This window comes from Panulirus ornatus, chromosome 63 (assembly GCF_036320965.1).
Source record: "Panulirus ornatus isolate Po-2019 chromosome 63, ASM3632096v1, whole genome shotgun sequence".
In the NCBI taxonomy this organism is placed as follows: domain Eukaryota; kingdom Metazoa; phylum Arthropoda; class Malacostraca; order Decapoda; family Palinuridae; genus Panulirus; species Panulirus ornatus.
In genome coordinates this window covers 2331202-2907917 of record NC_092286.1, presented here as the reverse complement: position 1 = coordinate 2907917, position 576716 = coordinate 2331202, and the positions used below count along the sequence as shown (strand labels likewise).

The 576716-nt window shown below is 42.9% G+C and overlaps 9 protein-coding genes across 19 annotated transcripts; 6 read left to right on the top strand and 3 right to left on the bottom strand.

The window, feature by feature from the left end:
• Positions 1–27378: 27378 nt before the first annotated feature.
• On the top strand, positions 27379–71583 carry LOC139746071 (uncharacterized). 2 transcript variants are annotated; one of them, XM_071656916.1, is made up of 3 exons: positions 27379–27525; positions 61382–61856; positions 70571–71583. In XM_071656916.1, the coding sequence occupies exons 2-3, from the start codon at positions 61581–61583 to the stop codon at positions 71213–71215; spliced, it is 921 nt and encodes a 306-aa protein (XP_071513017.1). In that variant the 5' UTR covers positions 27379–27525; positions 61382–61580; the 3' UTR covers positions 71216–71583. The 2 variants fall into 2 exon arrangements, with proteins under 2 accessions (XP_071513017.1, XP_071513018.1); XM_071656917.1 differs by lacking the exon at positions 27379–27525 and adding an exon at positions 45776–45973.
• Positions 71584–75157: 3574 nt separating this feature from the next.
• Positions 75158–90392, top strand: LOC139745950 (uncharacterized). The gene is given in 8 exon segments (XM_071656669.1): positions 75158–75419; positions 79203–80178; positions 80181–81538; positions 83241–83476; positions 85303–85445; positions 85867–86017; positions 87682–87885; positions 88649–90392. Coding segments are annotated over 7 exon segments (3021 nt in total). The 5' UTR covers positions 75158–75419; positions 79203–79256; the 3' UTR covers positions 88656–90392.
• A 66-nt stretch (positions 90393–90458) lies between these two features.
• Positions 90459–125471, bottom strand: LOC139745951 (uncharacterized). Of its 5 annotated transcripts, none has more exons than XM_071656670.1 (5): positions 125240–125471; positions 97323–98094; positions 94743–94938; positions 93266–93398; positions 90459–92477 (listed from the first exon to the last, which is right to left on the bottom strand). In XM_071656670.1, exons 2-5 carry the CDS (start codon positions 97344–97346, stop codon positions 91046–91048), a joined length of 1785 nt encoding a protein of 594 aa, XP_071512771.1. In that variant the 5' UTR covers positions 97347–98094; positions 125240–125471; the 3' UTR covers positions 90459–91045. The 5 variants fall into 5 exon arrangements, with proteins under 5 accessions (XP_071512771.1, XP_071512775.1, XP_071512772.1 ...); XM_071656674.1 differs by having other exon boundaries at positions 94743–94890; XM_071656671.1 differs by lacking the exon at positions 125240–125471 and adding an exon at positions 114965–115115.
• Positions 125472–141207: 15736 nt separating this feature from the next.
• Positions 141208–153049, top strand: ND-15 (NADH dehydrogenase (ubiquinone) 15 kDa subunit). The gene is made up of 3 exons (XM_071656812.1): positions 141208–141310; positions 143533–143738; positions 152466–153049. The coding sequence occupies exons 2-3, from the start codon at positions 143535–143537 to the stop codon at positions 152571–152573; spliced, it is 312 nt and encodes a 103-aa protein (XP_071512913.1). The 5' UTR covers positions 141208–141310; positions 143533–143534; the 3' UTR covers positions 152574–153049.
• A 23-nt stretch (positions 153050–153072) lies between these two features.
• LOC139746013 (uncharacterized) lies at positions 153073–163742 on the top strand. Of its 2 annotated transcripts, none has more exons than XM_071656810.1 (3): positions 153073–158436; positions 159312–159479; positions 160329–163742. In XM_071656810.1, the coding sequence occupies exons 2-3, from the start codon at positions 159401–159403 to the stop codon at positions 160880–160882; spliced, it is 633 nt and encodes a 210-aa protein (XP_071512911.1). In that variant the 5' UTR covers positions 153073–158436; positions 159312–159400; the 3' UTR covers positions 160883–163742. The 2 variants fall into 2 exon arrangements, with proteins under 2 accessions (XP_071512911.1, XP_071512912.1); XM_071656811.1 differs by having other exon boundaries at positions 159302–159479; positions 160329–161047.
• A 1817-nt stretch (positions 163743–165559) lies between these two features.
• Positions 165560–175952, top strand: LOC139746012 (zinc transporter ZIP1-like). Of its 3 annotated transcripts, XM_071656809.1 has the most exons (4): positions 165577–166040; positions 169709–169780; positions 172950–173193; positions 174504–175952. In XM_071656809.1, exons 3-4 carry the CDS (start codon positions 173065–173067, stop codon positions 175644–175646), a joined length of 1272 nt encoding a protein of 423 aa, XP_071512910.1. In that variant the 5' UTR covers positions 165577–166040; positions 169709–169780; positions 172950–173064; the 3' UTR covers positions 175647–175952. The 3 variants fall into 3 exon arrangements, with proteins under 3 accessions (XP_071512909.1, XP_071512910.1, XP_071512907.1); XM_071656808.1 differs by lacking the exon at positions 169709–169780 and having other exon boundaries at positions 165560–166040; positions 172953–173193; XM_071656806.1 differs by lacking the exon at positions 169709–169780.
• A 2270-nt stretch (positions 175953–178222) lies between these two features.
• LOC139745872 (uncharacterized) lies at positions 178223–249999 on the top strand. 3 transcript variants are annotated; one of them, XR_011712008.1, is made up of 6 exons: positions 178223–178256; positions 183220–183528; positions 215212–215291; positions 232500–232628; positions 244432–248637; positions 248738–249999. XR_011712008.1 is itself a non-coding variant. In XM_071656506.1 (5 exons), exons 2-5 carry the CDS (start codon positions 183389–183391, stop codon positions 244689–244691), a joined length of 609 nt encoding a protein of 202 aa, XP_071512607.1. In that variant the 5' UTR covers positions 178223–178256; positions 183220–183388; the 3' UTR covers positions 244692–249999. The 3 variants fall into 3 exon arrangements, 2 of the variants coding, with proteins under 2 accessions (XP_071512607.1, XP_071512608.1); XM_071656506.1 differs by having other exon boundaries at positions 244432–249999; XM_071656507.1 differs by having other exon boundaries at positions 178230–178304; positions 244432–249999.
• A 5587-nt stretch (positions 250000–255586) lies between these two features.
• Positions 255587–286806, bottom strand: LOC139745845 (uncharacterized). Its single transcript, XM_071656446.1, has 9 exons — positions 286631–286806; positions 283959–284662; positions 279198–279274; positions 278390–278490; positions 274416–274523; positions 262545–262747; positions 260855–260955; positions 260250–260355; positions 255587–257838 (listed from the first exon to the last, which is right to left on the bottom strand). Exons 2-9 carry the CDS (start codon positions 284524–284526, stop codon positions 257327–257329), a joined length of 1776 nt encoding a protein of 591 aa, XP_071512547.1. The 5' UTR covers positions 284527–284662; positions 286631–286806; the 3' UTR covers positions 255587–257326.
• A 25644-nt stretch (positions 286807–312450) lies between these two features.
• On the bottom strand, positions 312451–575158 carry Cyfip (Cytoplasmic FMR1-interacting protein Sra-1). The gene is given in 30 exon segments (XM_071656579.1): positions 312451–313850; positions 325231–325378; positions 330655–330821; positions 335883–335954; positions 336905–336999; positions 342400–342603; positions 360164–360355; positions 366295–366428; positions 379297–379496; positions 379634–379750; positions 379752–379788; positions 382253–382327; positions 391071–391244; positions 396356–396429; positions 455005–455073; positions 497542–497753; positions 503954–504084; positions 505406–505620; positions 507167–507361; positions 509968–510171; positions 517592–517776; positions 526732–526877; positions 529390–529571; positions 537754–537933; positions 541244–541460; positions 558096–558245; positions 562266–562422; positions 567340–567753; positions 570818–571324; positions 575063–575158. Coding segments are annotated over 29 exon segments (4851 nt in total). The 5' UTR covers positions 571131–571324; positions 575063–575158; the 3' UTR covers positions 312451–313658.
• Between the last annotated feature and the right edge of the window lie 1558 nt (positions 575159–576716).

Sequence of the window (576716 nt, the reverse complement as noted above, 5' to 3'; positions counted from 1 at the left end):
ATCACTAACCAAGTCCTACCTAGTATACCCTCATCCCGTTTTCTAGCGGCCACAGAGAACTGAATTTCCAGCTGAGGCTAAAGAAACACAAGGCTCACGAGGAGGACAATTGTCCATTACTGGAAGAGAATCCTCGTGCAGCGTACGTATAGCGACACGTGTACCTGACCACAGTAGATATTTCAGGAGAATTTAGCAACATCCTTCATCTTCAGTGGTTCATACAACAGATATATGGAACCTACCTAGAAACAGTGGGAGACGAATGTGATTATACGAAAAAAGATTATGGATGATGAAAAAGATTAACCAGTGTAGAGAAGACACGAGTAAGATAGTAGGAATATATGTTTATGAGAATGGACTGGATATGTATGTACTTACGGACGTAAGTCTGTTGAGTTGCTGGAACACTACCGCATTTTCTTTATCCTGGTGATTGATAACACCAAATGTGGCGTCCTGCAAGGGTCTACCTGACGACCACTGATATTTTTCGTCAATGTAAATGATTTACCGGAACTCTGACTATACCTGGATGTGTGTATGGATGGCACCTGAAGAGAGAAGAAAGTAAAATTCATCCAGCTCTTCGTTCATCAGAAAACCCGACGGCAGTAAACACCTGCTTATGCAGCGGCCGGCGTCACTGACTTAATCATGTTTACAACTTTTCTCTTGACACATCCAACCACGTCATCATGAGGCTTGGCCAAGGTGCTCACGACCGTCTGTGTATTTCCAATTAGAGTTTGTGTGATAACAGGACAAGTACCTCCGGATTTCGTAAAGAATTAAGTTACTTGAAATATTCGCTCTCTCTCTCTCTCTCTCTCTCTCTCTCTCTCTCTCTCTCTCTCTCTCTCTCTCTCTCTCTCTCTCTCTCTCTCTCTCTCTCTCTCTCTCTCTCCTCTATAGGTTCATAGGAATCATCACTGTATTTAGCTCATGCAGACGAGCACCAGATGTCACTTATCATCCAGTATATCTATAACGTTACGGGCTTGCCCAGAGGGTCTGGCTCTCCATTAATGTGTCAAGCAACACGAGGGCCAGCACGGTCACTCTGACTCTCCTTAATGAGATCAGAAAACATGTTTTGCATAAGGTGTTCAAAGGATGCGCAGCGCATAGGAGGGTAAGTCATCACGCTGGACGCTGACGTAGCACCCCAGGTTAAAAGTGAATATCACTTGTGTTGCACCTGTTTGCAGTGACTTTTCTGGCCGCCACATCCTCGACACTTGCAGAAAAAGAGGAAAAATGCGAAAGCCGTCGTTGGCCAGCGTCATCCATAACCCCGTGCACTGGGAACTAGCGGAGTGGTGTGGGGAGTAGTGTAGCGGAGTGGTGTGGGGAGTAGTGTAGCGGAGTGGTGTGGGGAGTAGTGTAGTGTTGCATGAGTGAAGAGGACGCTGCAGCCAGGGCCAGCCTCACGCCACCACACGTTGAGGCTCAGCATCACCTCCAACACTTGACTTGATCTGCTTCTCGTTACGCTCACTTATCATGGTCATTAGCTGGTGATGGCGTTATCAGATGTAGTCTCTCTCTCTCTCTCTCTCTCTCTCTCTCTCTCTCTCTCTCTCTCTCTCTCTCTCTCTCTCTCTCTCTCTCTCTCTCATCAAAGATCAAGCGAAGTGTGGACCAGACCTTCACAATGAAAATCACCTGACCCTCTAATCGCTCCCTGGTGATAATATATCAAGTAATACGAAAAAAAATTGAGAAAATTCAAGACAACAAAAGTTAGAGAATATGCAGCAAGTTGTGAACATGTACTGTACCTGTATATATGTCGTACGTACTTGTAGTGATATTTTGTTCAAGTATTTGAATGTTTCATCATACAGCCTACATCATCATGTGGACTGTTGCGATTGTTTATGAATCACATGAAGGGTTGCAGGGTGTGCCACACTGATATTACGTACGTTGTCTGCGCCTCCCCAGCTACACAATAACACATTTGCCCTCAACATAACAGGGTCTGACGTGCGTGTGGCAGCTTCCGCGGCGTGTTTACAGAGGACTGCCTTCCTTATGACATGTACACACTGATCATGTGCTGGTTAAAATATCATGAATGTTCAGGTTTCTGTGCCAGTCTCTCCAGTCCAGTCCATCAGTAGATCATAGGCACATGTCTGACTGGGGAACATCACTACAGTATTTCCTTCATTACAAAACACCTGTGCATCTGTTTTAGCGTCTTTGTGGTGACCCGCTGGTGACACTAACATTCTACATATACTGGAGGGAAAATGAAGGAGTGAAGGTGGAAACTAAATACCAATTTGAATACCTCACGTCCATATGAGCAGAGACATATGATATGACTTCCAGCGTCTCGACTGATCCGTTCCTCCCTGACTGATCCGTGTCCCCTCCCCCCCTCACTGACCCCCCCCCGACTGACCCCCCCCCCAACTGACCTGTCCCCCGGCTCAGCCTGTCCTCCCCTGACAACCCCTGTAGCCCCACCCTCAGCACGTGGGTTGTACCCAACATTAACCTTTCTTCCATGTCCTTCCCAGACCACAACTTCCTCCGTGGCAGTCTCTCTCTCTCTCTCTCTCTCTCTCTCTCTCTCTCTCTCTCTCTCTCTCTCTCTCTCTCTCTCTCTCTGTAGCCACACTCCCACCAACACCCTCGCCCCACCATCACCTACTCCCACACAACACTGGGTTGTTAAGTAGTCAAGTCATTAGAATTTATAAAGACTCAAGCCAGATTGTCTCTGGTTTTCTCTTCATTGTTCCTCTGCCTGACGAGCCCACCAGACATGGTACACGACAGGCATCATGACTGACGTACACGATAAGACACGTTCATCAGCTTCCTCTTCCTGGCACACGTCTGGGAAGGTTTTATTAGAGAGGCAGCTGTACGCTCGCCTGCTGCGTAGGAATAGAGAATAGGGAGGGCGGAGGGCGTCTGCAGCCCACGGTCAAGGTTAAGGAGGCCCTGCCTGGCGTGGCTGAGGTGAGGCGTTGATGAATGATCTGGACTCCTGCACTGACAAGCGAAACTGACCTGGATAAAAGTAGGATATGTGAGGACTGGTGAGCCAGGTGTGGAGGCACAGTGTTCAGATATTTTCTATGAAGTTGCCTCCTGAAATACCATGTTACCATCGTCATCCTGTGCAACACAGCCTCAACCTCAACACACAGCATGTTGCACAGCACTGCCGTCATAGTCCACAGCTCACACGGTATTGCAGCTGATCCGGTGCAAGTGAGAGGAGAACGAAACATAAACATATTACTTCGTGGGAGTCGCAGACATTTTCTGGACTGTCTCCTGTGCTTTAGATTCTGTCAGACTTTCTTTATTGCAAGAATGACTGCCGGTCAGGGTTGTGAAGACGTGGATCACAAGGTTATTGATTGTGATGCTTTGCCCGATGAGTTATGATTAGCATTTTAGAAATAGAATTTTAGTTAGCAGGTGATCTGATGGCCTCAAGCTGGTGTATACACAGAATGATGAGGAACATTTAAGAACAAAGAAAAGAATCAACTTTACGGAAACAAGAAATAAATAGAGAAGAAAGACTTGATGTCAGCATCAGTGAGTTCAACGAGACATTCTTAAATGCAGCTCACAACCAACCCAGCTGTTTGTCGCTCCTGCAAGGAGCTGGTCCATGTATGACATCTAGCGGCAGCTGAGGAATACATGGCTAGCATTTTTCCTCCCCTGTCTCCATACATTATATATATATATATATATATATATATATATATATATATATATATATATCCCTGGGGATAGGGGAGAAAGAATACTTCCCACGTATTCCCTGCGTGTCGTAGAAGGCGACTAAAAGGGAAGGGAGCGGGGGGCTGGAAATCCTCCCCTCTCGTTTTTTTTTTTTTTTTTTTTTTTTTTTTCCAAAAGAAGGAACAGAGAAGGGGGCCAGGTGAGGATATTCCCTCAAAGGCCCAGTCCTCTGTTCTTAGCGCTACCTCGCTAATGCGGGAAATGGCGAATAGTATGAAAAAAAAAATATATATATATATATATATATATATATATATATATATATATATATATATATTTATGGATACACACTGGTACTAGAATTCAGACGTGAAATATTTTTACTAAGAATGCTTTGGCTGAAGCCCAGGAATGACGAATTTATTTCAAGCTCAGTTACTGAAAATGTCGAGGAAAAGAGGAAAAGGTTTTGTGATAAAGACCAGGTCATTGTGGCTGCTGTTTGATGTTGGCTGAGAGCAGAGCATGAGGCCAGGCCGGCCATCACATGGGCGGGATCCACCACCCACGGAAGGCTCCACCAGGGCTTCAGTCCCAGGGGAGGAGGCTCCAGTCCCAGGCAGGTTCCTCACTGCTCTGTAAACATTGTTCCTCCGGCAGGTTCCCTACTATCAGCGTAAACACGCCTGCAGCAGGGTCATGTTGGCCACTTTATACAGCGCCTCGGGTCTAGGCGCTTTGGTGTGACTGGTCATATGTAAGTGGACGTTACTCGTCCACTACATCCCCTCACTGGTGTGAATACATCATGGCAACACTATCTACATACATGTGGAGTCATCAGAATAACAATATTATCATACAGGAAAACGTAAAGGCAATCCTGAGATTGTGCCGGGATGTTATCACGATACTGGCTCGTGTGGCTCAGGTGTGACAAGTGTTGGCAGATATATGGACCATCAGGGGTGTGACGAGACCCCAGGGGGTGTAGGTGGGGGGGGGGGGGGGGGGGGGGGGGGGGGGGGGGGGGGGGGGGGGGGGGTGGGGGGGGGGGGGGGGGGGGGGGGGGGGGGGGGGGGGGGGGGGGGGGGGGGGGGGGGGGGGGGGGGGGGGGGGGGGGGGGGGGGGGGGGGGGGGGGTGGGGGGGGGGGGGGGGGGGGGGGGGGGGGGGGGGGGGGGGGGGGGGGGGGGGTGGGGGGGGGGGGGGGGGGGGGGGGGGGGGGGGGGGGGGGGGGGGGGGGGGGGGGGGGGGGGGGGGGGGGGGGGGGGGGGGGGGGGGGGGTGGACCATAGGGGGGTAGTAGGGACTACCCAGGGGTGTGACTGGGACCACCAGGGGTGTGGCGGGTCTACCCTGGATGGCTTGGTACAACAGTGAGGGAGGAAGTGTAGAGTCTAGGTGAAGTGTTGAGGGAGGGAGGTGAGTCCTCACTCACAATCCTACACGTTCCTCACTCACAATCCTACACGTTCCCTCATTCACAATCCTACACGTTCCTCACTCACAATCCTACACGTTCCCTCATTCACAATCCTACACGTTCCTCACTCACAATCCCACACGTTCCCTCACTCACAATCCCACACGTTCCCTCACTCACTATCCTACACGTTCCTCACTCACAATCCTACACGTTCCCTCACTCACTATCCTACACGTTCCTCACTCACAATCCTACACGTTCCCTCATTCACAATCCTACACGTTCCCTCATTCACAATCCTACACGTTCCTCACTCACAATCCTACACGTTCCCTCATTCACAATCCTACACGTTCCCTCATTCACAATCCTACACGTTCCCTCATTCACAATCCTACACGTTCCTCACTCACAATCCTACACGTTCCCTCATTCACAATCCTACACGTTCCCTCATTCACAATCCTACACGTTCCTCACTCACAATCCTACACGTTCCCTCACTCACAATCCTACACGTTCCCTCACTCACAATCCTACACGTTCCCTCATTCACAATCCTACACGTTCCTCACTCACAATCCCACACGTTCCCTCACTCACAATCCTACACGTTCCCTCATTCACAATCCTACACGTTCCCTCATTCACAATCCTACACGTTCCTCACTCACAATCCTACACGTTCCCTCATTCACAATCCTACACGTTCCTCACTCACAATCCTACACGTTCCTCACTCACAATCCTACACGTTCCCTCATTCACAATCCTACACGTTCCCTCATTCACAATCCTACACGTTCCCTCATTCACAATCCTACACGTTCCTCACTCACAATCCTACACGTTCCCTCATTCACAATCCTACACGTTCCCTCATTCACAATCCTACACGTTCCCTCATTCACAATCCTACACGTTCCCTCATTCACAATCCTACACGTTCCCTCATTCACAATCCTACACGTTCCTCACTCACAATCCTACACGTTCCTCACTCACAATCCCACACGTTCCCTCACTCACAATCCTACACGTTCCTCACTCACAATCCTACACGTTCCCTCATTCACAATCCTACACGTTCCCTCATTCACAATCCTACACGTTCCTCACTCACAATCCTACACGTTCCCTCATTCACAATCCTACACGTTCCTCACTCACAATCCTACACGTTCCCTCATTCACAATCCTACACGTTCCTCACTCACAATCCCACACGTTCCCTCACTCACAATCCTACACGTTCCCTCACTCACTATCCTACACGTTCCCTCATTCACAATCCTACACGTTCCCTCATTCACAATCCTACACGTTCCCTCATTCACAATCCTACACGTTCCTCACTCACAATCCTACACGTTCCCTCATTCACAATCCTACACGTTCCCTCATTCACAATCCTACACGTTCCTCACTCACAATCCTACACGTTCCTCATTCACAATCCTACACGTTCCCTCATTCACAATCCTACACGTTCCCTCATTCACAATCCTACACGTTCCCTCATTCACAATCCTACACGTTCCTCACTCACAATCCCACACGTTCCCTCACTCACAATCCCACACGTTCCCTCACTCACAATCCCACACGTTCCTCACTCACAATCCTACACGTTCCTCACTCACAATCCTACACGTTCCCTCACTCACTATCCTACACGTTCCTCACTCACAATCCTACACGTTCCCTCATTCACAATCCTACACGTTCCCTCATTCACAATCCTACACGTTCCCTCATTCACAATCCTACACGTTCCCTCACTCACAATCCTACACGTTCCCTCATTCACAATCCTACACGTTCCCTCATTCACAATCCTACACGTTCCTCACTCACAATCCTACACGTTCCTCACTCACAATCCTACACGTTCCTCACTCACAATCCTACACGTTCCCTCATTCACAATCCTACACGTTCCCTCATTCACAATCCTACACGTTCCCTCATTCACAATCCTACACGTTCCTCACTCACAATCCTACACGTTCCCTCATTCACAATCCTACACGTTCCTCACTCACAATCCTACACGTTCCCTCACTCACTATCCTACACGTTCCCTCACTCACAATCCTACACGTTCCCTCATTCACAATCCTACACGTTCCTCACTCACAATCCTACACGTTCCCTCATTCACAATCCTACACGTTCCTCACTCACAATCCTACACGTTCCCTCATTCACAATCCTACACGTTCCCTCATTCACAATCCTACACGTTCCTCACTCACAATCCTACACGTTCCCTCATTCACAATCCTACACGTTCCCTCATTCACAATCCTACACGTTCCCTCATTCACAATCCTACACGTTCCCTCACTCACTATCCTACACGTTCCCTCATTCACAATCCTACACGTTCCCTCACTCACTATCCTACACGTTCCCTCATTCACAATCCTACACGTTCCTCACTCACAATCCTACACGTTCCTCACTCACAATCCTACACGTTCCCTCATTCACAATCCTACACGTTCCTCACTCACAATCCTACACGTTCCCTCATTCACAATCCTACACGTTCCTCACTCACAATCCTACACGTTCCTCACTCACAATCCCACACGTTCCCTCACTCACAATCCTACACGTTCCTCACTCACAATCCTACACGTTCCCTCATTCACAATCCTACACGTTCCCTCATTCACAATCCTACACGTTCCCTCATTCACAATCCTACACGTTCCCTCATTCACAATCCTACACGTTCCCTCATTCACAATCCTACACGTTCCTCACTCACAATCCTACACGTTCCCTCATTCACAATCCTACACGTTCCCTCATTCACAATCCTACACGTTCCCTCATTCACAATCCTACACGTTCCTCACTCACAATCCCACACGTTCCCTCACTCACAATCCTACACGTTCCTCACTCACAATCCTACACGTTCCTCACTCACAATCCTACACGTTCCCTCACTCACAATCCTACACGTTCCTCACTCACAATCCTACACGTTCCCTCATTCACAATCCTACACGTTCCCTCATTCACAATCCTACACGTTCCTCACTCACAATCCTACACGTTCCTCACTCACAATCCCACACGTTCCCTCACTCACAATCCTACACGTTCCTCACTCACAATCCCACACGTTCCCTCACTCACTATCCTACACGTTCCCTCACTCACTATCCTACACGTTCCCTCATTCACAATCCTACACGTTCCCTCACTCACTATCCTACACGTTCCCTCACTCACTATCCTACACGTTCCCTCATTCACAATCCTACACGTTCCCTCATTCACAATCCTACACGTTCCCTCACTCACTATCCTACACGTTCCTCACTCACAATCCCACACGTTCCCTCACTCACAATCCTACACGTTCCCTCATTCACAATCCTACACGTTCCTCACTCACAATCCCACACGTTCCCTCACTCACAATCCTACACGTTCCTCACTCACAATCCTACACGTTCCCTCATTCACAATCCTACACGTTCCCTCACTCACAATCCCACACGTTCCCTCACTCACTATCCTACACGTTCCCTCACTCACAATCCTACACGTTCCCTCACTCACAATCCCACACGTTCCCTCACTCACAGTCCTACACGTTCCCTCACTCACAATCCTACACGTTCCCTCATTCACAATCCTACACGTTCCCTCACTCACAATCCCACACGTTCCCTCACTCACTATCCTACACGTTCCCTCACTCACAATCCTACACGTTCCTTAACTCACAATCTGAACACTCTCCCTCTCCAACCCCCCCCCCAACCCCCCCCCCCCGGCGCTCCCCTGAACCTTGATCTTGAAGAACCCCCCCCCCCATGCTCCCCCTTGACCCCTACCACCTACCTACTGTACGGTACAGTGTGTTTACGACCCATGAACACGTTGGCTTGACCTTTGACCTAACCATTAATGGTCAGATCGCATGCCATCTGGTGGCTCGTGGGTCGGGTGACAACGAGGCTCGTGATAATTCTTCATTTGTTGAGTTCGTTCATTAGTAACTGAAGTGATTAATTAATTAATTAAGGGAATTAACGACGGGTTTTGCCAAACAAATGTCAGGTGCAACGAGAGGCTGGCGCCACGGGAGGATGTGGTGTTACCAAGATCGAGTCGTGTGAGCTACATGAGGTCGTGTTGCTTTCGAGATGGAGAGACTATTTGTGGACTGAATACCAGCAGGCCACGTGTGAGTGAGTCAGAAAGAGAACAGCTCTCTAGGAGAAGAGTGAAACTTGACAGCCTCTGAAGTCCCGGCTGTGCGTAACCATCGCTGATCTTCACAGTACCGGTAACATGCCCTCCAGGTCGACAGTTACCACTACCTACCACAGCCAGAGATCACGGGGACCTCCACGCCTTCGAAGGCATACAGGATTATGTGATGAGACAGGACTAGCGCGTACCGCTCATCGCAGAGAGAGAGAGAGAGAGAGAGAGAGAGAGAGAGAGAGAGAGAGAGAGAGAGAGAGAGAGAGAAGTCTCTCAGAAGTCTTCCAAATAGAGTGGCATAGGTGTAGTTGGTGGTCTATAGGCAGAACCTGAGTTCCGGGTCAGGGGAGGCGGGGGCGAGTGAGAGAAACTGACGCCACGGGTCATGTGTGAAGGAAAACAAACAAGTGAGGTGGGGTGGGGGAGGCGGAGGGCGGGGCCACGAGAGTTAGCAGTGGCTGGAGGCAGGCAGGTGTGGCGTGGTGGGTCAGGGAAATCAGGTTTGTGTACAAGGGGATAAAGGTTCAGGTAGAGGCAGGGTATACCACGGGGGAAGCGGGGTTATTGTCAGTTATAGGAAGGGGATACCACAGGGAAAGCGAGGGTGGGGGTTCAGGTAAAGGTAGGGGATACCTTAAGGGTAAGGTAAGGTAAATGTTCCGTCCATTGGGTAAGCATCAGGTGAGGGACGACTGGTACAGGTAGAGAGGGTGTGTTCAAGAGGGAGGGGCAGGACGTAAGGGAAGAACCAAACTTATCATTTTATTCAGACTGAAACCTTTTATGTTTTTGTTGGGTTTGTCGTTTGGTGCCGGATGTGTTGTCTTCCCGGCTGTTCTTGTTACCTCTCCACTGGTCCACTGTCGTGGGTCAGCCCTGGAAATCACCAACTGCTTCTGCTAAGTCTCACATATGTCACCTCTATGTCTCTAGTGATCTTTATGCCATTAGTCTGTAAATATCAACTGCGTTTGACATTGTGTACATGAAGCAAGGAGGGCCAGTCACTGGCAACACTCGTCATGTTTCGACCCTCCTCATGTAGCAGGTATGACCAGCTTTTGTCACAACGTTAACGGATACGCACCAGCTGACACTACTGAACAAACTATACGAAAGGCACAACCTGCGGTACTACACTACCTACATGGCTTCAGGGTCGTGTTCAGTGAGTCAGCAACTTCTGAACTGATTGAGTGGCCATCATGGGCAGCAGGAGGAAGGGAGTGAAGGGCCACAGTTCACTAGAAAACATTTTGTGGATCCTTGTGCAACCTTGGTCGGTATGTGGCTCCGTGCCCTTGACCTGAAGAAGTGAGAGGGAGATAGAGGCAGGGAACGTGAAGGAGGAAGGGAGACAGTGAACAAATGAAGGAATGAGGGAGGGTGAAAAAATGAGAGAGTGTGAGATGAATGAGGAAGAAAGTAAAGGAGTAAGGCAGGAAGAGGATGAAGAATGGGGGAGAAATGGGAGCAGATGCTGGAGAATATTGGCAGACAAAGAGATAACTAGATAGATAGAGACAGATAGATACATAGGTTTACTGATATATTCTTCCAAGCAGAGAGAGAGAGAGAGAGAGAGAGAGAGAGAATGGGGGGGGGGGGGGGTGGAAGAATACCCTCACTGTATCAGTTGACTGGCCAGTCCCTCACAGTCAGGCTGGGATGAACTTGATATAAACATGTCAGCTTTACCTTCATTTTGAAGTAGATCTTATTATAGCTCGTAAACATTATAAGCAACGCAACGCTGTGTGATCTATATGTTGCCATGGCCGCCAGTCTGGCTGGCTGACCCGCTCTACGTATATCAAGGAATTATCAACTAGTCTTATAGGGTTTTTTGGCCAAGACTTTCAAGGTTTACAGGAAGTTAGAGTGAACTGCGTCGCGCTGCCCTGCCCTGCTGGATTGTAGGGTGTGTGTGTGTGTGTGTGTGTGTGTGTGTGTGTGTGTGTGTGTGTGCTCGCGCGCGTTGCGGGCGGAAGGTTGTTAGGAGGTCAAGCCTGAGGGTTGTAGGGTAAAGGCAACGAAGGTTACAGCGGGAGGCTGGAAATCCTCCCCTCCCGTTTTTTTTTTTTTTTTTTAATTTTCCAAAAGGAGGAACAGAGAAGGGGGCCAGGTGAGGATGTCCCACAAAGGCCCAGTCCTCTGTTCTTAACGCTACCTCGCTAACGCGGGAAATGGCGAATAGCTTGAAAGAAAGAAATATATATATATATATATATATATATATATATATATATATATATATATATATATATATATATATATATATATATATATATATATATATTGATGAAATGGATACACGAAGTGAAATACGTAAATACATACATACATACAAACACAGGAAGAATGAGTAAAATTGACCATCTTCAAGAACGTATGACAAGATTTTGAGTTGAAGCAGAGAGGGAGAGAGAGAGAGAGAGAGAGAGAGAGAGAGAGAGAGAGAGAGAGAGAGAGAGAGAGAGAGAGAGAGATCCAGAAGGTAAACACCGGGTAGGTGAACAATACAAGGTAGGAATCAGGAATCAGATTCTGTAGTCCACTTCTGTGTTAACCTGAGAAGCTGTCAAGAATTTTAGTGGTCAGCAGCAAATTGGTAGTGTAGAGCGGTTCCTGGGGCGGTGATGAGGCCAGGAGACCGGGGCCGAGGCGGGACGGGAAGTGATATGGCCACGAAAGTAGGGTCTTGGGTATAGATCCCAAGGTCCTACTGCCGGGAGGTCCCACCCACCTCAGGAGTCCTACCTATCTCAGGAGTCCCATGGGTCACACCCAACTCAGAGACAAACTTTATATAGTGTAAGAGTACTTGATGAACGGGGTAAACACTGACCATATTGTGAATGTGAACAATATAAACAAGTTTAACAAATCCTGTCGAGGTAAAGTTCAAGTGATGGTAGCCCACCAGTGTAGACCTCCCTCCCCGTGCTACACACACACACATACACACACACACACACACACACACACACACACACACACACACCACCAAACATCATCAGCCTTTCAGATGACGTGTTTGTGTTGAGCTGGCTAACTGGAACTGTGTCTGACAGCCATAACTGTGCCTCCTGCATCTGGCATCCTCGTTCGTGTCTGATGTGGGCTGACAGTCACACCTGACTGTCGTGTCTGGCAGCTACAACCGCGTCTTTCGTCTCACATTTCATCGCCATATAAAGTCCTGGATTCTTGACCACGTTCCAGCCACAGGCTTGGCTTTAACTCTACCCTGGAATAGCAAGATATAGTACACAATGTCTGAGACGTGGATATTATATCATGTATTACCTCGAGAGATAATACAATACTTTGGTTGTATTCTGAGGACTAGAGTATGCAGCAAGCGCTTAAGCATCTGGTTCCACCAACAGACAATCTGGATTTTGTTTCGTCACAAACGTTACGTTCAAGAGGCGTGATTAGTAGTCATTCCCAGTCAGGCGTCGAGGGTTTCATTACCTGGGCCTCGAGTGTGGCGCAACAAATGGTGTTGGATGCCAGCACCGACGCTCCTCCTGCAGTGGTAGGTATGCAAAGCAGGTCTGTCTCACACTGACCCGCGGGGATGACTTACAATCAACGAGGGAGACATGATGCTTCCTGTTGAGGAACCTACGTGCTGGGGTCAGACCTGACTGCTGCTACGGATCTCCTCCTTTGAGGCGAGTCCATCTGCCAAGGCCTCCATGCTGAGAGGACTTCCTTGCTGGGAGGTTTACGATGGTTAGGGAGGACTGGCATGAAGAGGTGTCTTCCTGCTGGAGGATAACATGTCTGCTACGGAAGGAACTGGCTGCTGGGGAGCAGTTGCAGATTGGGGAAGCATCAGCTGTGGGGATATGTGCCTGCTGAAGGAGGGCTTCTCTATTGGGAAGTGACTTGCCCTCCGAGGAAGCACCTGCCTGCTCGGGAGGACCTTTTCCATTCGGGTTGAATTTAAGTTTCCATCACTTAAGGCGCTGGATGAGAATGCACGGCACTGACGTAGAAGATTGTCTTAGTAAGCTGTCTCAGACCTGAGACTTTCACTAGAGGAAGTGGTTGAGGTCGTCTGCTTCAGGAGTGCCAGGAATCTCACCAGTCATACGCCCTGGACTCAGGAAGATATCATTATAAAACCACGTCTTCAACTTTTGTGTATGATTCCCTCCCTCTCTCTTTTACGGTCAGTACTACGCGCCAGCCCCGCCATTTTTAGCAATATATCGTCGTAGATACTCTCTCTCTCTCTCTCTCTCTCTCTCTCTCTCTCTCTCTCTCTCTCTCTCTCTCTCTCTCTCTCGGATGACTTTAACATCTTAGTTTTATAATGTCATTGTCGCACTTTTCTTTTTCTTGCAAGTTTCGCTTTTTATATCACATTCAGTGTCAGAGGTAAATCCCCGAGCTGGGTACGCCACGAGGGAAAGTAGACGACCTTCCTGTTGTGTGTGTCCGTATCACGGGTACTGCTATTCACTTGTGGGGCCCCGTGTCTCCATCTTTTATTTTCTAAATTCATATATATATATATATATATATATATATATATATATATATATATATATATATATATATATATATATATCACATACCTGTTCATTGACCAGCGGAGAGGGGAGGAGAAACAGCTAGGCTGGGTGTGAGTCGCCGTAATTAACGCAGTCAGTCTTCCCTCTCGTACTCAACCCATGTCTGGGCAGTAGAATCTCGTTACAGTTGATCAAGTATGTAAACATTTGATTCTCTTCACATTCAAGGGCTACAGTACCCTGAGGCTGTCAGACGAACGCTACACCACAGGTATGGTGCAACGTGTGCAGCAACACACGTGCCATGATTGTAATCCTCTGAGTCACACAAGTCCCTCACACACTCTACCCCAGCACAACTCCGGAACACTGCCCAAAAACCTCAAGGATGCCAGATCAATATTTAATGTTAAACCTGGAGTAAGAAAGACTGGCCTTGGTTGCTTCCCTAACTAAAGTATCATTATATTGCATCACCATAAACTTCAGCATTATATTGTTCTTATATACCCATCACTTCCTCAACAGTGGCTACCTTCCAGACTTGTCATGGCTCGTTCTTATCCCAAGGTTATCATCATTATCGTCCACGTTTTGTAGACTTGTTATGTTATGTATGTCAGTCAGAACCCTTGATGAAACGAGGTCGGCTACGATGGCACACTATCAACCAAGTAGAACAGAATATTCAGCTGACCTGGACACAACCAAACACAGGTCTGGCTGTGCCACGTCAACTACTGTGAGGAAAGATAAGACTCTATTCCTTCATCCCAGGAAGATACATCATTACTTGAAATGCCATGTTGGCCTCGCTGAGGGGTGGTTTTTTTTTGGGAGCCAAATGTTTTTTTCAGGTCCAGCTGGAGTGGATTGTGCCGCGTGGTGCAGCAAATAGCAGGACATAGGAGCGCTTGTTGACCCCAGGAAGCCTTGAGCTAGGCAGCCAGGGTAGCTGGTGTACTGAGCACCGTCAGGGAGAGCTGCCCACCCTTGCATAGCGTCCACGAGGGCTATGTGAGGGACGCTGATGTGTAGTCAAGAGCTTTAATAGACCACCTTCTGTACATAGCGTCGTATAAGGGAGATGGTGCTAACATAGCATCGTATGAGGGAGGTAGTGCTAACATAGTGTCACATGAGGGAGCTAGTGCCCACATAGTGTCGTATGAGGGAGCTAGTGCCCACATAATGTCGTATTAGGGAGCTAGTGCCCACATAGTGTCGTATGAGGGAGCTAGTGCCCACATAGTGTCGTATGAGGGAGCTAGTGCCCACATAGTGTCGTATGAGGGAGCTAGTGCCCACATAGTGTCGTATGAGGGAGCTAGTGCCCACATAGTGTCGTATGAGGGAGCTAGTGCCCACATAGTGTCGTATGAGGGAGCTAGTGCCCACATAGTGTCGTATGAGGGAGCTAGTGCCCACATAGTGTCGTATGAGGGAGCTAGTGCCCACATAGTGTCGTATGAGGGAGCTAGTGCCCACATAGTGTCGTATGAGGGAGCTAGTGCCCACATAGTGTCGTATGAGGGAGCTAGTGCCCACATAGTGTCGTATGAGGGAGCTAGTGCCCACATAGTGTCGTATGAGGGAGCTAGTGCCCACATAGTGTCGTATGAGGGAGCTAGTGCCCACATAGTGTCGTATGAGGGAGCTAGTGCCCACCTAGCGTCGTATCGCGTAAGTGCCACTCATGAAGGACACATCCTCAACAAAAACTAATGGGTCGGCACCACAGCCACAGCTAAACATGGCTACCTGCAACGTTAAGATGCAAACTGAATATTGTGTCGCAGTGTAGAGCAAGTGGAGGACATGCATGCTTTGTTATGCCCCACTGTGTAGCATATAAAGTGGATGTCGCATTGTTATGCCCCACTGTAGAGCATATAAAGTGGATGTTGTTTTGTTATGCTCCAATGTAGAGCATACAGAGTGTATGTCGCATTGTTATGGCCTCAGGTGCAATGAGAATGTTGTCTTGCACTTGGCCATGCGTGTGTTTGCAAGGTTAGGTCATCAGGCAAATGGCCGAGTTGCTGGTCTTCATGGGGTCAGACCGCCTCACTTCGTCAGACCAACTTACAACCCACGTGACCTATCACTGTCCTCATCCCTGGCACGAGGGAGGAGGTCCTCCACAACCCCAGCACTCACCTGACGATCCTGCCGACGACCCCAGCACTCACCTGACGATCCTACCGACGACCCCAGCACCTTCCTGACGATCTTGCCGACGACCCCAGCACCTTCCTGACGATCCTGCTGACGACCCCAGCACTCACCTGACGATCCTGCTGACGACCCCAGCACCTTCCTGACGATCTTGCCGACGACCCCAGCACCTTCCTGACGATCTTGCTGACGCTAGCGATCCTGGTGATCATGAGGATCATGCTGAAGGTGAGGATCCTGGCGACGATGAGAATGTGGATGCTGAGGTTCCTGTGGATTCTGAGTATGTTACTGGAGTTGTGAATGCTGAGGAAAGTGAGAAGGCTGAAGACGCCGGTGATGCTGAGGACACTGAGGAAGCTGTGGGCACTGAGGATACTGGGACAGACCCAGCGTGCCGTTGATGACTCTTAAATCCCATCTTCAATCGAGTGATTAATATCTTCCCCGGAGGCTCGAACTTTGACACCGATGGTCGTGACCCTGTGGTGGTGGTCAGCCGTCTTGGTTGGTCAACTGGTAGTCAGCTGCCGACCACGACCACTCACTGTGAACTCTGACTAGAACTGGAAGTGAACAGTTGTTTCCTAAATCTTAAGAAATATTCACATCACAAGCACAACCATTCAGTTGTTCACATCACAAAAGATCAGACATTCTCGCATTTCATGGACAGTAGAAATGTATGAAATATGTAGATAGGTATTGTCTCAGTGTATATCATCTGTGTATCTTGTCTTAACGTAGACTACAACATTATTTTTGCATGCACGTCCAGTGGTGCGATGTAAACAAAACAATAACACCAACTGAATGTAGACTCAGGAAGAACATAGCTTCCCTTACCTACTTACCTTCCCACCGTCTCATTCCCTCCTGCACCATCCTGACTGACTGAGGACCAACTGTGACTCCCGCTGGTAATTTGATACATTACTTAATCCAGAACATTACGCCAGAATGTATCATCTCCATACCGGCTCAGCCCTGCTATGAGCTCTCATTCAGTCCATTTGCACTTGGGTAATAGATACGCTGGTTGCAATAGTAAAATGGAACGAACAGGCACTTGGTCCAAATCATTAATATATGTGTGTGTGTGTGTGTGTGTGTGTGTGTGTGTGTGTGTGTGTGTGTGTGTGTGTGTGTGTGTGTGTGTGTGTGTGTGTGTGTGTGTATGTGTGTGTATGTGTGTGTGTGTATGTGTGTGTGTGTGTGTGTGTGTGTGTGTGTGTGTGTGTGTGTGTGTGTGTGTGTGTGTGTGTGTGTGTGTGTGTGTGTGTGTGTGTGTGTGTGTGTATGTGTGTGTATGTGTGTATGTGTGTGTGTGTGTATGTGTGTGTATGTGTGTATGTGTGTGTGTGTATGTGTGTGTATGTGTGTGTGTGTGTGTGTGTGTGTGTGTGTGTGTGTATGTGTGTGTGTGTGTGTGTGTGTGTGTGTGTGTGTGTGTGTGTGTGTATGTGTGTGTATGTGTGCATGTGTGTGTGTGTATGTGTGTGTGTGTGTGTGTGTGTGTGTGTGTGTGTGTGATTACCATTTGTGCGCTACGGGTGAGAGTTTTTCACTCGTGTTCCACGTCCCAGGACCTTGTGTATGTATATACCACGTCTTAATCTAATATATGATCTCATATTATATCTCTGTATACACAACCCACATCACGTCGCGGATCCACCACTGACCAGCCTAAAATGGAAGCCCCATGTGAAGGATAAGTAGCTGGCTGCACTGTGCGCTGGCTGCACTGGACTGGACTCGACCTGGACGCTTTAGATCGGCAGGTCGCAGTGCCAAGCACTGCATTACGGAGGGACACACACACACACACACACACACACACACACACACACACACACACACACACACACACACACACACCACATTGGTCTTCCTGATCTATGCAGGTGACATACCAGACGGGCCGGACTGCTACCTGAATATGTTTGTCAATGTTGTCAAGGTGAGGAAAACCGTCTCACTTTACAAGGGAACCAAGACAATCTCTGATACCCAGCTGAGGAGATACACTGAGAGAAGGCCTTCATAATGATACCCAGCTGAGGAGATACACTGAGAGAAGGCCTTCATAATGATACCCAGCTGAGGAGATACACTGAGAGAAGGCCTTCATAATGATACCCAGCTGAGGAGATACACTGAGAGAAGGCCTTCATAATGATACCCAGCTGAGGAGATACACTGAGAGAAGGCCTTCATAATGATACCCAGCTGAGGAGATACACTGAGAGAAGGCCTTCATAATGATACCCAGCTGAGGAGATACACTGAGAGAAGGCCTTCATAATGATATCATGTGGTAAGATATAAAGTGCCAGAATGCGTGTGCCACACGGTCTCTGGAGTGGATATTATGTGTCACTTGTCGACAGAACCTCATCCTGGGAGAACTGTTAAGGAGAAACTTTTGTTGATCAAATACCAGAATCACATTCAAGTCGGTAGAAGACAAATATCATCCAGCGAGCTGCACATCGTGCGCTACAGCAAAACAGAAAGTGTTTTTCAGGTTAGGTCGCACCAGTACACAAAAACATGCATGCAGACGGTCGAGGGGAGAACGACAAATATGGCACCTGAGTTAGATTGAGAGGTTTAGAGGCCATTAATTTGTTCACCAAGGAAGAGAGAAGAGCAAGAGATAACGTGATCACAACCTTTAAGTTAGTAAGCCAATTTGATAATGGCAACAATGAACAACACTTCGAACGATACAGAGACAGAACGAACAGCCACGATACCACACAGGACGCTTGTTGGAAAGGATGCAGGAAAGTAACTTTACAGTGTTAAACTGAGTGAAGAAATTGCGATTATGTAAAGGAAACAGAAGTTTCAGAGGTTGTTACACACACACACACACACACACACACACACACACACACACACACACACACAGACGCACACTAAAGAAAAGACTCCATGAGTGTGGAACTCCCTCCCGTACAGTACAAATCAGTAATTACATACATACATACATACATACATACATACATACATACATACATACACACATACATACATACATACATACATACATGCATACATACATACATACACAGTATATCAGTGGCCGCAATAGAGATTTTCTTGGAGGGAGAAACTAACAGGACTCACAAGGTGTGTCCTAGAGGTAGAGTCCGGTAGTCAGAGAACTGGACACAGGTGAGGTTCCAGGATGATGGCCGCTACACAGACAACTAAGACGTCAGGAAACATCATCCACGTAATGGAAAATGCAAACTCGGCTGAGAAGCAGCTTAGCATTTAAACAAGTCTGACCTTAGGTAAGACAGTCTACACGATATGAGGCACTTTACACGCTAGGGCAGGTTATCTAGATGCTAGGGCAGGTTATCTAGATGCTAGGGCAGGTTATCTAGATGCTAGGGCGGGTTATCTAGACACTAGGGGAGGTTATCTAGATGCTAGGGGAGACCATTTGGACATTATGAGAGGATGTCTCAACGCTGGGGGAGACCGTTTGGGCGCCAGAAGGGGCCATCTAGACGGTAAGAGAGGCCATCGAGACCCAAGGGAAGGCCATCTAGAAACTGTGGGAAGTCATGTAGAGGCTGAGATATCGAACATGTGGAGCTGGAAGTCCTTGGACGAGCTCCTGGTGGCGCGTCCAAGTTAGTTTCCCAGATATTTACACCAAGGACGTGTGTGCGTTTGTATGTTTGTATGTTTGCGTATGTTTGAGTCTGTGTATATATGAATCTCTGTTTGTTTGTTTGTGTGTGTCTGTGTGTCTATGCGCGTTTGAATTCTTGCAAGTGTGCGTGCATATTTGCGTTGTTTGTGTATGTATCTCTGTACGTCAGTATTTTTGTGTGCGTGGGTCTGTACGTACGGTCGTCAGTATCAACAATATGATTGCTCGTAGAAGCAGCTGCATGACAGATGATAACACCATCACCATCTGACCCCACCCGTGCCGTGAGGGCGGCTTTACCCTCCACCCACTTTATCCTACTAGGACAAAGTGAACATCTTCCCCTTACCTAACTACATCACACATCTCTTCTCGTTTTCTTTACCTCTTATTTTTCCTCTTTTCTTAAATCTTTTCCCTCCATTTCTCCCTTGATTTCCATTTAAGCCTTTGTCTCCAATAGGTCTTCCATCTACGTCCGAAATATTTTCGTTTAATGATGTATTAAATCATCATCTCGTTATAACGTTTGAACACCACTGCCTCCATCACCATGGCCTCCCGGAGGAGGATCACTCATTGTCAGAATTTCCTCGTAAAAGCATAAGAATATAATGCTTCAGAAAGGATGATAAATCCACAAGTGTTCCGGACAACCAAAAAACATTAAGAAGATTTAAGACTCATCAAGCTAAAGACAAAGCTTCACTGCCTGCTGCTCTTATGACACAACAGTTTTCTTGCAGGGTTCTCCTCTGCCCCACACCCAGGTAGGGAGGAAACCAAACTCCTGTATGGAGCGGAAACTCGGCTCCTGGATGGGGAGGTTCGTGGGTGGGGAGAGACCCAGTTGTTCGGTAGCTCCCCAGTCTGTTCATAGTGCTCACCTGTGGTCAACAAGCCGCACCTTGAAGCTTCTCATGATGTTACCAATAAGAATGGTGGAGGAAACAGGACGATGAGGGATGAGGAGGACACGGAGGAAATAAGGAGGGAGAGAGGAGGAGCAGCTTGGCCAGCGAGCGAACGAGAGACGATACCGAGTACACAGAAAAATATAAGACAGACAAACAGTGTTTACAAGCCTGTGTCACGTTGGACGTGGGTCTCACAGAGACAAGTGGAGGCTCATGAATATATGTTGATCACATATTAATGTATTGGTCTTCCCCTGTACGTGGCCGGAGGAGGGCGGCTGGCTGCCAGGGTAGCGGCTGCTCAACACTCTACCTGATGGGAAAACTCGGATATACTTTTAAACTGAACTAAACAAGCCTCCATAGAAGCAGATGGAGACTATGATGTCAACTGAAAATTGTTCCTTGATATATATCAAAATAAAGTGGCCATTTGTATATCAACCAGAGCGCTAAACGCTCTGGTTGCCATATAAATGTACACTATCTGACGGTACGGTAGCTGCCAGGGTACACTATCTGACGGTACGGTAGCTGCCGGGGTACACTATCTGACGGTACGGTAGCTGCCAGGGTACACTATCTGACGGTACGGTAGCTGCCGGGGTACACTATCTGACGGTACGGTAGCTGCCGGGGTACACTGCTTAGGCACTCACCATACTCCAGTAGTAGTGATGGGTGGCACCGTCTGGCACTCCTGGGGCTGCAGTAGTAGTGATGGGTGGCACCGTCTGGCACTCCTGGGGCTGCAGTAGTAGTGATGGGTGGCACCGTCTGGCACTCCTGGGGCTGCAGTAGTAGTGATGGGTGGCACCGTCTGGCACTCCTGGGGCTGCAGTAGTAGTGATGGGTGGCACCGTCTGGCACTCCTGGGGATCTAGGAAGAGCAAGAGAAGTAGTATGACGTCACAAATACGTCATAACCTTGCCACGCCTTAAGACACCTCAGGAGACCGAGCGACGACGACTAATATTTCACAAGTTTGTTGAGCGGCGACCTCGTGACGAAGGCTCTTGAAGGACTCTGGTCGGAGAAATAGGTTTTTGTTTGTACTCGTGTGTGTGTGTGTGTGTGTGTGTGTGTGTGTGTGTGTGGTGATTACTATTCATATATCACGAGGAGAGAAAACCAGTAAAGCTTTTGCACCCCAGTCAACACCTCGGGGATGGTACGACAGCTCTGGTGTGGGGGGAGCTGTCAGGTGCGGGGAGGAGGCGATGAGGGAAGGCTTGGGTATGTGTGTGTCCAGCCAGCCAGGCTGGCCACTAACTGAGGTGTGGTACTGGGGGAGGAGACAACATGGCCAGGATTGGAAGGAATATAGTAAGGCACCCATGAGGATGATAAAGCGAGATCGACCTTAGTGAGGCAGTGAGAGAGTGAGACAAGAGGGAAACGACGAAATATCAGGCGAAGTCTTTCCTCTATGTTGACATATAGGATGACTGAGGACATGGATGGTGATAAGAAGGTGTAAATAAATGGGAAGGAGGCGGAAGGACGACTAATGTATGAGTCACGAGTCTGTTGTTAAGGTAAATACTCGCTCTAGGTTGATGGAGATGTACAACAAGGATGTGTGTGGCAGAGTGTGCTTGTGGCACCCACTGGGTGGTGGTGGATGGGGAGAGGAGTGATGAAGCTGCCTTTATTCCTATGTATAGTCACGGGTGGTCGTTGTATCGAGGGTCGCGATCAACATACCTGATGCCGATAGTGTCTGACCCAGCGGGTCGTCCCTCACCACCTAGCTGGTCGTCCCTTACCACCCAGCTGGTCGTCACTCACCATCCACCTGGTGGTCCCAGGTCCTCACCACTCTGATCCAGCTGGTGGTTCCAGGTCCTCGCCACTCTGTATCATTTTAATTAAACACAAGTGAAACTCGCCAGCCCAGCCAGCCAGCCAACCTGTCAGCCAGTCAGTGAGTCAGTCAGTCAGCCGGCCAGCCAGCTAGTCAACTAGCCAGCCAGTCAGCTTAGCCAGTGTCAACAATAAAGAATTCGGTGGTTTATCATTTGCCTGACTAAGATTTTCCAGGATTCATAGATTACAAAGCACATCGCTGAGGAGCAGGGGAACACGCTCTTGGGTCGGCTGGTGGACGGGCAGGTCATGGGGGCGTAGCAACGGCTTGCACAACCTCTCCGGCAAGCCCAGGTTGCCACACCAGGATGTTGCTGGTCAAGGAACTGGTCTGGCAAGGAGACAGGCAAGCGAACCTGTGGGCGTGGCGGGGGAAGACCCTCCCCTTGTGTGGCAGAGGAGACCTCGGCAGGAGGGAGCGTGGAGACGGATTATCAGGGATAAGATACATGGGTGCAACCTGACTGTGACGCTAATGGAAGAAAGTGAGGAACATATACGAGTGGGTAAAACTGTAAATAGAGGATTATCTTACACATCAGACAAAGACATGCTGGACGCTCTAACCGTAGCTGTCCTGTGTTGAGCATGTATGTAATCAGTATAGATGATTATTACCAGGAAGCCAAGTGAGTGGTAAGATGGTAACGAAGGAAGTTAGAAACATTGAACGTGAGAAAAGAAGGGAGATAAGAGTGAGGGAATGGTGAGGAACGGGCGTGTGGATCAAATAACAACATGACAGAAATAAATGTATACAGCAGGGTTGACCTTGGAAAATATGGATGAGAGTTTAACATCTTCTGGAAGGGAAACGGGTAGATAGCAAGGTAGGCTTTGGTCGTGAGAAAGATAAAGGAACAAAGCTGTACAAGAACAGAGGTCATGGGAGGGGAAAGTGGGTAACATGGAAATAGGGATGATGCTATCTTAATGAGTGGTGTTGCAATAAGACCAAAGTACATTGTCGAGGATGTTGATGGGGCTTGAGAGGAAAAAGGTGAATAAGAATGTTAATGAAGTAAGGATGTAGTATTTGAGGAAGGCGAAGTTAGAGTACGAGATATGGCTGAAGAACGTTCCGAATCTCAGTCAGGCAAGAAACATTATCATGGAGGTGGTGGCAGAGTGAGCGGAGACCCGTGACTGCTGAAGGTAGAAAACGTTGTTGACGTTCACAGGGAAGTTACGAGCTGGTGTATATCTCAACTTCTTGAAGCAACCAGTGGTTCTGAGCAGGACTCGAACTGACAATACTCTACACAGCATCGTCACTTTATCAAAATAGACTGAATTAAACCAACTTTAATGAAGATCAGTGAAACATAACGACCGAGAGAGAGGATACGTAGTGAACATAGATATTCAGGAACAGACACGTTCAGTGAGGAAAATTTGCTGAAGAAAACATAATGAGCATGAGAAACGGAATCTAGGATTGGCTGATGAAATCGCCGATAAAATTTCGAAATTATAAAGAAAGAAAATGATAGATGCCGAGTGACTGACTGACTAATGATAACAAGGATTGTGGACGAATGAGATGGCAGAAAAAACATTACCCAACTAGGGTACTCCTGGTGGAGGCCACCACGAGGAGGAGGAAGAACTGCAAGCAGGCAACTAACTACATGACGGAGGATCATGGTGGGGATCAGACAGGTAAAGACCAGCGAAGAGAATGATGGAAGGAGGAGAGAACCAGAACGAACTGAGAACGAAGACATGTTAACAAGAGCAAGTAGGAAAAGGCCAACCTAGCTGGCATCATCCCAGAGAGCACAGCAGGTGGTGCTGGGAGTGAGGCTGGGGAGGGAGGTAGCATGGCACAGCAGGTGGTTCTATGAGTGAGGCATGAGGAGGGAGGTAGGGAACAGCAAGTGGTGCTGGGAGTGAGGCAGCGGAGCACGGCAACTGGTACTAGGAGTGAGGCATGAAGAGGTTGGTGTTGGGAGTGAGGCTGGGGAGGGAGGTAGCGTAGCACAGGGAGTCATCATGCCACAATGATCGCTCCGGCGGCCTAGAGCAGCAGTGTAAGCCAGTGTCACCGTGACCTCACGCCCCCTTCCCCCCTCCCTCCCCCACCTCCCCGACGAGGTCATCAAGGCAAGATACTACGTATTTCCTCGTTAGTGGTGTGTCGACCCAGGATTTACCGGGTGCCACACTCTCTTGTGGCCCAACGGATGATAATGCTCAAGGATACATAGTTCTTGGTGATGACGTCTCAGTGAAGCCTACATGTGAACTTTAGACACATCCAGACACACATTTGTATATATATATATATATATATATATATATATATATATATATATATATATATATATATATATATATATATATATATATGCTATCCAGATCTACTATTTTCTCAGTCATTTATCCACTAGTCTTATGAGGATAAAGTCCCTCTTTGCTTCTTAATTTTCGTAGTCAATATCATGTTCAGTCTTTTGATTGTTACAATGTGTACAACATCCTTGGCAAGCACAGTCATGGTCTCTCGCCTCTTCCTGTAACTCATCCATCCTAGTTCTGGCACCAACTTGGTTGTTCTCCTCTGGACCTTCTCTATTAGTTTTTTTGTGCTTCTTGAGGTACGGTGACCAAACCTGAGAAGCATAGTCTAGTTTGGGACTTAGATATGATTTGAACAGCTTGCTGAATATCTCTTTGTGAATTAACATGAATGTAGTTCTGCCAACGACGGTTGGCCTCCTTAAGTGTTCTTTTCCGATGGGACTCTAGTGAGAGGTTGGAGATGGTGTCACCTTCCTGGTCTCTTTCACTCGCACATTCCTGAAGTTTACATCCTTCTAGACGATATATTTTGTCCTTCACTCACCATCATCCATTCCCATCACATATGTTAAGATACATCAGTCATGTATCAGGCCAACTTGCAGTATCTGTGTATGTGTGCGAGAGTTTGTGTGCGTACCCTGTGGAACTCATGTCAATACCCAGCTGGCAGGTGCCATGCGAGAGGCATGTCCTACACCCAGCTGACAGGTCCATCATTCAGCGCCGTGTCAGTATTTGCCAGCAGCATCATGAAAGCCCCCACAACCGACCAGGCTCCTCCACCCCCATATCGGAGTTCCTCCAACGTACTCCAAACCAAGTCAAACTCTGGGTTCGCCGATGGACCCCGTCACCCTCACTAACCTGATTGATTTGAGGCGGTAACCCCAGCAAATTTATTGTGCACCCCATGCTCATCCTGTGAGCGGTAGCGCAAAAGGATTACAGGGGTCACAAAGGGTCTTACTCAGACTTCAGTGGGTTGATATTACACAAGATGTTACAATTCGTATTTCAGTGAATACATTACATAGTTTCGCATGGTAACCTGAGGAAGCGTCCAGCCGGGTCATGAGAGTGTGGGGTGTGGGCATCCATCATAAGAGCTCTTCATCAATCTGTTGTCGATGCGAGTCATGAACTACCCGGCTCTGAGGGTGATGCTGTTCACGAGATAATCGTATACCTGATGCACACCAACATCTGCTCTGCATTGCAGACTCTTGCCGGTAGGTGTTATGTAAAGTGTTGACATTGGCCTTCTGGAGGACGTTCTGTTATCACTTGGTTCATGGAACAAAAGACGGTTAGATTGACAAAGGAAGATGGAAAAAATTTACATCGTCATACGTAAGTCTTGACAAATTAGTAGCAAAGCTTACACACGATGCAATGGAAGGACCGGTCAAGTGTTGAGCAGTAAATTTAATGGCTTGAAAATAGATAGATGGACTGAGAAACTGTTAAGTGGAACTTGGCTGACAGAAGTTGAAGTCTGAGAGGCACAATGACTCATTCACTGGATGGACGTTTGCATCAAACTTTCCGATTCAGTGTATGATGAGGTGCCTCCCAGATTGCACTCTAACATCTACTGAAGACCCGTAGAGAGAGACAGGAGAGGAGAGGAGAGGAGAGGGGAGGAGAAGAGATGAGTGGAGAGGGGAATAGAGGAGAAGAAAGGAAAGGAGGAAGAGCAGAGAAGAGGAAGAGAGAAGAGAAAATAAAAGAAGGAAGGAAAGTAGGCAGAGGAGAGGACAAAGAAGGATATAAATGATTCCAGAAAGAAGATGAAAGAATAGAGAGATCATAAGTTGTAAGAATGAGAGATAGGCTGAAGGGAGAGCTGAGAGCTTGGCTGAGAGAGAGTCTGGGGATAGGCAAGAGGTGGGCCTCCAGGTGAAGACATCACTGGTGGAGCCAGGTTTAGCCTGTAAAATTTAACTGTAACATGAAATTTTTCTGACCTTGACCTGTGAAGCTGTTCCTATTTGTAACTCAGACATCAGATTCGGTATACGCCGTATGAGAGAGAGAGAGAGAGAGAGAGAGAGAGAGAGAGAGAGAGAGAGAGAGAGAGAGAGAGAGAGAGAGAGAGAGAAAGAAAGAGAGAGAGAGAGAGAGAGAGAGAGAGTCGTGGTCGCCTGTGTGTGTATCTCTTAGCAGTGTACAGGACGAAGTCCAATCATACGTGTCCAGACACACGTAAGGTGAGTGTCGATTGGTGATTGGTTACCAGAAGTCCCAACCACTACGACACGAGCCACCCAGCACCTTCAACTAATATGCATCACTAACTTTTCAAAAAGCTCAAAATTTATCAGAAAGTTTAGTTAATTAACACAGGGAGGCATGCTGGTGTGTGCTCAGGTAGCGTGACTGCCGGCCAGGATGGCCAGTACGTGTATGTACCCATCATGGTCGCAGGTCCACTCGTGTAATAACGTTCCCCTTGGATTCCTTCAGCGTAAGGAGGAGGAGTGAGGAGGAGGAGACAAGGGTGAATGGGGAGGAGGGGGAGAATAAAGCGTCGGGTAGCGAGGCCAGCCCACGGCCGCCGCGGCCAGGCTAGGCGGTGGGGTAGCGGCGCGCCTCACTCAGTGTCTGACCGTCTCCACATTCACTCACACTCACGACCTGGAGCGCAGGTGAGCTAACTCCTTCTTGTGTGTCCTGGTGGTGAGGGACGCGTCTTGCTCCCCAGCTATTTGGCCAGCGGCGGGCCGTGCCTGCCTGCTCCTCCGGTGTATCATGATGTCGTGTTGGCCATGTTATCATCATTATGGTCATGATTGTGATGTACGTATTTCCCTGAGTGGCGTAGTACACGTCAGACGCGCACGGAAAACATCGTCAAATGATCAGCTTTTTGGAATGTCTTGATCACAGTGAGCCAAGAAGAATTGCTGGAGAGATGTGTCGATCCTGTGTCAGCATATGGTTGGTGTCTATGGCGGTTTGGTAATGACTTAAGTCGTTGTGAAATATAGCGATTCTTGTAAGATGTGACGTCATCTACGAAAAAGTTTAATGCGAGTGAGTTTGCGCCGACCAGCCTAACCAGTTGGACCCACAGACCCCGACGTCGCTACTGCACAAAACAGTGTATTCCAAACTACATATAAACCATTAGCTACATATAGGTCAGAAGTATATATACGTCTAGATGTATGTTGGTAACGTGCCACCTCAGTGTCGTGTATTCGATGTTTGATCCCGTCCTTACCATCAGTGTTGTCCAGGAGGCACAAGGACGTCGTAGTCATCCTTGATGCTTGACTAACAGTTATGGAGTGGTGGTTGTGCGAGGCTGGCGGTCCTCCCCTTGTTGTATTACCACGTGTTTGGTGACGCTGACCCATGACCCCAACTGCTACCGGTTAAGATAGGCTTGACCTACTATCCTGACCCTCTCTCCTCATCTTAACATGAGTAACGCATCGTGCACTGATGGTCGTTAAACCGTCGTCTGGGTTATCTTGTGTTGATTAACGGTAATGCTGTGGGGAAACGGGAGTTATGTACTTCTGTGTTGGGCACGAACGGTGTCAGTGTCGTGTGGTAACAACAGAAGTGAGTGATGAATAACAACAGTGGATGACTGCAGTGACGTCACTGGTCGTTCACATCAGTGAATAAAGTTGTGGACGATGAAAGTGACAACAGAAGTAGTTGGTGACAGTGATATCACTAAAGACTAATGGCAGTGACAACAACACTGACACATTCCAGTGAAAACAGTGATGGATAATGAGATAGATAACAGAAGTAGTTGTTGGCACCGACAACAACTGGTGTCCATATCAACAGTGTTGGTTGGTGGAAGTGACAACTCTGTGTTGTTTTCAGTTTCCATAATGATGGAAACTGTCGTTGTTGGTAGCAGCGAAAACTGTGGTGGTTGGCAATGGTGAAAAGTGTGGTGGCTGGTAGGTGTGGTGTAAGGAGTGGTCATGACAGAATGGTTGGCGCTATAAAGAGCTGTAGCGTTAGTGACAGTGATGACAGTGACGACAGTGATGACAGTGAGGACAGTGACGACAGTGACAGTTGATGGTTGGTTACACTGATAATTAGAGCCAATGTTACAAATGACACCAGTGGCTGTTGGCAGTTTTGTAAATGAAGTGAGTGTTGGCAGTAAGTAGAGTAGTGGGCAGTAACAGTGACAACAGTGCTGGTTGGCAGCAGTGACAGCGATGGTGGCTGGAAGCAGAGACCACGTGGAGTTGTCATGCGCAGTGAGTAATGTGAGGTGTGGCATGATAACACCATGACATCAGATATACATAAACTTGAAAGTTCGTTTTCAAACAGTTGTAAATGTTGGTATGAACATACAGTGGGAAGTAGTGCTGATGAGCCTTTCATTGTTAAGAATGATAAGACGAAAGATAAGCAACACGTCATCTGAAGTTACCTGTAGAGTAGTGTTGTGAAGCCATATGATCAGAAAAGATAAATCTTAAACAGATGATGAAGTACATTTTCATGTTTTGAGTGTAGTGGTGGGTCATTACGAGGTGGTGATTGATGCAGTGGGTCATTACGAGGTGGTGATTGATGCAGTGGATCATTACGAGGTGGTGATTGATGCAGTGGATCATTACGAGGTGGTGATTGATGCAGTGGATCATTACGAGGTGGTGATTGATGCGGTGGATCATTACGAGGTGGTGATTGATGCAGTGGATCATTACGAGGTGGTGATTGATGCAGTGGATCATTACGAGGTGGTGATTGATGCAGTGGATCATTACGAGGTGGTGTTCGTAGTGGTAGAACATGACTAGTTCATCTGTTGACAGTAATGAAGCTGCAACACAAAAGAACATGAAAGTACACACCCGCATCACTACCAGTAACCTCCCCTCAGCGTGACTGTAATCTGCTTATATCAGCAGCAGGACCCACCACTGAGGAAATGACCCATGGTGGAGTTGAATTACATTTATATTGGATTCCTTCACATGTTGAGCAGAGGAGGAACACAAAGTGTTCATAGACAACTTAAGGTTTATGTCTCTAAAGACAGAGTTGACCGTCAATGAGTCTACCCAGCTGTTGTGTCGACATATATCCACGGAGAACTTGAACAACTCTTTGAAATCAGTTAAATAGAAATAATCAGCAGCTGATGCCAGTGGTATCATCATCACACACCATCATGCTAGACGACGTGGGCCCACCAGACGTGTGGTTCCAGAGCGGGCCCACCAGACGTGTGGTTCTAGAGTGGGCCCACCAGACGTGTGGTTCCAGAGTGGGCCCACCAGACGTGTGGTTCCAGAGTGGGCCCACCAGACGTGTGGTTCCAGAGTGGGCCCACCAGATGTGTGATTCCAGAGTGGGCCGAGAGGTTGTTGCAGTCTGACTCAAGCTGGGTTATAGATACCCAGCAGTGTGTCCCTCTCTTCCTTCTCCCGTCTTAACGCAAACGTACGTGATCATGCGTAGTAGAGATCTATTTCTAAAACGAAGCCAGGGAGGTAGAACGGTTACATAAACAAAGTGCCTGTTGTCTAAGAAAGTATCTCATAAAGAAACATAAAGAAAAGAAATAACTAACAAGATAAAATAAGTTATGCAAACTTGCGTAAAGGAAGAAGCTATAGGACAAAGCAAACGTCACAATGATGCTTATATTCCTGGGAAGTTTGACAGTTATGTAAGAAACAAGAGAGTCATTACCCAGTCAAAAGATCCATTAATTACGGAAAACGGTGATTTGTTCAGGACAGCTAAGCCATGACAAAATCTTAAATGACGTTTTGCATCAGGATTTACGATCGAAGACACAACCCATGATGTCCCAAATCTAGTTTCACTGATGAGCGAGGGGAACGTTCTGCTGCAAAATGACATGAAAGCTGAAGACATGTTACCACCAGTAATCGCTATGATAGTAAGTCAACCGTTCGACCCTGATAAGGTTCGTTTCATCAGGTTTGTGGATAAAGAAATATTCATCAAGTTCTACACGTCCTACACCGGGTCACCGCTCTTACACGTCCTACACCGGGTCACCGCTCTTACACGTCCTTCACCGGGTCACCGCTCTTACACGTCCTTCACCGGGTCACCGCTCTTACACGTCCTACACCGGGTCACCGCTCTTACACGTCCCTCACCGGGTCACCGCTCTTACACGTCCTACACCGGGTCACCGCTCTTACACGTCCCTCACCGGGTCACCGCTCTTACACGTCCTACACCGGGTCACCGCTCTTACACGTCCTACACCGGGTCACCGCTCTTACACGTCCTACACCGGGTCACCTCTCTTACACGTCCTACACCGGGTCACCGCTCTTACACGTCCTACACCGGGTCACCGCTCTTACAAACGTGTAAAGAACTAATAAGAAAGTGCAGAGCAGGGCAACAAGTATGGTACCTGAATGAAGAGAGATGATGTACAGGGAAAGCTTAGATTTCTCAGAATTGTACACCATGGACGAGAGATGAGCAAGGGGTGACCTGATCACAATATTTAAGTTTCTGAAGCAGTGTAGTGACGCTAACGGTAAACAGTTCTCCGTCAAATGTAAGGATGTAAGAACCAAAGGTTATAGTAGGAAGGTAAACAAGAACTTTGTAAGAAGAGATTTACAGAAATATTTTCATAGATTAATAATAAAGAATGAATGGCATATATTGAATGAGGAAATTGTAATGTGCACAGCTTTCACAAGTTTACACAGTTATATAATGGTCGAGAACCTCTCCACGCATAGTACAAACAGGTAATTACATTTGAGTCTTCCCAGACAAGCATGCAAACAAACACACGAAGAAACAATGAAACGGAAATATAGAACAATACTCAAGAGTTTGTGTAACTTCCTGTGTGTGATTGGTGATGGGAAGGGGGATTGGGGAAGGGGGTGATGGGACGGCAGTCATTGGACGATAGTGACGAGACTCCCGTCCATCCCTGACGATGAGGAGCAATACTTATCCCTACGTATGTTTTCATCCCTTCCTTCTGTGTCTTCTCTCACATATTTATCCACTTCCCAAGCTCTCTCTGCCCTTCCCGTTCACTCCCTCCTCGAGCGCCTCCTCCTCCTCCTGTTCATGTATCTTGCCAGGCCCTTAACCCGCGTATATACACAGGAGTAAGTAGCAGACGCCAACAGACTCCTCCTGGACTCACTGTTCCGTGACTGTGACGCAGGATTTCTTGAATATCTGCACCGTGACTGTGTCATGGGAGACCCCGCAGATCTGGCCGAGGAGTGTACCACAGAGATCACTGAGGAGCCAGACTGTGGGTTAAGGAACACATCAAGGAAGTAGCCACACTGGGCCAGGAACGAACGCAAATTCTTTGAGTAATTTCGTCACATCAATTGTAAAAAAAGAAATGAAAATAACCTCATGAATTAGGTGAGTGGGTGGCAGGAGGTAGATAACTGGCACCTACAGAGTCGCTCATCGTGTAAGCCACTTGCTGTCATACACCTCGTATGGGGTCGTTACGTGTCATCTGCACAGCCAGGTGGACGGTAACTGTATCTCGGCTGGTGTAAGATTATTTGCCTTGTGGCCATCATACTCTGAAGCGGCCCATTGTTGTCCCTTCCCCTGCGGCCATTATGTCCTGGGACAGGCCAGAGGTGTCCCTGACAGACACGTCAGTGTAACACTTCTATAATGATAGTTGAACCATTCTTTATCTCCATTGTTTCCCCGCTCCTCTGAATCACTCTCTTACACCACCCGAGGAACACCCCAGTAACACCCTAGCACCACCCCCAATACCACCCCAGCACCACCCTAGAACCACCCCAGCACTATCGTAGAACCACCCCAGCACTACCCTAGCACCACCCCAGGACCACTCCAGTTACCATACTAGCACCACCCAAGCACCATCCTAGGACCATCTCAGTACCACCCTAGCTCCACCCAAGCATCACCCCAGCACCACCGGAAACTCACCCCAGTACCAACCATCCTACCACTACCGTAGCACTACCCACCACCACCTCTGAACTACCTCGGATCCACACCAGTACCACCGCACTACCCACGGACCAACGCACCCCCCTCTCTCCCTCCCCAGCACCAGTTCATGATCACCGAGATAGCCGCGCGAGGTGCGGCACATGCGGAAGACCACAAGGAGGCGCGGCGACCACCTCCCATCCTTGACATTTGGATCGCGGGAGCAACACGCTCAGGAACTCCTCCTTCACGAGCAGCCTTTTGGTCGTAGGGATAGGCGGGGACACCCGTCCGGGACACCGTACCTGCTTGGGACACACTTGTTGGACATCCATCAACAATCCCCTGCTCACAAGAGTACCACACTCCCGGTGTCCCACAATACCCTTTCCCTTGTCCCTCCACACCACCAACCACACTCTATTAGCGGATGTGGTGGTATCCGTTCTCAGTGTGATGGAACATGGCCGGACAGTACTGAGAAAAGATTGACGTAAATACACAGGTATAGAGAGTACACCTACGTAAATACACAGGTATAGAGAGTACACCTACGTAAATACACAGGTATAGAGAGTACACCTACGTAAATACACAGGTATAGAGAGTACACCTACGTAAATACACAGGTATAGAGAGTACACCTACGTAAATACACAGGTATAGAGAGTACACCTACGTAAATACACAGGTATAGAGAGTACACCTACGTAAATACACAGGTATAGAGAGTACACCTACGTAAATACACAGGTATAGAGAGTACACCTACGTAAATACACAGGTATAGAGAGTACACCTACGTAAATACACAGGTATAGAGAGTACACCTACGTAAATACACAGGTATAGAGAGTACACCTACGTAAATACACAGGTATAGAGAGTACACCTACGTAAATACACAGGTATAGAGAGTACACCTACGTAAATACACAGGTATAGAGAGTACACCTACGTAAATACACAGGTATAGAGAGTACACCTACGTAAATACACAGGTATAGAGAGTACACCTACGTAAATACACAGGTATAGAGAGTACACCTACGTAAATACACAGGTATAGAGAGTACACCTACGTAAATACACAGGTATAGAGAGTACACCTACGTAAATACACAGGTATAGAGAGTACACCTACGTAAATACACAGGTATAGAGAGTACACCTACGTAAATACACAGGTATAGAGAGTACACCTACGTAAATACACAGGTATAGAGAGTACACCTACGTAAATACACAGGTATAGAGAGTACACCTACGTAAATACACAGGTATAGAGAGTACACCTACGTAAATACACAGGTATAGAGAGTACACCTACGTAAATACACAGGTATAGAGAGTACACCTACGTAAATACACAGGTATAGAGAGTACACCTACGTAAATACACAGGTATAGAGAGTACACCTACGTAAATACACAGGTATAGAGAGTACACCTACGTAAATACACAGGTATAGAGAGTACACCTACGTAAATACACAGGTATAGAGAGTACACCTACGTAAATACACAGGTATAGAGAGTACACCTACGTAAATACACAGGTATAGAGAGTACACCTACGTAAATACACAGGTATAGAGAGTACACCTACGTAAATACACAGGTATAGAGAGTACACCTACGTAAATACACAGGTATAGAGAGTACACCTACGTAAATACACAGGTATAGAGAGTACACCTACGTAAATACACAGGTATAGAGAGTACACCTACGTAAATACACAGGTATAGAGAGTACACCTACGTAAATACACAGGTATAGAGAGTACACCTACGTAAATACACAGGTATAGAGAGTACACCTACGTAAATACACAGGTATAGAGAGTACACCTACGTAAATACACAGGTATAGAGAGTACACCTACGTAAATACACAGGTATAGAGAGTACACCTACGTAAATACACAGGTATAGAGAGTACACCTACGTAAATACACAGGTATAGAGAGTACACCTACGTAAATACACAGGTATAGAGAGTACACCTACGTAAATACACAGGTATAGAGAGTACACCTACGTAAATACACAGGTATAGAGAGTACACCTACGTAAATACACAGGTATAGAGAGTACACCTACGTAAATACACAGGTATAGAGAGTACACCTACGTAAATACACAGGTATAGAGAGTACACCTACGTAAATACACAGGTATAGAGAGTACACCTACGTAAATACACAGGTATAGAGAGTACACCTACGTAAATACACAGGTATAGAGAGTACACCTACGTAAATACACAGGTATAGAGAGTACACCTACGTAAATACACAGGTATAGAGAGTACACCTACGTAAATACACAGGTATAGAGAGTACACCTACGTAAATACACAGGTATAGAGAGTACACCTACGTAAATACACAGGTATAGAGAGTACACCTACGTAAATACACAGGTATAGAGAGTACACCTACGTAAATACACAGGTATAGAGAGTACACCTACGTAAATACACAGGTATAGAGAGTACACCTACGTAAATACACAGGTATAGAGAGTACACCTACGTAAATACACAGGTATAGAGAGTACACCTACGTAAATACACAGGTATAGAGAGTACACCTACGTAAATACACAGGTATAGAGAGTACACCTACGTAAATACACAGGTATAGAGAGTACACCTACGTAAATACACAGGTATAGAGAGTACACCTACGTAAATACACAGGTATAGAGAGTACACCTACGTAAATACACAGGTATAGAGAGTACACCTACGTAAATACACAGGTATAGAGAGTACACCTACGTAAATACACAGGTATAGAGAGTACACCTACGTAAATACACAGGTATAGAGAGTACACCTACGTAAATACACAGGTATAGAGAGTACACCTACGTAAATACACAGGTATAGAGAGTACACCTACGTAAATACACAGGTATAGAGAGTACACCTACGTAAATACACAGGTATAGAGAGTACACCTACGTAAATACACAGGTATAGAGAGTACACCTACGTAAATACACAGGTATAGAGAGTACACCTACGTAAATACACAGGTATAGAGAGTACACCTACGTAAATACACAGGTATAGAGAGTACACCTACGTAAATACACAGGTATAGAGAGTACACCTACGTAAATACACAGGTATAGAGAGTACACCTACGTAAATACACAGGTATAGAGAGTACACCTACGTAAATACACAGGTATAGAGAGTACACCTACGTAAATACACAGGTATAGAGAGTACACCTACGTAAATACACAGGTATAGAGAGTACACCTACGTAAATACACAGGTATAGAGAGTACACCTACGTAAATACACAGGTATAGAGAGTACACCTACGTAAATACACAGGTATAGAGAGTACACCTACGTAAATACACAGGTATAGAGAGTACACCTACGTAAATACACAGGTATAGAGAGTACACCTACGTAAATACACAGGTATAGAGAGTACACCTACGTAAATACACAGGTATAGAGAGTACACCTACGTAAATACACAGGTATAGAGAGTACACCTACGTAAATACACAGGTATAGAGAGTACACCTACGTAAATACACAGGTATAGAGAGTACACCTACGTAAATACACAGGTATAGAGAGTACACCTACGTAAATACACAGGTATAGAGAGTACACCTACGTAAATACACAGGTATAGAGAGTACACCTACGTAAATACACAGGTATAGAGAGTACACCTACGTAAATACACAGGTATAGAGAGTACACCTACGTAAATACACAGGTATAGAGAGTACACCTACGTAAATACACAGGTATAGAGAGTACACCTACGTAAATACACAGGTATAGAGAGTACACCTACGTAAATACACAGGTATAGAGAGTACACCTACGTAAATACACAGGTATAGAGAGTACACCTACGTAAATACACAGGTATAGAGAGTACACCTACGTAAATACACAGGTATAGAGAGTACACCTACGTAAATACACAGGTATAGAGAGTACACCTACGTAAATACACAGGTATAGAGAGTACACCTACGTAAATACACAGGTATAGAGAGTACACCTACGTAAATACACAGGTATAGAGAGTACACCTACGTAAATACACAGGTATAGAGAGTACACCTACGTAAATACACAGGTATAGAGAGTACACCTACGTAAATACACAGGTATAGAGAGTACACCTACGTAAATACACAGGTATAGAGAGTACACCTACGTAAATACACAGGTATAGAGAGTACACCTACGTAAATACACAGGTATAGAGAGTACACCTACGTAAATACACAGGTATAGAGAGTACACCTACGTAAATACACAGGTATAGAGAGTACACCTACGTAAATACACAGGTATAGAGAGTACACCTACGTAAATACACAGGTATAGAGAGTACACCTACGTAAATACACAGGTATAGAGAGTACACCTACGTAAATACACAGGTATAGAGAGTACACCTAAGTATATACACAGATATAGAAAGTACACCTAAGTACATACACAGGTATAGAGAGTACACCTACGTAAATACACAGGTATAGAGAGTACACCTAAGTATATACACGGGTACACCTGAGGGACAGACTCGCTCCTCTGGCTTCTTCGTTCCCTCACCACCAGATGGTGTGGCTGGCCGGGGCCTCCCCGCACGCCACACTCCCTTGACCGCTCACGGCCAACTAGCACCGTAGGGCCCAGTCTCCTCCCCTCCTGTACATGCTTCCCTCCCTCCCTGCTCTCCTGTGTATGGCTTCCTCCATCCTATATACGGCTCCTGCCCTCCATCCTATGTACGGCTCCTTCTCTCCCTCCATTCTGCTCTGCCCTGAATGACCAAATCACACGTAACATTTTTGTTCTGTTTATCTCTCATGTCTTTCTTTTCGGCCACGGTCACTCAATATTTCATGTCTCCTCGTTTTTGTTTATATTTCTTGCCGTACTCTCTCTCTCTCTCTCTCTCTCTCTCTCTCTCTCTCTCTCTCTCTCTCTCTCTCTCTCTCTCTCTCTCCTTTGCTCCACCCACTTCCTACCGTACCAGTGGTTGTTCACACACCGCCCCAGCCACGTACGATGATAGACCTTCCTTATTTACCCACACAGCGGCGGAGGCGGCCCAGTAAGGCAGCATTTCCTCGCTAGATGTCCGGTGTGTAGCAACATTGCCGGCTGCCAGGTTCTGATCTAACCTTTCTGTTCAGTGGCTATAAAGATGATTATGCCGTGAGGGTTAATAAGTAGAGCCTCGGGGCTAACCTGATGACACTTAAGGAACTTAACTTTTAAAGTTTGATGAAAATCACAAAGTTCGTTACTATTCCTACTTAAGTCAAATTTCATCAAATTTTTATCTTAATGAATCTATTAATGATACAATTGGTACTTAGAAAATTGTAAGTCAGTGGCATATAATTGATAATTTGATGAACCTTAATGTTTCTACGTCATTACCATTGTGAGAGAAACTATGTGGCCATTAAGCTACAGTCACACCACAGCTCTCCACAGTACGTGGCGCCTCCCCAACTTGCTGTGGTATTGCAAAACGAGGCGCGCTTGTGGTGGGGCAGCACGAGGCTATAGGCAAGCTAGGGGAAGAGTAAAGATACACACACACACACACACACACACACACACACAGGTGAACCGTGTTCTTGTGCTGTTCGAGATATGAGAGTGATAGCAGATACACCTTTTGTGGATTATGATAATGACTGTACGTGTTGATTACCACGTAATTCATATCTACTGATGAAGGGAAGTGAAGGTCGCGGCTTACAGTAAGGGACACAAGTAATGAAGATAACCATGTGAGTAGAGAAGAGGTTTGAGTGATTAAGCGATTCAAGCACTTCGTGTTATAGGCTGTGACAGCAGACGAAGAAATCTGAGAAATATTTTAAGAAGAAAGAAAGGGAAACAAAACAAGAATGGACCTCAAATGAGGAGTAGTGAGAGAGATGAAAGATGAGAGGGACGGAGAGAGGCACTGTAAAGGATGATGATGAACGCCGTGAAGATATGGTGAGAACAGATAACATAAGGGAACCGTGTAAGGCGAAATCAGACCCACGGACAGAAGAGACAGAGCTGCGGATGATAACAGAAAACAACCTGAGTGAAACAAAGGAAATGAAATAACACAAAAGTACCAGGAAAAAGAGGAACAAAGAAGACAAGTGAAGAGTCCTGGCAGAGGAAAAACAGAAACACTTAGCATAAGAGAATCATGAAAAGACAGGTGGGAAATGCAAGAGTCTAAGATGTGAGTGAAAAGATAGCGGGAAATGAGAGAGAATGAGAGACACTGGAGATGAAAGAGACCTCAGGTGGGCCAGCTCTGACGATCAGGAAATATCATTTTCACGTAAACTTCAGCTCGACAAACCCAGCTCCTCCGGCTGGGCAAATCTCTTCCCAACTTTCTAGTCCCGACTCAAACTTTCCGAGGAAGTGAATTATGAGGAAGTTGCCAACTTCCTCCAAGATGGGAGAGAAGGGGAGATAAAGATATGGCTAAGGGGAGGGTCACTGAGGACAGATGAAGACCGGTGAGAGACAGGAGGAGAGGAGGAAGGAGAGGGAGTGAATGAGACAGCATCTTTGGAGGGCTGTACAGTACACACACTGCTGAGGTTCACTGTCGTCAGGACGATATTCCGGTTGTCCAGACTGCGAAAAATTCTAATTTGCCAGGTGGCTGGTGACGTCATGTTTGTAGTGCTCAACGTGCACACAAGATGACTACGACAGATGTATCATGCGTTATCATTCGTCCTGCAGGTGTTGACACTCGGCACTAACTCTGATAACGAAACCATCATGTTTTTACAAAGGTGTCTGCAGAGTGAGGCTAAGTTTGCCAGGCAGCTGCTAGAGCCTCAGCAAATTACCTCGTATAATCGTTACTTCGTTACAATGAAATTACTCTCGTGAAGGTTGATGTAGATGCGTCGCTTGCGGGGCTGAACGAGAAGTCCCAGGCAGTAATGACCGCGTCTCTCAGGCTGCTGACTCACTGCATCATTAACAGACGAATTGTCAGCCAGTATCCCCAGCCCTGGTGTTGGCACACGAACGGCCGCCTTGTACCTCTCCATGTCTGTTTGTCTAGATCTCTCTCTCTCTCTCTCTCTCTCTCTCTCTCTCTCTCTCTCTCTCTCTCTCTCTCTCTCTCTCTCTCTCTCTCTCTCTCTCTCTCTCTCTCTTCCACTGGATCACCAGGTACAAAACGTCAGGGAAGGGTAGACATTCCAAGATCACATAATAACTTTGATGTGAACTTTATCGAATGCTTTCTGAAACCTTATATAGATGGCACCACCTGCTTCATCACACAAGATCATTAAGTCATACACGAAATGAAGCAGATTTTCAGCCATGAACAATACCGTCGAGAATCGTCTTGTGAATCGTTAACTAAACTGTGATGTTCTGTATGGATGGTTTCCAGTGTCGTCCCGAGTGATGATGGCTTATCTTAGTTTACCAACTACAGACGTTAAGCTAAGTGGATGATGATATCCAAGCAGTAATTCATCATCTTTGTTTAATATTAGTGTGTGTGTGTGTGTGTGTGTGTGTGTGTGTTTCTCTCCCGTCAGTAGCTACACCTGGCGGGTAAAGTATAAAACAGGCCCGGTCCTCACCACGATAGTCGCCTGGTCACGTTCTTTAGAATAGACCAAGAATGTGTGAGTGTAGCACCAGCAGGAGGCCACCCCCCCCCCCCCCCGTACCACATCAACAACAACACGAAACTCCAAACAATGTAAGGAAGTGACACACGTACGTACGTACGTACGTACATCAAGGGGGAAATGAAGTCGTAAAGAATTTCTCGAAACATCAAGAGAAATGTTCTATAAGACGAAGTAAACAGAACCACATGAAATACGAAGAAAACTGCAGAAAATGCGTCTACATAAGAAAGCGGCAAGAAAAATATGATAAAATTGTTAGTGAGAAATAATGATTTCGAAAATAGTGAAGTGGAAGACCCAAGAGAGCTAGATAACGAAGGTATAGTTAAGAGAGGAATAAGAAGTGAAGGAGAATGTAAGAACTGGAATATAAAACCCATGACGGTTGCTGACTTCCAGATAGGTTGTTTGAATTTTGATCGTTGCACATTTATCTGCCGCTGTATATATGTAGACAAAGCTTGTCAATGACAGTATGGATATAAGGTAAACATATATGTGGAGGGAAGTATGGAGCATACTGTATGTACAAGGTCGGTAATCAAGAAGTGATTTCAAAGCAAAGATACGAGGAAGCTGCAATTAAGGTTCATTTTGTACGTGTCCTGTACGTGCATGACGTACGTGCTGTACCCACACTGGAGCGACAGATAGTGTTAACCGCGATGGAGGCCTGTGAAATGGAAGATGTGTACTAAGAGAGTACGCGTCGTGCAGGACCCCTGCTGTCACGGGTATGAAGGAGAACATGAGTAGTTCAATGTTCACTTGTTCTAATGTCTCGTCGGGAAGGAATATCATGTATTTACCTGTCTTGATGCCTGAAGGATTCTCTTACTATCTTATAGTTTCTTAATGTGGAGACCAGCGCCTCAAACGTCACTACGAAGCGAAGACATTATTTCAGTGTCGTGAATCCAACCAACGTGTTAGGTCAACATTTAGCGTCAAACTTTAAATTGTATGAAACTAATTCGTAAATGGCTCCACCTTAGATCATTATAACACCGGCCTTATTATGGGCCTACCTCGAGCTTCTGTGATCTACCCGCAACAAGGACGAGGGAGGGGGGAGGGGGGAGGGGGTGGGATACAGCACCTGAAAATACACCATAACGGGCAGCTCCTGGGTCGCCGCCACACCGACATCTTAGTTCAAGGCCAAGCGGACGTTCCCGGCCTCACCGTGACGCCACCGACGTCCCGGACCCTTTTAAGTCGTAGATCTAACGTATTAGTAAAGTGATTTTCGTTCCTACGGTATGCTTGCTACCTTCTGATTGCTTAACACTGACTTGTACCTCAGTGGTGTTTTTAGCTGTGACCTTGACGTGAAGGCGTCCGTGCCACGAGTCACGTGGGCACACCCGCGCCTCACCACGCCAGACTACGAGTCAAATCAGGATTCTGACCTGCACAATAAGATGAACACTTAGTTGAAAGCAGCCTCAGAGTGTCACTAGAGGCGAGGCATCTTGAAAAGCTAAGTAAATTAACGTTGATACCTTCACCTGTCGCCATCATCACCAAACACCACGCCTGGTGTTCAGTGTGAGGCAGCGCACCACAGCAACACACACCACATTTGGTTCTGAAACTTTACTACGAACGACACTTGCCATCTTATGAACAGTGGAGTAATGAACTATATGATTATGACATGCCTTTATCACAGAAAATTCCCATCATTATCTTACAATAGTGCACTTAATTAACGGAAACTCGTTCATTGTATATATATATGACGCCTGGGTCGTGCTCAGAATTAATGACCTTCATCAACTGATAAGCATTATATCCAAAAACATATATACATACATACATGCACGTTACATATATACATACATGCACGTTACATATATACATACATGCATACGTACATCCATACATAAGCCACACTTATGCTCTTAGCCTTTACATAGATAGTGTAGGCGCACCAAGGAAGACATGACCATCGCAATAGCTGTGGTACTACCACCAGAAGGTGGAGGTTAGTCTCAAGTGAGTAACGAAACATAAAGCAACAACAACATCACTTACAAATCAGATTTTTTTCGTCACGTTTAGAGCAATGGCTTGTTGAGATATTACCCTAAGTCAGCATGACTTAATTGGTTCATTCCAGTTAGCTCATATACTTGCCTTCCTGTGATCATTCATGTGTTGGCCTTGCTAATTGTCTGTCATGAGCACAAGGTAAAACTAATTCATGATGTCGAAAGTGACATCCACTACAGATTTTTTTCGTCACGTTTAGAGCAATGGCTTGTTGAGATATTACCCTAAGTCAGCATGACTTAATTGGTTCATTCCAGTTAGCTCATATACTTGCCTTCCTGTGATCATTCATGTGTTGGCCTTGCTAATTGTCTGTCATGAGCACAAGGTAAAACTAATTCATGATGTCGAAAGTGACATCCACTACAGAGGTAAGAGGAGCGTTGTGAGCCACCGTTGCCGTCCTCTCTGGTGACGGGCGGACCAACACAGAAAACCTTCAGATTGGAGGGGTGACGCACCTACTCTTGCCCACAGGAGGAAACTTAACCTGGTATTGTTTCATTTAAAGATGCGCCTTATGAATGTCTTTGTTACTATAAGGAAAATAACCTATATGACCTTATCTACCTATCAAGTCCTGCGCTTCAGTACGCCATGAGATTATTAATCGACATACATGAATATATTCAAGAGCGTGTTTAAGGAAAACAAGACCTGCCTGAAGTGGCCATAACGGGTGGCCCCAAGCTTACTGTAACAGCATCTTTGATGTGGCCATAATGCCTGTCCAGACGCCCATGATACCCTGCAAGAGGAGGCCATAACAACCTAACCGAAGTAGACCGATAAGGCCACAACAGCCCGTCCAAAGTGGCCGTAACAACCCGCTTCAGATGACCATGATAGCCTGTCTGAGGTGGTCACAGTTCAACCTTTACATAGCAGTGGCCATCCAAACCCACTCTACCCTACGCCCACCCAAACCCACCCCAGCCAATGCCCACCCCATCTTGACGAAGGGTCGACCGCTGTCCCTGGCCTCATAGTTGGGGGGAGGGGGTGAGGGTCAACACACACCCCAATTGGTCCTGCCTTCTCAGGGTGATGGGGAGTCCTGTCTCCTGATCGATCATCATCTTCATGAAGGCTTCCCTCGCCTCGCCCCCGGAGCAGCGGGATCCTCGTACCACCTTCACTTTACTCTGCCAACGAATCAGTTAACTGCATCATCTCAGAATGTCGTTTAAATGAAGTGCAAACATATGAAGAATTCTGAAGCCCACATATATTTGAGCAACAATGAACTTTTATGTGTCTTTTTCGTTTCACTTTACTCCCTATGGAACCGACTGAAATACATTGGAACACACTGGAACAAACTAGGACTTCAGCTTTTCAACAAATTCCTACCATCAAGCAGATAGAATCCTTTTGTTATGGAAAGAAACATATATGTTTCTGTTATACATAGCAATAAACAGTGGTACAGTAGATACGTGTTACATTAAGGTATTGTCTTGGTTAGAGATGGAGGAGATAATCACCATAATGTCCTTGATAATTGTTAATAATGACCAGTGACGTGTAATCATGATGAAGGCACACTGAGCGAGGAGTTCGTGTTGTCTGCGATGATGCAGTGATGATTGCTCCCTTACCTCAAGGCTGGTCAGCCAACTGATTCTTCATAACCTTACGGTTCATCAAATGATTGTTTCATCAACTGACTGGTTCATCAAATGATTGTTTCATCAACTGACTGGTTCATCAAATGATTGTTTCATCAACTGACTGGTTCATCAAATGATTGTTTCATCAACTGACTGGTTCATCAAATGATTGTTTCATCAACTGACTGGTTCATCAAATGATTGTTTCATCAACTGACTGGTTCATCAAATGATTGTTTCATCAACTGACTGGTTCATCAAATGATTGTTTCATCAACTGACTGGTTCATCAAATGATTGTTTCATCAACTGACTGGTTCATCAAATGATTGTTTCATCAACTGACTGGTTCATCAAATGATTGTTTCATCAACTGACTGGTTCATCAAATGATTGTTTCATCAACTGACTGGTTCATCAAATGACATATATCTCATTGATTCGTCACCTGATTGGTTCATTAACGGAATGGTTCATCTCACTAGTTTGTCACCTGACTGGTTCGTGAATTAACACTCATTATCAGGTGACTGGTTCACAAATATATTGGATTAACATTGAATTATGCAAAAGGTTCATCAACTGTTTGGTTCTATTGAGTGAGTCATCAATAACTCTCTCTCTCTCTCTCTCTCTCTCTCTCTCTCTCTCTCTCTCTCTCTCTCTCTCTCTCTCTCTCTCTCTCTCTCTCTGATTTCCGTGATACATCAATCAGGAAATCATCCAGGTGTTCCAGCCGTCGGCAAACATCATTAAAGAACGAACACAAGACAAAGCCATCGAGTCAGAGAGGGTAAGAGTCAGCCATTTCTTAGAGGAAGAATTTAAGAGCAAATAGTAGTTACAACAACCAGATTCTCGAGGGTTGTAAAAACAAGAGAAGGTCGAGGGCGCTCCCTGGCGGGCTACCCTGGACCTTCCAGCGTCCCGACTCGTAACTCACCAACGCCTCACGACGCAGGTACTGTCAGCGTGCTGATACCACTGTGAGGAGATGACGCTAGAGGATCGATAATTGAGCAAATATTGACGGAGAAAACCCACCATTTAACTGGAGTGTTCTGCTAGAACGCCTTTTTTTCATACGTTGACGAAAGATCCAGTTGCCTTCATGTCATCTGACGGTTCTGAGAAGTGTGATCCAAGATTCAGGAAACAATGGTGGTGTGCCACCTCATCCTCGTGTGCCATCCTCGACCTCCGTAATCATGGGTGAACGCTGGACGTTGGTGTCGTCAGGTAATACAGTAAACATAAAACGCCAATGCTTCATCCTCGTACCCAACCGACGCTGCGCGTCACCTTCCTCCATGACAAAGTTATTCTTTCTTCCTGACGATTTTCTCTTGATTTAGTTCACAAATTGTGTCTCCTACGAATCCAGAGTTTAATGTCCACCCTCAGTGGCAAGTTTGTTCATGGTGGTGGGGCTGGGCACCCGTTAACAGAGGCCATATATGTAGCGGAGCGCAACCCACTTCTCCTGTCGGGACTTCCCCTGCTGCAAATCTCAGACAAATACAAGCAAAAAACTGGTCGTGGCGAGCACCGGTGCGGCCACTCAGTTTCACTCTTGGCACAGGAGCCGAGCTGTTCAAACCCAAGTATCCTCCCCAGCCAGCCAATGTTTTCACTTGAAGACTCAAGCTCTATCCCAGTGGTGTTTTTGGCTGTATCTTTTGGCCAGTATTTGTGAGAGAATTGTAAAACGCTTTCCCGTCCACGAGAAGACCTGTGTTGCCGTGCCCCCAGGCTGTCCACTCGCTAAGGTACCGTGTCTCTGGTGAACGTGTTTCATTTATTTAGTATTATCATCATTTGGTTATTTCGTTTTTCCTCCGCTGATCTTCATACTATGTGTACCGTTACCCCTTGACTCACGGTGTGATACAGATTATAACAACCGATAAGACATCTAGCATTCCACACAAACACGTTATATACAAAAACATCTCCGTACACACAGCCACCCAAGACAATACACAGCGACCCAAGACAATACACAGCGACCCAAGACAACACACAGTGACCCAAGACAACACACAGTGACCCAAGACAACACACAGCGACCCAAGACACTCAACGCATAGCAACCCAAGACACTCAACACAGACACACACCACGAGCACCTGCAGTGTTTCCTGCTCACGTACATTCATTTACACTCGCACATGACACGGCTGAGCACCTACAAACATTCTTGGACTCAGCTGGAGTCCAAATTAACCTCACACAGCACAAACTGGTCTCAGATGTTGTCATAAATTTTCGGGAGAGAATTCGGACTCTAATGTGTGAACACTTTACGATTGTTGACGATATTCATAATGTCACAGGGAGGTGCACCGAACAAAGCCCAGGGTGACTGACTCGTCAGCTTGTTACATCAATTAATGTTCTGGGGGTCAGGCTCCTATGGAAAATATTTTGTCTTTGGTCTTTTGTCTTCCACCATACTTCCCGCTTTGTTCCTCCTTGCCTCTCCATCTCCTCCCTCCCTCCCTCCCCATCATCCCTCCCTCCTCTTCCGTAACCAGGAGGAGGTGAGATATCATTCCCCATCTTCATGTTTCTTGGATACAGAAGTTTCCCTATCTTCAACTCTTGATTCATTTAGAATACTGTTTTTGCTTGGAATAAAGTGACGACCCCTCCCTCATGGTAGCACCACCACCTCCCATAATTCGTTCTCTTTTCACATGGTGACGCTCCCCCTCTAGCATGATAGTCTTTCTTTTGTTTTGTTTCCCTGCCTTCTCTTCGCTGCCACTGTCGTCCGACCTAACCCACGTTCCATCAACCATCCCTCACGGTGGTGCTCCCCTCCACAGACTTCCTCTTCCCTCAGTTTACATTACCCCTTCTTTCATTTACCTCTCCCTACCCAGTTTATTGTCTCTCTCCCACCCGTTGGTCTACACCTTCCCGCTCCAGGTGAAGAGCTCCACCCTGGAAAGTACAAGCCTACCAAACCCTCTTTCATAACCTCAGGTTCCTCAGGTCTTCCCACACAAATTTGTGGTTATGGTGAGCCAGCAGCTGAGCCTCACAAACCCTCCCTCTAGTCATGTGTTAATGTTCGTATGTTTACTTTCTTGCAACAAATAACTTTAAATATTTTTCGAATATTTGCTCCCACATTATCCTCTGTGAATGTTGTCTTCTGTCACAAAGAAACAAGTTGTTGGTCGTCGTATGCTCTAGCTCGCAGTTAATGACATTTTCATCCTTAAATTGAAGTAATGAACATTGCAGCTTGTCAGCCAGTGTCACACATTATGCTGGACAGAGAAGAAACTTCCTGATGTACGTTAACCTTCCACTGCACAAACCTAGTGTTACATAATCTGACGATAATCCAATCTTGATATTAAAACTTTTCTCTACAAGTGATTTTATTTATCTCATGAAAGTTAGATAGAGTTCTTGGATGTGTGATACACAGACTCCTGACGAAACCTCCTACGTGAGAGAGGCTACCACGCGGCAGACTTGATGTTGGTGTCCTGCAGGATACGGCCGGACGTGTATGGATGCAGTACTTCCTGTATATAGTCTCACTGCTACTCTCCTTCCCTCACTCTCACTGGCATTCTCCCTGCCAAGACATGTACATACACACAAACAAACCAAAGATACACACCTGATTGTTTCAAAAGAATGAATCATTAACATTATAATAAACCACTAACAATACAACAAACCATAAACATACGGTAAACTATTAACAATACAATGATGCACTAAGAGTTCAAACATTATCATTTCGTATATCACACGGAGGAATGTTGGTACGTACGGTCGTGGCTGCTAACACTACCATTCACTCATGTATAACGAGGCCAGACCCGTACATAACACTTGTCGAGTTGGGTTGTGTTGCATGTCTGAGTACGACAGTCATGGGCGAGACCATGTGAGGGCAGTCTGCCTTGATGGTGTTGTGCGTGACCCAGCCCTCCTGGTGACGGCTGTTGACCCAGCCCTCCTGGTGACGGGTGTTGACCCAGCCCTCCTGGTGACGGCTGTTGACCCACTCGGGGCTGGTGACGGGTACTCGTGAACGAACCTATGGATCCTACATACAGATGCACACACAAGGATAACACACATGCGCACATCACGCGTGTCCCACACAATCTACAACGTTACAAATGTCACACAAATGCACACATGGTCTTACAATATTCAAACTCACACACAGTTAAACACACTCTCATTCAGCATACGAGTAGGACATACAACAAGGACATGCTTATATAAAACACTGAAGCCAACGAACATAAACATACGCAAGCCTTCACCTCACTGGTCTTCATGTTTTCCATGACGGTCTACTCTCCAGGTAGGAACGTGACCGCAGCCTGGCCCCAAGGTCGCCACAACACACACACACACACACACACACACACACACACACACACACACACACACACACACTCGTTTCAACATCTTCAGTTTATTTTTTCCATCTTCCAAGGACATATCCTTCCAATATTCATATTTCATTCGATCAGATTTTGACATTGCTTCATGATTTGTCAATATTACTTCACTTTAGCTTAATTTCATTTCACGTTAGACATGATACGTCGGAGTCATGTTTCTGAACTTTCCATAGCTGAAGTACGTCATGAATGTGTTAGACACCGGAAGTAAGTATAACATTACATCAGTCCAGCAATAACTGTCAACACAAGGAGAACAAGGAGTCAGTGTGTGAGGCGCTGGTGACCACCGTTGCTGGAGACACGGGCGGAGTGTTTCGAAATGACGTCATGTCTTGGTGTGTGAGGTGATATAAGAGTACGTCAAATGACAGCAGACCAGCACGCGTAAAGCAACATAGTTATTGAATAGCGTTTTAAAGCAAACAAAATATTGAAGATTATTTCCGGTACTCATGTCGCACTGCATTTAGAGCGAAATACTTAGAAACCATGTCTAAGTTTGCAAGGTATCTAATAGTACACAGAGGCCAACAAACAGAAGCTATTACGTCACTTCATTCATATCCAAGGAATATTCAGATGATGGGGAAGGAAAAATTATATGATGGGGAAAGAAAAATGAAGTTTTGTTTCATGGGTGGCGCAGGAGAGGCGTCAATAAAACCCCGCAACCAGGCCAGGTGCAGGTGCCGCTCAGGATCAAGACAGAGGCAGCAAGAAGGACTGATTCCATGGTTTACGTGCTCTGAAATGTAGCTACGTGGCTGTTGTAGGAGGATCTAAAACTTGGGCTCAGTAAATGGAAAGGAGAACCGAAGACTTGGTAGTCTGTATATATATATATATATATATATATATATATATATATATATATATATATATAGAGAGAGAGAGAGAGAGAGAGAGAGAGAGAGAGAGAGAGAGAGACAGACAGACAGACAGAGAGAGGAACAACTCAGTAAAGTAGAATACACCTCCCTCCGCCGCATCAGTTGGCACAAGAATATCTATGAAGGGACGCCATGTCCAGCGGAGAGCTATGATGAACTGGAAACTGTATAAGAAAAGGATGAATAGAAAACATAGCTTGATCTAATGTAGACAGCCGGATACTCTGGGAAGAAGGTTCAAATCTGAAAAAAAAGTTGAAATACATCCATATTAAACTGTACTTCCCGAAGAGACGTATTGACTGATAAATGGTTAATCAAAGTATTTGGTTAGATGTTATTTAAAGGTATTGATAGTTTTCACGTTAACAACATCTGTTGGTTGTTTATTCTAATGATCTATAACATTACTGACGACAACATGTTTGCGTGTGTTATCATTACACCTCCTTCCTGGAACTTCACACTGTTATCTCTGGCCATTGTATCGCTTGATTTAAAGAGAAGAGGATTGTCGTGAGTTATGTTATGAAAATCATTTATCATTTTGAATATTTCTGTTAGATCGCCTCGGAGTCTTCGTTTTTTTTAGATAAAAGAAAAATATGTAAATTTCCAAGTCTCTCTTCCTAATGTTCATTTCTGTGCGTCGGAATTAGTTTTGTTGTCCTATTTTGTATTTGTTGTTGTTTGATATTGTCTTTGATCAAGTTTGGTGACCTAAACTGAAGAGCGTCTTGTGAGTGCGGTCTGGCTACACTGGTGTAATAGTAAGTATTGTTTGTCTCTCGTTTTACAGTCTATTTTGTCCGGGTAATGTTGACTACTGGGAAGGAGTACAACATGGGTGTGGGAGGGTTTATCCAAAACGTGGGCGTGGTTGGTAGGTCTACAAGGTGGGCGTGGCGGAAGGGTCAGCGACATGGGTGTGGCAAGAGAGGTCAGAGACGCAAGATGACCGGCAGAGATAACGCTCAACAGTGTTGCAACAAGTTGTGAACAACATAGTAGTTATACTGTATCATTATAGTCTGGAAGCTTCATCATGGTTAGAAGTCTTGACGATACTGGAAACTTCAGTAAGTAACGATGGAAGTTACTGGAAAGTTGGATGATAACATATCTTGAAGCATCAGCAAGCTTAGAAACCTCACAGTAACTTTTGACATCTCGATAAGCTTGGAAGCTTCTGTAAGCTTGAAAGCTGCAATAAAATCAAGTAATTTCTGATGGTAAATAATTTTCGTTTTTTCCTTCACAGAAATTCCCCGCCATTGCTTTCAGTTATGTTCGAGTTTCTCTTAAAATTTATTATTAGTAGAAATCATCAGTATTCCTCCTGGCCGGCTTAACATCCTCTACGACTCCCTAAGTTTAAGGTGGAATTCCTCCAGGTTATTATCAGCGAGTGAGCTTTACTCTTCAGGTTGCCAAGAGTTGTTTATCGCTGTATAAAGTTACATAACTAAGGTGTTTATGACTGCAGGGCACCACGTGTGTGTGTGTGTGTGTGTGTGTGTGTGTGTGTGTGTGTGTGTCTGTAGGTAGCAAAGGATGGAAGGATAACGTGTTTACTCTGGCCAGCCTCACCTGACCATCATCGTCATGTGGGCGCTCAACCTGAAGCTCCTGCAGTCGTAGATCTCGTGCCTCCCTGCGTCTGTAGCAACACCCGCCTCGCCTGTAGCGGCAGCTGGCCGCACACAACATCTTTTTTTCCCCGCGAGCGTTCATCGGGGCCAGCGCGCGGTGCGGCGGGGAACTCCCGAGTGGTTGAGGAGCGCGGCTTTCCTGTCGTTGAGCCACAAAAACTGGTCCCGAGCCGACCACTCCCTCCGCCAGCACCCACCCCACTACCCCCAGCATCACCACCTCCTCCTCCTCCTCCTTGGTCTGCCCATAACCTTTCTTGTTCAGGTGTTTAGATTTATCTTTTTTATTTATTTTTTTCATTTTTTATCTTTGCGACTACATATCTCACTAACGGTCTCTTATATGTCACTATTCCTCTCAGCTTTACCAACTTCAGATTGTTTACTTTGACTCTGTTATTATTCTTTTATTTATACCATTTATTTGGCGTTATCTTCTTACTGGCTTCCCACCAGCCCGCCCGTTAGTCTCCGCCTCTCCTGCTGCTTCTTGCGTGTTCCTCTGTCCCTTTGCTTCGAATTCCTATTCTTTGCTCAACCTTTCTCCTCCTTCCCCACATCCTGATACTCTTCCTCCTGCCCCTCTTGCCTTCCCCTGCTAGACAACCTGGGACAGCCGGACCCTCCGCCACTTCTTCATTGGCTTCTGTTTTCATCGTTAACGACTGGCCTTCCCATCCTCTCCCCGCCTCTGGCACTCCTTCTCCCTTCCTCCTCTATCTTCTCTCAGTACGTACATATTCCATCTCTTTAAACCGATCCTCTAATCCTCCGCGCTCTCCTCCTTCTCTCTTGCCCTCTCCTACACCCTCGTATATTCTTTATCCTCCATCTTCTCCAGACTCTATACAAACTTACGTCAGTCTGCACCAGCCGCGGGCCTACCAGTCCTTCTGTTTCTTATGTCTTTGTTTCTTCCTCGTCCTCGCCTCGTCCTCTCAAGTAGACTGCGCAAAAAGTGGTCTTGAATACAGTTTGTAACTCAGCTTAAACAACTTACTACCTGTTTAGGTCATAGAGTCTGAATAGCAGTTAGTAACATACAAGATCATGTAAGTAGAATTTGTATTACTTACCCTATCGTCTGAACAGCATTTATACTACTTACATAATGACCCTCTGGAATTGTTGTACAAGTTAGTCAACTGTGCCGCACATCCCGCGCTGCTGGACCAGAGGCCAGCGCCTCCCCAGGCGTCTCACCTGCCCTCGAGGACGGGTCGCACTTAGTTCCAAAAAACATCGAAAATGATGACACGTTTTGTTACTTTACGTCCACTCAAGATCTGGTCACCAGAGATGGATAGTAGAGGTCTGCCATGCTAGGTGTTTACCTAGTAGAACATGACTGTGTCTCAGAAACAGCAGGGGTCATTCGAGGTATTATCAGTACGGATATGATCAACCCTAATAGGGAAATGACTGTTCGATTACTAGGAATCGAATACCCTTCCTGTCACATCCATGAGCAACGTGGTCTAGACGGTTAAATCCCATCAGGTTCCCACCAATGTTTGTTCTCATAATTACTCAGCTCAACATGAATGTCCTCAGGCCTCACTGTCTTGGTTAGGACTTCAGAATATAGACTGGACTCTGTGGCCAAAGGTTCTTCATGGGCTGCCTGTGATTATGTCCCACCAGGTAGAGACCGTCCCACAGTTACCAAGAGGAAAGGCTCTTAAAGACTCGAGTGTCTAGGTCTTGACAGCAGAGGCGGCCTCCTCCTCCTCCTCCTCCTCCTCCCAGTCAAGAATTCTGGGCCCCTCGTTGTGCCCTTGAGCCGAGCAGGACGCCGCCTCCTCCCCAAACACCTCAGTGTACGTACATACATTCCCTCAAGGTCTAGCTAGCCACACTCCCAGCATATCCTGGGACACTGAGTCGCCTAGCGTCTTCCTGGACACTTGCAAGGGCGAGCTGTCTTCCTGGACACCTGGCTAGTGTTAGATGTCTTCCTGGACACATGGCGAGTGAGAGATGTCTCCCTCGACGTCGTGCTTGATTATGACATCATCCTTGACATCATATTCATCATTCAACTATTGCCAGTTACCCCCCCCCCCCCCCTTTTTTCCTTGCCCTCCACTCTCCCTCCCTTAAATTTCCTTTGCCTTGTACTCTCCCTCCCTCCAGTCTCCCTTACCCTTCGCCTAAACATGTCCCCCATCCTGTTCTCCAACTATTGTATTTGTTTACCAGCGTTGTACAGATGTCTCCTTCCTCTCTCTTACTCTCTCTCTCTCTCTCTCTCTCTCTCTCTCTCTCTCTCTCTCTCTCTCTCTCTCTCTCTCTCTCTCTCTCTCTCTCTCCAACCGGAGCTCCCCACTCCCATGTAACCCTCTCTTTGATCTTGACTATATGTCAATAAGTGAGCACAGGCAACAGCTTCGGGCAGAGATACGCGGCCCGTTAGAACTGGGAGCCACCTTTGACATACCTCGTCATCCAACCTCTCTCTCTCTCTCTCTCTCTCTCTCTCTCTCTCTCTCTCTCTCTCTCTCTCTCTCTCTCTCTCTCTCCACGTAACCATCAATCTTTGAAACTACTTCTCGCCCTGAGCCTGACCTCACTAATCCTGGCCATTAATCACCAGCAGAGCCCCTCTCGCCGTACCCTTGCCTCCTATCCACTCATCAAGGCGTCGCTTCCACATCGCCTTGGGATACCTTCCTTCCCCTGGCTGCCTCCTGAACCCCAGGACGGTGCTGGTTCTTTCCTCAACTCCGTCTTCTCAATGCTGTACCCGTAGTAGTTGCAAGACCCTACCACCCTTGTTTCCTGTGCCTGTTATTCCAGTCGTGTGATGGAGGCACAACCCTCTGATTGCTTCCTCTTTTATGGAAACTATCATTTCCTCGACCTTCAGCGTGTGTGTGTGTGCGTGTTACGACCTCAGACAGCCTCCCTGTCACTCTCTCCTCCTCCTCCTCCTCCTCCTCCTGTTCCTAACGTAACACCTGAACATGATAATGTGGGTTGCAGCAGCTTCCTGCTTGCATATTTGATGCTATGGTATCCCGTCTGTCCTCTCATCCTCCCGCGTCCCTTCCAGAATACCAAGAAGCTTTCCCAGGTTTCCACTGGACCAAGAGCTTCTCTTGTTGACGTATTTGTCACCAGTGTTCCAGCGCACCTTTAACTCTGGAAGATGCCTGCACTCTCCCACTATGGCTCTCTTATACACCGCAAAAAAGAAAAAAAAGAAAAGAAATGTGATACGAAAGTGAATCTTACGAGAGTGCTGTCTAGTGTAGGCCGCAGTAGTTCAGTTCATGCAGGTAAACCTACAGACAACTGATAAGCAGAGACACAATAATCCTGTCCTTAAACCTAATGCCATGTGATACGATGGTAAAACTGATCTGGTCTCGGTTGTGTTCTAGATAACCCTAGGCTGTAAAAGTTTCCTACTGTGAGAGTGCAGGGCTGGGCTATGGTTCACCAAGACGCTAACTTCACTTATCATATGATTGTGTTTGTTCTTACGGTAGAGAGAGAGAGAGAGAGAGAGAGAGAGAGAGAGAGAGAGAGAGAGAGAGAGAGAGAGAGAGAGAGGGAGAGAGAGAGAGAGAGAGAGAGAGAGAGAGAGAGTACATGTGTGTGTGTGTATAATGACAGTTATCTTCAGTTCATTATACATGCATCAGTCAGTGATAGTCACTGTAGGAAGTGACCACAATGCCTCGTGTGTTGAAGACTGTGACCTGCGACGGCCGCACCCCACGTCACTGGTCAAGCCCACGCTGGGCATGGTATTCGCACCTCGTGTGACCTCGTGTGAATTCGACCGGTTGGGGTGACCTTATCTGACCTCGACCGTCTGGTATGACCTTGCCGCTCACCCCTCCGACCATCATTTTTTCACCGCAAGTTCTTGCTGGGTCCCCAGTAAAGCAGTTGTGACGTAGTGGTCATGTTTACCTCCCTGGTAGAGTGAGTGAGTGGCACCAGTCCCCAGGTTACTATAATCTGATGAAACAACACCTGCTCCTTGTAATGTACGCTTTGCACTCCTCACGCGTGGCCACACTGACTCTCGCTTGTATACCTACCTCTTTATATACCCACAGCTCACACATACTCATACCCCTTTATACATCCATATCCCACACATACCTGTACCCCTTTATATATCCATACCTAACACATACCCATACCCCTTTATATACCCATATCCCACACTTACCCATAACCCTTTATATACCTATACCCCACACATAACCATTCCCTACATGCATGTACCCAAATTCCCATACAAACCGAAGTGTTTTCAAGATAATCGAACCTTTTGCATGTTTTCCAAGTGACTCTTCCTGACCCGATATTCTAAATCAGTTGTCTTATGAAATGTTTCGTTTCTAAGTTATTTCCGATTATGAAAGGTTTTCTGCTAAGAGTTTGTGTTGCTAGAATCTTTACTGTACAACGATTCCATCATGCAACGGTTCAAAGTGCAGCACGAAGGACGTAAAGATATTTACAACTGTTTTCATGGATCATGCAAGGCTTGTGTGGGTGGGTGGACGGGCGGGCGTCCCGGATGCTGCAGTACCCTAACGTCTCAGTGTTGGCAACAACAGCACACTGGAGCAACACTGCCCCTCCAGGATGCTCCTCCAGTGCACCCGGTGGCTCCTGGCGGCTGGGGTGAGGACCAGTGGCTCCTGGCGGCTGGGGTGAGGACCAGTGGCTCCTGGCGGCTGGGGTGAGGACCAGTGGCTCCTGGCGGCTGGGGTGAGGACCAGTGGCTCCTGGCGGCTGGGGTGAGGACCTGTGGCTCCTGGCGACTGGGGTGAGGATGGGTGACGTACATGCTGGAGTGTGTAGGACATGAGGGATAATATATGGATGTTTTTATGGATGGAGAGGTGACTGGCGATGGTTATAGTGGAGTAATTAGGTAGTAAGAGATGGTTAGGTGGCAAAACGAACGAAGAGTTGGGTGGAGGTGGTTTAGGGGGGTGTGGATGGTTACGTGAATGAACGTGGTTAAGATGGTGTGAGTGGTGAGGTAATTGGTTAGGCAGATGTTGATGGCTGACAGAGGTGGTGTTTGGGAAGTGAGCACAGTGGAAGGTGCAGGATCCTGACAGGTCTAGTTGGAGACTTATTCTATTGTGTAAAAAAGAAATAAGAAAAAGAAGAAAACGTAAGAAGCAAACTACGCACTTAGATGTTTACATGTCAATAGATATTGTTGGAATAACAGCGTAGAGACAGAGATGCCCCTGGAGGATCCTTTTACTCTCTCTCTCTCTCTCTCTCTCTCTCTCTCTCTCTCTCTCTCTCTCTCTCTCTCTCTCTCTGTGTGAAGAACTTACAGCAAAAACCAGCAGTAAGAATGACCTCTCACCCGGATGAGGCCCAGGACGCCGCTTGTCCCTCCCTCTGAGGATGAATGAGAGCATCGGGAACGCCAGGCACGAGAAGCATCGGCCTTGTGTCTCAGTCACGATCCAGCTTACCTGCCTGCATGCCAGCCCGGGAGGGTACAGCTGCTCTTGGCATCACCGTCTCCCTCAACAAACATGGTGCAGCCCGAACCATCACTACTTCACAAACATGATGAACCATCACTGCTTCACAAACATGATGAACCATCACTGCTTCACAAACATGATGAACCATCACTGTTTCACAAACGTGATGAACCATCACTGCTTCGCAAACGTGATGAGCCATCACTGCTTCACAAACATGATGAACCATCACTGCTTCACAAACGTGATGAACCATCACTGCTTCACACACTTGATGAACCATCACTGCTTCACACATGATGAACCATCACTGCTTCACACACATGATGAACCATCACTGCTTCACACACGTGATGCCTGATGGTGACTTGACAGTTTGATGGTTCAGAGAGGTTTACTAATACAGCGGTCAGATCCACGGTCAAGGCAGGTCAGCGTACATAAATACCAAGTGAGCCGTTTATTGATAATAATATGAAACAGAAGTGGAATATGTTGGTTAAGGCATCATCAGATATACAAAACTGAAAAGATCTTGTAATGATAATCAGTAACATCCTACTATACATAAGTCAATCCTTCGCGTAATGAATTACCTATCGTTAGGTTTCATATTTAGCTATACAAACTACATAACGAGACATCATACTCTTTAAATTGCCCTGGTCAGACCTTACCTAGAATACACGATTCAGTTCTGGTCACTAAACTTTATAAAAGACGAAGAATAACTAGAACGAGTACAAAGAAGAGCAGTAAAACTAATTTCGTCGCTCAGAAATTAACTTAATGAAAAAAAGATATAATCTGAAATCATTTATAAACAAGAAATGGAGACTCCGAGGAAATCATATAGAAATCTTCAAACCATTTGATAATCTTGATATCATAACGCGACAATTTGATAATCTCGCTATCATAACTCGACAATTTATTTACGTTCAGAGAGAGACAAAAACCAGATGTAAGGACGTGATGTTGAAGGGAAAGAGATATGATATCTATATGAGCAAATGTTGTTCAAGATACAAATTTTAGAACATTGGAATAAAGTACCACCAGTTACCGTCAGTACAAAGACTATCAGAGTTCTAAATCATGAATACACTAATAATCTCATGTCATTCATCATAAGTGAATAACCTTGTTCAAAACTAACTATGCAATATGTATGTTTGTTTCACCCTCTTGATCGGAGATCCGGCGGCTGAAATTAGACCCGAATGTGTTTGTCGTTTTCCTTCCAGTGTAAGATTCCCAGGCCAGCATGTTGTCTGTACCACATGGTGTCCCTGCTGCAAGAGAAGGAGGTGGATGGGGAAGACTCTTCTACTTCACTATACCGTTCTCATTTCTATATATATCCGTAATGCAAGATACAGTTACTGTCCTCGACCAGATAACCTCGTCATAGACCTCTGGGGCCTGACGTTAGCATGACACACTTGTGGTGCCTGACGTTTGCAGTGACGCACGCCCGTGGATGCTTGACCACTTTTTGTTGCAGAACTGGAGCAATGCATGGCAGAGGAGGCGCATGAGAGAAATTGCGTTGAGTATTGTCAAGCTACAACACAGTCACCTAGCCCTGCACCACGACCCACGTGGCCGACAGTAACGACGCTAAACACTGTGTATACTGATGACCAGCACGGACGGCGGCCACTGACGGGGTGGCGGACTCTTGTTACCACCGCTGCTGCTGCTGAGGAGAGGAACGTCCTTTGAACCCTGACTTTCGCAGTAAAAGTGGTCGTGACGTCAATCATGACCCCACATGATCACGCTCATTTTTCCTTCATCATTTTTCACTACTACTGTTGGTGTTTACGTCGAACCTTTTGGTCTTGGTGTACGTTCAAACGCCATTCCTTTTCCCTCTCGATGGTCTTAATCGTGTCACTCCTGGTATGGCCACGAGTATCAACAAATTAGATATAGAATGTTTATCTGTCAATAACGAAGATCTTTCATGAGTCACGCAGTCATCATCATACACCTTGACCCTCATCTAGACCTTCCGTTGGTCGTGGTCATAGAGCATGACGTCAGTATGACGCCTTCACTCACTCCTACTACAGAAAACACACTTCAAGTAACGAAACGATTCTGTCGATGACCGACAGTTTGGACAGACGTTTCACTCAGGAATCACCTGATCATCAACAGTTACCAGACGCAGCTCCCTCATCACAGGTTGTTATTCTCAGAAGGTATACGTCAGCGACGCCATAACTCGTCCTCTCGCTCCGTCATGCCACACAGCCACGACTGTTCTGTGCCTCACTGTTCCTCAGTGCGAAGATTCTGTGGTTTTCTGTTTCCTGTTATAAGTGCTCAGTAAACCCAAACCTTCTCCATTATGTGTATCATTCTGTCAACACCAACAACATCTAGGAACATTATGACAGGTGTGGCTATGACCGCAACAACTGCTGCTCTTTACTGTATTGACTGTGAGGACAACACCTCCTCACCAGCACGTAGTATATGTTACGTTTACATTTTTTCGTCCACGTGTGTTTGTGTGTAAGTGCTTAGACAGACAGTATGTGCATGTGTCAGTTAAGATGTACATCCCCCTCCTTATTTTCTCAAACGATCTTAGATTCTTTAAATTTTTCCTACTGTTGTGAACTGCCGCACGAGTGGTCACATTTCGGGTTGAGGTTGCACGATTTTGGTGTTGGCGTTACATTAAGAATTATTGTCACCTTCTACAGCTGATGTAACAACCACATCATTAATGACGAATCTCAAATCTCTTTTCTCATTCCTTCCATATCCTTCTGTAAGGAAAGTTACCAAATATATGATACCCACTCTTGAAGGGTTACCGACAGTCACATATCCAGTTTCTCACTAAACGCACGTCTCGTATTGTGTAATAACCTGTCTGTAATTACCTATTTGTACAGTACGGAGAATCGTACAATTGTGGAGCTCCTTCTCTTGTACTTCCTTTACTATCATACAACATTGTAAGATGGTGTATACTGGGAAATTTCAGTTTCATCACTACATTCATCCCGCTCATGTACTGCTCCCATAATATACAACCATTTCTTTACGTGTTTTTCTTACAAGATTTTTACTTAATTTCGTGTTTTGGTTTCTAGTTGTCCTGTCTTTGTATCTTTCAAAGAACTGTCCATTGTTGACATCTCAGTCTCATTACTAAGCTTAACGAGTGTGATCGTCACCCCTGCTCTTCTTCCTTACATGGTGAACAAATTTATGGCCTCTATTTTCTCACTGTTCCTCATCCGTCTTAATTCTGGCACCTTCTTTGTTGGCTTCCCCCTGACAGTATCTAATATCATTTGTGCTTCTTTAAGGGTGATGAACAAACTTGAAAAGCATATCAAGATTTGATCTAATGTAGCACAATGTTGACCAGCTTCCTGAATACTTCCTTATTCGTAGACTGGAATGCGATTCTGATATTTCCTTACAGGCAACTGTCTCCTTTATCTCCCAAGACGGGGCTCTGGCGAAAGGTTGGGTACGATATTGACTTCGAAGTCTCTCTTCACACACAGATTTATGCAGATCATTTACTGCTTTGTTTCATTGTTACACATCCTCTATACTTTGCATTTACTCGGTTCAATTTTCAACATTCGAAATTCTCAAGGTTCCCTTGTAAGTCGATGCAATGATCATCCCTTCTCTCTTCCTGCGTGACTTTCGCATCAACCGTAAGCATACTCAGGTATGGGTCCAGTTCTTCTGGCAAATAATTTATATAGACCAAGAAGAGCAATGGCCCTCGGAGCAAACCTTAGGCACGCCATTAGTAACTCCAACCCCTTTCGAGAAGGCTGCTCAGACATGCGTCCTTTGTTCCCTTCCAAGGAGGTAACTTGCCACCCATAGAAGGCGTCTTCCCACTTATCCCTTCCTGAAGAATCTTCTTCCTCACCAAAAATCTGCGTGGTATAAAGTTAGATTTCTCTTTATGGTCATATTTATCATGTAGTCACGTTTAAGCATAATATGATTATTATGTCAACATCGTATATCATGTCTGACACCTTCACTCTACCAATAATGATAAGATTTGATATTGCTGGTGTGTTGATCTCTCTGTGGTCAGTAACTTGTCGAGAAAGGAAATTTTTCCGTATACACTTTAAGGACTTGTGTCTGTGTAACGCTACATTAGGACCTAAATTCTGCTACGCTATTTCTCTTTATACCAGACACCGCCATTATTGCCATCTCTGAGGGTGTGTCTCACTGCTTCACGTTATGATTCACGTTTCTCTTATTCCTCATCGCCGTTTCCCACCTTAGCGAGGTCTCATCAGTAACCGAACACTTGTTCTTCGAGGAAAAATCTTTGCTTAGTTTCTTCATGTGTTGCTTATTGTGGAAAGTAAGAGCAGAGTTTATTTCATGATGGTGATGATTAACCTTGAAAAAATATTGTCGACGACCATCGTTCGTGCATAACAACCGTTCATTGAAATTTTTGCCTTCAATCATTCCAGTACTGCAACCGAAATTTTCATTGTCTGTCTCACTATATATATATATATATATATATATATATATATATATATATATATATATATATATATATATATATATATGGCGTTAGATGTCATTACGTGAAAGGTAAGTGTGCATGACATCATGCAATGTGAATGTCAACATGTCAGTGTCATACTAACTGCGCATGCGTTCTTCCCGCAGGTGCGAGCGTCTCAACCCACCTGTGGCCAGTCAGTCTCGAAGCTTCACAGCGGAAGGACGTTGTCGTATGCTCTACCGCCTGGTATGAATGGGAAGCTCCCTGTAAACTCTGACGTTCAATAAAACATCACCTAACGCAGGTAGAGTAATCCAGTTGACCAGTGAGGAGTAGATCCCGTGTGAGCAATAGTGTCAAAACATGGCAGGAGAGACAGAGAGAAGAGACCAAGAGACCCCAGCGGAGGCCTCTGACAGCAGTATGCCCCCGGCCTGCAAGTCCCGACTGATGAGCTGGCGCCTGGTGGGGGCGGTGCTGGCCTTCCTGGTGGTGCTTGGCTGGATCTTCATCATCGTGGTGCTCATCCTAGAGGAGAAGTGGCAGCTGGTGCTGGTAGCCTGGCTCCTCCTCTACTCCGCCGCCCACTTTTGTTACTGGTACTGCAAGCGTCACAGTCTCCTCACCCTCCACAGACAGGTAAGCAAGTTCTTGTGGCGCCAGAGGGTCTCCTCCGCCCTAAGTACGAGGATACATGACCACATCTGTTATGGACCGACGACATAGTGACTATGTCTTCTTCACTTACTCACTTCCGATATAATCAATATTCTGTCCATTATTTATGCACGTATCTGACCACAGGCAAGCGGGAGCATCATGGCAAGAAACAAAGGCAACTTTCTGTCCCTTGGTTAACAGTATTCGGTGGCCATCATGTTCATGAGGAAGCAGCTTCCCTTGAAACATATGATTTTGTGTCATGGGTCGTGTTCGTCCGTGGGCTATGAGTGGTGTAAGTCCCGAGACCATGTTCAGTATTGTCTCATGATGTTCAGTATGCCCCATGATGTTCAGTACTGCCCCATGATGTTCACTACTGTCTCATAATGTTCAGTACTGTCCCATGATGTTCAGTACTGTCTCATAATGTTCAGTACTGCCCCATGATGTTCAGTACGGTCTCATAATGTTCAGTACTGTCCCATGATGTTCAGTACTGCCCCATGATGTTTAGTATTGTCTCATAATGTTCAGTACTGCCCCATGATGTTCAGTACGGTCTCATAATGCTCAGTACTGCCCCATGATGTTCAGTACTGCCCCATGATTTTCGGTATTGTCTCATAATGTTCAGTACTGTCCCATGATGTTCAGTACTGTCTCATAATGTTCAGTACTGCCCCATGATGTTTAGTATTGTCTCATAATGTTCAGTACTGCCCCATAATGTTCAGTACTGCCAAATGATCTTTGGTATTGTCTCATAATGTTCAGTACTGCCCCATGATGTTCAGTACTGTCTCATAATACTCAGTACTGCCCCATAATGTTCAGTACTGCCCCATGATGTTCAGTACTGCCCCATGATGTTCAATACTGCCCCATGATCTTCGGTATTGTCTCATAATGTTCAGTACTGCCCCATGATGTTCAGTACTGTCTCATAATGTTCAGTACTGCCCCATGATGTTCAGTACTGCCCCATGATCTTCGGTATTGTCTCATAATGTTCAGTACTGCCCCATGATGTTCAGTACTGTCTCATGATGTTCAGTACTGCCCCATGATGTTCAGTACTGTCTCATAATGTTCAGTACTGCCCCATGATGTTCAGTACTGCCCCATGATCTTCGGTATTGTCTCATAATGTTCAGTACTGCCCCATGATGTTCAGTACTGTCTCATAATGTTCAGTACTGCCCCATGATGTTCAGTACTGTCTCATGATGTTCAGTACTGCCCCATGATGTTCAGTACTGCCCCATGATCTTCGGTATTGTCTCATAATGTTCAGTACTGCCCCATGATGTTCAGTACTGTCTCATAATGTTCAGTACTGCCCCATGATGTTCAGTACTGTCTCATGATGTTCAGTATTGTCCCATAATGCTCAGTACTGCCCCATGATGTTCAGTACTGCCCCATGATCTTCGGTATTGTCTCATAATGTTCAGTACTGCCCCATGATGTTCAGTATTGTCCCATAATGCTCAGTACAGCCCCATGATGTTCAGTACTGTCTCATGATGTTCAGTATTGACTCATTATGTTTAATAATGATTCGTATTGATATCTTCCAATAACCCTAAATTCACTAATGACCGTTATATTTAAGACACCCCTAAAGACTTGCGATATGTCAAATATTCACTAATTATACATGATGGATGTTAATGACTTATGACCAGTAATGGCCCGTGATGTTCAACAAAAGCCTGTGATGTCTAGTAATGACCCTGTTCGTCAGTAATCCCCTCAATGTCTGGTAAAGATCGTAACCCTCATTAATGATCATGATGTTTAGTGAAGTTATTTACCCTCAGTAATGATCATGATGTTTAGTGAAGTTATTTACCCTCAGTAATGATCATGATGTTTAGTGAAGTTATTTACCCTCAGTAATGATCATGATGTTTAGTGAAGTTATTTACCCTCAGTAATGATCATGATGTTTAGTGAAGTTATTTACCCTCAGTAATGATCATGATGTTTAGTGAAGTTATTTACCCTCAGTAATGATCATGATGTTTAGTGAAGTTATTTACCCTCAGTAATGATCATGATGTTTAGTGATGTTATTTACGTATGTTCATTCTTAAGGAAAATGCTCGGCAGAAACTTACCTTGACGTCCTTTAAAGAAGCTACGCTGACGCTCCAATGTGTTCAGCATTACCTTATGATCACAGGTGACGTCCAGGGAAGTTCAGCAGTCAGCAGTCTGAATTTCATCAGTGTTTTACGACATTGACCAGTGTAATGTGATGTTCAGAAACGTGACATGTTCGGTGATCAAGTTCCACCTGATGTTCACAGACGATCAGTACTGATGTAGCAGGTGCGAGATGTTCTCACATGTTACGTACATGGAAGCGAAACCACAAGAGTGAGTACTGTTGTGAGAGTGTGAGGACGTGCGCTGCAGCAGGCACCTACTGAGGCTGTGGGTCAGAGCCAGGGGTCGCCCACCCGACCACCACATGACTAGGATTCGCTAAGCTGCTTTGTGGGGTGAGAGGAAAGGAGGGATCAGAGGGTGTCGTGACAGGGACCAGATGGACGTAGGAGAGGGGTGAGGTAAGGGGAGGCCAGGCAGGATCAAGAAGTCGGGTGGCATCAGGGAGAGGATAAGGGGCGTTAGAGGAAGGCATGTCGGGGACATATGGCGCTCATAGAGAGGAGTGTTAAAGGGGGGAGCATATTATATACAAGTGAGCCATGAAGTGTGATGGAGGCATGGCAGTGTACGTGTGGGTAAGGGAGGCCAGGTCAGTGCTGAAGGGGGCAGGGGAAAACCAGGTGAAGACTTGGGAGGCAGATGACGCAGAGAGCTGACAGGAGAGATGTGTCTCTGCTTAGGTGTAAGAGAGAGAGAGGAAAGGCCAGCTGGAAGTACGGAAGCCCAAACGAGAGCAGAAGAGGCCAGGTGGGAGTAGCCCGCACCCCTTATTCTATAGCTTGCTCAGCTTAGCCAAGTGTAGGTCTTATCCCCTTCGTGTGAAAGTTTCTGATTTCATTTCACTGATCCGATGATGACAAAAGTTTTTAGAGCCAGTTCTTGATGCAATGTTACCACGCTGCCCTGAATGTCAAATGATGCGGAGCAGAGAAGACGTGTTGACACTGATGCCGGACCAAGGCCGTCAGTCACATGTGTTACTGGCACTTCCAACAGGTGACTTGGAGTGCCACACACGTCTCCATGTGATTCATAGAAACAGCTTCAAGGCAGCATCTTCATGCCGAGCCTGTCACTGCGCAGGTTTTCTGGGAATATTTCAACCAGTGTCCAGGCCAGGTGGCGGTGGCAGCAATTTGTGTGGAGTAAAACAGCAAAGGGCGAAAGAAGGTCACTAGATCAAATGTCCTGATCGCCATGCCAGATCTTCCCTACTCCTGAGGCACACACGAGGATGATAATGGTGAAGCAAATGCAGGAATAATCATATACAAATTCAGGAGCATACACACACAAACAAACATACACACAGACATACACATTTGCACAAAAAATACACACACAAACAAACACACATTTACAGACAAATTCAAACATCTATAAGTAAACACACTAACCCAGATATTCATCCTCTCTTCGGGGATGGCCGATAGATGGGTACCTGGCTTAGACTGGGGGAGGGAGGTTTATGTGTGCATACACAGGTAGGAGTCAAGATCTGACACATATAGTAGATACATATATAATGAAGGTTAAGCAACGGGACCACACAAGCGTAAAACTTTCTCCCAGTGGCATACAGTAATCACATGAATACATATATACTGATATTCACATGCAGGTACATACACATAAGAGAGTAAAGATATGGTACATATATGCAAGGTTAAGAGACGAGGCAACACAAGTGCAGCCTCTCTCCCCGTAATACACAAATGTTGGTCACACACACACACTTACACACACACACACACACACACACACACACACACACACACACACACACACACACACACTTACTCATTCGCACAACTCACCAGTAAGAATATGTTTTTTTTTTACAATTTTGGACACACCAGTCAGCCCTTGTGAGTAACTCAGAAACCAAAAGAAAAACTTAGGACTATCATTAGAGATGAAGATGACCCAGCAATGCACTAGATCATATCGTGGCCGCTAGAGGGAGAACATTATCACTCTTTTTCACTTACACTCATGAACACCATACATACATACGAACATCCCTACATACCTAGGAGTACCCTACATGTGTAAGAACAGGAGCACATACCATGAACTTCTGCAAAATGCATGAATAACAGACAGACGGGACCAGGATGGGTCACAGCGGCCTCCTTGAAGGACGCCACAGGATCTGCAGCAGCTGTTGTGCGCGTGATGGTCCAGGTGTATTTCCGCTCTTCCCTCGACCCGTCGTCTTCGTAGAACCAGCACGTAGTGTTCGACCTTGGGTCGCGATGAAGTATTCGAGGGATTAACTGGATTTCATAAGAGTCGATGTTTTATTTAATAGTCATTATTATAGAAATGGTAGCATGGTCGCCGGCAAATGCTGACGTGCATGAAAAAGTTTGAGTATGTCATGAGTGGGACGGTTTCAGGAAGGTGTAAGTCCACGACAGAAGCCATGCTAACGATATGTCTTTGTTGTCCGGAGTGATTCTTCTCGACTTCCATGTAAGTTTCATATTGTTTGAAAGATATTTCAACGTCAGTTTTACAATGACGTAACATCAGACAGAGATTTTGTACCTTCCATGAACAACTGTTGACCAAGAGTCTGCGATCGACTAGAATGAGACTCTGGCTCAGGAATATTCATAACCTAGTCAAACCTAACCTAACCTAGTCTAACCTAACCTAACCTAACCTAACCTAACCTAACCTAACCTAGTCTAACCTAACCTAACCTAACCTACCCTAACCTAACCTAACCTAAACTAACCTAGTCAACCTTGAACGGAAAGAACTCAGTGAGTTACTTAATGGGCTGAGAGAAGAGAGGATTCAGTATAGTGTTGTGGCACGCATGATGTTCCAGTCTTCCGTGGATACAGAGTCAGGAATCATCCTAAAGGAAGACTGAGAAACCAGTGTCAAGGTTCCATGATTCTTCAGGGGACAGAACCTCCGGTTGTCCTCCACGAGCGACAAGAACCAATGGCGGTCACGTCTCCCCGCACATACCCGGCCACTCAACTGCCGCCACAGAACCTCCGGCACAAAAACTCAGCCTCGACAGGTAAGGCCGGCCATTGCTTAGGCTTGTCCGACCAGGCAAGAAAAAGTGGTAGATTCTCTTCTTCTTATTTACAACGTTCTGTGAATTTATGGAGAGGAAAATTAGTTGAAACGATCATCCAGTGACAGCCTAATCACTTCTGAGGGACGGAAGGAATCACGTGAAGAGTAGTAGAAACAAATGAAGATATTTTTATGGCTTGTGGTAAGGTAAGGACGGCTCTCCCATCTGCCGGTCGTGCTATTCTCTCGTAATTAACATTAGTTGTTCATTCGTACACACGTGCATGCTCATCCGTACATACATGCAAGGAATGATAGATATGGATCGACGTGAAGTATAACGAGTAAAATATGTCGGGTTTTGTAGGCCTCGCCTGTTTAAATATAATTGACTGATACTAATAAGGTGGGGTGGAGTTCACACCTGCTGTAGCTTCCTGAAGCAACACTTCCTGTAGCCTCCTGTGGAAATCCTCACCTCTTGATATATTTCTCTTTTCATTTTTCCTCTTTATGATAGTGCTTGGTTTGTCCTTGCATACCGTATTTCGTGTACCCTTGCATCCATTGTGCTTGGAAAGAGTGCGTGGTAAGCTGTCGTATAACACCCCAATGTTCTCTGCATCAACGGTGCCTGAAATAGCACATGGTATGTCCTCACCTAAAATAGTTTCATCTTGTTTGACCACCTCCCAGAATAGCTCAAGAGCTCTCCCATGTCGCTCATACAGACGGAGCCTTTGGCTGGGTTTCTGATGTCATCATGAGAGAACGAGGCCTGACCGAACACTCCTCTGTATGTGATGTGTAGCCGTTACTCTGGGTTAAAAGTGCCACTTCACCGTCATTACTGCTGCACGAACGGTGTTTTATAATCATGTCGTGCAAGGATTCGTTATTCGTGACTAGTTTAATGACGTGAGGGTCATCAGGAAAAGCAGACGGCCACCGCTTCTGTAACTACGTTTGGCAGAGATGTCAGGCCGAAGAACATGGTGATAATGTCACTTGCTGCACGAAGACTCGTGTACATCTGGCCTGCTGCCGGAGTTCTTGCCGGCCGGTCACCGTTGCCTCCACATGGGTACAACAGGACGTCATTCTCACCTGAGAATCTGCAGCTCGTGACCTGCACACCTCCCTCACATGCTTCACCTGAGTAAGGCAAACTGTTCCATCCATACCTCCAGTGTCGTGTCTGCCACTCAGGTTTGCCAGTCTGTTGTCAGAAGTTGTTTCTTGGTTCGTTCACGGCTTCCTGGGACACGACGCCGGAGGAACAGATTCTTATCATACGGCATGATCGAGGGAGAGTTGAGTGCCCTAACTACACACACACACACACACACACACACACACACACACACACAGACACACCTACCTGTAACGAAATTTTACTATGAGGTAGGGCGAGGACATGCCGCTCAACATCCTGAGAGAGAGAGAGAGAGAGAGAGAGAGAGAGAGAGAGAGAGAGAGAGAGAGAGAGAGAGAGAGAGAGAGATTGTTGTGTATCTGCCACTGATGTCAATCATCACGCAAGTTTCGCCTCACCAGCGGTGGGAGCGTCATGTAACCACCCCTTCCTTCCCCGCCCTTTCATTCGCTGTCACCGGCTGAATTCAAGTTATGCAACACAAGGACATGTCCATCGCGCGACGCGTGACTCCTCAGGAGGAGGAGGAGGGGTGATGGCTCGTCCGTACACGGCAGACAGCACGCCCATCCTCCGTACACGGCAGGCAGTACGCCCACCCTCAGTGCACGGCAGGCAGCATGCCCACCCTCAGTGAAATATATAACATGACTATAAATAAATCAAGGTTGAGGACATGATCAAGTCAGCAAAGCTCATGGCCCCATGGGGGACTGGCTCACAAGGAAGGGGTATGAGCTGTATCTTTCTCTTTGTTTGTATGTTGCTTTTCTTTCGGCATGTTTACTGAAGTGGCGTCTGGTTCTGGTGTTGGGCTAAGCATGACCACACGCACCATGTACCAATACCAAACTGCCACGAGCAACGGCTGATCTTCCCCCTGTCACACGACCAGATGTTCATTCATCCAAAGACTCGTGAGTGTGTGCTGTGAGTGCTGCTCCCTCACGCCTCGCTACGCTTACCAACCAGCTCAACAGATCTTCCACAAGGCAGCAATCAATATCGTACCAGAGATCTTGTTTATTTATTCAGCTTACTGCCAGAGATCCTCTCCTGTTGGCATATTGGCTTTTCTACCATCCCGCCCTGTCTCGCAGCCCCATCTTGGCGAACTGGTCCATGACATGGGTCTGGAGTGAGTCACAGTCAATGACGTGGTTCTGGAATGAAGTATAGGTGTAGTAGGTCTGGAGGGAGGCATAGTCGGTACAGTTGATGATGTGGTCCTGGAGTGAGAGACACTGAGGTACATCATGCCTGGAGTAAGTTGCATTCAATCATTTAGGTCTGGCGTGGGGTACAACACTGGCTCTGACGTGAGTCACACTAACAAATCAGCCGAGATTATTGGAGCAAATAGTGAGAGAGTCGGTAGTTCCCGCACTCCGGCCAGCTTGTGCTCCATATCCTTGGCGCAGACTCCCGGCCGCCATATCTCTACTACCAGCCTCAACCACATTAATCGCTATATCTCTAACTTTATCCTTTCCGCTCTAAGCTCTATTGCTCAAGCTCGTGCGCTTAGAACAAAATAAACCACAGTCGCCTCTCTGCTAATGTGTCTTTTCTCCTTTCTGTACCTGGGGATAGTGTGGTGCATACCCACAGTAATGCCAACTTTGTCCATCTACCTTGTTTTGCTCTGGTGTGGCTCTGCTCTCCCTCCACTCTGTGTCCACGTTGAGTTTTCCGTATGTGTTCGGCATAATTGAACAATTTACTTTTCCGTCTTGACATATAACCGACTATTAGTTATGACCTCTTGAAATTACTGGTAATTGTAATAATATGATCATAATTGTATCAGAAACTTTGGTGACATTGGCAATGGTTTAATAAAGTTGCAGGATTACTAGTAATGGTGGTAGGTACCTTCAGTAGCTGTAGTAGGCATCTACAGCAGATGAAGTAGGTACCTACAATGGCTGAAGTATGTAGCTACAGTAGTTACTGGTAGTAGTGGTAGTAGTAGAATTAGTAGTAGTAGGAGGAGGAGGGAGTAGGAGGTGAAGGAGGTACCTACCTTAGATTTGGTAAGTAGTTACAGTAATTGTAGCAGATAGCTACAGTAGATGTAGTGAGTATATGTAGTTGATGTATGTGGCTACAGCAGTCGTAGCAGGTACCTATATTAGATGCAGTAGGTATCTGCTGTAGTTGTAGTTGTAGGTACCTACGGTAGATGTAGTAAGTAGTTATGATACCTGCGGTAGGTAGGTACAGTCGGTGTAGTAGTTAGGTACAACACACGTTGTGTTGATGTATTCCCCACAACCCTCTGTGTTGACATGTGTTGTTGACGTTACAGATCCGCCTTCGGGTTCTGACCAACATGAGACCTAGCGAGTCAGCAGAGAAGCCTGAGGACCACCCGCCCACCTACGACGAAGTCATCAACACCGAGGCTCCTCCCCCGGCCTACTTCACCGTCGTGAGCGAGACCTGGAAACCTGTCGCGCCTTCGTCAGGCTCGTCCTCAGACGCCAGCCCAGGTCATCCTCAGATCTACGTCACCCCGATAAGCGGCCGGGTACAGCAGGGTGATGGGGCAGTGGCCAAGGAGCTCATAGAACTTCCGCCGGAGTATCAGACCCCAAAGCACCTACGGAAGATCTCACCGAGAATCCTGCCAACCGTGCATGAGAGCCGAGTACCCACTGACACAGCGGTGACCGCCACGGCTGCCGCCACTGCCGCCGCCACCGCTGCCGCCGCTGTAGCCACGGTCGCTCAGGTAAACAGTTTGAAAGATTCGACGTTGGAAGACCCCATCAGAGGCCCCATCGTGAGGCACCTCCGATCGACGACGATAGCAACGCTAGATGTGTCGTCGTCTGAGGAGGTCTCTCCCGAGCCCTCCACGTCCTCGTCCTCGGTCACCTCTGACGTCAGAGATCAGAGAGACAGCGATTCGGACATCCAAGCATCATCATCTGTGCACAGTTTTCCATAGCTGCTCTGGGCAGTACATTACACAGGATACGGGTGATAATCAATGTACAAATCTTACGACGTATGTTGAACGCACCTACAAAGTGGTGCCTCTTTGTGAAGCTGGTAGTCATGAGGTCAGCCTCCTTGTTACCAAATAACAGTAGGGATGTTCGTGGTGCATCTCTTGCTGTCTCACTATTGTTGTCCCTGAAGGTCAAAAGTCAAACATATAGGACCGAGTGACGTTTATTTTTGTTGTATATATAATTCTTTATTCATAAGTCCACTATGTTATTTTGCTATGTATAGATTTATATATATGAATATATATGTTTGTGTGTGTGTGTGTGTGCGTGTGTATATATATATACATACATTCTTATACTAGAATAATTGTTTCATTTTCCATCTAATGACCCGCTGCTATATTTCTTGATTAAGATATTTCTTGACTATAATTGTGGTGACCCACTAATCTATCATGCATCCAGTCACCCTCATGTGTGTGTGTATGTGTCTGTGTCTGTGTCTGTGTGTGTGTGTCAGTAACGGACGACCTGTTTTTGGTAAATCGGATCCACGCTCACCTTGACACATTTCCCACTCTCACTATCATGTATTTCTAAAGTTTCATTACATCAATAACACATATGTGAACTTTGGCTCAAAGTTTCAAGTCATTACATCAATAACACATATGTAAACTTTGGGTCAAAGAAAAATATACTTGATGCAGAGTTTACTCAGGTAGACTCATCATTGTAAACTCTCGTGCACCAGTCTACAACCCATACGTACACCGTAGTTGACTCACCAACGCAAACTATTCATATGTACCAGTTTTCACCCCCACACACAGCGAAGTAGACTCACCAGTGTAAACTACCCATATGCACCAGTCTACAGCCCTCATTTACAGCTTAGTAGATACCCCTGTAAACTACTCTCATGCACCAGTCTACAACCCGCACATACAGTGTAGTGTTGTATGCTTACTGGCCATCCTTAACCGACACACCAATACAGAAAACTTTTTTTCTGTAAATGATTCATGAATAAAATTTGTACATTTTATGTTTTCAGTCAATGATCAGCATGATACTCAGACACACTGACTTACATTCTGTGTACACGATAGCAGTCAGTGTGTAGAATAACAATCAGTGTCCCACATAACAGTCAGGGTCCCATATCACAATCAGTGTCCCACATAACAGTCAGGTCCATCTATCGGTAAGAAAGAAAATCGCAGAGCAAAGAAAGGCAGTTATCATCATAATCATCATATACAACAAGATGCCGGAATGACAAAGCGATTGTTGATTCTTGATCGAATATCCGACATTGATATAAAGAACTAATGGTAATGCATCCTTACAGGCTATGGCTCAGAAACATCTAACCTTGTATGTACGCCACGGTCCAGATATAACAGACCTTTTATGGAGGCCATGGCCAAGACATAGCAGACCTTATTACAGGCCATGGCCCAGACATACCTGACCCTATAGGTAAAAGCGTGGCTTGCACATAGCACCGAAGTTTACGAATAAAGTGATTAGGCCAAGTTATCTTAAAGACGAAAAAAATGTTAAGCAAATCCAGTTTTGAACCAACTATCACCTGACATGATCCATGACATCTGGCCAATCACATACCGTAATATATACAACATGAGAACGTTCAGGATGCGCCCAGCAGGTGGTACGAGGCTGCTAGCTTCTCTTGCCTCTGCTGTGACGATCATTAACACAACACTACACTTACTTCATGGCTCTTGTAAACAGCTTACGGTTCTTCACTGTATCGGTAATGTGTCACTAATTCTTGGGGTAAAAGAAATCATATCATCATAGAAATATTGGATCATACAATGAAAATTGAATGCGGGATCTAGAATAGACCAGCATATTAACTTCATTTTCTGTTGTGGTAGGATCATAGAAAACGAAATTTGACATCTCAAGGTAAACTAAAGAGATCTGTTCGATCCCATTTTGCAGATTCCATTAACTTCCACCCACTGGAGAAATTTCCTGTGTATATATATATATATATATATATATATATATATATATATATATATATATCACGCAAACACTAAACGATATATACTTTTAGAATAAAGCAGAGAGTACTTACCACGAAATTTTACCAGTAGGTAGTTCTAACACATAGTGCTTACCGCAGAGAGTTGTGTCATCAAATATTGTGCGCGAGATGAAGTTGATGCGCTTGTGAGCTTAATAAGAGTTGCAGCCTACATGTGATGAAACAGCATATGCTGAGCCAGCATGTGGTGAACCAGCATGTGTTTGCTGGCTATTTTGTGGCATTGTACAAACTTCTCGATAGGACGTTATGACACAACTTCAACAAAGACGAAATTGTTCAAGAGTACAGCGCTCTCTGGCTGCTCTTAGGAACAGAATATCGCTTCCCAGACATAACTGCTCATACTGATGTACGCTTCTGTGTGAATATGTCTTAGTATTTTTCTAAGGTTCCAATTCAGGCAACAAGAGCTTCTTATGGAGGGAGAAGTTGTTCTCATGTAGAAGTATATCCTGCAGGAAGTACTTCAGACGTCATGGCCAAAGGACCGGAGATCTCCGTGGTCACTATGACTGGTGATCTGAGTATGACCTCATGCCTTACCCAAATTCTGCATCATGTACCTTGTCTCATCCGCAGGGAATTAAGGACGACTCTCACGAAATATAACGTACAAATAAAACAAGGAATGAAGATGAAAGGACTATATCCTGGAGTTGGGACGTGCGCATGTGTGGACGACTGTATGGGGAGACATCCATGGACAGGAGCTGCCTTACGTGGGGTAGTCCGTAAGTAGAGACGTGATCGAGGACGTTCGTGTGTGGACACGTCCACGTCTGCAAAGTCCGTGTGTCGGGACGTCTGAGTAAGGGGACGACCGTGACTTGGGTGAGAACTGGGAGTATCCATCTAGTAACAAAGGAAACTTCTGGTACGGTAAAAGACGAATCAAAATGTTCCAGCCAGTAAACTGACGGTACCTACATAGTTACATCATTATCTAAAAGTAACCCCAGGAAACCAGTGGAAATGTGCCAGACGACCCACGTTATCACCACAACAGTTTAGGTCGAGGCGAGTATCCAGGAATTGGTTAAGAGGATGGGAGCGAAATATAAATACGCCTAATTACTAATGAAAAGTTCTGAACAAGGATGGTATATATAAGGACAAATCATATCTTAGAAAATACCACTTTTAAGTTTTTTCAATGTTATGATTAATCGTCGATACTGATTAGATTCTCATAACTGAATACAACTAATGTAACGAAGTAACTTTATAAGTCCAGTGACCATTTTGTATGAATGTAAGCTGATGATATTGGGCGATATGGCTATAATCAATTTTTTACTTGATGGAACAAATTATTGTACATCTGCAGAAAGAAATAATTCCGTTATGGCAATGCTTTGGGAAGATAATGAAACGGTCACGCGAAGCACGAGTACGTTAATCAGCCAGACACTTGAAGCAGAAATACATTCACTTTTCCTTCCAAGGAATCAAAAGGGATCAGAGTAATTGTACAAACATAGTAAAACATCAAAATTAAATATATTATTATTGAGTATATTAGTAAGTATACTATTATTAAGTATATTATTACTAATTAAGTATATCTCAATTGGGTACCTCCCAGTGCCTCCGTCCCCCCCCCCCCCAAGGGGAGGTACAGTACCCAGCAGTTCTTATAAGCCAATATAACGAACCTTATGACATTACATGTTATTCTCCCGTAACGTGACTCTGAAAGAAGAATTATTTCCTGACGGCTGTATCAGTACCTATGTGAACTTTTCCAGAGATATTTATATCTACATGGAATTTAGCTTGTGATGCGTGAAGTTTATTGTTAGAAGAGGCCAGTGGCGAGACTTGGCATCTGCCCCGAGCTGTCGTCATGCAACAGCCCACCAGTGCTGAGTCGGCAGTGTTGTGTGTGGCTTGCAATGTAGGCGTTTTGTGTGTAGAAGGATGGCAAAGTAGGTTGAGCTGTGCTGTTCTTTCTTTACCTAAACAGACTATCAGCTGTCACAACATGGGATAAGCGTCAGCAGGAAATAGGTGGTCGCCAGTCAGGAGCTCCTCCAACATCACAAGTCTGACTCACTCACTGTACAGCGTTGCCGCAAGTAGTCGAAGGCCACCTAACTAATCTGGAGGTACAACTATGACTTTCTCTTATTTATGGCGATAACCCTGGCTAATTTAGTTTGCACCCCATGCTCATCCTGTGAGCGGTTACGCAGAGGTATTACAGGGGTCACAAAGGGTCTTAGTCAGACCCCAGTGGGTTAATAATACATACGATGTTACAGTTCACACCAATGTCTGAACAACACAACCGCACTTCTATGCACATGGTCACTTCTTCCGTCCACTTTTCATAAGTAATTCCGCTATAGGTTCCCTCTTGCTCGTTGATAATTAACGATGTGCACACTCACGGACCACACGTCATTAGTGAATAGACATACCATCCTCATTCCTGCAGCTTATTGATCCCCCCTCCTGCTTGCAAAGACACTTCTGTTTGTATGCTTGTTTGAGCACACTACACCACACCCTTCACATTTTGAAGGCTGGTAAAGGCCGATAGGTTTTGTCTGATTGTAGTATGATGATATCAAGAGTAACTCATGATTGAGAATGTGCAGCGTATATATATATATATATATATATATATATATATATATATAGCATCAGCACAGTGTCATTACAGTCTTAGCTTGGTGTTGGGAGAAACTCGATAGACTTCTTCCATATGCAAAAGACGTTTCAAACTCATTTAACATCCGTCAGTGTACTGCAAGTGTATTCCTACACTTATAACGTGTTTAGTACAATAGATAGTGTTACCGGCTGCATGACTTGAACTCCGGACATCAGAGGTGTCTTCTACAAGTAGCTCAGATCTTACCTGGCCAGCAGAAACTGTGTTCATTATGATAGTTGTCAATCATGGTTTTCGTCTATCATGTGATGTTCTGTTATATCATAGATCTCGTCTGTTCAATCGTTCATCAACATGACCGTAACCTCTGTGTTTGTTGTTCTAATCCCAAATCCTTTAAATCTAGAGTGAACCACTAATTTTTTTGAGTTAAGAACTAGGTCGTTGATAACACTGTAAGTAAATCTAGAATACACTATAATTCTTTTAACACAAGGCAGTTGTTTATACAGACCTCTGATAACTACACGTTAGCAACGGCTCCATAAAGCTATAACAGAGAGGTACATCTGTTGATGTTATCATTGCTGGTTACTCGGGTTGGAAGTCATGCTTTATATGATTAGAACAGTATTACAAAGCGACATGAAATTCAATCCGTAACAGACAATGTCACCTCGAAGGTTTGCGAGACGTTTACTTCTTGATACAGTTACATGTAACACGTGGTAACCACGTAGGGAAGCTGTCAGTGCCACGATGATACAACCTCTAATCCTTGCCCAGAGGAAAGGGAATCGAGTTCTGGCGTCCCTACAACAGCATGATCGCATCAGTTATACTCTTAAACCTGACACTAAACCTGACACTTGGGTTCGTGAATTCGCTTATAGAATATTCAATCTTGTTTTAAACTTTAGGTTATGTTAATGGTTTTAGATCAGGCAGTAGTGTGAAAGCAAGTTAAAAACCATATTTGTATGTATTTAATGATGAAATTATTCCTTATATGTCATAAATAGATAACAGTCAATAATATCTAGTTACAATTCTTGTTTGTTATTCGTGTCTCATTGCTATAAAGTCTGTTGAATATGTTCCATCTATAGACTTATATTGTTACTACGACCTGCCCACACTGCATAGCATGCGATACGATGTGCAGAACATCAGAATGTGTATGTGAGCAGAACATCAGAGTGTGTATGTGTGCAGAACATCAGAATGTGTATGTGTGCGGAAAATCAGAATGTTATGTGTGCGGAACATCAGAATGTTCATGTGTGCGGAACATCGGAATGTTTATGTGTGCTGAACATCAGAATGTTTATGTTTGCGGAACATCGGAATTTTTATGTTTGCAGAACATTAGAATGTTTATGTGTACGAAACATCAGAATGTGTATGTGCGGAACATCAGAATATTTATGTGTACGGAACATCAGAATGTGTATGTCTGCAGAATATCAGAATGTGTATGTGTGTGGAACATCAGAATGTGTATGTGTGCGGGACATCAGAATGTGTATGTGTGCGGAACATCAGAAGGTGTATGTGTGCAGAAAATCAGAATGTTTATGTCTGTGGAACATCAGAATGTGTATGTGTGTGGAACTTCAGAATGTATACGTGTGCGGAATATCAGAATGGGTATGTGTGTGGAACATCAGAATGTGTGTGTGCGGAACGTCAGAATGCGTATTTGTGCGGAACATCAGAATGTGTGTGTGTGTGTGTGTGTGTGCGGAACATCAGAATGTGTGTGTGTGTGTGTGTGTGTGTGTGTGTGTGTGTGCGGAACATCAGAATGTGTGTGTGTGTGTGTGTGTGTGTGTGTGTGTGTGTGCGGAACATCAGAATGTGTGTGTGTGTGTGTGTGTGTGTGTGTGCGGAACATCAGAATGTGTGTGTGTGTGTGTGTGTGTGTATTTGTGCGGAACATCAGAATGTGTGTGTGTGTGTGTGTGTGTGTGTGCGGAACATCAGAATGTGTGTGTGTGTGTGTGTGTGCGGAACATCAGAATGTGTGTGTGTGTGTGTGTGTGTGTGTGTGTGTGTGTGTGTGTGTGTGTGTGTGCGGAACATCAGAATGTGTGTGTGTGTGTGTGTGTGTGTGCGGAACATCAGAATGTGTATGTGTGCGAAATATCAAAATTGTATGTGTGTGAAACATCAGAACGGTGTTTTGCATTGGTGAACAGCTGTCAGTGTAAAAGGCCTTCTTGAAGTACATTAATTTGAAGTTAATTTAATGATCATGTTTACTGCTTTTATATATAACGTGCAGTCGATTAATAATCATTTACGTTGTTTCTAAAGAAAGAAAAGAAACAAAGAATGAAAATTTATTTTCTTATACTTATGTTTTGCTGTTTGTTTCCGTTGTTAGCGCCACCTGGTGGTCGCGTGTAGTGAATGATGAGTAATTTGTGAAGGTTATGGCCCGAACTTACTTCAGAATTTGAGTTAACCAGTTTACTTGGCCAGGGCCAAATGCTTTTCCTGTCCAAAGCTAAGTGCTTTCCCCAGCCAAGTGTTAGCACTCTTGCCTTCGCTTGCCGGTCGTTGTCTACTATGGTCGCTGTATTTTCGTTACTTTATCACATTTCAATCTTCCGTGACGTTACTAGGCCGGTGTGAAGCAGACCTGGCGAGGGTGATCCTTGACCCATCCCTTTTTAAAACTGTGTCCGGCGGCTCCGGCCACCAGGCAAGACTCCCACTGTTACCAGTGAGGCAGTTGAGCGATATAGGTTCATGAAAGCTTAGTATTATGGACACGTCAGAACTTCCCTTTATAGATGGTGTTTCTGCCTCGCTAACGACGGCTGGTGAGACAGAGTAGAGTGGGAGGTGGCGATCATCCCCGTGAGAACCTGACCTGCAGGTTCTGTCTTCCAGTTAACCTCCTCCTTGGTCAAGGTAGCGATAGTGATCACGCTAAACTTTGTGTGTAGTAAAGTTTGCTGTTGTCAGGTTATCAGGGAACGAGAATATCTTTCATTGCTTGTTATAGCTCCGCCATAATTAGAAAAATGTATTTGTGCTGAAAGATATCACCAAGATCAATTCATTTACTTGTTCACTTACTTCATAAAACGTTATTATATATGTCGCTGATAACTTTTGTTCGTTTTATGTATTCAGTAATGTAGGCAGTTCATTTTTCCATGTCTGTTTTCTTTGGTTTACATTTATAACCAAAGTGCTATTTGGTATGACTCTCTCACTACTGGTTCATGTTGCTTGTTGGATGCTAATCTTCCGACAGCTGTAGAGACGGACGGAGCCTGTGTAGCAGACACCTGAGGAGCCAGTGGCCACCATGTCCAGGCAGAGGGAGCTGGGTGGCATCGACCCTGATCGAGCCTTGACACAGATAAAGGCCTTTAAATTACTCAACTGTGAAGGACGAACGACCATGCATTACATTTTCACCATAGCTTGCAACAAGTCGAATACACAGAATTTACAAGATTATTTGATCGATGAAAGAAAAATGAAAAAAGAGGATTACGAAAAATGGTTTTCAATAAAACAGCGGGAAAAAATTCTTAGAGATCCCAGTGGAAGTGATTTTGATATAACACTGTTGCATCGGTGTCTCGGGCTGCCGCTGCCAGGACTTGCCAAGCTCGGCACAGCCGTCTGGACCCAATGTGATGAAAGCAAGTTAGAATACCTCATTACTCAGATTAAAGATTTGCGTAACGATGTTGTTCATGACAAAGAAATTAGAAGTAAAGGTGAGTTGATCACCTTCGCAGACGATGTGAAGAAGCTCCTTGGGAAAACCTATAACCTGGCTGCTAGCCGGTACAACCGTGACGATGCTGAGGCAGACAACTACATCTCAGTAATGAAGAGCGAAATTGACAGTATCGTGCTAGTACCCCACATGAGAGATTTTCAGGAGTGGAAGAAAATGATGGAAGACCTGCAAAGTCAACAAATATGTCATGTTAAAGAAGTAATTTCAAATCTAAAGGAAAAGTATCTAACAACTTCCAAGATCCATCCCGCGTCCTTTCTGTCTCACGTAGAATCCTTACAAATCGAGACTGTATATTGCAAGGAAGGGATAGTAAACGAAATATATAATGATAAATCAAAGAGAATCATAGATCACGATCTCTTGTTGAAGCTTCAAACAAAGGATGGGAAGGAGCCGTCTGTAGTGGTAGTGGAAGGTGAAGCTGGAATGGGAAAGACATCACTTGTGAAGTTCATCCTAGCAGAATGGGCCAGGCTCCTAATCAAAGTAACACAATTCTTGGCTTGAATGATTATGAACTTATTCTCCATTTTGAATTCAGAACTCAGTTTATTTCTACTTTCCTCGACCTTCTCCTTTTCCTGTTCGACAGTTCATCCCTGCGGCTAACGCATAACCAACTGATAACCTCAGTCCTGAGTCTGAGAACCCTAGTGTTGCTGGACGGTGCAGACGAATGGAATAAAAATTCGAAGTGTCTTCTTCAAGAACTCTTACGGGAGAGTATACCAAAAAGCAACGGTAAACTCCGTGTTTTGTGTACCACCAGACCAGAGAGGTTGGATAAACTTCTTGACTACGTTGAGTCCCAGTCTTGGGTGCACATCAAAATCACAGGAATCCCACCTGATAAACAGTTTGTTTTCACCAAGAAATCTATGGAAGGGATGTTTGAGATGAAAGTTAATGAAAGTATTCCTGGAAATCCATCAGATATTACAAACATAGACACCCAAATCCAGAAGCTGGAAACCTTCATGGAAAGCTCTCAGTCCAAGATGGGAGAGCAGTTTAAGCTGCCTCTAAACTTAGCCTTGCTAGCGTACCTCTGGATCCACCACTCAGACCAGATCTGCTTAGCAACTTCAACGACCGAATTATACACAGCATTCCATAACCTTGCTCTCATGCGTTTGCTTCGGCGATTAGTCCATCAGACAGGAAAGGAGAAGAAGGAGTTGGAAAGGTTGTGTAAAGATTTCCTTCTCGTTCTGTACAAAGAGTGCCTCACTGCGCTGTCTCAAGATGCCATGCAAATGCCACAGGAATGTATCAGTAGATTAGAAAAATTTTGTACTGATAACCTCCTGCCATCGTCAGACATGTTGGAAAACTACATGGAGGTTTACAACGAATGGAGCAGTGATGGGTATCTGACTGTTATAGTCCCTCCACACAAGAGCAAGTTGGAATTCTTCTCAGCACATGCCATCATCAATGATGTATGTGCCACTCATGATATTGAAAATATATTAATCAGCATGCAAGAACTTCTTGACCTCCATAAATGTCCACAGGAGATTAGGCAAGCCATACTTAATTTCGCCAAGGGTCAGCTGCAAGTTCTAAACCAGATTACCATATCGACGTTACTGAAGAGTTTCCACACTAGCACCAAGAATCTGGACCTTTCCCGTTACCAAAACATGCTCCTCCTGATGGCCGGGATTATGTTCCACTTGCATAAGGACCACATCCCTCTGCATGGGCCTGAGCTCCTGGATCTCCTACAAGAGAGTGGACTCCAACCCCACCAGTTCCTTACCATTGTAGCAGAGACGAAGAACTGTGACGAAATGGCTAAGCTTGTGGCAAAGAAGCTAAGTAAGAAGGTAAGGAGTGTTTTCTTAGACCCATAAGTTAAGCCCAGTCTACCTTGTGATTGTATATCGAATGATCATGTGTGCTTTGTTGGTTACTTTACTTTTTTTGATAAAAGGTGTTGGACAGACTTGCTGAAAGTCCATCAAATATCACGTTATTTGAATACTTTCCTAAGATGTATGACCCCGGCATGTCCAGATACCACAGCTATTTTAATGTAGTTTCAATTTAGATCACGACAAGTATACTGTAGGATGATTTCACTTCACTATATATTACTTGTGACGTCTATACTCAGATTCCAAGATCTGTAAAACTAGATTTATGTGTATGTCATGGTTTAACATCACAGTATACTGGATGTATATGGTCATCTCAGTTTATTCCAGTATTCCGGTGAAAAGATTAGTAGTTCTCTGTTCCACATAGACCTAGTCAGGCAACATGGGCCTCGTCCAACCACAGGGGCTTGGTCCAACCACAGGGGCCTAGGATGCTAATCACATAACCTTCTGTCTAGATAGCTACTCTGGTCTTCTCATTACACGGTGGGAGTCTCCCTTACTCGCATCATGCTGTCATTATCAGTGTATCTCTCCATAAGTCCGTTATCTCATGGTCAACATATCTCTTGAGAGCCTTTGATCAGTCGTCACCTTGAGTATTAAGGAACACTACCCACTATGCATGCCAGGCTTACGGGTGTCCAACTCTCCCGTCACTGTCAACATGCCACACAACGTTGATACTTGTCACTTCGTTACTTGAAGTCAGTTAAGAGCTTTCTGAACAGACGGCAACATATGCCTTCCTTGCTAAAGCTCATCGAGCGCTAATTTCCATTAATGAATTCTATTTTTTACATCAATAATTTTTTCACATATAAACCGACATGGCAGAAGGAGTGGCCATCTCAGATGAAAGGAAATAAGTCTGGGATAAATCTGTAAAGTGAAAAGGTTATAGGAAGAGGGACAGACAAATGACGGAAGAGAATTATTACACAAGGATGTTGTACGAGGGAATAGGGAGGTATCACAAAGGTTAGTTCTCGTGGGACTGGTTTTCACAGACTATGGGAAGCATCTGACCGAGCGTGCGTGGGGAGGGAGGGGTCCAGATGTTAGAAGCCGGGAAACAGACAGCTCACGAGAGCAGTGGCCTCAGTTTCTGTATAGCAGAGAGAAGGAAGCAACATCATGAAGGATGGAAAGAGGTTATGAAGATGAGTAACTTTTGATCCCACACTGTCTGATTAACTTTGAGAGAGAGATGAAAGAAGAGCCATCCCAGATATGCCAGAACTACTACATACTGGCCGAACCGAACGCCCTGTTGAGGAATATTTTCTCATGAGAAAAATACCCAGCCAAGAACCCCGGGTTTAAGAACCAGGTTTTGTTATGGTTATTGAGCGAGATTTGCAAGATGAATGGAAGATGGTTATGCCCGACATATATATCTACTACACGGTTTCATTTACTGTAATTATAGTTATTTCACTCGATAGATAACAGAGGGAGCAGGGAATCATCCTGATAGGCAAGTAACAGAATGAGCAGGAATATCTTAGTTACTGGTTAAGTTTTAGCAGTTAAGGAGCTAAGTAGGTTATCACAGCAGCTGTTCAAAGTGGTGACAGTTTGTTTAGCTAGGGATAACCATACGAAGGGTTTTCTCGTCCTGCTCACCACCTCTCCATGTCCCCAGCCCCTGAATGTGAGCGATGGGCACGTTGGAGCAGCGCGGGCCGTCCTGCCCCACCTGGCCGCAGACACAGAAGTCAAGATCACATTGAAAGGCGACCTTCGCCACCTGTCTGACCTTGATGATCTCATCAAGGTCGTGGCCCCCCGACCGTGCCGGGTATTTCTGGTTCTCAAACGACTGTTGCGCACCACAGACACCAGCGCCGACCACCTCCTTGAGCTCCTCCAAGACGGCAGGTGAGTAAGAAAGAAGAGCAACTGTAACAATGATGTGGCAAACATTGACCTCCAACCACACTCAGGTCCCTGACCAGCAGTGACCTCCAACCACACTCAGGTCCCTGACCAGCAGTGACCTTCAACCACACTCAGGTCCCTGACCAACAGTGACCTTCAACCACACTCAGGTCCCTGACCAGCAGTGACCTTCAACCACACTCAGGTCCCTGACCAGCAGTGACCAACCACATTCAGGTCCCTGACCAGCAGTGACCTCCAACCACACTCAGGTCCCTGACCAGCAGTGACCAACCACATTCAGGTCCCTGACCAGCAGTGACCTCCAACCACACTCAGGTCCCTGACCAGCAGTGACCTTCAACCAACTTGAAACTGCAGTTATTATTAAACTAATTATTTTTTTAATTTATATCAGTTAAACGTTCACGTAGGTGCAAGGTTTAAGGTAATCTTGGGTGTGGTAACCATTACCCCATAATCATTACCTTATAAAGTAAGCATACACGTTTGTGGTAACCATTACTTCATAAAGCAATAAACTTTTGTGGTAACCTTTACCTTATAAAGTGATCAGTGAACACAACGAACAGACGGCACTGGAGACATGGTAGTAATTACACTGTCGTTTCAGAAGTATCAATTTATACTGAATGATTACATCAGGTTCGATAAGGTTATATTTAATGCAGTATGCAATGGATGACACACAATTTAATGTATTATAACAATTTACAACACTGGTTAACAAACAATTGCCTTTGTGTCCAGAGGAGGCTTAGAAGCACCCAAGGCACAGCTCCTGTTTCCTTACTCATTGTCATTCGAAATAGATACTAATGCAAGAAATAGATACTAATGCAAAAATGTCTCTCAGATAATATTCCTACAGATCTTCCAATACAGTCTGTATTGCCTCATTAATTGTCCGAATCTTCATTATTTTTCTACAAGTTTAGTATCTGCACAAATGTATAATATGTAAACATATACGTACATGTAGACCTGTATATATTTATAGCATGTAAAACATGTCAACCGTCACAAAAGTCATCAAATGATCATTCTGGTATGACATGTATGTCAGTGTCCACTCAGCTGCAGGCTACGCTAAATGGTATCTCTTATTTCACACATTTCCACTGTGTAAACACTGGATAGGTCCGCATCTAGGACTATGTCAAGATCTAAATAGTTAAATGAATGGTAACCTGAGGATTGCCTGTAGTACCATCATTTCCGTTCACTCGATACTATTGATTGATTGTTTACCCCTTCCTCTCAGGGGGGAAGCAAATTGTTTTCTTTATTTCTTCTTCCTCTTTCTTAATTTACCAACAATCAGCGTTCTCTCCCCGTAAAAGTCAGGACAAAGACCTGTGGTGTCACGGTTGTAGTGACGATGAAGGTGTAAATCTAGGAGGTGGTCTTTTACCAGGACTCCTGAGGTTGTAATGAATATATGGGCGCCGTGAAAATCAGTGTAGTGAAGATGACTTTTTTAAAAGAATTCAAATTGATCACGGGAATAGTGAATATGAATGTGGTGGTGTTTCCCTTTGTGGTGAACACTGTGGTAGAAGACATCCTGCATCCCCTCATGATCGTCCCCACATTCCACAACATCTTTAATTTTTCAGTGTTTATCATCCCGTATAGTTTCCTTGTTGTGACCCTCGGCCATCCCTCAGCACCCTGAGACATGCTTCTGTTTGATTTATAGATGCATGTTCCTCTGCTTACAGTACTAGCGACATAAATAATTTGCAGTGTAACAGATTTATCCACCAAGTTACCTCTACTTCATCCTTTTCTTCTACATACAGGTGTTCGCTGATCCACCTGGAGGGCCATTTTACCTCTAGGGTGACGCTTCCCAACAGCCTGATTCGCCTTGACCTGTCTGCTGCCCCGGACTCCGATCCCGCCTTACCGCGCCTCCAGCACCTGACCCGCCTGTGTCATCTGGGTCAGTCACCTTTCCCAGGAGGCCCAGCCCAGAGACTTAGGCAACCTGATTACCTTCCCTGGGAGCCTACTGACCCTTCTCCAGGGGTCCTAGTTACCCCCCCCCCCCCCTCTAGTGGTTCCTAGTTAAAGTTTTCATGCATTATACTTTATGTGTTGATCATTTTAAGTTACTTCCCATTAAACCCCAGCCTTTCCTGTAGAAGATGAAAGTGCTGAATCTTTTCTCTTTTGGTTGCTGTATTTACAATTCAACAAACACACACACACACACCCTACATATAAATTATCACAAATAGGTAAGTACATGCGTAAATGACATAAAAATGTTATCAAATCTTCACTTAACCCATTCCACTTCATCTTGTGAGGAAGGCACTAATTATCATGACCAGTTTATTGAGGCTGCTGCCCGTACACAGATGTCCACGTGTCCAGGGCGGTCAACCCAGAACACCTGCAGCAGCTGCCATCGGTAGGAAGAAGTGGCATCCGCCTCCACCTGTACCATGTGGACGACAGTGGAGTAGAGTGGTCCTCTAGGGTTGTGCGCGTCCTCAAGCCGACTACTGAGTTAGTTATCCCCCTTTTCCTGTTTCATTATAATAATAATAATAATAATAATAATAATAATGAATAATAATAGTAATATAAGTTGTGGTCTTGAATCAGCTTGTCTGAGGCCCGGGAAGCCGTCGTAAGGCAAGATCTCCGTCGTCACTGTGACAGACACTTCCACTACAGATCCATGATGTAGTACCCACTGCCATGATCATGGTGCTGCAGATCTCTGTCATGTCTTAACACATTACAGTGACGCTACTCTGCCTCATCTTCTGTTATGGCTACACTGGAGAAATCAAAGTCGTTGATACAGTTTGTTCTCCTCAGACTCTCCTCCCAGATCTTCCTCATACGGTATTTCTACTTTTCTGAATTCCTTGAATTCATGTGTTTCATCCGTCCAAAGCCATCCATGCCAGAGAAAAGTTCATCTGTCAGTTTCTTTATTACTAGCAAAGCATCCCACGGCTCTGCTGTTCCGCCTACTTCTTTTTCTTCTATATATATAGATATATGAGTAACGTGTTAGTAATCATAAACTATACAAACTCGTATACATATATATAAAAACCAGTCTTCACAGATGTCGATTTTGTTGCATTGACCTATTAATGACGTTGTCTCTCATCATGTAGGCTATACACACTTTCATTTCACCCTTCGTCAACGGTAAACATGAGATTCAATATTTCGCCGGTTACTGTAATACGTTTCCGAACTTGTTAAGATGGATGAACAAAAGAACGAAAGAACTTGATTTGTTATTTATGGCCGTTCCTCTCCTTCATCCTCCCAAATGTAACGAGAAGCAGGCTGGTCCTCCTCGCGTGTTGCCACAGCTTAAGAGGATATGTTTGTTCTCCATGTGAGTGCTCCCTGGTTAGTCACTCTAAAACTGTGCTTGTTATCATCACAGTACCTCAACCCCAGCCTCCCAGTCCTTCATGTACAGTTTTCAGTATCTGTCTTATCACTTCACTAATGAAACCCTGTCCAATATTACTTCAACAGCTGTGGCAAGTCCAGTGCTTTACTTTATCTCGTCAACGATACTTTCAGACCCCCGTACACACCATACAGATTCCATACTGGCTCCTACATAGACATCATAGTGCCTCTTACATAAACACCTTTTTGGCTTTTATATGAAGATGATACTGTATTATACACCATGCCGCTCTTATCATTCATTTCTCATATTTCCCCGTAGAGGAACTCTTCCCCTTTTCAAGTTTTTCTTTCTACACATTAATTGATCTTTTTCAAATACAGGAATTGAAGACATTGTCTCCTCTTATTTCCCTTACAGCAATCATCGATTCTCATGGCTAACCACAGAATCAGTTCGTCCACTAAGTGTCTAGCAATGGGTTATCATGGTAGGCACCTGCCGTTACTTTTTACTGAGAATGTAAAGATTATGGTATCTGTATTTTACATCTTTATATCATGCATCAAATGTCAGTCAGGTTGTACATTACTGTACATTTTCTCTGTATACATGTGACGTCACGGAGTGATATGTAGTTTTTTCTTGTTTTTTGTATTCTCATGAAAAGATGGACATAAGATATCCAGACATATATGTATGTATGTATGTATGTATCAGGATTCATCTCTCGGAGTGCATTATGATCAAGACCCTTCGTTTACATGTGCTTTTCTTCCACCAGATTCCTCAACAGCTTATGTTTCCCGAGCAGTGAACTGAGCCCTGAGGGGTGCAGGGACCTGGTGGAAACCCTTGCTGACTCTACTATCAAAGGAGGCAAAGTCAAAGTAGAGCAGATAGAGGTGTCCTCCCGCAGCATCACTGACGGCGACCTACCCTCGCTGGCACAACACACGAAGAAGAAACTCGAATGTAAATTCTCAAGGTGAGTCTGAGGAGGATATTTGTCTTACTTTCGTTCATTGTCACGCTTTCTTACTCTCACCATCACATACACTCTCACCATCGCATACACTCTCACCATCACATACACTCTCACTATCACCATCAATTAAACCAAAACTTTCTCACAATCACAAGCACGCACATTCTTTCATTATCACCATTTTTCACTTTCCCTCACCGCTACCACATTACCATAAACCGCACCCCCTCACCATCAACCACACTCCCTCACCATCACACAAATTACTCATTACCAGCACTCCTTCATCATCACCAACAATCCTCACCACCACTCACATTCCTTTCTAATTACCTTACCATTACGAACACCAAATTCACCATCATTAGCACTCCTCACTATTACCCACACTTCTTCAACACCATATACAGACCTCACCATCACTAGTGTTATCACACTATTACCCATACTGACTGATCATCACTCACAATCCTGCACCGTCACTAACACTTCCACTCTTTCACTTTACTTCACCATCACCCACACCCTCTCACCTTACCTAAAAATTCTCACTATCACTGTTTCATCATCATTCTTATTACTTCACTATCTCACAGGGATTCATGATCACTTTCTATTTAGAAATTATCCTCACTGCTTCATCATTAACCACACTAACTCTAACATTTTCTTCACTTCTTCACCAGTGTTCTTATTGCTACACCGTCATTCACGTGTTGCTCATCATTACTGTACCGCTTACCTCATTGATGCCATCCTACAGGATATGACGTCCTTGCGGCGGGAGGATCACCTGCAGGTCTCCTGCACCACTGGAGTGGCAGGATCAAAGTGCGTCGGAACGCTGGATACCGACGGTAACATGATGAAGAGTGCTTCTCTGGTACAATGTAACGACATTTAACGAATATATTGACGTATGCTTCCTGCTCTGCTCGGGTCTGCTCTGGTCTGGTCTGGTCTACTCTGGTCTGGTCTAGTCTGGTCTGCTCTGGTCTCGTAACAGAAGGTGGACAACACCTAAAGTTGTTTCCTGAGTGTAGTAATGATATCTGACAAGGATGTTCATCAAGACGGGAAGAGAGTGCAACAACAGTTTATATAGCTTGTCCTGATCACCCAGTCAGATTAAGGTCCGTGGTTGGTGAACCAATGGGAAAAAAATCATCTGGCCTCACCTCATCCTCGGCATACTCAGCATAGCTTTCTCCCGGACCATGAATACCTCATGCATATTGTTTTCTTTATGTATTTCTAACACAACTATTTCATAGAAAACACCAGGTACATCCTCTACTAGTCCTGAAGCCACATTGTTCCAACCCAACTTGATGTTCTCTGCATTGCACCATTCTCTCCATCACCAATCCCCAATAAAGTCTACCATGTGGACTTAACATTCTTATTCTTCAGTAATTCAAACATTCACTTTCGTCCCTCGTGTACAGCAGCACTGCACAGACATTTCGCCACTTCTCATGCTCCTGACCTTGAGCCATACATACGCAGAAAATCCTGACTAACCAATCAACAATAACTGTCTCTGTTTCTTGAAAAATTCAAGATTAGTCTCACCGAATCCTGCCACTTTACCTTGCTTATTATTACGAAAGACTTTCACCACCTCCTCTCGAGAGGTTAGGTCTAGGGCCGTATTGTGAATCAGTCTCTCAAAATGTTTGTCTACTGAAGGTGATGAAGAGCTAGGGGAAAAAGAAGAGGTGGAAATTGGATGATCTGGAAGCTTTTAGATTGGGTGCCATGTTGCCGGACCTCCAGATGCCTTCGTTCTTGTTCTGCAGCCAACAGTGTTGATTAGCTAGGAAGGAGTGATGATTGGCTAGGAAGGAATCATTAAAGATCTCAGTAAGTACTTGGAATGCAGCTGCGCTAAAGTGTTTTTTTGTGGAAGTTTGTTATGTTGTCAAGGTCTGCTGCAGGAGTTGTCATGGGTATTTGTAAGAGATTTCTTTAGGGTTTTAACTTCATTGTTTTTGTCATCCTATTGTCCCTTGGAACAAGTACTTTCAGATTTTAAACATGCCTGAAGAATTGTCCTTTTTCAGCTTAGAATTAGTTTAAGACTATTGTCTCGTCTCTCACACTAAATTGCCTTGTGCAAAAACCTGAGAATCATGCAGTTTGTATCATCTAAACTTGATGAGTGTGGAACGATTTACTCCATTCGTAGTACTTCGTCACACAAATGGGTCTGTTGTCATGGCTATCATATTTCAGACATGTCTTCCATTATGCTCTCATGTCAGCCATCAATGATGCACCGCTCAACATATTCAGATGTAACATCATATTGATGTATCACTCATCATACAACTGTACCACTCATCATACTATCAGTTTATGTTCAGTGCACAAGACGCCACAACCAAAAGTTCCTGGCAGGCGGACGCTACTGGAGATATAACCAGAATTGTAACCTGATGTGATTCTTGTCCACCTAAAAGCCGTACATCTAACATATGAATATAGTCAATATTCTTTTATGACCCCATTTTTTAATTACCTGTTACGTGGTGTAATTGTTACCAAAATCGTGGGACTCAAACACATGATGACTGCAGCCATTATATTACATAGTATGATTAGTCAGCCTTCATGTGGCTATAGAACATTGTGCATGACTACAGGTTTACCTTCACATGATGGTAACTTTAGATGACCAGGTAAGCAAATATGTCATCAGGAAGTGCTCTACAAAGGTTCAACAACATTATAGTTCTTGGGAACTGACTAGCTAAGGTAAGGACTCTTTTGTCCATCTGTAAAGAACTTTGGGATTTGAACAGACGAACTTGGAGCATTTGCTGATGCCCTGAACAGTACGATCATAGTTACGCATGGTAGCAACAGATAACTTCCACTGCTAGATCACCCTCGGTACTTCCTTGGTCTTACACAAGAATGTTCTTACTCCATCTCGTCACTTATGAAAACCCTGACACTCATTTTCGGCAGTCAATATGGCTTTACTCGATGGTTTTCTGTCTGTAAACACGGGTGGTGCTTTCTGAATGCACGCAACAAAACCCACAAAAACACATCTTGCTTTAATCTGCACAACTCGGGATAGGTGTCCACTTCACCTGTCAACAGAATCAAGCAAACTGCATGCTCACGCTACCCATAACATGACTTTGTCTCAGAAAAATGGGTTAAATGTTTGTGGTAGATATGAGTAAACATCTGGGGGGGTGTCGTACCTTTCCTCTCCCACAGGAAGGTAGGTCAGGGCAGGTACTGGGGGGAAAGTCTTGATGAAGGTGGCTGAAGGGGAGGTGTCACCCTCCTGACCTGACTTGAGGTCTCCATGTTCTGTTGAAGCTGTAGCAGATAATGGCCGTCCTACTGGCGTCGGAGAAGCTCTTGATAACGTTGTTGTAGCCACACTTGGGGTATTTGTGGTCGTCAGCTCAGGTCCTCGCACCGAGGCCGTGAGCTGAAGTGTTGCTGCTGAGGTTTGCTGAGGCCTCATTGATGATGTTGATTGCGGTACTCGTGTAATAGTTGGCTGAGGTCTTGCTGACGTTTTTAGCTGTGGACTCGCTAACGTTGTTAGCCGAGGTCTCGCTGATGTTGTTAGCTGTGACGTCATCGTGATCTCCTTGTTTACTCGAGGTAGTGTACGAGTAGTAGTGCCAGAAACAGTACTAATAGGACTAGCAGTAGTACTAGTAGTAGCACTAATAGTAGTACTAGTAAGACTACTAGTAATGCTAGTACTAGTAGTACCAGTAATGCTAGTACTAGTAGTACCAGTAATAGAAATATTAGAATTCTTAAAATTGTCTTGTCTTTCTTGGGCTGAAGTGTTGGGAAAACGCTCAGGTAACACTTGTTCAAAGACATTTAATGTTCTATTAGAAGCTGATTCTTCGGGGGCGATGGTCGATGAAATATCTGTTACATTCCCTGGAGAACTTCTTGATCTACTCCCTTCATCTGGCAGTACTGATGACGGCGGATTGGTTAAGCCCGAGTCTTGCATCTCAGACCACAAGTCCGTCTGCTCGAGCCCCTCAGGTAAATCTTGATCATCGTCATCTACAGTAGTTGGAGGTGATTCTGATGGCAATTCCGTGTTTTGCTGAGTGTTGTTGGAAATCGCAAGGGAAGTATTCGGTATGGAACTACTCAGTAGGTCCGTTACTGATTCCTGAAGGATGTCTTCAAGGGATCCTTGTAGAAGAGCATTTACAATTCCATCCTGCAGAATCTCTCGAGGTGAGCTCTCTGAAATATCTTCTATCGCAGAAGCTTGCAAGAAATCTGACGGAGGAGGTAGGACGGTGTCCAGAGGTGCCCCCACTAAGGTCTCTTCAGTGAGGTTCGGTGGTTCCTGGTCTAAAAGGTTCCTCGGAGGTTGGAGGGGTTTAGGAAGTGGTCCAATGATGAGGATGGGGCCCTGAGGGGGAAAGAAGAGAGGAGTTCCCACAGGTCCAGTTGTAGTCTCTTGTGGTGCCTCAAGCGAGTCCGGTGGGTCCTCCACCTCTGATGGCGGCTGTGGCAGAGGTCCTACCAGCAGGGGTGAGCGCGGGAACCAACTCACCAAGTGGTAGATCTCCATGTTTGCCCTGTTGAGATTGCCTTAAGTTATTAACATTTCAAAATAGGTTCATCTCTACAGATATGTTATTTAAAAAGCTCGTAAAGAATCCATAAACCGAAATATCAAACCTACAGGTGATGTAAACAGAACCCGGTGATATACTGACAGTTACCCCCTTCATTATCTCAATGTCTTCAGCAAAAGTTGGTTTAGATGAATCTTGACACTGTTAGATGTAAACTTCCCTCATCCTCCCTCCCACTGCTTCTACGAACGTCCATCTCTCCTCCATCCTTCTCACTCCCAGTATCCACATCTTTGCCTTTCACCTAGTCATTCATATCCCCCTTGCCTCATACAACCATCCAACCCTCCCCAGCATTTCACCCTGCCATCCACCTCTCCTTATCCTCTCACTCATCTCTAACCTCAGCTCCCCTAAGTTATTCAAAGTTCCACATTCTCTGATTTCCCTACACCCTTTCTTGTTTCTTTACCACCTCAACACAATTGTTCAGAGCCACTCACCCTCACTTTGCATTACCCTGTAGCGTTGCTTTCACCCCACCTCTGGGTACCCTTTATTATTGTCTAACACCGTAGTTCGCCTCTCCTCTTCTGACAGTTGTCAAGTCCTCCTCTAAATGATGTCATCATCACTTGTTTCATCTATATCCTTGGCGTCCACATTTCCCCTAACATCCATGCTTCCCTTGGCACCTAATTTTCCTATAGTATCTCCCTTTGGCATCCGCTTCCCTCTGGGATACACCTGTCCTTCCTATCCACCTTTCCCCAACCATCTCCTCTCACCGGTATCCCTCAGTATCCGCCTGGTACTCCGTTATCCGCAACACGCCGTCCGGATCCACGTATCCGAAGCGGCCGGAGACTCGCCCCTTGGAGTCTCGCGTCTCTATCCTGAAGCTCTGGTGTTGCCCTGCACCTGAAATATGTGGCCAAATGTTAACCTGTATACCCGTACACCGATCACTGTTGTTTTGCCTGTATGCCCATATAATTGAGACTATTTACCTTAATTTCCGAAAACTAAGAACTCCTTAGTAAGCTTCTTGAGAGACTATATTCTTATTAACTCATATAGAATCTTGGAGGTAATCAGCTGTGTAACTCGGAATCATATGGCACAGGGGAGGAATTATGTGCATAGATTGTGACTGACTCGCTGACAATAAACGAAGTGTAGTTGTAAATGGCGAAGCCTCCGACTAGATGGACGTGATTAGTGGCGTGCCGCAGGAATTGTTCCTTGGTCCCATTTACTTTATGATACACATAAACGATCTAGAACTGGGGCCTAAATCTTTCAAATTTTGCCAATGATACAAAATTGGGAAGCAGACTTATAAATACATAAGACTGAAATAATTGAACAAGATGTTGACAAATGAGCAGAATTATCAGAAAATGCGAATGGAATTTGATGTATGTAAATATGGAGTTATGCACATTACAGATAAAAATACTAGATACGACTATAGACTGCTCAGAAGCCTACTGTACAAAGTAAATGAATAAAATGATCTTGGTGTTATTATCAGCAACACTGTACAGTGTATAGCAGCAATGAAGCAAACTGAATACAAGTTTCATAACAAAGGAACATAGACCACGAAACAACAGAAAGAAATAAAAAAAATTCTTTATGTGTTAGTGCAACCATTTCCTGACTATGCAGCTCGGATCTGATCCCCAAACTATAAAGAGGATGAAGAAAAGCAAGAAAGGTTTCAGAAAATAAGTCCATCTTGAAGAAAGTGACCGTATGTACAGCGGCTGAGATGAAATTTCTTTTCTTTGGGGAAGTGAAGACTTCCCGGCCACTTGATACAAGTCTTTAAAATTCTCGATAAATTCAACAAAGTAAATCGTGAAGAGATGGGATAGTATGTAAAGCTATAATACATAAGATTAGCGTGAGAAAAAGGTTTCTGCAAATAGAACCGTCGAACATTGCAACAACTTACCGCCAAACGTTGCTGATGCAGACTATGAATACCATTAAAAGTCGGCTAGAGAAGAATCTCATCAGTTTTCGTATTTACTAAATGACTGACATATGATCTTATATATGTTTTGGTCAATACATTCTGTTTCAGCTTAGTCTCAGCTACAACCTCCACTTAAGCATTGCCAGAGTAGTAGTTTAGTATGGACTAGAGTAGTATAGTTAGCAAGATAGTACCCCTGTGTACTCACAACCACACAAAAGCTCACTAACTCACCAGAAGGTAACAATTCACTAACTCACAAGACCGGACTAACTCACCTGTATCGTAAGAGAAGGAGTAAGTTCCATCAGATCTGAAGACGAAATGGTTATCCTCGGAGGCCTCTGGGAACTGCTGGGGTGCCGCGGACACCGCCGTGCCCACCCACGCCACCACACACGCCCACACCTGCACCCACAGCCACGCCTGCCGAGTGGGAAGACTTAGGCGTCTCCTGTTGTGTGCCGCCGAATGCTGATGACAATGAGTAATGTCCATTATGCTGAAGATTACAGCTGATTATCAGTGAGTGACTATGTAGTTAACTGGTATTCTACAGATGAAAATGTCGTACACGAGGAGTTAAATTGTAGTGAAGGGGTAAAACTATAGTACTCAGGGGTTTAAACTGTACCGAAGGAGTAACACTATGAGCAGATGATCGGACATACGTATACTCGAGCCACTACACTAGGGTCAACACAGAGCATAGAACGCTGACGTTCACGTTTAGAGCATCCGCGTCTTCCAGCTCCGTCTGCGACAGGAAGTAAGCTGAGAATCTTGTGGTGAGGAGGCAACACCGAGGACAGAGGTTCACCCGACCAGCCTGCCAGGGAGGGAGGACAAGACGACCGGGTCTTGCGATATTGCAGTTCATATCTCCAGCAAGAAGACGAGTCATTACGGGTCACTTACGGTAGGTCTGGCTGCCTTGGTGAGGAAATCCGTCAGCCCTCCGTCAAGATCGCTAGTTTACTCATACTATCTCGTCAAGGTGACGAGCATCGTATCCCAGTAGCAATCATGTTCAGAGGGACGGCATGTTCAGGTTCATCCCTATGAACGAACACAGCCGTTCAATAGTCAAGGATGACAGCTCATGTGTTTACCTTGACCACCGCATGCGGTGCACTTACAGCGGCGGGGCACCGAGAGTCGCTGTCATTCGCGCTCGTCTGACAAGTTATTATGGGTTGAACGATGGCAACGGTGGTAATGGTGGTGAGTGGTGGTTGTGGTGATGGAAAGATGATAGTGTTGATGAAATATATTCGGTGTTGTGGAAGTTGTAGGTGGCGTTGTAAGTGGTGATAGGTGCTTGTGGTAGTGGAGGTGGTGGTGGTTGTGTAGGTGGTTGTGGGTGCTTGTGGTAGTGTAGGTGGTTGTGGGTGCTTGTGGTAGTGTAGGTGCTTGTGGTAGTGTAGGTGGTGATGGGTGCTTGTGGTAGTGTAGGTGGTGGTGCGTGCTTGTGGTAGTGTAGGTGGTGGTAGGTGCTTGTGGTAGTGTAGGTGGTGGTAGGTGCTTGTGGTTGTGTAGGTGGTGTTACATCCCACGTAATCTCGGTGTAGACGTTAGGTCATGCAGAAAGACCTTGCGTGCATCGTCTAATAATATCTTGCTCCTCTGATTATGAGAAATTCACAAGATTGACGAGTAGAGCGCCATTAGTGGGAACGTATAAGTACTTAAGTAAGTACTTATATCATCGGGAAATAAGTAATATAAGTAATATCCTTGTAGGTTACCTGAAGTGGGTGGGGTCAAGGGTCAGAGGTGAACTGGAATCTTTTCCTTTTAATACGTTTTATGTTTTATATGTTGGTTAATTCTCTCTCTCTCTCTCTCTCTCTCTCTCTCTCTCTCTCTCTCTCTCTCTCTCTCTCTCTCTCTCTCTCTCTCAGGAGAACATCTTTTTAACCTGAACTAGAGCGGGCAGGCCTGGTGGCAGATCCAGGTGAAACGTATCACTGTGAAATGAGTTTTTTTCTCTCAGAAAACGTGAAATGTGGAACCACATCTACCCCCTCCCAGACAGAAGTAAAACCAGGCCGGAACAACTAGATGCTGGTACAAGTATAGACGGGGTAAGCAGATGATGGTATCACAAGAGACCAATACAACTAGATGAGAAACAATTGACTGCTGGTGCTGGACGTCAGTAGAACTAGCGAATTCTAGTATAATTTGACAGGTAAAGTTTAACACTAATAAATCCGGTTGCAAATAGACACAGTTAGACGAGATTTTAGACAATAGATAATATACAATAGTACAGCTGAACACAGACGAAACTGTAAAACTATCCGTAGTGAGATAGCAGCGGGCGTAGGAGCACCTAGGCACACACAAGCCTGTGAACACGACTGAACGCTGACAATGCTTCATACTACAGAGTGAGACCATTCTCTGTGCAGGACGGTCATGAGGCACTCAACACACTGGTCCTCACTTCCTTCGTCAACCATCACCCAGACTTATCTATCACAAGAAATGTCATGCCTGCCACTATCATCTCCTACTACCACCATAGATTCTTCGTTCCTGAGTTAATTTCGGCACAACACTCATATCGAACCCATTCGAGGTCGGAGAGACAAGTACAAGGACGGCCCATCCCAACTACTGTGACCATCAATAATCAGTCGATTCTCACCCCAGTGTATGTATCAAAACTGTCTCCTTAACCTCTTCTTCCCATTTTCTAGCCCCTCTGTTCATTTTATATGCATTTTCTCTGTGTACTTTCATGTGCAGCTGATTAAATAGAACCAATGAATGTTTTCATTACCTATTTATCATGAAAGACCGTAACTAGTGTCAACACTGGGAACACATCCGGTCAGTGGGCGGCTCACCTTGAGTGCAGATGTCAGTGGCATGACGTCCTCAGCAGACTAGGGTAGTGAGATCCAACTGTCTTTTGTAGTACTGATAAACTGAGTCTTGTAGCATGGTAGTCCAGCGCTGACCTGCTCCAGGGAGAGGCGTCCACTCCGATATACCGACGATCACTCGGGATCTGTCGCTAAATACCGGGCACAGCCAAGTGCAGCCGGAACACATATTGAGCAATAACGTTAGGACAGCCAGGAGGGGAGCGTCCACGGGTCTCCATTGCCCGCTACTGTTCTGTCTTTGTCTCTGCTTCTTCGTCTTTCTCTCACTTCTGTCTAATGTACATTGTCCTTTGGATTCGCTTTCTGCACAAAATGTCTTTCCTTATCTTCCGCATTTTCTTTTCAGAAATACCGTCAGAACTATTACCAGTACTTTTTAAATTCTATTTTTCCATCTAGTTGCCTCATTTTAGTTTAAATCAAATTATTCGACTTTATTCTTGCAGCAGCAAAACTTCAACAAGAAAATCTCTATACACACACAAGTTATCTGGGTCATTGTCTCAGAGGTTCCCCATCAGAGGCAGCCTCTTCACAGGGATCCACGGGTCTCGAGCAGCTGGGGCTTCGTTAAGACACGTTACTGTGTTCATGAGACTGGGCTGAGTAATGTCACCTGCAGGTTATCCACAAGACCAAATTGAGAAAGGTCGCGAGGTATCGACACAGTCAGAGCACCCGAGGGTAGGGGATGCCGTGGCCTCAGGCTGACGTCTACAGCTCTCCCTCTCTGTAACACAAAAGGAAACAAATACATTAACTTCCTAAAATCCTAAAGATCTGCATAATAATGCTAGTGATGATAGTGATGATGCTAATAATGATAGTGATGATAGTGATGACAGTGATGATGCTACTGATATTATTGATTTATTTGTCATTATGATTACTGATATCAGGATTATCATTTTATTATCATTAATGACATCATTACCAACATTCATCAATCAGAAATTATATCAACCACAAGAAGCAAACAAGAACTAGAAAAGATGTAATACAGGAGGAGAGATGGCACTTGGCTCAAGGGGAGCATTTCAATTCCTCCAGCCTCTACCACCAATAGTTCTGCGGCTCTAAGACTGCGTTACTTCCAATAGTAGGGAAACTATTTACCTTTCTCTAGTTTTTGCTCGCTGTTTATTGATGATGTGGGGGGAGGGGGGGGGGGGAAGAATAATACCCATGTGTTCTCTGCATGTCGTAGAAAGCGACTAAGAGGGACGGGAGAGGGAAGCTGGAAATCCTCCCTTCCTGTATCAGTTTCCAAACGAAGTAAAAAAGCAAGAGTCAAAAGAGGAATTTTCCTTCTAATAACTAGTCATCTGTTTCTCTCGCTACCTCGCTAACGCAGGAAACGGCAACTATGTATGGTATATATATATATATATATATATATATATATATATATATATATATATATATATATATATATATATATATATATATATATATATATATCAAGTATATATATATATCAAGTATATATATATATATATATATATATATATGTATATATATATACTTGATCGCCGTTTTCTCGCATTAGCGAGGTAGCTCCAGGAACAGAAAGAAAGCCGCATTCACTCATATCCATTCTCTAGCTATCATGCGCATCGCATCGAAACCACTGCTCCCTATCCACAACCAGGCCCAGGGACCTTTCCATGGTTTATCCTAGACGCTTCATTGACCTTGATTAAGTCCATTGACAGCACTTTGATCCCTGTATATCACATCGTTCCAATTCACTCTATCACTCAATTGGAACCACTCACTCTCCTCTCTTCCTACTTGTATACATGCCTTACATCCTCGATAAAATCTTCTCACTGCTTCTGGCAGCTTTTCTCTCTCACCGTGTATTCTTAAGACCTTAAACAACGCAACTCTGTTAACTCTATCATATGCCTTCTCCAGGTCCATAAATGCTACCTACAAATCCATCTGTTTTTCTAAGTATTTCTCACACATTCTTCAAAGCAAACACCTGATCCACACATCCTCTACCACTTCTGAAACCACACTGCTCCTCCCAAGCCTTATTCTCTGTACGTACCTTCACTCTCTGTCACTACCTTCACATACAATTTACTACATAAACTCAACGTACTCCTACCTCTGTTCCTTAAACACTCAACTCTATCCTCCTTGCCTTATAACAGTGGTGCTATATATGCATTTCACCAATCCTTAGGCACCTCACTATGATCAATACATAAGCTGGAAATTCTAACTAGCCATTCAACAACACAGTCACCCTCTTTCTTAAGACACTCAACAACAATACCATCTACTCAGCCGACTTGCCACATTTCATTCAACGCAAGGCTTTCACCACCTCTTCTTTCTTTACCAAACCACTTTCCAAGACTCTTTCACTTCGCATACCACCCTAACCCAAACACCCTACATCTGCCATCCTAATTTTAAACACATCCAACAGTCCTTCAAAATACTCGCTCCATCTCCTCCTCACTTCATCATGACCTGTTGCCACTTCCCTTTATGCCCTCTTCACCAATGTTCGTAAGTTTCTTTTGTTTTTCGCACATTGTTAACCTCCTTCCAATATATTTTCTTGTTCTCCTTAAAGTTTGCTGATACTCCAACTCTCAGTTCCCTTTTTTTCAACCCCTGCACTTTCCTCTGAACTTCTGCCGCTGTCTCTTTTATATCGCACAATCATTTGTACTCCTTCCCTGTATGTACCGCCTAAACGCCTCAACATTTTTCCTTTCTCAAGCAACTTTACTATTTTATCACACTATTCACTCCCCTTTCTAATCTGCCCGCTTCCCAACTTTTGCATGCCACATGCAATTCTCCCACATGCCAGCACTGCTTCCCTAAATTCCTTCTATTTTTCAACCACTTCTCTTGCTTCATTTAATCTCACTCTTTGCCATTCTACACTTAATTTCTCCTGGTATTTCTTCACACAAGTCCCTTTTCTAAGCTCATTCATTTTCAAGACTTTTCTCATCGATATTGTTCCCTTTTTTCGCAAAACCTCTCCAAATCTTCACCTTTAGCTCTATAAGATAGTGACAACCATATTGGCGGTCTAGACCAATGTAAGTCCACGTTGGCTGAATGTTTGTGTAATGTTGGCCAGCACACAACATGTTGGGTGGTATCAAATAGATTACATTCAAACCAGCCACGTTGGAGAGGCAAGTGGCAGGAGAAGTAACAGCGTTCCTGAGATGTATCATTCCTTGCTGTCATTGTCTGAGCATTTTATGACGGGAGGGATTGTTCTCAGAGCAAGGAGACTGAAGTCCCTATATAGCGTGCACAAGTCTGGAAAATGTTTGTTAACAATATTGACCGCGTGAAGGAACTTTGATAACAGTCACCAGGTTGGTTGTGCCATGAAGCTTGGAGAGTTATCCCTGAAGGCCAGCCCTGACACAAAGTCTCAGCTGCTCTCTAAACCTTCGGTCGAGTCTCAACCACAAAGAATCACTGTGGCTGTAGTGTTTAGATGTGACCGGAGGACCAAGTTAGCACTTCAGGTGGGTGTTGATAAGGTCAGTGTCAGCGAAAAAGCTTATCTGTCGACGGTTGGCAAGGTGGTTCGTCCTTAGCGGCAGTATGAAGTTCGTGACTTCCAAGTCAGTCAACAACACGAAGTGTAAATGTTTGACGACGTTGATGTAGGGCCGACCCAGGGATGCGGGTCGAGTCAGTGAGTGACCCGGCCTGACAACAAAAGTGGTACGTCTAAAGTTGGTGTTTGGAATGTGAAGGTTAAACTGTGAAGAGAAAGAGCATGAATATCTAACGAATCATTCCTATGTGGGGCGACAGGCGTGGCGGGGACAGGATTGGAGACAAACATCACTGCTGTATGATGGAAATCTGTATGAAAACAGCTAGAGGGTTGGTGCTATATACTTGAAAGAGGAGATGGTAGAAGAATGAGTTGATCAGGTTACTAGCGGTTGAAGGGAACGGTAAACGGGAGTAAAGAAAATCCATTTTACTTTACTGTGGTCTACGGAGAACAACGTCCAGCGGGAAAAACACTTAGAGAGGCAAAGGTTTACGCTGAAGCACCTGCTTACCAGCACTACTGTGAACATTATGTGACGGCAGCGCAGTAAGTGCTGAGCAGCGTCACGTACCGCAAGGAACGGAAGAAGGACACAATCTGTGAAGCACCAATACTGTATCACGCTTGGAAAATTATTAACTCATAAAAGTTTTGACGCCTATAACAGATGGAGAGACAAAGCTTGGACAGCTTCAAAACTATACGACAGTGAAGAAGCGCTGGTCGGACACAACAGTCTACAAGAAAGAAAACAAAATCAAGGATGTGTTGATCCATTGTTGGTTATGGTAAGGCTACAATGGAGAATCGTCTCACACACGGGTATGAAACATTCTTGTTTTAAGAACCTGAAGGAGTACAGAACACACTGGAAGGTCGTCTCCTCCCTCCAACAGCAATCTTTACAACCTATGGCCAACAGTGAGCCATGAACATATGATCAACATGTCTGCTGGGTCAACATACATCAGGAAGGACTGCCCGGGTGGTGGCAGATGGTACTGATACTAAGTTCAGGGAAAAGAAAACTAACATTCGGTAAAACAAAACATATATAACAAAAGTCAACACTGTAGCTAGAGGCCGACAGAAAGTCTTCACGTAAACCACAGGGATACAACGTCATCACTATGAATATGACCCAAAACAGGCGTCCTACAGGATGACATATTGACAACAAGTTCTGACAGCGGAGTTATGTGACAGCACAGGGGATTACCACACACACTTACCGAAAAGTCAAGATGGAATTTAGATTTTGTGTATACTTCAAGTAAGAATTTTTCCACCTGAAGCAAGCTGTAGCTGTTGGGGGAGGGGGGATTTTCCATTTGATGCAAGATGCAGCAACTGAGACGGGAATAATACGAAACTCACGATCATTTTCTTTGAAACTGTACTTCAGTGAAAAACACAGTGTGTGTGTAACGGGTAGTCGAGGGACACGATGGTAACGTGGGGTGCAGGTTGGTAACGCGGGGTGCAGGTTGGTAACGCGGGGTGCAGGTTGGTAACGTGGGGTGCAGGTTGGTAACGCGGGGTGCAGGTTGGTAACGCGGGGTGCAGGTTGGTAACGCGGGGTGCAGGTTGGTAACGTGGGGTGCAGGTTGGTAACGTGGGGTGCAGGTTGGTAACGTGGGGTGCAGGTAGATATGATTGTATTCAACGAAGTACAATGATGGAGTTTAGTGACCACCTTGTGGTTCACGTGCTGCCCATGTACATGTCTGGTTGTGTCGGGGGTTCAGATGACACAGAAGTTGAAGATAATGTGGGTAAAAGTCTGGGTAGTGTAGGTGTGCGTGGTCAAGAGCCATAATTACGAGGTTAAGTGGATATCTGAGGTCTACGTGGCCGAGGTGAGGAAGTAGTCTCCGGCAGGCCAGGAGGGTTTACTTCTAAAAAGGCCAGGGGGAGTTAACTGTAGAAAGCGAGGGGAATATAGGGGCACCAGTGGATGGTAGATGTAAGCTGGCTCCCAGATGCATCATATCACCAGAGAAAACAATTTGGTGCATCATGGCCGACCATGAATCCATCAACCGACCCCCGACACTCTCCATTGTTTGTCCTGCTGTGTACACTTCAGTATCTAGATATATAAGTGTACGGAGCAGGTCAGACTCTGGACGGTATCTAGAGTCGGTTCTTCTACCAGTCTGGTCCAAATGATCAAATGCTTCAGTCACTATACACCATTGCTCTCGCTATACTTCGTCACCATCACTTCATACCATTTGCACAACTATATACCATCTCCACTACTACCAATCACTATTGTTGTAGACCATCAACACCTTTGTATGGCAGGACCAACACTACCACCCATTCCCACCACGACACAATACCGTCAGCACTAGACCATTAGAACATATCAGTGCCACCATCACTATACAAAGTGCCACCATCACTATACAAAGTGCCACCACCACTATACAAAGTGCCACCACCACTATACAAAGTGCCACCACCACTATACAAAGTGCCACCACCACTATACAAAGTGCCACCACCACTATACAAAGTGCCACCACCACACAAACTCACCAGTAAATATCATCACCAACACACCAAACCATACCCATCACAACAGGTGTCATTGCCACTACATAGCATCACCATCACTGCACACCATCACTGCACACACACCACCACTACAGTGAGTAAGCAGCAGCAAGGGTGGTGCAGTGCCAGTCAGGACACTGCAGCAACTGCACGAGCCTTAACCTGGCCTGACACGACGGCTTTTCTGGTAGATGACGTCGCTACTTCCATATAGGGTGCAGGGTGAACCGTGGTGGTGATGGTGGGGTAGGTGTTGGTGAAGGGGGAGTGATAGGGTGTGTGCTGCGGACGGGGGTGAAGATACCTTGCGGAGTCTTCGCAGGTCCATCTCCATAGCCAGGGGTAGTGATGGACAGAGGTAGGGTGCGTGATGGTGATAGGGTAGTGATGGAGTGTCGTAGGGTAGATGGTGGTAATGGGGTAGTGATGGAGTGTCGTGGGGTGGGTGGTGACGAGTGGGTAGCAATAAGGTGGTAATGGTTGGTGTGGTGGGAGTAGTAACAAGGGGGTGTGTCTTGAGGTGATGGTTGGTGGTTATGGTGAAGCAGTAATGGGTGGTGATGGTAGTAGTAGTAGTCCTGGTGGTGATAACTGTGGTAATAGCACATGGTAGTTACTACTACAACATGGAAATCATGGCAGAGCTCATACTGATCTCAATATATTTCCTTTATTATCAGTAGTGGGAGAGTGATGGTAATGGTAGTGTTGGTGGGAGAGTGGTGGTAATGGTAGTGTTGGTGGGAGAGTGGTGGTAATGATAGTGTTGGTGGGAGAGTGATGGTAATGGTAGTGTTGGTGGGAGAGTGGTGGTAATGATAGTGTTGGTGGGAGAGTGGTGGTAATGGTAGTGTTGGTGGGAGAGTGGTGGTAATGGTAGTGTTGGTGGGAGAGTGGTGGTAATGGTAGTGTTGGTGGGAGAGTGATGGTAATGGTAGTGTTGGTGGGAGAGTGGTGGTAATGATAGTGTTGGTGGGAGAGTGGTGGTAATGGTAGTGTTGGTGGGAGAGTGGTGGTAATGGTAGTGTTGGTGGGAGAGTGGTGGTAATGGTAGTGTTGGTGGGAGAGTGATGGTAATGGTAGTGTTGGTGGGAGAGTGGTGGTAATGATAGTGTTGGTGGGAGAGTGGTGGTAATGGTAGTGTTGGTGGGAGAGTGGTGGTAATGGTAGTGTTGGTGGGAGAGTGATGGTAATGATAGTGTTGGTGGGAGAGTGGTGGTAATGGTAGTGTTGGTGGGAGAGTGATGGTAATGGTAGTGTTGGTGGGAGAGTGATGGTAATGATAGTGTTGGTGGGAGAGTGGTGGTAATGGTAGTGTTGGTGGGAGAGTGGTGGTAATGGTAGTGTTGGTGGGAGAGTGATGGTAATGATAGTGTTGGTGGGAGAGTGGTGGTAATGGTAGTGTTGGTGGGAGAGTGATGGTAATGGTAGTGTTGGTGGGAGAGTGATGGTAATGATAGTGTTGGTGGGAGAGTGGTGGTAATGGTAGTGTTGGTGGGAGAGTGATGGTAATGGTAGTGTTGGTGGGAGAGTGGTGGTAATGATAGTGTTGGTGGGAGAGTGGTGGTAATGGTAGTGTTGGTGGGAGAGTGGTGGTAATGGTAGTGTTGGTGGGAGAGTGATGGTAATGATAGTGTTGGTGGGAGAGTGGTGGTAATGGTAGTGTTGGTGGGAGAGTGGTGGTAATGGTAGTGTTGGTGGGAGAGTGATGGTAATGGTAGTGTTGGTGGGAGAGTGGTGGTAATGATAGTGTTGGTGGGAGAGTGGTGGTAATGGTAGTGTTGGTGGGAGAGTGGTGGTAATGGTAGTGTTGGTGGGAGAGTGGTGGTAATGGTCGTTAACACCACAGTAGTGGTCCCTGTATCAAGCGAGGCTATGTAACTAACGTGTTTGGTTACCCCATACCAGCGGTAGTGCTGACAAGTGTTGGTTACGTTACTAGTGTGCTGGTTGTGGTGCTGGTTGTGGCTTTGTTGTAATGTTGGTTAAAGTGTTAGTGGTGCTGAATGTGGAGTTGGTTGTTTGTTGAATTTCGTCGATGGTTATAGCACAACATAAGATCAGATCATTTCATTTAAAATGTTTTTACCATCATTCCATCCCACATGAAGGTCACTTCAGATACACCGAACCACGCTGAGCAACGACACCTTCTGCATAACTGTTGCTATAACAAACTTCCCAGCAAGTTTACCACAACACGGAGGAACCAACCTTCTGCTGCGCTATCCTGTCTCCTTTTATGAAGGTCAAGAGTTTCGAATACAAATAACCTCCTCCGGCAGATAACCCCGTCACACCGCCTGGCTTTCCACGCCCTGCCACACACCTCCGTGGACCTACGTACTCCAGGTAGAGGAGAGGTGATCTAACGGCAGCCAGCGAGCCTAGTGCCTTCATCTGGATCTATCTGATGATCGCATGAAAGCCACCCACGTTCAGCCGTGCAAGTTACGTTTTGTTTTCTGAATGTATCTGTCCACACCGGGCCGTTGTGACGTCGCGCGACCTACATAGCCCGATGTGGCACTGTGCCAGCTGGCTGTATGACGCATGGGTGCCGCTGCACATGACTGAATTATGAACATTGTTCTGGCTCTCAGTGCCAAGGTTACACTGGGAGATTTCTGTATGCTTTTCCGCAGAGCAGCGGCTTGTTATAAGGTAACTTCCGTTGTCCCTTGTAAAGTCCACAGAGCCAGACACAGGCAGGAGAGGTGAGATTAATAGGGAAGTGGAGGGGAATTAGCAAGCAGTGAGAGGGAGACAAGCAGGTAGGGGAGGAGAGTGTTACCAGGCAGGAGGAGTATTGGCAGAAAGGGGAAGGGAGATTAGAGGGAGGGGTGAAAGGGGTGAGGATGAGGAAATGCCCTAAATTCTCAACAAGAATGATAATGATGACCTTAGTGACCCTCCCTCCTGCTGGACCTGTTCCTCACCCTGTCTAACACCACCCCCTGCACGCACACACACACACACACACACACACACACACATACCTATACATAACCCGTCACCAGTGGACCATTTTTAAAGAAGTCAAGGATATATTCTGTCCACTCGTAAATATTACAACAGCTTATAAGTATTCAGAGGAAATTTTTAAAAGATATATTCTATCATATTTTACCAAGACTAGAATATATTCATCCAGTTTGGTCACAACACTGAGAGAAACATACCGAACAACCAGAGAATGTCCACATCCAAAATAAGACAGAAAAGATGGTACCAGTAGTGAGAGCTAATCTACACTGAGAAGCTTGAGGCAATGAATTAGTCCACAATGGAAAGAAGAATAAGTGGCGTCTTGATCATGATTTCAAGTTTCTAATAAACCAGTTTATGTTGTCAATGAACAACAGTTGATAGAAAGATGCAACCTGATGACGTACTGTGGGAGGAGAGTGGTACAGAGAGATAGTACTGTGGGAGGAGAGTGGTACAGAGATAGTACTGTGGGAGCAGAGTGGTACAGAGATAGTACTGTGGGAGGAGAGTGGTACAGAGATAGTACTGTGGGAGGAGAGTGGTACAGGGATAGTACTGTGGGAGGAGAGTGGTACAGAGATAGTACTGTGGGAGGAGAGTGGTACAGAGAGATAGTACTCTGGGAGGAGAGTGGTACAGAGAGATAGTACTCTGGGAGGAGAGTGGTACATGCCCAGAATAGTTTGACTAGTGAAGCTGTGACTGTGGACAACATACAAAAGTTGTATGATGGCATAATAAGTTCAAGAGATGAGGCCTCATCACTTCACACCTTCCCCTACTCACATTTTGTACTTTACACGTAAACAGTTACAAAATGTAATGATGCTAATAACACATAGAAACTCATACAAATAGATGTAAACACTCACACTCAGACACCGACAGAAAAACATAAATATATACACTCAGTCACATACAAACTCAGTCACATACACACTCAAGTCACATACACGCTATGTCTCATACATACACAGTCACATACACACTCACTCACATACATACATACACAGAAACAAAGTCAAACACATATAACTAGACAATAAATATACATTAAATCAAACACAAGCATACACAGGCACACAAACACAGACACACAAAAACAGACTTACAAACACAGACACACAGGCGGGTGGCAGGTGAAAGTTGACCATTACAGAATGAAATCAGAAGACTGAGAAGGAAGTGTTGCCACGCCCATGCTCACATCACCCACGCCCGTGCTCACAACACCCACGCCCATGCTCACACCGCCCACGCCCATGCTCACACTGCCCATGACCATGCTCAACCAACCACGCCCATGCTCACACCACCCACGTCACTCGTTCCACAATGCCCACGCCCTTCATAACTCACGCCCCTGACAACACAGGAACATTCCCGGCCACAGCCACTGCCCGCCACGCCACCACAACCCACGCTTCTGACTACCCACGCCCTTCACTACATATGCCCATCCGAGCCACGCCTCTCACCACCCACGCCCCATACAGCCACGCCCCTTACAGCCATGCCCTAATGGGAATCTTCAAAATAGTAAATACTTTTGACAACATAACTTCACATTATATAGAAACATAATGACCAGAAATAACGGTATGAAGATTGATTGAAAGACATATTACAATATCTTGGGTAAGTTTCTTCAGCTGTAACGTGGCAAACTACCACCAGATGTTGTCAAAGAGAAGACTGTCAACACATAAATCACAACCACAGAAATACTTCAGAAACATCAAGAATCGTCGTCAGAGTAACGTGTTCAGGAAGGGAAACATAAGAGAAATATAACTCAGGCCAACGTCTTCCTCCCTAGACTGTTTGACTGACTACAGTACATCAGGATGTGTTATCCATTCACATTTTAAGATGTCCACGTCGCTATACCCTTATACTACACACTGCACATTTCACTATAAGATCTCCACATCTTTACATTCTCTTCATACTGCACACTGTTCCTTCTGAACTATTTTTCCTATCGGCAGATGTGCCACAGTCAGTGGTGGTGGATGAAGGTGAGCTTTCTGCATCAAGTCTTTGTCTATTCACACCCAAACTTTAGGCTACTGTTAACGTCCTCCAGCATATAACCTCGCCAGAGACCGTCATTCTGTGATCTGGCTTTCTCACTGAGCCACGCCCTTTACAGCCAAGACCCCAGAGCCACGACCCGCACTCCATTCGCCCCACAGAGCCAGGCCCAAAACTACCCACGCCCTTCACCACCCACATCTCTCACTACCCATGCCTCTCACATCCAGGTCCCTCACCACCCATGCCTATCACTACCAGGTCCCTCACCACCCATGCCTCTCACTGCCAGTTCCTCTCCACCCACGTCCCTCACTACCTCAAACCATCCCTTATATACCACCTCTTCCTGTCTTCCGTGTTGTTGTTACACTCTCCCTGGTCTATGGCTATCATTTCGTGGGTTGTCTGCGTGTGTCCCTGCCGACAAGTGGCATGCGTCTGGCTGTTGCATCCCATAGTTTCTGTTTGGAGAACTACCATACGAAGAATGGCCTTTATAATACTTCCTCTCCTCGTAAAATGAAACTGTGGAACGTTCTACCTTCTCGATTTTCCCTCTTCTAATAACCCTTCCACCACAAGTGGTCGGGTCTGCACACTTCTGAGGAACTCTGATTAACTTCTTTGTTTTACTCATAAACTATCTACTTTTTTACGCGAGGTGGTCATGACTGGGGCATCTCTTACCCTGCCATATCGGTCATCATAAAGCTACACTCGAGGTAAGTCGATATTAGAGGCGAATCGTCGTATCTTGTGGCAAGCCTGACGTCACCACGGATGGAGTGCTTCGTTGTGGTGCAGGTGTGTCGGGTGAGGGCCGGTGTGGACGCAGGTCACTCCGGGGTCGGTACAGTGAGTGTGTGGGGGGGGGAGGAGACTGGAACCGACATGAAATGGTTGAACTATTTCCTCAGATTTCCAAACAGGTTTAGTAGCCTTGCAAGCGGGGGTACGGGGAGGGGGACAGTGTAGCTGGAGGAAGTATTTCCTTACGAGTCCTAAGGATGTGTGAGTCATGTCAGGTATTTCTCAAGTTAGAAAGAACCTTTCCTGACGAAGGAAAAGCAGTTAGGGATACACAGTCAAGTTGTCAGGGATACACAGTCAAGTAGTCAGGGATACACAGTCAAGTAGTCAGGGATACACAGTCAAGTAGTCAGGGATACACAGTCAAGTAGTTAGGGTTACACAGTCAAGTAGTTAGGGTTACACAGTCAAGTAGTCAGGGATACACAGTCAAGTAGTCAGGGATACACAGTCAAGTAGTCAGGGATACACAGTCAAGTAGTCAGGGATACACAGTCAAGTAGTTAGGGTTACACAGTCAAGTAGTTAGGGATACACAGTCAAGTAGTTAGGGTTACATTTCTTCAAAAATTCCAGCGTTTTCTGATTGCGTAATCAAGATTTTGATTAAAAAAAATCTTCACATGTCAGCACACTTAATGCTGAGAGTTCGTGTGTTTGTTCGTTCCTCCAGACTTGTGATTCATCAAGCAGTGAGGCACCTAATTTTCACCTGTCTTATAAAGTAAAACTCTGACTCCGATATTCTTTTTTTCATGTTGCAAAAAGTCTAATCTTATGTAGTTTATTTACGTAAGATTTATTACTTCTGATGCAAACCTTTAATGATGATAATATTCTCTTCATCATTATTAGTATTCTCATGAAAATTCCAGAACATTTCTAAGTCACTGACTCACTTAACATGGCCCTTACATGCTCCAGACACACTCTACCTGTCCCACCTAACACACTCTTACTGTCCCATCTAACACACTAAACCCGTCCCATCTACCACATTCTTACTGTCCCATCTAACACACTCTTATTGTCCTATCTAACACTCTAACTGCCCCACCCAACACACTCTAACTGTCCATCTAATACACTAACTATCCCACCTAGCGCACTTTACTCACCTCACAGAACACAGGTACACTGGTCTTCCTCATGACAAAAACTAACCCATACATGACTGATGCAGGTCAGCACGAGCCAGCCATGATGGTCACATTTGCCACACGTCATGTTCCTAGCGTGTCCCGGTCACTCGCTCACGGGACCACTGCAGTTGGGGACGGGACCACTAACCTCGGGACGGGACCACTAACCTCGGGACGGGACCACTAACCTCGGGACGGGACCACTAACCTGGGGACGGGACCTGGAAGCAAGAGTGACGCAGGTTCTCACTAAGCGCTTCACTACAATGACGTACCCGCTCAGGTTCACTGCGTCAAATCCATCCATGAACATTCTGGACTGCTGCAGGCGGGCCCGACCTACCTGGCCAGGTAGACGACATGACACATGTTGTTGGTCCGTTCCTTGACCTGACTCTGTACTTACGACCAGTGACACCCTTAAGAACAATGACGTATGTATTTACGAATGATGACTCAACCACTATCACGGTAGATTAATCTCTTGTGGAGGTTAGGTTCGTGAGCATAATTGCCTGGTATAGGCCGACGAATCTCTAGATTATGATTATGTAATTGCTTTCTGTACAGTGGCGGGTTGATATGCGTCAAGGTAACCACCTAACGAGTGCACTTACTCAACCCCTGTGCATGGCAGCCACTGAACCTCTTGTGTACACGACACTAGTGAAAGTCTTCCTTAACGGAAACTGTTTCGTAACGACGTTACGAAATCGTTAGTGTCTGAAACGAAGAAACGTCATCAAGAAACGATAACACGGCGTTACGTCCTGGTAACTCGTTGTCATGTACTTATAACATAACGATGGCTGATGATACGATGTACTCTTTATGTGATGCTTCACTTTAGAAGTGATGCCACTCTGATGTGCCACGGAGGCAATAGTGTCTGCAAGTGATTACTACAAGTTAAGTACTTAATAGCGGAGTCAGGATACTTACTGTAGAAGAGCAGTGAGGTGTGATGATGATGCCAAGTGATGGCAGAACAGAACTGGTGCTATGTGATGATGGCACAGTTACAAGTAATGATGGCACAGTATGAGCACACTGAGTGGCATAATCACAAGTGATGATGGCACAGTATGAGCACACTGAGTGGCATAATCACAAGTGATGATGGCACAGTATGAGCACACTGAGTGGCATAAGCACAAGTGATGATAATACAGTAATGATAATGATGCTACAGTTTTAAGTAATGATGGCCCAGTCTTTACCAATGATGGTACAGATCAAGTATTGATGATTCATAGATCGTTCTAATTCTCGACCACCCGTCAGTCACACGCGCCTCACTCACTACCTCCCACATGTTGTAAACAGTCTGCCTCATTCACAAACAAGTATTCTTAAAGTTCGTACCTTCATTCAGCTTACGTATCATGTTCTGACTCACGTTCATAAACTCCAATATATGTTCACTAGTTTTGAATTCTCATGTTCACAAGTTCTAAGTTGTTATATTCACATGTTGTAGGTCGTCATGTTCACAAGTTCTATATTGCTATATTCACGTGTTGCAAGTCGTCATGTTCACGTGTTCTAAGTCGTCATGTTCACTATGACTAGGTCCTCATATTCATGGGAATGTTTCTTGTTCAAAAGATCAGAAGTTTTGCATTCATTATTGTCAGTGTTCACGTCAACAAGTTCTTATAAGGTAGATTTACGTTTGCAAGCTCATGTTCGTCAAGCTGACAGCCTCACATCTTTCATTTTCACGAGTCATCATGTTCACAGGTTTGTATTCATCTACAAAGATTGTGTCCTTAATGTTGATAAAGTCCATAATCATTATCATCACAACAGATGGTCACACTTTACATTAATCACTTCTAGTTACGTAAACAAAGTTTATCTTGTGAAAACTGTTTTATGTTCTGACGTTTACACAGTTCAGAATCTTTACGTTCTGATGGTCGTACATTTCCTGACTTGCCATTCACCAGGCGATTCACAACTGTTCTTGTTCTTCACGAAGTGAGTCACCAGTGTTCTTGTTGTTCAACTTTCATATCAAACCAGTTTACATCCAGTCGTCCTCCCGATGGAGCGGCGTAACGCCTGGTTCCTGCAGCGCCTGTTACAGAGGAGTCCGTTACGTCCGGTAACGAAGGTCTGCACACCTGAGGTCCATGATGAGCTGTACCAGTCAGGTCTAAGGATGACGCTAGCGTCGCTCACATCATGTATTTCTTGACCGGTGTTCTTTCGTCAGCCTTCAGTAGTAACCCTTGAGACATGGAGTGTGCCACTCAGCTGGAAGGGAGTGAGGCTCTTCAAGTCTTTCGTCAGTTAGCCATCAGCTGGGCAGCAACGGATCGGGACACACCACCAGCAACTAGCGTCGCACTGACCAAACTTAACAGCCAACACTAAAGCACTGAGGAGCAGCAATGTACTAGCGTCCACCAACCCGATGCTACACAACACCAGCGCACCTAACCGTCCTGATCAGGAAGGGCGTCACCGAAGCAGCACCGTGTATGGCAGGTCCTGGTCTAGATTCCTCAGGAGGTGGGGTGGGACCTGTTTGGTCTCTTGCCAACCCCTCCACACCCCCACGCCCAACCTCCGGTTACACCACCTCCACTCTAACCCCCAGCAAACCACCTACGCTCTACTTCCCACTACACCACCTCTACTACTGACGGGCAACACCACTTTATCTTCTAGAGAGGTGTAAACTTGGAAGGGACAGGTACGGTGCGCCACTACGTAATGCTAAACCACCGCTGTACTTACCACCTGCCCACTGCCACTTTACCCACTTAAACTTTGTAGCAATAGTAGTCGGAATGACAATATTAGAATTACTACTAATCTTAATAACAAAAATATAACGGCAAAAAATACCCCTTTAGTGATCATGTTCTCGGGGAAATGTGTGTGTGTGTGTGTGTGTGTGTGTGTGTGTGTGTGTGTCTAGCAAGCAGGTAGTGTAGCCACCAGACCATCATCTCCTACGTAACCGTCTAATCATTGACAGATCTCCTGATTCTTCGCGCATCTTCAGTAGTGAAGATGTGCCATCTGACGGAGTCATAGGTGTTACGACCTCAAAATCGCGTCTCTCTCTCTCTCTCTCTCTCTCTCTCTCTCTCTCTCTCTCTCTCTCTCTCTCTCTCTCTCTCTCTCTCTCTCTCTCTACCACTACTACTACACACTGACGTCACTGAGGCAGGGCAGTGCTACAGTTGTCAGTTTGCACGTGTTTATTACCACAGATGTACGACTCGTGGGCGACAGGTCGCCACATCACCGCACCAACGACCAGTACATCCTCCGTACATAGGGGCTTTTAAGCAAACATTACTGTAGTACAGGTGACAGTCAAACATTACTGTAGTACAGGTGACAGTCAAACATTACTGCAGTACAGGTGACAGTCAAACATTACTGCAGTACAGGTGACAGTCAAACATTACTGTAGTACAGGTGACAGTCAAACATTACTGTAGTACAGGTGACAGTCAAACATTACTGTAGTACAGGTGACAGTCAAACATTACTGCAGTACAGGTGACAGTCAAACATTACTGTAGTACAGGTGACAGTCAAACATTACTGTAGTACAGGTGACAGTCAAACATTTCTGCAGTACAGGTGACAGTCAAACATTACTGTAGTACAGGTGACAGTCAAACAGTCATGAACTGTTTCCCAACAACAGAAAATGTTGTTGATAAAGTGTTACACTGGCTTTTTAAATATTTAGTTTTCTACTGAGCAGACTGTGTTACACAAGTGTTTGATACAAGATCACATATAGAGTCATCCAGCCAACTACACGAACACCCACGTATTCAACACAGTGCAGGTCCTTTATCTATCCTAAGAATGTAAAACAGAAAATTATTCAACCAAGCTGTTGAAGAAGAGAACAGGAAACCAGTTACAGGTGGTATTCTAAAAGAAAGAACAACATAAGGAATGCAAACGATGACCACAGAGCTTAGTTGCTGGTTATACGTTCCCACACTAGTAAGTTCTCTACTGTTGTAACTCAGCGTGTGCAGCCGTGCCGCTCAGCATACACGAAGGCGACAGGCAGCAGAGCCATGCTGCTTCTCACAAAGGGTACATGTTAGTCATCTACAAATATTCACCAAGGAGTCGTCACTTCGCAAACACCGAGCGGGAATCCCGCCATGATGGCGGGAGCATCCCTCATCTGGCAACACTGGCGCCGTACCCGACCGGGAAAGCCCAGGGATCGTAACGGTAAACTTTACAACTAAAGTTTATAACACTTATGTGGCAATGTATGAAATAACTTCTTATAACTAAAATAAATCATGCAATGCACGATCTGTAGCTTTGCTCTTGTCAATTCATCAGCATGAATTGCTTTGTCTTGTTTTCTAGTTATATTCCTATCAAATAGTTGGGCTTTCTTTGAATTTCACCATAGCAAACACATGCCACCTACAGGCAGACTACACTAAATGATATCTAAAATCTTCACCACAAGTCAACTGAAGTACCTTCAGCAACTATTCGTTGAGTCCAGGGCGGAGGAGAGCGTGGCGTGAGAGCAAGAAAGAAGATTGCTGGACGCGTGGTCGTCCAGCCGAGGGGTCCAAGGCATGACCCACCTCGCTGACCGCGCCAAGGTGACTGAGCTCGACCGTTCTTTAATCCCGCATCTTCTCTCGACTCATCAATTTTTTCTATCATTTTTTTCCTTCTCTCACACTGTCTGCCCTTGTTTTTTGTTTGTGTTCATCCCGCACATCCTCCAGCTTTAGTTTCCCATCATACTTTTGACGCAATCATTTTCCTCGTATAACATCACTGTCTACCTTAGCTCTCCCAGGGTCAGGACTATTCTGTGAGCGGCAGCGCCATCCTTTTGCTCCGCCGCTCACACGATGAGCATGGGTGAGGTGCACAATAAGCTGGCCGGGGTTACCGCCAAAATTCACTGCTGGCGTCCGGTCGTCACTGTCACTCAGGCCTTACACTGATGTTTTATTCACTGTAGCCACCCCCCTTCTCTCTCTCTCTCTCTCTCTCTCTCTCTCTCTCTCTCTCTCTCTCTCTCTCTCTCTCTCTCTCTCTCTCTCTGTAGACAAAACGATAGTGAGAAAAAGAGCACAGGATATTTTCCTAACCAAGTGAAATTACAGAGAAGCTGAGATGTTCTACATGGAGGAGCCGAGGTGAACCTAATGGGGTCCACTGGGCAGACATTACTCAAGTTATGGAATGTTTAACATTATAATGTCGCCTACCTATACGCCCTGGACCTACGGGGACAGATATAGGGAAAGATACGGGTAAAGATGTGGGGAAAGATACGGGTAAAGATGTGGGGAAAGATACCGGTAAAGATGTGGGGAAAGAGAAATATGAGAGACTTTGACGCTATTGTTGACGTAAACCTAAAACACAAGAAGCGCGTTGACCAAACGGTGCAGTAAGCCAAATGAGTGACATGATAATGAGTGACATGCTAATAATGAGTGGCATGATAATAATGAGTGACATGCTAATAATGAGTGGCATGATAATAATGAGTGGCATGCTAATAATGAGTGGCATACATGATAATAATGAGTGGCATGATAATAATGAGTAGCATGATAGTGCGAGCTGTCACAGCGAGAGATGGGAAACTAATTATGAGAACGTTTAGTGTTTGCAGAAGAAAAACCACTGAACATTACCGTGTTGAATGGTTCTCAGTTAAACAGATGGAGATGGGCAAGTTGGATTTGATACAGAAACACTTTACTAGCAAAACTGATGGTCTGCACCGCATGAACTACCATGAGACTACCAGGGTTTGAATTGAACAACCTTCAGAAGACGAGAGACATGATTGACGATCTATGGACGGCAGGTGACACAAAACATAAACAATGACGTCATAAAGCTGACAGCAACGCAACAAGAATGGTAGGAAATCATCAGGTTGGTCGGGAGGGATCCCACGAGTAAACTTAAAAGACATCTCACGAAAATACTTAAATGACCCGCAAAGATGGAGAGATTATTTACTGCAACACCTGGAGAAATAAGAACCATGCTTAGAGTGATCATTGGAACATTAAGGAGACGACTAGACGCAGCTGATGTCAGTTCCAGATGATATTACTTAACTACTGAGTAGGCGTCACAGGGGAGAGATAATAGCATGCTTTAACAAGCAAGACAAGCGATGAGCGGTACGCGTTAGTCTTGGCTCTGCTACTTTAGGAAATTCTCGTCATAGTTGTGAGTAGGTAGGTATTTTCTCTCCCTACCCCACCCTCTCTCTCTCTCTCTCTCTCTCTCTCTCTCTCTCTCTCTCTCTCTCTCTCTCTCTCTCTCTAGACTTACACCCTACCATCTTCCTCTTCATATAATCTTAATCCTTTCTTCACGTCTCCATGTTCTGCTTACCTAAGTACGCCCTCTACACACCCAGGTACCTACAAGCTCACCTAAAGACAATCCTACACACCTACCAACCCACACATCCACCTACTTACTCACCTACACGTTCACCTACCGACCGTCCTATACGCTCAATTACCTACACACCCGCCTACTTACCCACTTAACCCTTTACCTCGACACTTATTTACCCACTTACCGAGTATCCTACACAACCACCAACCTAGTAACCTGCGCACCTTCCGCCAGTACTACACACACACTTGTCAGCCCTAAGGTAACCATGACCAAATATTCATCTGTTGTACCACATGCAAACTCTTGGTGTCTCAGAGGCTATTGATAAGTTAGCTGCAGTTGGTATGACAAAACTACTGATGAACTAGAAGCTATTGGTGAGACGAGACCTACTAGCGTTTGAAAAGCTTTTCATGAGTTAGCAGAAGTTAATAGTGTGTTACACTGTTTTGTGTTAGCAACTACCATATAACTACCATACAACTATCATATATGGGACATATTGCAATGTCAGAAGGTTAAAAACAATCAGCTATCCAGTATACGGCCTCGTCAGATCCTAATCAACAATTAATGTAATAGAAGAAAACCTCCCACAGCTAATATTGTAAACCATAAAAATGTCAAGAGTTTCTTACCATCCTACAAAATCCTCCTCAAGTGAACTAGGGTGATCCTTAACAAGCAAAACACAACAGACACTTACGTGTGAGAAACTACACCTAGCACATCCACACCAGCTTCTGCAGCACGAAGCCTTCACTGTATAAGGTAGAGACACATTCATACCAGCATCTTCAGCACGGAGCCTTCAAGCTATAATGTGAAGACGTTTGTTAGGAACTAGTGAGAACCAAGGACCAAGTTCACACGACGCTCTATTGTAGTCTTTGTTAGTCATCACCTCAGAGATTTAATTTTAATTGAATCCCATTATGACGGTGACATTAAGATACTTTTCAGTCGCAGTTTGATTCAGCTGACAATAAAATTTAGTTGAAATTAGAGTTTTTCTTCGTCTGAGGTTTTCATTGTGTGTGGCAAGACTGACATTCTTAACGCTAGAAGCACCGCCCTCCAACGTAGGGGTTCTGGATGTCTTAAGTTCTTTGGCTGACCCAGAGTTGACCTCCCCGCCTCTCTCCACTCTCACCTCTTCCTCCTCAACTTTCTCCATCCTGTTCCCATCAGGTCCATCATCCCCTTTCGCTTAGCAACAAACCTTTTCTTACCTGCTCTGTAAAGACCTGACCTTCAGGAAAACGCGTCCTACCAAGCAAGTTGCTTCAGACATGACAATATACGGTTACTACCACAGCCACTAACAAATGACATCTGCCACTTTCTCCACCACAACCATTAACAACACCACACCTGCTTCACAGTGTACCACTGCCAATGAGTACATCAAACTAGTCATGTAATTACCGATCCGTGCTGTGCGCCGAGTTGTGCACTCGTAACACACCAAGCTCTTGACATCTTTCTTCTACCATGGAACTCTTGGAACTTTCTCAAAAGACATCATACGCTGTTTCATAAGATACCTTCCCTTCCCTCCAATAATCTCATACTACAGAATTCCTACATTATGGTTTCTATATATTTGAACAGCTGTTCTCTGTCCTCATCGCTAGACTAATTCAAAAGCCTGCGGGATGTGAATGTCACCTCTTACTTTTCTATCTTCCATGATGGACATACCAATAGCCTCTACAGCCTCTCACTGTAACTTAGCGCTCTTAATTCTACTGCCATCTTTCTTGCCCTCCTCTACACCTTCTCTATACGTTCTTTGTGCATCTTTGATTGCGGTGACCAAACATGAGAAGCATATTCTATGTTTGGCCTTGTATAGGATGTAGACAGTTTGTTGAACACTTCCTTATCTATGTACTCAATGCGATTTTGATATTCATCAATAAACAGTTTTTCTTCTTTACAATTTTCTGAAGTTGGGGTTCTAGCGAGAGGATAGGCACAATGTCGACCCCCAAGTCCCTCATGAACACAGATTCCTGAAGCATACATACTGGTCCTCGTATCTATGCTTCCGTTCTTTGTGTTCCTTCCTCGTTACCTTTCACATACTAGAGTTGAACTTCATCCACCATTTATTGGACCAGTTCTGGAGTTTGTCTGGGTCCCCTTGTAAACTGATGCAATCCGTATCACCTCTTTACTTACCTCATGATCTTGGCATCATCCACAAACATAGTCAGGTGTAAGTCCCAGGATCGAACCCTGCAGCACGCCAACACTGACCCAAAGCAAAGACCCACTGGTGCCACACACACACACACACACACACACACACACACACACACACTAATATATGTGAGTATACATAAACATACAGGTAGAAAAAAACAACTCATCTCAATGTCTGAATAACGAGGTGCTCATCACTGTGTTAAGGGTAGACCCGGACATCACGAGGCCAACACACAACTAACCAGTAAAAAGCCTTTCACACCAACTCCACCTGAAGCCACGAAGCAAAAAACACGTCGGGTAAGGGGAGGCGGCGGTTCGCCCATAGTGTCTAGCGCCATAATATTTCCCCAACCATTGTCAGGTGTGCCAGACATTGCACCTCTGACCCAGTGCCACTCACAACCTTACATCACTACTCACATCCCTTCCTTCACCACTACTCACAATCCTACACCACTCGGCCGTATCCTCACATAACTGCTCAAAACTCTACACGACTTCACAGCCACCGTAAACCACTACTCACAACATGTATGCCTGCTTACAACCATACTCACAACACGGCATGCCTGCTTACAACCAGCTATACGTATATACACAACCAAATTGAAGTACACCACGTGACGAGGGAGGGAACCACAGGTCAAGTAGGACTGACTGTATCCCAGGTACCACTTGACCTTCATTATCTTATCATCATTATATCATTATTCATCCCCAGGACACCTTACTCTGGTCATCCCCAGGACACCTTACTCTGGTCATCCCCAGGACACCTTACTCTGGTCATCCCCAGGACACCTTACTCTGGTCATCCCCAGGACACCTTACTCTGGTCATCCCCGGGACACCTTACTCTGGTCATCCCCAGGACACCTTACTCTGGTCATCCCCAGGACACCTTACTCTGGTCATCCCCAGGACACCTTACTCTGGTCATCCCCAGGACACCTTACTCTGGTCATCCCCAGGACACCTTACTCTGGTCATCCCCGGGACACCTTACTCTGGTCATCCCCAGGACACCTTACTCTGGTCATCCCCAGGACACCTTACTCTGGTCATCCCCAGGACACCTTACTCTGGTCATCCCCAGGACACCTTACTCTGGTCATCCCCAGGACACCTTACTCTGGTCATCCCCAGGACACCTTACTCTGGTCATCCCCAGGACACCTTACTCTGGTCATCCCCGGGACACCTTACTCTGGTCATCCCCAGGACACCTTACTCTGGTCATCCCCAGGACACCTTACTCTGGTCATCCCCAGGACACCTTACTCTGGTCATCCCCAGGACACCTTACTCTGGTCATCCCCAGGACACCTTACTCTGGAGGAGTTGCTACAGTTTCACTGGTGCACCGCAGTCTCCAGCAGCATGAAATGGACTCTTCTGGTGTGAGCAGTTCCCCCGTGCGACTATAACCCTCATTCATCAACAGATGATGACACAACCTGGACGGGGTGACGCTTCACTCGTAGCATAACCACAAACGGGTCGATCCTTCCCTGGACTGTTACCACATGGAAGGTGGCTACTCCTCCTCTTCTGACTCTGCCTCTACACCTGGCTCTTACTCTCCCTTTCTGCGACATTTACGATCTCCAAACAGTATTCATGTTCCTCCTCTTCTGCTCCGCTTCTCCTCTGCTCTATCAAATCTCTACATGTTTTCCCTTTGTCTCTTCTCCAAGGGCAGTTGTGTTTGTGCTTCCTGTATGTATTATCAAAGCATCCATTGCTTGTCTCATGGATACTGAATCTCAAACTCTGAATCTATCTGGCTCAGGATTTATTTACCCTTTATAACTTCGCTCTCGTTCTTCGTGCATCCTCCCCTCTCCCCCTCCAGCTGTGAACAACTCTTTAGTACTTGGTATCGCGTGAGGAAGCACCATTCTCTACACATCCACGCACGCAAATCCTCTGTGCATTGGACGCCGCAAACATTTGTTGGCTCTACCGGGGATGATCCCGGTGAGATCAAAGCTTTTCCGTTTTCCCGCCTCAGCGATGAGGAACAAATGATTAAACGCCTAACACAAGTTCCTGGTCGTTATAAACACCTACACCACACATCTTTATTTCTGCCCGCTTAGGATCCTCCGACCACAACCTAATCCCTAATATTTCCGAGCGCACAAGACCCTCCCCTAGACCCACCTTGAAACGCCAACCCTAGCAGTTTGGGAGAGTTCAGTGGTCGTCCTTGAACAGCTACTGTACTGACTTTCGGGACCAGTACTACTTCGCTGGTCGGATCACCTCCCTCTGTCCTGACCGGAGGTCATCGCACAACCAGTCATGGTTTTATCGTTCGTGCTCTGATGCCAGACCCATCAGAGACAGGGTGAATGGAGGCAATGAAATTCTTCCCCTCTCCTGATCTCCCCGGCCTTCAGTTCTACTCGGAACCATTCCAGAGCTTTTCTTCGTATGGTCGAGCTCACCTTCATAAGAAAGTGTTCTAAGTTGGATCTTTCGTCTGCAGATGTATCTTCGTGGCCGTTAATTAAAAGCATCTTCAACAATTTCACTGGCAACTTTTACTCCTGGCCTCTGAACTGCTCAACCCATAGCAAACATTCAGATTGATAAAATCTTTCTTTTTCGTGACTTACTATCTTGTAAATCGACTTTGTATGAATCTGTATCAAATCTCCCTCACACGTTTATGACCTCTCCTATATTTTCCCCTCCAAAATATCTAAGTAGTTTCCTAGCCACAGTGGGCAAGGCGTATGGTGTGGACGACAAACTTATTCTTCTCCTAATACCCAAACTTTCCCTTGGATGCATGTCTTACTGCGGCCCATCTCTCACAAATAAGAGCTCTTTAACCTTCCAGCTATCTCCCACACTACTGCTATCGTAATTTCGATACTCTCCTTAACTTGATACTCTTCTTAACTTGACACTCTCCTTGACACTCTCCTTAACTTGATACTCTCCTTAACTCTCACTTTCTTAAAGACTGAAATCCAATAAATTCTTTCACATTACCAACATGGCTCTCACGTTGCAGGATCTACTGATGATCCCTCACGTTGCAGGATCTACTGGTGATCTCTCACGTTGAAGGATCTACTGATGATCCCTCACGTTGCAGGATCTACTGATGATCTCTCACGTTGAAGGATCTACTGATGATCCCTTACGTTGCAGGATCTACTGGTGATCTCTCACGTTGCAGGATCTACTGATGATCCCTCACGTTGCAGGATCTACTGGTGATCTCTCACGTTGAAGGATCTACTGATGATCCCTCACGTTGCAGGATCTACTGATGATCTCTCACGTTGAAGGATCTACTGATGATCCCTTACGTTGCAGGATCTACTGGTGATCTCTCACGTTGCAGGATCTACTGATGATCCCTCACGTTGCAGGATCTACTGATGATCTCTCACGTTGCAGGATCTACTGATGATCCCTCACGTTGCAGGATCTACTGATGATCTCTCACGTTGAAGGATCTACTGATGATCCCTTACGTTGCAGGATCTACTGGTGATCTCTCACGTTGAAGGATCTACTGATGATCCCTCACGTTGCAGGATCTACTGATGATCTCTCACGTTGCAGGATCTACTGATGATCCCTCACGTTGCAGGATCTACTGATGATCTCTCACGTTGCAGGATCTACTGATGATCTCTCACGTTGAAGGATCTACTGATGATCCCTTACGTTGCAGGATCTACTGATGATCCCTCACGTTGCAGGATCTACTGATGATCTCTCGCGTTGCATCTTTCACTCAGCCAAAATGGAATAGAACACCTGGCTTCTCAACTCTCCAGCTATCAATCACCTTCAACACCCCTGTGTCTTCTACCAAGTTACTTCCCTCTGCCTGTTATATAGGTATCTACCCCGGGCACTGCTCTCGTGAACTACCTATATGTCTCTCTAACACTAAGGAACACAGTCTTTTATACACAATTTTATCAGTTCAATGAAAACAGACTTTGAAACAGGTAAATGAATATCATCCAAAACATCAAACAAATATTCTAAAATCTGTAGTACCCGTCTGGCTACTGCTTCCCACAGCTTGTGTGATGATCAGCCGCCACACGAGGACTGAAGATTACGGTACCTTCTTCTCATGTTTACAAACACACGAGGAACTTTAATTTATCTATCATTTTTCCTTGTAATTTTCTTTTCCTTCATCCGACATAGCCATGATCACAGCGTGTGTCAGACTGTGTCATGTCAGTTACCATCAGAACAAGATCCCAACACCTGAGAACGCTGACCCACAACACTATACTGCGGTGAACTACACCAGAACACAACGCACATCTCCTGACACAATGTTGGATTATTACTCACACAACAAAGACCACACTGCTTACACAACCACAGACCACCACAAACAACCACAAGCCACTATTCACACAGTACGATGACATTACTTACAACCCTAGATCACTACCACAAGAACCAAAACACTATGATACTCACAACAATAGATAACTATCTTCACAACCCTAGAATGCAATAGTCTCACAAACAAATCCAGGTCACTTCGTGATAATTGCCACAAAAATAACGTTATTACAACCAGGGGAATCCGAGCCGTATGAACGTGGTGCATATTGTGATGACAGGATACGTCGTTAGTGATAGACAGACAGATACATAGATAATCAGATAGATATACATATAGGTATTGGCTGATTCACTGATAGATTCAGAGATGAGTAGATGTTCCATAGATAGATAGATGGATAGATACAGAATTTGATGACGTGATCTTTATGATGGTAGTCAGCTCTTGATGAGGTAAGAGAGTGTGGGTGGCGGCCACAGGGAGTTGGATGAACTGGTTCACGTCAGGATGTGTGAACACATACAACACAGACACGTCCTCTGTGTATGGTAAAGTGTTGAACAAATTAACAAAGTTAATGATTAGTGTCTGTGTAATTACTATCTCTCCTGTATGAGCAAGGAATCTAACACTCATGTGTGTGTGTGTGTGTGTGTGTGTGTGTGTGTGTGTGTGTTGTGTGTTTAATCCCATCTCTTAGTTTGACACAATACACAGACCGTTCACTGTTGTTCTTGTATTGGTACTTATATTCACCATTTTACCAACGTGCCTGAGACTTTTTCTGAGACCACACCACCTGGCCATACCACTTAACCACATCACCCGGCCATACCAACTAACCGCATCTCCTGGCCATACCACCTGACCACATCACCTGGCCATACCAACTAACCGCATCTCCTGGCCATACCACCTGACCACATCACCCGGCCATACCAACTAACCGCATCTCCTGGCCATACCACCTGACCACATCACCTGGCCATACCAACTAACCACATCACCTGGCCATACCACCTGACCACATCACCTGGCCATACCACCTGACCACATCACCTGGCCATACCAACTAACCGCATCACCTAGCCATACCACCTGACCACATCACCTGGCCATACCAACTAACCGCATCACCTGGCCATACCACCTGACCACATCACCTGGCCATACCAACTGACCACATCACCTAGCCATACCACCTGACCACATCACCTGGCCATACCATCTGACCACATCACCTAGCCATATCACCTAACCGCATCACCTGGCCATACCACCGAACCACATCACCTGACTATACCACCTACCACATCACCTGGCCATACCACCGAACCACATCACCTGGCCATACCACCGAACCACATCACCTGGCTATACCACCTACCACATCACCTGGCCATACCACCGAACCACATCACCTGGCTATACCACCTACCACATCACCTGGCCATATCACCTGACCACATCACCTGGCCATACCACCGAACCACATCATCTGGCTGTACCACCTACCATATCACCTGGCCATATCACCTGACCACATCACCTGGCTATACCACCTACCACATCATCTGGCTATACCACCTACCACATCACCTGGCCATACCACCGAACCACATCACCTGGCTATACCACCTACCACATCATCTGGCTATACTACCTACCACATCACCTGGCCATATCACCTGACCACATCACCTGGCCATACCACCTGACCACAAGACCACACCATCTGACCATAAGAACGACATTAAACCACAGTTGTTGATAGTAAACATGAAGATAAGTAACTTACAAGTAGTAGTGAGAGGAGTCCAGAGTTCTGTGGTTCTTGTTAACTCTTGATGATGTTGTGCGGGGCCTAGTGGATCACGTGAGTGTGTGGCACACTAACTGGCACAGTACGCTAGGTTCACTTAGAGGGTGGGTGGGTTGTGTTAACCAGGGGAGGCGGGGAGCTGCGGCAGCACACACCCGCCCCAGCAGACGATGACACCAACTAATTCAGACCCGGGTCGGACCATCATTCTCCAGCTTGTAACACTCTTCCTCGTTCATTGTGTTCTCTCGAGTATTCCCAGTCGTTACTTTAATACTTTCATTTGTACGCTGTCAGTACAAACTAAGGCGGAATACGACATGCGAAATGTGTGGTCATCGATTATCATCAGATTATGAAGAATTGGCAGTATTGTGTCGTGCGTCTGGCAGGTGTGCGAGTATGGGCAGTGGTCGCTGTACGAGAGTTGCCAAGGTCGTCTGCTTCCTCGGCGACCTCACCTCGTAACCCGGACGCAGTGATGCCAAGATTGACATCGTTCCTACACATCACTGACTTCTTTAAACATGTGCAACATTTTGAAATCCTAAACAAACTGTCACATTAGGTAACGTAACAAGGCCAGTGGCGTCATCCCCTCATCTGAGGACTGAGTACATGAGGAGTGCCACGAGAGGCTGACAAAATCCTGACCAGAAATTTACCAGAAACCTTGGCACCTCCGCCCGGACACAGTGCCTTGTTTTTGTTGCTTTGCTTCTTGAGCCTCTCACGCACATCCTGGTATTCTGAACAGCCCTAAGGTGATGATAACTTGTGGTGGATGTTACAGTAAGGAGGGTACCATTAGCCTTGCCCCCACCCCCGCCACACGCACTCACACCGCTACTGGACACACTCTCACCATCACTGGACACACTCACACCAGACCTGCACAGTCTAACAACACCACTGGACACACTCACACCACCTCGAACATATTTACACCAACGTCGAACACACTTACTCCTCGGCATAAATCATAAATGATTTTAACTCAAGACGAATTGATATCGTTACTTCCCAGAATAATAGACAAGTCTGACCTTCCCACAGCTCCAGCTTCACAGGTCTGACCTTCCCACAGCTCCAGCTTCACAGGTCTGACCTTCCCACAGCTCCAGCTTCACAGGTCTGACCTTCCCACAGCTCCAGCTTCACAGGTCTGACCTTCCCACAGCTCCAGCTTCACAAGTCTGACCCTCCACAGCAGCGGCAGCAGGAGGGTGGGGGTGGGGGGTGGAAGATCAGTACAACACATTACTGGAAGTTGAACCTTGATAACACCAGTGATGGGACCCGGGAAGAGTTCAGTAGTCATCCCTACGAAGCTTCCTTATTGCCTCCTCCTGGGAAGTGAGGGTACCACCTCCCTGGCCGGGATGCCTCACGTTGTGCTGAACGTATAGCAGAAGTTATCTTGTGGGTCTTGCATCCCATCCACTCCTGCTCTGATGTCAGTCTCGCCTGGGACAGTAGGCCTGGCCATGGAACTCCTCGGTTCCCCTGCATCAAACTCCGCTTTGCTATCTGTTAGGTGTCATTGCTGAGCTTTTCCTCATAAGGTCAATCACACCTTCATAGAGGGTTGCTTTGACTTCCTCTAGTGAGAATCTCTCCGGTCCTCACCCAGAAGCATCTCTAGTAACTTGTGAAATTCAACATTTCCTCTTCTCTCCGGGTCCGCTCAATCCGCAAGTCAGTCTCCAAGTGATAAACCGCTCCTTGTGTTACTTTATTTTCTTCTCATCTTAGTCTGGATAATTCTGCTTCAAATCCTGTGCCCTCGTCTTCTCCCGCTGAACCTCCTATAACATCTGCCATTCTTTCCTCACGTAAGGTCTGCTAAGTCCTCTTCCAGTTCCAGGTGGTCAAGGTGTATGGCCCAGATGGCATTCCTCCTCCAGTCCTATATAAGTGTACCTCAAAGCTGGCTCCAGTTGCTGCTCACCTGTTTCACCGCCATCCAAATATTTAGATTTTCCTTTCTCTTGGAAACCTCGGTTGGTGCAGCTCCTTCCAAAGAAAAGAGACTACTTTAATCCCTCCAGTCATCACCCCAGTGCGCTCACTTTTGCTGTCTCCAAAGTCTTAACAATTCTCCCGAACTCTCACTTTCCCCAGTACTTAGAATCCTATTCCTTCCTTCAGATTACCAGTGCAATTTTCGCCGTCAACTAGTTAGAGTTATAACTTCACAGTTCTGTAATATCTGTGTTATCTCTACTCTGTATTTTCAGCTGAATGGCTGCCTAAATTCGATAACCCGTTGTTTATGTATTCGTTTATTTACATACTTTCAACATTCCTTGGCTTATGGTTTCTCTAGCTGGAGGTGGTGGCCATCCTGAGTACCAGGGAAACAAGAGGATCATGAGTCAGGAGTAACGTGAAGGTAGAACGTTATATGCAACTGGTGTACAAGTTCTCAGTCTCATACAAGTATTGTAAAGCGAAACTAAGATCATATCAACCTGCGCTAATCTAAAACCTGCGAAAAAACAAGATACTTGTTTCATCATAACACATTTCTGAAACCATTTAGTGTTAAATGTCAGAAGAATTTCATATCAACGTTATTCTAAGTGACAATCAGCCTTACTTAATATAAACTTTATATCTCAGATAAGACAAAGCTTATCAAATGAGTTGTCAAGAATATGATATATGAAAGTCAATTCTCATGTTCATTTCAATAACCAAACATGGTAAATGTCGTCATCAGTATCATGAAACGAGACTTAGGGATGAGCCTTATGTGGCTGGACCTCACGTGCAGTGAGAGCGTGTATGGCTGGACCTCACGTGCAGTGAGAGCGTGTATGGCCTCACAATCATCTTGAACACCTGAAGAAGCTTCGTCTTCAAGACATTTTGGCTGATATTTAAGACTTGTCCTTGACAGATTTGATTCCCTGGTAATTGATAATTCTAATGCTCAGATAACCAACCAACCACCAGACACACTCACTACCACCAGACACACTTACTACCACCAGACACACTCACTACCACCAGACAAACTCACTACCACCAGACACGCTCACTACCACCAGACACACTCACTACCACCAGACACACTCACCACTACCACAGCCACCCACCGCCTCCAGACACACTCACAGCTCACCTCCACCAGCTGAACCCAAGCCAGTAAAGGATTCAAGGCTTAGGTGGTCAGTTTCTGCAGAGCGATTTATGTCCCCTCCTGAGGATAAGTCCCCAGACGATACTTGTGCTGCTGCTGCTGCCAGTTCCTGGTCCGTGTGTGTGTGTGTGTGTGTGTGTGTAAGGCAACAGACACAGATTCACATAAGCAGAGCCAATGAAATACATACAAAAGTAAAATGTCTGGTGGAAAAAGACACACACACTTTAACAATTAGACAGACCCGGTAGAGAGACAGTAACCATCAGACACATTCTCATATGTTGTAAGAACCTCGCAGGTCAGGAAGGTGCTGGTACCAGTGCTGGATCGCCAACAATGTGCACATGTGGACGGTCTTCACCTCGGGCTGAAGCACCAGTAGATAAGGAAAGCATCATTCAACCAGTATGTTTACTTGACAAAATGAGTGCAAAAAGCAGAATTAATTCGACAATGTCGCTGCCACGCGGCAGATACGGCCATTTCACATATGAACCTTTAAGTGTTATCCTCACCTTCCCTCGTTCGTAGCGCACCTAGTGAGGTGGGAGTGGTCACCAGGATCACCTACCCTTTCCTCCACCACCAGTACAGATTTCAGGCGCCATCACGCACCCAAGCGCTCGGACGTGCTTACCAGTCCCGCTGTGAGAGCAGAACAGGTAAGTAAAAGTAGAAAAGCCCCATTAGCCAATACCATTCATGTCGGGTGTATGCGGCCGGCAGCAGCCCGGGCTGACCTCGGTCACCCAGAGTGGAGGCAACATTGACAACAAGCCACTGCTCTCCCCATGTGTCCTCGCTCCTGCCACATATTCTCTCGGTAACCTTCATTCTCCAGCCTAACTTATTTCCCGCTAAGGGTTAAAGGTGCACATGGCGGGGAGGTCTTAAGTTGACCACCCCCTTCATATCTTACTTCAAGATCTACTAAACGTTAATCTATGTCTCTCTTGACCTTACTTGGTCCTCCAAACCTAATTTTCTTTGTACACTTTCTTGTTCGTTATGTCGCGGGTAGTCCAGGGTAGTCGTGCTGATGTAACCAACTGAGGGAAATGTGCACGTGCCGAGGGTGGGATGTGCTCGGTGAGTGAGGGAGGCGCCATCTTCACTCACTGTGGTGATGAACCTTGGGGGGGGGGGGGGGGTGTCAACCATACTGCTCACCCCCTGTGCAGGATCATGACCATCATGAACGCTCCTGATGTGGACCCACAGTTTTCACCTACATTCCGAGATTGTTTAAAGCTTATATATATATATATATATATATATATATATATATATATATATATATATATATATATATATATATATATATATATATATATATATATATATATATATATATATTGGAAATGATCATAATTTTGCGCGTGATCAGGTATATTCCTATGAGTCCACACGGGGAAAATGAAACATCGTTGTTTCATTTTCCTCGTGGACTCATTGGAGGTCTGTATGTTCTATGAAAGTGCGCGTTCATATGCACTTTGGTCGTACTCATATACCTCCGTGTTGTACAGTTAGGTTGGATAAAATGCTATCTACTGGGAAATGACCGTTGGAGACCCCGTTGCTCATCAACATGAGACGAAGGGTGTTCGGGTACATAGTATTCGAATAGTCATTTCCCTATTAGGGGCGATCATAGCCTCGTGGTAGCGCTACCGCCTGTTGCACAGGAGTCCCGGGCTCGATCCTGGCTATTGGATGTTTGTATGTTCTATGAAGGTGAGCGTTCGTATGCACTTTGTTCGTGTATATATATAGATATGTATATATATATATATATATATATATATTTTTTTTTTTCTTTTTTAAACTATTCGCCATTTCCCGCGTTAGCGAGGTAGCGTTAGGAACAGAGGACTGGGCCTTTGTGGAATATCCTCACCTGGCCCCCTCTGTTCCTTCTTTTGGAAAATTAAAAAAAAAAAACGAGAGGGGAGGATTTCCAGCCCCCCTCTCCCTCCCCTTTCAGTCGCCTTCTACGACACGCAGGGAATACGTGGGAAGTATTCTTAATCCCCTATCCCCAGGGATAATATATATATATATATATATATATATATATATATATATATATATATATATATATATATATATATATATATATATATATATATATATATATATATATAGATATAATGTGTGTGTGTGAGTTTCAAAACAGCTTTGCCCTTCCAAAGAAAGAGCGGTGGCGGTACTTAAGACCAGTGTCAGTGTCAGGGACCACAGCTTGTCTCCGACACCCAAGATCAAAATACCAGTGTCCTGCTCTAGCGCTAGTGTCTGGAAACGTTGTTGATACAGCTGGTGGCCAGGACCACAGATGGTGGCCGTGGGTAACACCGTCCGGGACCAAGGGCAGCACCCTGAAAAAAAAAAAGGACCAGCGGGAGTGTCGGCACTGGGAGGGTAAGATGGGTGGGAGTATGTTCACTGGCGGCTCACAAGTACCGGGTGTTGCTGCTTCCGGCACTCCGCCAGCGAGGCAAACCAGAGTAATTGGTAAGTTTTTCTGTCCGCTTTATAGGTGTGAACATTTCTTAACTGCTTCAGGTGGAGGCCGCAGCTATCATGCTGAGAGCTGAGACGGCTGAAGAGATGGAAAAATATTCATGTTTACGGTGGGCGACGTCTTGTTCCTGGTGGGTAGTTACTCGTCCACTTGTGTACTGGAGGGTAACGTAGGAGTTACCTCGCACGCTCAGCTGTAGTTACCCAGCTCTACCATGAGTTGCTATACAGTTCAAAGATTGAAAGACCTTGGGGAATGTACTGAGAGGAACTACATAGTACATTAAGAAGCATTACAAGGCTCATGAACCGTTCAGACACTGATGATGTAAACAAAGATTGTGTTGCAGGAATCAGTAATGGCTGAATTCTTTTATGTATTCATATTTTCATCATTGAAACTCGTCATGTTCTCACCATCCCAGCCATGGTGGACTCGATGTTTCTTAAGTGAATGGAACAACATGATATACTCCTGTGCTCTTTTCTTCCTTTTTTCTTCTTTCGGAGTTGATGAGGCGACACTGGTGTGTTCTGATTGATATTCTTCATCAGTTACTTTAGTACAGTCAAGACTGCTTACTGGGTTACCTCTTAGTATGACGAACAAGTAAGAAGCACCTCCTAGCCTCCTAAAGGGTCACCCACGTCTCAAGGACCTCCTATACTTGGAAGGCTCACCTACGTTTCAAGGATATCCTGACCTCCTGAAGGGTCACCCACATGCCTCAAGGACCTCCTGCAAGTACAGAGAACTACTGTGTACCTAGAGGGCCGCCTAGTTACCAGAAGAAACATCTGGTCACTAGGTGGACCACCTGAAGGGGCACTCAGCTATCTAGGGTACCATTTGGCCATCTGGAGGATCACCTGGCACCTGTGAGATTACCTGGCCACCTGTGAGATCACCTGACCACCTGGATGATTAGCCAGAGGATCATCCGGCTATCTAAAGGAACATCTGACCACCGAGTGGATCGTCTGAACACCTGCAAGATCACCAAACCACCTAGTGGATCACCTGACCACTAGTGAGATCATCTAACCACCTGGAAGACCACCTGATCACCAAGTGGATCACCTGGCCACCTAATGGATCACTTGGTAACCACTGGGATCACTCAACTATCTTGAAAATCGCCTGGCAATCTGGTAAATCAATTAGCCACCTAAAAGTATCCCCTAGACATCTGCTGGATCATCTGAACACCTGGATGTTCCCCTGGCCATCTGGAGGATCACATAGCCATCTGATGGATCACTTGGCCACCTGGCCACCTAGTGCATCACCTGGTCGTCTGGAAGGATTATCTGGCCAACTAGGGGACCACCTGACATATGGGAAGATCACTTGGCCACCTGAAAAATTACAGATGTAGGATCACCTGACCACCTGAAAGTTTAGGTGGCCAGGCCACACGGCGGATGGTGAGGGGTGAGGGGCAGGCAGGTGACCCTGTGGGAACTGTGGCGGCCATACTGAGCCACACGACCCGGCCCCGGGCAGCCGCTGACCTCGGCTGAGGAGGGGGAGGTGACCTAGTGGGGTAGGTGGCCTATAGGGGGAGGTGGCCCTGAGGAAAGATGTAGTCTGGGAAAGGAAGGGGGCCTAGTGGAGGGAGGGAGGGGGGGGGGGCCTGAGGTGGGGAGGAAGCGCATCGTGGGGAGGTGCGTGATGATCTGGCTGGGGAAGGACCAGGCGGGGAGGTACACCATGTCTGCTCTACCTCCCTTCCCTCACCAAACCCCTTCCCTCACCAAACCCCTTCCCTCACCCAACCCCTTCCCTCACCCAACCCCTTCCCTCACCCAATCCTTCCTCTCATCTCTCTTAGCTCTCTAAGGTGGTGGTGGGGGTGTGGGGACAGAGGAAGCTCGGTGGGGGAGGGTGGCCTGGTCGGAAAAGGGTGCCTGGTGGGGAAAGAAGTTTGGGGGGTGGGTAAGCAACCTCGTAGGGGTAGGAGGGCTGGTAGGGGAGGCGACCTGGTGGGAGAAGGAGGTAGAAAGTGGGGTGAAGTGGCGTGGCACGCGGGACAGTGGGGAGAGGCGGGGGTGTGGTGTGAGTGTGGGAAGGCCTTGCACCTCGGGGAGAGTCAAGCTACAGTCATGCTCCACACAACATCATCAGTTGTCACCAATCTTGGTGAAGAGATGACGCAAGGAGGGAAGGTGGCCCTTCACGAGCAGGGGTGAGGCCAGCTGTGGTGTCACAGGCAGGGGTGAGGCCAGCTGTGGTGTCACAGGCAGGGGTGAGGCCAGCTGTGGTGTCACAAGCAGGGGTGAGGCCAGCTGTGGTGTCAGGGCCTGGGTGTGGCCAGCTGTGGTGTCAGGCAAAAGCGCATGTAGCTATTCGCACGGTACAGGGAGGGGAGGGGAGGAGGGGGGAGGGGGAGGGGGTGTATCTCTTGAACTTGGTGACCGTCAGCCAGTCCTTCAGACGCGTCTGTACAAAGTCAGTACCTACAGCTTCATCACCTGTACCCCCCCCCCCTTAATACAATGATGGGACAACATCATTTCTTTTCATCTTTACAACACGTTTCTTTCTCAGCTTCTCGTGATGCTTCCTGGCTACCGAACCGTTCCATCTTTCGAAGAAGTTTTTACAGTCAACATCATGCTGGTTGAGAATCCTAGGCGTTATGAGCAAATCATCTCTCACTCTTCTTTTTTCGAAAGTTGCCAAATTCATGGCCTGTTACTTGACTGTAACACAACTTTCTTATACTCTAGTACTGTTATTGCCCGTCGGTGGACCTCCAGTGTTACGTCTTTGTACATGGAGAGAGCAGAGTATCTTAGTGTCTGGAAAATTCCTTCTTTCCTCGAGCAATTAGCTATGGAGTTCTCTCACTTCTATTGTCTTTCCTTCTTCACATAGTCTCTCTTTCTTTCAGACTCGGGTAAAGCCTCAGACACCTGCTGAACATCTCACTAACTTCTACTTTCTGTCTCTCAAACAATTTTCTTTCACTCGAGATGGCCTTGATCGGGGCATGTTTATCCATACCACGTCACTCATATTTGTTCCGACCACGTCAGTCACTATAGAAAAAATGACATTTTATGTACACGCAACAATCATCATCTTCATGTACACACACACACACACACACACACACACACACACACACACAACAGTCAGTAAAATCAATTCTTAATCATACAACATGAGCATACTGGTGCGACCCTTAAACACGACGGTACGACACTTGAACACGACGGTACGACACTTGAATATGACAGACTGGCCTTTGACCTAACCCTTCCGGGTCAGGTGAAAAGCTAAGCCATTATGCTCCTGGATCATACTGTTGTGCTCAAGGGTTGCAGAATAAGTGGACAGTAGTCGTACAGTCACGGTCACGGGATCGTACAGTCTCGGTCACGGGGTCGTACAGTCACGGTCACGGGATCGTACAGTCTCGGTCACGGGGTCGTACAGTCTCGGTCACGGGGTCGTACAGTCTCGGTCACGGGGTCGTACAGTCACGGTCACGGGGTCGTACAGTCTCGGTCACGGGATCGTACAGTCACGGTCACGGGGTCGTACAGTCACGGTCACGGGGTTGAGAGACAATACAGTGGTGGTGGCGGTGTTCGTGTGTGGAGGGTGCTGCCGTGCACGGAGGACAGATGTATTTCCTGTTTCACAATAATGTTCTCCTGCAGGTTAGGTGTCTAAATAAATTTCTTTATATTACTACTCTTGAACTCTTTCTCTACTTTGTGTTCTGACTTCCCTGCTCTGTTGCACATAGACTGAAAAGACTTTCAAAGTTGTTTCAAACCCATCACTTGGCCTTTGACCATCACATTTGGTTCCAGTGTTAATTCATATTTTCCTATCTCGACGTTAAGAACTCTCACGATTGTCCTGATGGAGGCAGTCCAAGGTGAAGCAAATCGTTAGTTCTTAGTGTATCTCAAATTACACCTCCAGTAATAAACTTCATCTATAACTTTGAGTTTTCAAAATACACAATGAACATTTGAAGGTGTGTCTGTAGGTCAAGTATCCTGTTATAAGACCTCAGGTCGTGTATTCACGTGGTCGCTACACTTAACATTACAATAGAGAGAAAACCTGACATGATTTGGAGTCATGGTGGTGCTGGTAGCGTACGTGGGTGCAGGGTAGGAGGTGTGGAGCAGGGGGAGCGGAGACCAAATTATGGAGACGTGTGGTCTCGAGCGGTAATCTGTGGCCACAGAGACCCAGGCATCTGGTGTATGGCAGCCAAAAGGTAATGGTTTTTGTTGTACAAAAGCACGACGAGAGCGGGAGGCGCGGGCTGCGGTGAGGCAAGCTGGGTTGGGCAGGAGAACAAGGGCGGCACAAGCTGGTTTTCCCGTACAGCTGACACGACCGTTGAGGCTCGGTATGTGTGTGTGTGTGTGTGTGTGTGTGTGTGTGTGTGTGTGTGTGTGTGTTATAACCAACTGTAATCTCCTGCTTGTGGTTACAGGGATAACTGTCACGCCTGTGACACTCATCTCTAACCTTTCATATGAGATATACTCTTGACTTCCAGTGGTCACTGGCTTCACCTCCTGAGGTGTTTGCTTGTTCCTCTGGTTTACTTTTCTCGATGAGGTAGGACGTCTCTCTCTCTCTCTCTCTCTCTCTCTCTCTCTCTCTCTCTCTCTCTCTCTCTCTCTCTCTCTCTCTCTCTCTCTCTCTCTCTCTCTCTCTCTCTCTCTCTCTCTCGCTCCCCTTGCTTGATACTTGGATTATGCTTGATTAGAGCTACCATCTTCACACAAGAGTGTTTACCTCTAATGAATTTGATTGTTAGGAAGATGTACGTATTAGACACCAGTGAACCACTAACTCAATATGATCCTCGCGAGAGAGTTATGTCGGGGTTTCGATTGCCTCAGTGTAAACAACTGACACGTTACTCGCCACTTCGAGTGTTGGAGTTGTGACCCAGCCGACCACAGCGACTAACAATTTCCTCGAGGGTCAGAGGGGCGATCGCCTGACCGACGTGCGTCACCACAGCCTCCTGTACCAACCAGTGATGTACAGGGACAACAACTGTCCTACACCTCCTACTGTGAAGGTTATAAACAATCCATGAACAAATGCACAGTTAATCCAGTAAATGTCACCTACCATATTGCTGTGAGGCAACCAACGTGAACATATTCCACACTTAATAATGCTCATCATTAAATGCATAATATATGTCAACACATCACTGCACTCCAACAGGTATGTAACTTTACAATACTCAGTGTTCTCCATTATGTATGTATGTCAACACAATACTACTGCAATTCAACCAATATGTAACTTTACATCACGTAATGCTCAACGAATCACTAATGTATAAACCATAACATTAACTCTAGACCTTCGTTTACTGTGTAGACACACTTCAGTCATGTACTCATCCTAAGGGTAGATGTAGCCAGCCTTGCCTTCATCTCGATCTAGTGATTGTTAGCTAGTTACTGTCATGATCCTCAATTACCTTATTCCTCAACTGTGTATTTTTAGCCGAATGGCTGCCTGGTCAGTAAACCTTTTCTCTCTCTATCTATTCGTTTATCATCAATCCTTCCCGATTCTTCTTAGGTTTAGCTTCTTGTTGCTTCCACTGGCTGAACGGTTTTCCCGACTCAAGCACTTCATCAACCTCCGAATTATCAGAACCCAAGATGAACCTGGACGTTGCAGTAATGCCTCCTCTTCTCTATCTCTCTTGTGTCAGTGTTAAAGGCTCTACACATACAACCTCCTACTTGCTGTTTAGTTTTCCTCACTTCTAATACGTTGTTTGTTAGGCATCTATCAACTCTCTTCACCAACGATCCTTCAGTTAGCTTTTGATACTTTTTATCTAGATACACACAGACAAAGTATTTCAATAATAACCTGGTTGAAGGGTACACATCTCCGGGCAGTTTAGAGCGAACAGTGTTACCGGTACAGTAGTATACATCGACATAGGAGGGTGTAGCCAACAGCCGATGACACATATTCTAATTCTGGCCAAACATAAGCTGAACATGTTTTTCTGAACATTTAGTGTTCCTGTACTTGAAGGCTATTTTTCACAATAAACAATATATTATTTACCTCCAACAGTATCCTTCTAATAGAATCCTTTGTTGGCAGAGTGGACATTATCTCAACCCTTGGTTCCTTTCTCAGGAAGGTTCGTGTAACATACTCCCGTTTGGTAAACAAAAAGTCTGTCCTCGTCCGACAGTGTCTCATCTTCATTATTCTAAATTTGTTTGGAGTGACCTTCACCGGCCAGGCTTCAGTGTAGTGCTGGAGTCTGTCCATATCTGTGGCAGTCTTGATATGATCATCGTTCACCTCATAAGTTACAAGTTAAAATGAGCTCCAGTAATGATGCTAAGGATCTGCCCTTGTGACCCTAATGTGACCAATGACCTGCTGATGCAGGAAGGTTATCCAATTCGTTCTTAATGCTTCTATCGAGGCAGACTCAACAGACATGGATAGGCAGTGAACAATCCGGACACAAAGACAGACAGACAAGAAGTCATTTACATAAGAAAGTAAACAGACAGCAATGACAGCCAGGCCAGGAGACGGAGTCAGTCAGACAGCCTGACAGCTGGGCAGTGCAGCAGACAGCCTGACAGCTGGGCAGTGCAGCAGACAGCCTGACAGCTGGGCAGTGCAGCAGACAGTTTAACGTGAACTCGTCATGGCAGGTTCGCCCAAGGTAATCATTAGTCCCGGCCGGTACGTATGTTGCTCCTGGATGCTAATAATTACTAATTGTGTCTTTGGTTCTTACCCACGCCCCTATCCCTATCATAATACTTCATAATTACCCTCTCTGCCCTCCTCCAATCCATACTGACATTTAGAGAAGTACCAGATTTCCTCTCAAACTAAGAGCAATATTTTCACATATTTCCCACATAACTGTGTCCGGGAGCCGGGCATCTGTAGCCGGATGTCTGCCCTCTCTGGCTGAGCACATCCACCCAAAACAAATTAGTTACTTGTCTCCCGGAACTTGCCGTGTCCACCCAGACAGACGGGATCATTTACGGTAAATTGTTTATTAGGAAGTGGCCGCACCTACAGGGGATTGTGGTGGGTCCTGGTACACCTGGGAGGGAAGACCAGTATGTTACAGTGTCTGGGAGGGAAGACCAATATGGTACAGTGTCTGGGAGGGAAGACCAATATGGTACAGTGTCTGGGAGGGAAGACCAATATGGTACAGTGTCTGGGAAGGAAGACCAATATGGTACAGTGTCTGGGAAGGAAGACCAATATGGTGCAGTGTCTGGGAGGGAAGACCAATATGGTACAGTGTCTAGGAGGGAAGACCAATATGGTACAGTGTCTGGAAGGGAAGACCAATATGATAGTGTCTGAGATGCAAGACCGTCATGGTGCAGTGTCTCTAAGAGGCAAGACCACTATACAGTGTCCGGTAGGCAATAAGACTATGGTATAGTGTCTAGGAGGAAAGACTCTGCACCACAACACCTGCAGGAAGTACGAGACGTGGTCCAGCACAAGAGACAAGACAGCCCAGTGGGAGGAGAGTGCTTGGTGCCGGCCGGTAGTGAGCTGCACGATACTGTTGTGGCACACTGGTCTGGTGCAGAGAGACCAGCTCGAGACGTTGCTCTTGTGAGAGACCAGAGTGACACAACGAACTTGGGAAGGGAGAATGACTGGCCCGGAGACCACCACTGAGATGAAAAGACCAACGTGTCACAGTTGTGTGGGTCAAGGTTAGATATATATGAATATATATGACACTCAGGAGGCAAACAACGGAGGACACGGCAGAAGATCAGAGGACAGATGAGCCACACCACCAGCAGAGAGGAGCATGGTATATCAGCCACACCACCAGCAGTAACCCTAGTTCCTCACCAACCCCAGTTCCCTCACCAACCCTCAGTAACCCTCTGTGGAAGGTATTAAGAATATATGGTGTAGGGGGCAAGGTGTTAGAAGCAGTGAAAAGTTATCATCGAGGATGTAAGGCATGTGTACGTGTAGGAAGAGAGGAAAGTGATTGGTTCTCAGTGAATGTTAGTTTGCGGCAGGGGTGTGTGATGTCTCCACGGTTGTTTAATTTGTTTATGGATGGGGTTGTTAGAGACGTGAATGCAAGAGTTTTGGAAAGAGGGGCAAGTATGCAGTCTGTTGTGGATGAGAGAGCTTGGGAAGTGAGTCAGTTGTTGTTCGCTGATGATACAGCGCTGGTGGCTGATTCGTGCGAGAAACTGCAGAAGCTGGTGACTGAATTTGATAAAGTGTGTTAAAGAAGAAAGCTGAGAGTAAATGTGAATAAGAGCAAGGTTATTAGGTACAGTAGGGTTGAGGGACAAGTAAATTGGGAGGTAAGTATGAATGGAGAGAAACTGGAGGAAGTGAAGTTTTTAGATATCTGGGAGTGGATTTGGCAGCGGATAGAACCATGGAAGCGGAAGTGAATCATAGGGTGGGGAGGGGGCGAAAGTTCTGGGAGCGTTGAAGAATGTGTGGAAGTCGAGAACATTATCTCGGAAAGCAAAAATGGGTATGTTTGAAGGAATAGTGGTTCCAAAAATGTTGTATGGTTGCGAGGCGTGGGCTATATATAGAGTTGTGCGGAGGAGGGTGGATGTGCTGGAAATGAGATGTCTGAGGACAATATGTGGTGTGAGGTGGTTTGATCGAGTAAGTAATAATAGGGTAAGAGAGATGTGTGGTAATAAAAAGAGTGTGGTTGAGAGAGCAGAAGAGGGTGTTTTGAAATGGTTTGGTCACATGGAGAGAATGAGTCAGGAAAGATTGACCAAGAGGATATATATGTCGGAGGTGGAGGGAACGAGGAGAAGTGGGAGACCAAATTGGAAGTGGAAAGATGGAGTGAAAAAGATTTTGTGTGATCGGGGCCTGAACATGCAGGAGGGTGAAAGGAGGGCAAGGAATAGAGTGAATTGGATCGATGTGGTATACCGAGGTTGACGTGCTGTCAGTGGATTGAATCAGGGCATGTGAAGCGTCTGGGGTAAACCATGGAAAGCTGTGTAGGTATGTATATTTGCGTGTGTGGACGTATGTATATACATGTGTATGGGGGTGGGTTGGGCCATTTCTTTCGTCTGTTTCCTTGCGCTACCTCGCAAACGCGGGAGACAGCAACAATATATATATATATATATATATATATATATATATATATATATATATATATATATATATATATATATATATATATATATATATATAATTCAGAGTCACCAGGAGTGTCCTGGCCCAATGTATATATTCTTTAAACCTAAAAAAGTTTTTACAAAATCATTTTCACAAAATTGCTTTACTGATTCTTTATGCATACTTAAGTCACTCTGATGAACTTGTTGAGGAAAAAAGTAAGTTGAAATGCAATTATCCCTAAAAGAGTCTACGTATTCAAAGAGCCAAGCAATTGTACTACGTTTTTCAGTATAATTTTCTTTAGCTTATTTCGATAAGTTGGTTAGTTAGTTGTGCTTTGGACTTACCAACTGCCAAGGCAATTATTACATTCACAACCTAATATCATTTTGCAACAAGACTATGTTCAAGGTTTGAATCAAGTTCGAACTGAGGTCAGAATGGAACCTAGCTTGGATCATAATGTTTACAATCCTATCCTTTCCACCAGCTCTTCATATACCCTTATCTTCACTAAGTTAATCTGAAGACCTTCAGCAGACCTCCAGCTTTGTCCACAAACACACCACCATCATCAGAATATGGACTATGGGCGGCATGCCCTCAATGGAATCAGGGGAAATCATAGAAAATTTTGTGACAAAGACTGGTTTGTGAAGTTTGACTTGGCGACTAACACACCTTAAAACTATCTAACTTCTGGTGAGAAATATGGTAATATATAACCACTAGAGAATGTATCTGGGAAAAATGAAGCCTTTCGTCTTGTTCCTAACGCTTCCGTGCTAACGAGGAAAACGGCGAATTCGTACAAAAAGATATATCATTATCATTTGCTACAACCATCCATGTATGCATTCATAATTGACACTTCTTTGTCCTAATTTTCTATATAGAATACCATTGCTGGGTTTTGATGTCACAAGCTAAGCAGTTTACTCCACCGTATGTAAAGATATGGCAAGGAAAACATTTATATACAGGATTACTACTCCTAAGTTTATTTCGATGGATGCTTAATACTCATTAATCAACAATTTTATTACTCATAAAAATACTATTGAGAAATTCAGAATATAAGATTGTAGATTGAGCCATGTTGACACATAATGCCCATGTTGATATTATGCTATCCTTTGGCCGGTGGTAGCACTACCAAGGAGCAGGCATCATTAACATCATCTAAAAAACTTAAAATCTCTCAGTAAGTTTATCGCACACCCAACAGTGTTTTTTCTCATATGAAGTTAATGAGAGTAAGAAATCATACAGTTCCAAATGAGGAATCCTGTATTGATATTTTAGAAGAGAAAGCAGCAAGTAGTCAAGCTGCGTTGTTTGCACATCAGCTGATGGGTTGCATCATAACAAGGATCTCTCATTTTACAGGAAAGATGCCTGTAAATCACTGATAACACATTGTGCATGCCTTTATATCATGTTCATGTACCTCAGATAAGATCTGTTTATATTGCATAAGAAGAAACTTTGCTGCATCAAGGGAAGATTAGAAACTAGAATTGCTGACCACAGCAGATCCACAACACTGGAATAGGTAAACAGCTCCAGATGGCTTTGATTATAGGTATACAGAGCATCTTTATCCCTGTGGCTTGATCTGTCCAGGCTCCTGAGCTAACGTTACTCTGGGAGTTTCTTACATGATTTCTGTTCATGTTAATTTCCACGTGTATGATATATTACTAATTGAGGTATGCTTAGAAACTAGCTTTGGATATTGAATTATTTTGCTTATCAATGGCCATTTTGTTGGGATGTAAAGCTTCAGAGGGTGATTTAGAGCATAATATTTTATTCTGCATGGGATGGCTGCTTTTAGAGAAGTTGGGTTGTGATGCAAATAGTTTAGTGGTACCCATCTACATTTGCGAGATGCTCATTCTTGGGTGTTGTGGTACATTGTAAAGAGAATATGGAAAATTCAGATAAATATCAGTTATTAGGGAAGTTAGATAAGGTTTTTACAGGTTATATTAAAATGTTTCAAGTATTTTACGTGTGATGTCTGATGAACCCCACACTTGCCTTGATCTTTATACTTTATATCTCTCACTGCTGCTTTGATTCATATCATATGTTAGAATATAAAGCTCCAAATCACATTCTTCATGTTTATTCAGCTTTGAAACACTCTACTGCCTTTACAAACAAGTAATTGATATCTAATGCTGATATTGATGTAAAGCTAAACTGATAATTTACCTCATATATAATGGATGCAGTGTAGATTATGACAATCAAACAATTCTATTGTAAAATTTTACGCAAGGGGCACCACAGAATTAACTTGTAACATTTTATTTGAGGGGTGCCACAGAATTGACTTTTGAATTTGGAGAAAATGCAAATGGATGGACTCCGTGCACTTAATTGGAGTGATGTAGACCTCAGTGTGCTTTGGAACGTTTTGTATCCTTAGTTAATGAGTAAGAATCATAGTAGGGAGGGATGTGAAAATCAGGAAGATTTAGGTTAATCAGTGTAAAAGTAGGTGAAATACTTGTTGATGACAACAGAACCTTTGATAATGTCAACATCCTCTAGCAGCTGTGATTTCCATTGTAAATATGGTCCTTTTTGTGTGATGCATTGCTTTGGACTGTGAGGAGTGACCTTTTGTCAGGAGACTGAACAGTTAGTTTCACAGCTGTGTTGATGTCGAGCAGATCCTCCATTGTAGTATTTTTCATATTTATTTTAGATACAGCCATTGGACCAGTTACCAGCATACTTGTTGACATGCCATGAGAAAACAGATATAGATTTATTTCCAAACGTAAAAATGCTGTAGACAATAGGCTGTATGTTGGCCATCTGGAGTTGTAAGTGAAAAGGCCTTTGGTGGTTTTCTTTAGAAGGATGAACTTTCTCTTGTCAGTTGGGTCAGAAGAAAGATCATCTAGGTTAGCATCAAAGCATCACCACAGCCATCAGAATGGTAGAGTTCTTCAGGCATTCATTCAGAAACTTAGCACTGAATGTTCCACAATTCCATACCTTGTCAATTATGTTATTAGAGATTAAGCAGATATACTTTTGTACTGTTGATGAACATTATGAAAATTTAAACAAATTAGATATGGCACTTGTATTTTCTCGTCATATGTTTGATATATATGATTGTAAGAGGCTATGAATCATTGGCGTTCATTGTGAATAGTTTTATGTCTTTTCTTGCCTTAGCTTGATCTTGAGTTTTCATAGAATTTTTTTGCAACAAGTGGTCATCATACATATTGAAACTGTGGATTGACTGTGGGCTGGAGTGAAGGACAGCTTGAGAATGTAATGCTTTTTTGCATGATTTCTTACTAGGTACATTGATTAGCATAGACTTTGTTTGTTGATGCATCATCATTGACAGTCCCAATTGCTTGGTATTTATTAAGATAATCTTTTTTCCAGTCATGACCACCCATTTTGCCCCAGCCTTTCGCACACCACTCACAGATGTGACTGGTGGCATTATGACCCATCAGACTAACAAAGGATGTGCAGACTTTGAGATGCGTGCTATGGAGTGTTTAGAAGCTTATGGTGTTCGGCGTGGCAGGGATCGTTGCAGAGATTATATGGATGACTTAAGGGAGTGTACTTATAAGACCAAGCAGGTAAGCAGCATCGTATGAAATACATATTGTTTGGAATCTCAGATATGTTTATGTGAGATATTTACTGTTGTTTCTGTGGAGAATGGGATATTTTATGTTGTGTGGAGAATGAGATATGCAATGGATGATTGTTCTTCTAGAGATGCGAATATTTTTTCAAAGGTTCCCACAAAAAAATTGCTGTAGAGTCAGTTCAGATTGATTTGAAATACTTTTTTCTATGAATCAGAAGACTTCTAGGGACATAATTTGAGAATTTGTATATAATGAAAGATTTATTTCTTTTAGTGTGACTTTTAGGGACATAGTTTAAGAATTTGTGCATAATGAAAGATTTATTTGTTTTAGTGTTAATATTTTATGGACACTCTTTTATGTATTGCTTTGTTTTCATTGTTTTTCCTGTACTATAAAGCTTTCAGTACATCTTTGAAAATTGTTTCACACTAGAGTGTGCTGCTTCTTAAAGCAGGTTTCTGATTTTAAATTTTTTCCTTTACAGATATTTATTTGTATAATACAGTTATGTAACATGTCTTTGTATATACAGAATTTTAGTCATTCGTGTAAGATTAAGAGCTGAGAAGGAAAAGAATCTTGAAATTTAACATAAAGAGCTTTGCAATATACATCTATTCAGTATAGGATTTTGTTGCTGAACAATGTTTTTGTTAGCATTATGTGAAACTTTACATTATGTCTGATACACTACAGCATTTGTTCAAGACACTTTGATAAAAATTTGGAGTGTTTGTTTAGATGTATATTCAGTTGATAAACACTTTCATTGCTAGAAATCTCATTTGTTGTCTCACTTAAGTAGCATAGCAGACACTAGTGGATGACTGTGTCTGTCATCCATCTATTTCTCATCAGGGGTTTTGATTTAACCAGCAGCACAACCTGGGTCATAACGTAGGCTAAATCAGATACTTATGTGACTAGCAGTTATTTCTCAACATTTAGGAATTTGCTACTGTAAGACATATCACAATAGTTTCGATATTTCTTGATTCATGCCCCTTTATTTAATTTATTGTGCCCCAGTGGGCAACAAGCCAAGTTATGAGACCATGTAGCCAAGCATGAATTACAGAGACACCTCTGTCTCACAGGACATGCTATGATTTATAACATGGAGACATTTAAGGTAGGTCCATGACAGTAGGAATTAGCACCGACCAAAGCATGAGTAGCATATAAGAATTACATCCAAATTAGTATGTACAAGTAGGTGGTGACATAGTAATGTGTGACTTTTCCTGTGGTAGGAGGTCTGTGACATTGGAACAGTTGAGGCAATATTGATAAGGGTTAACACTGGAACAGTTGCAGAGTTTGCTGGAAGAGACTTGCAGATCATGCCCAGCCTTAAAGATTTACCAGATACTTCTGTATCCTTACTTAATTCAGGCATTATGTCTGTGGACCATAAGTCCGCATTGACGATACTTGAATAGATGAGGTAGGAAGTAATCATAGCTTTGGATGGTTATGCTCCCATTATCTCTCTAGTGGGTTTTAGGGAAAAAAGTGGCTGAATGTATCCTTATGTGTTCCATGAAAGTGCCTGTTCATATGCGCTATATTCGTGTGTGTGTATATATATCTATTTCTTTATTGTACTTAATCGCCGTTTCCCACATTAGCAAGGTAGCGCAAGGAAACAGACAAGGAATGGGCCAACCCACCCACATACACATACACGTTCCCTGGTGCTACCTCACTGATGCAGGAAACAGCAATTATGTATATTAGATAGGTATATAATAAATAATATATATATACATTTGCTCCTCGACTTATGACGGGGTTATGTTCCAATAAACCCATCGTAAGTTGACAATATCTGAAGTCAAAGATACATTTAATACTGTACATCTAATCTAATTTTCTTGGTGCCCCAGGTAGAACTTCATGCTGGGCAATTAAGTTTAACTTCATCTAAAGAGTAATTGTCTTCCTCCTCTTCTGACCAGAGGCAGGAGACACAAATTGGCATTTTGTAAACATGATGGGATGCAATCACTCAAAACACACAAAAAAATGCTGGCAACAGAGTACATGTTGAATTAAAGAAAGGCATCTGGGATTAGGGAAGGAGAGGGTGTGATGGGCAGATTGAGCATCACAAGTGATTGCACTATTTAATCTCCTCTAAAGGAAGAGATCAACAGCATCTAGGAGTAGGGAAGTGTACAGCAGGGGTCCACATCAAGTGAGAAGAGAGTGCACTCCACACTGCCATCTATTATAGGGAACTCGGTTTGTAGATGGTGAATGGCAGGGAATGGTGAAGCAATTCAATCAATGATCTCTAGAGCTAATTGTTTCTGAAGTAGGGATGGGTCCGCCTTTGAGGAGTGAGTAAAGGAGGCTGCTGGACAGGCATCCTCCAGGGTGGAGGATCATGATCACCCTCCATTATGGGCACAAAAGTATAAAGGATCTGAATTATAGCGCAAATTATTTTAATGAGGGTGAGTCTACCTGGCTGAAGTAGAGGCCTAGATTCATTTGGGTTAAAGGAGATTATAATGACAAAAATACTGGGGGGCAATGTGGGGTGAGTGAAGACATTTGACACTGAAGTAGGAGACATTATCATATATTCTTGCAACAGAGGAAGGAAGATTAAGTTCAGTTTCCATGTTAACTCTCCTCATGGAGTTGGGGCAGCCCAGGATGAATCTCAAGACTTTGTTTTGAAACTTTTCAAGGGGATCTAGAGGGCTGACATAGGGCAGGGGAAAGGTAGTCATTAACAGATTGGAGAAAAAGAATATAAGTAGTTCTGGCTAAAGGGATAGATATCCCAGCTGCAGTGTTTGTAAGCCACATCAGAGGGATTAGGCACTGTTGCAGTCTGTCTAAAAGATCAGAGATGATAGGTTGAACATGTTGTCGTACAGGTGTTGCTGGTGTAATGTGCACAGGTGCACCCTGTAAAGTTGCTGCGTACACAGTGGGATAATACTCTCTCTCACAGTGAATTCTGGTAGCTTCCTTGGGTTGCAGGTCAAGAAGATCCTACTCTTGTCTGGAGAGAGGATGAGACCACAAGATGAGGATGACACAGAGGATTGTTAGAGGTGTTGAAGATCTTCCAGTGAGTCAAGAGTGAGTGCACATATCACGTGCATAACAGGAAAGTGTGGTACTGGAGACATCAGGGAGGAGAGAGAGTAGGCAGTGCTTGAAAGCATTAGAAAGAAAGGGGCCGAGAGCAACACTCAGTGGAATACCAAGTTCAGAGTACTTGATAGAGCTGCAGGCTCCCTGGAAAAGGACATGAGAGGTCCTGTTCCACAGGTATCTTTGAATCTATTGACACCAAAATCTACTAGTTGATCAAGGATAATATCCCTGTTCACAGCTTCAGAGGTGCTTTTAAGGTTGATGAAGGCAATAGTGATGACAACCTGTTGTTTCTACAAGAGAGGCGAGAGTGTTTTAGTTGTGTGCCTGCTTCCCAGACCATCAGTTCAGGTTTGATTTCATTGATGGACAACCATGGTGTAGCAGTTAGGGCCACCCAGGGTTGAGCATATTCAAATCCTGGTTGCAGATGTCAGTCCACAGTCAACCCAGCTGTTCATCCACCCTTAGGGGTTGATTGATGAAATGGGTACCTGGCTCAAGCTAGTGTGTATACAAATATATATATATATATACATTCCTGGTGGCTGATTCGGGTGAGAAACTGCAGAAGCTGGTGACTGAATTTGGTAAAGTATGTGAAAGAAGAAAGCTGAGAGTAAATGTGAATAAGAGCAAGGTTATTAGGTACAGTAGAGTTGAGGGACAAGTCAGTTGGGAGGTAAGTTTATGGAGAAAAACTGGAGGAAGTGAAGTGTTTTAGATATCTGGGAGTGGATTTGGCAGTGGATGGAACCATGGAAGCAGAAGTGAGTCACAGGGTGGGGGAGGGGGCGAAAGTTCTGGGAGCATTGAAAAATGTGTAGAAGGTTAGAACATTATCTCGTAGAGCAAAAATGGGTGTGTTTGAAGGAATAGTGGTTCCAACAATGTTGTATGGTTGTGAGGCGTGGGCTATAGATAAGGTTGTGTGGAGGAGGGTGGATGTGTTGGAAATGAGATGTTTGAGGACAATATGTGGTGTAAGGTGTTTTATCAAGTAAGTAATGAAAGTGTAAGAGAGATGTGTGGTAATAAAAAGAGTGTGGTTGAGAGAGCAAAAGAGGGTGTATTGAAATTGTTTGGTCACATGGAAAGAATGAGTGAGGAAAGATTGACAAAGAGGATATATGTGTCAGAGGTGGAAGGAATGAGAAGTGGGAGATCAAATTGGAGGTGGAAAGATGGAGTGAAAAAGATTTTGAGCAATCTGGGCCTGAATATGCAGGAGGGTGAAAGGCGCACAAGGAATAGAGTGAATTGGAATGATGTGGTATACCGGGGTCGACATGCTGTCAATGGATTGAACCAGGGTGTGTGAAGCGTCTGGGGTAAACCATGGAAAGTTTTGTGGGGCCTGTGGGAGCTGTGGTTTCGGCAAATTATACATGACAGCTAGAGACAGAGTGTGAATGAATGTGGCCTTTGCTGTCTTTTCCTAGCGCTTCCTCACGCATGTGCAGGGGGAAGGGGTTGTCATTTCATGTATGGTGGGGTGGCGACGGGAAGGAATAAAGGCAGCAAGTATGAATTATGTACATGTGTATATATGTGTATGTTTTTTTTTTTTTTTTTTTTTTTTTTTATACTTTGTCGCTGTCTCCCGCGTTTGCGAGGTAGCGCAAGGAAACAGACGAAAGAAATGGCCCAACCCCCCCCCCCCCATACACATGTACATACACACGTCCACACACGCAAATATACATACCTACACAGCTTTCCATGGTTTACCCCAGACGCTTCACATGCCTTGATTCAATCCACTGACAGCACGTCAACCCCTGTATACCACATGGCTCCAATTCACTCTATTCCTTGCCCTCCTTTCACCCTCCTGCATGTTCAGGCCCCGATCACACAAAATCTTTTTCACTCCATCTTTCCACCTCCAATTTGGTCTCCCTCTTCTCCTCGTTCCCTCCACCTCCGACACATATATCCTCTTGGTCAATCTTTCCTCACTCATTCTCTCCATGTGCCCAAACCATTTCAAAACACCCTCTTCTGCTCTCTCAACCACGCTCTTTTTATTTCCACACATCTCTCTTACCCTTACGTTACTTACTCGATCAAACCACCTCACACCACACATTATCCTCAAACATCTCATTTCCAGCACATCCATCCTCCTGCGCACATCTCTATCCATAGCCCACGCCTCGCAACCATACAACATTGTTGGAACCACTATTCCTTCAAACATACCCATTTTTGCTTTCCGAGATAATGTTCTCGACTTCCACACATTTTTCAAGGCTCCCAAAATTTTCGCCCCCTCCCCCACCCTATGATCCACTTCCGCTTCCATGGTTCCATCCGCTGCCAGATCCACTCCCAGATATCTAAAACACTTCACTTCCTCCAGTTTTTCTCCATTCAAACTCACCTCCCAATTGACTTGACCCTCACCCCTACTGTACCTAATAACCTTGCTCTTATTCCCATTTACTCTTAACTTTCTTCTTCCACACACTTTACCAAACTCAGTCACCAGCTTCTGCAGTTTCTCACATGAATCAGCCACCAGTGCTGTATCATCAGCGAACAACAACTGACTCACTTCCCAAGCTCTCTCATCCCCAACAGACTTCATACTTGCCCCTCTTTCCAGGACTCTTGCATTTACCTCCCTAACAACCCCATCCATAAACAAATTAAACAACCATGGAGACATCACACACCCCTGCCGCAAACCTACATTCACTGAGAACCAATCACTTTCCTCTCTTCCTACACGTACACATGCCTTACATCCTCGATAAAAACTTTTCACTGCTTCTAACAACTTGCCTCCCACACCATATATTCTTAATACCTTCCACAGAGCATCTCTATCAACTCTATCATATGCCTTCTCCAGATCCATAAATGCTACATACAAATCCATTTGCTTTTCTAAGTATTTCTCACATACATTCTTCAAAGCAAACACCTGATCCACACATCCTCTACCACTTCTGAAACCGCACTGCTCTTCCCCAATCTGATGCTCTGTACATGCCTTCACCCTCTCAATCAATACCCTCCCATATAATTTACCAGGAATACTCAACAAACTTATACCTCTGTAATTTGAGCACTCACTCTTATCCCCTTTGCCTTTGTACAATGGCACTATGCACGCATTCCGCCAATCCTCAGGCACCTCACCATGAGTCATACATACATTAAATAACCTTACCAACCAGTCAACAATACAGTCACCCCCTTTTTTAATAAATTCCACTGCAATACCATCCAAACCTGCTGCCTTGCCGGCTTTCATCTTCCGCAAAGCTTTTACTACCTCTTCTCTGTTTACCAAATCATTTTCCCTAACCCTCTCACTTTGCACACCACCTCGACCAAAACACCCTATATCTGCCACTCTGTCATCAGAGTATACATTGAAATGTATGGATGTGTGGACGTGTATGTATATACATGTGTATGTGTGTTGGTTGGGCCATTCTTTCGTATGTTTCCTTGCGCTACCTCACTGATGCGGGAGACAACGACAAAGTATGATAAATAAAATAAATGAGTAGAGAGAGAGAGAGAGCATTAATGAGGTGGCCTAGATAAGGGCCTTAGTTGCCTCAGCTAACATCAAAAACAAAGCTAACTTAAGGGGAGAGACGGTTATAGAATTCCACGAGATAGTGGTCTGTTTCCCTTTGTGGTAGGAAACCATATAGTCATGGTGAGAGTTTGTCCGCCAGCTGGAACATAAAAAGATACGGAAAATACGTTCCATCACTTTGCTGAAGCAGAAGGTAAGGGAAACGGGTCTGAATTTGTCAGTAACAGATTTTGTGCTGGAAGTCCATATCCTGGGCACATGCCCCATGTAGAGACAGATTGTAGAACAGGAAGAGGAAATTTCTGGGGACTCAAGAGCACATGGAGAACTGAGTAGGTGAAACTGTTATCACCGGGGACTGTTGCCATACCCTAATGAGGGCATGCTACAGTTCCTCCTTGGTTATCTCCACTGTATGCTCTTCCAGCCTTTAGCAATGCAGCTATGAGACGGAGGGCACGGAGATTTGACTGGAAGGAAAGGACCTCTTGAATGTGGTCATGGAGATTACGGACTTAGGACTGTTCAGATCAGGTTTCGATTAGGTCTTCTGCATACTCCAATGGGGCATGGTGAAGAGGACTAGAGGCATTTTTCCTTACTGCCATGTTGATTAGGTGCCACATGGCTCCTATGCTCATCTAATGATTAGTGCTGTCTGTGAGGATAGGCCAGGAATAGTCAGAACATATTGTTGGAGGGCATTTAGATCATCCTTGGACAACTGATACTGATGGTGATCAGGGGCCAGATCCTCAATTGCTTTCTTTTCTGATTGGAGAATACATTCCTCATGGTTCCAGGTATAGGCATCAGGGCAACGTTTGATGTGTGGCCGAGAAATGTAGCATCTGTGGAAGTCTAGTATGGAAGTCAACTTCTCCAGTCTCTCTAAGTCATATGTGGGGAGAAGGTTGATCATGTATGACTTGTAGATTGGTAGGAATGGTGATATGGGTATGTCTGCAGACAGCAGGAGGTCCAGCTGGGAGTGAGTAGTGGAGGTTGATTGTGACTTGCCATCACATTTGTATCCATAAGTTTCTCTTTAGCTTGCCTATCATTTAGAACATAATTCTTTAATCCCCTCCCTCTGTCAACCCCACTCAGAAAGGTGTTTATTCAGCAACTTTGTCGTCATGACATTCACTAGGGATTACTTTGTCAAGTAAAGGAATTGACTGATATAGTTAGAGAGTCAGCCTGTTTAGTAAGAAAATAACATGATTTGATGAAGATGTTGGACTATATTAAGAGTGCAAAGGAGTAAGTTTAGGATTGATGTAGGTTATAATAAACGTAGACAGCAGTTGGTGACTTGTTTATTCACCAAGTAGTTAGAGAAGTGGAAAAAAAAATAGGTGCTTTAAAGGAGCTGTTGTTAGTTCCTTAACAGTATTGATGTCCTTTTTTATTAAACCAGGAACAGTATTCCAAATCACCTGTTATTTTTCAGCACACAACTCCACAAGCTGTTCAACATTTTCATTCACACTGGGTATCCTGTACCCCTTAGTTGTTCCCTTGTCTGTGACATCTCCCACTCTTGTATTCAAATTTCTTAACATTGTTACTCAATCTCTCACATCAGAAGTATTGATGCACTTACACAGCTCCTCCCAAAACATTCACCTTCCTCATTCTTTTCATTACCAGATGTATAAGCACAGACAGTCACCCACTTCTCATGACCTGCTTTTATTTTCACTAGCATAATTGTGGTGCTCACTTCCTTGCACTTCCACATCCTCCACCAACTCCTTCGATGGAAATGCCACCTGTTTTGCTCAGCCCTAACCCTAATTGTAGACGTTATCCATGTACATTCCTAAAACCATTCTTCCTCCTTCCCCTTGCTGTAAGTGTCACTCAGAACCAAAACACAGGGTCCTCTCCCCAAACATAATACTGTCTCTCCCATCTTTTTATCCTGATTGCATCCTTGCACTTTTAGACATGGGGAATTAACTCTATCCTTGTAAACTTCTCATTTATCATGTGTTAAAGAAAGGTTTTTTTATTTGCAGATCGCTCGTGTGAATATCATGCGTGCTGAACGTCATCGCCAGTGGCTTACAGGAGAACGGTCTAGTGAGAACCACTATGCACCTGCAGCTAAACCTGATGGATTTTAGGCATTTTGCTGACAATATTTTGATTGTGCTGTTCTTTCAGTGACAGCTAGATTCTATTTGATGGATAATTTGTAAAGGTCATTGTCAAAATTTATATTCAAAAGTTTAGTCAATCATTTTCTGGCTTTTTAGGATATGGATTTAGATTTCATAGCACAGATGATGATTTCTATCATTCATGCAAAATCAGCTCATCCTCGAATGAAGGGATGGGAGCTGTCATTGCATTTTTCATTCTTAAAGTGGAGCTTATGTGGCATGATAGAATATCTTTCAGTTCAGATTTTCTACAATTCAAAAAAAGATTTACTATTGTTATAATGACAGTAAGATGTAGTACAAGAGAAAAAGGTTTTCGCCACCCATTTATGGAAATTCACCACCATCCTTCTTGTCCATTTACTTTTCAGACTTTCAGCGTTGTTTGAGAAGATTGGTGTAAATACTTTAGTTGCTAATAAAGAAAGAAGACAATAGTATTTTGTTTCTTTTTTTTTTTTTTTTTTTTTTTTTTTTTTTTTTTTGTCGCTGTCTCCCGCGTTTGCGAGGTAGCGCAAGGAAACAGACGAAAGAAATGACCCAACCCACCCACATACACATGCCTTGATTCAACCCACTGACAGCACGTCAACCCCGGTATACCACATCGCTCCAATTCACTCTATTCTTTGCCCTCCTTTCACCCTCCTGCATGTTCAGGCCCCGATCACACAAAATCTTTTTCACTCCATCTTCCCTCCAATCCCTTCCCCAATTTGGTCTCCCTCTTCTCCTCGTTCCCTCCACCTCCGACACATATATCCTCTTGGTCAATCTTTCCTCACTCATTCTCTCCATGTGACCAAACCATTTCAAAACACCCTCTTCTGCTCTCTCAACCACGCTCTTTTTATTTCCACACATCTCTCTTACCCTTACGTTACTCACTCGATCAAACCACCTCACACCACACATTGTCCTCAAACCTCATTTCCAGCACATCCATCCTCCTGCGCACAACTCTATCCATAGTCCACGCCTCGCAACCATACAACATTGTTGGAACCACTATTCCTTCAAACATACCCATTTTTGTTTTCCGAGATAAAGTTCTCGACTTCCACACATTCTTCAAGGCTCCCAGAATTTTCGCCCCCTCCCCCACCCTATGATCCACTTCCGCTTCCATGGTTCCATCCGCTGCCAGATCCACTCCCAGATATCTAAAACACTTCACTTCCTCCAGTTTTTCTCCATTCAAACTCACCTCCCAATTGAATTGACCCTCAACCCTACTGTACCTAATAACCTTGCTCTTATTCACATTTACTCTTAACTTTCTTCTTTCACACACTTTACCAAACTCAGTCACCAGCTTCTGCAGTTTCTCACATGAATCAGCCACCAGTGCTGTATCATCAGCGAACAACAACTGACTCACTTCCCAAGCTCTCTCATCCCCAACAGACTTCATACTTGCCCCTCTTTCCAAAACTCTTGCATTCATTTGTATGTGTGTATTATCAGCAATATTGTAATTAGGGATATTGGAAAATTAATATATTACTAGTAGGTGCTTGAAAGTTAGGAATTAGTTATGAGGGTAAATGCTGTTGATCAGCCCTGTGTACATGGATTTTTTATTTCCTGCAGTTGAAGATATCAGATTGCTTGTCATTTTTTTGTGTTAAAGTAGAAGGAAACAAATCTTGTTAATCTGACATAGGTAACAAGTTAATGCATTCATTCAGTGTACTGGGCTTTTAGGGATAGCAAACAGATATTTCAGTAGAAAACTAAAGTACGAATAGGTTTCAGGAAAATTAGGAATGCCATGTATTCCTCACAGTGTTTCAGGGCATAAGCTTTAAAGTTTATGGCATTTATTTTGAGTAAGCTTTGCCAAAGTTTGTTGTGTAAGAAAGGTGTTTATTCAGCAACTTTGTCGTCATGACATTCACTAGGGATTACTTTGTCAAGTAAAGGAATTGTCTGATATGGTTAGAGAGTCAACCTATTTAGTAAGAAAATAACATAATTTGATGAAAGAGATGTTGGACTATATTAAGAGTGCAAAGAAGTGAGTTCAGGACTGATATGAGTTATAATAAACCTAGACAGCAGTTGGTGACTTGTTGTTTATGCACCAAGTAGTTAGAGAAGTGGAAAAGAAATAGGTGCTTTAAAAGAGCTGTTGTTAGTTCCTCGACAATATTGATGCAAAAGATTGCACCTTGGTGCTTGAGGATGAGAATGTAAGCATGGGTGACGTGGCAGTTAAGGATATATATACAGGACAGAGGGTTCTTGCTATGAACAGAAATGGGGAACAGTTTTTGAGCTGTGTGCTGGAAAACGATTGGTGCTTGGGAATAATTGGTTTATATAGATGTGCAAAATAAGTCTCCATAGGTGAATGAGGGTGAGGATCAATGAGCAGTATTGGATTATGTGCTAAGTGACAGCAATGCAGAGGAAGGGTTGATGGGTGTGAACGTGCTAACGGGGGCAGCTGGCGATCATTTCTTGGTGGAGGCAAGTGACCCCTTTGCCCTATGCTGCAATGTTGGTTCACTTTCCCCCTTTCTATAGGTATGACTTTGGTTTTTGCTTCCGATAGCTGGTTGCTTGTGTGCTTCCACCTCAAGCTAGACCAAGCAGTACTCGGCAAACTGCTGTGTCACATGATTACATGATTATTGTGTGTCCATTGGCAACTCAAGGGTGGGCCGTTTTGATACCTGCTTCTTTCTCTACACGTCAAAGCTTTGGAACTCTCTACCTTATCATGTCTTTCCCATTACCTATGACCTGGCACATTTCAAAAGACAATTCTTTCATATCTTCATAAACCCTTAAGTATTTTCCCTTGTCTTTTTCCGTTTCATAATTCTTTCTTTATTTCAATTAAGGGCCAGCCTTGATGTGAACTTTTGTCCGTGACTGGAGCCCTCACCATGAAAAAAAGAATAATGTAAGGAGAACAAATGGGATATCAGTAAGAAGAGTAGATGAGATTGTGGTAACAGGCAAAGAAAAAGTAAAAAAGGGATGGGTTGAGTATCCAAAAGGAAAGTTGGATGATAGGGCGGCAAATGCATTGTGTTGTGAAAGAGATGGCATGTGAAGTGAGAGTCCTGCCTAATGATTTGGTGATAAAAGTGGAGATAGTGAAAGCCTTGCTTAAGATGAAAAGATGTGAAGCAGCAGGAATAGACTAGATTGCAGTTAAGTTTTTAGAGGAAGGGGTGATGATGTTGTTGATTGGTTGGCCAGGCTATTCAATGTTTGTATGGAGAGAATGAGGTTCCTGAGAGCATTATTTACAGGCAAGGGGGACATAATTGAATGCTTGAATTACAGAGGTAAGAGTATGTTGAGTATTCCTGGTAAGATGTTTGGAAGAGTGCTGGGTTAGACTGTGGTGGCATAAATAAAACATCAGATCAGGAAGGAACAATGTGGGTCTAGGGAAGGTAAAGGATTTGTAATTCAGGTGTTTGATATGAAGGATTTGTGTGAGAAGTTCTTAAGAGCAGATCAATTGTACATGGCATTTATGGATCTGGGGAAAAGCTATGAAAGGATTAAAATGATGGGTCTTGTGGAATTTGAAATGAACATACAGAATGGAATAAATGAAATAGTACTAAAAGTTGTGAGGAGTTTATATGAGGACAGTTAGGCAGTCTTGTGATTAGGAAGGAAGGAGGTTAAGGGTTTTTTCATGTAGATGGACCTGTACCATTGATGTGTGATGACACTGAATATTTACTCTATGGATGAGGTAATGAGGGAAGTAAATGCAAGAGTCTCAGAGCAAGGGACAGGTCTACAATGTACTTGAAAGGGGAAGGATGTTCATTGGGGGTGGTTTCAGACCTGGGAGAAACTTCAGAATTCAGAAGCTGGTGACTTGATGGCAAGTGTATAAAGTGAGAAGGTTAAGAGGTTAAGGTGAATAAAAGTAAGGCTACAAATTGCAGCTGGAGGATGATGACAGAATAGCTCTAAAGTAAATTTGAATGGGAAGGAATTGTTGGAGATGGAGTGTTTTAGTTACTTAGGAGTGATTCAGCAGCAAAGTAAACCATGAGGGCTGAAGTAGTCATAAGGTGAGAGAGGGGTTAGGGGTGTGTGCGAAAGGAGAGATCGATGTTTGTTAGGGCAAAGATGGGTATGTGTGTGGGTATAGGACAGTCATCCTGGCAGTGTTGTAAGATATGAGTCAGTCTGTGAATGAACTGAAGAAGGTGGATATGTCAGAAATGAAATGCATGAGGACAGTGTGATGTTAGGAAGTTGATCATGTAGGAAAGACAGTGTAAGAGAGATGTGTGGTAGCAAGTACATTACAACTGAGAAAGCTAGCCTGGTGTGCTGAAATAGTTCAAACATATGGAGAAGATAAGTGAAGAAAGAGACTAAGAGATCTGTGTCTTGCATGTGGAGGGAGGAAAGGAGGGGGGGATGTCAGTGAGATATAAGGATGGAATTAGAGGCTTTAGGGTATCAGGGCCTGAACATTTAGGATGGTGAGAGGCAAGCATGGAATAGACTGAATTGAATCTGCGTGATATACTCTGGCGATGTACTGTATTAGTGTGCTGTACTAGAGCACAAGAGGCAGTCACATAATCTATGCAATGCTTAACTAAGAGGATCCCAGTGGCCAACCTCATGGCCTAACCATGTTATTCCAGCATAGAGGTGATACACAGGACTGTATACTAAATTTTGACAGAATTTAGTGAATCTACTAACAACATGACCTCATCCAAATTTTGAAGAGAGATTCAATATTACCATTTTAACTTCTAAATGGATGTCCATAATTTTACTTGGCCATTATTGCTTGTGCTTGACCACTAGTTTTTCAGTATATTTGACAAACCTCGTCCAGTCCTTAGCAAATTTCTTTTTTTCTCCAATTCGACGAGGAAATGTCAAATGCAGTCCAAAAACAAACATTAATGCACCATCATGGGCACTGGGTCAAACGGGGTTCAGGATACTGGCACCGTCAGGAGTCCTAGCATCATAAGTGGTTCAGGCACATCAGTGGTTCAGGCACATTAGTGGTTCAGGTACCATCAGTGGTTCAGGCACCATCATTGGTTCAGGTACCATCAGTGGTTCAGGCACCATCAGTGGTTCAGGCACCATCATTGGTTCAGGTACCATCATTGGTTCAGGTACCATCAGTGGTTCAGGTACCATCAGTGGTTCAGGCACCATCAGTGGTTCAGGTCAGCACCATCAGTGGTTCAGGCACCATCAGTGGTTCAGGCACCATCATGGGATGACCGAGCGGTGGTTGAAACAGTGGAGGTCGTCACTGGCATGAGTCTGGCACGCGACATATCTTGGCACAAGGTCATCATGGTGTCGCAACTGACACAAGCCATGATAACTGTGAGGAGAGACTATCTCTGATGTGAGATGGAGAATGTCAGAATATCATTATTGATTCTGCATCGTCAACATGCCGTTAATATTTTTTTTTAATTAAGACCTATGAAGTGGCAATATTCCAAAGTAGATTCCACGTCTCGCTATTTTTAATACTATAATGATAACTAGACATTGCTGTATGTGCTACAGGAGGACGCTGTGATTTCTTTAGCAGCGCCGGCTGTACGCTGCTCAACCTATGCTTCACAACTGGTTCATGTTACGAGTGTCCGTTCTGTAGTCCCTGTTGAAGAGGGAAATATCAAGTTGCGATCAGTGGGTCGCATCCAGCCTTCTTGCCGCTCACTTTCGTCCTCATTCTGTACCCTTGGCCAGCGACTGTCCATCTCACCCGGCGTAGTCCACCACCTCCACTCGTCACAGACACTCCTCCAACACTCGGGCAGATCTGGCAAAATCAGTGGGGACGGTAAGTCGTCACCCCAAAGTTTGTATCACTCTTCGTAGCTGACAATATCCAAAGATTGTAGGTCTGTGTTGTTCAAATGTCATGAAGACCAGGTGCATAGTGCAGGTATCGCTTGCCTCCAGACCCCACGTGTTACCATGTTCTTGATACTGCAAACCTGTGATCAGTGTAGCTCATGTATGTTATGCAGGTGATAAGTTGTGTTTCCTGTCCACGTATAAACGTTTAGGTTTTGACTTAAGATTTTAAGATTTTGAACCATATGCTATCTAGATGCTACATGATGTTCGACGTCTAGTTGCCATGTATTGCTTAGGCATTGTGCAGTCTGTATGAGTATATTGATATATTTTGTTAAGGCTTTGTATATATAGTATCCCAATATTACGTGCAATTTTGTTGCTATTAAAATCAAAGTTTTTGCGTGATATTTCCATGCTGTAGTCAAGTTTACTATCCCTCTTCAAGGTAAAGTTAGATTATTGTCCTGCACTTGTACACAGTATCATAAAGTGTGTATGTGATATATCGTATACAGTCCTTATGATGTGTATTGTCCATTCATTGTATACTGACCAGGTTGTGGATTCTGTACTTGCATTTTGTATTTATTCATATAACGGTTATTCACCAGAAATATATATGCAACACGTGTGGTGTTGACTTAACAGTTTATATATAGTACTGTATTGTGCAGTAGGGACTTACACATGACAACATTATCTCCGGCTGTCCTGATTTGCAACTACATGATGGAAAATATCGGTTAGTTTGTGGGGAAAATTATGTTTGGTGACACCTACTGCTTCGTTATTGATTTTTTTACGGTGTTGCATTTATGTTTTGTGTTGCCAAGGATTTGTAGCTTATTTCAGCGTGGTGTCACCCAGTGTGCTGCACCCAGTGTCACCCAGTGTGCTGCACCCAGTGTATCTTGTGCCTCCTGTCGTCTCCTTGGGCCCACATGGCACCGCTGGGCCTCACCTGCTGGGTCTTACCTCTCTGCCTGTGGTGGCTGCCGTCTGACCAGGCCACACCATCAGGTGAGGTTTGCTAATGTCTCTCTTGTCTACTTTTTGAATACGTTTCTCCTACAAATGTTTTTTTTTTTTTTTTTGTAAGTGTCCAGGTTTTTTCCCACCGGGGTTGTCATGTATCCCCAGTTGTGCGTCCCCCAGGTATATGTGCTACCTCGACTTTATGTCCCCTGGGAGTGATCCCATGTGCCTCCCACGTGTGCGTCCCAGGGGGGCTATCCAAATGTGAGTCCCCTGGGTTGCTTCCCCTGGTGGGTCCCTGAAATGTATGCTTCTCAGGTGTATCCTTTATTGATGTCCACCACTCAAAATGTGCAGAGACGGGACCATCCCTCACGCAGGAGGGGACCATCCCTCACACAGGTAAGACAACAGGATAGTAGTGAGAGAACAGAAGTCTTCAGAAAGATAAGGAAGGCACATAATACCAAGACTAGATAGAACATTAAGGTACACCAGTGTTGATGAGAGAATCAACTCCTCTATATAGACACAAACATACTCCTACGTACTCGTCACTCCTACGTACAGCCTCATTTTCCTGGTAGTGACCAACTTATGATCAGACTCACGACCATGTTTTCTTTTTGTTTGTTTGTATATATATATATATATATATATATATATATATATATATATATATATATATATATATGAGATGATAGTCTGACGCTAGCATGATGTGTAGATGACTATCAATATTTCACAAGGGTGTACAGGAAGGTCCATCATGATATACACATTATAAAACATTCAAGTCTTGTGATGATTCATCCATATGAAAGCTGTCTGTCAGTTTGCCTTCGGCCAGCGTCACATGATGTATCATTTATGACGAGGAAATTACCGTTTCAGGACGTGCGAGGCTCAGACAAGGTGACAACAACGTTGGCCTCAGTGCAGGTGCTTCCTTGCCCCTGACCCCAGGTGCCCTACCCTCGGGGCCAGTGGGTCAGCAAGTCTCCAGCCATCCAGCCAGGTCCATCCTACTCACGCCTACTCGGGCTGCTGATGCTGCCGCTTACCACATAGTGTCCCCGGGCACGGCTCCCACACCCATACCTACCCTAGTAACCAGCGGGAAGGATAATAACTCGCCCAGACTGATGCGCACATCCCTGATAAGGGCCATCGACCCGGCCGTGGCCTCCTTTACCACCATTCCATCAACAGTGACCCTCGCTACCACAGCACCGACTTTCACTTCTGTTTTCGAAACCCCGACGTCCTTAGTCGCCCTGAACTCCACCGTGATCCGTTATGTTCCTCACTCTGCCATACTGTATAGTATCTTGGAAGCGCCCTTCCGAGACTGTCCCAATGAGTGTGAGGTGAGGCTCCACGAAACTGGTGAGTGTGAGCTTGACTTCGCTTGTCATTTTCTCATGCGCGTTGTAGAAAGCGACTAAAAGGGGAGGGAACGGGGGCTGGAAGTCCTCCCCTCCCCCTTTTTTTTTTTTTTCCAAAAGAAGGAACAGAGAAAGGGGCCATGTGAGGATATTTCCTCTAAGGCTCAATCCTGTTCTTAACGCTGTCTCGCTAACGCGGGAAATGGCGAATATGTGTGTGTGTGTGTGTGTGTGTGTGTGTACATACATACATATATATATATATATACATATATATATATATATATATATATATATATATATATATATATATATATATATATATATGTTTATGTATATACATGTGTATGTGGGTGGGTTGGGCCTTTCCTCGTCTGTTTCCCTTGCATTACCTCGCTAACGCGGGAGACGGCGGTTAAGTATGATAAATAAATAAATACAAATATATATGTATATATGCAGAAAATCATAACAAACATATGACTTCGTAAATACAGAAACTTCATTAGGAAAAGGAAACACGAAAATCCTGAGCGCTTTCGTATATTATCAAAACTTAGGAGGACTTGTTACAAAGAGAGAAGATATTATGATTAGTTAGAAGAGAGATTGACACAAGGGTGTGTGTGACCCATCCTCTTCCTGACCTTAACCTGACAACTCTTGGATGACGTCACTCAGGTACAACCTGACACAAGGTTGACAACCTCAAGAATTGTTGATAAAACATTTTACAGTTTTCTTTACAATAAATGGATCTAATTTATACATAACTGATATTCAATATATTATCATTATACTAGTTGGTATTATGATGGATTCTGTTATATATCTTTCATCACTATCCCTATACTTAACAATGACCTTGGCAGTTTTACAGGCAAGTGATTATTTTCACTAAGAAGGACAAACAAGGCATTAGCTTGCTAGCCAGTACATATACTGTACTTACCTGGTCTTGTTCATCTCAACCCTTTCATGTTTCACCTACTCAAGATGAGTTGCAATCTCTACTTTGAATTTGACAGATACAACCAGTGACCTCAACAGGAGAATTTTTGATTGGTACAACTTCAACGCTGCAATTATTTTTGCATACATGTACATTGATTTTTACCTTTAATGCACAAACCTTTGACAGACGGTCATCATAAGCAAAACTGATAGTTTTTTTTATTTTCTGTCTTAGGGTTACACCTGTAAAAGGTCTTAATACCTCTGAAAATGTTCTCAATAGACTATTTGAGTACAACCTCCGCAACGGCTCATCAACACTATATATTACCCCCATATGTCACTTGCTGGTGTGTATCCGGCCTCACTCTGTAAGACGTTACTCAACCACGAGGGAGAAGCCACCATTAAAGAAGTAATTATCAACGTTCTTGGACGGAGAGCACATTGTCCTTCATTAATACTTCGCCTTCAAGGATTCTTTCATGTAGCAGCTCCGTGCGCGCAGCGTAAGCTTGAAGTTGCTGGCGCGGCGCCTCACGGGGATTGTGTGATGACGACAACATAGATATCGAATTATATATTGTTATGCTGAAGAACACAAGAGCAGCAGAAAGTTACGAGAAGCTGCTGCTGAAGGACTGCCTCCGTCTCAGGAGGTGCAGCAAGTGTGCTAAACCCGTCAGTTACCAGCACTGAGGTACAGTGTTACCAACGCGGGTGGCAAGTCGTTGGAGGTTCCACTAATTATTTACATATTTATCTTGAGGTGGATTACACTGGGGTTATGCACTTGTTTTTTTTCGAATCATACATATGTAGAGTCATTCTCTGACGACATTACAGGTGTAGTTTTATACCAAACGTAATGATATGTACGTTAACACGTACCTGAGGCAGTCGTCGGTATGTACGATGACTTAGTGATGTTGTCACATGTATACATGTAATAAAAACTTGACTGCGAGGTCAAACAAGGATTCAAACAGCTATACTTACCAGCGATGTCCTTATGTTCTCTTAATTGTTTCAGTAGCGATTCTTACGAAAATGATAAATGGAAAAAGCTAAATAGGTGAGCTGAAGTACATGAAGAAGTCTATGAAAAAAATTCAATAAAAGTTAGTGTAGATATTTCCCTCTATGGTTAAACTCTTGGCCGTGATCTTTCAAAAGCTCGAGGAAGTCGAGTTATATTGGAATTCTTTGTCAATAACTTTTGTGCTGAAACTTTAAGCCAAACAGGACGTTGACAACAGAACTGGAATCAGACCACACATATGTATCTGTCTGGACGAAGAACTTGATGGGTCTCACGTGAAGGGGAAAAGATGAGAATACGAAAGAATGATCGAGTGACGCCATAAGGTTGGGGTGATTGTTGTCAGTGAACCGGAAACAGAATCAGAAGTTACAACAAATTAATGAGGAAAATAGAAACTGAGGAATCAAACAAAAGATAAGGAAAAGTGTCATTAAATGCCAAGGGGAATTAAGGAACTAAGATGTACAATCACTGGTTCTGACTGAAGGATTTCAGAAGAAAAACTAACCAGAAGAAACATTCATCTTGTAGCGGGAAGCCTCGCCCAACGCACCACGAGGACCAGCTTCTCAGAAAGTCCCTGAAATATATCAAGAAAAAGTTATGACCATAAGAAAAATACCAAACACTGCTGAATTGTATATATCTGGCTAAATAACAACACGGACACAAGGAGAATTGGCCTCATTTGCTCACACACACACACACACACACACACACACACATTATCTTATTATCATACTTGATCGCCGTTTCCCGCGTTAACGAGGTAGCACCAGGAAACAAACGAAGAATGGCCTATCCACTAATATATATGTATATATGTGTTCGTGTAGGAAGAGAGGAAAGTGATTGGTTCTCAGTGAATGTAGGTTTGCGGCAGGGGTGTGTGATGTCTCCATGGTTGTTTAATTTGTTTATGGATGGGGTTGTTAGGGAGGTGAATGCAAGAGTTTTGGAAAGAGGGGCAAGTATGAAGTCTGTTGGGGATGAGAGAGCTTGGGAAGTGAGTCAGTTGTTGTTCGCTGATGATACAGCGCTGGTGGCTGATTCATGTGAGAAACTGCAGAAGCTGGTGACTGAGTTTGGTAAAGTGTGTGAAAGAAGAAAGTTAAGAGTAAATGTGAATAAGAGCAAGGTTATTAGGTACAGTAGGGTTGAGGGTCAAGTCAATTGGGAGGTGAGTTTGAATGGAGAAAAACTGGAGGAAGTGAAGTGTTTTAGATATCTGGGAGTGGATCTGGCAGCGGATGGAACCATGGAAGCGGAAGTGGATCATAGGGTGGGGGAGGGGGCGAAAATTCTGGGAGCCTTGAAGAATGTGTGAAAGTCGAGAACATTATCTCAGAAAGCAAAAATGGGTATGTTTGAAGGAATAGTGGTTCCAACAATGTTGTATGGATGCGAGGCGTGGGCTATGGATAGAGTTGTGCGCAGGAGGATGGATGTGCTGGAAATGAGATGTTTGAGGACAATGTGTGGTGTGAGGTGGTTTGATCGAGTAAGTAACGTAAGGGTAAGAGAGATGTGTGGAAATAAAAAGAGCGTGGTTGAGAGAGCAGAAGAGGGTGTTTTGAAATGGTTTGGGCACATGGAGAGAATGAGTGAGGAAAGATTGACCAAGAGGATATATGTGTCGGAGGTGGAGGGAACGAGGAGAAGAGGGAGACCAAATTGGAGGTGGAAAGATGGAGTTAAAAAGATTTTGTGTGATCGGGGCCTGAACATGCAGGAGGGTGAAAGGAGGGCAAGGAATAGAGTGAATTGGAGCGATGTGGTATACCGGGGTTGACGTGCTGTCAGTGGATTGAATCAAGGCATGTGAAGCGTCTGGGGTAAACCATGGAAAGCTGTGTAGGTATGTATATTTGCGTGTGTGGACGTATGTATATACATGTGTATGGGGGTGGGTTGGTCCATTTCTTTCGTCTGTTTCCTTGCGCTACCTCGCAAACGCGGGAGACAGCAAAAAAAAAAGAAAAAAATTATATATATATATATATATATATATATATATATATATATATATATATATATATATATATATATATATATATAAACGCCCATACATGCACATATACACAATACACATGTACATGTTCATACATGCTTGCCTTCATCCATTCTAGCGCTACCCCGCCCTACAGGAAACAGCATCGCTACTTCCTGCTTCAGGGAGGTAGCGCCAGGAAAACAGACAAAAAGGCCACATTCGTTCACACTCAGTCTCTAGCTGTCATGTGTAATGCACCGAAACCTCAGCTCCCTTTCCACATCCAGGTGTATGGAAAGTTTTAAGAAATATGGTGTGGGAGGAAAACTGGTAGGAGCAGTGAGTTTTTATTAAGGGTGTAAGACATGTGTACGAGTAGGAAGAGAGGAGGGAAAATTGTTCCAAGTAAAGGTGGCCTGCGGCAGGGGTGTGTGACATCACTATGGTTGTTTAATTTGTTTACGGATGGGGTGGTGAGGGAGTTAATGAGAAAGTCATGAAGAAAGAGGCGCGTATGTAGTCTGTGGGGTATAAGAGGACCCGAGGAATGAGTCTAATGGTTCTTCAGTCATGCAAAATCGATAAAATACTATCATGATCTTATCCCTGGACACCTGCTGCTGTGGATGACATAACACGTTATGGTAAGCACGTAGACAGGAGTAAGCACTCAGAGCGTTTATTTTCTACGTTGGGTGACGTGATAAGAGAGATAACTCCATGAGATATGTAATGAGAACACTGGCACACCAGCGTACGGCCAGGTATCATTCTCATTCGGTTTTCTGAGACACGGGCGCTTGGCGGTGATGGCCATGGCTATCCGAGTGTAGTGTCATACTGGCAGTCGAAGTGTGAGGAACCCCCGATCTCTTCTGAAACTTAAACGTAAACAACTGATTGTGAAAAATGAATTTAAAGTTTTACTGAGAAGAGACTGGATGAGTGGCTAGCGCAGAGAAACTATCAACTTGCGATTATTGTATGAGGGCAGGGAGAGCGTGTCTTCCCTCACCAGCAGCCTTCCTCAGCCTCCTTCCCTCTCCCTGCAATACGAGGAAGATATGTTTCTCATAACGGCAGTAGACCCGCTGGGAGACCAAGATTAGTTTGTCCTCCGGTGGAGGTGAATCATACATTACTTCCCAGAGAGTCAACTGCATCTTGCCGCTAGCAGAGGAAGGCGTCTCCTGGCCGGTCGTTATCGCACACTTAGGAACGTGTTGGTGAGATATATCTGTCCTCGTCGCTGTACATGTCCTCAGTATGTTCTTCATCTCTGTCTCTCTCTTTCCTTATAGTGACCGACATAACATGGGCAAATATGCCCCAATGAAGGCCATCTTAGATGAAGGAAAATTGATGGAGAGAGACAATTGATGTATATATTTCTCTCTCGTTCCGTGAACGTAGGCTTAGCAGATCTCTAACCCGATAGTGTTATCATATATACAAAGCCCAAGGCTACACTACTTCCAGTGGCGGGGTAACGTAAACTCTTATGGTGTGAGTATTCTGAGGAGACTGTCTGTACTCCCAATGATGCAGCCTCGCAAAAGTGAATTTTTATTGATTTCATTTATTCATATTTTTCAAATCCTCCAGATTCGTTAATACTTCTAGTCTCCTTTTCCCTTTCATTAACCTCTTTATATTCCATTCCAGTTAAAACCCAGCATTGATGTGTGCTCTTGTCCGCGACTGGAGCCACCAAACACATTTGGGCAGGTAGAGAAGGAACAGAGAATTGGGCCAGGTGAGGGTATTCCCTCAAAGGCCCAGTCCTCTGTTCTTAACGCTACCTCGCTAATGCGGGAAATGGCGAATAGTTTGAAAGAAAGAAAATATATATATATATATATTTCACACTATTCGCCATTTATATATATATATATATATATATATATATATATATATATATATATATATATATATATATATATATATATATATATATATATATCCCTGAGTTTGGTAAAGTGTGTGGAAGAAGAAAGTTAAGAGTAAATGTGAATAAGAGCAAGGTTATTAGGTACAGTAGGGGTGAGGGTCAAGTCAATTGGGAGGTGAGTTTGAATGGAGAAAAACTGGAGGAAGTGAAGTGTTTTAGATATCTGGGAGTGGATCTGTCAGCGGATGGAACCATGGAAGCGGAAGTGGATCATAGGGTGGGGGAGGGGGCGAAAATTTTGGGAGCCTTGAAAAATGTGTGGAAGTCGAGAACATTATCTCGGAAAGCAAAAATGGGTATGTTTGAAGGAATAGTGGTTCCAACAATGTTGTATGGTTGCGAGGCGTGGGCTATGGATAGAGATGTGCGCAGGAGGATGGATGTGCTGGAAATGAGATGTTTGAGGACAATGTGTGGTGTGAGGTGGTTTGATCGAGTAAGTAACGTAAGGGTAAGAGAGATGTGTGGAAATAAAAAGAGCGTGGTTGAGAGAGCAGAAGAGGGTGTTTTGAAATGGTTTGGGCACATGGAGAGAATGAGTGAGGAAAGATTGACCAAGAGGATATATGTGTCGGAGGTGGAGGGAACGAGGAGAAGAGGGAGACCAAATTGGAGGTGGAAAGATGGAGTGAAAAAGATTTTGTGTGATCGGGGCCTGAACATGCAGGAGGGTGAAAGGAGGGCAAGGAATAGAGTGAATTGGAGCGATGTGGTATACAGGGGTTGACGTGCTGTCAGTGGATTGAATCAAGGCATGTGAAGCGTCTGGGGTAAACCATGGAAGGCTGTGTAGGTATGTATATTTGCGTGTGTGGACGTATGTACATGTGTATGGGGGGGGGGGGGGGTTGGGCCATTTCTTTCGTCTGTTTCCTTGCGCTACCTCGCAAACGCGGGAGACAGCGACAAAGTATGAAAAAAAAAAAAAAAAAATATATCCCTGGGGATAGGGGAGAAAGAATACTTCCCACGTATTCCCTGCGTGTCGTAGAAGGCGACTAAAAGGGGAGGGAGCGGGTGGCTGGAAATCCTCCCCTCTCGTTTTTTTTTTTTTTTAATTTTCCAAAAGAAGGAACAGAGAAGGGGGCCAGGTGAGGATATTCCCTCTAAGGCCCAGTCCTCTGTTCTTAACGCTACCTCGCTAATGCGGGAAATGGCGAATAGTATGAAAAAAAGAAAAAAAATATATATATATATATATATATATATATATATATATATATATATATATATATATATATATATATATATATATATATATATATATATATTCTTTCTGTCATACTATTCGCCATTTCCCGCGTCAGCGAGGTAGTGTTAAGAACAGAGGACTGGGCCTCTGAGGAAACATCCTCATCCAGCCCCCTTCTCTGTTCTTTCCTTTTGAAAAAAAAAAAAAAGAGAGAGAGGGGAGGATTTCCAGCCCCCCGCTCCCTTCCCTTTTAGTCGCCTCCTACGACACGCAGGGAATATATATATATATATATATATATATATATATATATATATATATATATATATATATATATATATATATATATATATATATATATATATATATATGGAGGACAAGCTAGGTGGGGTTCGAGGATGGGCTGGGTAGAGTTCGAGGACGGGCTAGGTAGGATTCGAGGACGGCGCTAGGTAGGGTTCGAGGACGGGCTTGGTAGGGTTCGAGGACGGGCTTGGTAGCGTTCGAGGACGGGCTAGGTAGGATTCGAGGACGGCGCTAGGTAGGGTTCGAGGACGGCGCTAGGTAGGGTTCGAGGACGGGCTAGGTAGGGTTCCAGGACAGGACTAGGTAGGCTTTAGCTAAGTTTTTCAAAATGGGATAAGCTTTGTCTCGCTCCACCATGACAAAGACTCCTCCTCCTCCTCTTGTGTTGATATCTTCTCCGTGTGGTACTGTTGTATTATTTGTGGTGAACATTTTGTTTCTCTGGTTCAGTTTCTTCATCACTTTTGGAAGTTAGGCATGCAGTCATGAAATCACTGATGGTTCTGTGAATTTTGCATATCGGTGTTGTCGGTACGTTCTGCTGTCTGAAGTTTGATCCCTTTCGGTAACTTCGTAATAAAGAAGTGACCACCTACTGCTCCTACACGACTTGTGACACCAGAAGAGGAGAATTTCCTCATACGTTTTGAATTGACGTAATATTGCAAACTGCGTTAAGTATCACCATCTTATACCTTATCAGATCTCTGTGACAGCTCAGCAGCATATATTATTTTATGGTTCTTATCTGTTTTAAAGATATCTTTCACGGAAACTGTTAGAGGTGTTACCTCTTATACTGAAGCAGTAGAGCCACCAATATTTTTTGTGATATCTTAAAACGGCTGAAGTGCAGCATCACAGTTCCTCAGGATCTCCCATTGTCTTCATCCTACGTGATGAACTATCTTTATCTAGTAGCTACGTCATGGATGGCATGAAGCATGAGCTGATCTAAACGATTCTTTGTCTTATTTTGGCCTAAATGTTGTAATGCTTCAACATTTAAAAGTAATGAAACAAGCTGCTTTTTCATGAGGATGAACTACTTTTAATGACATGGTGTAGTTTGTGAACACTACAATCAGTGTTGTTGACACCTGATTTTTTTTTTTTTTTCATGTTTGCTCCGGCATAAGGCACGACTGCGAACACATAACAAGATATTCCGTTTCTCTGGCATGAAATTAAAGTTCTCAGAGATGCATTCCCGTGTGTGATGCTCCTCTATGGTTTTGCAGTCACCACACACTTACTTCTTTCCAACTCCCTGCCTCCGCCTGGCCAGTTATGATGCGTCAGACGTCTGGTGGAAGACATCTTATGATTTATGGTTAATTTATGAATATTAATTATTTCTCTGAAACAGAATGTTATGTATTATTGCATATGAGGCAGATATGATATCAACGATGATATGTTTCATAACATGGTGTAATTTACAGTCATGGGCGCATGAAGGCAAGATCGTCGTAAGTGATTGGTAAATCGCCTACAATTAACCTCTCTGAATCAAGGTAACTCATTGCTCTTGACTTTGAATGACGTGTATCCCCAGTTGTTACTCTTTCATGGCAGAGTTCAAGTGCTGGTTGATATCATGTTTTGCAGTAAAGTAAGTGATCCTTTGTTTCAGCTTCTTCATCAAGCATTTTCTCATTTTGTTCCTTATCAATGGATTGTAAATGACTCTGAATCAGAGGCACTTCCTATGTTTCAAGAATATTCTTTCTTACAAACACAACACTGAGCAACATGAGTTCATAAACAATTCCACACACCTCTTGCTTGATTACGATTATTGCTCTACAACATCTCATCATTTATGACCACTGAAGCAGACAATATACGTTTCCAGAATTGCTGGTACTACATTGACACCTGCTGCTACTATGGCAATGTTCTACATCTTTCTTCTGAAACTTGTTCCTGTATAATCAACGTCGATGGATTGTTTTAGGATTTATCATAAAGCAACGCTAATCTGATTCTGATACAGTGACATATTTCATGCAGGCAGCTGCTGTATATACTCTATCACTTTCCAGTATTATACAAGACGTAGGGAATATATTTAGTACTCACACAGTAGTTGTTATGTGACATCTACATAGCCTATATTGCCACTGACCAAGTTAAGTTTAATCTGCACTACAAAAAAAAATTAAGTTACTGAGTTTATAAACCAGGACTAACTACTACGTAACACATGTACAATACTACTACTACCTCTCATGTACATTACTCACCTACAGGTTCCAGCTGTGTTTATCACCCAGGTAAACAGCGAGTCATTTTCCAACGAATAGGATCCTCACTGTGTTTATATATAAAAAAAAAAAAAAAGGACATTGGTATAGCCTAACTCAACCCAATCTAGTCTAATTTAATGTGATGAATACCAAACTTAACCAAAATCATTAGTGTATAACCTGAAGGTCACCCCCCCCCCCCCCCCCCACCTTCCTGTGTGTGTGTTTTCCATGGCAGGCTGGGTTTGTTGCTAGCCTGTGAGGATCTTTATTCTCTGGCCGTCATACAGGATTGTCGGAATTAATGCGGGGCCGTCAGAGGGAGCTGTACTCGACTAACACCACACATAGCTTGGTTAAGGTTAATATCTCCTTCAAAGAGACTGCTACAACAACTACTGAACTATACAAACTTAGATAATTGCACGGAATAATGACCACATTGTCATTGCTCGTGTTGGTCAGCAAAACTTAATCAAGGTGTCTCCGTTATAATGATAAAAATAATGTTTATCAAAATGTTTCTTAAATCTATGTAGATTTCGAAACATCACTTCAGGATATCAATAGCACAAATTCATCGAAATATAGATATTTTTTTCAACAGAGAAGCAAAAGCAGATCTTTCTCTGTATTTGTCACTGGGCAGGAGACTGACAGGCTAGCCAGTCATCAAAAAGCAGTGGATGTTGTAACCAGAGGCACGGGGGTAGGCGTCGTATGACATGAGGATCCATGAGTGGGTCTCTCATGTGGCCTTGTTGTTGTGGTCTTTGGTATATAAACCCAAAAGATAAAATGCTGCGTTACCTGGCTATTTTCTTGCCAGTTTTTTCTTTACTAAAGATTTTTATTTGTTGAGGCTTCCATTATAAATGTTGGTAAACATACTTAACGAAGACCTTGTGGAAGAGGTTCCTGTCGTCAGTAAAACGAAACATAAGCAATTTCATATAGGGGAATGGTAGGCAATATACATTACGTTATTTCACTATGTTAAGTAATGCCATTAAAGTTAGGATATTTACATCTTCATCTTGGATCCGAGCTTCAATTATTTCTTCTATCAAAGTGATCATATTACACGTTGCCATAACGGTGTATGTTAAGCCTTGCATACGTTGAGGTACGATTCTAAAATCAAATGCAATGATATATATTTCCTCTGTTATCTAAGTCTCTAGTTGACTATGTTAACAAGCACAACAGAGTTTCAGTGTGAGGATAGAAGCTTTAACGCTTTCTTTGCAGAGTGTAACTTTGAAATGGATTATACCGGATGAGTTACTCAGAGAAATGAGAAACTAAAGGGAACTTAGAATACTGCCATGCCATGTATCATTATACAGGGATGATGATGTACCATATGCTGAGGGTAGGGACATTTGATGCTGAGGGAAGATCTCATGAACATGTACAGTAAATGATTCCTGATGATATAGTGATACTATTCATGAAGGAGATTTGTCTGGTTTACTGCAGGCAATTTGCTCAGATCAAATAAAAGCCTCCTGGCTTCCTGCCGCCTGGCTCACCACTTTTGAATTGTCACAGAAAAGGAAAAATGGGATTTTTTCCTGTATTGCATGTTTATTCATTGAGATGAACTAGCATTACCGCACTAACTCTAGTGTTACCAGACTAACGCTAACGTTACCGAACTCACTCTGGCGTTACCAGACTAACTCAGAGACATGAATCGTCAAATCTTGAGACAGTTCCAGTCGCTTGTGTCTGTTGTCTGCTCTGATGACACATGTCTTGTTTTCTGCATCTCCGCTTTTATTACTTTGTTTGTGTGTTAGACATTCGACGTATATTCTACATCATCCAACATTACATTATAACGATCATTGTTTAAAGTTATACCTGTTTGATGCAGTTGTTCGTCATATATGTGTGTAATACATTATGACCTACGTAGGCTATTCTCTTTTTGTAACAAATATTAGATGAAGGTTTTCTGTGACAGAATATCTAAGCCTGTTGTGAAGCCTAGCTTAGAAAGAATAACAAAGTATTCATTATCATTATTAGTAAAGTGGTTGGATGTGTTGCCCAGGGGATACAATACTTTATTATCATTTGTTAAATAAATACTCCTTCACCAGTTCTTCAACATGCATTGACATTATCTATTTCACACGACAATCATCCCTTATACAGCTTTTTAACTAATATTTGACATCTTTGACGTTGCATCACAACCACCACACTCCTACAACACATCCCCAGGACCCTCTGCCAAACTCCTACAACACATCCTCAGGAACAGTTCAACACGCCTCACAGGTGCAGGTGAGAGGGACTGGACTCTGGATCCAAGGTTGGAGAGGCTGGCTGGCAGCTCGGGGAGGCGGTGTGAATGTTACAGAAATAAAGTGGCATCAAAAGAGTCCATAAACTGATTCAGGATTTCCTCCCACTACGCCAGCAGTGGAGACAAACGTGGGCGAGGCGAGGCGACGGTGGAACGGTGAAAGAGAGCGGAGGGAGCAGCAGCAGCAGCAGCAGTAGAGGAAGAGGAGACAGAGCAGGTGTGGGGCAGGATGCTGGGTTTGGTGGAGACGAAGGCAGTGGTGCTGTCGCTGATGACGGTGCTCACCCTGGCCGCCTCCTTCCTGCCACTCCTCGTGCGGAGGTTGGTCCTCCGTCACCTCCACAGCAACAGTACACAGGTAACCCTCACACCCTCTAGGTAAAGCAAGTCGTTGTGTTTCATCACACTGTGTATGCAGCAGTAACGTCTCTTAATGATAAATTGTGGATATCATTGAAACCTGATTACTTCATGTCGGGAAAACTTGCCTCCCTGCTTTAGGTAAGGAAAGACATTCTCTTTTATTACATTATGTCCAACTCTTCATAACTTTCTCGGTTTCTCAATAACTAACTACAGGTGAGAGGGAAATGTTGTGGTGCTTTAGCGTCATATATTGTCTGCAACTTTAATGTAATTATTCTATTTTCAAATCTTACTGAAATTTGTAAAGGTTTTTGATTACTTGTGCATGGATAAAAAGTGAAAAACAAAATGGCCCTTCCAAATAATAGTTTTTCCGTTATGATGAGTATAACGTAATCATCGTGGAGCAGAAGTTTGAGTCGACCTTGCGGAGGTAGTCTGACACATCTTTACCCATATCCACACTGGCTTCAGTACACTGAGGCAGTAACACCTGACTTCCATGAAGAATTTTTAACTCTGTGTCACTCTGATTACCTTCGTGATAACTTTATCCCATAAGAAATTTTTTTATCCTTATGTGTTCCCTGGTGTTTGCCACATGTCATGTCCATAAACCTTTCTTCTCAGAAACACATAACGAGTTGGATCATTCTCTTTGAAAGCGAAGGATTCTTGTTTGTATGTCTGAGACACAGTTATAGGCTATTTTTAAAACAAAAACAAAATAAACAAAAAGAATGCAAAAGACCTGGAAGAAAAGAAATGTTTGACGCTAAAGATCCGGCTTACTGGAGCTCATGATGATGGTCAAGTTGACAGCAAGGTCCAGCAGGGGGACCACCTCACCCAGGTACAGTAGGAGGGACTTTACCTTATTTTGGAAGGAGATTCGAATCCCAGTCCTAAGACAGATCTGTCACCGTTCCTGAAAACACAGTACGTTTTAAAACCTAGTTATTGGAGGACATCCTGGACGGTGGTGTATAGATATCAATACATGTAGCGACCTACCTATACATATGTATCATCAAGGTTTATAAAGTACACATGTTGTCATGGCGTTGGGTCAAGTGCCCGGGGTGGGTGTCGATCCTTCCCTGTGTCGTATGTAGGGCTGATCAGTGAACAGTGTTCATCGTTCTTCCTTTTTCGATATTTTTCATGAGGTAATGAGAGGTAATTAGTGAAAGTGGGTGTGTGTATCTTGTGGCTTCAGTTTGCCTATTTCTTTGTAGTGTTAAGTAAATACCTATCACAGGGCTGTGTTGCTGCAACTGACCTAAACGGATCTTTTGACAGATGTTTCTGAGCGGATGTTTATGCTTCGGTGGCGGAGTGTTGCTAGCCACCGTCTTCCTTCACCTCTTGCCCGAAACTCGCTACTACATGCAGGAGGCCATGGACTCAGGCTTCATCCCGCAAATACCCTACCCGCTGGCTGAGCTCATAGTTTGTGTTGGTTTCTTTTTCATCTACATCATCGAGGAGGTCGTCCACTCCTGCATCCATCAAAACCACCACAAGAAGCAAAAGACAAATGAATCCTTAAAGATGAATGTGAATGTACAGACACCGTGCAAATCGAACTTAACGCACGCAAATACTGATGTAGATGTTGATGATGAGTGTCTGGAGAAGTTCTTGCATGAGGAGAGGGAGAGCAGCAGCCAGCCAGAGGTTGTGATCGCCACCCCGGCACTGGATGAAGGTTTGTCTGTGATGCGAGCTGTGGTGGTTGTGGTGGCACTCTCACTACACAGCATCATGGAAGGCTTAGCGCTTGGTTTGGTCCACAAGCCGAAGGACGTATGGCTGCTCTTTGGTGCTCTCTCTGCCCACAAGTTGATCATAGCTTTCTGTATGGCAATGGAATTATTAGAGGTTGGAGTAACTCTGACGCCATTCATGGTGTCCATGATAATATTTTCTCTGGCGTCTCCCATCGGCGGCCTTGCCGGGACGCTGGTGACTTCCATGATAGCGGAAACCACTGCCTCTGGAGTCCTCGTACCTACCTTCCTGCAGGGGTTTTCTGCCGGCACCATCCTATACGTCACCTTCTGCGAGGTGCTGGAGAGAGAAAGAGCCAGGCCACGGGGAGGCCAGGTCAGGATGTGGACTTTCCTAATAGGATTTGTCTTCATGGCGGGGCTACAGGTGTTGGACACATACGTCCCTGTAAGTCCAGAGCAGAGCGCCACCCCCTATGTAAACCTGACGGCCGACAATGTGTCTTTACTTTCTTATGCTAATGTCTTAGACGATATCACTCCTTCCGTGTTTTACACTGATGTTTGGGAGGACACTGATTTAGGCTCTTACACTGAGGCCTGGGAAGACACCGATTTAGCCTCTTACACTGAGGTTTGGGAGGTCACTGATTCAGCCTTTTATAATGAGATCTGGAACGACACGACGTCACTCCTTTACAATGAGGTCTGAGAGTGTGAGTAAACAGTGTCAGATGGCAACACCTCAGCACAAAATATTCCTCAGCTCACATGAAATGAGACTTTGATGTCACCATTAATGAGACATTGATGTCACCATCTCAGAAATTTTCTCACAGCGAACAAGAAGACACGGGCAAAACATACCCTAATGGTGGCCATTTCGGGTGAAAGAAAAATAGTAGTAGATAAAGAACGAGGAAATAAATGAGTTCCTCAAGTGTCTGATATATTCATTGTTTGTTATTGTCTCTTACTTTGTTACTCTTATCGTCAATAAAGTTGAGATATCAGTTTTTTCATTCTATATTTCTACACTGAAGAGCCAGCAGTCACATGTCATCATATTATAACGTCTTTTCTAACCTTCATGTCATTGTGTCTATCTATATAGCAGGTCACCCTGGGAGATGTTGACCTTCCTGTCCACACCAGTATGAGCGACCTCAGGCCAGACACGTGACGTGCTGGGAACGTGGTTAGCCTTCTGCATTGCGCATCTCTGATTGGTTGATTGCGATAATGTGACGTTGACAACATGACGGTGAAATGTTACTGACCATCATCAGTTGTGGTGCTGCTGTGTACGTCTCGCATATCCGGCTTGATGACGCCTTCTTGAAGCTGTCATGACAGTTGCCTCGAACATTTGTATCTAAAGCCCAACATTTTCCTTATATGAAATTCATCGGATCATTTTTCTCAGTAATTTGGCCATATTTCAGCCAAAGCTCAAGAAATATGGCACAGTCATTTCTTTTCTTACACACGGCAGACGAAAGTCAATGAGTTTTCTTGAGGCTAAAATCTACCACATGATCTGGCCTATAAATCTGCCAGTAATGCACATTTCATCCAATCATCAACAACTTCAACAATGGGGAAAATTATCACGTGATTCTACTCAGAAAGTGATAAACCACCTTTGAATGGCAGAGTTATCTAATCACAGAGGCTTCAGGACCAGGGGGGACCTGCTGGCACGTTGATACAACCCACAGTACATGAAGTACGATCGGTCACCCACCACTCGCCCGTCCGTCACATCACATTATCTTCTGTATCATAGTTAGTGATAAGAATCATCGTACCGTTCCTACCAGTCTCCAGTTTTCTTGGTTGGAATGTTCATTACATGTGACAGTCAAATGATACATGACATCAGCTACTCAGGGAAGTGAGGCTGACTCTAACGTGTTTGACACATCAGCGTCAGGGGTGAGTGAGGGCAGACATACTCAGTGTCACAAGGGAGCGGCCAACACTTTACATAACCAGCCTTACCTCGCATGTTGTGTGGTATAGTAAATAATTTCCAGTGTGTGTGTGTGTGTGTGTGTGTGAATTTACATAATTGATCGCCGTTTCCCGCGTTAGCGAGGTTGCTCCAGGAAGAGACGAAGAAAGGCCGCATTTACTTGCATCCATTCTCTAGCTGTCATGTGTAATGCACCGAACCACAGCTGCCTACCCACAACCAGGCCCCACACAACTTTCCATGGTTTACCCAGGACGCTTCACATGTCCTAGCCTAACCAGGTGTTCAGTGGGAAGATGAACAGCCGAGCAGACTGTGGACCGACTGCCGCCACCTGAACGTTAAACAAAACCAAAATTTGCTACGCCTACAGGGCCACCCCCCACCCCCACCCCCCCTCCCCTACTTGAAGCACTTCCACCTTACACCAAGATCATACCTTCTCTCAAATCACACACAAACGTACTCATGTAAAAAATCAAATAAGTACCATTTGCCACAGATCAACCACACTGTTAAACAGATCGGTTATGAAAACTGTACACTACCGTGACCAACTGGTCATCTACCCGTCACTGCCATGATACTTACAATATCTAATAATCAAATCCTTATATACCTCTCCTGCTACGCCTGTGGCCTCCCAACATATCAAACTTTCAAACCAAATACTTTGGCCCACTTGCAGTCAGTGTTACCACTTTCTGACGCCTCGCAAACTTCTCGTTACACAACAAAATCCCAAACTTCTGGAAACTTGCCAAACTTTCTTCAGACCCGCCAACTTGCCTCCCTGCGTCCGCCCTGTCACTGTGGTCGTGAGTGTCCCTCCTCCTCCTCCTCCTCCTCCCTGGGTATCGGGAAGGTCATTATCAGCAGTGGTGAACCAGCACTAAGGTGACTGTCAAGTTCCCCTCTCTGGCCCAGTTGCCAACTTTTCTTTCTTGTGTTGTTAACCCTTAACTCCTCAAACTCATTACTATCTGACAACATGATACTTGACAACATGTAATCACACAACTTTCGTCTTAACGCTACATTTTTCTGCGGTTCACACTTTGCACTGACCCTCACTAATGGCAGAATCTTGTCATAAAAGTAGAATTCGAGAGATGGGACCCACGAGTCCAAACTCTCTGCCGTTCGTGTAGAAATATGTGTTTACACTTGTAGTACGTCGCCTCTGACGTTGTCAAACATCACATCAGCGCCGGTCAACAATCAGTCTTGCGTCGACAGACAGTCACCTCAGGACTGGGGGTTGGGATAAGTCGAGGGCGGCAGGAGGCTGTAGGTCAGTGTGGCTTAGGTGAGGACGGTGAGCGGTCGGTCGGTCGGTCGGTGGTGAGTTGTGCCGGCCGGAGCAAGCGCGCCCTCCCGCTGGAGGGATCTGTGAGTTGACAGTATGAAAAACCTTTCATGTTGAAGCATCCGGCAGCAGATCTCTCCACTCCCATGCGTTTCTTGTGTTGCTTAATTTAGGAATATGTCTGAGTGCGTCATTAAGCCAGAACATGTGCATCAAGTTGAGAACAAAGTCGAACACCTTCCCTAATGATCCTCTGCGCCGCTGCTCTCGTGACTCCGCCGCAGGACAAAATTTAAACCTCAGAAATATTGAGCAACCAGAATGGTGACCCCATGTTACCTCCTCCCTTTTCCCTTGTCTGAAACACCATGACGTCTGATGTTGTAAAGATAATAACATTAATGATAATGATAACAATAATGATAATAATGATAATGATAATAATTATTATTATCATTATATTATTATTATTATTATTATCATTATTATTATTATTATCATTATTATTATTATTATTATTATCATTATTATTATCATTATCATTATTATTATTGATATTATTATTATTATTATCATAGTAATAGAATTAGTTGTCTATGAAATGACTACAACGAAAGGCTGAAAATAAATGGTAACGGGCAGTTATAAGAAGCTCGACATTAACAGTCTTTACACAACAAACTGTCCAGCATGAGGGATGGTTGGGCGCTGTTCTTGTGGTGGTCTGTGTGAGCTAGGATGGATCCGATGCGAATCTGGTGCTTAACTGCTACCTTGGGACAAGGAATCCCTGGTAACGGGGGTAACGGTCGCGGGGATGATTCGCAGTAGCTTAATCGTAAAACAGTTGGATGAGGTCTACATGATGGTTGACGGGCGGTGGAAGGTTGTTAGAGAGTGGGTCGCCTCTTCGTAGGTGATGTACAAGTGACCAAGGATGATCTTGCATGTCCTTTCTGCACCTTTTTTTAATGAAGACCCCCTGTTGTCTGGTGGATAATGAAGACCCCCTGTTGTCTGGTGGATAATGAAGACTCCCCTGTTGTCTGGTGGATAATGAAGACCCCCTGTTGTCTGGTGGATAATGAAGACCCCCTGTTGTCTGGTGGATAATGAAGACCCCCTGTTGTCTGGTGGATAATGAAGACCCCCTGTTGTCTGGTGGATAATGAAGACCCCCCTGTTGTCTGGTGGATAATGAAGACCCCCTGTTGTCTGGTGGATAATGAAGACCCCCTGTTGTCTGGTGGATAATGAAGACCCCCTGTTGTCTGGTGGATAATGAAGACCCCCTGTTGTCTGGTGGATAATGAAGACTCCCCTGTTGTCTGGTGGATAATAAAGAAGAGCCATAATCGAGTATGGTGAGTGCAATCTGTGTAGATCTGCTTGAGTTGAGGTGTAGGGAATACAATTACCTCAAGTCTACAGAGAATATAGAGACGAGAGCTGGAAGATTTGTTGATGGTAATGACGTGTTCTTTCCAGCGAAGTTTGTCGACCAACCCGGAGACGTTTGTCACCTCACCCAGAAAAGTTTAATGAATTCCACAATCTGGAGGGACCTGGCGCCTGATGAGACGGTTAAAGGCGTACATGGTTGGGAAAAAGGTTGACGTGCTCAGCAAAGGTCTTGATCTTGTTGACAGTGGCATTGTTGATCCAGTTCTGGGAGTTGTTGAGGAAGCTCCGGAGGACGATAAAGTCCAGAGAATTGTCGTCGGTTCTTTCAACGGCACTAGAGCCATCGACGCATTGTGCTTCCATCGGTCACAAGCTTCCACCAAGCCATCGTTTATATAAGGATTAGGAAACAAGGATGCCATAACTGTGTCCTGTGGCGCACTGCAGGTGAGGGCCGGGAAGGTGCAGAGGCCCCTCGGTAGCATACAGCCTGACAACACTCGGTAGGGAAGCTAACAAGCAAGGAATGAGACCTCTACAACTCAGTGTTGATCCTCTACAACTCAGTGTTGATCCTTTATAACTCAGTGTTGATCTTCTACAACTCAGTGTTGATCCTCTACAACTCAGTGTTGATCCTTTATAACTCAGTGTTGATCTTCAGGGTTGATCCTCTACAACTCAGTGTTGATCCTCTACAACTCCTTGTTGATCTTCTACAACTCAGTGTTGATCCTCTACAACTCCTTGTTGATCTTCTACAACTCAGTGTTGATCCTCTACAACACCGTGTTGATCCTCTATAACTCAGTGTTGATCTTCTACAACTCCGTGTTGATCCTCTACAACTCCGTGTTGATCCTCTATAACTCAGTGTTGATCCTCTACAACTCAGTGTTGATCCTCTACAACTCACTGTTGATCCTCTATAACTCAGTGTCGATCCTCTACAACTCAGTGTTGATCCTTTATAACTCAGTGTTGATCCTCTACAACTCAGTGTTGATCCTCTATAACTCAGTGTTGATTGCTTTGTTATACGATCATGTCATGGTTGACTCAGTCGAGAACTTTAAGTCGACAAGAGTAAGAGTCACAGAGGTCTTGTGTCTCTTGAGGTTGTAATACACAGTCTAGCTAACAGTTGAGTGAGTGGACAGTACAGGAGGTCTTCATATTACCAAACTGTTGATAGTATATTAAACTTCCCGAGCCTCTGTTAAGTCCAGTCAAACGTAAAGCTTCCACAGAGTACGCCGGGTAGACGTGGCCCTTATCCCCAAAGCAACACTCTAAGTCTCGAGAAAAAGCCTCATAATTTGTCATCGTAAAGTAAAACACGGAGAATGATTTATATGAATACCATTTCTGTATGAACGCCAGAATTTTTATACATTTGGAAAGCTGTAAGAGAGCTCTTGTGACACACTCGCTCGCACACACTGGGTCGATGCACTCACTCGAGAGTAATTACCAGGTCTGTGCGATACACTGCCTTTGAAATGAAATTAATTTAACTGGTAGATAACTAATTAAGTTAACGGTTCAAGGTCTTTATCAAACGTATTTTCTGTATCATTTTATGTTATTGTTTATTTGTGTGTGTGTGTGTGTGTGTGTGTGTGTGTGTGTGTGTGTGTGTGTGTGTGTGTGTGTGTGTGTGTGTGATACGTGATTTAGTTGTTTCTTTAACATGTGTCGCCTGAGGATGCTGCCCTTGAGCATGACGGAACTATCCTCCGTCGTAGGACAGTCTGGCCAGCAATCTGACTTCGAAGTGTCACGTTAACACCCACATCATCTTACACGGATGCAACATCGTGCTCAAGGATCGTACCATCGTGCCCAAGGATCGTACCATCGTGCCCAAGGATCGTACCATCGTGCCCAAGGATCGTACCATCGTGCTCAAGGATCGTACCATCGTGCCCAAGGATCGTACCATCGTGCCCAAGGATCGTACCATCGTGCCCAAGGATCGTACCATCGTGCTCAAGGATCGTACCATCGTGCTCAAGGATCGTACCATCGTGCCCAAGGATCGTACCATCGTGCCCAAGGATCGTACCATCGTGCCCAAGGATCGTACCGTTGTGCTCAAGGATCGTACCATCGTGCTCAAGGATCGTACCATCGTGCCCAAGGATCGTACCGTTGTGCTCAAGGATCGTACCATCGTGCCCAAGGATCGTACCATCGTGCTCAAGGATCGTACCGTTGTGCTCAAGGATCGTACCGTTGTGCTCAAGGATCGTACCGTTGTGCTCAAGGATCGTACCATCGTGCCCAAGGATCGTACCATCGTGCTCAAGGATCGTACCATCGTGCCCAAGGATCGTACCATCGTGCTCAAGGATCGTACCATCGTGCTCAAGGATCGTAGCATCGTGCTCAAGGATCGTACCATCGTGCTCAAGGATCGTACCATCGTGCCCAAGGATCGTACCATCGTGCTCAAGGATCGTACCATCGTGCCCAAGGATCGTACCATCGTGCTCAAGGATCGTACCATCGTGCTCAAGGATCGTACCATCGTGCCCAAGGATCGTACCGTTGTGCTCAAGGATCGTACCATCGTGCCCAAGGATCGTACCATCGTGCCCAAGGATCGTACCGTTGTGCTCAAGGATCGTACCATCGTGCTCAAGGATCGTACCATCGTGCTCAAGGATCGTACCATCGTGCTCAAGGATCGTACCATCGTGCTCAAGGATCGTACCGTTGTGCTCAAGGGATTAAAGTGAATATCGACTGTAGACATGAATTTGTGTTAACTCCATATGTTAGAGGATGATGACAACACTTGTGCAACATTAAGGATGGAAGATGATGAGCAGTAGTTTATGGTGTGTGTGGTGGTGGTGGTGATGGGGAAGGTAGAGTGTCTAGTAGTGGCAGTAGATTGTGTGGTTCTGAGTGTGGTCAGAGACATGGCGGTTGTGATATGTGATAGATGTATTGTGGTTGGTATTGATATGTGGTGCTCACTATACTGTTTCTCAGCCACGTTTGGCTGCGGAAAGTTTGCTTGATGATAATGTTAGTGTTGGGTATGGTGGTGATGGTGACTGGCGGTGGTGGGGGAGGTAAGCAACCGTAAAAATACCATGATATTCCGTGTACGTGATCATGGCTGTGACTGGAAGCAATGTCTTGTTCTGGTGCATGGTATGTATACCTGACACCAGGATATGTAGTTACCTGACACCACGGACGAAAGATTTTGAGAAATGCCCATTGGTCTGGCCTCACCTTGGTAGCCCTGTTTTCATGATATTGTAATACGTCGTCTGCCGGCGATATTTCCTGTCATTTGTCACAATAAATATTGTATTGATGTCGTATTTCGAGGGATGTAAGTATAAAGTAGGGTTACCAAGATTATTAGGAAGTTTGTCTCACATTCCCGCCTACCAACCCCACCGTGACAACACGAGTCGTATTGATCATTTCAAATTTTATTGAACAACACATCCGGGAAGACAGTTTCACCGTATGTGCCAGTAAATATATATGGTAGCAATATATGGTAGGCTTATGTGGTAGGTTTACGTGGTACTAGTAAACGGTAACAATGTATCATCACATGGGCAGAAAGCAGCAGTTTGTCAACCTGTAGTCTTACTCTGTGTACCACCGTCTGACTTGTTACACCTTAGTGAGGGTCGCTTCATCCATGACAGTGGTGCGCAGAAAACATCCCTGGTGATGCAAGTGTCACGTGAGTGGTGTAAGTAACTTTAGACATGGAAAGGTAACTTAAATGAAGCCAGAGAGACGGGACATATTGCTTCCAGAACCAACAACCACACAGAACTACCTGGCTGACTGTCCTCACAACTATATCCAGAAAGGTTGTTGTCGTGTGAGGGAGGAGGTGCATCACAACACTGGCATCACAAGGTAGGTTCATTGCTTGGTATCACGATCCTCCTGTAAGTACTCATGTCTTAACTCTTCTCTGTTTAACCTTAAGGTCTCAGAGGTTGTGGTCAGCTGGCGGGAGTGGGCTGCCTAGCTGTAGTGATTTCACATCCTTGAGTTATCTTTAACCTTCGAGATCGTTATTTTTATTATGTGTTTTGATTCTGGCATTTTTATAATGTTTTGAAATGAAATACCTATGATGAAATTCAAGCCATGCTATAAAACAATTTAGACAATTTATATCATGAATCAGGAAAGTTAAATTGATGTTCTCTGATGCTCCATTTCTCTGTTACTTTGTGCTTTTCATTGTTTAACGGACGGACGAAATCGAAAATGAGGACTTCTGTCCGTGACTGAACCTTGTAACATGGGAACCATCTACGTTAGCTTTAGCGTGTAACACATAACAAAATTTGAAAAAAGAGTTATCATTAGAAATAAATACCTACGTACACACACACACACACACACACACACACACAGCTGTTTATGTCACTACTGACATACCCTTCATACAGATATTAAACCTCTTCTCGTGGAAATGTCAAGTTATAGAAATATTTCAAATGTTTCTATTGATCACTTACTGGACCACCGGTGGTCAGGACGCTCCTCAACCATACCCAGGAGGACCTCCGCTTGTATGTATGTATATATGTATGTATGTATATATGTATGTATGTATATATGTATGTATGTATATGTGTATGTATGAATATATGTATGTATGTATATATGTATGTATGTATATATGTATGTATATATATGTATGTATGTATATATGTATGTATATATATGTATGTATGTATATATGTATGTATGTATATATGTATGTATATATATGTATGTATGTATATATGTATGTATGTATATATGTATGTATGTATATATGTATGTATGTATATATGTATGTATGTATGTGTACACGGTTTGTTTACTGATGACGTCTCCAATCTTCTGAGTCGTATTTGTTCATATCATTATGTCTGTTGGTCCTGCCCGGCCGCTGCTCTTGAAAGCTATATCAGAAAACATAGCCAATTAATAACGTGTCTGGAAAGTAGAAGCCATCATCTGGGGCTCGAGGACTGACATACTTTGTCGCTTTTAGTATGGTAAATGTTGCACAACTTTTATCGCTCATACGACTCATCTTCCAACTGGACAAAGTTTGGATAGAGAATGTGGGATACGGGTGGGTTACTGGACGGAACTCTTAACTGGATGAGTGGGGTAACCTTACGCTTGAGTTACCGAACATATTGTTGGCTCGTGATCCTTTATACGAGCAACTCTGATTGGCTGGTTCCGTGGATGAACTGATCCGGGATTCCATCTCTCGGTTCTGGTTCATATTATATTCATGATGTGTCTTCTCACATAAAGCTCCAGGATGGAGTTTGGACGAGTAAACTCTGAATATTCATAAACGGAAAAACAGAGGGGAGAGGGGGCTTCATCTCTCAAGTTTTAAATGTGAAAATAAAGTGATAAAAAGTCTACCCCAGGGTTGGGGGGTGGAGACAGGCAACCACACTCCCTGGGAGTGAGGCGCTCACCGTCTTGCCTCAGTCCTCCGTCCCTGTGACTCATGATGTCTGGATCTTTGTGTCAGTTTCTGCCATGATGATGACTGGAGGTAGACCCCGCGCAACACCGCCTAATGGATATATTGTCTTCTACAACGACCTGCTGCACACATCTCTCCCGGGAAGTGTCCGTTGGTAATACAGTCATCCAGGAGCGACCACTACCGGTACACTCCACCTGCAGGAGTGAGCCACGAGTGCGTCAGTCTCCCAGCTCTCGGTGCTGCGTATGTCGTGTCAGGAACAAGTTAAGGAGAAACGCATGCTGATGATATCCTATCCGGTGCAGCTGTGTGAGAGGCACGTGTATACCGTTGTCCGACTGACTGGTAGGCATGGTGCAATTGCGACAACGCAGGCAGGTGTGGTGCAGGTGTGAAGCGACAGGTGTGGTACGGCTAGATGCTGTATGGTCCTCCTGAAGGAAAATTTTGTAAAGGATCAACTTGTGAGACATTTTTCCTCACACGACCAGCCGTCAACACCAAAGGCTGGAAGCTGTCAGATGTGGTGAGGTGGTAGAATCAGTGACTCTGGGGCTAAGACCTGTGGTTGTGGTACTGAGACGTGAGGTACTGAGACGTGGCCGTGTTAGTAACACGTCTCGTCAGCAGGGGGGATGACACACGAGGGAGACAGACACACTGTTAACGAAGGAATGAAATCCCGACCTGGCCATAAAATTAACGATGGCCGTAAAACTGCTTCCCTCCACCTGGAAATTTCTCTCTAATTACAGGATTATCTTTTCCTAGGTTGTAACAACACTGGCCCCGGGCTTTGTGTGACCTGCTAGCTGTGCCACTTGTCTTGATATATGTGTTCTTTGTGTCCATGTGTAGTGGTTTATACTCTTGTCTGTTTCATAGGTAATTTTGCAAGTTGTTGCTGTGTTAGTCTGGTATGTAATCTTCATACTGAGAGAGAGAGAGAGAGAGAGAGAGAGAGAGAGATCTAAAATTCAATAGTCTTCTTACTCTTCGCTACGCTCTAACTGTGATACTAATACCATTATGGTGTTGTAAAGACGATCATAGAATAGCATTCAACGTAGATTCTTTCAGTTATTGTTCTTAGATTACCATAATTACTTTTATCAGACAATAAATGATAATAGAGCTGAGAATGTGCTAAACCATCGTTCAGAACCTCATAAGTAAATCAAATGAAAATATGCTGGTCTTGATGACTGGACTTGACCTACGACTGGAGACCTCTCAGGGTGGGGAGAAACACCTTGGGAGAGGGACACTTGGGAACACCCCACCTCCTGGACACATACATGCAGGAACTTGGATTTTGTTACTCATTTTCTCTTGCTATTTCAGCCAAGATGTCCTTTCACTCGGGCATATATCACTGCAGTAGAGAATTCCTAATTATTTTCCTCCAGTCATTTATATTTTGTCCTCCTCGGTCTTACAGTGTAACAATGGAAGGATGATCGAGCAGTAGGTTCCCGACGCGACTTGTGATCCTTTCCTCCAGAGAAGCTGAACGTAAACACATAACCATCCTCCATGCCAGTGTGGGGTGCGAGGCGACCGTGGCTCACTGGCTGGCCTTAGCAGGGAAGGGGGGGAGTCAGGCCATGGCTCACTGGCTGGCCTTAGCAGGGGAAGGGGGGGGGGAGGCAGGCCATGGCTCGTTGGCCAGAGGCAACGCCTCGTTACCTGACCATCATACACACTCGTAATTTTAAAGAGAGTTGATTGAGGAGAGATAAATATTGGGTTAGCAAGACTCGTGTTTACCTGAGCTTACCTTCATTTGAGCCATATGCCTCCATCCTATGGTCTCTCTCTCTCTCTCTCTCTCTCTCTCTCTCTCTCTCTCTCTCTCTCTCTCTCTCTCTCTCTCTCTCACACACACACACACACACACACACACACACACACACACACACACACACACATATATATATATATATATATATATATATATATATATATATATATATATATATATATACTCACCAGTTCACAGTAAAAAGGCGATCCATAAAGACCCTCTCACCAGACCATATGGCAGTGAGCCTGGCCTGTGGCCTGAGCTGTGGCCTGGGCTGTGGCCTGGGCTGTGGCCTGGGCTGTGGCCTGGCATCTATGTCGATGTAACTGGCTGTCACTGCAACGTAAAGGCTCTATATAGAGACCGCAAAACTATATGGATTATATGAATTCTATCAAAAGAGTATCACATTTCCTTTAATCTTATCTGAGGACCAGTTGGAGACGTGGGTTATGTCAGACATATTTGGTCTCTCAAGACTGTATGGGTACCAGACTGACAGCCACGCTCACGTGATCACGAGCTGAAGATGAGCGGAGTGGGAGGAGGTGGAGTGATGGCTTAACACCGTGGTGAAGAAAGGAGAGGAGACGAGACGCTCTCGGGAAGATAAAGTGAGACACACAAGGGTGTTAGGGAGGCAAGAAGAGAGAAGTAGACCAGGGGAAAGAAATGGGAATAAGTGAAAGTGAAGAGGAAAAGGAGGCAGGGGTAGTGGGGGGGGGGGAGACAAAGAGAGGAAAATAAAGAGATAAGCGGTTGGCTCACCCAAGAACGGCTCTGTGATCATGAGGGACACACATCTGTCAGTGGTGGTGGTCATTATGTTGGTGTATATACCAGTATGTCAGTGGTGGCAGCCAGTATGGTAATAGGCTCAGCTGAGTTTTACCTAGAGAAGGGAGGGATCAATAGCCCATTGTTGAGTCAAGGAGCAGGGTGATGGAGGGTGAGGTATTGCACTAGTAAAGGGGGTTTTGGAGGGTGACGTGCTGCTCCAGTCAAGGTTGCAGGGAGTGGTGTGGGAGGGTGTGGTGCTGCTCCAGTCAAGATTAATTCGAGTAAGAGCACAGCCTCCCTGGCCCTTGCGGGTCACTTGGACGACGTGTGACTTCGTAAAGCCATAACATTGTTCAGTCCCCGTCACCCGGTGGTCGATCATTACGTCACTACACCCGCCACTCTCTACCTGTTGTCCTCCACCCGTCACTCTCCATCTGTCGTCCTGCGGTCATCGCCTATCATCCGTCAGCCGTTCCTCCCACCCAGTCGTAACCATCCATGATTACCGTGGATCGTCAAGACCATCATTAGTGAACATTCAATCATCTCTCGTGGACTTTGATCTTATAAATATTTCACATGTATTGGGCCGCAGGTCCTTTTGATTTGATATGTTTTACGTAGATTGCTGATGAGATTTACATGACATGTTGAAACTGTGATCTATGATATGGTAAATTAACACAGAAATGCTAACCCACTGACGTAAAGCTCAAGAACATAGCAGATAATCAAACCTTTCTCTCTTGATGTATGGCAGCTCTGATTTATGAAAACATCTTTTTAATTCTGATATATGTCGACCAGGTCCTGGGGTCAAACCTATCATATATATATATATATATATATATATATATATATATATATATATATATATATATATATATATATATATATATATATACCTGTTCGGTTTATATCTTGGTGTCAGCTTCTTGTCAGTCTTCTTAACACAAAATACCAAACTGCTTTCTACACTTGACATAATAGCCAGGTATCAGGGGATATCCGAATTAGTAATTGTATGTTCCAAGGGCTGAATTTTACCCATGTATCTGAAAGAACTGACAGGATATCTCTCATACCAGTCAACCCACAGGCTTCGTTTTCGTTCATGTGATGACGGATACTTGAAGCTGTCCAAGCTCCTACGCACGACAGTGGTGTGTACACTCACACAGAGAAACGCTGCATCGCCTCATACCTCGTCAGATCAGCTTCTCTAGCAGCGTTCTTCATTTCCTGTGGTGCGGTAGATCATCTTGCTCGTGCTTCTCATGTTCCACCATCATATGAGATACAAGCTGTCGTGTTCGTTTTTAGTAAATCGGAGGGTCGGCGCACACCTCTTCCATCGCTTTCCAGGTATCCGTCCCTCGCCGATTTCCAGGTACCCTTCTCTCCTCGCTCCCGGTACTCGTCTCTCCGGCTCCCCCTCAACAAACAGTCGTCCATCTTGTAATTTCTGGTCTAATCACATCTCCTTAGGCTGCTGTACTCGGCTTACCTTAAACAATAGTTTCCCGCCATTTCCTACCCGTTTCCTTGTATTTATGTTCACTTCCGTTTCTTTCCTAATTTATCATTTGTCTACGTTTTCCTCAGTCCGGTTCCTTGGTCTCTTTATCCATATCCATTCTGCGTATTTCATCCCGTCCTTGCCTCACTTACCTTTCCTTCTACTCGTCCCTACTTCCTCGGGTCAGTCGCCCTCCCTCCTCGGCCTCAGCTGACTCCGTGTTGTTGTCGGTCTCTCCAGCGTCCACTTCATCATCTTGATATCAGGGGGACGTCAGGTCGATATTCTCCCATCAATGTCCCCACCTAACCTACGACCTCCCTCATCACCGCCCCTGCTTACGACCCTCCCATCACTACTCCAAACTACGACCCTCCCACTAATGCCCTACCTACGACCAACGTCGTATACGAGGCTATAGAAATGTGTTCATAGTTCATAGTCCTCGCTTATCATCATCACTGTAACGATAAACATCGTTTTCTTTCTTAATAATCTTCAAGATTTCTAGAGACAGCATTGTATGACGGTAGTAAAAGTAGTAGTGTATTCTGGATGTATTATAAAGGTAGTATTGTGTGTGTATCCTAGATCTATCATTAAGGTAGTGCTATGGGTATAAGCCGGACGTATTAGAAAGGTCGCACTGTATGTATGTACCGCATGTATTATGAAGATGACACTATATATATTTCAAAGATCTACCATCAGTACATGAGATGAAATATCTTTGAAGTATATTCTTGTACCAGCCTCTCGTCGAGATGTCCCTAGTCAGTCAACCTGCTGTAATCTTTCTTTAATCGTCTCTTCCTTTGGTCTGTCTTCTGTGGCACCCATTCAACTGAACTTCTCGCATCCACTCACAACCATTTTCTAGCTGTTATGTTCAATACATCGAAAACACAGTCTTCTGTCCACAACCAGGCCCCACAGACCTTACCATGGTTTACTGCACGTACGTGTTAAGGATCCTCTGCCATATAGCCAGCAACGCACGTGTGAATGTGACCTTGTTAGACGTCGGCCAAATATCAACATGATCAGAGGAAGGAACCTTAACAGTGTTTTCAGGTTAACAGAAACAGATAGTTAGTGATGTGTATCTATATATGTACCAACATTACCAACTACGCTTTTCTGTCCTCATGTGAGGCTCGGCCGTGTTTGCCCTTTCATATGAAGAGTGTTCCCTCCCCTCCCCTCCCCTACCCCAGCCCCAGCCATTACTTAACGTTTCCAAAGTCTGACTAATATGATGCCGCCTTACCCAGGCACAGCCTAGCCCCAGCTGTCATGATCTCCGTGAAGGACAGGTCTTGCCCTGCAACAAAGTGTTACCTAATCAATTAGTGATAATTGGCTCGTTACTTAGCGCTCCTCTGGTGATTATCAGGTTGAGGGTTACATAAGGCGGACTCGTAGTAAACTCGCTGCAGAATCATCCGTTGTGTTGTGAGCGAGAACAATATTTCCAGGGAATGGCTGGCTGCACCGCCTAGTTCACCTGCAGGAGATAAAGCTGTCAGGTTAGTGTCGCTCTGGATCATCTGGGAATATTTCTTGTGTCGGAGAGGAGCTGGTGCTGCCGTCTGGTGTTATGAGAGTCAACGTGGCCGCCGCTCCAGCAGCTCAGGGTTGTAACAATAACAAACGCTGCACCAGGCTGTTGCCTCTCACAAGCTCCACTCTCCCTCACACACCACTGCTATGGTGCCATGTCTATGCCAACCATTTCCTGGGAGTAATCAATGGAGATTCTTCTCTCCTTATAAAGTCACACAACACGCCTGTCGTTGAGAGCCAGCTGAACCTATCTGTTGCAAACCAGCTGAGCCTGTTGTCGAGAGCCAGCTGAGCCTGTCTCTTGCAAACCAGCTGAGCCTGTCGTTGAGAGCCAGCTGAGCCAGTCAGTCTACATACCGTCTTTTTAATACATTTTTCCTCATACGTCACAAACTCGTCACAGTTGCCCGGAGCCAGATGGTTCACCAGTTTCCTACAGCCACGCGGTTTACCAGACTTCACAGTCAGACGGTCCATTCCAGTTGTCCATAAAAAGATGGTTCACTACAGCTCCCAGTATCCAGATGGTTCATTCCAGTAACCCACAGAAAGGTGGTTAATTACTTTAACCCACAACCAGATGATTCTTCTGCAATATTACTAGTGACCAGAATTACTGTCATAACTAGTGTAGGTGTCATGTCCAGGGTTACCGCCAAAACTAGGGTAGGTGTCATAACTAGAGTGAGTGTCATGACGACCAGGGTGACTGGCATAATTTTGGTTATCATCATGATCAGGGTGACGAACTAGAGTGTCATGAACAGGGTGACTGTCATAACTAGTGTGAATGTCATAACCAGGATGACTGTCTCTAGGTACATCATGACCCAAGAGTTGGCCATTACGTGAGTGTTCTACGGCCACAGTAACTTGTCCATGGCAACCCCTCAGCACGTACCGTCCATGGCAAGCCCTCAGCACGTACCGGCCATGGCAACCCCTCAGCACGTACCGTCCATGGCAACCCCTCACCACGTACCGTCCATGGCGACCCCTCACCACGTACCGTCCATGGCGACCCCTAAGCACGTACCGTCCATGGCAACCCCTCAGCACGTACCGGCCATGGCAACCCCTCAGCACGTACCGTCCATGGCAAGCCCTCAGCACGTACCGGCCATGGCAACCCCTCAGCACGTACCGTGCATTGCAACCCCTCACCACGTACCGTCCATGGCGACCCCTAAGCACGTACCGGCCATGGCAACCCCTCACCACGTACCGTCCATGGCGACCCCTCACCACGTACCGTCCATGGCAACCCCTAAGCACGTACCGTCCATGGCAACCCCTCAGCACGTACCGGCCATGGCAACCCCTCAGCACGTACCGTCCATGGCAAGCCCTCAGCACGTACCGGCCATGGCAACCCCTCAGCACGTACCGTCCATGGCAACCCCTCACCACGTACCGGCCATGGCGACCCCTCACCACGTACCGTCCATGGCGACCCCTAAGCACGTACCGTCCATGGCAACCCCTCAGCACGTACCGGCCATGCAACCCCTCACCACGTACCGTCCATGGCAAGCCCTCAGCACGTACCGGCCATGGCAACCCCTCAGCACGTACCGTCCATGGCAACCCCTCAGCACGTACCGTCCATGGCGACCCCTAAGCACGTGGCATGAATGTCGCTCAGTCTTCACTTGACTACATGATATTGATGACGTCATTATCTACCCATACCCCCACAGCCTTGAATCACACGAGTAAGAAAATGGTGTTTGTAGAGTCACTCAACAGTGACGTGTTCTTGGCGGAAGAAAACGAGTATATTATCGAGACGTTCAAAAAGCTGTGTTACCCTGAGGTTCTCTCAGTCAAACCGGAGAAAAAATGTCATAAACATCATGGAGGATAGTGAGGTATGCCGTGTGTGCGGCCATATACAAGGGCAACAAGGGGAAAGATATGATCAAGAGAACCAGTGAAAATTAAACTGACATACGTCATCACAGGACATCCAGTGCTCTTATTGTCCATGCAGGCAGGTATGGACGCCTACCAAGCTGGCGGGGGACTGAAGTATCGTATAAACGTTTCCATTTCCTCTCCACCTTCTCATTATTTTCACTTGTCAGGAGATATAGTCATCATGACTGCAGCGTGTAGTATCTTTATACACTTTTCTGTAATATCATTCCACCTCACATTCCTTCCCAGCTACTCACTCTCCAGTAGGTTGTTACTCATTTCAATATTGCCTTCTGTCGACCTGTCTGCTCGACCTGTCTGCTCAAGGCTGCGATACCACTAATTACTCCGGATGCCATCAGCTGCCACTAGCTGACCCAGTTGCCACTGCCCTCTACCACTTAACATCAGCTGACCCAATTGTTTGTACTTGTTAGCATATGAACCAGCTGCCACCATATGACCCAGCTGCCACCACCTTCCACAAGCTAATCCAGCTTCCACTACCCTCTGCCACCAGATGACCCAGTTAAGATCATATCTAACTCGCAAAAATGAAAAAAAAATCACCATCACTTTTCTTAACACCGGCTCCAGCCGTCCTTATAGCCGGTACAGTAATTACTATTCCAGTCTCCAGTCTTCCTTTACCTTCACTCTTGCTGGAAATCCTGCCAACATACTGGAAAGTCTTCATTTTCTGCCCTGTCACCTACACTTCATAGTTAAACTTTTCCCTCACATGAGCAGAACCATGAAACTGTACTTCCATAATCCTAGCCAACTCCCAGCACTACATCCCAGCCATCACCATCTCCCAGCACTACATCCTAGCCATCACCATAGCTCAGCACCATAATACTAGACCCGTCACTATAACCTAGCACTCCACTAGACCCCCTCATCATGGCCCAAATCTATGCTAGGCCCCCCCATCGCCATAGCTCAGCACTATATACTCGTCCCCCTCAACATAGCCCAGCTCTATACTAGATCCCTCATTATAACCCAGCTCTATACTAGATCCCTCATTATAACCCAGCTCTATACTAGATCCCTCATTATAACCCAGCTCTATACTATACTCTTCACCATGGTCCAGAACTATACTAGTCCCCTTAACATAACTCAGCACTACACTAGATCCCTCACCATAATATAGGAGGGAGGGTAAGAGAACTCACCCCACTCAACACTGGGATCAGAGAGAACCACCTCACCTGAGATGGGGACAGATCTACCCTTGACTCACACAGTCTGCCGGGCATGTGAGGGATGCTGGAGACTTAGGGAACGCTCCGTCACGCTGCAGCAGCAGCGTCTGGAACGCACGTTTACATCTAGCCGGCCTTACCGACCCTTCAGCTTTAGCTGTGTATCATGCTAGTATATTGATAAAGACAGGTTGATTCTGCAACCAACATCTCATCCTGGTGTTTATCACGTAATTCTTCACTATGTTCCTCATGTTCTCCAGGTTCTTCAGTTTGTTCATTTTGCTTTCCAGGTTCTTCACTATGTTCCCTGTGTTCTCCAGGTTCTTCACTATGTCAATTGTTCTTCAGGTTCTTCATTATGTTCGCCAGGTCCTTCACTATGTTCCCCGTGTTCTCACTATGTCCTGCAGGTTCTCCTGTTCCTTGTAAAATAAACCTTCCATCTTCTCTCAGAAAACATTAATCTTTATGTTTAGTGAGCATATGCAGTTGACTTTCATACGCTGCAAGGGTTATTATCCACCTGAGTTGGATGACTAAGTAAGTGTCAGTCATACAGCACAGAGTGTGATGCAAGTCTTCAGTGCGCTGCGTCGTCGTATTAAAATTATGTGTGTAAATGATGAATATGTTAAGTGTGAGGAGGTGAGACGCGCAGTAAGGGTAAGATAAGACTGTAACTGTTGCAATAGGGGTGAAGCAGGATCGTAAATGTTGCAGCAGGGGTGAAGCAAGACTGTAATTGTTGCAGTAGGGGTGAGGCAAGACCGTAAATGTTGCAGCAGGGGTAAAGCAAGACTGTAATTGTTGCAGTAGGGGTGAGGCAAGACTGTATATATGCTGAGGTGAGGGTGACCACAGGTCGGGAGAGGTGCGGACGCCAGGGAGGGACGGAGCCATTGTCCTCCCCCAGGCCACGTCCGCCAGCACCCCTTTAATGTATTGTTGTGAAACTTGAACTTCTCTTCCTCTGCCCAGATGTGTATGTAAATAAAGAAATGTGGAGACAGCCATTAGGATTTTGTTTTCTGTTTGAGTTTGTCATGTGAGTGTGTCGTGTGAGTGTGTCGTGTGGGTGTGTGAGCATGTTGTACAGGTGTATGAGGGTGTCGCAAGAGTGCGTGAATGTGTCAAGGCAATGTTTGTGTGGTATGTATGTCAATGTGCTGTGCGATGGTGTGAATGTGTCAAGTGTGTGTGTGTGTGTGTGTGTGTGTGTGTGTGTGTGAGGAGCAGTGTGCGAATGTCTGAGTGTGTTGTACAAGGGTGGGACATGTTTCTATGTTTCACGTACAGGGAATATTGCTAACAATGTTTTCGAGTTTTCTTGTTCATTTATGAAGCTGTCATGTGTTTTCTACACGAGTAAGAGTTACTCCCGACACTTAAAGCTGCTCCTGAGGCTATGCTACTCCTCAGCTGATGAACCTGAGAGCTTTTCACAATATCTTTTTTTTCTTGTTACAAGTGTGACACAGCGATAGCAAGCAAGAGACCTGAAAGTTATAGAAATTTATGAGTTCTTCAGTGTGTGTGTGGGTTGGGGGGACACGGAAGGAGACTAAGCATTTCATTCAAGACAAAACCTGTGTGAGGGAGGGAGGGAGAGGGGCTGCGAACAAGACTCGAGTGGGTCATCTGTAAGGCTATGGATTTTCTCTGGGTTTGTGAGGTAGATGAAGAGACTCGTATGAAAGATTAGCTCTTGTATGAAGTAACTGCGTTACGACGTGAGGACAAGGGTGACATGAAGCTCGTCACGCGTGACAAAGTTTTACGCAGCGCAGCAGGTTTTGTCACAGCTTAACCCACTTTACCACGAGAGGTTTTAAGTGTCATCAAAGAATCAGTGTGAGTGATGTTTTGACGCAGGGATGTTGGTTTATACAAGGGTGGGGTGGGGGAGGGGAGGAATGTTTATGTGACAAACAGACAGAAAGATAGACGGTGATGATGATAGTTGTATGAGACGCATGATTGATTGTATTCTACAGCAGACGTTTTATGGGAAGAATGAGTTTGAGAGAATGCTGGCGTAGTGCCGGACAAGACTATCCACAAGGGTTAAGCTCCTGTAAGAAATTAAGACTTTTAGGAGGAGCCATGATTGTGGGCAGGACCCAGGGCATCAGCAGGTCATCTGATGTCATTAAGTAAGAGTGTATATGTCACGTGACAAGATAGCGTATGTGTCACGTGACAGGGTAGTTTATGTGTCATGTGACAGGATAGTGTGTGTATTAAGTGACAGGATAGTGTGTGTATCACGTGACAGGATAGTGTGTCACTAGACCTTGACAGTACAGTTTGGTGTGTGTCTGGGGAGGCAGTCGTCCAGGCATTAGTATCAATAAACGCTTGACCCACCACCGCCGCGGGTGTCCACACTGAACCTGATGGTGTCACCAGCAGTGCGTCACGCTGGTGAGTGTACGTAATGCTCTATAGAACTGCAATGAACCACAACAAATATTCAACGAAAACAATGAAGGACAGTTAGGGAAGCAGCGAGACATGCACTCCTTGCACATTTAAAAGTTGCATTGATGGAAGATTTGAATTGCAAAGAAGTAGACTGAGAGATTTTAAACTTTCGTGAAGACGGAGCCGCAGTGGGTAAAGATGTAGTAGTGTATACAGGTATGGTCCTGCACCACCAGGTCAGCCACAACACTACAGAGAGGGACTCACGCACCTTCATGACTACATGTCATCCTTCCACGTAGCAGCGTAGGAACTGAGAGGCAGAGCTCTGTATGGTACACCAGCTGGTCGTGTAAAGTTTGATATTCTTTATTTACATAATGAAAACATAAGAAGAGAAAAGACGACTTTAAGAGGCGGTATGATTGTAGGAAATAGATAGAGCTAAACTATTTCCTTAACAATATAGGATGGGAAACGGAGTTCTATGCTCAAGACAGAGCGCTGTTTTGGAACGTTTGGTGAAAATTACAACTGAGTTCGAGGCTGTGTGCGTCTGTCTGGTTCCAGCCAGTGATGGGAGGTCAGGAAAGAAAGAAATATGGCTCATCTTAAAGATGTCTGAAGGAAACAGAGCTAAAGGATATAGTACTGAGAAGATGAGAGACACATCAGCCAACCCTTATATGAAAACCTCGAGACAGAAAGATTTGTATTCCGTGTAATTACCTTCCACTTGTGGACGAGTCACCGGTCAGGTGTGAGCGGCGAACAGCGTTTTATTACGTGACTGATGATTACGTGTGTAGCCAGAGCAGTCCCCAGGCCTCAGCTTGGCAGGCCGCCTGCCTGGGATTACAATGGGAGGTCAGTAAGGGCCATCTTTACTCCGCATCTCACAGGTTCGTCGACCGCTGTGTCTTGGAACTATCATGCTGCCGCTGTTTGAAATACGTATCCATCTGGGTCTTTTGTTTATTGTTCTTGGTTCACCCAGCAGCCTGGCCAGAAATATAAGCTATTTGGAATTTACCCGTCACTTTCTTACCAGCTGCCTCACACCTTCATGCTCCACATACACAGATTTTACTCCCAGTCAAAAATGGTCATTCTAGAATATGGCATTCGTGTATGGTCGAGCCGTACACGTGTACAGCTGAGGTACGTATATGTATGTGCTGCACAACGCCAATGAGGGAAGACGTTGCTCACACACAACACTCGCTGGTGATCACCAGACGTGGAGGATCATGTGCACACGTCATGTGAGGGGCTGGCTGGTGCTCACGCTTGACAACAACAACCACAGTTTACCAACAACCTCGATTTAAGAACTACTGACCCCCTGATTATAGCATGTGATTGTTTTGGTTATAACAACCCCAGGACCAATCTCCCAGGGTTGACAGGCACCTAGCCAATGGGCTCCTTCAGCCCAATGCTGCGCCACTTCCAGTAGTAGTGAAATGTAGACTTCTTTAGAATGAGATCTTTGACGACTCAGTATTCACAGTGACACTGCCTCGCAAGGTGCATTATCACTCACTGAGCACCCTCGAGCAAGCAGAGCCCGGTAACACCAGCACCAGACTCTATTATGTGTTTTCGCAGACACACACACACACACACACACACACACACACACACAACACACACACACACTTGGCCCCCTTCTCTGTTCCTTCTTTTGGAAAAGTAAAAGCTAGAGGGAAGGATTTCCAGCCCCCTCTTCCCTCTCCTTTTAGTCGCCTTCTACGACACGCAGGAAATACGTGGGAAGTATTCTTTCTCTCCTATCCCCAGGAAACCATATATATATATATATATATATATATATATATATATATATATATATATATATATATATATATATATATCATTTTCCCGAGCATTAAAAACTACCCAGATGTATCATGCTGGTCTGGTTTAGAATTCTACATTGATTACCTTAGCTCTATACCATGAAATTGTAATCAAACTTTGTTGGAAGCTGACACTTTGGAAGTAGAGAACCTCAGAGCTGACACTGTAGAGGAAGAGACGCGGTTGCTGACCCTAAGATACTGTCGGCTGCTTACGTCTGTCCTTCCCTAACACAGGGAGGTAGGTGGTGGGTGGGTGGGGGGGGGGGTGGCTCATCCCTTTGAAGCCCTGCGGGAGAAGGTCAAATGATCCACCGTTCTCTTCCAGACTTTCTTAAATTGACGTTTATTATGTTGTCTTCCTCCGTTCTACGGTTTCTTTTACGGGTAACGCTCCCAGGGGTTCTGTCCCCCCCGCCCCCCCCCCCACACACACACACGCACACACACGCACACACACACACACACACACACACACACACACCGCCTCGGAAGGTATTATTCCACTCCCCCGTGAGACACGATCTCTCTGCTCCTGTCTGTCTCCAGATCATCTTTGCCGCAGTGGTCTGCCCTCACCCAGGGATGTCCTCCATTACATATAAACCTCAACCTGATCTGCTTTCATCAAGCTTTCCTTCACCCTGCTGACGTATGTGGCCAGAAACACAGTCGCCCTGCCATCCCCAGGGACACGCCACACCCACAGTGCACCACGCCCCCTGCCAGCAGCGTATGTCACCACGATCACACACAGCGTTGTCCACTCATCCTATGGCCAAGTCCGGCAGACGAGGTGAGGTGCGACACACTGTCGTTTGTACCCAGTCTGATGTTAGAGAAGTTCATGTCCTTTAGCACGACGGCACGACCACTGTGCACAGCGACACGATCATTGAGCACGAAGGCACGACCATTGAGCACGAAGGCACGACCATTGAGCACGAAGGCACGACCATTGAGCACGACGAATTAACCACTACCCCGGACGACATAGCGAACCAAAGATCTTACTGTCGTGCCCAAGGAGTTAAGTTTTCCACACCCAAAAATTAAGATGATCATTACATATGATCAGGTGGTCATGATGATCAATACAGATGGTCATGATGATCAGTACAGATGGTCATGATGATCAGTACAGATGGTCATGATGATCAGTACAGATGGTCATGATGATCAGTACAGGTGGTCATGACTGCATGATGCCAGAAGTGGTCAGAGAGCATCCGGTTCTTGAGAACTGTACAGGTTTTCTGTGGCCACCTTATCCTCTCCCTGACAAGGAGAGAGACGATCACTAAGGTTTCAGAGGGAACGGCTAAGGGCCTCCGATACAAAGGCCGCTTTAAAGAAAAAAAATCCAGTTGATCTTCAGTTCTTCAGACATTTTTCTTCTCCTTAGTCGTCCCTCTCCTGTCCCCACCACCCTAGCTGGGCCCACATCTGCTGTGTACAGCGAGCGTCTGATCCACTCACGTTATAACGATGTTCTCCAAACAAATGACACAAACACAAAGCCACAGAAAAAAAAAAAAAATCTGTCTTTCAAGCGCAACTCCTCGGGTATCGATCATGGCCGGGGCTACCTCTGTGCCGGTTGGCCGGGGCTACCCCTGTGCCGGCTGGCCGGGGCTACCCCTGTGCCGGCTGGCCGGGGCTACCCCTGTGCCGGCTGGCCGGGGCTACCCCTGTACCGGCTGCCTGGGGCTACCCCTGTGCCGGCTGGCCAGGGCTGCCCCTGTGCCGGCTGGCCGGGGCTACCCCTGTACCGGCTGCCTGGGCCTACCCCCTGTGCCGGCTGGCCAGGGCTGCCCCTGTACCGGCTGGCCGGGGCTACCCCTGTACCGGCTGCCTGGGGCTACCCCTGTGCCGGCTGGCCAGGGCTGCCTCTGTACCGGCTGGCCGGGGCTACCCTTGTGCCGGCTGGCCAGGGCTGCCTCTGTACCGGCTGGCCGGGGCTACCCCTGTGCCGGCTGGCTGGGGCTACCCCTGTGCCGGCTGGCCAAGGCTGCCCCTGTACCGGTTAGCCACTGGGTTCCTGCTTATCGGTTGGCTGCATCATGTCAATGTATGAATACAGTAATTCATTATTTCGCTTACGAACAACTGCTCCGTTTATACAAGGATTGATTCGTCCTTGTGTGGAGATCTGCTTTCACAATCTGGGGCGGTTCTCGCTCTGAGTTCTTACTTGACACAGTTGAGTCAAAAGCGGCCCGACTAATAGAAATTCTCCCAGGCCAACTTCAAAACTTGACTCTCATGCCCTACACCCCAATGTTGGTTCACTTCCTCTCTTCTATAAGTATCACTTTGTTTTTTGTTTCGCGAGAGCTGGCTGCTTGAGCGTCCTCACCATCAGCTAGAGCACTCAATGCTCAGCAAGTTGCTAAGTCATATGTTCCCTGTGTGGCCATCGGCAACTCAAGGGTGGGCCGGTCTGATAACTGTTTCTTTCCCTACACCTCGAAATTTCTGAGCTGCATGTCTTCTCACATCTTTTCCCAATAACTATGACCTGCCACATATTTCAAAAAAACAGGTTTTTCACTTCCTCCATAATTTATAGATACTTTCCCTTCTCTCTTCGCTTTCCCTTTCATTGACCTCTAAATTTCAATTAAGACCCGACCTTGATATGGACTTTTGTCCGTGACTGGAGCCTCCAACGTTAAAAAAAGACACCTCAATATAGCTTCGTGGTGAACGTATGTTTATGTGTATGAGCACCTGTTTGTGTGTCTGTCTGTTGGTTGGTCTTAACGTAATAACATTTGTACTGTACGGGCAGGGAATGTTACACCTGTGGGACTTCATGTCTACAATAAATTCTACTGTAATACAACCTTGTAAGTTCCTGTTGTTTTCTGTAATAACAGATTTTTTTTCAGTTTATTCCATTCGCCCACCACTCTTACGCTAGTGCTTGTTTACTTCTTTCTCAGCAAGTTTCTTACTTAATTCATGTCATGTCCTTTGGTTGTTCTATCTCTAAATGTTTCAAAGAGCTGTTCAATGTCTACATCATCCGTCCTGTTTAAAAACTTAAAAGGTTGTGATCAGGTCACCCCTCACTCTTCTCTCTTCCATAGTGGGTAAATTCAAAGCCTCTAGATTTTCCCAGTAACTCTGCTCTCTTAATTCTAGTACCATCTGTGTTGCCCCTCCTCTGGATCTTCTCTATCAGCTCTCTGTGCGTCTTTACTTGCGGCGACCAAACCTAAGAAGCATATTCTAGTTTTAGCATTATGTAGGATGTCAGCAGTTTGCTCAATATTTCCTTGTTTGTATACTCGAATTTTATTCTACTGTTCACCATTTGATAATCTCTCATATTCACTTAGTGCGGGACTCTAATGCTAGGTTAGAGACGATGTCAACTTCCAGATCCCCATCTACCACAGATTCCTGCAGCGCAATTCCTGTTAGATAACATTTACAGAGAGGCATTATTTTCCTGTGTCACATCTTCATTACTTTATCTCTACTTGGGATAATCATCGTCAGCCAAGTAACAGGCCAACTTTCGAGTATGTCTACGTAGGTCTCTTTGTAAACTGATGAAGTCCTCCTCGCTTTTCTCTTCCTTCTTGACCTTGACGTTATCTGCAAACTTATTCAAGTAGGAGTCAATCCCTTGTGGCAAGTTATCTGCAAAGATCAAATATCTTACTAATGCCTGGTCATCATCCCTGAAAAATTATAGGGAATCCTGTCATTGCTCCTGGTATACCCAAAGCTTTTGAAGGGTTTGTGGTATTTCACGGTAATACCTAAGTTTACCTCTAAAAAACTGGGGGTTCACTTTAGATGTCGGAATTTCTTTTCGTCCGAATAGTTGCTCTGTTTATACAAACTATTAATCCGCCTTTGCATGGGGTACGGCTCTTACATTTGGGGTGGTACTTAACAGACTTGACTCGAAAGCGGTCCAACTTATCACCTCCTCCATGCCAACTTCAGAACTTGTTCCTCTAGCGCTACGCTGCATTGTTGATTCACTTCCCCTCTTCTTTAGGTATTACTTTGGGCTTTGCTTCCAAGACGTGGCTGCCTGTGTGCCCCTAACATTAGCTAGACTACGCAGCACTCGGCAAGCTGCTGTTTCTTGCTAATACTATGTGGCTTTAGGCAAATCAAGGTGAGCCGTTTTGATAACTGTTTCTTTACCCTACACCTCGAGGCTTTGGACCTCTCTACCCTCACGTGTCTCTTTCAATAACCATGACCTGGAATCTTTAGAAACACAGGTTTTTCATTTCCTCCAAAATTTGTAAATACTTTTTCTTGTCTCGTCTTTCCCCTTCATTAACCTCTCTATATTCGAATCAAGGTCCGGCCTCGATGTGTGACTGCAGCTTCAGAAGTATAGGAAAGAAAACAAGTCCTAGAACGAAACCTTATGGAACTACGTTGACGACCTTCACTCATTTCTAAAAGGCCCCGTATCATGCATTCTCTGTTCCCCTTCACAAAGATAATCTGTCCATTGAAGGAGTTTTCCCCTTATTCCTACTGGTGATCCTTCTCATTATCTTACCTCTCATGCGGTACATCGTCAAATGCTCCGGCAGTTTTCACAAAAAGTTCATCCAGCGTTTTCTTTTGTCTAAGACAGAGCTCACTCTCTCATGGAAATCTTAGAGGATCGTTACACAAGACCTTTTTTTCCCTAAAACCATGTTGTCTCCCTCTCTCTCTCTCTTAGATTATTTCATCTCTGCAGGAAACCATCCATTTAGTTTCTGATTATTTTTTCCAGTACCTTACAAACCAAACTCTTCAATAAGACCTGTTTGTAGTGCAGTGCATTTACTCGGTCTCCTTTGCCACAGACAATTTTGAAGTTAACACTTTTTCACTTCCTTGGCACATAGCTTTCCTCTCGTAACATCTTGAATAGTATCTCATGTAGGTCGTCAAGTGTATCTGCACACATCTCCAGCACATATGGTGAAATTTCATCGGATCCCTGAGCGTTGCACTGATCAAAACTCTCAGCATTCTGTTAATGTTCGTTCTAGATATTTCAGTGTACTCTACGACCTCCTCTTCATTCTGCCTGTCTGTATATCTAATTGTTTGTTTGTCTATCTCTATGTCTGTCTGTTTGTAACTGAACACTGAACGATGTTAACAAAGCGCGCCATGGTGCACGAACTAACGCACGCTTGTCCTTGATTCTTATTATCTGTAAGGCAAAAGGTGAACTATAGAGGATATAGTCAGGCATGGCGACCGCTCCAGCTAGTGAAATATGCAAGTCCGTGTCCTGAGAGTTTATCATCATGTTCCACTCGTTATCATCATGTTCCACTCGTTATCATCATGTTCCACTCGTTATCATCATGTTCCACTCGTTATCATCATGTTCCACTCGTTATCATCATGTTCCACTCGTTATCATCATGTTCCACTCGTTATCATCATGTTCCACTCGTTATCATCATGTTCCGCTCGTTATCATCACATCCCTTAATAAAGACTTGGCCAGACAAGTACCAGGTCCTCGTTGCTTGCCATGGAAAGTCAGAAGGCAACTTCATTTCTTCTCTGTGTCACAAGAAACAATAGTTACAAAGATGTACACATGTGTGGAAGTAACATCAGAGGTTGTAGATGTCGTTGATGACGTAATGTGGTGGTTCTGGGGAATGACAATAGTTGTTTAACGTCTGACATATTCGTCAGCCAAACCTGTTCGTCACCAGTCAGCATTCGGCTACAGGTTGACCCGTCTTGTTGGATCACTACTGTGCGATGGCAATGTGTGAATGTCCCTCCAGTTACATCTTTGGCTGCCGCACTGTACCCCATGTTCTTCTGAACAACCAATGATTCCCAAGAACTACACTACACACACCTTGAGCGACCAATCATTGCGTGCGTCAGGTTCGTCTGGTCTGCCCTCAGTACAGCACCAGCCACCAGGGCCCTCCCTCCATGACCACCAGTCCTGGACTCATACCACCCAGCGGCGTCCCTCGTGATGCAATCCTCTTGAACGTAGAGAATCGAGAACAATTATAAGGACATGAATGTTGAGGTTCTTATGGATTAAGATTGTATGCTGAGGCAAAATAGATTCCGTCCATGTGAGACGTGTGGGTTTACATTGTTGGTTGACAGTGGTTGTGGGGTCAATCACAGTAGAACTGGTCCATCACTGTTGGCCAAAATTTTCTTTATTATTTGTTTATCTGCTGACCGATACAGTGTCTTCTGCTGGGCCATATATTGTTGTCGTGATGCAGGTATGTTTGTACTCATGTATTACAGTGTATGTATATGTAAGATCTTTACATTTTGTTGTCGTGTGTGATACATGCATGAACGTAACCAATATTCTCATGGCAGCATCTGTGTGAGTTGATCCAACTTGGCGTCTGGAGAACATTGTTCGTACGTGTCAAGTTGTCAGTAAGGTTCAAGTTCCCTGATGCTTCACTGGATCTAAATCATCATTAGTTTTGGCAGGTAATGACACACATTTGTCTGTAACTTCACACATCTGGCTCCTGCCTCTCCCCTACACGGCAGTGAGAGTGAGCCAGAGTGGAAAGTGTTGCAACTAGCCACAGTGGGTGACACAATAAACCACAGTGGGTGACACAATAAACCACAGTGGGTGACACAATAAGCCACAGTGGGTGACACAATAAGCCACAGTGGGTGACACAATAAGCCACAGTGGGTGACACAATAAGCCACAGTGGGTGACACAATAAGCCACAGTGGGTGACACAATAAGCCACAGTGGGTGACACAATAAGCCACAGTGGGTAATACTAACATTATACCCAGAAGATGAAGATTCTAATAGTCAGTCTCCCAAAAACTTTCAGAAATTCTAATGGCCGAACATTTAAGATTCCGACCAAATTGAAAATTGAGTTTTCAAAGTCTGAACTGAAGTTGGTGTAGTTGTGAAGTTTCCTCGACTGTTCTGTGGTTTCTGCCTTTGTTCTGTTTGACGTCATAGTGGCTTTCTACAGGCGTCTAACCCCAGCACTTCATCTTCAATCCACTTGAGAAACTTTATCTTGGTCTGAATTACGCTTGTTAAATGTGAAGAGAATGAAGAATATTGAGGAGATACATTTATATGATAAATGCTAAGTATTATATCATACAGTACTGTATATGTTTCCAGATTTACAATAGAAATAACATTTACAAACATGAACGTCCCACCGGAATAATCGGTGTTCATTAATCTGAAAACATCAGAAATCTGAACATCGTTCAGTCCCAGGCAATGGCCAGCCAGACCCCTGGGCCTCCCACTGTCCGGCCAGACCCCTGGGTCTCCCATAGTCCGGCCAGACCCCTGGGTCTCCCACAGTCCGGCCAGGCCCCTGGGTCTCCCACTGCCCGGCCAGACCCCTGGGTCTCCCACAAAATACACGAAGAATTGTAACAGTAATGTTAGTGAAAATCTATGCAAACTAGAAAGCTTTGTCGTAGGCAAAATTTGAGGACGGTTCCCTTTTCCTGTCAACACAACTGACTTTTATGACAGGCGTGATGCCAGACCCGAACACCACCAGCCTCAGCACCACCATCCGGTAACACTTGTTTTCTATTGGCGTCTTAACTACGTCTCTTCCTTGTATATCAGCTGACTGTTCTACGTCTTCTATCTCATTTTCGTATCTTCCCTGGCGATGTGATCATTACACGAATGCGCTTGGGAACATATGGTGTTTTATTTTCTTCGTGGTTATCTGCATATATATATATATATATATATATATATATATATATATATATATATATATATATATATATATATATATATATATATATATATATATATATATATATATATATATATATATTTTTATTTTGCTTTGTCGCTGTCTCCCGCGTTAGCGAGGTAGCGCAAGGAAACAGACCAAAGAATGGCCCAACCCACCCACATACACATGTACATGCATACACGTCCACACATGCACATATACATGCCTATACATCTCAACGTATACATATATATACACACACAGACATATACATATATACACATGTACATAATTCATACTGTCTGCCTTTATTCATTCCCATCTCCACCCCGCCACACATGAAATAACAACCCCCTCCCCCCTCATGTGCGCGAGATAGCGCTAGGAAAAGACAACAAAGGGCACATTCGCTCACACTCAGTCTCTAGCTGTCATGTAATAATGCACCGAAACCACAGCTCCCTTTCCACATCCAGGCCCCACAGAACTTTCCATGGTTTACCCCAGACGCTTCACATGTCCTGGTTCAGTCCATTGACAGCACATCGACCCCGATATACCACATCGTTCCAATTCACTCTATTCCTTGCACGCCTTTCACCCTCCTGCATGTTTAGGCCCCGATCACCCAAAATCTTTTTCACTCCATCCACCTCCAATTTGGTCTCCCACTTCTCCTCGTTCCCTCCACCTCTGACAAATATATTCTCTTGGTCAATATTTCCTTACTCATTCTCTCCATATATATATATATATATTATATATATATATATATATATATATATATATATATATATATATATATATATATATATAAATATATATATATATATATATATATATATATATATATATATATAATATATATATAAATATATATATATATATATATATATATATATATATTATATATATATATATATAATATAGGATATATATAAATATTATATCTATTAAGGCGACTAAAAGGGGGAGCGGGGGGCTGGAAATCTCCCTCTCGTGGTTTTTTTTTCTTTTTTCTTTTTTTTCCAAAGAAGGAACAGAGAAGAGGGCAGGTGAGGATATTCCCTCAAGGCCCAGTCCTCTGTTCTTAACGCTACCTCGCTATCGCGGGAAATGGCGAATAGTATGAAACAACAAAAAAAAAAATATTATATTATATAATATATATATACTATAATATATATTATATATTATATATATATATATATATATATATTTATCGATTGATTTTGAAGCGTTAGCTAAGGAAGGTATATATATATATATATATATATATATATATATATATATATATATATATATATATATATATTGAGTAAGCTTGAAGGGAGAAAACTTGGAGGAAGTGAAGTGTTTCAGATACCTTGGAGTGGACATGACAGCGAGTGGAACCATGGAAGCGGAACTGAATCATAGGGTGAGGGAGGGAGCGAAGCTTCTGGAAGCGCTGAAGAATGTGGAAAACGAGAACGTTATCTGAGAGAGCAAAATGGTTATAGTAATCCCAAAAATATTAAGTGGATGCGAGTCTTGGGCTATAGATAAAGCAGCGAAGAGGAGGATGTATGTGTTGGAAATGAAATGTTTGAGGACAATATGTGGTGTGAGGTGGTTTGATCGAGTAAGTAATGAAAGGGTAAGAGAGATGTGTGCAAATAAAAAGAGTGGGGTTGAGAGAGCAGAAGAGGGTGTTTTGAAATAGTTTGGACACATGGAGAGAATGAGTGAGGAAAGATTGACAAAAAGGATACATGTGTCGGAGGTTGAGGGAACATGGAGAACGAGAAAACCGTATTGGAGATAAAGGATGAAGTGGAAAAAGATCTTGAGCGATCGTGGCCTGAACATGCAGGAGGGTGAAAGGCGTACATGGGAGAGAGTGAATTGGAACGATGTGGTATGCAGGGGTCGACGCGCTGTCAGTGTACTGAATCAGGACATGTGAGGCGTCCGTTGTACACCATGGTAAGGTATGTGAGGCCTTGTTGGATACATAACACATGACAGCTAGAGAACAGATGTGAGCGGATGCACGTACATGTCTATATATATACCGCATATATATATATATATATATATATATATATATATATATATATATATATATATATATATATATATATATATATATATATATACTCTCTCTCTCTCTCTCTCTCTCTCTCTCTCTCTCTCTCTCTCTCTCTCTCTCTCTCTCTCTCCCACGCAGGTGCAGCCTGTGGCAGTAGAGACTCCAGTCCTTGGCCGACACTCCGCTTCTATTGATTCATGTTTTATGACGAAATACCCTCTTGAACTCTCCTCTCGGCCCAGGGATAATCCTCCTTTTTTTTTTTTTTACATCCTCATACCTCTTTTATCTGTTTTTCCTCCCTCTGCTCTTCCTTGTCTTCCTCCTTCTCCTATATTCCCCGACCATTCTCCCTCCCGTCGTCCGTTTCGGCCGCGATGTCCCGGCTGTTGTCCGATCGGAGAGGAAACCTCCCGGCGCTGGAGTCAAGACGACCCAACTTTCAGACAAAATCTATCTCACCCTTGGGGGGGGGGGGGAGACACGAGAAAAGGCGGTGTGGAGGAGGAACATACAGCTGCGGTGTCTGGGGTGAGCAGATGCCACCACTCACACCTCTGGTTGATGACTGTCCTCCCCGTCATCCATATCACACGATTTGTTTCACCATATATCTTTCACATCACTTTGTCGTCGTCCATATTAACCATATAACCGATACATAACTGTGTGTGTGTGGGGCGGGAGGTGCATGGGTGGATGGGTTGTGTGTGTGTGTGTGTGTGGGTGTGTGGGTGGGTGGATGGGTTGGTGAGGTGGGTGGGTGGTGTATTAGTGCGAATACCCACTTACTCTGTACAGAGAGGGAGCTTTACACTCCTGCAGCAGCGTCTCTGAAACATTCTTTATGTCAGACAGCTTAGGTCTGTGGATGTTGTGAGACAGCTTAGGTCTGTGGATGTTGTCAGACAGCTTAGGTCTGTGGATGTTGTGAGACAGCTTAGGTCTGTGGATGTTGTCAGACAGCTTAGGTCTGTGGATGTTGTCAGACAGCTTAGGTCTGTGGATGTTGTCTGAATTAATCATGTTTACCCATGTCTTTAGTGTTCATCTCTACCTTATATCCTCAACTCTTAAGATAAAAGTACTTTTTCACATCTTGGTAACAATCATATCTAATATCCTCAAGTCTCCTCTAGATTGTTCTACCATCACATCTTCCCAAGAACTGTTTACTGCCTACGTCATCACTCAGGTTTAAAAAAGTATAGGTTGTGATCAGGTCACCCCTCATTCTTCTCTCTTTCAATGCGAAGACGTTCAAGGCGTTTAGCCTTTATCCAGTAACTCAGCTTACTTAATTTTGATACCATTTTTGTTGCTCTCCTCTTGACCGTCTTTATCAACTCTTCGTGCATCTTTATGTGCAGTGATCAAACTTGAGAAACATATTCTACTTATGTCCTTATGTAGGTTATGAAAAGCTTGTTACATATTACCTTATCCATATACATTTCACCATGTGTTTGGCAGCAGATAGTTTGTCTCACTAACTGTTCTCCTATGAAGGACTCTGACGACAGGTTAGCGAAGATGGCAACTCCCAAGTCTTTCTCATACACAGAATCCTGAACTTATTTCCTGCTGATTAATCATCATATTGAGGACTCCGTGTTAACTGCCCATCATCATCAGACCAACCCATCCATCAGACCAACTCTGGAGCCTGTTTAAGTCCCTCGTAATTTGATGCAATCTTGCTAGGATTTCACATCCCTCCTGACCTTTGCATCATCGTCAAACACATTCAGGTAGGAGTCCACGCCTTCAGGAAAGACATTCACATTGATCAAAAAGAGTAACCCTCACAGGACAGAACCTTACAGCATTCCACTGATGACCCCACCTATCTGGAGATAGCTCTTATGACAAACGTCATTTGCTCCCTTTCATTAAGACAATTTTCTATCCATCAGCTGAGTCTCCCCCCTATTGGTGCATGATGACCCAACTTTTTAATCACCTTCCCATGCTATATGCTGTTGAATGCTTTCTGCCAGTCCACATACAAACAATCCAACCAACCTTCCCTTCCTCCAAAGGCAGAGCTATTTCTCTCGAAGAAAAAGAAGAGAAGAGAAGAGGTTCGTTGCAAACTACCTTCTTGCCTTAAAACCATGTTGTCTCTTAGGTAATTTCTCCTCTGTAGGTCATCATTTGTTTTTTTTATAATATTTTCTTGTACATTATAGACCACATGCATCAGATATAATGGTCTGAAGTTCAGTGCCTCTTCCCTGTATCCTTCCTTATAGATGGGCATGACGTTTGCCCTTTTACATTTCCTTGGCGCTTTGCCTTTCTCCAGCGAGATCTTGAACAGTATGTCAAGAGGTCTGTCTAATTTATCCGTTCACATCTTCAGCACATGTGTGAAACTTCATCGGGGCCATGAGTTTTGTATGAGTCAAGACTCTTTAGCATTCTGTTAATGTGCTTGCTAGATATTTCAGTGCTCTTTAAAATCTCCCCATCCCGTCCCACTAGTGTTGTGTCTATAGTGTGAAAACACTTGAAAATGTTCAGTTCCAATCACATCATTCCTTCAGCCTCTACTATTCTTCCGTCCGAATCTCTTCGCCTGATTAACAGCTCTTTAACTGACAGTTACTGTGCGTGTAATGACCCATTTGTGATTACCTGTTTGCACTGTCTGGAGAACTAACACGGAACCACTGCTGCTGGACCACGACTGCACCATAACACGAATGACAGTACATTACTTGCTCGGCCACCAGACAGACACTCGCACTGCAGACTCTAGTCCCGTCACATGTAGAGTTCTCTGAGCTGTTGAATGAACTGTCCACGGGGCAGACTAGAGTCTCTCTCCAGCACGTAGCCAGGAGTGCAGGACCACTCTCCCCAGGACTCGCCGGCACCAGGCTCCCCAGTGACTGGGTGACCTGCAGCAGAAATGAGGAAATACGACGGCTGCTGGTGACGACCCACCACCAGCATCAGGCTACCCTCACCTGATGCAGTCCCATTTAATCTTATTGATGGTGACCGACATGACGGATGCATGCCACGGTAACGGCCAGAGCAGATTCGTTCGTATAATGAGTTATCTATATTTGATCCAAGAACCTTCCCGGGAAAAGGAGTCCTAGCGTTACATAGGACCCTCCAGAGGCTCCCGCACACAACGTCACGTTTTATGACCTTTGGTCCTGCTTCCGTGGACTTATCCGGCTTCCTGAGTGTTGAAGGACTCCTGGAGAAGGAAGGTAAAAGTAATATTATGAGGCTCTGGCCACGTCCACCAGTCGGGACCACAGGTCACCAAGTATTGTGAGGTTGTGTGTACGTCTACGTGCAGAGTGCGAGGAAACGGAGTCGTCAGTGCTCGGTGTCTTCTTGATGATAGTTGCATCGTGGGCATGAAGGGTTCTCAGATGTGTTGAACCGGTGTTTCTAGTGTCGTGGTGATGGGTGACGTCCATCTAGTGTTGTGGTGATGGGTGACGTCCAGAGTGTAGACGGGAGAGTGTGACTCGTGTTTGTCTGGGTAGTGTGATGCTTGATGGGTGTATGTATGTTGGGTTGCAGTTTACGACTGAGTTGGGAGGTCAGTTGTTTAGGGCTTGTCAGGTTAGGTTGATATATATATTCATACTTTATACTTTATCCCTGTCTCCCGCGCTCAGCGAGGTAGCGCAAGGAAATAGACGAAAGAATGGTCTAACCCACCCACATACACATGTATAAACATACACATACATATACATGTATATACATACACATACATATACATATCCCTGGGATAGGGGAGAAAGAATATTTCCCACGCTTTCCCCACGTGTCGTGGAAGGCGACTAAAGGGGACGGGAACGGGGGACTAGAAACCCTCCCCTCCTTGTATTTCAACTTGCTAAAAGGGGAATATATATATATATATATATATATATATATATATATATATATATATATATATATATATATATATATATATATATATATATATATATATATATATATATATATATATGCATGTGTGTTTGTGTGTGTGTGTGTGTGTGTCATTACTATTTACCATATGTGTGTTACGGGGTAAGAGTTTTGCCCCGTCTCATCCTTATTTATGTGTACTATGCTTTTTACTCTTATGTATGTACACACACACACACACACACACACACACACACACACACACACACACACACACACACACCAATCTAAGCCAGGTACCCTTTTATCTACCAGCCCCAAGAAAAGGATGAACACCTGGGCTGGGTGTAGGCCGATTGCCACTTCGAGAATACGAACCTATGTGAGTCGGACCCCGGACTGGCCCGTACTGACTCATGGTCAGTAATTGTAAGTACACCAGGAAGGCCCGTGGGTGGTTGGGTGGGTATGTGTAATCATAAATCATGATAGCCATTTGCACGTTACGGGAAGGTGGATTCTACAAGTGTGTCGCCCCGTGTCTCCACCTGTTTACTTGTACCACGTCTGCACACTTATGTTCGTTGATTGACATACAGTGATCGACAAACAGACCAGACAGAAGGACACGGTCAAGAAAAAAAACGTATAGTTGTATACATCATATAAACAGACGAACTTGTGCAAAATATCCATCGTCTCCGCTAGGTGAAGCTTCTCCAGGTGAGTCCCCCAGTGCAGGTGTTGTGAGCTGGTGTAGCGAGGCGGGGCGGGTCTGGGCGAGGCCGTACGAGGAAGGTGTTGCGTGCAATCCTCCCCACTAATAGCATTGCCAGGCCCCCATTGTAAAGCCTCATTCTCCAACCTCTCGCCTCACACCTCCCAACCCAGCACTACAGCAAAGCAGCTTCATTAAGATGAGTCGAGTGAAGCGACTTAGATAAACCTGCCAAGCGAAATGATCCCATTGAAAGAACGAGATTTTCTAGCAACAACAGCAAGACAATGTCACCAGAGCGAGACTGGTTCACGAGCCAAGAGAACGAAACAGGATCACGAACCAAAAGAAAGAGATAGAAGAGATGGGTACATAAGTCAAGAGAACAAGACAGGTTCACGAACCTAAAAAGAGACAGATTCAGTACCCAAAAGAAAAAGACAAGTTCATCAGCCAAGAAAATGAGACAGGTTCACGAGCCTAGAGAACGAAGCAAGTTCTTGAACCAGGAGAACGATGAAAGTAAAGAAAGACAAGAATAACAAGACAGACAGGTATAACAGCACTAGTAATAAAGACAGCCAGAAGTTGATGTAGGTGAGTCAAGCGGGATAAAGCCACATACTCTAATATGATCATTGAAAAATGCTTAATGGAGAGAGTTGGGCGACAGAGGGAGGACAGAGGAGCCAGTAAAGCGGCGGTGTCATGTGAAGAAAGAAGCCAGGATGGTGATGATGTGGCGTTACATGAAGCACCTGCTGGAGCTGGCCCCTGATGCTGCTCAGACAAGTAAATATGAATCCAAGTAACGAGGACTCCTGTGTATGAGGAACCTTTTAGTCATCTCGTCTTTGATATGGTAATGACCTCCCACTTTCCGCCTCCAAGTGAATACGTAACGAGAATCCTAAGACCAATTAATGCCTCTTTTGTGCCACAGCTCTTAGTAAAAGTAGTTTATATATATATATATATATATATATATATATATATATATATATATATATATATATATATATATATATACACCACAGTTCGAATTCGAACCATGGGAAGTGCTCCTGGCTACCTCGACTACACAGAGGTTAAAACACACACACACACACACACACACACACGCACACACACACACACACACACACACACACACACACACACACACACACACACACACACACACACACACACACACATCAGATTTTGGCGTCAAGCGTGCGCCACAACCTCATCTCGTTGGGGATGATATGGAATGTATCGTGGCTCTGTGGTGTGAGGAATATGACGACGGACAGACAAATGTACGTATGTATCAGGCTCTCAGGGGTAGTGCTTCATGTTGTGGTGCCGGGGTAGTGCCTCATGTTGTGGTGCTGGGGTAGTGCCTCATGTTGTGGTGCTGGGGTAGTGCTTCATGTTGTGGTGCTGGGGTAGTGCCTCATGTTGTGGTGCTGGGGTAGTGCCTCATGTTGTGGTGCTGGGGTAGTGCTTCATGTTGTGGTGCTGGGGTAGTGCTTCATGTTGTGGTGCCGGGGTAGTGCTTCATGTTGTGGTGCTGGGGTAGTGCTTCATGTTGTGGTGCTGGGGTAGTGCCTCATGTTGTGGTGCTGGGGTAGTGCCTCAGCCCCTTTAAGTTAGGTTAAGTAAATAGGCAGTCGTGAAGGAGCGAGGGGGAGCTGATAGCCTTCTAGCTGAGGGCCTCCATCTGCGGCCCCACCAGCTGCGGGCCTCCCCCTGTGGTCCCACCAGCTGCAGGCCTCCCCCTGTGGTCCCACCAGCTGCGGGCCTCCCCCTGTGGTCCCACCAGCTGCGGGCTTCCCCCTTTGGTCCCACCAGCTGCGGGCCTCCCCCTGTGGTCCCACCTGCTGCGGGCCTCCCCCTGTGGTCCCACCAGCTGTGGGCCTCCCCCTGTGGTCCCACCAGCTGTGGGCCTCCCCCTGTGGTCCCACCAGGTGCGGGCCTCCTTTCTGGCCATGCTATCTGTGGGCCTTCTGTGTCACGCTAAGCTAACTCCAGCAGCTACTAAAGCTAAAGCCGATAAACTCTGACATCGCCTTACTTGCTGAGGCTGGTCGTGTTGACTGTGTGACGAGGTTATGTTGCTGTACTGCCGGCCTCATGTCTGGGTCAAGCAACATTTATATTGACTTTTTTCTTTAAATGAAGAGGCGCCGATCACCCACACCGATCCTTCTGGAAAACAAATCAAGAGTCAGGAAAAACATACAATGGCAAACAGTTGCACCGCCGAACTGTGAAAGGGCCTGAGGAAATATCAGCACGGCTGATCAACGTGTATGTGATACAGACGATATTCCGCTTACCTGGAGAGATACAGACGTGGTACTGTGACAGATGTGCTGTTTGGTTCTGGTACAGTACCTGTGTGGTGTATGGTTCTGGTACAGTACCTGTGTGGTGTATGGTTCTGGTACAGTACCTGTGTGGTGTATGGTTCTGGTACAGTACCTGTGTGGTGTATGGTTCTGGTACAGTACCTGTGTGGTGTATGGTTCTGGTACAGCATCCAGACTGAACGTATCATTATCTCCTGCAGGATGTCTCGGGAGAGTGAGAATGCGCTGCAGGCTGCGGTGTTGGCTGTGCTGCTGCTACTGCTGTTGTCCCTACCAGCAGGTAAGTCTCCAGTACTGTACACTGTGCCAGGTACACCTTCCCCCTCGACAGACTTGCACGTTGTATGGTATCCGTCCGCATTAGTTCACTACCACTAACATTATCATCTTTTCCAATTGTCATGTGTTCGTACTTGTAGCTTTAGTCTTGACAAGCGAAGTCGGGAGCCACATGTTGACTGGTGGTGGACGTTCACATATTGTATCCCGCCTCACACAGCGTACGCAGGTGTAGCCAGAGACGGTTTGGAGCCAGAGGGATGGACCGCGTTCGCTGGGAGCTACGTATTGCTAGACTCTGTCTGACGAAGCCAGTGATGCTTAAGAAACGCGAGGTGATGACGTATTGGATTATGTGAACGTTACCGTTCGGATCGTAACGAGTTATCTGTAGACGTATGGACAGGTAAGGTTGTTGTAGTCCAAAAAGGACTGGTTAACTCTCACCTGGCCTCTTAGTCTTTCCCGTCTGACTGAAATATCAAATCAGGGAAAGAGAGGGACACTCCATGGGAAACAGGAAGAACAAACACAACCAGGACGTCTGTCTGTTCTTTACTCCATAATTGATCACTTTCATTACCTCTGCTCAGGTAAACAGTTCCTTATACTTGCGTCATCTATCACTTGAGGCAGGAGGTGCCGGGTCTCTTCTAATGGGTCGTTCCATTCTAAGAGAAAGTTTATATTTACCTCATGGTAGAGGGGGCGTCTAAATGAAACCAGGACGAGGAAGGGGACGTCCTGTGTTAGCCAGGCTGGTGAGGAGGAAACATCCTGTGTTAACTAAGCCAAAAGGAAGTGAGAGATGTTAAAAAAGTATCTTCATTTCTCATGCTGTTCACCAGAGGAAGGGCACCACATTTAACTAATGGAACTCAGTACCCCAATACAAAGTTTTCAGTGAAACATTTACAAAAGGATTATTCAATCCACTTCACAATGAAAATTGCAGTGAGCATGAGTGCTTATCGCCAGGTGATAGTGAGAACTTACTACGACAAACACTTAACTAAACTATTCTGCTTGGATGAGTCCTCGCCATGCCAGATATTGGTAGTGTGGAGGAGATAGATGTTGGCAATGTGGGGGTACGATGTTGGCAGTGTGGAGGATAAATAGCCCTCAACATGTTTCCTTTACCCCAGACAGCAGAAGGTTCTCATGGTAAACATATTGTGAGGTAAATCCAAACTTGATATTACCTATGAGCCACGTGAGGCTGCACCGGAGTGGAAGAGCCTCCGGTAGGGCCGCTGGACAACATTATTATAAACATAGTCTTCCTGTTGCATCAGCCTTGAAGCTGCACCTGCCGGTGCTGATAGATATGTCAGGGGCCACGATACTAGCCATTATAATGATTGCCACGACTCTCCATAGAAAAATTATCAGATTTATATCGTATATCGACGTTAGAAAATACATATTCATTCCTGTACATTATTTCTTATATCCTGCCGTACGCTTCGCTGAATAGAAAGAAATTTATTAATTGTTGAGCTCGTCATATATGTTTTGTCTTCTATCATCTCTCATAAGCACGAGGGTTCGGCGGTCCTTGCACTTGATGACTTGGCTTTGACCTCTCCCTTAAGGGTACCGTCGTGCTTAGTGATAGTACCGTCGTGCTTAGTGATAGTACCGTCGTGCTTAGTGATAGTACCGTCGTGCTTAGTGATAGTACCGTCGTGCTTAGTGATAGCACCGTCGTGCTTAGTGATAGTACCGTCGTGCTTAGTGATAGCACGGTCGTGCTTAGTGATAGTACCGTCGTGCTTAGTGATAGCACCGTCGTGCTTAGTGATAGTACCGTCGTGCTTAGTGATAGCACCGTCGTGCTTAGTGATAGTACCGTCGTGCTTAGTGATAGCACCGTCGTGCTTAGTGATAGCACCGTCGTGCTTAGTGATAGCACCGTCGTGCTTAGTGATAGCACCGTCGTGCTTAGTGATAGCACCGTCGTGCTTAGTGATAGCACCGTCGGCTTAGTGATAGTACCGTCGTGCTTAGTGATAGCACCGTACGTGCTTAGTGATAGCACCGTCGTGCTTAGTGATAGTACCGTCGTGCTAGTGATAGCACCGTCGTGCTTAGTGATAGTCACCGTCTTGCTTAGTGATAGCCACCGTCGTGCTTATGATAGTACCGTCGTGCTTAGTGATAGCTCCGTCGTGCTTAGTGATAGCACCGTCGTGCTTAGTGATAGCACCGTCGTGCTTAGTGATAGTACCGTCGTGCTTAGTGATAGCACCGTCCTGCTTAGTGATAGTACCGTCGTGCTAGTGATAGCACCGTCGTGCTAGTGATAGTACCGTCGGGCTTAGTGATAGCACCGTCGTGCTTTAGTGATAGCACCGTCGTGCTTAGTGATAGCACCGTCGTGCTTAGTGATAGCTCCGTCGTGCTTAGTGATAGCACCGGTCGTGCTTAGTGATAGCACCGTCGTGCTTAGTGATAGCACCGTCGTGCTTAGTGATAGACCGCGTGCTTAGTGATAGCTACCGTCGTGCTTAGTGATAGAACCGTCGTGCTTAGTGATAGCACCGGTCGTGCTTAGTGATAGCACCGTCGTGCTTAGTGATAGCACCGTCCGGTGCTTAGTGATAGTACCGTCGGTCTTAGTGATAGCACCGCCGTGCTTAGTGATAGCACCGTCGTGCTTAGTGATAGTACCGTCGTGCTTAGTGATAGCACCGTCGTGCTTAGTGATAGTACCGTCGTGCTTAGTGATAGCACCGTCGTGCTTAGTGATAGCACCGTCGTGCTTAGTGATAGCACCGTCGTGCTTAGTGATAGTACCGTCGTGCTTAGTGATAGCACCGTCGTGCTTAGTGATAGTACCGTCGTGCTTAGTGATAGCACCGTCGTGCTTAGTGATAGTACCGTCGTGCTTAGTGATAGCACCGTCGTGCTTAGTGATAGCACCGTCGTGCTTAGTGATAGCACCGTCGTGCTTAGTGATAGCACCGTCGTGCTTAGTGATAGCACCGTCGTGCTTAGTGATAGCACCGTCGTGCTTAGTGATAGCACCGTCGTGCTTAGTGATAGTACCGTCGTGCTTAGTGATAGCACCGTCGTGCTTAGTGATAGTACCGTCGTGCTTAGTGATAGCACCGTCGTGCTTAGTGATAGTACCGTCGTGCTTAGTGATAGCACCGTCGTGCTTAGTGATAGCACCGTCGTGCTTAGTGATAGCACCGTCGTGCTTAGTGATAGTACCGTCGTGCTTAGTGATAGCACCGTCGTGCTTAGTGATAGTACCGTCGTGCTTAGTGATAGCACCGTCGTGCTTAGTGATAGTACCGTCGTGCTTAGTGATCATACTGTTGTGTTCAACATACTAGTAACTGTGGACCTTGCAGGAAGGTCCAGTCGGCCTCATGGCATCTCAGGAATCCAGGGACAGAAAAATCAATGACAGAAGTTTAGGAGCGCGTGTGGTCGAGGTGATTATTGGCCTCCCTGATGCTCCTCATCCAGCCTCACAACCCGGGTGATGAGGAGCTGTAGTGTGGTGTGGGCTGGTGTTGCACGTGGACCCCTCCTCCACCTGCTGAAGCTGCGTGGTCGGGATTGATGTTGTGGGCTGGTGTTGCACGTGGACCCCTCCTCCACCTGCCTCACCTCCCTAAGGCTGGTGGAGCCGTTGCTAGGGCGACCTTAACAGGAAGCCACACTGGGAAATTGGTGTGTCATTCTGGTTATTGGTGACACGGCGTTCCCCTCCAGGTTGGTGTGGTGGTGGGCTGATGGCGGTCGTAGTGGTGTGATTAGCAATGGATGTGGCTAGTGGTGTTGTTGTGGCTAGTGGTGTTGGTGTGGCTAGTGGTGTTGGTGTGGCTAGTGGTGTTGGTGTGGCTAGTGGTGTTGGTGTGGCTAGTGGTGTTGGTGTGGCTAGTAGTGTTGTTGTGGCTTGTGGTGTTGGTGCGGCTAGTGGTGTTGTTGTGGCTAGTGGTGTTGGTGTGGCTAGTGGTGTTGTTGTGGCTAGTGGTGTTGGTGTGGCTAGTAGGTGTTGGTGTGGCTAGTGGTGTTGGTGTGGCTAGTGGTGTTGTTGTGGCTAGTGGTGTTGTTGTGGCTAGTGGTGTTGGTGTGGCTAGTGGTGTTGGTGTGGCTAGTGGTGTTGGTGTGGCTAGTGGTGTTGGTGTGGCTAGTGGTGTTGGTGTGGCTAGTGGTGTTGTTGTGGCTAGTGGTGTTGTTGTGGCTAGTGGTGTTGTTGTGGCTAGTGGTGTTGGTGTGGCTAGTGGTGTTGGTGTGGCTAGTGGTGTTGTTGTGCTAGTGGTGTTGGTGTGGCTAGTGGTGTTGTTGTGGCTAGTGGTGTTGTTGTGGCTAGTGGTGTTGGTGTGGCTAGTGGTGTTGTTGTGGCTAGTGGTGTTGGTGTGGCTAGTGGTGTTGGTGTGGCTAGTGGTGTTGGTGTGGCTAGTGGTGTTGGTGCGGCTAGTGGTGTTGGTGTGGCTAGTGGTGTTGTTGTGGCTAGTGGTGTTGTTGTGGCTAGTGGTGTTGGTGTGGCTAGTGGTGTTGTTGTGGCTAGTGGTGTTGGTGTGGCTAGTGGTGTTGGTGTGGCTAGTGGTGTTGGTGTGGCTAGTGGTGTTGGTGTGGCTAGTGGTGTTGGTGTGGCTAGTGGTGTTGGTGTGGTTAGTGGTGTTGGTGTGGCTAGTGGTGTTGGTGTGGCTAGTGGTGTTGGTGTGGCTAGTGGTGTTGGTGTGGCTAGTGGTGTTGGTGTGGCTAGTGGTGTTGGTGTGGCTAGTGGTGTTGGTGTGGCTAGTGGTGTTGGTGTGGCTAGTGGTGTTGGTGTGGCTAGTGGTGTTGGTGTGGTTAGTGGTGTTGGTGTGGCTAGTGGTGTTGGTGTGGCTAGTGGTGTTGGTGTGGCTAGTGGTGTTGGTGTGGCTAGTGGTGTTGGTGTGGCTAGTGGTGTTGGTGCGGCTAGTGGTGTTGGTGTGGCTAGTGGTGTTGTTGTGGCTAGTGGTGTTAGTGTGGCTAGTGCTGTTGGTGTGGCTAGTGGTGTTGGTGTGGCTAGTGGTGTTGGTGCGGCTAGTGGTGTTGGTGTGGCTAGTGGTGTTGGTGTGGCTAGTGGTGTTGGTGTGGCTAGTGGTGTTGGTGTGGCTAGTGGTGTTGGTGCGGCTAGTGGTGTTGGTGTGGCTAGTTGTGTTGGCGTGGCTAGTGGTGTTGGTGTGGCTAGTGGTGTTGGTGCGGCTAGTGGTGTTGGTGTGGCTAGGGGTGTTGATGTGGTTAGAGGTGTTGGTGTGGCTAGTGGTGTTGGTGTGGTTAGTGGTGTTGGTGTGGCTAGTGGTGTTGGTGTGGCTAGTGGTGTTGGTGTGGCTAGTGGTGTTGGTGTGGCTAGTGGTGTTGGTGTGGCTAGTTGTGTTGGCGTGGCTAGTGGTGTTGGTGTGGCTAGTGGTGTTGGTGCGGCTAGTGGTGTTGGTGTGGCTAGGGGTGTTGGTGTGGCTAGTGGTGTTGGTGTGGCTAGTGGTGTTGGTGTGGCTAGTGGTGTTGGTGTGGCTAGTGGTGTTGTTGTGGCTAGTGGTGTTGGTGTGGCTAGTTGTGTTGTTGTGGCTAGGGGTGTTGGTGTGGCTAATGATGTAAGTGATTCATATGGTGATGGAGGGGACGAAAGTTCCGGAAGCACTGAAGAATGTGTGGAAAGAGAGATCGTTGTTTAAGAGAGCAAAAATGGATATGTTTGAAGGTATGTATAGTAGTGCCAATGATATCATAAGGATGCGAGTCATGGGCTATAGATAAGGCTGTAAGGAGGAGGTTGGATGTGTTGGAAATGAGATCTTGGAGAACAATATGTGGTGTGAGGTTTGATCGAGAAAGTAATGAAAGGGTAAGAGAGATGTGTGGTAATAAAAAGAGTGTGGATTAGACAGCTGAAGAGTATGTAATGAATTGGTTTAGACATGGACATGGGCCTTCGTGATGTCTTTCCCAATTCATTTACATATTATTTCACGTATTCATGACGTGATGCAATGATGGAGGATGGGTGTGTAAAGGTAAGGAAAAGTGACAAGATAGGGGGAGGAACATAGCTACTAAAATGTATGAATAATGGAAAGAAGTTAGACCATGGAGGAGAGGGAGGCCGCCATGACAGTAGAGAGGGAGAAAGGTGTGGAGGGCTGTTAGGCAGGCCAGGAGCAGAGCACACTCACCCTGACTCCCGCCTCACTTCACCTCCAGACCCACACTGCTGAATAATAACAACACAACAGGCTGTACGTAACACGTCGTTTTACACGGCGTTACCTTGATAAGACCAGTGGATGCACTAGCCAGGGCCTCCCGCCAGCAGGAGCCACCCACTGAAACACTAACACATCAGGTCATTTGGGTTGCTGGATAAGTCTCCCAAATCCTCATTCTTTCTCATTGTATCTCGACCTCTGCCGGCCCTTTTTACCGTACTTAGAACACCCCTCCCCCCCCACCCCCCACCCTCTCTCTCTCTCTCTCTCTCTCTCTCTCTCTCTCTCTCTCTCTCTCTCTCTCTCTCTCTCTCTCTCTCTCTCTCTCTCTCTCTCTCTCTCTCTCTCTCTCTCTCTCTCTCTCTCTCTCTCTCTCTCTCTCTCTCTCTCTCTCTCTCTCTCTCTCTCTCTCTCTCTCTCTCTCTCTCTCTCTCTCTCTCTCTCTCTCTCTCTCTCTCTCTCTCTCTCTCTCTCTCTCTCTCTCTCTCTCTCTCTCTCTCTCTCTCTCTCTCTCTCTCTCTCCTCTCTCTCTCTCTCTCTCTCTCTCTCTCTCTCTCTCTCTCTCTCTCTCTCTCTCTCTCTCTCTCTCTCTCTCTCTCTCTCTCTCTCTCTCTCTCTCTCTCTCTCTCTCTCTCTCTCTCTCTCTCTCTCTCTCTCTCTCTCTCTCTCTCTCTCTCTCTCTCTCTCTCTCTCTCTCTCTCTCTCTCTCTCTCTCTCTCTCTCTCTCTCTCTCTCTCTCTCTCTCTCTCTCTCTCTCTCTCTCTCTCTCTCTCTCTCTCTCTCTCTCTCTCTCTCTCTCTCTCTCTCTCTCTCTTCTCTCTCTCTCTCTCTCTCTCTCTCTCTCTCTCTCTCTCTCTCTCTCTCTCTCTCTCTCTCTCTCTCTCTCTCTCTCTCTCTCTCTCTCTCTCTCTCTCTCTCTCTCTCTCTCTCTCTCTCTCTCTCTCTCTCTCTCTCTCTCTCTCTCTCTCTCTCTCTCTCTCTCTCTCTCTCTCTCTCTCTCTCTCTCTCTCTCTCTCTCTCTCTCTCTCTCTCTCTCTCTCTCTCTCTCTCTCTCTCTCTCTCTCTCTCTCTCTCTCTCTCTCTCTCTCTCTCTCTCTCTCTCTCTCTCTCTCTCTCTCTCTCTCTCTCTCTCTCTCTGTACAGTAGTCGTTAGTAGGCCCTGTAACAGCAGTGGCTACGTCGTCAGCTGCGGAGTGGTCGATACAACAGTTGAAACACATCAGGCCGCACGCCCCCGGCCTTCCACCAGTCCTCGTCCACTGTACTACTTACACCTGACTCTGTACTACATGCACCTGACTCTGTACTACTTACACCTGACTCTGTATTACTTACACCTGACTCTGTACTACATGCACCTGACTCTGTACTACTTACGCCTGACTCTGTACTACATGCACCTGACTCTGTACTACCTACATCTGACTCTGTACTACTTACACCAGACTCTGTACTACCTACACCTAACTCTGTACTACCTACACCTGACTTTGTAAGAGATCCAGACCACAATGAAGGATGTGTCAGACACACCACACACACACACACACAACACACACATATTAGAGGAAGAGGAGGAAGCAACAACATAGAAGTTGTACCAGATTTATTATGCACAGTTGACCAGGGATTCGTGGCACCCGGTAAGGAACTTGAATCTGCAGAGTGTGTGGGCGATGCGCCACCAGGGACCACCTGGGGCATTTCGGGAAGAAATTCTATCTCACAGTCTTGCCTGAAGGTTATATAACTACAGGAAGGAGGCAGAGGGTCGCTTGGTGTACCTGTGAGAAACAATGGCTGTTCAGAACATACATTTGAGGGAAAAGTGAGGTTAACGTAGTCTGCTGTGTTGTCCTGTGATGATAGATAACCTTACAACCAGGCCAGACGAACCAAAGCAAATACCTGAAAATAATGGAAAAATAAATAGAACGATAGAGAGAGCGGCTGTATGGTCAGCATGCCGTAGTGGTCAGCCCTGACACTGCACACACCAGCCACAAGGAAACTAACCACAATAAGGAAAAATTAATTCATGCGATGAAAACACAAGGAAGTTTATGCTTCTAGAAAGTGTGGAACAGTTTGTTGTTTTTCTACCGACATATGACCAGTTAACTACAGTGAGAGGAACTATGTCATCAAAGGTGGATCCAGTATTTGTGTAGAGCATCCTTGAAACTGAAAATTGTCTGTGAAGATCGATTTAAGAGAAATGATCACAAGTGGCGCTCGAGATGAAATTAGTAAAGAGAGAGGAATTTAAGAGAGAGGAAGTTCCTCATGATAAAGAAGAGAACCAGAGTAGCATCATTACTGCCAGTGTGGGTGAGTTCCTGTCTCAGCCCTTGATGGACTCCGTAATCAAGACTCACCCTCTGACGCCCATCAACATTGACAATATTGCCAGATGAGGCTCTCTCCACGGCTCGGGTCATGGAGCTCACAAACCTGTACAAAAGATTTCAGTAACTCGTCGTTGCCCCTGGGGTTGACGTGGCCCGGCCCTCACAGATAGTTTTGTGAGGGCGGTAACTCTGCAGGAGGTCCTAGGCCTTCGAGATGGCTCTACTAGACCCCTAGTTTGTAACTCCCCCAGGAAACCCTGGGCCCTAGTGCACCCCTAACCCTGGCGACGCTTGTCATGCTGAGAATACGATCACATCAACCATAAGGGGGAGGGGGCGCACATCATCTGTCATACAGTTCTGACCGACGACCAGCTCCGCTCCAGAAGACCATTGGCATGATCTGGACTGAACATAATGAGAACTGGCTGAACGAACAGATGATTGGAATCGACCATGACCCAAGCAATAAAAGCAGAACATCTGCTGCCTGGCAGCCGGACACCAGATGGAATTTGCTGGAACAAATTAGTGGTGGTGGTGGTGGTGGTGGTAGTGGTCGTGGTATAGTGGTAGTGGTCGAGGTGTAGTGGCAGTGGTGATGGTACAGAACTGCTTTCCAAACAGGGAAGACAGGGAAGCAAGAGCGGGGAAGCTTGTCAACAAGCTACTTGATTCGATGGTGTCGAGTGATGCGGGTAAGTAAAGATGTAACACGAGTCAGGAGGATTACAACACACAGCACTACGCTACCAGGGGAAGCCCACACTATAGCATATAGTATGGTCGGGAGGTGCATGGGCAGGCAAAACACTCGCTACAAAAAAAAACAGATGTTCAAAATAGCATGAAAAGCCAACAAAAGAGAGTGAGAGAAGGCTATAGAAAATTTGAAAAAGAAAAAACTACAGGAATAGGATCGGGCCAGAGGGAGGAACAACACCGCTTCCATCGCAGAGGTCGCTGCTACATATTGAACAGTGCCTCAGACTGAAGGCTAAGTGTTCAGATGTAGACTGGATCTCGGCAAGTGGCATGGAACTGGAATCAAAATATTGCATCAGCCAAAGCAACCTTGATGTTGTTGGAGTGATGGAGACAAACTTTTAAAAGGTGATCAGGTCGAACCTAATCTGCCCAGAGGACTGAACAATAGTTAAGATGGCAAGAGACAATAGATGGAAGTGGGAGGTAGGTTCGGCCCGACTTGTATGGAAGAGCCTTGAGTTACAGGAAATATTGGAGATTGGCAGGTGACCATTCACACTGTACATAATGGAAGGAGAGATTGTAGGAAAGAATTGTATATTGGCATCGATATATCATTATCCTCAACGGAATAAATTTCCATACAAAATAGTGCAGGAGCAAATATGATTGATAAATGAGGCATTGAAAAACGCATTTTTCATAAACGGGAAAGTTATAATAATGGGAATAGTAATCATAAAGAAAGTGTTGGGTGAATTTGGGTTTTCATGGGAAAAGAGAGCCATAGAGATACAAACTCATACAATGCCAACAGGAAATTCTTTGGTACCAGCCCGCTAGAGTCAGAGCTAACGCACCAGCATTATTACATCTTTCCGTCACACATAATGTTATGGAAAATGAGAACTTCAAATCTGATACAACAGGTGTGGACAGCGACCAAGTGAGGCTAGAGCTTGACAACTGGCATACGAGGATGTAAAAGGAAGAGGTAAAACTAGACAACGAAGATATAACTGTGGAAGATAAACGCAAACAATTTTGAATAAAACATAATACGTTGGGAAATAAAGTTCATCAGACACGACCCACGTTAATTTTTGTGAAAAGTTCTGCGAGATTTATAATGAAGAAGAACGTGGGTACCTTTAGACTAACAAAGAGGATAATGTCAAAATAAAGAACTTGGGCATGTCCAGTGAGGAAGGTATAGTCCACACCCCAGCCAGTCAGCCAGCATTTGAAAGGTATAAGAGAAAAAGACATGAGTACAAGAGGACAAGAAAGAGGAACAGAGTACAGTAGATAAGGCAAGAGATGATCTCAAACTTTTCTATAGACTCGTCTGTAATAACCTGCTGGTGCAAGAACATTTGATTATCGTGAGGGATGCAGAGGGTACAGTTCTGCACATGATGGTGTATACACATGCCAACCGTTACGTAATATGTTCACAAGCGTTTGCACAATGGAAGACATCGTAGCCCTAACACCATTGGTGCACAGTGGGAAGGTCCGGGAAAGCATAATGATTATAGTAATAGACAAACAGAATATCAGAGGACCTTATTATACTGATGAGATTTCGTCTTACCTGGTAAAGACATCTGCAGATGTTGCCATCCTACTTGTTGCCCAGCCCAACACCCGACTCACTATCTTACTACCTGTTGACTAACCAGACACCTGACCCGCGCCCCGCCCGACCTCCCGCCTCCACATATAGTTAGTCACCGGAATTTTTTAATTACGTTTTCTCCCTTCCGAGCAGCCATTGCCTGGAGACGCTGAGCACCAGCTTACGGATGATTTCTCATCAGCCGGCGGTCAGCAGACACCGTCAGCTGAGGGTCAGCAGCCTTACCAACCGTCAGTCGAGGGCAAGCAGCTTTACCCATCATACCCAACCCTGTCCTCGTAATTCAACTTGTGGATTTTACGTTCATTTTGTGGTAGTTTTTTGTCTGTACGGAGAGATGGAGGGAGAGGGGGAAGGAGGGAGAGAGGGAGGGAGGAGCAGTGCCGCAGGCCGGCCGACCCTCCCTGGCACATGTAACACCTTACTCCCTTCACAAAAACCTCACCCCTCACGTGCCCTCTAGCCCTCATACATCCTTAACCCCCTTATACACCCTTCGCCCTTCACACACCCCTTGCCCCTCACTCACACGCCCCTCACCCTTCACATACCCCTCACAATCCCCTCATCCCCTCACATACCCTTCATCTCTGATCCCTTCACACATGTTGCATGTTGGAGTGGATGGTTTGTTTCATAGGACTCGGGCAGTCGCAGGACCTTGGATCTGGGATCGAGTAAATAATCCTACTAAAGTATGGAGTGTGTGTGTGTGTGTGAGGCTAGATGTTGAGGTGTGATCAGTAAGGTGTTTCCTGGAGAATGTGGAGTCTAGATCAGCCCGCTTGGGGAGATCTGGTTTATAGGCAGGCGAGGTGTTCACTTCATCTAGTAGGAAAGCAAGTAGCCAGGATGGTTCTCCGTCAGGACTGGACCATCGTCCCCTGGTGGTTCTCCGTCAGGACTGGGACCATCGTCCCCTGGTGGTTCTCCGTCAGGACTGGGACCATCGTCCCCTGGTGGTTCTCCGTCAGGACTGGACCATCGTCCCCTGGTGGTTCTCCGTCAGGACTGGACCATCGTCCCCTGGTGGTTCTCCGTCAGGACTGGACCATCGTCCCCTGGTGGTTCTCCGTCAGGACTGGACCATCGTCCCCTGGTGGTTCTCCGTCAGGACTGGACCATCGTCCCCTGGTGGTTCTCCGTCAGGACTGGACCATCGTCCCCTGGTGGTTCTCCGTCAGGACTGGGACCATCGTCCCCTGGTGGTTCTCCGTCAGGACTGGACCATCGTCCCCTGGTGGTTCTCCGTCAGGACTGGACCATCGTCCCCTGGTGGTTCTCCGTCAGGACTGGACCATCGTCCCCTGGTGGTTCTCCGTCAGGACTGGGACCATCGTCCCCTGGTGGTTCTCCGTCAGGACTGGACCATCGTCCCCTGGTGGTTCTCCGTCAGGACTGGACCATCGTCCCCTGGTGGTTCTCCGTCAGGACTGGGACCATCGTCCCCTGGTGGTTCTCCGTCAGGACTGGACCATCGTCCCCTGGTGGTTCTCCGTCAGGACTGGACCATCGTCCCCTGGTGGTTCTCCGTCAGGACTGGACCATCGTCCCCTGGTGGTTCTCCGTCAGGACTGGACCATCGTCCCCTGGTGGTTCTCCGTCAGGACTGGGACCATCGTCCCCTGGTGGTTCTCCGTCAGGACTGGGACCATCGTCCCCTGGTGGTTCTCCGTCAGGACTGGACCATCGTCCCCTGGTGGTTCTCCGTCAGGACTGGGACCATCGTCCCCTGGTGGTTCTCCGTCAGGACTGGACCATCGTCCCCTGGTGGTTCTCCGTCAGGACTGGACCATCGTCCCCTGGTGGTTCTCCGTCAGGACTGGACCATCGTCCCCTGGTGGTTCTCCGTCAGGACTGGACCATCGTCCCCTGGTGGTTCTCCGTCAGGACTGGGACCATCGTCCCCTGGTGGTTCTCCGTCAGGACTGGACCATCGTCCCCTGGTGGTTCTCCGTCAGGACTGGACCATCGTCCCCTGGTGGTTCTCCGTCAGGACTGGGACCATCGTCCCCTGGTGGTTCTCCGTCAGGACTGGACCATCGTCCCCTGGTGGTTCTCCGTCAGGACTGGACCATCGTCCCCTGGTGGTTCTCCGTCAGGACTGGACCATCGTCCCCTGGTGGTTCTCCGTCAGGACTGGACCATCGTCCCCTGGTGGTTCTCCGTCAGGACTGGACCATCGTCCCCTGGTGGTTCTCCGTCAGGACTGGACCATCGTCCCCTGGTGGTTCTCCGTCAGGACTGGACCATCGTCCCCTGGTGGTTCTCCGTCAGGACTGGACCATCGTCCCCTGGTGGTTCTCCGTCAGGACTGGACCATCGTCCCCTGGTGGTTCTCCGTCAGGACTGGACCATCGTCCCCTGGTGGTTCTCCGTCAGGACTGGACCATCGTCCCCTGGTGGTTCTCCGTCAGGACTGGGACCATCGTCCCCTGGTGGTTCTCCGTCAGGACTGGACCATCGTCCCCTGGTGGTTCTCCGTCAGGACTGGGACCATCGTCCCCTGGTGGTTCTCCGTCAGGACTGGACCATCGTCCCCTGGTGGTTCTCCGTCAGGACTGGGACCATCGTCCCCTGGTGGTTCTCCGTCAGGACTGGACCATCGTCCCCTGGTGGTTCTCCGTCAGGACTGGACCATCGTCCCCTGGTGGTTCTCCGTCAGGACTGGGACCATCGTCCCCTGGTGGTTCTCCGTCAGGACTGGACCATCGTCCCCTGGTGGTTCTCCGTCAGGACTGGACCATCGTCCCCTGGTGGTTCTCCGTCAGGACTGGACCATCGTCCCCTGGTGGTTCTCCGTCAGGACTGGACCATCGTCCCCTGGTGGTTCTCCGTCAGGACTGGACCATCGTCCCCTGGTGGTTCTCCGTCAGGACTGGACCATCGTCCCCTGGTGGTTCTCCGTCAGGACTGGACCATCGTCCCCTGGTGGTTCTCCGTCAGGACTGGGACCATCGTCCCCTGGTGGTTCTCCGTCAGGACTGGGACCATCGTCCCCTGGTGGTTCTCCGTCAGGACTGGACCATCGTCCCCTGGTGGTTCTCCGTCAGGACTGGACCATCGTCCCCTGGTGGTTCTCCGTCAGGACTGGACCATCGTCCCCTGGTGGTTCTCCGTCAGGACTGGGACCATCGTCCCCTGGTGGTTCTCCGTCAGGACTGGACCATCGTCCCCTGGTGGTTCTCCGTCAGGACTGGACCATCGTCCCCTGGTGGTTCTCCGTCAGGACTGGACCATCGTCCCCTGGTGGTTCTCCGTCAGGACTGGGACCATCGTCCCCTGGTGGTTCTCCGTCAGGACTGGGACCATCGTCCCCTGGTGGTTCTCCGTCAGGACTGGGACCATCGTCCCCTGGTGGTTCTCCGTCAGGACTGGGACCATCGTCCCCTGGTGGTTCTCCGTCAGGACTGGACCATCGTCCCCTGGTGGTTCTCCGTCAGGACTGGACCATCGTCCCCTGGTGGTTCTCCGTCAGGACTGGACCATCGTCCCCTGGTGGTTCTCCGTCAGGACTGGGACCATCGTCCCCTGGTGGTTCTCCGTCAGGACTGGGACCATCGTCCCCTGGTGGTTCTCCGTCAGGACTGGACCATCGTCCCCTGGTGGTTCTCCGTCAGGACTGGACCATCGTCCCCTGGTGGTTCTCCGTCAGGACTGGACCATCGTCCCCTGGTGGTTCTCCGTCAGGACTGGACCATCGTCCCCTGGTGGTTCTCCGTCAGGACTGGGACCATCGTCCCCTGGTGGTTCTCCGTCAGGACTGGACCATCGTCCCCTGGTGGTTCTCCGTCAGGACTGGACCATCGTCCCCTGGTGGTTCTCCGTCAGGACTGGACCATCGTCCCCTGGTGGTTCTCCGTCAGGACTGGACCATCGTCCCCTGGTGGTTCTCCGTCAGGACTGGACCATCGTCCCCTGGTGGTTCTCCGTCAGGACTGGACCATCGTCCCCTGGTGGTTCTCCGTCAGGACTGGACCATCGTCCCCTGGTGGTTCTCCGTCAGGACTGGACCATCGTCCCCTGGTGGTTCTCCGTCAGGACTGGGACCATCGTCCCCTGGTGGTTCTCCGTCAGGACTGGACCATCGTCCCCTGGTGGTTCTCCGTCAGGACTGGACCATCGTCCCCTGGTGGTTCTCCGTCAGGACTGGACCATCGTCCTCTGGTGGTTCTCCGTCAGGACTGGGACCATCGTCCCCTGGTGGTTCTCCGTCAGGACTGGGACCATCGTCCCTTGGTGGTTCTCCGTCAGGACTGGGACCATCGTCCCCTGGTGGTTCTCCGTCAGGACTGGACCATCGTCCCCTGGTGGTTCTCCGTCAGGACTGGGACCATCGTCCCCTGGTGGTTCTCCGTCAGGACTGGACCATCGTCCCCTGGTGGTTCTCCGTCAGGACTGGACCATCGTCCTCTGGTGGTTCTCCGTCAGGACTGGGACCATCGTCCCCTGGTGGTTCTCCGTCAGGACTGGACCATCGTCCCCTGGTGGTTCTCCGTCAGGACTGGGACCATCGTCCCTTGGTGGTTCTCCGTCAGGACTGGGACCATCGTCCCCTGGTGGTTCTCCGTCAGGACTGGGACCATCGTCCCCTGGTGGTTCTCCCGTGTGACTGGAGTGCCTTTATAACACCATCATAGACCTGTTGTGACCTCACTGTCATCCTAGTGGTGCCTGAAACACAAGGTCTTTCACTTCTCGGTGGTAAAGTTAAAGGTGATGTTCTAAGGCGGGTTATCTCTCGCCGTTCCCTCTCAAGTAGCGGAAGAAACTGGCTGAGAGGAGTTCCCTGATCGTTCGAGGTAAAAGCGAAGTCCATTGTTGTGGCGAGAAGGCCGTATGATGTCATAGCCCTCATACAGTTGTGGACCTTCAAGAAAAGATATATCATGGAGCCATGCGAGTGTCCCAGGGGTTTCTTATGTAAGGTTTCTGTAGTCTTAGGGCGAGATACCCTCTCCCAGGAGGGGGATAATCTCCTGCCCCCGAGACCAACCTGTCTGTTCCAGAATGTGATACAGACCTGGAAGACTGTGCTCACACTGACCAAAGATCCGACATTACATAACAATCACCAGACGAGTCATTTTCTGAGGCGGAACGCAGGAATCAGCTACCAGGTAGTTCCATTACCTGAGGAGAGGCTTGTGTATCGCTGGTGGACATTGCGGACGTAATGGGGGTCACAGAGGGAACATTGGCGAACAGTCAAGACTCATCCTCATCAGTATGACACACACACACACATACACACACGCACGCACGCACACACAACTGTGCATTTAAAGTTAGAGGGAAATTTCCCTCATTACGGTTGGCAAGATATCACTGAAAATTCTCCGTTATAATTGTTCATATCAATGTTAATGTGAAGTGAAGAACTTTATGATAAAATCTTAAAAGTAAAATATTTTAAATAAGACATTAATGCAGTCCTTATAATGTGAAATTGTGTGAGATTAATATATGTGGAGGGATGGAGTGAAAAAGACTTTGAGCGATCGGGGCCTGAACATACAGGAGGGTGAAAGGTGTGCAAGGAATAGAGTGAATTGGAACGATGTGGTATACCGGGGTCGACGTGCTGTCAATGGATTGAACCAGGCCATGTGAAGCGTCTGGGGTAAACCATGGAAAGTTTTGTGGGGCCTGGATGTGGAAAGGGATCTGTGGTTTCGGTGGATTATACATGACAGCTAGAGACTGAGTGTGAGCAAATGTGGCCTCTGTTGTCTTTTCCTAGCGTTACCTCGCGCGCGTGCGGGGGGAGGGGGGTCATTTCAGTTGTGGCGGGGTGGAGACGTGAATGAATAAAGGCAGCAAGTATGAATTATGTATAAATCCAAGTGCAGATTGAAACTGTACAGTTCATGATATAATATCTTAACTTTACAAAATACATTACAAAACAACTAGAAAGATACGTCATTATGGTGGGTGTTGTAGGGCGGGAGGGAGTGGGCCGTCATTGTCGTGAGCGTGATTCCCTGTTGCTGAGTGGAGGGGGGGGGGGGGTGGCAATTAGGCAGTTCATTTATACTGACTTTATTCATGAACACTTTGGGTCGTGTTATATCCTGTGGTAAAGAGCACAGGTGTGATATCCTATGGTAGAGAGCACCTACTTCTGTTCCTCCTCTCCTGCTAAACCCAATGAACACGACGGTGTGACCCCGGGAGGTGATGACCTTGCCTAAACCTGATCCAGGATCTGTCAAGCAAAGCCCAGATCATCCTACCCCAGGGTCATGCTGTCGTTCACAAAGATTTAACCTTTGCCTGGGATGTGTGTGTGACGTGGTGCTGTCCGTCCACAGGTGATGGTCTGAGGTGCATCAACTGCACCAGCCTGCGGGACGCCGGCTGTCTGGAGGGTGTGGGCAGCGAGCAGCAGTGTACCGAGTCCCAGAACTACTGTGTCTCTTACACCGGCTACCTCAAGAAAGGTAAGTCTGGGGACCGCTGACCCTCACTCTGGCTGATATCATTACCAAGAGAGTAGATGCAAACTTGGGTTTCAGAGGAAAATGTTCCAGCCTCGCATTCGACCCTGGCTGAAGGCGCCGTGAGGAACCAACTTTGAGCCTACCAGTAGCCAGACCTTGGATGCTAACGTGAGTGGATTATACGCTTGCCAGGGAGGTGCTCTGACTTTCAGTGAGGGACCTTGATATCAGGCTGGTGTAGGTAGTGCCGGGAGATCATACAGAATATTACCCAGTATATTAATGGTCTAGCTACAAGTGCTCCAGCACCAAGGGAGGTCAGTATAATGGCTACGAACTCTAAGTCTGACCGCCCTCCGCTACATGGGGGTTTGAGCCATACGTCTGAGTACATTGTTGTCTGATATATAGATTAAGAAAATGATAAAGCAAACTTTACAGTACAAATTTCCTAAACGTTTTATAGAATTATGTACAGTGATATCATCAACTTGTAATTACCATCTGTACTGTGCATAGATAGGGTTCTACATTGGTGGAGCTTCATCTTTTGACCTATCTATCTCTACTGTTGTTAGAAGCAGTGAAAAGTTTTTATCGAGGATGTAAGGCATGTGTACGTGTAGGAAGAGAGGAAAGTGATTGGTTCTCAGTGAATGTAGGTTTGCGGCAGGGGTGTGTGATGTCTCCATGGTTGTTTAATTTGTTTATGGATGGGGTTGTTAAGGAGGTGAATGCAAGAGTTTTGGAAAGAGGGGCAAGGATGAAGTCTGTTGGGGATGAGAGAGCTTGGGAAGTGAGTCAGTTGTTGTTCGCTGATGATACAGCGCTTGTGGCTGATTCATGTGAGAAACTGCAGAAGCTGGTGACTGAGTTTGGTAAAGTGTGTGAAAGAAGAAAGTTAAGAGTAAATGTGAATAAGAGCAAGGTTATTAGGTACAGTAGGGTTGAGGGTCAAGTCAATTGGGAGGTGAGTTTGAATGGAGAAAAACTGGAGGAAGTGAAGTGTTTTAGATATCTGGGAGTGGATCTGGCAGCGGATGGAAACATGGAAGCGGAAGTGGATCATAGGGTGGGGGAGGGGGCGAAAATTCTGGGAGCCTTGAAGAATGTGTGGAAGTCGAGAACATTATCTCGAAAAGCAAAAATGGGTACGTTTGAAGGAATAGTGGTTCCAACAATGTTGTATGGTTGCGAGGCGTGGACTATGGATAGAGTTGTGCGCAGGAGGATGGATGTGCTGGAAATGAGATGTTTGAGGACAATGTGTGGTGTGAGGTGGTTTGATCGAGTGAGTAACGTAAGGGTAAGAGAGATGTGTGGAAATAAAAAGAGCGTGGTTGAGAGAGCAGAAGAGGGTGTTTTGAAATGGTTTGGTCACATGGAGAGAATGAGTGAGGAAAGATTGACCAAGAGGATATATGTGTCGGAGGTGGAGGGAACGAGGAGAAGAGGGAGACCAAATTGGAGGTGGACAGATGGAGTGAAAAAGATTTTGTGTGATCGGGGCCTGAACATGCAGGAGGGTGAAAGGAGGGCAAGGAATAGAGTGAATTGGAGCGATGTGGTATACCGGGGTTGACGTGCTGTCAGTGGATTGAATCAAGGCATGTGAAGCGTCTGGGGTAAACCATGGAAAGCTGTGTAGGTATGTATATTTGCGTGTGTGGACGTATGTATATACATGTGTATGGGGTGGGTTGGGCCATTTCTTTCGTCTGTTTCCTTGCGCTACCTCGCAAACGCGGGAGACAGCGACAAAGCAAAAAAAAAAAAAAAAAAAAAAATCTCTACTGTCACACAACTTTTAAACTTTTGTACGTTGTCAGCAACACAACTTCACCGATCAATTACCCCATTGATCCACCACTCATAATTCAAACAAATTCCTTTACACATTTGCCAACAATTTTCATGCTCCGATTGTTCCATCTTTCCTTAAATGGAAGATCTGGTCACTGGTTTAAAAACTTAATGGTTGTGACCAACTTACACCAGACTTTTTTATCTTCCATAGTGTACAAATTCTTGCCCTCTGACCTGTCACTCTACTTACCTATCTTAATTTCAATATCATTTTTGTTGCTCTCCTCTGGAACTTCTCTATTAAATCTCTGTTCCAAACCCGAGAAACATCCTCTGGTCTTGGTATGATATAAGATGTAAACAGCTTCATAGATATCCCATGTTCTTGAATGTGGTTCTAATATTTGCGAGAACAGTTTGTCTGATTTACTGTTTTCCAAAGCTGGGGCTTTAGAGACAAGTTAAGTACAGCACTAACTCCCATGGCGCAGTCACACACAATCCTGAAGCTTACATCCTGCCTCATGATACTCACATTGAGGCCTGCCTACATTTTACTCCATCATTACCTCATATTTTCTCGGGATGAATATCAACAGCTATGCATCATACCAACTTTGGAGTTTGTTTACGTCCCCTTGTAAGGTGATGCAATCCACTCCTCTTTTCACTTACTTCATGACCTTTGCATAATGTGCATCATCATCATGCCCAACACACAAGACAGACCAAGCCAAATACACACAACAGACCCTGTCCTACACGCACAACAGACTCTGCCCAACACACACAACAGACCCTGCCCAACACAGACAACAGACCTTGCCAAATACACACAAGAGATCCACCCAATGCACACGACAAACCCCAGAACCCCCCCTCCCCCAACATATACAACAGGACCCGTCCAACACACAAAGAGATTCCCCCCCCCCAAAAAAAAAAAAAAACACTTAGACCAGAAAAAGATCGAACCTTAAATAAAAAGGTCTTGTAATGTCTATATCCAGCGGCCCTTCATCTGTTATGTGTGCTCACCCTCAAGCTATCGTTGGAGGCCCCATTACCTCTCTCTTTCTCTTTGTGTTGTACGGCCAATCTTTTACAGTTACTTCATCAGAGTTAATGGATAAGATCGCTCGGACTACGGCGGCCCTCGCCAGCAGCAAAGTGAATGGGTTAATGTGTCGCCCGGGGAGTGGGGCAATCCGGGGCTCATGGGGTGGGGAGAAAGGCAGTCAGCCCGAGGCTGGTGGGGAAGACGGAGAGCAACCCGGAGCTGGTGTGGTAGGACGAGGGCAGCCCTGAGCTGGTGAGGTTAGGAGAGAGTAACCCGAGGCGATGGGTGATTTCCCGGAGCTGATAGGGAGGGGACGGTCCTCCCTGGTCTGGTGAGGGGGGGTGGAAGGTGTTGCTGGATACTATAACATAACTCATAATTCTCGTCAGAAATCACAAGGCACAAGGTTTTGAAATAAATGTTTCCATTGTGTTACGGTGTTGTGGACCCTAGATGATGACTTGGCTCCACTTCTGACGCCCGTAACGTTCCGAAAAGGAATTCAGATTTCTTGGGCAGAGGTCGTGCAGCAAGCTACGGTAGGACATCATGCGTGTAAGAAGCTTGACAGATGTCGTCCTGAGCGACGAGACCAGGACATAGAGGCTTCTCCTCAGGCTTCCTGCTGCCCCATGACTCTCATAGCTTCAGGAATGTTCATAGAAGATCATGGAGACTCAAGATGGCACGTCCTGTGGCCCACGCTGGCCCCCATGGTCTAACAGAGGAACCGTAATGGAATAATGTTTCATAATAGACCGATGAGGACCCAAGGTGTACAAGACAGAGAACAATGGTCATCTTAGCTCACCACGGCTCGTGCAGGGAAGGAGGCGTGAGTGGCGTCTCTGTAGCCATGTTATGTACTTGTTTCCTTATGGTTATTTTCCCGTATACGTTTACTCTGCCGTCAGGTGTATCTTTTAACCTCGCACGTTGTTTACTCTTAGTTTGTAATTACTCTGGTGGCTCAGCCAGAGGTGCCCTCTCCTAGTGCGTCAGAAGTGTTCTCTTTAGTCACTGTTTATACAGAAAGTTTAGATATAAATGTTGGTATACGTATGTTGAGCACTGTCACTTGCATGTTTGGTAGGGGAGATGTTGGCCCGGTCAATTCCGACCCATGTTGGACAAGCTTGCATATTGTGATGGTGTTGAGCCATCCTCCGTGGCTTCCTCTCATCATTGTGTATTTGGCCTTTGACCTGACCATTCTCGATTAAGGCGAGAGCCAGACCATTTTACCCACGGGTATTTCCGCTATTAGCTGGGACCATCCAATCTTGCTCGAGAGAAGAAGCATTACACTACCATCAGTACCTCTGACACAAGCAATTCTCTCTCTCTCTCTCTCTCTCTCTCTCTCTCTCTCTCTCTCTCTCTCTCTCTCTCTCTCTCTCTCTCTCTCTCTCTCTCTCTCTCTCTCTCTCTCTCTCTCTCTCTCTCTCTCTCTCTCTCTCTCTCTCTCTCTCTCTCTCTCTCTCTCTCTCTCTCTCTCTCTCTCTCTCTCTCTCTCTCTCTCTCTCTCTCTCTCTCTCTCTCTCTCTCTCTCTCTCTCTCTCTCTCTCTCTCTCTCTCTCTCTCTCTCTCTCTCTCTCTCTCTCTCTCTCTCTCTCTCTCTCTCTCTCTCTCTCTCTCTCTCTCTCTCTCTCTCTCTCTCTCTCTCTCTCTCTCTCTCTCTCTCTCTCTCTCTCTCTCTCTCTCTCTCTCTCTCTCTCTCTCTCTCTCTCTCTCTCTCTCTCTCTCTCTCTCTCTCTCTCTCTCTCTCTCTCTCTCTCTCTCTCTCTCTCTCTCTCTCTCTCTCTCTCTCTCTCTCTCTCTCTCTCTCTCTCTCTCTCTCTCTCTCTCTCTCTCTCTCTCTCTCTCTCTCTCTCTCTCTCTCTCTCTCTCTCTCTCTCTCTCTCTCTCTCTCTCTCTCTCTCTCTCTCTCTCTCTCTCTCTTCTCTCTCTCTCTCTCTCTCTCTCTCTCTCTCTCTCTCTCTCTCTCTCTCTCTCTCTCTCTCTCTCTCTCTCTCTCTCTCTCTCTCACCGTGTCAGTCGGCTGACGCAGAAAAGAACTTTGACTTGATGGCGAGGCAGGCTCGCCCATGGCTTGTATCTGCGTTAAGACCGCTGTCGTGGACACTTAGCGACTTATCAACCTACGGAAAGTTAAGCAGATTTACTTGAGTAAGGCGGCCGGCCATACACCCCTCGTCTTTATGCTGTCTGGGAAAAAGATTTTCCACATGAATATGATGTCAGAATAAGAACAGGAAGCCGTCACATAGTTAATAAGTAAAGACACAAACAAGAAGCGTGAAGACTTCCTACCGTATTTTCTCTTACACGAAAAACAACAAACGAGCAGAGCACCGACGCTGGGCGAGGCAGAGGGACTGGGTTCAGTAGCATCTGAAAACTTTGTTATGGTAATTGGACCCGGTACACCTACTTGTGGTCTGACCCCGGTAATAAACACCCGGTACACCTGCGGGGATTGATGATCCTACAAGGAAACTTAGTGTACAGCACATAGCACACTGTACTGACCCTTCATAATGTACAGCACATAGCACACTGTACTGACCCTTCATAATGTACAGCACATAGCACACTGTACTGACCCTTCATAATGTACTGCACATAGCACACTGTACTGACCCTTCATAATGTACTGCACATAGCACACTGTACTGATCCTTCATAATCGGACTACACCTGCAGTGCAGTGCAGTGTACACTTCTGTACTTCACACTGAACCTAAAGTAAGACAAGTACGAAGAAACAAGAAATATGGTGAGAAGATAAAGGATCGTAGACTGTTTACCTTACAGAAGCGAAGGTTCCCTTGTGACTTTATTAAGATTTGGAAATGAAATTGGTAAGATCGATGCGCGGCTGGAAGCCTAGAGAGAAGCTGCTTCATAAGACAATGGATGGAAGTTAGAGTGGAGACATATCTCATCCATCTAAAGAAATCCTTCTTTGTAAACAATGTCTCCCAACACTAGGGTAACCAAGCTGCCTCCTGGTGAGTAAGCTGCCTTATGATTATAAGCTTCCTCATAATGAATAAGCTTCTCTATGAGTGAGCTATCTCCTGATGAGTAAGCTGCTTTCTGATGAATAAGCTTCTTTCTGATATAATAAAAGTAAATGATGTGTCTCATTCAAGAGGAGAAGATTACTTCCATTGTTCCCTTAACTATCAACCAAGCATCATATAGAATCAGAACACCATCAACAGGAAACCTGGCTATAGGACCAGAGAACCTGTTTGCTCCAGTCATACATGTAAGTGTTTTTCTGCATGTAGACAACACTCTCCAAGGGTGACTGTTATGTATCTTCTCTGCTCGACAACATGACTGGAGTTACGCTGTTTCCTATCTGGTCCAGGCGATCGACAGGCTGGCTGGTCTTTTTACCGAATATTTTGTTCCCTCTTCTCTGACACTGGCGTACATCAACCCCAGTATACCACATCGTTCAAGTTTACTCTATCCGGTGCACGCATTTCACCCTCCTGCATGTTCAGGTTCCGATCGCTCGAAATCTTTTTCACTCCAACCTTCCACCTCTAATTTGGTCTCCCGGTTCTCCTTGTCTTCTTCACCTCTGACGCATATATCCTCTTTGTCACCCTTCCTCACTCATTCTCTCCATATGTCCAAACCATTTCAACACTTCCTTTTCTGCTCTGTCAACACACTCTTTTTATTGCCACTCATCTCTCTTAACCTTTCATTACTTACTCGATCAAACCACCTTACACCACACATTGTCCTAAAACATTTAATTTCCAACACATCCACCTTCCTCCGTACAACCCTATCTATAGCCCATGCCTCGCAACCATATGATATTGTTGGAAATACTATTCCATCAAACATACCCATTCTTGCTCTCTCAAATAACGTTCTCTCCTTCCACATATTCTTCATCGCTCCCAGAACCTTCGCCCCTTCCCCCACCCTGTGACTCACTTCCGAGTCCATGGTTCCACTCGCTGCTAAGTCTACTCCCAGATGTCTAAAACTCTTCACTTCTACCAATTTTTCTCCGTTCACACGTACACCCCATTTACCCTATCCCTCAACCCTACTGAACCCAATACCCTTGCTCTTATTCACATTTACTCCCAACTTTCTTCTTTCACACAATTTTCCACACTCAGTCACCAACTTCTGCAATTTCTTACTTGAATCAACCACTAGTGTTGTATCATCAGCGAACAGCAACTGACATCTTACCGTTTCACCTTAGCCTGTCAGCGATACAGTGGCACAACAACTGCTGCCCCAGTGTTCCCGACGCGCGCCTATATAACACAGCAGGTGTTGCTAGAGTCTCACGTCGTCAGCTGCAGGTGTTGCTAGTGTCTCCAGTCGTCAGCTGCAGGTGTTGTTAGTGTCTCCAGTCGTCAGCTGCAGGTGTTGTTAGTGTCTCCAGTCGTCAGCTGCAGGTGTTGTTAGTGTCTCCAGTCGTCAGCTGCAGGTGTTGTTAGTGTCTCCAGTCGTCAGCTGCAGGTGTTGCTAGTGTCTCCAGTCGTCAGCTGCAGGTGTTGCTAGTGTCTCCAGTCGTCAGCTGCAGGTGTTGCTAGTGTCTCCAGTCGTCAGCTGCAGGTGTTGTTAGTGTCTCCAGTCGTCAGCTGCAGGTGTTGTTAGTGTCTCCAGTCGTCAGCTGCAGGTGTTGTTAGTGTCTCCAGTCGTCAGCTGCAGGTGTTGCTAGTGTCTCCAGTCGTCAGCTGCAGGTGTTGCTAGTGTCTCCAGTCGTCAGCTGCAGGTGTTGCTAGTATCTCCAGTCGCCAGCTGCAGGTGTTGCTAGTGTCTCCAGTCGTCAGCTGCAGGTGTTGCTAGTGTCTCCAGTCGTCAGCTGCAGGTGTTGCTAGTGTCTCCAGTCCTTAGCTGCAGGTGTTGTCAGTATGTCCAATCGTCAAGCGTCAATACAGAACAAGGTTAAGTCGTCTTGTTCTTAGGTATATCCGGCAGGGAAACTAACTTCCCGGGAGGTCCTGTGATCCAGCGGGTGGTATGAACATGCCGGCTGTTGGGGCGCCGAGGAATGCAATATTCTGGGTGGGTTGACGACTGCCCCCCGCCCCCCGTCCCGCCCCGCCCCGTCCCGCCCCGCTTCCATTCCATGCTGTGTATTATCTCAATAGTTTGTTTGAATCACATAAACTTTTGTTCTTATAGTTGCAGCTGACGACCACGTCCTTCACTCGAGACGATTGTATAGCACTACCTCACCGTGACGCCTGCTCACCATGTACACTCACACGCTCCCACCGCTAACTCTTCCTCACATGTAAGGTTACAATGGAACAGCTTTCTGGTGCTGTGGGAAGTCCTGCCCCCCGAGCTTTTTAGACAAAAACATCCTGAAGTATTACCTGTAATTTTTCATATTTTTCTTACATACAGATTTCCTTGAATATCTCATGGGCAGGAATATTTTTCATGGTGAATGTGACTCTGACTTTAAAATATTGTTTATGAATCATTAAAACCTTTAATCAACGATTTCAGTTATGACATTATCATAACATTTTATCATAATTCGCTTCATATGTCTCGGGTATCTATCGGCTAGAAATATCTTATGTTTTCCATGATTATTTAAAGTATAGAAAAGTTTCATTATGCTATATTTCATTTTTAAAACAAAATATTTTTTGGGCTAAGAAAAATATCCTGAGCTATTACCCGCAATATATGATATTTTTCTTCTGGACAGAATTCCTTGAAAATCTCAGGGTAAGGACCATTTACAAGATGAATACGTGCTTGGTGTTCAGATATTGTGTAGGTGTCACTGATGGTCAGGTTTCATCTATTTTCAATTATTTTGAAATTGTAGAGAAAACGGCGATTGCCAGAACTCATGCCGTACCTGTCTCACACCTGCTCAGCTGGGTCACTTGTGGCTGACGTGGATGAAAAATACCTGCACCTGACACGGGGAGAACTAGCACCTGTCTCAGCCACAACAGAACATCTGTCTAGAAAAATAGCAGATGAATCTAGATATACCCGAGCTGAGTGTCACCATGCTGCGCCCTGACATCGCGTCACTTTAGATGATGTACACAAGATAACTTCTGCACGCAACGTTAGACATTATAATATCCGAACTTCAGATGAATATTTACATCGAAACACCATGATACTATCCTGTCTGTGGTGCAGCGGCGGTGGGCGGCCAAGTTCGTGTATGTGAGAGGTCAAGAGTGAAGGAAGATGCATCAAGCGATGAAGGTAATGAGCAGTAGTTCCTAAGAGAGAAATGCGGAGTAAATCCTTAACTGGAAGAGTTAAGATATTTCGTGAATGATGCAGGTGAAGAAAGACAAGGGAAAATATACACTAGAAATAAAAGCATCATTGGAGACAGACGTGCGAGACTGGTGAGAGATAAGCTTCGTCGCAGCTGCCTGCCACTACGGATGGCATACGACCACGAGACGAACCGTCCACATTACCGACATCCAGCGCACGACTAACGTGGAAAGCAACAGAGGAGAGGATAGTGAGTGCGTGAGGATAGTAAGTGCGTGAGGATTGTGGGTGCGTGAGGTTAGTGAGTGCGTGAGGATGGTGAGTGCGTGAGGATAGTGAATGCGTGCGGATAGTGGGTGCGTGAGGTTAGTGAGTGCGTGAGGATAGTGAGTGTGTGAGGATAGTGAATGCGTGAGGCTTGTGGGTGCGTGAGGTTAGTGAGTGCGTGAGGATAGTAAGTGCGTGAGGATAGTGAGTCCGTGAGGATAGTGAGTGCGTGAGGATAGTGAATGCGTGAGGATAGTGGGTGCGTGAGGTTAGCGAGTGCGTGAGGATAGTGAGTGCTAGAAGATAGTGAATGCGTGAGGATAGTGAGTGTGTGAGGATAGTGAATGCGTGAGGATTGTGGGCGCGTGAGGATAGTGAGTGCGTGAGGATAGTGAATGCGTGAGGATAGTGAGTATGTGAGGATAGTGAATGCGTGAGGATAGTGAGTGCGTGGGGATAGTGAGTGCATGAGGATAGTGAGTGCGTAAGGATAGTAAGTGCATGAGGATGGCGAGTGCGTGAGGATAGTGAATGCGTGGGGATAGTGAGTATGTGAGGATAGTGGATGCGTGAGGATAGTGAAAGCGTGAAGATAGTGAATGCGTGAGGATAGTGAGTGTGTGAGGATAGTGAATGCGTGAGGATAGTGAATGCGTGAGGTAAGTGAGTATGTGAGGAGAGTGAATGCGTGAGGATAGTGAGAGCGTGAAGATAGTGAATGCGTGAGGATAGTGAGTGTGTGAGGATAGTGAATGCGTGAGGATAGTGGGCACGTGAGGTTAGCGAGTGCGTGAGGATAGTGAGTGCGTGAAGATAGTAAATGCGTGAGGATAGCGAGTGCGTGAGGATAGTGAATGCGTGAGGGTAACGAGTGCGTGAGGTCTTGGGAAGAAATATAACAGCGTCAAAAGATGAGAATGAGAGGCGAGGAGGCTGAGAGAAGAGACCATCTTCAGCAAGAAATTAATTACATGTTAGTAAGGTTAGCTCTAATGTGGCCAGATTGTTCACAACCATCACTAGTCTGGACCTAAACAGACCCGATGTACCAGTGTGTGAGGATGGCTGGACACTGACGACATCACGAGAACAGTGTGGAACTTCCCAGGCAAACCAGGTGGACCAACTTGCACCTGGTTATAAGAGACCATCTTAACGATGGTTTTATGGACCAACTGAAACCTGGTTATGACGAACAAACTTAAAGCCGGTTATACCGGGCCAACTTGAAGCTGGTTGTTTTGGGCACTTCTCTCTGAAACGTGTTTAAGTAGCAATGACAAACAATTGTAATAGTATTTACATTACAACACTTTTCAGTGATGTAACCATGACTGCTTAATCATGCTGACAACACGAGCTGTAGACAGTTACCTTACCTGTCACCACTAGTAACACGAGCTGTAGACAGTTACCTTACCTGTCACCACTAGTAACACGAGCTGTAGACAGTTACCTTACCTGTCACCACTAGTAACACGAGCTGTAGACAGTTACCTTACCTGTCACCACTAGTAACACGAGCTGTAGACAGTTACCTTACCTGTCACCACTAGTAACACGAGCTGTAGACAGTTACCTTACCTGTCACCACTAGTAACACGAGCTGTAGACAGTTACCTTACCTGTCACCACTAGTAACACGAGCTGTAGACAGTTACCTTACCTGTCACCACTAGTAACACGAGCTGTAGACAGTTACCTTACCTGTCACCACTAGTAACACGAGCTGTAGACAGTTACCTTACCTGTCACCACTAGTAACACGAGCTGTAGACAGTTACCTTACCTGTCACCACTAGTAACACGAGCTGTAGACAGTTACCTTACCTGTCACCACTAGTAACACGAGTTGTAGACAGTTACCTTACCTGTCACCACTAGTAACACGAGCTGTAGACAGTTACCTTGCCTGTCATCACTAGTAACACGAGTTGTAGACAGTTACCTTACCTGTCATCACTAGTAACACGAGCTGTAGACAGTTACCTTACCTGTCACCACTAGTAACACGAGTTGTAGACAGTTACCTTACCTGTCACCACTAGTAACACGAGCTGTAGACAGTTACCTTGCCTGTCATCACTAGTAACACGAGTTGTAGACAATTACCTTACCTGTCACCACTAGTAACACGAGCTGTAGACAGTTACCTTACCTGTCATCAATAATAACATGAACACTATAAAGTGAGACTGTCTGCCTGCCACCTTAATGCTTGTGCAAGTGGTCACCTTCAACCCATGTCTTCACTTATAAATACCATTAAACAATTTCCTACACATGTTCTCTGCACCAGAAATATCATTTGTTCCGCCGGCAACTGTTAGGTTGATTTGTAAGGTAATTATGTGTTAGTCAGGATGGTTGGGTTAGCCTGCTAATTGATACGTTTTTCTCTCACAGGACAAGCCCAGGTTCTGTTCCGGGCGTGTACGGAGACCAACATGTCCCAGTTCTGCGGCGTTCACTTCGAGAAGCTGACCAACAACCGTGTTGCGCGCCTCATAGCCTGCTACCGCACCTGCAGCACCGACCTGTGCAACGTCCACAGAATGGAATACATCAACCACGCCCCCAGCATCGCCTTCTGCCTCTCACCTCTGGCAACTGTCCTTCTCGCCGCCATCTTGACTCTTCTTTTAAGATTTATCATTGAAACATGATTCTGGGTGGCCAACTTGTTGTTGTATCACGTAGCTTTGTCGTCATTAAGAGATATCATTACGGGATAAATGTTAAGCTTTTATGAACTCACTCATATTGTTATATATATATATATATATATCAGGAAATTATTTGCGCTTGTAAAACGCAGTCGTAATCAGGATAAAATCATCAGGTCTTGAACGATGATATTTGGTCATTGGCTTAAGTTTTGGTAATTCCATACATCATCATCAGCAGAGTCAATAAAGAAACGATAATATACATGTAATGTCTACACTTTAAGTTTCTGTTCAAAACATAAGGTCTAAAGTGTAGTTGAAAAACGTATGTCATAAAAGCCCAACGCGATGTGAATGATAAAGAAAATTTATAACGAATAACAGTCTTACTTTATGTAAGATAATGAGAAACGTGAATATATCAGCTCAACGAAGACAATATTTCTTCGTCAAGATAAAAAAGTTCAGTATTAGAACACTAAAAATGTGAACCTTAAAACATGTATTTCAAAATTGTTGATAGTTCATTCTGGTGGGTGTTGGAGAGCCTGGCTGGAGGGTCAGTACAGGCAGGCTGGGTGCCTGCAGTGGCCCGTCATTGAGTGGAGGTAGACACCAGACTACTGCAACTTAGTAGGAATATCATCCTTCAATTTGTTATGACTCGACTGTAATTCTTGCTTTAAAAACTACTCTAATGTTGACCTCTAGATAAAACTCATATCACAAAATACTCAGTTTCTTCCCGGGTACATAACCGCCTCTCCCCAGTGAGCAAGATTGGAAAATATATCCTTCAGTACATTTGATGGCTTCCTATGTCCTTATGTTGTCAAGAAAGTTCCACATTTACTTATCTTGTCATCATGAATGGAAAAGGCATCATTTTTTGAACTTCCGAGGTAAATACAATGTTATGTTACCAGTTTACTGAGCGGGAAAACCATCATCACACCATCCCTTCACCTATATGAAGCGCCATCGAAAACAAAAATAGTTATCAATGTCAACGATAACAATTTCTTAGACTCACGTTAGGTTACGTTCCGTTCCGTTACGTTACGTTCCGTTACGTTACGTTGCGTTACGTTCGGTCAGGTTAGGTTAGGTTAGGTTAGGTTGAGTTAGGTTAGTTAACCTAAGAACTGTATCTGTATCGATGAATTGGTTGTCACAACAGATTTTAATGTCTTCCTTGAGTGCAGGGGGGGCATCTAGTACCGCCTATAGCAACCACTAAAATTGCACCCCTGGCTTAATCAAAAATGTACATACAGTGGATGTATATGAAAATATATATACAGTGTAATTATAAACTGTTGAAGGGTTAGGCAAAACTTGAATTTATATAAAATCTTAAACACTTAAAAACTTATTTGATCAAAATCATAACGTAGAAGCGGTAATGCAGCTGATAGTAGCAAACTGTTACTATAGTTGAAAAATAGGCGAGTTTCTTTTTTATCTCACAAAACCAAACCGTTACAAATGTCAATTGGGTAACATATGTGAAAAAACAAACCTGTTGAGTGGCGCCCAGGGCACTTGCCCTACCTAACCTAACCTAGATATGGCAGGGAGTTTTCTCAGAAAATAAGATTTCCTTTAAAACTCATTATAAGAAGCGTTTTACATGGTGAATACAAATCTGGTGTTATGATGATATTTAGTCCTCTTCATGACACCTAATCAAACTGTTAAATGAAATCAATTTTAAAATGTTTCTGTTCCTTTCCATCTTATTTACTGAGTATGTATCGGTAACTGAGAGCATTATGACACATTTTTCATGATTATTTCAAATATAGAAGTGTTTGAATGTCTTATTTTTCAATTTTGAAACAAAGAGTTTTTTGAGCTAAAAAGTACTTTGAATTTTTTGGCATTTTTCTCAAAAAATATATTTCCTTTAAAAAATTATTATAAGAAGTAATTTTCATGCTGAATGCAAATCTGGTGTTATAATAACGTTTATTCCTCTTAATGACACTCAGTTAAGCTATCAAATGTAGTCAATTTTAAGATATTTCTGTTCCTTTACATCGTATTTACAGAGTATGTATCGGTAACTGAGAGCATTATGATATATTTTTCATGATTATTTCAAGTATAGAAGTGTTTGAATATCTCATGTTTCAATTTTGAAACAAAAAGTTTTTGAGCTAAGAAATACCCTGAACTATCACCTTGATTTTTAGCAATTTTCTCAGAAAAAGAGATTTCCTTAAAAACTCATTGTAAGAAGTATCTTTCAAGCTGTATACAAATCTGGTGTCAAGATATCGTTTAGCTGTCTCTACGACTTACGACATTCAATCAAGCTGTTAATTGAGGTCAATTTTAAAATGTTTTCTCATCCCTTGCATGGTATTACCTGGGTATGAATCAGTAACTTCTTGCATTCATAACTGCAGAACTTATGAATATACAATGCAATCCCTTACGTGTATTCAGAATAAACATCAATATAAAAATCATTAGAATGACAAATTGAAATCCTCAAGGAAGAGTAACAATACAAACCTTCACATAACACAAAGATGAAATGTACAATACTTGTTGACTATACAATGCCATAAACAAGTATAACACACAAAAACCAAGAAAATAAAGCGAAGGAAATACAAAATACAAGTGTAAAATGATATAAAACATAATAGTAAAAAAGAATAACGAGAACTTAGAAATATTGAGATGTTCAAACATAGAATATACGAAAGTTGTCTAAGCAACAACAAACAAAAGAAACATACACGAAGATGTGATTAAGAATCACTCATAAAAGCTGGTCATATAAGATGATATAAACAGAGCAAACAAACATAGAAAGAAGTGTTTACAAAATAGGTAAACATATCCTCATAAGTACATATGCTATATGTGTAGTCACGAATATGATACTTAAATATATAGGGAAAAAATAAGTTCTGGTTTTTATGGAATGGTTGTTACTTCACCTGCCCAGTTGTAGCTTATCTTACATATTGCGTTTAAAGTTATCTATATATGTTACCTGGTCATATACATTTAGTCTTGCCTATCTTTTCTTATCCTTTAGAATAACATGGAAACAAGTTCTGGACTCTCTTTTTATTCTTTTGTTTGCCAACTGGACGCCTGTGGCATCTTCCGCTCATGTTGACGTTTCTTGAATTTCACGGTAAAGTTTGTGTAAACAAACGGACGACAAAGACAGTGGTAATTAGTGCCATCTGTTGACCCCACGCAGAATTTAAGCAACCAGTTCTCGCTCGCGTGTCATCCCACTTTACTGCCAGTCATCTTTCCTAAATAGTCTTTGCTCAGAATGAGTCACGCCCAAGATAGTGCTACACGACTCACCGAGCCTGTGTGCTGGCCAGTAGCTCATCAGACTCCCTCCCGTCCTACAACACCTACCATAATGACGTATCAACAACAGTTGTTGTGGTTTCAGATAAGTTTTATTATATTCAGAGTAGAACTGTCTAGGTGTTTTGTGATATATGTTTTCACGTTCAGATAAGCAATTATCAAACGTAGCATTTTGATGAGGTAAACATTGTTGTTAGTCATTGTCAATTTTCTTTATTCTTTCTGTTATTCATTTCACTGTGAATTTTTATGACCATATATAGTCTAAGTAACACTCTAGACCTTATGTTTTGAACAGAATCTTAAAGTGTAGACAGTACATGTATATTATCGTTTCTTTATTGACTCTGATGATGATGATGTATGGAATTACCAAATGACCAATGACCAAATATCATCGTTCAAGACCTGATGATTTTTTCCTGATGATTTACTGAAATGTTACAATTCACAACATGTTTCACGGAGACGATCCTCCTTGTCAGGTGTTGAACACGCATCTCGCTACCCACGCCAACCCCCTTAACCAGAAGGTAGTCCCCACGACCAGCACAGCTAGCCTGGCTGACGGTTGCAGGGTGTACAGTAGGTGTGTGTGTGTGCTAGCATGGCTGACGGTTGCAGAGTGTACGGTAGGTGTGTGTGCTGCACACAGCTAGCCTGGCTGACGGTTGCAGGGTGTACAGTAGGTGTGTGTGCTGCACGTGTTGGGTTGTGAAACTTTGTGAATTGTTTACACCTGATGAGGCGGATTTCATACGTGAAATATGTTGCGTATTGTAAAGTTTGAACGAGTTATATGAACTATTGAAGTGCAATATCCCCTTCATAGAAAGATCACGTACGAGTATGATCGTCAAATCGTCAATATATATATATATATATATATATATATATATATATATATATATATATATATATATATATATATATAAAGTAACCTCGCACAAGGATTTGAACGTAGTACCATTTGCGGGGTAGGAGGGACGCCGACCCTTCGGTTGTGCTAGCCATAATAAGGAAATTATTCGATTACTAGTAATGAAATACCCTCCGTTTCGCGTCTATTACTAGTAACTGAAGTTATATATCTATCATGAGCAGCATAGTCGAGTGCTTAGTGTACCCAGCTGTGGGAGGGCATTATGTGATCTATGAAAATATATATATATATATATATATATATATATATATATATATATATATATATATATATATATATATATGTGTGTATATATATATATATATATATATATTTTTTTTTTCGCTTTGTCGCTGTCTCCCGCGTTTGTGAGGTAGCGCAAGGAAACAGACGAAAGAAATGGCCCAACCCACCCCCATACACATGCCTTGATTCAATCCACTGACAGCACGTCAACCCCGGTATACCACATCGCTCCAATTCACTCTATTCTTTGCCCTCCTTTCACCCTCCTGCATGTTCAGGCCCCGATCACACAAAATCTTTTTCACTCCATCTTTCCACCTCCAATTTGGTCTCCCTCTTCTCTTCGTTCCCTCCACCTCCGACACATATATCCTCTTGGTCAATCTTTCCTCACTCATTCTCTCCATGTGACCAAACCATTTCAAAACACCCTCTTCTGCTCTCTCAACCACGCTCTTTTTATTTCCACACATCTCTCTTACCCTTACGTTACTTACTCGATCAAACCACCTCACACCACACATTGTCCTCAAACATCTCATTTCCAGCACATCCATCCTCCTGCGCACAACTCTATCCATAGTCCACGCCTCGCAACCATACAACATTGTTGGAACCACTATTCCTTCAAACATACCCATTTTTGCTTTCCGAGATAATGTTCTCGACTTCCACACATTCTTCAAGGCTTCCAGAATTTTCGCCCCCTCCCCCACCCTATGATCCACTTCCGCTTCCATGGTTCCATCCGCTGACAGATCCACTCCCAGATATCTAAAACACTTCACTTCCTCCAGTTTTTCTCCATTCAAACTCACCTCCCAGTTGAATTGACCCTCAACCCTACTGTACCTAATAACCTTGCTCTTATTCACATTTACTCTTAACTTTCTTCTTTCACACACTTTACCAAACTCAGTCACCAGCTTCTGCAGTTTCTCACATGAATCAGCCACCAGCGCTGTATCATCAGCGAACAACAACTGACTCACTTCCCAAGCTCTCTCATCCCCAACAGACTTCATACTTGCCCCTCTTTCCAAAACTCTTGCATTCACCTCCCTATATATATATATATATATATATATATATATATATATATATATATATATATATGTAATTCATCTATAATTACCCCTGACCAATTTCTGTGAGAGTGTCTAATATTACCATGACCCACTGCTGAAGCCTCCTGCAGATCAAGACTGCGCTACTTGCATTAGCGAGGAAGTGTTGACGCCTTTGAAGTGATAACTTCTCTGATGAGACAATACTCAGTGATGCAGCCTGGCCTGAGGGGTAGTCTCTGGCAGGCGGAGTCCAGCAACACACACACACACACACACTTTTTTTTTTTTTTTTTTTTTTCAAACTATTCGCCATTTCCCGCGTTAGCGAGGTAGCGTTAAGAACTGAGGACTGGGCCATTGAGGGAATATCCTCACCTGGCCCCCTTCTCTGTTCCTTCTTTTGGAAAATTAAAAAAAATTGAGAGGGGAGGATTTCCAGCCCCCCGCTCCCTCCCCTTTTAGTCGCCTTCTACGACACGCAGGGAATACGTGGGAAGTATTCTTTCTCCCCTATCCCCAGGGAATAACACACACACACACACACGTATATATGTATATATATATATATATATATATATATATATATATATATATAGATATATAGATAGATAGATAGATAGATAGATAGATAGATAGATAGATATAGGTATATAGATGAGAGATGAGAGTAAGGATGGAGTGATGGAACACAAGAGTAAGTAATGTACAATATATTTCTTAACGTTTCACTACATGATCTTCACAAAGAATAACACATATTCCACAAGCAGCTCTTCATGCACCACTTGTTCAGATGCCAGCCTGGTACTGGCGCCCCCCTGAATGGGTGTTGGTCGTAAGTCCTGCCACCAATGCGTCTGTCGATCACTATTCTCGCTGCCCCACCCGACCTGGAGAACACTTCCCAGTGGTAATTCGTCGATTTCTAAGAAATGATACACGCTCCCTCGGTTAATGATATACGCTGCCTCGGTTAATGATATACGCTGCCTCAGTTAATGATATACGCTGCCTCGGTTAATGATACACGCTGCCCCGGTTAATGATACACGCTGCCTCGGTTAATGATATACGCTGCCTCGGTTAATGATATACGCTTCCTCAGTTAATGATACACGCTGCCTCAATTAATGATATACGCTGCCTCGGTTAGTTTTCTGTCTCTCTCACTGAGCGTTTTGCATAATCATTGCTTCTGACCATTTCGGAAGAGTCACATACTCGTTTATGTGAACTAAAATCGATCTGAAAGTTGTGTGTGGTAGTATGTACATCCCTCGTGTGTGGTGGTATGTACATCCCTCGTGTGTGGTGGTATGTACATCCCTCGTGTGTGGTGGTATGTACGTCCCTCGTGTGTGGTGGTATGTACATCCCTCGTGTGTGGTGGTATGTACGTCCCTCGTGTGTGGTAGTATGTACATCCCTCGTGTGTGGTGGTATGTACGTCTCTCGTGTGTGGTAGTATGTACGTCCCTCGTGTGTGGTGGTATGTACATCCCTCGTGAGTGGTGGTATGTACGTCCCTCGTGTGTGGTGGTATGTACGTCCCTCGTGTGTGTAGGTCATGACCCACCCACCTAACGTCCGCCATCATTCCTCTTTCTCGTTTTCTCGTCAACCAACAGCCAGTCAGCGAGGGAGGATCATTCGAACAGCCAATTAGGGTGCGGTAGTGCACTCTGGAAGATATGACGAACGTGATTTTGAATATTGTTTATTCTTTTTGAGGAAGTTTATAGATTGAAACGTTAAGAACCTGGTTAGGTTTCATCACTCAACCCTTACACACACACACACACATAGTATATATATATATACGAATAAAGTGCATATGAACGCGCACCTTCATAGAACATACAAACCTCCAACAGCCAGGATCGAACCCGGGACCCCTGTGCCACAGGCGGGAATGCTACCGCTAGGGTATATATATATATATATATATATATATATATATATATATATATATATATATATATATATATATATATATTATCCCTGGGGATAGGGGAGAAAGAATACTTCCCACGTATTCCCTGCGTGTCGTAGAAGGCGACTAAAAGGGGAGGGAGCGGGTGGCTGGAAATCCTCCCCTCTCGTTTTTTTTTTTAATTTTCCAAAAGAAGGAAAAGAGAAGGGGACCAGGTGAGGATTTTCCCTCTAAGGCCCAGTCCTCTGTTCTTAACGCTACCTCGCAAATGCGGGAAATGGCGAATCGTATGAAAAAAAAAAAAAAAAAAAAATATATATATATATATATATATATATATATATATATATATATATATATATATATATATATATATACAGATAGATATAGATTTATATATATATATATGAAGGTAAAATCGCAATTCCTTTGGAATTCATATACTTTCAATATGTAATTGTTCCATACATGCAGCACAACATGTTTCACGGAGACGGAATTTTGGTCTTGGTGTTGGTGTTGGTGTGTTGGTGTTGGTGTTGGTGTGTTGGCGTTGGTGTTGGTGTGTTGGTGCTGGTGCTGGTGTTGGTGTTGGTGCTGGTGTTGGTGTTGGCGCTGGTGTTGGTGTTGGGATCACAAAACTTTATGAATTGTTGGCACTTGATGAGGCGGATTGTCTCAGTGAAACATGCTGTGCTGCATGTATGGAAGAATTACATATTGAAAGTATATGAATTCCAAAGGAATTGCGATTTTACCTTCATAACTATTGTCACGGACGAGTGTGATCAGCATATATATATAATATATATATATATATATATATATATATATATATATATATATATATATATATATATATATATATATATATATATTTATATTTATATATAATCTTTCATATTCTAGGTGGATTTAAGAGGATTTTTAGGTGATGCATATTATACATAATGTCGTTCATTACGTGTGACAAAACGGTGTTCCCCAACCCTGGGGCCTCCATCACCTTCGTTGATATATATATTTTGATTTACATAAACCAACAAAACATCAGTATATCCGCATGGTCAAATATGTGTCGGATTAAAAGATGGCTTTGTTGATTAGTTCACTCCGCAGTGTTCATTACGACACTATGAGAACATCTCTATTTATTGTCGAAGTTAGGAACACCGACGACCCAAGACGAAGGTCAGACCAGGTCAGCAGGACCACACGCCTGTCAGGTCCCAGTGTGAGTTGATGACGTGTGTCAGTACATGAAAGATGACAGTGTGCTTTATGTGAACCATGGGCAACATTAGAGGCGTGTGTTCAACGTGCACGACTTGCTGCATGACACGTAAGGTCATGCTCTCTGAAGCATGAGGTTGTCTAACCCCTGCAAGTGAGCTTAAGACCTTTGTCCTTGGGATTAAGACCCTCATATATAAGGCTGGTGTCTGTACCCCTCTCTCTCTCTCTCTCTCTCTCTCTCTCTCTCTCTCTCTCTCTCTCTCTCTCTCTAGTCGTGTGGCTGTGTTCTCCCGGCCTTAGTCAACACTGGACCTGCTCCACTCAAATGTCTTCATCTTTCTTAAGTTTCTATGGGAAAACCAGCCATACGAAGGTTGGCAGGTGTGATGCTTCCTTTCCTTCGTGTTTTCCTTCTACATGTCTTCCCAAGATCATGAGTGACGTCTACAAACATCTGAAGAACTCCGTCAAATCTCTCGTATACGTCTTTCTTTCGTTTGATAAACTTTCATTATTTCCTGTCGTCACTAACATGGCCTTCATAAGAGTATTCAGTTGTCATTGACATGTCGGACACTATAGAAGAATAGCAAAAGTAACAGCTCATCTTTCCGTCTTATGACGTCATCATACGTAAACCTTCTTAGGCCACAGAGCGCGTCACGTCACGTCACGTCACGTCACGTCACTTCACGTTACGCAGGGGTGCAGCCCAGCTCTCCTGTGCACAGGAAGGTAAGGTCACAGTGTACCCACGCTACACAATGCTCACAAACTGACTCCTTACTACTCTGGGGTCAGCTGCTGACCTACGGTGGCTGGCTGGCCGTTCTCTACACAGTGGCTGTAGCTTCACATGATCACAGTTCTGTGTACAATGTCTGCACAACATTTATGTACATTTTGGTCATATACTATGTGTCATACAATGATTCTCATGTGTTCATGTATCTGTACAGTATAATTACTGCTTGTGTACGTGTATGTATGTATGTATGTATGTATGTATGTATTGCAGAGATTTCTTTCTTCCATATCACTTTATTCATCATGCAGTATGTATAAGGTGCGCTTTTTATCAATATACAAATATATGTCAACTTGTATCAAATATATTTCATTAATCTTTGGTGAGACGTGTAGATATGGTGTCATGGCCTGACGTGCATTGTCGCACACACACCTTCTCACGGACGGTCGTCAGTGTTATGTGGTTATCAGTGGCAAACATTTGTCTCTGACTTAATTCACGAGTCTGTCGTACACACTGATCTTAATATGTAGACAACGTGACATGGTAACTTTCTTGGTGACATAGTAAGCATGTGTGTTCTGTAAGACAGCACTAATACATATATATATATATATATATATATATATATATATATATATATATATATATATATATATATATATATATATATATATATATATATATATATATATATATATATATATATATATATATATATATATATATATATATATATATATATATATATATATATATATATATATATATATATGTGTGTGTGTGTGTGTGTCGTTTGATTTTATGGTTTAGTAAAAGTTCACCGGAAAGTATATATATGCTGGAGTAATGAATGGAGTTGGGGGCACATGACCAGAGAAATGGTTCGTCTGTGGAGCTGAGGTCCATGTAACTGGAGGGTGAGGGGGGATGCCCCATGCCTCACGTGCCAACACGGGTGGGGAGTAGTATTGTTGCCGATCCTCACCAGAGGGGCGGATGGCTTCTCATGATTTTGATTCACCTGTGTTTGTACTGAATGTGAGATGGCTACATTAGCCTAGTGCAGCGGGTGCAGGGCGAGATACATGTGTCTTGTAAAAGGTTTGATCTGTAGCTGTGAATGACGGAAGGTTTCAAGGAACACCTTTAAAGCTACGTTTTCTGTGTCTGGAATGACAATGAAATTCTTGAACCTAAATTCATGTGAATTTATGGTAGTGTTAGTGTGGTCATTACGGAGTTTGGTTAGATGTAGTCATGATGCTGGATCCTTGTACTGGAGGAGCGGCTACCAAGTCAGGTCAAGGCCTCGTCCCTGACCCCAGCAAGACAATACATTTATAAGATTAACAGAATCAGTAAAATACAAAAAGTTTTTGTCCGTTTTATTTTCCTGGAAAGAAAATGCAGCCTGAACAACTCGTTCCATCGTAAGGATAGTGGTGGTGAAGCCATGGAGTGGTCATAAGACTGTTGTACGTGTCGATGATAAAGCTTGCCAAGCACTCCATCTTAACAGACTCAAGAAGAGAAATGATAGAATACAGAGGAAAAAATATACATATATAACAAGACGAGAAAATCGGTATAGTCGCTACATTAAGCAACAATTGCATATCATCTAACCTAACCTCATACCTAAGGTGTGCATGGGAGGCATTGTAACATCTCTTACTGAGAAGCAATGACAGTAGATGTCTACACTCCCGACTGATGTCCTCATTCTACATCCCAGCCCCAAGCTGACCTTGTCTTGCGTCGAACAAAAAAAGGATGTGACATATCGTCTGTCGGTCTCTTGTCTGAAGGTCCTTATATGTTCACTGGTGTAGGAGATGAGGGTAGGAGGGCACGCCAGAGGAGAGGGAAGGTGTTGTCCTGGTGAGGGTGAGGCTTGACCAGGTGAGAGGGACGCGATGGTGGTGGCCAGGTGGGTGAGCCTTCCTCGTCATGTTCTGCCCACGTCACTCACTGGCAGCCTAATGAGGTTTAATGTTTTCGAGAGTATATAGAAGGATGGACATATAGAGGGAGGAGACTCGAGAGAGGCATGGTGGAGAAAGTCTGGCTAGGGGAAGTGAAAGGACGGAAGGAAGCTGTACCTTCCTGGCCTGTACCTGTCACATGGGCCGCCTGGCCTGTACCTGCGGCAGGCAGGGGTTGACTTGTGCGCCACTCGCTACGGCATCAAGGGAGGCGAGAGCATCAACTAAGCTCCTCATGTGTTTACAGGGAGGTGTTGAGGTACGATGGATTGTACCACATGTTGAGGAGAAAGTGTACCACCTGGTGAACTCCCTCACGCACCGCCACAGGTAATGGTTCCATACATACGTCAGGTTACTGGATGATGTCACAACTCACGGTTTCATAGGTCAGGTCATTGGGTGATATTGCAGGTCATAGTTTAGGTCACTGGCTAACGTGGGTGACATGGTGTGGACTGTGGCTGTCGTGGTACTGTGGTGGAGGAGTGCGGTGAGAGCAACTTCCCTGGCTGGTCCACAGGAATGATTTCTTACTAACATTACACGACGCAATGTCATGTACATACAGCCCACAGCCACAAGTCTGGCCCAGCGTGATCACGATAACTGACTCCTACCTACAGTATGACACCCCATCTGGACAGCCCATCGTTCCCTACTGTCAACACTTGTTGTGAGACAACCCTGCTAACTCTTACCACCAGAAGGTACGCTGGCAACACTTGCTGCAATTTGCATTACACTTCACTTCCACAGTGTTGCCTGCCTCAGAACGCTAGCGCTTACACTGTCATCACCTTACCTTATAGAAGTGACACAGAGGATTGGACACCGTCACGGGACGCATAGGAGGGGAGAGGGTTAGAAACCGTCACGGGATACAGAGGAAGGGAGAGGGTTGGACACTCTCGGGTAACAGAGGAAGGAAGAGCGTTGGACATTGTCACGGGATCCAGAGGAGAGAAGGGATTGGACATTGTCACGGGTCACAGAGGAAGGGAGAAGGTTGGACATTGTCACAGGACACAAAGGAAAGGAGACTGTTGGACGCTGTCTCGGATCACTTTGGAAAGGAGATGGTTGGATACTGTCACGGGACACAGAGATAGTAGAGCGGGAGAGCGACACCCTAAGCTTCACCAGCGTCGCGGGACAACGCTCTAAGGTGGCTTGGGTTCTGTAGATTCTGATGTGGTTTTATGTATTTCTTGTTTCTTTGCTTCCTCTTCTTCCTTTTCTTTATGTTTCTCTTTTTCTGTTTTCTTGAGTTTATTGTCAGTTGTTTTCTTTGTTTTCTTTTGGATCTGGTTTTCTTTTTCCTAAAGTTGTTTGTTTGTTTATTGTCGTGTGTATGTTTCCTCTTGGTGCCATGTCTCGCCACCAAACTCTTCCCCTTACTGTATCTTCTCCTCTCACGTTTCTTTCTCTTACTTATCTTTTCAATTTTTTTTCCACTTCTCTTTTTTCCTTTATTCTTATTCTTGGTTCTTATTACGCTTTTCACCCTTTTGTAAAATTTATCCCCAGATTTCTTCTTTATTTTCTTCCTGTGTGGCCTGGGAAGGTAGGAGGAACAGAAGACTGACTCCCGTGTGTTGTTGTAGATCCAGGCCAGGTAGTGGGTCACCTTGGTGTACACTCCTGTGAGGGAGGTGGACAACATCACTACAACACACACACACACACACACACCTAACGTCGTCCGACCAGGTAGTATTAAGGACAATGACCATACTGTATGTGACCTTGTATATGATAATGACCATACTGTATGTGACCTTGTATATGATAATGACCATACTGTATGTGACCTTGTATATGATAATGACCATACTGTATGTGACCTTGTATATGATAATGACCATACTGTATGTGACCTTGTATATGATAATGACCATACTGTATGTGACCTTGTATATGATAATGACCATACTGTATGTGACCTTGTATATGATAATGACCATACTGTATGTGACCTTGTATATGATAATGACCATACTGTATGTGACCTTGTATATGATAATGACCATACTGTTGTGACCTTGTATATGATAATGACCATACTGTATGTGACCTTGTATATGATAATGACCATACTGTATGTGACCTTGTATATGATAATGACCATACTGTATGTGACCTTGTATATGATAATGACCATACTGTATGTGACCTTGTATATGATAATGACCATACTGTATGTGACCTTGTATATGATAATGACCATACTGTATGTGACCTTGTATATGATAATGACCATACTGTATGTGACCTTGTATATGATAATGACCATACTGTATGTGACCTTGTATATGATAATGACCATACTGTATGTGACCTTGTATATGATAATGACCATACTGTATGTGACCTTGTATATGATAATGACCATACTGTATGTGACCTTGTATATGATAATGACCATGCTGTATGTGACCTTGTATATGATAATGACCATACTGTATGTGACCTTGTATATGATAATGACCATACTGTATGTGACCTTGTATATGATAATGACCATACTGTATGTGACCTTGTATATGATAATGGCCATACTGTATGTGACCTTGTATATGATAATGACCATGCTGTATGTGACCTTGTATATGATAATGACCATACTGTATGTGACCTTGTATATGATAATGACCATACTGTATGTGACCTTGTATATGATAATGACCATACTGTATGTGACCTTGTATATGATAATGACCATACTGTATGTGACCTTGTATATGATAATGACCATGCTGTATGTGACCTTGTATATGATAATGACCATACTGTATGTTACCTTGTATATGATAATGACCATACTGTATGTGACCTTGTATATGATAATGACCATACTGTATGTGACCTTGTATATGATAATGACCATACTGTATGTGACCTTGTATATGATAATGACCATGCTGTATGTGACCTTGTATATGATAATGACCATACTGTATGTGACCTTGTATATGATAATGACCATACTGTATGTGACCTTGTATATGATAATGACCATACTGTATGTGACCTTGTATATGATAATGACCATACTGTATGTGACCTTGTATATGATAATGACCATACTGTATGTGACCTTGTATATGATAATGACCATACTGTATGTGACCTTGTATATGATAATGACCATACTGTATGTGACCTTGTATATGATAATGACCTTGCTGTATGTGACCTTGTATATGATAATGACCATACTGTATGTGACCTTGTATATGATAATGACCATACTGTATGTGACCTTGTATATGATAATGACCATACTGTATGTGACCTTGTATATGATAATGACCATACTGTATGTGACCTTGTATATGATAATGACCATACTGTATGTGACCTTGTATATGATAATGACCATACTGTATGTGACCTTGTATATGATAATGACCATACTGTATGTGACCTTGTATATGATAATGACCATACTGTATGTGACCTTGTATATGATAATGACCATACTGTATGTGACCTTGTATATGATAATGACCATACTGTATGTGACCTTGTATATGATAATGACCATACTGTATGTGACCTTTCAACTGACCATCAGCCGGAGTATGGGTGATCTACTCTAGTCTTTGGTAGTACCTTGCCTCGTGACATCAATACATGAATGAGTTTTATAATCATTGTGATATTTATCATTAATGTTCCTGGTAGCGTCACAGGTAGTCTTGTCTTGTTAATGAAACAAGGACAATATTATTTTAAGGACGACCGCCATAACAGATGTACTACCTAACTTGGTTCCATTTGTTACTGACCTGGGTAGCGGTAGTGATGACCTGTGTGAATAACAGTACTGTTGACCTGGGTCAAGTGTCACAGGTCAGGACTGTGGGCCTGTTAATGGTTCTTTGGCGACCTGACCTGGGAATGTGTCACGGCGTGTTTACTGGAGTTACTGACCGGGGGGAGTGCTGCTACTGACGGACTGTGGCGCTAATGCCCTGGACACTGCCGGTGACAGTGAAGGTACTGACCTGGACAGTGGTGTCACTGCCGGTGACAGTAAAGGTACTGACCTGGGTAGTCAGGGAGGCCGCAGCCGATGCCCCAGCTGGTGACGCCGATCAGGAAGTACCTCTTCTGTCTTTCTTCCAACCAGGTCAGGGGGCCGCCAGAATCGCCCTGGTAGAAATGTGTAGGGTCGTTACCAGACATGACACAGGCTAGCCAACATGTGGCAGAGGGTTGTCAACATCACCACCACCATCAACAACAACATCACCACCAACAGCAGCAACACCACCACCACCACCACCAACAACAACAACAACAACATCACAATCACCAACAACAACAACATCACCACCATCACCATCACAACCACCATCAGCAACATCACCACCACCACCATCACCATCACCACCACCATCACCATCACCCACCATCATCACCACCACCACCACCATCAACAACAAAATCACTATCACCAACACTACCCCACCATCTCCATCACCACCACTACCTTCACCATCACAATCAACAACATCACCACCATCACCTTCTCCATCACCATCAACAACATCACCACCAGCACCACTTCCATCACCATCAACAACATCACCATCTCCACCACCATTAGCATCACCACCATCACCATCACCAACACAGGAGGCACACTCACCTGGCATGAGTCGGAGGTTCCTCGCCAGGCGCACAACATGTTTGAGGTGATCTCGTCTGAGAAGAATTTGAAGTTGTGTCGACATTTGCCCATGGGTAGTACTGTGGGCAGGAGATGTGTGTGTGTGTGTGTGTGATCAATGATAGGTTCACCTACACACAACCTCTCACACAACACTGCTCACCTACACACAACCTCTCACACAACACTGCTCACCTACACACAACCTCTCACACAACACTGCTCACCTACACACAACCTCTCACACAACACTGCTCACCTACACACAACTTCTCACACAACACTGCTCACCTACACACAACCTCTCAACAACACTGCTCACCTACACACAACCTCTCGCACAACACTGCTCACCTACACACAACCTCTCACACAACACTGCTCACCTACACACAACCTCTCACACAACACTGCTCACCTACACACAACCTCTCACACAACACTGCTCACCTACACACAACCTCTCACACAACACTGCTCACCTACACACAACCTCTCACACAACACTGCTCACCTACACACAACCTCTCACACAACACTGCTCACCTACACACAACCTCTCACACACTGCTCACCTACACAACCTCTCACACAACACTGCTCACCTACACACTACCTCCTACACAACATCTGCCTCACCTACACACAAACCCTCTCACACAACACTGCTCACCTACACACAACCTCTCACACAACACTGCTCACCTACACACAACCTCTCACACAACACTGCTCACCTACACACAGAACAATAGTTATTAATTAAATCGCATGACTAATTCATGATTGTAATGACTAGGATACCTCAAGGGTGAAACATTAGTCCAGAACTTTATATAACACAATGGTCATCTAGAACTGTCTTTACATTTTCCTGACGATATAACGTTAAGGTGTGCCACTAACAAACTATCAACCTGGTATACACGAGGCTGGTATACACGAGGCTGGTATACACTAGGCTGGTATACACGAGGCTGGTATACATGAGACTGGTATACACGAGGCTGGTATACATGAGACTGGTATACACGAGGCTGGTATACACGAAACTGGTATACACGAGGCTGGTATACACGAGACTGGTATACACGAGGCTGAAAATAAAATACAACTCCATGATGTTTCCAAAGTCACTTGAATAGATCCAACAAGAAAAGAAGAGTTAGTGATATATAAACAAGAAACCATGTTAGGATACAGTGTTAGTGATATATAAACAAGAAACCATGTTAGGATACAGTGTTAGTGATATATAAACAAGAAACCATGTTAGGATACAGTGTTAGTGATATATAAACAAGAAACCATGTTAGGATACAGTGATGATATATAAACAAGAAACCATGTTAGGATATAATGAAACAGATTTCTGTTCCTGAAACCTTGACACCAAACTGACTCTCTAACTCGCTCGCAAAGACACCATATTGACCCAGTCTAACTGGATGGTAAAGATGCCATATTGACCTTCGGTACCTCGCTAGTAAAGTCATCCTCGTGACCCTCAGTAACTAGCTACATGGTCGGTATGTTTCGTACCTCTGCGGAATTAACTAGTGGGCGGAACAAAATTGATTTGAAAGAATGCAAAGGATAATAACACGATGAACACCAGAACTACACCTTCCCTTGTGTCTTCACACCCCACCTCACCCCAAACACTTACCCTTCAGTGTGGCGTGTCGCAGCCTGGGCGAGCCCAACTTATGTCCTTCCTTGACCTTGCCCCAGCCCATGACGATGACCTCCTCCTTGTAGTAGATCAGGTCATGCGGGGTCAGGCAGATGGGGTTGACCCGCCAGGTAAAGTACAGCGGCTTGGCCAGCTTCAGTAGGGCAATATCACTGTCAGTCGTCTTGTGGTTGTAACTGTAGAGAGGACAGTATAGTTAACCCACACCTGCAGCCACACCTGCTGGTTCTGATCACACCTGCTGGTTCTGACCACACCTGCTGGTCCTGACCACACATGCTGGTCCCAGCCACACCTGCTGGTCCCAGCCACACCTGCTGGTCCCGGCCACACCTGCTGGTCCCAGCCACACCTGCTGGTCCTGACCACACCTGCTGGTCCCAGACACACCTGCTGGTCCTAGCCACACCTACTGGTCCTAGACACAACTTGCTAGTCCCAGACACAACTGCTGGTCCCAGCAACACTTGCTCGTCTCACGAGTGCAAAGTTTTGCTTGGGTCAAACAGGCTATCAAGGTAACAACACTTGACCCGTGAGTAGCACAACAATAACTGCAGTGACCTCCCGCCTGTGGTAAACCACAGTGGCCTCCCGCCCGTGGTTAACCACGATGACCTCCGCCCAGAGTATATTGACAATGATTTCATCTCAAGGTAGATTTCCTCGGTGCCGAACTTGTTTACATTTGCTTCACATACAGCAAACATCTTGCATATCCTTTAGTTTGCTCGTTCTTGTCCACAGCAAAATATACACATGTAAATGTCAGGTTAAGAAGGACACAAATCCATCACAAACATATATTGGTATATAAATCTACGTATCAGGTCATCGTATCATTACTGGAACCTGGACTATGATCAAAGTTGCGAGAGTAAGGTCTTTCAAAATGTTGTCGTTCCATTAAGTTTGATTAATCCAGGAATTCATGTTTCCTGCTCTGAAAATACCTGGTGAATAAAGTTTTTTTTTTCATACTCCAAGATCTGGATCAGTGCCACAGGTTTTGTAAAGTTGTAGGTTGTGGGGTTGTAGGAGAGAATCCACATGAGGCAGAAGTTGTGTGGGGTTATGGAATGTGAAAGAATCTGTCTTCTTTGTCTGTTTTCCTGGCGCTACCTCGCTGAAGCAGGGGGTAGCGATGCTGTTTCCTGTGGGGCGGGGTAGCGCCAGGAATGGATGAATGCAAGCAAGTATGAATATGTACATTTGTATATAAGCATAAGTTTGTGTATGTATATGTACATGTATGTATACATGTTGATATGTATATGTATGTGTACGAGCTTGTATGGGCGTTTATATACATATATATATATATATATATATATATGGCCAGAGAGCGTTATTGGATTACGTATTAATTGACAGGCGTGCGAAAGAGAGACTTTTGGATGTTAATGTGCTGAGAGGTGCAACTGGAGGGATGTCTGATCATTATCTTGTGGAGGCTAAGGTGAAGATTTGTATGGGTTTTCAGAAAAGAAGAGTGAATGTTGGGGTGAAGAGGGTGGTGAGAGTAAGTGAGCTTGAGAAGGAGACCTGTGTGAGGAAGTACCAGGAGAGACTGAGTACAGAATGGAAAAAGGTGAGAACAATGGAAGTAAGGGGAGTGGGGGAGGAATGGGATGTATTTAGGGAATCAGTGATGGATTGCGCAAAAGATGCTTGTGGCATGAGAAGAGTGGGAGGTGGGTTGATTAGAAAGGGTAGTGAGTGGTGGGATGAAGAAGTAAGAGTATTAGTGAAAGAGAAGAGAGAGGCATTTGGACGATTTTTGCAGGGAAAAAATGCAATTGAGTGGGAGATGTATAAAAGAAAGAGACAGGAGGTCAAGAGAAAGGTGCAAGAGGTGAAAAAAAAGGGCAAATGAGAGTTGGGGTGAGAGACTATCAGTAAATTTTAGGGAGAATAAAAAGATGTTCTGGAAGGAGGTAAATAAAGTGCGTAAGACAAGGGAGCAAATGGGAACTTCAGTGAGGGGCGCAAAGGGGAGGTGATAACAAGTAGTGGTGATGTGAGAAGGAGATGGAGTGAGTATTTCGAAGGTTTGTTGAATGTGTTTGATGATAGAGTGGCAGATATAGGGTGTTTTGGTCGAGGTGGTGTGCAAAGTGAGAGGGTTAGGGAAAATGATTTGGTAAACAGAGAAGAGGTAGTGAAAGCTTTGCGGAAGATGAAAGCCGGCAAGGCAGCAGGTTTGGATGGTATTGCAGTGGAATTTATTAAAAAAGGGGGTGACTGTATTGTTGACTGGTTGGTAAGGTTATTTAATGTATGTATGACTCATGGTGAGGTGCCTGAGGATTGGCGGAATGCGTGCATAGTGCCATTGTACAAAGGCAAAGGGGATAAGAGTGAGTGCTCAAATTACAGAGGTATAAGTTTGTTGAGTATTCCTGGTAAATTATATGGGAGGGTATTGATTGAGAGGGTGAAGGCATGTACAGAGCATCAGATTGGGGAAGAGCAGTGTGGTTTCAGAAGTGGTAGAGGATGTGTGGATCAGGTGTTTGCTTTGAAGAATGTATGTGAGAAATACTTAGAAAAGCAAATGGATTTGTATGTAGCATTTATGGATCTGGAGAAGGCATATGATAGAGTTGATAGAGATGCACTGTGGAAGGTATTAAGAATATATGGTGTGGGAGGAAAGTTGTTAGAAGCAGTGAAAAGTTTTTATCGAGGATGTAAGGCATGTGTACGTGTAGGAAGAGAGGAAAGTGATTGGTTCTCAGTGAATGTAGGTTTGCGGCAGGGGTGTGTGATGTCTCCATGGTTGTTTAATTTGTTTATGGATGGGGTTGTTAGGGAGGTAAATGCAAGAGTTTTGGAAAGAGGGGCAAGTATGAAGTCTGTTGGGGATGAGAGAGCTTGGGAAGTGAGTCAGTTGTTGTTCGCTGATGACACAGCGCTGGTGGCTGATTCATGTGTGAAACTGCAGAAGCTGGTGACTGAGTTTGGTAAAGTGTGTGGAAGAAGAAAGTTAAGAGTAAATGTGAATAAGAGCAAGGTTATTAGGTACGGTAGGGTTGAGGGTCAAGTCAATTGGGAGGTGAGTTTGAATGGAGAAAAACTGGAGGAAGTGAAGTGTTTTAGATATCTGGGAGTGGATCTGGCAGCGGATGGAACCATGGAAGCGGAAGTGGATCATAGGGTGGGGGAGGGGCGAAAATTCTGGGGGCCTTGAAGAATGTGTGGAAGTCGAGAACATTATCTCGGAAAGCAAAAATGGGTATGTTTGAAGGAATAGTGGTTCCAACAATGTTGTATGGTTGCGAGGCGTGGGCTATGGATAGAGTTGTGCGCAGGAGGATGGATGTGCTGGAAATGAGATGTTTGAGGACAATGTGTGGTGTGAGGTGGTTTGATCGAGTGAGTAACGTAAGGGTAAGAGAGATGTGTGGAAATAAAAAGAGCGTGGTTGAGAGAGCAGAAGAGGGTGTTTTGAAGTGGTTTGGGCACATGGAGAGGATGAGTGAGGAAAGATTGACCTAGAGGATATATGTGTCGGAAGTGGAGGGAACAAGGAGAAGAGGGAGACCAAATTGGAGGTGGAAAGATGGAGTGAAAAAGATTTTGTGTGATCGGGGCCTGAACATGCAGGAGGGTGAAAGGAGGGCAAGGAATAGAGTGAATTGGAGCGATGTGGTATACCGGGGCTGACGTGCAGTCAGTGGATTGAATCAAGGCATGTGAAGCGTCTGGGGTAAACCATGGAAAGCTGTGTAGGTATGTATATTTGCGTGTGTGGACGTATGTATATACATGTGTATGGGGGGGTTGGGCCATTTCTTTCGTCTGTTTCCTTGCGCTACCTCGCAAACGCGGGAGACAGCGACAAAGTATAAAAAAAAAATATATATATATATATATGTATATATATATATATATATATATATATATATATATATATATATATATATATATATATATATATATATATATATATATGTGTGTGTGTGTGTGTGTGTGTGTGTGTGTGTGTGTGTGTGTGTGTGAAAGGCGTGCAAGGAATAGAGTGAATTGGAACGATGTGGTATACCGGGGTCGACGTGCTGTCAATGGATTGAACCAGGGCATGTGAAGCGTCTGGGGTAAACCATGGAAAGTTCTGTGGGGCCTGGATGTGGAAAGGGAGCTGTGGTTTCGGTGGATTATACATGACAGCTAGAGACTGAGTGTGAACGAATGTGGCCTTTGTTGTCTTTTCCTAGCGCTACCTCACACACATGAGGGGGGAGGGGGTTGTTATTCCATGTGTGGCAGGGTGGCGATGGAAATGAATAAGAGCAGATAGTATGAATTATGTACATGTGTATATATGTATATGTCTGTGTGTGTATATATATGTATACATTGAGATGTATAGGTATGTATATTTGCGTGTGTGGACGTGTATGTACATACATTTGTATGGGGGTGGGTTGGGCCATTCTTTCGTCTGTTTCCTTGCGCTACCTCGCTAACCCGGGAGACAGCGACAAAGCAAAATAAAAATAAAAAAAATGTATATATATGTATATGTCTGTGTGTGTGTGTGTGTGTGTGTGTTTGTGTGTGAGTTGATGGTCCATTCTTCATCTGTTTCCTGGCGCTACCTCGCTGACGCGGGAAACAACGATTAATTATAGTAAGTAAATAATAATAATAATAATATTAATAATAATAATAATAATAATATATATATATATATATATATATATATATATATATATATATATATATATATATATATATATATATATATATATATGTGTGTGTGTGTGTGTGTGTGTGTGTGTGTGTATTCGGTGCATTACGCATGACAGCTAGAGACAGTGTGAACGAATGTGGCCTTTGATGTCTTTTCCTAAGGCTACCTTGCGCGCGCGCAGGGGGAGGGGGTACCCTTTCATGTGTGGCGGGGTGGCGACAGGAACGGATGAAGGCAGCTGGTATGAATATATATGTACATATGTATATATGTATATGTATGTATACGTTGAAATGTATATATATATATATATATATATATATATATATATATATATATATATATATATATATATATATATATGTATATATATATATATATATATATATATATATATATATATATATATATATATATATATATATATATATATGTATATATATATATATATATATATATATATATATATATATATATATATATACCTATATACATATATATATGTATATATATATATATATATATATATATATATATATATATATATATATATATATATATATATATGCCTTTGTACAATGGCACTATGCACGCATTCCGCCAATCCTCAGGCACCTCACCATGAGTCATACATACATTAAATAACCTTACCAACCAGTCAACAATACAGTCACCCCCTTTTTTAATAAATTCCACTGCAATACCATCCAAACCTGCTGCCTTGCCGGCTTTCATCTTCCGCAAAGCTTTTACTACCTCTTCTCTGTTTACCAAATCATTTTCCCTAACCCTCTCACTTTGCACACCACCTCGACCCAAACACCCTATATCTGCCACTCTGTCATCAGACACATTCAACAAACCTTCAAAATACTCATTCCATCTCCTTCTCACATCACCACTACTTGTTATCACCTCCCCATTTACGCCCTTCACTGAAGTTCCCATTTGCTCCCTTGTCTTACGCACCCTATTTACCTCCTTCCAGAACATCTTTTTATTCTCCCTAAAATTTACTGATAGTCTCTCACCCCAACTCTCATTTGCCCTTTTTTTCACCTCTTGCACCTTTCTCTTGACCTCCTGTCTCTTTCTTTTATACTTCTCCCACTCAATTGCATTTTTTCCCTGCAAAAATCGTCCAAATGCCTCTCTCTTCTCTTTCACTAATACTCTTACTTCTTCATCCCACCACTCACTACCCTTTCTAAACAGCCCACCTCCCACTCTTCTCATGCCACAAGCATCTTTTGCGCAATCCATCACTGATTCCCTAAATACATCCCATTCCTCCCCCACTCCCCTTACTTCCATTGTTCTCACCTTTTTCCATTCTGTACACAGTCTCTCCTGATACTTCTTCACACAGGTCTCCTTCCCAAGCTCACTTACTCTCACCACCTTCTTCACCCCAACATTAACTCTTCTTTTCTGAAAACCCATACTAATCTTCACCTTAGCCTCCACAAGATAATGATCAGACATCCCTCCAGTTGCACCTCTCAGCACATTGACATCCAAAAGTCTCTCTTTCGCACGCCTGTCAATTAACACGTAATCCAATAATGCTCTCTGGCCATCTCTCCTACTTACATAAGTATACTTATGTATATCTCGCTTTTTAAACCAGGTATTCCCAATCATCAGTCCTTTTTCAGCACATAAATCTACAAGCTCTTCACCATTTCCATTTACAACACTGAACACCCCATGCATACCAATTATTCCCTCAACTACCACATTACTCACCTTTGCATTCAAATCACCCATCACTAATACCCGGTCTCGTGCATCAAAACCGCTAACACACTCATTCAGCTGCTCCCAAAACACTTTCCTCTCATGATCTTTCTTCTCATGCCCAGGTGCATATGCACCAATAATCACCCACCTCTCTCCATCAACTTTCAATTTTACCCATATTAATCGAGAATTTACTTTCTTACATTCTATCACATACTCCCACAACTCCTGTTTCAGGAGTATTGCTACTCCTTCCCTTGCTCTTGTCCTCTCACTAACCCCTGACTTCACTCCCCAGACATTTCCAAACCACTCTTCCCCTTTACCCTTGAGCTTCGTTTCACTCAGAGCCAAAACATCCAGGTTCCTTTCCTCAAACATACTACCTATCTCTCCTTTTTTCACATCTTGGTTACATCCACACACATTTAGGCACCCCACTCTGAGCCTTCGAGGAGGATGAGCACTCCCCGCGTGACTCCTTCTTCTGTTTCCCATTTCAGAAAGTTAATACAAGGAGGGGAGGATTTCCGGCCCCCCGCTCCCGTCCCCTCTAGTCGCTTTCTACGACACGCGAGGAATACGTGGGAAGTATTCTTTCGCCCCTATCCCCAGGGATAATATACATATGTATATACACACACACACACACACACACGCGCGCGCGCACACACACACACACACACACACATACATATATATACATAAGAAAAATGTAAGACACAATTTAGAAAACAAACTTTTAGCTTGAAATGAATGAAAAAATGAACGTCACATAATGGTTCAACCTCTGGCTATGGAAAAGGAAATGTACAATGTGCATAGTGCCATTGTACAAAGGCAAAGGGGATAAGAGTGAGTGCTCAAATTACAGAGGTATAAGTTTGTTGAGTATTCCTGGTAAATTATATGGGAGGGTATTGATTGAGAGGGTGAAGGCATGTACAGAGCATCAGATTGGGGAAGAGCAGTGTGGTTTCAGAAGTGGTAGAGGATGTGTGGATCAGGTGTTTGCTTTGAAGAATGTATGTGAGAAATACTTAGAAAAGCAAATAGATTTGTATGTAGCATTTATGGATCTGGAGAAGGCATATGATAGAGTTGATAGAGATGCTCTGTGGAAGGTATTAAGAATATATGGTGTGGGAGGAAAGTTGTTAGAAGCAGTGAAAAGTTTTTATCGAGGATGTAAGGCATGTGTACGTGTAGGAAGAGAGGAAAGTGATTGGTTCTCAGTGAATGTAGGTTTGCGGCAGGGGTGTGTGATGTCTCCATGGTTGTTTAATTTGTTTATGGATGGGGTTGTTAGGGAGGTAAATGCAAGAGTCTTGGAAAGAGGGGCAAGTATGAAGTCTGTTGGGGATGAGAGAGCTTGGGAAGTGAGTCAGTTGTTGTTCGCTGATGATACAGCGCTGGTGGCGGATTCATGTGAGAAACTGCAGAAGCTGGTGACGGAGTTTGGTAAAGTGTGTGGAAGAAGAAAGTTAAGAGTAAATGTGAATAAGAGCAAGGTTATTAGGTACAGTAGGGCTGAGGGTCAAGTCAATTGGGAGGTGAGTTTGAATGGTGAAAAACTGGAGGAAGTGAAGTGTTTTAGATATCTGGGAGTGGATCTGTCAGCGGATGGAACCATGGAAGCGGAAGTGGATCATAGGGTGGGGGAGGGGGCGAAAATTTTGGGAGCCTTGAAAAATGTGTGGAAGTCGAGAACATTATCCCGGAAAGCAAAAATGGGTATGTTTGAAGGAATAGTAGTTCCAACAATGTTGTATGGTTGCGAGGCGTGGGCTATGGATAGAGTTGTGCGCAGGAGGATGGATGTGCTGGAAATGAGATGTTTGAGGACAATGTGTGGTGTGAGGTGGTTTGATCGAGTAAGTAACGTAAGGGTAAGAGAGAGGTGTGGAAATAAAAAGAGCGTGGTTGAGAGAGCAGAAGAGAGTGTTTTAAAATGGTTTGGGCACATGGAGAGAATGAGTGAGGAAAGATTGACCAAGAGGATATATGTGTCGGAGGTGGAGGGAACGAGGAGAAGAGGGAGACCAAATTGGAGGTGGAAAGATGGAGTGAAAAAGATTTTGTGTGATCGGGGCCTGAACATGCAGGAGGGTGAAAGGAGGGCAAGGAATAGAGTGAATTGGAGCGATGTGGTATACAGGGGTTGACGTGCTGTCAGTGGATTGAATCAAGGCATGTGAAGCGTCCGGGGTAAACCATGGAAAGCTGTGTAGGTATGTATATTTGTGTGTGTGGACGTGTGTATGTACATGTGTATGGGGGGGGTTGGGCCATTTCTTTCGTCTGTTTCCTTGCGCTACCTCGCAATACGCGGGAGACAGCGACAAAGTATAAAAAAAAAAAAAAAAAAAATATATATATATATATATATATATATATATATATATATATATATATACATATATATATATATATATATATATATATATATATATATATATATATATATATATACTGTGAGTGTGTGTGTGTGTGTGTGTGTAGAGAGAGAGAGAGAGAGAGAGAGAGAGAGAGAGAGAGAGAGTACCTACTCACACATCCAAATCTCTTTTCATACAACTTGTATGACTTTAATATGTTAAAGATGGTTAGTTGCACAGTTTTTAATTCTATCTTGTGAATGGACTGGTCAAAAGACCCTATGTAAGAGAAACGTTAAGGTTAAAGGAACACAAACGAAAACGTTTGTGAGACTATGTAAGTAATCTATAATGAAAATAATTGATACATACAACATAGTCTGATAGATAGAGTTATGACAATGACCTACTGATATATATGTTATATAAGTAACTTTTATCAGCAAGCTGCATCGGTGGTAAGGTCCCCCCCCCCTCCCCCCCCACACACACCTTAGAAAACTCCGTTAATTTTCGTAGTTATCCATACTTATGACTATTTTCTACGATGTGAAATTTTACCATTTTCTTTTCTCATCATTTTGAGCTTGTGACGCGAGCCTCGAGATGGCAATGTGTGCGTGGCCGTCGAAGAATTCCCTTAATGTATGTACATAGTCTGAAGTTACTTTCCTTGGTTCTGGTCGTACTTGCCTTGCCAGTGTCATCATCAGATGATCAGACTGGCGTGAACCTTGTTGTTGTGAGGGACACGAGGTGTAAAGTGCAGCAGAACATAAGGATTTATAACGTTATTCATCTCGCTCAAGTTGCCTGCATTGTTTACCATTCCGGAAGTCCTCCAAATTCTGGCTCTTCCTGGATCTGCTGGACACAGGTGACCGTAACAGAAACTTCTTCAGTACTTCCTCTGGTAACTACAACAAGGCAACTCAACACGTGAATCAAATATATAGAAAATACAAGTAAGTTATTTTATTATTTTGATTTGAAAATAATGAATGAACGATTGATGTTGTTTGACAGCCAGTTACTGGGTTAGGCGGCTGAACGAAATTAATGTTTTCTTACCTAGGATCAGTGTATGTTGCCAGACTGTCTAATGACTGTTTATGATTTGTTTTATATTCTATTATACCTTGTGTGTAACAAGACCTGGCATATAATGAAACCTATAATATAACAAGACTTGGTATATAGCAAGACATGGTATATAACAAGGCCTGACATAAAGCAATACCTTATATATCAGAAGGCCTGGTATATAACAAATCTTGCCTATAACCAGACCTGTTATTTGCATAGCTTGCCAAATCACACTGGTTCATATTACGAATGTAAACGACAGAATGTTTATCATATTGTGCATACCATTAATGGTGTTCAATGTTTATCATATTGTGCAGACCCTTAGTGGTGTTCAATGTTTCTCATATTGTGCAGACCATTAGTGGTGTTCAATGTTTCTCATATTGTGCAGACCATTAGTGGTGTTCAATGTTTCTCATACTGTGCAGACCATTAATGGTGTTCAATCTTTCTCATATTGTGCAGACCATTAATGGTGTTCAATGTTTCTCACATTGTGCATACCATTAATGGTGTTCAATGTTTATCATATTGTGCAGACCATTAATGGTGTTCAATGTTTCTCATATTGTGCAGACCATTAATAGTGTTCAATGTTTCTCATATTGTGCATACCATTAATGGTGTTCAATGTTTATCATATTGTGCAGACCATTAATAGTGTTCAATGTTTCTCATATTGTGCAGACCATTAATGGTGTTCAATGTTTCTCATATTGTGCATACCATTAATGGTGTTCAATGTTTATCATATTGTGCAGACCATTAATGGTGTTCAATGTTTATCATATTGTGCAGACCCTTAGTGGTGTTCAATGTTTCTCATATTGTGCAGACCATTAGTGGTGTTCAATGTTTCTCATATGTGCAGACCCTTAGTGGTGTTCAATGTTTATCATATTGTGCAGACCATTAATGGTGTTCAATGTTTATCATATTGTGCAGACCATTAGTGGTGTTCAATGTTTCTCATATTGTGCAGACCATTAATGGTGTTCAATGTTTATCATATTGTGCAGACCATTAATGGTGTTCAATGTTTCTCATACTGTGCAGACCATTAATGGTGTTCAATGTTTCTCATATTGTGCAGACCATTAATGGTGTTCAGTGTTTCTCATATTGTGCAGACCATTAGTGGTGTTCAATGTTTATCATATTGTGCAGACCATTACTGGTGTTCAATGTTTATCATATTGTGCAGACCATTAATGGTGTTCAATGTTTCTCATACTGTGCAGACCATTAATGGTGTTCAATGTTTCTCATATTGTGCAGACCATTAATGGTGTTCAATGTTTATCATATTGTGCAGACCATTAATGGTGTTCAATGTTTCTCATATTGTGCAGACCATTAATGGTGTTCAATGTTTATCATATTGTGCAGACCATTACTGGTGTTCAATGTTTATCATATTGTGCAGACCATTAATGGTGTTCAATGTTTCTCATACTGTGCAGACCATTAATGGTGTTCAATGTTTCTCATATTGTGCAGACCATTAATGGTGTTCAATGTTTATCATATTGTGCAGACCATTAATGGTGTTCAATGTTTCTCATATTGTGCAGACCATTAATGATGTTCAGTGTTTCTCATATTGTGCAGACCATTAATGATGTTCAGTGTTTCTCATATTGTGCAGACCATTAGTGGTGTTCAGTGTTTCCCAGGAGGGAGCCATCCTCCACTACAATGTTCAGCTAGGACCCGTATCCCCTCCACCCGGACTTTATATAATGCTAACTCTTTTACTGCCTGATTATATCACCGCACACCACTATATCGGTGCACTGTGTAGTGTGCACTAGGCTGGTCATTCACTGTCTGCTGCTGTAGAAGACCCTCTCCTTTCTGGTGACCTCTGCTGAACTTTTCGTTTCTTTCTTTCACCCATCCTTACACCTGACCTCCCCCCCGTGCGCCACTCACCTTGGGTGCTGGATGATCTCGTGTACAGGGAAGGACTGCTCCCTGGAGACGTCGTTGGTGGTGAGGTCGTGGTCCCCAACCCTCACCTCCAGCTGCTCCTCCGACAACCTGCACGACGGACACACGTCATGTGTTATAAAATCTTCAGTTGTAGCACAAGTGGGACATAGAAGTTATAGCAGGAGAGTTGTATGAGACGTGACGTATATCATACATGACCCAAGATGACCAGTACATGAGCTCTTCCTAGATATAAGTAAAAGTGTTTAGATTGACCACGTCATAAGTGGAGAGACATAGGAGGCAGTAGCAAGGGAAGTATAGGGTACAGTAGGTCCAACAGGAGACCTGAAGGATATAGCAGTAGAAACACGTTACTTATATGGAACATAGAAAAGACTAGGAGACTGGAGAATACACAGCTACAGAAGAACATTTGTCATGCCGAGTCAGCACAGGTGTTAGCCAGCGCAAGTGTTAACATGTAGGACTGGGTGACTGACCTTACTACTACACCTGACGTGCTACCGACCAACACCTCTTCTGCAGATGAAGCGAGACAACATCCTTCATGTAATTCACTCTATCAAAATCGTGGGACTTTAGCTATTGTCAGGTGTTAAGGGTTTAGGATAACTATAAGGGAAGAACAGAAAACGAACAGAAGCAGCAGCACAGATAGAGAGAAGGTGAAGAGTAGGACAAGAACTGAGCCACACAAATTGTGACCCTTGACTAAAGTTAGCATCAGAAACGGGAACTTGGGTAAGTGGCAGAAATTGTAGATTTGGCTTCACCGATTGTTGGGAATTTCCTTCCTTGGATAATCAAGAAATACATCGGAAGGTCAAAATTGCAAAGGTGAGCAGAGTAGGCAAGGAAAGACGTCATAACGGCTCACACTGGACCTACCAACGCTCACACAGTAATCATGTGACGTAATATTTTGCCAGATATTACGTGGTTTCACTCCCTCCCTCGATGGTGGTAAGACGCTGAGAAGAAAGGCACTCTTGAAAAACCAAGTTAGATAGTATGACTGGAAGACGAAAAGAGAACCAGAGGAGCTGAGTGGGGAAAGTCTGTCAATTTAAGGCGAGATCTAGTGAGTCAGATTGGTTGGAACTTGTTGAGATGGTTCAGTTACAGTAACCAACCCAGACGTGTAAGCAGTACTCCATACAGAGACGAACCAACGCTCTCCACCCGACGACCAACGGTCTCCACCCGACGACCAACATCCCTGACCAGCAGTGGCCACATCCCTGACCAGCAGTGGCCACATCACTGACCAGCAGTGGCCACATTCCTGACCAGCAGTAGTTCCTCCTCTGATATATAAGACAACAGAGAGCTCGACCTTTGACCTGAGAAAAAGAAATAGTTACAAGTTCCCTCCACAGTCGTCCAGTGACCCCTGACCCTTAACCCTTGGCCTATGACGCACTCTGAAGAGTTACTGTTGACTTTGTACACATTGTAGTGTTAAAGGTGGAAATTTATTGCTGGGTGGGCAGGAGGCACGTACCTTCCTGGTTGTGTCTTGCAGTAAACTACGTTGCCTCCTCCATGCTTCCCCCCCCCCCCCTCCCACGTGTTCTCTACTAAATGCCGTCCTATAATGTGCCTCCTTCTTGGTGGTCGTTCATGATGCCTCCGTCATTGTACTGCTCCGAGGAAACCCTGCATGATACCTCTTTCATTGTACCAAGTTCATGACACACTTCTTGTGAACACTTGTGACATTACTGATGCATGACATCATACTGCACTGGAGGGTCATCATCCTGTGACATCCTCTCCTCTCACGGACGAGCTACCTCTGAGCTCAACCATTCCATTGCACCTCTTCTGCAGTTGACCAGTCAGCAGTGCTGCTCCCTACCAGACTTAACAAAGTCTCATTTACGCGAATCTAAACCAAGAAGACATCAGGTACATCTCTGGCAGGAGGGTCAGGTAGGGGTTTGGAGCGGCTGTTAGTGAGGGAGATTTGCGTGGCACCACGAGAGATGCGGGACACTCTCACAGGTGATCTTCCTTCTGGTTCCCTAGGTTGCCTCACAGTTCCTCTTGACCCGAACCCGCCCCACCACACACTCCTGCCACGCCCCATCACACACCCCCGCCCCACACCTTCGCCGCACCACACACCCCCGCCCCGCCGCCGCACCACACACCCCCGCCCCACCCCGCCGCCGCACCACACACTCCCGCCCCGCCCCGCAGCCGCACCACACACCCCCGCCCCACCCCGCCGCCGCACCACACACTCCCGCCCCGCCCCGCCCTCACTTTGACCACAGTCAGATCTGCCACAGCCATACATACTATATTATATTATATATGGCACTAGATATATATAAGGCCGACGATCATCCGTAAATGTGAGAACTCGTAATAAACTACACCCATTATTTCCCCGTGTTTATTGAAACTGGTCACATAAGTTTTGCGTTAGTACCGCCGAGCACATCAGTGGGAACAGAACCATTGTTAACCACGGCCAGCCAGCCAGCCAGGCAGGCAGCCAACAACCCTCAGGATGAGTCATGTCTGCCCAAGACGGGATTCACGAGAGTTTGATCATATTGGGTAACACAAGAGGTCGACTCGCAGGAGCGTGTTCTCTGTGCATTTTTTACATACCTGGCAAATTGGGGTGCTTATGTATTTATGTTGTATCTTTCGATTTTTTAAAGAATATTTATTAAGTTAAACACTGGCCATTTTGTATATCCTTAGATGACAGTAGCCTGTTTGAATGGTTTTAGCCGTCGAAAGAACCAAGGATGTTCCATGTTTGTACTATTGTCCAGATTTGTCTGCAATTTTCATCATCTTTATCTTCAAGTCTCTGGCATAGTTTTTGGGCTGCTTCTCGTAGATATGAGCCGACTGGTATGATCTTTAATCTTTCGTGCCGTTCAACGGTGTTTTCAGTTTAGGAATATTTCTTAGTTGTGACGATTCGTAAAGCCTCATTTTGTATCGTCTGTAATTTCAGAATGCGTGATTCGGTGGCGAGGAATGTTGGTATAGGTGAGTAGGTTCTACTAAGCTCATCATGGCCTTGATCTTTTTTTGTTCTCTGGAAGGGTATCAAAATGTATACACTGGTTAGGGCTGCTTTTCTTTATGGTGATCTCTTGTTGTATATCGAATCAAACCTTTTGATGTTAATATGTGATGTAGGATTCTGCAGCTCTTCTTTTCCGCTATCTTGTTACTACCTAATACACGTAATACCGTTAGGTTGTCTTCCTGGCGCTACAATAGAAAATTTTATGTTTTTTACTTTCCATTCCTTTTCGGATCTCTTTCTTCTAGTTGCCTGTGAGTGTACTGCACGGGTATGCTCTCGTAGTGAGTTGTTCGAGCATAACAATTCAGTGTCGCTGTTGACGTATATTTCCATACTTTGTCAGAGGCTTTGCTTACGGCTGTATAACCGCACAATCTATTCGTTGTCCTCTGAAAAGAGCAATTGTTATCTGCCGCAATCTTGATTGCTAAAGTGGTGCTTTCGTTCCTCTGGAAGCCAAATTGATTTGCCTAATAAGATGTTGTTTTCATCGTGTCCTCATAACCTCAGGTTTATGATTCTTTCAGAACATTTTCATTGGGACATGTAGGAAGGACGTCTGCCGGTATAGTTCTCTGGGTCTGTGTCTGGCATTACTGGTTTTGATGTCATGTACTTTGGCCTCTGAACCTTCAGGGAGAGTCTCCTGTGCTCAGCATAGTTATGTAGATGTTGAGAAGGTACTGAAGTCCTTTGGAGGTAGCATGATGATTTGCCTCTCATCTCTCTCTCTCTCTCTCTCTCTCTCTCTCTCTCTCTCTCTCTCTCTCTCTCTCTCTCTCTCTCTCTCTCTCTCTCTCTCCTCTCTCTCTCTCTCTCTCTCTCTCTCTCTCTCTCTCTCTCTCTCTCTCTCTCTCTCTCTCTCTCTCTCTCTCTCTCCAGTACTCACCCGTCGACACAGTGGGCGGCGGTAAGGATGAACTTGTCGCTAATGATACTGCCGCCGCAGAAGGGTATCTTTCCCACGTTCTTGACCAGCTGGATCGACACCTGCAAACATGGACAACAATGTAGCCAACTGTGGTACCGACCGACACCCCTCACAACACTGTACCTCTCCTACTCTTTCAACCACACCATTCTTATTACAACACATCTCTCTTACCCTTTCACTACTTGATCAAACCACCTCACAACACATATTGTCCTCAAACATTCCATTTCCAACACATTCACCCTCCTCCGCACAGCCCTATAAGACATGTTTGGCAGCCATGTAATATTTCAGGGACTGCTACCTTCAAATATACCTAATCCCCCCCCCCATAACGACCTCTCCCTCACATTCTTCAGCGCTCCCAGAGCCTTCACTCCCTCACCCACCCTATGACACCCGCTTTCACAGGCCTAGCGACATGACAGACCTAGCGACATGACAGACCTAGCGACATGACAGAACTAGCAACATGACAGACCTAGCAACATGGCAGAACTAGCGACATAATATCTAGTCAATATGTTATCGTTTTCTCTACGTGACAGACTGTAAGTGGTGACGACACAGGAGCCTTACAGTACTTGGGCACACACACGGCAGCTGCCATGTGTGGACACCATCTATCTTAAGACAGCATTGGCTGATATCCAGCTGGAGTCTTATGTTCATGAGGATGACATTATGGCTACCTTGCCGCATTATATCCCTACCATCCAGCCAGGAGAGTTGTAACACTGAGGGAGGTGGACTGTGTACTGACCATCCATGGATAGTGATGCTCCTCGGTCTCCGTCCCTCCGATGATCCTGCTCTGGCGAGAATTGTGCCGCCCGCACTCTGCATCCCTCAACCCCGGCCAGCAGTTGGGTGGTCGAGCAGGGTGCCATGGTGGTTGGTAGGTGGTGAGCCGGTCATCCGAGAATCGCATGGAGCAGAAAAAAAATAGATGTATAATGTTAATATAGTTCTACAGCTTAAGAAAGCATCTGGCTAAGCTTATACTGCACACTCGACGATAGATTATGAAGAAAAACGAATGAAAGAGAGAAGAGGGCAGGGGAGTGGGTATGACATTAGGTCTACCCGGATAAAATATGAAAAGCGCATTTAATATGCCAGTAAATAAACGCATGCAAATACATAACAATTCATCAGAAATGAATAGTCAGTTGAAGAGTAGCCAGTCAGGCTCGGAGATTTAGAGAAAAGAATCACATAGGAGGAGGAGGATGTGAAGACATGCCTAGAACTGAATGACAATTTCAGAAGTGTTTCACAGTGGAAAACACAGCAACCCCACCACCACCGAGATGGAAAGGAAAAGAAGACTTGGTATACGATGAAATATTTACAAATGATGTAAAGAGAATTAGATGCCAAAAGACTTTGACCCATATGAGGTTCATGATCTTAATGAAGTTTTTTCATATGTGGTGAGAAAGTGTACAGATAAGCTTAAGAGACAACATACAATGTTCAAGATGTCTTTGGAATAAAGTCTCAATTGAGTAGAAAAAAATAAACTTTATACAAATCCTTAGGAAAAGAGAACAAGAAGCTGCACTGAGCTAGAGAGTGGTATCTCTGACGAGTGTGGTCTGTAGTCTACTGGAAAAGCTAATCAGAGAGCAGTGGAAGACTACATGAGAAGAAGACAGGACCTCAGAGAGAGAACAGATTCGGTGAAGGAGGCCATGTGTAATGAACACCTAAGACTTCCACAGTAGAGTGGCCTCCGTGATACACAACAGAAAAATGTCGGTGAAGTGTAATTGTCTGGAATGCCAGGTAACTATTGGCACTGTTCCACACAGGAGGATGGTGAAGAAACTGGATCTTCAGACAGGAACAAAATGGAGGCTCCTTCAGTTGACAGAAAAGTAACCCGAGGAAGGAAGCAGAGGAGTCTTCTGGAAATGAGTTTAGGTCACTATTGGCGTGCCGAAGGTTCAGTCCTGGGACCAATGGTCTTCTTAATCTTCGTGAAAAACGTGCCAGAAGAAGTGGACTTCATATATATATGCTTGCACGAGATGCCAAGGTCGTGTGAGGAAAAGGTGAAGAAGATTACATCAACTTACAAAGAGAACCTAGACAAGCTCCAAATTTGGTTTGATACAAGGTTGACGGAATTCAGCCTAGGTAGATGCTAAGTAATTAGAACGAGACACGGTGACAGACAGCCTCCATATGAATGTAATCTATCAGGAAATGGGTTACAGGATTCTACATGCAAGAGAGGCTTTAAAGTTGACAGCGCTTAACAAAATGCCAAAATGCCACCTCAGGAAGATGGTAAATGAAACAAACTCTGCTGGTAAAGATAACGACCGTAATAAACTACTCGGATAAGGAAATATTCAACAAGATATTTCCATATCAAATTAGGCCAGAACTAGTATAAGTTTGGTCACCGTCTTTAAAGAAGCACATATAACTATTAGGAAAGGTTCAGAGGACGGCAGTAAAGATGCTGTCGAAACAAAGCGAACCGAGTCGGAGTGAGAAGTTAAGAGGCCATAGATTTATTCACAGTTGAAGAGAAATGAGTGACGATCACAACATTTAAGTTTCTAAAACAGTTTAATGACACTATTATTGAACGGTTTCTCAAAAAATGCAAAAACATATTAACCAAAGGCCTTAATATGAAATTGAGTAAGAAACTTGTTAGAAGAGATGTGAATTCCTTCTATAGTTTAAGAGTGTTGGATAAATTGAGTAATTTGAGTGAGGAAATTGTAGATGTGGACAGCATACACAAGTTCAAAAAGTTGTATGAAACTGGAGTACGTTGAAGAGATAAGGCCCAACGAGTGTAGAACACCTTCCCCGTCCAATAGAAATAGGTAAAAATGATATTCAATCATATACATACAAACACACGAAAGATCGTGGACAATAAAGAAGGACTGAGAGGACACAAGCAGTGTGTGTCCTGGCAGGATGACGCTACAAGTGTATGTATGTAACTTAAAGGTCGACACTAGCAGTACATGCCCTAGGCTGGGCGAGTGATACTAGCAGTGTGTGTGTGTGTGTGTGTGTGTGTGTGTGTAAGGGCGATATTAGCAGTGAGTGTTCTAGAACTGTTGGCGTCTTGGGGAGACCCCGCAGTCTGTTTATCCTGGGATGGAGCTGCGGCCGAACTTGCGTATGAGTCTACATCCCCATCGTCCCCGTGTAAGTCTACCTCCCCATCCTGCTCGGGTGATTCTACCTTCCCACCCTGCCATATGAGTCTACCTCCCCACCCTGATCGTGTGAGTCTACCTCCCTAGCACCACGAAGGCTGCTCAAATCTAACATACACTTTTCGTTTTAAGAACCAGTTGTTAATCTGATTCTCTATTATCTGCAATAATTCTTTGTTGCAATAATTCTGTTGTTTGTGATAATTCTCTGCAATAATTATGTTGTCTTCAATAATTTTCTATTGTCAGCAATAATTCTCTTTGCAATAGTTCTCCGTTGTCTGCGATAATTCTGTTTGCAGTGATTCTCTGTTGTCTGCAATAATTCTCTGTTTGTAAAAATTCTGTTTTCTGCGATAATTCTCTCTTTGTAATAATTATCTATAGTCTGCAATAATTCCAGTACATTTCTTCATCTCTCTCAACCTGCTTCCTCGATTGTCCCTCTCCAAGATCAAACTTTTATTCTCTTCTGACCACATCCGCATCAAGTCTAGAAAAATTAACACAAAGTAATGCTTTTTTCTTCACTAACTTCTGAAAGAAGTCATATTATCTCAGAAATAATGGTCTCTAGATGAACTGCCACAGGAATGAGATGAGCCTCCACAGGAGTGATATGTACTACCAAAGGAGTGAAATGAGGTGGCACAGGAGTGAGATGAACTGGCACAGAGTTGCGTAGAGTTACATATATACACAGACCACACAGACCCAGGGTCCAAGCCAGATGATCTGTTCTTACCACTATTTCAAAAAAAAGAAAAATGTGGTCCATTTAATAGCAGCAGAAGAAAAGGATAACAAAGTAAAGGTCCCCTCGCCCCCAACCCGACCCTCCACTCCCTCCAGCAACACGCCGAATGGAAAAACAGAAAATTGAAAAACAAAATATTCAGGATTAATACGCCTGAAGGAAATTTTTATAGAAAAGTCATAAGATAGAAGAAACAAGAAATTATTATGCATCTTATCACCAACAACATTATGCATTAGCTTTTTGTCATGATAGCTTTCGACTCTCGACTTACCATATCTATATTATTGTTGATGTTGGAGAATGATGCAATAATTATGTATGTTCGAGTTGTGGTCTCACTATACTTTGGTATAGTGGCAATATCACTTGCTTGCTATTGTATGAAACGTTTCTGTTAATAAATCCTAGCATCCTATTTGCTTTCTTGGCGGCTTCACTACAATGCTGGGAGAAATTGATGTGAGACAGAAAGGGCCGAGATCCTTTAACTTGTCACTTATCGGTTCATAATCAAATGTTTTGTTGGGATTTCCTATTTGTCACAGCTGACATTCATTAAAGTTAAATGGCATTTGCCATTTTGTAGACCATTCAGCTATTTCATCTAGATACTCCTATGATCTTTAGTCTATCTTCTTCAGTTAATATGGCATTGCTTATCTTTGTATCATCTGCGAATACTAGGTTACGGAGTCGTACGTCAGTAGCGTTAATGTAATGATGAAAAGTATAGGCCCAAGGAGGGATCCCTGGGGGACCCAACTAGTAACGGGTGATTACAGTGATGAATCACCATTCATCATGACTCCCTGCTTCCTATCACGTGACCAGACTTATATCAAGTTTCATATGCAAACAGTAATCACCAAGGCCCAAATGTTATACATTAATTAAACGTGGGGGACTTTTTCGAATTATTTAAAAGTCCAGAAATATAATTTAGGCTTATGGGTATTGAATAATTCATAATCAACTTAGAAGAGGTTTGTAAGGCATGATTGCGTCTTCTAAAACCTTGCTGTGTGTTACTGATCAGAATTTGTTGTTCCAGGTAGACTACGAATTTATCTCTTATTCAGCTCCAGAATCGTATATATAATTGATGTGAGGTTAATAGGGCGGTAACTGCCAGGCATTTCACGGCTTCCCTTTTTTAATATAGGAGTAACGCCTGCCAGTGCTCATTTCTGCTGGGCTATTCCATCCTGGAGAGATTTGTTGAGAATATAGGTTAGGTTAGGTTAGGTTTGGCAATTTCATGAATGAGTGAATAAGCCACAGGAGTGACAAAAGTTGTCACAGGAACTGAGGTGCCACAGGAACGAGATTAGCTGACTCAGGAGTAAGATAAGCAGCCAAGAACATGAGTTGAGCTGCCACAGGAGTGAGATGAGGTGGTACAAGGGTAAAATGAGCTCCCACAGGAGTGAAATCCTTTGCGACAGTGGTGAAATGAATTACCACAGGACTGAGATAAGTGACCACACAGATTGAATAGACTTACGCAAGAGTGAGATGAGTAACCATAAGCATTAGCTGAGACTAGGATGAAATCAGGTCAACTTACGGCACTGGTCATTAACGGTTTTGGGTTGTGGGTCAATATTTCTCTGGCCCTGGGACACCAGCTTCTGCAGGATTCTGTGACGTCCATTAATATGTATATCTTCGGTTCCTTGTGGAGGCTGGTGGCTACGGTGACCATCCCTGGTAATGCTTTGATTCTGTCCCCTGAGGACATAATCACTCTCCATGATCATCTTTATCCACGTCTCATAATGTCTCTTCAATCCGGGGGTTTCAAAGTGGAGTTCTGCCTCGTTCCCCACACGAGGCTCCGTTCCGTTCCCCACACGAGGCTCCGTTCCGTTCCCCACTCGAGGCTCCGTTCCGTTCCTCACATGAGGCTCCGTTCCGTTCTTCATTAATGTCTTAACTTCATTTGTGACGTCATCATTGGTGGCCAATTCTTCCGTCCATTTTTCATGTGGTGGATGTTTGCTGGGCTGTTGTGTGGTATGTCTGGTTCCCTCCGGGCCAGCAGCTGCCGCTAGTCGTGTCTCCTGCTGGTTCCCCGCGGCGACCACAGTGAAGGTGAGGCACAGAGTGTAGTATACCACTCTGCACCCAGCCATCACAACGTCACCCACCCACACACACACTGCTGCTGTTTACGTCTAAGCTATGTTAACCGTAAAACATGAAACTGACGAATTTTTGTATGGTTGCGTTATTATTAAGAATCGCACGTTCACGTTCTCGTCAAGGGATCTGAAAAATAAGAAAACAAATGTTACACACATACGTTAAACATTTACTGAATGACTGAAGAATAAATGTTATGGTCATGCGTTAAACATTTACTGGATGACTGAAGAACAAACGTTATAGATATTCGTTAAACGTTTACTGAATGACTGTAGAACATTTTGACGAATATTTAACTTACAAGCAGTACACAGACGATACAAGCTGTTCACTGAGGGAATAGGCTGTTGACAGATCAAGCAAGCTTTAGATAAATGACATGTTTTAGATAGATGATACAAGCTGTAGATAGATTGTGCAATCAGCAGATAGATAATACTCAGCATAATGTCAATCACTGTATACAATCAGAGAGGAATTATTGTCTTTTTAATCATTATTGCACCGTACGAAGAAGGGAATATTTTTTACACGTGGGGGCTTCGTCTCTTGAACCATTTCTACTACCATACTAGTCATTATACTTTTGTATGTTGTCTTCGTTCCGTTATGCAGTGTATTCCACTCGTCTGATACTGTTACACCACAAAAGTATTACTTTACATATACACCACAACTTTCTTGCTTGACTTCATGTTATGTTCTCTGGTTGTTCTATCTCGACATCTTTAAAAAAAAGATATCACTACGCCATCAATCCGGTTTTGAAATTTAAAGGTTTTGTACAGGTCACCCCTCACTCTTTTTTCCACGATGGTATATTCAAGGCCTTTAGCCTTTTCTGTGACTCATCTTCCTGACTCCTGGAACCATCTTTTTTCACCTCCTCTGTACCTTCTCTTTTAGTTCTCCGCGCTTCTTTGGGTGCAGTGACTAAACTTGAAAGGTACATTCTAGCTTTGGCCTTAGGGACTGGTGCCTTTTTAAGGCCAGAATTTGAGTTCTTAGCGGTGTAATGAAGCCACAAGGCTCCTTAAACACGACTATATTGCAAAAAAACGCGATCTTTCATAAAACATATAATGCTCTCCAGCAACAAGTATTCAAATCCCGTAATATGTCTCATGTGTTAACTGTCAAACAATGACTTGTCTAGTGCTGCCGGTTCACGCATGCAGCCAGCTCTCATTACATAATGGTATATCATGAAGCTCCTGAGCGCAGGCTTGAAGCCTCCATGGTCAGGTCTGATTATTGCGGTCTTACTGGATATCGTGGCGGTGTTCCTCTGAAATCGTTGTGTATCCATCAGCTCTCTGCTCCACTACTCATAACGACAATTCTTAATATGTCGTAAAATACTGGGAAAATTTCCATCATATTTAACAGTTAACATCACAGACTTGAGTCATGCCGTCTCACTCGTGTGTGTGAGTGCCATGTGTCAGATTCCTAGTTCCTTCAGAACACGACTAGTGTTTGTGTGGTGGTGTCATCCTAGCGCGTCTCCTCTTGACACTGTCACCGCCCTCGGTATACACATTCTTGTTTGTATGGCGTCCATACAGTTTTAAAGTGACGTTTCAACAAGGATATATATAATGGTAAAAGAAAAATCCTGATTTGAATATTTCCTTACTAAATTCAGTCTTAATGGTTTGGTTGATCTTTGAAATATAAATGATTAATATGAATATCAAATCCCAAAGTCTTATCTTTTTAGATGCTAACATTCTTTTCCTCGTCCACTCTTTTAATCCGCTAAACTTTCGGAAGGAGAAACTAATGTCATACCAACAGAGGATAATGAAACAACCAGCATCATGCTACATGGGAGGAGAGGTCATCAGCTGAATTTAGACCAGTTAATGTGTCAGCTGACCTGAGACTGGGGTCTGTCAGCTGACCTAAGACTGGGGTCTGTGTCCAGTAAGTTTGTCAAAAGTGATGAACAGGAAGATACTAGAAATGAAATAGCACTAACATGAGACAAGCATAAACAGGAAATTAGAACAAGAAAAAGTAAAGAAGAACCAACCATAAGGCTACAATCAGCGAGCTATGAGACGCAGCTAAAACTTGATAACTTACCTGTAAAACACAAAATATGACGTCAAGAATATGAGAGCAAAAGCTGTAGTAACTCTGAAAGCGAAATGCTTGGAGCAGTAGCTGCAGTACAAGTCCCAGCAGCGGTACCAGGAGCAGCTGTGACAATAGCGGACAAAGAGAGACTGTTCAGCCAGGACCCAGCCTCTAAACAGGGCCTGATGACACGCCGCACCTACCACACTTGTAGCAGTCGGCCGCCACACCTGTGGCAAGTGGGCCGCCATACAGGTGCATGCCGGATCCCACCGCCGGCGGATGTTGTTAGTTGTTATAGTGAGGGAGGAAAGAATGACGTCGTTGATAAGGTGTTGCCAGGCTGACCGCTACAGTCTGAGAGCCTGCAAGGGCTGTTCTTCCACTTTCTCTTCTGTCCGTCCACCATGATGGAAAGGACAAGAGAAACAGCGAGAAATAGGAACAGAACAAAACAAAGAGAGAGAAAAACTAAAGAAAGTGATATGTTTGATAGGGAGGGAGAGCGGGGCAACCAAGCGTCACTAGAAGGGCGAACTACAGTGCAGGAGACAATAGTATCATGGAATTACAGACGAACCTCACTGAAAAATTAGAGTAATGGACGGAAATATACACAAATGTTGGTGATGAAAGCGCACATACACAGGTGGAAATCTTTACAATATGATCAAAATATGTCTTGCAACATGTCGCTGAGTAGACTACAGTCAAAGGGTCACATAAAACATCACTTCTGAATCTCATTTACACATAAAGTCACCTGGATATAAAAAGCATCAGTTATAGCAACCCACCTTAGGAAGGGTAATCCCGCCATACTCGGGTTAAAGTAACTATTTACTCAACCACTTACAACAGAATGAAAGAGGAAGCCAAACCACAAAGGAAAGGATTTAGAAGAGAAGTGACTAACTACTAGAGCTATACAACTTCTTTAGCGACGTAAGCTGGAGTATGATCTGTTAGATTAAGAGTAGTCTTACAACAGGTCCAGTAGTGTTCAACGAGGTGGTCAGTGGATGGTTACCACTTGTAGGATACAAGGAGTCAGGGAGGGGGCACTGCCCTGGCCCAGTGCTTGTGCTGCAGGAAGGAGGAGGCATTGATAGTGTCCCGTGGAGCTGGGACAGAAGGAACAAGGCTTGGCGGGTTTGTGTCTTTGATGTTTGTAGCGAGCTGACTGTCTTAACTATTAAAGTGATGGTGTATAACTTACAAGTCAACAGGGTATTGATTCTACATGGCTTTATTCTCAATGAGGCATGAATCATGGTTGCGTACAATAATGGTTAATGGAGTGATCCTTCACTTGGGTGTGAAGTGTAATTGTAGCTGGAAAGCTTTGTGGTGAACTTAAAGTTGTGCAAGGCATTGAGGTGGTTTTCATCATCTGGAGTGTGAAGCGTGACTGTAAGCCAGACAGGCTGTGGGATGTTGTTGTTTGATATTAAGCCTCCCTATAACTCAGGAGGTGCGGGCCCTGTGTTCTAGTGCGGCCCACCGGTGGTGAGGAACCTAAGCACTGGGCCCAGGGAGTTGGGCATGTTATCCCACCTTTCCCCCGACGAGAGCCAGGCTCCCTCTGGGGTGTAGGAATGTGGTTTCATAAGGCACTTGGGTCCTTCACGTCAAGTTGTCAAAAGTACGAGTTCCCACTGCGACTATGGCTGAGGACCAAAACTTTGGAAACAACACTGGAGACATCTTGACAATTTGTCATCATTGTTGAATTTATGGAGATGAATTTATGGATCTGGAGATATATTTCGGTTAGTCCACATTTCAAGTTTGGATAACTCGGCTCTCATAATCCAAGGCACGGTATAGATTTTTGTAAATCTTCAAATGATCAAAGAAAAGAACATGTAAATATTAAATAATGACCTTAACGTGAAAATCTTTCAATTTTATGCTGGCTTTTGCATGTAATTCTACTTTCATAATGCTTCACTTGCTCATACCAATACTTCTGTTTACTGCTGTAATCTTTCGAAATATAATCATCACTGTAAATTTCCAGTGATTGTGACTAACTGAACGGACCTCTGGTACAGCTTTTACCTAAAAAGCGGTACTTAATGGAGGTCAAGAGGAAGGTGCAGGGGCTGAAAAAAAGAGGATAAATAAGAGTGGGGGTTAGAGAGTATTAGTAAAATTCAGGGAGAATAAGAAATGTTTTAGGAGTTTAATACTGTGAAAAAAAACAAGAGAACAAATGTGAACATCAGTGAAGGGGGCATAAGGGGAGGTGGTAACAAGCAGTGATGAGGTGAATACGAAGGAATTCAAATAGCAACAGGCTACTGGGTCCCTTTGAGGCTCTTTGGGATAGTGAAAGATATCAGAAACTCGCAGATTAGCTTAGTAAAAGTAGAAGGTTATACAGATAATTAAAGGAGAAAAACCTGCAAACAGTCAAAGTGACTAAGGAGGCACAAATGATGTTAGTCATGGACATAAAGCAAAATATTTATCAAAGTCCGTTCTTGAACATTTATGTTTTCGACTATTTTAATTGGTGAATCATTCCATGTGTTGACAATTCTGCTGAAGAAAAAGAAATTTACCTCATTTGAGGTAAAATGTTACTGCGAATGTAAGCAGACGAATCAAGTCTTGTTAGATCATCAAAGCCTTTAATCATTTTGAATACCTAAATTAGATCCCCTCTTAACCTTTTCTTTCCTTAGCTAAATAGATTCAGTTCGTTCAGTCAGCTCCCATAGGATTTGAAGAGGTGATCGCGTGAGTGCTCTGAAAGATTGATGAATGTTTATGGTGGTGAGATGGCAGCAGTGGGGACGTTTGGATCCAGGAAGTGAGTCATGAAAGTGGTTTAGTGAAGAGAGAGGTGGCGGTGGTGAAAGCCTCGGACTGGGTGAAATATGGCATGGCAGCTGGAGTGGATGGTATTGCAATTGAATTTCTTAAGAGGGTGGCTGTATTGGTGATAGGCAAGTTGGTATTTTCAATGCATTATTGGCTCATGGTGAGGTGCCTAAGGATTGGTGGAATGCATGTATTGTGCCATTGTATAAAGGCAAGGGGGAACAAAGGTGAGTGTTCAGATTCTAGAGGGTATAAGTTTGTTGGTGTACCTGGTAAGTTGTATGGAAGAGTGGTAACTGAGAGAGTGATGGCATGCGCAGACCATCAGAGTGGGAAGGAACACGTTGGTTATAGGAGTGGTAAAGGATGTTTGGATCTGTTGTTTGCTTTGAAGAATGTGTGTGACAAATACTTAGAGAAATAAAAGGATTTGCATATGGAATTTATGGTTTTGAGGAAGCATACGACAGATTTGATTGAGATGCCTTGAGGAATTTGTTACAAATATATGGTGTGGGGGAAAGCTGTGCAAGTTTTTCTCAAGAGAGTAATGTAGGTAGAGAGTAGGGTGAATGGTTTCAGGTGGGTGAGTCTATGGCAGGGTTGTGATATCACCAAGGATGTTTAATTTGTTTATGGATGTGGTGGTGAGGAAAGTAAATGAAAGAGTCTTGGGGAGAGGGGCAGGTATGCAGTCTGTTGGGGGTTGTGGGGCCTGGGAAGTGAGTCAGTTGTTTGTTGACATCTCTTGTGGCAGATTCGAGTGAGAAATTGTAGAAGTTGGTGTTTTAGTTTGGGAGGATGTGTGAAATGATAAAGTTGAGAGCATAGATGGATAAATGCAGGTTTATTAGGTATTAGGTTTAGCAGTGCAAAGAGACAGGTTAGTTGGGGTGTGAGTTTGAATGGAGAAAACTTGGAAGTGAAGTGTTTTAGATACCTGGGAGTGAACATGGCAGCGAATGGAACTATGGAACCAGAAGTGAGTCATAGGGTGGGTGAGAAGGCAAAGATTCTGGAAGAACTGTGAAATGAGTGGAAAGAGAGATCACTCTCTGGGAAGGTGAATATGGGTATGTTTGGTTATGATATCCCTGACAGTGTTGTATGGATATATGGCATGGGCCATAGATGAGAAAGAGGGTGAGTAAGGTGGAAATGAAATGTTTGAGGATAATATGTAGTGAGGACGGTTGATTAAGTAATGATAGGGTAAGAGAATTGTGTGGTAACAAGAAGAGAGTGGATGAAAGCTTAAAGGTGTGATGAAATAGTTTGGACATATGGAGAGAACAAGCTGAGAAAGGTTGACAAAGAGGATATATTTGTCAGAAGTAAACAAGGAGAAGGGGTGGAAGGAGGTGGAAGGGGTGGAGGTGGAAGGACAGAATGAAGATTCTTTAGCGTTCGGAGCCTGAATACGGAGGGTGGAAGGCATGCACAGGATAGAGTGATTTGAGCGATCTGGTATGAATTGGGCAATGTGCTGTCAGTGAACTGAAACAGGCCGTATGAAGTAGCCGGGAGAAACTAGGGAAAGATCTGCAGACCCTGGTTGTAGAAAGAGGGCTGTGGTTTCGATGCCTTACAGATGATAACCATAGACTGGCTATGCGAGAATTTTTTTTTCTTCTTTTTCTGTTACTGGCGCGACCTTGCCGACATCGGAAGGGGGCGAACAAGTATAAATATAGAAAAAATTTACTTCATAGTTGCTGTTGTTAGTTAGAGGCAAGAAATGGAAAAAAGGTAAGAACGATGAACGAAAGAATCTAAAAAAAATAGACAGTGAAATACATAGGAATTAAAAAGTAGGTGGATTGGCTGTTTCCGTAATGGAGACAACGATAACCTATTATAAGTCATTCCCAATTTTTTCCTGTGTTTACGTCTCCTTACATGACGTGCTAAATGTCCTGGGAAATAAAGAAGCATAAAGATTAGTGATCCTGTATGGCAAGAGTTACTGATCCTGCATGGTACTGGTTGATCTTGTATAGCCGTGGTTAGTGATGTTGTATGGCCGTGGTTGGTGATCTTGTATAGCCGTGGTTAGTGATGTTGTATGGCCGTGGTTGGTGATCTTGTATAGCCGTGGTTGATGTTGAATGGCCTGGTTGGTGATCTTGTATGGCCGTGGTTGGTGATCTTGCATGGCCGTGGTTGGTGATCTTGCATGGCCGTGGTTGGTGATGTTGAATGGCCGTGGTTGGTGATTTTGTATGGCCGTGGTTAGTGATGTATGGCCGTGGTTGGTGATGTATGGCCGTGGTTAGTGATCTTGTATGGCCGTGGTTGGTGAAGTTGAATGGCCGTGGTTGGTGATCTTGTATGGCCGTGGTTGGTTATGTTGAATGGCCGTGATTGGTGATTTTGTATAGCCGTGGTTAGTGATGTATGGCCGTGGTTGGTGAAGTTGAATGGCCGTGGTTGGTGATCTTGTATGGCCGTAGTTGATGTTGAATGGCCGTGGTTGGTGATCTAGTATGGCCGTGGTTAGTGATGTATGGCCGTGGTTGGTGATCTTGTATGGCCGTGGTTGGTGATCTTGTATGTCCGTGGTTGGTGATCTAGTATGGCCGTGGTTAGCGATGTTGTATGGCCGTGGTTGGTGATCTTGTATGGCCGTGGTTGGTGATGTTGAATGGCCGTGGTTGAAGATCTTGTATGGCTGTGGTTGGTGATCTTGTACGGCCGTAGTTAGTGATGTTGTATGGCCGTGGTTGGTGATCTTGTATGGCCGTGGTTGATGTAGAATGGCCGTGGTTGAGGATGCTGTACAGAAGTGGCTGGTGATCTATAGCCGTGGTAGGTGGTCTTGTATATCCGTGGTTAGTGATGTTGTACAGCCGTAGTTGATCTTATATAGCCGTGGTCGGTGATCTTGCATAGTCGTGGTTGGTGATCTTGTTTAGCCGTGGCTGGCGATCTTGTATGGCCGTGGTTGGTGATGTATGGCCATGGTTGGTAATGTTTATGGCCGTGGTTGATGTTGAATGGCCGTGGTTGATGATCTTATATGGACGTGGTTGGTGGTCTTGTATAGCCGTGGTTAATGATCTTGTATAACCGTGGTTGGTGATCTTGTATGGCCGTGGTTGGTGATCTTGTATGGCTGTGGTTGGTGATCTTGTATGGCCGTGTCGGTGATCTTGTATGACTGTGGTTGATCTTGTATGGCCGTGGTTGGTGATGTATGGCCATGGTTGGTGATCTTGTGTGGCTATGGTTGGTGATGTTGTATGGCCGTGGTTGGTGATGTTGTATGGCCGTGGTTGGTGATGTATAGCCATGGCTGGTGATGTATGGCCGTGATTGGTGATGTTGTATGGCCACGGTTGGTGATGTTGTATGGCCGTGGTTGGTGATCTTGTATGGCTATGGTTGGTGATGTATGGCCGTTGTTTGTGATGTATGGCCGTGGTTGATCTTGTGTGGCTACTGTTGATCTTGTATGGCCGTGGTTGGTGATCTTGTATGGCCATAGTTGATGTTTTATGGCCGTGGTTGTTGATCTTGTATGGCTATGGTTGGTGATCTTGTCTGGCCGTGGCTGGTGATCTTGTAGGCAGTGGTTGGTGATCTTGTATGGTCGTGGTTGGTGATGTTGTATGGCCATGTTTGGTAATATATGGCCGTGGTTGGTGATGTTGTATGGCCATGGTTGGTGATGTATGGCCGTGGCTGGTGATCTTGTATGGCTATGGTTGGTGATGTTATATGGCCGTGGTTGGTGATGTTGTATGGCCATGGTTGGTGATGTATGGCCGTGGCTGGTGATCTTGTATGGCTATGGTTGGTGATGTTGTATGGCCGTGGTTGGTGATGTATGGCCGTGATTGGTGATCTTGTGTGGCTATGGTTGGTGATCTTGTATGGCCGTGGTTGGTGATCTTCTATGGCCGTGGTTGGTGATGTTGTATGGCCATGGTTGGTGATGTATGGCCGTGGTTGGTGATCTTGTATGGCTATGGTTGGTGATCTTATATGGGTATGGTTGGTGATCTTGTATGGCCGTGGTTGGTGATCTTGTATGGCCGTGGTTGGTAATGTTGTATAGCCATGGTTGATGATCTTGTATAGTTATGGTTGGCGATGTATGGCCGTGGATGGTGATATTCTATGGCCGTGGTTGGTGATCTTGTATAACCGTGGTTGGTGATCTTATATGGCAGTGGTTGGTGATCTTGTATAACCGTGGTTGATGATTTTGTATGGCCATGGTTGGTGATCTTGTATGGCCGTGGTTGGTGATCTTGTATAACCATGGTTGGCAGTGATGTATGGCCGTGGTTGGTGATTTTGTATGGCCGTGGTTGGTGATCTTGTATGACCGTCGTTGGTGGTGATGTATAGCTGTGGTTGGTGATGTATGGACGTGGTTGGTGATCTTGTATGACCGTGGTTGGTGATGTATAGCCGTGGTTGGTGATGTTTGGCCATTGTTAGTGATGTATTGCCGTGGTTGATGTTGCATGGCCGTGGTTGGTGTTCTTGTATAGCCGTGGTTGGTGATGTATTGCCGTTGCTGATGTATGGCCGTGGTTGATGATGTCGTATGGCCGTGGTTGGTGATCTTGTATGGTCATGGCTAGTGATCTTGTACGGCCGTGGTTGGTGATGTGTGGTCGTGGTTGGTGATGTATGGCCGTGGTTGATGTACAGCCGTGGTCAGTGATGGTGTATGGATGTAGTAGGTGATCTGTGACCATGGTTGGTGATGTTATATGGCCGCGTTTGATGAAGTTGTATGGCAATGGTTCGTGATCTTGTATAGCAGCGGTTGGTGATCCTGTATGGTAATGGTAGATAATCCTGTATGGCAGTGGTTGGTGATCCTGTGTGGCAGTGGTTGGTGATCCTGTAGGGTAATGGTAGATAATCCCTGTATGGCAGTGGTTGGTGATCCTGTGTTGTAGTGGTTGGTGATCCTGTATGGCAGTGGTTGGTGATCCTGTGTTGTAGTGGTTGGTGATCATGTATGGCAGTGGTTGGTGATCCTGTATGGTAGCGGTTGGTGATCCTGTATGGCAGTGGTTGGTGGTCCTGTATGGCAGTGGTTGGTGATCCTGTGTTGTAGTGGTTGGTGATCCTGTATGGCAGTGGTTGGTGATCCTGTGTTGTAGTGGTTGGTGATCCTGTATGGCAGTGGTTGGTGATCCTGTATGGCAGTGGTTGGTGATCCTGTATGGCAATGGTTGGTGATCCTGTATGGTAGCGGTTGGTGATCCTGTATGGCAGTGGTTGGTGCTCCTGTATGGCAGTGGTTGGTGGTCCTGTATGGCAGTGGTTGGTGATCCTGTGTTGTAGTGGCTGAAGATCCTGTATGGCAGTGGTTCATGTTCCTGTATGGGCGTGGTTGGTGATCATGTATGTCAGTGGTTGGTGATCATGTATGGCAGTGGTTGGTGATCATGTATGGCAGTGGTTGGTGATTCTGTATGGCAGTGGCTGGTGATCCTGTATGGTAGTGGTTAGTGATCCTGTATGACAGTGGTTGGTACTTCTGTATGGCAGTGGATGGTGATCCTGTGTGGCAGTGGTTGTGATCCTGTGTGGTAGTGGTTGGTGCTCCTGTATGGCAGTGGTTGGTGCTCCTGTATGGCAGTGGTTGGTGATCCTGTATGGCAGTGGTTGGTGATCCTGTATGGCAGTGGTTGGTGATCCTTTTTGGCAGTGGTTGGTGATCTTGTATGGCAACGGTAGATTATCCTGTATGGCAGTGGTTGGTGATCCTATATGGCAGTGGTTGGTGATCCACATGGCATTAGTAGATGATCCTGTATGGCAGTGGTCAGTGATCTTGTATGGCAATGGTTGGTGCTCCTATATGGCAATGGTTGGTGATCTTGTATGGCAGTGGTAGATTATCCTGTATGGAAGTGGTAGATGATCCTGTATGGTAGTTGTTGGTGATACTGTATGGCAGTGGTAGATGATCCTGTATGGTAGTGGTAGATGATCCTGTATGGCAGTGATTGGTGATCCTGTATGGCAGTGGTTGGTGATCCTGTATGGCAGTGGTAGATTATCTTCTGTGGCAATGGCTGTGATCCTGAATGGCAGTGGTCGGTGATCTTGTATGGCTGTGGTAGATGATCTTCTATGGCAATGGCTGGTGATCCTATATGGCAGTGGTTGGTGAACCTGTATGACAGTGGTTGGTGATCCTGTATGGTAGTGGTTATATGATCTTGTATGGCAGTGGTTGGTGATCCTGCATGGTAGTGGTAGATAATCTTGTATGGCAGTGGCTGTTGAACCTGTATGGCAGTTGTTGGTGATCCATACTGTATGGCAGTGGTTGGTGATCCTGTATGGCAGTGGTAGATGATCTTGTATCGCAGTGGTTGGTGATCCTGTATGGCAGTGGCTGCTGATCATGTATGGCAGTGATAGATGATCTTGTATGGCAATTGTTGGTGATTCTGTATGGCAGTAGTAGATGATCTTGTATGGCAGTGGTTGGTGATCCTATATGGTAGTGGTAGATGATCTTGTATGGCAGTGTTTGGTAATCTTGTATGGTTGTGGTTGGTGATCATGTATGGCAATGGTTGGTGATCCTGTATGACAGTGGCTGCTGATCATATATGGCAGTGATACATGATCTTGTATGGCAGTGATAGATGATCTTGTATGGCAATTGTTGGTGATCCTGTATGGCAGTGGTAGATGATCTTGTATGGCAGTGGTTGGTGATCCTGTATGTTAGTGGTAGATAAACTTGTATGGCAGTGGTTGGTGATCCTATATGGTAGTGGTAGATGTTCTTGTATGGCAGTGGTTGGTAATCTGTATGGTAGTGGTTGGTGATCCTGAACAGTAGTGATCATGTGTGACAGCGATTAATAATCCAAAATATCATTGGTCAGTGATCCTAATGGCATTGGTTAGTGATGATGGTGATCATTGATCCTATAAATGTCCCATAGGATATGAAACACAATGAGTGATAGCCTGTAATATGCACATGTTTGAAAGGTTGTTCACCTCAGTGACTCTTTAACTAGCAGCACCTGTGAACACACCTGCATTCACTATCACTCATCACATAAGGGGTGTAGGTAGAAAATGGAAGAATAGATACTGAAGAGCGATGCGTTCTAGCAAATCTTTACCCTTTAAACTGACCACACATCATACACACTTCATGGGGCCATCTGAGTGCAAAACTCCCTCCCCATTTGATACAAGTAGGTACTTAAGTAATCAAATTTTCTTTCTTACCAGTAATATTACTCATGTTATTTGTCTACCCTGTTTTCTATAAATCTATTTCAAATGTAGGTTTGAATAGCTTTATGTTGAAAATATATTATCTTAACACATATCCACAGATGTCCAGCATCAACCTATCCCTCGTACTCTGTCCTCCCACCCATACATTCAAGTAAACCATAACAAAAAAAAGAGCCTCCCCTTGATCACATCCTCAATTGCTCTTGGAAGTTTTCATCAGAAAGCATCTTTATGAAGCATTCTCTTTATCATTGCCTGGCAGAGGTGCAACAGTTACAGTTATTCAAATCCTTTAAATCTTATGTTTTACAACTAATAGTCTAGAGCTGTGTAACCACAGCACTGGTCTATAGGGATTGGCTGTTGATAGTGGGCTCTGGTTTCGTTGTACAAAATAGCTAAAGAGAATAGGTGAGCAAGTGGGGCCATAGTTTAATTTGTTCCTGGAGATGCTTCGCTTAAGTGGGAAACAGAAAATAAGAATCAAATATTAGGCACTTTTTACATACCATCTTTTTCATACCTTTACGTTTGTATCTGTGTACATCCTTGTGTAGAAAAGAAAGCAATGCCACCAACTGGACCCACAGATGCAAACATTCCATTCCTTCATCAGTCTTCTTAGATCTTATGCATATCAAGCCAACTCCTGTCCATTCACATAACCTCTCATGCTACTGCCAACATCCCTGTTGACTCAAAATTCCAAGGTCTCTAAGAAGGTATCCTTTATCTTTTTTGAAATTGCTTTACAAAGAAACATAATTATACATCAATACAATTTGAATTTTATTATTACATCTGAAAAAACTACAGGTACAGAAATTTTTCCTCACTTTTCAAGAGTTTTTGCTTATATCTGAAGGAAATACTTAAGCAAAAATATTGCCTCTTTACAATTGCTTTTGTAGTATCAGTGCTAAATGGTTGCAGTATTTTTGCAATACCAGTAACAAATAGTTGCAAGTTCATAAATCATAACACTGAATAAATTGAATATTTCCTTTGAATCATTGCTGAGTAATATTGCAATATTATTAAGCAGTTCTCAAGAAGATATTCATTTCTGAAGTATTGCTATTCTCTAATGTAGACTTTAAGTTTCTGTAACTGTATGAATACTAATTTCATAGATACATGCTTTGTCACTGGATATGCCCTTGAGAAATTTACTTGATTTTTCTAATCCTGGATATAAGATTGAAACTCATACCTCAACCATATAAAAAGAACGGTAAACCAATTTTTTTCCAATTTTGTTAGGCTAATCCACAGAAAGAATACTTGGGTCACATTCTGGATACACAACCCTCTAAACCAGATGTATATAAGCAGCATTAACACTTTATTTCATATGCAATTTTTTGGCCTAAAAATTCCCCACATATCCAGTTCACGTCATTTCAGATTCCTAAAGTAGCACTACCATTTGATATTAGTAAATTAATAAAAGACTAGATACCTGTTATTCTCTCAGCATGAACTGGACTGTCAGAAGAATGTAAATAGAGTTTAACTCATTGTTCTATGACAGCATCATGTATATAATACTGAAATAATTATGAATTAGATTTTTTTTTTTTTTTTGCTTTGTCGCTGTCTCCCGCATTTGCGAGGTAGCGCAAGGAAACAGACGAAACAAATGGCCCAACCCACCCCCATACACATGTATATACATACGTCCACACACGCAAATATACATACCTACACAGCTTTCCATGGTTTACCCCAGACGCTTCACATGCCCTGATTCAATCCACTGACAGCACGTCAACCCCGATGTACCACATCGATCCAATTCACTCTATTCCTTGCCCTCCTTTCACCCTCCTGCATGTTCAGGCCCCGATCACACAAAATCTTTTTCACTCCATCTTTCCACCTCCAATTTGGTCTCCCACTTCTCCTCGTTCCCTCCACCTCCGACACATATATCCTCTTGGTCAATCTTTCCTCACTCATTCTCTCCATGTGCCCAAACCACTTCAAAACACCCTCTTCTGCTCTCTCAACCACGCTCTTTTTATTTCCACACATCTCTCTTACCCTTACGTAACTTACTCGATCAAACCACCTCACACCACACATTGTCCTCAAACATCTCATTTCCAGCACATCCATCCTCCTGCGCACAACTCTATCCATAGCCCACGCCTCGCAACCATACAACATTGTTGGAACCACTATTCCTTCAAACATGCCCATTTTTGCTTTCTGAGATAATGTTCTCGACTTCCACACATTCTTCAAGGCTCCCACGATTTTCGCCCCCTTCCCCACCCTATGATCCACTTCCGCTTCCATGGTTCCATCCGCTGCCAGATCCACTCCCAGATATCTAAAACACTTCACTTCCTCCAGTTTTTCTCCATTCAAACTTATCTCCCAATTGACTTGACACTCAACCCTACTGTACCTAATAACCTTGCTCTTATTCACATTTACTCTTAACATTCTTCTTTCACACACTTTACCAAACTCAGTCACCAGCTTCTGCAGTTTCTCACATGAATCAGCCACCAGCACTGTATCATCAGCGAACAACAACTGACTCACTTCCCAAGCTCTCTCATCCACAACAGACTTCATACTTGCCCCTCTTTCCAAAACTCTTGCATTCACCTCCCTAACAACCCCATCCATAAACAAATTAAACAACCATGGAGACATCACACACCCCTGCCGCAAACCTACATTCACCAAGAACCAATCACTTTCCTCTCTTCCTACACGTACACATGCCTTACATCCTCGATAAAAACTTTTCACTGCTTCTAACAACTTGCCTCCCACACCATATATTCTTAATACCTTCCACAGACCATCTCTATCAACTCTATCATATGCCTTCTCCAGATCCATAAATGCTACATACAAATCCATTTGCTTTTCTAAGTATTTCTCACATACATTCTTCAAAGCAAACACCTGATCCACACATCCTCTACCACTTCTGAAACCACACTGCTCTTCCCCAATCTGATGCTCTGTACATGCCTTCACCCTCTCAATCAATACCCTCCCATATAATTTACCAGGAATACTCAACAAACTTATACCTCTGTAATTTGAGCACTCACTCTTATCCCCTTTGCCTTTGTACAGTGGCACTATGCACGCATTCCGCCAATCCTCAGGCACCTCACCATGAGTCATACATACATTAAATAACCTTACCAACCAGTCAACAATACAGTCACCGCCTTTTTTAATAAATTCCACTGCAGTACCATCCAAACCTGCTGCCTTGCCGGCTTTCATCTTCCGCAAAGCTTTTACTACCTCTTCTCTGTTTACCAAATCATTTTCCCTAACCCTCTCACTTTGCACACCACCTCGACCAAAACACCCTATATCTGCCACTCTATCATCAAACACATTCAACAAACCTTCAAAATACTCACTCCATCTCCTTCTCACATCACCACTACTTGTTATCACCTCCCCATTTGCGCCCTTCAATGAAGTTCCCATTTGCTCCCTTGTCTTACGCACTTTATTTACCTCCTTCCAGAACATCTTTTTATTCTCCCTAAAATTTAATGATACTCTTTCACCCCAACTCTCATTTGCCCTCTTTTTCACCTCTTGCACCTTTCTCTTGACCTCCTGTCTCTTTCTTTTATACATCTCCCACTCAATTGCATTTTTTCCCTGCAAAAATCGTCCAAATGCCTCTCTCTTCTCTTTCACTAATAATCTTACTTCTTCATCCCACCACTCGCTACCCTTTCTACTCAACCAACCTCCCACGCTTCTCATGCCACAAGCATCTTTTGCGCACTCCATCACTGATTCCCTAAATACATCCCATTCCTCCCCCACTCCCCTTACTTCCATTGTTCTCACCTTTTTCCATTCTGTACTCAGTCTCTCCTGGTACTTTCTCACACAAGTCTCCTTCCCAAGCTCACTTACTCTCACCACCCTCTTCACCCCAACATTCACTCTTCTTTTCTGAACACCCATACAAATCTTCACCTTACCCTCCACAAGATAATGATCAGACATCCCTCCAGTTGCACCTCTCAGCACATTAACATCCAAAAGTCTCTCTTTTGCATGCCTGTCAATTAACACGTAATCCAATAACGCTCTCTGGCCATCTCTCCTACTTACATACGTATACTTATGTATATCTCGCTTTTTAAACCAGGTATTCCCAATCACCAGTCCTTTTTCAGCACATAAATCTACAAGCTCTTCACCATTTCCATTTACAACACTGAACACCCCATGTATACCAATTATTCCCTCAACTGCCACATTACTCACCTTTGCATTCAAATCACCCATCACTATAACCTGGTCTCGTGCATCAAAACCACTATCACACTTATTCAGCTGCTCCCAAAACACTTTCCTCTCATGATCTTTCTTCTCATGCCCAGGTGCATATGCACCAATAATCACCCATCTCTCTCCATCAACTTTCAGTTTTACCCATATTAATCGAGAATTTACTTTCTTACATTCTATCACATACTCCCACAACTCCTGTTTCAGGAGTAGTGCTACTCCTTCCCTTGCTCTTGTCCTCTCACTAACCCCTGACTTTACTCCCAAGACATTCCCAAACCACTCTTCCCCTTTACCTTTGAGCTTCGTTTCACTCAGAGCCAAAACATCCAGGTTCCTTTCCTCAAACATACTACCTATCTCTCCTTTTTTCACATCTTGGTTACATCCACACACATTTAGACACCCCAATCTGAGTCTACGAGGTGGATGAGCACTCCCCGCGTGACTCCTTGTGTTTCCCATTTTTAGAAACTTAAAATACACATATATATATATATATATATATATATATATATATATATATATATATATATATATATATATATATATTCTTTTTTCTTTTTTTTTGCTTTGTCGCTGTCTCCCGCGTTTGCGAGGTAGCGCAAGGAAACAGACGAAACAAATGGCCCAACCCACCCCCATAAACATGTATATACATACGTCCACACACGCAAATATACATACCTACACAGCTTTCCATGGTTTACCCCAGACGCTTCACATGCCCTGATTCAATCCACTGACAGCACGTCAACCCCGGTATACCACATCGATCCAATCCACTCTATTCCTTGCCCTCCTTTCACCCTCCTGCATGTTCAGGCCCCGATCACACAAAATCTTTTTCACTCCATCTTTCCACCTCCAATTTGGTCTCCCACTTCTCCTCGTTCCCTCCACCTCCGACACATATATCCTCTTGGTCAATCTTTCCTCACTCATTCTCTCCATGTGCCCAAACCATTTCAAAACACCCTCTTCTGCTCTCTCAACCACGCTCTTTTTATTTCCACACATCTCTCTTACCCTTACGTTACTTACTCGATCAAACCACCTCACACCACACATTGTCCTCAAACATCTCATTTCCAGCACATCCATCCTCTTGCGCACAACTCTATCCATAGCCCACGCCTCGCAACCATACAACATTGTTGGAGCCACTATTCCTTCAAACATACCCATTTTTGCTTTCCGAGATAATGTTCTCGACTTCCACACATTCTTCAAGGCTCCCAGGATTTTCGCCCCCTCCCCCACCCTATGATCCACTTCTGCTTCCATGGTTCCATCCGCTGCCAGATCCACTCCCAGATATATAAAACACTACTTCCTCCAGTTTTTCTCCATTCAAACTTACCTCCCAATTGACTTGACCCTCAACCCTACTGTACCTCGCCAGGTGGTAGAGTGTCCCGCAGTGTATCGAGACAGTAAATGTTTATAGTTGTGTTACTGGAGTGATAGTTTTCTTACATGGTGCTTTGACAAGAAAATAGTGAAATTGGGAAAAAAAATGTAGCTTAGACATTGAAGCTTATTGATACAGTGGTTAAATTGATGAGAACTACTATTGATGTTTGTGTAAATAAATTATACATTTCCCTTTTCCATAGCCAGAGGTTGAACCATTATGTGACATTCATTTTCTCATTTCATTTCAAGCTAGAAGTTTCAGTTTTCTAAATTATTTCTTACTTTTTTAATATGTATATATATGTATATGTGTGTGTGTGTGTATATGTGCGTGTGTATGTGTATGTATATATGTATATATATATATATATATATATATATATATATATATATATATATATATATTTTTATCTTTTATTATACTTTGTCGCTGTCTCCCGCGTTTGCGAGGTAGCGCAAGGAAACAGACGAAAGAAATGGCCCAACCCCCCCCCATACACATGTATATACATACGTCCACACACGCAAATATACATACCTACACAGCTTTCCATGGTTTACTCCAGACGCTTCACATGCCTTGATTCAATCCACTGACAGCACGTCAACCCCGGTATACCACATTGCTCCAATTCACTCTATTCCTTGCCCTCCTTTCACCCTCCTGCATGTTCAGGCCCCGATCACACAAAATCTTTTTCACTCCATCTTTCCACCTCCAATTTGGTCTCCCTCTTCTCCTCGTTCCCTCCACCTCCGACACATATATCCTCTTGGTCATTCTTTCCTCACTCATTCTCTCCATGTGCCCAAACCACTTCAAAACACCCTCTTCTGCTCTCTCAACCACGCTCTTTTTATTTCCACACATCTCTCTTACCCTTACGTTACTCACTTGATCAAACCACCTCACACCACACATTGTCCTCAAACATCTCATTTCCAGCACATCCATCCTCTTGCGCACAACTCTATCCATAACCCATGCCTCGCAACCATACAACATTGTTGGAACCACTATTCCTTCAAACATACCCATTTTTGCTTTCCGAGATGTTCTCGACTTCCACACATTCTTCAAGGCCCCCAGAATTTTCGCCCCTCCCCCACCCTATGATCCACTTCCGCTTCCATGGTTCCATCCGCTGCCAGATCCACTCCCAGATATCTAAAACACTTCACTTCCTCCAGTTTTTCTCCATTCAAACTCACCTCCCAATTGACTTGACCCTCAACCCTACTGTACCTAATAACCTTGCTCTTATTCACATTTACTCTTAACTTTCTTCTTCCACACACTATACCAAACTCAGTCACCAGCTTCTGCAGTTTCTCACATGAATCAGCCACCAGCGCTGTATCATCAGCGAACAACAACTGACTCACTTCCCAAGCTCTCTCATCCCCAACAGACTTTCATACTTGCCCCTCTTTCCAAAACTCTTGCATTTACCTCCCTAACAACCCCATCCATAAACAAATTAAACAACCATGGAGACATCACACACCCCTGCCGCAAACCTACATTCACTGAGAACCAATCACTTTCCTCTCTTCCTACACGTACACATGCCTTACATCCTCGATAAAAACTTTTCACTGCTTCTAACAACTTTCCTCCCACACCATATATTCTTAATACCTTCCACAGAGCATCTCTATCAACTCTATCATATGCCTTCTCCAGATCCATAAATGCTACATACAAATCCATTTGCTTTTCTAAGTATTTCTCACATACATTCTTCAAAGCAAACACCTGATCCACACATCCTCTACCACTTCTGAAACCACACTGCTCTTCCCCAATCTGATGCTCTATACATGCCTTCACCCTCTCAATCAATACCCTCCCATATAATTTACCAGGAATACTCAACAAACTTATACCTCTGTAATTTGAGCACTCACTCTTATCCCCTTTGCCTTTGTACAATGGCACTATGCACGCATTCCGCCAATCCTCAGGCACCTCACCATGAGTCATACATACATTAAATAACCTTACCAACCAGTCAACAATACAGTCACCCCTTTTTTAATAAATTCCACTGCAATACCATCCAAACCTGCTGCCTTGCCGGCTTTCATCTTCCGCAAAGCTTTCACTACCTCTTCTCTGTTTACCAAATCATTTTCCCTAACCCTCTCACTTTGCACACCACCTCGACCAAAACACCCTATATCTGCCACTCAATCATCAAACACATGTGCCCATATATATTTTTTTTTTTTTTTTTTTTATACTTTGTCGCTGTCTCCCGCGTTTGCGAGGTAGCGCAAGGAAACAGACGAAACAAATGGCCCAACCCCCCCCCATACACATGTATATACATATGTCCACACACGCAAATATACATACCTACACAGCTTTCCATGGTTTATCCCAGACGCTTCACATGCCTTGATTCAATCCACTGACAGCATGTCAACCCCGGTATACCACATCGCTCCAATTCACTCTATTCCTTGCCCTCCTTTCACCCTCCTGCATGTTCAGGCCCCGATCACACAAAATCTTTTTCACTCCATCTTTCCACCTCCAATTTGGTCTCCCTCTTCTCCTTGCTCCCTCCACCTCCGACACATATATCCTCTTGGTCAATCTTTCCTCACTCATCCTCTCCATGTGCCCAAACCACTTCAAAGCACCCTCTTCTGCTCTCTCAACCACGCTCTTTTTATTTCCACACATCTCTCTTACCTTTACGTTACTCACTCGATCAAACCACCTCACACCACACATTGTCCTCAAACATCTCGTTTCCAGCACATCCATCCTCCTGCGCACAACTCTATCTATAGCCCACGCCTCGCAACCATACAACATTGTTGGAACCACTATTCCTTCAAACATACCCATTTTTGCTTTCTGAGATAATGTTCTCGACTTCCACACATTCTTCAAGGCCCCCAGAATTTTCGCCCCCTCCCCCACCCTATGATCCACTTCCGCTTCCATGGTTCCATCCGCTGCCAGATCCACTCCCAGATATCTAAAACACTTCACTTCCTCCAGTTTTTCTCCATTCAAACTCACCTCCCAATTGACTTGACCCTCAACCCTACTGTACCTAATAACCTTGCTCTTATTCACATTTACTCTTAACTTTCTTCTTCCACACACTTTACCAAACTCAGTCACCAGCTTCTGCAGTTTCTCACATGAATCAGCCACCAGCGCTGTATCATCAGCGAACAACAACTGACTCACTTCCCAAGCTCTCTCATCCCCAACAGACTTCATACTTGCCCCTCTTTCCAAAACTCTTGCATTTACCTCCCTAACAACCCCATCCATAAACAAATTAAACAACCATGGAGACATCACACACCCCTGCCGCAAACCTACATTCACTGAGAACCAATCAATTTCCTCTCTTCCTACACGTACACATGCCTTACATCCTCGATAAAAACTTTTCACTGCTTCTAACAACTTTCCTCCCACACCATATATTCTTAATACCTTCCACAGAGCATCTCTATCAACTCTATCATATGCCTTCTCCAGATCCATAAATGCTACATACAAATCCATTTGCTTTTCTAAGTATTTCTCACATACATTCTTCAAAGCAAACACCTGATCCACACATCCTCTACCACTTCTGAAACCACACTGCTCTTCCCCAATCTGATGCTCTGTACATGCCTTCACCCTCTCAATCAATACCCTCCCATATAATTTACCAGGAATACTCAACAAACTTATACCTCTGTAATTTGAGCACTCACTCTTATCCCCTTTGCCTTTGTACAATGGCACTATGCACGCATTCCGCCAATCCTCAGGCACCTCACCATGAGTCATACATACATTGAATAACCTTACCAACCAGTCAACAATACAGTCACCCCCTTTTTTAATAAATTCCACTGCAATACCATCCAAACCTGCTGCCTTGCCGGCTTTCATCTTCCGCAAAGCTTTTACTACCTCTTCTCTGTTTACCAAATCATTTTCCCTAACCCTCTCACTTTGCACACCACCTCGACCAAAGTACCCTATATCTGCCACTCTATCATCAAACACATTCAACAAACCTTCAAAATACTCACTCCATCTCCTTCTCACATCACCACTACTTGTTATCACCTCCCCATTTGCGCCCTTCACTGAAGTTCCCATTTGCTCCCTTGTCTTACGCACTTTATTTACCTCCTTATAGAACATCTTTTTATTCTCCCTAAAATCTAATGATACTCTCTCACCTCAACTCTCAGAAGATATATATATATACATTATTTTTTTTTTTTATTATACTTTGTCGCTGTCTCCCGCGTTTGCGAGGTAGCGCAAGGAAACAGACGAAAGAAATGGCCCAACCCCCCCTATACACATGTATATACATACGTCCACACACGCAAATATACATACCTACACAGCTTTCCATGGTTTACCCCAGACGCTTCACATGCCTTGATTCAATCCACTGACAGCACGTCAACCCCGGTATACCACATTGCTCCAATTCACTCTATTCCTTGCCCTCCTTTCACCCTCCTGCATGTTCAGGCCCAGATCACACAAAATCTTTTTCACTCCATCTTTCCACCTCCAATTTGGTCTCCCTCTTCTCCTCGTTCCCTCCACCTCCGACACATATATCCTCTTGGTCAATCTTTCCTCACTCATTCTCTCCATGTGCCCAAACCACTTCAAAACACCCTCTTCTGCTCTCTCAACCACGCTCTTTTTATTTCCACACATCTCTCTTACCCTTACGTTACTCACTCGATCAAACCACCTCACACCACACATTGTCCTCAAACATCTCATTTCCAGCACATCCATCCTCTTGCGCACAACTCTATCCATAGCCCACGCCTCGCAACCATACAACATTGTTGGAACCACTATTCCTTCAAACATACCCATTTTTGCTTTCCGAGATGTTCTCGACTTCCACACATTCTTCAAGGCCCCCAGAATTTTCGCCCCTCCCCCACCCTATGATCCACTTCCGCTTCCATGGTTCCATCCGCTGCCAGATCCACTCCCAGATATCTAAAACACTTCACTTCCTCCAGTTTTTCTCCATTCAAACTCACCTCCCAATTGACTTGACCCTCAACCCTACTGTACCTCGCCAGGTGGTAGAGTTTCCCGCAGTGTATCGAGACAGTAAATGTTTATAGTTGTGTTACTGGAGTGATAGTTTTCTTACATGGTGCTTTGACAAGAAAATAGTGAAATTGGGAAAAAAATGTAGCTTAGACATTGAAGCTTATTGATACAGTGGTTAAATTGATGAGAACTACTATTGATGTTTGTGTAAATAAATTATACATTTCCCTTTTCCATAGCCAGAGGTTGAACCATTATGTGACATTCATTTTCTCATTTCATTTCAAGCTAGAAGTTTCAGTTTTCTAAATTATTTCTTACTTTTTTAATATGTATATATATGTATGTGTGTGTGTGTGTATATGTGCGTATGTATGTGTATGTGTGTGTATGTGTATATATGTATATATATTGTATATGTGTGTGTGTGTGTATATGTGCGTGTGTATGTGTATGTATATATGTATATATATATATATATTTTTATCTTTTATTATACTTTGTCGCTGTCTCCCGCGTTTGCGAGGTAGCGCAAGGAAACAGACGAAACAAATGGCCCAACCCACCCCCATACACATGTATATACATACGTCCACACACGCAAATATACATACCTACACAGCTTTCCATGGTTTACCCCAGACGCTTCACATGCCTTGATTCAATCCACTGACAGCACGTCAACCCCGGTATACCACATCGATCCAATTCACTCTATTCCTTGCCCTCCTTTCACCCTCCTGCATGTTCAGCCCCGATCACACAAAATCTTTTTCACTCCATCTTTCCACCTCCAATTTGGTCTCCCTCTTCTCCTCGTTCCCTCCACCTCCGACACATATATCCTCTTGGTCAATCTTTCCTCACTCATTCTCTCCATGTGACCAAACCATTTCAAAACACCCTCTTCTGCTCTCTCCACCACACTCTTTTTATTTCCACACATCTCTCTTACCCTTACATTACTTACTCAATCAAACCACCTCACACCACATATTGTCCTCAAACATCTCATTTCCAGCACATCCACCCTCCTGCGCACAACTCTATCCATAGCCCACGCCTCGCAACCATACATCATTGTTGGAACCACTATTCCTTCAAACATACCCATTTTTGCTTTCCGAAATAATGTTCTCGACTTCCAAACATTCTTCAAGGCTCCCAGAATTTTTGCCCCCTACCCCACCCTATGATTCACTTCTGCTTCCATGGTTCCATCCGCTGCCAGATCCACTCCCAGATATCTAAAACACTTTACTTCCTCCAGTTTTGCTCCATTCAAACTTACCTCCCAATTGACTTGACCCTCAACCCTACTGTACCTCGCCAGGTGGTAGAGTTTCCCGCAGTGTATCGAGACAGTAAATGTTTATAGTTGTGTTACTGGAGTGATAGTTTTCTTACATGGTGCTTTGACAAGAAAATAGTGAAATTGGGAAAAAAATGTAGCTTAGACATTGAAGCTTATTGATACAGTGGTTAAATTGATGAGAACTACTATTGATGTTTGTGTAAATAAATTATACATTTCCCTTTTCCATAGCCAGAGGTTGAACCATTATGTGACATTCATTTTCTCATTTCATTTCAAGCTAGAAGTTTCAGTTTTCTAAATTATTTCTTACTTTTTTAATATGTATATATATATATATAATATATATATATATATATATTATATATATATATATATAATATATATATAAATATATATATATATATATTTTTATCTTTTATTATACTTTCACGCTATCTCCGGCGTTAGCGAGGTAGGGCAAGGAAACAGACGAAAGAATGGCCCAACCCAACCACATACATATGTATATACATAAACGCCCACACACGCACATATACATACCTATACATACACAGAATACATACATATACATACACAGACAAATGCATATATATATACATGTACATATTCATATTTGCTGCCCTCAGCCATTCCCGTCGCCACCCTACCACACATGAAATGGCACCCCCCTCCCCCACGCACGTGCGAGGTAACGCTAGGAAATGAAAACAAAGGCCACATTCATTCACACTCAGTCTGAGGCTGTCATGTGTAATGCACCGAAACTACAGCTCCCTTTCCACATCTAGGCCCCACAAAAACTTTCTATGGTTTCCCCCTGATGTTTCACATGCCCTGTTTCAATCCACTGACAGCACGTTGACCTCGGTATACCACATCGTTCCAATTCACTCTATTCCTTGCACGCCTTTCACCCTCCTGTATGTTCAGGCTCTGATTGTTCAAAATCTTTTTCACTCCATACTTCCACCTCTAATTTGGTCTCCCACTTCTCGTTCCCTCCACCTCTGACACATATATCCTCTTTGACAATCTTTTCTCACTCATTCCCTCCATGTGACCAAACCATTTCAATACACCCTCTTCTACTCTCTCAACCACACTCTTTTTATTACCACACATCTCTCTTACCCTTTCATTACTTACTCGATCAGACCACCTCATACCACACATTATCCTCAACCATCTCATTTCCAACAAATCCACCCTCCTCTGCACAACCCTATCTATAGCCCATGCCTCACAACCATATAACATTGTTGGAACCACTATTCCTTCAAACATACCCATTTTTGCTTTCTGAGATAATGTTCTCGCCTTCCACACATTCTTCAACACTCCCAGATCCTTCGCCTCCTCCCCCACCCTGTGACTCGCTTCCGCTTCCTTGGTTCCATCCGCTGTCAAATCCATTCCTAGATATCTAAAACACTTCACTTCCTCCAGTTTTTCTCCATTCAAACTTACCTCCCAATTGACTTGTCCCTCAACCCTACTGTAAATAATAACCTTGCTCTTATTCACATTTACTCTCAGCTTTCTTCTTTCACATACTTAACCAAACTCAGTCACCAGCTTCTGCATTTTCTGGCCCGAATCAGCAACCAGTGCTGTATCATCAGCGATAACAACTGTCTCACTTCCCAAGCCCTATCATCCACAACCGACTGCATACTTGCCCCCTCTCACCAAAACTCTTGCATTCACCTCCCTAACAACCCCATCCATAAACAAATTAAATAACCAGGGAGACGTCACGCACCCCTGCCGCAACCCGACATTCACTGGGAACCAATCACTTTCCTCTCTTCCTACTCGTACACATGCCTTACATCCTCGATAAAAACTTTTCACTGTTTCTAGCAACTTGCCTCCCACACCATATACTCTTGATACCTTCCACAGAGCATCTCTATCAACTCTATCATATGCCTTCTCCAGATCCATAAATGCTACATACAAATCCATTTGTTTTTCTATTTCTCACATACGTTCTTCAAAGCAAACACCAGATCCACACGTCCTCTACCACTTCTGAAACCACACTGCTCTTCCCCAGTCTGATGCTCTGTACATGCCTTCACCCTCTCAATCAATACCCTCCCATATAATTTCCCAGGAATACTCAACAAGCTTATACCACTGTAATTTGAACACTCACCTTTATCCCCTTTGCCTTTGTACAATGGCACTATGCATGCATTCCGCCAGTCCTCAGGTACTTAACCATGAACCATACATACATTGAATATCCTCACCAACCAGTCAACAACACAGTCACCCCCTTTTTTAATAAATTCCACTGCAATACCATCCAAACCCGCTGCCTTGCCGGCTTTCATCTTCCGCAAAGCTTTCACTACCTCTTCCCTGTTTACCAAACCATTTTCCCTGACCCTCTCACTTTGCACACCACCTCGACTGATAAATATATGAATAATTTGACAATGTACAGTTTTAAGTTTTTAGGATAAACTGGAATGAACAAATGTCCAAGATCAATCATGATTCATCTGAAATAGAAGGCTATGTACAAATCAACATCTTATGCCTTGGAAGAGGAATGACAAGGCTATGTCTGTAATGTGCTTACTAGCATTTGATCAATTATTCAACTCAACACTATATCCCTCTTCTTCTTTCCTATGTGTTGTTTTCCACCTTATCAACAGTGTAAATTTCAAAGCTTTTCCCAAATACCATTACATTGCACATTTTTTTCATATCATTGTACTGACACTTGTTTCTAATGCAGTCCTTTCAGCACAAATTGGAAATGTTTAGGAGATTCATTTCACTACAAGCCCTGCAGCAATACTGTCTAAAGGTGTGATGAAACTTCACAAGAAAAATTGGTACATACTGTTCATAATTAGTTCCACAGAGTGAAACCTTCACATGACAACACTTTTTCAATACCAGCACCATCATAACTAATGATTTGTAAATGAAACGTAAAGGAAATCTGTAACAAAGCTGATAAACCTAATTTGAATGCCATTCAAGTAGTCAATAAGAGTTTACAATACTCAACAAGAACTTTACTTCTTTCACAAATTTCCATAATATTGGTCAACTACTACATTCAGAATGTGAAGATTAATAGGAAAACTGAAAATTTGTATGTACACTTTTTTCATAACTATGTACACTGAATACTGTGAACTTTTTTCCACAATGAGTCCAAGTTTATATAAAGAAATGGAAAGCATGATGTTACCAACCTTTGCCTGTAAGTGGTTACATCATAAGTGAAGTTCCCATTAGTGTGACTATCATTGACTCTGAACAAAAAGAACCACAGTCTTACATTAGAACTTACTACTCAAAAGGAATCATCATTTCCCTGCTCCTACTGGAAGCCCAGCCTTGTAATGGCAGGATCGCCCAAATAGGGTCATGGGTTTGTAACATCAAAATTAACTTATGGAAATATTCTTCAGTCTACCATAAAACCACTTATGCATGAACTGCATCACCAAACATATCAAGAGCAAATCCCTGAATTATATAAAATCCAGAGGAAGTGTTACATTTGAGGGCTATCAGTAAATGTCCAATTTTTCATTGGTTAAAATTTTCATACTGTAAAGCATAATGCAAGGTATACCATAAAGTATGGAGGATTATGGAACAACTATGAAAAAGGATTTACAGAATTTTATTTCTCATAACACTAGGCTACACACAATGCACATGAATATCTTTTTCTTTCAACCTGTCATGCAAACATTATCTCCTCACTGGTTGATAACTAAATATGCATCTTGCAAATTTCACCTCTTCACTGGCTGATGACACTAAATTCATCATTGCAAGGGAGTTTCGGTGCGAGGGTATGCTCCTCACACAGGATAAAGCCTGCCAGTTTTGGAAGGTATCTCCCCACTCAACCAGGCTGAGAGGAGTGTGCAAGCATGCAGCATCCTGTAATGCCAAGATATGATAGCTGTTGTCAGATTCAGGATGATACAATATGCATCATTAGGTGGGGAAATGTTTAAAAACTGGTAAAAAAAAATTCAACAAAACTAAATAATCCCAGTAATACACCTTTCATGTCATAGTACTCAGTAACAAACTATCAGGCCACAACAAAATAATATTCTAATTAAAAGAAAAAGCCTGAACAACATTTGTACATGTTTGATCAGTTAAGTTTAAACCTGAAATGAAGTAGTTCATAAACAAGAGACAATACTCCATCTTTTGAATATAAATACTGAGGGGCTAGAAGTTATTGTGATGATATAAAGGCATAACTATCAAAAGAGTAAATTCAACTGCTGGTAACACCTTCAAGTACACAGGAAGTGCTCAATATATATCATTTTCCAAAAATATTATTACAAAAGAGTACTTGAAACTGCTGGTAACACCTTCATGTATACAGAAAGTGTTAAATATGTATGATGTTCCAAAAAATTTATTACCGACTGAAATGCTTTAACTATCAATAAGCAAGGATACTGGTTACAGCTATTCTTGAATCCACAATGACTTAATACTCAATGAAGCCTTTACATCCAAGAAATTACATTATTACAGTACCTATTTACAAAAAGCACTTTTGCTTGCTTGGGGACATGCAAAATTTGAATGTAAGGATTACCACTGATCAGAAAGTAAGTTTTTAAATTATAAAAACAGGTATATTCTCTTCAAAACTCAAAGAGAAACATTTCCCTTTAGTGTATAGTAAGAGTCACAAGAAATCTATTACCACAAAATGATATCAACTATCATATAATGGAGACTGAGTGAACAAATGCACGGTGCACTAATATCATACTGCTTTTCTTCTATATGTATTGCAGGGAACTTCAAAGCTTGAGATGAAAGGCCAATGACATTCAGCGTAAATGGTCTGGTCGCTGATACGTTTGGTTGGCAAGACTTTGGTGTATTGGTGGCTGGAAACACCGCACATGTTCTACAGGCATATTATCAGGATCACTTGTTTTCAAATACTTGTTAAGAACTGCAAATATCTGTGAGTTGAGCACCTGAAACCTTCTAATGCGGTCACACATCCTCTTCAATTGCTGTAAGAAAAGAACAGTTAATCAGCATAAAAAAAATCGAACTGTTTGTTATACTTGAGAAAATATACTGGTAAGTATTTGAAAAGATCATGTAACTACACTGAGTGAAACTTACAAAGGACACACACAGAAAGCAAAGCATTGTAATGACAAATGTTTTGACTAAACTCCAAGTTAACAAAGTGAATGAACAGAGACCAAATTTGGGATATAAATATGACTGCAGGTAAGGTGTGGGTTGGTTCCATCATCAAATTCAACCTGATGATCAAGCTGTAAAAAATACATGAAACATATAGTAATCAGTGACCAAAGTTCATGTCATCATTCCAAATGCAAGTACAACAGTTCAATTCAGGAACATCTTCAAGAATAAGCTAGGAGGTAATGACACATGTAATCCAACATGATTTAACAAGGATTAGAAATGAAAATCAAGACTTTGCTGATCTAGATGTATGAACGTGTCCTTTGGATTCTGCAACTACATTTGAGCAGTACTGTATATGAGGGTAACAGTTATTAATAAACACATTGTAATTATTACAGTAATGTGTTTTTACTAATCAAAGAATAGCAAATATATAACGTACATTATTGTATCATGCATGACAGTCATTAGATGAACAGTGATGACTATGGCAGAATGAGTGAAAGAAGCAACATGTCACTGAGACGCACTGGGTGGGAGGGAGGTGGAAGGCATGAGGCAGTGGATATGGTACAGCTGTGCTCCAGCTAAAGGTGGTGATAACAGAAGTAGTGGTAATGATGGAGGTGGTGGTGGTGGTGAGGACGACTGTCATAAGTGGTGTATCAGTTAGCGTTCCTGACCATGATTCATAGGTTCGAAGTCTGGTCACGGGAGTCAGTCCATAGTCAATCCAGATGTTCATCCACCCCTGGGGGTTGTTAGATATAATGCATACCTGGCTCAGGCTAGGATATATATATATATACAAAGGCAATGGGGATAAGAATGAGTGCTCAAATTACAAAGGTATAAGTTTGTTGAGTATTCCTGGTAATTTATATGGGAGGGTATTGATTGAGAGGGTGAAGGCATGTACAGAGCATCAGATTGGGGAAGAGCAGTGTGGTTTCAGAAGTGGTAGAGGATGTGTGGATCAGGTGTTTGCTTTGAAGAATGTATGTGAGAAATACTTAGAAAAGCAAATGGATTTGTATGTAGCATTTATGGATCTGGAGAAGGCGTATGATAGAGTTGATAGAGATGCTCTGTGGAAGGTATTAAGAATATATGGTGTGGGAGGCAAGTTGTTAGAAGCAGTGAAAAGTTTTTATCGAGGATGTAAGGCATGTGTACGTGTAGGGAGAGAGGAAAGTGATTGGTTCTCAGTGAATGTAGGTTTGCAGCAGGGGTGTGTGATGTCTCCATGGTTGTTTTATTTGTTTATAGATGGGGTTGTTAGGGAGGTGAATGCAAGAGTTTTGGAAAGAGGGGCAAGTATGAAGTCTGTTGGGGATGAGAGAGCTTGGGAAGTGAGTCAGTTGTTGTTCGCTGATGATACAGCGCTGGTGGCTGATTCATGTGAGAAACTGCAGAAGCTGGTGACTGAGTTTGGTAAAGTGTGTGAAAGAAGGAAGTTAAGAGTAAATGTGAATAAGAGCAAGGTTATTAGGTACAGTAGGGTTGAGGGTCAAGTCAATTGGGAGGTAAGTTTGAATGGAGCAAAACTGGAGGAAGTAAAGTGTTTTAGATATCTGGGAGTGGATCTGGCAGCGGATGGAACCATGGAAGCGGAAGTGGATCATAGGGTGGGGGAGGGGGCGAAAATCCTGGGAGCCTTGAAGAATGTGTGGAAGTCGAGAACATTATCTCGGAGGTATGTGTAGGTATGTATATTTGCGTGTGTGGACGTATGTATATACATGTGTATGGGGGTGGGTTGGGCCATTTCTTTCGTCTGTTTCCTTGCGCTACCTCGCAAACGCGGGAGACAGCGACAAAGCAAAAACATATATATATATATATATATATATATATATATATATATATATATTTTTTTTTTTTTTGCTTTGTCGCTGTCTCCCGCATTTGCGAGGTAGCACAAGGAAACAGACGAAAGAAATGGCCCAACCCACCCCCATACACATGTATATACATACGTCCACACATGCAAATATACATACCTACACAGCTTTCCATGGTTTACTCCAGACGCTTCACATGCCCTGATTCAATCCACTGACAGCACGTCAACCCCGGTATACTACATCGATCCAATTAACTCTATTCCTTGCCCTCCTTTCACCCTCCTGCATGTTCAGGCCCCAATCACACAAAATCTTTTTCACTCCATCTTTCCACCTCCAATTTGGTCTCCCACTTCTCCTCGTTCCCTCCACCTCCGACACATATATCCTCTTGGTCAATCTTTCCTCACTCATTCTCTCCATGTGCCCAAACCATTTCAAAACACCCTCTTCTGCTCTCTCAACCACGCTCTTTTTATTTCCACACATCCCTCTTACCCTTACGTTACTTACTCGATCAAACCACCTCACACCACACATTGTCCTCAAACATCTCATTTCCAGCACATCCATCCTCCTGTGCACAACTCTATCCATAGCCCACGCCTCGCAACCAAACAACATTGTTGGAACCACTATTCCTTCAAACATACCCATTTTTGCTTTCCGAGATAATGTTCTCGACTTCCACACATTCTTCAAGGCTCCCAGGATTTTCGCCCCCTCCCCCACTCTATGATCCACTTCTGCTTCCATGGTTCCATCCGCTGACAGATCCACTCCCAGATATCTAAAACACTTTACTTCCTCCAGTTTTGCTCCATTCAAACTTACCTCCCAATTGACTTGACCCTCAACCCTACTGTACCTAATTACCTTGCTCTTATTCACATATATATATATATATATATATATATATTTTATCCCTGGGGATAGGGGATTAAGAATATTTCCCACGTATTCCCTGCGTGTAGTAGAAGGCGACTAAAAGGGGAGGGAGCGGGGGCTGGAAATCCTCCCCTCTCGTTTTTTTTAATTTTCCAAAAGAAGGAACAGAGGGGGCCAGGTGAGGATATTCCAAAAAAGGCCCAGTCCTCTGTTCTTAACGCTACCTCGCTAACGCGGGAAACGGCGAATAGTTTAAAAGAAAGAAAGAAATTTATTTATTTATTTATTTTGCTTTGTCGCTGTCTCCCGCGTTTGCGAGGTAGCGCAAGGAAACAGGTGAAAGAAATGGCCCAACCCACCCCCATACACATGTATATACATACACGTCCACACACGCAAATATACATACCCATGCATCTCAATGTAAACATATATATACACACACAGACAAATACATATATACACATGCACACAATTCACCCTGTCTGCCTTTATTCATTCCCATCGCCACCTTGCCACACATGGATTAACATCCCCCTCCCCCCTCATGTGTGCGAGGTAGCTCTAGGAAAAGACAACAAAGGCCCCATTCGTTCACACTCAGTCTCTAGCTGTCATGCAATAATGCCCGAAACCACAGCTCCCTTTCCACATCCAGGCCCCACAGAACTTTCCATGGTTTACCCCAGACGCTTCACATGCCCTGATTCAATCCATTGACAGCACTTACACCCCGGTATACCACATCGATCCAATTCACTCTATTCCTTGTCCGCCTTTCACCCTCCTGAATGTTCAGACCCCGATCACTCAAAATCTTTTTCACTCCATCTTTCCACCTCAAATTTCGTCTCCCACTTCTCCTCATTCCCTCCACCTCCGACACATATATCCTCTTGGTCAATCTTTCCTCACTCATTCTCTCCATGTGCCCAAACCATTTCAAAACACCCTCTTCTGCTCTCTCAACCACGCTCTTTTTATTTCCACACATCTCTCTTACCCTTACATTACTTACTCGATCAAACCACCTCACACCACACATTGTCCTCAAACATCTCATTTCCAGCACATCCACCCTCCTGCGCACAACTCTATCCATAGCCCACGCCTCGCAGCCATACAACATTGTTGGAACCACTATTCCTTCAAACATACCCATTTTTGCTTTCCAAGATAATGTTCTCAACTTTCACACATTCTTCAACGCTCCCAGGATTTTCGCCCCCTCCCCCACCCTATGATTCACTTCTGCTTTCATGGTTCCATCCGCTGCCAGTTCCACTCCCAGATATCTAAAACACTTTACTTCCTCCAGTTTTTCTCCATTGAAACTTACCTCCCAACTGACTTGACCCTCAACCCTACTGTACCTAATAACCTTGCTCTTATTCACATTTATCTTAACTTTCTTCTTTCACACACTTTACCAAACTCAGTCACCAGCTTCTGCAGTTTCTCACATGAATCAGCCACCGGCGCTGTATCATCAGCGAACAACAACTGACTCACTTCCCAAGCTCTCTCATCCACAACAGACTTCATACTTGCCCCTCTTTCCAAAACTCTTGCATTCACCTCCCTAACAACCCCATCCATAAACAAATTAAACAACCATGGAGACATCACACACCCCTGCCGCAAACCTACATTCACTGAGAACCAATCACTTTCCTCTCTTCCTACATGTACACATGCCTCACATCCTCGATAAAAACTTTTCACTGCTTCTAACAACTTGCCTCCCTCACCATATATTCTTAATACCTTCCACAGAGCATCTCTATCAACTCTATCATATGCCTTCTCCAGATCCATAAATGCTACATACAAATCCATTTGCTTTTCTAAGTATTTCTCACATACATTCTTCAAAGCAAACACCTGATCCACACATCCTCTACCACTTCTGAAACCACACTGCTCTTCCCCAATCTGATGCTCTGTACATGCCTTCACCCTCTCAATCAATACCCTCCCATATAATTTACCAGGAATACTCAACAAACTTATACCTCGGTAATTTGAGCACTCACTCTTATCCCCTTTGCCTTTGTACAATGGCACTATGCACGCATTCCGCCAATCCTCAGGCACCTCACCATGAGTCATACATACATTAAATAACCTTACCAACCAGTCAACTATACAGTCACCCCCTTTTTTAATAGATTCCACTGCAATACCATCCAAACCTGCTGCCTTGCCGGCTTTCATCTTCCACAAAGCTTTTAGTACCTCTTCTCTGTTTACCAAATCATTTTCCCTAACCCTCTCACTTTGCACACCACCTCGACCAAAACACCCTATATCTGCCACTCTATCATAAAACACATTCAACAAACCTTCAAAATACTCACTCCATCTCCTTCTCACATCACCACTACTTGTTATCACCTCCCCATTAGTGCCCTTCACTGAAGTTCCCATTTGCTCCCTTGTCTTACGCACTTTATTTACCTCCTTCCAGAACATCTTTTTATTCTCCCTAAAATTTAATGATACTCTCTCACCCCAACTCTCATTTGCCCTCTTTTTCACCTCTTGCACCTTTCTCTTGACCTCCTGTCTCTTTCTTTTATACATCTCCCACTCAATTGCATTTTTTCCCTGCAAAAATCGTCCAAATGCCTCTCTCTTCTCTTTCACTAATAATCTTACTTCTTCATCCCACCATTCACTACCCTTTCTAATCAACCCATATCCCACGCTTCTCATGCCACAAGCATCTTTTGCGCACTCCATCACTGATTCCCTAAATACATCCCATTCCTCCCCCACTCCCCTTACTTCCATTGTTCTCACCTTTTTCCATTCTGTACTCAGTCTCTCCTAGTACTTCCTCACACAAGTCTCCTTCCCAAGCTTTTGAGTGATTGGGGCCTGAACATGCAGGAGGGTGAAAGGCGGGCAAGGAATAGAGTGAATTGGATCGATGTGGTATACCGGGGTTGACGTGCTGTCAGTGGATTAAATCAGGGCATGTGAAGCGTCTGGGGTAAACCATGGAAAGTTGTGTGGGGGCCTGGATGTGGAAAGGGAGCTGTGGTTTCGGGCATTATTGCATGACAGCTAGAGACTGAGTGTGAACGAATGGGGCCTTTGTTGTCTTTTCCTAGGGCTACCTCGCACACATGAGGGGGGAGGGGGATGGTATTCCATGTGTGGCGAGGTGGCGATGGGAATGAATAAAGGCAGACAGTGTGAATTGTGTGCATGGGTATATATGTGTCTGTGTGTGTATATATATGTGTACATTGAGATGTATAGGTATGTATATTTGCGTGTGTGGACGTGTATGTATATACATGTGTATGGGGGTGGGTTGGGCCATTTCTTTCGTCTGTTTCCTTGCGCTACCTCGCAAACGCGGGAGACAGCGACAAAGCAAAATAAAAAATAAATAAACATATATATATTATCCCTGGGATAGGGGAGAAAGATTACTTCCCACGCATTCCTCACGTGTCGTAGAAGGCGACTAGAGGGGATGGGAGCGGGGGGCCAGAAATCCTCCCCTCCTTGTATTTTGACTTTCTAAAATGGGAAACAGAATACATATACATACAAAGACATATACATATATACATATGTACATAATCATACTTGCTACCTTCCTCCATTCCAGTCGCCACCCTGCCACACAGGAAACAGCACTCTATTCCTTGCACACCTTTCACCCTCCTGTATGCTCAGGCCCCGATTGCTCAAAATCTTTTTCACTCCATCCTTCCACCTCCAATTTGGTCTCCCACTTCTCCTCTTTCCCTCCACCTCTGACACATATACCCTCTTTGTCAATCTTCCCTCAATCATTCTCTCCATGTGACCAAACCATTTCAATACACCCTCTTCTGCTCTCTCAATCACACTCTTTTTAACACCACACATCTCTCTTACCCTTTCATCACTTACTCGATCATACCACCTTAAACCACATATTGTCCTCAAACATCTCATTTCCAACACACCCACCATCCTCCACACAACCCCATCTATAGCTCATGGCTCACAACCATATAGCATTGTTGGAACCACTATTCCTTCAAACATACCCATTTTTGCTTTCCGAGATTACATTCTCACCTTCCACACATTCTTCAACGCTCCCAATACCTTTGCCCCCTCCCCAACCCTATGACTCACTTGCAATTCCATGGTTCCATCCGCTGTCATATTCGCTCCCAGATATCTAAAACACTTCACTTCCTCCAGTTTTTCTCCATTCAAACTTACCTCCCAATTTACTTGTCCCTCAACCCTACTGAACCTAATAACCTTGCTCTTATTCATATTTACTCTCAGCTTTCTTCTTTCACACACTTTACTAAACTCAGTCACCAGCTTCTGCAGTTTCTCACTTGAATCAACCACCAGCGCTGTATCATCAGCAAACAACAACCAACTCACTTCCCAAGCCCTCTCATCCACAACAGACTGCATACTTGCCCTTCTTTCTAAAACTCACATTCACCTCCCTAACAACCCTATCCATAAAAAATTAAACAACCATGGAAACATCACACACCCCTGCCGCAAAAACATTCACTGGAAATGAAATTAAATATAATAAAATATAATATGTGTATATGAGTGGATGAAGAATGGCCATTCTTCATCTGTTTCCTGAAGCTACCTCACTGACACGGGAAACAGCGATCAAGTATAAAACAATGATAGTATTAATGGAAAGGCCTTGATTAGGGACTCAGATGCCTCTGCCATCTCAGCTAAAAAAGTGGTGAGGAGGTAACACGCCAATTGAGTTCCTTGGTAACATTGGCTGCAGCACTGCCAGATGCTACTAAGCAGCTGATGTCAAACCACAAAACTGAGTGAAAGTGTAAATGAGCAACGCTGTATCCCTTCATCATTACATTACCTAACATTCAAAATATGAAGTCAGAAAGCAGAAAGGCAGTGGTGATTAGAGAGGTGGAGTTGAAGGTAGTGGTAATATGCATCGAGTGTGTTGCCAAAGACTCCTCAACAGCTGACATTCAACCCACAACATCCATCACTATGCACTTGTGCTTCACTTAACCACACACAATTCTATAATACAATATGACCTATACTCAATAAAAAATCATAAAACACTTCTAATAATCAACTGTAGTCATGGGTAGTCACCAACAAAGCACTAAAGCAGCAACATATTACAAGACGACATAAGACAGGAGATGCCATTCATGGGATGAGGGGCCATGCTGTGGCTCCTCCTCACATTTTGGCTGTTCTTGAAGAAGGCATCTAGGATTGACTACCTTATTTTGAGTTTTACTGCATGGGGCAATTCTCTGCAGCAGTAAATCCTATCAAGAACACCTCCCTTTGCCTTGCTGTTGCACTCCCAGTCTGGGTCATTCTCAGCAAACTGATCCATGATTTATGTGAACTTGATGATGCTGTCACTGACAAATGCTGTGGTTAGGTTTCTCTCTGGTGGTGTCTCTGGCTCTTCTGTATCAGTTTTCAGCCTCATTCTGAACGCACTGCTGTGCCAATTCCTACAAATCATCATTAGTAAGACTGTCACCATAAGACTGTAGCAGCTCCTCCACATCATCCACACTGAAAATGCCCAGTCCTGCTTTGATGGCCGGCTTGATGATGTCAGTCATGATCGCTGGTGCTATGTCAAAGCCCATGAATTGCTGCAAACATTCCAGCTATAGCTTCTTCCAAAATCCGTCCATGGAACTGTTAGTTACTTTGTTCCAGGCTGCTCTAACAGTAACTAGGGCCTTCATGATGAAGTAGTTTTCTTTCTAAAATTGTTCACCTTCACCATCAAGTTGTCAGAAGGTACATCAAAGGTAGTAGGTCTTGAAATTTGATATGAATCCTTGACTCATTGGTGGGAATATGAAAGTTGTATTTGATGAAAAGTAGAATAATTCTACAAATATGCAGGTCTAAAGGGTGTTTAGATTCTCAGGGTGGCCTGGGGCATTATCAAGTACAATCAGTACCCTGGGTTCAAGGTTTTCTCTTTCACAGTTGCACTTCACTGCAGGGTAAAAATGTGATAGACCACTGATGAAAAATATCAATTGTCACCAAGGCTTTCTTTTTGATTTCCAAATCATAGGCTAATGCTTTTTGAAAATCCTTTCAAAACTCTTGGTGTTTCAGAGTGGTAACACGAGCATCAGTTTTAGCTTGAAGTCTCCTGAAGCATTACCCCCAGCAGTAGTGTTAAGTGGTCATTTGCAATCTTGAATCCACACGCATGCTTCTCTTCTCGAGAGATGAAAGTGCAGAAAGGCATTCTTTTCAAGAAAAGGCCCGTTTCATCAACAATGAAGACAAGCTGGGGAGGATACTTGCTGCACTCAATGACAGCTTTGAGGGTGGTGGAAAATTCCTGGGCAACCTCCATGTCCCCACTGGTGCGATATGAGTGGATTGTCTTTAATGGGCACAAGAATTGGTTGCTAAGGGTCATGCAGTTCACTGTGTTAAGGAAAGAGTGCCAGTTTCCAATATGCCTTTCAGTGGTTAAGTTAGTGATGGTGTTGTTTGGAGTTTAGGTTTGTTCTGAGACTTCTATTGATGGTGAGTGGTTGTTTTTGAGATAGTTTCTTTGCTTTAAGAGGGGAGTAACTTGAAGGGAGAATTATGGGTTACATTTCTTTCAGTGCCCTTCAGTTATGTGCTTTTTTCTGGCTTGGATGAAGATGCTTACATAGTGTGAGACTGCATAATCTAGGCATAAGAAAGCATTAACACTGAAGATCTGAAGCCTTGTTTTATGTGGTATGTGAAGGCTGAGAACACTGCTTTCTTGTACTTTTTGTAAGTTTTTTAGTGGTTGTGGTGACTGGGTGGGCTAAATGGAATGTTATCAGGATGGGTAAGTGATCAGAGGATAGTATGCGTAGGGTGCTCCAGTCAGTTCTCATATGTAGTGCTGGTAAGCAGAATGTAATGTCCTGTGAGGTCAGCTGCTGGAGGTGGTGGGCTGGGAGTCCAATTGGCTGGTTGTATAGGTCAAGGATACTGAGAGGCTACATTTGGTTTATGAGTCATTCACCTTGGGGATCATGGGTGTGAGTGTCAAGCCAAATGGAATGGTGGGCCTTTGAAATCTCCAAAGGGACAGGTGCTAGACATCCTGGTAGGGATCTGTAGTTTGGGGGTGTGACGGGAGGAAGGGGGTTAGCCATTGACTATGCTCTCCTCCACTTGTTGTATTTAAGTGAAGTTTTTGGATTCTCTTGTTTAAAACAGTCTTATAACTCTAGTAAACAAGTACATAGCATCCAGTATCTAGAAGTTGAGGCAGACATGAAAAAACATAAAACTATTAGTCTTGATGTAAACCTGGATGTGTTGATGCAACATGATAATGGATAAAGTCCTATTATTAGTAATGCAGCATATTATCTTGCCATATGATAATAATCTGTATTGTATGCAAGAAAATTCATTCAGAAATATTCTCAGGGACTTATCCCCATTCTATAACATTAAGTCTAATGTAAAACTGGCTTTATTTTGTTTCACTTGGAGTAACACTTTTCAAAAATGCATTTAATATGTTTAATGACAAAACCCTGTGCAAAGATCAGTATAGTCCATCCTACACACAGTTAAATAAGGTTTTTAGGTTCAGTTGATTCCTAAGATTTCCCCTTACTTTTACAGTAAGTGACATTTCTGCAGATTACCATAACCCATCCTTTTATCAGTTAGGTAAGGTTTCCCTAAGTTCTTTTTGTTTTTAGAAGTGTTTCACTTACTTTTACAGCATCCTACATCTTCTCAGTTCACCATAGCCCTCCCCACTATCAGTTTATGTATCATTTTCATGAGGGTCAAGCTTTTGGTAAGGAATGTAAATCCCCCCCCCCCCCCAAAAAAAAAAAAAAAAAAAGGTTTTCAATGAAATGTAATGACAGGTCTCCTGGAATGTAACCCTTTCATTATATATGGGCCTCTGGTATATCATCAGTACAGTAACCATGGCAAAAGGACATTCTGGAAACACAGGTGACTAAAACTCTCTCATGTATCCTTGCAATGACTTAGGGAATGAGAATATGATATCAAAGCAAACAAACGTCACCATGAATACACAGAAATACTTTAAATAATACAGTGTAATAAGGGTACATATGCATGAAAGTGAAAAAAATTAAAATATTTAACTGTCACCTTCATGTCATTATCAACTAATTGGATCCAGGATAAAGCTGATTGTCACAATCAGGGTACATTATAGAGAAAAATCCTTGTATATCAAGAACATTCACCATTCATGCCAACTTTAGTCTGAAATCAGGGCCTCTTCCCAGCAATATTAGATGAATACTAACATCTGCAGTGAAATCATCCAAGAATCTGAGGCCATTTCATTAGAACTCTTTATCAAGTGTAATATTATGATGCCAAGGGACAAAATACAACACAAACTGAAGATTTATTACAAATCTATTCTAAAAAATAATGAACAGCCAATGGAAAAACTAATGCAAAAACTACTTACAATTCCTTTGATTGGTTCATCCTTGCCATCTACCTTTTGCACACGAAGGATATGGTAGCAAAAATCAAGAGCCTCAAATCTTCGTTGCTGACCCAAAAGAACAATCATGCAGCACCCAGCCCAATTCAGACCCTCACCGAATAACTGTCTGCAAAGAAATATACTCTGAAGACAGTTTTATTTTTTTATTATGATTATGAGAGGCAGTAGCCTTCATGCCACTACATGACCAAGATGTTGAACTAGACATAACTATGCCAAAACAGCTTAGATAAGAAGAAAAGTCATAAGGTATCACCCAGTAATACAACACACAAAAACTGTACCATCCCCATTTTAGCAAACAAACTGCTCATTAAATTACAAAAAATATTTTCAAGAATTTTTTGAATCACAAGTGATGTGGGTGGGAAGTCTATTATATCACTTCTTGGAGCAAAAACATGGCTCTCCCTTATCTAAGTTGTTTGTGTAAACAGAATCTTCTGAAATAAGAGATGGATTACTAAATTAAGGTTATACAGAACCTCTCCTGAGGTAAAATAGTTTTCACATCTAACCATCAGAAAATTCCTCCCTTTTTAAAACTTTAAAGCTGAAAGAACAATTTCAAACTGAATGAAAAAAATCAAAAAATAAGGTGCACAAAAAGCAAATATGATATAGCCTTACAGACAACTGGCAAGACAGTAATTCATTAAAACCAGTTAATTCAAGATTTTCATGAATAGTTGCTCTAACTTAAAAAAACTGACAGCCATTTAACTATAGAGATGTCCATAAATCCTGATACTTGCATTGGTAAAATTACAATTACTAAGTGAAGAGATATTCATCAAATGCAACTGAAAAAAATATAATAACCAACAAAAATGAACTTATCTTTCTTCTCTTTCATACTTGATCACTATTTCCTGCATTACCGAGGTAGCTCTAGGAACAGACGAAGATGGGCTGCAGCTGCTCACAACTATTCTCTAGCTGTCAAGTGCAATGCAATGAAACCACTTCTCTCTATTCACAACCAGGCCCCATTCCCTCCACTTCTGACACATATATCCTTTCTGTTAACCTTTCCTCATTCATTCTTTCTGTATGTCCAAACCATTTCAAGCAAAACCTTTTCAGCTCTCTAAACCACACTCTTTTTATTACCACATATCTCTCTTATCCTCTCATTACTTACTCGATCAAACCAACTCACACCACAGACTGTCCTTAAATATTTCATTTCCAACACACCCACTCTCCTCCACACAGTCTTATCTATAGCCCATATAATAATGGTAGAACTACTATACCTTCAAACATACCCATTTTTCCCATTTCAGATAAAGATCTCTCTTTTCACACATTCCTCAATGCTCCCAGAACCTTCACCCCCTCACCCATCCTATGACTCTTCTGCTTTCATAGTTCAATTTGCTGAGATGTCCACTCCTAGTGTCTTAATCAACTTCACTTCCTACTATTTTTCTCAATTCAAACTCACACCCCAACCAACCTGTCCATCAACTCTGGTAAACCTAATAACCTTGCTTTTATTACAATTTAGTCTCAACTTCCTCCTTTCACACACCCTTCCAAACTCAGTCACCAGCTTCTACAGTTTCACACTCATCTGCTACCAGCACTGTACCATCTGCAAAAACAACTTGAAACTTCACAGGCAATTTCATCTCATACAGACTGCATACTTGTCCCTCTCTCCAAGATTCTCGTATTTACCTACCTCATCATCCCATCCATAAAGTTTTTATCAAGGGTGTAAGGTGCATGTATGAGTATGAAGGGAGGAGAGTGAATGGTTCCAAGTAAAGGCTGATCTGAAGTAGGGATGTGTGATGGCATGATGGTTGTTTAATTTGTTTAATCCACCCTCCTCCATACAACCCTATCTACAGCCCATGCCTCACAATCATATAATGTTGTTGGAACTCTTATTCCTTTAAACATACCCAATTTTGCTCTCCAAGATAATGTTCTCTCTTTCCACACAATCTTCACCACTCCTAGAACCTTCGCCCCCTTCCCCACCCTATGACTCACTTCTGCTTCCATGGCTCCATTCGCTGCTAAGTCCACTCCCAGGTATCTAAAACACTTCACTTCCTCCAATATTTCTCTATTCAAACTTACATCCAACTAACTTTTCCCTCAAACCTGCAGAACCTAGTAACCTTGCTCTTATTCAAATTTACTCTCAACCTTCTCCTTTCACTCACTTTTCCAAACTCAGTCACCAACTTTTGCAGCTTCGCACTCAATTCAGCCACCAGTGCTGCATCATCAGTGAACACCAACTGACTCAATTCCCAGGCCCTTTCATCCCCAACAGACTGCATACTTGCCCCTCTCTCCAAAACTCTTGCACTGACCTCCCTAACCACACCATCCATAAACAAATTAAACAACCATGGGGACATCACACACCCATACTGCAAACCAACCTTCACTGGGAACCAATAACTCTCCTCTCTCCCTACTCATACACATGCTTTACACCCTTCATAAAAACTTCTCACTTTTTCTAGCAGCTTACCTTCCACACCATATTCTCTTAAGATCTTCCACAAAGCATCTCTATCAACCCTATCATATGCTTTCTCTAGATCCATAAATAATACTTATAAATCCATCTGTTTTTCTAAGTATTTCTCAATACATTCTTCAAAGCATATACCTGATCCACACATCCCTTACCACTTCTGAAACCACACTGCTCCTCTCCAATCTGATGCTCTGTACATTCCTTCATCCTCTCAATCACTACCCTCCCATGCAATTTTCTAGGAATACTCAACAAACTTATGCATGTGTAGATTGAACAATCACCTTTATCCCCTTTGCCTTTGTACAATGGCACTACACATGCATTCTGCCAATCCTCAGGCACTTCACCATGGTCCATACATATATTGAATATCCTTACCAACCAATCAACACCAAAGTTACCCCCTTTCTTAATAAATTTAACTGCAATACCATCCAAATCTACCAGCTTGCTGGGTTTCATCTTCCACAAGGCTTACACCACCTCTTCTCTCTTCACCAAAACATTCTCCTAGACCCTCTCACTTTGCACACCATCCCGACAAAACACCCAACATCTGCCACTCTATCATCAAACACAGTCAACAAACCTTCAAAATACTCACTCCATCTTCTTCTCACCTCATCACCTGTTATCAGTTCCCCATTGCCCACATATTTTAAGACACACTGGTCAGCTCTCCTAATTAGGCTGCACTTACTACTGTATCTCACTCTTATACTGTCATTCCTTACACTAACAACCCACCTCACATCACATATCATCTTCAGGCATTTATTTAGAACATGTCCAACCTCTTCCTTTTTCTCTTTCCCTTGTGATTTTACTTGCTTATCCCAATACTCAATACCCTTTTCACATCATACACATCCCACTGTCCACATGCAACTTATCTAACATGAAAGCACTTCTTCCCTAGATAGTTTCCAATCTCCTTCATTCCCTTTATTTCATATACTCTTATCCCATTCCATTCTTCCCTCAATCTCTCTTGGTATCTCTACACACAGACCTCTCTACCAAGCTCACTCACTTTCACCACTTACTTCACACATACATCATTTCCTCTTTACCTGCAAGCCAAGAAATACTTTCACACTCATCCTCTTCAAGAAAGGATTAGCCATTCCACCTGCCCCCTGTCAGCATGTTCATTTCCAACAACCTGCCCTTTATAAACCTGTCAATCAGCTCAAAATCCTGCTGAACCCTAAATAAACCCCATTCACTTGTGTATACTATGTATACACCTTTTTAAAACCAAGTATTCCATCTCACCATTTTTTTTTGGTACACAACATGAAAAGCTCTTTCCCAATTTCATATACACAAGGCTCATCAAGTCCCTCAATTAAAACCTCAGCTACCACATCCACTCTTGCATTCAGATCCCCCAGCAGCATGATTTAATACCTAGCATCAAAACTGACAAAGCACTCACTTAGCTCCTCTTAAAAATGCACCCCTTTCTCTTTTGCTTCTTTCACTATCAGGTGATATCAGCACTAACAATCACCCATCTTTCATAATATATTTTCAGCACATTTGCTTTGCCACCATGGCAAAATCTCGTCGTAGGTATATCAATTTTGAATTCAATTCCTTTATGTCCTACAGCCAAATAATATGTAAAAGCTCATCTAGACACCACTGTCACAATAATTTGCATAGACCATTATCTATAAGCCCTTTTTTATTAAACACAACTTCTCTTGACTTAATGAGGAAGCATCAGAAACAAAAGAACAATGGCCCCGTTGGACACATATGCTCTGGCTGTCTTGTAATTGCAATAAGACCAAACCCTATTACCCACAGCCAAAACCTCGATTATTCTATGGTTTATCATGACTACTTGACACCCTCCTAAATGTTCAGGCCTCAATAAAACCAAATCCTTCTTCAAATCATCCTTCCATCTCCTTCTCAGTCTCCCCTTCCCCTTTCTCCCTCTACTTCTCACATGCAGATCCTATTAGCCAGTCTCTCTTCACTCAACCACTCATGTGTCTGAACTATTCCAATACACCTTGGTCAGGTCTTTTAACCATACTGAACTTTCTATCACTTATCTCATGCCCTATTATTCCTCAGCTGAACAATTCACCTCACTCCACATACCGTCCTCATGAATTCTAGTTTCAGCATATCTACCCTCTTCTTTTCTTTTGCATTCAAGACTCATATCCATAAAACACTGTAAGGACTACTGTACAATCAAACAAACCTTATCTTTGCCCTAACAGATAATGACCTCTCCTTCCAAAAACTCCTCAATGCATCCAGGCCTTCAACCTCATCTCCCACTGTTCCATCTGCTGCAAAGTCCACTCCCAAGTACCTTAAGAACTCAACCCTCACTAGGTCCTCTCATTCATATTTAATTACAAACCATTCTTTCATTCCCCTGCTGAGTCTCATTACCTTACTTTTGTTCAAATTCACTTCCAATATTGTCTTTTATCACTCTCTCTCAAATTCTGTTACTAGCTTCCGGAGTTTCACTCTGGAGTCTGTCATTAGAGCCAGAGTCTGTCATTAGAGCCTTTTCACCCACAAACAGCATATACTTTACCTCCAATGCCCCTTACCCCCCTCCCTTCCATACCACAGATCTGCCGCCACTCTGAGACCATAAATTCACCTCCCTGACTACCCTACCCATAAAGAGATTAAACAACAATGGTGAAATCACACATCTTTGACAGAGACCCATCTTCACAAAGACTAACTTATCTTCCTCCCTTCCTATTTACATATACACACTCTACTCATTTAGCAACTTTCTTCCTATATATAAAAGCATTATACAATGGACAAAAATATAAGTAATGAATATGACAGTACTACAAACAAAATTTCCTTCTTACTCAACGGTGAAGTTGTTTGCTCCAACAGGTATACACATAACAAACTGGAGTGCAGACCACAATCGATGGAACTCAGTACACTCATCTACATTCATTACACCATTGGCAGGTGGGGATCCATGCCAAATAGGATCCTCCAAGAAAGACTGAATTCTCGTCAAAATCACCTGTACAGAAAAATGTATTAACAGTTACAGCATCCTGACAGCAATTTAACTATATTTTTGAACCCTAATGACTCTAAACACATACACACACAAATATGAATATTATTTTTTTTCTATTATACTTTGTCCCTGTCTCCTATGTGAGCGAAGTAGTGCATGAAAACAGGCAAAAGAATGGCCTACCCACCCACATACATATGTATGTACATACATGCACATATACATACCTATACATTTCAGTGTATACATACATATACGTACACAGACATCATTATTATCATTATTATTATTTTGCTTTGTCGCTGTCTCCCGCGCCTGTGAGGTAGACAAGGAAACAGATGAAAGAAATGGCCCAACCCACACCCACACATCCCAACGTACACACATATACACACATGCACACAATTCACACTGTCTGCCCCTACTCACCCCCATCGCCACCCCGCCACACACGGAATAACATCCCCCTCCCCCCTCATGTGCACGAGGCAGCGCCAGGAAAAGACAACAAAGGCCCCATTCGCTCACACTCAGTCTCCAGCTGTCATGCAATAATGCCTGAAACCACAGCTCCCTTTCCACATCCAGGCCCCACACAACTTTCCATGGTTTACCCCAGACGCTTCACATGCCCTGATTCAATCCATTGACAGCACGTCGACCCCAGTATACCACATCGATCCAATTCACTCTATTCCTTCCCTGCCTTTCACCCTCCTGCATGTTCAGGCCCCGATCACTCAAAATCTTTTTCACTCCATCCTTCCACCTCCAATTTGGTCTCCCACTTCTCCTCGTTCCCTCCACCTCCGACACATATATCCTCTTGGTCAATCTTTCCTCTTCTGCTCTCTAAACCATGCTCTTTTTATTTCCACACATCTCCCTTACCCTTACATTACTTACTCGATCAAACCACCTCACACCACGTATTGTCCACAAACATCTCATTTCCAGCACATCCATCCTCCTGCACACAAATCTATCCATAGCCCACGCCTCGCAACCATACAACATTGTTGGAACCAACCACTATTCCTTCAAACATACCCATTTTTGCTTTCCGAGATAATGTTCTTGACTTTCACACATTCTTCAAGGCTCCCACGATTTTCGCCCCCTCCCCCACCCTATGATCCACTTCCGCTTCCATGGTTCCATCCGCTGCCAGATCCACTCCCAGATATCTAAAACACTTTACTTCCTCCAGTTTTTCTCCATTCAAACTTACCTCCCAGTTGACTTGACCCTCACCCCTACTGTACCTAATAACCTTGCTCTTATTCACATTTACTCTTAACTTTCTTCTTTCACACACTTTACCAAACTCAGTCACCAGCTTCTGCAGTTTCTCACATGAATCAGCCACCAGCGCTGTATCATCAGTGAACAACAACTGACTCACTTCCCAAGCTCTCTCATCCCCAACAGACTGCATACTTGCCCCTCTTTCCAAAACTCTTGCATTCACCTCCCTAACAACCCCATCCATAAACAAATTAAACAACCATGGAGACATCACACACCCCTGCCGCAAACCTACATTCACTGAGAACCAATCACTTTCCTCTCTTCCTACACATACACTTGCCTTACATCCTCGATAAAAACTTTTCACTGCTTCTAACAACTTGCCTCCCACACCATATATTCTTAGTACCTTCCACAGAGCATCTCTATCAACTCTATCATATGCCTTCTCCAGATCCATAAATGCTACATACAAATCCATTTGCTTTTCTAAGTATTTCTCACATACATTCTTCAAAGCAAACACCTGATCCACACATCCTCTACCACTTCTGAAACCACACTGCTCTTCCCCAATCTGATGCTCTGTACATGCCTTCACCCTCTCAATCAATACCCTCCCATATAATTTACCAGGAATACTCAACAAACTTATACCTCTGTAATTTGAGCACTCACTCTTATCCCCTCTGCCTTTGTACAATGGCACTATGCAAGCATATACGCATATAAACATGTACATATTCATACTTGTTGCTTTATTCATTCCCGTCACCACCCCGCCACTCATGAAATAGCATTTCCCCCTCCCCACGCGAGGTAGCACTAGGAAAAGACAAAAGGCCACAATCTTTTACACTCAGTCTCTAGCTGTCATGTGTATTGCACTGAAACCACAGCTCCCTTTCCACATCCAGGCCCCACAAAACTTTCCATGGTTTACCCTAGACACTTCACATGCCCTGGTTCAATCCACTGACAGCACGTTGACCCTGGTATACCACATCGTTCCAATTCACTCTATTCCTTGCATGCCTTTCACCCTCCTGCGCGTTCAGGCCCCGATCGCTCAAAATAATTTTCACTCCATACTTCCACCTCCAATTTGGTCTCCCACTTCTCCTCGTTCCCTCCACCTCTGACAAATATATCCTCTGTCAATCTTTCCTCACTCATTCTCTCCATGTGACCAAACCATTTCAAAACACCCTCTTCTGCTCTCTCAACCACACTCTTTTTATTACCACACATCTCTCTTACCCTTTCATTACATACTCGATCAAATCACCTCACACCACATATTGTCCTCAACCATCTCATTTCCAACACATCCACCCTCCTCCGCACAACCCTATCTACAGCCCACACCTCGCAACCATACAACATTGTTGGAACCACTATTCCTTCAAACATAGTCATTTTTGCTCCCCTAGAGAACGTTCTCGCCTTCCATACATTCTTCAACGCTCCCAGATTCTTCACCCCCTCCCCCACCCTCTGACTCACTTCCACTTCCATGGTTCCACCAACTGCCAAATCCACTTCCAGATATCTAAAACACTTCCCTTCCTCCAGTCTTTCTCCATTCAAACTTACCTCCCAACTGACTTGTCCCTCAACCCTACTGAACCTAATAACCTTGCTCTTTTTCACATTTACTCTCAGCTTTCTTTTCACACACTTTACCAAACTCAGTCAACAGCTTCTGCAGTTTCTCACTCTAATCAGTCACCAGTGCTGTATCATCAGCAAACTACAACTGACTCACTTCCCAAGCCCTCTCATCCACAGCAGACTGCATACTTGCCCCTTTCTCCAAAACTCTTGCATTCACCTCCCTCCACTTCCCTTCCTCCAGTTTTTCTCCATTCAAACTTACCTCCCAACTGACTTGTCCCTCAACCCTACTGAACCTAATAACCTTGCTCTTTTTCACATTTACTCTCAGCTTTCTTTTCACACACTTTACCAAACTCAGTCAACAGCTTCTGCAGTTTCTCACTCTAATCAGTCACCAGTGCTGTATCATCAGCAAACAACAACTGACTCACTTCCCAAGCCCTCTCATCCACAGCAGACTGCATACTTGCCCCTTTCTCCAAAACTCTTGCATTCACCTCCCTAACAACCCTATCCATAAACAAATTAAACAACCATGGAGACATCATGCATCCCTGCCGCAAACCGACATTCACATACTCGTACACATGCCTTACATCCTCGATAAAAAATTTTCACTGCTTCTAGCAACTTACCTCACACACCATATACTCTTAATACCTTCCACAGAGCATCTCTATCAACTCTATCATATGCCTTCTCCAGATCCATAAATACCACATACAAATTCATTTGTTTTTCTAAGTATTTCTCACCTACATTCTTCAAAGCAAACACCTGATCCACACATCCTACCACTTCTGAAACCACACTGCTCTTCCCCAATCTGATGCTCTGTACATGCCTTGACCTTCTCAATCAATACCCTCCCATATAATTTCCCAGGAATACTCAACAAACCTATACCTCTGTAATTTGAACTCACCTTTATCCCCTTTGCCTTAGTACAATGGCATTATGCATGCATTCCACCAATCCTCAGGAACTTCACCATGCACCATACATACACTGAATATCCTCATCAACCAGTCAACAACACAGTCACCCCCTTTTTTAATAAATTGCACTGCAATACCATTCAAACCTGCCGCCTTGCCGGCTTCCACCTTCCACATACCTTTCACTACCTCTTCTCTGTTTACCAAACCATTTTCCCTGACCCTCTCACTTTGCACACCACCTCGGCAAAGCACCCTATATCTGCCACTCTATCATCAAACACATTCAACAAACCTTCAAAATACTCACTCCATCTCCTCAGTTCACCACTACTTGTTATTACCTCCCCATTAGCACCCTTCACCAATGTTCCCGTTTGTTCTCTTGTCTTATGCACTATATTTACCTCCTTCCAAATCATCATCTTATTCTCCCTAAAATTTAATGATACTCTATCACCCCAACTCTCATTTGCCCTCTTTTTCACCTCCTGCACCTTTCTCTCAACCTCCTGCCTCTTTCTTTTATACATCTCTCTGTCATTTGGCAAAAATCATCCAAATGCCTCTCTCTTCTCTTTCACTAGCAATCTTACTTCTTCATCCCACCACTTACTACTCTTTCTAATCTCCCCACCTCCCACCTTTCTCATGCCACAGGCATCTTTTGCTCAAGCCATCACTGCTTCCCTAAACACATCCCATCCCATTCCTCCTCCATTCCCCTTATGTCATTTGCTCTCACCATTTTCCACTCTACACTCAATCTCTCCTAGTACTTCCTCACACAAGGCTCCTTTCCAAGCTCATGTACTCTCACTACTCTCTTCACCCCAACATTCTCTCTTCTTTTCTGATTGCCATCTCCCGTGTCAGCGAGGTAGCGCTAGGAAACAGACAAAGAACGGCCAGTCCACTCATATGCATATATATATAAATGCCCATACAAGCACATATACATAACAACATATACACATATACATACGTTTACATACACACACATATGTACACGTGCATATTCATGCATGCTTGCCTTCTCCCATTCCTGGTGCTACCCCACCCCAGAGGAAACAGCATCACTACCCCTACTTCAGTAAGGTTGTGCCAGGAAAACAGACAAAAGAAGCCTTGATAAGCACAAATAACAATGCATTGTCTCATATTCAGTTTTCAGCATTTTAGTAAAGAAATTTAATGTAAATTTAATGTAAATGTGTGTGACTTGAACACCTGACCTAATTACATTACTTACCTCAAAAATAGAAAGGCCACAACACAGCCTTTCTCTTGTCAACAGGTCCCCCTCTCTAGCAATCATGGCTTGCTGAAATGCAAAGTACATGGTGAAGCACATTAACAATTTCCAGCAAATTCTAATCATACTGCTCGAAAAGGAGATGAATGACCCTCTTATAAAAAAATAAACTAAGTAGGATATCAGACAGGTGAGCAAAATGCCTTTACACACAAATGATTCTTCAAACCATATTTTCCTTCTTCCAAAAGTCCAAGCTGAAGGTGCTTTCTTCAGCACCATTCAGCACTGTCATATTGTTATCACATTTCATATATCTAGACTGTAAATCCAAGAGAGGTCACAGCAAAATGAAAATACTAAATATGTACTGAATCACAAACATCAAACACCTAAAAATTTCAAGAAAAAAAATTGAAATGTAAACCAGACACTTTAATCATCTGTATGTCTCTTATATTTAACACTAAACTATGACATGCAGCCCAGCTGACCAAGCAGTCACTATCTGATCAGCTAAAATTTTGAAAATCTAAAGAGTTAAGCTAGAAAATATCATTACATGCACAAATTCTCATGGAAAGTGCTTATACTACACAAAAATATATCTCCAACAGCATTAATAAGAATTTCATAAATGCCTCCTATTCTAAAAAACAGGTGTCACAGGACTCTTATAAGTGGTTACACCATGAGCAAAAAGTCTTTGGCGAGGTTGTACCATCATCAGTGGACGGACAGAAGGAAAGCCTTGTCGAGGACCTTCTCACTCAAAAAGAGTCCATAATTTCCCTGAACCTGTGTGGAGTGCAGCCTCAAAGCTGAAGGAGCCCCATAAAAGGGGGTTCAGATACTGTATAATGATTATTTCAAACAAAATAGTATATGTTGCTTTTCACACTTCTTTTATGTAATGTAACTTCATGTTGTATACATTCAAATAAAAATTGAACAAATGCTCCCTTATCAAAATATTGGTGGTGACCAGTCAGCATGACCTTTTTTTCATAAATACTCACCTTTGCAGTCCCAAGTCTTTCAATGTTTGCAACAATCTGCAGAGGGGCATACTTGGCTTCAAGTCGCTTTTGTTTAGTCTCAGGCTTTTCACCCTCTGTAGAGTATCAAAAGTTAATAAATCAATACCTTACATAATTCTCACATGTGAACTTCTTTACTGTGAGACATACTATCACAATGAAGACATCAATTATCTAATAATTATTACAATTTGCAACTTGAAAGATGTAAATGCTATTGAGACTATCAACAATACATGATCATTCAACTTCCTTTACAATTATATCTAACTAAAGTCATGCCATGAAGATTTTTGTACATAAAAATGTACTAAAATATCCACTCTCCCTTTTTTTGTCACCTGACAAACATACTTAAACATTTCATGTTTGGATGGTATTGCAGTGGAATTTATTAAAAAAGGGGGTGACTGTATTGTTGACTGGTTGGTAAGGTTATTTAATGTATGTATGACTCATGGTGAGGTGCCTGAGGATTGGCGGAATGCGTGCATAGTGCCATTGTACAAAGGCAAAGGGGATAAGAGTGAGTGCTCAAATTACAGAGGTATAAGTTTGTTGAGTATTCCTGGTAAATTATATGGGAGGGTATTGATTGAGAGGGTGAAGGCATGTACAGAGCATCAGATTGGGGAAGAGCAGTGTGGTTTCAGAAGTGGCAGAGGATGTGTGGATCAGGTGTTTGCTTTGAAGAATGTATGTGAGAAATACTTAGAAAAGCAAATGGATTTGTATGTAGCATTTATGGATCTGGAGAAGGCATATGATAGAGTTGATAGAGATGCTCTGTGGAAGGTATTAAGAATATATGGTGTGGGAGGCAAGTTGTTAGAAGCAGTGAAAAGTTTTTATCGAGGATGTAAGGCATGTGTACATGTAGGAAGAGAGGAAAGTGATTGGTTCTCAGTGAATGTAGGTTTGCGGCAGGGGTGTGTGATGTCTCCATGGTTGTTTAATTTGTTTATGGATGGGGTTGTTAGGGAGGTGAATGCAAGAGTTTTGGAAAGAGGGGCAAGTATGAAGTCTGTTGGGGATGAGAGAGCTTGGGAAGTGAGTCAGTTGTTGTTCGCTGATGATACAGCGCTGGTGGCTGATTCATGTGAGAAACTGCAGAAGCTGGTGACTGAGTTTGGTAAAGTGTGTGAAAGAAGAAAGTTAAGAGTAAATGTGAATAAGAGCAAGGTTATTAGGTACAGTAGGGTTGAGGGTCAAGTCAATTGGGAGGTGAGTTTGAATGGAGAAAAACTGGAGGAAGTGAAGTGTTTTAGATATCTGGGAGTGGATCTGGCAGCAGATGGAACCATGGAAGCGGAAGTGGATCATAGGGTGGGGGAGGGGGCGAAAATTCTGGGAGCCTTGAAGAATGTGTGGAAGTCGAGAACATTATCTCGGAAAGCAAAAATGGGTATGTTTGAAGGAATAGTGGTTCCAACAATGTTGTATGGTTGCGAGGCGTGGGCTATGGATAGAGTTGTGCGCAGGAGGATGGATGTGCTGGAAATGAGATGTTTGAGGACAATGTGTAGTGTGAGGTGGTTTGATTGCGTAAGTAACGTAAGGGTAAGAGAGATGTGTGGAAATAAAAAGAGCGTGGTTGAGAGAGCAGAAGAGGGTGTTTTGAAATGGTTTGGGCACATGGAGAGAATGAGTGAGGAAAGATTGACCAAGAGGATATATGTGTCGGAGGTGGAGGGAACGAGGAGAAGAGGGAGACCAAATTTGAGGTGGAAAGATGGAGTGAAAAAGATTTTGTGTGATCGGGGCCTGAACATGCAGGAGGGTGAAAGGAGGGCAAGGAATAGAGTGAATTGGAGCGATGTGGTATACCGGGGTTGACGTGCTGTCAGTGGATTGAATCAAGGCATGTGAAGCGTCTGGGGTAAACCATGGAAAGCTGTGTAGGTATGTATATTTGCGTGTGTGGACGTGTGTATATACATGTGTATGGGGGTGGGTTGGGCCATTTCTTTCATCTGTTTCCTTGCGCTACCTCGCAAACGCGGGAGACAGCGACAAAGCAAAAAAAAAAAAAAAAATGTCCTTAATCTTATGCAAATGAGGATCCATTCTAAGTCACTCAGATAGCATGTTCAAACTTGAAGCAAATGAAGGCATAATGTTGAAAAAGAAATTGAAGATTGTAAAATTGCATCGCTGAGGTTCTGTCTGTGTGTTGAGAATGTTAATGATCTTGCAGGGTAAGGAGCCTCTCAACTCCTACATTCTAGTGATATTAATGCTTCTCACTCTTCACAAACCACACCAAATAGCAGTTGTGGCAATAGCATATTTCGAAACTCTCCCCTCAACCAGCATGATAATGAGCATGAAATACATGTCACTGTCCTACTGCACCAGGCTAACCACCTTATGTTTCTTTGGATACTAAATAATCAATCAGTCTCTGGAACACAGATATCATGGCAACTGTGACTCCTGTCAGTTAAGAGAAAGGTTTTCAAAAAAGATAGAGCAGTAGGGCAGGAAAAACACAGAAAATTTTGCCTTTATGACAACATCCTTGGGAGAAAAAGAATTTCATTTTTCAAACTGTCTTTTCTTTCCACAGTCAGCTTGTCTTGCAAGCTATGAAAACAACAGCATGGAGGCAGAGAATCTAAGAAAAACTTTGTAGCCAAGAGAAAGATGACCACAAACATACCCAGAAGTTAATCTGTGGCACACTTGATCCTGCACCTTGTAGGAAGCCCAAAACCTGTAGGACTGATCCTTAGCATCCCAAAAAGATATCGCTGACAGTGTTGATGAATGCCACAGACCTCTGGAAAATGCCTCTAGGAAAAATTTCCCACAAAAAGCTAGTGTTGAAGTACTTTTCTGACATGGCTCTGACAAACAGGCCAGGATGAGCCACAAAACCAGTCTTTTAATTCAACGTGAAACATTCCCCCAGAGAAAGATTTCAAACTGCCAAGACAAACTGGAAATGGTAGGGTCTTCTTACTAATGTCTAAGGATCTCAAGTATTGTCTCAGACATTTAAGAAGTTCTTAAAAAGTAATCCACAAAAAAAAGCAACATAAGGGTATTTACAGTCTACATGCTGAATTTTCCAAAATCCTTAAGTTGGTAAATCTTAACCCATGAAAATTATCATAAATGGAAAAATTCTTATAACTAAATTTTAAGAAAAAGCCTTGACTGTAACAACACCAAGACCTATACCAATACCCACTTATACCGCAAGGGAGGACACATGAGGGAACAACCTGAGAGTTAATCTCACATAGATCTCTTACAGGTCACGTACAAAACCCCTAACAGTGGGACCCAAAAGCCCTCTTGTACCAGATTCTTTTTCTTAGAGTAGAATTTTGAAGGGAGCTTCAACAATCCCAGAAGAATCTCACCCTTAACTCCAAAAGGACCCCAGCCATATTTGTACATTCCATGGTATAGAAACCATAGCCATACTTATATGGATTGCCTTTTCCCACCCTCATCTCACTTTGAAAGCACAATTTATCTGTATGTAGAGGTGCCTTATGTCACAAGAAAATGTAATAAGCACTAGGGAAAAGTCGTTGAGTTCTAGTTATCCATATCACAATGTCTTACCCTGTGGAGACCCAAACCATGCTTTTTTTTCTATGTCATTTAAACTTAAAAGGCTCACTTTATGGGTATATAGAGATAACTTACATCACAAGCAATAACAATTAGCATTGGGGAAGGACCCCAGTATTTCAGTTAATCATATAACACGGTGGGGGAAGGTACGTCTCTGCTATACATCCCTCATCATAAATTGATCAATCAGAAACAGTCTTTTGGGCACTAACTTTGGTTCTAATGATTCTGTAGATATTGAACGATTAACACTGGGACAAGTTTTCTGTATATAAATAATCCATTGGCGGTGGTGGAAAAAAGACCAGCATGCTTGACTAAACAAAAATCAACAAGCACATGATATGCCAAGCTTGCATGATGTGCCAAGTCTGAATATCTGTACAACCAGCCAAATGACCAATGTAGCATGTTCATACAGTAGATGTTTCCTAATTGTGTTATTGTACTTAAAGACCTCCTCTTAAAATGTCTAGAATAAAGTCTTTGCTCTAACTTTATGTTCCTCCACCACCTCATATCTCCACATTGTATGAGAATATAAATAAGTACACACACAAACATTCATGTTCTTTCATGCTTATTTACTGTTTCTCACACCAATGAGGTAGCATCAGGAACAGACTAAGTGACAGCATTCATTTGCTCACATCCACTTTTTAGATGTCATGTATAATGCATCAAAAACAAAGCCCCTTATCCACAGGCAAGCCCAGCCGATCCTTCTGCAGTTTCCCCAGGCCACTTCATATGCCTTGGTGCAGCCTATCAACAATATGTTGTCTCTCTGTGTACCACAGTGCTCTAATCTGCTTTATTCCATGCATGCCTCATCCCCTACTACATGCTCAGACCCCTTGTATTTAAAGCGTTTTCCTTTCCACCCTCCACACTAGTCGAATCATGGAATACTTATCTTTGTAAACAGCTGGGCTCCAAACTATCGGATGACTGGGACCAACAATCAAAAAATCACGATTAAAAAAAATCCTCAATGACATTCTCAAATTATTCAAAAACAAATCCATGACCACTGGTATGTGGACCCTGACAAGAGGCATCTAAAAAGAGGAAAAAGTCTAGATATGTCTGACAAGCATAGAAAACCAAAGAACTACATGTGGTTGGTCTGGTACTGCCTGAGAGCAAAAAATATAAAGGATGAGATGTTATTACTGGGTGGTGATTGATGATTGGAGGAGTGACTTCTAAAGCAAACTATTGCTACAACCAGTTTTGGTTGTTGGTGAAGGGTGAGATGCCTTAACCTCACTAGAAGGTGGAGGGTTAAAGGTTCCTAACCCCTAGATATCGCAGAGATTCTCTCATAGCTTGCAGGACAAGCATCCTAAGAGAGAAAACAATGAAATTTGCAAATTTTCCATAAAGGGAAATAGAATTCTCATAATTCTTTTTTATCATATATCCCTCCATAGGAGGATGGACATCTTTTTTTTCCAGTTTCTTTTATAATCAGAACATTTCTTTTTTTGAATCAGCTTTCTAACCCAGCCTTTGACCTAATCTGTAAAGGTCAGGTTAAATGCCAGTGGTGTCATGAGTGTAGTGAAGATGCTTCTACCCTTATCTGTAAAGGTCAGTTCAAAGGACAATGGTGTGAAGGGTGTAGTGAAGTTGAATCTGTCAACAGTGGTGCAGTGAACAAGCATTTGTCAAGAGTAATGTGAAGATCCACTTATTGAGGGTGAAGTGAAATTAAGTTGATCATGAATGTACTGAAGATGCATTTGGTGATGTATGCCTCCATAATGAGCATTATGGTGAGTGACAATGCAGAAGGGAGACATGATTACTTCACTCAAGAATGTTGGCATCTCTAGTTTACATCAAGCCTTTGTATCAAGAAACTGATAGCAACATACCTTTGCAGTATGGTCGAGGCAAAATATTCTGGAAGGGTGCTGCCTGCAAGAGATCACACACTTCCTCAAGTGTCAGAGATTGTTCTATCAACAGACAAAAGAGCAGAGCATTACCAAGTTCTCTGAAGTGGTGGAAAAGGTCAGCCCTTGCATCTGGATACTGCACAATGTCATTAAGCTGTGCATGGTAGTACCCCAGTACACCTGTTGAGATAATTCATGTAACAGAACATACCACTGTGGGATAAAAACGTCTATAATAAGCATATGTATATCACCCTCTCATTATTTTTTTAATTTTCCAAAAGAAGGAACAGAGAAGGGGGCCAGGTGAGGATATTCCCTCAAAGGCCCAGTCCTCTGTTCTTAACACTACCTCGCTAATGCGGGAAATGGCGAATAGTTTGAAAAAAAAATATCACATTCATGAGATTACAACTAAATCAACATTACTGCCATCTTCTAGTATATGATAATGATCTAAAAAGTTTTTTTTTCATACATGTACACTGTTTCTCACATTAGCAGGTAGTGCCAGGAACAGATGAAGAAATGGTCTCATAAGCTCACATCCACTCTCTAGCTGTCATGTGTAATGTGCCTATCCACAAATGGGCCCCACACATCTTCCTATGATTTCCTACAACCACTTCATGTCCTGGTTCAGCCCACTGGCAGCACATAATCCTACATATATCACTTTGCTCCAATTTGTTCTAACACCTGCATGCTTTGCACCCCCCTGCATGTCCAGGTCCCAAGCCTTCAAAGCAACCCTCTGTCTCCTCCAAGCTTTCCCTTATTTCGTTGTTTTTTCCACTTCTGATATGTATAACCTCTTAGTCATCCTTCTTACACTCATCCTCTCTATGCATCCAAACCATTTCAGCATGCCCTCTTCAGCTCTTTCATACATCCTACTCTTAGTACCACAACTCTCTCTTATCCCCTTCATGCCACATAATATCCTCAAACATTTCATTTCCAACACATCTACTCTCCTTCTTTTATATTTTTTGTCTACTCTTGCCTTGCATCCATACAGCACCCCCAAACATATCCATATTCACCCTTAAAGACAATGACCTCCCTTTCCATATGTTGCTCAATGTGCCCAAGGCCTTTGCCCCCCCTCACCTAACCAATGGATCACTTCAGTTCCCATGGTTCTTGCTGCTATGTCCAAGCCCAGGTATCTAAAACAATCCACTTCCTCTAAGTTCTGTCCATTCAAACTCACACCCCAAATAACCTGTCTCACTGTTAAACCAAACAAACTTGCTTTTATTCATATTTACTCTCAACTTTCTCCTTATACACTTTCTCCCAAACTCAGACACCAACTTCTGTAGTTTCTCACTTGAACCTGCCACCAGTGATATATCATCAGCAAAGAACAGCTGACTTACCTCCCAGCCTTCCCCCACCTGCAGCAGACTGCATATAAGCTCCTCTCTACATGACCCTTTGCATTCCCCTCCACCACCCTAACTATAAACAGATTAAACAGCTATGATGACAACGTATACCCCTGTTGCAGACCCACCTTCAACTTGGACCACTTATTCTCCTCACCATGAATCATCCTCCTGTCTAATTACCCATATCATACTTCAAACAGATTCATTGATGAAGGACATCATGGTTTTGTCCCTGATAAAAGTATGCAAACACAACTATTAACTCATCATGATGACATACAAAAGTTTGATGGATGGGAAAAGCAGCTGATAATTCAAACAATGGAGTGTTACTCAAGTCAAAATATAAAATGGGAAAATAGGAAAATGGACTATAAATGACTGTATTTTCACTTCAAAATCAGTGCAAGAAATACCAAGTGAAATACAGATAAGACCATGTTGATCTATAACATGAAATACCATGAGCAAAATTAATAACAACAAAAAAATATCCCTTGCTTCATGTGGGAAATATGAACTGCAGAAACCTCACACAACAGGAAATCACATAAATGCTCATCATCATCACAGCTTTGGACCTGAACTGAAGGTTACTAAGGCCACTTTTCTTCTCTCATGCTCTATTCATGACAAGAGCATTTTCTGTATAATTGATTTCATTCTTGCAGTTACCACTGCAGACAGTGGAGTAAAGTGAACCAAAACACTTCGAATTTTCTATGCATACTTCTTTATGTGAAGGACTGTGGATTCACCCTAGTTCTTAAAATGTCCAAGCTCTGACGCTCCCTCACCAGCATCAGCATGTGGTATGATTTTTAGCTTCGTTTCTTAGGTCTGAGAGGTTCTCTTCCATTTAAGTGCTGGTTCTGGAGTAGGAGATGTTGCAGGACATTTGGATGGCATAACAACAAACACAAACACAATGACTAGCAAGAAAATCACATCAGAAGGTACACCTTAAATTGTACTAACAACACAGATCCACACACAACAGTCACAACTGCAAGACTGACCCACTGGTGCAAATGTGGCATGCTCCAGTCAAGACCCAGACTTACTCCACCCGCCAACCTTCATAGAAGTTTTGGTGCACTTTCTACCAAACTGACACTCCCTCACCAACATCAGTGCATCATAAGGTTTCTAGCTTCATTTCTGAGGATAGAAAGGTCTCTTCTGTTTCAATGCTGGTTCTGGGTTAGATGTTGCAAGACATTTGGATGCCATTCTAATGAACACAAATACAGTGGGTTGCAGGAAAATACATTAGTAGGTACACTCAAATCGCACAAATAGTACAATTACGCACACAACAGTAGTAACTGCGAGACTAACCCTCTGGCAGGAACTGCAGGAAAATACATTAGTAGGTACACTCAAATCGCACAACTCGTACAATTATGAACACAACAGTAGTAACTGCGAGACTAACCCTCTGGCAGGAACATAGAGCACTCCACCTAAGACCAACACTTACTCCACCCGCTGACCCTCAATAAAGTTTTGATGCACTTTCTACTCTGCTGACACTCCCTCATCAGCATCACCACATCATAAGATTTCTAGCTTCATGTCTAAGCTCAGAGAGGTTCCCTTCCATTTAACAGCTAGTTCTGGGGTATAGATGTTGCTGGAAGATTGGATGCCATAATAACAAACACAAACACAGCAGCAAGACAGATGCAAAAACAATGGTGGTAATGCGAGGCTGACCTGCTGGCGGGAACATGACACGCTTCACCCATACTTACTTCACCCATCAATCCTCACTGAAGTTTTGGTGCACTTTCTACCACACAAACCCAAATAGTAGCAAATTTTGACCATATTAAAAGAGGAATTGGTAAAAGAAGGTTCCTCATATAATAGCAAAATTACATGCAGTGTTCCCGCAAAAAGCGATGATTGGGTGTATATGGAGTTAATCAGTTGCAAAGTAATAAAGTGAATATTGCCTGAATTAGTTTTTGAGCCAACATTCACTTTGGCTACTGCACATGGGTGAGATTGTACATGGGGAAAAAAAAATGACTTTGAGTAGTGGCAGTATCATAACCAATGAAGTAGGAGGTGCTGCTATTGTGGAAAGTAAAGAAGCCTGGAACCAGGAAAAGTATTGAAAACCTCGAGGGGGTATTCTAGTTTTACTGGAATAGCCAAGTCTTACCCCACCTTCTCATGGTGACCTCATCAGTACACCCCTTAGAGGTGGAAACTAAAGGGGGAGACATTGCCCAATTACATCTGAGCAACAGTTTTAGATTTGAACAAACACCTGAGGTGTACTATTACTTTTAGTTTTGACAATTCATGAGCTTCCCTGTCTCTGAAAACACTGCGCTGGAGTTGCCCTCTGCCAGTGAACTGTCATGGGTGACGCACAAAAGATTAAGAAGCGGCACTGGAGTCTACCTGTTATGCTGAGGGTTAAAAGGAAAAAGTGATTAAGTGTGAAGGTGTTGAATGTGAATAGGATGACTGGGGAGAATAAAAGGAGGGAGATTGTGGAGAGGTGTGAAAGTTGTAGCATGGATGCCTCAGGGAGAGAGGAATCCCATATTCTCAGGCATGGTGTTTTTTTTTTTTTTTTTCTGCTTTGTCGCTGTCTCCCGCGTTTGCGAGGTAGCGCAAGGAAACAGACGAAAGAAATGGCCCAACCCACCCCCATACACATGTATATACATACATCCACACACACAAATATACATACCTACACAGCTTTCCATGGCTTACCCCAGACGCTTCACATGCCCCGATTCAATCCACTGACAGCACGTCAACCCCGGTATACCACACCGCTCCAATTCACTCTATTCCTTGCCCTCCTTTCACCCTCCTGCATGGTCAGGCCCCGATCACACTAAATCTTTTTCACTCCATCTTTCCACCTCCAATTTGGTCTCCCTCTTCTCCTCGTTCCCTCCACCTCCGACACATATATCCTCTTGGTCAATCTTTCCTCACTCATTCTCTCCATGTGCCCAAACCATTTCAAAACACCCTCTTCTGCTCTCTCAACCACGCTCTTTTTATTTCCACACATCTCTCTTACCCTTACGTTACTTACTCGATCAAACCACCTCACACCACACATTGTCCTCAAACATCTCATTTTCAGCACATCCATCCTCCTGCGCACAACTCTATCCATAGCCCACGCCTCGCAACCATACAACACTGTTGGAACCACTATTCCTTCAAACATACCCATTTTTGCTTTCCGAGATAATGTTCTCGACTTCCACACATTCTTCAAGGCTCCCAGAATTTTCGCCCCCTCCCCCACCCTATGATCCACTTCCGCTTCCATGGTTCCATCCGCTGCCAGATCCACTCCCAGATATCTAAAACACTTCACTTCCTCCAGTTTTTCTCCATTCAAACTCACCTCCCAATTGACTTGACCCTCAACCCTACTGTACCTAATAACCTTGCTCTTATTCACATTTACTCTTAACTTTCTTCTTTCACACACTTTACCAAACTCAGTCACCAGCTTCTGCAGTTTCTCACATGAATCAGCCACCAGCGCTGTATCATCAGCGAACAACAACTGACTCACTTCCCAAGCTCTCTCATCCCCAACAGACTTCATACTTGCCCCTCTTTCCAAAACTCTTGCATTCACCTCCCTAACAACCCCATCCATAAACAAATTAAACAACCATGGAGACATCACACACCCCTGCCACAAACCTACATTCACTGAGAACCAATCACTTTCCTCTCTTCCTACACGTACACATGCCTTACATCCTCGATAAAAACTTTTCACTGCTTCTAACAACTTGCCTCCCACACCATATATTCTTAATACCTTCCACAGAGCATCTCTATCAACTCTATCATATGCCTTCTCCAGATCCATAAATGCTACATACAAATCCATTTGCTTTTCTAAGTATTTCTCACATACATTCTTCAAAGCAAACACCTGATCCACACATCCTCTACCACTTCTGAAACCACACTGCTCTTCCCCAATCTGATGCTCTGTACATGCCTTCACCCTCTCAATCAATACCCTCCCATATAATTTACCAGGAATACTCAACAAACTTATACCTCGGTAATTTGAGCACTCACTCTTATCCCCTTTGCCTTTGTACAATGGCACTATGCACGCATTCCGCCAATCCTCAGGCACCTCACCGTGAGTGATACATACATTAAATAACCTTACCAACCAGTCAACAATACAGTCACCCCCTTTTTTAATAAATTCCACTGCAATACCATCCAAACCTGTTGCCTTGCCGGCTTTCATCTTCCGCAAAGCTTTTACTACCTCTTCTCTGTTTACCAAATCATTTTCCCTAACCCTCTCACTTTGCACACCACCTCGACCAAAACACCCTATATCTGCCACTCTATCATCAAACACATTCAACAAACCTTCAAAATACTCACTCCATCTCCTTCTCACATCACCACTACTTGTTATCACCTCCCCATTTGCGCCCTTCACTGAAGTTCCCATTTGCTCCCTTGTCTTACGCACTTTATTTACCTCCTTCCAGAACATCTTTTTATTCTCCCTAAAATTTAATGATACTCTCTCACCCCAACTCCCATTTGCCCTTTTTTTCACCTCTTGCACCTTTCTCTTGACCTCCTGTCTCTTTCTTTTATACGTCTCCCACTCAACTGCATTTTTTCCCTGCAAAAATCGTCCAAATGCCTCTCTCTTCTCTTTCACTAATACTCTTACTTCTTCATCCCACCACTCACTACCCTTTCTAATCAACCCACCTCCCACTCTTCTCATGCTACAAGCATCTTTTGCGCAATCCATCACTGATTCCCTAAATACATCCCATTCCTCCCCCACTCCCCTTACTTCCATTGTTCTCACCTTTTTCCATTCTGTACTCAGTCTCTCCTGGTACTTCCTCACACAAGTCTCCTTCCCAAGCTCACTTACTCTCACATCCCTCTTCACCCCAACATTCACTCTTCTTTTCTGAAAACCCATACAAATCTTCACCTTAGCCTCCACAAGATAATGATCAGACATCCCTCCAGTTGCACCTCTCAGCACATTAACATCCAAAAGTCTCTCTTTCGCGCGCCTGTCAATTAACACGTAATCCAATAACGCTCTCTGGCCATCTCTCCTACTTACATAAGTATACTTATGTATATCTCGCTTTTTAAACCAGGTATTCCCAGTCATCAGTCCTTTTTCAGCACATAAATCTACAAGCTCTTCACCATTTCCATTTACAACACTGAACACCCCATGTACACCAATTATTCCCTCAACTGCCACATTACTCACCTTTGCATTCAAATCACCCATCACTATAACCCGGTCTCGTGCATCAAAACCACTAACACACTCATTCAGCTGCTCCCAAAACACTTGCCTCTCATGATCTTTCTTCTCATGCCCAGGTGCATATGCACCAATAATCACCCATCTCTCTCCATCAACTTTCAGTTTTACCCATATTAATCGGGAATTTACTTTCTTACGTTCTATCACGTACTCCCACAACTCCTGTTTCAGGAGTACTGCTACTCCTTCCCTTGCTCTTGTCCTCTCACTAACCCCTGACTTTACTCCCAAGACATTCCCAAACCACTCTTCCCCTTCACCCTTGAGCTTCGTTTCACTCAAAGCCAAAACATCCAGGTTCCTTTCCTCAAACATACTACCTATCTCTCCTTTTTTCACATCTTGGTTACATCCACACACATTTAGGCACCCCAATCTGAGCCTTCGAGGAGTATGAGCACTCCCCGCGTGACTCCTTCTTCTGTTTCCCATTTAAAAAAAAAAAAAAAAAAAAAAAAAAATACGAGGGAAGGATTTCTGGCCCCCCGCTCCCGTCCCCTCTAGTCGCTTTCTACGACACGCGAGGAATGCGTGGGAAGTATTCTTTCACCCCTATCCCCAGGGATAATATACATATATATATATACACATACACACACATACACACACACACGCACATATACACACACACACACATACATATATATACATACGAAAAATGTAAGAAACAATTTAGAAAACTGAAACTTCTAGCTTGAAATGAAAAGAAAAAAAAATGAATGTCACATGGTGACATGGTGTATAAAGTGAAAATAGAAATGATGAATGCAAGTTATGGGAGGGCATGGAAATAGGTTTGGTATGGATGGGAATGAGTGAAAATTATCGGGATAGAGGAAAAGAAGGATGTGCAATTTTGCTTTCACCAAGAGTTTGGGAGGGTGTTACAAAGCATGAATGGAATGGACCAAGAATAGTGTGAATGAAAGGAAAGATTGGGACTGTGAAATATGCATGGGTATGTGTATATGCGCCTGTGAATATGAAGATTTTATGAGGTAAGGATGAAATGAAGCATTTCTGAAGGAATTTGAGACTCTGTATAAACAGTTTTGAGAACGAGAAAAACATGGGTATATTGGGTGATATGAATGTGAAAGTGGGATGCGATGGAATTGGTGAGATAGCTGATGAATGGGGAGTGTCTGGAGTAAATGAGAATGGAAGCTATCTTGTGGATATTTGTGCTGAAAGGGGTTTATTCCTTGTGAACACCTTTTTTCAGCAAAAGATGATCCATAGATATACATGGATGAGGAATGATGAAAGAGAAGAGCAAAAGGCTTTGAATTACTATGTGGCAAAGGATGGAAGATTGAAAAAGGCAGTGCTGGATGCTAGAGTTGTGAGAGGCTTCTTTGGAGACTATGACCATTTTGCAGTTCTTCTGGGGATAAGGATCAGGGAGAAGTGGAGTTATGGTGTAAGGAAGAATGGAGAGGTAAAATTGTTGGCAAGTAAGATGAATCAGGAAATATACAGGGAGGAGTATGAAAGGAAGGTAACTGAAAGCTTAGATGGAAGCAGTGTGAATGTACAAATGCAGTCATGTGTGAATGAGGTGTTTAAAATCTTTAAAGAAACAGTAGTGAAGGGTGTAGAATCAGTCACCAGATACAAGGTAGTGAGACATAGGAATAAAAAGGGCAATGCATGGTACACAAAAGAGGTTAGAAATGCTGAGGAAGAGAAGAAAAAGGCATATGGTATACTGATCAATAGGAATAAACCAGTGGAAGTTCAGCAAAGGAGGGAAGAATACAAAATAAGTAAGCAGAATGTTAAGGAGCTAATAGAGGAAAGCAATTAAAGTAAATGAAGAGTTTGGAAGAAAGTTAAGTGAAAATTTTCTGGATAATAAGAAACTATAAAGGAAGGAGGTGAAAAAGGAAAGAGGAGGATGTACAAGTGGAAATGCTGATGTGAGAAGTCAGGAAGGGGAAATGCTGAATCAAAAGGACTAAGTGAGAAAGATGGAAAGACTATTTTGAAGAACTGTTGAATATGGGAGAAGGGGAGGCAGCAGTTGTTACATGCATGGGTATGGAGGAGGGAAGGAAGAGGATACAAGTGCAGGGGCCTATAGCAAAGACGGAGGTAAGAAGGGTAATAATGAGGCTGAAAGTAGGAAAGGCACCTGGAGTGGAGGAGATTACAGCTGAAATGCTGAAGTATGGAGGAGAAAGTATGATAGAATGGATGTATCTTATATGTAATTTAGCACAGAAACAGAAGGCTGTGCCTGAGGATTTCACTTAGTGAAAGCTATTACTGTCTCTTTTTTCAAAGGAAAAGGTGAGAAGAATGCATTAGAAATTATAGGGGAATAAATCTGCCTTTTATCGAGGATGTAAGGCATGTGTACGTGTAGGAAGAGAGGAAAGTGATTGGTTCTCAGTGAATGTAGGTTTGCGGCAGGGGTGTGTGATGTCTCCATGGTTGTTTAATTTGTTTATGGATGGGGTTGTTAGGGAGGTAAATGCAAGAGTCCTGGAAAGAGGGGCAAGTATGAAGTCTGTTGGGGATGAGAGAGCCTGGGAAGTGAGTCAGTTGTTGTTCGCTGATGATACAGCGCTGGTGGCTGATTCATGTGAGAAACTGCAGAAGCTGGTGACTGAGTTTGGTAAAGTGTGTGGAAGAAGAAAGTTAAGAGTAAATGTGAATAAGAGCAAGGTTATTAGGTACAGTAGGGTTGAGGGTCAAGTCAATTGGGAGGTAAGTTTGAATGGAGAAAAACTGGAGGAAGTGAAGTGTTTTAGATATCTGGGAGTGGATCTGTCAGCGGATGGAACCATGGAAGCGGAAGTGGATCATAGGGTGGGGGAGGGGGCGAAAATTTTGGGAGCCTTGAAAAATGTGTGGAAGTCGAGAACATTATCTCGGAAAGCAAAAATGGGTATGTTTGAAGGAATAGTGGTTCCAACAATGTTGTATGGTTGCGAGGCGTGGGCTATGGATAGAGTTGTGTGCAGGAGGATGGATGTGCTGGAAATGAGATGTTTGAGGACAATGTGTGGTGTGAGGTGGTTTGATCGAGTAAGTAACGTAAGGGTAAGAGAGATGTGTGGAAATAAAAAGAGCGTGGTTGAGAGAGCAGAAGAGGGTGTTTTGAAATGGTTTGGGCACATGGAGAGAATGAGTGAGGAAAGATTGACCAAGAGGATATATGTGTCGGAGGTGGAGGGAACGAGGAGAAGAGGGAGACCAAATTGGAGGTGGAAAGATGGAGTGAAAAAGATTTTGTGTGATCGGGGCCTGAACATGCAGGAGGGTGTAAGGAGGGCAAGGAATAGAGTGAATTGGAGCGATGTGGTATACAGGGGTTGACGTGCTGTCAGTGGAGTGAATCAAGGCATGTGAGGCGTCTGGGGTGGACCATGGAAAGCTGTGTAGGTATGTATACACGTGTGTGGACATGTGTATGTACATGTGTATGGGGGGGGGGGTTGGGCCATTTCTTTCGTCTGTTTCCTTGCGCTACCTCGCAGACGCGGGAGACAGCGACAAAGTATAAAAAAAAAAAAAAAAAAAAAAAAAAATCTGTTAGGTATACCAGGAAAAGCTTTTTTTTTTTCTTTTTTTTTTTGCTTTGTTGCTGTCTCCCACATTTGCGAGGTAGCGCAAGGAAACAGACGAAAGAAATGGCCCAACCCATCCCCATACACATGTATATACATACGTCCACACACGCAAATATACATAACCTACACAGCTTTCCATGGTTTACCCCAGACGCTTCACATGCCCTGATTCAATCCACTGACAGCACGTCAACCCCGGTATACCACATCGATCCAATTCACTCTATTCCTTGCCCTCCTTTCACCCTCCTGCATGTTCAGGCCCCGATCACACAAAATCTTTTTCACTCCATCTTTCCACCTCCAATTTGGTCTCCCACTTCTCCTCGTTCCCTCCACCTCCAACACATATATACTCTTGGTCAATCTTTCCTCACTCATTCTCTCCATGTGCCCAAACCATTTCAAAACACCCTCTTCTGCTCTCTCAACCACACTCTTTTTATTTCCACACATCTCTCTTACCCTTACGTAACTTTCTCGATCAAACCACCTCACACCACACATTGTCCTCAAACATCTCATTTCCAGCACATCCATCCTCCTGCGCACAACTCTATCCATAGCCCACGCCTCGCAACCATACAACATTGTTGGAACCACTTTTCCTTCAAACATACCCATTTTTGCTTTCCGAGATAATGTTCTCGACTTCCACACATTCTTCAAGGCTCCCAGGATTTTCGCCCCCTCCCCCACCCTATGATCCACTTCCGATTCCATGGTTCCATCCGCTGCCAGATCTACTCCCAGATATCTAAAACACTTTACTTCCTCCAGTTTTTCTCCATTCAAACTTACCTCCCAATTGACTTGACCCTCAACCCTACTGTACCTAATAACCTTGCTCTTATTCACATTTACTCTTAACTTTCTTCTTTCACACACTTTACCAAACTCAGTCACCAGCTTCTGCAGTTTCTCACATGAATCAGCCACCAGCACTGTATCATCAGCACACAACAACTGACTCACTTCCCAAGCTCTCTCATCCCCAACAGACTTCATACTTGCCCCTCTTTCCAAAACTCTTGCATTCACCTCCCTAACAACCCCATCCATAAACAAATTAAACAACCATGGAGACATCACACACCCCTGCCGCAAACCTACATTCACTGAGAACCAATCACTTTCCTCTCTTCCTACACGTACACATGCCTTACATCCTCGATAAAAACTTTTCACTGCTTCTAACAACTTGCTTCCCACACCATATATTCTTAATACCTTCCACAGAGCATCTCTATCAACTCTATCATATGCCTTCTCCAGATCCATAAATGCTACATACAAATCCATTTGCTTTTCTAAGTATTTCTCACATACATTCTTCAAAGCAAACACCTGATCCACACATCCTCTACCACTTCTGAAACCACACTGCTCTTCCCCAATCTGATGCTCTGTACATGCCTTCACCCTCTCAATCATTACCCTCCCATATAATTTACTAGGAATACTCAACAAACTTATACCTCTGTAATTTGAGCACTCACTCTTATCCCCTTTGCCTTTGTACAATGGCACTATGCACACATTCCGCCAATCCTCAGGCACCTCACCATGAGTCATACATACATTAAATAACCTTACCAACCAGTCAATAATACAGTCACCCCCTTTTTTAATAAATTCCACTGCAATACCATCCAAACCTGCTGCCTTGCCGGTTTTCATCTTCCGCAAAGCTTTTACTACCTCTTCTCTGTTTACCAAATCATTTTCCCTAACCCTCTCACTTTGCACACCACCTCAACCAAAACACCCTATATCTGCCACTCTCTATCATCAAACACATTCAACAAACCTACAAAATACTCACTCCATCTCCTTCTCACATCACCAGGAAAAGTGTATGCACAAATATTAACAGACAGAGTGATAGAAGTGACTGAATGCAAGATAAGTGTAGAGCAAAGGGGTTTTAAGAAAGGTATGGAATGTATGAATCAGATTTTTGTAGTAAAAATGATGGTGGAAAAATATTTAGTGAAAGGTAAGAAGTTGTATGCAGCTTTTATATACCTGGAAAAAGCGTAAGACAGAGTTGAGTGGAACGCTTTGTGGGATAGGTTAGGGATATATGGTATACGGGGAAAACTGCTGAATGATGTAACATCCTTCTATAGAGCAGCAATTACATGTGTAAGAGTGGATGGAAAGCTGAGAGAAAGTTTTGGGATACATGTAAGTATGAGGCACGGTTGTGTGATGTCACCATGGCTTTTTAAGATGAAAACCAGCAAGGCAGCAGGTTTGGATGGTATTGCAGTGGAATTTATTAAAAAAGGGGGTGACTGTATTGTTGACTGGTTGGTAAGGTTATTTAATGTATGTATGATTCATGGTGAGGTGCCTGAGGATTGGCGGAATGCTTGCATAGTGCTATTGTACAAAGGCAAAGGGGATAAGAGTGAGTGCTCAAATTACAGAGCTATAAGTTTGTTGAGTATTCCTGGTAAATTATATGGGAGGGTACTGATTGAGAGGGTGAAGGCATGTACAGAGCATCAGACTGGGGAAGAGCAGTGTGGTTTCAGAAGTGGTAGAGGATGTGTGGATCAGGTGTTTGCTTTAAAGAATGTATGTGAGAAATACTTAGAAAAGCAAATGGATTTGTATGTAGCATTTATGGATCTGGAGAAGGCATATGATAGAGTTGACAGAGATGCTCTGTGGAAGGTACTAAGAATATATGGTGTGGGAGGCAAGTTGTTAGAAGCAGTGAAAAGTTTTTATCGAGGATGTAAGGCATGTGTACATGTAGGAAGAGAGGAAAGTGATTGGTTCTCAGTGAATGTAGGTTTGCGGCAAGGGTGTGTGATGTCTCCATGGTTGTTTAATTTGTTTATGGATGGGGTTTTGGAAAGAGGGGCAAGTATGAAGTCTGTTGGGGATGAGAGAGCTTGGGAAGTGAGTCAGTTGTTGTTCACTGATGATACAGCACTGGTGGCTGATTCATGTGAGAAACTGCAGAAGCTGGTGACTGAGTTTGGTACAGTGTGTGAAAGAAGAAAGTTAAGAGTAAATGTGAATAAGAGCAAGGTTATTAGGTACAGTAGGGTTGAGGGTCAAGTCAATTGGGAGGTAAGTTTGAATGGAGAAAAACTGGAGGAAGTAAAGTGTTTTAGATATCTGGGAGTGGATCGGGCAGCGGATGGAACCATGGAAGCGGAAGTGAATCATAGGGTGGGGGAGGGGGCGAAAATCCTGGGAGCCTTGAAGAATGTGTGGAAGTCGAGAACATTATCTCCGAAAGCAAAAATGGGTATGTTTGAAGGAATATTGGTTCCAACAATGTTGTATGGTTGCGAGGTGTGGGCTATGGATAGAGTTGTGCGCAGGAGTGTGCATGTGCTGGAAATGAGATGTTTGAGGACAATATGTGGTGTGAGGTGGTTTGATCGAGTAAGTAATGTAAGAGTAAGAGAGATGTGTGGAAATAAAAAGAGCGTGGTTGAGAGAGCAGAAGAGGGTGTTTTGAAATGGTTTGGGCACATGGAGAGAAAGAGTGAGGAAAGATTGACCAAGAGGATATATGTGTGGGAGGTGGAGGGAATGAGGAGAAGTGGGAGACGAAATTTGAGGTGGAAAGATGGAGTGAAAAAGATTTTGAGTGATCGGGGCCTGAACATTCAGGAGGGTGAAAGGCAGACAAGGAATAGAGTGAATTGGATCGATGTGGTATACCAGGGTGTAAGTGCTGTCAATGGATTGAATCAGGGCATGTGAAGCGTCTGGGGTAAACCATGGAAAGTTCTGTGGGGCCTGGATGTGGAAAGGGAGCTGTGGTTTCGGGCATTATTGCATGACAGCTAGAGACTGAGTGTGAACGAATGGGGCCTTTGTTGTCTTTTCCTAGCGCTACCTCGCACACATGAGGGGGGAGGGGGATGTTATTCCATGTGTGGCAAGGTGGCGATGGGAATGAATAAAGGCAGACAGGGTGAATTGTGTGCATGTGTATATATGTATTTGTCTGTGTGTGTATATATATGTGTACATTGAGATGCATGGGTATGTATATTTGCGTGTGTGGACGTGTATGTATATACATGTGTATGGGGGTGGGTTGGGCCATTCCTTTTGTCTGTTTCCTTGTGCTACCTCGCAAATGCGGGAGACAGCGACAAAGCAAAAAAAAAAAATATATATATATATATATATATTTATATTTATATTTATTTATATATATTTATATATATTTATATATATATATATATACATATATATATACATATTTATATATATATATACATTGGTTCTCAGTGAATGTAGGTTTGCGGCAGGGGTGTGTGATGTCTCCATGGTTGTTTAATTTGTTTATGGATGGGGTTGTTAGGGAGGTGAATGCAAGAGTTTTGGAAAGAGGGGCAAGTATGAAGTCTGTTGTGGATGAGAGAGCTTGGGAAGTGAGTCAATTGCTGTTCGCTGATGATACAGCGCTGGTGGCTGATTCATGTGAGAAACTGCAGAAGCTGGTGACTGAGTTTGGTAAAGTGTGTGAAAGAAGAAAGTTAAGAGCAAATGTGAATAAGAGCAAGGTTATTAGGTACAGCAGGGTTGAGGGTCAAGTCAATTGGGAGGTAAGTTTGAATGGAGAAAAACTGGAGGAAGTAAAGTGTTTTAGATATCTGGGAGTGGATCTGGCAGCGGATGGAACCATGGAAGTGGTAGTGAATCATAGGGTGGGGGAGGGGGCAAAAATCCTGGGAGCCTTGAAGAATGTGTGGAAGTCGAGAACATTATCTCCGAAAGCAGAAATGGCTATCTTTGAAGGAATAGTGGTTCCAACAATGTTGTATGGTTGTGAGGCATGGGCTATGGATAGAGTTGTGCGCAGGAGGGTGGATGTGCTGGAAATGAGATGTTTGAGGACAATATGTGGTGTGAGGTGGTTTGATCGAGTAAGTAATGTAAGGGTAAGAGAGATGTGTGGAAATAAAAAGAGCGTGGTCGAGAGAGCAGAAGAGGGTGTTTTGAAATGGTTTGGGCACATGGAGAGAATGAGTGAGGAAAGATTGGCCAAGAGGATATATGTGTCGGAGGTGGAGGGAACGAGGTGAAGTGGGAGACCAAATTGGAGGTGGAAAGATGTAGTGAAAAAGATTTTGAGTGATCGGGGCCTGAACAAGCAGGAGGGTGAAACGCAGGCAAGAAATAGAGTGAATTGGATCAATGTGGTATACTGGGGTCGACGTGCTGTCAATGGATTGAATCAGGGCATGTGAAGCGTCTGGGGTAAACCATGGAAAGTTCTGTGGGGCCTGGATGCGGAAAGGGAGCTGTGGTTTCGCGAATTATTACATGACAGCTAGAGACTTAGTGTGAACGAATGGGGCCTTTGTTGTTTTTTCCTAGCACTACCTCGCACACATGAGGGGGGAGGGGAATGTTATTCCATGTGTGGCGAGGTGGCGATGGGAATGAATAAAGGCAGACAGTATGAATTATGTACATGTGTATATATGTATATGTCTGTGTGAGTATATATATGTGTACATTGAGATGTATAGGTATGTATATTTGCGTGTGTGGACGTGTATGTATATACATGTGTATGGGGGTGGGTTGGGCCATTTCTTTCGTCTGTTTCCTTGTGCTACCTCGCAAACGCGAGAGACAGCGACAAAGCAAAATAAATAAATAAATATATGAATGGAGTGATAAGAGAGATAAAAGGAAAACTAGGAAAAAGGGGTGCAGAGATGGAGTGTGGTGGTGAGATACGGTGGCTTGTAACAAGCCTGTTTGCAGATGATACTGTGTTGTTTGCAGAGTGAAGAGGATATGCAGAAGGTTGTACATGTGTTTTATGATATGTGTAAGGGGAGAAGATTGAAGGTAAATGCAAGTAAAAGTAAAGTAATGATGCTTGAAAGGAAACAGAGTGAAAGTAGAGATTTTATATCACCGTATAGAGTGAAAGAAGAAAGTGTACTAAATTGTGCTGTGGATATAGGAGGGGAAAAGCCTGGAAGAAGTGAGGGAATTTAAGTATTTGGGAGCTGTCTTGGGTAAGTGTGGTGATATGGAAGGAGAGATAAGGGAGAGAGCAGTACAGGGTAGAAGAGTCACTGGGTCCTTCAATAGAATAATGAAGGGTAGAGGTGTAAGTATGGAAATGAAGAGACAATTAAGGGGCAGCAGAGTCCTCACACCCCTGATCTATGCAACCAAAACATGGACATGGAATGAGGCACAAAGGCTAAGAATCTGGGCTATGGAACTGAGCTATCTCAGAATAGTATGTGGTGTGATAAGATAGAATGAAGAAGGGTTTATGAGAACTGTGGTATGTCAAGGAACGCAAAGGGAATGAATTGTTGAATGGTAGAATGGGTGAAACATAATACTTTGAGGAGATTAGTGTATGTTGACAGAATGCAAGACTGGGAGTTTACAAGAAGAGTGTATGATAGTACAAATAAAGGGGTTGGTGTGTGAGTGGAAGACCACCTGTGACATGGGCAAATAGGGTGGAAGAATACTGGTGGGAGAGAAACAGAGGAAGAATGCATGAAATGGTATATGTGAGGGAGGCATGTAAAGACAAGGATAAGCGAAGACTTGCCATGGCCACCCCTTGATGGGAGTTTCTGGAGGGAACGGGCTTCAGAGATATGGACAGAAAGTGGCTGTATGCATTTGATATCAATCAACTGTAATTACGTTTAGAGTTAAATATGAAATAAGTAAACATGGATTTCTATAGAACACTGTAAACCCAATATCTTCTCTTCAGTCTTACTGGGTGCATTTGAAAAAACTTATCCATCATTCAAACTTATTTCATCTATCATTTAAGCATCATTACTATATCAAGAAACTTACTAAATCATGGTTATGTTACAAATAAAGTTAATCAAGACTTACATATATTCCATCAGTAGTAAAACCAGAGAAAATTGCACTGCATTATTCTAACCACACTGGACTCAAAATATGGCCATAAATTGATAAATTGGAGATATCTGATATCTATTCATCATTTACAATTATACCAGGACTAAGGTGTTACCCAAGCCCAAGGCTGCACTACTTCCAGTAGCAAGGAAATGTAGATTCCTTAGGAGTGAGGAGTTCTTTGACGAGACTGTACTCCCAATGATACAGCCTCTCCTAAGGTGACTTTCCAGTTGGGGTGTAACCTCAAGCAGGCAGAATTTGGTAACATCAATTTCTGATATAAGTATCAAAATATTTTTCACCTTACAGGTGTCAAGTGAAAATTATGTAAAGCATACAATTTGAATTCTCATTCTTACAATAAATGTATCACACACAAACACCTGTGAAATGACATAATGTCCTGTAAAATATAACCAAAAAGTGGCAGAGCTCCATAAAAGGGGTACTGAGAATGCATAATTAAAACTTTGTAAGGAAACATAGAAAAGAAATAACTATACCTGGAGATCCATAGTCATATCTGGGAAGTTTGCACTGTTTTGGCATAGCCTGAAGAAGTGTTTTAGTGAACTGAAGAATATTTCCTTGAATGAGGGAATGAATAATCTCAAGTAACTCCTGCATCACCACAGCAATCCCCTGGTACCCCAGTACACGCACAATTGACCGTAGATGTGGAGGACCAAGGAAACCTAAAAAAAAATGGATCGTCAGATTATCTTTACACTCCTAACTTTAATACATCCTATCAACTATTTCATTAATGCTGAGAAAAATAAATGCCTGATGCACTGTGGATTGAACACAGTATCAGTAACAGCAAAGGAAACCCTCACATTTATACAATGAAAAGCAATGGAATAATGTATTATCTACATTTCCTTTTCATAATTTTGTACATTTGTTTGTGGGTCTGTTTTATTCTGCTTATCCTTTTGAAACACACTTAAAAACTGTAACATACAGACTGGCATCAGCACCACAAAGAAATACAATCTGTTTGTATGTCTGTTTTCATTTTTCTAAATCTTCCGAGAGAACGTTTTAAAGTTGGCACACAAATTGGTATTGGCAACATACAGAAATAACTTTCTTAAAAGATACAATAATCAACACCTGAGTTTCTAAAATTCATAACTCTTAAATCTCTGGTCCAGTGCATCAAAAATTACAATAAACTTGGAGCATGACCTTACAGCATTTACTGTTCTCTTTACTATGCAATGCTGTTATCCACACTGCTGGTTAATCATTGTTCTCACTGTGTGAACATGTGGTAGTAAAGCTCCTTGCTTTTCTTAAATCAATTTGAGAATTTTAAAAAATTCTGCCATTATAAAGACATTCAAAAAGCATCCCAGGAATAATGCTAAGAGCAATCTTGCAAAGAGTAAGCACATTGCACTCATCATTATACTAATACCTGAAGTAGTGTCCACGATGTATTCCTAGAAAATGAAGCAATAAGCAAAACAGCTCTCTACAGGGTCATTATACCATTGCATATATGGAAGTACACTCCTGATAATGTTATTTTTTGCCTGTGAGATATATATACAGGATTGTACGAGGGTTACAGATATAAATAAAAACATATTACAGTAAGATATCTATAAAGCTCTTTTATGGCTGAAGCTAATCCATCCCTGCATCACTGAAATTATGTTTCAGGTGGTGATAATGGAGGTAGTAGTGATGCTTTGGGTGGTGATGATGGAGGCGGTGGTGGTAGTGGTGGTGGTGGTGGTGGTGGTGGTGGTGAGAAAGATTGTGTTACATGGTGAAGAGGGTGATGTGTCCATTGGTTTCTTTAGTAACACTGACCACAGCAGTGCCATACGCTACTGCACAGATAATGTCTACCCACAAAACTGAGTTTAAGTATAAACAAGCAACACTTCAACATTACATGAAACTTGAATTTATGGAATAAAAAGCAGAAAGGTGGATGTGATTAAAAAGGTGAGGTGGAAAGATGTGGTAACACATACTAGGTGTTTTGCTAAGCACTCCTCAACAGCTGATGTTCACCCCAGCATCATGTAGCTCCACTTCACTTAGCCTACCATCCATTTTTCTAACTAACTGCTATTTGAATAAGTTACTTTCATTGCTATCAACTTTGTGTTCATTATGGCAGAAGCTTTTAACATGCTTGCATTCTTAATAGTTCTAATGATGATTTCACCAATGCAAAAGGAATACGAAACACAATAAATTCCCAAGTGCACTTTTGTGTAATGATCACGTCATCAGGGGAGATACAAGAATAAGTTAGAAGACATAGAACAGTCAGTTGATATATAAAGAAGATACACAGCTAAGATGCCATTGGTAGCATCAGGAAATACGAAGAATGGCCCATCCACTCATTTTTAATTTTCCAAAAGAAGGAACAGAGAAGGGGGCCAAGTGAGGATATTCCCTCAAAGGCTCAGTCCTCTGTTCTGAATGCTACCTTGCTAATGCGGGAAATGGCGAATTGTATAAAAATATAAAAATAGCGCAAGGAAACAGACAAAAGAAATGGCCCAACCCACCCCCATACACATGTATACACATACGTCCACACATGCAAATATACATACCTACACAGCTTTCCATGGTTTACCCCAGACGCTTCACATGCCCTGATTCAATCCACTGACAGCACGTCAACCCCGGTATGCCACATCGATCCAATTCACTCTATTCCTTGCCCGCCTTTCACCCTCCTGCATGTTTAGGCCCCAATCACTCAAAATCTTTTTCACTCCATCTTTCCACCTCAAATTTGGTCTCCCACTTCTCCTCGTTCCCTCCACCTCCGACACATATATCCTCTTGGTAAATCTTTCCTCACTCATTCTCTCCATGTGCCCAAACCATTTCAAAACACCCTCTTCTGCTCTCTCAACCACGCTCATTTTATTTCCACACATCTCTCTTACCCTTACGTTACTTACTCAATCAAACCCATATATATATTTCTTCTTTCTTTCTTTCATACTATTCGCCATTTCCCACGTTAGCAAGGTAGCGTTAAGAACAGAGGACTGGGCCTTTGAGGGAATATCCTCACCTGGCCTCGTTCTCTGTTCCTTCTTTTGGAAAATTAAAAAAAAAAAAAACAAGAGGGGAGGATTTCCAGCCCCTCCGCTCCCTCCCCTTTTAGTCACCTTCTACGACACGCAGGGAATATGTGGGAAGTATTCTTTCTCCCTTATCCCCAGGGATACCCATATATATATATATATATATATATATATATATATATATATATATATATATATATATATATATATATATATATATGGGAGGGTATTGATTGAGAGGGTGAAGGCATGTACAGAGCATCAGATTGAGGAAGAGCAGTGTGGTTTCAGAAGTGGTAGAGGATGTGTGGATCAGGTGTTTGCTTTGAAGAATGTATGTGAGAAATACTTGGAAAAGCAAATGAATTTGTATGTAGCATTTATGGATCTGGAGAAGGCATATGATAGAGTTGATAGAGATGCTCTGTGGAAGGTATTAAGAATATATGGTGTGGGAGGCAAGTTGTTAGAAGCAGTGAAAAGTTTTTATCGAGGATGTAAGGCATGTGTACGTGTAGGAAGAGAGGAAAGTGATTGGTTCTCAGTGAATGTAGGTTTGCGGCAGGGGTGTGTGATGTCTCCATGGTTGTTTAATTTGTTTATGGATGGGGTTGTTAGGGAGGTGAATGCAAGAGTTTTGGAAAGAGGGGCAAGTATGAAGTCTGTTGGGGATGAGAGAGCTTGGGAAGTGAGTCAGTTGTTGTTCGCTGATGATACAGCGCTGGTGGCTGATTCATGTGAGAAACTGCAGAAGCTGGTGACTGAGTTTGGTAAAGTGGGTGAAAGAAGAAAGTTAAGGGTAAATGTGAATAAGAGCAAGGTTATTAGGTACAGTAGGGTTGAGGGTCAATTCAATTGGGAGGTGAGTTTGAATGGAGAAAAACTGGAGGAAGTGAAGTGTTTTAGATATCTGGGAGTGGATCTGGCAGCGGATGGAACCATGGAAGCGGAAGTGGATCATAGGGTGGGGGAGGGGGCGAAAATTCTGGGAGCCTTGAAGAATGTGTGGAAGTCGAGAACATCATCTCGGAAAGCAAAAATGGGTATGTTTGAAGGAATAGTGGTTCCAACAATGTTGTATGGTTGCGAGGCGTGGACTATGGATAGAGTTGTGTGCAGGAGGATGGATGTGCTGGAAATGAGATGTTTGAGGACAATGTGTGGTGTGAGGTGGTTTGATCGAGTAAGTGACGTAAGGGTAAGAGAGATGTGTGGAAATAAAAAGAGCGTGGTTGAGAGAGCAGAAGAGGGTGTTTTGAAATGGTTTGGTCACATGGAGAGAATGAGTGAGGAAAGACTGACCAAGAGGATATATGTGTCGGAGGTGGAGGGAACGAGGAGAAGAGGGAGACCAAATTGGAGGTGGAAAGATGGAGTGAAAAAGATTTTGTGTGATCGGGGCCTGAACATGCAGGAGGGTGAAAGGAGGGCAAAGAAAAGAGTGAATTGGAGCGATGTGGTATACTGGGGTTGACGTGCTGTCAGTGGATTGAATCAGGGCATGTGAAGCGTCTGGGGTAAACCATGGAAAGCTGTGTAGGTATGTATATTTACATGTGTGGACGTATGTATATACATGTGTATGGGGGTGGGTTGGGCCATTTCTTTCGTCTGTTTCCTTGCGCTACCTCGCAAACGCGGGAGACAGCAACAAAGCAAAAAAAAAAAAAAAAAAAATATATATATATATATATATATATATATATATATATATATATATATATATATATATATATATATATATATATATATACACATACATACGCACATATACACACATACACACATATACATATATATACATATGAAAAATGTAAGAAATAATTTAGAAAACTTCTAGCTTGAAATGAAATGAAAAATGAATGTCACATAATGGTTCAACCTCTGGCTATATATATTATGCCTGGGGATAGGGGAGAAAGAATACTTCCCACGTATTCCCTGCGTGTCGTAGAAGGCGACTAAAAGGGAAGGGGGGAGGGCTGGAAATCCTCCCCTCTCATTTTTTTTTTAATTTTCCAAAAGAAGGAACAGAGAAGGGGGCCAGGTGAGGATATTCCCTCAAAGGCCCAGTCCTCTGTTCTTAACGCTACCTCGCTAATCCGGGAAATGGCGAATAGTATGAAAGAAAGAAAGAAAAAAGATATATATATATATATATATATATATATATATATATATATATATATATATATATATATATATATATATACATAAGCCCTTTAGTGTTGTATTTATTATAATCTTTTTATGAAAGTTTTAGCAGAAATCTGTAAATTCAAGTTGAAAATTACTAGTAAGTGTTATTGTTTCCTGTTATCAAAGACTGCTGGGAAGACCATTAGTTAAGGGATGAAACTGAACAGCAGGTTGATGAAGAAGAATATGCTACAAACATTGGCTGTGTGGGAGGAAGATTGTGTTACATGGTGAAGAGGGTTATGTGTCCATTGGTTTCTTCAGTAACACTGACCACAGTAGTGCCATACACTACTGCACAGATAATGTCTATTCACAAAACTGAGTTTAAGTATAAACAAGCAACACTTCAACATTACATTACATGAACCTTGAATTTATGGAATGAAAAGCAGAAAGGTGGATGTGATTAAAAAGGTGAGGTGGAAAGATGTGGTAACACATACTAGGTGTTTTGCTAAGCACTCCTCAACAGCTGATGTTCACCCCAGCATCATGTAGCTTCACTTTGCTTAGCCTACCATCCATTTTTCTAACTAACTGCTATTTGAATAAGTTACTTTCATTGCTATCAACTTTGTGTTCATTATGGCAGCAGCTTTTAACATGCTTGCATTCTTAATAGTTCTGACGATGATTTCACCAATGCAAAAGCATCAATGACATCGACCTGATGCTCATCATCTTCCAACCACCTCAACACTTTTAATTTTACATCCAAGGAGAGTCTTTTCCTTGGCACTTTCAATGAACTAGCAGTACTACAACTTGCAGGCCATCTTCCAGAAATTATGAATAAAAACAGTCACAATAATATAGAAAACCTGGTGAGTCAGCAAGAATGTGTACACAGTGTACTAAAAGAGGAGACCACTCAGCACTGATTAGATGTGAGCATATGTGTGTACGGCACCATGACTGGCCAAGTGAGTATAAACAAAGAGAGCTGCTCTTAGTGTCTTATGAGTGCTTGGACTCATGACTTGACTTCCTGTATGGGTTTTCATAATTTTTTTTTCTAGTTATACCAGAGCTCCAAGATGCAAACAAGAGCACTAAAGCAAAACAGCACTCTAAGGGGGCAATGCTCTCTGGGGTATTAATGAATGCAAAGAGTAGGAACCTTACAAAAAATTAGAAGAGGGTGTACTGGTATGTCACCTATGTGAGTCTTGTAGCACTGTAAGACATCTATATATGGTAAGAGGCAGCATGAAAAGATGTTAAGACCCCATACTAAGAGTGCATCGAATATGGGCACTGCTAACTATAAATCAATACATGAAGCTATATCATCTGACTTTGACAGGTTTGCATACAAATATTTCAAATGAAGTTAAAAAAACGTTCGGTCTTACCTGAATACTGAGAGTATATTGTAGTATATGCAACATTAAGTGCTTTGCTTCCCCAGACCATGTAAGGAGCTACATTTGGTGGCTTGTCTCTCTGTACAGGCTGAGCAAATGTAGTTACTACTGCCTTAACAAATCTGTAAATAGATAATCAATATCTATCAAATTTGTAAGACTAAGACAGAATCATTCAAATAAACCTTCAATTACTGAAGACTAAGATACAAATTGGCAAGCACACGAATAAAAATAAAAATAATGTGTGATAAAAACAAAAACATAAAATTGATGAGAAGCAAAATATCAATTCTGAGGGAACTAAATGTCCATGGAAACACTACAACAGCAGATCTTTATTTTCATCTATCTTTCCAATATCAACCCACATGCTTCCTAACAGCCTGACAAAACTATGCTCCTTAATTCTAGTGACTTTTCTCTGGTCATAAAACATTTGGAAAGTGAAAAAAAATCTAATTACTTTCCACTCATCCCAAATTTGTTCTTTTCTCTACCATACCCTTTATTTAAATTCCTAACCATTATCATTTTTCACATATATATAAATCAAAGCAATGTATTCAGCTTATTCATCATAAGGTATTTCTAAGTATTTTGAATACATCAGGAATAAAGAAGTAATTTTATACATGTGCAATTCCATACCACCTTCCCTGACCTGCAACAGTCTAGAGTGAGACAAGTCACCCTTAGGGAAATTGAGAATTAGGGTACACTCTCAACTTATGACAATTGTGACAAGGAAGCCTCCTACCTGAGAGAGATTTCATGATATAAAAATTTTTTCATTTACATCTTTTATTCAATACTGAGAACGTGCAAAGAAGACTAACCACCTTTGGCCATTATATAAGAAACTGTTTTGAGAACTGCTTTACCAGCTCTAGGTCCATACAAACAGTTTAACAGTCACTTTTATATAAAGCAAATTGCAATGATACTGAGACAAATGACCCAACAGTCACGGGCTGAAAAGGCTGATGTAGTTGAACATTCACCATGCTCTTAAAGTACTAAAACTATGCAAGTTTTTGTTGCTGTTTTTTAACACAAGTCACTGGCATGTTCCTTTGCCACTAACTTTCAATCCAATCCCAAAAAAGCCTCTCCATATAAATTACCTTGTCTCTATCTTTAGTTGATAAAAAAGCACTTACTGGCAACACATTTTGAACACAATCTCATACTCCATTAACGTTAGAACATGATGCCACAGGCATAACTGGTAAACCAAACACACAGCCAATGTTTGCAGCATTTTCTTCTTCATCAACCTGCTTTTCAATTTCATCCCTTAACTAATGGTCTTCCGAGCATTCTTTGATAACAGGAAACAATAACACTTTCTAGTAATTTTCAATTTGAATTTACAGATTTCTGCTAAAACTTTCATAAAAAAAATTATAATAAATACAACACTAAAGGAGTAGAAACCCTCCCCTCCTTGTATTTTAACTTTCTAAAAGGGGAAACAGAAGAAGGAGTCACGCGGGGAGTGCTCATCCTCTTCGAAGGCTCAGATTGGGGTGTCTAAATGTGTGTGGATGTACCCAAGATGAGAAAAAAGGAGAGATAGGTAGTATGTTTGAGGAAAGGAACCTGGATGTTTTGGCTCTGAGTGAAACAAAGCTCAAGGGTAAAGAGGAAGAATAGTTTGGGAATGTCTTGGGAGTTAAGTCAGGGGTTAGTGAGAGGACAAGAGCAAGGGAAGGAGTAGCACTACTCCTGAAAAAGGAGTGGTGGAAGTATGTGATAGATTGTAAGAAAGTAAACTCTAGATTGATATGGGTAAAACTGAAAGTTGATGGAGAGAGATGGGTGATTATTGGTGCATATGTACCTGGGAATGAGAAGAAAGATCATGAGAGGCAAGTGTTTTGGGAGCAGCTGAATGAGTGCGTTAGTGGTTTTGATGCACGAGATCGGGTTATAGTGATGGGTGATTTGAATGCAAAGGTGAGTAATATGGCAGTTGAGGGAATAATTGGTATACATGGGGTGTTCAGTGTTGTAAATGGAAATGGTGAAGAGCTTGTAGATTTATGTGCTGAAAAAGGACTGGTGATTGGGAATACCTGGTTTAAAAAGAGAGATATACATAAGTATACATATGTAAGAAGGAGAGGTGGCCAGAGAGCGTTACTGGATTATGTGTTAATTGATAGGCGTGCGAAAGAGAGACTTTTGGATGTTAATGTACTGAGAGGTGCAACGGGAGGGATGTCTGATCATTATCTTGTGGAGGTGAAGGTGAAGATTTGAAGGGGTTTTAGAAAAGAAGAGAGAATGTTGGTGTGAAGAGATTGGTGAGAGTAAGTGACCTTGGGAAGGAGACTTGTGTGAGGAAGTACCAAGTGAGACTGAGTACAGAATGGAAAAAGGTGAGAACAAAGGAGGTAAGGGGAGTGGGGGAGGAATGGGGTGTATTTAGGGAAGCAGTGATGGCTTGCGCAAAAGATGCTTGTGGCATGAGAAGCGTGGGAGGTGGGCAGATTAGAAAGGGTAGTGGGTGGTGGGATGAAGAAGTAAGTTATTAGTGAAAGAGAAGAGAGAGACATTTGGACGATTTTTACAGGGAAATAATGCAAAAGGGTGGGAGATGTATAAAAGAAAGAGGCAGGAGGTCAAGAGAAGGTGCAAGAGGTGAAAAAGAGGGCAAATGAGAGTTGGGGTGAGAGAGTACCATTAAATTTTAGGGAGAATAAAAGATGTTCTGGAAGGACGTAAATAAAGTGCGTAAGACAAGGGAGCAAATGGAAACTTCAGTAAAGGGGGCTAATGGGGAGGTGATAACAAGTGGTGGTGATGTGAGAACGAGATGGAGTGAGTATTTTGAAGGTTTGTTGAATGTGTTTGATGATAGAGTGGCAGATATCGGGTGTTTTGGTCGAGGTGGTGTGCAAAGTGAGAGGGTTACGGAGGATGATTTGGTAAACAGAGAAGAGGTACTAAAAGCTTTGTGGAAGATGAAAGCCGGCAAGGCAGCGGATTTGGATGGCACTGAAGTGGAATTTATTAAAAAATAGGGTGACTGTATTGTTGACTGGTTGGTAAGGTTATTTAATGTATGTATGATTCATGGTGAGGTGCCTGAGGATTGGCGGAATGCTTGCATAGTGCCATTGTACAAAGGCAAAGGGGACAAAGGCGAGTGCTCAAATTACAGAAGTATAAGTTTGTTGGGTATTCCTGGGATACTATAAGGGAGGGTATTGATTGAGAGGGTGAAGGCATGTACAGAGCATCAGATTGGGGAAGAGCAGTGTGGTTTCACAAGTGGTAGAGGATGTGTGGATCAGGTGTTTGCTTTGAAGAATGTATGTGAGAAATACTTAGAAAAGCAAATGGATTTGTATGTAGCATTTATGGATCTGGAGGAGGCATATGATAGAGTTGATAGAGATGCTCTGTGGAAGGTATTAAGAATATATGGTGTGGGAGGCAAGTTGTTAGAAGCAGTGAAAAGTTTTTATCGAGGATGTAAGGCATGTGTACGTGCAGGAAGAGAGGAAAGCGATTGGTTCTCAGTGAATGTAGGTTTGCGGCAGGGGTGTGTGATGTCTCGATGGTTGTTTAATTTGTTTATGGATGGGGTTGTTAGGGAGGTGAATGCAAGAGTTTTGGAAAGAGGGGCAAGTATGCAGTCTGTTGTGGATGAGAGAGAATGGGAAGTGTGTCAGTCGTTGTTCGCTGATGATACAGTGCTGATGGCTGATTCATGTGAGAAACTGCAGAAGCTGGTGACTGAGTTTGGTAAAGTGTGTGAAAGAAAAAAGTTGGGAGTAAATGTGAATAAGAGATAGGTTATTAGGTACAGTAGGGTTGAGAGTCAAGTCAATTGGGAGGTAAGTTTGAATGGAAAAAAACTGGAGGAAATGAAGTGTTTTAGATATCTGGGAGTGGATTTTGGCAACGGATGGAAGCATGGAAGCGGAAGTGAGTCATAAGGTGGAGGAGGGGGCGAAAATTCTGGGAGCATTGAAGAATGTGTGGAAGTTGAGAACTTTATCTCAGAAAACAAAAATGGGTATGTACCTAATAACCTTGCTCTTATTCCAGCCCCCCACTCCCTCCCCTTTTAGTCGCCTTCTACGACACGCAGGGATATATATATACATATATATATATATATATATATATATATATATATATATATATATTATCCCTGGGGATAGGGGATTAAGAATACTTCCCACGTATTCCCTGCGTGTCGTAGAAGGCGACTAAAAGGGGAGGGAGCGGGGGGCTGGAAATCCTCCCCCCTCTCGTTTTTGTTTTTTTTTTTTCAATTTTCCAAAAGAAGGAACAGAGAATTGGGCCAGGTGAGGGTATTCCCTCAAAGGCCCAGTCCTCTGTTCTTAACGCTACCTCGCTAATGCGGGAAATGGCGAATAGTTTGAAAGAAAAAGAAAAATATATATATATATATATGCCTTCACCCTCTCAATCAATACCCTCCCATATAATTTGCCAGGAATACTCAACAAACTTATACCTCTGTAATTTGAGCACTCACTCTTATCCCCTTTGCCTTTGTACAATGGCACTATGCAAGCATTCCGCCAATCCTCAGGCACCTCACCATGAGTCATACACACATTAAATAACCTTACCAACCAGTCAACAATACAGTCACCCCCTTTTTTAATAAATTCCACTGCAATACCATCCAAACCTGCTGCCTTGCCGGCTTTCATCTTCCGCAAAGCTTTTACTACCTCTTCTCTGTTTACCAACTCATTTTCCCTAACTCTCGCACTTTGCACACCACCTCGACCAAAACACCCTATATCTGCCACTCTATCATCAAACACATTCAACAAACCTTCAAAATACTCACTCCATCCCCTTCTCACATCACCACTACTTGTTATCACCTCCCCATTTGCACCCTTCACTGATTCATGTGAGAAACTGCAGAAGCTGGTGACTGAGTTTGGTAAAGTGTGTGAAAGAAGAAAGTTAAGAGTAAATGTGAATAAGAGCAAGGTTATTAGGTACAGTAGGGTTGAGGGTCAATTCAATTGGGAGGTGAGTTTGAATGGAGAAAAACTGGAGGAAGTGAAGTGTTTTAGATATCTGGGAGTGGATCTGGCAGCGGATGGAACTATGGAAGCGGAAGTGGATCATAGGGTGGGGGAGGGGGCGAAAATTCTGGGAGCCTTGAAGAATGTGTGGAAGTCGAGAACATTATCTCGGAAAGCAAAAATGGGTATGTTTGAAGGAATAGTGGTTCCAACAATGTTGTATGGTTGCGAGGCGTGGACTATGGATAGAGTTGTGCGCAGGAGGATGGATGTGCTGGAAATGAGATGTTTGAGGACAATGTGTGGTGTGAGGTGGTTTGATCGAGTAAGTAACGTAAGGGTAAGAGAGATGTGTGGAAATAAAAAGAGCGTAGTTGAGAGAGCAGAAGAGGGTGTTTTGAAATGGTTTGGTCACATGGAGAGAATGAGTGAGGAAAGATTGACCAAGAGGATATATGTGTCGGAGGTGGAGGGAACGAGGAGAAGAGGGAGACCAAATTGGAGGTGGAAAGATGGAGTGAAAAAGATTTTGTGTGATCGGGGCCTGAACATGCAGGAGGGTGAAAGGAGGGCAAAGAATAGAGTGAATTGGAGCGATGTGGTATACCGGGGTTGATGTGCTGTCAGTGGATTGAATCAAGGCATGTGTATGGGGGTGGGTTGGGCCATTTCTTTCGTCTGTTTCCTTGCGCTACCTCGCAAACGCGGTAGACAGCAACAAAGCAAAAAAAAAAAAAAAAAAAAAAAAAAAATATATATATATATATATTTTCATATATTCATTTATTATACTTTGTCGCTGTTATATTCATTTATTATACTTTGTCGCTGTCTCCCGCATTAGCGAGGTAGCGCAAGGAAACAGACGAAAGAATGGCCCAACCCACCCACATACACATGTATATACATATACGTCCACACACGCACATATACATACCTATACATATTAATGTACACATATATACACACACACAGACACACACATATATACCCATGCACACAATTCACACTGTCTGCCTTTATTCATTCCCATCGCCACCTCGCCACACATGGAATACCATCCCACTCCCCCCTCATGTGTGCGAGGTAGCACTAGGAAAAGACAACAAAGGCCCCATTTGTTCACGCTCAATCTCTAGCTGTCATGCAATAATGCCCGAAACCACAGCTCCCTTTCCACATCCAGGCCCCACAGAACTTTCCATGGTTTACCCCAGACGCTTCACATGCGCTGATTCAATCCACTGACAGCACGTCAACCCCGGTATACAACATCGATCCAATTCACTCTATTCCTTGCCCTCCTTTCATGAAACCCTCCTGCATGTTCAGGCCCCGATCACACAAAATCTTTTTCACTCCATCTTTCCACCTCCAATTTGGTCTCCCACTTCTCCTCGTTCCCTCCACCTCCGACACATATATCCTCTTGGTCAATCGTTCCTCACTCATTCTCTCCATGTGCCCAAACCATTTCAAAACACCCTCTTCTGCTCTCTCAACCACGCTCTTTTTATTTCCACACATCTCTCTTACCCTTACATTACTTACTCGATCAAATCACCTCACTCCACACATTGTCCTCAAACATCTCATTTCCAGCACATCCACCCTCCTGCGCACAACTCTATCCATAGCCCACGCCTCGCAACCATACAACATTGATGGAACCACTATTCCTTCAAACATACCCATTTTTGCTTTCCGAGATAATGTTCTCGACTTCCACACATTCTTCAAGGCTCCCAGGATTTTCGCCCCCTCCCCCACCCTATGATTCACTTCCGCTTCCATCGTTCCATCCGCTGCCAGATCCACTCCCAGATATCTAACACACTTTACTTCCACCAGTTTTTCTCCATTCAAACTTACCTCCCAATTGACTTGACCCTCAACCCTACTGTACCTAATAACCTTGCTCTTATTCACATTTACTCTTAACTTTCTTCTTTCACACACTTTACCAAACTCAGTCACCAGCTTCAGCAGTTTCTCACATGAATCAGCCACCAGCGCTGTATCATCAGCGAACAACAACTGACTCACTTCCCAAGCTCTCTCATCCACAACAGACTTCATACTTGCCCCTCTTTCCAAAACTCTTGCATTCACCTCCCTAACAACCCCATCCATAAACAAATTAAACAACCATGGAGACATCATACACCCCTGCCGCCGCAAACCTACATTCACTGAGAACCAATCACTTTCCTCTCTTCCTACACGTACACATGCCTTACATCCTCGATGAAAATTTTTCACTGCTTCTAACAATTTGCCTCCCACACCATATATTCTTAATACCTTCCACAGAGCATCTCTATCAGTTCTATCATATGCCTTCTCCAGATCCATAAATGCTACATACAAATCCATTTGCTTTTCTAAGTATTTCTCACATACATTCTTCAAAGCAAACACCTGATCCACACATCCTCTACCACTTCTGAAACCACACTGCTCTTCCCCAATCTGATGCTCTGTACATGCCTTCACCCTCTCAATCAATACCTCCCATATAATTTACCAGGAATACTCAACAAACTTATACCTCTGTAATTTGAGCACTCACTCTTATCCCCTTTGCCTTTGTACAATGGCACTATGCATGCATTCTAACAATCCTCAGGCACCTCACCATGAGTCATACATACATTAAATATATATACCTATATATATATATATTTATTTATTTATTTTGCTTTGTCGCTGTCTCCCGCGTTTGCGAGGTAGCGCAAGGAAACAGACGAAAGAATGGCCCAACCTACCCACATACACATGTATATACATACACGTCCACACACCCAAATATACATACCTATACATCTCAACATATACATATATATATATATATATATATATATATATATATATATATACACACACAGACATATACATATATACACATGTACATAATTCATCACTGATTCCCTAAATACATCCCATTCCTCCCCCACTCCCCTTACTTCCATTGTTCTCACCTTTTTCCATTCTGTACTCAGTCTCTCCTGGTACTTCCTCACACAAGTCTCCTTCCCAAGCTCACTTACTCTCACCACCCTCTTCACCCCAACATTCACTCTTCTTTCCTGAAAACCCATACAAATCTTCACCTTACCCTCCACAAGATAATGATCAGACATCCCTCCAGTTGCACCTCTCAGCACATTAACATCCAAAAGTCTCTCTTTCGCGCGCCTGTCAATTAACACGTAATCCAATAACGCTCTCTGGCCATCTCTCCTACTTACATAAGTATACTTATGTATATCTCGCTTTTTAAACCAGGTATTCCCAATCACCAGTCCTTTTTTAGCACATAAATCTACAAGCTCTTCACCATTTCCATTTACAACACTGAACACCCCTATGTATACCAATTATTCCCTCGACTGCCACATTACTCACCTTTGCATTCAAATCACCCATCACTATAACCCGGTCTCGTGCATCAAAACCACTAACACACTCATTCAGCCGCTCCCAAAACACTTGCCTCTCATGATCTTTCTTCTCATGCCCAGGTGCATATGCACCAATAATCACCCATCTCTCTCCATCAACTTTCAGTTTTACCCATATTAATCGAGAATTTACTTTCTTACATTCTATCACATACTCCCACAACTCCTGTTTCAGGAGTACTGCTACTCCTTCCCTTGCTCTTGTCCTCTCACTAACCCCTGACTTTACTCCCAAGACATTCCCAAACCACTCTTCCCCTTTACCCTTGAGCTTCGTTTCACTCAGAGCCAAACTGGAGGAAGTGAAGTGTTTTAGATATCTGGGAGTGGATCTGGCAGCGGATGGAACCATGGAAGTGGAAGTGGATCATAGGGTGGGGGAGGGGGCGAAAATTCTGGGAGCCTTGAAGAATGTGTGGAAGTCGAGAACATTATCTCGGAAAGCAAAAATGGGTATGTTTGAAGGAATAGTGGTTCCACCAATGTTGTATGGTTGTGAGGCGTGGGCTATGGATACAGTTGTGCGCAGGAGGATGGATGTGCTGGAAATGAGATGTTTGAGGACAATGTGTGGTGTGAGGTGGTTTGATCGAGTAAGTAACGTAAGGGTAAGAGAGATGTGTGGAAATAAAAAGAGCGTTATTGAGAGAGCAGAAGAGGGTGTTTTGAAATGGTTTGGGCACATGGAGAGAATGAGTGAGGAAAGATTGACCAAGAGGATATATGTGTCGGAGGTGGAGGGAACGAGGAGAAGAGGGAGACCAAACTGGAGGTGGAAAGATGGAGTGAAAAAGATTTTGTGTGATCGGCGCCTGAACATGCAAGAGGGTGAAAGGAGGGCAAGGAATAGAGTGAATTGGAGCGATGTGGTATACCGGGGTTGACGTGCTGTCAGTGGATTGAATCAAGGCATGTGAAGCATCTGGGGTAAACCATGGAAAGCTGTGTAGGTATGTATATTTGCGAGTGTGGACGTATGTATATACATGTGTATGGGGGTGGGTTGGGCCATTTCTTTCGTCTGTTTCCTTGCGCTACCTCGCAAACGCGGGAGACAGCAACAAAGCAAAAGAAAAAAAAAAAAAATAATTCATACTGTCTGCCTTTATTTATTCCCATCGCCACCTCGCCACACATGGAATAACAACCCCCTCCCCCCTCATGTGTGCGGGGTAGCGCTAGGAAAAGACAACAAAGGCCCCATTCGTTCACACTGTCTCTAGCTGTCATGTAATAATGCACCGAAACCACAGCTCCCTTTCCACATCCAGGCCCCACAGAACTTTCCATGGTTTACCCCAGACGCTTCACATGCCCTGGTTCAGTCCATTGACAGCACGTCGACCCCGATATACCACATCATTCCAATTCACTCTATTCCTTGCACACCTTTCATCCTCCTGCATGTTCAGGCCCCGATCACTCAAAATCTTTTTCACTCCATCTTTCCACCTCCAATTTGGTCTCCCACTTCTCCTCGTTCCCTCCACCCCTGACACATATATCCTCTTGGTCAATCTTTCCTCACTCATTCTCTCCATGTGACCAAACCATTTCAAAACGCCCTCTTCTGCTCTCTCAACCATACTCTTTTTATTTCCACACATCTCTCTCACCCTTACATTACTTACTCGATCAAACCACCTTACACCACATATTGTCCTCAAACATCTCATTTCCAGCACATCCACCCTCCTGCGCACAACTCTATCCATAGCCTACGCCTTGCAACCATACAACATTGTTGGAACTACTATTCCTTCAAACATACCCATTTTTGCTTTCCGAGATAATGTTCTCGACTTCCAAACATTCTTCAAGGCTCCCAGAATTTTCGCCCCCTCCCCCACCCTATGATTCACTTCCACTTCCATGCTTCCATCCACTGCCAGATCCACTTCCAGATATCTAAAACACTTTATTTCCTCCAGTTTTTCTCCATTCAAACTTACCTCCCAATTGACTTGACCCTCAACCCTACTGTACCTAATAACCTTGCTCTTATTCACATTTACTCTTAACTTTCTTCTTTCACACTATTTACCAAACTCAGTCATCAGCTTCTGCAGTTTCTCACATGAATCAGCCACCAGCACTGTATCATCAGCGAACAACAACTGACTCACTTCCCAAGCTCTCTCATCCACAACAGACTGCATACTTGCCCCTCTTTCCATAACTCTTGCATTCACCTCCCTGACAACCCCATCCATAAACAAATTAAACAACCATGGAGACATCACACACCCCAGCCACAAACCTACATTCACTGAGAACCAATCACTTTCCTCTCTTCCTACACGTACACATGCCTTACATCCTCAATAAAAACTTTTCACTGCTTCTAACAACTTGCCTCCCACACCATATATTCTTAGTACCTTCCACAGAGCATCTCTATCAACTCTATCATATGCCTTCTCCAGATCCATAAATGCTACATACAAATCCATTTGCTTTTCTAAGTATTTCTCACATACATTCTTCAAAGCAAACACCTGATCCACACATCCTCTACCACTTCTGAGACCACACTGCTATTCCCCAATCTGATGCTCTGTACATGCCTTCACCCTCTCAATCAATACCCTCCCATATAATTTACAGGAATACTCAGCAAACTTATACCTCTGTAATTTGAGCACCCACTCTTATCCCCTTTGCCTCTGTACAATGGCAGTATGCAAGCATTTCGCCAATCCTCAGGCACCTCACCATGAATCATACATACATTAAATAACCTTACCAACTAGTCAACAATACAGTCACCCCCTTTTTTAATAAATTCCACTGGAATACCATCCAAACCTGCTGCCTTGCCAGCTTTCATCTTCCGCAAAGCTTTTAGTACCTCTTCTCTGTTTACCAAATCATTTTCCCTAACCCTCTCACTTTGCACACCACCTTGACCAAAACATCCTATATCTGCCACTCTATCATCAAACACATTCAACAAACCTTCAAAATACTCACTCCATCTCCTTCTCACATCACCACTACTTGTTATCACCTCCCCATTAGCCCCCTTCACTGAAGTTCCCATTTGCTCCCTTGTCTTACACACTTTATTTACCACCTTCCAAAACATCTTTTTATTCTCCCTAGAATTTAATGATACTCTCTCACCCCAACTCTCATTTGCCCTCTTTTTCACCTCTTGCACCTTTCTTCTGACCTCCTGCCTCTTTCTTTTATACATCTCCCACTCATTTGCATTTTTTCCCTGCAAAAATCGTCCAAATGCCTCTCTCTTCTCTTTCACTAATAATCTTACTTCTTCATCCCACCACTCACTACCCGTTCTAATCAACCCACCTCCCATACAATTCGCCATTTATTGCATTAACAAGGTGGCATTAAGAACAGAGGACTGAGCCTTTGAGGGAATATCCTCACTTGGCCCCCTTCTCTGTTCCTTCTTTTAGAAAATTAAGAATGAGTGGATGGGCCATTTTTCGTATTTCCTGGTGCTACCAATGGCATCTTAGCTGTGTCTCTTCCTTATATATCAACTGACCGTTCTATGTCTTCTAACTTATTCTTGTATCTCCCCTGATGACATGATCATTACACAAAAGTGCACTTGGGAACTTATCGTGTTTCGTATTCCTCTTGCTTATATGCATATACTAGATCACGTGTATCACTGTGTCCTCTTGCAATACATATAATAGTGTGTGTGTGTGTGTGTGTGTGTGTGTGTGTGTGTGTGTGTGTGTGTGTGTGTGTGTGTGTGTGTGACCTGTGTCTGAAGAGTGGTCATGATAATCAGAGATTCTAAAATGTTAAATTACTTGTTCATCCTAAGATGAACCAGAACAATCTTGCTTATGTGCATATACTAGATCACGTGCATCACTGTGTCCTCTTGCAATACATATAATAGTGTGTGTGTGTGTGTGTGACCTGTGTCTGAGGAGTGGTCATGATAATCAGAGACTGTAAATTGTTAAATTACTTGTTCATCCTAAGATGAACCAGAACAATCTTAATGGAGTACAATGAAAGCCCTTAAATAAAGCAGTTCAGCACAAAGACATGGAAACAACAATGCCTTATGGCCAAAGGTCAAATAGTTAAGAGCTGGTCATATGTAGTCTGAGAAACTGGGAGTAAAATATAGGAAATAAAGAAATAGAGTTTTGCTGGATAAAGAAATATGGTAAAATAGCTTTGATAAAGAAATATGGTAAAATAGCTTCAAAGTTGAAAGACTCAAGATTTAGCTTAAAAAAATAGCTTACAAGCTATCAATATATCCCAACTTCAATATATCAATCAAGAATTGTCAATGAATCTCCATTAACAGCTTGCAATAAACAATCTGGGGTAAACAACTTCAGCTGGCCTTCAATCAAGCTTCCCTAGAGTGAAAAGTAAAGTACAAAGAATACTGATCAGAATACTGATCATCTTCCTAAGCTTAAGATATTTCCATAAGTGATCAATGCTACACTACAAAAACAGTACATCATTGTGAGAATATATTTTACCTGCCAGTTGCTGCATTATAGCAATAATTAGGAAGGAAATCATAATTGAGCTCCCAGAAGACATGAAGAGTGGTTCTACCATAAGGTGCTAATACATTGTGGTTGGCCTCCCGCAGCTGGGCATCAAAGTCATCTAATACCAACAACTGGCTGAGGAGTTTATGGGTCAACTTGTTAACCTCAATCAAGCCTTCTAGCTCCTGAAATAAGGTAAAGAAAAAACTTTATGAATCATAATAATACACTTCAGTAAAGTAAAGATATCTACAAAAAATTCAAGAATCTCAGGAATCAAATTTACCAACATTTGAAATATCTTTGAATATTAAAAACTGACCACCACAGAAGTAATGTCAGCTCCTTCAAAGCGAGCTATAGCCACTTCCAGAGATTTGTGCATAGATGCATTGATACGCTGGCAAATAAGCTTGTTTAAATCAATGCTGCGACCGAGGAAGTTGAACATGGCGCTGCTTTAGAAGAGTCTCATACCTGCCAATCAGTCATGTAAATCATCTTAAAATCAACAAAGCATCCAATGCAACAACTGTACACATAATCCATACTTACGATAACCTCTGAATTTCTATTCTCTGTTTAGCATAATAGTCTTTTTCTCCCTTGTTCCATCTGCTTAAAGAAGTTCTGGGGTTCAGCAACTATGAATATGTCCAGCAGCAGAAAACAAGCAAGATACTCAGATAGAACTGAGTGTTATCCCTACAACAAGTAAAATCTCTTCACAGGTACTTCCAGTTAAGTATAATACATGTTCTTCTGAATCCTCTTCAATATATATCATTCCTTGCTGGAGTACCTGTCCCATGGACAGGTGACACGAAAACTCATTTGTAACAAAGGGTAAAAAATTTCTTAATCTTGTCACACGAACATTCAAGAACAATTAAGAATATTCACTGAAGAATGAAATCAATTTACTAATATCCTCCCCATTCTTGAACTTCTTTATAATCATTCTGTATGAATGTGATTTATCTGGTACTGAGGTCAAGAAATGAGGAAAGTACCTAGTGCAACAGAACAGTTTGACTCTGCAGGGGCTCCAGCTCCTGGAGATAAAATAAGATGTAGGGGTCTCCCACCCACCCACACACACACACACACACACACACACACACACATATGCATACAATACCTTCTTTAACTCATCTTGTATCACTGTGTCATGTTTGGTGGTGAAACAAGTTGTGGAAATGCATAAGGAACAGATATTCATTATATGAGGGATCCAACCTCCCAGTGACCCTCCTCATGCCATCCTGTATCACTGTGTAAAGTTAGGTGCTGAGTGATTAAGAAATGTGTAGAGAAGGGCAGATATGCAGTCTGTATGGGATGAGGGGGCCTGAAAATAAATCAGTTGTTGTTTGATGATGACATGGCACAGTGAAAAACTGCAGAGGTTGGTGTCTGAGTTTGGGAGAGTGTGTGAAAGGAAGAAGCTTAGAGTAAATATAAATAAAAGCAAGGTTATCAGGTTTAACAGGGCAAAGAGACAGGCTGGCTTGAATCTAAAGTGCTGCAGATACCTGGGAGTGGACACAGCAAGAATGAAACCAGGTAACCCAATGAGCATAAACAATGTTGGATAGGAAGAGTAAAATTTTGGAATATGAAAGGCTAAGAGTTGATAGAGATGCTCTGTGGAAGGTACTAAGAATATATGGTGTGGGAGGAAAGTTGTTAGAAGCAGTGAAAAGTTTTTATCGAGGATGTAAGGCATGTGTACGTGTAGGAAGAGAGGAAAGTGACTGGTTCTCAGTGAATGTAGGTTTGCGGCAGGGGTGTGTGATGTCTCCATGGTTGTTTAATTTGTTTATGGATGGGGTTGTTAGGGAGGTAAATGCAAGAGTTTTGGAAAGAGGGGCAAGTATGAAGTCTGTTGGGGATGAGAGAGCTTGGGAAGTGAGTCAGTTGTTGTTCGCTGATGATACAGCGCTGGTGGCTGATTCATGTGAGAAACTGCAGAAGCTGGTGACTGAGTTTGGAAAAGTGTGTGGAAGAAGAAAGTTAAGAGTAAATGTGAATAAGAGCAAGGTTATTAGGTACAGTAGGGTTGAGGGTCAAGTCAATTGGGAGGTGAGTTTGAATGGAGAAAAACTGGAGGAAGTGAAGTGTTTTAGATATCTGGGAGTGGATCTGGCAGCGGATGGAACCATGGAAGCGGAAGTGGATCATAGGGTGGGGGAGGGGGCGAAAATCCTGGGGGCCTTGAAGAATGTGTGGAAGTCGAGAACATTATCTCGGAAAGCAAAAATGGGTATGTTTGAAGGAATAGTGGTTCCAACAATGTTGTATGGTTGCGAGGCGTGGGCTATGGATAGAGTTGTGCGCAGGAGGATGGATGTGCTGGAAATGAGATGTTTGAGGACAATGTGTGGTGTGAGGTGGTTTGATCGAGTGAGTAACGTAAGGGTAAGAGAGATGTGTGGAAATAAAAAGAGCGTGGTTGAGAGAGCAGAAGAGGGTGTTTTGAAGTGGTTTGGGCACATGGAGAGGATGAGTGAGGAAAGATTGACCAAGAGGATATATGTGTCAGAGGTGGAGGGAACAAGGAGAAGAGGGAGACCAAATTGGAGGTGGAAAGATGGAGTGAAAAAGATTTTGTGTGATCGGGGCCTGAACATGCAGGAGGGTGAAAGGAGGGCAAGGAATAGAGTGAATTGGAGTGATGTGGTATACCGGGGTTGACGTGCTGTCAGTGGATTGAAGCAAGGCATGTGAAGCGTCTGGGGTAAACCATGGAAAGCTGTGTAGGTATGTATATTTGCGTGTGTGAACGTATGTATATACATGTGTATGGGGGGGGTTGGGCCATTTCTTTCGTCTGTTTCCTTGCGCTACCTCGCAAACGCGGGAGACAGCGACAAAGTATAATAAAAAAATAAAAAAAGAAAGGCTAAGAAATAGCCTAAGGCACAGTTTAACTTCTCACCTATTTGCAGGCGGATAGTGAATCCTCATGTTGTGTTGACTACACTCACTCCGGAAGCGTTTGTCCAAAAGGATACTGAAATATACAAGAATGCACTTCAGCTGAGGCATCTGACCTTCAAAAATTTCCAGATATGTTCACGAATAAAAAATTCTAAAACACATTAAAGCTCACAAAAAAACATGTCGTTCAATACATTTTTCTGTTTTTCTAGTGCCAGAAATGGATAAAGGCAAGCAAGTATGAAGATGTACATATGTATATATTCCTATGAGTCCACGGGGAAACTGAAACACGAAAAGTTCCCAAGTGCACTTTCGTGTAATAATCACATCATCAGGGGAGACACAAGAGAGAAATATAACAGTCAGTTGATATACATCGAAGAGACGAAGCTAGGACGCCATTTGGTAAACATGTGATTGTCCAAATGGCGTCCTAGCTTCGTCTCTTCGATGTATATCAACTGACTGTTATATTTCTCTCTTGTGTCTCCCCTGATGATGTTATTATTACACGAAAGTGCACTTGGGAACTTTTCGTGTTTCATTTTCCCAGTGGACTCATAGGAATATCTCGATCACACGCAAAATTGTGATCCTTTCCAATATGTATATATATGTATATGTCTGTGTATGTGTATGTATATGTATGTGTATGTATATGTGTACATGATATGTATATGATATGTATATGCATGTATATGTGCATGTATGGGCATTTATGTATGTGTATTTGTATATGTGGATGGGCCATTCTTCGTCTGTTTCCTGGCGCTACTTCGCTGACACGGGAAACAGTGATTAAGTATAATAAATAACATAAATAAACATTTTACTAAATGTGAAATATCATAATAAAAAATCAAATAAAGTGAATAGTGTATTTCTTGTAAGTACGAAAGTAAATTACATCATCAATTTACTTACATCTACAAAATAGGAGGCCCTACAGTTATGAACCAATAAGCTGTGATACTTATCAATGAATAAATAAGTAAAGCATAAAATCACAAAAAATGTGATGTGAGCCACAGGACAAATATTTAAAGCATGAAATATACAAAATATAACACAAAGTAATTGAAAGGTGGACCCATGGACACCATTAATAGATGATTTTCCATAACAAACAAATATGTTTGATACTCTTTGATTGTACAATATTCCATGCAACATGTCACAACACATGACCAAGTAGTTTAAAAATTCTTTTTCTCAGGTATAAATTCATGTTAGCAAAACAATTTTCTCTTTTTATACAAAAATGCCTCTCCCTCCTTAGTGAAATATTGTCAGAACAGACAAAATGGCCTCATTTGCACTTATCCACTCTGTAGCTGTCATGTATAATGCATCAAAATCACATCCTCCCATCCACTGTCAAGCCCCACACATGCCCTAGTTTAGCCCAATGACGGAATGTTGCCCCTTAAATGGCACATTGATGTAATTCATTTTATCCAACACATGCATCTAAATCTCCTGAATGTTCAGGCTATAATTCCACAAAGCTTCTTTCAATCTTCTCCTTGGCTCTTCTTCCCCTTTCCTCTCTCCAGCTGCAACAGGTACATTCTTCAAGTTAGAATTTCTTCAGTCATTCGGTCCATTGCAAAGTCTGCTTTCCAAATGCTTGGAGTGTTGCATTGGTGGCCTTATTTTTCCCATGAAAGGCTATTTCATATCTACGGGGATTGTATTTGCCCAGGTAAAGAATGCAGTTCTCACAATTGGGGTGGCACATACTCTATTTTTGTTAACTACAATGGCAGCATTTGCTTCCCATAGTTTCTGTGTGGAGATCAGCCACTCAAGGATAGGCTATCATGATATCTCCTTCCCTTGAAGAACTAAGTTGTGGAATTCTCTTCCTCCTTTTGTCTTTTCATATAACCTTCCTTCCTTTCAGAATCAGGTATACAAACAGCTGCAGATCATTGATCAATTTCTACATCTTTTTGCCTTTTACTTTTTTCTTTCAGCCATGATGGCCTTGATTGGGGCATGTTTTGCCCAAATCATGGTTATTATACAAGAGGTGTCCAAACCATTACATACCATATATCCTAACACTTCTACTTGGCATCTCTATCAACCCATCATATACTTTTTCCAGATCCATAAATGCCACATACAAATTCCTTGGTTTTCTAAGTGTTTTTTAAACACATTCTAAAAGCAAACTCCTGATCCACTCATCTTCTACTTCTAAAGCCAAGCTGTTCCTGTTCAATCTGATGCTCTGTACATGCCTTCAAACTCTTAATCACAATTCTCCCATACATCTTATCAGGTTCACTCAACACTTATACCCCTGTACTTTGAACACACCTTCATCCCTCTTGCCTTTACACACTGGCACTATACATGCACTCCATCAATCATTAGGCATCTTACTATCATGTGACAGGTGCAGCTGGAAATTTTACATACTTTTATGATTCTACTACCATTCAAAAAAATCAGTAAAGCTCATCGATTATAAAAAGAATTTTCTATATATAATAAAAAAATAACAACAATTAGTAATCAATCTTTTTAATGTACGTAAAATGAACAATAAAAAAATGCGGTGGCAACTAAACTGAAACTCAGGCATTTTTTAGTGCATTATGCTGAAACATCTTAAAACTTCTACAGATTATCAGAGTGTCAGAAGTGAGTGAAATGTACTACTGTTCACTGTTATATGAGTACCTTTTACTATGTATGGTTAAATTCATCTTTTATACAACTCAGAATTCTGAGATTCAAGAGGCTGAAAAGAATATCTAACTGAAGAGTTACAGAGCTATATGGTTCATAATAATTATTTCTGATATTTCAAGATTTGCAGTTATTCAATATGCTAGAAAGACAACTTTTAAAAATGTTATGGACAGAAAGGATTAACATAAAGGTTAAAGTTTCAATCTGCAAGCTAACATAGCTATCTTATGGACTTCATTATAATTTCACTGCACCTGAAAACAAGCTAATGACTTTGAATATTACCATCAGTAATCTGATAGATTTGAAAAAGTTGTTTTAAGTCTCTATCCATAAGAGGGAGAACATGTTTCATTTCACTCTTTTTCTCTCCAACAATCTGCACCCCAATAAATTATGTTTCTCTGGTGGCAAGAAGATGCATTTGACAGGGTGAAGTAAATTTGGTTTACTGAAGTTGTAAAAGAAGAAAGTTTGCCAAGGATGAAAAAAATGTACCTATAGGTGGTATACTGAATTTACACTTATTGTGGGTGTGTTGATGATGCACATGGCAGGGATGAAGTGAACTGGCATTTGTTGGAGAAAGAGATACTGCAATTACTGACAATTTTTTTTTTTTGACAATTCTAATATCAAATCATTTTTCTAATTCAGTTTTTTTAATTACTGTAAGTATCCTTACAGTACATTTTTGGGGGACTCCAGGGCCTCTGTAACTGAATCTGATCATTACCATGATCAATGAGATCTACACTAAATATCATAGCACATGGTTGTGAGATTTGGAAGAAAGGTCTTGGCAAGAAGTCTTACGCATCTTAATTCTAGCTATATATATCCTCAAGAATATGCTTTCCTTTTCATTGTTCTCATACCTCAGGACAACAGTGTGATATATTCTGCCTGCCATGGAATCTGAGTGAAATGTTTGGAAAAAAGGGATCTTCATTTGATCTCCTTTTTTCAGCTATAACTTTATTCAACAGCATGTGTGCTTCATTGCAAAAATCTTGTTTCAAGGTACATTCTAACAATTTTCACAACCATGTGCTTCTATTTCTCAGAGTCTCTTTCTTTTACTATGTTCTTATAAACAAGTTGAAAGTGTAACATAATTACATATGGAGAAGAACAGTTGACAACAACTAACTAAGCCTTTGATTCAACCATACGCTAAAAATCATACAATAAAATGTGCACAGCATTTGCATCACTAGCAGTCTTTGCAATAATGAATCCCGAGCCTGCCTGTTTCTTGCTATGTAAGATAATATAATGTGGAAGGAAACCTTTCTGAAAGCTTCAAGCATTCAACCTTGAGAATCATTTTATGAACTTTGTAAAACCCTTTTGCTTAAACCAACAACAAACGTTTCATACAAATGAGAGATATTCTATGGTCAATATATGTAAAAATTTACATGTGCAATATTCATCTTGAGGTCATATAATTCCTCAGGCAAACAATAAATATCATATCTACATTTGCTGTCTTTATCAATCTCAAAAAAACATCATTCTGATATACATCGATGGCCCTGATTACATTCATCCACAAAGGATGTTCCACAGTCTGAAGATGCCATCCCTGCAAATTTTACCTTAACTGAATACATTTCTTGTAAAATATGGCAACATAATCATAAAATATGAGTTTTCTGTCTTCAAAGTACACACTAAATGACAATGAGTACTGCACAATAATACTGTGTATAAAGCACTTGGAGGCTTAAAGTTACATAAACAATATGTACCTCATTTCCTGAACAGAATATATATTCTTTCTTTCTTTCATACTATTCGCCACTTCCCGCATTAGCGAGGTAGCATTAAGGACAGAGGACTGGGCCTTTGAGGGAATATCCTCACCTGGTCCCCTTCTCTGTTCCTTCTTTTGGGAAAAAAAAAATGAGAGGGAAGTATTTCCAGCCCCCCGCTCCCTTCCCTTTTAGTCGCCTTCTACGACACGCAGGAATACGTGGGAAGTATTCTTTCTCACCTATCCCCAGGGATATATATATATACATTATTTATATTTTATATTTATTTTGCTTTGTCGCTGTCTCCCGCGTTTGCGAGGTAGCGCAAGGAAACAGACGAGAGAAAAGGCCCAACTCATCCCCATACACATGTATATACACACACGCAAATATACATACCTATACATCTCAATGTACACATATATATACACACACAGACACATACATATATACCCATGCACACAATTCACACTGTCTGCCTTTATTCATTCCCATCGCCACCTCGCCACACATGGAACAACAACCCCCTTCCCCCTCATGTGTGCGAGGTAGCGCTAGGAAAAGACAACAAAGGCCCCATTCATTCACACTCAATCTCTAGCTGTCATGCAATAATGCCCGAAACCACAGCTCCCTTTCCACATCCAGGCCCCACACAACTTTCCATGGTTTACCCCAGACGCTTCACATGCCCTGATTCAATCCACTGACAGCACGTCAACCCCGGTATACCACATCGATCCAATTCACTCTATTCCTTGCCCGCCTTTCACCCTCCTGCATGTTCAGGCCCCGATCACTCAAAATCTTTTTCGCTCCATCTTTCCACCTCCAATTTGGTCTCCCACTTCTCCTCATTCCCTCCACCTCCGACACATATATCCTCTTGGTCAATCTTTCCTCACTCATTCTCTCCATGAGCCCAAACCATTTCAAACATCTCATTTCCAGCACATCCACCCTCCTGCGCACAACTCTATCCATAGCCCACGCCTGGCAACCATGCAGCATTGTTGGAACCACTATTCCTTCAAACATACCCATTTTTGCTTTCCGAGATAAGGTTCTTGACTTCCACACATTCTTCAAGGCTCCCAGGATTTTCGCCCCCTCCCCCACCCTATGATTCACTTCCGCTTCCATGGTTCCATCCGCTGCCAGATCCACTCCCAGATATCTAAAACACTTTACTTCCTCCAGTTTTTCTCCATTCAAACTTATCTCCCAATTGACTTGACCCTCAACCCTACTGTACCTAATAACCTTGCTCTTATTCACATTTACTCTTAACTTTCTTCTTTCACACACTTTACCAAACTCACTCACCAGCTTCTGCAGTTTCTCACATGAATCAGCCACCAGCGCTGTATCATCAGCAAACAACAACTGACTCACTTCCCAAGCTCTCTCATCCACAACAGACTTCATACTTGCCCCTCTTTCCAAAACTCTTGCATTCACCTCCCTAACAACCCCATCCATAAACAAATTATATTTTTTTTTTTTTTTTTTTTTTTTTATACTTTGTCGCTGTCTCCCGCGTTTGCGAGGTAGCGCAAGGAAACAGACGAAAGAAATGGCCCAACCCCCCCCCCCCCCATACACATGTACATACACACGTCCACACACGCAAATATACATACCTACACAGCTTTCCATGGTTTACCCCAGACGCTTCACATGCCTTGCTTCAATCCACTGACAGCACGTCAACCCCTGTATACCACATGACTCCAATTCACTCTATTTCTTGCCCTCCTTTCACCCTCCTGCATGTTCAGGCCCCGATCACACAAAATCTTTTTCACTCCATCTTTCCACCTCCAATTTGGTCTCCCTCTTCTCCTCGTTCCCTCCACCTCCGACACATATATCCTCTTGGTCAATCTCTCCTCACTCATTCTCTCCATGTGCCCAAACCATTTCAAAACACCCTCTTCTGCTCTCTCAACCACGCTCTTTTTATTTCCACACATCTCTCTTACCCTTACGTTACTTACTCGATCAAACCACCTCACACCACACATTGTCCTCAAACATCTCATTTCCAGCACATCCATCCTCCTGCGCACATCTCTATCCATAGCCCACGCCTCGCAACCATACAACATTGTTGGAACCACTATTCCCTCAAACATACCCATTTTTGCTTTCCGAGATAATGTTCTCGACTTCCACACATTTTTCAAGGCTCCCAAAATTTTCGCCCCCTCCCCCACCCTATGATCCACTTCCGCTTCCATGGTTCCATCCGCTGACAGATCCACTCCCAGATATCTAAAACACTTCACTTCCTCCAGTTTTTCTCCATTCAAACTCACCTCCCAATTGACTTGACCCTCACCCCTACTGTACCTAATAACCTTGCTCTTATTCACATTTACTCTCAACTTTCTTCTTCCACACACTTTACCAAACTCAGTCACCAGCTTCGGCAGTTTCTCACATGAATCAGCCACCAGCGCTGTATCATCAGCGAACAACAACTGACTCACTTCCCAAGCTCTCTCATCCCCAACAGACTTCATACTTGCCCCTCTTTCCAGGACTCTTGCATTTACCTCCCTTACAACCCCATCCATAAACAAATTAAACAACCATGGAGACATCACACACCCCTGCCGCAAACCTACATTCACTGAGAACCAATCACTTTCCTCTCTTCCTACACGTACACATGCCTTACATCCTCGATAAAAACTTTTCACTGCTTCTAACAACTTGCCTCCCACACCATATATTCTTAATACCTTCCACAGAGCATCTCTATCAACTCTATCATATATATATATATATATATATATATATATATATATATATATATATATATATATATATATATATATATATATATCCCTGGGGATAGGGGATTAAGAATACTTCCCACGTATTCCCTGCGTGTCGTAGAAGGCGACTAAAAGGGGAGGGAGCGGGGGGCTGGAAATCCTCCCCTCTCGTTTTTTTTTTTTTTTTTTTTTTTCCAAAAGAAGGAACAGAGAATTGGGCCAGGTGAGGGTATTCCCTCAAAGGCCCAGTCCTCTGTTCTTAACGCTACCTCGCTAATGCGGGAAATGGCGAATAGTTTGAAAGAAAGAAAAGAAAAAAGATATATATATATATATATATATATATATATATATATATATATATATATATATATATATATATATATATATCTTTTTCTTTTCTTTCAAACTATTCGCCATTTCCCGCATTAGCGAGGTAGCGTTAAGAACAGAGGACTGGGCCTTGAGGGAATACCCTCACCTGGCCCAATTCTCTGTTCCTTCTTTTGGAAAACTAAAAAAAAAACGAGAGGGGGAGGATTTCCAGCCCCCCGCTCCCTCCCCTTTTAGTCGCCTTCTACGACACGCAGGGAATACGTGGGAAGTATTCTTTCTCCCCTATCCCCAGGGGATAGGGGAGAAATATATGTGTATATATGTGTAAATATATGTGTATATTTACACATATACATTAAAAAATTTGCATACATAACACTTCAGGATTACTTTCATTTTGCCAAAACTAGAGAACATCATGACTTATAGGTTATTTTTGATTGTATTTGTGTATGTCTGTCTGTTTGTATGCAGACACTTTTTAAAAGAATTGTTGCAAAAGCCTCCTTATATAGATGAAATTGTGGGCTTCTTTATAGGTTTGTAGTGGTTATCTAATTAGATATTGAGAGTGGCTGCTGTAATGGTGGAAGGTAGGGCTCTGGTTCTGGTGCATTAACCTTTCACTGTTGGGAGTCATCATATGATGTTTTGTATAGCAGGGGCCAGGAGTCACCATATAAGCTCTAGTTTTTGTTTAATTTGAATAACCTCTCAGTGTTTTGATTTAAGTATTGCTGCTGTGTCTCTTGTTCACTGTAGTGAGTCATTACAGAGGGTACCACTCTCTGGAAGTAATCCTGAAGTGTTATGTATGCAAAAATATATATATATATATATATATAATGCCTTAAATCAGTTGATGTGCACGTGTGTGTGTGTGTGTGTGTGTGTGTGTGTGTGTGTGTGTGTGTGTGTGTGTGTGTGTGTGTGTGTTTGTGTGTGTGTGTGTGTGTGTGTAATGACATATTTTCATTTAGTGATAATATTCCTAACAGAGATGTTATCATACATCTTATTCAATATTACACCTGACACTACCTTGCTGAGATGGTAGAATTAACTGTACATGAAAAAATTAGCATATTATCATAATTAAGAAATTCATTAGAAACAACCATAAACTAGGCATATTCCTACTGATGTTAAATTCCAAATACCATACAAACACACCACTCACATAAAAAGGGCACACAGTAAACTAAGCATACTGAAAACAAACCTGCCAGCAAGATGTTTATAATAAGCGAAGACTTGCTCAGACAACTTGAACACAAACTGATCAAAACACAGGTTGACCTCTGCCTCAATTTCATCATAAAGAAACTGCTTACGGAACTGAGTTAGAGCATAGTATGCACTATCGTTGTATAAATCTAGAGGATACAGGACACACCTGGAATAAAAATGAACAATGACACACTCTATTAACAAAGTTTTGATATGTGTCCAGAAATAAAGATGAACAATGACACAGCCTGTTAACAAATCTTTAGTACAAAGTTTGTTTCTGATTGTACATGATCTTAAGAGTCATTGTATAAATCAATGGAATACAAGACATGTATGGAATTAAAGTTCACTATACCATAACAAATTTACAATATATTCCATACAGTATTAGTGTAAGAGTTCAAAAGTATCAAATAAAAGAGTAAGAGAAGATGGGTCAAGTGTATGAGTTCAAATGTATCAAATAAAAGAGTAAAAGAAGAGGGGTCAAGTGTATGAGTTTAAATGTATCAAATAAAGGAGTAAGAGAAGATGGGTCAAGTGTATGAGTTCAAATGTATCAAATACAAGAGTAAGAGAAGATGGGTCAGGTAATAACAATCCTTACATTTCATCCATAGGAAGGAAAGAAAAAGAAAATCAGAAAGATGAAGGTTTCTCTCTAAGGCAGTGACCCATGAGCAATGAGATATTCTTTAGGAACATTTGGGTCAAAATCATTCCTACCCTCATAATGCTGGTAAGCAAGCTACTCATTCACTCACCCTTTTCAGTTGATCTTTAGACTACCAAAGCTGTTTGCTCAACTACCAGGTTCACTCGAACAATCAGTGACCACCACCAGGTCAACATCAGTGACTCACCAGCTCCAAGGTGTTCAAAGCACATACAGCAGCACCAAGCCAAGGCACTCACTATATATATGTGCATATGAGTGGATATACACAAAAAGGCCACATTCTTTCACACACAGTCTCCAGCTGTCATGTGTAATGCACTAAAACCACAGAAGCCAATGCACTCACTATATATATGTGCATATGAGTGGATATACACAAAAAGGCCACATTCTTTCACACACAGTCTCTAGCTGTCATGTGTAATGCACTAAAACCACAGCTCCCTATCCACATCTGGGCCCTACAGACCATGGTTTACCCCAGACACCTCACATGCCCTGGTTCAGTCCGCTGATAGTGCGTTGACCCCAGTATACCACATCGTTCCAATTCGCTTTATTCCTTTTTACGCCTCTCACCCTCCTGTATGTTCAGGCCCTGATAGCTCAAAACCTTTTTAACTCCATCCTTCCACCTCCAATTTAGTCTCCCACTTCATCTTTCCTCCACCTCTGACACATATATCTTCTTTGTCAATCTTTCCTCACTCATTCTCTCCATACGTACAAACCATTTCAACATACCCACTCTTTTTATTTCCACACATCTCTCTTACCCTTTCATTGCTTACTTGATCATACAATCTCACACCACATACTGTCCTTACACATTTCATTTCCAACACATACACCCTTCTCCATACAACCCTATCTATAGCCCAAGCCTCGCAACCATATAACATTGTTGGAACCACTATTCCTTCAAACATACCTATTTTTGCCCTCCAAGATAATGTTCTCTCCTTCCACACATTCTTCATTCCTCCCAGAACCTTTGCCCCCTCCCCCACCCTGTGACTCACTTCCGCTTCCATGGTTCCATCCGCTGCTACGTCCACTCCTAGATATCTAAAACACTTCACTTCCTCCAATTTTTCTCCACTCAAACTTACATCCCAATTAACTTGTCCCTCAACCCAAGTGAACCTTACAGTCTTGCTCATATTCACATTTACAGCATGTCGGCCCCCGTATACCACATCATTCTAATTCACTCTATCATAAAGCACCAAAACCACTTGATCACCATTTCGCATGTTAGCGAGGTACCACCAGGAACAAAAAAAGGCCACATTTGCTCACATCTGTTCTCTAGCTGTCATGTGTAATGCACCATAACGACAGCTCCATATCCACAAGCAGGCTCCACAGACATATCCATGGTTTACAAGAGACACTTAACAAGCCCTGGCTTAGGCCAGTGACAGCATTGACCACAGTATGCCACATCATTCCAATTCACTCTATACAATGCGCACCCTTTACCCTCTTGCATGTTTAGGCCCAGATCTCTCAAAATCTTTCTTACTCCATCATTCACGCCCATATCGCTCAAAATCTTTCTTACTCCATCATTCAAGCCCAGATTGTTCAAAATCTTTCTTACTCCATCATTCAGGCCCAGATTGTTCAAAATCTTTCTTCCTCCATCATTCCATCTCCAATTTGATCTCCCTATTCTTCTTGTTCGCTCCAGTTTAGTAACATACATTCTCTTTGTAACATTTCCTCACACCTTCATGAGCTCTCTCAACCACACTCCTTTTATTACCAAATCTTTCTCTTATCCTTTCATTACTTAATCAAGCCACCTATCTATCTATATCTCCAACATCTGTTCCCTTTGGGAACTCCCTCCAGTGGGTGGCTATGGCAAGAGAGTTCCCATAACTGCTGAACTCCAGTGCTGCTTCTTAGCCTTTACTGCCTTACCCTTAGGCCACTGGCAGAGGGGCAACTCTAGTGCAGTGTTTTCAAAGAACCCTACCTGATGTTCTTACCAACTACTTCTACCTAATGTGTCTAGCTAATGTTCCTAACAAATATTCCAACCTACTACTTCTACCTATTGCACCTATCAAATGCTTCTACATAATGTTTCTACCTAATGTTCCTATCAACTAATTCTATCTATTGCTCCTACCATTTTGCCAAAAGGCTGGGTTAGCACACAGCACTCACTGCAGGAAGATCTAGAATTACAGAGAATGAGTTGTGTGAGTTAGGTGCTGTCAAGTGTTATGTGTGACAAGGAGAGACTGTATGTTTGTGGAAAGAATGCCAACAGTCCATATGTACATGAGGCAGAAAGAAAAAACAGCTACCTGGGTCAAAGGAGTGTACCTTGACAACTACAGAAGCACTAGCTCACTACACAGCTGTCAATAACCCTCCCAATACCCTGCTGTATGGTACCAGGAATATAAATCCCTGGTGCAGGCATCTAATAAGGATGACATTGATTTGTTCATGATATGTATGTCCACCACAAGGATTTTAATTTTCAAGGAAGAAAAGTCTGTACCAGGCTTCAAATTTGATGCTTCATCATGGTGGCAATGTTGCAAGATATTTCAAGTCTAAGCCCTTTAAACAAAATCCCAGAATCCTAGAATTATATAAGGCTTTGCTGAAGCCAATCTGTGCTTATATGTGAGGGTGGACTTCAGTGGCAAGGGTAAGCCAACAATACTGGAATTCTGTGTATTTATAATGGTGAATATCATGAAAGCTGCCTAAAACTTTCCAAATTCCTAGAAAAAAAAAAATAAAAGAGATGACTATGAATGGTACATGGAAGGTGATTTGACCAAAATATATGCATGACATCAGAGAGTTCTGCAAGTGACAGTCAGCAAACCATCTGGAAGACATTGTTAGCATGGCTCATGATGTTGGCTTTGAGGAAGTCAAAGAAGGTGACACTGTTGAGTTGCTAAACTCCCAAGGTAAAGGCCCAACTAACAATGAATTAATAATGCTGTTGCAAAAGTGTCTGCAGGGTAGGAGGAGAGGGACTATGTAAAAGCTCCATCTGCCCCAAAACAGTTGACAAAACCAATTGTCTGACTTCTTAAATTGTGGTGAGAATGTTACTGAAAACATTGCAAACATGACCTCATTCATGAACACAAAGTGAAAGTTTTGAAAATGATGAATGATGTGTTCACATGCTACAAGGAACTCTATATTGATATTAGGAAATAAAGTGATCAACATCAGACACATTTCCAACCACTGTCTACCCAGTGGTAACATCACCTCACGATGATGGTACTAATGATTCATGGGAGGGAGGAAGAAGCTCCTACTGCCCTTCCATCACCCTCCAAGCAATCCTTCCACCATTCCACAACATCTCACCACAGGATAACCCAAAACAAGGTGCATCACAGTTGCTGTTTAGTGAATTACTTGTTTTTTATTAACTGTCTAATTATTCTAAATATTCATACATGAAAATTTCTGTCGTGTTGAAAAATGTCATCTACGTAAGCAGTTTTGAGACAGAAAATCATTTCATAAGAATACATCAAAGGTCATAAAATTAGATCTTATGGGAAAATGCATTTTGATAAAAAATCATTTACTCTACTTTCAGGTTTTCAAGAACACAACCCAAAAGTATTTCAAAATATACCCATGTACATGGCAAAACAGGTCCTTTAGCAATATACAATGGGAGCTGGAATTTCAAAACCTGCATATAGAGCAATATTAAAGGAGGTTCTAAGAAACATAATGGCAGAATTAGTGCCTGGATATCAGAGGCAAGAAACGTAAAGAGAGGTGATTCAACAAATAATGTCAAAAAGTGAAAAAGACAGATTTAAATATGTGCTATGGAGAAGATAAAGAATGTATAAGCAAAGAGCTGGTAACACTTGAAAGGTATAAAGAGCTTGAACATAATAAAGCAAAATAAAAAAGGTGTACCACAGAAATTTGGAAAAAAATATCACATAAAAAGAAGTGGGTGAATAGCATAAATCTTATAATGCTGAAGCAGACTACACGTATATAAAGGGTATAAACAAGACAGAAAACTAAAAGAATGCACATGAATGAGGTAAGATTTTTGGAAGAAAGAGGTGTCATCATGGAACAATGTATGAAACTGGGATGTCAGGTGGAGATGGCATAAATCAATATACTAGTAAATGGGAGATGATATCCTGACTACAGAGACTAAGATAGTAGAAAAGGCTAATTTCTTGGCTATAAAGTCTTACTGTGAATTGAGGCAATATGGACGATACAAAAAGAAAGAATGCAACAAGACTGAAAAACCTGGACACCTAAGTGAAATGTCACATAAACCTAAAGACAAATTAATGGTGAGGTAGCAGGACAGTGAGATTTTATGCGTGGAAAAAAGGAACTGGTTCTAAGAAACACTAAATCATGCCATAAAAGAAGCACTAGGTGTGGATTCTGCACTGTCATTTCTACTGCATTGTGAGATATAGCCACTGACGGTAGAATGATAGTTATAGTGGGGAACATACTGTTCCCTTAGATCAAATAATAATAATAGTATCATTATCCTTCAAGATAAAAATATAAAGTCTTCATAAAATAGAAATATATCTTACTCCATCATTGAAGCATCTTTGGTGCGGAGGATATGGTCAGTAAGAATCCAAGGCATGGACATCTCGATGGGAAACTGTTGAAGGAACATAAAGATCGTATAAACCAATGAATATAGACAGGTCAAATATTAATATTCTCCATTAAGCTTTATGCTAAGTGATTTATATGTACATTTATATGTAAACATATCAGCATCCATAAATCCAATAAAAAATAAAGAAAATGCAGAACTTCATTTCACTACTTAATGCAGTAGGTTAGTGATGGGCATGACTAACTCATCATCCGGTCCACAAAAATATTGGTCCACTAGAAACTATCACACAAATTTATTGGTATATCCAAATTTCATACACATAAAAAGATTTTCAGCACAACTAGGAAATGTAAATTCTTTGCAACACAGATTAGGTAGCTCAATGCATGACTTTGTTGCCCATCACCGCCTGGGGTTTATGGCATGGATATACAGCACAAGATATATAGAGAGGTTAATATAATACGATTGCTCAATACAATAATAATATTTTCAAACTGATCTTAGTAAAGGATATGTTCTTTTTTCTGCTGGTTAGTAAGTTTAAATGATGTATAAACCCAAAATTTCTCAGTTCAACAGCAGTTAGATGATTAATGAAATTCACTAAACATGTAATAAATTATTGAATCTTTAATATGCAAGCCATAAGAAAAGCAGATGCAGTACACAGGTATACATCAAATGTATATTAGATTGTGCACTACACAAGATAATTTTCTGCTTCCATAAAAAACGAAAATATATTATCTTATAAACATTAATCAATGCATTCAAAGCAAGAGCCATGCCTATATATATACTGTACAACATCTTAATAACAACAAAAGTAGCCAGGCTGCTTTGCTGACAAGTGTAAAGACCAAAAATTCATTCTAAGAGCTTCACGTCATGTAATGCTGACCTGTGTGAACATTTACCAAGATATTACAAGTGTTTTGAAAAACTCGGTGTCACTCCACTGTATAGTAAAAACTAAAACAAGTATAAAAGTGAGGATGCTGATGATTACAATGTCAATAATACCAGCAAATAGATCCTTATGATATGCCTCTATTGAAAAGGGCACAACAATAACAGAAAATTAAGCTGACTGCATAACTATAACTTAGAATTGCAAGTTGGCAAAACATAAGACATTAGTAATTCATAAGAATTTTACTTACTCCTTTTTTTCCTTATGAACATCTTGTATAGTTGCCTTCTTTCAAAAAGTATAAAAATAGCTGCAAAGTGACAAGGATGGCCCAAAGCATTCACAGAAACAAAATGAATAATTAAATAAATGAAAGAGCCATGGTCTCTTGCTGTAAGTTGATACCCAAGGAAAATTAATCCATAATTTCTGCAGTTTTAGTAGTCAATTTCCTTATGTTGCCCTTTTTCTCTAACATTCTTTAATAATACATTATCAAACTTTCACATGGCAATACCTATATCTGAATTACTAACGGAACACTGATAATGATGAATAACAAAATGCCTTGAAGTTATTGAAAGATATGTTAAACTCACCCATACATCCATAACAAAAAGCAAGCTGACCAAATATGACCAGCAAAAAATGTGTAGAACTCAAGAGCAAGATACTGCAAGTAATATCTGAGTTCATTCAAAACATACTGTAAATATAACAAATAATTTTACTATGCATTGTAATGTATGTAATACATGACTGCCTGAAAAGTTCTGTCAAAACCTAATAGCACATCTATCACTACTATTAGTAAATCTGGACACATTTGGTAAATATATATATTTAGATAATGCTACAAAATTTTCATCATCAGCTGGCAAAATTGTTCTTCTTTTCAGAACAATACCTTCTTCTGATAATATTTGCCTACAATTAACAACTCTGCATTTTCCTAGACGAACTCTTTTCCAGTAAGGTAAGTGCTTTAAGTTAATCAACTTCAATCAGCATATAATGCCATACATAACTAGTTTTAAAGACTAAGAGTCTGATTTCCATGATGTCACATATAAGCTAAGAATCTGATTTCCATGATGTCATCTATAAGTCTCTGACAATTAAATTATTCTTGTCTAAGCAACTGTCAAAGCACTTGGAGGAATAAAGCAAGACAAAAGGAGAGTACTCTGTTTCTTGTAATAATGTGTATGTAAAAGTTAATCACCATTTTTCATCAGAGAATGCTGCTAAATGACTACATACATAACTTCAACATCTGACCTAATACCAAGAATATATCATGAGCTACTAATAGTTTAATTTATCCTACACTAAAGTACTAAGCAGAAAATCAACTAAGAAATACACTTAAACATATTGAGCAAATAACAATAAAAAGGTGCAAGTAACTGTAATCAAAGTTTTCCCACACTCAGACTCTATCTAAAGACTAAAGTTCCTGAATACATAGGGGTATATTCCAAATATATTGAGGTCTTGGAGCTAAAGTGATGAAAAGACTTTCTGTATGTTAAAATATAAATATACCCGATCAGTAGCAGGGAAATGAAGAACAACGTTGGAATGAGAAGTTCTTTGACATCATTGTGCTCCTTTCATCCTCTAACAATGATACAAACTCATCAAAGGTGACTTCAAGTGCTTTGTAAGCTCATGCAAGAAGAGCCAGGTAACACCTGAAAAATTTATCAATCATCGTTATCATAAATTAATCCCCTTCTTACTGGCAAAGCTTTAATGCACAGCTAATTCAACATGTATCTAATCATAGATCCAGGGGTTGACTGAACTGACTAAAATATGTGCACATGCAAGTGTGCCAAGCACATAATTTTCAGGGTACAACAGTGCTTGTTTCATATATCTTCTTGGTGTCACAGGAGTAGTTTACAAAAGATTTCTAGCATTTGTATGCTGTTCTGCAAGCACTTGCTTTACACAAAATAAAGTCAAAGAGGCCCCAATAAACCCATCACAATCAACCTTGATATATCTCATGGTGTATAAGTTTGGTGATCTAAAAAGCAGTAAAAATTTAATTGATGAACAAGAGAAATCTTGTTTTACACATTACCATATTAGCATGATGTATCCCCATAATGCATTCATCCTGTCTGGCAGTGAGCACATAAATTATGAAGCATCCTCTAAAGTCAAGCTACTTATCTCCTGAAACCATACCGTAAAGTCTTTTATACTCCATCCTTTCATCTCGAATTTGGTCTCCCTGTTCTTGTTCCATCCATCTCTGACACATATGTCCTCTTTGTCAACCTTTCCTCACTCATTCTCTCAAAATATGTCCAAACTATTTCAACACACCTTCTTCTCTCTCATCCACACTCTTTATTACCTTACCTCTCTCTTGACCTTTCATTACTTACTTAATCAAATCACTTCACACCACATACTGTCCTAAAACATTTCATTTCTAACACACCCACCCTCCTACATACAGCCTTATCTATAGCCCATGCCTTGCATTCATGTAACATTGTTGGGACTACTGTACCTTCAAATACCCATTTTTGCCCTCCTAAATAACATTCTCACTTTCCACACATTCTTCAGTGCTTCCAGAACCTTCACCCCCTCACCCACCCTATAACTCATTTCCACTTCCACAATTCCATTCACTGCCACATCCACTCCTAGATATCTAAGACAATTCACTTCCTCCACTTTTTCTCCAGTCAAAATCACACCCATAACTAACCTATCCCTCAACCCTCATATACCTAATGACCTTGTTTTAAATCACATTTACTCTAAGCATCCTCCTTTCGCATACTTCCAATCTCAGTCACCATTTTCTGCAGTTTCTCACATGAATCTTCCACCAGTGCTGAATCATCAACAAATAACAACTGACTCACTTCCCAGGCCCTCTCATCACCTCCAGACTGTATATGTACCCCCCCTCTCTAAGACTCTTGCACTTACCTCCCCTCCACCACCACCCCATCTACAAACACATCAAGCATCCTTGCCAAAGACCAACCTTCACTTCAAATAATTCACTCTCCTCTCTTCCAACTTGCACACCTGTTTTATAACCTTGATAAAAACTTCTCATTGCTAACAGAAGGGTTCTTCCCACACTGTATACTCTTAAGACCTTCCACAAGGCATTTCTATCAACCTTGACATATGTTTTCTCCAGATCCATAAATGCCACATACAAATCCATCTATTTCCCTAAGTATTTCTCACACACAGTCTTTAAAGCATACATCTAATCCACACATCCTCTACCATTTTTGAAAACCACACTGCTTCTCCCCAATCTGATGCTCTATACATGCCTTCACCCTCTCAATCACTACACATCCATACAACATAACAGGAAAACTCAGCAAACTAATATATCTGTAGTATGAACACTCATTCTTATTCCCCTTGTCTTTATACAGTGCCAATCCTCAGGTACCTCACCATGATCCAAACATACCCTGAAAATCCTTACTAACCAATCAACATCACAGTCATCCCTTTTCTTGATAAATTCAAATGCAATATCATCCACTCCACAATATCATCCACTCCAATCAACTTGTGGCATTTCATCTTACATAAGGCTTTCACCACCTCTTTTCTCTTCAATGAACCACACTCCATGACTCTCAATTTTCACATACCACACTAACCCAAAGAACCTATACATGCCATCCTATCAGAAACACAATCAGCAGTCCATCAAAATACTCACTCCATCTCCTAATCACTTCATCATTACCAGTTACCACTTCCTCTTTTCCCACCTTCACCAATGTTCTTATTCGCATTCTTTATTTTTACAGATTTCTTCCAAGTTACTATTATCATTATTACTATTATCGTCAAAATTACTATTATTATTATCAATATCATTATCATTATTATCATTATTATTTTATTTATTTATTTTATTTCATTTTGCTTTGTCGCTGTCTCCCGCGTTTGCGAGGTAGCGCAAGGAAACAGACGAAAGAAATGGCCCAATCCACCCACATACACATGTATATACATACACGTCCACACACGCAAACATACATACCCATACATCTCAATGTACACATATATATACACACACAGACATATACATATATACACAGGTACATAATACATACTGTCTGCCTTTATTTGTTCCCATCACCACCTCGCCACACATGGAATAACAACCCTCTCCCCCCTCATGTGTGCGAGGTAGCGCTAGGAAAGACACCAAAGGCCCCATTCGTTCACACTCAGTCTCTAGCTGTCATGTAATAATGCCCGAAACCAAAGCTCCCTTTCCACATCCAGGCCCCACACAACTTTCCATGGTTTACCCCAGACGCTTCACATGCCCTGATTCAATCCACTGACAGCACGTCAACCCCGGTATACCACATCGATCCAATTCACTCTATTCCTTGCCTGCCTTTCACCCTCCTGTATGTTCAGGCCCCGATCACTCAAAATCTTTTTCACTCCATCTTTCCACCTCCAATTTGGTCTCCCACTTCTCCTCGTTCCCTCCACCTCCGACACATATATCCTCTTGGTCAATCTTTCCTCACTCATTCTCTCCATGTGCCCAAACCATTTCAAAACACCTTCTTCTGCTCTCTCAACCACGCTCTTTTTATTTCCACACATCTCTCTTACCCTTACATTACTTACTCGACCAAACCACCTCACACCACACATTGTCCTCAAACATCTCATTTCCAGCACATCCACCCTCCTGCGCACAACTCTATCCATAGCTCACACCTCGCAACCATACAACATTGTTGGAACCACTATTCCTTCAAACATACCCATTTTTGCTTTCCGAGATAATGTTCTCGACTTCCACACATTCTTCAAGGCTCCCAGAATTTTCGCCCCCTCCCCCACCCTATGATTCACTTCCGCTTCCATGGTTCCATCCGCTGCCAGATCCACTCCCAGATATCTAAAACACTTTACTTCCTCCAGTTTTTCTCCATTCAAACTTACCTCCCAATTGACTTGACCCTCAACCCTACTGTACCTAATAACCTTGCTCTTATTCACATTTACTCTTAACTTTCTTCTTTCACACACTTTACCAAACTCACTCACCAGCTTCTGCAGTTTCTCACATGAATCAGCCACCAGCGCTGTATCATCAGCGAACAACAACTGACTCACTTCCCAAGCTCTCTCATCCACAACAGACTTCATACTTGCCCCTCTTTCCAAAACTCTTGCATTCACCTCCCTAACAACCCCATCACACACCCCTGCCGCAAACCTACATTCACTGAGAACCAATCACTTTCCTCTCTTCCTACACGTACACATGCCTTACATCCTCGATAAAAACTTTTCACTGCTTCTAACAACTTGCCTCCCACACCATATATTCTTAATACCTTCCACAGAGCATCTCCATCAACTCTATCATATGCCTTCTCCAGATCCATAAATGCTACATACAAATCCTTTTGCTTTTCTAAGTATTTCTCACATACATTCTTCAAAGCAAACACCTGATCTACACATCCTCTACCACTTGTGAAACCACACTGCTCTTCCCCAATCTGATGCTCTGTACATGCCTTCACCCTCTCAATCAATACCCTCCCATATAATTTACCAGGAATACTCAACAAACTTATACCTCTGTAATTTGAGCACTCACTCTTATCCCCTTTGCCTTTGTACAATGGCACTATGCACGCATTCCGCCAATCCTCAGGCACCTCACCATGAATCATTATATATTTTTTTTTATCTATTATACTTTGTCGCTGTCTCCCGCGTTTGCGAGGTAGCGCAAGGAAACAGACGAAAGAAATGGCCCAACCCCCCCCATACACATGTATATACATACGTCCACACACGCAAATATACATACCTACACAGCTTTCCATGGTTTACCCCAGACGCTTCACATGCCTTGATTCCATGAATCATACATACATTAAATAACCTTACCAACCAGTCAACAATACAGTCACCCCATTTTTTAACAGATTCCACTGCAATACCATCCAAACCTGCTGCCTTGCCGGCTTTCATCTTCCACAAAGCTTTTACTACCTCTTCTCTGTTTACCAAATCATTTTCCCTAACCCTCTCACTTTGCACACCACCTCGACCAAAACACCCTATATCTGCCACTCTATCATCAAACACATTCAACAAACCTTCAAAATACTCACTCCATCTCCTTCTCACATCACCACTACTTGTTATCACCTCCCCATTAGCCCCCTTCACTGAAGTTCCCATTTGCTCCCTTGTCTTTTTTTTTTTTTTTTATACTTTGTCGCTGTCTCCCGCGTTTGCGAGGTAGCGCAAGGAAACAGACGAAAGAAATGGCCCAACCCCCCCCCATACACATGTATATACATACGTCCACACACGCAAATATACATACCTACACAGCTTTCCATGGTTTACCCCAGACGCTTCACATGCCTTGATTCAATCCACTGACAGCACGTCAACCCCGGTATACCACATCGCTCCAATTCACTCTATTCCTTGCCCTCCTTTCACCCTCCTGCATGTTCAGGCCCCGATCACACAAAATCTTTTTCACTCCATCTTTCCACCTCCAATTTGGTCTCCCTCTTCTCCTCGTTCCCTCCACCTCCGACACATATATCCTCTTGGTCAATCTTTCCTCACTCATTCTCTCCATGTGCCCAAACCACTTCAAAACACCCTCTTCTGCTCTCTCAACCACGCTCTTTTTATTTCCACACATCTCTCTTACCCTTACGTTACTCACTCGATCAAACCACCTCACACCACACATTGTCCTCAAACATCTCATTTCCAGCACATCCATCCTCCTGCGCACAACTCTATCCATAGCCCACGCCTCGCAACCATACAACATTGTTGGAACCACTATTCCTTCAAACATACCCATTTTTGCTTTCCGAGATAATGTTCTCGACTTCCACACATTCTTCAAGGCCCCCAGAATTTTCGCCCCCTCCCCCACCCTATGATCCACTTCCGCTTCCATGGTTCCATCCGCTGCCAGATCCACTCCCAGATATCTAAAACACTTCACTTCCTCCAGTTTTTCTCCATTCAAACTCACCTCCCAATTGACTTGACCCTCAACCCTACTGTACCTAATAACCTTGCTCTTATTCACATTTACTCTTAACTTTCTTCTTCCACACACTTTACCAAACTCAGTCACCAGCTTCTGCAGTTTCTCACATGAATCAGCCACCAGCGCTGTATCATCAGCGAACAACAACTGACTCACTTCCCAAGCTCTCTCATCCCCAACAGACTTCATACTTGCCCCTCTTTCCAAAACTCTTGCATTTACCTCCCTAACAACCCCATCCATAAACAAATTAAACAACCATGGAGACATCACACATCCCTGCCGCACTGTCTTACGCACTTTATTTACCTCCTTCCAGAACATCTTTTTATTCTCCCTAAAATTTAATGATACTCTCTCACCCCAACTCTCATTTGCCCTCTTTTTCACCTCTTGCACCTTTCTCTTGACCTCCTGTCTCTATCTTTTATACATCTCCCACTCAATTGCATTTTTTCCCTGCAAAAATCGTCCAAATGCCTCTCTCTTCTCTTTCACTAATAATCTTACTTCTTCATCCTACCACTCACTACCCTCTCTAATCAACCCACCTCCCATTATTATTATCATTATTATTATCATTATTATTATTATTATTATTATTATTATTATTATTATTATTATTATTATTATCATTATTATTATCATTATCATTATTATTATCATCATTAGTGATTTAGACATCTGGGAGTGGACTTAGCAGTAGATGGAACCATGGAAGCAGAAGTGAGTCACAAGGTGAGAGAGGGGACAAAGGTTCAGGGAGCGTTGAAGAATGTGTGGAAGTCAAGAATGTTATCTTGGAGAGCAAAAATGGGTATGTTTCAAGGAATAATGGTTCTAACAACGTTATATGGTTGCAAGGCATGGGCTATAGATAGGGTTGTGCACAGGAGGGTGAATGTGTTGGAAATGAAATGTTTGCAAACAATATGTGGTGTGAGGTGGTTTGATCGAGTAAGTAATGTAAGGGTAAGAAAGATGTGTGGTAATTAGGAGTGTTGTTGAGAGAGCAGAAGAGGGTGCATTGAAGTGATTTGGACACATGGAGAGAAGGAGTGAGGAAAGATTGACAAAGAGGATATATTTGTCAGAGGTGGAGGGAAGGAGAAGCGAGAAACCAAACTTTAGGTGGAAGGATGAAGTGAAAAAGATTTTGAGCTATCGAGGCCTGAACATACAGGAGGGTGAAAGGCATGCAAGAAATAGAATGAAATGGAACAATGTGGTATATTGGGGTCAACGTGCTTTAAATGGATTGAATCAGGGCATGTGAAGCTTCTGGGGTAAACCATGGAAAGGTCTGTGGAGCTTGGATGTGGATGCCTTCACCCTCTCAATCAATACCTTCCCATATAATTTACGAGGAATACTCAACAAACTTATACCTCTGTAATCTGAACACTCACCTTTATCGACTTTGCCTTTGTACAATGGCACTATACATGCATTCTGCCAATCCTCAGGCACTTCACCATGAATCATACATATACTGAATACCCTCACCAACCAGTCAACAACATAGTCACCACCTCCTTTAATATATTCCACTGCAATACCAACCAAAACCTGCCACCTTGCTGGCTCTCATCATTTCGCAAAGCTTTCACTACCTCTTCTCTGTTTACCAAATCATTCTCCCTGACCCTCTCACTTCGCACACCACCTCGACCAAAATACCCTATATCTCCCACTCTATCATCAAACACATTCAACAAACCTTCAAAATACTTACTCCAACTCCCTCTCACTTCACTACTACTTGTTATCACCTCCCCATTTGCCCCCTTCACCAATGTTCCCATTTGTTCTCTTGTCTTACGCACTTTATTTACCTCCTTCCAAAACATATTTGATGATACTCTCTCACCCCAACTCTCATTTGCCCTCTTTTTCACTTCTTGCACCTTTCTCTTGACCTCTTGCCTCTTTCTTTTATACATCTCCAAGTCATTTGCACTATTTCCCTGTAAAAATCATCTAAATGCCTCTCTCTTCTCTTTCAGTAACAATCTTACTTCTTCATCCCACCACTCACTACCGTTTCTAATCCACCCACCTCCCACCTTTCTCATGCCACAGGCATCTTTTGCGCAAGCCATCATTGCTTCCCTAAGTACATCCCATTCCTCCCCTAATCCCCTTTTGGATGTTAATGTACTGAGAGGAGCAAATGGAGGATGCCTGATCATTATCTTGTGGAGGCGAAGGTGAAGATATTTGGAGGTTTTCAGAAAAGAAGAGAGAATATTGGGGTGAAGATAGTGGTGAGAGTAAGTGAGCTTGGAAAGGAGACTTGTGTGAGAAAGTGCCAAGAGAGATTGAGTGCTGAATGGAAAAAAGTGAGAGCAAATGACATAAGGGGAGTGGGGGGAGAAATAGGATGTAGTTTGGCAAGAGGTCAAGAGAAAGGTGCAAGAGGTGAAAAAGAGGGCAAATGAGAGTTTTAGGAAGAATAAAAAATGTTTTGAAAGGAGGTAAATAAAGTGTGTAAAACAAGAGAACAAATGGGAACATTGGTGAAGCGGGCAAATTGGGAGGTAATAACAGGTAGCGGTGAAGTAAGAGGGAGATGGAGTGAGAATTTTGAAGGTTTCTTGAATGTGTTTGATGAAAAAGAGGGCAAATGAGAGTTTTAGGAAGAATAAAAAGATGCTTTGAAGTGGGAGGGAGATGGAGTGAGTATTTTGAAGGTTTGTTGACATTTTGAAGGTTTTGATGATAAAGTGGGCAGATATAGAGTATTTTGTTCAAGGTGGTGTGCGAAGTGATAGGGTCTGGGAGAATGATTTGGTAAACAGAGAAGAGGTAGTGAAAGCTTTAAGGAAGATGAAAGCTGGCAAGGTGGCAAGTTTGGATGGTATTGCAGTGGAATTTACTAAAAAAAAAAGGGGGTGACTATGTTGTTGACTGGTTGGTGAGGATATTCAATGCATGCATGGTTAATGGTGAAGTGCCTGAGGATTGGCTGAATGCAAGCATAGTACCACTGTACAAAGGCAAAGGGGATAAAGGTGAGTGTTCAAATTACAGAGGTATAAGTTTGCTGAGTATTCCTGTGAAGTTATATGGGAGCGTATTGATTGAGAAGGTCAAGGAATGTACAGAGCATCAGATTGGGGAAGATCAATGTGGTGTCAGAAGTGGTAGAGGATGTGTGGATCAGGTGTCTGCTTTGAAGAATGTCTGTTAGAAATAGTTAGAAAAACAAATGGATTTGTATGTAGCATTTATGGATCTGGAGAAGGCATATGATAGAGTTGATAGAGATGCTCTGTGGAAGGTATTAAGTGTATATGGTGTGGAAGGTAAGTTGCTAGAAGCAGTGAAAAGCTTTTATCAAGGATGTAAGGCATGTGTACATGTAGGAAGAGAAGAAAGTGATTGGTTCCCAGTGAATGTCTGTTTGCAGCACGGGTGCATGATGTTTCCATGGTTAATTTGTTTATGAATGGGGTTGTTAGGGAGGTGAATGCATGAGTTTTGAAGAGAGGGGCAAGTATGCAGTCTGTTGTGGATGAGAGGGCTTGGGAAGTGAGTCAGTTGTTCTCTGATGATACAGCACTGGTGGCATATTTGGGTGAGAAAGTGCATAAGTTGGTGACTGAGTTTGGTAAAGTGTGTGAAACAAGAAAGCTGAGAGTACATGTGAATAAGAGCTTGGTTATTAGGCTCAGTAGGGTTGAGGGACAAGTCAATTGGGAGGTAAGTTTGAATGGAGAAAAACTGGAGGAAGTGAAGTGTTTTAGATATCTGGGAGTGGATTTGGCAGCAGATGGAACCATGGAAGCAGAAGTGAGTCATAGGGAGGGGGCGAGGGTTCTAGGAGTGTTGAGGAACATATGGAAGGCGAGGGCGTTATCTCGGAAAGCAAAAATGGGTATGTTTGAAGGAATAGTGGTTCCAACAATGTTATATGGTTGTGAGGCATGAGCTATATATAGGGTTGTGTGGAGGAGGGTGGATGTGCTGAAAATGAGATGTTTGAGGACAATATGTGGTGTGAGGTGGTTTGATCGAGTAAGCAATGAAAGGGTAAGAGAGATGTGTGGTAATGAATAGAGTGTGGTTGAGAGAGCAGAAAAGGGTGTTTTGAAAAGGTTTGGTCACATGGAAAGAATGAGTGAGGAAAGATTGACAAAGAGGGTGTATGTGTCAGAGGTGGAGGGAACGAGAAGTGGGAGACCAAATTGGAGGTGGAAAGATGGAGTGAAAAAGATTTTGAGTGATCGGAGCCTGAACATGCAGGAGGGAGAAAGACGTGCAAGGAATAGAGTGAATTGGAACGATGTGGTATACCGGGGTCGCCATGCTGTCAGTGCATTGAAACAGGGCATGTGAAGCGTCTGGGGTAAACTATGGAAAGTTCTGTTGGGCCTGGATGTGGAAAAGGAGCTATGGTTTCGGTGCATTATACATGACAGCTAGAGACTAAGTGTGAACAAATGTGTCCTTTGATGTCTTTTCCTAGAGCTACCTCGTGCACATGCGAGGGGAGGGGTTTGTTTTTTCATGTGTGGCGGGGTGGCGATGGGAATGAATAAAGGTAGATAGTATGAATTATGTAAATGTGTATATATGTATATGTCTGTGTGTGTATATATATGTATACGGTGAGATGTATAGGTATGTATATGTCTGTGTGTGTATATATATGTATACAGTGAGATGTATAGGTATGTATATGTGCGTGTGTGGACATGTATGTGGGTGGGTTGGGCCATTCTTTCGTCTGTTTCCTTGCGCTACCTCACTAACGCAGGAGACAGCGACAAAGCAAAATAAATAGATATAAATATATATATTATCTCTGGGGATAGGGGAGAAAGAATACTTTCACGCATTCCCCCCGTGTCGTAGAAGGCGACTAAAGGGGACGGGAGTGGGGGCTAGAATCCCTCCCCTTCTTGTATTTTAACTTTCTAAAAGGGGAAACAGAAGGAGTCATGCGGGGAGTGCCTATCCTCCTCAAAGGCTCAGATTGGGGTATCTAAATGTGTATGTCTGTAACCAAGATGAGAAAAAATTGATGCTGTATTGATATGTATATGTGCATGTGTGGGCGTTTATGTATATACATGTATATGTGGGTGGGTTGGGCCATTCTTTCGTCTGTTTCCTTACGCTATCTCACTAACGCAGGAGACAGCGACATTGTATAATGAAAACAAAAATAAAATCATATACATATATATGAATGTATGTGAGAAATACTTAGAAAAGCAAATGGATTTGTATGTAGCATTTATGGATCTGGAGAAGGCATATGATAGAGTTGATAGAGATGCTCTGTGGAAGGTATTAAGAATATATGGTGTGGGAGGCAAGTTGTTAGAAGCAGTGAAAAGTTTTTATCGAGGATGTAAGGCATGTGTACGTGTAGGAAGAGAGGAAAGTGATTGGTTCTCAGTGAATGTAGGTTTGCGGCAGGGGTGTGTGATGTCTCCATGGTTGTTTAATTTGTTTATGGATGGGGTTGTAAGGGAGGTAAATGCAAGAGTCCTGGAAAGAGGGGCAAGTATGAAGTCTGTTGGGGATGAGAGAGCTTGGGAAGTGAGTCAGTTGTTGTTCGCTGATGATACAGCGCTGGTGGCTGATTCATGTGAGAAACTGCAGAAGCTGGTGACTGAGTTTGGTAAAGTGTGTGGAAGAAGAAAGTTGAGAGTAAATGTGAATAAGAGCAAGGTTATTAGGTACAGTAGGGGTGAGGGTCAAGTCAATTGGGAGGTGAGTTTGAATGGAGAAAAACTGGAGGAAGTGAAGTGTTTTAGATATCTGGGAGTGGATCTGTCAGCGGATGGAACCATGGAAGTGGAAGTGGATCATAGGGTGGGGGAGGGGGCGAAAATTTTGGGAGCCTTGAAAAATGTGTGGAAGTCGAGAACATTATCTCGGAAAGCGAAAATGGGTATGTTTGAGGGAATAGTGGTTCCAACAATGTTGTATGGTTGCGAGGCGTGGGCTATGGATAGAGATGTGCGCAGGAGGATGGATGTGCTGGAAATGAGATGTTTGAGGACAATGTGTGGTGTGAGGTGGTTTGATCGAGTAAGTAACGTAAGGGTAAGAGAGATGTGTGGAAATAAAAAGAGCGTGGTTGAGAGAGCAGAAGAGGGTGTTTTGAAATGGTTTGGGCACATGGAGAGAATGAGTGAGGAGAGATTGACCAAGAGGATATATGTGTCGGAGGTGGAGGGAACGAGGAGAAGAGGGAGACCAAATTGGAGGTAGAAAGATGGAGTGAAAAAGATTTTGTGTGATCGGGGCCTGAACATGCAGGAGGGTGAAAGGAGGGCAAGGAATAGAGTGAATTGGAGTCATGTGGTATACAGGGGTTGACGTGCTGTCAGTGGATTGAATCAAGGCATGTGAAGCGTCTGGGGTAAACCATGGAAAGCTGTGTAGGTATGTATATTTGCGTGTGTGGACGTGTGTATGTACATGTGTATGGGGGGGGGTTGGGCCATTTCTTTCGTCTGTTTCCTTGCGCTACCTCGCAAACGCGGGAGACAGCGACAAAGTATAAAAAAAAAAAAAAAAAAAAAAAAAAAAAAAAATATATTGTCCAAAGGCAAAGGGGATAAAGGTAAGTATTCAAACTACAGAGGCATAAGTTGGTTGAGTATCCCTTAAAAATTATATGGGAGGGTATTCACTGAGAACGTCAAGGGATGTACAGAGCATCAGATCGGGGAAGAGCAGTGTGGTTTCAGAAGTGGTAGAGGATGTGTGGATCAGGTGTTTGCTTTGAAGAATATATGTGAGAAATACTAAGAAAAACAGATGGATTTATATATAGCATTTGTGGATCTGAAGAAGGCATAAGATAGAGCGGTTAGAGATGCTTTGTGGAAGGTCTTAGGAGTATATGGTGTGGGAGGTAAGTCGCTAGAAGCAGTGATAAGTTTTTACTAAGGATGTAAGGTATATGTATGAGTAAGAAGAGAGGAGAGTGATTAGTTCCTAGTGAATGCCAATCTGTGGCAGGGGTGTGTGACAACCCATGGTTGTTTAATTTGTTTATGGATGGTGTGGCTGGGGAGGTAACTGCAAGACAAAGTTGGAGATGGAAGGATGGAGTGAAAAAGACTGTGAGCAATCAGAGCCTAAACATGCAGGAAGGTGAAAGGCATTCACAAAATAGAGTGAATTGGAATGATATGATAAACTAGGGACAATGTGCCATCAATGAGCTGAACCAGGGGATGCGAAATGTCCTGGGTAAACCATGGAAAGGTCTGTGGGGCCTGGATGTGGATAGAGAGCTGAGTTTTCGGTGAATTACCCATGACAGTTCATAAATGGATGTGAGCAGATGTGGCCTTTCTTTGTCTGTTTCCCCGCACTACCTAACTGATGCAGGAGGTGATCAATTGTGGGGAGGGGGGAAAGAGGAGAATATATGTTACTTTTTTTCTTTTCTTTCATGCATGTGTGCTGTTTCCTGTGGGGTGTGGTGATGCTTGGAATGGCTGAAGGAGAGTAAGTATGAATATGTACATACATGTGTTTATATGTATGTGTACATGTATGTATATGTATGTATGTATACAAAAGTATATGTGCATGTGCATATATGTATATATATGGCCATGGATGAAGGCAGCTAGTACGAATATGTATCCCTGGGGATAGGGAAGAAAGAATACTTCCCACACATTCCTCACGTCGTACAAGGCGACTAAAGGGAACAGGAGCAGGGGGCTAGAAACCCTCCCCTCCTTGTATTTCAACTTTCTAAAAGGGGAAACAGAAGAAGGAGTCATGCGGGGAGTGCTCATCCTCCTCAAAGGCTCAGATTGGGGTGTCTAAATGTGTGTGGATGAAACCAAGATGAGAAAAAAGGAGAGATAGGTAGTATGTTTGAGTAAAGGAACCTGGATGTTCTGGCTCTGAGTGAAATGAAGCTCAAGGGTAAAGGGGAAGAGTGGTTTGGGAATGTCTTGGGAGTAAAGTCAGGGGCTGGAGAGGACAAGAGCAAGGGAAGGAGTAGCACTACTCCTGAAACAGGAGTGGTGGGAGTATGTGATAGAGTGTAAGAAAGTAAGCTCTAGATTGATATTGGTAAAAATGAAAGTGGATCGAGAGAGATGGGTGATTATTGGTGCATATGCACCTTGGCATGAGAAGAAAGATCATGAAAGGCAAGAGTTTTGGGAGCAGCTGAGTGAGTGTGTCAGTAGTTTTGATACACGAGACCGGGTTATAGTGATGGGTGATTTGAATGCAAAGGTGAGTAATGTGGCAGTTGAGGGAATAACTGGTGTATATGGGGTGTTCAGTGTTGTAAATGGAAATGGTGAAGAGCTTGTAGATTCGTGCACTGAAAAAGGACTGGTGATTGGGAAAACCTGATTTAAAAAGAGACATATACATAAGTATGTATGTAAGTAGGAGAGATGGCCAGAGAGCATTATTGGATTATGTGGTAATTGATAGGCCCGCAAAAGAGACTTTTGGATATTAATGTGCTGAGAGGTGCAACTGGAGGGACGTCTGATCATTATCTTGCAGAGGCGAAGGTGAAGATTTGTAGGGGTTTTCAGAAAAGAAGAGAGAATGTTGGGGTGAAGAGAGTGGTCAGAGTAAGTGAGCTTGGGAAGGAGACATGTGTGAGGAAGTACCAGGAGAGACTGAGTACAAAACGGAAAAAGGTGAGAGCAAAGGACATAAAGGGGAGTTGGAGAGGAATGGGATGTATTTAGGGAAGCAGTGATGGCTTGCGTAAAAGATGCTTGTGGCATGAGAAGCGTGGGAGGTGGGCAGATTAGAAAGGGTAGTGAGTGGTGGGATGAAGAAGTAAGATTATTAGTGAAAGAGAAGAGAGAGGCACTTGGATGTTTTTGCAGGGAAATAAAGCTAATGACTGGGAGATGTATAAAAGAAAGAGGCAGGAGGTCAAGAGAAAGGCGTAAGAGGTGAAAAAGAGGGCAAATGAGGGTTGGGGTGAGAGAGTATCACTAAATTTTAGGGGGATGGGGAGAAAGAATACTTCCCACGCATTCCTCATGTGTCATAGAAGGCGACTAAAGGGGACAGGAGAGGGGGGCTGGAAACCCTCCCCTCCCTGTATTTTAACTTTCTAAAAGGGGAAACAGAAGAAGGAGTCACGCGGGGAGTGCTCATCCTCCTCGAAGGCTCAGACTGGGGTGTCTAAATGTGTGTGAATGTAACCAAGATGAGAAAATAGGAGAGATGGGTAGTATGTTTGAGGAAAGGAACCTGGATGTTTTGGCTCTGAGTGAAACGAAGCTCAAGGGTAAAGGGGAAGAGTGGTTTGGGAATGTTTTGGGAGTAAAGTCAGGGGTTAGTGGGAGGACAAGAGCAAGGGAAGGAGTAGCAATACACCTGAAACATGAGTGGTGGGAGTATGTAATAGAGTGTAAGAAAGTAAATTCTAGAGTGCTATGGGTAAAAATGAAAGCGGATGGAGAGAGATGGTTGATTATTGGTACATATGCACCTAGGCATGAGAAGGATGATCATGAGAGGCAAGTGTTTTGGGAGCAGCTGAGTGAGTGTGTTAGTAGTTTTGATGCACGAGACCAGGTTATAGTGATGGGTGATTTGAATGCAAAGGTGAGTAATGTGGCAGTTGAGGGAATAATTGGTGTACCTGGGGTGTTCAGTGTTGCAAATGGAAATGGTGAAGACCTTGTAGATTTATGTGCTGAAAAAGGACTGGTGATTGGGAATACCTGGTCTAAAAAGAGAGATATACATAAGTATACATATGTAAGTAGGAGAGATGGCCAGAGAGCGTTATTGGATTACGTGTTGATTGATAGGCGTGCAAAAGAGAGACTTTTGGATCTTAATGTGCTGAGAGGTGCAACTGGAGGGATGTCTGATCATTATCTTGCAGAGGCGAAGGTGAAGATTTGTAGAGGTTTTTAGAAAAGAAGAGAGAATGTTCCGGGTGAAGAGAGTGGTGAGAGTAAGTGAGCTTGGGAAGGAGACATGTGTGAGGAAGTACCAGGAGAGACTGAGTACAGAATGGAAAAAGGTGAGAACAAAGGACGTAAGAGGAGTGGGGGAGGAATGTGATGTATTTAGGGAAGCAGTGATGGCTTGCGCAAAAGATGCTTGTGGTATGAGAAGCATGGGAGGTGGGCAGATTAAAAAGGGTAGTGAGTGGTGGGATGAAGAAGTAAGATTTTTAGTGAAAGAGAAGAGAGAGGCATTTGGATGATTCTTGCAATGAAATACTGCAAATGACTGGGAGATGTATAAAAGAAAGAGGCAGGAGGTCAAGAGAAAGGTGCAAGAGGTGAAAAAGAGAGCAAATGAGAGTTGGGGTGAGAGAGTATCATTAAACTCTAGGGAGAATAAAAAGATGTTTTGGAAGGAGGTAAATAAAGTGCGTAAGACAAGGAAACAAATGGGAACTTTAGTGAAAGGGGATAATGGGGAGGTGATAACAAGTAGTGGTGATGTGAGAAGGAGACGGAGTGAGTATTTTGAAGGTTTGTTGAATGTGTTTGATGACAGAGTGGCAGATATAAGGTGTTTTGGTCGAGGTGGTGTGCAAAGTGAGAGGGTTAGGGAGAATGATTTGGTAAACAGAGAAGAGGTAGTAAAAGCTTTGCAGAAGATGAAAGCCGGTAAGGCAGCAGGTTTGGATGGTATTGCAGTGGAATTTCTTAAAAAAAGGGGGTGACTGTATTGTTGACTAGTTGGTAAGGTTATTTAATGTATGTATGACTCATGGTAAGGTGTCTAAGGATTGGCGGAATGCTTGCATAGTGCCATTATACAAAGGCAAAGGCGAAAAAGGCGAGTGCTCATATTACAAAGGTATAAGTTTGTTGAGTATTCTGGGGAAATTATATGGGAGGGTATTGATTGAGAGAGTGAAGGCATGTACAGAGCATCAGACTGGGGAAGAGCAGTGTGGTTTCAGAAATGGTAGAGGATGTGTGGATCAGATGTTTGCTTTGAAGAATGTATGTGAGAAATACTTAGAAAAGCAAATGGATTTGTATGTAGCATTTATGGATCTGGAGAAGGCATATGATAGAGTTGATAGAGATGCTCTGTGGAAGGTATTAAGAATATATGGTGTGGGAGGCAAGTTGTTAGAAGCAGAGAAAAGTTTTTATTGAGGATGTAAGGCATATGTATGAGTAGGAAGAGAGGAAAGTGATTGGTTCTCAGTAAATGTTGGTTTGCGGCAGGGGTGCGTGATATCTCCATGGCTGTTTAATTTGCTTATAGATGGGGTTGTCAGGGAAGTGAATGCAAGAGTTTTGGAGAGATGGGCAAGTATGCAGGCTGTTATAGATGAGAGAGCTTGGGAGGTGAGTCAGTTGTTGTTCGCTGATGATACAGCCTGGTGGCTTATTTGGGTGAGAAACTGCAGAAGCTGGTGACTGAGTTTGGTAAAGTGAGTGAAAGAAGAAAGCTGAGAGTAAATGTGAATAAGAGCAAGGTTATTTGGTACAGTAGGGTTGAGGGTCAAATCAATTGGGAGGTAAGTTTGAATGGAGAAAAACTGGAAGAAGTGAAGTGTTTTAGATATCTGGAAGTGGATTTGGCAGCAGATGGAACCATGGAAGTGGAAGTGAGTCATAGGGTTGGGGAGGGGGCGAAAGTTCTGGGAGCATTGAAAAATGTGTGAAAGGTGAGAGCTTTATCTCGGAAGCAAAAATGGGTATGTTTTAAGGAATAGTGGTTCCGACAATGTTATACGGTTGCGAGGCATGGGCTATAGATAGAGTTGTGTGGAGGAGGGTGGATGTGCTGGAAATGAGATGTTTGAGGACAATATGCGGCGTGAGGTGGTTTGATCGAGTAAGTAATAATAGGGTAAGAGAGGTGTGTGGTAATAAAAAGAGTGTGGTTGAGAAAGCAGAAGAGGGTTATTGATTTGGTTTGGTCACATGGAGAGAATGAGTGAGGAAAGATTGACAAAGAGGATATATGTGTCATAGGTGGAGGGAACGAGGAAAAAGGGAGACCATATTGGAAGTGGAAAGATGGAGTGAAAAAGATTTTGAGTGATCAGGGCCTGAATATGCAGGAGGGTGAAAGGCGCGCAAAGAACAGAGTGAACTGGAACGATGTGGTATACCAGGGTTGCATGCTGTCAATGGATTGAACCAGGGCATGTGAAGCGTCTGGGGTAAACCATGGAAAGTTTTGTGGGGCCTGGATGTGGAAAGGGAGCTGTGGTTTCGGTGCATTATACATGACAGCTAGAGACTGAGTGTGAACGCATGTGGCCTTTGTTGTCTTTTCCTAGTGATACCTCGTGCACATGTGGGGAGAGGGGGTTGTCATTTCATGTGTGACGGGGTGGCAATGGGAATGAATAAGGGCAGGCAGTATGAATTATATACCTATGTATATATGTATATGTCTGTGTGTGTATATATATGTATACGTTGAGATGTATAGGTATGTATATGGGCGTGTGTGGACGTGTATGTATATACATGTGTATGAGGGAGGGTTGGGCCATTCTTTCGTGTTTCCTTGCGCTACCTTGCTAACGTGGGAGACAGTGACAAAGTATAATAAATAAATAATAAATATTATATAGGTATATATAAAGTTAAGAGTAAATGTGAATAAGAGCAAGATTATTAGGTACAGTAGGGTTGACGGTCAAGTCAATTGGGAGGTAAGTTTGAATGGAGAAAAACTGGAGGAAGTAAAGTGTTTTAGATATCTGGGAGTGGATCTGGCAGTGGATGGAACCATGGAAGCGGAAGTGAATCATAGGGTGGGGGAGGGGGTGAAAATCCTGGGAGCCTTGAAGAATATGCGGAAGTCACGAACATTATCTCGGAAAGCAAAAATGGGTATGTTTGAAGGAATAGTGGTTCCAACAATGTTGTATGGTTGCGAGGCGTGGGCTATGGATAGAGTTGTGCGCAGGAGGGTGGATGTGCTGGAAATGAGATGTTTGAGGACAATGTGTGGTGTGAGGTGGTTTGATCGAGTAAGTAATGTAAGGGTAAGAGAGATGTGTGGAAATAAAAAGAGCATGGTTGAGAGAGCAGAAGAGGGTGTTTTGAAATGGTTTGGGCACATGGAGAGAATGAGTGAGGAAAGATTGACCAAGAGGATATATGTGTCGGAGGTGGAGGGAACGAGGAGAAGTGGGAGACCAAATTGGAGGTAGAAAGATGGAGTGAAAAAGATTTTGTGTGATCGGGGCCTGAACATGCAGGAGGGTGAAAGGAGGGCAAGGAATAGAGTGAATTGGATCGATGTGGTATACCGGGGTTGACGTGCTGTCAGTGGATTGAATCAGGGCATGTGAAGCGTCTGGGGTAAACCATGGAAAGTTGTGTGGGGCCTGGATGTGGAAAGGGAGCTGTGGTTTCGGGCATTATTGCATGACAGCTAGAGACTGAGTGTGAACGAATGGGGCCTTTGTTGTCTTTTCCTAGTGCTACCTCGCACACATGAGGGGGGAGGGGGATGGTATTCCATGTGTGGCGAGGTGGCGATGGGAATGAATAAAGGCAGACAGTGTGAATTGTGTGCATGGGTATATATGTATGTGTCTGTGTGTGTATATATATGTGTACAATGAGATGTATAGGTATGTATATTTGCATGTGTGGACGTGTATGTATATACATTGTGTATGGGGGTGGGTTGGGCCATTTCTTTCGTCTGTTTCCTTTTTTTTTTTTTTCCAAAAGAAGGAACAGAGAAGAGGGCCAGGTGAGGATATTCCCTCAAAGGCCCAGTCCTCTGTTCTTAACGCTACCTCGCTATCGCGGGAAATAGCGAATAGTATGAAAAAAAAAAAAAAAAAATGTCTGTGTATGTATATGTATGTATACGTTGAAACGTAAAGGTATGTATATGTGCGTGTGTGGGTGTTTATGTATGTACATGTGTATGTAGGTGGGTTGGGCCATTCTTTTGTCTGTTCTTGCACTACCTCGCTAATGCAGGAGACAGCGACTAAGTATAATAAAAATAAAAATAAATGTGTCTATGAGAGTGGATGTGTCTTTCTTTGTCTGTTTCCTAGCGCTAACTCACTAACGCTGGAAATAGTGATAAAAAAAAATATATATACATATTCTTATTCTTAATTGCCATTTTCTCTTCTTTGAAAGGTAGCCCTAGGAACAGACAAAGAAAGGCCACATTAGCTCACATCCATTATCTAGCCATCATGTGCAATGCACCAAAACTACAGCTCCCTATCCACAACCAGGCCCAACAGATCTTTCAATGGTTTCCCATGGGCACTTCACATGCCCTAGCTAAGTCAACTGACAGCATGTCATCCCCTGCACTGACAGCACATTGTCCCCTGCACAAGTCATCATTCCAATTCACTCTACCTCTTACATGCTTCTCACCCTCTTGCATGTTCAGGCCATAACCACTAAAAATATTTTTCACTCCATCCTCTGATCTCCAGTTTGGTCTCCCTCTTCTCCTATTTCTCTTCAATTCTGACGCACACAACCTTCCTGTAAAGTTCACCTCACTCATCCTTTCTATACATCCAAACCATTTCAGCACACCCTCTTCAGCTCTCTCAACCACACTCCTCTTATTACCACATCTCTCTCTTGCCTTTCAATTACTTACATAATCAAACCCTCTCACACCATAAACTATCCTCAAAACATTTCCTTTCCAAAACGTCCAGTCTCCTACATACCTCCTCATTTACAGACCATTCTCATATCCATACAACATCGATGGGACCACTATATCTTCAAGCATAACCATTTCTTCCCTCCCAAATAAAGACCTCTCCACATATTCCTCAATGCTTCCATAACTTTTGCCCCCTCATCTATCCTATGACTAACTTCCCCTTCCATGTTCCATTCACTGCCACGTCAACTCCCAGTTATCTAAATTATTTCTATTCTTCCAAATTTTCTCCATTCAACCTCACACCAAACCTAACCTATCCCTATATCCTGTTAAATCTAATAACCTTGTTTTCATTCACTTTGACTCTCAACTTCCTCCTTTCACACACACTCTCAAACCCAGTCACCAAAGTCTGCAGTTTCTCACTCAAATCTACCACCAATACTGTCATCAGCAAACCACAAATGATTCACTTCCAAGTCCCCCTCACCCCTTACAGATTGCACACTTCTCCCACCTCTAACCAGGACTCTTCCATTTACCTCACTCATCACCCCATCCATAAACAAAATTAACATCTGTGATGGCATCTCACACTGCTGCTGCAGACCAACCTTCACCTGGAACAGCTCACTCCTTTCTCTTCCCATTCCAACACATGCCTGAACTATTTATAAACATTTCTCACTGCTTCTAGTAGCTTTCTTCCCATACCATATATTCATAAGACCTTCCACAAGGCACCTCTATCAACCCTATTATATACTTTCTCCAGATCTACAAATGCCTTCCATTCTTCCATTTCTCGCACACATTCTTCAAAGCAAACACCTGATATGCATACTGTCTGCGGCTCCTGAAACTTTGTTGTTCCTCCTTAGTCTGATATTTTGTACATGCCTTCTCCCTCTCAATCACTCACCTCTCATTCAACTTACCAGGTACACTCAACAAACTTATACTTCTATAGTTCAAACACTTACCTTTGTCCCCCATGCCTCTACACCGGCACTGTATGTTCATTCCACCAATCCTCAGGCACCTTATCAGGATCCATACGTGACTTGAAAATCCTAACTTATCAATTAACAATACAGTCACCAACATTTTAAGTAATTCAACCACAATATCATCCACTCCATGCAGATATGGAGGTGTTACTAGATTCTGCCTGCATGAGGTCACACCATGAGTGTAAAGTCACCTTTGGCAAAGCACCATCACTGGGAATACAGCCTCACCAAAGAACTTTTCACTCCAAAGGATTCTACATTTCCCTGCTAATGAAAGTAATGCAGCCTTGAACTGCAGGGAACCTTTAGAAAGAGGTCTTGGGTAACAGAAAGACTTTTCCTCAGAAAGAGGTTCCAGGGTAATGATAAATTAATGAATAAATCCATTAAGTAAATAAATCTAATCCTCCACTTCCATATCTTCCCACTGACCCTATGCCATCTCCTACACTCTACTCAAGCAGGGTCTTTCAAGTACTCTCCCAGCTCCAGGTGAAAAAGGCATATGGCTCAGATAGCATAACTCCTAAAGTTTTCCAGGAGCGTGCCTCTGAGCTTGCACCAGTCCTTACTCAAGTACTTTATCTCTGCCTAAAAACCAAGAATTTTACTTCCAATTGGAAGGATGTCTTGGTGTAGCCCTTACCTAAATTTGGAGGCAGTTTTAATTCCTCCAACTATCACCCCACTGCCCTTACTTCTGCTATCTCTAAAGCCTTTGAAACTCTCCAAAACTTTCACTTTCTCAGGCAATTAGAATCCTAATCCTTTCTGTCATACGACAAGTAAGGATTTTGCAGTACTGGGTCAACTTTTGATCTCTCCTATGTGAATCCTACCCTCTCAGGGATTTTGGTGATGGACTTGGTAGTGCTAGGTCAACTTTAGATTTCTCCTATATGAATCTTCCTCTCTCAGGGATTTTGGTGAAACTTTTGTCATAGCCCTTAACATCTCCAAATCATAAGACAAGGTGAAGCATAAGTCCTTGTTTTCTAAACTCCCTTCCTTAGTTTCACTACTCTCTGTTCTCTGATGCACAGTTTCCTCTCTGGACATTCCATTGCAGTACTTGTCACTGTAGCAACTTCACCATCCTATCCTCTCCATAGTGGTATTCCACAAGGTTTTGTCATATTGCCTACTCTCTATTTCCTCTCAGTAAATGAACTTCTCTTATACTTTTCACCCTATTCAGTCTTATGTTGATGATTCCACTTTACATATCTCAACTCACTTTTCCTCCTCTCCTTCCTTTAATCCACTGACTGTGGTAGCCCATATATCATATATACCCTTACTGCATGACTTTTAAAAACTAAGAACTCTTTGCTTCATTTTTTCCATTCCATATGAGATCTTTTTTTTTCAAACTATTCGCCATTTCCTGTGTTAGTGAGGTAGCGTTAAGAACAGAGGACTGGGCCTTTAAGATCTATTCTTTTAAAGCACATGAGAAAATATGGCAAAACTGCACTTACATGTGTGATGAGACTCAAAGATGAATATTTTTTCAGATGAATCAAGTCCATTTTCATGGCTGACTCTGCCAGCCACACAATGCATCCTTCAACACATGATGAAATGTGTATGCATTTACTTTATGACATCAATGTTATAGTTTCTTTACATCTATAGGCATATGCAACTTCTCTGCACAATAATGCTATTTCACCCACAGCAAATGATTGCTGTTTCAGTATTTACCATACTTGTAGATAATTTTAAAATCTACATGCTACCATCTTTTATATTTCCAGTATCTGCTCTTCATAAGTTATGTGGAGATATAGGAATAATGAATATGGGGCAATGAAATGTGCTTTTCCATACACATAAAATATTCTCCAAAAGCAAGGTTTCAAACTTCCAGCACTAATGTGGAATCTGGAAATAAGTTAACTACAAGGCAATAGCACCAATGTTAGAGGAAATCATTCAACTGCAAATAATCAAAAACCCTTTGTCTTATATGGGAAAAAACTGGGATCCTGTTGATCATTTCTCATCAAGGACATATTGACCAGAAGCTAACATTTCATCAAAACCATACAGTCAACCACAGAGATATCTAAACACTGAATAGAGTGCAATGTAACATGCACTTCCACAGATATACAATATTGTATGAGAGCGAGGATTTCAATCGCCACCACAAATCACAAAGTGCTGTATTAATGGATAAATTCTAAAAAATTAACAACAAATACTAGTATACTCAAAAGATGTTTTCATAACACAAATATCAACTCACAATTACAAACCATAAAATACTTTGAATTTCATTGAATGTTAACTTTCATTATTCTTACTTTATCAATGCTATGATATGCTATATGCTGCAATAATAAATCCAAGTCAAGTAAATATACCATGCAGTAATATATCATTACTGCCCTATACATCAGACATACATACAACATACATGCATAAACATATACATATACAAGGAAACATTGCATGCAGACACATGCCGTGTAAAAATTACAAGAAAAGAGTAGGAACATGGGTATCTGTATCCTTAAATACAGAGGGAATGGTGAGAAAGAGGAAAGAATGGTTTGAAAAGAGATCTCAAAAAGCAAAGTAGCTTCCAGATGTGCAGTGATGAAGATACAGATGGCACCCTGGCAAGCCAGCATATACAAAGTATTAGAGAGCATGGAACAAGAATATCTGGATAAGGATGGATGAACAAAGACACTTTGAAAGAATACTGCAGAAAAGAGAGTAAAAATAAAAAAAATTTTCCATATCTTCAATAAGAGTCAGTTGTGAGATATAGAGCAGGTTAACAGAATATGAGGGAAGAACTGAAGATGATGTAAGGATATGCAAAAACTGAAAGTGTTTTCATAGTATTAGACACCACAACTCCAACACCAGTGAGATGGGATGGGAAAGAGTTTTTAAAAAACATTGAGATATCTAGAAGAGACATTAACAGAATCTCCATAAGTGATGAAGATGAATGAAGATATACTATATAAATCTCTTGAAACACAGTTTAATGTCACTACAAACAGGCAGAGTGCTATGAGAATGGAAAATGGCAAACATTGTACCTATCTACAAGAGAGCAGACTAAGGCACTAAACTACAGACCTGTCTCATTGATAAGTGTGGTCTGTAAGGTTCCAGAAAAGATCATTACAAAGCAAATAAATTAATTTTTACAGAAGAAAAATTATGTAAGTGAGAGCCAGCATGGATTAAGCAAAAAGGTCATGCATCACAAATCTATTAGATTTCTATGAGAGAATTGGTTACGTCTTTGACAAGAGGGAAGGTTGGGTGGATTTTTTTTTTTTCTTTTTTAATGTGGACTGCAAGTAAGCATTTGACACTACATCACATGGGAGGTCAATTAAGAGGCTGGATAACCAAACAGAAATAAAAGAAAAACTCCTTTAATGGATAGATGTTTATATCAGTGGAAGGAAACACAGGATTCATGTCAAAAGATCCTTCTCTAAGTGGACCATGGCAACCAATGGAATGGCACAAGGTTCTCCTCTGGGACCATTACTCTTCTTGATCTATGTAAATGATGTGCCTGAACACATGGACTCCTACCTTAATATTTGTAGATCATGGAAAGGTCATGAGGGAAGTAAGAACCTAGGAGGACTTCATCAACTTACAAAGGGACTTAACAGACTGCAAAGTTACTCTGAATGTAAGAAAGTCTCGGGGGTTGCCACTGTCCCAAACCGGCCACTAAAGTCTTACACTAAGAGAGCAGTTACAGAAACAAACTGTCATAGAGTAACTATCACAATAGCTTTTAAGTATGTGGATAACGAAATGTTTAGTAAGTTGTTCATTTTGGAAATAAGGCCAAAACTAGAGTACCTCTCGAGTTTAGTTATTGCATTTAAAGACGCACAGAACTAACAGAGAAAGTCCAAAGGAAGGCCACAAAGATGGTGCTAGAATTACGAGAGAAGAGTTACAGAGAAAGACTAGAGGCTTTAAATTAGCCTGCCTTGGGAGAGAAATGAGGGTTGATGTGGTCACAACCTTTCAGTTTCTAAAACAGATCAATGATTTAGACCATGAATGAGATGAAGGGATAAAGCAATTAAAAAAAATTTCATACAGAACTAATTTTATAGTATGAGTGTGAATGAATGAAATAAGATTATAGAGGAGATGATTAATAAAGGAAGCAAAACAAATATATATAAAAAGCTGTATGACAGCAGAGAATCTTCAAGATATGGGGTCCCTTGAGTAAATAAAACTCTTTCCCAGTACATTATAAAAAGTAATTACAAATGGTCAATTACACACAGAAAAATTCTTTAAGAGCTGTAGGGATAAACCAACCAAAAAAATAACATGAAATAAAGCAGGAAACTTGTTAAAATTATGAGAAGTAGTTTTAAAGTATAAGAGTGTTGGATGAATGGAAAAAAGTGAATAAAGACATAGTCAAAGCAGACAACCTATAGAAATCTTAAAAGTTGTATGATAGCAGAAATGTTCACAAGACAGGGCCCTAGGGGTGTGAAATTCCCTCTCCATATACTATAAATAGGTATTCATCATGGGTATGGTTGAAGGAATAGTGGTTCCAATAATGCTATATGGTTGCGAGGCATAGCTATTGATAGGGTTGTGCGGAGGAGGGTGGATGTGTTGGAAATGAGATGTTTGAGGACAATATGTGGTGTAAGGCGGTTTGATCTAGTAAGTAATAAAAGGGTAAGAGAGATGTGTGGTAATGAAAAGAGTGTGGTTGAGAGAGCAGAAGAGAGTGTATTGAAACTGTTTGGTCATATGGAGAGAATGAGTGAGGAAAGATTGACAAAGGATATATGTGTCAAAGGTGGAGGGAACGAGAAGTGGGAGACCAAATTGGAGGTGGAAAGATGGAGTGAAAAAGATTTTGAGCGATAGGGGCCTGAACATGCAGGAGGGAGAAAGGCTTGCAAGGAATAGAGTGAATTGGAATGATGTGGTATACCAGGGTCGACGTGCTGTCAATGGACTGAACCAGGGCATGTGAAGCATCTGGAGTAAACCATGGAAAGTTTTATGGGGACTGGATGTGGAAAGGGAGCTGTTGTTTCAGTGCATTATACATGACAGCTAGAGACTGAGTGCAAATGAATGTGGCCTTTATTGTCTTTTCCTAGCGCTACCTCGCGCGCATGCGGGGGGAAGGGGTTGTCATTTCATGTGTGGCAGGGTGGCAACAGCAATGAATAAAGGCAAGTATGATTTATGTACATGTGTACATATGTATATGTCTGTGTGTATATATATATATATATATATATATATATATATATATATATATATATATATATATATATATTTTTTTTTTTTTTTCTTATACTTTGTCGCTGTCTCCCGCGTTTGCGAGGTAGCGCAAGGAAACAGATGAAAGAAATGGCCCAACCCCCCCCATACACATGTATATACATACGTCCACACACGCAAATATACATACCTACACAGCTTTCCATGGTTTACCCCAGACGCTTCACATGCCTTGATTCAATCCACTGACAGCACGTCAACCCCGGTATACCACATCGCTCCAATTCACTCTATTCCTTGCCCTCCTTTCACCCTCCTGCATGTTCAGGCCCCGATCACACAAAATCTTTTTCACTCCATCTTTCCACCTCCAATTTGGTCTCCCTCTTCTCCTCGTTCCCTCCACCTCCGACACATATATCCTCTTGGTCAATCTTTCCTCACTCATCCTCTCCATGTGCCCAAACCACTTCAAAACACCCTCTTCTGCTCTCTCAACCACTCTCTTTTTATTTCCACACATCTCTCTTACCCTTACATTACTCACTCGATCAAACCACCTCACACCACACATTGTCCTCAAACATCTCATTTCCAGCACATCCATCCTCCTGCGCACAACTCTATCCATAGCCCACGCCTCGCAACCACACAACATTGTTGGAACCACTATTCCTTCAAACATACCCATTTTTGCTTTCCGAGATAATGTTCTCGACTTCCACACATTCTTCAAGGCCCCCAGAATTTTCGCCCCCTCCCCCACCCTATGATCCACTTCTGCTTCCATGGTTCCATCCGCTGCCAGATCCACTCCCAGATATCTAAAACACTTCACTTCCTCCAGTTTTTCTCCATTCACACTCACATCCCAATTGACTTGACCCTCAACCCTACTGTACCTAATAACCTTGCTCTTATTCACATTTACTCTTAACTTTCTTCTTCCACACACTTTACCAAACTCAGTCACCAGCTTCTGCAGTTTCTCACATGAATCAGCCACCAGCGCTGTATCATCAGCGAACAACAACTGACTCACTTCCCAAGCTCTCTCATCCCCAACAGACTTCATACTTATATATATATATATATATATATATATATATATATATATATATATATATATATATATATATATATATATATATATCTTTTTTTCTTTCATACTATTTGCCATTTCCGGCATTAGCGAGGTAGCGTTAAGAACAAAGGACTGGGCCTTTGAGGGAATATCCTCACCTGGCCCCCTTCTCTGTTCCTTCTTTGGGAAAAAAAAACAAAAAAAAAAAACGAGGGGAGGATTTCCAGCCCCCCACTCCCTTCCCTTTTAGTCGCCTTCTACAAAACGCAGGGAATACGTGGGAAGTATTCTTTCTCCCCATCCCCAGGGATAATATATATATATATATATATATATATATATATATATATATATATATATATATATATATATATATATATATTTATTTTATCTTATTTATTTTGCTTTGTCGTTGTCTCCTGCGTTTGCGAGGTAGCGCAAGGAAACAGACGAAAGAGATGGCCCAACCCACCCCCATACACATGTATATACATACACGTCCACACACAAATATACATACCTATACATCTCAATGTACACATATATATATATGCACACACAGACACATACATATATACCCATGCACCCAATTCACACTGTCTGCCTTCATTCATTTCCATCCCCACCTCGCCACACATGGAATACCATCCCCCTCCCCCCTCATGTGTGCGAGGTAGCGCTACGAAAAGACAACAAAGGCCCCATTTGTTCACACTCAGTCTCTAGCTGTCATGCAATAATGCCCGAAACCACAGCTCCCTTTCCACATCCAGGCCCCACACTACTTTCCACGGTTTACCCCAGACGCTTCACATGCCCTGATTCAATCCACTGACAGCACGTCAACCCCGGTATACCACATCGATCCAATTCACTCTATTCCTTGCCCGCCTTTCACCCTCCTGCATGTTCAGGCCCCGATCACTCAAATTCTTTTTCACTCCATCTTTCCACCTCCAATTTGGTCTCCCTCTTCTCCTCGTTCCCTCCACCTCCGACACATATATCCTCTTGGTCAATCTTTCCTCACTCATTCTCTCCATGTGCCCAAACCATTTCAAAACACCCTCTTCTGCTCTCTCAACCACGCTCTTTTTATTTCCACACATCTCTCTTACCCTTACATTACTTACTCGATCAAACCACCTCACACCACACATTGTCCTCAAACATCTCATTTCCAGCACATCCACCCTCCTGCGCACAACTCTATCCATAGCCCATGCCTCGCAACCATACAACATTGTTGGAACCACTATTCCTTCAAACATACCCATTTTTGATTTCCGAGATAATATATATATTTATCTTATTTATATCTATTTATTTTGCTTTGTCACTGTCTCCCGTGTTTGCAAGGTAGCGCAAGGAAACAGACAAAAGAAATGACCCAACCCACCCCCATACACAATGTATATACATACACATCCACACACGCAAATATACATACCTATACATCTCAATGTACACATATATATACACACACAGACACATACATATATACCCATGCACACAATTCACACTGTCTGCCTTTATTCATTCCCATCGCCACCTCGCCACACATGGAATACCTTCCCCCTCCCCCCTCATGTGTGTGAGGTAGCACTAGGAAAAGACAACAAAGGCCCCATTCGTTCACACTCAGTCTCTAGCTGTCATGCAATAATGCCCGAAACCACAGCTCCCTTTCCACATCCAGGCCCCACATAACGTTCCATGGTTTACCCCAGATGCTCCACATGCCCTAATTCAATCCATTGACAGCACGTCAACCCTGGTATACTACATCGATCCAATTCACTCTATTCCTTGCCCTCCTTTCACCCTCCTGCATATTCAGGCCCCGATCACACAAAATCTCTCTCACTCCATCTTTCCACCTCCAATTTGGTCTCCCTCTTCTTCTCGTTCCCTCCACCTCCGACACATATATCCTCTTGGTCAATCTTTCCTCACTCATTCTCTCCATGTGCCCAAACCATTTCAAAACACCCTCTTCTGCTCTCTCAACCACGCTCTTTTTATTTCCACACATCTCTCTTACCCTTACATCACTTACTCGATCAAACCACCTCACACCATACATTGTCCTCAAACATCTCATTTCCAGCACATCCATCCTCCTGCGCACCACTCTATCCATAGCCCACGCCTCGCAACCATACAACATTGTTGGAACCACTATTCCTTCAAACATACCCATTTTTGCTTTCCGAGATAATGTTCTCGACTTCCACACATTCTTCAAGGCTCCCAGAATTTTCGCACCCTCCCCCATCCTATGATCCACTTCCGTTTCCATGTTTCCATCCGCTGCCAGATCCACTCCCAGATATCTAAAAAACCTTACTTCCTCCAGTTTTTCTCCATTCAAACTCACCTCCCAATTGACTTGACCCTCAACCCTACTGTACCTAATAACCTTGCTCTTATTCACATTTACTCTTAACTTTCTTCTTTCACACACTTTACCAAACTCAGTCACCAGCTTCTGCAGTTTCTCACATGAATCAGCCACCAGCGCTGTATCATCAGCGAACAACAACTGACTCACTTCCCAAGCTCTCTCATCCCCAACAGACTTCATACTTGCCCCTCTTTCCAAAACTCTTGCATTCACCTCCCTAACAACCCCATCCATAAACAAATTAAACAACCATGGAGACATCACACACCCCTGCCGCAAACCTACATTCACTGAGAACCAATCACTTTCCTCTCTTCCTACATATATATATATATATATATATATATATATATATATATATATATATATATATATATATATATATAAGAGTAAATGTGAATAAGAGCAAGGTTATTAGGTACAGTAGGGTTGAGGGTCAAATCAATTGGGAGGTGAGTTTTGAATGGAGAAAAACTGGAGGAAGTGAAGTGTTTTAGATATCTGGGAGTGGATCTGGCAGCGGATGGAAACATGGAAGCGGAAATGGATCATAGGGTGGGGGAGGGGGCGAAAATTCTGGGAGCCTTGAAGAATGTGTGGAAGTCGAGAATATCATCTCGGAAAGCAAAAATGGGTATGTTTGAAGGAATAGTGGTTCCAACAATGTTGTATGGTTGCGAGGCGTGGACTATGGATAGAGTTGTGCGCAGGAGGATGGATGTGCCGGAAATGAGATGTTTGAGGACAATGTGTGGTGTGAGGTGGTTTGATCGAGTAAGTGACGTAAGGGTAAGAGAGATGTGTGGAAATAAAAAGAGAGTGGTTGAGAGAGCAGAAGAGGGTGTTTTGAAATGGTTTGGTCACATGGAGAGAATGAGTGAGGAAAGATTGACCAAGAGGATATATGTGTCGGAGGTGGAGGGAACGAGGAGAAGAGGGAGACCAAATTGGAGGTGGAAAGATGGAGTGAAGAAGATTTTGTGTGATCGGGGCCTGAACATGCAGGAGGGTGAAAGGAGGGCAAGGAATAGAGTGAATTGGATCGATGTGGTATACCGGGGTTGACGTGCTGTCAGTGGATTGAATCAAGGCATGTGAAGCGTCTGGGGTAAACCATGGAAAGCTGTGTAGGTATGTATATTTGCGTGTGTGGACGTATGTATATACATGTGTATGGGGGTGGGTTGGGCCATTTCTTTCGTCTGTTTCCTTGCGCTACCTTGCAAACGCGGGAGACAGCGACAAAGCAAAAAAAAAATATATATATATATATATATATATTTTTTTTTTTAAACTATTCGCTATTTCCCGCGTTAGCGAGGTAGCGCTAAGAACAGAGGACTGGGCCTTTTTTGGAATATCCTCACCTGGCCCCCTCTGTTCCTTCTTTTGGAAAATTTAAAAAAAAAAAACGAGGGGAGGATTTCCAGCCCCCCGCTCCCTCCCCTTTTAGTCGCCTTCTACAACACGCAGGGAATACGTGGGAAGTATTCTTAATCCCCTATCCCCAGGGATATATATATTTTTTTTTCTTTTTTTGCTTTGTCGCTGTCTCCCGCGTTTGCGAGGTAGCGCAAGGAAACAGACGAAAAAAATGGCCCAACCCACCCCCATACATATGTATATACATACGTCCACACACGCAAATATACATACCTACACAGCTTTCCATGGTTTACCCCAGACGCTTCACATGCCTTGATTCAATCCACTGACAGCACGTCAACCCCGGTATACCACATCGATCCAATTCACTCTATTCCTTGCCCTCCTTTCACCCTCCTGCATGTTCAGGCCCCGATCACACAAAATCTCTTTCACTCCATCTTTCCACCTCCAATTTGGTCTCCCTCTTCTCCTCGTTCCCTCCACCTCCGACACATATATCCTCTTGGTCAATCTCTCCTCACTCATTCTCTCCATGTGACAAAACCACCTCAAAACATCCTCTTCTGCTCTCTCAACCACGCTCTTTTTATTTCCACACATCTCTCTTACCCTTATGTCACTTACTCGATCAAACCACCTCACACCACACATTGTCCTCAAACATCTCATTTCCAGCACATCCATCCTCCTGCGCACAACTCTATCCATAGTCCACGCCTCGCAACCATACAACATTGTTGGAACCACTATTCCTTCAAACATACCCATTTTTGCTTTCCGAGATAATGTTCTCGACTTCCACACATTCTTCAAGGCTCCCAGAATTTTCGCCCCCTCCCCCACCCTATGATCCACTTCCGCTTCCATGTTTCCATCCGCTGCCAGATCCACTCCCAGATATCTAAAACACTTCACTTCCTCCAGTTTTTCTCCATTCAAACTCACCTCCCAATTGACTTGACCCTCAACCCTACTGTACCTAATAACCTTGCTCTTATTCACATTTACTCTTAACTTTCTTCTTTCACACACTTTACCAAACTCAGTCACCAGCTTCTGCAGTTTCTCACATGAATCAGCCACCAGCGCTGTATCATCAGCGAACAACAACTGACTCACTTCCCAAGCTCTCTCATCCCCAACAGACTTCATCCTTGCCCCTCTTTCCAAAACTCTTGCATTCACCTCCCTAACAACCCCATCCATAAACAAATTAAACAACCATGGAGACATCACACACCCCTGCCGCAAACCTACATTCACTACATTCCAAAAGACAGAACAGAGAAGGGGGCCAGGTGAGGATATTCCCTCAGAGGCCCAGTCCTCTGTTCTTAACGCTACCTTGCTAACGTGGGTAATGGCGAATAGTTTTTTGAAAAGAAATATATATATGTATATGTTGAAATGTAAAGGTATGTATATGTGCGTGTTTGGACGTGTATGTATATACATGTGTATGTGGGGGGTTTGGGTCATTCTTTCGTCTGTTTCCTTGCGCTAACTCACTAACATGGGCGACAGAGACAAAGTATAATAAATAAGATATAAATAGGTAATCATCAATAGACAATTACACAGAATGTACTGCCACTTGGTGGTAGGTGTTCATCTGAAGGATACAGACAGAGAAAATGAGAAAAGAAAGGCAGCAACCAGACCAATCTACATATTAACAGAAAAGTAAAAAAGATGATGAACTGTGAAAGAAATTAAAGCAAAAGTTATCAGACAATTTATGGGAGATACAGAACATTAAGGATGAATATTTAAAAGTGAGGGAGAAACAATGGAATAGTCAAAGATGGATAATATCATACTGAAGGAGATAGAGAGGAAGTAGCATTCAATCTATCATTACTGGATAAAAAAAAACATCAATCAACACTATATTGGTCATGGATTACAATTTTGAGGATGTACAAAACAAGGCAAGAGACAAAAATCTTGACAGAAAATGTTACGAAAAATTCAAAAGGCATTAGAAATAAAGGATAACTGCCCAAATTTGGGCTGAATTAAGGAAAACTGGGGATATAACAAAGAGGTGAAGGTATACCCATAAAGGTAGCTTTCAAACTGGAGAAAGAACAGCAAGTGAATATTAGACACACCCATGTAAAGGCAACTCATGAAGAGTTCAAAAGGGTTTTCATAAAAAATAGCAATCTAGGAAGGATGTGGGAAGAATTATAAAGATCATCCAACAAGAAACAAACTCCAAAAATGTGAGAGTCACAGGACAAGGAGACCCCTACAATGGAAAAAAATATACTAAAAAAGACATGAAAATGCAATTGGATCACTGGAAAATGACAGGGAACAAGAAATCAAAGATCATATGAATTAAATTTGACTGGACATTATAGCTATAGTCATAACCATACTTACTACACACTGAATTTATACACCGTTTTTTTCTTCATGGATGAATTATGTTTGGTCATCTCACCTAAAGAAGCACAAAGAAATAATTGAGAAGATCCGAAGGACAGCAACAAAATGGTACTACAATTAAGAAAGCTCTGTAACAGAAAAGGATAGAGGCTTGAAATTTGCCCACCGTGGAAGAAAGAAGAGTGAGGGGATGACCAGAACGCAACCTTTAAATTCTTAAAACAGACTGATGATGAAAACAGTGACTAGTCCTTCAAGGGAAGTAAGGACAACACAACCACAGGGTATAACATGAAATCAAGCAAGAAACTTGTTTTGTAAGGTGTGAGGAAGTACATTCATAGTATAACAGCAGTAGATGAATTGAATAAAATGACCAAAATCATAGTTAAACCAGACAGCATACAGAAATTCAAAAGTTACATGAGAGAGAATGTTCAAGAGATGGGGCCGCACAAGTGTAAATCTCCTTCCATCTCCGTAAAATAAGGAATTAATTGCAACGAAGGAAAAACAAGATAAGAAATGGAGATAATTCAGACATTATGGTGAAAGACTCAAATCACAAGAGGTAAAGGAAGACTTTCGACCACGAAGACAATTTCTGTTAGAAGAATTCATGAAAGAAAAAGTCTCCTTAACTTCTCTGTTAGTATGTAATCATCCAAGAAGATATGAGTAACTTGAATGGCTCTTTACAGAGAACTATGAGGAAACAGTTATAAAGGTGAAAAAAAAGATTAGTCATGCAGTGCCCAAAATATTTTAATTCCAGGAGACATTAACAACAAAGTCTTCAATAAGTAAGCAGGGACCCACTAAGTGTAGATCGAGAGATACTTTTCTATAGTATGTACAAGAAAACTTGGTGTGTACCAGTGCATCAACAAACAAATCATGGTAAGGGACATAAGGAGGTCTAATTAGGGAAACTGACTATATACAGCTTTACAGAAGTAAGTCATAGGTGAAGATGTGCCAAAAGAAGAAAGACAAAACTCCAATGCCAAAAGATACAAGGTTGGCAAAAATGATGGTATGAACAACTTTAGAAATACCAACTGAAAGGCTGAAAGAAAAAATATAAGAGAAGCAGTGTTATATTTTGCCAAACTATTATACAGCAGATTGGTGCTTAACAGCAATAATGAAAATGAGAGAATGGTTTAACAGGAGAAGGCAATTTGTAAGAGATATATGAAGCACAACACCTCTGCACAAAATGAAAGATTCTGAAAGAAAAGAAACTTAAACATCAAAACAGGAAAAAAAAACAAAAGGAATACTCCAAACAAGTCAAAAATATCACCTGAAACTGTTTAACTGATTTATCAAAAGCAAGCTATCAGCCAAAGTTCATATGATAAAACTGAAGAATTTAGCAAGTAAATCTACAGATATGGATGAAGGGATATAAAATCAAATGCTGTATCAAAGCAATATCTTCAAGGATTCAATACATCAGTACTATCTAATGGGGATGGCAAAAAGACACTAGAAAGCAGTGACTTCAAAAGACTCAACATGGGGCTTATAAAAGGGACAAAGCCTACACAAAGCATAAAAAGACATATTTGGGAACTAACAAAAGAAACAGATGGTATCTCAATACATGTACTCAAAAAATGTGCATAAACCAAAAAGAAGGTGTTTGAGATGCTTTCAAAGAGTGAACCTTAATAGGGTATTGTATGAGTGAAGAAGAAGTAATATAACATCCTTCTTTAGGGAGAGTGACATAAGGCTGCCCCTAAACTGAAGACCTAATATTTAGGCTGGTCATTAACAAGCATGATGCAATCAATTGCAATGATACTAAGAAAACACACTGAAGAATTCCTAACAATGGGAACCTTTATATGTTTAATGCAAGAACCATTGCAACACAAACCTCGCCAGGTGGTAGAGTGTCCCGCAGTGTATCGAGTCAGACTTCCCCAGAACTCTTTTAAAGGGGAAGTAAATGTTTATAGTTGTGTTACTGGAGTGATAGTTTTCATACATGGTGCTCTGACAAGAAAATAGTGAAATTGGAAAAAATGTAGCTTAGACATTGAAGCTTCTTGATACAGTGGTTAAATTGATGAGAACTACTATTGACGTTTGTGTAAATAAATTATACATTTCCTGTTTCCATAGCCAGAGGTTGAACCATTATGTGACATTCATTTTTTTTCATTTCATTTCAAGCTAGAAGTTTCAGTTTTCTAAATTGTTTCTTACATTTTTCATATGTATATATATGTATGTGTGTGTGTGTATATATATATATATATATATATATATATATATATATATATATATATACATATATATATATATATATATATATATATATATATATATATATATATATATATATATATATATATATATATATGTTATCCCTGGGGATAGGGGTGAAAGAATACTTCCCACGTATTCCTCGCGTGTCGTAGAAAGCGACTAGAGGGGACGGGAGCGGAGGGCCAGAAATCCTCCCCTCCTTGTATTTTTTAACTTTCTAAAATGGGAAACAGAAGAAGGAGTCACGCGGGGAGTGCTCATCCTCCTCGAAGGCTCAGATTGGGATGCCTAAATGTGTGTGGATGTAACCAAGATGTGAAAAAAGGAGAGATAGGTAGTAGGTTTGAGGAAAGGAACCTGGATGTTTTGGCTCTGAGTGAAACGAAGCTCAAGGGTAAAGGGGAAGAGTGGTTTGGGAATGTCTTGGGAGTAAAGTCAGGGGTTAGTGAGAGGACAAGAGCAAGGGAAGGAGTAGCAATACTCCTGAAACAGGAGTTGTGGGAGTATGTGATAGAATGTAAGAAAGTAAATTCTCGATTAATATGGGTAAAACTGAAAGTTGATGGAGAGAGATGGGTGATTATTGGTGCATATGCACCTGGGCATGAGAAGAAAGATCATGAGAGGCAAGTGTTTTGGGAGCAGCTGAATGAGTGTGTTTGTGGTTTTGATGCACGAGACCGGGTTATAGTGATGGGTGATTTGAATGCAAAGGTGAGTAATGTGGCAGTTGAGGGAATAATTGGTATACATGGGGTGTTCAGTGTTGTAAATGGAAATGGTGAAGAGCTTGTAGATTTATGTGCTGAAAAAGGACTGATGATTGGGAATACCTGGTTTAAAAAGCGAGATATACATAAGTATACTTATGTAAGTAGGAGAGATGGCCAGAGAGCGTTATTGGATTACGTGTTAATTGACAGGCGCGCGAAAGAGAGACTTTTGGATGTTAATGTGATGAGAGGTGCAACTGGAGGGATGTCTGATCATTATCTTGTGGAGGCTAAGGTGAAGATTTGTATGGGTTTTCAGAAAGGAAGAGTGAATGTTGGGGTGAAGAGGGTGGTGAGAGTAAGTGAGCTTGGGAAGGAGACTTGTGTGAGGAAGTACCAGGAGAGACTGAGTACAGAATGGAAAAAGGTGAGAACAATGGAAGTAAGGGGAGTGGGGGAGGAATGGGATGTATTTAGGGAATCAGTGATGGATTGCGCAAAAGATGCTTGTGGCATGAGAAGAGTGGGAGGTGGGTTGATTAGAAAGGGTAGTGAGTGGTGGGATGAAGAAGTAAGAGTATTAGTGAAAGAGAAGAGAGAGGCATTTGGACGATTTTTGCAGGGAAAAAATGAAATTGAGTGGGAGATGTATAAAAGAAAGAGACAGGAGGTCAAGAGAAAGGTGCAAGAGGTGAAAAAAAGGGCAAATGAGAGTTGGGGTGAGAGAGTATCATTAAATTTTAGGGAGAATAAAAAGATGTTCTGGAAGGAGGTAAATAAAGTGCGTAAGACAAGGGAGCAAATGGGAACTTCAGTGAAGGGCGCAAATGGGGAGGTGATAACAAGTAGTGGTGATGTGAGAAGGAGATGGAGTGAGTATTTTGAAGGTTTGTTGAATGTGTTTGATGATAAAGTGGCAGATATAGGGTGTTTTGGTCGAGGTGGTGTGCAAAGTGAGAGGGTTAGGGAAATGATTTGGTAAACAGAGAAGAGGTAGTAAAAGCTTTGCGGAAGATGAAAGCTGGCAAGGCAGCAGGTTTGGATGGTATTGCAGTGGAATTTATTAAAAAAGGGGGTGACTGTATTGTTGACTGGTTGGTAAGGTTATTTAATGTATGTATGACTCATGGTGAGGTGCCTGAGGATTGGCGGAATGCGTGCATAGTGCCATTGTACAAAGGCAAAGGGGATAAGAGTGAGTGCTCAAATTACAGAGGTATAAGTTTGTTGAGTATTCCTGGTAAATTATATGGGAGGGTATTGATTGAGAGGGTGAAGGCATGTACAGAGCATCAGATTGGGGAAGAGCAGTGTGGTTTCAGAAGTGGTAGAGGATGTGTGGATCAGGTGTTTGCTTTGAAGAATGTATGTGAGAAATACTTAGAAAAGCAAATGGATTTGTATGTAGCATTTATGGATCTGGAGAAGGCATATGATAGAGCTGATAGGGATGCTCTGTGGAAGGTATTAAGAATATATGGTGTGGGAGGCAAGTTGTTAGAAGCAGTGAAAAGTTTTTATCGAGGATGTAAGGCATGTGTACGTGTAGGAAGAGAGGAAAGTGATTGGTTCTCAGTGAATGTAGGTTTGCGGCAGGGGTGTGTGATGTCTCCATGGTTGTTTAATTTGTTTATGGAAGGGGTTGTTAGGGAGGTGAATGCAAGAGTTTTGGAAAGAGGGGCAAGTATGAAGTCTGTTGGGGATGAGAGAGCTTGGGAAGTGAGTCAGTTGTTGTTCGCTGATGATACAGCGCTGGTGGCTGATTCATGTGAGAAACTGCAGAAGCTGGTGACTGAGTTTGGTAAAGTGTGTGAAAGAAGAAAGTTAAGAGTAAATGTGAATAAGAGCAAGGTTATTAGGTACAGTAGGGTTGAGGGTCAAGTCAATTGGGAGGTGAGTTTGAATGGAGAAAAACTGGAGGAGGTGAAGTGTTTTAGATATCTGGGAGTGGATCTGGCAGCGGATGGAACCATGGAAGCGGAAGTGGATCATAGGGTGGGGGAGGGGGCGAAAATTCTGGGAGCCTTGAAGAATGTGTGGAAGTCGAGAACATTATCTCGGAAAGCAAAAATGGGTATGTTTGAAGGAATAGTGGTTCCAACAATGTTGTATGGTTGCGAGGCGTGGGCTATGGATAGAGTTGTGCGCAGGAGGATGGATGTGCTGGAAATGAGATGTTTGAGGACAATGTGTGGTGTGAGGTGGTTTGATCGAGTAAGTAACGTAAGGGTAAGAGAGATGTGTGGAAATAAAAAGAGCGTGGTTGAGAGAGCAGAAGAGGGTGTTTTGAAATGGTTTGGGCACATGGAGAGAATGAGTGAGGAAAGATTGACCAAAAGGATATATGTGTCGGAGGTGGAGGGAACGAGGAGAAGAGGGAGACCAAATTGGAGGTGGAAAGATGGAGTGAAAAAGATTTTGTGTGATTGGGGCCTGAACATGCAGGAGGGTGAAAGGAGGGCAAGGAATGGAGTGAATTGGAGCGATGTGGTATACCGGGGTTGACGTGCTGTCAGTGGATTGAATCAAGGCATGTGAAGCGTCTGGGGTAAACCATGGAAAGCTGTGTAGGTATGTATATTTGCGTGTGTTGACGTATGTATATACATGTGTATGGGGGTGGGTTGGGCCATTTCTTTCGTCTGTTCCCTTGCGCTACCTCGCAAACGCGGGAGACAGCGACAAAGCAAAAAAAAAAAAAAAAAAGTTCTGAGGAAGGATGCCATTTAAGACAAATCTGGATTTCTATAAGTATGAAAATTTTGGACAAAAGAGGACTGTTGTCACTTTAATGGGTGAGGAAATTCAAACCAAAATCTATGATTAATCAAATCAGGGATTGATAGTGGCAAAACATATCAGACTGCATACCTTGTAATGGAAATAAACAAGAAGAATTAGCCTACCTAGCATAGCTGAACTTTGTAAGTCAGAATTCTTAGTTTCTCATGGTATCTCACATATTCCAGCAAGAACATACAAGACACCATTTCATGTCCTAATTGTTTTCCTTTCTTTCACTGTTTCTAGTTGGTATTTCTTTTTACTATCGCCTTAAACTATTCCCAGTGCTCTGCTAAGATTTCAATCTCCAACACCTCTGTACTGAATATTTTTGTTTTATCACTGACCAGTGTTGTCATACTTATCTGTTTGGATGAAGTGACTTTACAAACTTCATTCATCCTTTAAGTAAGAATAAAGGAATAAAGGTAGAGATGAAAAAAAATTAAAGGCAGAAGGTTTAAAAGATAAAACTGAAAGAAAGGAAGTCAGCCACCAGGTTTACGGACCTGCTGATCGTGAAACACCCATGGACCATCCAGAGTCAAGCCCACATAGGTCCAGATCATGGTCATAGTAATCAATCCAAAGTCACTCCAGCTGCCCATCCATCCTAAGGGCTGGTTGATAAATTTAGTGGCTGGCTTTGGCTTAGGTTAGCAATATCAAATATGCAGCACATTACATATCTGGAACATTAGGTCACCAAAAAAGAATGTTTGCATCCCAACAGAAGTCTTCAATCATTCTTTTCAACTCCAAACAGACACACATCTAGTTCACACCCTCAAGTTACCTTGAATGGACAATCACTCTCACTGAACAAAACCCCAACCATTCTAGGCATCACATACAATACATATGACATTCATTCCCCACTCCAATAACATCAACACAAAACCAACACCAAAATCTAATGTTCTAAGAATACTAACTGGCATCAGATGAGGACAAAAGAAGGAATCCCTCAGAATCCTCTACAAACATGAGATCTGCTCCACTGTAAACTCTCACCTGAACAAACTATCACCCTCAAAACATTACTAAAACAAAGCTGCAACTCACACAAAATAATGCCTAGCTATCACAAACACTTAATACATATACAATGAAACACAGATCCTCCCAATACAGTCCCATCTCAACATGTTCAGCACTCAATTATACACAGCAGCACTAGACCCCTCCCATCTAAACCACTCTACAACTAATCATCAACTCCCAATTAGTAAAACAAAGCTTACCCTTGCCTCACACTTTAGTAACCTCTACTCAGATCCTCCCTAACTCCAAAAACAGAACACTGACAAAACACATACCAACTAAAAAAAAAAAGCACTAAACATCATCTGTCCCTACAAAACAACACACACCAGCATACCCCAAGAACCTTAATGCCCGCAATGCAACTACCATAACAAAGACACCAAGCACTTACTGCTCAATTTTCCTGCTCTCTGCACATAAATGCACAACCATCACAAGACTTTATGACCTACATATGTCCCCATCCTGTGGACATGGCCAGCTTCCTGAATGCTGCAGGAACCTCATAAAGATAGACAGGACTCCTGGGGCAGGAGGTATGGTAAGGTCCATATGGCACAAATAGGATGGCTTTGAGAAGGCACCAAGTTGCCTGCGCCACCTCAGCTAATTTAATAAAAATGTAGCTAGATTTCTTAAGAAGCTGTGGTATTACCCATGCCTGCAAAGCATGAATGTGAAACTCAAAAAAGGCCTATACAGGATAAGCAGATGATATTAATTCTCTGAAAAATGAATGCTGAGCTCAAAAAGTGGAGAGTCTGTGTGCTTCTATTTCAGATTATCAAGAGGAGATTCAAAACTGCCAACTCCAAATAAGATGAGGTAATATTTCTTTCTGCAGGAAAAAATACTGCAATTTTATCACATTACATAAAATCAAGGTAAAGAAAATTTTACAAAATCAATAAAACTAGTTAATGATGTATTTTAAAGGAAATGTGTCATTTATTCAGAGAGGCAAGGTTTCAAATCTAAAGGTTATTGTACAAAGCAAATTATTGTAGGCCAACATAACATGAATATGTAACGCAAGAATGTCTTAAGGTGTATAAGTAGATGAAATGGATTTTCTAAGATGAGGATGGAAGTCAGAAAGTTTGGACAATGAAAATTAAATGAAAGAGTCTTATCATCTATATACTAATGCTTCAGAATATTACCAAGGGATATGGAGCTGCCAATTCTAACTATGTTAGGGCCTACATCTTTCTGATTGAAGTAACTATTGCAATATTGTTTTATGAAACCAGCCTAGCCAAAATTCAGATTCAGAAAAAATGGATACTGATATTCCATTAGCATCTAACTTCACTCGCAACAGATGAAAGTGATGAAAAATATATAAGTAGAGCTTCAATTTCCAGAGTCAAAGAAGATCATAAAGATATGCTGACATACTTAGTACTAAGAATGAAGTAGATGGAGACATAAAACTAGTGCAAAAATGACATGAACATGTCAAAAGACTAACTGAAAGATCTCTCAGAGCAAAATGACCACACACAGCTAAGGAGGAAGATAATATAGCCAGTATATAGAATAAGGGAGTGTATAAAGCATATCATTAAACAGTCAAGAACCCTGGAGAAATATAGTAATGGAAGATATTCTACTCAAACCAACCTACTGTACAACAAAAGACCTAAAGGATATATGGAGAGTGAAATTAACAAAACAGCAACAGCTAACAAAAAGTGGTAAGTTTAAGAATGTATAGTACACAACACATTCTTCTGTGTAGATGTAATCAAGGAAAATAATAATAGAGAAAAAACGTTTCTCCTACACAGTACTCCCATCTATATACTACACATAAGTATGCACAATGCAGTAGATCCCTTAACTTTCCCCCTTTAACTGACATTCAATGAATATCTTCAAACATTCATTAATGGTTATTCATAAGTAATAAATGTATTTCAACATTCTAAAAGGGGAAACAGAAGAAGGAGTCACATGGTGAGTGCTCATCCTCCTCGAAGGCTCAGATTGGGGTGCCTAAATGTGTGTGGATGTAACCAAGATGTGAAAAAAGGAGAGATAGGTAGTATGTTTGAGGAAAGGAACCTGGATGTTTTGGCTCTGAGTGAAACGAAGCTCAAGGGTAAAGGGGAAGAGTGGTTTGGGAATGTCTGGGGAGTGAAGTCAGGGGTTAGTGAGAGGACAAGAGCAAGGGAAGGAGTAGCAATACTCCTGAAACAGGAGTTGTGGGAGTATGTGATAGAATGTAAGAAAGTAAATTCTCGATTAATATGGGTAAAATTGAAAGTTGATGGAGAGAGGTGGGTGATTATTGGTGCATATGCACCTGGGCATGAGAAGAAAGATCATGAGAGGCAAGTGTTTTGGGAGCAGCTAAATGAGTGTGTTAGCGGTTTTGATGCACGAGACCGGGTTATAGTGATGGGTGATTTGAATGCAAAGGTGAGTAATGTGGCAGTTGAGGGAATAATTGGTATGCATGGGGTGTTCAGTGTTGTAAATGGAAATGGTGAAGAGCTTGTAGATTTATGTGCTGAAAAAGGACTGATGATTGGGAATACCTGGTTTAAAAAGCGAGATATACATAAGTATACTTATGTAAGTAGGAGAGATGGCCAGAGAGCGTTATTGGATTACGTGTTAATTGACAGGCGCGCGAAAGAGAGACTTTTGAATGTTAATGTGCTGAGAGGTGCAACTGGAGGGATGTCTGATCATTATCTTGTGGAGGCTAAGGTGAAGATTTGTATGGGTTTTCAGAAAGAAGAGTGAATGTTGGGGTGAAGAGGGTGGTGAGAGTAAGTGAGCTTGGGAAGGAGACCTGTGTGAGGAAGTACCAGGAGAGACTGAGTACAGAATGGAAAAAGGTGAGAACAATGGAAGTAAGGGGAGTGGGGGAGGAATGGGATGTATTTAGGGAATCAGTGATGGATTGCGCAAAAGATGCTTGTGGCATGAGAAGAGTGGGAGGTGGGCTGATTAGAAAGGGTAGTGAGTGGTGGGATGAAGAAGTAAGAGTATTAGTGAAAGAGAAGAGAGAGGCATTTGGACGATTTTTGCAGGGAAAAAATGAAATTGAGTGGGAGATGTATAAAAGAAAGAGACAGGAGGTCAAGAGAAAGGTGCAAGAGGTGAAAAAAAGGGCAAATGAGAGTTGGGGTGAGAGAGTATCATTAAATTTTAGGGAGAATAAAAAGATGTTCTGGAAGGAGGTAAATAAGGTGCGTAAGACAAGGGAGCAAATGGGAACTTCAGTGAAGGGCGCAAATGGGGAGGTGATAACAAGTAGTGGTGATGTGAGAAGGAGATGGAGTGAGTATTTTGAAGGTTTGTTGAATGTGTCTGATGATAGAGTGGCAGATATAGGGTGTTTTGGTCGAGGTGGTGTGCAAAGTGAGAGGGTTAGGGAAAATGATTTGGTAAACAGAGAAGAGGTAGTAAAAGCTTTGCGGAAGATGAAAGCTGGCAAGGCAGCAGGTTTGGATGGTATTGCAGTGGAATTTATTAAAAAAGGGGGTGACTGTATTGTTGACTGGTTGGTAAGGTTATTTAATGTATGTATGACTCATGGTGAGGTGCCTGAGGATTGGCGGAATGCGTGCATAGTGCCATTGTACAAAGGCAAAGGGGATAAGAGTGAGTGCTCAAATTACAGAGGTATAAGTTTGTTGAGTATTCCTGGTAAATTATATGGGAGGGTATTGATTGAGAGGGTGAAGGCATGTACAGAGCATCAGATTGGGGAAGAGCAGTGTGGTTTCAGAAGTGGTAGAGGATGTGTGGATCAGGTGTTTGCTTTGAAGAATGTATGTGAGAAATACTTAGAAAAGCAAATGGATTTGTATGTAGCATTTATGGATCTGGAGAAGGCATATGATAGAGCTGATAGGGATGCTCTGTGGAAGGTATTAAGAATATATGGTGTGGGAGGCAAGTTGTTAGAAGCAGTGAAAAGTTTTTATCGAGGATGTAAGGCATGTGTACGTGTAGGAAGAGAGGAAAGTGATTGGTTCTCAGTGAATGTAGGTTTGCGGCAGGGGTGTGTGATGTCTCCATGGTTGTTTAATTTGTTTATGGATGGGGTTGTTAGGGAGGTGAATGCAAGAGTCTTGGAAAGAGGGGCAAGTATGAAGTCTGTTGGGGATGAGAGAGCTTGGGAAGTGAGTCAGTTGTTGTTCGCTGATGATACAGCGCTGGTGGCTGATTCATGTGAGAAACTGCAGAAGCTGGTGACTGAGTTTGGTAAAGTGTGTGAAAGAAGAAAGTTAAGAGTAAATGTGAATAAGAGCAAGGTTATTAGGTACAGTAGGGGTGAGGGTCAAGTCAATTGGGAGGTGAGTTTGAATGGAGAAAAACTGGAGGAGGTGAAGTGTTTTAGATATCTGGGAGTGGATCTGGCAGCGGATGGAACCATGGAAGCGGAAGTGGATCATAGGGTGGGGGAGGGGGCGAAAATTCTGGGAGCCTTGAAGAATGTGTGGAAGTCGAGAACACTATCTCGGAAAGCAAAAATGGGTATGTTTGAGGAATAGTGGTTCCAACAATGTTGTATGGTTGCGAGGCGTGGGCTATGGATAGAGTTGTGCGCAGGAGGATGGATGTGCTGGAAATGAGATGTTTGAGGACAATGTGTGGTGTGAGGTGGTTTGATCGAGTAAGTAACGTAAGGGTAAGAGAGATGTGTGGAAATAAAAAGAGCGTGGTTGAGAGAGCAGAAGAGGGTGTTTTGAAATGGTTTGGGCACATGGAGAGAATGAGTGAGGAAAGATTGACCAAGAGGATATATGTGTCGGAGGTGGAGGGAACGAGGAGAAGAGGGAGACCAAATTGGAGGTGGAAAGATGGAGTGAAAAAGATTTTGTGTGATTGGGGCCTGAACATGCAGGAGGGTGAAAGGAGGGCAAGGAATAGAGTGAATTGGAGCGATGTGGTATACCGGGGTTGACGTGCTGTCAGTGGATTGAATCAAGGCATGTGAAGCGTCTGGGGTAAACCATGGAAAGCTGTGTAGGTATGTATATTTGCGTGTGTTGACGTATGTATATACATGTGTATGGGGGGTGGGTTGGGCCATTTCTTTCGTCTGTTCCCTTGCGCTACCTCGCAAACGCGGGAGACAGCGACAAAGCAAAAAAAAAAAAAAAAAAGTTCTGAGGAAGGATGCCATTTAAGACAAATCTGGATTTCTATAAGTATGAAAATTTTGGACAAAAGAGGACTGTTGTCACTTTAATGGGTGAGGAAATTCAAACCAAAATCTATGATTAATCAAATCAGGGATTGATAGTGGCAAAACATATCAGACTGCATACCTTGTAATGGAAATAAACAAGAAGAATTAGCCTACCTAGCATAGCTGAACTTTGTAAGTCAGAATTCTTAGTTTCTCATGGTATCTCACATATTCCAGCAAGAACATACAAGACACCATTTCATGTCCTAATTGTTTTCCTTTCTTTCACTGTTTCTAGTTGGTATTTCTTTTTACTATCGCCTTAAACTATTCCCAGTGCTCTGCTAAGATTTCAATCTCCAACACCTCTGTACTGAATATTTTTGTTTTATCACTGACCAGTGTTGTCATACTTATCTGTTTGGATGAAGTGACTTTACAAACTTCATTCATCCTTTAAGTAAGAATAAAGGAATAAAGGTAGAGATGAAAAAAAATTAAAGGCAGAAGGTTTAAAAGATAAAACTGAAAGAAAGGAAGTCAGCCACCAGGTTTACGGACCTGCTGATCGTGAAACACCCATGGACCATCCAGAGTCAAGCCCACATAGGTCCAGATCATGGTCATAGTAATCAATCCAAAGTCACTCCAGCTGCCCATCCATCCTAAGGGCTGGTTGATAAATTTAGTGGCTGGCTTTGGCTTAGGTTAGCAATATCAAATATGCAGCACATTACATATCTGGAACATTAGGTCACCAAAAAAGAATGTTTGCATCCCAACAGAAGTCTTCAATCATTCTTTTCAACTCCAAACAGACACACATCTAGTTCACACCCTCAAGTTACCTTGAATGGACAATCACTCTCACTGAACAAAACCCCAACCATTCTAGGCATCACATACAATACATATGACATTCATTCCCCACTCCAATAACATCAACACAAAACCAACACCAAAATCTAATGTTCTAAGAATACTAACTGGCATCAGATGAGGACAAAAGAAGGAATCCCTCAGAATCCTCTACAAACATGAGATCTGCTCCACTGTAAACTCTCACCTGAACAAACTATCACCCTCAAAACATTACTAAAACAAAGCTGCAACTCACACAAAATAATGCCTAGCTATCACAAACACTTAATACATATACAATGAAACACAGATCCTCCCAATACAGTCCCATCTCAACATGTTCAGCACTCAATTATACACAGCAGCACTAGACCCCTCCCATCTAAACCACTCTACAACTAATCATCAACTCCCAATTAGTAAAACAAAGCTTACCCTTGCCTCACACTTTAGTAACCTCTACTCAGATCCTCCCTAACTCCAAAAACAGAACACTGACAAAACACATACCAACTAAAAAAAAAAAGCACTAAACATCATCTGTCCCTACAAAACAACACACACCAGCATACCCCAAGAACCTTAATGCCCGCAATGCAACTACCATAACAAAGACACCAAGCACTTACTGCTCAATTTTCCTGCTCTCTGCACATAAATGCACAACCATCACAAGACTTTATGACCTACATATGTCCCCATCCTGTGGACATGGCCAGCTTCCTGAATGCTGCAGGAACCTCATAAAGATAGACAGGACTCCTGGGGCAGGAGGTATGGTAAGGTCCATATGGCACAAATAGGATGGCTTTGAGAAGGCACCAAGTTGCCTGCGCCACCTCAGCTAATTTAATAAAAATGTAGCTAGATTTCTTAAGAAGCTGTGGTATTACCCATGCCTGCAAAGCATGAATGTGAAACTCAAAAAAGGCCTATACAGGATAAGCAGATGATATTAATTCTCTGAAAAATGAATGCTGAGCTCAAAAAGTGGAGAGTCTGTGTGCTTCTATTTCAGATTATCAAGAGGAGATTCAAAACTGCCAACTCCAAATAAGATGAGGTAATATTTCTTTCTGCAGGAAAAAATACTGCAATTTTATCACATTACATAAAATCAAGGTAAAGAAAATTTTACAAAATCAATAAAACTAGTTAATGATGTATTTTAAAGGAAATGTGTCATTTATTCAGAGAGGCAAGGTTTCAAATCTAAAGGTTATTGTACAAAGCAAATTATTGTAGGCCAACATAACATGAATATGTAACGCAAGAATGTCTTAAGGTGTATAAGTAGATGAAATGGATTTTCTAAGATGAGGATGGAAGTCAGAAAGTTTGGACAATGAAAATTAAATGAAAGAGTCTTATCATCTATATACTAATGCTTCAGAATATTACCAAGGGATATGGAGCTGCCAATTCTAACTATGTTAGGGCCTACATCTTTCTGATTGAAGTAACTATTGCAATATTGTTTTATGAAACCAGCCTAGCCAAAATTCAGATTCAGAAAAAATGGATACTGATATTCCATTAGCATCTAACTTCACTCGCAACAGATGAAAGTGATGAAAAATATATAAGTAGAGCTTCAATTTCCAGAGTCAAAGAAGATCATAAAGATATGCTGACATACTTAGTACTAAGAATGAAGTAGATGGAGACATAAAACTAGTGCAAAAATGACATGAACATGTCAAAAGACTAACTGAAAGATCTCTCAGAGCAAAATGACCACACACAGCTAAGGAGGAAGATAATATAGCCAGTATATAGAATAAGGGAGTGTATAAAGCATATCATTAAACAGTCAAGAACCCTGGAGAAATATAGTAATGGAAGATATTCTACTCAAACCAACCTACTGTACAACAAAAGACCTAAAGGATATATGGAGAGTGAAATTAACAAAACAGCAACAGCTAACAAAAAGTGGTAAGTTTAAGAATGTATAGTACACAACACATTCTTCTGTGTAGATGTAATCAAGGAAAATAATAATAGAGAAAAAACGTTTCTCCTACACAGTACTCCCATCTATATACTACACATAAGTATGCACAATGCAGTAGATCCCTTAACTTTCCCCCTTTAACTGACATTCAATGAATATCTTCAAACATTCATTAATGGTTATTCATAAGTAATAAATGTATTTCAACATTCTAAAAGGGGAAACAGAAGAAGGAGTCACATGGTGAGTGCTCATCCTCCTCGAAGGCTCAGATTGGGGTGCCTAAATGTGTGTGGATGTACCCAAGATGAGAAAAAAGGAGAGATAGGTAGTATGTTTGAGGAAAGGAACCTGGATGTTTTGGCTCTGACTGAAACGAAGCTCAAGGGTAAAGGGGAAGAGTGGTTTGGGAATGTCCTGGGAGTAAAGTCAAGGGTTAGTGAGAGGACAAGAGCAAGGGAAGGAGTAGCACTACTCCTGAAACAGGAGTGGTGGGAGTATGTGATAGTGTAAGAAAGTAAACTCTAGATTGATATGGGTAAAACTGAAGGTTCATGGAGAGAGATGGGTGATTATTGGTGCATATGCACCTGGGCATGAGAAGAAAGATCATGAGAGGCAAGTGTTTTGAGAACAGCTGAATGAATGTGTTAGTGGTTGTGATGCACGAGACCGGGTTATAGTGATGGGTGATTTGAATGCAAAGGTGAGTAATGTGGCAGTTGAGGGAATAATTGGTATACATGGGGTGTTCAGTGTTGTAAATGGAAATGGTGAAGAGCTTGTAGAATTATGTGCTGAAAAAGGACTGGTGATTGGGAATACCTGGTTTAAAAAGCGAGATATACATAAGTATACTTATGTAAGTAGGAGAGATGGCCAGAGAGCGTTGTTGGATTACGTGTTAATTGACAGGCGCGCGAAAGAGAGACTTTTGAATGTTAATGTGCTGAGAGGTGCAACTGGAGGGATGTCTGATCATTATCTTGTGGAGGCTAAGGTGAAGATTTGTATGGGTTTTCAGAAAAGAAGAGTGAATGTTGGGGTGAAGAGGGTGGTGAGAGTAAGTGAGCTTGGGAAGGAGACTTGTGTGAGGAAGTACCAGGAGAGACTGAGTACAGAATGGAAAAAGGTGAGAACAATGGAAGTAAGGGGAGTGGGGGAGGAATGGGATGTATTTACGGAATCAGTGATGGATTGCGCAAAAGATGCTTGTGGCATGAGAAGAGTGGGAGGTGGGTTGATTAGAAAGGGAAGTGAGTGGTGAGATGAAGAAGTAAGAGTATTAGTGAAAGAGAAGAGAGAGGCATTTGGACGATTTTTGCAGGGAAAAAATGAAAATGAGTGGGAGATGTATAAAAGAAAGAGACAGGAGGTCAAGAGAAAGGTGCAAGAGGTGAAAAAAAGGGCAAATGAGAGTTGGGGTGAGAGAGTATCATTAAATTTTAGGGAGAATAAAAAGATGTTCTGGAAGGAGGTAAATAAAGTGTGTAAGACAAGGGAGCAAATGGGAACTTCAGTGAAGGGCGCAAATGGGGAGGTGATAACAAGTAGTGGTGATGTGAGAAGGAGATGGAGTGAGTATTTTGAAGGTTTGTTGAATGTGTTTGATGATAGAGTGGCAGATATAGGGTGTTTTGGTCGAGGTGGTGTGCAAAGTGAGAGGGTTAGGGAAAATGATTTGGTAAACAGAGAAGAGGTAGTAAAAGCTTTGCGGAAGATGAAAGCCGGCAAGGCAGCAGGTTTGGATGGTATTGCAGTGGAATTTATTAAAAAAGGAGGTGACTGTATTGTTGACTGGTTGGTAAGGTTATTTAATGTATGTATGACTCATGGTGAGGTGCCTGAGGATTGGCGGAATGCGTGCATAGTGCCATTGTACAAAGGCAAAGGGGATAAGAGTGAGTGCTCAAATTACAGAGGTATAAGTTTGTTGAGTATTCCTGGTAAATTATATGGGAGGGTATTGATTGAGAGGGTGAAGGCATGTACAGAGCATCAGATTGGGGAAGAGCAGTGTGGTTTCAGAAGTGGTAGAGGATGATTGGATCAGGTGTTTGCTTTGAAGAATGTATGTGAGAAATACTTAGAAAAGCAAATGGATTTGTATGTAGCATTTATGGATCTGGAGAAGGCATATGATAGAGCTGATAGGGATGCTCTGTGGAAGGTATTAAGAATATATGGTGTGGGAGGCAAGTTGTTAGAAGCAGTGAAAAGTTTTTATCGAGGATGTAAGGCATGTGTACATGTAGGAAGAGAGGAAAGTGATTGGTTCTCAGTGAATGTAGGTTTGCGGCAGGGGTGTGTGATGTCTCCATGGTTGTTTAATTTGTTTATGGATGGGGTTGTTAGGGAGGTGAATGCAAGAGTTTTGGAAAGAGGGGCAAGTATGAAGTCTGTTGGGGATGAAAGAGCTTGAGAAGTGAGTCAGTTGTTGTTCGCTGATGATACTGCGCTGGTGGCTGATTCATGTGAGAAACTGCAGAAGCTGGTGACTGAGTTTGGTAAAGTGTGTGAAAGAAGAAAGTTAAGAGTAAATGTGAATAAGAGCAAGGTTATTAGGTACAGTAGGGTTGAGGGTCAAGTCAATTGGGAGGTGAGTTTGAATGGAGAAAAACTGGAGGAAGTGAAGTGTTTTAGATATCTGGGAGTGGATCTGGCAGCGGATGGAACCATGGAAACGGAAGTGGATCATAGGGTGGGGGAGGGGGCGAAAATTCTGGGAGCCTTGAAGAATGTGTGGAAGTCGAGAACATTATCTCGGAAAGCAAAAATGGGTATGTTTGAAGGAATAGTGGTTCCAACAACGTTGTATGGTTGTGAGGCGTGGGCTATGGATAGAGTTGTGCGCAGGAGGATGGATGTGCTGGAAATGAGATGTTTGAGGACAATGTGTGGTGTGAGGTGGTTTGATCGAGTAAGTAACGTAAGGGTAAGAGAGATGTGTGGAAATAAAAAGAGCGTGGTTGAGAGAGCAGAAGAGGGTGTTTTGAAATGGTTTGGGCACATGGAGAGAATGAGTGAGGAAAGATTGACCAAGAGGATATATGTGTCGGAGGTGGAGGGAACGAGGAGAAGAGGGAGACCAAATTGGAGGTGGAAAGATGGAGTGAAAAAGATTTTGTGTGATCGGGGCCTGAACATGCAGGAGGGTGAAAGGAGGGCAAGGAATAGAGTGAATTGGAGCGATGTGGTATACCGGGGTTGACGTGCTGTCAGTGGATTGAATCAGGGCATGTGAAGCGTCTGGGGTAAACCATGGAAAGCTGTGTAGGTGTGTATATTTGCGTGTGTGGACGTATGTATATACATGTGTATGGGGGTGGGTTGGGCCATTTCTTTCGTCTGTTTCCTTGCGCTACCTCGCAAACGCGGGAGACAGTGACAAAGAAAAAAAAAAAGAAAATACATAAGTATACGTATGTAAGTAGGAGAGATGGCCAGAGAGCGTTACTGGATTACGTGTTAATTGATAGGTGCGCGAAAGAGAGACTTTGGGATGTTAATGTGCTGAGAGGTGCAACTGGAGGGATGTCTGATCATTATCTTGTGGAGGCGAAGGTGAAGATTTGTAGAGGTTTTCAGAAAAGAAGAGAGAATGTTGGGGTGAAGAGAGTGGTGAGAGTAAGTGAGCTTGGGAAGGAGACTTGTGTGAGGAAGTACCAGGAGAGACTGAGTACAGAATGGAAAAAGGTGAGAACAAAGGAGGTAAGGGGAGTGGGGGAGGAATGGGATGTATTTAGGGAAGCAGTGATGGCTTGCGCAAAGGATGCTTGTGGCATGAGAAGCGTGGGAGGTGGGCAAATTAGAAAGGGTAGTGAGTGGTGGGATGAAGTAAAATCATTGGTGAAAAAGAAAAGAGAGGCATTCGGACAATTTTTGCAGGGAAATAATGCAAATGAGTGGGAGATGTATAAAAGAAAGAGGCAGGAGGTCAAGAGAAAGGTGCATGAGGTCAAAAGAGGGCAAATGAGAGTTGAGGTGAGAGAGTATCATTAAATTTTAGGGAGAATAAAAGATGTTTTGGAAGGAGGTAAATAAAGTGCGTAAGACAAGGGAACAAATGGGAACTTCAGTGAAGGGGGCTAATGGGGAGGTGATAACAAGTAGTGGTGATGTGAGAAGGAGATGGAGTGAGAATTTTGAAGGTTTGCTGAATGTGTTTGATGATAGAGTGGCAGATATAGGGTGTTTTTGGTCGAGGTGGTGTGCAAAGTGAGAGGGTTAGGGAAAATGATTTGGTAAACAGAGAAGAGGTAGTAAAAGCTTTGCGAAGATGAAAGCCAGCAAGGCAGCAGGTTTGGATGGTATTGCAGTGGAATTTATTAAAAAAGGGGGTGACTGTATTGTTGACTGGTTGGTAAGGTTATTCAATGTAGGTATGATTCATGGTGAGGTGCCTGAGGATTGGCAGAATGCGCGCATAGTGCCATTGTACAAAGGCAAAGAGGACAAAGGTGAGAGCTCATATTACAGAGGTATAAGTCTGTTGAGTAGTCCTGGAAAATTATATGGGAGGGTATTGATTGAGGGTGAAGGCATGTACAGAGCATCAGATTGGGGAAGAGCAGTGTGGTTTCAGAAGTGGTAGAGGATGTGTGGATCAGGTGTTCGCTTTGAAGAATGTATGTGAGAAATACTTAGAAAAGCAAATGGATTTGTATGTAGCATTTATGGATCTGAAGAAGGCATATGATAGAGTTGATAGAGATGCTCTGTGGAAAGTATTAAGAATATATGGTGTGGGAGGCAAGTTGTTAGAAGCAGTGAAAAGTTTTTATCGAGGATGTAAGGCATGTGTATGTGTAGGAAGAGAGGAAAGTGATTGGTTCTCAGTGAATGTAGGTTTGCTGCAAGGGTGTGTGATGTCTCCAAGGTTGTTTAATTTGTATATGGATGGGGTTGTTAGGGAAGTGAATGCAAGAGTTTTGAAAAGAGGGGCAAGTATGCAGTCTGTTGTGGATGAGAGAGCTTGGGAAGTGAGTCAGTTGTTGTTCGCTGGTGATACAGCGCTCGTGGCAGAAGCTGGTGACTGAGTTTGGTAAAGTGTGTGAAAGAAGAAAGTTGAGAGTAAATGTGAATAAGAGCAAGGTTATTAGATACAGTAGGGTTGAGGGTCAAGTCAATTGGGAGGTAAGTTTGAATGGAGAAAAACTGGAGGAAGTAAAGTGTTTTAGATATCTGGGAGTGGATTTTGGCAGCGGATGGAACCATGGAAGCGGAATTGAGTCATAGGGTGGGGGAGGGGGCGAAAATTCTCGGAGCCTTGAAGAATGTGTGGAAGTCGAGAACATTATCTTGGAAAGCAAAAATGGGTATGTTTGAAGGAATAGTGGTTCCAACAATGTTGTATGGTTGCGAGGCGTGGGCTATGGATAGAGTTGTGCGCAGGAGGGTGGATGTGCTGGAAATGAGATGTTTGAGGACAATATGTGGTGTGAGGTGGTTTGATCGAGTAAGTAATAATAGGGTAAGAGAGATGTGTGGAAATAAAATGAGCGTGGTTGAGAGAGCAGAAGAGGGTGTTTTAAAATGGTTTGGTCATATGGAGAGAATGAGTGAGGAAAGATTGACAAAGAGGATATATGTGTCAGAGGTGGAGAGAACGAGGAGAAGTGGGAGACCAAATTGGAGGTGGAAAGATGGAGTGAAAAAGATTTTGAGTGATCGGGGCTTGAACATGCAGGAGGGTGAAAGGCATGCAAGGAATAGAGTGAATTGGAACAATGTGGTATACCGGGGTCAACGTGCTGTCAATGGATTGAACCAGGGCATGTGAAGCGTCTGGGGTAAACCATGGAAAGTTGTGTGGGGCCTGGATGTGGAAAGGGAGCTGTGGTTTCGGTGCATTATTGCATGACAGCTAGAGACTGAGTGTGAACAAATGTGGCCTTTGTTGTCTTTCCCTAGCGCTACCTCGTACACATGAGGGGGGAGGGGGTTGTTATTTCATGTGTGGCGAGGTGGCGATGGGAATGAATAAAGGCAGACAGTATGAATTATGTACATGTGTATATATGTATATGTCTGTGTGTGTATATATATGTATACGTTGAGATGTATAGGTATGTATATTTTGCGTGCGTGGACGTGTATGTATATACGTGTGTATGCAGGTGGGTTGGGCCATTCTTTCGTGTGCTACCTTGCGCTACCTTGCTAATGCGGGAGACAGCGACAAAGCAAAATAAATAAATAAAATAAATAAATGTAATTATGCTATGTGATCTGGATACTTGCATTTGTAAGTACTGGTGAGTTTTGTAATAAATCTTTTCATCCATGAGTGTATAAAATCTCAAATGGTTACAATGGTTAATGACACATGAATGAGCACTTATATTAGTCCATCTAAGCTTTTTTGTATAGAAGAGTTATCCATTTTCATTAATACCACAAATACTGTTGTATCTCATCTACTAATCATGTCTAAGAAGTACACTAGCTATTTCCAATACTTTAGAAAATTAGTCTTAAACATTGTACATAAATTCTCTGCACATAAAACAATAATCATGATGATAACATATCACATAAATTATTCCCTCAGGAATTTAGAAAGTTTTATAATCCACCATAAACAATCAAATTCTACACAAAAACAAATGATATAATTTATCAAACAACATTTGGAGAGAATACTGATATAGTTACATCCATGAAGAGAATATCAACAGTTACATCCTTGGAGACAAATACTGATATAATTACATCCCTGTGATGTGTACCAAAACTTAAGCAAACTTTCATATCCTATTTACAGTAGTCCAATTTCATAAAGCTTCCTCCTACACACACTGCAAGAGTGACGAAACCAAAAAGAGATAATCAAAAGCATTTCATGACTTTGGAGTATCCCTTTCATGGCATCAATCAACAATATAGTTTAACATCTCTTGTAAAATAATCTTGAATAATTCTACCAATAATTGACATGTTTTTTTAGCCCAATGGTGATTAACATTCATACAATAATCAGACTAAAGTCTATTATCTAACTCTCTGAGGAAATGAAAAACATAATGCTTTGACCCATCTGTCAAAGGTATAATGTTCTTTAATGAATCTGCATCACAGGCAGCAGAAAAAGCCCGAGTTAATCACTGTAAAACCATATGGTTCCATAAGGACAGATGGCATATAAGCATCTTTTTACTATATATACATGATTTGCAATGTAAAGAATAAAAAGTCAACTTAATAATTTCAGTTATTACTTATGCCTACTTTTTAATATAACTAACACTTTTTTACAATACAAATGAGAATAATTACAATCACAAACAAAGCTATGAACATGATAAAAATAAAACGAGTATCTATAATATCAGAAACTTTTGCAATACACACTGAACAATTAACCAAGATGATATTGGTGAAAATTTTGGATAAAAAGCAAAATCTCATGATGTAGCCCATCATATACAAGAATGCTTGTGTTATTCATGGGTCATCTCATGAGAAATAAAAGAAACATTAACCCCAATTAATATTTCAATACAACCTCCATGTAATATCAATACTGTGCTCGACCATGGTGACCAATAATGAAAAGTAAAGGATATAAGAGGTTTCAATGCAGTTAAAAATGCATGCACAAGCAATGCAAGCACAACAACTAAGGACAAGACAGACATAATGGAAGGAGATACCTGAATACGCTTCTCCATGACCACCAAGTCTTTGCATTCCTCATTGTGCTGGTGTTCCACTGTGCACGTCTAGGGAACAGTCAGATGCACCAGAGAGTAGTGAATGAGGTCAAGATATTCAGATTGATGAGGGAGACATGAGAGTCAAGAAGTAGATGAGCAAAGTCATTCTAATGATGCAAAATACTGAGAAATATATGTATAAAATAATGGAAAGTATGAGTCAGAAAAATCAATGATCTAAAGAAGTAAGAAGAGATCAGTAAAAAGACAAATAAACAAAGAATATGCCTACTTAAGCAAGACACTAAAACCATATGAAAATCAAGGAAATGCATATGTGAACAAATATAAAAGCATATCTGAACAAAGAGTTTTTCAGTATTTAGTGATTACTCTTGAGGAATATCAGTATTAAAAAAAGGCAAAAAAGTATAATGAGAATACATAGATCAACAAATGAGGGTACAGTAAAGATGCATCAAGCATGTGTTCATCAGTGGATTCATATGTTAACAACCAATGATAATAACTCCCACAACCAGATTCCTTAATATGAAATACATTATCTTGTTCTCTTATAACAGTGAAATAATAAGAAATACAAATATCAATGAATCATGATCTGATTTTGAGAAAAATAACAAGCCAGTCTCAACAAACTTTATACTTTTGCTGCTGTCTATATGATGGATCACACAAACATATCAGCACCAGGATAATCTCTATTCACTCCCATTTAAGTTGATAGTTGAGTTGAAAATGATAACTTAATTATATAAGTGAATTACAATCTCAAAAACAAAAGTAATGATGAAGGCCAAATAACACTAACAGATGGAGATGCAGAAATGCTTAGAAATATCTCTATCATTATGATATGATACTCTAATACTGTACTGAAACTGTATCATTTTGTTTCTGGTTCTGGAATCATCTGGCGAAGTTTGAGGTTGGTGGCTACACCTCTCTTAAAAACTTCTGTTTCAACAAGCTAATTGCACTGTGTTTGTTCACATACTCTTCTGCAAAACAGGTCTTATTTTCCTTAAAATACATGCTTGAGCATGATTAAGAGTAATGCACTACAGGTCATTGTTTCCCACCCAGTCATATATACTGCCTTGCCTAAAAGCAGAAAAGGCTCACCATGCATATGATCATACAGAGACAAATCAATCATCAAGCACTCATTTCCAATAAATAATCTCATAAAAAAAAGAAATTTTTCATCATCCTGGAAATGAGGCCTGAACTGCAAGATTAAATCAAAGGACTCAGTATGCAACTATGCTAGTTAATGAAGCATCTAAACAGCTCAGCTGTTGAAACAGAATAAGAGGAAGAAAAATCTTATGAAAAGACAGTCATGAAACTTTACAAAAAAGCTAAATAAACAATTCAGAGGGGTAATAAATAAAAGTGTGAACATCCATTACACTCATATCAACAAATTTATCAACAGGCATTTTTCCGTTAAAAATGAACCAAGTAAAAGATACACATACGAAGACTCCATATTATAACAAAAAGTGGCATGATGAATTACTTCAGATAATAGGAATACTGATAAAAGATTAAGAAAACTTTGAGAAGTAATCCACAGTGAATAATTCACCAAGTATGCCCAAAAACATTTCCCTCATGAAACAGAAAAAACATTTCTATAGTTGTAAAGCATCAAAATATCAGAAGAATAGAGGTCATTGCCAAGGAAATTCAAGGAAAATAAAACAAACAAATGCTGTGAAATGAAAAGAAAATAATTAGCATAACTGACATGGGCAAAGGGCTGCTGGAAAGCATGGAGCACAGTTCCAGCATATCCATTCATTCCAAAGGAGGTTTCTCTTCATTCCATTTCAAATAGAAAGACCTTGACGAAAACATATTACCCATCTTCAACCTCATATGTCACAGCTATATAGTGAACTTATTTTTGGATGCTATTATGCATATTTTTCTATTAAAAATTATACTGGTTTGACCTTGTGGGCAATACGAGATACATTCAGTAGGAGTGAAGGATGACAATATATAAATGAGATATTAAATATGAAAAGAAGTATAGTTTCGTTTAGTGACTTTCTACTCCTATCTGCAGGATTTTGATATCAAGTGTGGAAAGAGTATGGTGATATTGTACATCTACTTAGAATTAGGCACAAATTGATTTTTTTAACATTACTTAGCTTTTCTAAAATTCAGTGAGTTGACAACCAAAACTAGGAAGCAGAAATCATACCAGCTCATCAGAGTTGCTTTATGACTCATCAGAAGGTAGTAGTTGATAGGTAGTACTTCAGAGGTTGCCAAATTGCACTTCTCTGACCCAGGTAGCAGTCTTTTCTTTATGCTTCACTCACACGTGGACTACTGGCATTCTGTCCACAAATATATCTCTCCTTGTAATACATAACACCTAACAACACTTAATTCACACTCTTCATTCTTCATAACTCTAAATTTCCTGCAATGAGAACTATGCACTAGCCCTGCCATTGGCAAAATGGTAGGAGCAGCAGACATAAGTAATAGGTAGGAACATTTAGGTAGGAGCATTAGATGGAAACATAAAGTAGAAGTATTAAGAAGTATTAAATAGAAGTAGTCGGGTAGGACTCTGCAGATACTGCACTTGAGTAGCCCTTTGCCAGTGGCCTATAAAGGATGAGGCATTAAAGGCTAAGAAGCGGCAATGGTGTTCACTTGTTATAGAGACTCTATTGCTGTGGCCACCCTCTTGAGGAAGTTCCAGCTGGAACAAGCATCAGATATATAGATAGGTGGACAGACAGAACCCATCCCGATCATGTAGCATTCCAAGGCCAGTGACCCTTCATTACTTTATGGCTTAGCTTGGCCTGACAGCAACACATTGATTGCAAAACAAAAACATTACCTACCTCTTTTGTATGAAGTGAGGAAAGTAAAGATCACTTAAATGCTGCTAAACTGATTGATAGTGGAGAGGAAAGCTACAGTACTGCAACCGCCTCAGATTCAAAATTCACCACAAAATGTAACACTGGCACTGAGCTTGAAAAAGTGGTAGGTCTGTGTCCTTGTGCAAATGAATGGCCAGAAGAAAAGTGAAAGAGAAAAAATAAGACATATCCTAGGATAGACTACAAGGAAGAAAAATTTTGGTGTAAAATGTGTACAATTACTAGTATCTTATCACTTTCCATATCCAAGAGATTGGGAATTTTGAATGACGTGTTTTTATCAGGTGTTGTACAATAGATCCAACTAGAGTGCACATTTAAAATCTCTCAGAAAAAAAGTAGAACACAAAGTCTGACCACTTTGGCATGACAAAACTTCAAAACAAAACTAATATTGACATTGGAATTGAGCTGCATTCTTGCACCAGTGCTACAGAAATTACTGAGCACACAGCTGCTGAGATAAGGAAGAAAACTTACAAACATATCCAATTAATGAAGGGTAAAATTTCAATTCTTACTGATGATGCTACAAGGCTAAGTTCTAATGCTGTGCTATTAGTCTATCTGAAATCTGAAAACGATACAAAGGATGACCCATATCTCATGTTTTTAGATCTGGCTGAATTTCCAGATCAATGAGAAATACAACAGCCAAATACTTTCTAAAAGTGTCAAGACACATGGTTTGATGACAACTACCTGAAACAGCAGCTTGTAGTGTCTGTAAGCAATGGAAAAAGCATTAATCTAGGCATCAGATGTATCAGATCAGGAGCAGCTGACGAACTTTATAACGCAATATCCGGATATCGTTAATTACTACTGCCTAAACCAGTATATATGAACCTGCAGTTGGTGATTTGGAGATAAAAGTCAAGTGAAATGAACCATTCCCATCCTTTTATGGACATTCTGTACTCTGTGTACAACAAGTAAGTTCTCAAACAGAAGCAACTAGCAACATACATTGCTGAATGATAGATGCAAATCACTCAATATTTTTGGCTGGAAAAATCATAAACCAGATAAGGAAGAAAGGGAAAAAGGAGGGAATGACTATCAAAAAATTGCTGGAGGCTATGGAAATGCATTATGCAATTTCCTTGGTAAAGGAAAGATGAATTGGTGGTTATAACAAAGAAGTTATGCGCTACCTCGCAAACGCGGGAGACAGCGACAAAGCAAAAAAAAAAAGAAGTAAGGGGGCAACTATAAATGGTTATATATGACTTGAAGTCATCAAGCCAGGGAGTAAGAATCTTAAAGGCATGGTGGAATTCAGTGGGACATCCATTAAATGTAACAAATAAAATGAGGAGAGGAAGAAAAGTAAAACGTACAGTTAAAAGACAAAAAACTGGAGATGCTTCATATGGCAAGAGGATGAGGCAGACTTAAGGGCATTGCAGAGAGGACAAAAGAGCTTGGAGATGGTATGTCAGACTGAAAGCAATGTATTCAAATGTTGATGGATTAACAGGAAGTGGTAAAGAGTTCAAATTCAAGGACTGTACAAGGGTAAGTGGACCTGATATAGCTGGAGTCATGAAAACAAGGCTTACCAAAGAGATAAGTCTCACTTATTCAGATCAAAGGGGTACATGATACCTGGGATGTAAAGAGAATGCAAAGGAAGGGAAGGATCAGCCCTCTTAATAAAAGTTAGCATGAAGTTTCAAGAAACAGTAGAAAATGGCTAATTCAGACAATATGTAAGGGAACAAGTAACTGGAGGGAAAAAGACCATAGTGTTGTGTTAATCATATAATACTTCAAAGAACTACAATGACCTGGAACAAATATACAATGATAACAATCAGGATGGTACATGAAGTAGTGAAACACTCACATGGAGATGGTGCAATACTAATAATAAGGGGTAACAGACTGGGGAAATTTGGATTCTTATGATGATAGTGAGTCATAGAGACACAAGTTTTTAGAGTATACAGGAAAATTTCCTCTGTTATCAACAGGAGCACATAAGGATGAGAAAGACTGATATGCCATCACTGCTACATTTATCAGAAAATATGAGATATTGAGATCAATATACATGATACATCACTTAGAAAAAGTGATTATGTAATGCTCAAATTCTACTATGTGGTAAATGAAGACATTAAAAGAGAAGAGGCGAGACAGGATATAAAGAGGAGATATAATCACAGAAAGTACACAAACCTCATTAATTTCTATGGTAATGTAAGTTGGGAAATGGAGTTCAGTATCCAGGAACCAGGCCTTTGTGGTACAAGGTTCTATGAAATATGCAATGAAGGAGTAGGGGCATGAGTACCTCAAACCCCAAATACAGAAAGAATGGTAAAAAAGAGGAAGGAAAGCTTTGATAAAAGATCTCATAAAGCAAAAGAGCTTCAAGATATGCAGTGCAGAAGATATAAATGGCAGTCCAACAGTCAACATTTGCAAGGTACAAGAGAATGGAATAAGTTTAACCAGATAAGAGAAGGAAAAAGGAAACTTTGAAAAGAATATTGTGGAAAAGGCAAGTGAATATCCCAAAATTTTCCAAAAATTTATGAGTCAGTTGTCAATTAAGGAGCAGTAAATCATGCTGAGGGATTCAGAGGGTAAAATTGAAAAGGATGATGATAGGATGGAAGAGGAACTGAGCAACAAGTTAAAAAGCATTCTTACAGTGGAAGACACTGTAGTCTCAACACCAGTGAGATGAAATGGGGAGAAGATTTTTAATCTAACTGAGGGATCTAGAAAAATTATCAACAAAAAACTAAATGGATTTGACCTGTACAAAGCTCATGGTCCAGATGAAATTTCACAATATGTGCTAAAGAGATATGCAGATATGTTACATAAATCACTTGAATTACTGTTCAATATGTCACTGGAGAGAGGCAAACTGCCAAGAGTATGGAAAATGGCAAATATCATACCTATACGTAAGAAAGAAGACCTGGAACAAGCAATGAACTATAGACTAGTCTCACTAACAAGTGGATGACTTTCTGCAGAACAGAAATTTCCTAAGTGTGAGATGGCATGGTCTTAGGGAAAGGAGGTCACATGTAACTAACCTCTTTGAGTTCTACAAGAGAGTGAGTTTGTCACATATAACCAAACTCTTAGAGTTCTACAAGAGAGTGAACTCAGTCCTGAACAAAAGGGAAAACTGGGTGGACTGTGTATCTGGCCTTTCATAAAGCATTTGATACTAAACCACATAAGATGATGATTAAGAATATGGAAGATGATCCTTAAGAATATGGAACACCAAGAAGAAATAAAGGGAAACTCCTACAATGGATAGACAATTATCTAAATGGGAGAGATCAGACGATGGATGTCAGAGGAGCCTTTCCTAAATGGGTTGAGATGACCAATGGAGTGCCATGAGGTTTGGTTCTAGGACTATTACTTCTCTCGATCTATGTAAACAACTTGCCTGAAGGTATGGAATCCTACTTGAATATGTCTGCAGATGATGCAAAGGTGGTAAAGGTAGTGGAAAGCAAGGAGAATTACATCAGCTTACAATAAGATTGTTATCTAGCAGGAAGTAAGTTTCAGAATTCTGTGTGTGAGAAGAAAGTGGGTGTCAGCATTATCCCTAACCGGTCACCAGAGTCCCATATCAGGAGAACTGTTCATGAGACAAACTATATGCTAGCAAATATCATAATAGCTTTCACATATACGGATAAGGGAATATTTAGCAAGCTATTCATATCCTACATAAGGCAAAAACTAGAACAAGCTTCTCAGGTTTGGGCACCATGCCTACAGAAGCACAAAGAGCTCCTAGAGACGGTACAGGGAAGGGCAACAAAGATGGTACCAGAATTCAGGGACCTAAGCTACAGGGAAAGGCTGGAGGCTTTAAATTTACCCAACAAGAAAGAGAGAAGAGTGATGATTAACCTGATCACAACTTTTGAATCATAAATATATATCAATGATGTGGACAGTGAATCATTCTTTGGGAGATGGAGGGATAGAACAATCACTAGGATTAACAAGAAATTACATAATAAATGTATCAAAAAGGATATAAATACTTTAATAGTAAAAGAGTGGTGAATCAATGGAAAAGAATAACGAGGACATGGTTAATGCAGACAGCATATGCAAATTTAAGATGCTGTATGAGAGTAGAGAACGTTCAAGAGATGGGGCCCCATGAGTGTAACACTTCCTTCTTATACAAAACAAATAGGTGATTTCATTTTTCTAAGTTAGTGGATCAATCATGGACAAAAGTCCACATCAAAGCTGGACTTTAATTGAAATGCTGACAGGTTAATGAAAGATAAAAAAAAAAAGATACAAGGGAAAGTATTCGTGAGTTTTGAAGGAAGCAAAAATACCTGTCTTTTAAAATGTGCCTGTCATAGTTATTGGGAAAGATATGAAAGATTAGAAAATAATCCTTCAACTTACACCAAGTTTCCTAAATAGGCTGCAAGTTCATTTTAACCAATGTCATATGTGTGGCTTAACTATACAGAGTTATGTGCTGATTTTGAACACACAATGAAAGATGAAACAAAACCTGCACCTGACAGAAAATCCTATGAGGGACAGCTTGTCCTTGGTGTGTCCACAGAAACACACTACAATGATCACATATGAATCCAAGCAGATCCTTTGCAGTAAACACTTTTTTCATAAACTAAAAGAGCAACCTGACATAAAAGCCCCTGGGGCCAAAGTTGTAGTAACACAGGGAACAGATGACATGGTTTCATAAGGGAGAAACAATAACATTATCAACATTCATCATCAGCAGTTTCTTTACAGTCTTGATGATAATTCTGGATATCAAACGTTTATAAATAAAGTCAATGAAAAACTCTCATTCAGCTTCTGAAGCCAAGTCCAGTTATGCATCCCTACTTGACCAACTGTGCATTCTTGACCAAGACTATGGGCCAACTCAAATGCCACCAGATTATGTGTAATCAGCAAAATCTTCTCTCTGTAAATGGCTAAATTTTCATCTACTTTTGTAATTAATGCGTTCATGCATTACATGGAGGAAACTGGAAAACACACACCCTAGGACTTACAGCCATTACTCAACTGTACATAAGTGATTCAAAACATCACTGCAGAATGTGAAGGAGGATTCAGTCATTTGTACTTAAATGTAACATCAACATGCTCCAGAATTCTAATTATAAAGTTATCAACCCAGACACAGACCCCCACAAATCACTGTAATTCAATGCCATACATCAGAACCTGAATGAATGTCACCAAACAGCCAGAGACTTACGGACAAGATCAGCCTCTTCCAGTGACAGGAATGTTCAATTGGATTCATTTTGGAATATATTATGGTTAGTCATTTTGGTGAGTAAGGTTTTCTGTAATTCATTTTCTACTAGGCTTTAATTAAATATTCAAACCTGGACATTAAAATTCTGGCTTTAATTAAATATCAAACCTGGATATTGAAATTCTAACTAAGGAATACTGACTTGAAACATCACATAGCTCAAAATAAAATGCCTACCACCATTAATATTTTTCATGTAGAACCACTGTGTTACTGAAATCTGTAATCAAAAGTTAGAAATTTCAAATATGGCCAGTAACTGTGAATAGTTTTGTGTATAAAAGGCTGTCATTCCTGAACTTTTGCTTATTGTGGTATAATGTGCAAATTTCACTTATCATTCATTTTTATCGATCTATCTATCTATATCTTTGATGCCTCTTCTCAATTGGGACTTCCTCAAGGGAATGGCTGCAGCAATAAAATCTCTATAATCAGTGAATTCTTAGCTTTCAGTGCCTAATCCTCACAAGGCCACTAGAAGAGGGCAACTCTAATGGAGCATTTGTAGGGGCTCATTCATAATGTTTCTCCAGACTAATTCTACCAAAAGCTGCTCCTTAATGTTCCTACCTACTGCTTCTACCTAATGTTTCTACCTAATGCTCCTGCCTAAAAGTTTCTACCTACCACTTCTATCTATTGCTCCTAACATTTTGCCAAAAGGCAGGGCTAGCAAACAGTGTTCACTGCAAGAAAATCTAGTGTTATAAAGAATGAGCTGTATGAGTTAAGTAATGTCAAGTGTTGTGTATGACATGGAGAGATTGTATGTTTGTGGACAGAATGCCAGTAGTCAACACGTGGTTGAGACAGGAAGAAAAGACAGCTACCTGGTCAGAGGAGTGCAACTTGACAACAAATAAAGTGCTGGTTAACTATGCAGGCATCACTAATCCCCTCTATACCCAGGAAGGTATTAATGGTAATATACCTCCCAGGTAGTTGGCTGACAACCAACTACTTCCTACATTATCACTTATTTTGCACTCAAATGGTAACTGCAGTTCATACAAAAGCAAGATAACAGTAGATACTGAAATGATATAGCCAATACATTTTCTTGCAGCCCTGACACCTCAAAATTTGGCACTTCGACCCTGTGACTGCTAATATGAATACTTGCAGCACCACCCCCACACCATCTAGTCGACTATGCAAACATGAACAAACCAGCATGAATAACACAACAACCAAGATAATCATAAATACAAATAAAACTTGTTGGATGAGTACCTGGGGTAAAATTTTGAAGAATCACCTCAGGGAAAATGACTAAGTCACAAATCATCTTAACAGCAAGGGCAATAAGTTACAAATAGGTGGCGAGACTAATAAGATGTTATAATCCTGAAATGAATGAGTCAACTTAAAACAAAAAGTAGGATGTTAACATATAAGTAAATGTAAAGAACTGTATGGAAAAAGAAAGACATCATTCATACTGACAGAAGAGCAAGCATTGTTAAAAGGCTACTAAAAAGTAAGGTAAACATATATGATACTTTCATAGAAAAGATTGAAAACCGTCTTGTGAAATGTAAATACTGGAACAAGTGGTACAGAGAAGATCACAACTCACAACACAAATGCTTTAAATGTGATATAGTTATGCATGACTGCTTCAGATCTGACAAGTATGAAATAAAATCAGTGGTAGTCTTCCTCTATGAAATATGTAAACAAAGGCTAATCACAAAGGAAGCATTAAAAATACAACTGATGAAATAGTGGTGAGGATAGTGAGGGTGAATAACTACTAGTGACAGTAGTGGCTATGAAAAATTACAGGAGAATCAGGATCCTACTAAGTCATGAGGAACTGTAAGTAAAGATATTAAATCAATGAAACATGAAAGGTGTATTAGAAGGTTATGGATTAAAAAAAAAAGTTAATAAGGAGGATAACGAGATATCACTAAGCAAAATGTTCTATTCTGGAAGCTACCCCCCACCGAAATGCAAAAAATTTGATAGATACAATGAATGTTGAAAGGATGATACAGGCAGATTGCTTAACTCCCCAGGAACAATAGGGAAAGGTATGGAATCCACATCTGAGAGAGTTACTACTCAAAGAGGCATGGAGAATATGAAACAGATGTCATGAGAACATGGAAAGCAGAGGAAATTTATATCAGTCAGAAATTAAATCAAAGAGAATACTGGAATAAGGAAAAACAAATTGATAAGAAATACAGAAAATGAACCAACTGAAAGAGCAGACCAAGAGCCACATGGAAGCAGTAATAAAACTATGCATTTATATAATTTTCTAGCAACAAGGTCAAGGAATCTGATGAAACTAAACATGCATAGCAATACAAACAAGAAAAAAGAATGATTGTTGAAAAACAGACAAAGATAGAGAAAAGGAAAAAAGTTGATACATAAACCATGAAAAATATCAATGAATGTTCAAAGCTCAATAACTGTGGACTCCAGACTTAAGAATCATGTGAACACACACGTGAAAATATCATGACATAAGCATGGCTGGAAAGGGAAATTCAAAAGGAAGCAGAGCTGGCATACTACAAAACCATCAGAGTAGAGGGGGTAAAATTAAACAAGGTTGTGTAGCAATATATGTAAACAGCAAACTAGGGGCAAATGAGTTAATGAAATTGAGCAAAGGAAAATGAGAAACATTAGCAGTAAACACTGTCACTACAGACACAATTAACAAAGTTACATACAAACTGCCTAAGACTATGATGACAGAATTTAATGAGACACTAAAAAATAAAGGAGTTATTGAAATGTAAAAACAAATCTCAACCAATTATATTTTGGTCGACTTGCCATCATTGGACTGAACCAGGGTATGTGAAGCATCTTGGGTAAACCATGGAAAGGTCTGTGGGGCCTGGATGTGGATAAGGAGCTGGGGTTTCAGTGCATTACACATGACAGATAGAGACTAAGTGTGAATGAATGTGGCCTTTTTTGTTTGTTATCCTGGCGCTATCTCACTGAAGCAGGGGGTAGCAATGCTATTTCCTGTGTGGCAGAGTAGCGACAGAAATGGATAATATATATATATATGTCTGTGATGAGAGAGCTTGGGAAGTGAGTCAGTTGTTGTTCGCTGATGATACAGCGCTGGTGGCTGATTCATGTGAGAAACTGCAGAAGCTGGTGACTGAGTTTGGTAAAGTGTGTGGAAGAAGAAAGTTAAGAGTAAATGTGAATAAGAGCAAGGTTATTAGGTACAGTAGGGTTGAGGGTCAAGTCAATTGGGAGGTGAGTTTGAATGGAGAAAAACTGGAGGAAGTGAAGTGTTTTAGATATCTGGGAGTGGATCTGTCAGCGGATGGAACCATGGAAGCGGAAGTGGATCATAGGGTGGGGGAGGGGGCGAAAATTTTGGGAGCCTTGAAAAATGTGTGGAAGTCGAGAACATTATCTCGGAAAGCAAAAATGGGTATGTTTGAAGGAATAGTGGTTCCAACAATGTTGTATGGTTGCGAGGCGTGGGCTATGGATAGAGTTGTGCGCAGGAGGATGGATGTGATGGAAATGAGATGTTTGAGGACAATGTGTGGTGTGAGGTGGTTTGATCGAGTAAGTAACGTAAGGGTAAGAGAGATGTGTGGAAATAAAAAGAGCGTGGTTGAGAGAGCAGAAGAGGGTGTTTTGAAATGGTTTGGGCACATGGAGAGAATGAGTGAGGAAAGATTGACCAAGAGGATATATGTGTCGGAGGTGGAAGGAACGAGGAGAAGAGGGAGACCAAATTGGAGGTGGAAAGATGGAGTGAAAAAGATTTTGTGTGATCGGGGCCTGAACATGCAGGAGGGTGAAAGGAGGGCAAGGAATAGAGTGAATTGGAGCGATGTGGTATACAGGGGTTGACGTGCTGTCAGTGGATTGAATCAAGGCATGTGAAGCGTCTGGGGTAAACCATGGAAAGCTGTGTAGGTATGTATATTTGCGTGTGTGGACGTGTGTATGTACGTGTGTATGGGGGTTGGGCCATTTCTTTCGTCTGTTTCCTCGCGCTACCTCGCAAACGCGGGAGACAGCGACAAAGTATAAAAAAAAAAAAAAAAAAAATGTCTGTGTATGTATATCTATTTTATCTATTTTACTTTGTTGCTGTGTCTCGTGTTAGCGAGGTAGCGCAAGGAAACAGATGAAAGAATGGCCCAACCCACCCACATACAAATATATATGCATACACGTCCACACACGCAAATATACATACCTATACATCTCAACATATACATATGTATACACACACAGACATATACATATATACACATGTACATAATTCATAGTCTGCCTTTACTCATTCCCATCGCCACCCCGCCACACATGAAATAAAAACCCCCTCCCCCTGCATGTGCACGAGGTAGCACTAGGAAAAGACAACAAAGGCCACATTCGTTCACACTCAGTCTCTACCTGTCATGTGACAGTATAATAACCCGAAACCACACCTCCCTTTCCACATCCAGGCCACACAGAACTTTCCATGGTTTACCCCAGATGCTTCACATGCCCTGATTCAATCATATGACAGCACTTACACCCCGGTATACCACGTCGTTCCAATTCACTCTATTCCTTGCCCGCCTTTCACCCTCCTGCATGTTCAGGCCCCGATCACTCAAAATCTTTTTCACTCCATCTTTCCGCCTCCAATTTGGTCTCCCACTCCTCCTCATTCCCTCCACCTCTGACACATATATCCTCTTGGTCAATCTTTCCTCACTCATTCTCTCCATGAGACCAAACCATTTCAAAACACCCTCTTCTGCTCTCTCAGCCACACTCTTTTTATTACCACACATCTCTCTTACCCTATTATTACTTACTAGATCAAACCACCTCACACCACATATTGTCCTCAAACATATCATTTCCAGCACATCCACCCTCCTCCGCAGAACTCTATCTATAGCCCACACCTCGCAACCATATAACATTGTTGGAACCACTATTCCTTCAAACATACTCATTTTTGCTTTCCGAGATAATGTTCTCGACTTCCACACATTCTTCAATGCTCCCAGAACTTTGGCCCCCTACCCCACCCTATGATTCACTTCCGCTTCCATGCTCCCATCCGCTGCCAAATCCACTCCCAGATATCTAAAACACTTCACTTCCTCCAGTTTTTCTCCATTCAAACTTACCTCCCAATTGACTTGACCCTCAACCCTACTGTACCGAATAACCTTGCTCTTATCACATTTACTCTCAGCTTTCTTCTTTCACTCACTTTACCAAACTCAGTCACCAGCTTCTGCAGTTTCTCACACGAATCAACCACCAGTGCTGTGTATGTGTATGTATGTATATGTTGATATGTATATGCACGTATATATGCATGCAAGGGCGTTTATGTATATATGTGTGTATATGAGTGGATGAGCCATTCTTCGTCTGTTTCCTGGCACTACCTCACTGGCACAGGAAACAGCCATTAAATATAAATGAATAAAATATATAAATATTGAGAAAAAAGATGAACAGAGTGTAAATGCAAACTACTTGATCAGCAGATGAACAACAGCAAAGATAATGAACAGATGTGACACATTCAATCTAAATGAAGTTACACACAAACCAACAAACCAGTAACACGCAAGACCTATAATATATAAATGACACCATACCCATCACAGGCCCTGAAGTTAACAAAACTACTTCCTCAGATTATAAAATCATGAATGTAACTACATACTATAGAGGAGAAACAGACAAAGAGAAACAGAATGCCACAAAAGAGGATACACACAAAACTTACTACTTAGCAGTTACACTATTCTAACAAAATACAGTGGTGTCAAGTTAACATCATACAGCAAAATAAGATCTCTATCAACAGTAGGAAAAAATTAACAACACTGATTTACAAGAGGATAGGACAAAAGAACATAAATTTAATAAAATGAAAAAAAGGCACCATAAAATGAAAGAAATCAAGAGATAAAAAGCAACAGTCAAAGAGAAAAGAATGAAAAAGAAGGACGCCAATAAGCAGAGGCAATGTAGAAGCGCTGAAAAAAAGGTAAATATGGAGACAAGGAGATGATGAAGTCACATAGAAGAGAACACACAGAAAATCAGGAGAAATTTATTCATAAAATAAAGCTCAAAAATTCAGTTTACAAAATTTCAATGTGAATATAGCAGAGAAAAAATCATACATACATATATACATCCAAAAACGTATTTATATATATATAAATATATATATATATATATATATATATATATATATATATATATATATATATATATATATATATATATTATATTTTTATTATTATACTTTGTCGCTGTCTCCCGCGTTTGCGAGGTAGCGCAAGGAAACAGACGAAAGAATGGCCCAACCCCCCCCATACACATGTATATACATACGTCAACACACGCAAATATACATACCTACACAGCTTTCCATGGTTTACCCCAGACGCTTCACATGCCCTGCTTCAATCCACTGACAGCACGTCAACCCCGGTATACCACATCGCTCCAATTCACTCTATTCCTTCCCCTCCTTTCACCCTCCTGCATGTTCAGGCCCCGATCACACAAAATCTTTTTCACTCCATCTTTCCACCTCCAATTTGGTCTCCCTCTTCTCCTCGTTCCCTCCACCTCCGACACATATATCCTCTTGGTCAATCTTTCCTCACTCATTCTCTCCATGTGCCCAAACCACTTCAAAACACCCTCTTCTGCTCTCTCAACCACGCTCTTTTTATTTCCACACATCTCTCTTACCCTTACGTTACTCACTCGATCAAACCACCTCACACCACACATTGTCCTCAAACATCTCATTTCCAGCACATCCATCCTCCTGCGCACCACTCTATCCATAGCCCACACCTCGCAACCATACAACATTGTTGGAACCACTATTCCTTCAAACATACCCATTTTTGCTTTCCGAGATAATGTTCTCGACTTCCACACATTCTTCAAGGCTCCCAGAATTTTCGCCCCCTCCCCCACCCTATGATCCACTTCCGCTTCCATGGTTCCATCCGCTACCAGATCCACTCCCAGATATCTGAAACACTTCACTTCCTCCAGTTTTTCTCCATTCAAACTCACCTCCCAATTGACTTGACCCTCAACCCTACTGTACCTAATAACCTTGCTCTTATTCACATTTACTCTTAACTTTCTTCTTCCACACACTTTACCAAACTCAGTCACCAGCTTCTGCAGTTTCACACATGAATCAGCCACCAGCGCTGTATCATCAGCGAACAACAACTGACTCACTTCCCAAGCTCTCTCATCCCCAACAGACTTCATACTTGCCCCTCTTTCCAAAACTCTTGCATTTACCTCCCTAACAACCCCATCCATAAACAAATTAAACAACCATGGAGACATCACACACCCCTGCCGCAAACCTACATTCACTGAGAACCAATCACTTTCCTCTCTTCCTACACGTACACATGCATTACATCCTCGATAAAAACTTTTCACTGCTTCTAACAACTTTCCTCCCACACCATATACTCTTAATACCTTCCACAGAGCATCTCTATCAACTCTATCATATGCCTTCTCCAGATCCATAAATGCTACATACAAATCCATTTGCTTTTCTAAGTATTTCTCACATACATTCTTCAAAGCAAACACCTGATCCACACATCCTCTACCACTTCTGAAACCACACTGCTTTTCCCCAATCTGATGCTCTGTACATGCCTTCACCCTCTCAATCAATACCCTCCCATATAATTTACCAGGAATACTCAACAAACTTATACCTCTGTAATTTGAGCACTCACTCTTATCCCCTTTGCCTTTGTACAATGGCACTATGCACGCATTCCGCCAATCCTCAGGCACCTCACCATGAGTCATACATACATTAAATAACCTTACCAACCAGTCAACAATACAGTCACCCCCTTTTTTAATAAATTCCACTGCAATACCATCCAAACCTGCTGCCTTGCCGGCTTTCATCGTCCGCAAAGCTTTCACTACCTCTTCTCTGTTTACCAAATCATTTTCCCTAACCCTCTCACTTTGCACACCACCTCGACCAAAACACCCTATATCTGCCACTCTATCATCAAACACATTCAACAAACCTTCGAAATACTCACTCCATCTCCTTCTCACATCACCACTACTTGTTATCACCTCCCCATTTGCGCCCTTCACTGAAGTTCCCATTTGCTCCCTTGTCTTACGCACTTTATTTACCTCCTTCCAGAACATCTTTTTATTCTCCCTAAAATTTAATGATACTCTCTCACCCCAACTCTCATTTGCCCTCTTTTTCACCTCTTGCACCTTTCTCTTGATCTCCTGTCTCTTTCTTTTATACATCTCCCACTCAATTGCATTTTTTCCCTGTAAAAATCGTCCAAATGCCTCTCTCTTCTCTTTCACTAATACTCTTACTTCTTCATCCTACCACTCACTACCCTTTCTAATCAACCCACCTCCCACTCTTCTCATGCCACAAGCATCTTTTGCGCAATCCATCACTGATTCCCTAAATACATCCCATTCCTCCCCCACTCCCCTTACTTCCATTGTTCTCACCTTTTTCCATTCTGTACTCAGTCTCTCCTGGTACTTCCTCACACAGGTCTCCTTCTCAAGCTCACTTACTCTCACCACCCTCTTCACCCCAACATTCACTCTTCTTTTCTGAAAACCCATACAAATCTTCACCTTAGCCTCCACAAGATGATGATCAGACATCCCTCCAGTTGCACCTCTCAGCACATTAACATCCAAAAGTCTCTCTTTCGCACGCCTGTCAATTAACATGTAATCCAATTACGCTCTCTGGCCATCTCTCCTACCATATCTCGCTTTTTAAACCAGGTATTCCCAATCATCAGTCCTTTTTCAGCACATAAATCTACAAGCTCTTCACCATTTCCATTTACAACACTGAACACCCCATGTATACCAATTATTCCCTCAACTGCCACATTACTCACCTTTGCATTCAAATCACCCATCACTATAACCCGGTCTCGTGCATCAAAACCACTAACACACTCATTCAGCTGCTCCCAAAACACTTGCCTCTCTTGATCTTTCTTCTCATGCCCAGGTGCATAAGCACCAATAATCACCCACCTCTCTCCATCAACTTTCAGTTTTACCCATATTAATCGAGAATTTACTTTCTTACACTCTATCACATACTCCCACAAATCCTGTTTCAGGAGTATTGCTACTCCTTCCCTTGCTCTTGTCCTCTCACTAACCCCTGACTTTACTCCCTAGACATTCCCAAACCACTCTTCCCCTTTACCCTTGAGCTTCGTTTCACTCAGAGCCAAAACATCCAGGTTCCTTTCCTCAAACATACTACCTATCTCTCCTTTTTTCACATCTTGGTTACATCCACACACATTTAGGCACCCCACTCTGAGCCTTCGAGGAGGATGAGCACTCCCCGCGTGACTCCTTCTTCTGTTTCCCATTTTTAGAAAGTTAATACCAGGAGGGGAGGATTTCTGGCCCCCCGCTCCCAAATATGTATAAAAGAAGGAACAGAGAAGGGGGCCAGGTGAGGGTATTCCCTCAAAGGCCCAGTCCTCTGTTCTTAACGCTACCTCGCTAACACGAGATATGGTATACTTATGTATACTTATGTATACTTATGTATACTTATGTAAGTAGGAGAGATGGCCAGAGAGCATTATTGGATTACGTGTTAATTGACAGGCGTGTGAAAGAGAGACTTTTGGATGTTAATGTGCTGAGAGGTGCAACTGGAGGGATGTCTGATCATTATCTTGTGGAGGCTAAGGTGAAGGTTTGTATGGGTTTTCAGAAAAGAAGAGTGAATGTTGGGGTGAAGAGGGTGGTGAGAGTAAGTGAGCTTGGGAAGGAGACCTGTGTGAGGAAGTACCAGGAGAGACTGAGTACAGAATGGAAAAAGGTGAGAACAATGGAAGTAAGGGGAGTGGGGGAGGAATGGGATGTATTTAGGGAATCAGTGATGGATTGCGCAAAAGATGCTTGTGGCATGAGAAGAGTGGGAGGTGGGTCGATTAGAAAGGGTAGTGAGTGGTGGGATGAAGAAGTAAGAGTATTAGTGAAAGAGAAGAGAGAGGCATTTGGACGATTTTTGCAGGGAAAAAATGCAATTGAGTGGGAGATGTATAAAAGAAAGAGACAGGAGGTCAAGAGAAAGGTGCAAGAGGTGAAAAAAAGGGCAAATGAGAGTTGGGGTGAGAGAGTATCATTAAATTTTAGGGAGAATAAAAAGATGTTCTGGAAGGAGGTAAATAAAGTGCGTAAGACAAGGGAGCAAATGGGAACTTCAGTGAAGGGCGCAAATGGGGAGGTGATAACAAGTAGTGGTGATGTGAGAAGGAGATGGAGTGAGTATTTTGAAGGTTTGTTGAATGTGTTTGATGATAGAGTGGCAGATATATATATATATATAGGGGAGAAAGAATACTTCCCACGTATTCCCTGCGTGTCGTACAAGGCGACTAAAAGGGAAGGGAGCGGGGGGCTGGAAATCCTCCCCTCTCGTTTTTTTTTTTTTTTTTTTTTTTTTTTTTTTTTTTTTCCAAAAGAAGGAACAGAGAAGAGGTCCAGGTGAGGATATTCCCTCAAAGGCCCAGTCCTCTGTTCTTAACGCTACCTCGCTATCGCGGGAAATAGCGAATAGCATGAAAAAAAAAAAAAAAAAAAAAAAAAAAAAAAAAATATATACATATATTTATTTTTTTTTATTATACTTTGTCGCTGTCTCCCGCGTTTGCGAGGTAGCGCAAGGAAACAGACGAAAGAAATGGCCCAACCCCCCCCCATACACATGTATATACATACGTCCACACACGCAAATATACATACCTACACAGCTTTCCATGGTTTACCCAAGACGCTTCACATGCCTTGATTCAATCCACTGACAGCACGTCAACCCCGGTATACCACATCGCTCCAATTCACTCTATTTCTTGCCCTCCTTTCACCCTCCTGCATGTTCAGGCCCCGATCACACAAAATCTTTTTCACTCCATCTTTCCACCTCCAATTTGGTCTCCCTCTTCTCCTTGTTCCCTCCACCTCCGACACATATATCCTCTTGGTCAATCTTTCCTCACTCATCCTCTCCATGTGCCCAAACCACTTCAAAACACCCTCTTCTGCTCTCTCAACCACGCTCTTTTTATTTCCACACATCTCTCTTACCCTTACGTTACTCACTCAATCAAACCACCTCACACCACACATTGTCCTCAAACATCTCATCTCCAGCACATCCATCCTCCTGCGCACAACTCTATCCATAGCCCACGCCTCGCAACCATACAACATTGTTGGAACCACTATTCCTTCAAACATACCCATTTTTGCTTTCCGAGATAATGTTCTCGACTTCCACACATTCTTCAAGGCCCCCAGGATTTTCGCCCCTCCCCCACCCTATGATCCACTTCCGCTTCCATGGTTCCATCCGCTGCCAGATCCACTCCCAGATATCTAAAACACTTCACTTCCTCCAGTTTTTCTCCATTCAAACTCACCTCCCAATTGACTTGACCCTCAACCCAACTGTACCTAATAACCTTGCTCTTATTCACATTTACTCTTAACTTTCTTCTTCCACACACTTTTCCAAACTCAGTCACCAGCTTCTGCAGTTTTTTTTTTGCTTTGTCGCTGTCTCCCACGTTTGCGAGGTAGCGCAAGGAAACAGACGAAAGAAATGGCCCAACCCACCCCCCATACACATGTATATACATACGTCCACACACGCAAATATACATACCTACACAGCTTTCCATGGTTTACCCCAGACGCTTCACATGCCTTGATTCAATCCACTGACAGCACGTCAACCCTGGTATACCACATCGCTCCAATTTACTCTATTCCTTGCACGCCTTTCACCCTCCTGCATGTTCAGGCCCCGATCACTCAAAATCTTTTTCTCTCCATCTTTCCACCTCCAATTTGGTCTCCCACTTCTCCTCGTTCCCTCAACCTCTGACACATATATCCTCTTTGTCAATCTTTCCTCACTCATTCTCTCCATGTGACCAAACCATTTCAAAACACCCTCTTCTGCTCTCTCAACCACACTCTTTTTATTACCACACATCTCTCTTACCCCTTCCTTACTTACTTGATCAAGCCACCTCACACCACATATTGTCCTCAAACATCTCATTTCCAGCACATCCATCCTCCTCCACACAACTCTATCTATAGCCCACGCCTCACAACCATATAACATTGTTGGAACCACTATTCCTTCAAGCATACCCATTTTTGCTTTCCAAGATAGTGTTCTCGACTTCCATACATTTTTCAAAGCTCCCAGAACTTTCGCCCCCTTCCCCACCCTATGACTCACTTCCGCTTCCATGCTTCCATCCGCTGCCAGATCCGCTCCCATATATCTAAAACACTTCACTTCTTCCAATTTTTCTCCATTCAAACTTACCTCCCAACTGACTTGTCCCTCAACCCTACTGTACCTAATAACCTTGCTATTATTCACATTTACTATCGGCTCTCTTCTTTCAAACACTTTACTAAACTCAGTCACCAGCTTCTGCAGTTTCTCACTCAAATCAGTCACCAGCTTCTGCAGTTTCTCACTCAAATCAGTCACCAGCTTCTGCAGTTTCTCACTCAAATCAGCCACCAGCACTGTATCATCAGCAAACAACAACCAAATCACTTCCCAAGCTCTCTCATCCACAACAGAATGCATACTTGCCCCTCTTTCCAAAACTCTTGCTTTCACCTCCCTAACAACCCCATCCATAAACAAATTAAACAACCATGGAGCCATCATGCACCCCTGCCGCAAACCAACATTCTCTGAGAACCAATCACTTTCCTCTCTTCCTTCTAGTACACAAGTCTTACATCCTCGATAAAAACTTTCCACAGAGCATCTCTATCAACTCTTATCATATGCCTTCTCCTGATCCATAAATGCTACATACAAATCCATTTGCTTTTCTAAGTATTTCTCACATACATTCTTCAAAGCAAACACCTGATCCACACATCCTCTACCACTTCTGAAACCACACTGCTCTTCCTCAATCTGATGCTCTGTACATGCCTTTACCTTCTCAATCAATACCCTCCCATATAATTTCCCAGGAATACTCAACAAACTTATACCTCTGTAATTTGAGCACTCACTCTTATCCCCTTTGCCTTTGTACAATGGCACTATGCAGGCATTCCACCAATCCTCAGGCACCTCATCATGAGTCATACATACATTAAATAACCTTACCAACCAGTCAACACTACAGTCACCCCTTTTTTGATAAATTCCACTGCCATACCATCCAAACCCGCTGCCTTGCCAGCTTTCATCTTCTGCAAAGCATTTACTACCTCTTCTCTATTTACCAAATCATTCTTCCCAACCCTTTCACTTTGCACACCATTTTGACCAAAACACCCTATATCTGCCACTCTATCATCAAACACATTCAACAAACCTTCAAAATACTCACTCTATCTCCTCACATCACCACTACTTTTTATCATCTCCCCATTAGCCCCCTTCACTGATGTTCCCATATGTTCCTTTGTCTTACGCACTTTATTTACCTCCTCCCAAAACATCTTTTTACTCTCCCTAAAATTTAATGATACTCTCTTTTTCACCTCTTGCACCTTTCTCTTTACCTCCTGCCTCTTTCTTTTATACATCTCCCACTCATTTGCATTATTTCTCTGCAAAAATCGTCCAAATGCCTCTCTCTTCTCTTTCACTAATAATCTTACTTCTTCATCCCACCACTCACTACCCTTCCTAATCTGCCCACCTCCGACACCTTTCATGCCACAAGCATCTTTCTGCGCAAGCCATCACTGCTTCCCTAAATACATCCCATTCCTCCCCCACTCCCCTCACGTCCTTTGTTCTCACCTTTTTCCATTCTGTACTCAGTCTCTCCTGGTACTTCCTCACACAAGTCTCCTTCCCAAGCTCACTCTTACTCTCAACACTCTCTTCACCCCAACATTCTCTCATCTTTTCTGAAAACCTCTACAAATCTTCACCTTTGTCTCCACAACATAATGATCAGACATCCCTCCAGTTGCACCTCTCAGCACATTTACATCCAAAAGTCTCTCTTTTGCATGCCCATCAATTAACATGTAATCCAATAATGCTCTCTGGCCATCTCTCCTACTTACATACGTATACTTATGTATATCTCTCTTTTTAAACCCGGTATTCCCAATCACCAGTCCTTTTTTAGCACATAAATCTACAAGCTCTTCACCATTTCCATTTACAACACTGAAGACCCCATGTACACCAATTATTCCCTCAACTGCCACATTACTCACCTTTGCATTCAAATCACCCATCACTATAACCCGGTCTAGTGCATCAAAACTACTAACACACTCACTCAGCTGCTCCCAAACACTTGCCTCTCATGATCATCCTTCTCATGCCCAGGTGCATATACACCAATAATTATCCATCTCTCTCCATCTACTTTCAGTTTTACCCATATCAATCTAGAGTCTACTCTCTTACACTTTATCACATACTCCCACCACTCCACTACATGCATATATATAAAACTGGAGGAAGTAAAGTGTTTTAGATATCTGGGAGTGGATCTGGCAGCGGATGGAACCATGGAAGCGGAAGTGGATCATAGGGTGGGGGAGGGGGCGAAAATTCTGGGAGCCTTGAAGAATGTGTGGAAGTCGAGAACATTATCTCGGAAAGCAAAAATGGGTATGTTTGAAGGAATAGTGGTTCCAACAATGTTGTATGGTTGCGAGGCGTGGGCTATGGATAGAGTGGTGCGCAGGAGGATGGATGTGCTGGAAATGAGATGTTTGAGGACAATGTGTGGTGTGAGGTGGTTTGATCGAGTAAGTAACGTAAGGGTAAGAGAGATGTGTGGAAATAAAAAGAGCGTGGTTGAGAGAGCAGAAGAGGGTGTTTTGAAATGGTTTGGGCACATGGAGAGAATGAGTGAGGAAAGGTTGACCAAGAGGATATATGTGTCGGAGGTGGAGGGAACGAGGAGAAGAGGGAGACCAAATTGGAGGTGGAAAGATGGAGTGAAAAAGATTTTGTGTGATCGGGGCCTGAACATGCAGGAGGGTGAAAGGAGGGCAAGGAATAGAGTGAATTGGAGCGATGTGGTATACCGGGGTTGACGTGCAGTCAGTGGATTGAATCAGGGCATGTGAAGCGTCTGGGGTAAACCATGGAAAGCTGTGTAGGTATGTATATTTGCGTGTGTGGACGTATGTATATACATGTGTATGGGGGTGGGTTGGGCCATTTCTTTCGTTTGTTTCCTTGCGCTACCTCGCAAACGCAGGAGACAGCGACAAAGCAAAAAAAAAAAAAAAAAAAAAAATTATTTATTTATTTTGATTTGTCGCTGTCTCCCGCGTTTGCGAGATAGCACAAGGAAACAGACGAAAGAAATGGCCCAACCCACCCCCATACACATGTATATACATACACGTCCGCACACGCAAATATACCTACCTATACATCTCAATGTACACATATATATACACACACAGACACATACATATATACCCATGCACACAATTCACATTGTCTGCCTTTATTCATTCCCGTCGCCACCTCGCCACACATGGAATATCATCCCCCTTCCCCCTCATGTGTGCGAGGTAGCACTAGGAAAAGACAACAAAGGCCCCATTCGTTCACACTCAGTCTCTAGCTGTCATGCAATAATGCCCGAAACCACAGCTCCCTTTCCACATCCAGGCCCCACACAACTTTCCATGGTTTACCCCAGACGCTTCACATGCCCTGATTCAATCCACTGACAGCACATCAACCCCGGTATACCACATCGATCCAATTCACTCTATTCCTTGCCCGCCTTTCACCCTCCTGCATGTTCAGGCCCCAATCACTCAAAATCTTTTTCACTCCATCTTTTCACCTCCAATTTGGTCTCCCACTTCTCCTCGTTCCCTCCACCTCCGACACATATATCCTCTTGGTCAATCTTTCCTCACTCATTCTCTCCATGTGCCCAAACCATTTCAAAACACCCTCTTCTGCTCTCTCAACCACGCTCTTTTTATTTCCACACATCTCTCTTACCCTTACATTACTTACTCGATCAAACCACCTCACACCACACATTGTCCTCAAACATCTCATTTCCAGCACATCCACCCTCCTGCGCACAACTCTATCCATAGCCCACGCCTCGCAACCATACAATATTGTTGGAACCACTATTCCTTCAAACATACCCATTTTTGCTTTCCGAGATAATGTTCTCGACTTCAACACATTCTTCAAGGCTCCCAGGATTTTCGCCCCCTCCCCCACCCTATGATCCACTTCTGCTTCCATGGTTCCATCCGCTGCCAGATCCACTCCCAGATATCTAAAACACTTTACTTCCTCCAGTTTTTCTCCATTCAAACTTACCTCCCAATTGACTTGACCCTCAACCATACTGTACCTAATAACCTTGCTCTTATTCACATTTACTCTTAACTTTCTTCTTTCACACACTTTACCAAACTCAGTCACCAGCTTCTGCAGTTTCTCACATGAATCAGCCACCAGCGCTGTATCATCAGCGAACAACAACTGACTCACTTCCCAAGCTCTCTCATCCCCAACAGACTTCATACTTGCCCCTCTTTCCAAAACTCTTGCATTTACCTCCCTAACAACCCCATCCATAAACAAGTTAAACAACTCATGGTGAGGTGCCTGAGGATTGGCGGAATGCGTGCATAGTGCCATTGTACATTGTACAAAGGCAAAGGGATAAGAGTGAGTGCTCAAATTACAGAGGTATAAGTTTGTTGAGTATTCCTGGTAAATTATATGGGAGAGTATTGATTGAGAGGGTGAAGGCATGTACAGAGCATCAGATTGGGGAAGAGCAGTGTGGTTTCAGAAGTGGTAGAGGATGTGTGGATCAGGTGTTTGCTTTGAAGAATATATGTGAGAAATACTTAGAAAAGCAAATGGATTTGTATGTAGCATTTATGGATCTGGAGAAGGCATATGATATTGTTGATAGAGATGCTCTGTGGAAGGTATTAAGAATATATGGTGTGGGAGGCAAGTTGTTAGAAGCAGTGAAAAGTTTTTATCGAGGATGTAAGGCATGTGTATGTGTAGGAAGAGAGGAAAGTGATTGGTTCTCAGTGAATGTAGGTTTGCTATTGCGGAAAATGGCGAATAGTATGAAAGAAAGACTACATATATATGTATGTATATATATATATATATATATATATATATATATATATATATATATATATATATATATATATATATATATGTATATATATATTTTTTTTTTTTTTTATACTTTGTCGGTCTCCCGCGTTTGCGAGGTAGCGCAAGGAAACAGACGAAAGAAATGGCCCAACCCCCCCCATACACATGTATATACATACGTCCACACACGCAAATATACATACCTACACAGCTTTCCATGGTTTACCCCAGATGCTTCACATGCCTTGATTCAATCCACTGACAGCACGTCAACCCCGGTATACCACATCGCTCCAATTCACTCCATTCCTTGCCCTCCTTTCACCCTCCTGCATGTTCAGGCCCCGATCACACAAAATCTTTTTGTATATATATATATATATATATCTTTCTTTCTTCTTTCAAACTATTCGCCATTTCCCGCATTAGCGAGGTAGCGTTAAGAACAGAGGACTGGGCCTTTGAGGGAATACCCTCACCTGGCCCAATTCTCTGTTCCTTCTTTTGGAAAATTAAAAAAAAACGAGAGGGGAGGATTTCCAGCCCCCCGCTCCCTCCCCTTTTAGTCGCCTTCTACGACACGCAGGGAATACGTGGGAAGTATTCTTTCTCCCCTATCCCCAGGGATAATATATATATATATATATATATATATATATATATATATATATATATATATATATATATATATATATATATTATCCCTGGGGATGGGGGATTAAGAATGCTTCCCACGTGTTCCCTGCGTGTTGTGGAGGGCGACTGAGAGGGGAGGAGGTGGGGGGCTGGAAGTCCTCCCCTCTCGTTTTTTTTTGATTTTCCAAAAGAAGGAACAGAGTGGGGGCCAGGTGAGGATATTCCACAAAGGGCCAGTCCTCTGTTCTTAACGCTACCTCGCTAACGCGGGAAATGGCGAATAGTTTAAAAGAAAGAAAGAAAATATATATATATATATATATATATATATATATATATATATATATATATATATATATATATATGCATGTAGGTGTTACTGGAATGCACCTGTTCAAGGTTACACTGCAAGTGAAAAGTCACCTTTAGGAAGGCTGTATCGCTGGGAGTATAGTCTTGTCAAAGAACTTTTTATGACAAAGGCACCTACAGTTCCCCGCTACTGGAAGTAGTATAGCCTTGGAATGCATGAGGCTCTAGAAAGATCCTAGGTAACACCAGGATTCTTTCATAAATATTTATCCTGGGGTAATCATAAACAAATGTATGAATATATGTAAACACATACCATACCCCATAGATTAGTAACTAACTATCTTCCTAGAACAAGGCTACCTGCATGCTAGGTTAGAGTGCAAGTTTTATGCCCAAATTACAAAGCAACAAGTAACACAGCTTCACAACACAAGAGCCTCACTTGTGATGTCACCCATAACAAAAGTAAAATGAATGGCACCTTTGCTAGTTAATATAGCTTAAAACATTCCTAAATCCATCTAATCTTTCTAACCTAAATTCAAGTACCCTATATTTTTTCTTCTTCTGAATCTAGCTGTTCACGACTGATTTTCTAAATAGTTATTGCTTACCCAAAAATCACCACAGGTAAATATTCATTATTTCACAAAATATATTTAACTCTCCTCAAGTTTTGCATCATATGAAGCCTTTCTTACACAAGTTGAAACACTATTACCCAAGTTTGCACACAGAGTAAATATATCCTATCATTCCATTACTTTCATAAAAATGATATGTGTAGTACTTGATAAGCATTCCAAGACATTAAAATGTTACCTATTCAGAATAAAATAACCCTCTTACTCATCACTCATCATTAGGCATTTATCTCACATTCTCCTTTTCCATCCCAAACAATTTAAAAATCTGCATACTAATCAGATGAATCTGTGATGTGAAGAGCTTAGGTCTGACTGCTCCTTTATCACTAGAAACAAAATCAACCTAATTTAGAAAAAAAGATATTCTGATCATACAAGACCTTCGAGACTGTACCACTGTTCCAGCAAGCTATGCCTGCATAAACAAAACATAAGACATCATTGTTCCCAAATGAATATCTACTTAGCTTCCATCTATATGTTCCTTTCATACAAGAAATGTATAGAGTTACTGCTTTAAATCCTTAAGGTAAAGGTACAATACTGGAAATCCATATCTTCAAGACCAAATGATGTTTGGATTTTGGAATTTCACAGGCTTTGGAAGTACACAGACCTTGATTGTGGTCTGATCACATAATCTCAACAATGTTTTGTACACCTGTTGCAAGTTTATCATTTTTTCAATATATGCTAAAGGGGAAATGGTAATGGCAGTGATGGAATGGTTTCAGGAGTGATAGAGGATGGGTGGCTCATGTATTTGCTTTAATGAATGTGAAAGAGAAAATATAAGGGAAACACAAGGATTTGTATGGGACATTTAGGGATCTGGAGAAACCATACAATAAGGTTGATAGAGATGCCTCTAGGAATGTCTGAAGAATCTATGATGTGAAAGGAAAGCTATGAAAGCATTGAGAAGCTTTTACCAAAGGTGCAAGGCATATGTATGAGAAAATGAGGAGAGAGTGGTTCCAAGTGAAGGTTAGCCTGTAGCAAGAGTGTGTCATGTCACCATGGCTGTTTGACTGTTTAAGGATGTGGTGGTGAGGGAGCTAAATGCAAGTCTTGGAGAGAGGGGTGAGTATGCAATTCATGTGGGATGAGAGGGGCTTGGGAAGTAAGTCAGTTGTTGTTTGCTGATGACACAGCAAACAACAGAAGTTGGTGACTGAGTTTGGAGGTGTATGAAAGAAGGAAGTTGAGAGTAAATGTGAATAAAATCAAGGTCATTAGGTTTAGCATGGGAAAAGGACATTCTATTCAGGGCTAAATGGAGAAAATCTGGAGGATGTGAAGTGTACCAGATACCTGTAAGTGGACATGGCAGCAAATGGAACCCTGGAAGTGGAAGCGAGTGAGTGAGTGAGTGAGTGAGGGGGTAGAGGTTCTATGAGCAAAATGGTTATGTTTGAAGGTACAGTAGTTCCAAACATGTTGATGTAATTCATAGGCTACAGACGAGGATGCATGGAGGAAAGTGAATGTATAGGAAATGAAATGCTTGAGGACAATATATGGCGAGAGGTAATTTGATAAAGTAAATCATAAAAGCATAAAAGAGAAGTGTGGTAATAAAAAGAAGTGTACTTGAGAAAGCTGAAGATGGTGAGCTGAAATGATTTCATCATAATGAGAGAACGAATGAGGAGAGGTTCATAAAGGGGTTATTAGAGTCAGAAGTGGATGGGACAAGGAGAAGAGAGGGACCAAATTGGAGATGGATTGATGAAGTGAAGATTTTGAGTTAACAGGGCATAAACATGAGTTATATAGGGATTGATGTGCCGTTGATAGACTGAACTAAGATCAAGTGAAGTGGCTAGGGGGAAACCATGGAGAGGTCTGTGGGGCCTAGTTGTATATATGGAGCTATGATTTTGGTGCATTGAACATGACAGCTAGAGAATGGATGTAAGCAACTGCTAACTTTCTTCAATTGTTCCTGATGCTACCTGCTAATGTGGGAAACAGCAATCAAGGATAAAAACAAAATGAAGAAATGTACGATATATGTGTAGGAAGTGATGACATGGAGAAGAAGGAAACTGAAATGGAGATGGAAGGATGGAGTGAAGATCTTGAGTGATCAGGTATTGAACATGCAGGAGGATGAAAGGCATGCACGGGATAGAAAGAATTGGAATAATGTGGCATACAAGGGTTGATGTGCGATCAATGGATTGAACCAGGGCACATGAAGTGGCATGGGGGAAAACCATGGAAAGGGCTGTAGGACCTGGCTGTAGATAGGGTTAATAGTTTCAGTGCTTTACACATGACTGCTGCAGAATGGATGTGAGAAATACTTAGAAAAGCAAATGGATTTGTATGTAGCATTTATGGATCTGGAGAAGGCATATGATAGAGTTGATAGAGATGCTCTGTGGAAGGTATTAAGAATATATGGTGTGGGAGGTAAGTTGTTAGAAGCAGTGAAAAGTTTTTATCCAGGATGTAAGGCATGTGTACGTGTAGGAAGAGAGGAAAGTGACTGGTTCTCAGTGAATGTAGGTTTACGGCAGGGGTGTGTGATGTCTCCATGGTTGTTTAATTTGTTTATGGATGGGGTTGTTAGGGAAGTGAATGCAAGAGTTTTGGAAAGAGAGGCAAGTATGCAGTCTGTTGTGGATGAGAGAGCTTGGGAAGTAAGTCAGTTGTTGTTCGCTGATGATACAGCGCTGGTGGCTGATTCATGTGAGAAACTGTAGAAGCTGGTGACTGAGTTTGGTAAAGTGTGTGAAAGAAGAAAGTTAAGAGTAAATGTGAATAAGAGCAAGGATATTAGGTACAGTAGGGTTGAGGGTGAAGTAAATTGGGAGGTAAGTTTGAATGGAAGAAAAAAAAAAAAAAAATATTCTTAATACCTTCCACAGAGCATCTCTATCAACTCTATCATATGCCTTCTCCAGATTCATAAATGCTACATACAATCCATTTGCTTTTCTAAGTATTTCTCACATACATTTTTCAAAGCTCCCAGAACTTTCACCACTCCCCCACCCTATGATCCACTTCGCTTCCATGGTTCCATCTGCTGCCAGATCCACTCCCAGATATCTAAAACACTTCACTTCCTTCAGTTTTTCTCCATTCAAACTCACCTCCCAATTGACTTGACCCTCAACCCTACTGTACCTAATAACCTTGCTCTTATTCACATTTACTCTTAACTTTCTTCTTCCACACACTTTTCCAAACTCATTCACCAGCTTCTGCAGTTTCTCACATGAATCAGCCACAGCGCTGTATCATCAGCGAACAACAACTGACTCACTTCCAAGCTCTCTCATCCCCAACAGACTGCATAATCACCCCTCTTTCCAAAACTCTTGCATTCACCTCCCTAACAACCCCATCATTAAACAAATTATACAAACATGGAGACATCACACACCCCTAACACAAACCTACATTCAAGGAAAACCAATCACTTTCTTCTCTTCCTACTTGTACACATGCCTTACATCCTTGAAAAAACTTTTCACTGCTTCTAACAACTTGCCTCCCACACCATATATTCGTAATACCTTCCACAGAGCATCTCTATCAACTCTATCATATGCCTTCTCCAGATTCATAAATGCTACATACAATCCATTTGCTTTTCTAAGTATTTCTCACATACATTCTTCAAAGCAAACACTGATCCACACATCCTCTACCACTTCTGAAACATATATATATATATATAATATATATATATATATATGTGAATAAGAGTAAGGTTATTAGGTACAGTAGGGTTGAGGGTGAAGTAAATTGGGAGGTAAGTTTGAATGGAGAAAAACTGGAGGAAGTGAAGTGTTTTAGATATCTGGGAGTGATCTGGCAGCGGATGGAACATGGAAGCGGAAGTGAGTCATAGGGTGGGGGAGGGGGCGAAAATTCTGGGAGCCTTGAAGAATGTATGTGAGAAATACTTAGAAAAGCAAATGGATTTGTATGTAGCATTTATGGATCTGGAGAAGGCATATGAAGAGTTGATAGAAATGCTCTGTGGAAGGTATTAAGAATATATGGTGTGGGAGGTAAGTTGTTAGAAGCAGTGAAAAGTTTTTATCGAGGATGTAAGGCATGTGTACGTGTAGGAAGAGAGGAAAGTGATTGGTTCTCAGCGAATGTAGGTTTGCGGAAGGGTTGCGGGATGTCTCCATGGTTGTTTAATTTGTTTATGGATGGGGTTGTTAGAAAGGTGAATGCAAGAGTTTTGGAAAGAGAGGCAAGTATGCAGTCTGTTGTGGATGAGAGAGCTTGGGAAGTAAGTCAGTTGTTGTTCGCTGATGATACAGCGCTGGAGGCTGATTCATGTGAGAAACTGTAGAAGCTGGTGACTGAGTTTGGTAAAGTGTGTGAAAGAAGAAAGTTAAGAGTAAATGTGAATAAGAGCAAGGTTATTAGGTACAGTAGGGTTGAGGGTGAAGTAAATTGGGAGGTAAGTTTGAATGGAGAAAAACTGGAGGAAGTGAAGTGTTTTAGATATCTGGGAGTGGATTTGGCAGCGGATGGAACATGGAAGCGGAAGTGAGTCATAGGGTGGGGGAGGGGGCGAAAATCCTGGGAGCTTGAAGAATGTGTGGAAGTCGAGAACATTGTCTCGGAAAGCAAAAATGGTATGTTTGAAGGAATAGTGGTTCCAACAATGATACATGGACGCAAGGTGTGGGTATGGATAGAATTGTGCGCAGGAGGGTGGATGTGCTGGAAATGAGATGTTTGAGGACAATGTGTGGTGTGAGGTGGTTTGATCGAGTGAGTAACGTAAGGGTAAGAGAGATGTGTGGAAATAAAAAGAGCGTGGTTGAGAGAGCAGAAGAGGGTGTTTTGAAATGGTTTGGGCACATGGAGAGAATGAGTGAGGAAAGATTGACCAAGAGGATATATGTGTCAGAGGTGGAGGGAACAAGGAGAAGAGGGAGACCAAATTGGAGTGGAAAGATGGAGTGAAAAAGATTTTGTGTGATCGGGGCCTGAACATGCAGGAGGGTGAAAGGAGTGCAAGGAATAGAGTGAATTGGAATGATGTGGTACACTAGGGTGTATGTGCTGTCAATGGATTGAACCAGGGAATGTGAAGCTTCTGGGGTAAACCATGAAAGCTGTGTAGGTATGTATATTGCGTGTGTGGACATATGTATATACATGTGTATGGGGGTGGGTTGGGCCATTCTTTTGTCTGTTTCCTTGCGCTACCTCGCAAACGCGGGAGACAGCGACAAAGCAAAAAAAAAAATATATATATATATAATATATATATATATAATATATATATATATATATATAATATATATATATACACACACAGACATATACATATATACACATGTACATAATAAAAAAAATTTTTTTCATCTTTTCATTATACTTTATTCCCCCGTTACGAGTTTGGAAAAAAACAAAAAAAGGGCCCCCCCCACCCACTTTGGGAATTACATAAATCCCCCCAAATGAATAAATTTAACTTTCATTTCATATTTTCACACACAAATATACAATTAACTTACATTTTCTATTTGCGCCTTATTCTTTCCCCGGCCCCCCCACACATAAAAAACCCCCCCCCCCAATTTGGGGCAGGAGCTAAAAAACAAAAAAACCCATTCTTCAACCTCTCTAGTGCATTTAATGCCCGAAACCACCTCCCTTTCCCCATCCACCACACAAACTTTCCCATTTTTTCCCCCAAACGTTCCACCCCTGGTTCAATCCATTGACAGCTTTTTTCCCCCTATACCCACCCAATTTACTCTACCTTGCACCCTTCACCCCCCTGCATTTTTACCCCCAAACACCAAAAACTTTTCACTCCATCTTTCCCCCCAATTTGGTCCCTCCCACTTCTCCCCGTTCCCTCCACCTCTGCCATATATCCCTTTGGCAATCTTCCCCATTTATTCTTCGTGACCAAACCTTTTTAAAAAACCCTTCTCTCAACCAATCTTTTTACACCCCCATCTCTCTTACCCCTTTTTTTACTTTTCGTTTAAACCCCCTCACACCCCAAATTGTCCTAAACATCTCATTTCCCGCCATCCCCCCTCCCCCACAACTCTACCACCCCCTTGCAAATAAACATTTTGGAACCCCTATTCCTTCAACATCCCCATTTGCTTTCCAGATAATTTTCACTTCAACATTCTCCCCCAATTTTCCCCCCCCCCACCCTTTACCCACTTCCGCTTAGTTCCTCCGCTCCATTTTTCCCTCCCAAACAAAACATTTATCCCAAATTTTCCTCCCATTCAAACTCCCCCCAATTGACTTAAAAACCCTAAACCCACTTCCTAATAATTTTCATTCACATTTACTCTTAACTTTTTCTTCCCACACTTCCAAACTCATCACCACTTCTGATTTCTACTGAACAGCCACAGCCTTATATCCGAAAACAACTGCCCTTCCCCGCTTCTCTTCCCCAACATTTATACTTCCCCTTTTAAAACTTTTAAAACACCCCCTTTTAACCCCCCACCAAAAACAAAAAAAAACCAGGAAACTTCACAACCCCCCCCCAAAAACTTCAAAAACCATCCTTTTCCTCTCCCTACTTCCATGCCAACCTCCTTATAAAAACTTTTTCTTCTAAAATTTCCTCCCAAAACCCTTATTCTTAAATTTTAAGTCCTACAAACTCTATAATTTTAATATAAATTAATAAAATTTTCTTTTAATTTTTTTTAAAAATTTTAAAAAAAATTTTAAATTCTCCCACTTTGAAAAATTTTTTAAAATTATGTTTAATTTATCTATAATATTTTTAAATTTACCAGAAAAATTTAAAAAATTTTTTTTTTTTTTTTTTGTGCTGTCTCCCCTTTCGAGGTACGCAGGAAACAACAAAAAAATGGCCAAACCCCCCCCAACAAGTATAAAATTTCTTCCCAAAAACACGCAAATTTACTACCACAAGCCTTTCCGTTTCCCCCAACGCTTCATGCCCTGCCTTCCACTGAACACGTCCCCCCCCGGTAAAAAAAAAAAAAAAAATCGCCCAATTCACTCTTTCCTTCCTCCTTTCACCCTCCTGCATGTTCAGGCCCCGATCACACAAAATCTTTTTCACTCCATCTTTCCACCTCCAATTTGGTCTCCCTCTTCTCCTTGTTCCCTCCACCTCCGACACAATATCCTCTTGGTCAATCTTTCCTCACTCATCCTCTCCATGTGCCCAAACCACTTCAAAACACCCTCTTCTGCTCTCTCAACCACGCTCTTTTTATTTCCACACATCTCTCTTACCCTTACGTTACTCACTCGATCAAACCACCTCACACCACACATTGTCCTCAAACATCTCATTTCCAGCACATCCATCCTCTTGCGCACAACTCTATCCATAGCCCACGCCTCGCAACCAAACAACATTGTTGGAACCACTGTTCCTTCAAACATACCCATTTTTGCTTTCCGAGATAATGTTCTCGACTTCCACACATTCTTCAAGGCCCCCAGGATTTTCGGCCCCTCCCCCACCCTATGATCCACTTCCGCTTCCATGGTTCCATCCGCTGCCAGATCCACTCCCAGATATCTAAAACACTTCACTTCCTCCAGTTTTTCTCCATTCAAACTCACCTCCCAATTGACTTGACCCTCAACCCTACTGTACCTAATAACCTTGCTCTTATTCACATTTACTCTTAACTTTCTTCTTCCACACACTTTTCCAAACTCATTCACCAGCTTCTGCAGTTTCTCACATGAATCAGCCACCAGCGCTGTATCATCAGCGAACAACAACGACTCACTTCCCAGCTCTCTTCGAAGGGAACCAAACAGGCAACAATCAGAGAATAGTTGAACGCCATCAAGACAGGAAAAGATAAAAGGGACTAACGATTTCACGACACACAGAAAAGCCACAAAAATACCGCAATCAGTGACCCAACAAACCGCCAAAAGGTAACGACACCCTACCAAGCTAATAATAAACCAGATACGGAATAAAAAAAACAATCCCCAACAGACTTCATACTTGCCCCTCTTTCCAAAACTCTTGCATTCACCTCCCTAACAACCCCATCCATAAACAAATTAAACAACCATGGAGACATCACACACCCCTGCCGCAAACCTACATTCACTGAGAACCAATCACTTTCCTCTCTTCCTACACGTACACATGCCTTACATCCTCGATAAAAACTTTTCACTGCTTCTAACAACTTTCCTCCCACACCATATATTCTTAATACCTTCCACAGAGCATCTCTATCAACTCTATCATATGCCTTCTCCAGATCCATAAATGCTACATACAATCCATTTGCTTTTCTAAGTATTTCTCACATACATTTTTCAAAGCTCCCAGAACTTTCACCACTCCCCCACCCTATGATCCACTTCGCTTCCATGGTTCCATCCGCTGCCAGATCCACTCCCAGATATCTAAAACACTTCACTTCCTCCAGTTTTTCTCCATTCAAACTCACCTCCCAATTGACTTGACCCTCAACCCTACTGTACCTAATAAACTTGTTCTTATTCACATTTACTCTTAACTTTCTTCTTCCACACACTTTTCCAAACTCATTCACCAGCTTCTGCAGTTTCTCACATGAATCAGCCACCAGCGCTGTATCATCAGCGAACAACAACTGACTCACTTCCAAGCTCTCTCATCCCCAACAGACTTCATACTTGCCCCTCTTTCCAAAACTCTTGCATTCACCTCCCTAACAACCCCATCCATAAACAAATTAAACAACCATGGAGACATCACACACCCCTGCCGCAAACTACATTCACTGAGAACCAATCACTTTCCTCTCTTCCTACATGTACACATGCCTTACATCCTTGATAAAAACTTTTCACTGCTTCTAACAACTTTCTCCCACACCATATATTCTTAATACCTTCCACAGAGCATCTCTATCAACTCTATCATATGCCTTCTCCAGATCCATAAATCTACATACTAATCCATTTGCTTTTCTAAGTATTTCTCACATACATTCTTCAAAGCAAACACTGATCCACACATCCTCTACCACTTCTGAAACCACACTGCTCTTCCCCAATCTGACGCTCTGTACATGCCTTCACCCTCTCAATCAATACCCTCCCATATAATTTACCAGGAATACTCAACAAACTTTTTTTTATTATTTTTTTTTTTTCTTTGTCACTGTTTCCCGTGTTAGTGAGGTAGCACAAGGAAAACAGACGAAAGAATGACCCAACCCACTCACATACATATGTATATACATGTGTATGGGGGTGGGTTGGGCCATTTCTTTCGTCTGTTTCCTTGCGCTACCTCGCAAACGCGGGAGACAGCGACAAAGCAAAAAAAAAAAAAATTGTATGTAGCATTTATGGATCTGGAGAAGGCATATGATAGAGTTGATAGAGAGTGCGCAGGAGGATGGATGTGCTGGAAATGAGACGTTTGAGGACAAAATGTGGTGTGAGGTGGTTTGATCGAGTAAGTAACGTAAGGGTAAGAGAGATGTGTGGAAATAAAAAGAGCGTGGTTGAGAGAGCAGAAGAGGGTGTTTTGAAATGGTTCGGGCACATGGAGAGAATGAGTGAGGAAAGATTGTCCAAGAGAATATATGTGTCGGAGGTGGAGGGAACGAGGAGAAGAGGGAGACCAAATTGGAGGTGGAAAGATGGCGTGAAAAAGATTTTGTGTGATCGGGGCCTGAACATGCAGGAGGGTGAAAGGAGGGCAAGGAATAGAGTGAATTGGAGCGATGTGGTATACCGAGGTTGACGTGCTGTCAGTGGATTGAATCAAGGCATGTGAGGCGTCTGGGGTAAACCATGGAAAGCTGTGTAGGTATGTATATTTGCGTGTGTGGACGTATGTATATACATGTGTATGGGGGTGGGTTGGGCCATTTCTTTCGTCTGTTTCCTTGCGCTACCTCGCAAACGCGGGAGACAGCGACAAAGCAAAAAAAAAAAAAAAAAAAAAATATTCTTAATACCTTCCACAAAGCATCTCTATCACCTCTTATCATATGTCTTCTCCAGATCCATAAATCCTACATACTAATCCATTTGCTTTTCTAAGTATTTCTCACATACATTTTTCAAAGCAAACACCTAATCCACACATCTTCTACCACTTCTGAAACATATATATATATATTCTTTTCTTTTCTTTCTTTCAAACTATTCGCCATTTCCCGCATTAGCGAGGTAGCGTTAAGAACAGAGGACTGGGCCTTTGAGAGAATACCCTCACCTGGCCCAATTCTCTGTTCCTTCTTTTGGTAAATTGAAAAAAAACACCGAGAGGGGAGGATTTCCAGCCCCCCGCTCCCTCCCCTTTTAGTCACCTTCTACGACACGCAGGGAATACGTGGGAAGTATTCTTAATCCCCTATCCCCAGGATAGGTGACTGAGTTTGGTAAAGTGTGTGAAAGAAGAAAGTTAAGAGTAAATGTGAATAAGAGCAAGGATATTAGGTACAGTAGGGTTGAGGGTCAAGTCAATTGGGAGGTGAGTTTGAATGGAGAAAAACTGGAGGAAGTGGAGTGTTTTAGATATCTGGGAGTGGATCTGGCAGCAGATGGAACCATGGAAGCGGAAGTGGATCATAGGGTGGGGGAGGGGGCGAAAATTCTGGGAGCCTTGAAGAATGTGTGGAAGTCGAGAACATTATCTCGGAAAGCAAGAATGGGTATGTTTGAAGGAATAGTGGTTCCAACAATGTTGTATGGTTGCGAGGCGTGGGCTATGGATAGAGTGGTGCGCAGGAGGATGGATGTGCTGGAAATGAGATGTTTGAGGACAATGTGTGGTGTGAGGTGGTTTGATCGAGTAAGTAACGTAAGGGTAAGAGAGATGTGTGGAAATAAAAAGAGCGTGGTTGAGAGAGCAGAAGAGGGTATTTTGAAATGGTTTGGGCACATGGAGAGAATGAGTGAGGAAAGATTGACCAAGAGGGTATATGTGTCGGAGGTGGAGGGAACGAGGAGAAGAGGGAGACCAAATTGGAGGTGGAAAGATGGAGTGAAAAAGATTTTGTGTGATCGGGGCCTGAACATGCAGGAGGGTGAAAGGAGGGCAAGGAATAGAGTGAATTGGAGCGATGTGGTATACTGGGGTTGACGTGCTGTCAGTGGATTGAATCAAGGCATGTGAGGCATCTGGGGTAAACCATGGAAAGCTGTGTAGGTATGTATATTTGCGTGTGTGGACGTATGTATATACATGTGTATGGGGGTGGGTTGGGCCATTTCTTTCGTCTGTTTCCTTGCGCTACCTCGCAAACACGGGAGACAGCGACAAAGCACAAAAAAAAAAAAAATTGTATGTAGCATTTATGGATCTGGAGAAGGCATATGATAGAGTTGATAGAGATGCTCTGTGGAAGGTATTAAGAATATATGGTGTGGGAGGCAAGTTGTTAAAAACAGTGAAAAGTTTTTATCCAGGATGTAAGGCATGTGTACGTGTAGGAAGAGAGGAAAGTGACTGGTTCTCAGTGAATGTAGGTTTACGGCAGGGGTGTGTGATGTCTCCATGGTTGTTTAATTTGTTTATGGATGGGGTTGTTAGGGAAGTGAATGCAAGAGTTTTGGAAAGAGGGGCAAGTATGAAGTCTGTTGGGGATGAGAGAGCTTGGGAAGTGAGTCAGTTGTTGTTCGCTGATGATACAGCGCTGGTGGCTGATTCATGTGAGAAACTGTAGAAGCTGGTGACTGAGTTTGGTAAAGTGTGTGAAAGAAGAAAGTTAAGAGTAAATGTGAATAAGAGCAAGGTTATTAGGTACAGTAGGGTTGAGGGTCAAGTCAATTGGGAGGTGAATTTGAATGGAGAAAAACTGGAGGAAGTGAAGTGTTTTAGATATCTGGGAGTGGATCTGGCAGCGGATGGAACCATGGAAGCGGAAGTGGATCATAGGGTGGGGGAGGGGGCGAAAATTCTGGGAGCCTTGAAGAATGTGTGGAAGTCGAGAACATTGTCTCGGAAAGCAAAAATGGGTATGTTTGAAGGAATAGTGGTTCCAACAATGTTGTATGGTTGTGAGGCGTGGACTATGGATAGAGTTGTGCGCAGGAGGATGGATGTGCTGGAAATGAGATGTTTGAGGACAATGTGTGGTGTGAGGTGGTTTGATCGAGTAAGTAACGTAAGGGTAAGAGAGATGTGTGGAAATAAAAAGAGCGTGGTTGAGAGAGCAGAAGAGGGTCTTTTGAAATGGTTTGGGCACATGGAGAGAATGAGTGAGGAAAGATTGACCAAGAGGATATATGTGTCGGAGGTGGAGGGAACAAGGAGAAGAGGGAGACCAAATTGGAGGTGGAAAGATGGAGTGAAAAAGATTTTGTGTGATCGGGGCCTGAACATGCAGGAGGGCGAAAGTAGGGCATGGAATAGAGTGAATTGGAGCGATGTGGTATACCGGGGTTGACGTGCAGTCAGTGGATTGAATCAAGGCATGTGAAGCGTCTGGGGTAAACCATGGAAAGCTGTGTAGGTATGTATATTTGCGTGTGTGGACATATGTATATACATGTGTATGGGGGTGGGTTGGGCCATTTCTTTTGTCTGTTTCCTTGCGCTACCTCGCAAACGCGGGAGACAGCGACAAAGCAAAAAAAAAAAAATATATATATATATATATATATATATATATAGATATATATATATATATATATATATATATATATATATATATATATATATATATATATATATATATGTGAATAAGAGTAAGGTTATTAGGTACAGTAGGGTTGAGGGTGAAGTAAATTGGGAGGTAAGTTTGAATGGAGAAAAATTGGAGGACGTGAAGTGTTTTAGATATCTGGGAGTGGATTTGGCAGCGGATGGAACCATGGAAGCGGAAGTGAGTCATAGGGTGGGGGAGGGCGCGAAAATTCTGGGAGCCTTGAAGAATGTGTGGAAGTCGAGAACATTATCTCAGAAAGCAAAAATGGGTATGTTTGAAGGAATAGTGGCTCCAACAATGTTGTATGTTTGCGAGGAGTGGGCTATGGATAGAGTTGAGCGGAGGAGGGTGGATTTGCTGGAAATGAGATGTTTGAGGACAATATGTGGTGTGAGGTGGTTTGATTGAGTAAGTAATAATAGGGTAAGAGAGATGTGTGGTAATAAAAAGAGCGTGGTTGAGAGAGCAGAAGAGGGTGTTTTGAAATGGTTTGGTCACATGGAGAATATGAGTGAGGAAAGATTGACCAAGAGGATATATGTGTCAGAGGTGGAGGGAACGAGAAGAAGTGGGAGACCAAATTGGAGGTGGAAAGATGAAGTGAAAAAGATTTTGAGTGATCGGGGCCTGAACATGCAGGAGGGTGAAAGGCGTGCAAGGAATAGAGTGAATTGGAATGATGTGGTATATCAGGGTCGACATGCAGTCAAAGGATTGAACCAGGGCATGTGAAGCGTCTGGGGTCAACCATGGAAAGTTCTGTGGGGCTTGGATGTGGAAAGGGAGCTGTGGTTTCGGTGCATTATTACATGACAGCTAGAGACTGAGTGTGATCAAATGGGGCCTTTGTTGTCTTTTCCTAGATCTACCTCGCACACATGAGGAGGGAGGGTGTTGTTATTCCATGTGTGGCGGGGTGGTGATGGGAATGAATAAAGGCAGACAGTATGAATTATGTACATGGGTATATATGTATATGTCTGTGTGTGTATATATATGTATACAATGAGATGTATAGGTATGTATATGTGCTGTGTGTGGACATGTATGTATATACATGTGTATGTGGGTGTGGGTGGATTGGGCCATTCTTTCATCTGTTTCCTTGCGCTACCTCACTAACGCGGGAGACAGCGACAAAGCAAAATAAATAAAAATATTTATCTATCTATTATACTTTGTTGCTGTCTCCCACGTTAGCGAGGTAGCACAAGGAAACAGACAAAAGAATGGCCCAACCCACCCACATACACATGCATATACATACACGTCCACACACGCACATACACATACCTATACATCTCAACGTATACATATATATATATACACACACAGACATATACATATATATACACATGTACATAATTCATACTGTCTGCCTGCCCTTATTCATTCCCGTTGCCACCCGCCACACAGGAAATGAAAACCCCCTGCCCCCGCATGTGCGCAAGGTAGCACTAGGAAAAGACAACAAAGGCCACACTCATTCACACTCAGTCTCTCTCTCTATATATATAAATAAAATATATGTTTTAGATATCTGGGAGTGAATCTGGCAGCGGATGGAACCATGGAAGCGGAAGTGGATCATAGGGTGGGGGAGGGGGCGAAAATCCTGGGAGCCTTGAAGAATGTGTGGAAGTCGAGAACATTATCTCGGAAAGCAAAAATGGGTATGTTTGAAGGAATAGTGGTTCCAACACTGTTGTATGGTTGCGAGGCGTGGGCTATGGATAGAGTTGTGCGCAGGAGGATGGATGTGCTGGTAATGAGATGTTTGAGGACAATGTGTGGTGTGAGGTGGTTTGATCGAGTAAGTAACGTAAGGGTAAGAGAGATGTGTGGAAATAAAAAGAGCGTGGTTGAGAGAGCAGAAGAGGGTGTTTTGAAATGGTTTGGTCAAATGGAGAGAATGAGTGAGGAAAGATTGACCAAGAGGATATATGTGTCGGAGGTGGAGGGAACGAGGAGAAGTGGGAGACCAAATTGGAGGTGGAAAGATGGAGTGAAAAAGATTTTGTGTGATCGGGGCCTGAACATGCAGGAGGGTGAAAGGAGGGCAAGGAATAGAGTGAATTGGATCGATGTGGTATACCGGGGTTGACGTGCTGTCAGTGGATTGAATCAGGGCATGTGAAGCGTCTGGGGTAAACCATGGAAAGCTGTGTAGGTATGTATATTTGCGTGTGTGGACGTATGTATATACATGTGTATGGGGGTGGGTTGGGCCATTTCTTTCGTCTGTTTCCTTGCGCTACCTCGCAAATGCGGGAGACAGCGACAAAGCAAAAAAAAAAAATATATATATATATATCAATGTATACACATATTCATGCTTGCTTTCATCCATTCCTGTCACATCCCCACCCCACAGGAAATAGCATCACTATTCCCTGCTTTAGTGAGGTAGCACCAGGAAAACAGACAAAAAAAGGCTGGAAAGAATGCAAAAACAGACCAAGCCTAGGACTGAAATAGGTAAATGTACAACATAAACACACTCTAACCAATTCAGATAAGGATATTTATCCATGGTAGGGTGAAAGAAGCCAGAATATAAAAAAAGATGAGGTGAGTTGTCTGCATACATCTGGGGTCCAGAGAGTTATGAGGTAGGTTGGTGCCAGCTGGATAATAACATCACTGTTAAGCGTAGGTTGCTGAATGGTTGGAAGGCAGACTTGGACTAAGCCACAAACACTGAACAGGTGGTTAGCAATGGGTGAGAAGTATTTACCTCACCAAACGAAAGGGGTTAAAAGGTTCCTTATCCCCCTAGATCCCAAAAATTCTCTCAAGGCTTACAGAACAATCCACCCCTGAAGAGGAGTTTCTCACCACTGAAATTTAATAGGTAAGTCCAAAAAAATGACGTCTTATGAAACTCATCAATTTGACAGAGATGTTGGCCATCAAGCTCCTTGCGTAGTGTCTTCTTTCCACCAGACTTGTCTGAGATAAGGGATTCCAACATTGTCCGCACCATATACAGCTGCGTAGAAGAAGGTCCTGGAAAATAATATGAAGCATTAAAGGAGATAGTGAAAGCCTTGTGTGATCTGTAGTATGACAAAGCAGCAGTAGTGGAAGGAATTGCAGATAAGTTTCTTAATAAAGGGGTAAACAGTACTGTTGACTGTCAAATCTGGCTATCTAACATTTGCATGACTATAGGTGAGGTGCATAAGGACTAGCAGAATGTATATATAGTGACCTTATGACTGGAAAGGAGCAGTGTGTCTTCAGAAAAAGGATGTGTAGACCAGGTGTTTACTATGAAGAGTGTGTGTAAGAAGTACCAGAGAAAAAGAATGAACTGTGAGTGCTATCTATGGACCAAGAGAAAGCATATGATATAGTTGATAGAGAGGCTTTGTGAGAAGTGCTAAGTACATGAGAGATAAACAGAAAGTCTACATAAAGGCAATGAGGAGTTTTTGCCTAGGGAGTAAAGCATGTGAGCAAGCAGGAAGGGAGGAGGATAAATGGTTCTAAATGAAGGTAAGTCTGCATCAAGGATGAGTATTGCTACCATGGTTCTTTAAACTGTTTATGGACAGGATGCCAATGGAGGTAAAAGCATGGGTCTCATGAGATAAGGGCAAGTATACAGTATGCTGTGGGTGGGTATGGGCATGGAAGGTTAATTAATTGTTCCTTGCAGATGACACTGCTCTAGCAGAAGACTCCAAAGAGAAACTCCTCCAAAAGCTGGTGACAGTTTTGGAAGAAATGTTAAATGAAAAATTTGGAAGTGAATGTGAACAAAAGTATGTTAATGAAGTGCAGCAAGGGGATGAAACAAGATGGATTGTATATGTGATCTGAAAGGGGAGGACCTACAGGAAATGGGGTGCTTAACATGCATGGGAGTCCAGGTGGCAGTGAATGGAACCATGGGAGCTGAAGTGAATCACAAGGAGGGAGAAGGGGCTATGGTCCTGGTTGCAGAAGGATTGCATGGCAAGAGAGGTTAGTGTTTGTTAGGGCAATGATAAGTATGCTCTAAGGAAAGGTAGTCCCAACAGTGCTGTCTGAGTGGTAGTCTTGGGCCTGAGGATATGTAGTAAGACAGGTTTATCATGTAAGGAGTGACAGTGTAAAAGAGAAATGTGGTAGTAAGCACAGTCTGATCCAGAGAGCTGACCAAGGTGTGGTGAATGAAGAAAAACTAATTAAGATCTATGTGCCAATAAATATGAATGGATTAAGGAAGCCAAGGAGAACAAGGAGATGAAAAGACACATATGAAAGAGAGTGGATGCATGCAAATGAGGCCACTGAGAAAGGAAAAGCAACTGGGTATAAAAAAAGAAATCCCATTATGATGAAGGGAAAGGATGTTTTTTCTAAAAGTATTGATGGAAATATTCATGTGTAAAGAGTATCTATGTTACTCAAAAGGATATTTCCTTTTATGAAACTTAACAAACCAAACCTCCCCATCTCATAGGTGAGTCGAGCTTCCTCTAAAAACCCTGTTCTGGTGCAAGATCCCACCAAAAATATCATAAGAGGATTGAAACTACCATGAGATACAGCCATGCATACATCTTTCTTTCTTCCTTTCTTAACTGTTCACTGTTTCCGACATGACCAATGTAGCGTCACCAGGAACAGATGAAGACAGGGCCTTATTAGTTCATTGCCACTCTCTATCTGTCATGTGTAATGCATCAAAACCATAACCCCCATCTATAACCAGGCCCTACAGACATTTCCGTTGTTTCACCTGACTGCTTCATATGCCCCTGGTTCAGCCCATTGACTGCACCCCCTTTCCTAAGAAATTCAATTGTAATCCCATCAACCCCTGCTATCTTGCCATATTTCATCTTATGCAAGGCTTTACCTAACTTTTCTCTCTTCAACAAACCACTTCCATTTCAACAAACCACTATCTATTCTCTCACTTCACACACCTCTCCAACCTAGACATCCTGTATCTGCCACCATCATCAACAAGCCTTCCAAATGCTCATTCCATCTACTCATCACCCCATCACTTCCCCATTTACTCCTTTCACTTATGTTTCCATTTGCTTTCTTATTTTTCTCACATGATTAACCTCCAATATATCTTATGCTCCCTAAAGAGTAAAAAGGGAAATACATGATGCATGGATGAGACTGGAAATGCTGTGGAAGAGAAGAAAAACATGATGGATGGATGAGATTGGAAATGCTGTGGAAGAGAAGAAAAAGGCATGAGGTAAATTGCTCATACGCAATGTACCAGTGAAAGTAAAGTAAAGGAGGGAAAATATAAGATGTGTAAGTGGAGTGTTAAGAAGTTGATAGAATAAAGTAAAGAAAGAGTAAATTAAGATTTTGGGAAAGTTGAGTAAAAAGTGTAAGGAAAATAAGGAAGGAGGTAAAAAAGGAAAGAGATGAATGTACAAGTGGAAAGGTTAATCTGAAAATTAAGAAGAGGGAGTTATTGAATGAAAAGGAGGAAGTTAGAGTAAGATAGGAAGAGTATTCTGAAGAACTGGTGGATGCGGGAGAAGGTAAGGCAGCAACTGTTATATGCATAGATACGGAGGATGGAAAGAAAAGAATAAAAGTGCATGGGCCTGTAGCAATGAGGGAGGTAAAGGGAGAAAGTTGAGAGTAAATGTGAATAAGAGCAAGGGTATTTGATTTAGTAGGGCTGAGGGACAAGTTAATTGGGATGCAAGTTTGAATGGAGAAAAATTGGAGGAAGTGAAGTGTCTTAGATATCTGGGAGTGGACTTAAAACAAAGGGAACCATGGAAGCAGAAGTGAGTCACAGGGTGGGGAAGGGGCGAAGGTTTTGGGAGTGATGAAGTATATGTGGAAGGAGAGAATGTTATCTCAGAGATGAAAATGGGTATGTTTGAAGGACCAGTAGTTCCAACAATATTAAGTGGTTGCTAGGCATGGGCTATAGATAGGGTTACATGGAAGAGGGTGGAAGTGTTGGAAATGAGATGTTTGAGGGCAACATGCAGTGTGGGGAGGTTTGATTGAGTAAATAATGAAATGGTAAGAGAGATGTGTGGTAATAAAAAGAGTGTGGCTGAGAGAGCAGAAGAGGGTGTGTTGAAATGATTTGGACATATGAAGAGAATATGTGAGGAAAGATTGACAAAGAGGATTTTGAGTGATTGGGGCCTGAACATACAGGAGGGTGAGACATGCAAGGGATAGAATAAATTGGAACAATGTGGTATACCACTGTCAATGTCGATAGAATAAATTGGAACAATGTGGTATACCACTGTCAATGTGCTCTCAGTGGACTGAGCCGGGGCATGTGAAACATCTGGGGTAAACCATGGAAAGGTCTGTGGGGCATGGATGTGGATAGTGAGCTGTGGTTCCAGTGCATTACACATGACAGCTAAAGAGTATGAACAAATGTGGCCTTTTTTTCGTCTGTTTCCCTGGAGCTACCTCACTGAAGCAGGGGGTTAGCGATGCTGTTTCCTTGGGGGTGGGGTGGCGCTGAGAATGAATGAAGGCAAGCAAGTATGAATATGTACATGCATATATATGTATATGTCTGTGTATGTCTATGTATATGTATGTATTTGTGTATGTATATATGTATTTGTCTGTGTATGTGTATGTATATGTATGTATTTGTGTATGTGATGATATGTATATGTAAGTATATGAGCATGTATGGGCATAGATGTATATGTATGTGCATATGAGTGGATGGGCCATTCTTCATCTGTTTCCTGGTGCTACCTCACTGACACAGGAAATGGTGATCAAGCATAGTAAATAAATAAAATCAAAATAAGAAAAATAATCTTTTAATATAAAACTGACTAAAATAGTTGCCATATAAAACTAGTTTCTTGCCCTCGTGATGCAATTATGCCACCTTTGACAATTTTGGGGATAATTGTGACACATGATATTTTTCCATCTGTTTTAAGTTTCTGGTGACATCTATGGATAAGGTACAGCATCATACATCAACTGTGAATCTAAAATAATGCTGTCAAAATCTTTACCAGTCTTGTGGTACATTGCAGGCTGTTCAACAGACCAGTGTGCTGGCGCATCACAGGCCAATAGTTTAAGTGGGACTTATTCATTTTGATTATAAAACCCACTTTTTGAGAGATTTTAAGGACTCAGGGTCATTTTTTACATGTTCCTCTTTTGAATATGAAATCACCAAAAATCACTGTTGTAAGCCATAAGTATTACTTTGAAATATGTTAGTTTTGGGAGCAGGGCTAAAATTACTCCAAAAAAAATTTGTGGGGCTATGCATAAACTGAATGGCATCACCTGGAACTGCCAGGGCCATAAGCGAATTATGAACGTCAAGAACTTCTTTCTGAGGCATCCTGGAATGTACCAGTGGGCACCCTTTAAGCCTTTGAAAACAACCAGTATGTCCACAGGTGGACCCTGAAGATGACAGTATCTCTAGACTTTCAAAATCAACACGTATTCTAGTCATTTCAAAAGGAAATATCAAGAAAAGTTAAAAAAGAATGAAAAAAAGCTAATAAATAACCATATCTGTTGCAGTGCAAACATCTAAATTTGGTGTACACTTATGCTTGGCTTATCATGTGTTTGATGACTTTTGCTGATTCATCCATTTTTGTCCCTTCTCCACCACCACCACTGGTTTTATGATACAAAAAGAACATTTCTCAGTCCTAAAAGTTCAACATCCACTAAATAGCTATCAAAAATAAGTCATGCTCTGAAGACTATCACTGGTTTGCCACTAATTAACATAGGGTGTGCGAGCAAGCATGCCAGGATTGTACCTTCCCTCTCACATGTAGGTAACTGACTCTATGAATTTTTTTCCCTATGCAAATTATCGTTGCCTGTGATATAAGGCATCTCTTCATACCAATAAATCAAGGCTCCCAATTTAAATGTTTAGCAACAGACAAAAACGTAGGCTTTGCAGTAGCCACAGGCCACTTTCAGAATGCACACCCCATAGTGATCATCATCAAAAAGGGTTAAGTCTAGGCTAAGTGTCCAGATATTTAGCTGTTCAGTATGGCAAACATTCTTTGAATTAGTCATCCTGAATTTATATTTCAGTATGTGGGTGTTTAAAAAAAACGTCCAATTTCACAACTTTCTATCTGATCATGATCACAGGACACATACAGTTCACCATTCTCTTTATAAACTAATGATATTTTATTTTTCATACATATTCGCCATTTCCCATATTAGCGAGGTAGCATTAAGAACAGAGGACTGAGGCTAAGAGGGAAAATCTTCACATGGCCCCCTTCTCTGTTCCTCCTTTTGGAAAAGTAAAAACTGGAGGGGGAGAAAAGTGGTCAGGTATAACATGACCAGAAGTGGTCTGGTATAATATGACCAGGCAGTACATGATTAATGATAATTCTAACAAGACCAGGCAGTGCATGATTAAAGACAATTCTAAGTTGCAAGTGGCTGGGAGTGAGAGAGTCATTAATGTCATCTCTGTGGCAGTCTCTCACAGGCTGAAGGCAGGCCCATAACATGCAAGTTGCTGCTACTAAGATTGAGCAGTTATAAAAAGGTTAGGAAGGCTAGCTCTTCCTTACTGGAAATACTAAGGGTCAGAAGGTCCTGTCCCTGATTTTCCTAAAGATATTCTAACAAATCTTTCAAGCTCATGGAATGGATCAGAGAAGAGGAATATATAGTTTCAAAAGCTATCGGTAGACAGTATATAATGGGAAAGACTACAGAGAGAAAAAACTGCTACATAGTTTGATATTATAAATGTTTCCAAAAAGATAAAAGCTTTTAAATACCACTGAAACAGAACAGAACATACATCTTCCTTCTCATGTTTTATGGGGTTTGACTATTTCAGTGAAAACATCTAACCCCACTCAGTAGCAAATAGCATAAAACTGAATGAGTCATGAGTTTATTCCAACCTTCTTCCTCATTACCATTAATACAATTTCAGAAGTGAATGCCGTGAAAAATAATGAGTACCTAATGATGATGATCAGTAAGGAACTAATAGGCTGACGGAAAGAGAACATGAAAGAAGACTAACAAGAAAATCTGTGAGAGGTGAATGAAGTAAAGGCAGAAATCATTGATGATACATACAGTATATGAAGATAAAATTCCACCTGGATCATCCAGCTGTATAATATGAGGACAGATATGGGAATAGATTGAGAGATGAAGAAAACCACGAAGCTACTCAAATTGCAGTTTAAAGAAAAGTTACATACCAACATTTCTTCTAAGAACTTTTATCTCAAAACCATTATCTGGATCCTTCTTGCCCTTTAGAGCTGGGTCTTCAGAAGGCTCTATTCCTTTGATCCAGTCTGCACTTGTTTCCCGTACAGACACAAGGATGCTGTTAGAATAATCATATTAAATTTACACTTTACAATAGCAAAGGGTCCTATAACATACCTCAATATTGTCTTCATACTACATATCAGGATGGTGGAAATTGGTTGATAATTAAAAAATCACAAACTTTACAATGTGTTCTTCCTGAGTCCCAAATCAAAATAATATAAATCTTTATCTTACATATCTTAATTTTTCATTATTTCAATATATGCATACAGGTACACCACCGATTTCCTGGCACTCTTGGTTCCAAAGCCTTAACGGATCAACCATTTTGCCGGACCAACCGCGGTCACATAATAATAATTCATCAACACACTTCTAACCCACTAATCATACATCTCCCATGTGTAGAAGTTATACTATGGACTGCTAGAAATCTAAATCAAACGAATACTAAATGTCTGAGCAGCCTAAGATGGTAAGTCTGTCGTGAGATTGTTTGAATCCTGTGGGATCTTCTTCGTCTTCCGTTGTTACTGTTTTCCTAGATGTGCATCGCCAGAGTAATGCAGTTTCGTTTGCATTATAAACCTGCTCAGGACTTAGGTGCTCGTCAGCTACGAGTTTTGCAAATTCGTCAACATACTCAGCAGCTCCTTCATGGTTTGCAGACCGCTTTTCTCTGCACACTTTATTCATGGAAATTCCATGACACTTCTTGAATCTTTGAAGCCATTTTTCACTACAGTCAGGCTCATGTTCTAATCTAAGTTCTTTATGGAACAACTTAGCCTGGTCCATTATCGTACTACCTGATATCCACACCATCCCTCCGACGCTGTTGAAACCATTCCATTGTCACTCAATCATGCTCAGTACTCTTACCATCTTTCATAGTTTCTCTAATCGTCATTTGCTTCTTGGAATCGCTGTCTGCATAGAATTTCAATATTTTCTCCCTTTGCTTCTTTATATCATAAACAGTTGATGAGCCAATACATTAGATGTCACACAGCTTAGGCACCGAAACAGCATGGTTTATATGTACTGGTGTTTACATTTGACACTACAAAAAACACTCTTGTATGTCTTAGAAGCCCAGCTAGGGTTAAATCTAAGCAAAATAAGCTAAGAATCTCATAGAGTTGCGGTATTACCACCAAGTGCAGAGTAAAGAATGTAAATAAGCACGCCCTACACACAATGCCATCTGTGGCCGCCCAGTAAACTAGTCTGGAGGCCCCGGTAATTTCAAGTTTCCTCACGCAATTTTGTCTGGACTAAAGGAGGCACCGAACCATCAGTTGTAGGAAAATCAGTGGTGTACTTGTATATATATCTTAATTCTAAAGAAAAAATAAAACAAGCTAACATACGTTCTCAGTAGTTCTTTTTTGTTTTTGATAGCTTTACGAAGAGGATCTCGTAAGGTGAGCTGCACAAAGTCCTGTAATTCCTGGTATATATTGCGTCGAATTGAATCAAGAAAAACAGTCTCCATACGGGCCATTAACACTTGCAGTCCTTTTATCATGGCAATGACCTCAATCAAAGCAAATTTTTCTTCATCTGTGTAATTGTAGCGAGTGGCCTGAATACATGGGGAGAGATTATAAAGTTTCCTTCAACTATGCAACTGCCAATACTTAAAAAAATCAAAGTAATATTTTCTGATTTCTATGTAAACCAAATCACTCTTGAGAATAACAAGTTAACTGGTTCTGTTCATTTGAAATTAGATGATACAAGATGAAAATCAACATGACATAATGAACAATAACATATGAAAAGAGTACCTGTGACTCAAATGTATTAATAAAATCATGAAATAAACGATAACAATGAAAAAAATGAGACCCAATAATCATAGGGAGGGATGTTACTGTATTAAAAATTTATCCTTTACATAGCCAGAATATGCATGATAGAGTTGAGTGGAATGCTTTATGGGATATGCTAAGGATGTATGGAGTATGGAAACAATAGCTGGAAGATGTGAAAACCTTCTATAGAGGAGGAAAAGCACGATAAGAGTGGTTAGAGAGTGGATGTAGAGATAAAGTATGATCATGAGGTACGGAGGCTAGTGACAAGCCTGTTTGTTGATAATATTGTGCTGGTTGCTTATAGTCAAGAGGAGTTGCAGAAGGTTATAAGTGTGTTTTACGATGTGTGTGTGTGTAAGTGTAGGCAACTGAAGGTAAATGAGAGTAAAAGTAGAGTAATGGTTTATGAAAGGTAAGGGAAAGAAAGTATATGTTCTGCAAAGCCCTAGAGAGTGAAAGGAGAAAGTGAACTAGACTGTATTACAGATATGGAGGTAGTACGACTGTAAGAGGGGACAGAATTTAGGTCACTGGGAGCTATCTTCGGTAAGATAGGTGATATGGAATGAAAGATAAGGGAAAGAGCAGTACCGGGTTGGAGACATTGGGTCCCTTAATAGAATAATGATGAGTCGAGGCATAAGCATGGAAGAGAAGAAAGGATTCAAGGACAGTACAGTCTTCCCAACCCTATGTAGCCAAAACATTGATATGGGAGAGTTATATTGGTCAAGAATCCAGGCTGTGGAAATGAGTTATATGAGAGTAGCATGTGTAAGACTAAATGGAATGAAGAAAGTAATAAGGGGGTGTATAAGAGATATGGTATGGCAGGGAATGCAAAGGGAATGAATGGCAGAGTGGGGGGAGTGGGTGAAACATAATGCTTTGAAGAATGCATGACAAGAAGTTTACGAGAGAGTATGATAGTATCATTAAAGCAGTAGGTGTGAGAGGAAAACCACCTGTGACATGGGAAAATGGAGTCGAAGAGCACTGGATGGAGAGAAATGGGGGAAGAATGTTTGGAATGGTTTATGCTACGGAGGAGTAAGGACAGGGATGATAAGTGGAGATTCTTTTGATGTGGCCACCCCTTTGATGGGAGTTCCAAGAGGGAATGGGCATTAGAGATAAAGAGAGTTAGAACAGCCAAATATAACAAAATGTACTAATTCCCCATAAACTTCCTAAAGGAAAACAAACTTCCGAAAGGATATATTGCAAGGAGATCCCTCCCTGTAATTCTAATCCCCAAGGTGGCAAAAGACAGGAAAAATGAATTATATGCTATATATCATGAAAACCTACCCTCTCATACTCCTCAGCATCAACAGGGCAATGATTGTTAGAATGGTGATCAGTTGGGTGAAGAAGTTTCCAAGAATACAATTCTGTGACAACACTTGTCCATTCACTGAGAAGCTGCAAACCTCGTAGGGCTAGATCTGCAATGTCTTTGTTCTCAGCATCTGTCCTGGCTGTTTCTTTATATGTAGTAATGACCTGAAACAAATTATAACTTGTCAGAATACTGACAACTTCATCACTACCAACAAAAAAAAACTAAATCTCTTTCCATCACATCCTCTATCTGAGGTACCTTTAATACAATAGCCTTATTGTCAAATTGTATATGTCTTTTCAATTAAACAGAATGAAAACCACAACACTTCAAAATTCTTTTCAGCTTCTAGCCTTCCCCCTTTATTCCCTTTCTTTCTTACTTGTTCACTGTTTTCCATGTTAGTAAGACAGTGCCACAAACAGACAAAGAAAAGGCCTCATTCACTCACATCCAATCTCTAATTGTCAAGAGGAACACACCAAAGTCACTGCTGCCTATTCACAACCAGGCCCTAAACATTGTTCCATAGTTCCCTCCAGCCACTTCAAATGTTGTGGTCAAGTCCACTGACACCATGTTGACACCTGTAGACCATACTGCTCCAATTCAATCCATCCCGTGTGCATCTTTCACCTTCCATTGCATGCTCAGGTCCCAGACACTCAAAATAATTTTTATTCCATTCTTACCCCTCCACTTCTCACAATTATATCTTCTTTGTCAACCCTTCCTCAGTCATTCTTTCCACATGCCCTAACCATTTCAGCAACTTCAACTCTCTCTAAAATACTCTTCTTGTTATCACACTTCCATCTCACCGTGTCATTACTTACTCAATAAACCCTCCTCACACCACATATTGTCCTCAAACATTTAATTTCCAATGCATTCAATCTTTTCCATACAGTCTCATTTACAGCCATGCCTCACATTCATGCAACATTATTGGGACTACTATACCATCAAACATACCTAATTTTGCCCTCCTAGATAGTGACCTCTCTTTCCACACATTCTTTAATCCTCCCAGAACATTCACCCCCTCACCCACCCTATAATTCACCTCTACTTCCCTTGGTTCCATTCACTGCTATGTCCACTCCAAGGCATCTAAAACAGTTCACTTCCTTAAATTTTTCTCCATTCAAACTCACACCCCAATGAGCCTGCCTCTTTGTACTGCTAAACCTTGCATCAGTCTTCTAATATTTCTAACAAATCTTTTCCAGATCACCATTTACCTTGTAAGAATAACTACCAGCAATTCATAACACTGTGATAGATTTTTTTTTTTTTTTTTTGCCGCTGTCTCCCGCGTTTGCGAGGTAGCGCAAGGAAACAGATGAAAGAAATGGCCCAACCCACCCTCATACACATGTATATACATACGTCCACACACGCAAATATACATACCTACACAGCTTTCCATGGTTTACCCCAGACGCTTCACATGCCTTGATTCAATCCACTGACAGCACGTCAACCCCGGTATACCACATCGCTCCAATTCACTCTATTCCTTGCCCTCCTTTCACCCTCCTGCATGTTCAGGCCCCGATCACACAAAATCTTTTTCACTCCATCTTTCCACCTCCAATTTGGTCTTCCTCTTCTCCTTGTTCCCTCCACCTCTGACACATATATTCTCTTGGTCAATCTTTCCTCACTCATTCTCTCCATGTGCCCGAACCATTTCAAAACACCCTCTTCTGCTCTCTCAACCACACTCTTTTTATTTCCACACATCTCTCTTACCCTTACGTTACTTACTCGATCAAACCACCTCACACCACATATTGTCCTCAAACATCTCATTTCCAGCACATCCATCCTCCTGCGCACAACTCTATCCATAGCCCACGCCTCGCAACCATACAACATTGTTGGAACCACTATTCCTTCAAACATACCCATTTTTGCTTTCCGAGATAATGTTCTCGACTTCCACACATTCTTCAAGGCTCCCAGAATTTTCGCCCCCTCCCCCACCCTATGATCCACTTCCGCTTCCATGGTTCCATCCGCTGCCAGATCCACTCCCAGATATCTAAAACACTTCACTTCCTCCAGTTAGATAGACAGCAAGACATAATAAACTTATTATAATCCTTAAACACCAAGAGGCATACACAGCTGACTGATCAGGCAACACTGATAGTTGTAAACAAGTACTTATCTTCACACGATATTTTCAAACTGCACAACAGTATTATGAAATTTTATGGCTATCTGATGTGGCCTTGGTTTCACCCTAAGTGGGCAGAAACTGAATCTTTGTGGGTGAAACCACTCTTTGTTTGCTCCTAATGATCCCCTAGTAAAGTACAAAAGGCAACTGGGTGTAAAAAAAATTGCTCTATTCATTTACTCATAAATTTTCAATCTCCATGTCTTATCAAGATGGCCTTACAATTTGTGATAGTTGTTCTACAATGTGTGACAAACTACATAAAGAGTGACTGTGCATAAAGTGAATTTATATTTTCATTATATATAATCAGTTTCCCACGTCAGCAAGGTAACGCAAGGAAACAGACGAAGAATGGCCCAACCACTCATATACACATATATACATAAACGTCCATACACGCACATATGCATACATTTCAACATATACATACATACACATACACATGCTCTAAGGGAAGCGGTACAATGTAATTACAGTATTAATGAAAAACTGCATTCATCACTACCTTTGAACTACACTAATAATACCAATAGCACATAATATTAGCATCATAATAATTATCTTTAAACATACCTCATTACTATATCTAGCAAGTTCAGAGATATACTTGATGTGTTCTTCACGGATGCGGGGCAGGTGGCACATCAGGTCTGCCTGGGGACTAATGGACGAAGCACTACACAGTGGCCACATCTTTGAGTCAAAGTTCTTACTCCTCTTTATATAATTGAATGGAGCAATTTGCATATCTCCAAACAGTGGTACAACTTCTAAATTCTGTGGAAAGAGAACAAAAAATTAAAGGATCTTGAAACTAAATTAAAATAACCATAATGGTACTGTGGAGAATAAGTTTATTAAACCCACAGAAAATGGAAAGGCATTCCATTTTGAGTGGGTTTAATGGATGAACCTAAATGTAAGTCACTTCCCTGGAATTCTGGGGAATCAAAGACTAAGCAAATACATCTCCGTATCAGTGAAGGGTCACTCACATTGAAGGCAGCGAATGAACTGGAAAACCTCCCCTCTAATATTATCACTTTTTAAAATCTAGAACAGAACAAACAGCCAAGCAAGGATTTTTCCTAAAAGACTGAGTGTACTGTTCCTGACATTTCCTTGCTATGCAGACAAGGCAAGCAAGTTGCAAACAAAATTGTTACAACAATCAAAATTCACTCTTTTTACCACTCAAATAACAGCCAACATCAAGTGAAGTTCTTTGACAGGACAGCAGCCAGCATCATGTGATGCTTCAATTTTTCCTACCTCTGTTTAAAATGCTGCTGATTTATTGAAACATTAATAACCATGTCTCTTCCATCATCGAACTAACACAGAAATTTTTCTTTGTATCTTCAGTACCCGTCAATCAACCCTCAACCTTTTAGATCATGCCTACAGCAACCCCTAAAGAATAAATCAAGACTGTTGGATACCCTAGGTGATGAGGAGGAACCCTTATCACTGGATGTATCAGCGAATAAGGAAAGTATGTTTGAAGAATGACAGATGGAAAGTACATATATGTGATTCAAAAAATAATTTTAGGGGGGGAGTACAGAGTAAGGTCATCATGAGATCCAACATCAGCATTCCCCCTACCCTTCCCTTTCTCCTTTGCATGGTCAAGTGGAACAGATTTCAAAACTAATGTGCCTAATTTTCAAGACTGTAATTACAGCAAGACAAAGGACTTCTGTGTAACAGATGAGAATAAAAAGCTCAATATTTCTATGAATATGATTACTGATTTGAGGACAATATGTGGTGTGAGGTGGTTTGATCGAGTAAGTAATGAAAGGGTAAGAGAGATGTGTGGTAATAAAAAGAGTGTGGTTGAGAGAGCAGAAGAGGGTGTTTTGAAATGGTTTGGTCACAAGGAGAGAATGAGTAAGGAAAGATTGACAAAGAGGATATATGTGTCAGAGGTGGAGGGAGCGAGAAGTGGGAGACCAAATTGGAGGTGAAAAGATGGAGTGAAAAAGATTTTGAGTGATTGGGACCTGAACATGCAGGAGGGTGAAAGGTGCGCAAGGAATTGAGTGAATTGGAACGATGTGGTATACCGGGGTAGACATGCTATCAATGGATTGAACCAGGGCATGTGAAGAGTCTGGGGTAAACCATGGAAAGTTTTGTGGGGCCTGGATGTGAAAAGGGAGCTGTGGTTTCGGTGCATTATACATGACAGCTAGAGAATGAGTGTGAACAAATGTGGCCTTTGTTGTCTTTTCCTAGCGCTACATGTGGGGGGGAGGGGGTTGTCATTTCATGTGTGGTGGGGTGGCAATGGGAATGAATAAAGGCAGACAGTATGAATCATGTACATGTGTATATATATATATATATATATGTCTGTGTGTATATATATATAAACATTGAGATGTATAAGTATGTATATGTGCACGTGTGGACATGTATGTATATACATGTGTATGTGGGTGGGTTGGGCCATTCTTTCGTCTGTTTCCTTGCGCTACCTTGCTAACGCGGAAGACAGTGACAAAGTATAATAAAATAAAAAATATAAAGATTACTGCAAAGCATCAATTACAGTAACTATTCATTTGCTGTATAAAGAGTAACACTTCCACACGTATTCATGTTATTCCCCATCAGTATTGTATTTGTGTAAGAATTAAGGGTTGTTCAAGAAAAACACACACACAGACCTCCATGTCCTCCTCTTTCATCTCAAGATGAGGAAAAATCACTCCAAACACACCAGCCACAATTCTTCCTCCAGCTCATTTTTAGCGGGGGTAGTATAACATTTCTGTGTGTATTCAGGCTATTCACCACCAATACTGTACCCATGTAAGAAACATGAGTACAATGTAATATCAGTTAGTCATGGACTTGAAGTGAAAGATTTATTAAGCCTATTCCAGGGATAAGGGAGAAAGAAGACTGCCCACGTACCTTCTGCTTTCAACCTTTAGGGAGCTGTGGTTTTCGTTCATTAAATGGCAGCTAGAGAATGGATGTGAGCTTATGAGGCCTTTCTTTGTATGTTCTTAGCAATACTTTGCTACCACAGGAAACAGCAATCACGTATGAAAAAAATTACCCTGCATATCATAGAAGGCAACTATGAGGGGCAAGAGCAGAAGGGCTGGAAATCCTCACCTCCTGTATCACTTTACAAAAAGAGTTAATGAGGAAATTGCCAAATGTGGATCTTTTTCCCTTTAAGTCTCAGTCATCTGTTCTGAACACTACCTCACTCACAGAAGAAATAGAGGACAAGCATGAAAAAAAATGAATGAAATTCTTAAACGTATCTATAGCACTGCTTTCAACCACTCTTACTGATAAATCACACCATTGTTAACAGTCCTGTTAAAGGAAAAGTGCTTTGCCCCATTTATGATAAAATGTTGGCCCATGAGTTTGTGTCCATTACTACAAGTGACATCAGATGAATCAAGCCTTGAATACCTTGTTAGACTGAGATTACCAAAGCTTTAGATAATGTGGAATACTTGTATTAGACCACCTCTTAACTTCTTTTCTAAACAAAACAAATTCAAATCATTTAGTCAGCTCTCAAAGGCTTTGTTTCTCAATCCAGGAATCATCTTGGTAGCCCTCTCCATTCTGTCTGTCCCTCTTCAAGATGTGTAACCAAACCTGAACACAACATTCAAGATGGGGATGCACTAATGCACTGTAAAAGATTGAGGATAATTTCCCTTGACTTAATTATGAAAGCCCTACCTATGAATCCAAAACTTATGTCTAGCCTTTTTTACTGCTTCTGTGCACTGCTTGCTTAGTTTTAAGTCAACAAAGATTATTGTGCCAATGTCTTTATCCTCATTAATCTTTCATAGCTCAAAAGAATTCATACTGTGCCCTGCCTTCTTTATTTCATTACTAATATGTAAAACTTTGCATTTATCAATATTAAAATTAATTCATCAACTTCTACATCAGTTTAAAGCTGGAAATATTCAATTTCATTTGCACATCTGTTTCCCAGCTCAGTATCATCTGCTCTATTTCCACTCTAGAGTGGAAGTACTGGAGAGAGAGCAATGCGAAGAATATATGGAATGGTGTATGCAAGGGAGGTATGTATGGACAGGGATAAGTGGAGACTCTTTTGCCATGGTCACCCCCTTGATGGGAGTTCCCGGATGGAATGGGCATCAGAGATATATATGGATAGTATCATCTGCTATTTTCGGTATTTTACAATTCTGCCTACCATCAGTATCATTAATGTACATGAAAAATAGAACCAGTCCTGAGAATGATCCCTGTGGCACACCTTTTATTACATCTAACCAATGTAAGGCTTGACTATTGATAATGACTCTTCATTTGCAGCCATCTAACCAACATCCTAACCATCAAAGCACAACTTCATCTATACCATGTAACAACCGTGCTAGTAACCTTTGATGCAGAACTTTACCAAATGCTTTTGATAATCTTAAGAGATGACATTAACAGCTTTATGTTCATCATACATGTTCATTAAATCTTAAAAGAAATTAAGCAGATTTGACAAACATGAGAAAGTTCTTTAAAAACCATGTCGAGAATCGTTTATCAAGTTGTGGTCCTATAAATGGTTTACAATTTTGTCCTGAATGATGGTTCCTAACACTCTTGCAATGACAGATGTTAAGTTAATAGGCCAGGAATTTCCAGGTAGTGGCTATTGTCCATTTTGAAAATCAGCATAACACTGGCAAACTCCCATTCCTCTGGAACTTTAGTCATAGCAAGTGACTTCCAGAAAAGAGCAGTCAAAGGCTTAACTATCCCATATTTTTCTCTTTCATTGTCCTTACATTAAATTTATCAGCGCCTGGCATTTTGTTTACTTTCATTCAATTCACTGCCAGCAGTATATCTTCAGTTTTGGAGCCTCACTGCCTCTGGAAACTACACTGGAGTTGCCCTCTGCCAGTGACCTGTTAAGGGTGAGGCACAAAAGGCTAAGAAGCAGCACTGGAATCTACAAGTTATGCCAAGGGTTAAAAGAAAGCAAATGGGATGACTGGTGAGCGTAAAACAGAGGGAGATTGTGGAGAGGTTTAAAAGTTGTAGCGTGGATGTGCTAGGGATTTGGGAAATACAATCCTTGGGCAGACTGTGTGGAGTGAAAATGAAAATGATGAAAGCAAATTATGGGAGGGCATGGAAAGAGGTGCGGTATGGACAGGAATGAGTGAAAATTATCAGGAAGAGGAAAAGAAGGATGTGCAATTCTGATATCAAGAGTATGGGAGGGTGTTACACAGCATGGATGGAATGGATCAAAAATAGTGTGGGTGAAAGGAAAAAATGGGACTATGAAGTATGCATGGGTAAGTGTATATGTGCCTATGAATATGAAGACTGTATGAGGTAAGGATGGGATGAAACTTTTCTGGAGAAATATGAGTGACTATATAAACAGTTGTGAGAATGAGAGAAACATGGTCATATAAGGTGATATGAATGCAGAAATGGGATGTGATGAAACTGGTGAGATAGTTGGCAAATGGGGAATGCCTGGAGAAATGAGAATGGAAACTATCTTACGGATATTTGTGCTGAAAGGGGTTTATTCCTTGCAAACAACTTTTTTCAGCACAAGATGATCCACATATATTCATGGATGAGGGATGATGGAAGAGAAGAGCAAAAGGCTTTGATTGACTATGTGACAGTAGATGAAAGATTGAGAAAGGCTGTGCTGGATGCTAGAGTCATGAAAGGATTCTTTGGAGACCGACCATTTCGCAGTTCTTGTGTGGATGAGGATCAGGGAGAAGTGGAGGTATGGTGTAGGGAAGAATAGAGGTAAAATTATTGGCAACAAGATAATGAATCAGGAAAAATACAGGGAGGAGTATGAAAGGAAGGCAACTGAAAGCTTAGATGGAAGTGCAGTAAATGTGGGAATGCAGTCATGTGTGAATGAGGCATTTCAAATGTTTAGAGAAATACCAGTGAAGGTTGTGGAATCAGTAGTTAGATACAAGGTAGTGAGATACATGAATAAAATGGGCAATGCATGGTGGACAGAAGAGATTACAAGTGCTGTGGAAAAGAAGAAAAAGGCATATGGCAAACTGCTTAATAGGAATGTATGAGAGGAAGTTCAGCATAGGAAGGTAGAATACAACATATGTAAGCAGAAAGTTAAGAAACTGATAGAGGAAAGCAAAGAAAGAATAGAAGATTTTGGAAGAAAGTTAAGTGAAAAGTTTCAAGATAAGAAACTATATTGGAAGGAGGTGAAAAAGGAAAGAGGTGGCTATAAGAGTGGAAATGGTGATGTGAGAAGTGAGGAAGGGGAATTGCTGAATCAAAAAGAGGAAGTGAAAGGATGGAAAGAGTATTTTGGAGATCTGATGAATGTGGGAGGAGAGGCAGCAGTTGTTACATGCATGGGTATGGAGGAAGGAAGGAAGGGGATACAGGTGCAGGGGCCTGTAGTAAAAAGGTAGGTAAGAAGGACAATAATGAAGCTAAAGGTAGGAAAGACCTGGAGAGGATGGGATTAAGGCTAAAATGCTGAAGTATGGAGGAGAAAGTGTGATAGAAAGGATGCATCTTATATGTAATCTAGCATGGAAACAGAAGGTTGTGCCTGAGGACTGGGTGAAAGCTATTAGGGTTCCCTTATTCAAAGGAAAAGTCTGTTAAGTATACCAGGAAAAGTGTATGCAAGAATATTAATTGTGAGAGTGATAGTGATGACTGAATGCAAAAGTGAAGAGAAACGGGTTTTAGGAAGGTAGGGAATGTATGGATCAGATTTTTGCAATAAAGATGACTGTGGAAAAGCACTTAGCAAAAGGTAAGACGTTGTAAGTACCTTTATGGATCTGGAGAAAGCATGTGACAGATGATAGAGTCGAATGCTTTGTGGGATGTGTTAAAGTTATATGGTATTGGGAGACAACTGTTGGATGATGCAAAAGCCATCTATTGAGGAGCAAATGCATGTGTAAGAAAGGATGGAGAGCTGAGCAAAAGTTCTGGGATACATGTAGGTGTGAGGCAGGGCTGTGTGATGTCACTGTGGCTTTATAATATGTATATGGATGGAGTGACAAGAGAGATGAAAGAAAAACTAAGGAAAACAGGTGCAGAGATGGAGTGTGGTGGTGAGATATGGTGGCTTGTGGCAAGCCTGCTCGTGGATGATACTGTGTTGTTTGTGAAGAGTGAGGAGAAAATGCAGAATGTCGAAAGTGTGTTTTATGATATGTGAAAGGGGAGGAAACTGAAGGTGTTTAAAAGGAAACAGAATGAAAGTATAGATTTTGTAAAACCATACAGAGTGAAAGAAGAAAGTGTACTAAATTGTGCTGTGGATATGGGGGGAAAAAGACAGGAAGAAGGGAGGGAATCTAAGTATCTGGATGCCGTCTTGGGTAAGTGTGGTGATATGGAAGGAGAGATAAGGGAGAGAGCAGTGGAGGGTAGTAGAGTCATTGGGATCCTTACCAGAATAATGAAGGGTAGGCGTGTAAGTATGGAAGTGAAGAGATTAAGGGACAGCATATTCCTCCCAACCCTGATCTACGCAGCCAAAACATGGACATGGAATGTGGCTCAGAGGACAAAAATACCAGCTGTGGAAATGAGTTACTTGAGAAGAGCATTTGGTGTGACTAGATGGAATGAAGAAAGAAATGAAAGGGTCTATGAGAGATGTGGTATAGCAAGGATACAAAGGGAGTGAATTGTGGAGTGGTAGAATGGGTGAAACATAATACTTTGAGATGATTTGGGCATGTGGAAAGAATGTAAGACTGGGAATTTACAAGGAGAGTGTATGACAATGTGAGTGGAAGACCACCTGTGACATGGACAAACAGGATGGAGGAATATTGGAAGGAGGGAAACAGAGAAAGAATGTGTGGAATAGTGTATGCAAGGGAGGAATGTAAGGACAGGGATAAGCAGAGACTCTTCTGCCGTAGCTGCCCCCTGATGGGAGTTCCCGGAGGGAACGGGCATCAGAGATATAGAGAGTAAGACAGATCATAGTTTACTTTAACATACTGGCCATGGGCTGACATATAAAAGATCAAAAAGGAGGGGATGGTTGTTGTTGCAGACTGTTTGTACCTTATCTACCCCAATGAACCTGGAAAGTAATGATGACGACAGAAAGATAATTCACTTAATGCATTTCACAAATTGTCTCAATACAACAATGCCGACAAAGTCTTGCCTTAAAAATCTTGTCTATCTTATCCAGTTTTATCTTCTTCTTCTGGTCCAGTTTGTTGATGTTGCAGATATCTGAATCAATGAGGAACAAGCCAAAGCCCATCACTTTCACCAGCATTTGCTTCTCCTTGGGGGTCAAGTACATATGGTTTTCAAACATATGAACAGAGATATTTACCACATCACCTGAAGGAAATACAAAACTCATTATCAGAAAATTTACTGAGTCCTTCCTCATTACATCAAAGAGTAATACAGTCTTATCTAAGGATGACAGTATGGACTTTGCTTTAATTAAGTATGGGTAACTGTACAGTGGATAATGAGAAATAATAAATAAGCAAACAAAGAACTAGGCAATCAGATAAGAGGGAAAAGCAAATGCGAAAAAAGATAACCTTTTTTGGGGGGAATCTAGGCTGTCCCTGAGTGAGTGCATTTTTCCAATCTGACTTTGCTTGTTTGTTTAATGATGTAGCCATCTGATTATAATTATATTTCTACTGCAATGCATGCATATCTACAAATTTCTTGTACATTAACATAAATTAGTAAAAAAGACTGAGGGTCATAAAAGTGTACTGGCATATATAGAGAGCGAAACAAACAAACAAAAGTGCAGAGAATTTTAACAGATACACAAAGACAAAGATGGATATGCTAATATAATGCTGATAAAGCAGAGGAACATAGAGAAGGATCTTATCCATAAAATCCTCAAAATTTACCTGAAACACCTAAAAATATATTGCGTTATGCATTCTTTTCTGGTAAAACTGGAAAAGGCAAGCGAGTGGCACTGAAGCATCAGATAACATTAGAAATTATACATTGGTACAGATAACTTTAATATTTTCAATGTGCTGTTTAGTTCTAATACTATTATAATCTCTTACATTAACATGAATTGTAAGAGAAATACACAAGGTAGATGGAACATGAACTTAACAAAAGGTAGAAAAAACAACACTCTCATTTGGCTAAAGAATGTTACTACATCATTATACTACTTACAAACAGTTCCTTTTCTTTTGTTTATGGAGGGTAAGAAAGCATAGTTAAGTAAGTGCCCTAACAATGGCCATCTCCTATGCATTCTATACATACATACCTAACTTATATACTGCAGATGGGGTGTGTAATGTTAACGTGACTGCTTAATTTGTTTACAGATGGGATAGTGAGGGTGGCAAATACAAGGATCTTGGAGAGAAGGGCAGGTGTGCAATTTGTAAGGAGTGAGGTGGCCTTGGAAATGAATCAGCTGTTGCATGCTGATGACTCAGCACTGGTGGCACAGTAGTCAGAAATTGCAGAAGTTGGTGTCTGAGTTTGGAAGACTGTGTGAAAGGAAAAGGTCATGAGTAAATGTGAATGAAAGTAAGATTATAAGGTCTAGAGTGTAGAGAGATAGGTTACTTGGGGTATGAATTTGAATGGAGAAAGCTTGGAGGAAGTGGGGTGTTTTAGATACCTGGGAATGGACAAGGCAACAAATGAAAAAATGGAACAACCAAAACAAAGCTGCAAATCACACAAAATAGTGCATTCAAAACAAGCACTGGCTACCTTGCAACTACAAATACAAAACAATTTCACAGTGAAACAAAGATCCTCCCAATACAGTACTACCTCAACATGATTGGCACTCAATTCTTTGCAACAGCATAAGGCTCAGTCCTCTGTTCTTAATGCTACCTTGCTAATGCAGGAAATGGAGAATATGTATGAAAAAAATGAGAAAATCGGTGAAGAAGGCAAGATGGGAAGTAATATCAGGTAGAGGTGAAGTGAGAAGGAGATGGAGAGAGTATTTTGAAGGTTTGTTAAATGTGTTTGAAGATAGAGTAGCAGATATAGGTTGTTTTGGTCAGGGTGGTGTGTGAAGCGAGAGGGTCAGGGAGAATGGTTTGGTTAAGAGAGAAGAGGTAAAGCTTTGTGGGAGATGAAATCAGGCAAGGCGGCAGGTTTGGATGGTACTGCAGTGGAATTTATCAAAAAAGGGGGTGACTGTGTTTGTTGACAGGTTGGTAAAGATATTCACTATATGTATGGATCATGGTGAAGTGCTTGAGGATTGGCAGAATGCATGAATAGTGCCACTGCACAAAGGCAAAGGGGATAAAGGAGAGTGTTCAAACTACAGAGGCATAAGTTTGTTGAGTATTCCTGGGAAATTATATGGGAGGGTATTGAATGAAAGGGTGAAGGCATGTACAAAGCATCAGATTGGGGAAGAGCAGTGTGGTTTCAGAAGTGGTAGAGGATGTGTGGATCAGGTGCTTGCTTTGAAGAATGTATCCAATAAATACTTAGAAAAACAGATGGATTTGGAGAAGGCATATGATAAGAGTTGATGGAGATGCTTTGTGGAAGGTTTTAAGAGTATATGGTGTGGGAGTAAGTTGCTAGAAGCAGTGAAAAGGATGTAAGGCATGTGTACGAGTAGGAAGAGAGGAGAGTGATTGGTTCCTAGTGAAGGTCAGTCTGAGGCAGGGGTATGTGATGTCCCAAAGGTTGTTGAATTTGTTTGTGGATGGGGTAGTTAGGGAAGTAAATGCAAGAGTTCTGGAGAGAGGGGCGAGTATACAGTCTGTTGGGAATGAGAGGGTGTGGGAAGTAAGTCAGTTGTTGTTCGCCGATGATACTGCACTAGTGGCTGATTCGGGGGAGAAACTGCAGAAGTTGGTGACTGAGTCTGGTAAAGTGTGTCAAAGAAGAAAGTTGAGAGTAAATGTGAATAAGAGCAAGGTTATTAGGGTTAGTAGGGTTGAGGGAAAAGTTAAATGAGATGTAAATTTGAGAATAACTGGAGGAAGGAAGTGTTTTAGATATCTGGGAGTGGATTTAGCAGTGGATGGAACCATGGAAGCGGAAGTGAGTCAAAGGGTGGGGAAGAGCGCAAAGGTTCTGGGAGCAATGAAGAATGTGTGGAAGGAGAGAACGTTATCTCAGAAAGCAAAAATGGGCATGTCTGAAGGAAAAGTAGTTTCAACAATGTCATATGGTTGCAAGGGCTATAGATTCAGTTGTAAGGAGGGTAGATGTGTTGGAAATGAAATTTTCGAGGACAACATGTGATGTGAGATGGTTTGATCGAGTAAGTAATGAAAGGGTAAGAGAGATGTGTGGACATAAAAAAGTGTGCTTGTGAGAACAGTAGAGAGCGTATTGAAATGGTTTGGTCACAATGAGAGAATGAGAAAAAATTGACAAAGAGGATATATGTGTCAGAGGTGGAGGGAACAAAGAGAAGCATGAGACCAAATTGGAGGTATAAGGATGGAGTGAAAAAGATTTTGAGCAATCGGGGCCTGAACATACAAGAGGGTGAGAGGCAAAAAAAGGAATAGAGAGAATTGGAACAGTGTGGTATACCAGGGTCAATGTGCTATCAATGGACTGAACCAGGGCATGTGAAGCATCTGGGGTAATCCATGGAAAGGTTTGTGGGGCCTGGATGTGGAAAGGGAGCTGTGGTTTCGGTGCATTGCACATGACAGCTAGAGACTGAGTGTGAGCAAAAGTGGCCTTTTTTTGCCTGTTTTCTTGGCACTATCTCACTGAAGCTGGGGGTAGCGATGCTATTTCCTGTGAGGCGGTGTAGCGATGGAAATGGATGACGGCAAGAATGAACATGTACGTGTATACATGTATATGTCTGTATATGTGTATATGCATGTATATGTTAATATGTATATGTATGCATATAATATGTATATGTATACATATACATAAGGTGCGCGATTCTATGCACTATGTTCACATGTATATGTATGTATATATGTGTGTATGGACGATTATGTGTGTATGTGTATATGAGTGGAAGGGCCATCCTTCGTCTGTTTCCTGGCACCACCTCGCTGACATGGGAAATAGTGATTAAGTTTAATAAATAAATATCAATATAGATAAATATGGTAGGCGGAAGACTGGAAGATGACAGACTTTAGGTTACTGGGAGCTAACTTAGGTAAGTTTGGTGATATGGAAGGAGAAATAAGAAAGTGAGCAGTACAAGATAAAAGTCATTGGGACCCTTAATAGAATAATGAAGGGTAGAGGTGTGAGGCAGAAACATAGACTTGGAACGAGTCACAGAGGTCAAGAATCCAGACTGTGGAAATGAGCTATTTGACAAGAGAATGCAGTGTGACTAGATGGAACGAAGGAAGAAATAAGGGGGGTATATGAGATATGTGGTATGGCAGGGAATGCAAAGGGATGAATTGTGAAGTGGTAGAGTTGGTGAAACATACTACTTTGAGGTGGTTTGAGCATGTTGAAAGAATGCAAGATGGTGAGTTTTTAAGGAAAATGTAAGATATTACAAATAAAGTGGTTGGTGTGAGAGGAAGACCTCCTGTAACATGAGGAAAAAGAATGGAAGAATACTGGAGGAAGAGAATGGTGGAGGAAAGCATGGAATAGTTTATGCATGGGAGGCGTGTAAGGAAAGGGATAAACGGAGACTCTTTTGTCGAGGCCAACAATTTGATAGAGTTCCCGGAGGGAACTGTTATCAAAGATATAGATATATATAGATAGGTATGGCAGGGAATGCAAAGGGGATGAATTATAGAGTGGCACAGTGGATGAAACATACTTCTTTGTGGTTTTGCGTGGTTTTTCATTTTGGAAACAATGCAAGATAGGGGGGTTTACAAGGAGACAATTACAGCACAATTAAAGAGTTTGCTGAGAGTCGAAGACCACCTGCGACATGGGGAAATACAGGGCTATATGGAGACTCTTTTGCCACACACATCCCCTTGTTGGGGGTTCCCAGAGGGAACAGGCATCAGAGATATAGATAGACAGCATAAGAGATAGCCATTCCTAGGGCATTCATTTGCCCATGTTGTCTCATCTACCACAAAAAAACTTTCATGAATAGTATAGTAGGAAAATAGTATATACAATGCTATTGCTTTTATATTTGGCACATCATAAATGGAATCTATCAACAAATCTTCAAGCAAACACACATATAGACTGGAGGATGTGTTGGTAAATTTCATTCATGACAAGCCAAATACAAAAACAGCTCTATCGGACCATAGCCCTAATTGAATATATTTAAGGTCAGGTGGGTACCATGTTCCTCAGATGCCAGTGAGTCAGATGTTGCCCCTTAAGACATGGAATTTCCATGCAATTCTTTAAGTTGGAATTTTATCTATTCATCACTCGTCCCTAAACATATCTTTGTCACATGCATATCTTATATTCCATCTGATTCTTTCTTAATGTTATATCAAATACTGAATATAAATAATAATACAAATGTTAAAAAAATAACTAAATCTTTTAAGATAAATAATAATACAATTGTTACAAAAATAACTAAATCTTTATATCTCATAAGAGGGCATAGAAAATTTTACCTTTACTTGCTATTATACCCCCAAAGACGTTTGGCCATTCAATGGCAACGTCCGACCACATTTTGACAGTCTTTCCTTGCCTTAAAACCTGAAGCCTTTACATCAAACTTCATCAGATATGTTTTTTAACTTTGAAAGTGTGAAACATGACACACCACATGGTGGTAAAATATATCAATGTGAACCACTATCCCAATCCCCTCTCTAGTTCACAAGAAGCAGAAAAGTGTGAAAAGCTGCTCTTCAAGCAGGGCCCTAGTAAGTGATTTATGGGAGAGCAATGCAGTATCATGATATCAAGGACTGGGCACTAGGGTACAGCCTTAGCACGTGATTGCAAAAGTGTGTTTGAGTAGCTTTGTCACCTCACCCTTCAACATATTTCGTAATTATCCATGGCTGTGGCATCACTCGTGTATTTTTCTGCTGTGGCATCACTCGTGTACATTTTTATTTCACTGATGTCACTCATACAAATTCAAATGCTTTATATCTAAGGTACAATGCATAATAATCTCCATTTGAGCATAATAATCTCCAGTGAATTGAAATACACTCTTTTATACACAATTTTATCAGTTCAATGAAAACAGACTTTGAAACAGGTAAATAAATATCATCCAAAACATCAAAAATTTGGTATGGCAATGGGTAACCCTCTTTTACCTGTACTAAGTAATCTTTATATGGAATTTTTTTAAACAGAATCACTAAAGGATACCTTACCTTCTAATGCAATTTGGTTTAGGTATGTAGATGATGCTCTTTCTGTTTGGCCAACAAATGAAAGTTTACAAATATTGCTCCCCTTACTTAAACATTTAGTATCTTCCATCAAATTTACTATAGAAAATGAAAATAATGGTATGTTACCATTTTTAGATTGCATGATCCAGAGGCAAGGAAACAAGTTTAAGTTTACCATATACAAAAAACCTACCAATGTATGCTCTTATATCCATAATCACTCATCTCAACATGACACAGTTAAATCATCATCATTTCAATCTATATTCCTTAGGGCATTGCGTATTTGCAGTCCAGAGTATATTGATAATGAGTTTGAGAAGATATATTCTATTGGATCTAGGTTAAAGTACCCTAGATCTTGATTGATAAATCCCTCAAGTTAGCAAAGAAATCATTCAATAGAGTTGAGCCCAAACCTCCCATTGACACCAAGAATCTTTTAGTTCTTCCTTTTAATAACAATTTTACTTTACTTCCCATCTTGCTTAAATTCTTCAATGTAAATGTTGCACACAGTAACAATAATACTATAAAGAATATCTTAATCAGGAACTCACCAGAAAATTCTCATGGGTGCATCTACAAGCCCTCTCATCCACAACAGACTGCATACTTACCCCTCTCTCCAAAACTATTGCATTTACCTCCCTAACAGCCCCATCCATAAACAAATCAAACAGCCATGGAGACATCACTCATCCCTGCCGCAAACTGATATTCACTGGGAACCAATCACTTTCCTCTCTTCGTACTTGTACACATGCCTTATATCCTTGGTAAAAAGTTTTGTTGCTTCTAGCAGAGTATATATGTATCAGAAGCAGAGGGAACGAGGAGAACTGGGAGACCAAACTGGAGGTGGAATGATGGAGTGAAAAGGATGTTGAGTGATCGGGGCCTGAACATACAGGAGGGTGAAAGGCTTGCAAGGTGTAAAGTGAATTGCAACAATGTGGTATACAGGGGTCGATGTGCTGAAAATGGATTGAACCAGGGCATGTAAAGCATCTGGGGTAAACTATGGAAAGTTTTGAGGGACCTGGATGTGGAAAGGTAGCTGTGGTTTCGGTGCATTACGCATGACAGTTAGAGACTGAGTGTGAACAAATGTGGCCCTTTTTGTCTTTTCCTGGTGCTACCTCAAGCATGCATGGTGCAATGGCTGGGAGCGATAGTGTTGGCGGTGATATTCCATGTGTGGCGGGGTGGCGACAGGAATGGATAAAGGCAGCAAGTTTGAATATGCACATGTGTATATATATATATGTCTGTGTATGTATATGTATGTATACATTGAAATGTATAGGTATCTATATGTGCGCGTGTGGGCATTTATGTATATACATGTGTATGTGGGTGGGTTGGGCCATTCTTTCATTTGTTTCCTTGCACAACCTTCCTAATGCGGGAGACGGCGATTATGTATAATAATAATAATAATAATAATAATAATAGTAATAATAATAAAGTGTAAAGTGTGTGAAAAAAGAAAGCTGAGAGTAAATGTGAATAAGAGCAAGGTTATTAGGTACTGTAGGGTTGAGGGACAAGTCAACTGGGAGGTGAGTTTGAATGGAGAAAAATTAGAGGAAGTGAAGTGTTTTAGATATCTGGGAGTGGATTTGGCAGCAGATGGAACCACGGAAGCGGAAGTGAATCATAGGGTTTGGGAGGGGGCAAAAGTTCTGGGGGCGTTGTGTGGAAGTCTAGAACATTATCTAGGAGCAAAAATGGGTATGTTTGAAGGAATAGTGGTTCCAACAATATTATATGGTTGCGAGGCGTGGACTATAGATAGAGTTGTGCGCAGGAGGGTGGATGTGCTGGAAATGAGATGTTTGAGGACAATAGGTGGTGTGAGGTGGTTTGATCGAGTAAGTAATAATAGGGTAAGAGAGATGTGTGGTAATAAAAAGAGTGTGGTTGAGAGAGCAGAAGAGGGTGTTTTGAAATGGTTTGGTCACATGGAGAAAATGAGTGGGGAAACATTGACCGAGAGGATATATGAGTCAGAGGTGGAGGGAATGAGAAGTGAGAGACCAAATTGGAGGTGGAAAGATGGAGTGAAAAAGATTTTGAGTGATCGGGACCTAAACATGTAGGAGGTGAAAGGCGGGCAGGGAATAGACTGAATTGGAATGATGTGGTATACCAGGGTCGACGTGCTGTCAATGGATTGAACCAGAGCATGTGAAGCGTCTGGGGTAAACCATGGAAAGTTCTGTGGGGCATGGATGTGGAAAGGGAGCTGTGGTTTCAGTGCATTATTACATGACAGCTAGAGAATGAGTGTGAACGAATGGGGCCTTTGTTGTCTTCCTAGCGCTACCTCGCACACATGAGGGGGGGGGGATGTTATTCCATGTGTGGCAAGGGGGGGATGTTATTCCATGTGTGGCAAGGTGGCGATGGGAATGAATAAAGGCAGTGTGAATTGTGTGCATGTGTATATATGTATGTGTCTGTGTGTGCATATATATATATATATATGTGTCCAAATGCTCCTACCCAAATGTTCCTACCTACTACTTTCATCTACTGCTCCTACCATTTTGCCAAAAGGCTGGGCTTGCACACAGCACTCACCACAAGAAAATCTAGAGTTACAAAGAATGAGCTGTGTGAGTTAAGTGTTGCAAGTGCTAAGAGTGACAATGGAAGATTGTGTGTTTGTTGACAGAATGCATGTAGTCCACATGTGGATGAGGCAGAAAGAAAAGACAGCTAATTGGATCAAAGGAGTGCAACTAGACAACCACTGAAGTGCTAATCACTATGCAGCCATCACTAACCCTCCTGATACCCAGGCAGATAGTAGTATACCTCCCTGGTCATTGGCTGTCTACCAACTACTACCTACCAAGTGAGTCAATATCATATAAGATTTCCACTCTGATTAAAGAGTTAAAGAAAAGCAGAGAATGCTGGCACATGCATGAATACATCTTTATATTACTTAAGTCACCAAACCTGAAACAGATGATAACCTAAAAATCATACTTACATAGAAGATCCTCATAAGATGGGATTGCTGTAAGTTTTTCCTTGAGGGTGTCACGAATTTTGTTCTGAGTTGCAAGGAACATTGAGAGATTCTGTGACTCCTGAAGAGACTGTGTATCGCTCATTACCTTAAGGAACTGTGCAGCCCTGATGGAATATATAAACATGAATAGTAAAGAATTATTCTAAAACATAAAGATATCCTATCTCTATTTCCTCATATCAAAGCCAACAATCATAAACAGAGGTCTATGGTCATGAATGAAACATAAAGAAAAAGAATTATAAGAAAGTGTGAGCTTTTGAGGATGTGGAAAACTTGCCTCTTAAAACATGGCAGGTCAAAGTTGTTCACAAAAACATGAGACAGAAAAGAGTTCCAAAGTTCATGGAGTACGAAAAGAAACAAGTATCAGAATGGTACACCCTTGCTTTGCCAACAGCCACACAGTAACCACACGATGCAGTGGCATGCCAAGAACAGTATGGTCAAGTCAACAGAACAGGAATAAAAGATGCTTGCATCTGGGCACTGAAACCAAAGTGGTACCTACATATCAAAGAAAGATAGCCAACAGCATGGAACTGAAACACTTGTTCAAGTTTCTGAAAAAAATTCAGGAGTGTTCATGAGCTTTATACTTCTCAAGACCCAACCTAGACTTGCTTGAAATGTCTTCACTGCTCTTTCTTCCACTGCCTAGTTATCAATTATACTATGGGCCACTTTTTGGTAACATAAGCATGCTGATGGGAACATTTTCATGAATTTGATGCCTGATCCATGCACTCAACATTTACTTTTCTCCAAAGTCAAACTTCGAGAATATGAGACCTTAGATGCACTGATTAATGTTCTACTCTTGGCTCTCTCGTAGATTTTCTCTGCACTATTATGCAGTCTGTAAAGTAGATGCACTAAGTCCAAGGGCAAGTTTCATAAGAGCACAAAATACAATTGTACACTGTGACTATAAGCTGTAACCATGGCATGAATACATGTGCTTCTTGCAAGGTGATGGCAACACCACATCACTGTGCTGCCAGTCCAATGATGATTGCGTTATTCCAAACTTAAGCCTGTGTGAATATAAAAAAAGTGTAAATTGACTGTGTCCACTATTCTAAAAATGGTATAAATCAAACACATGGAAACTGAAAGGTACCCATATTTCAGACTCCCATGGTGTAGCAGTTACCATTCCTGACCATAACTCATTCACAGGCTGTCCAGGATCGAATGCATAGGTTCAAATCCTGGATGCAGCAGTTGATCCACAGTCAACCAGCTGCTCATCCACCCCTAAGGGTTGGTTAGTAAAATGGGTACCAGGGTCAGGCTAAAGTATTTGGCATTTATGGATCTGGAGAAGGCATATGATATGGTTGATAGAGATGCTTTGCAGAAGACCTTAAAGAGTATATGGTGTGAGAGGTAACAGACAGGAAATAGTTGAAGAACGACCCATCTACTTATATATACATATACATATACATATATACATAAATGCACATATATGTACATATACATACATATACATATCAACATATACACGTATAAATACTTATACATACACATACACAGACATTTACAAATATACACATGCACATATTCATACTTACTTGCCTTCATCCATTCCTGGTGCCACCTCACCCCACAGAAAACAGCATTGCCACCCCCTGCATCAGTGAGGTAGTGGCAAGAAAACACATAAAAAAGTCCATATTCATTCACACTCAGTCTCTACCTGTCACGTGTAATACGTCAAAACTACAGCTCCCTATCCACATCCAGGCCCCACATATCTTTCCATAGTTTGCCCCAGATGTTTCACATGCCCTGGTTCACTCCAGAGACAGCACATCGACCCTAGTATACCACATCATTCCAATTCACTCTATTCCTTGCACGCCTCTCACCATCCTGCACGTTCAGGCCCCAACTGCTCAAAATCTTTTTCACTCCGTCCTTCCACCTCCAATTTGGTCTCCCGCTTCTTCTTGTTCCCTCCACTTCTGACACATATATCCTCTTTGTCAATCTTTCCTCACTAATTCTCTCCATATGTCCAAACAATTTCAACACATCCTCTTTTGCTCTCTCAACCACACTCTTTCTATTACCACACATCTCTCTTATCATTCATTTACTTACTCGATCAAACCACTTCACACCACACATTGTTCTCAAATATTTCACTTCCAATACATCCACCCTCCTCCATACAGCCAGAGAAAAACTGAAGGCACACCAGGGATACAAGATCCAGCAATAGCTGTGGTAGAAATATCAAAGATCTAAGCATTAACTGATTGGCAGAAGAGTCCTGGTGATCATTGTTCAGGTTCACTCACCTGTGGCAGACAAAAGGGGGAATTCTAATTAATTCCCCCCCAGTATGGCCAGGAATTAATTGGAATTAAACCACCTGTAAACTAGTGGTCACTCTATATGCTCATGAGCTTGCCCATTGCTGAGAAAAATGCAAAGGCCACCTATATATGGGCAATAAATGACATGAAGATGAGATAATCATTCATTTGATATAATGCTAATATCAACATAATTAAATCAAACAGTATTCACTTTCCATAGGATAAGCAGTCAGTTCCAACAAAAATCACTCAATATCAAAGTGAATAAACAAAAAGTAATCACCTTCTGTATGTTGAGTAATCATTCTTTACACTAGACTTCATGTTCTTTAGTTCATCCAAAACTGCAAACATATTAATAAATTTTCCAAGGGTAAGTAGATATGCTTCAGATACAAAATCCTTTCTCTTCTCCTGGTGGCACAGCCGTTTTACTTGAGTGCAGAAAACATCAATAGCCTTGCGCTGTTGAAGTAAAGAATCAATAATGAAAATACAATAAAATTATTAAGATAGAAGACATCAACTTATCCCCTAGGACAAAGACAATACTACCCACCTATCTCCTTTATGTCACAGAAGGCAACTAACATGGGAGAAAGAGGGGAAATGAAAATCCCCCTCTTCTGTATTGCCACTTTCCAAAAGAAAGAACAGGAGCTAAATGAATATCTTTTTCTCAAAGGATACATCTGGGGTGTATAATTGCCAACCCATCACAAATGAAATAGCACCCCTCTCACCCTTGTATGCGCACCAAGTAGCACGAGGAAAAGACAACAAAGGCCACATTCATTTACACTCAGTCACTAGCTCTCATGTGTAATGCACCAAAACCACAGCTCCCTTTTCACATCCAGGCCCCACAGAACTTTCCATGGTTTACCTCAGACGCTTCACATGCCCTGGCTCAATCCAATGACAGCATGTCGACCCTGGTATACCACATCGTTCCAATTCACTCTATTCCTTGCCACCTTTCACCCTCCTGTATGTTCAGGCCCCGATCGCTCAGAACCTTTTTCACTCCATCCCTCTACCTCCAATTTGGTCTCCCACTTCTCTTTCCCTCCACCTCTGACACATATATCCTCTTTGTCAATCTTTCCTCACTCATTCTCTCCATGTGACCAAACCATTTCACTACACCCTCTTCTGCTCTCTCAACCACACTCTTTTTATTACCACACATCTCTCTTACTCTTTCATTACTTACTCGATCAAACCACCTCACACCACATATTGTCCTCAAACATCTCATTTCCAACACATCCACCCTCCTCCACACAAGCCTATCTATAATCAATGCCTCGCAAACATAAAACATTGTTGGAACCACTATTCCTTCAAACATAGCCATTTTTGCTTTCCGAGATAATGTTCTCGCCTTCCACACATTCTTCAACGCTCCCACAACCTTCACCCCTCCCCCACCCGTAACTCACTTACGCTTCCATGGTTCCATCCACTGCCAAATCCACTCCCAGATATCTAAAGCACTTCACTTCCTCGAGATTTTCTCCATTCAAACATACCTCCCAATTAACATGTCTCTCAACCCTACTGAACCTAATAACCTTGCTCTTATTCACATTTACTCTCAGCTTTCTTCTTTCACACACTTTACCAAACTCAGTCACTAGCTTTTGCAGTCTCTCACCTGAATCAGCCACCAGCTCTGTATAATAAGCAAAAAACAACTGACTCACTTCCCAAGCCCTCTCAACCACAACAGACTGCATACTTGACTCTCTCTCAAAAACTCTTCCATTCATCTCCGTAAAAACCCCATCCATAAACAAATTAAACAACCATGGAGACATCACACACCCCTGCCGCAAACCGACATTCACTGGGAACCAATCACTTTCCTCTCTTCCTACTCATACACATGCCTTACATCCTCAATAAGATCCTTTCAATGCTTCTAACAACTTACCTCCCAAACCATATACTCTTAATACCTTCCACAGAGCATCTCTATCAACTCAATCATATGCCTTCTCCAGATCCATAAATGCTACATACATATCCATTTGTTTTTCTAAGTATTTCTCACATACATACTTCAAAGTAAACACCTGATCCACACATCCTCTACCACTTCTGAAACCACACTGCTCTTCCCCAGTCTGATGCTCTGTACATGGCTTCACCCTCTCAATCAATAACCTCCCCATATAACTTCCCAGGAATACTCAACAAACTTATAATTCTTTAATTTGAACACCTAACTTTATCCCCTTTGCCTTTGTACAATGGCTTTACCCAAGCATTCCCCCAATCCTCAGGCACTTCACCATGAACCATACATACATTGAATATCCTCACTAACCAGTCAACAACACAATCACCCCCTTTTCTAATAAATTCCACTGCAATACCATCTAAACCCACTGCCTTGCCGGCTTTCATCTTCCACAAAGCTTTCACCATCTCTTCTCTGTTTACCAAATCATTCTCCCTAACCCTCTCACTTCACACACCACCTCGACCAAAACACCGTATATCTGCCACTCTTTCATCTAACACATTCAATAAACCTTCAAAATACTCACTACATCTCCTCACATCACCACTACTTATTACCTACCCATTAGCCACCTTCACCAATGTTCCCATTTGTTCTCTTGTCTTAGGCACTTTATTTACCTCCTTCCAAAACATCTTTTTATTCTCCCTAAAACTTAATGATACTCCCTCACCCTAAATCTTATTTGCCCTCTTTTTCACCTCTTGCACCTTTCTCTTGACCTCCTGCCTCCCAGTCATTTGCACTATTTCCCTGCAAAATGACTCCTTCCAAAACATCTTTTTATTCTCCCTAAAACTTAATGATACTCTCTCACCCTAACTCTCATTTGCCCTCTTTTTCACCTCTTGCACCTTTCTCTTGACCTCCTGTATCCCAGTCATTTGCACTATTTCCCTGCAAAAATTGTTCAAATGCCTCTCTCTTCTCTTTCACTGATAATCTTACTTCTTTATGCCACCACTCACTACCCTTTCTTATCTGCCCACCTCCCATGCTTCTCATGCTACAAGCATCTTTTGCTCACATTTATTATCCCTGGGAATAGGGAATTAAGAACACTTCACATGTATTCCCTGCGTGTCGTAGAAGGCAAATAAAGGGGAGGGAGTGGAGGCTGGAAATCCTCCCTTCTCATTTTTAATTTTCCAAATGAAAGAACAGAGAAGGGGACAAGTGAGGATATTCCCTCAAAGGCTCAGTCCTCTGTTCTTAACGCTACCTCACTAATGCCAGAAATGGTGAATAGTATGAAAAAAATATACATATATATATATATCTTTCTTTCATACTATTCGCCATTTCCCGCAATAGCGAGGTAACGTTAAGAACAGAGGACTGGGCCTTTGAGGGAATATCCTCACCTGGCCCCCTTCTCTGTTCCATCTTTTGGAAAATCAAAAAGAAAAAAAAACGAGAGGGGAGGATTTCCAGCCCCCCGCTCCCTCCCCTTTTAGTCGCCTTCTACGACACGCAGGGAATACGTGGGAAGTATTCTTTCTCCCCTATCCCAAGGGATAAATATATATATATATATATATATATATATATATATATATATATATATATATATATATATATATATATATATATATATATTTTTTTTTTTTTTTATACTTTGTCGCTGTCTCCCGCGTTTGCGAGGTAGCGCAAGGAAACAGACGAAAGAAATGGCCCAACCCCCCCCATACACATGTATATACATACATCCACACACGCAAATATACATACCTACACAGCTTTCCATGGTTTACCCCAGACGCTTCACATGCCTTGATTCAATCCACTGACAGCACGTCAACCCCGGTATACCACATCGCTCCAATTCACTCTATTCCTTGCCCTCCTTTCACCCTCCTGCATGTTCAGGCCCCGATCACACAAAATCTTTTTCACTCCATCTTTCCACCTCCAATTTGGTCTCCCTCTTCTCCTTGTTCCCTCCACCTCCGACACATATATCCTCTTGGTCAATCTTTCCTCACTCATTCTCTCCATGTGCCCAAACCACTTCAAAACACCCTCTTCTGCTCTCTCAACCACGCTCTTTTTATTTCCACACATCTCTCTTACCCTTACGTTACTCACTCGATCAAACCACCTCACACCACACATTGTCCTCAAACATCTCATTTCCAGCACATCCATCCTCCTGCGCACAACTCTATCCATAGCCCACGCCTCGCAACCATACAACATTGTTGGAACCACTATTCCTTCAAACATACCCATTTTTGCTTTCCGAGATAATGTTCTTGACTTCCACACATTCTTCAAGGCCCCCAAAATTTTCGCCCCCTCCCCCACCCTATGATCCACTTCCGCTTCCATGGTTCCATCCGCTGCCAGATCCACTCCCAGATATCTAAAACACTTCACTTCCTCCAGTTTTTCTCCATTCAAACTCACCTCCCAATTGACTTGACCCTCCACCCTACTGTACCTAATAACCTTGCTCTTATTCACATTTACTCTTAACTTTCTTCTTCCACACACTTTACCAAACTCAGTCACCAGCTTCTGCAGTTTCTCACATGAATCAGCCACCAGCGCTGTATCATCAGCGAACAACAACTGACTCACTTCCCAAGCTCTCTCATCCCCAACAGACTTCATACTTGCCCCTCTTTCCAAAACTCTTGCATTTACCTCCCTAACAACCCCATCCATAAACAAATTAAACAACCATGGAGACATCACACACCCCTGCCGCAAACCTACATTCACTGAGAACCAATCACTTTCCTCTCTTCCTACACGTACACATGCCTTACATCCTCGATAAAAACTTTTCACTGCTTCTAACAACTTTCCTCCCACACCATATATTCTTAATACCTTCCACAGAGCATCTCTATCAACTCTATCATATGCCTTCTCCAGATCCATAAATGCTACATACAAATACATTTGCTTTTCTAAGTATTTCTCACATACATTCTTCAAAGCAAACACCTGATCCACACATCCTCTACCACTTCTGAAACCACACTGCTCTTCCCCAATCTGATGCTCTGTACATGCCTTCACCCTCTCAATCAATACCCTCCCATATAATTTACCAGGAATACTCAACAAACTTATACCTCTGTAATTTGAGCACTCACTCTTATCCCCTTTGCCTTTGTACAATGGCACTATGCACGCATTCCGCCAATCCTCAGGCACCTCACCATGAGTCATACATACATTAAATAACCTTACCAACCAGTCAACAATACAGTCACCCCCTTTTTTAATAAATTCCACTGCAATACCATCCAAACCTGCTGCCTTGCCGGCTTTCATCTTCCGCAAAGCTTTCACTACCTCTTCTCTGTTTACCAAATCATTTTCCCTAACCCTCTCACTTTGCACACCACCTCGACCAAAACACCCTATATCTGCCACTCTATCATCAAACACATATATATATATATATATATATATATATATATATATATATATATATATATATATATATATATATATATATATTTTTTTTTTTTCATACTATTCGCCATTTCCCGCGTTTGCGAGGTAGCGTTAAGAACAGAGGACTGGGCCTTAGAGGGAAAATCCTCACCTGGCCCCCCTTCTCTGTTCCTTCTTTTGGAAAATCAAAAAAAAACGAGAGGGGAGGATTTCCAGCCACCCGCTCCCTCCCCTTTTAGTCGCCTTCTACGACACGCAGGGAATACGTGGGAAGTATTCTTTCTCCCCTATCCCCAGGGATAATATATATATATATATATATATATATATATATATATATATATATATATATATATATATATATATATATATATATATATATTATCCCTGGGGATAGGGGAGCAAGAATACTTCCCACGTATTCCCTGCGTGTCGTAGAAGGCGACTAAAAGGGGAGGGAGCGGAGGGCTGGAAATCCTCCCCTCTCGTTTTTTTTTTAATTTTCCAAAAGAAGGAACAGAGAATTTTTTTTTTTTTTGCTTTGTCGCTGTCTCCCGCGTTTGCGAGGTAGCGCAAGGAAAGAGACGAAAAAAATGGCCCAACCCACCCCCATACACATGTATATACATACGTCCACACACGAAAATATACATACCTACACAGCTTTCCATGGTTTACCCCAGACGCTTCACATGCCTTGATTCAATCCACTGACAGCACGTCAACCCCTGTATACCACATCGATCCAATTCACTCTATTCCTTGCCCGCCTTTCACCCTCCTGCATGTTCAGGCCCCGATCACACAAAATCTTTTTCACTCCATCTTTCCACCTCCAATTTGGTCTCCCTCTTCTCCTCGTTCCCTCCACCTCCGACACATATATCCTCTTGGTCAATCTTTCCTCACTCATTCTCTCCATGTGCCCAAACCATTTCAAAACACCCTCTTCTGCTCTCTCAACCACGCTCTTTTTATTTCCACACATCTCTCTTACCCTTACGTTACTTACTCGATCAAACCACCTCACACCACACATTGTCCTCAAACATCTCATTTCCAGCACATCCATCCTCCTGCGCACAACTCTATCCATAGCCCACGCCTCGCAACCATACAACATTGTTGGAACCACTATTCCTTCAAACATACCCATTTTTGCTTTCCGAGATAATGTTCTTGACTTCCACACATTCTTCAAGGCTCCCAGGATTTTCGCCCCCTCCCCCACCATATGATCCACTTCCGCTTCCATGGTTCCATCCACTGCCAGATCCACTCCCAGATATCTAAAACACTTCACTTCCTCCAGTTTTTCTCCATTCAAACTCACCTCCCAATTGACTTGACCCCTCAACCCTACTGTACCTAATAACCTTGCTCTTATTCACATTTACTCTTAACTTTCTTCTTTCACACACTTTACCAAACTCAGTCACCAGTCACTATATATATATATATATGGGTTGGGCCATTTCTTTCGTCTGTTTCCTTGCGCTACCTCGCAAACGCGGGAGACAGCGACAAAGCAAGAAAAAAAGAAAAAAAAATATATATGTCACGAGAGACAGCGACAAAATATAATAAATATAAATGAATACATTCACATATTTATCATACTTTGTCGCAGTCTCCCTCGTTAGCGAGGTAGCACAAGGAAACAGACAAAATAATGGCCCAACCCACCCACATACATAATGGTCACATGGAGAGAATGAGTGAGGAAAGATTGACATAGAGGATATTTGTGTCAGAGGTGGAGGGAATGGGGAAAAGTGAGAGACCAAATTGGAGGTGGAAGGATGGAGTGAAAAAGATTTTTAGCGATCGGGGCCTGAACATGCAGGAGGGTGAAAGGCATGCAAGGAATAGAGTGAATTGGAAAAATGTGGTTTACCAGGGTCGACGTGCTGTCACTGGATTGAACCAGGGCATGTGAAGCATCTGAGGTATAAACCATGGAAAGTTTTGTGGTGCCTGGATGTGGAAAGGGAGCTGTGGTTTCTGTGCATTATACATGACAGCTAGAGATTGAATGTGAACAAATGTGTCCTTTGTTGTCTTTTCCTAGTGCTACCTTGCGTGCGTGTTGGGGAGGGGGTTGTCATTTCATGTGTGGCGCAGTGGCGATGGGAATGAATAAGGGCAGCAAGTATGAATTGTGTACATGTGTATATATGTATTTATCTGTGTATGTATATATATATGTAAACGGTGAAACGTATAGGTATGTATATGTGCATGTGTGGACGTGTATGTATATACATTTGTATGTGGGTGGGTTGGGCCATTCTTTCGTCTGTTTCCTTGCACTATCTCACTAACCAAAAGACAGCAACAAAGTATAACAAATAAATGAATAAATAAATATAAATAAATGAAGCATATGTTATGAGGGAAGTAAAAAGTGAAGAAAACTGCATCAACTTACAAGGGGACCTATTCAAACTCCAAAATTGGTATAATACAAAGTTGATGAAATTCAATCTGAGCAAATGTAAAGCAATGAGAATGGGACAGACTGAAAGGCCTTAACAAGATTATTATCTAGCAAGAAATAACCTTCAGGATTCTGCATGAGAAGGACTTAGGAGTCATGATATCCCTAACCTGTTGCCAGAAACCTACATTACAAGAATACTATGGGAGGCAAACCATTTCCTTGCAAATATTAGAAAAGCTTTCAAGTATTTGGATAAGAAAATATTTAGCAAGCTGTTAATATCATATTCTTTTCAAGTTTGGTCACTGCACCTAAAGAAGCAAAAAATGCAAATGGGAAAGGTCCAGAGGGGGGAACAAAGATGGTACCAGCATTAGAGTGCTGAGGTATGTGGAAAAGCAAGTGGCTTTAAATCTGCACATCTTGTTAGAGAGAGGAGTGAGTTCATAAAACAGATCAATGACACAGACAGTGAACAAGAGCTTCCTTAAGTGCTGTAGGTGAAATTAAGCAAAAAACATGATAAAAAACGATGTAGAGAAGTACTTTTACAGTATAAAAAAGTGGATAAATAGAATAAAATGACTGATGACAGCATACATAAATCAAGAAGCTGTGTGACAGAGGAAAAAGTTTAAGAGATGGGGCTTAACAAGTGTAAACTCTTTCCCATAATGTACAATTAGATAATCAAATATAAATCACTAATTCACTCTTACCAGAGTACAGTTAATACTACAACAAGTATATCACCTTACCTGGAAATTCATGAATTTTGTTAATTTCTTCACCTCATCAGAGAGAACTCTGACAGTCTTCTCATAAATCTCAACTCGGTTAGGTTGTTCATTTGATTTAGGCTGCGGGATAGCACGGGAGCAGCAGCGCCATGTGTACAACATCACTGCATGCTGCTCTCCTTCCTCTAGCAGTTTATTCTAGAAGGGAAGAGAAATCATAACAGATTAATCATAAGAAGATGACAAAGGCTTTAAATGGAAAATTGAATTACAAAACAAATTACACAATCAAATAAAAGTGCTAATATCAACATCCTTTCAAACCATAAACTCCAATATCACAGTCACAAGGCTTCTCAAATGAACAAAAACTAAATTACAAAACAGCACTTATATATCCTCATACACATATATCAAAGCAATATTTTTTTTTTTTATTTTTTTTTTTTTTATACTTTGTCGCTGTCTCCCGCGTTTGCGAGGTAGCGCAAGGAAACAGACGAAAGAAATGGCCCAACCCCCCCCATACACATGTATATACATACGTCCACACACGCAAATATACATACCTACACAGCTTTCCATGGTTTATCCCAGACGCTTCACATGCCTTGATTCAATCCACTGACAGCACGTCAACCCCGGTATACCACATCGCTCCAATTCACTCTATTCCTTGCCCTCCTTTCACCCTCCTGCATGTTCAGGCCCCGATCACACAAAATCTTTTTCACTCCATCTTTCCACCTCCAATTTGGTCTCCCTCTTCTCCTTGCTCCCTCCACCTCCGACACATATATCCTCTTGGTCAATCTTTCCTCACTCATCCTCTCCATGTGCCCAAACCACTTCAAAACACCCTCTTCTGCTCTCTCAACCACGCTCTTTTTATTTCCACACATCTCTCTTACCCTTACGTTACTCACTCGATCAAACCACCTCACACCACACATTGTCCTCAAACATCTCATTTCCAGCACATCCATCCTCCTGCGCACAACTCTATCCATAGCCCACGCCTCGCAACCATACAACATTGTTGGAACCACTATTCCTTCAAACATACCCATTTTTGCTTTCCAAGATAATGTTCTCGACTTCCACACATTCTTCAAGGCCCCCAGAATTTTCGCCCCTCCCCCACCCTATGATCCACTTCCGCTTCCATGGTTCCATCCACTGCCAGATCCACTCCCAGATATCTAAAACACTTCACTTCCTCCAGTTTTTCTTCGTTCAAACTCACCTCCCAATTGACTTGACCCTCAACCCTACTGTACCTAATAACCTTGCTCTTATTCACATTTACTCTTAACTTTCTTCTTCCACACACTTTACCAAACTCAGTCACCAGCTTCTGCAGTTTCTCACATGAATCAGCCACCAGCGCTGTATCATCAGCGAACAACAACTGACTCACTTCCCAAGCTCTCTCATCCCCAACAGACTTCATACTTGCCCCTCTTTCCAAAACTCTTGCATTTACCTCCCTAACAACCCCATCCATAAACAAATTAAACAACCATGGAGACATCACACACCCCTGCCGCAAACCTACATTCCCTGAGAACCAATCACTTTCCTCTCTTCCTACACGTACACATGCCTTACATCCTCGATAAAAACTTTTCACTGCTCCTAACAACTTGCCTCCCACCCCATATATTCTTAATACCTTCCACAGAGCATCTCTATCAACTCTATCATATGCCTTCTCCAGATCCATAAATGCTACATACAAATCCATTTGCTTTTCTAAGTATTTCTCACATACATTCTTCAAAGCAAACACCTGATCCACACATCCTCTGCCACTTCTGAAACCACACTGCTCTTCCCCAATCTGATGCTCTGTACATGCCTTCACCCTCTCAATCAATACCCTCCCATATAATTTACCAGGAATACTCAACAAACTTATACCTCTGTAATTTGAGCACTCACTCTTATCCCCTTTGCCTTTGTACAATGGCACTATGCACGCATTCCGCCAATCCTCAGGCACCTCACCATGAGTCATACATACATTAAATAACCTTACCAACCAGTCAACAATACAGTCACTCCCTTTTTTAATAAATTCCACTGCAATACCATCCAAACCTGCTGCCTTGCCGGCTTTCATCTTCCGCAAAGCTTTCACTACCTCTTCTCTGTTCACCAAATCATTTTCCCTAACCCTCTCACTTTGCACACCACCTCGACCAAAACACCCTATATCTGCCACTCTATCATCAAACACATTCAACAAACCTTCAAAATACTCACTCCATCTCCTTCTCACATCACCACTACTTGTTATCACCTCCCCATTTGCGCCCTTCACTGAAGTTCCCATTTGCTCCCTTGTCTTACGCACTTTATTTACCTCCTTCCAGAACATCTTTTTATTCTCCCTAAAATTTAATGATACTCTCTCACCCCAACTCTCATTTGCCCTTTTTTTCACCTCTTGCACCTTTCTCTTGACCTCCTGTCTCTTTCTTTTATACATCTCCCACTCAATTGCATTTTTTCCCTGCAAAAATCGTCCAAATGCCTCTCTCTTCTCTTTCAATAATACTCTTACTTCTTCATCCCACCACTCACTACCCTTTCTAATCAACCCACCTCCCACTCTTCTCATGCCACAAGCATCTTTTGCGCAATCCATCACTGATTCCCTAAATACATCCCATTCCTCCCCCACTCCCCTTGCTTCATTGTTCTCACCTTTTTCCATTCTGTACTCAGTCTCTCCTGGTACTTCCTCAAACAGGTCTCCTTCTCAAGCTCACTTACTCTCACCACCCTCTTCACCCCAACATTCACTCTTCTTTTCTGAAAACCCATACAAATCTTCACCTTAGCCTCCACAAGATAATGATCAGACATCCCTCCAGTTGCACCTCTCAGCACATTAACATCCAAAAGTCTCTCTTTCGCACGCCTGTCAATTAACACGTAATCCAATAACGCTCTCTGGCCATCTCTCCTACTTACATAAGTATACTTATGTATATCTCGCTTTTTAAACCAGGTATTCCCAATCATCAGTCCTTTTTCAGCACATAAATCTACAAGCTCTTCACCATTTCCATTTACAACACTGAACACCCCATGTATACCATGTATACATTATTAAAAATAAATCCAAATAAAAATAGTATTTTCTAATACAAGAGTGCATGCAAAAGGATGTCATCAAGGAGTGAAAGGCATCTACCTCACCAGAGCCAGGAGATAAAGCTTTCCAACCCCTGAATAAGATCATGGGAAAAGCTAACCCTAAAAAAAACTCCATATATTGTCAAAAAGAAAATTTATAAACAGACAGTATGATGAATAGACTCCCTACTCTTCAAGCACAGGAATGAAAAGACTTAAAACTTACATTGAGAATAACTAAAACGTAGACACATTATGACATAATAAGATACAGTTGAATTTCCCTAAAACTACCAGTAATTATAGCCAATAATACAGATGCATAATTTTCACACTAAATCTGAGTAATTCAGTTCCTCACCAATTCAGCATGTGTGGCAGCTTCTTCCATGTATTTTGCCACACCTGTCACATAAGCCATTCGATCTTCAAAGTTGGTATCAAAATTTGCAATATATACAACTGAACATGGCTGAGCCTCAATGACTGGCTGCTGGTCTGGCAGAGGCAAGTCATCCAAGACATCAACATTGCTAAGTGCATCAGTAATTGTGACACGTTCACCAGACATACTGACTCTGTAAAAAGTAAAAATCTAGTTAATCTATGTTCCATAAACTCCATCTTCTGAAGCTGACTGACTGATTTTGTGGAATTTGTAAAGCCCTATAACCTAATAGTTATTTAATGCTTAAAAAAATCTAAGAACCTAAAACTGTTTATATGAAAAAAAAAATCTGGCATCCTTTAAAAAGCTTATTAATCTATCCACATCAACATTATTGCTCAAAATTTCTCCAATACATTTATTTCTTCCACTGTTTTTAAATACTTCATTTTCACTCTGAGATTCCTCTATCTCTGGCATTCTGTTACTACATGTCACATAATAATTTTGCATTTGCATTTGTCATATATTGGTGCAAGCCTCCTCTCCATTAAAAGACTACGGATCAATACAGTATGACCAATCCCTAGCATCAACTGAGAATTGTCTCAAAATGGCGATGCCAGCTAAAAGAGGAAGGTCTTACTTCAAACCTTTCTTTATCTTCAGTAGTTTATTACTCTTTTGGGATTCCAAGTCCCATTTAGCCCACCACATACATGTAACATAATCATTCATTCTACCCAGAAAAATTATAGTGAGGGATAGGGGAGAAAGAATACTTCCCACGTATTCCCTGCGTGTCGTAGAAGGCGACTAAAAGGGAAGGGAGCAGGGGGCTAGAAATCCTCCCCTCTCTTTTTTTTTTTTTTTTTTATTTTCCAAAGGAAGGAACAGAGAAGGGGGCTGGATGAGGATGTTTCCTCAGAGGCCCAGTCCTCTGTTCTTAACGCTACCTCGCTGACGCGGGAAATGGCGAATAGTATGAAAGTAGAAAGAAATGTCTCACATACTAAAATCAATATGTATGACAACAGATCATATCAGCTAGAGATATGCACAAGGAAAAGCAGCCCTGTCCAACCTGAACAGATCATGGTAACTACCAGCAAACTGAATATTATACTATTGCTTTGTCACTGTCTCCCGCATTAGCAAGGTAGCGCAAGGACACAGATGAAAGAATGGCCCAACCCACCCACATACACATGTATATACATAAACGTCCACACATGCAAATGTACATACCTATACATCTCGATGTATACATATATATACACACAGACATATACATATGTACACATGTACATAATTCATACTGTCTGCCTTTATTCATTACCCATCGCCACCCGCCACACATGAAATAAAAAAAAAAACCCTCCCCCCTCATGTGCACGAGGTAGCGCTAGGAAAAGACAACAAAGGCCACATTCATTCACACTCAGTCACTAGCTGTCATGTAATAATGCAACAAAACCACAGCTCCCTTTCCACATCCAGGACCCACAGAACTTTCCATGGTTTACCCCAGACGCTTCACATGCCCTGGTTCAATCCAGTAACAGCACGTCGACCCCAGTATACCACATCGTTCCAATTCACTCTATTCCTTGCACGCCTTTAACCCTCCTGCATGTTCAGGCTCCGGTCACTCAAAATCTTTTTCACTCCATCTTTCCACCTCCAATTTGGTCTCCCACTTCTCCTCATTCCCTCCACCTCTGACACATATATCCTCTTGGTCAATATTTCCTCACTCATTCTCTCCATGTGACCAAACCTTTTCAAAACACCCTCTTCTGCTCTCTCAACCACACTCTTTTCATTACCACACATCTCTCTTACCCTATTATTAGTTACTCGATCAAACCACCTCACACCACATATGGTCCTCAAACATCTCATTTCCAGCACATTCACCCTCCTCTGCACAACTCTATCTATAGCCCACACCTCGCAACCATATAACATTGTTGGAACCACTATTCCTTCAAACATACCCATTTTTGCTGTCCGAGATAATGTTCTCGACTTTCACACATTCTTCAACGCTCCCAGAACTTTCGCCCCCTCCCCCACCCTATGATTCACTTCCGCTTCCATGATTCCATCCGCTGCCAAATCCACTCCCAGATATCTAAAGCATTTCACTTCCTCCAGTTTTTCTCCATTCAAACTTACCTCCCAATTGACTTCTCCCTCAACCCTACTGTACCTAATAACCTTGCTCTTATTCACATTTACTCTCAGCATTCTTCTTTCACAAACTTTACGAAACATATATGGATGGAGTGATGAGATGTAAAAGCTAAACAAGAGAAAGATATGGTAAGATATGGTGGCTGGTGGCAAGCCTGTTTGTGGATGATACTGTGTTGTTTGCTGAGAGTGAAGAGGAGTTGCAGAGGGTTGTTAGCATGCATTCTGATGTAGGTGTAGGCAACTGAAGGTAAATGCAAGTAAAAGTAAAGTAATGGTGTTTGAAAGGAAACAGTGAAAGTACAGATTTTGCAAAGCCACTTAGAGAAAAAGAAGAAAGTGTAATAAACTGTTTTGGGTATGATGGGGTAAAAGACTGGAAGAGGTGAGAGTTTAAGTCTTTAAGAACTGTCCTCAGCAAGTTTGGTGATATGAAAGGAGAGATATGGGAGAGAGCAATGTGGGGTAGAAGAGTCACTGAGTCCCTTATTAGAATAATGAAGGATAGAGGTGTAAGTATGAAGGTGGAGCAAGGATTAAGGGACAGCATAGTCCTCCCAATCCTGACCTGTGCAGCCAAAACATGGACATTTTCAACAGTCCTTCAAAGCACTGACTCCAGCTCCTCTTCACTTCATCACTGCCTATCACCACTTCCCCATTTGCCCAACTTCACCTTATTCCCATTTCTTCTTATTCTTCTCAGACTAAGAAACTCCTTCCAAAACATTATCTTATTTTCCCTGAAGTTTGCTGATGCTTGGTCAACCTAAGTCTCATTTGCACTTTTTTTTCATGCTCTTTTTATCTAAGAGTACTAAATATGCAGTTTAAAGGAGAATCTGGTGTTTAACCTTTCAACTAATCCAACTGTATATATATACAATGTCTGGGTTACCTCTCCACCCGTATATTCAAAACAGATTTTTTACAACACTTTAAGGATAAGTTCTGGTTTGGGGTATGGGAGGGGGATATATGAGTGTTGAATGCCTTCACATAACATTTCAAACTCAGTTGCCCTCTAGGCATAAAAGAGAGAGGTATTATAAAGTGTAGTGAAGTTCTTACATGATACATAAATCACAAGCTATAGAACTTTCCTGATGACTTTTGCATGTTTCTGAAAAAAAAAGTTGAAACCATTTTTGACTGTTCTTTATGCTGAAATTGATTCAAAATACATACAGCGACACAGATATTCAGAAAATATAAACCTAATAACCCAAGCAAAGCCAGGTACTTTTGCAAGTATATACTTGCGCAAAAGTAGGTGGAGCTTTTATGCAAATATACAGATAATATTGGCGAGGGGGGTACATGCTGTTATTGGACTGAACCAGGGAATGTGAAGCTGCAGGGAGGAACCATGGAAAAGTCTGTGGGGCCTGGTTGTGGGTTTGTTACATTAAACATGACAGCTAGAAAATAGATGAGAACAAATTAATAATTGAGGTAAAAAAAAAAATCTTGATAAAACATGCTGCTGGCAACAGTGACTGTTATCTATAATACTGACGGCACAACAACTTATCCATAGGCTTCAAATGGCTAAATTTACTCCTGTGTTATTTCTCATTCTGTAAGGTAATGCTCTTATACAACTTGATAAAAGAGGGGGGTCATATAGGACTGAACAGAAAACTTTAAGAAGTTAAAGGGTTAAGTAATAAAGTGGCTCATATAGGATTTCATTGTGACCTATGAAATCATGACTGGCTTTGGATGTCATAAAGAATAGGGCTATAACTTATATGTCCTTTTATACATGACCATCTAAATTGTCAAATGGATGCCGAAATGGTATATAAGGCTTCAAAAGAAACACGAATGCATCAAATGACAAACTAAAACAATGTTTCAATACATTTTGGAACAAATGTGAAGGTATGTGAAGTGAAAGGGCTATGGGAAATAGTTTGGTGAAAAGAGTGTGGTGAAAACCTTTCATAAGGTGAAGTGCAGCAAAGCAGCTGGACTGGATGGGAATGCATTTGAATTTCTTAAGAAAGGGGATGACTATGCATTTGATTGGTTGAAATTGCCTGTAACCATTACACTTATGTTATCTGTGAGGCAAAGCATTCCTATATTCAAAGAAAGTGCAAAAGCTTTCAACTGATAGGTCTTTCCAATCTTCAGGGACATTGCTAACAACTACTGTTGCTCTACTTTTCCTTCACTTTTCTATTCTGCTGGTACTATAGCTGTCTCTCCCATAGTAAAAGCAATGCTCTTTGATTCCTGTTTCTCCTCTAACTCTATCTTGGATGACTATAACATTTCTTTACCCCCTGATGCTACTCTTACTAATCCTATGCCCCTTTTCGTAATCTCTTTTCGAACTGTCCAAAAAGCATTTCTCTCTCTGGACACAAACAGGGCTTCGAACGGTCCAAAAAGCATTTCTCTCTCTGGACACAGACAAGGCTTATGTTCCTGATGGCATTCATCCCTGTGAACTGGAAGAGTGTGCCTCTGAACTTGAACCTGTGCTTGCTCATCTATTCCTTTTCTGTTAAAAGCTAGAACTTTTCCTTCTTGAAAGCATGTATTGATTCATCCCACCCCTAAGAAAGGTGACCATTCTAACCTGTCTAATTATTATCCAGTTGCTTTGACATCTACCATTTCCAAACTCTTCAAATCCCTCCTCAGCTCCCATATCCTCACGTCTTGAATCTCACAGCCTTCTCTCTGGTCAGCGGTATGGCTTCCATATGGTAAGATCCACTGGTGATATTTTTTCCTATCTTACAGTATCTGGTCATCATCCCTGAAAGATACTGGGAAATCCCATGTAGTTGCCCTTGGTATATCCAAAGCTTTTGACAGAGTGTGGCATTGGGGTCTCACCTCAAAGCTCCCCTCCCTCACTTTGCTCCCTCATATCTAGCTTCCTCTCTGGCCAATCTATCTCCAATGTTGTTAATGGATCAGTCTCTCCCCCTTACTCCATCAAGAGTGGTGTCCCTCAAGGTTCTCTTCTGCCTCCTACACTTTTTCTCCACCACATCTTTCAATTCTGCTGCTTTTCCTCTCACTCAATCTGTATATCATCTTGATACAACTTCCTCTGAAAAATCAGACTGGACAAAATATATCATTGTGGTAGGCAAAATCTGGTTAGGTTTAATACCTCTAAGACCTAGTTTCTACCCATCTCTCTAATGAAAGTTTCTCACAACTCTCTTCTCTTCTTTGAAGGTTCTGTAATTCCACCTTGATTCAATGAACGTACATGGTATTACTGTAACATCTACTTTATATTGGAAACAGGGAGTCCTGTCAAGATGTTGAACTTTTTTTCTTCCAAACAGTTGCACCATTTATTCAATGGATTGGTTTGTCCTTGTGTGGAGTACTGCTCTCACATATGGGGTGGTTCTAGCACTGTATCAATACTTGACAGAGTTGAGTCAAAAGTAGCCTGACTTATAAACTCTCCCAGGCTAACTTCAAAACTTGACCCATTTCCCCTACACTGCAATGTTGGTTCACTCTTCTTCTCTTATAGATACTACTTTGGTTTTTGCTCCCACAAGCTGGCTGTTTGCGTGCCCTACACCACTAGATATATCATGCAGTACTCAGTAAGCTGCTGCATCACATGAATACTGTGTGGCTGAGGACTTCCAGAAAGCCTGTATAGGGTCACTGTACAAAGGCAAGGGGAACAATGGTCAATATTCCAATTACAGATGTACAAGTCTGTTACCTTTACAGTGCATGTATGTTGTATGTTACGAGTGGTAAATAAGAGGACAGAGGCATGCACGTAATTTCAGACTGAGGAGGGAAGAAGTGGCTTCAGGAGTGGTATTGGATGCGTGGATCAGGTTTTCACTTTGAAGAATGTGTGCAAGAAATAATCAAAGAAACAGATGGACTTGCATGTGGCGTTTGTAGATCTGGAACAAGCATAATAGGGAGATTCATACATCCGTTCTGCGGAAGGCACTGCACATATATGGTGTGGAAGTAAATTTGCTAAAGAAAGTAAAGAGTTTTTATCAAAAGAAAAAGGTGTATGTATGAAAGTAGGAAGAGAGGAGGACGAGTGTTTCCAAGTGAAGGCAGGTCTTCAGCATTGGTGTGTGATGTGTGTTTAAGGATGTGATGGTGAAGGGGGTTAATGCAAGGGTCTTGGAGAGAGGAAAAGGGATGCAGTCTGCTGGGGGTGAGGAGGCTTGGAAGGTGAGTTAGTTGTTGTCTTCTGATAATAAGACACAGGTGGCAAATCTGAATAAGAAACTGTAGAATACGGTGTTTGAGTTGGGGGAATGCGGGAAAGGAGGAAGTCAAGAGTAAGCATGAATAAAAGCAAGTTTATCAGGCCCAGCAGGAAAAACAACAGGTTCTTTGGAGTGTGATTCTGAATGGAGGGAATTTGGAGGAGGTTACTTGTTTTAGATATCTGGTAGTGATACAGCAGCAAATGGAATTATAGGAGCTAAGGTGGGCCAATGAATGGCAGAGAGGCCTAAGGACTTGAGCACACTGAGGAATGTGTGAAAAGAGAGATCACTTAAGGGAAAAGATGGATATGTTTGATTGGGTAGTAATTCTGTCAGTACTGTTTTGATGCAAGGCATGAGCTTTGCACAAAAATGCAAATAGTTGGGTGAATGTGTGGGATTGAAACTGTTTGAGGACAATATTTGGTGTGAAGAGGGTTGATCAAATATGAAAAGATTGGAGAAGACAGAATTGTGACAGTACGAGGAGTATGTAAGAAAGAGCTAAAGAGGGTATGCTGAAATGGTTTGGACATATGGAGAGAGTGAATAAAAAGGTATTCATGTCAAAAGTAGAGAGAACAAGGAAAAGGTGGAGATCAAAGAGAAGGTGGAAGGTTGGAGTGAAAAATGCTCTGAGGGTTTGGTTTCTGAATATGCAGGAGGGCATGATGCATGTAAGAAATAAAGCAAAACAGAATTATGTGGTATTCAGGGGGGAAACATGCTTTCAATGGCTTGAACCAAGGAAGTGGCTGAGGGTAACCATTTCTAGGTCTGTAGGGTCAGGCTGTGGTTAGGAGGCTTTGGTTTTGGAGAATTATTCATGCCTGCTAAAGAGTGAATGTGGGCAAATGAAGCCATTTCTTCATCTGTTCCAAGCAATAACTTGGTAACATGGGAAATGGTGAGCATGTATGGAAAAAATAATATCATCTATTACTGTAAATTTCAATACTTCACTTGAAATGAACAATCTTATTTGATGATGAAATACGACTGTACCTTTATATGTAATAAGACTACAATCCACCTAAATTCATACATGACATTACTATTATGTTATGTACTTTTTTTCAATGGATGAAGGAAGCAAGTATGGATATGTACGTGTATATATGTATATGTATATGTATGTATATGATGAAATGTATATGTATGTATATGTCTGTGTATGTATATGTATTCATATGCTGAAATGTATATGTATGTATATGTGTGTGTGTGTGGCCATCTATGTATATACATGTGTATGTGGGTGGGTTGGGCCATTCCTTGTCTGTTTTTTGTGCTACCTTGCTAACGAGGGAGACGGCAGTTAAATATAATAAGTTTACTTTTTTGAATATCAGACAGTTGTATAGAAAAGTAAATTGATTGATAATCATCATCTTGAATATTAATGATTGCATTTTTTTGCTTATTTTCTTAACGTGAACATTTATGTTCTACATCTACAGACAGCATTTGTGAATGGTGTGATGGATGAGTTTAAAACTACAGTATGTCGCACTTTGAAACATCGGATAAACTGATTGCATACTTAATAAAATGCAATTTCTAGACCAATTTTCTTCATAAATCTTTGCAGTTCAGGTTTTAGAAGACACACACTATGAGGAGAGGTCACAATAAACCTACAAGTAAGGTGTGGAATGGTTTATTATGAAAATATGGTATTGTATGCTATGTTGTATTACAGTATGTTTTGTTATGCTGTCCTAGTTTAGGTTTGGTTTGCTTTTGTTTAGTTAGTATGTGCTAAATATCACATACTTTCCTTACTTTTACCCAATGATATCTCTCATTTCAAAAATGTACCTACCTTCAGTACACAGCCCTGTAATACTTGGTGTAGTAATACATCATCTCCCCAAGCTTGAATCATATGGACTTATTCTAAGTCCATTAATGTGTGCTTCATCCAAATACATTAGTTATTTCTGTATTGCCCCTAAACCAAATCTTTACCATTACTATTCTAACTAAATTCATAAGGTATTTATTTATTTTGATGGCCAACATAATGCAGAAAGCAATGTTTATAAAAGAACAATGAAATTTTGACATCCATGGTTTACATCAAAGTTCTTTTGCAAATGAGGATGGGGAGTTCTTTTGTAATCAAATTTAGGTGGATCTAGTAAAGTAAGCATAAATGGGTTGGATTCATTTTCCCATATATTTCTTTAGAGATAATCATGTTCAACTAAACGTTTATCCTAAACTTCAAAACTTTCTACCATTTATTTGTTTATCCAAATCTATAGAATGGAACAGTAATTGAGTGTGAACCTCATACTACCAAACTAGATGCCATAATTGCACATTATGATATCCTAAAACATATTTTACTATTCATAAAACTTAATCTAGTAGAGTAATCAAGTTTAATATCACACAACTGCCTATGTATTGTAATGGTAAATTAACTTATACAAGGGCTATCGTGTTTCCTCCGTTACTGATCATTATAACCCACTTCCCTACTACCAAACCTTGACCACTCACTTACTGGAAGACATTACAAGTTTTACAATGACACAAAACGACAAGTCTGATAGTCACCAGGGTTCCATCTTATTCGTACCTTAACAGTTTCTAGCGCACAAAACCCAAGGGGAAATATCTATGTTCATTACACCACCGTCCACGGACTTACCTAGAGTACAAATTTACAAACCAAACAGGTAAATGAATCACATGTTTATATTACTCATCTTTCTCGGCCCAGCCCTTTCTACTGTAAACAAATACAATTGACAGGATGAGTGAGGGTCGCGTTGCGCACCCACCCCACCCACCCCGCCTACGAGGTACAACCACATCAGAACCCACCCCGCCTACGAGGTACAACTATATCAGAACCCACCCCGCCTACGAGGTACAACTATATCAGAACCCACCCCGCCTACGAGGTACAACCACATCAGAACCCACCCAGCCTGCGAGGTACAACCACATCAGAACCCACCCAGCCTATGAGGTTCAACCACATCAGAACCCACCCCGCCTGCGAGGTACAACCACATCAGAACCCACCCCGCCTACGAGGTACAACCACATGAGAACTCACCCAGCCTACGAGGTTCAACCACATCAGAACCCACCCTGCCTACGAGGTACAACCACATCAGAACCCACCCAGCCTGCGAGGTACAACCACATCAGAACCCACCCAGCCTGCGAGGTACAACCACATCAGAACCCACCCAGCCTGCGAGGTACAACCACATCAGAACTCACCCAGCCTACGAGGCACAACCACATCAGAACCCACCCAGCCTGCGAGATACAACCACATCAGAACCCACCCAGCCTACGAGGTACGACCACATCAGAACCCACCCAGCCTGCGAGGTACAACCACATCAGAACCTACCCCGCCTACGAGGTACAACCACAACAGAACCCACCCAGCCTGCGAGGTACAACCACATCAGAACTCACCCAGCCTACGAGGTACAACCACATCAGAACCCACTCAGCCTACGAGGTACAACCACATCAGAACCCACCCAGCTTACGAGGTACAACCACATCAGAACCCACCCAGCCTGCGAGGTACAGCCACATCAGAACTCACCCAGCCCGCGAGGTACAACCACATCAGGACCCAACCAGCCCGCTGCGAGGTACAACCACATCAGGACCCACCCCGCCTACGAGGGACAAGCACATCAGGACCTACCCCGCCTGCGAGGGACAAGCCCACCAGGACCCACCCCGCCTGCGAGGGACAAGCACATCAGGATCCACCCCATCCACCCCTCCTGCGAGGGACAAGCACACCAGGACCCATCCCGCCTGCGAGGGACAAGCCCACCAGGACCCACCCCGCCTGCGAGGGACAAGCACATCAGGATCCACCCCATCCACCCCTCCTGCGAGGGACAAGCCCACCAGGACCCACCCCGCCTGCGAGGGACAAGCACATCAGGATCCACCCCATCCACCCCTCCTGCGAGGGACAAGCACACCAGGACCCATCCCGCCTGCGAGGGACAAGCCCACCAGGACCCACCCCGCCTGCGAGGGACAAGCACATCAGGATCCACCCCATCCACCCCTCCTGCGAGGGACAAGCACACCAGGACCCATCCCGCCTGCGAGGGACAAGCCCACCAGGACCCACCCCGCCTGCGAGGGACAAGCACATCAGGATCCACCCCATCCACCCCTCCTGCGAGGGACAAGCACACCAGGACCCATCCCGCCTGCGAGGGACAAGCACATCAGGATCCACCCCATCCACCCCTCCTGCGAGGGACAAGCACACCAGGACCCATCCCGCCTGCGAGGGACAAGCATATCAGGACCCACCCCACCCACCCTGCCTGCGAGGGACAGGCACATCAGGACCCAACCCACCCATCCCGCCTACGAGGGAAATGCACATCAGGACCTACCCCGCCTACCCTGCCTGCAAGGGACAAGCACATCAGGACCCATCCAACCCACCCAGCCTGGAAGGCAATATCACACCACAACCCATCCCGTCCACCCAGCTTGTGAGTCACTAACACCATTACCCATCCCGCCCACCCAGGTTGTGAGACAGTAACACACCAAGACCCATCTCATCCACCCAGCTTGTAAAGTTCTAGTAAACCACGACCCACCCATTCAAACCAACACGTTAGGCACTAACACCCCGTCCAACCAACCTGAGATACTAATACAGCACAATCCACCCTGGTGGACACCAGACCTTGGCGAGTACCAGACCTTGGTGAATACCAGATCTTAGTGGACACCAGACCTTGGTAAGTACCAGATCATGGTAAGTACCAGATCTTGGTGAGTACCAGACCTTAGTGGACACCAGACCTTGGTAAGTACCAGATCTTGGTAAGTACCAGATTTTGGTGAGTACCAGACCTTAGTGGACACCAGACCTTGGCGAGTACCAGATCTTGGTGAGTACCAAGGTGACAGCTGAACAATACTACAGTATAACAAGAGCTGGTCAAGCCAGGTGAGCAGGTGCATTGTATTATAGTGTAGCACCAGCTGGTCAGGCCAGGTGACAGCTGTACGGTACTGTAAGCTTAATAAAGGATTTCCAGTGACTGTAGCAAAGCTATTGTGTTCCAGGTTTAGGAGTATATGGGAGATTTTCACTTTTTTGTGATATTACATAGACGTTTACCATAATAACTATGGCGGTGGTTGTGGTTGAAGCATCGAGCCCTGGTGCTTTCTCCTTGTGGTAGTCAGATGTTATCTTTTCTCCCTTGGGAATAACATTGTCTCCCCTCGGATGGTACTTTTGTCTCTACTGTAGATACAGTAGCCATCGCTACTGGGGATGTGAAGACATGTATCTCTTCCTTCTTTTAAACTACAATTTTTGAAATTCACATTTCAGCTTTTCTGTTTCTGAGGCCATTCAGACAAGGGATCTGATATATGAAACTTAGGTATTTAGAAAAGCTGTCCTTTCCTACTCAAATGATTTTTCCATTACCGTCTGAAATCATAAAGAATATCATTCGTCAGCCGAGGCGATCCTTTATCCACGGGAAATCCAGGAATTCTTCCTCATCTTTCAGTGATGACAGCTCATGTACAAACTTTTGTCGTGCGACATTTCCTTCGACTTATACGTTTCCACGACACAACAGCTGTTCCTCACATTGACAAAGCAACTCTTCAGTTCACTGTTGTTCTTGAACTCCAATATGGATGAGTCTGACAGTCTTTCTCCCTTCACACTCCTCTTCCTAATCTCACGTCTCTTCCTGCAATTCCCCCGTGCGATCAAAAACAAACCTCTCTGGACCAGTCGGCACAAATGGAACCCTCTTTTGTGTCTGCCCCAAAGAAAGTGATTTGTTCTAACTGTCCTTAAAGCATTTCGAATCTGTCTCTTCTCTGATCTGTATTTAAGAGACTTTAGGGAAGGTTTTCTTTCTTATAGCCCCTGACATATGGAAAGCACTTGCCAGAGTCTGGCATAATTTTTAGCTCTTCAACTTCCCCTCTAGGTTTTCTTTTCTCTATCAGTTCTCTCATACTAACTTCCTTTCTAGCCGGTCTCTCTCTTTAGTGGTCGCTGATGGCTGAACTTTTCCTTTCTATTTACACCGGATTCCCTAAGGGCTATGTCCTCTCCCTAATGCTCTCCATGCTTTCAATCAGCGACTTGCTTACTTCAACTCGTAACCAAGTGCACTCATTATTCGATGACTCAGTGCTGCATTTCTCCATTTCCTTCAAACCCACTCTGTTTTCTTTAACGTGATCTCCGTCTCACAAGTTCACAAATTCCTCTTTGAACTTGGATTTGGACAATAATCCCAGTTGGGTAAACGCAAACGATTTTACTTTAACACCTCTAGAACCCGCATGTACAGAGCATCAGATTGGGGAAGAGCAGTGTGGTTTCGGAAGTGGTAGAGGATGTGTGGATCAGGTGTTTGCTTTGAAGAATGTATGTGAGAAATACTTAGAAAAGCAAATGGATTTGTATGTAGCATTTATGGATCTGGAGAAGGCATATGATAGAGTTGATAGAGATGCTCTGTGGAAGGTGTTAAGAATATATGGTGTGGGAGGAAAGTTGTTAGAAGTAGTGAAAAGTTTTTATCGAGGATGTAAGGCATGTGTACGTGTAGGAAGAGAGGAAAGTGATTGGTTCTCAGTGAATGTAGGTTTGCGGCAGGGGTGTGTGATGTCTCCATGGTTGTTTAATTTGTTTATGGATGGGGTTGTTAGGGAGGTGAATGCAAGAGTTTTGGAAAGAGGGGCAAGTATGAAGTCTGTTGGGGATGAGAGAGCTTGGGAAGTGAGTCAGTTGTTGTTCGCTGATGATACAGCGCTGGTGGCTGATTCATGTGAGAAACTGCAGAAGCTGGTGACTGAGTTTGGTAAAGTGTGTGAAAGAAGAAAGTTAAGAGTAAATGTGAATAAGAGCAAGGTTATTAGGTACAGTAGGGTTGAGGGTCAAGTCAATTGGGAGGTGAGTTTGAATGGAGAAAAACTGGAGGAAGTGAAGTGTTTTAGATATCTGGGAGTGGATCTGGCAGCGGATGGAACCATGGAAGCGGAAGTGGATCATAGGGTGGGGGAGGGGGCGAAAATTCTGGGAGCCTTGAAGAATGTGTGGAAGTCGAGAACATTATCTCGGAAAGCAAAAATGGGTATGTTTGAAGGAATAGTGGTTCCAACAATGTTGTATGGTTGCGAGGCGTGGGCTATGGATAGAGTTGTGCGCAGGAGGATGGATGTGATGGAAATGAGATGTTTGAGGACAATGTGTGGTGTGAGGTGGTTTGATCGAGTAAGTAACGTAAGGGTAAGAGAGATGTGTGGAAATAAAAAGAGCGTGGTTGAGAGAGCAGAAGAGGGTGTTTTGAAATGGTTTGGGCACATGGAGAGAATGAGTGAGGAAAGATTGACCAAGAGGATATATGTGTCGGAGGTGGAGGGAACAAGGAGAAGAGGGAGACCAAATTGGAGGTGGAAAGATGGAGTGAAAAAGATTTTGTGTGATCGGGGCCTGAACATGCAGGAGGGTGAAAGGAGGGCAAGGAATAGAGTGAATTGGAGCGATGTGGTATACCGGGGTTGACGTGCTGTCAGTGGATTGAATCGGGGCATGTGAAGCGTCTTGGGTAAACCATGGAAAGCTGTGTAGGTATGTATATTTGCGTGGGTGGACGTATGTATATACATGTGTATGGGGGTGGGTTGGGCCATTTCTTTCGTCTGTTTCCTTGCGCTACCTCGCAAACGTGGGAGACAGCGACAAAGCAAAAAAAAAAAAAAAAAACTCTAGAACCCCATATATTACTGATCATTTCCAGAAAACCACTCACAACTTTCTTATCACCCGTGATGGCTCCATAATTCCACCAGTAAACATAATAAACATCCTTGATATCTTTATAGCATCTACTATCCTCAGAGAATCCTACATTATGAAACGAGGTGTTCAGATGCCGAAAACTCCTCTTTTGAACAGCTGTTCCAGTTATAGAAAGAAATTGATTGTTTTTGTATAAAGAATGTTTCTCACAATAGATGGTTCTAGCTAGCTTCCATACTTACATGTAAGTGTCAAGTACAATGCAATGACTTTTGTCGACTCTCAGTCTGATTCCTATATTTGAGTTCTTTCCACGGACTGCAGTGTTCGCTGTTTTCACCTTCGTCTATAGACATTACTAAGGGTTCTGCTCCCGAGATCCGGCTATTTGTGTATCCCCGCCATTAGCTAGACTGCTCAATACACCACATATTGTGTTGCCTATGGCAACTCCAGGATGGATCGTTACATGCATGTTTCTCTCTATACATCAATAAGCCTTGGAACTCCTTCTTTTCAAATCTTCCTTAAGAGTTATGATCTACCCTTTTTTGACTAACAAGTTTTCCACTTACTCTGAAACTCATACAATTTGCTTTTTTCTCCTTCTCGATAGCTGTAGCCTCCCTTTCCCTCTCATTTAGTTTTTTTTTTTTTTTTTTTTTTTGCTTTGTCGCTGTCTCCCGCGTTTGCGAGGTAGCGCAAGGAAACAGACGAAAGAAATGGCCCAACCCACCCCCATACACATGTATATACATACGTCCACACACGCAAATATACATACCTACACAGCTTTCCATGGTTTACCCAAGACGCTTCACATGCCCCGATTCAATCCACTGACAGCACGTCAACCCCGGTATACCACATCGCTCCAATTCACTCTATTCCTTGCCCTCCTTTCACCCTCCTGCATGTTCAGGCCCCGATCACACAAAATCTTTTTCACTTCATCTTTCCACCTCCAATTTGGTCTCCCTCTTCTCCTCGTTCCCTCCACCTCCGACACATATATCCTCTTGGTCAATCTTTCCTCACTCATTCTCTCCATGTGCCCAAACCATTTCAAAACACCCTCTTCTGCTCTCTCAACCACGCTCTTTTTATTTCCACACATCTCTCTTACCCTTACGTTACTTACTCGATCAAACCACCTCACACCACACATTGTCCTCAAACATCTCATTTCCAGCACATCCATCCTCCTGCGCACAACTCTATCCATAGCCCACGCCTCGCAACCATACAACATTGTTGGAACCACTATTCCTTCAAACATAACCATTTTTGCTTTCCGAGATAATGTTCTCGACTTCCACACATTCTTCAAGGCTCCCAGAATTTTCGCCCCCTCCCCCACCCTATGATCCACTTCCCTTGAAACATCATTTAGAAAACACCAGAAGCAATTCTCACCCATTTTCATTTTCTAATAAGCCCACACTGAATGTGAAGTTCATTTCTGTCTCCCAAAGATAAGGGAATACTGTAACAAATACAAAGATGGGTGACGAAACTGAATCCATTCCTGAGAAGTGTATCATATAAAGATTAGATCTTTCTCTTAGGAACCGTACGCCTCACGGCGACCTAACACAAGTTTTAAAGATTATAAAAAATTCGACATTGTAAATCATGAAGTTTTGTTTTTATATGTACAAGGGAATACAGGTGCCAGGAGATTTTAGATAAAACTTAAATGTATTAGATGTAACACTGATTAGGAAAAAGTTTCTTTACATACACTGATCACTGGAAAAAGTTACAGAACACGTTGTTAATGCAAAAACTATGAATACCGTCAAAAACAGGTTTGACAAATTTTCATCAATGCAGGTACCTACTGAATGAACACAGTGAAAAGGATATTTACTCACACTAATTCTTTTACTTCCAACCCAGGCCCTAAGAATATATTATAGAGCAGCAGGAGGTATAATGCAGTGAGAATCTAAAGTAGGATGTCCTTTGTTCTATTCTGTTAAGTTCCACGCAGGCTTACTTCAGGAACGTAGGGTTTTTACTTTCACAATTTTATCGTGTCGCCTGTGGTTGGTACAAGTAGTGAAAGGTGGGAGGAGAGGTTAGTTACTCCTCTATCCTAATCTCATCCATTTGAAATAAGGATAGATATAAGTTCAAAAACAGGTAACATAAAGATGGGCAAACGGGCCCTTTTTTTATGTTCCGTGTTCTATACCATTCTTTTTGCACCAAACTTTGATGAATTTACTTTCTGATACAACTTAAGGCTTTGTTAAATGATGTGGCGTCAGTGGACTCTGCTTCAACAGAGAATGCTAATCAAGGTAAAATTCACATTCCAAAAAGTGTTTGTTAGTATGTTAAGTATGATCAGGACTGGCCCTGGGTATGATACAGTATTTTCAGTGAAATTTACACCTTTCAAAAACAAGTTAACGGGTAGATTTGTTTCGTATCATTCAGTTAGTGTAATTTTACCGCCTCTCTCTCTCTATGATTATAGAAACACCTCTGCTTATGAATGGCTGATACAAGATATAGTAAACTGCGTCGCCTCATCTAACCAAAACTTATAAGCTGCTGTACTTACACATCACCGCTCACGACACTTGGCACTGGCTTCAGCTTGTCTAAGAACCCGCGGACTGGAAGGTGCTCCTGGGGCATGGAGGCGAGGGAAGACGTGGCTACCAAGGATCCGGAAGACACCGACCTGCTCATTATGGAGGAACCACTTCCCCTGGTGGATAAAGAAACTATCATTGATCTTGTGGTCATGGTTGTGGATGTTACTGAAATAGTTGGGTCTTGTGGTTGTTGTTATGGGATCTTGGTGTTATTTGGATCTTGTGGCGGTGGTGGTCAGGTCTTGAGGATTGACTGATCCTCAAATCGTTTATCTGAACTATGGCGTTTGTAAGAGTGTAACAAGTGTTGTATCCTCTAACAGACCTAAGGTCAAGTGGCCGTTGTTAAGGAACGTTTTGTTATCAAAACTTTATGATGATGGTTGTGTTGCGTTGTTAGTAATCAGGAATGCTGTGGTTATTATGTTTTTGGTTACTTGAGTCATGTAGTCCTTGTTTGGCTATACTGGGTTATCATTTATTGATGTGAATGTTACATCCGATGAGTTTGAAATCATATGGCGGACACTTATCAAGTCTAAAACAAGTATTATAACGTTCTACAGTGGCAAAAACAAGTTGCTAGTTTACAGAAAGTAGTTATATCTTTTCGGGAGAAATGATATTGACGAAGACTATTTTTTATCTAAACTGTTGTATGTAGCTTCCTAGTTGTATGGCCAGTCTACTTAGCTTACTTTCCTGGCAATCTCAGAGGAAAGTTTAACCAAGCAATGAGGTTAACATCCGTAAGGGGCAACCCAATAAACACTATGGACATAATCAGATATGATGGCTTTTGAACTTCAGTTTACATGAAGATTTTACGTGTTATCTTTGAGCAGGATAGGGAGTGTTATATGGTGGGTTGTACTGTGATCTATACCTGACGTAAGGATGGAAAAAAGTCAAAATTTTACAAAATGAAAAAAAGAAAAGTTGTCAGAGAGGCAGTTTCTTGTGTGTTAGTTGGTACAAGGAAAGATAACATAATGTGATAACCTTACAGTGTAGAGTGGCCACTACACCTGTATACTGACACTTCCTGGTATACCTGCAACGTGTAGATAGTGTATGTGGATCAGGATGTTGGTTAGTGCGTGTCTATGTACATGCACAATCTAAGACACAACTATCTTCCCTATTTTGTCCGATGATTAGTTAAAACTACTGAAGCATTATGAAACTCAACTAGTGACATGTTGGTTGGTTTACCTGATGAGTTGCAAGTTTCGGGTTCCCTTTCGGATAATGGTTTGAAACATTCGACCACCATCACTATTCGTGATTTGCAAACCTGACTGCTGAACAGTATTTAATATAAAACGACGTATTTCTAAAGGCAATCATAAATCTGAAAGATGTCTACAGATAAGACTTGTAAATGACTGGCAGTCTACTAGGTTCACGTGTTACATCACTTGATAGTTTGACGTCATATGATTTATCACCGAAACCGGTTCATGTTGGCGGTATGGTGACGGAAGCTTCTGCGAACCATAGTCGAGCATGTTCCACATCTTCTGTATTTCACTATACCTTCCTATCTTCCTCTATCGTATGTGTGTGTACATACCAGGCCTGCCACCTGTACATGTCACATGCACACACGTGTGTACATTAGCTCAACCTTTCCGTTAAGTTTTCACCTAAATCAGGAAAGATAGTTGTGTCTTGGTAAGATGTTAGCCTGGTTCCATCATTATGTGTTAACTGACTGATACTGAAGTGGTTGGTCAGTGACTGGGTGCCTTGAGTGCGATGACTGACTGGTTTTGGTGTAATTCGTCTATGATTGGGCGACGAATTGCCTCAGGGTTGAATACACACTTTTGCAGCCAACGTATAACATCAGTAGAGTTAATACACAGTGTTAAAGAGATGAGGAACTACGAGTGTAAAGCTACATCTCTATACAGTCCAAACAAGTAATTCCTTCAGTTACCAGAATGTTTGTAAAGATTGACTTATCAACTATAAATACATTAAAAAGATTTATAACTATCCAAACAGAACATATGGTGGGTTCAGTGTAGATGATAAGAACATTTTGAGTGATCATTGTAGACGGTCAGGTCATGTGGTCAGTGTAGATGGTCAGGTCATATGGAGTGGTCAGTGTAGATGGTCAGATCATGTGCAGTGGTCAGTGTAGATGGTCAGATCTTGTGGAGTGGCCAGTGTAGATGGTCAGATCATGTGGAGTGGTCAGTGTAGATGGTCAGATCTTGTGGAGTGGTCGGTGTAGATGGTCAGCTCATATGGAGTGGTCAGTGTAGATGGTCAGATCATGTGGAGTGGTCAGTGTAGATGGTCAGGTCATATGGAGTGGTCAGTGTAGGTGGTCAGATCATGTGGAATGGTCAGTGTAGATGGTTAGGTCATATGGAGTGGTCACTGTAGATGGTCAGATCATGTGGAATGGTCAGTGTAGATGGTCAGGTCATATGGAGTGGTCAGTGTAGATGGTTAGATCATGTGGAGTGGTCACTGTAGATGGTCAAATCATATGGAGTGGTCAGTGTAGATGGTCAGATCATGTGGAATGGTCAGTGTAGATGGTCAGCTCATATGGAGTGGTCAGTGTAGATGGTCAAATCATGTGGAGTGGTCACTGTAGATAGATCATGTGGAATGGTCAGTGTAGATGGTCAGATCATGTGGAGTGGTCAGTGTAGATGGTCAGATCATGTGGAATGGTCAGTGTAGATGGTCAGATCATGTGGAGTGGTCAGTGTAGATGGTTAGATCATATGGAGTGATTAGTGTAGATGGTCAGATCTTGTGGAGTGATCAGTGTAGATGACAGGTTCTGCACATATGGGGTTAAAAGTGTAAATAATCAAAGTATTTCTAATGGTCAGTAAAACTGACTAGCCAACACTGAGAGTGCACCACAGCAGGCTTCCTAGCTACGCTCACACATACACTACACTGACACTCTATGATGAACATTCTGAATGTGGGATTGACTAGTGAGGTGAGTGAAAGTGTCATTCTGACAGTTGAGGTGGGTAAATATATCATTCTGGTGGGTGAAGTGGGTGGATGTATCATTCTGGTGGGTGAGGCGGGTGGATGTACCATTCTGGTGGGTAAGGTGGGTGAATGTATCATTCTGGTAGGTGAGGCAGATGAATGTATCATTCTGGTGGGTGAGGTGGATGGATATACCATTTTGGTGGGTGAGATGGGTGGATGTACCATTCTGGTGAGTAAAGTGGGAGGATGTACCATTCTGCTGGGTGAGGCGGGTGGATGTACCATTCTGGTGGGTGAGGTGGGTGGATGTATCATTCTGGTGGGTGAGGCGGGTGGATGTACCATTCTGGTGGGTGAGGTGGGTGCATGTATCATTCTGGTGGGTGAATGTACCATTTTGGTGGGTGAGGTGGGTGGATGTATCATTCTGGTGGGTGAGGTGGGTGGATGTACCATTCTGGTGAGTGAGGCAGGTGGATGTACCATTCTGGAGGGTGAGGCAGGTGGATGTACCATTCTGGTGGGTGAGATGGGTGGATGTACCATTCTGGTGGGTGGGCTGGGTGAAGTGGGTGGATGTACCATTCTGGTGGGTGAGGAGGGTGGATGTACCATTCTGGTGGGTGAGGTGGACCATTCTGGTGGGTGAGGTGGGTGGATGTACCATTCTGGTGGGTGAGGTGGGTGAATGTACCATTCTGGTGGGTGAGGTTGGTGGATGTACCATTCTTGCGGAAGAGGAGGGTGGATGTACCATTCTGGTGAGTGAAGTGGATGGATGTACCATCGTGGTGGGTGAGGTGGATAAATGTATCATTCTGGTGGGTGAGGTGGGTGGATGTACCATTCTGGTGGGTGAAGTGGGTGGATTTACCAATCTGGTGGGTGAGGTGGGTGGATGTACGATTATGGTGGGTGAGGTGGGTGAATGTATCATTCTGGTGAGTGAGGTGGGTGGATGTACCCTTCTTGTGGGTGAGGAGGGTGGATGTACCATTCTGGTGGGTGAGGTGGGTGGATATAACATTCTGGTGGGTGAGGTGGATGAATGTATCATTCTGGTGGGTGAGGTGGGTGGATGTACAATTCTGGTGGGTGGATGTACCATTCTGGTGGGTGAGGTGGATGGATGTACCGTAGTTGTACCGTACCCGTGCGTGAGGTGGGAGGGCTGCCAGCTGACGTTACGTAGGTCCCTGTTGGAGGTGGAGGTGCCGCTAAGTGGATATGAAGGGTCAGGCCGGTGGAGCGAGAGGGTGGAGTCGCGCTGCTTGACCTGCCCCCGGCGGATGGTACCGTAGGCTTCCACTGTGATAGAGACCTCCTCTTGGTCAGCTCATAACTACATACAAACATAAGTTCGTAACAACAAAATTGTGTCTCATCTGAGAAATATTTCCAAACTCTTATTCACCGTTGACAGTGGGGAATGATGTCTGATACTAGTTCATGACTTGCACATAAATATTTACAGTAACGTGTCTAGATAAGGTCAGTGATCTTCTGTAACATATGCTATACCGTGTTACCTGTTCGTTGAGGTTAACCTTGTGAATCGTTCCCCTTGAACTGTGTAGTTCTAACAGCTGTACTGACCGACCATACATACATACATGCTGACAACCATTCGAATCCCGCCGGTGACCACAGAATTACAGGTGACGGGCATCCAAAACACACATGACTATGTTGACATGCATGTGGTGTTGGTGGTGTTGGTGCTGACATGCGCGTGGTGTTGGTGGTGTTGTTGAAATGCGTGTAGTGTTGGTGGTAGTAGTGTTGACATGAGTGTGGTGTTGGTGGTGGTGTTGTTGAAATGCGTGTAGTGTTGGTGCTGGTAGTGTTGACATGCGTGTGGTGTTGGTGGTGTTGTTGTTGACATGCGTGTAGTGTTGGTGGTGGTGGTGTTGACATGCGTGTGGTGTTGGTGGTGTTGTTGAAATGCGTGTAGTGTTGGTGGTGGTAGTGTTGACATGCGTGTGGTGTTGGTGGTGATGGTGTTGCAATGCGTGGTGTTGTTGGTGGTGTGTTGACATGCGTGTGGTGTTGGTGGTGGTGTTGTTGACATGCGTGGTGTTGGTGTTGGTGGTGTTGACATGCGTTTGGTGTCGGTGGTGGCGGTGTTGGCATGCCTGTGGTGTTGGTAGTGGTTGTATTGACATGCGTGTGGTATTGGTGGTGGTGGTGTTGACATGCATGTGGTGTTTGCGGTGGTGTTGGTGAAATGCGTGTAGTGTTGGTGGTGGTGGTGTTGACATGCGTGTGGTGTTGGTGGTGGTGTTGTTGACATGCGTGTAGTGTTGATGGTGGTAGTGTTGACATGCGTGTGGTGTTGGTGGTGGTTGTGTCGACATGTGTGTCGTGTTGGTGGTGGTGGTGTTGATATGCCTGTGGTGTTGGTGGTGGTTGTGTTGACATGCGTGTGGTATTGGTGGTGGTGGTGTTGACATGCATGTGGTGTTGGTGGTGGTGTTGGTGAAATGCGTGTAGTGTTGGTGGTGGTGGTGTTGACATGCGTGTGGTGTTGGTGGTGGTGTTGTTGACATGCGTGCAGTGTTGGTGGTGGTGGTGTTGACATGCGTGTGGTGTTGGTAGTGGTGGTGTCGACATGTGTGTCGTGTAGGTGGTGGTGGAGTTGACATGCGCGTAGTGGTGGCGGTGTTGACATGCGTTTGGTGTCGGTGGTGGTGGTGGTGTTGACATGCGTGTGGTGTTGGTGGTGGTGGTGTAGATATGCGTGTGGTGTTTTTGGTGTTGTTGAAATGCGTGTAGTGTTCTTGGTGGTGGTGCTGACATACGTGTAGTGTTGGTGGTGGTGTTCTTGGCATGTGCGTAGTGTTGGTGGTGTGGTGTTGACATACGTGTGGTGTTGGTGTTGGTGGTTTTGACATGCGTGTGGTGTTGGTGGTGGTGTTGTTGACATGCGTGTAGTGCTGGTGTTAGTGTGGTTTACATGCGTTTGGTGTTGGTGGTGGTGGTAGTGTTGACATGCGTGTGTTTTTAGTGGTGGTGTTGACATGCGTGTTCTTTTGGTGGTGGTATTGGTGTTGACATGCGTGTAGTGTTGGTGGTGGTGGTGTTGACATGCGTTTAGTGTTGACGTGAGTGTAGTGTTGGTGGTGGTGGTGTTGACATGAGTGTGGTGTTGGTGGTGGTGGTGGCGTTGGTATGCGTGTGGTGTTGATGGTTTTGGCAGTGGTGGTGTTAACATGCGTGTAGTGTTGGTGGTGGTGGTGGTGGTGATGACATGCGTGTGCTGTTGGTGGTGTTGACATATGTGTAGTGTTGGTGGTGGTGGTGTTGACATGCGTGTGCTGTTGGTGGTGGTGTTGTTGACATGCGTGGTGTTGGTGGTGGTGGTGGTGTTGACATACGTTTGGTGTCGGTGGTGGTGGTGTTGATATGCGTTTGGTGTTGGTGGTGGTGGTGTTGTTAACATGCGTGTGGTGTTGGTGGTGGTGGTGTTGACATGTGTGTCGTGTTGGTGGTGGTGTTGTTGAATGCGTGTAGTGTAGGAGGTGGTGGTGCTGACATGCGTGTGGTGTTGGTGTTGGTGGTGTTGACATGCGTGTGGTGTTGGTGGTGGTGTTGTTGAAATGCGTGTAGTGTTGGTGGTGGTGGTGTTGACATGCGTTCGGTGTTGACGTGCGTGTGGTGTTGGTGGTGGTGGTGTTGACATGCGTGTGGTGCTGTTGGTGGTGGTGTTGATATGCGTGTGGTGTTGTTGTTGATGGTGGTAGTGTTGACATGCGTGTAGTGTTGTTGTTGGTGGTGGTGTTGACATGCGTGTGGTGTTGGTGGTGGTGGTGTTGACATGTGTGTGGTGTTGATGGTGGTGTCGTTGAATGCGTGTAGTGTTGATGGTGGTGGTGTTGACATGCGTGTAATGTTGGTGGTGGTGTTGACATGCGTTTGGTGTCGGTGGTGGTGGTGTTTACATGCATGTCGTGTTAATAGGTGGTGGTGTTGATATGTGTGTGATGTTGGTGATGACATGCGTGTAGTGGTGGTGGTGGTTGTGGTGTTGACACGCGTTTGGTGGTGGTGGTATTAACATGCGTGTGGTGTTGGTGGTGGTGTTGACATGCGTGGTGTTGGTGGTGGTACTGATATGCGTGTGGTCTTGTTGGTGGGGGTGTTGATATGCGTGTGGTGTTGACATGCATGTGGTGTCGGTGGTGGTGGTGTTGACATGCGTGTAGTTTTGGTGGTGGTAGTGTTGACATGCGTGTGGTGTTGTTGGTGGTGTTGACATGCGTGTGGTGGTGGTGTTGACATCCGTGTGTTGGTGGTGTTGACATGCGTGTGGTGTTGGTGATGGTGTTGTTGACATGCGTGTAGTGTTGGTGGTGGTGGTGTTGACACGCGTTTAGTGTTAGTGGTGGCGGTATTGACATGCGTGTGGTGTTGATGGTGTTGAAATGCGTGTGGTGTTGGTGGTGTTGATATGCGTGTGGTGTTGGTGGTGGTGTTGTTGACATGCGTGTAGTGTTGGTGGCGGTGTTGACATGCGTGTAGTATTAGTGGTGGTGCTGACATGGGTGTGGTGTTGGTGCTGGTGTTGATATGCGTATGGTGTTGGTGCAGGTGGTGTTGACATGCGTGTGGTGTTAGTGGTGGTGTTGCTGACATGCGTGTAGTGTTGGTGGTGGTGGTGTTGACATGCGTGTGGTGTTGGTGGTGGTGTTGTTGACATGCGTGGTGTTGGTGGTGGTGGTGTTGATATGCGTGTGGTGTTGGTGGTGGTGTTGATATGCGTGTGGTGTTGGTGTTGTTGACATGCGTGTCGTGTTGATGGTGTTGGTGGTGTTGACATGCGTGTCGTGTTGATGGTGTTGGTGGTGTTGACATGCGTGTGGTGTTGGTGGTGGTGTTGTGGACATGCATGGTGTTGGTGGTGGTGGTGGTGTTGACATGCGTCTGGTGTTGATGGTGGTGTTGGTGACATGCGTGTAGTATTGGTGGTGGTGTTGACATGCGTTTGGTGTTGGTGGTGGTGTTGTTGATATGCGTGTGGTGTTGGTGGTGGTGGTGTTGATATGCGAGTGGTGTTGGTGGTGTTGACATACGTAGTGTTGGTGGTGTTCATATGCGTGTGGTGTTGATGTTGGTGGTGTTGACATGCGTGTAGCTTTGGTGGTGGTGGTGGTGACATGTGTGTGGTGTTGGTGGTGGTGGTGGTGACATGCGTGTGGGGTTGGTGTTGGTGGTGTTGACATGCGTGTAGTGTTGATGGTGGTGGTGTTGATATGCGTGTGGTGGTGGTGGCGGTGGTGTTGATATGCGTGTAATGTTGATGGTGGTGGTGTTACATGCGTGGTGTTGGTGATGGTGGTGTTGACATGCGTGTGGTGTTGGTGGTGGTGTTGTTGATATGCATGGTGTTGGTGGTGGTGGTCTTCACATGCGTGTGGTGTTGGTGGTGGTGGTGTTGATATGCGTGTGGTGGTGGTGGCGGTGGTGTTGATATGCGTGTAATGTTGATGGTGGTGGTGTTACATGCGTGGTGTTGGTGATGGTGGTGTTGACATGCGTGTGGTGTTGGTGGTGGTGTTGTTGATATGCATGGTGTTGGTGGTGGTGGTCTTCACATGCGTGTGGTGTTGGTGGTGGTGGTGTTGATATGCGTGTGGTGTTGTTGGTGGTGTTGGTGGTGGTGTTGTTGATATGTGTGTGGTGTTGGTGGTGGTGGTGTTGATATGCGTGTGTTGTTGGTGATGTTGACATGCGTGTAGTGTTGATAGGTGGTGTTGTTGTTGACATGCGTGTAGTGTTGATGGTGGTGGGGTTTACATGCGTGTGGTATTGGTGTTGGTGGTGTTGACATACGTGTAGTGTTGGTGTTGTTGACATGCGTGGTGTCGGTGGTGGTGGTGGTGTTGACATGCGTGTGGTGTTGGTGTTGGTGGTGTTGATATGCGTGTGATGGTGGTGGTGGTGTTGACATGCGTGTGGTGTTGGTGTTGGTGGTACTGACATGCGTGTAGTGTTGGTAGTGGTGGTGTTGATGTGCGTGTAGTTTTGGTGGTGGTGGTGTTGACATACGTGCAGTGGTGGTGGTGTTGACATATTGTAGTGGTGTGTGGTGGTGGTGTTGACACACGTGTAGTGTTGGTGGTGGTGGTATCGAAATACCTTTAGTAGTGGTGGTGTGTATTGACCTACCTGTCGTAGTGGTGGTGTGTATTGACCTACCTGGAGCGGGTGGTGGTGGTCACCTACCTGCAGAGTGGTGATGGTGGTTATCGTTTGAGAGGCGTCTGGAGGCCCGGCTTATGGTGCCATACAGACTCTCATCAGCGTGGCAAGTCATCATGAAGGGGTGGGTGTAAACTGCCACGGAGGCTGATGATATCCTACGGTGCTTTGTGGATTCTCCTGGTCCCCACCCTGACCCAGGACCTCCCTGGTCAGAGCCCTTCATGCTCATTCTCCCAGATATACTCAAGCTTGAGCTCCTCTGGCCAATCTTGCCACCACCACTAGGGCTTTGCTTGTTCTCCCTCCTAGAACTGGAAGTGCTCCCAGCCAGGCCCGTCGTCAGGTGACCTATATTGTCGCCGTTGGGCGCCAGGTACGTCAGGGAGGAACTTGTAGAGTGACGGCTGCCAATACTCTCATAGTCCGGCTCCGAACCTAAAGGAATACATATATTATGTGACCATTACGACCGACCACAGCTGATTCACGAACCCAAGCTGCCCCCCCACCCAAAGCTGGCTTACTACTTGAGGTTGGCCTACTACCCCTAGTTGGTGCACCACCCCATAATTATCATCATTATTACTATCATTATCATTACGTCTAACCATTCTAAGGCTTGACCATTTATCACTTCTCTTTATTTATGGCCAGTCAACCTAATTCCTAACCACCTAAGTAGGACCCCTGTAAGTCACCTGTACTTCGGTGAACAGGAAATTGATTGACTTTCCGTGAACCGGGTTATGATTAGTGGTCAAGCCTCAGTATGGCTAGACGTAACAAGTGGAGTGCCACAAGGATGAGTCTTGCGTCCGGTTCTCTTTCTCGTATATACTAATGATACTGATAATGGAATGTTTTGTAAGATATCAGAATTCGCAGATAATGATAAGCTACGAAATCAATCTACATACGAATTTCAACATTTATGGCTTCAAACTGATGGCTTGGGCTCATAGGTAGCGAATGAAGTTTGATAACGATAAGTGAAAAGATTTACATATCGGCAGTAAAAAGGAAAAGGTAAGCAAAACTGTGAATTCTATTGTGCCGCTAAGGGTAAAATAGCGAAAAAGAAATGACCGTAATAATCTCTTGTGACTTAAAGCAAGTAAGCAGTGCATAGAAGCAGTAAAGAATGAAAAAATTTTTGGGTCATAGGTAGAGCTTTCGAATTAACATATAGGAAAAGCATTTTCACTCTTTGAAATTCATTAGAGTTTCTTCATCTTGAATATGTGCTCAGATTCCGTCATCTTACTTGAGAAACAAACACAGACAGAATGGAGAGAGAGATCAGAGTCGACCTACCCGGACTAAGAAACTAATCATATGAGAACCGATTAAACAACAAAAATCTACTTTCGCGCAAAAAGAGGTTTAAAAGTGATCTACTACAGATATTCACAAATACCAAAATCTTTCACGATCTCGATCTAACTTATCATTTGATTCGTTTAATTTCACTCGTAGTAATGGTACAATTTCGTTGGCAAACGTTTTCCTTCAAATGAAGTGAAGTACTTTATCTTCAGCAGCATTGTTAACATACTGAAGTTTTATAGTTATGTTAGAATAACGAGTTATTACCTAGGCAAATGACTGATCCATCAACATTGCCTCGGTTCAAGACAACAAAATCCATGGCAAAAATCTTAAGTGACTGGTTTTGCATCTGTATTTACGATCGTGGACACAACTCATGTCCCGAATCCAATTTCATTGGTAAAATAGAAGAACGTTCTACAGCGAATTGACAAAGGCTTGGGACATATTATCAGTAATAAACGGAATGAAAATTTATAAACCGGCAGACCATAATAATGAGATAGTTAAGCCCTTGCTGCCCTCTTCATTAAGTTACTTGTTACGGGAAAGTTTGCAGATGAATGGAAGTTTGCCTATGTAACACCTATATTAGAAAGTAATAACTTGAGACAGAGAAATGAGCGGAATCTGCATCCAACTTTAATCGAGATAGGTGAGTGAAGAGCCTTTCCTAGATGAGCGAACAGCAACTCATGCAGAAAATAAGCAGCTATATGGACAACTGCAATAGCGCTCTAGAGAGAAATATGTTTAGAATTTAACATAATCTAAAGATTGTTTCTGGCTTTTTTTTTTCAGTGACACGGAGTTTCCAAAAAAAGAGAAGTTGAGTTTATGCCAAATACATTGAGTCGAACACAGAACAACAGAGTTTTCAAATGAACTGATAATCGTAAAATGAGTTTTAGAAAATAGGAATGGAGGAAGGTAAATGTCACTTCCGAAGTATATGTAGATCTGACTTTTAAAGAAGGAAAGATTATAGGAAAAGGGTATTATGATGAACTGTCCTCGTGTTGCAGGTTCACGTACAAAAGCTATAGCAAACACAGCCAGACGTGTGTCGTGGGTCCATTTCATAGGGGATGACACACACTGAGTGACCGAAATATTATCTATAGAACAAGAGATGAGGAAACGACCACGCGGCGGATGGAAAAGGATAGTTTAAAAAAGGTGATTGTGGAAGTTGTTCAAAAGAAAGAGCGACCAAGTTAAGAAGTTCGCTGTAAAGGATGCAAAAAGATACACAGTGAAGTCATCAAAATAGTTGTACTTGACAAATTGGTAAAGAGAAGGGGTAGGTAAATAGATGGAAGAGAACATTGAAGATCACCACTGTTGATAGAAAATGAAAGAGAGGCCGGTTCATGAACATTTACAGCAATGGATCGTTTAGAAAGAAACTAGAAATGAGTTTACAGAAAAAGAAGTGGAAATCTGAGAGATGGAAGTTTAGAAATAAGTGACGCATGTCATACCCTACCAAATGCTCTGGAAGCATTTAAGGCCACGTTAAAAGATCTTTTAGATCCCCTTAGAGAGAACCGGTTCAACGTCAAATAATAACGAATTTGACTAAATGATCTTGTCTTGAGGAAACCAAGAGGTGGACAACATGAAGACTACGAGGTTTGTGATGTTGAGAAAGTGAGACCTGAGATGACAAAGAATTTTCAAAATATTAGGAGGCAAGCTCATTGAGCACTAGCTAGAAAGATCAGAACGGCCTCACTTACTTAGGACGAACTGAACTAGAGTATATTTATAAGTGGAAGAAAAAAATGCTGGACTTCAAGTAGAACTGTAATAAACGAGCAAGTACAGGTACAAGTTCAGAGGCACACGTCCCCCGAACATGGATACCCTTGGGAAAGTTCGAGCCGAATCTCAAGCTGTTGGCTGGCTGGCTGGCTGGGCCTGTCCTACCTGTGGCGTTTTACTCCATGTCAGGTTGGTAGCCAACGGTCTATTAGTCAAAGGAAGTATGAAGAGGTGGGTGAGTTGCCCACCATCTGCCCACGCTAGGAATCGAACCCGGCCAGTGGATTTGTGGTTAGCTCCACTAGCTAATACACTACTAAGGCGCGTCGATATATTCTTGTGTGATGTAATACAATGGAGATGATGAAATGTTGGATACAGAGGGAAACACGTTTATACTTACAGTGATTCAACGACCCATGGCTGGCGTCCCGTGAGCCAGCGGACCACACCTGGCCATCCTTCACATGTAGCGGTGGTTGTGGTGGTGGTGGGAGAATATCCTGTACCTGTGCCAAGTCCTGGCCTGACACAGGGCGTGTCAATGGGAAGTCGTAGTCTGGAGGTGGAGGGAGCGACGGTGGGGAACCATCGTAATCCTCGGGCGGGGGAGGTGGAGGCGGTGGTAGGCCAACGTCGTAGTCCATAAGTTGAGGCGGTGGAAGAGATGGCGGCATATCGAGGTAGTTGTCAGGTGGTGGAGGAAGGTCGTCCATCTTACTATGCCTTGGTGCTCCTCAGGGAAGGTTCCTTCCTCGTTAGTCAGATCCTTTGTATTACACGCATCACCTTAGGTGACGAGTCTATAGATAAGATCTTCCGCACATTTGGAACCATCCGCTCTCTATTTTTAGATACATATCATCATAACACCATACAGTAATCAATCTGGCTTTTTCTTGTGAGTAAACTGCAAAGATAATCAGGAGATTGGTAGTTGCTTTAATTTTTCCTATCTTTCATAAAGCACATGGAAGCATGTGGTTTGACTGCAACGATGCTAACGGCAAAAGATAGTGGATTGTTGTCCGGGTCCCCTTGACCAGCATAATGCAAACGAGACCCACTTCACCTCCACCAACACTACTTCTAGATTTGGCCCCTTCTTCATCTGTTCCTGAAACATTTGCACTTAGAAAGAACCCCCCCCCCCCCCAGCGAACACTATTTGTCTGCTCTCTCACTTGATTATACCTTTAACAGCTATCCTTTCCTTTTCACAATTTAATCTCCAACTATAACCAGTATCATCGTTTCTGTTTTCAGGCCAGTTTTGGTCTTCACTGTTGTTCAGAACTACATGTTTCACCCCTCGGATAGTGAGCCATCAAACCCAATACTTTTTTTTTTCATTATATCTTTGCTTCTGTTTCGCGTATCGCCTTAGTTCTTCCGCATATGTACATCTTTTCAATTAACTGACCTCTTGCCAAGAAGTATTGCTCTCTTCACATTCATGTACTAATATTCTCTATGAAGGGGATTTCAATGTATATGACAAAAGTTTGGTTTCGTTCTACTCCAGATGAACCCAGCAGAGTCCAGGATATTTCTTTTTCCCTCCTTTGTAATCTGAAGCAAACTAACACGAGTCCTTAATCGTCATAACCACTCCTCTATCACACACAATTTCTTTATCACCTCTGAACCCCCCCATTATAAATGCACTATTTTGGCCCGTTTAGGGTCTTCTGATCACAACCTTATCTCTGTCACTTCCAGCTATAAACGTCCACCCCTACCCTTCCCTCAATACGTCCTCTGAAAATTTGGTTGAGTTTGAAAGTTTACCGTACACAGTTTTTGTACTTACTTTTCTTAGGACTAGTATTGCTTTGGGGACCAGGACACCTCCAGTTGTGCTGTTTTCATTGCATCTTAATTGGATGGCTCTTACTCTCATGCCTGTTGCGTTAGGGACTGGGCGTGTTGGTTCATGAAATTCTACCCCTCTCTTGAATATCATTCTGATTTCATTTCTAACAGATTCACTGCAAAAGCTGTTTGTAAAGTCAAGCACGCCCGCAACGAAATAAAGTGTGCTGACTGGTTTAACTTCTTCAGCTGTTAGTTTTTTTTCTGATCCTTAACCAAAAACATCTCCAGTAATCTGTAATTCAACTTTTCCTCCTCTTCTCTGTCGTGATTAATCTATGTACAACTCTCCAACTGAAAGTACTGCTCTCTACAGCGTCTTATTTTTCTGTAACTCTACATTGAATAAACCCACTTCTGCACCCTCTCCCCCCCCCCCCCCCCACACACACATACCATTTCCTTCCAGCAAGCTTTTTTGTGTGGTCTTCAGAGTACTCTACCACATATAAGTGAAGAGAGCCAATGGTTCAGATGGTGTAGCTCCTCCTGCCCTAAAGGTATGTTTCTGAACTAACTGTGGTCTTTTCTCGCATGTTTTGTCTCTGTAGTAAATAACCAAACGTTTCCTTCTTTTTTGAAGCCTGCTTTTTGTAAAGTCCATTCTAAGACTATACAACCACTCTAGCTATTGCACCAATTCTATCATTTCTGCTGTTTCTAAATGCTTTTAAATTCTCCTTAACGCTGAAACAGATTTCATTTCCTTCTTTCATATCACCGGTAGTATGGCTTCCGTGGTGCAAGATATACATGTGATCATCTGTCCCTGACACGCGTTTGATCATCTTCTCTAAAGAATTTTGATGGATCTTTGTCATAACTCTCAACATCTCCAAAGTATATGAAAGCGTGTAACACATTTAGGATTTCCAAACTTCCCTTTTTAGGCTTTTTCTGATTCTTACTGATACCTACTGTATTCCTTTCCCTTCTGTCTGTAGTCCCTGATCGTACGACTTCTCTCTTGTCCTATTTCTAGTTATTTCTACCATCGCCAGAGTTAGTCATATCCCTTCCTATTGCTCTCTTGTTGTTGCTCTGGTCATAACACGCAGGTCTCTATATTCTCTCTCATCTTTTTCTGGACAAATACCAGATCGAAAAAAGCAAAAAATCTTTAGTGAGTGATTTACCGTCCACACTACACTTACTACCTTCTTTTCTTGTATCATTCTTTTTTTTCGTTCATGCAGTTCTAAAGATATTAAATTGCTACTTTATAATACCACGAATAGCAATGATATACTTTTTAGCATATGTATGGAATTTACCCAAGAAATTTTTCTGAAATAGTTAGTTGTCATTTGCTTGCAAATATATGCTTTCTATTTTTGCTAACTCTCCCTTGTCAATCACACATTCGTTGCTTGGATATCCTATAAGTACACAGTATTTACAAATTTTGTTTTGCTTACGTTGACAACATTGGTACTGGTACTAGTCCTCTCCCACCCACTGCTACTAGTTCTCCCACTCCCACTGGTACTAGTCCTATCCCACCCACTGCTACTAGTTCTCCCACTGGCACTAGTCCTCTCCCACCCACTGCTACTAGTTCTCCCACTCCCACTGGTACTAGTTCTCCCCCACCCACTGTTACTAGACATTTACACTATACTTAGACATTTGATCATTCAGGGGCCCTTTCATCCCAGCCCCCCCCCCCCCCCGTCCTTATACATAATATTCTGATGGAAAGTAAACCTTAAAGTCTTGAGTAGAACTTTATTGAGCATACGGAGCACCTCTCTCCCTCAGTAATAACCCATTTGTAATTGTACTGCGCGGGGAGGGAGTTTTACACCCGGGGAACCACTCTCTTGGAACAGTCTCTACAATCATACAACTCCTTAAATCTATGTACGTTGTGTTAACCATATCCAGTCATTCTCTACCTTTCACCTACCACTCCCATACTATAAAAGTACTTAAAATCTAATTTTGACAAGTGTCTTGCTTAATTTCACATTACGTCCTCTAGTTGCACATTCCTTACTATTCGCTATAACGTCATCAAGCTGTTTGAAAAAAAAATGTCACCCCCCCCCCATTCTTCTCTCTCCCAGGGTGGGTATATTTAAAGCCTCTAGCCTCTCCCTGCGACTCAACTCTTCATAATTCATAATTCTTGTACAATTTTTTTTTCCTTTTCTATGTGTGTGTATGTATGTGTGTGTGTATGTAATTACCTATTTGTTCTGTACGGGAAGGGGCATTTTTCATTCGTCGGGCCCCATCTATTGTACTTTGTTAGCTATCATACAACTTCTTATATCTGTGTATATCGTCTGCATTAACCATGTCCTCGGTCATCTTACTCCAGTCGTCCACCATTCTTGTAAAAGTGAAGTATACGAGTACTTTTTTATATCTTTGGCTCCCCTACCCTACAACTCTCTGTGAACTGTATGCATGACCGTGTGTTTCCATGGGTGTGGCCTTTTGTGTGTATGTGTGTGTGTGTGTGTGTGTGGCGCTAGTTACTGTTCACCCCACCACGCCTTCCTCGCCTCACTGCTATTTTCTGTTTTAAAAGTATGATTTTTCACATAATCATATTCATGTTGATAGTCTCCAAGTCTTAATTCTATGTATTCTCATCTTAGCTTATGGTTTTCTTACAGTCGTCTACTAGTATAGCTCCGCAACAGGTGGCAGTTATGAAGTCGCAGGGATGAAGCTTTTCTAGCAACCAACCTGAAGGCAGATCTATGCCTGTTTGGTTGCATACATTACACAGATCCCACAGTGGCCACAACTTGAACACTACCTGTCGTCTCTGGACATTAATATTGTTGATACAGAACACGAGTCACAGCTCAATGACAACGACCTGTTACGTGCACTACTCCATCCTAGACTGACACCAGCGATCTAGTCCGCTTATCTTATCTGTCAGGATATGGTTGTATTCTATCGCTGTAGAACTTCTTTATTCACAGAGAGTCATTTGACTGTTCAGTGTATTAGACAAATACTTATATTCATTTGTAACAAGCGACTTATGTATGATCCTATCTCCCTGGTGGATTTCGAATATAAGCAAAAGTAGCGATGATGACGAGAGCATATCCGGTGTGTTGTAAGTATCGTACCGGCCGCTGGCCTATGGTCTGTATAGTATCTCTTTCGGAACAAGGAGCCAAAGAAAGTCTGGTAGATCGCTGTACCTATGCCAGACATAAAAGGCAAGCATGTATTAGTAAAGCAACGTGAAATATGTACAAACGAAGTGTGGAATAAATCCAGAAGGTGGATCATCAAGCAACGAAAAACTTAGTTGCTGTTGCTGCAAACTGTAGGCTACTGTGGAATACAATTGGCGGTACAATGATCTTTCTAGTGTGTTGGTTCAACATCCAGCGATCCATATAGAAGACACATAAAGGAGCGATATGCAGTTGTAACGACGACATGGCTTAACAAGAATGAATGAGAATTTTACCTTCGTATATGAATAACTATTTCATATACCTGTATCCCCCCAAAAAAAAAATCACATCAATTACGTCTCCTGAAACATCATGAAAGTTTAATTTTGCAGTTATTTTCTGTAATTTTTTTTCCTGATCTTACTGTATTGTGGACTTCTAATTTACGTGCATTTCATTTTCAGATTTCTCTTGGGTCGGAGGCTCGTCCCAAGCCCGCGCAAGCACAATCTACTTCCTCCCTCCTGTATAGAATGGTAGCTTGGTCGGCCGGTTGCCTGACTTTCTGACTTCTTCTGCTAACTATATGGTCCACTGACATACTGGCCCAATAATTCTGTCACGGAAAATATTGTATATTTTTCCCACGAAGCGACTTCCCGCAGCTCTTGTGTTGTAGTTGTCAGGCAAACACAAACAGATTTTGACAATGGTTCTGTGATATGTATCCCCTTAACGTTAAATATAGTTTCTGTATATCGTTGTATCTAATGAACGTGGCGTACTGCGCTTTGCTATTGATTGTGGAGGATGTTGTCAAATTTCCTGAAATCTAATCGGTAGCCCTTGTGAGATTCCTTGCCTTACATATGGGAACGGTATTGTGATGATAGGCAAGATGTTATAAAGTGAAACATCGCTAGTGTCGCAGAGGAAATCAGAACAAACACACAAACAGACTTGTCCGTGGGTGTCATCTCTGTGGTAAGTAAAGCTGCATCAAGATCGCTGTAACAACACAATACGTTTAGTTCAGGGAACAATAACCTACCTTAACAAAACACATATCACGTCTACAATAGTCAAACTCGTTTAAGAAATCAGGTTTCTTAATACACATCATAAAGACCTTCATTGGTGGCAACAAGAATCTTATATATATATATATATATATATATATATATATATATATATATATATATATATATATATATATATATATATATATATATATATATATATATCAACTCTATCATATGCCTTCTCCAGATC

Excerpts from the sequence above, each read along its gene's own strand:
- LOC139746071 (XM_071656916.1), top strand. The coding sequence starts at position 61,581 with ATGGCAGGAGAGACAGAGAGAAGAGACCAAGAGACCCCAGCGGAGGCC. Across the intron at positions 61,857-70,570 it reads TCCTCACCCTCCACAGACAG|ATCCGCCTTCGGGTTCTGAC; the intron begins GTAAGCAAGTTC and ends TTGACGTTACAG.
- LOC139745951 (XM_071656670.1), bottom strand. The coding sequence starts at position 97,346 with ATGCCACTGACATCTGCACTCAAG. Across the intron at positions 94,939-97,322 it reads CACTGACATCTGCACTCAAG|CATTCGGCGGCACACAACAG; the intron begins GTGAGCCGCCCA and ends CATTGTCATCAG. Across the intron at positions 92,478-93,265 it reads GCGGATACTGAGGGATACCG|GGCAAACATGGAGATCTACC; the intron begins GTGAGAGGAGAT and ends CAATCTCAACAG.
- ND-15 (XM_071656812.1), top strand. The coding sequence starts at position 143,535 with ATGACCACCCATTTTGCCCCAGCCTTTCGCACACCACTCACAGATGTG. Across the intron at positions 143,739-152,465 it reads GTACTTATAAGACCAAGCAG|ATCGCTCGTGTGAATATCAT; the intron begins GTAAGCAGCATC and ends TTTTATTTGCAG.
- LOC139746013 (XM_071656810.1), top strand. The coding sequence starts at position 159,401 with ATGGCACCGCTGGGCCTCACCTGCTGGGTCTTACCTCTCTGCCTGTGG. Across the intron at positions 159,480-160,328 it reads TGACCAGGCCACACCATCAG|GACGTGCGAGGCTCAGACAA; the intron begins GTGAGGTTTGCT and ends TTACCGTTTCAG.
- LOC139746012 (XM_071656808.1), top strand. The coding sequence starts at position 173,065 with ATGCTGGGTTTGGTGGAGACGAAGGCAGTGGTGCTGTCGCTGATGACG. Across the intron at positions 173,194-174,503 it reads TCCACAGCAACAGTACACAG|ATGTTTCTGAGCGGATGTTT; the intron begins GTAACCCTCACA and ends ATCTTTTGACAG.
- LOC139745872 (XM_071656506.1), top strand. The coding sequence starts at position 183,389 with ATGAAGCCAGAGAGACGGGACATATTGCTTCCAGAACCAACAACCACA. Across the intron at positions 183,529-215,211 it reads CACAACACTGGCATCACAAG|GATGTCTCGGGAGAGTGAGA; the intron begins GTAGGTTCATTG and ends TATCTCCTGCAG. Across the intron at positions 232,629-244,431 it reads CACCGGCTACCTCAAGAAAG|GACAAGCCCAGGTTCTGTTC; the intron begins GTAAGTCTGGGG and ends TTTCTCTCACAG.
- LOC139745845 (XM_071656446.1), bottom strand. The coding sequence starts at position 284,526 with ATGGCTGGGTGCAGAGTGGTATACTACACTCTGTGCCTCACCTTCACT. Across the intron at positions 260,356-260,854 it reads GAACCTCCGACTCATGCCAG|GGCGATTCTGGCGGCCCCCT; the intron begins GTGAGTGTGCCT and ends CATTTCTACCAG. Across the intron at positions 257,839-260,249 it reads CGGCCTCCCTGACTACCCAG|GAGTGTACACCAAGGTGACC; the intron begins GTCAGTACCTTT and ends CCTCCCTCACAG.